This window comes from Rhinolophus sinicus, linkage group LG07 (assembly GCF_036562045.2).
Source record: "Rhinolophus sinicus isolate RSC01 linkage group LG07, ASM3656204v1, whole genome shotgun sequence".
In the NCBI taxonomy this organism is placed as follows: Eukaryota; Metazoa; Chordata; class Mammalia; order Chiroptera; family Rhinolophidae; genus Rhinolophus; species Rhinolophus sinicus.
Genome location: NC_133757.1, coordinates 21,617,443 through 22,071,651, shown reverse-complemented (window position 1 = coordinate 22,071,651; position 454,209 = coordinate 21,617,443). Strand labels below are relative to the sequence as shown.

At 41.0% G+C, this 454,209-nt stretch overlaps 9 protein-coding genes, 2 long non-coding RNA genes and 2 other non-coding genes across 32 annotated transcripts; 9 read left to right on the top strand and 4 right to left on the bottom strand.

Annotated features, from left to right (window-relative positions):
• The first annotated feature begins 1,884 nt into the window (after window positions 1–1,884).
• Window positions 1,885–3,475, top strand: LOC141572792 (uncharacterized). The gene is made up of 3 exons (XR_012498287.1): window positions 1,885–2,165; window positions 2,303–2,471; window positions 3,305–3,475. It is a non-coding gene; the product is annotated as an uncharacterized LOC141572792 (long non-coding RNA).
• A 4,469-nt stretch (window positions 3,476–7,944) lies between these two features.
• On the bottom strand, window positions 7,945–42,490 carry ARL3 (ARF like GTPase 3). The gene is made up of 6 exons (XM_019725015.2): window positions 42,346–42,490; window positions 36,125–36,268; window positions 32,047–32,163; window positions 18,528–18,578; window positions 16,791–16,976; window positions 7,945–8,223 (listed from the first exon to the last, which is right to left on the bottom strand). The coding sequence occupies exons 1-6, from the start codon at window positions 42,346–42,348 to the stop codon at window positions 8,176–8,178; spliced, it is 549 nt and encodes a 182-aa protein (XP_019580574.1). The 5' UTR covers window positions 42,349–42,490; the 3' UTR covers window positions 7,945–8,175.
• A 169-nt stretch (window positions 42,491–42,659) lies between these two features.
• SFXN2 (sideroflexin 2) lies at window positions 42,660–57,300 on the top strand. Of its 8 annotated transcripts, none has more exons than XM_019725018.2 (13): window positions 42,692–42,776; window positions 44,573–44,693; window positions 48,184–48,368; window positions 48,550–48,720; window positions 49,654–49,752; window positions 50,485–50,560; window positions 50,853–50,938; window positions 52,162–52,222; window positions 52,578–52,644; window positions 53,280–53,329; window positions 53,666–53,715; window positions 55,227–55,274; window positions 56,072–57,300. In XM_019725018.2, exons 3-13 carry the CDS (start codon window positions 48,208–48,210, stop codon window positions 56,169–56,171), a joined length of 969 nt encoding a protein of 322 aa, XP_019580577.2. In that variant the 5' UTR covers window positions 42,692–42,776; window positions 44,573–44,693; window positions 48,184–48,207; the 3' UTR covers window positions 56,172–57,300. The 8 variants fall into 8 exon arrangements, with proteins under 8 accessions (XP_019580579.2, XP_019580577.2, XP_019580580.2 ...); XM_019725017.2 differs by lacking the exon at window positions 42,692–42,776 and adding an exon at window positions 42,997–43,167; XM_019725020.2 differs by lacking the exon at window positions 44,573–44,693 and having other exon boundaries at window positions 42,660–42,776; window positions 53,666–53,695.
• Window positions 57,301–62,040: 4,740 nt separating this feature from the next.
• Window positions 62,041–114,549, top strand: WBP1L (WW domain binding protein 1 like). Of its 5 annotated transcripts, XM_074339118.1 has the most exons (6): window positions 62,044–62,174; window positions 68,598–68,687; window positions 91,042–91,126; window positions 100,889–100,991; window positions 109,458–109,619; window positions 110,936–114,549. In XM_074339118.1, the coding sequence occupies exons 3-6, from the start codon at window positions 91,085–91,087 to the stop codon at window positions 111,661–111,663; spliced, it is 1,035 nt and encodes a 344-aa protein (XP_074195219.1). In that variant the 5' UTR covers window positions 62,044–62,174; window positions 68,598–68,687; window positions 91,042–91,084; the 3' UTR covers window positions 111,664–114,549. The 5 variants fall into 5 exon arrangements, with proteins under 5 accessions (XP_019580584.1, XP_019580582.1, XP_074195219.1 ...); XM_019725025.2 differs by lacking the exon at window positions 68,598–68,687 and having other exon boundaries at window positions 62,041–62,174; XM_019725026.2 differs by lacking the exons at window positions 62,044–62,174; window positions 68,598–68,687 and adding an exon at window positions 89,930–90,278.
• Window positions 109,509–149,924, top strand: BORCS7 (BLOC-1 related complex subunit 7). The gene is made up of 8 exons (XM_019725028.2): window positions 109,509–109,619; window positions 117,952–117,978; window positions 136,003–136,162; window positions 136,319–136,513; window positions 144,709–144,771; window positions 144,873–144,916; window positions 145,838–145,858; window positions 146,390–149,924. Exons 3-8 carry the CDS (start codon window positions 136,097–136,099, stop codon window positions 146,439–146,441), a joined length of 441 nt encoding a protein of 146 aa, XP_019580587.2. The 5' UTR covers window positions 109,509–109,619; window positions 117,952–117,978; window positions 136,003–136,096; the 3' UTR covers window positions 146,442–149,924.
• Window positions 120,910–126,931, bottom strand: CYP17A1 (cytochrome P450 family 17 subfamily A member 1). The gene is made up of 8 exons (XM_019725022.2): window positions 126,550–126,931; window positions 124,972–125,110; window positions 124,525–124,754; window positions 123,792–123,878; window positions 123,178–123,393; window positions 122,696–122,865; window positions 122,015–122,118; window positions 120,910–121,517 (listed from the first exon to the last, which is right to left on the bottom strand). The coding sequence occupies exons 1-8, from the start codon at window positions 126,844–126,846 to the stop codon at window positions 121,234–121,236; spliced, it is 1,527 nt and encodes a 508-aa protein (XP_019580581.2). The 5' UTR covers window positions 126,847–126,931; the 3' UTR covers window positions 120,910–121,233.
• TRNAI-AAU (transfer RNA isoleucine (anticodon AAU)) lies at window positions 141,213–141,286 on the top strand. Its single transcript has one exon. It is a non-coding gene; the product is annotated as a tRNA-Ile (tRNA).
• Window positions 148,102–172,920, top strand: AS3MT (arsenite methyltransferase). The gene is given in 7 exon segments (XM_074338693.1): window positions 148,102–148,173; window positions 150,801–151,129; window positions 152,030–152,148; window positions 152,151–152,182; window positions 154,419–154,488; window positions 163,174–163,184; window positions 163,851–172,920. Coding segments are annotated over 7 exon segments (741 nt in total). The 3' UTR covers window positions 163,959–172,920.
• Window positions 172,921–174,822: 1,902 nt separating this feature from the next.
• Window positions 174,823–315,375, top strand: CNNM2 (cyclin and CBS domain divalent metal cation transport mediator 2). Of its 4 annotated transcripts, XM_019725029.2 has the most exons (8): window positions 174,827–176,649; window positions 285,496–285,639; window positions 288,265–288,402; window positions 290,445–290,614; window positions 300,373–300,466; window positions 304,169–304,234; window positions 308,084–308,268; window positions 308,939–315,375. In XM_019725029.2, exons 1-8 carry the CDS (start codon window positions 175,029–175,031, stop codon window positions 309,146–309,148), a joined length of 2,628 nt encoding a protein of 875 aa, XP_019580588.1. In that variant the 5' UTR covers window positions 174,827–175,028; the 3' UTR covers window positions 309,149–315,375. The 4 variants fall into 4 exon arrangements, 2 of the variants coding, with proteins under 2 accessions (XP_019580588.1, XP_019580589.1); XM_019725030.2 differs by lacking the exon at window positions 304,169–304,234; XR_012498441.1 differs by lacking the exons at window positions 300,373–300,466; window positions 304,169–304,234; window positions 308,084–308,268; window positions 308,939–315,375 and adding an exon at window positions 288,602–288,664 and having other exon boundaries at window positions 174,825–176,649; window positions 290,445–290,525.
• Window positions 315,376–319,904: 4,529 nt separating this feature from the next.
• On the bottom strand, window positions 319,905–439,609 carry NT5C2 (5'-nucleotidase, cytosolic II). Of its 6 annotated transcripts, XM_074339117.1 has the most exons (19): window positions 398,354–398,425; window positions 383,979–384,098; window positions 357,523–357,596; window positions 339,948–340,008; window positions 336,001–336,118; window positions 335,115–335,210; window positions 330,956–331,047; window positions 330,764–330,821; window positions 329,637–329,730; window positions 328,956–329,009; window positions 327,334–327,417; window positions 326,288–326,329; window positions 324,954–325,061; window positions 324,622–324,688; window positions 323,785–323,955; window positions 322,427–322,478; window positions 322,244–322,304; window positions 321,924–322,100; window positions 319,905–321,332 (listed from the first exon to the last, which is right to left on the bottom strand). In XM_074339117.1, the coding sequence occupies exons 9-19, from the start codon at window positions 329,694–329,696 to the stop codon at window positions 321,099–321,101; spliced, it is 1,110 nt and encodes a 369-aa protein (XP_074195218.1). In that variant the 5' UTR covers window positions 329,697–329,730; window positions 330,764–330,821; window positions 330,956–331,047; window positions 335,115–335,210; window positions 336,001–336,118; window positions 339,948–340,008; window positions 357,523–357,596; window positions 383,979–384,098; window positions 398,354–398,425; the 3' UTR covers window positions 319,905–321,098. The 6 variants fall into 6 exon arrangements, with proteins under 6 accessions (XP_074195218.1, XP_019580593.1, XP_019580592.1 ...); XM_019725034.2 differs by lacking the exons at window positions 339,948–340,008; window positions 398,354–398,425 and adding an exon at window positions 439,477–439,609; XM_019725033.2 differs by lacking the exon at window positions 339,948–340,008 and having other exon boundaries at window positions 398,394–398,690.
• LOC141573012 (U6 spliceosomal RNA) lies at window positions 371,029–371,135 on the bottom strand. Its single transcript, XR_012498596.1, has one exon. It is a non-coding gene; the product is annotated as a U6 spliceosomal RNA (small nuclear RNA).
• Window positions 397,369–401,967, top strand: LOC141572897 (uncharacterized). Its single transcript, XR_012498443.1, has 2 exons — window positions 397,369–397,955; window positions 398,699–401,967. It is a non-coding gene; the product is annotated as an uncharacterized LOC141572897 (long non-coding RNA).
• Window positions 439,535–451,100, top strand: INA (internexin neuronal intermediate filament protein alpha). Its single transcript, XM_019725036.2, has 3 exons — window positions 439,535–440,599; window positions 447,648–447,772; window positions 449,083–451,100. Exons 1-3 carry the CDS (start codon window positions 439,535–439,537, stop codon window positions 449,396–449,398), a joined length of 1,506 nt encoding a protein of 501 aa, XP_019580595.1. The 3' UTR covers window positions 449,399–451,100.
• The last annotated feature ends 3,109 nt before the right edge of the window (window positions 451,101–454,209 follow it).

Here is a 454,209-nt window from a genome sequence, read left to right as displayed (position 1 = left end):
CCCTGAATGCCCCTTCCTCCCTCTTTTTCTTCCTCCAAACTGGCTGCTCTGGCAGATCTGGGGGTCTCAGGGTGGGAAAGGGGCCTGGGGAGTTGGTTGAATCCCCACAGGAGCTGGGGAAATTGAGGGGAGAGTTGGGTGGATTGCATCCCCTGGCCCCAAAATGGGCTGTTGCTTCCCATCCAACGCTCCTTATCCCTTTCTCTCCAAAAGCCATCTGTAGCATCCAGGCAGGACACGTGCGTGCTTTGGCCCTGTCCTCTGGAGGCTCCAGGGTGGCCCTATTCATATTTGAAAGTCTCCGATCAGATCTGTGCCCACAGACAGAATCCAAGGGTGTGGGGTGGTATGTCCAGCATGATTTTGTGTGATTCTGACCTCTTGGCAGCAGGAAGGCTGAGGAAGGGATACTGGTGGGCTCCAACTCCCCAGAACAGGTCGTCCAGGTGGGCCTGAGGACCGGGGTGGGGTGGGGGAGTGTTGACAACCAGGCCAGGGGAGAGGTCTGCTTGGTGTAATAGGCAGGACCATCCAGAATGGCTTTGCAGCTTTTGCCTTACACAAGGGCACACAGCTGAGGGGCCCTTAGCTAGGCTAGTGCCAAGCATTGCATCCTGGTGTGATGCATCCTCTCCCGTATGGACCATCAGTGGATCAGGTGACAGGCTAATCTAGACTCAGGAACGTGCATTCTGTTAACAAGGCAAAAAAAGACTCTGGGTGGCCATGGGTGTCTGTCTGCAGTTGGCCCTTTCTCTTTCCCCTCCAAGGGTCTAGGTGGGCTCTAAGATCTGCTGGCCTTTTTGCTGCGACTCTCCCTCTCTAATTTGGCCAGGGCACTGGATAGGGGCTGCTGAGCCCTGGGTGAGAATGGAGGCAACTGATGCCAGGCCAGGGCCCCAAGGGGAACAGCCATCCAAGCCTATTTCCTTTGTTGTCAGGGTGGGGCCCGGGACCCCCTGCCCCCTCTGTTGGTGGCCTCCAGAGCAGCAGCCATCTCTGGGACTCTGGGGAAGGATCTTGTGGATCCTAAAGTGGAGGATGGCACTGAAGGAGGAAGGCCTCTTGCCCACCTCCCTGTTTCCTGGAGCCCCACTCTCCCATTACTCCCAGCAGTTCATAGCCCTGTGTTTAGTCAAGATGGCGTGCTAAAGGGGCGGCCAGATGGCTCAGTTGGTTAGAGCCTGAGCTCTGAACAACAGGGTTGCCGGTTCGATTCCCACATGGGCCAGTGAGCTACGCCTTCCACAACTAGATTGAAGACAACAAGCTGCTGCTGAGTTTCCAGAGGGGCGGTTGGCTGACTCAGTTGGTTAGAGTGCAAGCTCTCAACAAGGTTGCCAGTTCAATTCCCGCATGGGATGGTGGGCGCTGCCCCCTGCAACTAAAGGTTGAAAATGGTGACTGGACGTGGAACTGAGCTGCGCCCTCCACAACTAGATTGAAGGACAATGACTTGGAGCTGATGGACCCTGATGGACACTGTCCCCCAATATTCCCCAATAACATTTATTTAAAAAAAAAAAAAAAAAGATGGAGTGCTGGAGAAAAATGGGGCTTTTGAGTTGGCTGGAATCCCAGCCAAGCCATTTTCCTAGTTGTGACTTAACCTTTGAGAGCCTTGGTTTCCTTAACTGGGAAACAGGGATATAAATGGTTATCTTGTAAGGCTAATCAAAAAAGGATTAAATCAGTAAATGACTAACAGGAGTAGCAGTTTGCTTTGCTAAATGGTAGTTCTGCCCACAACCCTTCTAGCTTTCAGCTTTAGGTATCCAAACAAGTTCTCCCATAAACCTTGCCCCTCCTTCACTCAGCTTGCTTGCTGCAATTCTGTCATTAATATTTCGTTTCTTTAGCAAAGACTTTTTGTCCCTGGGACACTGCTATTCACTCTGGGAAAAGAAATGTGGGGACAGAGTCCCAGAGAGCAGTTTCCAGGCTCTCGGCCTCACATGGAAAGGTGCTGGCTCGGGTAGTAGATGGCCATCAGCTTTAACCAGTTAGCCTTCGGCCACTGATATAACTGCCGTGGTGGCTGAGCTAGCAAGCGCGGATTGCAGTTAGCAAGTGAGGTTGGTTAGCAGAGAAGCAGACGGCGGATTGCGGATCGTGTAGCTCCTCCTCCCTATGTCTCCAAGCCGGCCACCAGCGAGACTATAGTGGTATGACTCCCTTATCTGGCTCCGTGGGGGTTCCTTTTTGACCTCACCATATCCTGCGTTCTAATGCAGGGAGCAGGAGCTGACACCCCGCATGCCACCCTGCATGACAAGAAACCTCTCCATGTTTCTTTGTGCAGGATTCCTCAGCTCCTTTTCTGGACTTAGAAGCCTAAAGGGAAGAAGGTATCATGATATGAACTTGGGACCCAGCAGTCAAACAAGCCTGGATTCAAATCCTGACTGTCGAGTTCTTCCAGGGTCATCTTGAGCAAATGAGTCAAATTCTATGAGCCCTATCCCCAAACTGTGAGTAATAATACCTACATTTAATAATGTTGGGAGGATTAAACATGATAACTGAAAATACCAGCTACAGGTGGATGCCCCTTAACAATTTGCTCTGGTCTGACCCTGTGGGGTTGGCCATATCTCCACACGCCCGTGTGTGTGGCTGGTTCTGGACACAGACACACACACACACACTCACACACAGTGCTGGACCAGCAGATTCGCTGCAGGGAGTGGGAGCTCTCTTTCCCTCCTCCCCGCCCATCTCTTGGTGCTGAAGCTTCTCTGTGCTCTGCAATGTTGGAAAAGGAAATTACTGAACAGATTGCAATTAAGGGGGGAGAGGCAGGAGAGAGAGACAGAGGCCCTAAAATGCAGCTTGACTGAGCGCTAAACTGTGTTTTTGCCCGGAGCCAATCAGGAGCCTCTGACAAGAGCCTGTTCCCACTTACAAATCTAATTGCAGGAGGTGTGGCTGGGGTGGCCCTGGGAGCCCCGGAGAGGAGGGGGTTGCCAGCACCTGTGGGAAGGCTGGTGGCTGCTTGCTTGTTGCCTGGAAAGTTAGAGAGCCACATGGGAGAAGAGGTGGGAGCACAGAGGTCTTGGGGGTCTGGGAAGGCCTGGACGCTAGAATTTGTCAGTCATTATAATGTTTTAGCACCTGCTATGCACTGGCCATCCATACCTTCATTTAATCCTCTGGAGAATGAGGTACATGACAGTTACCTCATTTTACAGATAAGAAACTGAGGCACAGAGTGTCCCCACTAACCTTACTACACCTAGCTATTGTCCTAGGTCTGGGTACTTTAGTTACATTATATCTCTTTTCAATCTCCCTACCACTTTAGTGCCATTCCACAGATGAAGAGGCAAGACTCCAAGAGAGTAACCAACTTGCCCAAGATCACAGAGCTGATTTATAGATGCGCAAGGATCAAACCCTGAGTCTCTCTGACTCCAGAAAGCACACTTTTTAATTATTTTTTAAGGAGGGCACAGCTCACAGTGGCCCATGTGGGGATCGAACTGGCAACCTTGGTGTTATTAGCACCACACTCTAACCAACTGAGCTAATGGGCCACCCCCAAAAGCACACTTTTTAAATTGTACCACACTGTCCCTTTATTAAGCCGGGTGTTCTGGGTAGAGTTGCCAGATTTAGCAAAAATAACAAAAATGAAAAACTGGGATGGCAAGTTAAATTTGAATTTCAGATAAACAATGACTCTTTTTTTTTTAGTCTTATAAGTATGTCCTGGGGGTGGCCGGTTAGCTCAGTTGGTTACAGCGTGGTTCTAATAACACCAAGGTTGCCAGTTCGATCCCTTCATGGGCCACTGTGAGCTGTGCCCTCCTTAAAAACTAAAAAATAAAATAAAGATCTGTGTTTAAAAAGAAAAATAAAAGTGCCGGCCTGGTGACTCAGATGGTTGGAGCCCCATGTTCCTAATGCCGCCGAGATCGCCAGTTCAATTCCCACATGGGCCAGGGAGCTGTGTCCTACACAACTAGACTGAGAAACAACGACTTGAACCGGAGTGGGGGAGGGGGGTATAAGAAGAGTGGGGAAAAAAGTATGTCCCAAATATTGCTCATGGCAGCACACGGTAGGTAGCTCACGGCAGCACACAGCAGCCCAATAAACTTTAATTAAAAAAAAAAAAAAAAAATGATCTCCTCTCATTAAGTGTAAGAAAAAAAAGATTCTTTGTATATCTGAAATACAAGTTTAACTGAGTGTCCTGCCATTTATCTGGCAACACTAGACCTTTTCTCTCCTGCTGCTTCAAGCTCCCCTCTGTTCTGCTAACAGTTTGCCTTTAAAGGTAGGTCCTTGGGGCCAGTGGTGCTGGTGTGTCCCCAGATGGCTGAAGTGAGGCTGCAGGAGGGGGAGATAAGCTCTCTGCTCCAGAAGACGGAGCCCTGGACCCGTGCCCACCCTTGCCACTTACTGTGTGACTTTCGGCAAGTTCATTCCTCTCTCTGAACCCTCTGTAAAAGGAAGGCCCAGTATCAGCTACTAGGTAATTGTAAGTATCCTTGTCAGCTCTAACTTTCCTAATGTCTTCTCCCTTCTTCCTGTCTGTGCAAAGGATGGTACAAAATCTACCTTGTGCTGCTGTGAGAACACAGGACATCCAACACCTGGGATAGAGAACCCAGGGGAGCAGTGTTGGTCAGAAGAGACTTACGGTGTGGGCTTGGAAGGCTAGAGGCTCAGACTGCTGGGAAATGGGCTGTTACTGTCTTTGTCCCCCAATGTGCAGTTTGCTGTAGCATTCAGACCTGGGTTCCAGGCCCCTCCTTCACTAATATCTCTGTGATCTTGGGCAAAATCCTTAACCCAGGCAAGGGCCTCAGTTTCCTCTACTGTAAAGTGGGACTAATGCTGCCCCATGATGTATGTAAGGTACTAGGAGGAGCTTACTAAAGGTTATTTTTATTTTTGTTATTGTTGGTGTCAGTACTATATCCTTCTGATAAAAAGCACCTTGAGGAATGCTAATCCCTGAAAGGATGAACAGATTTCAGGCCCTTTCTGAGCTTCAGCAAAGAACACAACACATTCCAGGCTGCCTTCATTTCAGCTAAATTTTATTTGTCGGATTTTTGACAGACGTCTAAATTATACACTGAATTTTCCACATGACCAAATACCACGTCCCTTCCTTTGATTATCATTTTCAAAAGGGACTATAAAAAAAGAGCCTTTCGATGGATCAGACTGAACCCTGAAACCACATGAAGTGCAGAGCTAAAAATAAAAGGAAGTAAGAACTAGCCTCGGAGAAGGAAAGAGAAATCAAAGCAAACTCTGATGGGAATCAAGGGACGAGTCCTGGTGAGGGTGACATGGTGTCACCCTCCAGGTCAGGCCGGCTTAGTAGCAATCGACAGTACGGGTGGGGCACAGAGTGGCACAAAAATAGCCACTGCTTTTAGCCCAGAGGGGAATAAAGAAATTTGTCAAAAGCCAGGAGAGAGAGAAGTGGAGATGGAGGGAGAGAGGAGGCAGCACTGCGTCCTTACAGCAGTTTCAGGAGCTGCGGACTTCTTTCACCACCGCACGTTTCCACCCGCCGGCACAATCGCTGACTTTCAGCTGTGCGCCGACATGTTCCCCAGCTCAGCCCACATCAATGACACCCTTGTTTCCATAGTAACCGCGGGAGAGTGAAGGGGAAAGGGTGTGCTGCACTGAGCGCGGGGATCCAGCCAGAAGGAGTCGCGCAGGGCAGGTCGGCAGGAGAGGAGGGAAGTTTTTCCCACCACTGGTTTGAGCACACATCCTGGGGCCCCGGAGCCCTCTGGCCCCAGCCCTCCCCCCCTCCCCCCACGACATTCAGATGCAGTCGTGCACAGAGCAAGTCTTACCAAGACTCACTGAGGGTGGGCGGATGGGAAACCCAGTATCCCCTTTCTTCAAATTCTGTCTTCTGGTCATGGCCACAGGGGGCCGGGGTGGGGCTGGGGAGAGGAAAAGGGACTTTAGAAGCATTTTGTTTTTACAAATGGGAGCTTTCAAAGTCTGCATTTTTCCGGTTTCTCTCTTCTACCCCATGAGCCCCCGGGGAGGGTTCAGTAGGACTCAAAGGGAAGATGAAAGCTTGTGACATCCACCATGTCACTGTGTCTTTAGCTGAAAAGCAAATCTGAACATTGACAGCGGCTGTTAGCAGAGAAGGGCAAGAGGCTACTCTGCCTGCTGGCCCCGGCCTTGAGAGGGTTCCTTCAAACAGTTCCTGAAGTTGGTGGTAAAAGAACAAAAATACTTTACAGACCTTCCACAGCCAGAGTTAAAGTTCCGTATCTCATTGTTCCAAAACTACAGACCCCAAAGCAGGCATTCTGCCCCTCAGCTTGCATCCCTGATGCACTATTTTTGGGGAAAACTCATTTTCAAGTGCTAGAGCCACATTTCCAGCCTGACAGAAAGGGCCTTTGGTTCCTTATAATTCTGTTTGCCTCTGTTCAAAGCGAGAGAGGTGGTTGTGTGAGGCAGAGAAGCCAGAGGAGGAGGTGGCAGGGAGCCCCAGCTAGTTCAGTGATTTAAAAAAAAAAAAAACTTCACCTTCTTTTGTTTTGCAAGTCCTTACAGGTCCATCCACAACAGCCCCCAGGGCACCTTTTCATGACTGGCATTGTTAATGACTTTCACCCCAGACCACCTTTGAAACTGGACATGCTTCAGCCTCACCTGTACAACTTTGTCCAGAAAAGCTGGGCACTGAGGGCCAGGGGCTGGAGTGGCCCCTCTGGTCTGCCCAGATGCCTTGGTGGGTTTGGGAAGGGTCACCTCTCAGAAAGAGAAGGCAGCTGGCCTCTTGGGACCCACCAGCCACTGGACAGTCTCTTATCCATTCTCTGAAAACCCCTGAACTCAGACACCGGATCAGAGTTCAATTCAGGAGCTAGGTGATGTCCTGGCCGGCTTTCCCATGTTTGAAGCTGGGGATTTCTGAAGGCTCAGGGAAACAAGTTCTTTTTGAAACAAGAGGCAGGTGAAGTCTCCTGCCAGTCCTCTCCAATCAATCGACAGAGGACACATTTTGCTGGAGAGAGGCAGGGGAGAGGGGCAGCTGGGGTGACTCTGGCTTCCCTGGGCATAGCCCCTGCAATTATACACGTTCTTCCCAGCAGCAAACCCTCTCCCACCCATGAGGATTCCACACCACCAAGTTTCCAGCACTGTAAAAATTGATCTCTAAAAATCGATCTGCCTGCCTTTTTCTCAGTGGAGCTGGTTCATGGTAAAGCGGCATTTATTTTTAAAATCTGATAGCAGCGGCCTATTGTGATCATTTAAACACAGAATTCTTTGAGCTTTAGAAATCCCTTCTATAGGACGGCTGTGGAGAAGCCAGCTAATCTCAGAGTCGACTGCTCCCTGCTCCACTGAACTGGAGAAAGCCTGTTTACGCTAGCCTGAGCCCTCAATGTGAGGGCTTTCTAAGGACCTTGTAATTTTTCTGGAATTAAACCTCCCACCTCTCCTTACATTCCAGATGTCATTACAGTCAAAAGTCATAAGAATTTGTTTCCCTGTGTGGCTGGCTGGGGGGTTGGGGATGGGGTATGTTTCTGTGGTGACTTGTTTGCAAGAAAGGATTTTTTTTTTTCCCTTTCCAAAGGGTGAGGATTACACAGTCTCCTACCTGCATGACAAGATGGTTTAATCATCTGCCCTTCCTCCCCTTCCCCCCAGCAGTTTCCCTCAGGACAGAATGCAGCTCTGGCTCAGTTGGTGATGTGATGGTGAAAACCAATGACCACCAGCAAACACTATCTATGCTTTCAAAACCATGGGGAGAATGTAAGGGACAGGTCAGTAAATAAATTAACGCAGCATAAGCTGCTTCTTCCTCTTTTCTTTTAAAAAGAAAAAAAAAAGCCCACTGGAATTGTCGGAATTGCAATGCAATCTCTTGCTCATTTAAAAGATCTCATTTTCTAATCATGTGCTTTGAGACATTTAATACTATTTCAATTATGCAGAGGAAATAATATAATTCCTTTATTTGAAAAATGATACTGAACCTCAGAGATCAGTTAAATCTACTGCTGGAATGGGGATTCTTTTTAAACTGTGTTGTTCCCACTCTTCAAACAGCTGTAGCTGTACACAGATGGAAAAACATTTGGTCAGAAAGCAGCAAATTAGTGTTTTTCAGGACAGAATTCAGCTCCTGCAGCTCCTGCGTCTCCATTCGTCTAGATTTTATTTCTTCTTTGCAATGACATTTTTGCAGACCCAGTTCATGCCGTCCTTTGAGGGAAATGGGCAGAGAAAGGCAGTGTTAGTTGTAAGAAAGTCACCACACACTCAAGCCCAGGAGAGGGGGGAAGTGGAGGTTCTGGGTCCTCCCTCCCCAACCACCAGCTCCAGGGAATATCCTTGCCCCAGGGGCCCACCTGGGTCACCAGGGACAGTGACCTCCAAGGGAGGAGTGGGGAGGCCTCTGAGAGCACCAGAGGGAAACGGCAGGGGGAGTGCCCAATGTCTGAACTTGAGATGGGTCCTCAGGAACTCCCTCTGAAAAAATAAACACATCTGCCTGGATTCAAGGCCTGATTGAGGAGCTATCAGGAAAGATTCCAGCCATTTTTGGCTTTTTCTAAAAGCTGACCTTTGCTAGGGCATTAAATTCAATAAGCCACCCTTCTGGTGCCCCCGTTGTGTTTACAGTGTGGCAGTGTACACTTGGGTTAAATTAAATTTTCTTTTTGGAAAAACAAACCAACTGCAGTGTGTGTTACTAGACACACACTGGGGCAATGTGCATTTATTTCTCTTCAAGCAGCACTACAGACAGGTTTAAAAGGGCCTGGCCTGATTCTTTAAGCACTACCAAGCAGAGGGAGTGGGGAGAAGGTTCCCTTAAAGGCACAGTGACCTTCACAGTGTCCTCTCTCAGAAGGCTGGAGAGGGACAATGCCTACAGTCACCTGGCAGGTGGCATGATTTCTCCTGGATGCCAGGCCTGCCAGAGATGACCTCCTTTTACACCCCCTTTGCAGCCACCCCTGAATGCTCTCTCTTTCCCCAAAGTCTCTCCGACTTTCAAGGGTGTGTGGAGTTCGCTCAGGAGCCCTGAACAAAATCAAAGGAGGTTCCTGCAAGAAATCCCCCCCCCCCATCGGTAACACATGCTCGCTGAGGTTCCAGCCACATTTGCACATCTCAGGTCATACATGACACGCAGAGCCCCGCATTTCCTGTGACTACAGAGCTAGTTGAACCTGAACAGCTGAGCCAGCTTCAAATAATAAATATCAGCTGACACCCTTGGCCATTTGGAGCATTAATCCCATAAACAATACATCACAGCAAAACAACCAGCAGGCATCCTATCTCCCGGCTAATCTGAGCATAACCTGAATTTACAGTGATTAAAACTCCGCCAGTTGCCATCAGAGCACTTGGGCAGGAGAACCAGATAATCTGATGGCTGTCCCAGAGCAGACCTGAGGGTATTTGCCAAGATGAGGCTGGCCATGGCGGAAGGCCCAAAGGTGGACAGCACCTGGCAGCAGTGAGACAAGGGGTAGGAATGCCGAGGTGGGAGAAAAGTGGCTTCCAAATGCATCTCCAATTACAACTGGGTCAGCTACTTATTTGAAAAGCTGAGGCCAATTTTAAGACCATTTTATGAAAAGGATTAATTTAAAAAGAAGCATGTTTAATTTTAGTAGCTAATTGGTTTCCAGGAAAAAAAATGATCACCTGCCAGGAGACAAAAAAAGATTTTACAAATAAAAGAGGGATGAATAAGATAACCATCTTCTCTTTGCTTCGAAGCTGAATAGCTCAGCACTTACATAGCACTTTCCATCTTCAGGAACCCGCACAAATACTATCAAAGGTGCACACCTCAATATTTTCTCCTTTGTAGAGATGTGCAATATTTTATCAAATCATCTTCTCAGAGAAATCAAGAACTATATGAATACTGTTTTTCCCCCTTGTTTTATGGCTGATTATGGGGGTGGGGTTCTTTTATTATATGTAACTGAACATGAATGCAGTCCGAAGAGATAGGAAAAATATTTACTCAGCTGCAGGAACCCAAAGCAGAATGTGGAGGGTGAGGGGCAGCTTTCTCCTGAGTATCTGTTGTGGAGGCAGAGGGGATTTCAACGGGGGAGGCCTGCTGAGGGGCAGTGTCCTCCAGATGTCTGTGAGGGCCTGCGGTGACATAGCCCTTCCAGCCAGTCCTGCCAACAGACGGCGCTTGGAGGTCAGTACCCACCAGTTGACCTACTGGCCCATGGGCCTCTGCAGCTGCTTCCAGCAACCTGAGGGAGTGTGGGAAGCGCAGGGAGAATTAATAGGGGTCGAGTCCTGTGACTGCTCTGGTTCGAGGAGGCTGCCCTGATCTGAAGTGTTTGGGACTTGTACCTTTCCTGTTATTACCTAGAGGAGAACCTAAGTTAGAGGCGGCGGTGGGGAAGGCTGTAGTCAACAGGGATAATACCTCTTCAATCAAATCAGGGACAAGCTGTGCCACGTTGCCCACTGGAAAGGAAAGATATTGGTGTTGTCCAAGACCCCTGAAGGGAGTTAGACTGGCTTGAGGCTGTGTTTATAGAGCCTAGCATGGTGTCTGGCCTACAGCAGACACTTAATTTATATCTTTTAAATTAACCCTTGAAACAACCCTGTGGAGTAGGTACTATATAATTTCCACGTTACGGATGAGGAAATGGGGGCACAAAAGTGTGGCAGAGGCGGGCTGTGAACCCAGGCAATCTAGCTCCAGCACCCATGCTCTTTAACCATTCACCAGTTCTCAATGAATGTGAACAAGTGTGGGAGGGAGGAGCTCGGCCTCAAGCTTAAAGAGAAGCTGGGAATCACCCTTAAGTTGGGAAAGAATGCAATTCCAGGTGTTTCTTCCTTATGACTTCCAGCAGAGTATAGGGGCATGAGACCAGGGTAGCCCCAGGCCAACCACCCGGAATAGCTTGGCTGCAACTCTGAAGTACTAGAGGCTGTTTTTGGCCACTCAACACTCATGATTCCTGGGCTGCCAGGTATCTCTGCATGTGGAAGCCGATCCTAACATATTAACTCTCGGCCAAGACCACCACCTCCAGTGGAAACTCTACATTTAGAGACAACATCATAGCAAGAGGTGGACCCTCTGCTTCTCATGTTTAAATTAGGGCGCCTTATCACTTGCCTTCATTTGGCAAGGTGTTGTGTTTTTAAAAGACGATTGAGAAAAGGTGATTGGTTACTTGAAGTAGGTTACTGCTCTGCCTCCAAAGAAGGAAATGAACTCATAGGTTTGTTTAATGGTTGAACCTTTATTGTTAAAAAACTGGTTTGACCAAATTTTGCACATTTGCTCTTCGTCATGGGGATGACAATCTTATGGTGAGTAGGACTCCCCTTTCTTCCTCTACCACACCTCCCCCTAACCAACCTTGCTGAAACTGAATTTATACTGATTAGCTTTAATTCAATAATAGAGACTAAAGAGACACACTGAACCTCAAATACTGAGCTTTGTTTTGCCTCACGGAGGCCAAATTATACCATTTCATGATCTTATTTTACCAGGTCATGATATTGTTTCATGCCAAGTTTTACCATGCCAAATTTTACCAGGTCAAGATATTATTCCCTGCTAAAATAACTGGGAAAAATATAAGGCTGCCCCCTCATAGGGGTGGAAAACTACTCGTCACAGATCTCAATGGTTCAGTATTAAAAAGCGCAATACCCCTTTCTATGGGAAGAGGTGTTTCTGACTGCACTGCTCCTTTAATTTGATCACTCGATAATGCATCCATCACTGCTCGATGGTTGGAGGGAAGCAGTAGCAGCCATGGCTGAGCGGGCCTGGTTTTTAACACCATAAGGACTGCGCGTCACATCAGTAATTGCTTTAAGACCAAGGAGGAGCTCAGACGCTTGCTGAGCAGTGCAGCCTATCCCATTGTGCCAGGGGGCTCCCACGGTCAAGGAGCAGCTGGACGCAGCATACACAAAATACTGCTTGCTATTAATATTTTTTTCTGGTGACAAAGGGCACTGCACCAGAGAGGTAGCGAAATCGAATGTCCCGAGCTTGCTTGCTTAGTCTATAGAGAGGTTTGAAAATTTAAAAATAAACCTGAGGTCTGACTTGCAGCTAAGCAGTTCCGTGTATACTTGGAGTCAAAAATAACTGATGCCAGGCCTAGAAAGAAGTGGTAAATGTCATTTTTAAAAATACTGAAATTCTGTTGGTATATTAAGGGAAAAATCCCCTAGACCAAGGAAAAAGGGACGAAAACAAGAAACTGGGCTAGCAAATGTTGAGTGTTCATCTATCTGCAAGGCACTTTGAAGTGCAGCTCACGTATCAGGGCTCCAGCTGCTAGTGGTCCTTTCTATGGAGGTGAGACTACTGTGCGCCAGACCATTGCTCCTGTTTAGAGAAGGAAGATGGGAGTGTGCGAGAGATGTGAAAAGGAAAGGTGAGCATGAGGTGGGGGCATGGAGAGCAATACCCAGAACTTTCTGCTAGTTCAAAGCTATTGGTGTAGGCAGGTCTCTGTTACGACTGAGACTAGAGACCAGGTTGAAACTGCTGATCTCTGCACTGAGAGGAAATTCTATTCTAGTACAATTTTAATTACACACACACACACACACACACACACGCACACATGCACGCGGTTTTAGAGATAAAATGTCTTCAAACACCTGACACTACAACAGCAAAGGACAGTTGTGGTCTGGGGTTCAAATTCAGGTCTGTAGCTGGAAGAGGGGTTGATTTCTCTCTACCTTTTTCCGGCTCTAAAGCAGAGCCTTTGTTCATTATTTTTTAGACACCCAAGGGAAAGAGAAGAGAGTCCCAGGGCTGAATGTTATTCAAGAGGAGAGGCCCTAGCAATCGTGGCCCAGCTGCCAGGGAGCAGGGGGAGCCAGCCTCCATGTCTGTCAGGGGCTGCAGGGTGTCCCTCCCAGACATTTTTCAGATTCTCCTTTTTCTGCCTTCAACCACATGACACGACTGGGTCTCTGCTGATCACTCCTCTGGACTCTGTACCTCGCGGCAGGACAAGGTTTCCGAGACTGATGCTCTCCTTCAGCTTCCAGTGCCCTTTACCTATGCTCTGCTCTTGACAGTTTCCCATGAAAACCTGCTTTAATTACATGATGGGCTGGCCTCCTCGTCACCATCAATCAAGCAAAGAAAGACCTGTTCCAAACTCCCTTGAAGCCCTCAAAAGTCAATTTCCACACCCAGAACAGGGGCTGTTGAACAACATATGGGATTGCCTGTCCTTGTAAAGACTGCACATACTTGCCTTCAGAACATCAGGTAGAACAAGAACCTGAGATCCATCCCAGGAGACTGCCTTCCATAACCTCAAATCATGTATTTGAGCCACTCAGCTAAGAAGTGATATACCTGCCCTGCCCGGTTAGTCCAGAAGCTGTAGCTCACCATTTAGCAAATCTGTGGCTATTCCCTGGGCTCACCCACTTGAGGGTGTTATTTATCAGTCTAAGAAGGGTCTCTCAAACACTCTGATTAAATACATACACACAAATACAATATAAATAGAGACACTGTCTTTAAATACCTGAAACTGTAACAGAAATTTCAGGTCTTTTTTTTTTTTTTAACCTTTATACATTTTACTCTTTCAGGGTCATTAGAGGTATGGTGCCAGATGTTATGTGACCCATTTCATGTCTGATCATTTTGGTAGCTTTGCCCATTATTGACCAGCTTTCCGGGGTCAGTCAGTGGGAGGATGAAATAAGAATTTAGGGAATTTTAGTAATCATTACACAGTATCCATGTCTGAAAGTGATCTTAAGGACATTTTTCTAGTGAAGTCTTTCATTTTTAGGAATACTTAAAACTTTAATTAATAAGAATTATTAAAGGCCTGCACTTGAACTAAGCGATGCAGGAAAAGAATTCCACCTTTTTATGTGACGCTTTTTAAAGTGAAAACCAAGACACTGGCTGAGTGGGAAAGAGCTTAGGTCAGAAGCATTACCTGACGGAGGGACACGGTCCATGAGTGCCTTACAATGAAAAGTGTTTCTACAGAAAACTCCACGACCTTTCTCCAGTCCCCAAAGGTTACCATTAAAGGACAATAGACAGCAGATTCCCTTCTTAATTAACATTTTTATTAAATAACTCATTTCAAATAATGGTTAAATTCTCTAAATTTATATCATTCTATTAACCATAATCTAATCTCATTAACCTTGAAATCCCAGTCTTAACTACCCAATTCTATACACTATGGTACTATCTACTAAACTAATTAAGTGACCTTCAAACTATTTCTCCTCCATATAAAATCATTGTTTCTTCCTTTTTTTTTTTTCTCACAGTTCTTTGTTAGGTCTCTCTTCATATCATTTCCTGTAAATCTGGTTCCTGAAGTCCCTGATCTGAGAAGAACTTAATCTTAACAAAAACCAAACCATATATGATTATCTTGCTTGATTTAAACTGGTTGATTTTAAAGCCCTCCCCCACTTTCTGTCAGATAGCTCACTGCCTCTGTTTTGACCTAAAGATCCTGTGACTTAAAGGGAACTCCACTCCTATGGTGGTTACACAACCGGGAACAGAGAGCTCTATCCTTGTAACCTCCACCTGACAGGGCCTGTGGGGCGGGGCTGGGAAGACAATGAATGACTAGCGCTCCCTCCCTGTCTCCAGGCTCCTCGGAAGAAGTACCCTTGACTTGAATGTCACTACTCTAAATACTGATTCTAGATAACTTTGGTCCCTCCCTTTTATATCCCAAAGGCTGGCTGAAGAAACAAGAACCTCACTGTTAATTTTGGCTTTGCTGTTTCTTCCTTTCAACACTCTGGCTAAGTGAAAAAAGATGTTGGAGCCGTTGATTCCCACTTTAGGTAGGCACACAAAATGTGTTTATTTTCTTTAGTCCCACCTTTATAGCCCCCAATCTCAAGACGTCCTTTACTCTCTATATTTGTGTCCTACCACTTTGAGAGAGGCAGAGTCCTCTTGCTGAAGTGGTTTGTACAAATCCTCACCAAAATAACCTTTGGCCTCACGAAGACCATCTTATGCACAATCGAGGTTAATGCTTTAGGCAAAACTTGATACTAATTTTTTTAAAAGTGAGAAGCTAAATAAAATGATCAGAGTTTACCAATTCAAAAACATCCTGGGTTGTAGTATACTTGTTGGATCAGCCTAAATTAAGCTGAAAAAATGCAGTTAATTTGAAACCTGATAGATCTATAATCACATGTGATTATAATTTTATACAAGAGACTCAAGAAGAACTATTAATGGTGGTTAGTTCTTTTGTTCAGTAGGATTAGGGGAGTGGAAAGAACTTTTCAGTTTTAAATTTTACATACTTTTATATGATTAACAATGAGACTATATTACTTTTATACTCAGAGTCTAGGAAGGAAGGAAATAAGACTTAACACCTACCTCCTCCCTAAACCTAAACCTCACAGAGACCCACAGCAGAGCCCCAGCAACCATTGTGGGGATGTAGCTGAGGTAATCTCTGGCTATTTGAGAGCCCCCACTACACACACACACATGCACAAGGAGCTTTGCAGGGTGCAGGTATTGAGGAGTCTGGGGACGGGGTGCTTGTCTTGTGCTGACCGGTCTGCTCTCAGATAGAGAGGCCAAGCACAGAAGCGGGCCCTGGTTGGTAACAAAAAGAAAAACAGAAAAACAAACAAACAAGCAGCAAACAGATGGAACAAGGGAGACAATTCTAGGATGTGATTATTTGCTTGACCTAAAAGCAGCCAGGCAGTTTTAAGAGTGTCAAATGTCTTAGGAGAGAGGGAAGAAGAATAGCAGGGAAACGGAAAGAGGCTGCAGGACAATGACTGAGAATCAAATTGTAGGCTCGTACCTCAACACACCAAACTCAGAGAAAAGCAACGGGTCATGCCGTGAGAGACACACGCTGTACAGCAATGAGGGGAAACACCATTTCTTTAGATGTTGTTAACCCCCCATTGCATCCTAGAGCAGTAGTGTCCAATTCTCACAGCATGGTATCATTTCCCTGGCAGGTCCACCAGATGTCTGAAATGAGGCTTGTGGAGCATGCTGGGGGCTTTAGAATAAAGTAGTCCTAGAGGTCTGACTTCAAGTGTCACCTGGTTTGAGGCTGCTTGGTAGGAGGCATCAGGGCTGCTACTGTTTGTCATTCTTTGACGATATAGCTTCTCAGGTGTCTGGGCTACAACTGTTTTCTGCCTTAAATTAATATTAAATGAGGGGGAACCTGCTCTCCCGATATACAGTTCCTCAGTATAAAACATGGGGCTTTCTGTCAGCAGAAGCCTCCCAGTGGGAAACCAACCTTAAGTAGCAGGAAACAGACACCAACCCTGAAGGCAGTGGAGATAGCCCAAAGGAAAAAACAAAACACTTCTAGGGTAATTTGTGTGCATAATTGTTGATGGCGCTGCTACCTTGGGAGTACATGTATTTAGTGTCCATAATATTAGACACAACACAAAACCCCCAACCCAATCATCAAAGAACCCTAGAGTTACAAAGCATCTTCTAAGTCTTCTGTTCTGACCCCCTACCCAATGGGATGGTGTGGTGCTTGTGTGGGGTGGTTTGAGTATGGCTTTACTCGAACAGTTAATGATGTCATATTGGTTGCTAAGTAGAAGAGAACCAAACTTCTCCATGCCCCCCACATCCTGGAATGGTTCATCTGCCAATCAAAGACTATTTGTTTCATAACTTTTTCTATCTAGATCAGCCCCATCAAAGAGAGAGACTACCTTGGTTGGCTAGCACGTTGCCAGGTGACCAAGTCTTCAGGTAATCTCACCTGAATGCCCTCTCCAGTGAGAGCTGAGCAAGACTGGATCTGCCAGACTCGGTCACGGATGGTGTGCAGGTTCAGTCCTTCTGCAATTTCAGAGGCAGGGGCTGCCGTGAGCAAATCCTGCTTATTAGCAAAGATGAGCACTGGCACACAACTTAGCTTTTCTTCCTCCAGTAATTCAGCTAGTTCCTGGATCATTTTAGGAATGGATGGGGAGGGAAGGTTGAAATCTATGATATTTAACCATTTACTTCTAATAAAAAAAATAAAACACCAAAAAACAGTTAAGCTGACCAACTAGCAACTTTCAAGAGTAGTGATTCTCAAACTTGAACCTGTGGAAGAATCCCCTGGCAGATTCCTGGGCCTACCCCAGAGATGCTGCTGACTTTGGAAAGTCTGAGCCAGGGCCCAGGAATTTGCATTTTTAATGAGCTCCCCAGTTGGTTCTGCTATAGGGGCTTCCTAGATCATACTTTGAGAAACACTGTTCAAGAGAGAACACAAGTTGTGGTTAGAGATTTAAAACTTACCCAAAGTTAGCTGCAAATAACTTTTAGTGCACATATACATACATGATATATTTTTTAAATATAAACTGAAACTGACAATTGCTGTAGAGACTATAATTCTGTTTCATTAATCTTTATCTCCAAAACATGCATACATGTGCATGACACCTCATTAAACCCACGTCCTAAAATAACTGTATTAGTCCATCTGGTGGCAAGGTCTCTGATTTTTAGGTTATTGACTGGGGTCAAAACAGTACATTGATTCTGTCTACAATAAGGACAGGAAAAGGTGTATACTAACCTAAATTCCCATTGAACCCATGTTTTGCTACTTAAGACACTTGGTCTGTCAAAGAGAACTAGATGGTTCAAGAGACAGAGCATCAAATGACACCCTTCACCTCCAAGCTCATGTGCTGCACTGGTTTACATGACTGATGATCCAGAAATCATCAAGGTCTAATAGAATGCTTGTCTCCAAGAGTTCTCAAACTAATTTCCAGGAAAAAAGAACATAAACATGAGGACTGCTACCTTTGGAAGGCCACCTGTGGTAGTTTAGGACACATGCCAAGGACTCTGCAATAAAATGTAATCATGCTTCTCCAAAGAGGTCAACTTTACTCCTTGCTTCTTATCAGTGTACTCAGTAAAAAGTCTATGCCCACAGCTTCTCTATTTAAAACTGTGTACACAAATTGCATCGCGTAACCACATTGACTTGTACTCTGCATCTGAAGCCATGTTTGGGTTCAAAGTATAGCTATCTCTTTGCTTGGAAACAAGAGCAGCTTAGTCTTGCCTTGCATATTTCTTCCCATCCCTTTGAATTTGTTAGTTACACGTGGATGAATTAAGATGATATTGAAAAGTGTACACGGAAGTGATAATTGTTCCTCTGGGTTCACTTCTATGTGGCCTGGGAAGAAACCTGAAGAGTTTTTGGGCAGGGTGGTAAGTTCCTTTGCTTATATCTTGTTTATTTATTTAATTTGATTAAAACTAAAAGGCTTTAATAAAAAAAATGTGTTTAAAGGATTCTCAACTAATTTTTTTCAGCAACTGGGTTTTTTTTTTTTTTTTTTTTTGCCTGCTTGCCAGAATGACTGCCTGTTTAAACTGCAAAGGTTAAACAAAAAATACCTCCCTCACTCTCATACATTTACAAAGCAGATTAATGAATACCCAGTTATTTGGGAAATAGCTCAACAGAAGAATTATTTACCTGACCCGTCTCTTCAAATCTTTTTCTGTCTGCACTGTCAATTACATATATCTGTAAAGTAAAAGAAGATCATTTCAATAAGCAGATATGGAAAAAGACAGGGCAACTTCTACGGAAGGAGCTGCTGAGCCCTAGTCAGCTGATTTCACATTAGCACAACATACAGAAATTGAGCTGGTAACTCTTACCATCTATAGATACAAAATAAGCAAATTAATGAATAAAAGATGGAATGCCCAGAAAATACCTCCAGCAAAGCTCCAAAGTAGGAAGTCAGGAGAGCCAAACAGGATAAAAAACAGCTACATTTACTGGGCATTCGCTAAACATTCTTACTAGATTTACCATAGTAATCCTCGTTAAGATTCTATGATATGGATTTCATTATTTTCCCATTTTACACGTAAATAAACATAAACCCAAAGAAGTCAAGTAACTTGGCTAAGTTACATCTGGTACTTGACAAAACTGGGATCCAAGCTCAGCATACCTGGCAGTTGCTCCTAAGCACTCTGCTAATACTATGTCCCACACTGTCTGGAAGGGATCCGATAAGTCCTCAAACATCATCACTCTGAAAGCATCATTTGCAGTATTAACTATACTCTCTGACTTATAGGTACTGAGGCAGGAGACCCAGTGATCTCTGTCCCATTCCTACCTCCACAGGCTGCTAGGGGATGAGGATCAAATACTGGAAATAGCAAGGGCATAGTCTTTGCCAGAGTAAGAAGTCTTGAGATTCACCATAAATTACAAATCCCAAGCTTTCTCTCCCATCACTGAGTCAACAATAAGGAAAATAAGGGAGGACCAATAAAAGGGAGAAAAATCACCTACAGTTACAGAACCCAAACATATTATTTTAATTTCCTGTGAAAGTTCTCTTCTAATTCTTCTTCATATAAAGATTTGAAAATAAAATTAGAGACATAATTTTGTAGTCCTTTTTTATTGAACATTACATTAAATGTTTTCCCAGTGGCTAATCTTAAAAATTATCAAACTTTCTTTCTTTAAATAATTTGGGATTGTTATTAAACGAATGGTATAATGGAAACACTTTCTTAAAGAGCATATACAGTAAGTCCTCACTTAATGTCATTTGATAGGTTCTGCAACTTGAAGCAAAACTACGTATAACAACTCCAATTTTACCACAGGCTAATTGATATAAACAAGAGTTGAGTTCTTAGGGCATCTCATCAGCGTTATAATGAAATGTTGAACAAAACGACATTATTTGAGGACCTGCTGTATTCATTTAAAAACAACAGAAAACAATCAACTCTTACCTTTACATGCCTTAAATTACATAGACTGATATACTATAATGCACATAGGCATTTCTTTATGCAAGTAAAATTCTGTGCTACTCTGAAAACTCACTCTCTTTTGAAAGAAAAAAAATTAAAATTCCTTTGCTTAATGCACTCTCATTTAGAGTCGTAGTGCTAAATATTATACCAGGAATCAAGTTCAGTCTTTCTTCTGAAGAAAACCCTATGTTTCTCCTGTGTTTCTTTCATGGAGAAACCAGGAGGAGAAGGATAGACGTGTTTGGTCTCAGTATTTTTTTTCCCCCTGTGGCCTTATTATTATTGTTGTTGTTAATATTTTCTTGGCTCAATGTCAATATAAGTACATGCATTAATGGGCTTTGCAGATACCCACAGATACACAAAATTCTATACCAACTGTCTGGGGAGCCTCTATGCAAAACATGGTCGTAGTATAGTTTTCTAACAGTGAGACTCACTTTTTTAAAGTAGCAGGCATAGTGTAAACATGTAAAAAGAAGGAATGTAATGGGAGGGTGAACCTCAATATAAAAGACCTAATTAGAATTATTTGGGAGTCTACAGTGGATTAGTATTATCTTCACTCAGGCATTAGTCCAAGAAAATGTGAGGGAGGGAAGAGGGTCAGGTGGTCACTAGGAGAGTGTTTTGGGCTCAGAGGGGCTTCCTGAAGGCTGTGGGCAGGTCACTGGGCAGGAAAGAAATTACAAAGCAGGAAAAAATGTGCTTGGAAGCAAAGGCTATGAGTAACAAGGTAAGGGTAGGAAGGAGGAGAATGGGACAAAGCTGAGAACACAAGACACAGTTAAGAAATCGGTGTTTGATAATGATTTAAAAACCAGTCAGTAGAGGATAATGAGGAATGGAAAGATAGCTTTAGCATCACAAGAGAGATGATACCAGAGAGTCCAGAGGCTAAAGATCAACGAGAAGAAAGGTGTGACTTTTACTTATAATTATTTGCCAAACTACTTGCTATTTACTACTTAGACATGAAATTTCACAGGAAATATTTCCAAAAGATTCAAAAGGAGGATTTTCCTAAACTATACACATATTTTTCCTACCGTTTAGCATTTTTCTTACATAATTTTCATAAAATTTGACAGTTACTGCACAATAATTCTGGGAAAAAGTGTATAAAATAACTGCCCCATTTATTAAGGGCCAAGTGAAAAAGTCATAAACATAAGCTAGTCTGGAAATCCGCAAATTTTGTTTTTCTACAGTGGTATATTTTTCTCTTGGTTGCTCCCACAGCAGTGCTACCCAGTTTCTTCACGCAAGCGTCTGTTATCTTCTGGTCAATAGCTAACGATAAGGATAGCCTCTTGTCCTTTTTTTTTTTTTAAAATAACAGCTGTTAATCCAGTCATGTAAAACATTTTTAATCCAAAAATAAATAATCTGTAAAAAATACTCGAAAGTATCAGAGAAAGTTAAACATTTATAGTGTGTTTGACTGATCTTAACACATTCTGGACCTTCAAAAATCAAGTTTCATAGATCTATTCTAAAATAAAGTTATCCATGGCATTTGGAATGATGCTTTAAGAAAAGCCAATTCACATCTTCCTCATCAAACGCTTTGAAATTATTTGGTTGTGGGAGGAATACCTAGAGAAAGAGATTTTTCTTGATGGAACTTCAGCCCACTCTGGACTATGGAGAGACTGACTACCCAGCGTGCGAATGGAGGGCTCTTTGTTTCTCCTCTTGCTTCTGGTCTTCCTCCCGCCTGCTGCCACCTTTTGGCCATTTTATTGTTCCTAAGTATTTCTCCATCAGACGGGTAGGCAGAGACAAGAAGACATGACAGTAAAAAGTGCGGCTTTTTATTCCTAGCTTGAGCAAAAGTCTAAAAGGAGGTTGAGACGAACAAATTAGGTTTCTGGATAACTTGTGGTTTTCAGTTATTTGTGCTTGAGCAGTATTGATGCTCAAGTGTGAGTGACAGGTGGAAATGATACATGAGACAATTCGAGATCTAGTCTCAATTGATGTTCTACACTTTGGAAATGGAAATGATGACAGTTACTTTGTTTAAATAATGTTGCACTAAAACACTAAAAAACATAATAAAATGGATTTAGTAATAATATGAATATACCTTGAAAAAAATGATATAGTTTAATTAATCTATCAAAAGACTGTTATTGGGCCGGTCTGGTGGCTCAGGTGGTTAGAGCTCCATGCTCCTAACTCCAAAGGCTGCCGGTTCGATTCCCACATGGGCCAGTGGGCTCTCAACCACAAGGTTGCCAGTTCAATTCCTCGAGTCCCGCAAGGGATGGTGGGCAGCGCCCCCTGCAACTAAGATTGAACACGGCACCTTGAGCTGAGCCTCCCAGATGGCTCAGTTGGTTGGAGCGCGTCCTCTCAACCACAAGGTTGCCGGTTCGACTCCCGCAAGGGATGGTGGGCTGTGCCCCCTGCAACTAGAAAACGGCAACTGGACCTGGAGCTGAGCTGTGCAGCCCTCCACAACTAAGATTGAAAGGACAACAGCATGATTGGAAAAAATTCCTGGAAGTACACACTGTTCCCCAATAAAGTCCTGTACCCCTTCCCCAATAAAAATAAAAAAATATATATTTAAAAAAAGAAAAAAAAAAAGAAAAAAGAAAAAAAAGACTGTTATTCCCTGGCCTTAAAGAAATGAAAGACACCCTGCCCTCTCCTTTCTATTATACCTCAGGTTTTATTTCTTAGTCAGTTCCCCTAAATTAATAAAGCTGAAGTCAGATGTTTTCAGTGTCATCTTCCCTGAGAATAACTTTGGCACTTTTAGGAGTTGCCCTGACTCTTTCAAACCTTTAGAGAACCATTTAATGCTCTAAAGTGGGGGTGAGCAATTTCTCTCTCTCTCTCTCTCTCTCTCTCTCTCTCTCTCTCTCTCTCTCTCGCGCGCGCGCGCGCGCTCTCTCTTTCTGGCTCTTGCTCTCTCTCCCTCCCTCTTTCTGTCTTTCCCTCCCTCCCTCCCTCCTTCCTAGCAACCTTTTTCTGTAAGGGGTCATGTAGTAAACATTTTAGGCTTTATGGCCCATACAATCTTTTTCCCAACCATTGAAAATACATAAACAAGTGGACATGGACACTAAAATTTGAATTTCATATCATTTTCATGTGATGAAATCTTATTCTTCTTTTGATTTTTTTTCAACCATTTAAAAATATATAAACCATTCTTAGCTCACAGGCTATACAATAACAGGAGGCAGGCAGGATGGATCAGTTTGTCGACACCTGCTCTACAGCAAGAATTTATAATGACACTCTAGAGATAACTGAAAAGAGTTAGCTGGGCAACTAAACGTGTCAAGCCTCCATGCTGCTCTTCTAGGCAGCATGGAGTCTAGTGTAATAGGACTTTTCAACCAACAATGGCAAACTATTCAATACAGACCAACAAAAAAGTTGATGTAACCCATCAACCACTGCCACTCTGAGCTGCTACGAAACTGGCAGACAGGGAAGAGAGTCACAAGGCCTTAGAATCTAACCTTGGGGACTCAGCTGCTCCCTAAGATTTGTTTGAGCTCAAAATGCACTGGAAAATAATGAAAGGTTGACTCTGAATCCCAAATATTGTCTGGTACTGGCAGTGTACTGTAGCTGGAGAAAGCTCCTACAGAGTTGCTCTAAACTGATTTTTGCTGGATTGTATGATAATTCCTGGGCACTCACAGCTAATGAGAAATGTGGAATCCAGGGTTATATTACAACTACCCTGTAGTCTATGCTCAAGGTGTTAGAACTTATGATTTAAAATTACCCTGACCTGTAGACCAGAAAGTTTCTGAGACCTCCTTATGGAGACTTAGTCATTCATGTCCTTATATACTGCTCTTATTTGGGTACTTCTTTCAAAGTACTTTAATCCAGCAGATGAACAGATAGAGCTGCTATTTCTCTCAACCACCTGCTTTTTCCCAACTCTTGACTCAAAAATCAAGAGAATCTGAAGCTTCCCCTACACGGAGCGGGATTTGCCCCAGCGGGCTCTAGTGCCTGCTGAGACCGCCCTTTGGTTGTGCCACTTGTGGGGCTAATTGAGTGGTGCTCTACTGTGGTCTGAAGTCAACTTCTAAGTATATTGGTTTTGGGGTCTCTTGGGAGGAACTCCAGTGCAGGCCCAGATAAACCACTGCGTGTGACTGGTCGGGTACTACCTGGTAGGAGCTACAGAGCGATCCATGGTTGTGCTGGACCTGAAGGCATGTGGGAAAGGCCACGCTGTGCACTGAGGACGGCCACCACCAGTACCAGGCCTGGAGTAGCTCTTCAAAAAGCCACAACACACCCAAGGCCTGCTGCTGCGGGCTGCTGGTTGCCAGCTCCAGTAAGGTTCAGCCACCAATAAAGTCTCCCGCAGTGGGGTCTCAGTGAATTAGCAGGGCGGAGCTGCGGAGCTCAGCAGACCAATCAGATTCCGATTTGGGGGCAGGCCAGGTGGCTCAGGCTGTTGGAGCACCAGTGCTCCTAACGCCAAAGGCCACCAGTTCAATTCCTACATGGGCCAGTGAGCTGCGCCCTCTACAGCTAAGACTGTGAACAACAGTTCTCCCTGGAGCTGGGCTGCCGTGAGGTTGGCGTGAGCTGCTGTGTGTTGCCATGGGCTACCGTGTGCTGCCATGAGTGGCCGGTGGCCAGTGAGTTGCCGGCAGCTATCGTGAGTGGCCGGCAGCTGGCGAGAGCTGCTGTGAGTGGCCACCCATGACTGGCGATGGACTGCCTCAGCTGGCGGGGGGGAATCCTCCTATTATTGTATAGCCTGTGAGCTAAGAATGGCTTTTTATGTTTTTAAATGGTTGGAAAAAAAAAAAAAACTGGGGGGGGGGGGCACACACAAGGCTCATACCAGCAGGGGCCAGGGAGCTGTGTCCTACACAACTAGACTGAGAAACAATGGCTTGAACCGGAGTGGGGGGGGGGGAGGCGGAAGAAAGAGGGAAAAAAAGATTCTGATTTGGCTGTTAAAACGTAGGAGGTGGGCCCAACACAGGAAAGATGGCGCCTGCCTTCCGGCTGCAGGAGAGAAGAACTCCACACAAAGAAAATGCCGACTGTCCTCCAGGTCTCCCCTAGAGGCCACACACCTCAATCTGCCCCCCTGCAACTCCATATGTTTCCAACGGCCCTCGAGTCTGAGCCCAGGGTGAGTACCTGTGAGCAAGTGAATCGGTGCCCTTTAAGAGGACGCCTGGGTTCCGTACCACCCAGATGGTCAGAATCCCCACTGTTTTTTACAGCCAGATATTGTGAGGGCTCCTCTTCCCAGCACCAGTACTCCTGGCTGGGGAGCCTGGTGTAAGGCTGGGGTTGCTTGCTCCTCTTTGGGGAATCTCCCTGGCTGCAAAAGCCTTCCCAATTTTTATCCACCACACAGAGGTTTGGGGCCAGCCCCTTTCGCATCTCAACCCCTCCTGCCAGTCTCAACACAGCTTTCCTTAGTTATAAAACTTCTGTTTAGCCAGACTTCAGATGGTTCTCTATGTTGATTGTTTTATAATTTAGTTGTAACTCTGATGTGTTCGCAGAATGAGGCAGGCACAGCGTTTATCTACTCCGCTATCTTGGGTCATTCTCTCCATTATAGTTTTATACAGTATAGTTTGGTCACTCTAAAAAATTCTGTGTATCATCTATTCATCCCTTTCCTCCCTCGCTCCCTCCCTCCCAGCACTCTGGTAATTACTAATCTTTTACTCATAGAGATTTTTTTTTACTAATATCTATAGTTTTGCCTTTTAAAAAATGTCATATAGTTGGAAACATAAGAGTATATGTCCTTTTCAGATTGATTTTCACTTAGCAATATGCATTTAAGGTTCCTCCATGTCTTTATGTGGCTTGACAGCTCATTTCTCGTTATCACTGAATCATATTCCATTATATGGATATAAACATAATTTACTTATTCATTCACCTATTGAAGGACATCTTGGTTGCTTCCAGGTTTGGGCAATTATAAATAAAGATGCTATAGACATTCGTGTGCAGGATTTTGTATGGACATAAGTTTTCAACTAATTATGGTAGATAACTTGAAGAGTGATAACTTGAAGAGTGATGGCTGGATCACACAGTATGGTAAGACTGTGTTTAGCTTTGTGAAAAATTGTTAGGACCGGCCAGGTGGCTCAGGTGGTTGGAGCACCCAGCTGCTAACGCCGAGGTTGCTGGTTCAATTCCCACATGGGCCAGTGAGCTGCGCCCTCTACAGCTAAGATTGTGAACAACAGCTCTCCCTTGGAGCTGAGCTGCCGTGAGCAGCCAGAGGTTGGCGTGGGCTGCTGTATGGTGCCATGGGCTGCTGCGTGGTGCCGTGGGCTGCTGTGTGCCGCCACGAGAGGCTGGCGACCAGTGTGAGTGGCTGGCAGCCATCTTGAGCGGCTGGCAGCTGGCGAGAGCTGCCGTGAGCGGCCGACCGATGACTGGCAACCGACTTTCTCAGCCCGGGGTGGGGTGGGGGTGCAAGGCTCATAATACCAGCATGGGCCAGGGAGCTGTGAACTAGACTGAGAAACAAGGGCTTGAGCCGGAGTGGGGTGGGGGAGGCAGAAGAAGTGGGGGGAGAGAAAAACTGTAAACTGTCTTCCAAAGTGATTGTACCGTTTTGCATTCCCACCAGCAATAAATAGGAGTTCCTGGTGCTCTATATCCTTAGGAGCATTTGATATTGTCAGGTTTTCGGATTTTAGCCATTCTAGTAGGCATGTAGTGGCATTTCTTGTTTTAATTTGCAATTCCCTGAGGACAATGATGTGGAGCATCTTTTCATATGTTTATCTGTATATCTTCATTGGTGAGGAGTCTGTTCATATCTTTTGCCCATTTTCAATTGGGTTGTTTGTTTCCTTATTGCTCAATTATAAGAGTTCTTTGTATGTTTTGGATGCAAGTGTTTTACCAGATACGTGTTTTGCAAATATTTTCTCCTAGTCTGTGGCTTGCTTATTCATTCTCTTAACAGTGCCTTTCTCAGAGCAGAAGTTTAAATTCTAATGAAGTCCAATTTATAATGTTTTTCTTTCAAGAATCATGCTTTTGTTGTTGTATCTAAAACCTCATTGCCAAACCCAAGGTCACCTAGATTTTTCTCCTATATTATCTTCTAGAAATTTTATAGTTTTAGGTTTTACATTTAGGTCTAAGGTCCATTTTGAGTTAATTTTTGTGAAAGGAGTAATGATTGTGTCTGCATTCTTTTCTTTCTCTTTTTTGCATATGGATGTCCCATTGTTACAGCACTGTTTGCTGAAAAGACTATCCTTCCTCTGTTCAAGTGTTTTTTTTCCTTCGTCAAAGATCAGTTGACAGTATTCATGTAGGTCTATTTCTGGGCTCTCTATTCTGTTCCATTGATCAATTTGTCTACTCTTTTTCAGATACATGGTGTGTTGATTACTGTAACTTTATAAAAAGTCTTAAAATCAGGAGCATCAGTCCCCCAACTTTGTTCTTCTTCTGAATATCGTGTTGGCTATTCTGGATCTTTTGCCTTTCCACAGAATCAGTTTGTCTATATCCATAAAATAACTTGCTGGGATTTTTTTTTTTAATTAAAGTTTATTGGGGAACTTGCTGGGATTTTGATTGGGATTGCTTTGATCCTATAGTTGATGTACATAATCACAGATTAAGTTGGGTAGAATTGACATCTGAACAATATTGAGTTTTCCAACCCATGTATATGGAATATCTCCCCGTTTGTTTAGACATTCACTGATTTTTAAAATTGGTTTTATAGTTTTCCTCATATAGACGGTATATATATTTTTTTAGATTTCTTTTATTTTTAAATTGGGGAAGGGGAACAGGACTTTATTGGGGAACAGTGTGTACTTCCAGGACTTTTTTCCAAGTCAAGTGGTTGTCCTTTCAATCTTAGTTGTAGAGAGTGCCATTCAGCTTCAAGTTTTTGTCCTTTCAGTCTTAATTGAGGAGGGCGCAGCTCTGCTCCAGGTCCAGTTGCTGTTGCTAGTTATAGAGGGTGTAGCCCACCATCCCTTGGAGGAGTCGAACCGACAACCTTGTGGTTGAGAGGACGCGCTCCAACCAACTGAGCCATCTGGGAGCTCAGCAGTAGTTCAGCTCAAGGTGCCATGTTCAATCTTAGTTGCAGGGAGTGGAGCCCACCATCCCTTGCGGGACTCGAGGAGTTGAACCGATAACCTTGTGGTTGAGAGCCCACTGGCCCATGTGGGAATAGAACCGGCAGCCTTCAGAGTTAGTAGCATAGAGATCTAACCGCCTAGGCCACCGGGCCAGCCCCTTTTTTTAGATTTATGACTAAGTATTTCTCTTTTTTTTTTTTTTTTGGGGGGGGATGCTAATGTAAATTTTGTTTTGCTTTTCATTTCAAATCCCAATTGTTCATTACTGGTATATAGGAAAATAATTGACTGTTGTATATTAACCTTATATCCTACAAACTTGCTGTAATCACTAGTTCCAGGAGTTTGCTTGTTGATTTTTGGCATCTGAAAAACTTTTAATGGTCAGTTTTTCTAACATGTAGTTTATATCACAATTTTTTTAATTAAAGTTTATTGGGGTGACAATTGTTAATAAAGTTACATAGATTTCAGTTGTACAATTCTGTATTACATCTTCTATAAATCACATTGTGTGTTCACCACCCAGAGTCAGTTCTCCTTTTATCACCATATATTTGATCCCCCTTACCCTCATCTCCCACCCCTCACCCCCCACCCCCCTTACCCTCTGGTAACCACTAAACTATTGTCTGTGTCTATGAGTTTTTGTTTTTCATTTGTTTGTCTTGTTCTTTTGTTGTTTTCAGTTTATATACCAATATCAGTGAAATCATATGGTTCTCTACTTTTTCTGACTTATTTCGCTTAGCATTATGATCTCAAGATCCATCCATGTTGTCACAAATGGTCCTATTTCATCTTTTCTTACCGCTGAATATATCACAATTTAGAGACTGATCTTTCAAAATTACATTTCAAATATTTGTGAAATAATGTGACGGCTTGGATTTGATTAAAATACTTACAAAAAAAAAAAAAAGTACTGGTGGGGATATGAAACAAGGTTGCCAAAACTGAAATTAAGGAAGCTGAATGATGGTTAGGTATCTGGGGTTTTATTTTACTATTTTATTGAACTTTGCATAAATTTGAAAATTTCTAAAATTAAAAAATTATATTTTAAGAACGGACAAATTACTTGAGATTACAGAAGAAGTTTCTTTCTATCTTAAAGGGAATTTTTTTCTTTTTCCCCAACATTTCTGTTCTCCTAGAAGGTATGTAATACATTTTGGAAGAATAAATGGTTAAATAGATGGATAAATGGATGGATGGATGTATCATCTTTTTCTTCTCATTTCATTTAAACCTTTAACCTGGCACTAGGAATATACTGGAAGATGCCTTCAGCAAGGGCCAGAAATACGATGAACCTGTGTGATGCCCATCACAGTATCTCAAATATGTTTATGGTTTACCGATATACAATTTTATATTTTTGATAGTATTTTCCATTTAAGAATCATGGTGAGTGAATGAATTCATTACTTGTTATAACCCCCCCCCACCCCGCCTCATGAAGTACATGCTCTGCCCACTTTATAAAAGGAATTAACAAGCCTCTGGACTTGACCACAATGAAGCAGAATCATAGGACCTCAGAGTTGGAAGGGAATTTAGAAGTTAAAGAATTCCACATTCTACCTAATGTCAGAATCCATCTATTACAATTATCCATTTCATTTATTCAGTACTTTCCTAAGCACTGGGGATACAATAGTTGGGGGGAAAAAAAGAAAAAGAAAAAGAAACAAAAGTTCTTATCTTCATGGAGCTTACATTCCAGTGGGGAGAAAGTAATAAATGAGAGGTATGTCTGCTGATAGGTCTGATGGAGGAAAAAAAAAAAAAGCAGAGAAGAACCATAGTGCCAGAGGGTGGAGATTGGGGAGGGGTCACAATTTTAAGTACAGTAATAGTCTCAGTGGTAAGGTGACATGTGAGCAAAGACTTTGAAGGAGGTGAGGACGTAAGCCGTGAGGACATCTAAGGAAGAAGAAGTCTAGCATTGGAAATAGCTATGACAAAGGCCCCAAGGCAGGAGAGGCCAGTGTTCCAGGGACAGAAAGGAGGCCGGTGTGGCTGACACTAAGGCAGTGAGCGGGAAGATGAGTCAGACAGGTAAGAGAAGCCAGAAGGCAGGGGGCCTTGGAGGCCCCTGGAAGGCCCCTGGCTCTTATTCTGAGATGGGCAGCTTGCATTTTAACAGGAGCAAGATACCTAAGGCAGGAGTAAGGGGACCAGTGAGGATGACGTGCAGTAACCAGGGCACAGCAGCAATGGAGGTGGAGAGAAGGGGTCAGATGCTAGAAACGTTCCGAAGGCAGAATTGACAGGACTGGCTGATGAGGGGGATGAGAGGAAAAGGAGCCAAGAATGACTCCAGTGCTTTTGGATGCACAGATTTGTCATTTACTGAGAAGACTGTAGGAGGTGCAGTTTTGGGCAGGAGTGGATGAAGATAGGAATTTGGTTTTGGACATGTTGAGGTTGAAGGGACTTACTAGCCACTGAAGTGGGGATATCAAATAGGTAACTGGATATACATGAGACTGAGCTCCAGGTTGGAGATAACACTTTGGGATTCACCGGCGTGTGGGTGGTGACTAACACCTTGAACTGATGGTCACCTAAACAGTGACTTAGAGAAGAAAAGCACAGGCCTGAACTCTGGGGCACTCCAACCTTTGGAGGTTAGGAGACAACGAGATCGAGGAGGAGTAGCCAAGGAGATGGCAGGAAAATCAAGATAGAATGGTATTCTTGAAGCCAAAGAAGGCCAGTAGCTCACGGACAGCATGACCCACTTTGTGAAATGTGCTGTTAGGTCAAGTAAGATGAGTACCGACAACTGAACCCTGGGCTTAGCAATGTGGGATTCCCTGTGAGTCTGAATGGAGGGTTCTGCGTGACTGGAAGGAGAGCAAGTGAAGGCAGAGAGTACAGAAAACCCTCCTAAAGAGTTTTGTTGTAAAGAGAGGCTGGGGCATGGGATATTAAGTACCTGGAGGGGGATGTGCTGTTGGGATAAGAGTTTTTGTTTTTAAACAAGAGAAACTACAGGACGTGCGCATGCTGATAGGGATAATCCAGTAAAAAGAGACACACGGGAAGCAGCAGCAGAGTGAAGCTGTTCGAGATGCAAGATGATTTCTACTGGTAATGAAAGTATTGACATGGCTGATATTATCGCAGTTTATTGTCTATGGTCATAATTGAAGTAAATGCACATTTTCAGTTGGAGGTTAATGAAAATAATATGCAATTTTCCCCCCAAGTTTATGAGACCCCTTGGTTTTAGGGTATGCTCATGAGCGTTGAGTGGTTAAGGTAAGATGGATGACGAGATCATTGGAGGGAAGGAGTGGGAACTGAGAGGCTGAGGTGTTGGAGAAATCATGTATGTGGACAGGGAAATCTCTAAGAATTTTGAAACAGTAGTCCTAGAGAATGTGACAGTGAGCTGGGAGCTGACATCTCAGCCTCTGCCTGAACAAATGCCACCGGAGCCAGGGAATCCCCAATGTATGAGGCAGCTTCTTCTAATGCTGGACAGTTACAATGATAGGAAACTTCTTTTTTATTCTGAGTTAAACTCTACCACCTAATACCCCCAAACTGCTTCTTGTCCAGTCCTTTAGAACTACTCATAATGAGGCTAATCTCTCTGACTTAAGATAGTTCTTCAAGCAACTGGATACAGTTCCAAGGGTCTGCTGTTTCAGGAAGGACATTGTTAGGTCTTACAAAATGTTTGTAAGACCTTATACATCATTGTTTCCAGGACTTTCATTATCTTGGTTGCTCAGTTTGGGATACAATTGATTTGTTGATTTCCTTGGGATGACAGAGTCAGTAGCACGGTCTTCTGACTTCCCTTCTGCTGTTCAAATCACTGTGGTAATTAATAAGTACTTTATTTGCCAAGGTGGGTGTGGGTACAACATTGTAACTGAGCGACAGCAAAACATCTTATACCAGTTATACAAAGATGTTTCTCCCTCACAATCTGGAGCCTCTTGCTAGCCCTCAATTCATAGTGACTAATGTTATGGCAATGGAATTGTTGACAAGAAAGAAAATTACAGTGTTAATGTTCCTACCAAGACAGAAAAAACACACACCATCAATTAATGCATCAGAAGGAGTACTTACAAGAATGTCAGTGTTTTCAAAATAATTCCTCCAGTATGGTCTGATTTTCCTCTGTCCACCAATGTCCCATACATTCAGTTTAAAACCTTGTGACTGTACACTTTTGATGTTAAACCCCTGCAACAGAAAGAGGCAAAAACACCAAGTTTTATTAAGCTTTGAGATCATAATTCTGACAAAGTTACATTTAACAGTTATGTTATTTATTAATTCTGAGGTATTCTGCCATATGTGACACTGGTAATACTGAAAACAGTTTGCTATGATAGGGAAGAAAGAAATGTAATTTATACATGCTTAACTTCATTCAGGTTGTGGAGCCAGTGTTAATAATATCATGGCTAACACGACTCTTGCTATAATGAGTACACACACACACACACACACACACACACACACAAACACACACACACTACTGTTGAGGACAATTTGGTATCAGAATAGCTCTGATAATAGAGACCACACCCCATCCTCACGATAGTAAGTAACAAAAAACAGGCCGAACAGAACAAATGCTAAACTTAAAAAGAGGCAAGAGCTACAATCTGGAAGACTGGATTCTTTAGCAGTAGCTCAAAATTAAAGAAATTTCCTCATATGGATTAATTGGGAAAAGGAAGGGGCTGAACTCTGGACACCATCGGGAAGCTTGGCTTGTCACTGGAGTAGTATCAGCCCAGTGAGGAAAGTTGGGCCTGCTCGAACAGCATATTCCAACTCTGAAGTGGAGCCCTAAATTACAGGAAGTGATGAAAACAAACAAGAGGGCATTCAAAACTGTTCTTTAACAGGTATCTCTGATGAACTTGAAAAGAAAGTATTCATTTTTAGGACAGTTACTCAAGGTGGAACCTTGAGGAAGGTGAGCAAGTCAGGGGCAGGTAGAATTGTGAGCTGGGAGTTAGTGTGCAGAGAGACATATTAATAAGACCTTTGGGGTTTGGAGAGAAGGCATTTCATGAACAAGAACAACAACAACAACAAAATCTTCTTGCAAAAATGACATAGCGAAATCAGGATTTGAAAAATCCAACCAATAGCATGCTACCATAGTAGTGTAGTTTCATCCTGAAGTACTGGAGTTCAGTGGGTCTGGGGATGTCGCCATAAATGTTTGCTTCATGTGGCAGCTCGCCAACACGATGCCTAGCACAGAAGGACAAGGCACAAGGCAATGGAGAAGGAACACTGCCACCCAAATCCCCCTGAGGATAAACAGTCCCTAGAGGATCACTGCGGATGACGCTGACCATAGCTCCTCTAAAACGCCAAGGACTGAATAAATCAGAAGTTTAAGAACTCTAAAGGGAAGTGGCTTAAGCTTATTGTAAAAGGCTGCTTCACTGTGACTCATTGACAGAACCACTTGCGTGTGCTTAAAAATTTTATACTTCACTGCAATATTAACTGTCAAATCCAGTAGCATCAAGTCCTTCTAAAATGAAGCAGGGAATAAACAAAAGTTAATCCCGGAATTCAACCATATGTATCAACTACCTTAAAATTCTGTAAGTCATCAGACCCAGCCAATCTAAGAAATTAGTCTAAGGAAATAATAACGGTGGGTACAAACATTTAGAGATTTGTATTGCATAAGTATATACATATATAACAATATATAAAGATGTTCAAGATACATTAAGAGAAAAAGGTCATACAAAAACAGCATATTCTCTAAGCCTTTTTAGTTTTTATTTTAAATATACTCCTAAATGTTAATAGTAGTTATGTCTGAATGGACATTATAGGTGATTTCTAGTTTCTCAATTTTACTTATTTATACTTTCTAAATCTATAATGAGCATCGATTACTTTTTCTAATATAAAACAAAAACACAATAAAAGTTTATTTTTAAAGACTGTGAAAACTTGACGTAACATAATAGGAGTCATCTATAACACATCAAACAAAGCCTGAAAGTTAGAACTGGAACTTTGGGCCCATAACTGAGTTCATTTCCATGCTCACAGTGTAGAAGTTCTATTTTACTGGTGATCTTGACAGGCACAGCCTATCATTCATCCCCCACTCTCCCCAAAAAACCCCCCACAAAACCAACTAGCTTTCCTTTTTCCGGCAGAAATTCCGACACACTAATATGTGTTTCCAGCCCTCCTAGGCTAGGCGACTGTAATTTGCTCCTCACTAGGCTATACATTCAATTTGTTAAGAAGCTGTAGAACTGCTCATTTCATTGCAGCTGAAAAGACTTTTTTGCAGAGTTTTGAATCAGTAAGACTCCTAGGTCGTGATGTATATATATATACGTACTAGCACAGCCATTCAAACCTGATACCAAGCTCTTGCCGTGGTATGGTGATAGAAAATGCCAAATAACCCTGGTTTTGCTGAAACTACTAATGCTCAGACACGTTAAAGTGACTAAGACCAACAGGGCTGTCCCTAGTTAGGAAACCCAAAGGCTTGGTCAGAGGTCAAGCTTTCTCAGGATTTCCTACAGGAAAGGAGGTCTAAAGAAGCTGACTAGAGTTCTTCCCACCTGGACTTGTCTTTCAACTTCTACACGGTGAGCACCACCATTGCCTTATCTTTTGTGTTTTGCTTGCTTAGCCTTAGAAAAGAGGAGGGTTGATGAGGTTGGATTAAAAAATATAGGTGGGGCCGGCCTGGTGGCTCAGGTGGTTACAGCTCCATGCTCCTAACTCCGAAGGCTGCCAGTTAGATTCCCACATGGGCCAGTGGGCTTTCAACCACAAGGCTGCCAGTTCAACTCCTCGAGTCCGCAAGGGATGGTGGGGAGCACCCCCTGCAACTAAGGTTGAACACGGCACCTTGAGCTGAGCTGCCACTGAGCTCCCGGATGGCTCAGTTGTTTGGAGCACAGGCTCTCAACCACAAGGTTGCCAGTTCAATTCCTCGAGTCCCACAAGGGATGGTGGGCAGCGCCCCCTGCAACTAAAAATCAAACATGGCACCTTGAGCTGAGCTGCCGCTGAGCTCCCCCGGATGGCTCAGTTCCGGATGGCTCGGTTGGAATGCATAAGGTTGCAGGTTCGACTCCCGCAAGGGATGGTGGGCTGTGCCCCCTGCAACTAGCAACCGGCAACTGGACCTGAAGCTGAGCTGCGCCCTCCACAACTAAGACTGAAAGGACAAGTTGAAGCTGAATGGCACCCTCCACAACTAAGATTGAAACGACAACAACTTTTTTGGATAAAAGGCCTGGAAGTACACACTGTTCCCCAATAAAGTCCTGTTCCTTTCCCCAATTAAAAATAAATAAATAAATAAATATATATATATATATATATATATATATATATATATGTAATTTTTAAATTTATTTTTATTTTAAAAATTCATATATATTTGTATTTATTAAGTCTGAAAAACACACACTAAAATATTAACAGTGGCTTTTCTCATAGTACTCTGGTTTTCTCCTTTATACTTTCTCTGTATTTTCTACACATTATTAAATTTTTTTTTTTTTTTTAAGGAGGGCACAGCGCACAGTGGCCCATGTGGGAATTGAACTGGCAACCTTGGTGTTATTAGCACCATGCTCTAACCAACTGAGCTAACCGGCCACCCCCTACATGTATTTATTTCATAACTAGAGAAGATAAAGCTATTTTTAAAAAGTAATCACTTAGATTGGAGGGAATTGATTATGTCTTGACATATATATATTTGAATTATTTTAAAAAATATAAAATATACACAAAATTAAATTTACAATTTTAACCATTTTTAAATGTACAGTTTGGTGGCATTAAGTACATTTGCACTGTTGTGCAACCATCACCTCCATTCACCCTTAGAACTTTTTCATCTTGTAACGCTGACTCTTTGTGCCCATTAAACAATAAGTCCCCATTCCCCCCTCTCCCCAGCCTTTGGTAACCATTATTCTACTTTCTATGAATTTGACTAAATATCTCATATGAATGGAATCTCTCATAGATTTTTGAAATCTTAGGTTATTTTTAAACTATATAGACTTTTCTCAATAACAAACCTTAGAAGTGGATAAAACTATATTTCCCATTTTGTCTTTTGCTATTATCATCTTCCATGTGTCCCACAAGCATTTGGGACCAAGACAGTCCTCACCTGTGTAGGTGTGATGTGGCTGATGTCTTCAGATGCAAGTTGCTTCAGAAGAGTAGTCTTACCAGCATTATCCAAGCCCAGGAGAAGGAGTCTCACCTCCTGGTCTGGTGCACTTTTCAATTTGCGCAAAATTGAGAGTAAGCCCTTGAACAACCATGAAGAAGAGAGATTACTTTTGGGGTACTGACTTTGATATTACTGAACATCAGAACATCTTCTCTTTGAAAAAAGTTCTTGGTTGTGGAGAGCTTAATTATTATTATTTCCACTCTAATGTCATTTATTCCATTTGCTTCCCCTTTCTGAGTTTTGGTAGAAGTAGGTTAGTAAATTCAGCAACTTAATAAATAGCATGGCTTATTCCTCCTATCAATCCAGCTTAGCAGTCACCCCAAATCTCCTGGAAGTATAAACTACTACCCAACTTGGGTTCCTAAAGCCCTTTATACAAACTCCGCGTATAGCACTCATCATATCAGACTATAGGTAACCGACTTTTGTATTTTTCTCCTTTACTAGAGTGAAGTTTCCTATGGGTAAGAATTACATCTTCTGATTCTCACATGCCTGGCACTTATTAGATTGATACTACCGTTTCCCCCCGAAAATAAGACCTAGCTGGACCATCAGCTCTAACGCATCTTTTGGAGCAAAAAGTAATATAAGACCCGGGTTATATATTATATAAGACTGGGTATTATATTATCTAAGACTCGGTATTATATTATATTATACCCGGTCTTGTATATTAAAATAAGATCGGGTCTTATATTAATTTTTGCTCCAAAAGATGCATTAGAGCTGATGATCCGGCTAGGTCTTATTTTCACGGAAACACGGTAGATAATAGTTGTTGAATTAAGTAGAATTAACCACCTAAGTTAACGCAAGATTTAAAGGTGCTATGCAAATAGATACAAAAGTTGTATAAAATTGTATCTGAGCTCTCTGTTTAAGACTTTATTTCAGTTCATGTTTAAGACTTCATCATTCAAAATACTCTACCATCATCTAACTCTCACAAGACCCTAACAGAACAATGTACAATATGGATTATCAGTTTTTCAGATGAAGAATCTGATACAACAAGAGAAGTTAGGGAATTGTAAAAGTTACTCATGAAGCAAAAAACATCAAAATTTAACCACGGTATTTTTGACTAGTAACCTAATATTTCTGTTTCTTGGTTTTACAATTACTGTTTTTTATGGATGGAAGTAAACCATGTTGCTTTTTACCTAGGAACTGAAAAAGTCTTATAAGACTTGTTCAGTCCTGCAGCTGACACTCTTGTTCCAATGAGGCATGGTTACAACAAGACTCAGAGTCCCAGAGTTTAAAGGACATATAATCAAATCTCCTAGCCCAAGCAGAAATTCCTTCAAACTGAGTCTTAGAGCTATATAAAATTGTTGTATTTTTTTTATCTGCATCGCACCAGGTAATAATTCACACCAGTCTGTTCACTAAAATCAAATAATAATTCTGTGAAACAATTCTCAACAACTGAGTCTTTGGACAATGAATGCAAATATGCCTAATTATTAAGAACTCCTTTCTCCTTAGAGACTCTTTGATTACCACTCCTAGTACTGGATTTGTACTGACTTGTTAAGGACATTAACTTCTATATGCCTCACATTTTTCCAGCAATAAAAGGGAACGTTTGGTTTAAGACAGAAAGACAAATTCTATACCAAAAGATTTGGGGAAGAGAGGCTGAATAGATCTGAAACAAACAAAAAGGATGAAGACAGGCAGGTCTTTTTAAAGGCACATTTCTTTCGTTTTCATCTTATCTGGCCTTGAATACTTTGACACCGTTCCTTTTTAAAACTATATTTATGAGAAGTCTCCCTGGCTTCTGCTGGCTACATTGCAATCACTCATTTATAATACCACCTTTCAGAACAGTTAAAATTAGAATTCTGCGATCCTCCGGGGACAGGTGATAAAAAAAGGCTAAGAACACGGAAAACACATTGTCCTACTCCTGAGTTCCTGATGTCCTCATTACCTTTCTAATAAAACTCTAAAACAACTAGAATTTATCATATTAGTATATTAAACGACAGTAGAAGTACAGCTCTTCTCATGCATTATCTATTAGCATAGAAATTGTGAAGGAAGGTCTGTTTTCTATAACATTTTCAAGGTTCAAATGAATGTTTTAGGTTTTTCCTCATATGTCTCTTCTTTTGAAAAATCAGTAAATAAAAATACTGCATTCTGCAAGCTGAGACTTTTTTACATACTCATATTTGAAATTAAAGAATTAAAAGAAAAACGTAATTTTTATTCATTTTAAAAGGAGAGAAGCAAAGCACAGATAAGAAAGAAACCATTTTAACTATAGCCAAACTTTATTAACCGAATGGTATAAAAATCAAAACTTCTACATTTCTAATGAGTAATTTTCCTTGTTGGGAAACAATGACATCACCTGCTTCACCTGTAAGTGAAGTTACAGAGAAATGGAAAGTTCAGCTAATATTTTCTTCCAAAAAAATGATGAATAGCGTCTCAAGCATAGTCTAGGCGAGACAAATGCAAATACAATACAGCATCATATTAACCCAACTACTGAAGACAGAGGATCACAGGATTATCAGGGTTTGCTAAATAGGGAAGAGAATATTTATAGACATCAGGGTTCAGCCTAAAAGGTACAAAGTAAGCTGATTTAAGAGGCTGGAGGAAAGACAGCAAAATAAGTCTATTCTATGCTTCTATTCATATATATATATTATATATATATATATATATATATATATATATATATATATATATTCATCCTACATTTTAAATGTCAAATGAAAGAAGGCAGACATTAGAAGTTAATTTTATTATGGAGCTAAGTTTTGCAGTATAAATACAAGGGAATCGATTTTTAAAGTATATTTCTGGTCACAATATTCATCCATCCATCCATCCATCATTAAATACCCATAATGTGCCCCAAATATAACAGTGAGCAAAACAGATATGACCTCAATGTATGATCTGTACTCCTTGTGGCATTAAAAATCAATTTAAGAAACAAGAACTTTAGTTAACTGTAGATTGTGTGTCATCAGCATGTGTGTATACAAGTTATCTGCACCCTGGTGGACAGAAGTGGTCTGGCTCAGCTACAAAACATTTAAACAAACTTTTCTACAGGCAAATCGTGAATAGATGTGCTATTTACTCTAGACATTTTATCTGCCTCAAAATCAGCTTCAATTCAACTACTGGCAGAAGTATGGTGCACCGACTTAAAATGACACAAACTAGGTCTTTCAAAGAAACTGGTACGGTACGGGGGAAAAGAGGATGTGTTCGCATACGGAAAAACTACATGTGGCTATGAGAAGCAGCTAAAATTTAAACATCAAAATTAGTAAACCAACTGTCAAGTACATGCACTCTGTATAACTAGTTTAAATGGAACCGACTTCAATTTATTTATACCTCTTTAAACTAACAAAAAATTGGTGCTGCCCAGTGAGACGTTATTAATTTTCAGGAACGCCTCTAGTTTTGATACAGGGAACATCACCCAAACTGTCTTCTTTCTCCTCATCTCTATACTAAATAAATACAATGTTTCCTGAGGAACAAAATACGGGCATCTCTTCAGAAAGCATGGGTTCCCACTTCACTAGAGTCCTAATGAAAAAAACATTGCAGGCTTTAGAGTTTCATAGACTTGCAGTCGATTTCCCTATATGCGTAACACCAGGCATAGTTAGTTATAGAAAAATGGGAACAATACTTATATCTTAAGAAAAACGCTATGAAAATTAAATATGTAAAGCAGGACACATAGTTGGCACTCAAGACAGTAGTTGTGTGTTTTTTGTTTTTTTACTTTTCACTGAACATTTTCTGATCAGAAAGCATCACCTTGGGAACAATATTCAAATGTTGAACATGCTTGATAACTACCACTAGGTTCATATATGTAGAAAGTACTCCATAAGTAATTCCTGAATGAAGGAGTGATATATTAAATAACAATGATTAGTTATGTACTGAAATTATTGTCATCTTAGTATTTCACCAACGACTTGGTATTATAAGGCAGAGGTAAAACTGCTGATGCTAAATGTTCAGAGAAACCAATGGGTTTTGTTGCAGTATTACGAACTAAAAAAAAAATAATAAAATTATGTCACAGCTGAGGGCTTAAAAAAACACACAACACCCCCCCCCCCCAACAAAAACCTGGGACTTACTCTTCAGTTGTACAGTTCTCAGGGGGGCTTATGGGATACCAGATGTAACACACTTAATCATACCACTGGCCATTTAAATTCCATGTTCTACTTTCCATTCTAAGAATAGCTCACACTTTTGAAGATAGAGAAAAAAATGTATTTTGGAAACCAGATAAAGAATCCAGAATAATTTGTCCTAATTTCTTATTGTTCATTTTAGAAAAAAAGAAAAAGAAAAACAAAATCTGTCTTGATCACTTAACATAACAGTTGTATACAAGTGTTGTGTACATTGTCAATTTGTTGTATACAGTGTCAATTTGCACCTGGAAACATAAGCAGTGGTTAATTTATTGTGGCCTGTAATTATAAATTAAACAATCATGAAATTATACTCGTACAGTCCACTTAATTGATAAACAAACTGGGAAAAGTTAGGTTATTCTCATGCATTTCTCATTTATGATGACATCTAATTCTCTGTTGGTTTGGCATGCCTTTTTCATTTCAATTGTAGCTATTTTTCTGAGTAAATATTTATATTTATACTCATTTTTGTGGAGAAAAACAGCCTTTAAATGGACAGACAGCTCATGTATACACGATTAATAAAAAGAAAACATGTAAAAACTTGTTTAGCCTGAGGTTAATAAAACTGCAATGTAGTAAGAGTGAAACGTGATTGGCAACTTCGGATCAAATAATTCTACTTCTTTAACAATCCTTTTTTTGTCCTATCAAAATTTACTCATTGGATAATCTGACCAAAGGTACACATATTTTTTCCTTGTGGACATCTAGCTTTTTCTTATTTCATAAATCATTAGAAGTGGTTCAGCATTTCTAAAAGTCAAAAAGGAACTGGGGGTAGGGTAGGGAAGTAACTAAGGTGGAGTGCTTGCTCTTTACAGTTGGTAAGCCAACAAACCTGCTCTAAATGCCTCAAAATCAATTTTTCTTCTCTTGCTCTAAAACTCAATTCCGTTTTTTTTAGCGGCAACTATAAGTTTACTGATAGATTCCAGTAATACTCAATTCCGTTTTAACACCCTCCAACTAACTTCACAGAAATCAACAAAGAACAAACCTGCCACACATCATAATTTAGAGTTTGGGAAAGCTTTCATTAGGTCTGACAGGGAAAAGGCTTGCCTGAAATTGATGGCCACTCTCCAGTTTCAATTTCCCAATTCCTTTTTAGTTTGGAGACCTTAAGCTTAGAATGGTTCTGGTGTAGTCATATGCAAAAGAAGGCTGCAACAGGTTCTGAAGGAAATATTAGGGACCGGGCAGCAAATCTGCTTCCATCAACATGGATATTTGAACGGAAGATTGGTCATCACCATCCATCAGCCCTTGCAGAACCCTCAGCAAATAAATAATTCCGGACTGCAGAAGCACACCCGCCACGCAGACACCGAGGCGGCGTAAAATCTACCACGCATCTCTTTCAAGAGGCGCACGTTTTATGTGTCCAGGGATTTACACCCCTCCCCCCAGAGACCCGCACAACGAGGAAGGGGAGCGCTAGGCTACCATCTCCCGTGGTACCGTCAGGGCGACCGCAAACGCAGTAGCGCTGGCCTCGCTTCCCGCTTCTGGCCCGCCCCTGGCGGAGGACCCCACTTTTCTGCGGCGTAGGGAGGCGGGTTCCCTTGGAAGATATAAGCTTGTGTGCGGAAGCTGCTCTTCGCAGCCCCTCGGATCCGCCCGCATCCCAGCTCCCCGAGTAATGATGGAGCCCCGACTCCGAATGGGGACAGCCACGCACCCTTCCAGCCCTTTCCCCTGTCTAGGGATCCGTTGCAAGCCCACCTTCCTCCCCAGGCCCAGGTCTCCCTCCAGGGCCCACACCTTCCGGGCTCCCTGCCGTCCCCCGAAACCAATCCTGGACCCAGACAGCAGGCTGAGCGCCGTCCTATTCCCTCCTTGGCTTTAAGCGCAGTGCCCCGCCCTGGGCCTGGGGACGGGAGGGGGGTGACCGACCAGCTCCGGAGGGGCCCAAGCCCCTACACTCACCATCCTCCCGCCGAGTCCCACCTCCTCCTCCTCCTTCTCCTCCTCCTCCTCTTGCCTCCCCCGTTACCAGGGGCAACTCCTGCGGCACCGCCCCCAACGTCTCTTGCACGCACAGCGGAGGATCAAAGCAGCAGGACGGGGCGGGGTCCAGCTCCGCTTTCCCTCAAGTGCGCAAGCGCGCCAAGGTGCCCGCCCATTGCGCAGGCGGGCTGCTTGAGAAGCAGGAGGTGGCTGCGGGCTTGTAGAGACCCGGGAATGGTGACAATTCACCCACGTGGCCGGTGGAAGCTACCAGGCCTGTGATTGGTCAGGAGGGTGTGGGGGCGGGGCGAGGGGAGGTTCCTGGGCGGAGTTCCGCGGTACCCAGGCCAGGCTTCCAACGCGGGCTTCCTCTGGTGACATTTGTTTCAGTACATTTCTCCCCGGACGAGGTAAGTGGTCTTGGGAAGAGGCCGCCAGCCACATCTAACTCCAGTCCTTACGTCCTGGGAGGGAGCTTGTATTTCCATCCTGACTGCCCAGGCGGGGCTGCAGCGCGGGCTGGGCTTCTTCTTGCCGAAGCCACGTGGCGAGAGGAGTGGCCTGGGACTGCCCATGGACCTCTCCCTTAGGCCCCAGCGCCTTCGTCTGTCTTTCGGAGGGATGGTGCGTTAAGGGTTGCGCACCCATCTCCACACACCTGTGTTAGTGCGGGATGGAGGAGTCCCAGTGGTGGGAGGCTGCCTGTGGTAGCGCAAGAAGCTGCCAGGGGACTGGCCTTGAGTTCTTAGTGAGCTGACAACGCGGGTGAATGGCATTTTGGAATGGCCGGGTTTTGCTAAGGTACGTTTGACCGAGAGGTTCGCCTTCTGCAGTCCTGAAGGAGGCAAAAAATGGGCCTACACTTCCAGGCAAGTAAGAGCGAGAGGGATCCGGGGTGAGTTGGGAGGTGTTACCTCCCACTGCTTCCCCATGCAGAATACAGGAAGAGTATGGCTTAGGACCCAGGTCGTATTCTAGACTCTGGAAACACAAGAACGGAGAAAATCTAGCCTCGTGGAAACTACCATCCTTTCTAGTGAAATGCTTTTCGTACAAGATTCCATTTCATTCTCACAACCCTGGAAATTGGTTGTTTTAAGTAATATAGAGTGGGGACTTGGATCCAGTTCTGTCTGATTCTTGAGGAAGTGCTTTTAAACACTGTTGTAACGTTCAGGTAAGAGGAACAGAGTGGTCTGTATTTGCAATGGAAACCCAAAACTTTTTTAAGCGCTGATACAATGTGGGTGTACATGGTACACCTGGAACTTTGCACATGTGTATATGAGTCTTACCTATCTCACTGGGTTCTTATGAGGATTATATGAATTATTATGTCAAGTTCATAGAACATTACCCGGTACATAGGAAGTGCTATATAGGGTTTAGCTGTTAACAGTCATGCACCACATAACGTAGTGTTGGGTCAACGATGGACTGCATATATGTTGGTGGTCCATGAGATTATAATGATGCTAAAAAATTCCTATCGCCTAGTGATGTAGCTGTCCTAATGTCATAGCACAATGCATTACTCACATGTTGTGGTGACCCCGGGATAAACAAACCCACTGTGCTGCCAGTCCTGTAAAAGTATAGCACATATAGTTATGCACAGTACATAATACTTGATAATAATAAACCCCTATGTTACTGGTTTCTGTATTTGCTATGCAATGCTTTTTATTGTTATTTTAGAGTATACTCTTTCTACTTACAAAAAAAGTTTGCTGTAAAACAGTATACCAAGTTACACCAGCAGTAGCCTCATCATACATCGCGTGTTTACCATGATTGCATCATGTTCTCTTGTGCTTAGTGTAACCTCATGTTGTTTTGTACTGTAACATGCTGTATAGGATGTTACATGTCGCCTAGGAGCATAGGCTATGCCATATAGCCTAGGTGTGTGGCAGGCTATACCCTCTAGGTTTGTATACGTGTAAGTGCTGTCTATGATGATGTCACAATGATGACATCGCCTAATGATGCATCTCTCAGAACATATCCCTGTCATTAATCGACACATGACTGCATTAATAGTTTCATCTAGGTTTTTTGGCTTTGCCCCTCTTCCTACCAGCAGGCTTTCCAGTCTAGTTAAGATAATTGAATGAATGCATATTTTTCTCTGAATGGTCCTTAGCTATTTATGCATTCAACTAAAGCATTTTTTAAACATCTGCTACCTGTGTGCCTGCTGTAGATCCTTGGAGAGAGAACTCCGTTAAGAACCTTGACTAAGGAGATGCAAGATGAATGGTTGATTCAGAGCATCACTCCAACAATCCACCCATCTCTAGCCTGTTGGTTCTTTCGTGAAAAAGGCAAGGCAGACTTCCCTTTCTAAGTTGTTGCCTTGGGGTCACATGAGTGTACATAAGCACATACCTAGACCTGCTTGTTTAATTATTAGTCTCATTCTCCAACTTGCCCTAAGCAGCCTTGACTCTAACCTTCCCCATCTCAGTGGTCTTTGTGTCTGACCTGAGTCTTTGATGGCTTTGATCTTCCCCAGATGTGAGTACCAGCAATAATGTTTTGTTTTTTTCCTTACCTGGGGATACAGACAGGGACATTTTGGGTACTTCCCCTCCCTTGCAAGAGGTTACTCCAGAGGGGATTTGGAAGTCTGTTCTCTGGCTCTGATACTGTTTGCCAGAGAAAATCAGGTCTCTCTGAAGGGATGCATTACTTCGGGAGATGTGGTAGGTTATTTTATTTTTTTCCCTCCCCTTCTCCCTTTCTCCTCCTCCTCCTCCTCCTTCTCTCTTTCTCTCTTGACAAGTAACCTGTGGTAGATAGCGGACCTATCTCGATGACCCTAAGCCTTGTGACCTTGGGAAAGTGAGGCCCTAGTTATTGTCAGATCTTTGGATGGATAAACAGGACTGGATCTGTTTGTTGTTAGTACAGGGCTGTGTGTGCCACCAATACTCACCATGCTGGCTCAATCAATGGGATCTAGGCATTAGTTTCCTCTTCTATGAACTGAGATCTTTGATCCCTAATGTCATTGAGCTGCGACATTCTCTAATCTTAGAAGAAAAGGGAGTTATCAGTCAATCACTCTTTGATCTCTACCTCCCCGCTTGTTCTCAGTCGTGGAACCATATTCCTTCATTAGTGGGGCCACCCTGGACATGATAGTGACTTTTTTAGGGAGTACTACATGAGGCTCATGTGGGAAGAAGGAGAGTAATTGGAAGAAAATGTAGAGACCAGATAGGATGCGGTATAGGAGAAGCAGATAACCTGCAGCTCTGTGAAAGAAGGCCTGCTCTTACTTCTGTAACCAAGGCAGGTTCTGAGTTTGATTTAAAAGAGGTGACATTCTTGATGCCATTTGAACACAAGGATAAGTTGGAATGCATTTCAAGTAGGGCAGTAAGTGTCTTTAGAGGACAGATGGAAAATACAGCATGAACCTTACAGCCTGTCAGGTAAGGCATACTTTACACAAGTAACTGGAAATAACAAGGAAGTGACAATTACAAAAGCCCAACCTGCTTCCAAGGAGGACAGGATGCAGTGGACATGTGGAACAGAAGGGCTGAATTTGCCCCGAAGGAGCCGTGGACTTGTGCCCATTGCCAGGCAGCGGTGCGGGGGGAGATGTACCAGACATACAAAATTTTTTTTTTTTTTGGCCTTTTACATAAGACAGGGACTAGGCAGTTCCTATTCTGACCTTGGTAATGAAGGCAAGGGTTCTTGCATAATTTAGCAAATGATTACCCCTTCATGGTAGAAGAGCTTCCCTTGTGACAGGCAGGACTTTCCAATTGTTGGGTCAAGGATGAAGAGAGATGTCTGAGAAGTGAGTGTGTGTGTGTGTGTCTGTGTGTGTGTGTGTGTGTGTGTGTGTGTGTGTGTGTGTGTTGAGGGGGGAGACATAGTATTTTGCTCTGCCGGGTTTCCCGGGACTGCAAGCGTGGGGCTCTGTAAGCCAAGGCAGTATGTGATCGGGCCGACTCCTTTGAGGTACATTTGGAGTCAGGGAAGGTGAACACTTTCCCCTCTCCCACTCCCGGATCAGTTAAGACTGGCTGGGTGAAATGCCTTTGGTCTTTGAACCAGCCTGCAGGAGGCCAAGCCAGCCTGTCCCTGGACTGCAGAGCCCAGAGATTTCCCATGGGCTCTGTGGTGCTCAAGCTGTGCCTGCGAACTTGTCATTGTCTATGTAATAGAAAATCCTCAGTTAAGGTGATATTTTCAAGAAAAAAGACAAATGACCTAGTAGTAGAAAATGTAAGTTAAATCTGAAAATTATTCCTTAAAAAACAAAAAAGGATGAGTGGGTGTAATTTAGTGAAGTGGGGAAGGAGTAGCATTCTGGGCGGGCAATGGCATTTGCAAACGACCTGAGACAGGTGGCAGCCTATTGCACTGAAGAAAGTCCCGTGGCACTTGAAACTCAACGCATGAAAAATCACTCACTCTCACCCTGACCTCAGGTCTCTGATGGGTCTAAGAAGAGTTGATGAGTTTTAGTTTGTTCAGCTTATTGCAGGGACAGGAGTGACAATGTTCAAGCTGCATACATGTCAGACCTGCCTTAGTTTTTCAAGTCATGGATTCCAGAACCCAGTTATAGATGTGAGTTCTGAAGTAAATCAGGCTGAATTAAAATCCTGCCCCTGTCAGTGGCTAATGCTTGTGTGACTTGGTAAAGTTACCTCTCTGTGCCTCAGTTTTCTCATCCATGAAATGGGGTTAAATTAAAGATTATCTCTTACAGGGTTATGGTGAAGATGAATTCAGAAAGTGTTGTCAAAGCACTAAGCAAAATGACTCGCATAGAGTAGGTGCTCAGTAAGTGTGAACTGTTATCACTCCCACATGCACTGTGTGCTTTCAGCAGTGGCTCTTCTTTCTGCCTGGAATGCTGCTGTTCCAACTATCTGACTTCTACACATCTTTCAAAACATGTTTATTTCTTGTACTCACGAAGCACGTGCAGAATCCCTCATTGATTTTAGATAAGGTGACCATGTAATTTATCATCCGAATTGGGACACTTTTGAGTGTGAAAGGGGGTGCTATTAATAATCACCCCAGGCCAACAGGCCCAGCAAACGGGGAGATGTGGTCATCTCAGTTGTGATGCCTCTTCTCTGGCTTTCCACTGCTCCCAGTGTCCAGCAGCAGCATTGTTCACACTGCTGTCCATGTAGATTTACTCGTCTGTTTACCAGCTATTCTGAAGTTCCTTTAGGGTGGACGCAGTGCCTCACTCACAGCCACAGCCCGGGATCTGTCACAGCGCCAGTAGGCACCACACACACAGACACTCAAATGCTGAACATCATTGTGCCGTGTTCATTTCCACCTTTATTTGTGGTTGTTTCCACCTTTAATGTGATCCCATGCCTTCTACTGCCTTCAGATAAATCTATTCTACCTCTTGGGGCCTCGCTCACATTCTACCTCTTCTGGGAAGTCCCCTTTGATTACCGTGTTTCCCCACCCCCCACCTCTGCTTCCACTCATCTCCTGTATTGTTGTTGGGGCACATATTGTGTACTCTCCCACTGGTGGGCTCTTTTTCCTTGTCAGACTCACCTCCCAAGGACAGGCGCTGTGTTGTCCCTTTTCCGTCTCCCCCACAGCATGATCAAGCACAGGGCTGGCCACCAGTAGGCACACAGAAGCACGTGCTGCTCCCCGATTCCTCGGTCTGGTGACCGTTCACTGGGGCCTTCCCAAACTGAGTTAGGCGATGCCCCTGACTGGTGAAAGCAGGAGGTCTACCCAGCGGGAGGTGTTCAGAGCAGGCTTTGATTTGGAGGACTCATTTTTCCTGTGTTCCTGAAGTTTGCAGTTCTGGGTGTAAGCGAGATGGAGGCTGACCTGTCTGGCTTTAACATCGATGCCCCCCGTTGGGACCAGTGCACTTTCCTGGGGCGGGTGAAGCACTTCTTCAATATTACGGACCCCCGCACTATCCTGGTACCAGAGCGGGAGCTGGACTGGGCCAAGGTGATGGTGGAGAAGAGCAGGTAAATGACTAGGGGAAGGGGCTGGAAGCGTTGGGGCAACACTCATGGGTCCCCTAGGGAGGAGGTGGAACATGAAGATGAGGGAATAGGCAGAGATCTCAGGAAGGGGGGAGAAATGAGAGCAGGATGACTCGGGGTGGGGGACAGGGAGGTAACTCTGCCTGTTGTCCTCGGGTGGCAGGAAGGGGATGGTGCCCCCAGGCACACACATGGAACAACTGCTGTATGCCAAGAAGCTGTATGACTCGGCTTTCCACCCTGACACCGGGGAGAAGATGAATGTCATCGGACGGATGTCCTTTCAGGTCCCTGGTGGCATGATCATCACGGGCTTCATGCTCCAGTTCTACAGGTGGGACCAGTGAGCAAGGCAGTGGGATGGTAGCTGCCTGGATGTGCTAGGCAGGGAGCTGTACTACGATGGTAACAATAGCCATCTTTATTGATCCCTTACCAGATACCAGACACTGTGCTAAATTCTTTGCATGTATTACCTCGTTTAATCTTGTCAACAATCCTACAGAGGGGTACTATTATCATCTCCATTTTATAGATAAAGAACAGGCTCTAGAGAGGTTATATAATTTGTCCAAGTTCACACCGCTGGGAAATATGGGTACCTGGATTGTAACTGAGGCAGCTCTCTAGAACTGTCAACGCATAAGCAATCCTAGTTCCCTCTTATTCACCAATGAGTTTAACGTATTTTTATCATGTAATATCCCAGTAAAATATTAGGAAGACCCTTTAGCTCAGTTGGGAGAGAATACACTTTGTTTGTAGCTGCTGGATGTGTGACTCCTTCCCCTTCCTCTCTTCCCTCTTCCTCCCTCCCTGCCCCATGTATTCATTTGTCCAGTTATTGAGCCAGGCCGTGGGAATGTAAAGACTTTAGTCCCTCCTCTCAAGGAGTTCCCAGTTTTGTTGAGGAGACCAAGAAGTAAACAGTTACAGCCCGGCTTGCTAAGTCATAAACTGAGGAGAAAATACAGGGTTGTGGGAACAGGGAATGCGGAATGACTATGTCTTATGAAGGGCAGGGGAAGGGTCAGGAAGCGTCCAAGGAGGACACAATCTCTCAACAGCAGGATTTAACCATGTATGGAACAGTGTGTGTGTGTGTGTGTGTGTGTTCCTGGCGGAGGGGCGAGTCTATGCAAAGGCCCAGGTGCGTAAAAGAGCATATGGGAACAGTGTAGGGTACAGCAGGTAACGTGGTTTGACGGGTGTACACCAAGCCCTCCCTTCCATCCGCCTCTCCTCCCCGCGTCTCCCTTACTGGTAGGACGATGCCAGCGGTTGTCTTCTGGCAGTGGGTGAACCAGTCCTTCAATGCCTTAGTCAACTACACCAACAGGAATGCGGCTTCCCCCACATCCGGCAGGTAGGAGACCTGAACCCCATGCTGTCCCCGTGGGTCTGGAGCAGGTGGCTGTCCTTTTGCCTCTGAAGGAACAGCCCTTCTAAGGAATTCCCAGTCCTCCCTGGGTGGAGCTTGCACTGGGCGGGTGACCGAGTCTTCCCGTTTAGGGTGTGGAAGTATTTTCTTAGGCTGACTAGGAGAGTAGCTTTTTCCTAGACCAATTCAAACTTTGTTCATTCTACAGATATTTCTTCTCCAGTCATTCTACAGATGGTTCTTGAGTGTGTATTATGTGCCAGGCATAGTTGTAAGTGCTGTGGATACATTTGAGTAAGACGTGTGGTCCCTGTTCTTGTGGAGTTTAAGGTCTTTAGGAAAACAAGCACAATAATCTCAGAATGTGATTGCCGCCATTAAGGAGAGACAGGTGACAAGATAGAGAACAGCGGAGAGGTGTCTGTGTAGATAGGCTGCTCAGGGAAGGCCTTTCTGTAGAGCTGACAGAGTTCTGAAGAGCGAGCCCTCAGATAGAGAGCAGCAGTGTGCAGAGCTTCTGAAGTAGGAAAAAGCGTGGTGCGTTCAAAGTACTGAAAGGAGGCCCAGGAGTTGGGGGGAGGTCACAAGATGACACTGGGGACAGATCCATGAGCTTCTCGGGCATGAAGCCTTGTTTCCAGGCTTTCTCACTCAAGCCATGGTCTTACCCTCAGCCAGCAGGGCTCCCCACTCCCAAGCATCTCTCTCCTCCACTAGGCAAATGGCCCTTTCCTACATCACAGCCACAACCACTGCGGTGGCCACTGCTGTGGGCATGAACATGTTGACAAAGGTACTGTCTGGGGCTGCTATGGGCACGGTGGCCACTAGGGGGCAGCAAAATCCTAGGAAAAACTAGGCATTTCCCCAGTCTGGGTGAGTTGGGTATGGCCAGAGCCCAGCGAAGGAGTGGGAAATACAGCAGGGCTGTCCCCAGGTTGGTCTTTCTTGGTCCTTTGAGGGAGTTGGGTGTCTGGATTTGTGGCAGTAGCAAGGTCTGATTTCTTGTCTCATGGTCCTTAAGCCCCTCGACTCCCATCTTGCAGTGAGCCTGAATAACTCCAATTGTTCCCTTCCCCCAACAGAGAGCTCCACCCCTGGTAGGCCGCTGGGTGCCCTTTGCTGCAGTGGCTGCTGCTAACTGCGTCAACATCCCAATGATGCGACAGCAGTAAGTACAGGGGTCCCTTTTTGTCTCTACAAACCACGAGGTCTGCAGGGGCTGAGGTGGGGTGTGAGGAGGGCTTCCAGGCTGTGCCTCTGAAGGGTCCCTAAGGATTGGCTGCTCCAACAGTGGTGGCCACGGGAGTGGCGGGTAACTTAGGTTTAACCTGTGATGAGTGTTGTGGTAGTCAGTTTTTGAATGGTGTGGCATGGAGGAGGTACGGTAGACCTGGGGGGTTTTAGACTAGTCCTTTCTACTGCAACTGTATTTAAGTTGTGAACTCGGCCTACTTCCAAAACCCTGGGAATGGCTTACAGGATGAAATGTAGCAGAGCGAGGTGTCCAAAGATAGAACAGAACCAAGAAGCTTTGAAAGAAGCCAGAGGAGTAGATAGATGTTTTCCAGGCACTTGGCTTTAAGCTTCTCAGCAGAAAAGGAAAAAGGAGAAACCCGTTGTCTCACAGTTCTTACTTCTTGATTAGAGAAAGCACAGATGTTCCTCCGTTATAAAATTTAATGATGTGATATGTGTAAAGCCCTCAAAATAGTACCTAGAACATGACAAATGCTACATAAGCATTAGCTAATAGTGCTGCTGTTGTCATCAGCACCTTCATCATCCTCCCAATATCTAGGAGCCGCATTCTCTTGGGACTACTAGTAAATGGAAATGTGTTGCTATCGCCCTTGCAGAAGGAGCACACACTACCAGAATAGTTGTGCATCAACATGGCTCCTTTCCTCTTTCTCTCCCCTACCCAGTTCCTCCTTTTGAACAAATGAATGAATCCCTGCCACCTACCTGGTCTTGGGTTGAGTGCTGTCAAGAACTGGCCTGAGGATAGTAGCCAGAGTAGCTACTGTTTGTGGTTCTGTCACTGTGTCGGGCGCTGGACTAAGCACTTTGCAGGCATTATCTTGTTTAATCCTTCTGGAGTCCTGTGAAATGGGTGCCATGATTACCCCCATTTTGCAGATGAGAAGAACTGAGTCTTTAGAAGGATTCGGGAACTTGCTCAAGAGCAGACACTTACGAGGCAGTCTAGCCACTGCCCTAGATCACTTCTGAGATACCACTCCCTGGGGTGCGGAAGGACGTTCACAGGGCCGGGCTGCAGGAGGTGGCTTCCTGCAGCTTGAGTGCCCTGGCCTTGGTTCCCTGCTGTCACATTACTGGCAGGCTTCCAGTACCCCTTTCCCAAGTCCAGCAACTCCTGTCTGTGTTTAGGGAACTCATCCAGGGCATCTGCGTGAAGGACAGGAATCACAATGAGATTGGTCATTCCCGGGTGAGCAGAGGCCTCCCTTTGGGGTGGGAGGAGGGAATTCCCTCTCGTGCCCTGTCCTCTCCTCAGTGGTCAGAGGAGGCCTGGGCTCCATTATAGGATCTCCCTGACTCCATTCTCATTCCCCTTGATTTTCTCTATGTGTCTCTGTTTAGGACATTTCTCATGTCCTTTCTTTATCATTTCTGGTCCTGAAGCCATAAAAGTCTAGCTGGGTGGGAGAGGGTCAGGGGAGATCACTCAGTCTCTGGCAGTTCCATCCCTTCCCCTTTATCAGTTCAGACTTGACTATGACCCTGATGCAGCCCATGGATACCAGATAAGATTATTCCTGATGATTACTCTTTTCTGCCCTCAGAGAGCTGCGGCCATAGGCATCACCCAGGTGGTTATTTCTCGGATCACCATGGCAGCCCCTGGCATGAGTAAGTTGGGGAAGCCTTCTCATCCTGGGGGCCCCTGGAACACATGATAGAGACCTCAGCCATACTCAGCTTTTGGGTAGGAGGTGGGATCCCAACTTCTACAGCCATGCTTCTCAAACTGGTTTGCTTGAGTGCTGAAAGCCATGGGAGGACCACATTGTAGTTCCTGGAACAACAATTAATCAGAGATTTGGGGGCTAGAGTTCTTTTCGTTCAATAAATATTCCTTAAGTACCTTCAGTGTGCTGGACACAGTGTGGGTTGCTGGGAGATAGTGGTCACGAAAATAAATCCCCTGCCCTGGTTGTGCTTCCAGCAGGGGCCCATTACAGAGTAGGACACAAAATCTGCATGAGCCTTCAAAGGTAGTTTTGAGAAGGATGCTTTGGGCCTGTAGTACACGTCCTGTTCTTGCAGGGGAGCAGGTTAAGAAGTTTGGGAAGCACCCTTCTGCTGTGACTCGGGGGACAAATCGGGGGTGGGCATGCCTACAGTCTTCCATTCTTCTCCCAAATGAAAAGTATTTTCTGGAACTTCTGGAGAAGGAAGTGTAATCAGTCCCCGATTGGACTTCGGAAAGGGGTTCTTAGGGAGAGTTTTATAGGTCCCCTCCGCTTCTTCCTGGTCTCTTTCAGTCTTGCTGCCCGTCATCATGGAAAGGCTGGAGAAACTACGTTTCATGAAGGTGAGTGGGGTTCCCTGGTGCATCTCTCCTGCACAGAGCCCCCCAACCACACCTGTGCCTGGGAGCTCCTGATGCTCTCGTCCTTCCCTCTGGCAACCACCCTGCATCTCACTCCAGTAGGGCCCATCCCAGTCCCTGCTGGCTGCCCACGTTAGACACCACAGGTGTTTGCTTGGTGTTGTCTGTGGAAAGCAAGGAAAGCCCCTTCTCTCCTTCAGGGGCAGCAGTTTCATGCTTGTGGGTGTCTGTCTGGCTAATTGGTGACAGGGCAGGTGTGAGGTTCACGGTAAGGTATATAAGTCTCATGTGGGTGTTTTTTTGTTTGTTTTTGTGCAGAAAGTCAAGATCCTGCATGCTCCATTGCAGGTTATGCTGTGTGGGTGCTTGTGAGTAATGTGTTTTCTTGGTTTGGGTTCTGTGGTGCCTGGGGCACCCAAGATCTGTCTTCTTGTGTCACACATGTGGGAGAACATGTCCTCCTTTACCTGACCTCCAAAGTACTTGAGCTCAGAACACCTGTGGTCTATCTGGAGAGCTCTCGCCCCATCTTTTTGGAGGGCACTAGGCTAGATTCTGTGCATACATCCACGTGGAAAGCAGAGTGCTTGGGTGCCCTCCTGTCCCAGGGTCTCCATTCTGACCTTAAGTCTGGAGAAGAGACAAAAATGATGAGACAGTCCCACCACGAAAAAGAAATGATAGTTATGTGACTCGATAGAGGTGTTATTGCAATATATAAGTGTATCAAATCAACACGGTGTCTTAAACTTGTACACTGTTATGTGGCAGTGATATCTCAAAAATAGGTAGATAAAATAAATGAAGTGAGAAAAACGATGAGACAGCCTAGGACTGTCAAGTCCCAGCCTCACACAGGAGAAAAACACCCCCCACCGTGGCCTTGGTGCCTGCACTGAATGGACACGTCCTGCCAGTAATCGTCATTGGCAGGGCCACAGGGCTAATGACGACAGCTCGCGCTGATTGAATGTGCTCACGGTGCTGATGCTTCACATCTATAATTTCACTTAATTCCCTCAGCCCTGGAGGCATATATACTGTCATCATCGTCTTACAAAAAAAGAAACTGAGGCTTAGAGAGAGGAAGAAACTTGCCCCAGGGTGCATAGCTGGCGATTGCCGGAGCTGAGCTTGGCCCTGGCTTCTGCTGACTGGGTTACCACTGAGTGAGCTGGGTGCCATACTTAGGTGGGCGCATCGAATCCTCACAGGAACCCTGCCAAGCAGGCACTCTTGTCCTCCTTCTGCTGGCTCAGAGGTGACGGTGACGCGCCCCAGATTGCTCAGCCAGTATGTTGCGAAGCTGGGATATGAACCCAGGTCCGTTAGACTCCCAAATCCTGTACGATGTTGTCCTGGACCCACATCATCTGAGAACTTGTTAGACATACACTCTCCGGCCCTTCCCCAGATCCAGCGAGTCATTGCGTTTTTACCAGCCCCGCGGTTACTTGTGTGCACAGTGAAGGTGGAGAAGCCCTGCCCTGGACTGTTCTCTAGCAGCCCAGGCCCTCACTGACTCGAGCAGCAGGCCCTCAGGATTCCCACCCCTCACCGCTTTCCCCACACATCAGCGGTGCCTGTGGTATTCAGGGCTGCGCACTCCCTAGTGACTTCACTGTCTTCTTCATCTGCCTGAATGACGGGTGAATGGGGGGCAGGCGTGGGGGGTGGAGGGGCTGATTTTATCCTGCGCCAGAATGAGTATGCTGGCACTGAGAGACCAGAGAGGGGTTGGAGGGAGAGGCGCTATGGGGCCAGCTGGAAAGGCAGGCCAGGCGAATGGGCATCCCCCGTTCCTTAGAGGGTCTCGGATGGAGCATGGAAGGACCTGTGCGGAGGTGCCCCTAATGCTTTGGTTTCTCCTTTCTTCCAGCCTCATCTTCATGGTGCCAGTGGCATGTGGGCTCTTCCCACAGGAATGGTATCAGCTGTTCATCCTCACTTTGTTTTACCAAATGTCTGGTCCCAGCTGTCCCTGACTTGCTTGCTGTCCAGGAGGAGAGAGGGGGGGCAGGAAGGGCAGCATTTGTCCAGGACAAGTGCCTATCGGCTTAACCTCTGGGCCTCTTAACCCCGTGTGAATGGTAAACACATCTCTAAGGGGCAGAGGGATGAATTGCTCCCTCCCAGTAGAGCAAGAGCTGTCTTGGAGAGAACGTGGAGGAATCAGCAAGAGACTTTCTGACCCTGCTGGTACGGTTATTAGATACACCTGCCCTGGCTGGATCTGGTCTTTGGAATTGAACAAGGGGCCAGATACTTATGCCAGAGGGTAGATGACTCAGACCTCTCCACTTCCCTTGTGTGTCATGGAAGGGGAGGTAAAGTGAGAAGGGGTGAAGGTAAAGGGAAGGGAAGCATCCGACTGGGGTGGGGGGAAGGACTAGCTCCAGGAGACCAGGTGAGCTTGAGTACATACCGACCAGGTACCAGTCTCCCCTTCCTTAGTACTCTTAGCTCAGTAATATCTGCTAGACATCTCCTGTGTTCCGAGCGCTGTGCTAGTTATCTTGTGGAGAAGGTGGAAGTTTAGCACAGGGAGAATGAAGTCGGGCCTGAGTAGAGGTAAAAGCAACATATTGTGGTGTACAGAGGCCATTACTAATTATGGAAAAATCGGGAAGGGCTTCTTAGAGGTGGCGTTTGAGTTGGACTTTATCTAAGGGGAATGTGCTGCTGCCCAGGCGGCATGCTCATAACCCCCTTCTCTCTTCTCAGTGAATTGCCAGTTGCCTATCTGGAACCAGAGCTCCAAGACACCGTCCAGGCCAAGTACGGAGAACTTGGGCTTTCCGTCTACTTCAATAAGGGTCTCTAAATGCCCCAACCCAGCAAGGGCCAGTCTATACCCATATTCATCCGCTCCTCCTTAGCCACTGTGTAGACCTGTGCCCTCATTCTTCTTTGCCAACAGGGCCTGAAGGCCAGTGTGGATTTGCGGGGGAGGCTGGGGAGCAGTGCGAGGATGCCTCATGCTTCTACCCAGGCACTTAATTTATTGGGCTCCAGGGGATAAAAGCGAACAAGGGGAGAAAGACCAAGTCTTCTATCTGCTCCCCCCTTAGTTCCCATCCCCTGGAGACCAGAAGCAGAGCCCCCCTCAGGGAGAAGTTGCTGGGATCTGAGGGAGACACTCAAGTAAACCAATGGGAAAAATTAGGAAACCTTTGAGATTCTGGTTCCAGCCGGGATTGGGGAAGAGCCCCTGGGACAAAGAGAAGCTCCCACACCTCTTTCCTCTTTTCTTCCTGGTCCTCTTCCCTCAAGCTATGGAACCTCTAACCAGGTAATTCCAGCCAACTCAGGAAATGGGAGGTGCTAGTCTGTGTCACCTTGGGGCTTATCTCTGCTCTTCCCATTTTCCTCCCCATTGTCCCTGTCAGAAAGGTTCTCTGGGAGTCCTGCTTACCTTGAGTTTATCAGGCACCCTGCAGTTCTTAGTGCTAAAAACGGTCATGGTGTGAGGCAGCAGAGTTTCAGGGTGCTTTAGGCCCTGTCTATTGACACTGACTTTGTCCTCCTGCTCTGAAATCATGTCTGATTTTACTTCTCTGTGTTTCAAAGATCATTCCACTGTGATTAAGAAGGATGTAGGTAAGCATTAACCACGCATTTTAATGGGTATAATTTCCCGGCTGCCTCCCTTCCTCAGCTCATTGGGTTAAACACCAAAGAAAGACTGGTGTGTACTGACTAGGAAAGGGAAGTTTTATTTGGGTGCCTCTAAGAGGAAATCAGCCAGGACCAAAGAGCCTTAAAGGACACACAATAAAGCATAGCCACTTGCCCTTCCCAACTCAGCTGCTGTCAGTGATTTCTCAAGCTCCCTGGGAGACTGTTGTGGCTTACGTGGGGGGTCCATGTCTGTATGAGTTTTGTCTAGTGAAATTTACTGACTGTTCAAAGGATATCACTGTGAATGGAATAAATTTCTTGAAAGAGCACAACGAACTGTCTGCAGGCTGAGTTAATAATGCACAGATGAAAAGCAAGTTCTGGTCTTACTTTGGTCTTGGCATGGAGGAATGTTTCTCAAGTCTAAGGGGAACCTGCCTGTCTGAAGCCCGGAGGCCATTGTTTTTGTTTTTGTTTTTTATAAGAACTTTTTTTTTTTTTAAACTTTTATTTATTTAAGTGTTTTTCCAGGACCCATCAGCTCCAGGTCAAGTAGTTGTTTCAATCTAGGTGTGGAGGGCGCAGCTCACGGTGGCTCATATGGGGATCGAACCGCCAACCTTGTTGTTAAGAGCACCACATTCTAACCAATTGAGCTAACTGGCCTCCATGAGGCCATTGTTTATTTCCCTTATTACAGAGGAAAAATCCACCTGTCTTTGCTGGAAGATCCAGAGGGCTCCCATTCTGGGAGCTGTGTTGCCTTAGAGCAGAAGTTGGCAAACCATGGCTCAGGGGCCCAAGTCTGCCTGCTACCTGTTTTTATATGCCTGGAAACTAAGAATGGTTTTTACCATAATGATTTTAAAAGAGTTGTAAGAAAATAAAAATAAAGCATATGTGACAGAGACCCAATGTGTGTGACATGCAAAACCTAAAATATTTTTCCTCTGGCCCTTTACACAAAGTTTCCCCTGGAGTAATGGTTCTTAAAAACATGCATCAGGACCATCTGGAGGACTTGTTAAAACACAGATTGTGGGGCCCCATCCCCAGACTTTCTAATTATGTAGGTCTGGGGCGGTGCCTGAGAATTTGCATTTCTGGTAATTTCCCAGTGGTGGTGAGTCTGTTGATCTGCGGACCACACCTGAAGGATCTCTGCTGTAAAGAGAACGGGCCTTCTCCCTGAGGTCAAAATACTGGCTGCAATTTGATTTTCCTCCCTATTTTTTAAAATTATAATTCATATAAAAAAATTCATCCTTTTAAAGTGTGCGTACAATTCAGTGCTTTTTCGTATACTCACAAAGTTGTGCAACCATCATTATCTAATTCCAGAACATTTTCATCACCCCGCAAAAGAAACTATGCATTAGCAGCCACTTCCCTCATCTCCCAGCCCCAGCCCCTCAAAACCCCTAATCTACTTTCTGTGTCTATGTTGCCTATTCTCTATTTTGCCTATTTGCCTATTCTGGACATTTCATATAAATGGGATCACAGTACGTGATCTTCTGTGGCTGGCTTCTTTCACTTAGCATAATGTTTTCAAAGTTCATCCATGCTGTACCCTGTGCAATTTGATATTAGCTGATGTATGAACAGAAAGGTCTGTGTCTTTGAGCTAACTTTCTTAGGATAGGAGATCTGGCTTCAGCTTTGCCCATTTCCAAAGGCAAATAGGAAAAACCATACCAGAGCTCGGAAGCCCTTCCACACGGATGTACTTTCAAGAATCAATAACCTTTCCCTTTCCTTCCCAGTTCTTTAAGCCTGGCATTCCTCCTCTCTTTATAGACAGTTACTCTTGGAAAAGTCTGGAGTATGTATGTGGTGGCTACAGTTCAGAAGCACTTTTAAGTGTTCATTCAAACTGCATCTCAACTTCATTTTGTCAGGCCTCCCTCTGCTTTCTTTGAGTTGGCTTCTGTGGTATGTGGAAAGAAAGTGGTGAGTGTGACTAAATGCCTTGCTGTGGGGAGTGCTAATCCAGACTGTGCAGGGTTTAGTGTTTGTCCTGTCCAGTAGCTCAGTTTGAGCTTTCAGGTCAAGGGAGAAAGGAAAGTTGGGACAAAATCCTCTCTGTTTGCCAAATTGAAACCAGTGGGGTTTCCTAATGATACCTAGCCTTTAAATGGACGACTTATAACTCCTTGAGGCAAGGATTGAGACCATGTTTTATGAAAATAATTGGGCCCTTCCTTAGTACTCAATCTTCTCCCCTAGGGAGCTTGATTATGGGGTGGATGAATTTCTAAGAAACTTGAGATTGGCAAAAATATTTGTCACCTTTTGTAGAACTTGGGGAAGCAGGATCAAGTCAGAGGCAGAACTATGGACATTCTTACTGCCGGTGCAAAACCGATTTCTTCACTCTTACATGTGTGGACGGAAAAGGGGCCATGTGTTAAACCTGACAAGCTCAGGAGACTGAAAATAACCACATAGGATGGTGTGAACATAAAATTTCCTAATTAAGGTGGGCCATGGTGGGAAGTCACATCCTTGGCCTATAGCTTCCTAGATAATGGTCAGTCTTTACCTTAAGTGAGCCTGTCTGTTGTCTTTTTGCATCTAAGATAACATACCCTTGGAATGTCAGAGTAACCTCTTTTTCCGGACTCCCCAGGGGGCACAACCCACCACACCAGAGCAGGAAACTGCAAAATCCCTTATTGTTATCTTGTTCCCTAATACCATCTCTATGTACTGTAAAATGCTATTAACTATCCTGTACCCACCAATGTAAAAGAAGTGTGTGTCTCTCCCGTTTGCTTTTTATCCAGTCCCAGAGATTTCCCCGTTTCCCCGCATTACTTTCTCCCACCCCCTTAATTTACAACCAATGGATTTCATGTAACCTTCCTCCTTTGATTCTAGTGTATAAAATAAGTTGCAAAATGGCCATTTTCCGGAGCATTTTCTCAATCCCTTGAGACTTTGCTTCCCAGCAACTGTCGTCAGTTTGGCTCAAATAAACTCATAAGCTTTCTCTTGGGCTGGATGTTTTTTCGTAGACACCTGTTTCACACTTTGCTACCATTTAAGCCAAGAACGAACTCCCTGTAGGCTCACGCATGGGGCAAACTGGGCCAGGCTGTATAATGCTTTGGCAGATTTTTGAGAGGAAATTAGCAGCTACAGGCTTCTCTGCCATGAGTCTTCATTTGTTCAGTTATTTTACCAACATTGATTAATATCATGGTTGGGTCCCGCACAGGATGTTGCAGGGATTTCTTAAAAAATGAGTAAGACCTGGTATGCCATACAAAAAATCTGCATACTTAGTAGGAGGGGTCAGCCAGGCAGATATAACTCAAATACATTGTAAAGGAAATGTTATGTGATCCAGAAGAAGAAACAAGGCGGTGGGAACTAGGAGTTTGTAAACTGGAAACTGCCTGTGTAATATGTAAATGAAGTTGTAGGTACTATGTAACACAGCACATTGAGGATCTCTTAAGTGTTCAGTGTGAGAAGAATGTGTGGGTGGCAGAAGGTGAGATAGAGACATATGCATGAATCAGGACAGAGAGGACCATAATGAGAAATTTGGACTATATATATCCTGTAAGTAGTTGGAAGTATTTGAAGAGGGAAAGCTGTGAGACAATAATTGTGTCTGCTCACTCTCAGGCCATAAAGGAATTCACGAGTCAGGTAGAAATATCCAAGGGAGATTTAGTAAAGTAAAAAAAGGTTGGCTGGGCAGAGTGCCGGAAACTACTGCAAACTACTTCAAACTACTGCATCAAGTCTTTGTGTGGTCTCGTTCTATATTTTTTAACCAGGATGTAAATTGCTTCGGCCTGTAGGAGAATTTTCTGTTGAGTTCGGCTTTTTCCGTTGGGGTGGGGGGAGGTGCTGTTAACCTGGTTATCACAACTTTTGCATATGTTATGTAGATTTAAGTTGGAGCCTGGTGTGGAGGCAATACAGATGCAAAGCCTCTCCCAAATCAAAGGGCCAGCACTGGGCCGAAGTAAATAGAAACATTGAAACTGGTATGCATAGTAAATGTATAGCAAGCAGAATCATTAACATTTGGCGGAAAGGAGCGAAGAAAAGAAAGCTTTCAGAGTCTCAAGCTAAATTACACTTGTTAAATTATACCAGAGATCCAAATCTCAAAATAGATTTAGTGCCACCGTTACAATCCCGTCTTAACAATAATGGTTGTTGTTGTTTTTTTGGTAGAGCACCCTTGCTGGGGTGTGTGAAAGGAATTCAAGAGGGAAGAATTGGCAACTGGCAGGGCAGCAAGGATCCCATCTGTATTCAGCCAGAAGATGAGAATGTGGATTGAAGCAATGGGGGTGATTTCAGAGCTATTTCTGAGGTAGAGTCAGTAGAATTGTGTCCCTGAAACTTGGGGTTACAAAGCAGTGGTATAGCCATAAATGGGTGGGGTACTATTTCATTGGGAATTCAAATTGACCTAAGCTACTGCTAGGGCAGTTTGAGACCAGGAGAGGGACCCTGGCACAGAGGCTGTGTTTCAAGACAAAAGACAGCGAAAGATTTTTAGAGTGCAGTTGTTTTCTTATTTAGGAGAGCCCAGTTGCCTTCTTTAAAACAAACAAATAAACAAACAAACAACTTATTTGCCAACACCCTCTAGAATACCCTTTCTCTCTTTGCTCAACAGTGGAAATATAATACTTCCGCCACACTCAAGATGGCTGTACCTGAATCAGACTTTTTAATAGTACACGTTCTAGATGGCCCCGCCCCCCAACAGGAGCTACCTCCGCCACTCTCCGCGGAGTGGGACGCCTTTTACGCCGCCTAGCAGCTCTCAAGATGGGGGCTTCCTCCTACTTTTCATTGGCAGATCCCTCTGCTTTCCGTCGTCATTGGGGGCGGAACTTTATTTGATCGACAGCTATTTTGATCAATGGACGAAGGGCGGGGGCCAATGAAGCGCTGGAACTGGAGGATCTCTCCAGTATCTGGGAGGGTGTTTAGGCTGGGGCGGGGTGGAGCAGAACCGGAAGCGGGAGGGGAGAGTGAAACAGGAAAAGAAGGGAAAGAAGGAAGAAGAGGGAAGAGGAGGAGAGGGAGGAGGAGGGAGGTGGCGGCGCCGTGGCGGAGGAGCAGGAGCAGGAGGGGGATGGAGAGGAGAAGGCTCCTGGGTGGCATGGCGCTCCTGCTCCTCCAGGCGCTGCCCAGCCCCCTGTCAGCCAAGGCTGAACCCCCGCAGGTAAGGGGGAGGGGGCGTCCGGGCCAGGCTGGGGGCCTGGGGGTCGTCGAGGCCTGGCTGGAGGGGGCTGAAGGAGTGTTGTTGCCGAGATTTGGGGGCTCCCGAGAGGGATACTGATGCGTGGAGTGGGCAGGATCTAAGGGGGCGTCAGTGTTTAGCCGAGGCACACCTGTTTTGGTGTCAGGGAGGTGGCAGGAGCACGGTGCCGGGCGAGTGAGGGCTCTTTGAGACGGCAGTTAGGTCAGGTGGGCTGGAATGACTGTGACTGGTAGTGGTGCCACCCTGGGTATATGGGGTTCATTCGTGTTCTCCGGTGGAGCAAGTCTGCACGGCAGCGATGCCGCGTGTACGTCTGTGCGGGTCGGGGCGTCCGTGGGCTATTGAGCTGGCCAGAGCGGGAGGAGGAGCTGAGAGGATATTTACAGTATTTCAGGCTGGACAGGGGAAAGTTCTGAGGGCACCATTTTTACTGGTGTTGGAGTTTAGTGGCCGGCGGCAGGACAGTTGAAAGGCAGATAGGATGAAGTACACCGGGACTCCTCAGGAGGAGGAGGGCGCACTTAAGCTCTAGTAAGGTCTTACTGCTAGACTGGCTGGTCTGGAGGAGTCAGTCACGGATGCTGATCTGGGCCCGCTCAAGGCTTTTGAGCAAAGGGTGGTGCTGCTGCCAACACGGGCAACAAATGGAGCGCTCCGGCTTTTCTTGCTGGGTGGCTTGCTTTTCATGCAGGCAGAGAAACGAGCGTGTGCTGATTCTAGCTCTTGCTGGCATTTCGAAACCCTAATGGGAGCATTACTCCTGGTGCCAAGTTGGGTGGGGTGCAGTAAGGGGAATCACCCCTCCTTTCCTTGCATTTGGCAAGGCTTTACCATTCTGTTTTCTTCCCTTTCTGTTCCCTTCCCTGTTTTTTCAGAAACACACACACACACACACACACACACACACACACGGCAAGATGGCAGAGTTGATACAGCTTGGTATTTGAACTTTGTGTTGTGATCAAGAGTTGCAGCAGAATGCCAGCAGAGTCTTACATTTTCCCTAGGAGTTTATGGGCTGTCTTTTCACATAATGTATGCATCTTTGTTTTGCTCATTAGTATCTTCTATTTTAAAAAATAATTTTTTTAAATGCCATGAAATTCACATAACAAACTATTTCAAACCAATTAACCATTGTAAAGTGAACAACTTCGTGGTGTTGAGTACATACATTCACAGTGTTCTGCAACCATCACCTCTATCTAGTTCCAAAACATTTTCATCACTGCAAAAGGAAACCCCTTACCCATTAAGCAATTCCTCCCTGTTCCCCCCTTCCCCTAGCCTCTGGCAACCACCAGTTTGCTTTCTGGGTCTATGGATTTACCTATTCAGGATATTTCATATAAATTGAATTTTAAAATATGTGACTTTTGTTGTCTGGCTTCTTTGACTAGGCATAATGTTTTCGAAGTTCATACGTGTTGTAGCGTACTAGTACTTTGTTCCTTTTTATGGCTGAATAATATTCTGTTTTATGGCTATACCACATTTTGTTTATTAGTTTGTCTGTTGAAGTATTCTGTTTTTCCCCCCCCAGAGTATATTTATATTAGAAATAATATGTGAAAGGAATAGAGTTCATTTTCTGACCCAGTGTATTCCCTTTTCTAGGTCTGGGCCCTTCCGTTTTTGGCTTCGTTGGGGTTCTTTATTTTCCCCAGTTAAAATCACAAACTAGCAGAAGAAATAATTTTTCTTTGTTAGAAAAGTTATAACCCTTTGGACTTGTAAAGTTAAGTATAGATGCTGAAAGAACAAAGTATAGAACAAACTGTTCCTTTTCTTTTGCACCTGTCTATTTCCGTAAGTATCTCTAAAGGCTGTTTCCAATAATCAATAAATAACCCTGCTGGAGGGTTGATTTAGGAACCTTGGAGCCTTTGGAGGTGGGTGCCCTGGCCCTGTGGACTGCTTCACCCTGATGGAGAGCAATGGTGGGCCTCTGAGTCAACAGTGGGAAACATCCATCCCTTTAGCAAGAGGAAGGATGGCAAGTGGAGGTTCTTACCAGGTCATGTAAGCCTGCGAGGTGGCGAGAACTTGTGGGAGGGGTTCTTTAATGTCATGCCCTACTTGCAGTTTGTTGATCACAGGCCATTTTCTTATCATTTCTCTGGCACTTCCAATACTTATTTTGGGGACAGGGTGGCTTTTGTACTTTGTTCCATTTGGATGCATGCTAGCACTGACCAGCAGCCATCATGTGGGTACAGTTCTCGGAGAGAAAGAAAGGTTTTTGTAATGAGTAGTCTCCCTCTTCTTGACCCTTCCCCCCCATACATTTCCACCCCCACCTCATACTCCTATCTTTCTGTCGGAGAGTACTAATCTATAGTGAGATACTTGTTTTGAATTTTAACCTTTGGAGTGGAAGTTCTTTTATAATTATGAACTGAATTGACCACAATTTAGTCAGTTTGGTTTGGTTTTTGTTGATTTTTGGCTTGTAGAAATCAATAAAGAAAAACAAATTCACAGACCATTTTGGCATAGGACCTACTTCAAGTACTCACTGTGCTTATTTCAACAAGTGGCTTCCAGCTCGTCTGAATTGAGGAGAACTGTCATACTTATTCTGTACTAAAAGGGTATGGATACCTCATTGCATTGCCCCCCTTGACATGACTGTCAAATACACCCTTTTTTTTACATATGCATTTAATATCAGAAATACATATTAGGTGGCTTGCTTTCCCTCTTACCAGCTCTGCACTGGAACCGCCATTTCTCGCCATCCTGGCCCAGGAAAGTCCATTAATGTAGCTCACTTCTGTGATTAGGAATTTAGACTTAACTCTCCTGTAGGTCACTGCAACTCAGATATGATTCCTTGAATCCATAAAGAATAAAAAAGCAGTAGAGTCTCCAAACAGTAAGGCCTTGGCATTTATCTCTTCTCATTGAATTGTGATTGAGATACATAGAGTTTGTTTGTTTCTATGGTTGGTTAGATTCAACCAGAAAAATCTGACTATATTATTTAAAATAAAGTCTTAAAAGTCTTTTTCCATAAAGTGTCTCAGCCCATGGCCTGAGCACAAATCTCCTGAGACTCAGTCCTTACCTTTCCTCTGCCATGCTTAATTAAAACTTGGAGGGTGCCAGTTCCTGCTATTTTTTTTTTCCACCACACCTCTAAATAGTATACCTGTCGTCCCCCACCTTTACTCACCTCTACGGCCCCAGTTTTCAGTCCAGAAGCCCTGCTCCTCTCTTTCTTAAAAAAGGCATTTCAGTGCGGTCACCATCATGCCTTCTTATAGAATAGTGGGGTAGGAGACTTCCAGATTCCAATCCCCTGTGCCTCCTTTTCTTAGTCTGTTTTACACACTAAAGTGAGCAATTGTCGAAAATCAATACCTTGAGCTTCCGTAAATCCATTCAGCAGAATTCAGAAAACATTTGCTGAAACGTCCACTCTTTGCAGCAGGCCATTATTATCGCCACGCATTGGGAACCCTCAAGTGAGTAACCGAATTCCTGTCCTGAAGGACCTGGTAATCTGCGGAGAAGGCAGATAACACACAAGGATTTGTAATCCAGAGGGATCAATGCTGTAATGGAAATGCAAACACAGGCCATTGGAGCAACTGATTCTGCTAGGACCAGGGCAAGGTGAGGATTTAGGGAAAGTTTCATGGAGGAAGAGGCATTTGGACCGGCTTTAAAGGTTGATAAGGATAAGTAGGGTGTCTGTGGACCAGGCAGGGGGAAAGTCCGTTCCAGTATGAAAGAGTGAAAATGGAGCAAGCGCGTGGAGGTGGCACATAGTCTGGCGGAAGCTTCATATGTAGGTTGACAAGGTGGACAGTGGCGAGATGGTAAGCAGGCCTTTTTTCCATTCATTGAAGCAGTACTGTCCACTAGAACTTCCTGTGATGTTGGAAATGATGTATATCTGCGTTGTTCACATGTGGCTAGTGAGCCCTTGAAATGCAGCTAGGATAACTGAGGAACTGAATTTTTAATGACATTTAATTTTTTATATCAACTTTCTTGAGCTATAATTAACCTGCCAAAGGATTCACCCTTTTAAAGTGTATATAAATGGGGTGGCCTGTTAGCTCAGTTGGTTAGAGTGTGGTGCTAATAACACCAAGGTTGCCGGTTCGATCCCCGCATGGGCCACTGTGTACGTAAGTGGCTTTTTAGTAAGTCACACAATTGTGTGACCATCACCACTCTCTAACTTGAGAACATTTTTATCACCCCAAAAAGAAACCCTATAGACATTAGCAGTCCCTTCCAGTTCTACCCCCTCCTCCCTTAGCTCCTCACAACCACTTTTCTGCTTTCTGTCTCTGTGGATTTGCCTATTCTGGAATCATATTCTATGTGGGCCTTTGTGACTGGCTTCTTTCACTTAGCATAATGATTTTACGTTTCATCCATGTTGATAGCTCAATTTCATGCATTTTTATGGCCAATTAATATTCAGTTGTAGGAATCTACCACATTTTATTTATTTTATCCATTCATCAATTGATGGATGTCTGGGTTGTTTCTACTTCGGGGCTATTAGGAATAAGGCTGCTATCTATGAACATGTGTGTACTACTCTTTGTGGAGACATATGTTTTCATTTCTCCTGGCTATGTACCTAACAGTGGAATTGCTGGGTCATATGGTATCTCTATGTGTAACCTTTTGAGGAACTGCCAGACTTGTTCCAGAGTGGTGTGATATTTAATTTTAATTAATTTAAATGAAATAGCTACATGTGGCTACTGACGACGTATTAGACATTGCAGATCTAACAGCTTTCCAACATAGGGGTGGGGATAGGCTCACAATGGTGAGGTCGTGAGCTCTGGGGGTAGACCACCTTAGTTCCCAACCTGTCTCTTCCATTTACTGTCTTTGCGCAAATTACTTAGCCTGTTTGTGCCTCAGATTCCCCATCTATGAAACAGGAATAATAATGTACATACCTTACAGGTTTGTCATGGGGTGAAAAGATAATATATGTAAGGCTCTTGGAATATATTTAATGGTTATTAAAGATGATTATTATCACTCCTGTTATTATTGGTGGTCCTCAGTGCAGTGTGGTTGGTAAGTTAGTGTCAATTACCAAACTAAGTTCAGAAACTAAGATTTGAAAGTGACTTTCTTGATTCTGTTCTGTATTTGAGTTTAGTCAGGTTTGTCCCTGTGATCTCTTAGTTACGTAGGTAACTTTTCATGGTGTTTCATATGTGTTTAGGACAGTGGTTCTCAGTTGGGGACAATGTTGCCCCCCTCCAGAGGACATTTGTCAGTGTCCTGAAACAGTGTCTGAAACTCGAGAGTGCTACTGGATGCTGCTAAACGCCCTGCAGTGCTCAGGACAGTCCCCTGCAAAGAACTGTCTGGCCCCAAATGTGAGTGGTGCCGAGGTGGAGAAACCCCGTTTCTTACCAGTTCCTGCTCATTAGGGCTTGAGGTCAGCCTTCCCACGAAGAGAGAGCATAGCAATCTGACGTGTATGAAATATCCTCGGACAACAAATTTTAGGTGGGATGATTATAAGCTTTAACATCCTGAATCTTGATTACTCTCAGATTTGTTGATTTATGTTACTAGTCAGCTCTGCTCTGTCAGCCAACATCAAACATTTTGAGAAAAAGCACGTTTTTGTCTGTGGTTCAGTAAGCAGGTGAGCCTCCCCTAGTCACCCAGGCCTGAACTTTCTTTCCCCTGGCTTTGGTCTGCTCTTGTGGTTTCATTTGAAGAACATGTTTGTTTTTGCTACAGTGAAACTGATGGCCAGTTGCTTTCTTTTCTCCGTGTCCTCTATGGCCTCATAACCAATCTGAACTGAGTCATGTCCTTAGAACTTTTTCCTTTCCCCATTCCAAGTCTTGGCTCTACGCTTCATTTTCGGCCTGGCGAATGTTGGTTTGTTCTCACACATGCTCAGCCTGCAGAAACCATTAGGTGTTCTCAGGGTCACCACAAGGGAAGCTGACTCCCCTGGACCTCAGGGACGCTGTGTCTAGAGGAGAGCCCTCTGTTTCAGGCCCCAGGGTGTTGGACACTAGTTGGCAACTCTACGGATACTGTGGCTGCCTTAGGTGGCTTTGGGTTAAAAATTCCAACTGCCTTTTGGATTCCTGGACATCCATATGCCTGAGAGCGCCTCTTTCTTTCCTGACTTAAATTGTTGGGACTAACTCTTGAGGGGACCATCAGGATCCAGATGGTACAAATAATAACTCCTTACCCTACAGCCCAGTCTAGACACTGCCAGGGCCACTGATCCCACTATAACTGCAGAGACAGTAAGAGCAGCCACTGCATGACAGGGAGCAGTGACAGTGGGTCTTGGTGACCTGTCTCTCTACTCCTTGGCATATGGGCACCTCCCTTTTGGACTATCCTTTGTATTTCCACTAGGTGGAGCAAAGTCTGGTCAAAAATCTGCGTGGAATGTGGAAACCACAAACAAAGAAATACAAATAAATCCAGAACACAGCAATCTGGGAGGTAAGCAAAGGGGAAATAAATCTCATCCGATTGAATTCTGAGGCTTGTTACAATTGTGGGCTTTCCCAGTGTGGGAATTAAAGCAGGTCATCCTTGTGGCTTGTATATCACCACTCATGCAGGGACCGGGTTTCTGGGATGCTGTCATCCCTCATCTACATTCCCGTAAGTCTGATTTGTTTACTTTGGGATTTCTTCTTTCCATACTTTCTTCTGTGGGAAAACAGATGAGCTGTGTACATATCTTCTGTTCCTGGTGCCATCACCCTCAGAGGGTCACAGCTAAGTTTTGATCCACGATCTTAGGTGTTTTAAAGAATTTCATTTAAACTTGTTTTGGAAGAGGTAAAAGTGAATGTAAAACGTTACAAGAATATTTGTGGCTGGGAAGGGTGGGGCCTCGAGTGAAGTTATAAAAACACGTCTGTTTTGATTTTTAAATATCAAGCAAGACAGATCTTATGTCATAACACTGTTTTATTACACATTCTTGCCGATCAGAGGTATGCATTCATGGAGAAAATATTAATGTTTTTCAAAATTCTACTTTCTTTTTTGTTAGCCATTTGCTAAATTTTCTTCATCTAAAGTTCCATGTGGGAGTTTTAATCCAGTTGTATTAAAAAACCAACCAACACAAACAACAACAAAACCACAGCTACGTTTATTGATCAGATCTGATGATTTTTCCCTCTCAGTGGTTTATTTGGGAGAAAAAGTTTATATTTGGCTTTCTACACTGGGGTGTTGGAGCCATGTAGCTCTTTGGGACTTGAATGTGGAATGGAATGAATAGTGTGAGAAGTTCATCCTGTGTACTTCTCTCTTTCTCTTTTTTTCCTCTTTGGGTCCTTTGTCTTTCAATATGCAAATCCTCTTGCTGGGGGTGGGAGAGGCAGAAAACCTGCACCAGTGCGATTTGGCACAAGGTCCACTATGGCCGTCTTTCCATTTTCCTTCCTTAGACCTGATTGCTGCTTTTCTTTGAGCATTAAGGTACCTTTTACCTTTTCACATCAGTTTTTAATCACACAAAAATAACACTTGCTCATAACAATAGTAAATAATACAGCAATACGAAAATGGCCTTGAGTAAAAAGTGAAAATTTGTGGTTTGGTGTGTACTATTGTTGGTGGTTTTTCGGCTTATGCTGCCTATTTATAGATATAGTAATAAAATTCAGGCCAGTCTTGGTGTCTGAGTGATTCCCAGGGCTCAGCAAAGGGACCAAGTTTCCAGAGCCATGAAGACAAGGGGTAACATTCCAAAATATGGACTCATTTTCCACTCCATCTTCATTGGCCGAGCGGCTGGCCAAGAACAAAGGCCGCATCTCCGGATACCTGGCAAACAAATGCAGTATTGCCTCATGAATTGATTGCTTTTCTGAGGTGCCCACAAGTGTCTTTGGGGAGAAGCTTTGAGAACAAGTTGAGGAATGGCTGTCCTTCTATGAGACTGGAGATATTCAGAAAGAATCTGGAGGTCATGAAGGAGGCAATGGTTCAGGCTGAGGAAGTGGCTGCTGAGATTACAAGGAAGCTGGAGAAACAGGAGAAAACACGCTTGAAGAAGGAAAAGAAACGGTTGGCTGCAATTGCCCTCGTCTCTTCAGAGAATAGTAGTACACTGGAGGAGTGTGAGGAGACAAGTGAAAGACCCAAAAAGAAGAAAAGCAAAAGCTCCAGGAGGCTCCTCAGGAAAATGGAATGGAAGACCCACCTGTCTCTTTACCCAAACCCAAGGAAAAAAAGCTTTTTCCAAGGAGGAGCTGGTTAGTAGTGATCTTGAGGAAACAGGTGGCAGTGGGAGTCTTCCCAAGAGAAAGAAATCTTTCCCCAAAGAGGAATCAGTTATTGACCCTGAAGAGGCAGGAATAGGAGTGTCCCCAAGGAAAAGAGGAAATTCTCTTCCAAAGAGGACCCCCTCAGCCGTGGACCTGAAGAGGCTGCTGGCACCAAGAGCAGCAGCTCTATGAAAAAGAAAAAGCTCCAAAAGCTGCCCAGGAAGATTGGAATGGACACTAGTACCCTGGGGGTATAACCACCCATAGTGACATTTCCCAACCCATTCCCTACAATAAAAACAAATTCACAAGGAAAAAAAATTCATGTATGTATAAATCCTATACATAAATGTAAAATTGGTGCTGTGGGTAGGGTTTTTTATTTTCTTTCATTTGTTTTTAAAACAAAAATGGTAATTTTATATGCAGTATTTTACAACATGTACTTTTTTAAAAAAAACAATGTATTGTCGTGTTCTTTCCATATCACATTATACCTCTGGTGTTTTTTAAATGCCTGTATGTTAATGGTCTAGACCATGCTTTATAAAACCGCTCCTCATGCTTTATTTTACTACTCCTTTATAGAGCATATGTTGCGTCCAAGTTTTTGCCAGATAACCATTGTACTGATTTCCTTCTGCAGTTGTACTAGAGTCCCATAGGTGGCATTGGGGATTGTGAAGCTGTAGGGTATATACATTTGAAATTTGTGGTCAAGTGCGAGGTTGCTCTCCACGGGTGGTTGTATCAGTTTACATTCCTATCGACAAGGTATGCAAGGGCTCGTTTCCGCACACGGGTAGGCGACATTTCTTGACCTATGTCCTATGTTTATCCTTGAAGATGTGCCATCTGACTCTTAACACGGGCACCTGGGGAAAATTTCCATTTTCTTCTTAAGAAGCCTCTAGGTCTTTCACTTGCTTAGCGTCCAGTCCCCTCCTTGTCTGCAAACCTGTTGCTCCCTTGCTGTGGAGGACGATTCATCCAAGCACAGTGAGCCTATAGGTGGAGAAGGATAGAAATGCCTCCCCAGGTACTTAAGGAAGTGGTTTGTGGTTCCCTGGAAGACGTCAGGCCGGTGGCCAACTGCAGTGTGGCACACAAGCCTAATTGCACGCCTGACTCACCACATCCCAGAAGAAGGAACACATGGAAGTGGCATTGCTGAGAATATAGACTCTGGAGCCAGACAGCCTCCATAGAACCTTGGGCTAGTTAGTTTATTTCCTCATCTGTAAAATGGGATAATAGCATCTAGTTTATAGGATTATTGTGAGTTAATTGAGTTAATACTTATAAAGTACTTAGAACAGCGCCTGCCACAAAGTAATTACTTGGTAAATGTTAGCCTTTATTATCTTTTTTATTTTGTCATTTTATTTTGTTTTAGCTAAATGTTAGCCTTTATTATCTTTTTTATTTTGTCATTTTATTTTGTTTTAGCTTTGGGGAACATTTAAGGCTTTCCTATTCCCTGACTCAAGATATGTTTCCAGTGGAGACATTTAAGAATATATTTTGGTGTTAACTCCTAGGCCGAAAGGCATGTGAACCACTTTCCATGTCATCAGCCTTGGCAATCAGATGAGAAGTGTTTCTCCAGCATTTTTTCCCGAATAATAAAGTACGAAATTACTTATTCTTAGAGGTGGTAAATTAGAATATGTATGTACTATTCTGATTTTCACATCATTGTACCCTCTGGGGTGAAGAGGGGGTGGTTACCACCAGCAAGGACGTGTGCCATCGCCTCGAGTGGGGGAGGCTGTGGTTCATCACCCATTCTGCCCACAGCTAGACCACAGGCAGATCCGCCCGCCTGCCCTCGGAACACTGTGTACTGTACTGAGGTGAGGAGGTCCCTGGGGCTTCCTGACCCCTGACCCCAACCTCCATTTGGTACTTCCTGTTCTGAGGTGAGGGTGGTTTCTGAGCCCCCCCCTTTTTTGTAATAAAATTCACATACCATAAAAATCATTCTTTTAGAGTATACAGTTCAGTGGTTTTTAGTATATTGACAAGGTGGGGCCACTGTCACCATGATCTGATTTCAGAACAGTTTCATCACCCCAAAAAGAAATGCTATATTTCATTCCTCCTCTCCCCGACGGCCCTCCCCCAGTCCTTGGCAATCACTAGTCTACATTCTGTCTCCATGGATTTTCCCCTTCTGGACATTTCATTTAAATAGTGTTTTGTGACTGGCTTCTTTCACTTAACATAATGTTTTCAAGGTTCATCCATGTTGTAGCATGTATCTGTACTTCATTCCTTTTTATGGCCGATGAGTATGGGTGTAACACATTTATCTGTTCATCAATTGATGGACATTTGGGTTGTTTCCACCTTTGGGCTATCATAAATAATGCTTCTATGAACATTGGTATACAAATTTTTGTGTGGACATACATTTTCATTCTCTTGGAGATATATATATATTCTATATATATATATATCTAGAAGTGGAATTGCTAGGTCACATGGTCACTCGGTGTTTAATTTTTGAGTAACTGCCAGACTGTTTTCCACAGCAGCTGTACCATTTTACATCCCCATTAACAATGTACGGGGATTTCAGTTTCTCCAGATCCTTTCTAACACTTGTTATTTATTGTCTGTCTTTTTTTTTGAATCATAACTGACCCAGTGGGTATGAAGTAGTATCTCACTCTGGTTTTGATTTGCATTTCCCTAACAACTAGTGATGTTGAACATCTTAACCATGTTTTTATTGACCATTTGTATATCTTTGGAGAAATGCCTATTCAACTTTTTGCTTTCTCTGACTGAAGCGAAAGCTGGTCGCTTCAGGGAACCCCAGTGAGTGACTGCCCACAGGGAGATTTTCCTTTTAGTTAGACTCTGTCAGGGCCCTTGCGCTCTAGACCTGGCCATGCTACCACCTATTCTCATGACCCTGGGCCAGTTACTTTACCTCTCGGAGCCTTCATTACTACTGTCAGCGTTGCCCGAGGCAGCCATTTCTGCTATAAGAGATCTGTGTGGTCAAAGAAATGTACAGACTCTTGGAGATTCATGAGGCATGTGCTCTACAGTTAAGCCTCTGAGGAGTCCCACAGTTAAGAAGCCTGTGCAACCCTAAATCTCCTACATTTTGAATAGCAGACTCTCTTACTGAACTTTTTTTCATAGCATCATTATCTCTACAGTGTCTTTCAGCCTCCAAATTCTGTTACATTTCTCTCTCAGCAACGTTGTGTATGTTGTGAAACCTCCCGTACTCTACCTTGAGGGGGGGCATAGCCAGCTAGGCATGCGATGGGGCCACACAGTTTACGCCCCTGGAGAGCTGAAAAGAGGAGAAAATGTGCTTGTGAGGTTTCCTCGTTTTCCCAGGTTTCTCTGAAAATTTGTGCAATCTCAGATAAGGGGAGATTTTTCCAAAAATTCTTTGTACACTGGAAATTGAGGGCAAAAGTCATAAGTTAATCTTTCACTTTATATACTGGGCAGAGGTTGGAAGTGAATGCGTGTAAAACAAAATGACGATGGGTTTGCTATGCTTAAAACTGCCACTAGACCTGTTCAAGTAAAAAGGAGAAAGCTGTGGTTGGAAGAGCGCTTGTTTGGTACACGTAGGATTGAAGGGTGGTGTTGGGGAGTAACATGTTTTAAAGTGGTGGAACATGTAGCAAGGGTTAATTACTTATGAAAGCGGAAGAACTGTCATAATTGGCTGGATTTTCTAATTGTATTTTTACCCCTGGATCTAATTTAAATTCTCACATGCAAGATCCTATCCTATAACATCAAGGAATCATTATACATTTTTTAGGATATGATATGGTAGAGTGATTATTTTGATCAACAGAATCCTTTTACTTCTTAGAGATTCAAATGGAACTATGCTTGAAATGATACGAAGTCTGTGATTTGTTTCAAAATTATTTCACTGGGGATGAATGGAAGTGAAAGTGGGTATTGGTAAAACACGATTGGCCATTAACGATAGATTATTGAAGTTGGTGATGAGTACATGGGGGTAATTCTCCTTACCTTTATTTTTGTATATGTTTAAAACTTCCCACAATAAAAAAAAAAATTAAAGGATTCTATTCTAAATAATGTCCATTCTTGACCCAAAATAACATTAAGCTTTACAGAGCCCTTAAAAGAAATAAGGAACACTAAAAGCTCAAGTGACGAAAGAAAAAAATAAACTGGACTTTGTCAAAGTTAAAAACAGTTGTGCTTCAAAGGATACCATCAAGAAAGTGGGGGAGAAAAAAACACCATAGAATGGGAGAAAATATTGCAAATCATTTATCTGAGGAGGGACTGAATATCGACTTAACTGTGGACTCCTCAGGCTTAACTGCGGAACACACGCATCCTGAATCTCTACGACAGTGGACTTCTTTGACCGCATGGGTCTTTATCACAGAAATGGCTGCCTCAGGTGGTCTCTGGGCAATGCTGATAGAAGTAGTAATGAAGGCTCCGAGAGGTAAAGTAACTGGCCCATGGTCATGACAATAGGTGGTAGCATGGCCAGGTCTAGAGAGTCAGAGCCCTGACAGTCTAGTTGAAAGGAAAAATCTCCCTGTGGGCTGTCACTCACTGGGGTTCCCTGGGATGCCGGCTTTCTCTTCTGTCAGAAACTCTAGATCTTAGTCCGAGGGCACTTGCGTTTTCAGACCTTCACTAGACTCACCTGACCAGTGGGGATAGTACTAACAGCCTCGTCCTGTCACCCGCTGATGTAAACAACACAATGTATACGAAAGTAGCTTAGAAACCTCTGCAAGGGTTGATGATTTATTGTGTCTCTCACTGGTTAGCACCACCTTTTCTGCAATATTGGGCATACCTGGTGGAGAATGTACCTCTTGAGGAAAGTGAAAGACTTTGGTACAATGGCTATCAGTGCAAGGATATTGACACCTGCTAATTTTTTTTTCAGGGAGGGACAGTGGCTTGTGCTGACTTTCCTTCTTGCTGTGATGGGGGATGTTTTCTCAGTCACTTCCAGTTTTTTTTCCTCCTAAGCCTTAGGCCTCTGTAGTACCGTTTCCCCCGAAAATAAGACCTAACCAGAAAATAAGCCCTAGCATTTTTCAAGAGGATATCCCCTGAGCATAAGCCCTAATGTGTCTTTTGGAGCAAAAATTAATACCGTGTTTCCCCGAAAATAAGACCTAGCTGGACCATCAGCTCTAATGCGTCTTTTGGAGCAAAAATTAATGTAAGACCCAGTATTACATTACATTATATTATATTATGTTATACCTGGTCTTATATTAAAATAAGACAGGGTCTTCCATTAATTTTTTCTCCAAAGGACGCACTAGAACTGATGGTCCCGCTAGGTCTTATTTTTGGGGGAATACGGTGTAAGACCTGGTCTTATTTTCAGGGAAACACAGTAGCATCTCTCTGCCCACTCTTGCTTTGCTCTAGTGATTTCATGGTTTGGAACTGGGTCAAGGTGTTTTTGAAGTAGATTTACTTATACTGCCATCCTGTGTTGCCTCACTCTGTGCCCTGGAGGGAGTGAGTATGGGAATCAGGTGTGGCCTGTGGTTGTGCACTATTATGACGAAAGGACCAGATCCCCTGCCTGTGGTGTGATACCTTCTCCAGTTTCACCACCGTTAGTCACCAGACTTGGGGCCTGGAGGTGTGTGTTCCGTAAGTTTTCCCACTACCTACAGCTTACGGGAAGGATAAACTGAATGTTTTCAACCATGAAATCTTAGACCTGGAGTAGATTTGGTTACTGCATAGCCTAAAGGAGGGAGGTAATATTTGGTTTACATAAGATCCAGGAAATGAGAGCAGGCATGGTTCCAGCTGCTGTGTTTCCAACTAGACCTTACTGACTTTCGGGATCCTTTATGCAGAAAAAGCAACTTCTGGATGTTGCTAATGGAATTATCTGGTGAATGGGAGACAAAACCAGACTCAGCTTCATCCCATTTCCCATAATCGAAAAACAAATGTTGGAGGGTTCAATCATGTTCCAGCTCTACCTTCACGGAGGGACTTGTGCTTTTGAGATGGCTTAAGTACCTTAAATTCTGCAGCTGAGAAATTAGAGACATACAGATATTGACACCCACAGAGAGTTTCCCAATTTCTGCCTGTGAAACCTCTTGAGCTCGGAAGAATCTCCAGGTGCCCTCCTGATCGCTTAGCTGTTTATCAGGTTTCTGTGGCCAGGAAAATGTCACATTGATGTTTGGGAATTCAGCTGTGTTAGCTTCATTTTTCAATCTTCTCTTTAGTCATTAAGTCTTTTTATCCATGTAACCATCTTTTCTTGAGGGCTGCCTTTGTGCAAGGCATTCCTTGGTATCGTGAGGGACACAGAAGTGAAAGTTATGCATCTTGCCCTTAAGTGGCTTGAACTGTAGAAGAGGAGATAGGCCTGAGAATAAATAACTTTGCTGAGTTTATGAGCACAGAAAAGAGTGAATGGATTTTCCTATAAAAGCACAACCAAGGCGGTCTGTCTCTGGACAGTGCGTGTGATTGCTCTTACGACCTTGCACCCTGGCACTCAGAGTTGAGGTGTCACTAATAAAATGACTTTGTGGTTAGCCCTTTCTGAGCACCTGCCACTATTGCACCCACATTCCCACCTAAAGTGGACCACGCCTCTCTTTGTCTTGCCCAAAGTTTAAATAAAAGTGAAAGAGGAAATCAGATTCAGTGGAGATTTTGTTTTCCTAATGGACTTCTCTTTGCAAGTTACATCCGAGTGTAGATCATGTAGTTAGTATGACAGACGTCCCTCCTTTTGTTCTTATTCTGATCTTTGCTAAAGGTTTACAGAGCAGTTTGGCAGGAGACATGAAATGTGTCTGGGGACAGCTCTGAGCTGTGGCTTGCTGATACTCATGTAATTCTTGGCTACTTGCCAGTTTGGTTGAGGTTGAACTGTTTCTAGGGCAGGAAAAATGAACCTTGTATTTTGGTACAAAAACAAACAAGGCTGCTGTTGTACCTGATAAAGCTAAATTTGCAGATCCAGCAACAGCCCATTAACCATCAGTGACAGCCTACTGTCAGTGGCGAGTTTCAGAGATCCCTGGATTCGCTGGAGAGGGCAGCAAATGTCCATCCATGAAGGTAATAAATATTGTGGAGTGATTGATGGTCAACACAAAAAGAGTTTCTTGTGAGGGAGCAGAGAAAAAAGAGGCAGAAACCTTCGGAGCTGGTTTCAGCTTCTGCTACTTTCATTTCTGTCTCTCTCTTTAAAAGACTGAGGCTGTACCGGCGACATGCCCACTACCCAGAGTGGAACAAAATCAACTCCAAGATTTGTCATATTTCAGTAGTAAATATAATTAAACAAGCAAAAAGAGAGCCCAAAATACTTCAGTGAAATGGAAATTCTTGGCCTCGGTATTCGGGGCGCAGTCTGAGTTATTATAAAACACGCTGGTCAGGGCACTCAGGAAAGACACGTATGTGGGGCCTCCTCTACGTTCTCCCTCCAGTTGATCTTTGCTTCATCCTCTGCCTTTCTCAGGTGCCCCATGTGTCCTTGTTTCCGTGATTTTGGCCATACTTTGCCCTGCTTGGTGTAGTCCTCTGTGCTCCAAACCCTGTGTGTTATTTTAGGACTCACCTCTTAATAAAACTTTGGCCATTCTAGCACTTCACAGCTTCCCTTCTTCGAGCTTTTCTTGCACTCACTGTCTCTACTTCTCCCGCTTGTTCCTGTGTCTGCTGTCTTTTCTCCCTAACTGGGTGATTAAGTAAATCCTCCAGGGCAAGACAAAGTCATGCCAGTGGTCCCTCCTTCTCATCCCCGCGGTATGTCCTAGGTAGCTGGATGTGACTCTCAGGTCACAAAAGAGGGGGGAGTGACTATTACAACACCAGAATCCTCCCTCCGCACATGTTCAGGCCATTTCGGAGCCATACCGCCTGGGTGAAATGCTGGCTCCGCTGCCTACTAGGTGTGTGTCCTTGAATGAGTAACCTAACTCCACTGAAGCTCACATTTTTTTCAACTGTTAAATGTAAGATACCAACATATGTCAGGGTCGTCACTCTCTGAAATACCGTGTTTCCCCGAAAATAAGACCTAACCGGAAAATAAGCCCTGGCATGATTTTTCAGGATGACATCCCCTGAACAAAGGCCATAATGCATCTTTTGGAGCAAAAATTAATATAAAACCCGGTCTTATGTTTGGGGAAACACAGTTTTATCATTTCATGTTTAGCAAGTGATCACATACTACATTTAAGAGCTGCAAGCCCAGCCATCTCTCCGGGAATACTCAATAGTAGGAAAGCACCCACAGGTTTCTGTGGGTACCTTGTAGAAGAAATGAGCCCTGGAACTTGCTTATGGAGCCCCTTGTCCTGCTCAGAAGCCAGGAGTGGGGTGTTTTCTTGCCTCGGCATGTTTGCTACATGTCTGCCTTTGTCCACCCCCAGGACACAGATAAGCTTGTCTCCTTGGCTTCTGGCAGCTGAGCCATCCTTAGTATTTGTACTTGGCAAAGTTTTGCAAGTTTTTGTTCTGGGTTTGGAATTCTTCACATGGCATTCCCCAAAATAATGACTTCAGGATCCTTTTATTGATGCCCAACCTCACATTCGTGACGTGAAGATGTTTGGCTTGACTTTCAGTGTGGTACTCATGCTGTTTTGGGGTTTGAGTTAAGTTTTCACATCTGTTGTTTTTGAATCAGAACTCGAGGGCATTTAAATGTGCCTGTGCCCAACCTGAGAAAAAGAAAAAGAAAGGTCTCTTATCCCTTGTCTTAAGATGTTCTGTATCTGCCTAGCTGTCCCTGCTCAAAGCTCCTGGAAATAAAATGGCTTTAGGTCTGGAGATTATCTCCTACCCTAGAAGCCTGGAAGTTGCTGTCCTGTTATGATAAAATCCTCTTTCTTCTGATTCCTTGATTTCGAAATTAGAATCCCTGGCCCTGTGCCCTAGCCTCCTTCAGCCTCAGCCGGCCAGCTGACCTGGGTGTGGGAACAGGTCACCAAGTTACCCGAGATCCAAGGCATGGGAAGGTCTGCTCCTTGTATGGGGACCAACTGTGTGCTGGGAACTGATGAGATCGTTAGGGTTTCCCCAGTCATTCATCACACAGAAGTCAGGTGCAAAGCGTCTCGAAATGGGAGTCCTGGGGCCCGAGTGCCCTCACTCCACACTCCCGAACACCACGGTGGGCTCCAGGAGAAGGAGCAGTCTTTAGACAGGGCTCTGGGGTGCTGACCAGGGCCACGCGTGTCTGTTCACCTGACCCTCAGTTCTGGTTGTGCCTTATTAGTAACTTATGACCTAATATGTCTCCTGTATTATTGTAAGTGAAAGAGTCTTTGGAGCAAGAGACTTCATTCAAATCCTTGTTCTCCCACTAGCTGCGTGACCTTGGGCAAGGTCTCCACATGCCTCAGATTCTGCAGCTGAACATTAGGGATCATAGTGCCCACCTTGTGGGGGTGTGAGATGTTGGTTAAACAGAGTTTGTAGCAGAGTCAGGCTGATTGTCAGTGCTGAACAAATAACGATCTCTCCCCACCTCTGTCCCAGAATTTTAAAATTAAAAAAGCATAGGCTCCTTAGAAATAAGTTGCCAAAATGTTTTAAAATCAACTACAGTGAAAGAATGAATGCCACTAACCCTGAATAGTATATGGTGTTACAGTATGTCTTCTTAAATAATAAGTTAGTTGGAATCCAAAGTGTTGCAGTATTACTATGTTTGGGGAGTCTCTGATCTGGGGAGCAGGGGGCTAGGTCAGTGGAAAGATGTTTCAGACACTGCTTGGGGCCATAATCAGTTGTGAAACTGCAGCATTTTGGCAACATAATCCTGCTTAATTCTGGTTTACGGTGACACTTCCTTTTTTTTCTTAAATTGGTGAATTCATCTTTGAATTTAATTCTACGTCAGCAGGCAGATGACTACAGTTACGTGAAGAAGGACTTGACTTACCTTTGGTCCACCATGTGTGAGCCTGGGTCACTTACAAGCCCTTTTTCAGACGAGCAGAAATTGCTAATGTTCATCTTGCCTCTTAAATCCCAAAGCTTTGTCACCGGTTGTGGTAGTATTTACAGGGCGAGGCAAGAAATGAAGTCGTTTTTCTGGGAAGGCCGGCATTTGCCAATTCAGCCTCTTTTTCTCCTCACCCCCCAGATCTCAGTGCTTAAAGAGGGTTGGTGAGCGAGGGGCTGGGGCAAGGAGAAGTAGATTAGTGAAAAGAAGCCATTATGAGCAATCACTTTGTTAGAATGAATATTGTGTTCATTGTAATGCTTTGGGTTTAATGCTGCCTGGCACACAGGAATTTATAATCTTGTAATTAGAAGAAGGACAATGCTGATGAGAAACGTTGTCTTGAGTAGCATCCATAAAAGGGTGATTCATTGGGGGGAAATTGGGAGGTCTGGGGGGCAATTTTGATAATTTAGATTGAACTTTTTTACAAAATTACTTTTGGATTTCTAGTAATTTCCACTTTTTCAGAGCTCACGGCTGATGAGTAGTGTTTAAAAGTGGGGAATGTTTCCATAGCCCATCAGAGCAAGGGGTTCTTGAGTACTTTGCTCATGGCGGTCTCCCTAGGGCCTAGAATAGTGCCTGGCACACTGGGCGTCCAGTAGGTGTGGGACATGTGAATAAGTCCCTTTTCGTCAGGGTACTGTTTCTGGAGAACTGCATGTGTCCCTGTGTCTTGTTAGGTAGGTTGAGATCAGAGTTGCCCATGAAGGGCTGAGGGTGCCCTTTCCCAGATTTGACTGTCCCTGTTAATAATGGGGCACGTGTTTTGTGGGGGTGGGGGTTGCCAGGTAACTGAGGAAATGAAAGGGGCGGGCGTTGCACCTGGCTTTGTCAGGTGGCTGCCTCTATGCCCAGGCCGGCATGTCTGGCAGTTTGGCCTGGAGGTGCGGTGGGTAGCAAGGCATGGGGTGAACTGTATGACTGTGTCCTGAGAGGGCATATTTGCCAAAGAACGGCTCCCTGGTCTGTTCTCTCTACATATCTGCCCTCTTCTCCCATAGCAGCAAGGCTGCGATTCATTCTTTTCCTGAGCCTCAGGGAAATGGCTCAGCTGGCTTGGCTCGTTCATTTCCTTGTCAGGAAAGCCGATGTGACCTTGACCGTCAGTGGGAGACATGCAGCAAGCACATTGTGTGTCTGGCTGGATTCACTAATGACTGAAAAGTACTTTTGGCAACTCACCATGCTGTACGTGCTGTGTACTGCTAATTTACTGTCCTGACGGGGGTGATAGATACTCATTTGCAAAAATCGATTCTGATTTACCTGGGTCGTGCCCAGCGCAGTGTGCCACTCCCATGGAGGCCTTTGGTAAATATCACCGAAAGACGATTGTTGCAGAAAATAAAAAGAAAGATGAGATACACTTGCTTTGCGTTATGGAAAATATACTTAATTTGCAGCGACAGAAGTCAGTAGAAAGTAATTTTGGATTTATAAAGTTCCTCTGAAGATTGTGCTCCTTGAGGAGAGTCATTTCTGCAAGTCCAAAGCCAAACGTGGGCCTTCTGTTCTTGCGAGTGTTGTCTTTATTAGAAGATTCCAGGTCTACTGTGACCTGCTGTTTAGGGACCTGTGGCCAGATGAGAGCTGGCTTACAAAAGAAAAGTCAGATCAGGACACCAATCCCAGGGCCTTTGCTTCTTGTGCAAAGCTTGCCGTTAGCCATTTTCTCCCTCAGCTGAGCTTAGAGAAGAAAGCACGACAAACCTAAGGTGGTGAACTTTTCAGGTTTAAATATAGATGATATGCTTTACTGGCAACTTGGAGGCTGTGGTGGGACTTGTTGTACCTTTTGTAAGACAAGTGAGGAAAGATGTTGGCACCTGTACGCATGCGATTTATTTATGAAACACAAACTCTCCTGTATAAGCAAGGGTGCAAGAGCTCACTGTCCAAGGTAGTGTATCCTACCTTAGCTGGGGAAGAGGTGCCTCTCCATGTGCTCTGTGAATCGCCTCAATCCCTAGAAAAGGTTGGCACAGCCAGGCTTAAAGCACTGTGATTTATTGAGCACCAACTCTGGCAGGAGTGGGGGTGGAAAAGTTGTATGAAACTGACAGTCACTGGGCTTGATTTTCTTTCCCAAGGAGAAACAATACCTTGGGAGCTATAGTGTCCGGTCCTCATTCAAAGAAATGCAGCCCTTTTCTGCGCTAGAGTCTTGATTTGTGTACCCCCGAGCCTGCTCAGAGCTGAGGGGAGCGGACAGCAGCAGGGCTGCCGCCTCTGTCCTCTGTCGCAGGCTCCAGCTCTAGGTGGGTCCAGGACGGGCCATCGTGGGTTTGCAGCACGTCCTCCTTAGTATTCCACAGCAGCTGTCTGGAGTTTTTTCTGCTGTGCCTGAACTGATGTCATTTCCCCCTTGGCAGACAGCTTCGGTTTTGCTGCGTCTGAGATATGTCACGAGAAGGTGGGGGTGGGTCGGAGCCAGGCGGGAGGAGTAGCCAGGAGAGCTGGAGTCTCAGTGCCTGCTGGGTCCCTGGACTCTGTTTACTTTGTCTGCTTTGCTAAGGGAGGCCGCTTCACTGGGACCACAGGGCACACAGGCCCCCCCAGGGGACATGCTCATTCCAAGACCTTAACTTTTAAAAGCCCTTTGTTGCAAACGTTAGTGTGGATGATGCTCTTGCAGGATGCCTTTCCTTTTGGGTCTTAGACAGGTAATGGAACTGGTTGTCCGTGGATTGGGGTTGGGAAGGGTGGGAGCTTGTCTCTGGTACTTGTGTTTTGGGGGGAGGGAACCTTTTAGAAAATGTCTGACAGTTACCACAGGCCAGCTCTCAGACAGAAATTTCCAGTTTTTCCTTCTTGTTTGTTAGTTGCTCCTTACTCCCAGAGCCACCATATTCTTAACCCCCTACATCCCGAGGTCTCTCGGGGGCCATCCATTCTGATTTTCATTAAACACCATAAAGCCATTTCCAGAGCTTTATGGAAGAAGCAGTGGAGGGGTGGGGCGGGGAGGGGGCGAGGCAGAGTGGGATTCTTGATCAAACCCCCCTTTATTCCTTCTTCATTTTCACTTGGCTTGTTAGCAGAGACTTCTTCACAGTTCTCTGGTTCTAAAGAGATTCTGAGTTGGGGAGCAGGGACCAGCTTTTAAAGGGAAGGGCTCCCAAAGGCTTTCTCCTTTTAAGTATGTGGTCAGGGCTGTGTGGCTGAGGGAGGTCCTGGATACTCTCAGTGATGGGGGTAGGGGGATTGGCCACATTTTGGCCTCCCTGACGGATTTTTCAAAGCCAATAGACCCCTGTGGTGGAGACTTGATTGCTTTGAGAGCTGCTGTTTGAAATAGGGGCACTAGTTTGACGAGAAAACAGTAGCGACCGACCAACTGCTGTCTGCTGCGAACACAGCTGTTGCCAACTATTTGTTCCAGGGCTTCTGAGAGTGGGCCACCCCCACCCCCTCTTTGGTCTGAAAGGCTCGTCCTTCCTGTCGGAATGCGTAACTGTAACCGGAGGGGACCGTAAGAGGGGGTAGGGAGGGACACACACCCTCTGCTGCCGTTACGGGGTGAGTAAAAGCCACCGATGAGATCAAACCAGAAGCCTGAGTCTCTGCTAGAGACCGCTGGTCTGGTCTCACTCGGAAAAGTGCTAGGTGAGCACGTCTCCCTTGGGTTGCCTGAAATTCTTTTGAAAGTAAGCATCTCTGAAAAGCTCCACACATTTCATTACTGCTCTCGTTAATCTTCAGTGTTCCTTTGATGCAGAGTGGGGGCTCCCTTTGAGCATCTCATCTTTCCCCCAACAAAGGTTGTCCTTGTAACCTATGAGCAGAGTGAGTCCTGGCGACGATTCTGAGCAGCGCTGCAAAAGGGATGGATGAAGCATCCCATGCGTTGTCAGCTGGCGAGGGAGAGAGCCTGATACAGTGGAAAGAGCAGGGCTGGGGAGCCAAAAAGACCTGCATCCGCGTCCTGGCTCCCCGGGGGTCTTGAGCAGGCCGCTTAACGCTCTGAACCCCTTCTTTGAAATGGATATAATAAAACCGACTCAGCGTTATTGGGTGGATTTCACAAGAGTGTATTTAAAACAGTAGCACCTTGGCTGGCTGAGAGTAGGTAGGCCTTTAGTAATACCCTAACTGTTATTTTTATCTACTCATTCCTAAAGGATGCAGGACCGCAGGGGTACAGGAAACTAGAAGCCGCAGGGACGGATTTCTTTAACGGCGGTGGAGGGTGGAGTGGGCGGGAACTGCCACCATTGTGCGTTAACTGAGTTGGGCAGCTGTCGCTCACTGCACGAACATACTATTAATCTTATGTGTTGGGGACGGCCTGTGCCCAGTTACCTTCAGTGAGAGAGCGGGTGGGGTGTCTTGCGGAGCATCTCAGAGGATCAACGGCAGGTGGATCCGGAGCTCATTTCTGAACAGGCTCCGGGCAGAAGGCTGAACCAGCGAACCTCTTGGAGGTCTTTTCTGTCCTAGGCTTCTGTGACTTAAGCCTTGCCTGTGAAAACCTGAGTATTTTTGGTTACATGATTTTATATATTTCTGGCATTTCTGTGTCTGACAGTGTAACTGTGCTTTATTGGATCTGTGTGGAAGCCAGCCTGCTAAAGATTACTTGGTGCTAATTCTGTTTTTTTTGTGTGTTTTTTTTAAGTGACATGAAACTATATACGCCATTAGTCTGTACCATACATAATACGTATGTTCATATATACACGTGCATATGTATATGTGTATATATATATATTAGTTATGTGAATTAAGAGGGTACACACATAACAAACAACCCTATCTTAGGTGGCAGTGTGATTCTCTGTCTACAGAAGTGCATTCTGAATGAAGTTAAGCCTCTTGCCCCAAGTTGATCAGCTAGTTAGGGAAATGCTAGTTGTGGCTACTCACTTGCTGGTTGTGAAAGGATTCACAAGTCAGGTAGAAATACAGAAGGAAGATTTATTAAAGTAAGAGGAGAGTCAGCTGGAAACTACTGAGTTGAATCTAGCCTGACGTTTTGTATTTTCTAACCAGAATGTAAATTGCCTTGGCCTGTAGTAGAATTTTCTGTTGAGTTTGGCTTTGCCCGTTGGGGTGGGGGAAGGTGCTGTTAAGCTGGTTGTCGCAACTTTTGCATATGTTATGTAGATTTAAGTTGGAGCCTGGCGGGGATCCCATGCAGATGTAAAACCTCTCCCAAATCAAAGGGCCAGCACTGGGCTGAAGTAGGTAGAAACATTGAAACTGGTCTGCTAGTAAATGTATAGCAAGCAGAATCATTAACATTTGGCGGAAAGGAAGCGAAGAAAGAAAAGAAAGCTTTCAACGATTCCCAAGCTAAATTACACTTGTTAAATCAAATTATCCTAGAGATTCAAATCTCAAAATAGAAGACTTAGTGCCACCATTACAATCCCCCTGTCTCATCAGTATTTGAAGCATTTTTATTTGTTTTTTAAAAACCTTGGTCTTTGGATTCCAAAGCCTGAAGATTTTCTCACTACCTAGATTGCCTTGCCCAATGTCTGGGAGAGTGGAGGAGGGTTCCTGTGTTCAGGTTGGGGCATATTTTCTGCAGGTCCTTGCTGGGTGGCCCAGGGACCAGATAAGACAGTGCTAGTCTCTATGTGAACATTTGCTTTTTACTGTGAAGACTAATGCGGGCGCGCAGCGTCTACTGAATAATGCCACTGCGTGGAGATTTTGAACACTTAATGAATGTGGGCCTGGCACAAAGGACAAAAATAAGGCACAGTCCTTACTTCCTGGGAGCGCACACTCTGATGCAGTAGTTCTCAAAATGTATGACAAGCAGCTGGGAGTGGGGCTTAATAAAATGTCGATCCAGTAGGTACGCGGCCTGGGGCGTCCAGGAATGTCCATTTCTATGAAGTTCCTGGGTGGTTCTGACCCAGGCAGTTTCTGGTTACGCTTTCAGAGACTCTCCTCACCCCCCCGCCCTTTAGTAGCTTGGAAATAATTATATGACAGTGTGCTGAGACTGTAACGAGTCCCCAGGGACCAGGATAACAGAGGTGGGGAAGCATCTAAACCAGGTTGGGGGAGGGGAAGGTGACATGGAAGGCTTTCCTGAGAAGGTGATACCTGATCTGAATCTTCAAAGGATGAGTAGGAGTTTACCAGACATATATGAGCTGGGGAAAGAACATTCCAGACAGATCAGGTTGGGAGTGTTGTTTTCGTTTTCTCCTGCGGATGAGAAGGGAAACTGTCATGTGTGAGTCTTGCTGTTTAGGACCTTGGCTCACCAAGGATGTGTCCTTCATGACACAGAAGCAGGAAAGCATTAGGGCCCTTCAGTCTAATCGTGGGTGTGGCACGAATTCATGTCCATGAAGGGCAGGTAGGCCTGTAGCTTCTAGTGAGTGGTCTTAACTATCCTTTGCATGGAAGAACCAACACAGTGTTGACTAAGGAATAGTCAGCTTTGAGGAGCTGAAGTTCAGAAGGGAGTCACCTGCTGAACTTTTTGGGAATGGCACCATGTACCAGATTTTAGATAAAATACTATACAATTGAGCATGCCATCCCTTTATTATCTGGCAAGATCAGAGAATGAGATTTCTGACTAAGAGAGAATCCATCATGTACACCTAACACATGGATTACTGATTTCCAGAGAACATGATTGCAATAGAATGTTCTTACTCTGCTGACTTGAGTTTCCTGTTTGATTCAGAAGGCACTGATTTGGTAATACTGGAGTACTGGTAATAATGACCCACACTATATCTGAAAAGTATTGTGCACCTATTCTGTTCAAAGCCTGCTGTGGATACAGAGAGGTATAAACTCTATCCCTGCCCTCAAGGAGTTTCCAGTCAGGTAGGGAAGCAGAACAAGTGCACAGGTAACTGGACCGGTTGGCAGGTGGTGCTGAGTGGCATTAGAGAGGGACAGAGTGTTGCAGGCTTCCGAAGAATGTAGAGACGCAGGTGACCCTTTCCCCGGTGCAGGAGTCTCAGGTGCTGCGCTGTTGGTGTGTGGAAGGACCAGTTGGTGATACGTTCTAGTCGATGAAATACAGGCTAGATCCCTCAAGATAGTAATTTCTATCTTGCACCTCGGAATGCTGCCTTTCTCTTTGGGAGGGGCCCACTTTTTTCCCAAATTATCCTTACTGATGAAGTGAGATGGTCCCTGATACCGGAAATGAGTAGTCTCCAACAAAACTGTGGTGGGTCTGGGATGCTCTCAGGCAATAAACCCTTGCCGTGTGAGAATTTGTCATGGATAGGGACATAAGGGACCAACTAGCTCCTGGCCCAAGGGGCTGTTTGCATTCTTCCTTCCTTTTTTTTTTTTTTTTTTAAGGAGGGCGCAGCTCAAAGTGGCCCAAGTGGGGATCAAACTGAAAACCTTGATGTTAGTAGCAACGCGCTCTAACCAACTGAGCTAACCAGCCACCCGGTGTTTGCATTCTTGAAAGGGGGAGCTGCTACCTACAGGGCCTCAACTGGCCTGATGCTGAATGTCAGGGCAACCAGAATGTTGAACCCCAGTTACTCCCTGGGCCAAGTAAGAGACCTTCCTTGGGTTTTACAAGGACAGCACTGAAAATGCTATGGTGGTAGCCAGCCTAAAGCTGCACGGTGGGGGCCACAACTAGGGAGAGGGAAGAGGGAATTTGCCAGCTTCTAATTTAACCCCTAAACTGCTGAATATTAGCCAACATTTACATGATGCTTTTATTATTTTATCACAACAGCCAACCATGAGGTAGGTGTAGCTCCTTTTTACTGTGAGGGAACGGAAACTCAAAGAATTGTCCCTTCAGAATGACGCAGCTCATGTATGGCGGTGGTGGCTCTGGGGCCAGGTCTTCTCAGTGTCATGCTGCTCTTGCATATTGCTCTGCTATGGTGCCTGCTCCGGAGTCTGCTGCCAGACCTCCCGCGTGCCCTGTGCCCTTGCCCTGCAGAGGACTGAGTGTAGCCTTCTAGTTACCACTACCCTGCTGTGTGTGCTTAGCTCCTCTCTACCAGGGTCAGGACAAATGGAGCAAGACCCTGCTTGGAGGGGAACTGGCTGTATAATGCAGTCCGCACCAAGGTGGCACTTGTTTGTACTACCTGAGATTGAAGCCAAAATCCTTATGGGAATGGATTTGTTAAGAATCTTGTGAGCGACGGCGCCATAGAACACCTCAGGTCCCTACTGTGCCCTAAAGGTTGTTATCTAAACCCTTTCAGGTGAATTTTTAAACTGCCAACCATCTCTGTTGCAAGAAGCTGCTTTCTTTAGAGGAATGTGGCTTGTTTTTCATCACATTCCTGTTATCAAAGCAAAGAGAAACCAGTGGACTGCACAGTAATTTAGTGGGAAAGAAGATTCTATCTGCTGATTTTGAAACTTCTGTCCATGATGAGCCAAAGAAAACATTCACTTCCTCCAGTGATATCCCATGAGTTTGACCCACCCCCTCCCACCCCTTTTCCTTGAAGAGGTAAATTTTAGACCAGAAAAACAGAGTAATTTTAGGCTACTTGAAAAACTGGGCTATAAAATTCCTTCTCCTGCTTTAATTCCCCAACAGCCAGATACTAGTTTCTTAACCTCCCCCCACCCCCCACCAAGACTTCTTGACTCTGTTAGTGCTAATTTATAGTTGAAACAGCCCTGTGGGCTGACTTGCCTTAGGCATTTCTGTGCCCCTGTGTCGCCATTGCCTCTCTGGGCAGGGCTCAACTGAACCTGAACCCTGGACCTCACAAGAGGCCTCTGTTGCCGGTTCTGGAAATGGTGACTTGCTTGACCTATCTTATTCTTTTAACTGAAAGGGAGAGGACGAAATGTGGTGGAAAGCTGTGTGCACTTCAGGAGAGAGAGAGAAGCTTTGAGAGTGGCTGGAGTGTGGGACGGTGACTTCTTTTCCCGAAAGTGGCTTATGGTTTACTGGGACTGTTGCACGTAAGACATTGGTTCCCTTGGGCACTGCATCAAGGAAGCCAGAAGATTTATTATTGTTTGGTTCTCTTGCTTAACACACACCCTCTCAGGAACTTCTACTGAACTGTGACACGTGGTCTCATTCTTGGTTTCAAATACTGCCCAACTTATCGTGTGGTTTTCATCAAGGATTTGGAAATCCCTGGTTACCCCCCAGGCAGTGGTGTGAATACCTGTGATCTTCCACTCCTCCGGGGGTGGCAGGAGAGTGTGGTGGGGAGCCCCAGGATAGGCTGGGGCAGACTGCCAATGAAAATAGAATGTGCAATCACTCCCCTGGTGAGGTTCCAGATTTATGGGCCAGGCCCAGATTGTGTGGGGTTACTGTAAACCTGTCATGACCAGAGAGCCGTGGGTAGGTCTCTGAGTGGTCATGTGAAATCACATCACCACAGCCTTGGCCTAATTATTGGAGGATCCCTTCTTGTACCTTGTAGTTAAGAGGCACAGGGAGCATAGGGCAAGACTAGTCCTTGGGGTTACTTGACCGTCAGTCTCACCAGGATCAGTACTTTCTAAAGGATGGTGAATGTCTGATCCTTTGTAGGGTAGGTGCACTTGAGAGCAATTGACATTGTTCTTGGGGAATTTATAGAGTTGGTGGTGAGCCCATGAGGCCATCAGGCAAGACTGGGTGGAGCACGCTTCTGCACTAAATTGTGTCTTACACTTTGGCTGGAGCAGTGGTTCTAAACTAGGGGCAGTTTCCCACCCTCCTCTCCAGGGACAGCTGGCAATAATTGGTCATTGTTGGTTGTCACTGGGGCGTGAGGTGTTGCTACTGGCATCTAGCAAGTAAAGGCCAAGGACGCTGCTCATAAACATCCTACAATTGGCAGGACAGACTTCGCAACAAGAAAAAAGGTCAGTAGTGCCAAGGTGGAGAAACTGGGAGTCAGAAACTACTGACGCTGCTTAGTGCCATCCCCTTTGCTGAGGAAGCAATCCTAGAAGTCACAGGCCTTGGGGAAGGTGGAGCGTATTAACACGTTGCGTACGGTGGGGTTTAAATTCCTCGTGAAGATTCTCGTGATCCGTACGCAACGTGTTAATGACGGGGAAATAGGTGTACTTTTTGTCTGCTACATTCTAGGCAATGTGTGTTAGTTACCTGCCCAGAGATTCGGAAATGTGACATCTTGGTTTCCCCTAATCAGCAGGTACTATGTCTTCTTGTCAAGGACAGGTATAGAGTTAATTTTTTATGGCCAGTAGATAGGATCCAGCTTTTCTGGAACTGACTGAATAATTGGATAAGCAGTCCCTCCATCCTGAAGGATAGGGTCTCAGTAGTGCCCAAATAACTTTATGCAGCTTAAAGAACAGTTTAGTCTGCACTTATTTTAATAATAGGCTGTATTTCAAGCCAAGTGCCTGTACTGCTGTGGCTTGGGGTTAGTGTAGTCTGCCTCTGATAACATACTACATTTCCTCTTTTCTAACAACTGAAGTCTCTTAATCTTTAAGTATAAGGTCTTAGAGTTTAGAGAGTTCTTTAAAGTTATTCAGCATCTTTTGGAGATAGAGCTTCTGGATTCTGAAGATTTTTCTTTTCTTTTTTTTTTTTTTAAATCTTGTATCTGTTTGAAGGGAGACCGTTTTTAATGTGACTCTTTCTCCGAGGTAGAAGTAAACCATTTCCTCGAACATTGTTGAACTTTTTACTGGCAATGGATCTCTGGTACTGGTCTCTAGACAAACAGGCACACAAGGTGAGTCCCATTATTATTTCTTTGGCTCCCAATAAAAGCCTGCTGCAGTGGAATAGAACTGCTGAGGGGAAAAATGAGGTTAAATGTAGAATTTTGCTTAAAATAAGGAATGTGTCTCTGAGACCCCACATGTACTCTTCACTGTCGAATGAAACTGTAGTGAATCTCTTTTAAAGAACATGAGCAACAAATTAACTTGTACCTTCAATATTTCAGATCCCTTTGAAAATTAGATCTCTTTCTGGGCAAAAAAAATGAGTGCTTTATTTGATCAAGAGCCATTTTCAAGATTCTATAACAAAGACTTTGATGATCTAGAACATAGTCATAGAAAGAATACTGAACCAAATGTCAGGAGGCCAGCGTTTTGACAGTCCCAATTCTGTCATCGGCAGTCGTAGGCTAAGTGTTAGTTCTTTACCCGTAAGGTGAAGGTAAACTTTTTGTTAACTGTTTAGTTGTTGTGAAGTTCCTCAAAGGCAAAGTCTATATCTCATCAGTTGTTTTTGTTATTAGCATCTATCACGAGAGTTTAGGATAACCCCTAAGCATTAAATTCTTTCCACTCAAATTTGGGCTTTAGATCCAGAAAACTTGTTCTAGCTGTATGACCACTCTGAACCGCAGTTTCCTCCTGTTAAAAAGGGGAATACGTACCATAGATAAGAATGCTCGGCTAAATGCTTGATTAAAACAGTCACTGGGCAGCAGTTGGTTCTCTGCCGCATCTTGAGTGTTGTGGAGAAGGTTTACCTGATTCTGCAGAGGTATTCCCCTCATGCAAGATAGAGGGGCCCTCCTCTTTATCCAGGTACCTATTTTACGTGTTGTCTGTAAGGTATTTCTGGAGCTTCAGGATAGAGAATTCAGATGTCTGCTGGTTATGTTTGGGCTTCTGCAGCATGGCTTAACCTCAAGGTGAGGCGGGTGAACGATCTATTACTGAACTTGAGTTCAAGTGGAGCTAACCAGATGCCCACAGGGCCAGGCAGGGTCCTGCTTGAGTCAAGCAGATGGGGTATAGGACAGTAGAGATTGTGGGGGAAACTATAGTGGAGCCAGAGCCATGCACATCTGTGACCCAGCCTAATGTGGCCCTAAGGCCCTAAAATGTGGGCCCTCAATTTTCAAGAGAAATCTGAATTTCTGTATGAGTTCTTCTCATTTTAAAATGTTAATTTTCCATTTTTTAAAAACTTGGAAAAAGAAAGTACCATGTGGGCGTAGAACTGATTAGTGGGCCCATTGTGGCCCGAGGGCCTCCAGTTTGCAATCCCTGCTTTTAAATATGAGAAGTAATGATTCAAGATGGGAAGGTAAGGACCTGCCCTCATGGACCAACTGTGGACAGGACACACGACAGTCGATTGCCCTCCTGCTCTGCCGAGTGCCACCTGCTCTGTCCCATGCTACTTGCTATTTCGTCCCTCAGCTGTCTGCACCAGCCCTTGCTGAAGGTGCCACATCTCTCAGTGCTTTTATCCCTTGGTAGAAGAGGCCAGTGGTGAGGGAAAGCCGGGGGTACCTGAGGCAGGACTGCTTTTCCTTCCGAGGGTCCAGGCGACAAGGAGTGGCACATCGTACCGATGTCCTGTGCCGCTGCAGCCAGCCCGACCCCGCAGGCCCGCACGTACTAGGACCTGGACAAGTGGCCTTTAATAAAACCATGGAATACGAGTATGTTGCAACTTCCAGTCTCTGCTCTGGGATTTTCCTACCAGGGTCAAGTGGCTTTTTCTGAGTTTGTTATTCGGGTTCCTAATAGCAACACAGGAAATGGATTTTAATTTCTTCGCTGGCTGCTCTGTTTGGGGGCTATTTAATGAGAATCCAGTTGCAGTGCTTTGATGAGAATCCAGCTTTGGCAGCAGCAGTGTGGTGTGGATGGGCTTGTACCCAACTAACACGTGACTTGGTAAAAAAATTGATGTTTGTGGTAATACTGAATGTATGTTTTTATGGACGGAGGCAGAGAGAGTATAAAATAATTTAATGTGCCTTGATTCTAAGTGGCTACACTTGAGGGTAACTGTTGGGATGTGTTCGGGAATTCTAGAAAAAGAATATTAGACTATTCTACTTTTAGAAGGCAGGAACTGTGTGTATTGTACATTTATTATAAATCTCAGGCATTGGCTGTCCAACTTGAGTTATATGTGAGCGTAATCAGGGGAATGTGTTTTAAAAGGTAAATCTTCGGTCTCTGTCCCCACAGGTTCTTAATCTACATTCCTAACAAATACCCAGGTGATTTGGGGTCCACGCGAAACACATCTCAGTTTTGTTGCACTTAACTGTCTAAGTGTGTTTATTGCTACTTTGGCGCTAATTTACTTATTTGTGAGATGCCCCGATTATTTCTGATTCATTGTGTTGTCCTTCTTCAGATTCTTTGGGAAAAGACTGACAGAATTGTTCCAGGGGGACCCCCACAGGTTGACGTAAACAGACTCTTGTCCCTGCACGGATCCCTGAGATTCCCCTTCAGCAGCACACCCTGCAGCCCAGTCTTGAAGCAGCAGCTGTCCCCATTGGTTCTAGACTTTTCCCAAGTGAGTCAGGAGCTCCAGTCTTTGGCTTTACCCTTAAACGTACTTCACGAGTTAGAAGCTGGGAGACCGGTGTTCTTGATCCCAGGGAGCTGGAGTCTGGAGGCCTTAAGGGGTGAAGCGTACTATCCAACTTGAGGATGAATCTTATCAGATTAGATTTAGTGGCTTGGTTAGGGGAACCTGCCCAGTCTGTGTGTCCTTTGGAAAGTTACTGAACTCAACCAAACAGCATACAAATTCATGCCTAATAATGCCAGTGCACACAAAGCAGAGTCTTGGTTGACTTCTTAGCAATGGCCTGCCCTTATCAGAAAGGATGAAGTTGAAATTGAGCTCCTTTAGCTAGTAAAGCTTACGGATGTAATTGTCATATAGGGTACGTATTATGAAGGAGACAAAAGTAGCATGTGGCAGTCCTTACCATCAAAGAAAGGGAGATTAGACTGACACATAGGAAACAAATCATTCCTTGCCAGAGCTTACTTTCTTCACCCCCAGCTCTCTTGTAACCTCCTTCCACCCAATTCAAAATCTGTGCCTTTGAACAGTTTTACTTATTTGCCTCAGCTTTTCAAACAGCCTTAAAACCAATAGCATTAGGGGAAAAAATGAGCTGAACTTTCTTATTGAAAAATGCAGGTAAATCCGTAGTACTTTAAAGAATATTTTTTTATGACCACCTACACATTTTAAAATGCAGGTAAATCCGTAGTACTTTAAAAATATTTTTTTCATGACCACCTACACATTTTTTTCTAACAGAGGACCTGGAGGTGCTGTCTTTTCAGAATTTGAAGATTCTGTCTAGGATAGAACAAAAATAGCTGATTCTAAGTTAAAATTGCTTGCTGCCTTTTCTCATTTAGCCATTTCAGGTCTGTCTTGTTTGTGACTTTGTTATCCTTTCATTACAGAACATTATCAAAATCAGATAGAGCTCCGCTCCAGTAGCTATACAGTGCTAGTATTTGATCCACTTTCTGGAAAGCTGTGCCTAACTCAAGAATGGAAGGAAAGTTGATTAAACAGAGAAAGAAAGAGAAAAAAGAGAAAAAAGGGAGAGGGCCAAGTTAAAAAGTAAATATGATTGTTGCAAAGGTATTCTTATATTTATTCAAATTTCTACCAGCTGAGGAGAAACCAGCTATTATAGCCAATAGTGAATTTACACCCTATGGTACTTTGGGTATTATTTTAACTGTTGTACAAAGCATCTGAGGTCTGGTTTCTGAAATCTTAGCGCTTCCTTTCACGTTACTCTCCCTGAGATTCACTATACTCAGCCATGCGAGCCTTTTTTTCTGTTCCTTGAGCACACTAAGCTCACCCCTGCATTGGTGTCTTTGTATGCACCTGACAGTCCCTCTGCCTGGAACACAGTTCCCAGTAGGGTGGCTTTAGCTGGCTTCCCATCATTCAAGGCTCCATTCAGATGTCACTGTCTCAGAGAGGCCTTTGCTGACCACGCCGGCTAAATCCTTTTGTCCTATTCTTCTCTTTTATTATTCTTATGAAGCTTATTACTATTTCAAATTCTAATTTCACTTGTTAATTTTCAGTCTTCCCCACTAGAATGTATTTAAAGTCTTTTTGTCTTTGTTATTCTTCAGTTTCAAATAATGTGCTCAGGTGTGAGTTTATTAATGTCTGAAAATTCCGTATCTTTAATCAGTTCTGGAAATTTTTCAGTTATCTCTTTAAGTATCGCCTCTTTTCCTTTCTTTCCTTTCCTTCTTGAGATTTATTTCACTTTTTCCATTTTCATGTTTTCTCTTAATTGGTAGAAGCCCTTTGCTGGGTAATTTTCTCAGATCTGTTTTCTAGTTCACTAATTCTCTCTTTAACTTGGTCTAATCTCTGTGTAATCTATCTGTTTAGTTTTTGATTTCAATAATTATTTTTCTACAAGTTTTATTTTATTTTTTCCTAAATCTTCTCGGTCACTGTCTCTTTTTGCAGTATGTTATGTTCTTATGATTTTTTTATTTTATTCTTTTATTCCCACCCCCATGTTCTTATGATTTTAATTCTTTCTTTTGGGCTTTAATAATTTGAAACATGCTTATGTAGTGTAGTTTATCTAGTCATTCTATTATTTTAAGTTCTTTTGGGAAGTCTTATCCTGTTATTAGTTGAATTTCCCCAGTGTTTTTGTGATGGATTATTGCTGCATAAATTCTTATATTTTGTATTGTGAGCTCGTTTCAAGAGAGCTTTATTTGTGGGACTCCTTCATACCCTGCTTGAGGGTTAGGTCTCTTCCGAGTTTTACATTTCTTCTGCCAGATGTCACAGGGTTATTGCCAGCCTGGGACCACTTTGTGTGTTAAATTTTTGGGTTGGAGATTCTCAGACCATGTAGTAGTACAATTCAAATCTCAAGTTAGCTTGCAGAAAGGCCTTTGGTTACACATATTAGAGGAGATAGTTTCTTGCTCTCAATTCAGAGCTTTCTTATCGTCACTGTGTGCCAATTGGCTAATTTTTTTCTAGTCTGCTCTCTCTTTGAGGATCCACACTTTATATTGGTGCTCAGTTCCAATTCCCTGCTTCAGGGTCAGCCCAAGAACAATAAACAGCCCTTTTCCAGGGCAACTGGAAAGGCTTGACCTCATTTACTACTCATTTCTAGTTCCCCCCAACATTTTTTGCCTCTGGGATCTTCCTTGCTTTCTTGCAAGCTCAGATGTGTAATTAAAAGGATATGGTTATAAAAAGGAAAAAAAAATAAAAAAATAAGTAGTTATTTATATAGCCAGTATTTTGGGGGGCTTTGACACGAAAGAAATTTTTAAAGTTACCTACCCAGCTGTATTGCCAAACGCAGGATCTCTTTCCTAGACTCTCTTGCTCATTGCTGTAGCGACGAGCACAAGGTCTGGCGTATGGGGAGGGGGAACCAATACATACTTATTTGATTTGTGGAATTGAACGTTTCCATTAGAAACTGTTCCTTTTCCCTGTAGGGAAAGCCAGAGGTGGGGCTCCACATTCATTCACATCCAGCAGCCAAGGTAGTTAGCGGCCTGTGCTTTAGCATCCTGTGAGCATTTTCAATTTTCCTACTTTTCACTTTCAAACTTGAACACCTCAGTGCTTTCCTGATGACATGAAGATGCCTTTGCCAGTTGCTCGCAGGGCTTTCCAGCCCCATAAATTGGCAAATTAAAACCATCCCTGTGCAACCTTTGCTGCCCAGTGTCTCTTTTTATGCCAGCACTTTGAAAGTTCTTATGCTGATTAAATTGACCTTTACAGTGGCTCAGCTAAGAATAGCAACTATAAGACCTGGAAAGTCTTAAGGAAAATGTTGTTAGTCCCACAGTTTACGCTGCCACCAAAGAGATGAGATAATTTTTTGCACATGGGCAGAAGGCATACTGTTCATCCTTTTCCATTGTTAAAAAAAAAATGTTGTTCATTCCAGTTCGGCGTTGGTCTTGCTTGCTCCTTCTTTGTGCCTGTGCTTTTTGTTTGGTGATCATATCTTGGAGCTGAAATGAATCACCATTCTGCTCGTCAGAAAATCAGTATGTGAAAATACGACCTTTTGAGCAAAGAAGGCCGGAGTCCCAAGGTTGTTGCCCCTCTGCACTGCCAAATAGAAGAGGAAGAATCCTGTTCCCAAAGTCCCAGAGCTCCACAAGGCAGGGTCCTTATCTTTTCCATCAGAAGAAATGTCGATTTTATTTGGTTTGGGGCTTTTAGTGAATTTATTTAAGCAACTGAAGTGGAAAAAGCAACTAAAGAAGAAGTGAGGCTATAGCTGAACCATAGTTAAAAGCTCAGGCTATGGAGTCAGACAAACTGGATCGCACTACCTCCTAGCTGTGTGACCGTAGGCAAGTTACTTAGCCTCTCTTGGCCTCAATTCCCTGGTACTACCCATTACATACGGGTTTGCTTTCAAGTTCAGATGGAGGAATACAAGAAAACCATTTAGGATGGTGCCTGGCACATAGCAAGTGCTCGATACACGTTAGCTGTGTGTTCACCCCGCTCGCCCTGTCTTCATGGAGTTTGCATAGCATTGTTTCATCAAGCAAACCTTTATGTGCTAAGCACTGTGCTCCTACTGGGGATCGGAGAAGAGGATAAGGAGACAGCTCCTGCCCATTGGGAGAGCACAAGTCATTCTCTGGTTCCCCTCACTCCTCAAGATTTGGACCAAGCAACATAATATGTGTAAAGTACGCTGAGAATTTTCCATATTTGAGCTTTGCATTGCATTCTCACCAGTTCCTTTTTCTGTTCTTCATGTGTCTGGAGCAGCCCACATTGCCAGTGAACTTTGCTATTCTGAACGAGTTCTAAGTACAAAGTGCTGTTTGGGTGCTCTTTCATGCTGGCAGTAATGGCTCACAAAATCATACTGATATTAAGAGCTCAGAGAAGTTAAGTGATATACCAAGCTCACACAATTAATAAGTGTAGTGGGCTTAGTACGTTAATAAACCAGATCTGACTGACTCGTAATCACTCCTGCCTTTCAGTGTCCCTTGGGCCTCATGGAGATCATGGAGGTCTGTGTGTCCGCTGGGCAAACGGCTGTGAAGCCCCTCACACGGGGGAGGGTGGAAGAACACCAAGCAGCATTTGCACACCACTGTTCTGTGCTGCTGTTACTTTGAATGAGAGGAGACAGATTTCAGGACCTCTGGAGTTGGCTCAAGGCTGCTCTGTCAGAGGGGATGGGTGGGGGGTAGGGTAATAAAGCCTTAGGGGTGAAGGCGACAGTAGAGAACATGTTAACTAGTCACAGTGCCATTGAGTAACTTGCCCAAAGTCCTGTTTTTCTATTGTGGCAGAGCTGGGACCAAACCCAAGGCACCTGCCTTTTTTCCTCACCCCAGCAGGTCTCTCTGGAGGAGTTCACTATGACACTCACATCTCACTATCCCCTACTCTGCCTTTATTTTTTCCCTGCTAAAGGTCCATGAGCCCACTTCCCTTCCTTAACTGCCTGCCTTTTTCCTTCCTCCTGCAGCAGAAATGACAGTTCTCATAACCAAGACCATGGCAGGCAGCTTGGGGACTCTTATCTGGGGCAGAAGGAGGAGAACACGGGACGAGATAATGCTGGTTAAAAATGTTTGGGGAGGGGTGGCCGGTTAGCTCAGTTGTTTAGAGCGTGGTGCTAATAACACCAAGGTTGCGGGTTCGATCCCCGCCTGGGCCACTGTGCGCTGTGCCCTCCTTAAAAAAAAAAAAGTTTGAGGAACACTGGATTAAATGATGCTACTATAGTTCTGCTCTCCCTGGGGAAAAGAGTGGGGTCCTGTTTCTATCAGGCCTCCTGCCTTGGGGGGCGGAAGAGCCAAGAGAAAAGCTGACACCAGTAGGTCATGAAGAGGCCACTTGTTTAGATTCCAAACGCGTTCTATTGCACGCCTCACATAGGACCAGTTGGCCTCTGTGTGTGGAGATCCTGGACCTCATCTGGTGCATTTGCCCGAGGCAGAAGTGTCACTGGATTCTTTAACACGTCAGGGTGTATGCAGCACGGCCTCCTTTAGAAGCTATGTGGACACTTTGAACTGTGTGCGCCTGTGAGCCAGTGCCAGAAGAATGGCATTTCAGGACTTGGTAGACACGGGAGAAGCTTCCTGGTGTCCTTATGAAAGCAGGGTTTTGCTCTGAAGTCAGAGAGCGTGTGTTCCAGGAAAAGCTAGTGCAGATCCGCTTTCTCTGCGTGTGCCCAGCTTCACGGGACACAGCTCACTGGACAGCCACCCGCTTGGTGCTTCCATTTTGTATATGGCGTACGCAGGAAGGCAAACATTGGAAGCGCTCTGTTTGCAATATTGTGCAACCCTCATTGTCAGTTTACAAATGCCTTTCCCATGTCTCCTTCTTCCCTTTGCAGCAGGATGCAAGCCTCTTAAAGACCAGGAAGCATCTGAGGATGTGTGGTGAAAACCTGCACTGAGCCGGAGATCTGGTTCTTAGCCGTGCCCTTTGTCCTGTCCTCTCCCTGTGGCTTTAGGTGCCTGTACTGTTGCTCCCCAGCATCAAGTCCTGGAGACAGTCACTTGTGTGCTTTGTTTATACCCTTGGCCAAGTAGACAGCCTAGTGAAGCCAGGCCCAGAGAGGAGAAACCGACCATGTGACTTAAGTTTCCACTGGCAGGCGTCCGCCCGGATGTGCGCTGTGGGCAGGGTCAGCCTGAGTAGCAGCAAATACAATACTGTGGTTTTAGTTTCTTTGCTGAGCAGCGTTTTTTCCCTTTTCACCTTTGAGCTTCTTGAGGATAGGGACAATGTCTCATTTATCTCTGTATTCCTCGTACCCACCATGGTCCTTGGCACAAGGACAGTGTCCAGTAAATGCACGTGTTATTACTTTAGAATAAAGACATGTTGAAAGCCAGATAGAGCAGGTGACTTAGAGGTCTCGTCATATGCGCTGTGGTCCTAAGAACATTTTGGCTGAAGTTTGGGTTGGCTGGTGAGGTATTTCATATCTTAAACGTGAACTGTAAAAAGCCCTTTTCCCCTCCATCCGCATCCACCAGTGCTGTGAATAGAACTTGGCAAGCTGCTTGGGTGGTTTCTTAGCAGTATGAATCCCAGATCCAGTCAAGATGATTAAGAGATCACTCGATATGCAAAAAATGGTCTAGCAAGTTGAAATTGGACTAGGTCACTTGAGCAAGTTGCCCCTTTTCTTCAAAGTGAAGAATTTTATTAACAGGGTTTTTTAGCCTTCTTTTGAATCACGCTGTCATTAACCTTGGAGACCGTGGGTTTTGAAGAGAGGATAGATGCTAATCCTAGAATGCATACTGCATTAATTATTCCAGGAACTTTCACAGAAAAGCCGGTTTTATTTAAAACATAACTGCCAATCACAGGAGAATCATCACCTTCTTACCTGCTGAGCTTAAAAACTGAACATCGGGTGTTTCTGCTTGGACAGAAAGAGAGCAAGGCAACCCTTTCCTGTCTCCAGGAGAGCTCTGCTCTTTACCAGTCGGTTTTGTGTGCTGAATCCTCTTCCCCCTTTAACAAACCCTTCCCCCGCCCCTTAAATCTTCTGTTGTGTGGTTCTTTCTAATATTTTTTTCTTAATGGACTAATCATTGGTAGAAACCATTTTGGTAGGGGACGGGCAGATGGCCAGGGACAGGGAGATGAGAAAAAAAGGCTGTTTAAGAGCTATAATTTAATATGGTAAAACGGTTTTTGATTTTTAAAATTTTTTTTTTAGGATAAGGAAACCTGTGTGGGTACCAACAATCAAAGCTACATCTGTGACACAGGACACTGCTGTGGACAGTCTCAGTGCTGCAACTACTACTATGAACTCTGGTGTAAGTCCTGCCTGCGAGTCTCTTGGAATCCCGGGGTCCTGGTTACTGCCTCGTCTCATTGACGGTGGACTGGTCAGCCCTTTTCTCATTCTCTCGGGGGCAGTGTTGGCAAGTAGAATCTGTGTCTGGGTTCCAGAAGTGGTTCCTCTGGAGAGGAGGAGTGCTCTGATGCCCTCTGGACATTGTGGACTGAAGACGGGAGAATATGGTCTGAGCCTTGTTAAGGGGCTGTGGTCATCAGGTCTGCTGCAGAAACTCCTGCCCGGGGTGCTCTCTGATGCTCTCTCCAGCGTGTGCCGACTAGTGACAACCATTTAGATCTTTCCATGGGCCAGCCCCCATGCCCAGGCTTGCCACCTTTGTGAAGAGATGTCGCAGTACCCCAGAGGCTGAGAGTGCTGGGCTGGGCTCTGTGGATGGCTGTAAATCCGATTTCTTATAAGAATCACAAGGTTCCAGAATTCCTCACGGAGCATCATAGAGCTGCGTCTGTGTCTGAGGGTCCCTCTCAAAGGGATAATCTTTTTATAGGTCCCTGCCTACAGAGCCCTCCAGGAGAGAGGCAGTCTAGAGGAGCAAGCCCCCTGTGTTTCTTCCCCAGTTCTCAAACTTAAGTGTCTGGAGACTTCTCCAGTGCACCTAACCTGTTACTGTCAGCTAAATGCCCTGTGGAGACAGTCCCTGTCTTGCCACTGGTTTGGTTGAGGCTGGGACCACTTGCACCTTCCAGAGTCGCCCAAGGGTGGTGATATTGCCCTGGACTTCAGAGAGTGACCCAGGCTTGAAGAGTGCCCTAACACACTTTGTCCTCTGATCTTGGAACTCACACAAGACACTGTAGGATGCTGGACAAAGAATGGGAGGTTGGGAGGGTCCGTAGAGCAGAGAATCCGTAGAGCAGAGAGTGCCCAGGTGACCAGCATTGCAGTGGTTTTCCTCCACTGTCCGTTGAGGGGGGAAAAGATAAGACTGTTTCCCCAGATAATTGTAAGCCCTGCCTCACTCCCTCCATTTGGAAACAAACTTTGGGCTTGTTAAACCCTGCCCTTACTGCCGCCATCACCCCTGCCCTTTCCCCCTGTCTGGTTTCCCCATTGCCCCCATATCAGTAATAAGGTCAGAAAGCCGCTGGAAGGGCCACTGTCTGGTATGGAAAGGAAATTAGCCTCTTGGCTGGGAAGTCTCTCCCTCTAAATGCAAACGGATCTTGTAGCCAGTGGGAGAGTGGCTCTTACACATAGGACCGCTTTTCACCCCGGTCCTTCCCTTTTGAGGACTTGGGAATCCTCTCCAGCTCGTCTACCTTTCTGAGGAATCCCAGCGACAGTCAAGTGCAGACTGCTCCCCCAAGGAGCAGACAGGGCTCAGATGTCCCCACTCAGTCCCCATGCACATACGCAGCCACAAAGAAGGCCCAGAATTGCTGTTGCTGTTTTAGAAGGGGTGGGGCTGAGGGACTTCATAGAGAACACAAAGTGCCAAGCAGGTGGACAGACTGTGTTTAAATGTTTTAAAATGCAGATAACCACAGGGTTCAAATTCTCCCTCTCACCCCTTGTTAAAACAAAAGTTGAAGCTGGGCTGCCAAAAAGCCACAGAGCTGCAGTTTGTTTTTCTGGGGCCTGGCCCAGGCGGCATCAGTTGCAGAGAGGGATGGAGTTGATGGCCCCATCTCAGATTGACAGAGCCTCCTGGGCGGTTGGCAGAACAGACTCAGTAAGTAGCTACCAGAATTGGGTCAGCAAAGCCCGGGCAGGGCGGTGGGGTGACTGGGATAGGGAGACCCAGATGGCAGGGAGGCAGCCTGGGAACCAGGCACTTCACCCCAAGGGCTTAAAGAAAGCCAGAGGAATTGCTGCACGAGGGGCTAATTATCTCTCCAGTTCTGGTCAGTTGGGGAAAGGAGGAGGCCAAACAGATCAGTCAGTGTGTGTGACCGAGAGAAAAGACTCACCCTTGTAACAGTTGGCTCATGCTTTCCAAGTTCTGCCGGGGCAGAGACTGTAAGAGCAAAACTTCTGTTTCATCTGTGCCCAGAAATGGCTTCTTGGTCAGGAGATGCCCATGGGTGTCCCACCCCTCTGAGAATGCTTTGGTTTTCCTCCTCATTAGGGTCCTGGCCTCCGCCCGATGTGAAAAGGAGGGACGTTGGAATGAGCTCCTTCAGTTCTCATCAAAATTGCACTTTTTGTTGCTTTGAACCCTGTTCCCTCTAATTGCCCCTAAACTTTGCCTGAAATGTGAAAGTAATGGGTTTGGGGTTATTCTTTTTGTCTCGTTCCTTTGAAAGGAAAAGATCTTAGCCAGGAAATCCTTGGCTGCGTTTTCATCCAAGTCCCTCTAACCATAGCTGCCTACAGGAAAGGCCTCGGGTTTAAAAATTAAAAAGGCCATTTCCACCAACCCTTTTACCTCTGCTAGGCTGGATTTTCCTGTGGGCTGAGGTCTGTCTGTCTGTTCTGTCTGTCTCTCTCTCTCTCTCTCTCTCTCTCTCTCTCTCTCACACACACACACACACACACACAGCCCACTTTGCACAGACATACAAACATATAGACCTTGAGATTCAGCCATCACCCTTTCTCCAAATTCTTTTCAGTCTGTTGTAACCTATGCCAGTTGTCATTACTGGGCCTGCATCAGATAGGAAATGAGGGTCTTGTTTTCCTAGTGCAGTGATCGAGGCCAGAAGGGCCTAGTCATTATTTTTATTTTTTTAAGGAGGCTCACAGTGGCCCATGCAGGGATCCAGCCAGCAACCGTGGTGCTACCAGTGCTATGCTCTAACCAACTGAGCTAGCCGGCCACCCTGAACCTGGTCATTAATTATTATTATCATCATCCCATTCATTTTTATGGCACTCGTACGTCAACTCATCATTCAATCATTTATTCATTCATTCAGCAAAGCCTATTCCAGTGGTTCTTGAAATTTGGCAAGTATTTGAATTTCCTGGAGGGCTCATTAATACAGTTTTCTGGGCCCTACTCCCAGATTTTTTGATTCAATAGGTCTGAGGCACACCTGAGAATTTGCAATTCTAACAAGTTCCCACTGGATGCTGTGGCCTGGCCTCTTCTGTGTTAGAAACTGGAAAGACATAATTCTTGCCATCGAGAAGGGAATCTCTTAGCAGAGAGAGGAGATAAGACGCCCCATTAGTAATGCAAAGTAGAGAGTAGAATGTATGTGCCAGAACTGCTCTGAATGTTCAAAAGGAGAGTGCTTTGGCTAGACAGGAATCGGGCAGGCTGCATCGAAGAGGTGGTATTTGAAGCCAGCCTTAAAAGGTGGGTAGGATTTCAAACACATGGAGAAGGGTAGAATGACGTCCCCACTCTTTTCACTTACCCAGCTCCGTTTTCCAGGAAGAGGTCAGAGTTGGGAAGTTCTGCTCTTGAGATACTTTGGTAGAACTTCACAGGCATCAGTTTTCTCTGGTTTGGGCTTTAATGGGGGACTGGGGAATGTTTCTGGACAGTGGGATTTCCCTGAGATGACATGAAACAGATTGTTAGCAAATCCAGTCAACACTGCTCAGCTTTTTACCTACTAATGTTTTTTCTTTTTAGTTTATCTTGTGATATCCCTGGTTGAGCTGCTCTTAAGGAGGGCCCAGGGTGTAGACCACCCTGAGCAGAGTGCACAGCAGGACGCTGGGGCCTCCTTCCAAGCCCCAGCGAGACTCCAGTTCCCTAGTGGTCTGGGCTTTTGGACAAAGGCAGGTTGATCAGTAGCAGGTGGGCTGGTTTTCCAATGAATTGAGCCAAGAATAGAACCTAGAAGCAGACTTTGGACTTGTGTCTCACTCTGGCTTTTTTATGTAATAAAAGGGAAATTTAAAGGAAACCCTTCCCATCTGTGGCCATGACTGTAACCACAATAATGGTAATAATAAGCTAGAGAACTTACTATATATGGTTCTTAGAACTTACTATATATGGTTCTTAGAGCATGGTTCTGAGTAATCTGCATAGATTAGCTAATTTTGCTCACAGTGACCAAGTAGGTAGAGAGCATTATTCTCTCCATTTTACACATGAGGGAAAGAAAAACAAAATGACCAAGGTCACAAAGCTAAGGAAATGGTTTTGTGATCTGGGATTTGGGTGGGGCTCTCTCCCTTCCCCCCTCCCCCCTCCCCCTCCCCTCTTCCACCCCTTCCCATCTCCTCCCCCCCCACCCTCTCCCCTCCTCTCTCCATTCTCCCCTCCCCCTTTCCCCTTCCCCCCTTCTCCCTGCCCTCTCTTCTAGTCATGCTTACAGGAAACTTGCCCAGTCTTTCAGATAAAGTTGCAAATCCTCTGAAGTCTTCATTTCCCAAATTCAGGCCACAGTGGCAGTGGCAGGGTCTCCTGCTGAGAGGTATAAGAGGCCAGGGAGGTCACCCACCTGCTGTAGAAGGAGAGCTACTTTACAGTATGCTTTGGCTTCCTAATGAGGAATTTCCTGCCAAATGGGGAGTGGTGTTTTCCCACGTTTATAGTGAACTCGGGGGTACATGACTCAGTGCCTACATTGGACTGCGATTATTTTTTAAAGCATGTTTTCCATTTTGCTTAGCCTGACAGATTCATCATGAGGTCACAACTTTCAAAGTTGTCATTAGAGAATGTAATCTCTGGGTAGATGTGTGTTGGGGAAGGAGGGCCTGCTTATGTCTTTCTTGGTATGTCTCTTTCATTAGGCTTTCCTTTTCTAAACTTCTTCCTTGTTCGTGAAAACTAGCAAAAAAGATAAAAAGTTTGTACAACTCCATAGGGACTAGTCTGGGTATTCCCCCTTTTAAAGTTGATGGACACCACTTTGACTAGAATGGTTCCCAAGGGAATCTGTTTTCTGAGGGTCCGACAAGAACGCCTTCTGCCTTCCCACATCAAGTCCAGTAAGTGGAACCAGCTCACTGGGGGTCTTTTCTGGACATATACTAACACCTCCTCATGCCACTAGACCCATTCTGTTCCCAAGTTAGTTTTCCCCCAGTTTTGATCCACACAAATAATCCAGTTGTCTCTTCTATTCCTGTCTCCTGCCCTGCCTAATTTTTCCTTCAAAATAGAACAAAACCAAAAAAACCGTCTTTTTCTATTATACTTTTAGTTCAATAGATTGCAGCTTTTTTCTGGATCAAAGATTCCCTTAAGAATTTGATGAATCCTTTAAATCCTGTCTTCCAGAAAAGCCTATAAACTCCCTGCATCAGTCAGGATAGGCGAGGTTATGCTGCAGTAACAAACAAATCCAAAATCCTGGTGGGCTAAAACAGCAGGTTTATTTCTTGCTCACACTATGTGTCCATTGCAAGTTGGATGGGAACTTTGTTCCCATTTGATCATCCTCTGGGGCCAGACTGACCCGGAAGTCACTCTCTGGAATGTTCCCAATTGCCATGGCCGAAGGAAGACTAGTGGAGGGTCTCACAGCAGCAAGACATGTTCTGGCCTCTAAGTGACATGTTTCACTTCCAATCCCAATTCATTAGTTAGAACCAGTCCCAAAGCCTCATCTAAGCGTAAGGGGACCGGGAGCCAGGAAGTTCAAGCCTACTACCCACGTGCCCAGAAAGGGGAGAACCAGAATTATTTAGTCCGCATGAAAACCCAATGTTTTTTTCCTATTAAAAGCATGGATTTTAAAAATGCATGTTACAAAAACTGAGAAATACTACCTTAGATCATATATATTGTGGTATAAAAGTTAAAAATTGTTTTACTTTAGGTGAGAAACTGCTGAAAAAATGACTCGGGAAGTAAATAGTTAGATGTTGATTACATAACAGGAGAATGTATTTTCTAAATTATAAAGTAGCACAGAAATATAAAGGATTGTCAGATTATACCGGAAAAAGGAAGAGAAATGTTGGTATAAAAGAGTGACTAGCCCAGAATCTTTCGACTTGACTCTGAAATACATTTGGAGTCAGGCTGTTCAGCAGAATGCACGGTGTTTATCTGTGCGGCCTCTCTCCAGTGCATTCCCACGCCAGGAGGTTGGGAGCTGACTAGATCCATCTTAGCTGCTGGAGGGGATGCCATAGGAAGGCAGCAGGTAGCCAGTTCACTCTCAGAGCTCCTTTCTGGCCTCAACACCATTCTCGGAGGGCTCCTCAAACAGTATCTGTCTAGTCTAGTCAGCCAGCAGCAGGAGAGAAATGGAAGTTCAGTTAAGCAAATGTCAGGAGGGAATCTGGGAAGGAGCACAGGGAGACTTTTAACTTCAGCTTGTCTTTGTGTTTTCTGGTTAGGAAGGGTTTTTCTGTCTGCTGATGGGAAAAATTGGAAAAAAAAAAACGCAAAAAAAACCCCCTCTGGCCTTTGTCCTCCACCTGTTCTCAGGCCTCAGCAGAAAGTTCTGTTGAATACTGACGTGTGCTCAAAGCAGCTAGGTGTTACACAGCCTGCTGGGGCCTGACAGCTGTACCCCCATCCTGTCTCACTCTGTGGCTTTGTGGGGAGATACAGTGGGGGCACCCCTGGGGGACACAAAGTGCGGTTGCCAGAGGCCACACCCTAAATGTCAGGGGATCTTTCAGAATATCGAGTTCTGGTATGAAATGAATAGTCAGGATTCTATTCATTTACAATTTCGTATGTAGGGAGAAGAGAGGCCTTTTAAAAAAATTATATTAACTCATTCTGGAAAGATACATGTGGAAGTACTTAAATTCTAAGCACAAGTTTATAATTACAAAGCAGATGATAAAAAATACATGTAGTATTTGTAATGAAAAAAATTGAAGTTATCCAGGAATAGAGAACAAATGAACAATAATGTAATCTATTCTCATTTAAAACAACTCATCTTAAAACTATTCCTTAGATAAATTTTTTTTATTTAAAAGATATTCTTTGTATTTCAAAGAAGTACATATTTATCTTAGAAAAATTAGGAAATGTAGGTAAGCCAAAAAAAAAAAAAGGAGCCGGTACCCGAAAAATCTGCTGTCCTGTTATCCAGGAATAACCTCATGATTAATTTCCTGCTCATTCTAATAGATGTTTATATATACTATTTTTTTTAAGCAAAAATTGGGATCAGATTTTATACTGTTTTGTAATCTGCTTTTTTCTCTTAACATCAGGAACATCTGTATATGTCAAAAATAGTATTCTAGGAATTTTTGTTTTGTTTTGTTTTTAGTGACTCACATCATTTCATTGTATGAATATATTCCTGGAGGAATTTAAAAACTCATCCAGAAATATATTAATTTAGAAAGTAAAAGCCAGCAAAAATAAAATTAATCAGATAGTTTAAAGTTTTCACTTATTTTGTTTCCAGTTTTATAATTTGAAAGAAGAAAATAATTGGGAAAAGAAAATTAAAATTTCTCATAATCCCACTACTTAAGGATAAGTCCCTGTTTTTGTATTTTTCCTTCCATTTTACCCTTCTCTACATATGTACATATTTTAAAGCACAATTGCTCATTAATTAAAACAAATTATTTAGAAGGCTTCTCTGCATACATTTGAAGATTGGGGAGGGGATCTTGTATTGGGGCTTGCCAAGATTCTCTGAGCAATGAGCCAAGAACGAGTGGGAAATGAGAAGAAATAATGCACCCGGAGAAGAGGCTTGTGGGCCTTCTCCCCCATTCCTCTTCCTCTCTTTGAAGCACAGAGAAAGAAGGGCAGGCTGCTAGTGGCCCTGAGTCTAATGCAAGGGCAGGCCAAAAGGAGGTGAGAGTGGATTGTTTGTGACAGTGGGAGATGGAATTGTACTGGATTATATCAGGAGCAGAGGAAGTCATTTACACTCCCTAGGGAAGAGACGGACCTGAGGCAACCAGAATTTTCCACCTCTAACTTTAGGGACTCTTGTATTTGGAGCATACATGGTAGAGAAAATCGCCTGCCTGTCCTTTTTGGTGATATCAGGAGAACCCTAAAAATTCCTTTATCAGGCAGCCCCTCCGAGGCCTCTGGCAGTTGCCAGTCTGCTGAGTTGTGGGGATTTTGAGGGGCCCTTTGCTTTTGGTGACCAGCCTGGTGTCAGCAGCAGGAAGGCAGCCTGAGTAGCCTGTATGGGCTTGAGCAGGCTGGGCGAAGGTGGGCACCGAGAGCGGCTGAGCATGTCCTCAGAGATCTCTTACGAGAGGAAAAGTAAGCTGCCCTAAAAGGGGGGCATACTTAATACCCAGCAAACCTAACATACGAGGGAACCAATGGTGCTGGAGACATGCCTTGGCACTCTTCCCTCCCCCCAAGATCCCTGGGAGCAGGCACCCCGAGTGAGTGATCTCCTTTACTGTCAGTGTTACATTCCTGCCCTCTTCCTTCCCATGTGTCTTTCACTCTGGCACCAACATTTATAAAAATTGAACGCAGGTTCTAAACATGAACTCACTGGGCGAGGCCAGCTTTGATCAGGCGGGCACTGCCAGGGACCCCCCTGTTCTGAGAACTGCCCTTCTGGCTGCTGTTCACTGTGTGTCCGCCTCTGTGTCGCCTCCCCACCCCCAGGGTTCTGGCTGGTGTGGACCATCATCATCATCCTGAGCTGCTGCTGCGTCTGCCACCACCGACGAGCCAAGCACCGCCTTCAGGCCCAGCAGCGGCAACATGAAATCAACCTGATCGCCTACCGGGAAGCCCACAATTACTCAGCGCTGCCATTTTATTTCAGTACGTACCCCAAAAGCCACCCAACCCCACCCTCAGGAGCCTAGGATGCACAGACCGTGTGCATCTGCAGCCAAGGCCCCTGTGGCCAGCAGGCAGCACAGAGCAGATCTCAAAAGTCGGGGCACAAGCGGGCGCTCACCTGTAGCATAGGAGCCAGTGCTGTGGATGCGACCCCTTGAAGCCGCTGGGCCATTCCACCTCCACGCTGGCTGGGTTCTGACCGGGTCTCCACTCTTCTAGCAGGATTTTCAGTCAGGTGGTTGGATAGTGTATGAAGTGAGTGAATTGAGACTTAGAATTCAATAGTCTGAAAACCTCCCATTTTGCCGTGTGATATGCTGAGCAGAGGCTGCCATAAGAGGGACAGGTGTGAGGAGTGACATTGGGACTTCCTGAGAACCAAGAAACTTGGTGCCTCAGGGAAGGGCGCTCACCTGACTTCCCTGTGCCTCCTTACACATGATCTCTCAAATGTCAATGGAGGCCCAGCTGTGCAGCTGTCCCAAAGCCATCCTACAGGGTGTTGTACAGAAAATAGTGGCCACAAATGTGGAATTCCACATCTGGAAGGGATAAGTGCTTAGCACAGTACCTGGCATATAGTAAGTGCTCAATAAATGCTAGCAATTATTGTTACAGTATAATTAGATCATCAATGCTGCAAGGCATGTAGCACAGTCAGAAGATAACTTACCTGGCATGTTCTTGATGAGTCTTGGATGACAGGCCCCTCATCTCACCCTTCGCTGGTAACCCACTCACTCTTGGTCTGATTCAGGATGAGGTTTGGTTTGTCTTTCCAGACCACCTCCACCCACTCTAGAGTGAGACACAACACAGATTTCTAACCTCCCAGAAAAAGGGCCCCTTCGTGGTGTACACCTGGTGGGTTGGGGGGAAGAAAAAAGTGGTCAGAGAGTCTTAAGTTAGGGTCCCTTCACCCTGAGGCCCAAGGGACGTAGATGGAGGACACAGTCTAACCATGCAACATGAGACATGCGTGCATGTGAAACTGGTCCATTCCAGGCAGAAATGTCTCTTGGCCATCCACCACATTTGCCTAACCCTCTGCCTTCACTCCAGACCAGACAGGCAGAAATCTTTGTCTGTGAAGCAGCTTTAAGGGCTCTCAGGTTTCCAGAAGCTAGATTAGGTTACTCCCACAGCCCTCTGCCCTGCCCACAACCAAGAGCCATAGCTGTCCCTCGGTGGGTATGCGGGGGTTGAGAAGAGACATATGTTTACTGTGAGCTTTACAGTCTGTCCTAGGACAATTGCCAGTGCAGTAATTTCTCCTCCCTACCTCCCCATTTTAGGGTTTTTGCCAAACTATTTACTACCTCCTTATGAGGAAGTGGTGAACCGACCTCCAACTCCTCCCCCACCATACAGTGCCTTCCAGCTACAGCAGCAGCAGCTGCCTGCACAGTGTGGCCCTGCGGGTGGCAGCCCCCCAGGCGCCGATCCCACCAGGGGTTCTCAGGGGGCACAGAGCAGCCCCTTGTCTGGGCCCAGCAGAAGCAGCACGAGACCTCCAAGCATCATTGCTGACCCTGAGCCCTCTGACATGCCAGCCAACCCAGCAGCCACCAAAGCCCCTGGAATGGAGCCCAGCAGCTCTGTGGCCGGCCTGGGGGAGCTGGTCCCTGGGGCCTTCCTGGACAAGGATTCCGAATGTAAGGAGGAGCTGCTGAAAGATTACAGCTGCGAGCCGGCCAGTAAGGACAAGACGCCTGGCAGACATCGCCGCTTCACGGGCGACTCGGGCATTGAAGTGTGTGTGTGCAACCGGGGCCACCACGACGACGACCTCAAAGAGTTCAACGCGCTCATCGACGACGCTCTGGATGGGCCCCTGGACTTCTGCGACAGCTGCCACGTGCGGCCCCCTGGCGACGAGGAGGAAGGGCTCTGCCAGCCCTCCGAGGAGCAGCCCCGAGAGCCCGGGCACCCCCACCTGCCGCGGCCGCCCGCGTGCCTGCTGCTGAACACCATCAATGAGCAGGACTCCCCAAACTCCCAGAGCAGCAGCTCCCCCAGCTAGAGCAGGCCCTGCCTGTACCCGGGAACTTGGTAAAGCAACCAGGGTAGGGGGAACCACGAGAGAAGCATTAAGTGACTTTCACAGAAAGTGGTATAGCCACTTGGTCCTTTTTCCTTGTTCTTTTTCTTTTTTTCCTCCCCTCTGCTCCTGCATTTTCCTGTATCTCCAGGTACAGTTTGGGGTATGGATGCCTCTTCCCCCACAGAAGCACAGTGCTGTGGAGGGCTGAGAAGTCGGTTCTGTGACTCATTCCTCACACCCCACCCTCGTCCCCTTCCCCCCCTTTTCAAGTCACATCTCACTATCAGCTTGGGTTGGAGAGATGTGTTTTAGGAGCTCCCAAAGAAGGGGGCTGAGACTGTGCCCTGGGGTGACTCTTGGTGATGGAATGCATTTTTGGTGGTAGCATAAGAACCTCCTGTGTCTCAGTCTTGGAGAGGTGGCAGGTCTCGGCCGTGGGTGAAGCAGGAAGCCCGCAGCAATCCAGGGGTCATCGTCACCCCTTGCCACCAGAATTGGGCTCATTCTGTGGGAGGATGAGAGCTGACGGGCAGTTGTGTGGTAGGTTGGTGGGGGGCTTGTTGTGCTCTCAAATTCCAGGTGACGGGATCGATGCGTCATGGTGCGTCCTTGATGGGCCCTGCCCAGCAGGTTCTACCCGGCTGCAGACTGGTTCACGTGTAGAAGATTCTGCTGTCTTCTTCTCTTTGTTTTTTCTTAAAAAGTAAAAATAAAAACAACAGCAAGCTAAAAACAAGAACTCTACCAGTGAGCAGGCAAGAATTCTGTTCTGGAAAAGGGAAGTTTGTGGCTCTTTTCCAAGTTGGCCTTCAAAGAGCCTGGCCACAGTTGAGGCAAAAGGAGGTGTTTTGTGCACCGGCGTGGGTGAGGGCTCCCTCTGGCACTTCTATGGGTGCACAGGGGGCCCTGAGCCGTGGTGGTGGGCAGAGGTGCAGCTGTCTGCATCTCTGCCCTTTGGTCTGTGCACACAGGTGACCAGGGCCCTCCCCCATCCCAAGCACACAGTCTGTGGGCCTTGGCGTCTCACTGTTCTCTGAACAAATGCGGCTGTGGGTCCTGTGGGTGGACATCCCCACAGCCTGGTCGCCCACAGCCCTTTCTCTTGATTCTGAATAAGGTGTTTTTTTTTTCTGTTTTTTTGTTTTTTTCCCTTTTCTGTTTTTAAACTGACCACTTGGAAAAAATGCCTTGGTTATCTGTGGTTTCATGCCCTTTCCCTGCCCTCCATGCCTTCCTGCCCCGTGAGTGGGGTAACTAATTGCTGTAGCCTATGTAACGAGTCCAGGTGGTCCGGGGAGGGGGGTGCAGGCAGCCGTCCAGAAGGACCACAGGACCCGTCTTACTGTAGTTTGGCTTCAGATAACCAGTTGAGCTTTGATAGGTATCTGCGTGGAGAAAGAAAACATTCCCTGCCCTGCCCTGTTCATATGAAGAGTCTGGTTCTTCCCCCACTCTTGAACGAGGATATTCAGACTAGGCATTGACGTTATGGTAAGAAAGGAAAAAAATATATATGTATACAAAAATAGACAAATCCAAGGCTGCGAGGTGAACGAGTGTGTTTGGAGTCCACAAAACCAAAATCCATGTCGAACAAAGCGAAGTCCGTATACAGTGACTTTTTAGGTAACGTGTGTGTCTGTCCGTTGCGTGTGAGCCCCCAACCCTGTTTTCCTGTGAATATACTTTGAATGGCAGCCATTCTGCTCACATTAACCACACATTTGGAGCAAATATGGCCCTCTCAAGGTAATTTATTTTACGCATTTACTGTTTACTGAACAAATGTCTGACTGTGTACTCGGGTGTATTCAGCAGCATTTCGACAGCAGTCCCGTGTCTGCCAGCGATGCTGTGCTCGAGGTAGAGGTTTTACTCTGCCCATCACTGCAATTTGCACATTGCTCTGTGGACACTCGGAGGCCTGGTTCTGTTCCCTGTAAATGGAAATGTGCTCTGAACCTGTCTGCTTCCCTCAGCTGCTCCTGGCCCTGAGTATCAGCCCCCGAGGGGTGTCCACAACCACTTGGGACAGAAGACGAAGGTGGAACTTCAGACAGAAGCTTAATTGGATCTTCAGTGACAAGCTTGGACTAGCTGGAGCCCAGATGTCGGCTGTGCCCAGAATTGCCGGGAGGGTTTGGCAGATACCACAGGGCTTACCTCCCTCTGCTGAATGAGGCCCAGTGTATGCAAGCAAGCTGGTGTGTGGCAAGAGCGGGGCGGGAGTGCCTCAGCAGCCCTCAGAAGCCTTTCCTTCCACCATCAAAAAAAAAAAAAAAAAATCCCAAACAACTCACTGAAGTGTCTCCAAGATCAAGTTTTACCAAAATGAACCCTTCTAGAGTTAACTGATCAAATGGAGAATTCTGGCCCTCTCAAGTTTCCTTCCCCAGTTAGAGTGGGGAACTGGTCTGAGCGTTAACTGTTGGGTTCACTGCAGCGTCCTACCTTAAAGGCACAAGAAGAATGGAACCGGTGGAGCTGGTTTTATTCCAGCGGTCACCGTCTGGGCCCTGCTACCGGAGGCCACCCTACAAGGAGACGCATGGCAGTGGGTAGTTGAAGGACTGCTTAGGGGGTCAGGGGGATTTGACTGAGTCTGGTTTTCCAGGTGAATGAGAAGGAAGGGGTTGGTTGAGGGTTTGGTGCTACAGTCGGAAGATTTGCAAATGCTAACACATTCCTATGTGAGGCACATCACCATTTGTCAGTTATTGTGAATATGTGTATTTTAAGCAATAAGATTCAGCTGGTCAGACTTTTCTGGGCAGTCTCGGTGACGCGTTTCCTGTGCTGTGATTGTTCTGAAGACAGAGTGGGTCTAACCACTGTGAGAAGCCCAAATAAAATGGATCCCAAAAATGCTGCTGTGCTTTTTTTCTCGAGGCACTTTGTTCCTTTTTCCTCTACCTCAGACTTCAGGGAGTCCCACCTCAAGATTCCTAACTGCAATCGCTTTTTCCTTCTCATAGAGGCGGAGATAAGTCACACAGCAGTGGAGGGCAGGTTCTTGGGCCAAGCAGAAACCTCAGAACCAAGGGCAGGCCCAGGAATGCTGCTCCTGAGGCCACACCCTTCGCTGAGGAAGTTCCCTCAAACCCTCTCTCTGCCAAGGGTGTGTGTCTTACATTTGAATACTTTGAAAAGTCCCACAAACAGGTTAAAATCAGACCCTAAAACGCAAAAACAAGTTTTGTCAGAAACTGAAGCTAAAACATGACATTCGACAGGAAGCAAGCACTGTGCAATCTCTTCATGATGTGATAGCAACGTGGATGGGTGCTTGGCCTTGGATTTAATATGCAAAATATGTATCAGGGAGTCTCCTACTTGATGCCCAGCACTGCGTTGGAGGCTAAGGAGAATGCGCAAGAAATATATAAGGCCAGTCCCCTGCCCCCCAGAAGTTAAATTGTACTTACAGGAAGACAAAAAAACATACCTGTGTGAAATAGTCAATATGAGGTAGATTGAGATGAAGTGAGCGGTACGGATTCAGAGACAATTGGAGAGTCATGGGAGGTCGTTGGAGGTCTTGCATACCAGGCAGGGACCTCAGAACTGATATTTAAGCTGCAGGGGAGCCACTGGTGTGCCAGTGTCTGCCATGGTGGGACAGTGATTCTTTCCTAAGACGTACTGTCATTTTACTCTGCTTAAGACTGTCCTCAGAACTTTGAGTCAGATGTAAGTCCCAGCTTGAAGGGAAGTGGCCACCTTCACCTCTAGCCAGGAAGACCTTTTTTTGGGCGGCCTACAGGTGGGCAAAACAAGATGATGTGGAACCCTCTGGGAGGGGTTCCTGCCTCTCCAAGTGGAGCACTCAGTAATGGGGTCGCTGGCAGGCAGATTGTCTTACCTAGCCTCGGTTTACCCTGCAATTAGCTCTATTGTTTCCAAGAATCCAGGGTAAGCCAGACATCCCCGCTCCCATCTTTGATCCTGGGCCAGACGACGCTGTTCCAGCTGTTGTCCCAGCCCTTGAGTGACTCTAGTGAGACGGTTGCTGACTAGTTCCTTCAAAACTGTTGGGCTCCTTAACCCCAGTGGAGTCACATTGGCATCCAGAGACAGTTCTGTCCTAAAACCACAGAGAAGAACGGGGAGTACATCATTCCTGCCTTCTTTACTGTCTGAGTGGCACAAAAACGTGCAACTCGCACAGGCTGCGTGCCAGAGGCTGTGCAGTACACTTGATGCCCAGGTCTGTGCGGCCCCTCACTGTGCCCCAGACTCCTGGGTCACTGAGTTCCTCATTTCGCAGTCTGTTGCCCCAGGTGACCAAGTTCAAGTGGAGACAGTACTAGTGCCCTGAGGCATGAACCAGAGTAGCTTTGGTGAACAAGAATTTCAAGAAACTTCTCATTCTCAAGTTTCCTCAGTTTTCAGTGTGGGGAGGAAGGGGGGAGTCCAAAACAGGGTTTGACTCTGGAGAAGGAAAGTAGGTTAGGCTGACGGCCCTACTGCAAAGGGTAGTGGGTCCTGGGAGTTGTTTGGGATTCGGGTTTCCAGCTGGGGGCAAGTGACTGGCCTTACTTAAGAGCTGAGCCTCTATCGAGCACCTACCATGTACTAGGCATTGGAAATTCAAATATGCCTTAGACCTTGCTCCTCTTTAGAAGAGCTATTGGTCTAGAGAGGAAGAAAGGCATGTAACAGTTTTAGTAGCAGACAGTTTCATAGTACGTGGTGAGTAGCACGAAGCGTGTGTGCACAGCGCACTGCAAGAGAATAGCCCACCTGGGGATTCAGGGCAGCCTTCAGACTTCTCACCTGAGCTTGCCAGGTGAAGAAAGGTGTAAAGGGAGTTCTAGGTAGATGTTCATTCTGTAGATTATTGAATGCCTACTATGTGCCAGGTGCTGAAAAGCACAAAAAAGCAGGAGAGTGGGTGTCATGTCTAAAGCTTTGAGCAATTTAATCCTTCTAGATAGCTGCATTCTGGGAAATGACGAGGTGAAGCTGGTAATAAAAATGATTTGTCTTTATTTCATTTGTTGACTGTTTTTACAACGCTGGCTCTTGTGTAAGCATCTTACCTGCATTTTTTCATTTCAGCTTCAAAACAGCCCTTTGAGGTATGAACTAATTATTCCTGCTTTATGAATGGGGTTGAGGCATTCAGAGTTAACTAACTTGTCCACGGTCATGCAGCTAATTAAGTGGTAGAGCCAGGATTTGAACCCACATCGGTTAACTCCAAAGCCCATGCAATCAGCTAGTTGGCGTGACAGTCTTAATGTTGGTGTCACGTGAACTTTTGTTTTCAAAGGTGGGGGAACCAGAGAAAGGTGTGTTGAGCAGGGGAGTAGCGTGAAAGGTGTGGCCCGTTTCCTCAGAAGCTACTTTCTCCCCTTTCTCCCTTGCCTTGTCATACGCCTCCGAAGGCCCCCACACCCAGCCTGGCTTCCCCTACCAAAGCCCCTCAGTGCTGAAATGGTCTCCCATGTGGGACAAGTGGTATCTGCTGCAGATAACCCTTGGAAACACTAAAATTTTCAGGAGTTAAAAAGTTTGTATCTTTTCCTTGCAAGAGTGTTTTGCGCTTCCTCTGTGGAGATAAAAAGAGCTTTGGTGGCTTGTGAAGGGGAGAGGATTTTTGTTGGATCTGCAGTTGTTCCTCACTTTGTATAAACCTGTTCCTCACCACAGTTGAACCTTCCATTGCACATCTCAGCAAGAAGTCTCAAGAGACCCAGTCTTACTGGAAAATGTTACAAAATACCCTCTGTGTGGGAACGGCGAAGCTTATCTCTGGGCTGTCCACCTACTCCCCAGCTGCAAGCCTGCCCTGGCTCTGGAGGGAAGGCGCAGGCAGCAGGCAGGGCCATCTACAGCTACACGAGTAGGTTCCTGGAGGTGCTGTCCTTCCTAGGGACCTGTTTGGACACACCCGCTCCTCCTCACCAAGCTGGTGGCCTTTGGGAGGTTCATATAAAACCCTTAGAGAAGGACTTATTTTGTGGGTCTGAATCTGGGCAATGAAAATAAAGCCAGTATTGAGGCACTGAACATAACATAGGTCCATGTTTAATGCTCAGCAACACTGAGGTTGGTGGTACTATTTCTATGTACGCTTGAGTCACCCATGTTACAGATGAAAAAACTGAGGTTTAAGAAGGCCAAGTAAGTTGCCCATGAACATTTGGTCTGTAAATGACAACACCAAACTTGCCTCCACAGCCTGACTACTAATATTCTGTAACTCCCGTTGGTGTGGAAACTCCTGCTCACACAGCCCTTTCTGCTTTTCGTCCTCTCCAGGGCCTTCGATAATGGTCAGCACGGGTGGTAAGTTACCCCCACTTTACAAATGAGAAAACGGGGCTTCAAGAAACTAGCAGTGGGTCTAAGATCCCGGGTTGGGAAATGGGAATCTAGGGACTAGAGCCTGGGACTCCTGGTCGGACCTCTTCCCGCCCTACTCTCTGATTGGACTCCTGCTGGGTGTATATACCTCTGAGTGTGACTCCTCATTTGCTTCAGGTTTTGTGGTCACCAGAGGGCCCACAAGAACATGCACTATCACCCACCCACACTTCACAGCAAGGTTACCAGGGAAGGGGTGCCCTCCCCTCAGAATGAGGGCTCTGGAGATCTGCTCTCATGAAGAACAGGGAGGCCCTTTTCTCCTGGGCCGGCCAACTCTTAGAGCTCGTAACAGCTGATGATTAAATTTTCGGGAATTTCACGCACTGTAGGAAATGGTCTTTACTATTTATTACCATGATTTATTATCAGGTAAATAGCAATGCTGCTGTGCATCTCTTCCCAACTCTGGTCAGTGACATCACATCAGTGGCCTGAAATTGGTCATGGTGGGAGTGTTGACGTCATTGTAATTGCAAACACTGCAAATCAGGGCAGTTCCCCACCAGCAGCACCACAGAACTGGTTGTTCAACGTTTATTTACCATCACATCACTGGTTAAGGACCATCTGAGGCCCACACGGTGACTGGGGTCTTGGCACGAACCTTCTACTTAGCCTTAGATCAGGGCCTCCTCATCCATGAAGACGTGGAGTCTGTCACCGGACCAATTAGCAAGTGATCTAGAGCATTCGACTCAGTTCTCTTGTATGGCTAACGCACTTGTCAGGGGCTGACGTTCAGGATAAAGAACGTGAGAGGGCTCGGTCTTGAACTCCAGAGATATAGGGGACACCACGCCCATTTTAAGCCCAGGCAGGTTCTCTGAGGCATGTGAGATTAAGGACCAAGGAACAGAGGCTGGGTGCTCAAAGGGGACAATCATGGTGGGTGGGTAGTCTTGAGATGTTGTGGAGGAGAGCTTCACTCTGAACTCAGGGTGTGAGGACTTCAGTCAGTGGGCAAAGGTCTCCCAGGTAGGAGAAGGGCAGTTTGCGCAGGCGTCGAAGATCACGAGGTCATTGACTGAAAAGGCACTCAGCTTGGTACGCTCCCTGGCTAGACACCTGAGAGCCCTTCCGCGTGGGCACGGGACAGGTGGGAGAGCATGGCCAGCTTCTCATCCTGCATCATTGAAATCTCAGGTTCTGGTCCCAGACCCCCGGCTAAGTAGCTGTGTGACTTAGGGCAAATCCCCTCCCCCACGCCCCCACTGGCCTTCAGTTTTGTCATCTTCAAAGTGAAAAGTCAGTTTCATTTCCCTGCCATTCAGTGATCTGATTCAATAGTGGGAGAGTAGATGTTTCCAGCCCAGGTACACTCACCCACTGCTTTTATAGGAGACACAGACCTTCTGCTCGTTATTTATCTGTTCATCAATAGTTTGCAAAATGCTTTTCAAATTCTGAGCAAATTTGGAATACTTAACTCCTCCAGCTGGTCCACTCCCCTCTGCTTTGAGCTGCGGGTAGCTTGGCACTAGACCAGCAGCCAGCTGATGCGGGCAGAGGCACCCAGGAGAGGGAGGGGGCCATTCTCCAGTTTAACCCTTTCCCATCAGCTCACTGGAGTGTCCGCATCTCTCCAGGCTGTTTGTGAGGGGGCCTGAGGTCAGCCACAGCTGCCCACAAACTCTACTACGGGCTCCTTAGCAAGGCCCCAGACTCACTGGCCAGTGAAGGCCAGGACTGAGTTGGGGAGACAGTAGGGAATGGCCTACTGCCACTGATTAACAAAGTTTTTTGAAGGAAGAAGGTACTGCTGTAATGAAAACCTCGTCCTTCCCTCCTTTCAGGGGCTCCCTTGATTTCTTCTCTCTGAAAACTTGCCAGACAGGGTCTCAGCCTTGTCCTGCTGGCCCTTCCAGAACCCTCCTCCAGTCAGAAGGGAAGGACAGGGTTGTTGATGATCTGACCTTGGTCTTGCTGGCGCCAGGGAGCTGGGGTTGGGGCCTCTCTCTAGGTTAAAGGGCAGGGCCAGTTTCTCCTAGGGCATCTTGGGATATCTTTCATTTGCAGACTGGCCAGTGGTCAAGGTTTAAAGATGCTGGTTTCAAGGTACAAAAATGTCTGGATTCCAGCATTTTTATACTTCCTGGGGTTGGGGTACGTCAGCAGAAGGATGCTGTGGAAGCCCTTTCCTGGCAGTCTCTACCTCAGGACAGGAGGAGGGCAAGGAGACCTGCTGGTCTTTGGAGCCAAGACAAGAAGGATGGGTAATGGTGGGTTGAGTTTGTGGATTACACACATTCCCCCAAAGCCAAACCTTTGTGTCCATGCAGTGATGCCTGTTTGGGTCAAAGCAAACAAGAGCCGTTGTTCTACTTTCAAAATAGAAACCCAATCCACCCACTTCTCGCCATCTCCACTGCTGTCATCAAGGTCTAAGCCACCATTGTCCTGCTCTCCTGGACCAGCACAACCACCTCCTCCTCCCTGCCCCACGCTCATCCCTCCACAGACCAGTCTCCACTCAGCAACTAGGGTGATCTTTTAAAAATATACAGACTTGTCCACTTACGTGTTTAAACTCTCCAGTGACTTCCTATCACACTTGGAATAAAAACCTAGATTCCTTCCTGCTAATTACAAAGTCTCCATTTCAGGCACCTGGCCCTTGTCTCCAACAACCTCAGGGACCACTCTCTCCTTCATTTGCTCTACTCTGCTCCAGCCACACTGACCTCTCCCACCTCCATAACTTCTCACCTGCTGCTCCCTCAGCTTAGGACCCTTTCCCCCAGCTCTTCACACTTCCACCAACCAGTAGTTTGCAGTGGCAACCCCTTACCTCTGCCATTCTCTTCTCAAATCACCATCACCTAGTAAAATTGACTTCACAGTACTTGTGAGTCTCTGAAATGCTTATTTATTTGCCACCCTTTGCTAGAAATGTCAGCTTCAGGCGACCAGGGAGCTTGAGTGTCCAGGGACAGTGAGTGACACATAGGAAATGCTCAATAAAATATTTGGTGAAAGAATGAGTGAGCAAATTAAAGGAATGAGTTGCACAGGGACCTTTTAAAGAAAAACTTCAGTTTATGCACATCTCTGTCAGGGCTGCAGGGTGGAAAAGGAAGCAGAGTGGGCCATGAGGAAGGAAGAATGACAGGAGATGGTGGCGTAGAGTAATTCTGTGCTGTGGGGCCACACAGGGTGGAGTGCTAGGTATGGCTTCTAGGTGCCACCCTCACCCTGGGCTTCCTTCCAGGCCTGGCGCACCTTAATCTTCACTTTATAAGAGTCAATTAGAAAGACCACATTGGGTTTGCCCTCCAGGGAGGGCAGCTGCCCATCATCCGGGACCTCCAGGTCGAACCTTTGCAGCATCCAGGACATGAAGAGGAAGAGGGTCTGGCGGGCCAGGTTCTCACCTACGCAGGAGCGGGGTCCTGCTCCAAAGGGCAAGTAGCTTAATGACGGCGAGATGAGCTGGCTTCCTGTGGGGTCGAGGAAGCGCTCTGTGGACATGGAGAGGCGTCAGGCAGGGGCCAGGGCCAGAGTAAGGAGAGGTGTGCCTCTGCCCTGACTGAGGAGCCCCAGTCCGAGGCGGTGGACCACCTTACCGGGGGGAACCCTAGCCTAAGGAGAGATACAGCCTTGCTTTCAGGTAACCCTTAATAATACCAAGGAAATGAAATATTCAGGAAGGATAGAAAGGAAGCAGGATCAACATGAAAATGCCACCATCCAAGGGGAGAGAGGGCCAACTTAATGGGAGACACACATATGCCTAGAAGGCTTCTTAGAGGAGGGGATTTGCAGTTGGTGGAAGGAGAGAGTAGGAATCCCAGCTGGGAAGAGTTTGTGTAAGTCTAGGGTAGGAAGAGGACATCAACAGGTCCATGTAGTTGGAGCCAGGAGTTTTCTAGTTGCCAGCTTGGCAGAGGGGAGGTGCTGCTGGAGTAGTGGAGCACAGAGAGCAGGCTACGGGGAGCAGGACAGAACACGTACTCACCTGGCATGAACTGGTCGGGCCGGTGCCACTCCTTCTCATTGTGATGCAGTGCCCACAAATTGATGATAACATTTGTGCCCTTGTCAATGGCAAACTCGCCGACGCTGCTCCAGAGAGGGCGAGGAAAAGGAGGTCTGGAATAGTCCTCCCCTACCTGCTCGGCCCTAAGCCTCCACAGCCCCCTACCTGGGGAAAAGAGCCCTGGACTCCCTCACGCCCACTCCCTCATCTTTTCCTCAGCTTCTGCCGGATTTACCTAATCTGAATCCAGCCCTCTCTTCCGGACAAGCACTTAAGTATCACCACTTTTGTACATGGACATTCGTATCTGTCAGGACATGTGGGTGTGCATTTTGAGCTGGTGTAATGTGTGTGTGTTGTGGCTATTGCACTGGGTAGGAGCATAGAGCACTAGTCTTTCATCCCCGACCACATGTCACCAGGACAGCAGACAGCTTCTGAGGGAGGTCAGGCAGATCTGTGGATTAGTCATTGGCTGTTACCGGGTGGTGGATACATGGATCAAAGGGGTCATGGGTAGGATGATTGAAAGTCAAATGGTTGACAATAGGTTGACCAGTAAGCTGGGGAAGTGGGGGAGTAGAGGAGGGACCATGTGAGCTGCAAGCAGTGTTGAATAATGCGTCACAGGGCTGGAGGTTATCGGGAGGGAAGGCATACCTAGTGTCAACGACAGCCTTGTGGGGGATGAGCGTAGGGGCCACGGGCCGAATGCGAAGCACCTCTCGGATGGTGGCCTCCAGCAGGACGAGGTGGTTCCGGTCACTGATAGTTGGTGTGCGGCTGAAACCTACATTCTGGTCAATCTCCTCCTGGATCTTCTTCTGCAACTGTGGGCCAGAGAAGGGTGGATGCGACCAGAGTACTTAAGTCCAGGAGGAGCATAGGCTTAGAAGAGAATCCTATTGTCACATCTAGAAGAGCTGGCCCACAGCCTTCCCAGTGGTGGCTCTGTAGCCTAAGCTTTCCTTCCAGACGATGGGGCAGCTCCGTGCTAGGGCCTAGCCAACTACTGCAGTCCAGGGCAGTCCACTCATCCTGCACGGAAGGCCTGGGCGTCTTGCCTCTCCCTGTCTGGAGCTAGAGGTGAGTCTCACTGCGGTCAGTACTGGTTGGGAAGATGAGAGGAAGGAGAGGCCCACCTGAGGATTGTGCAGCAGGAAGGCCGTCGTCCACTTCACCACAGAGGTGGTGGTCTCCAGGCCAGCCCCGAAGATGTCCCCGATGGTGGCGAGGATGTGTCGATCTGAAAGCAGCTCTGAATTCGGGTCGGGGCCAGTGTTGTTATTGTCTAAGTTCATCTTGGCTTGGATCATTATGTCTATCATGTTCGTGATAGAGTTGCTGCTGAAATTCTCCTGGGTGGGTAAGGTTGGGAAACAGTGATAAGGAAGGAGCCTCCTCTGACATACAACACCCTGCCATACTTCCATCCCAGACTGGAGATACAAAGGCTTCGTCCGCTTGGAAGTGAGGGAGTGGAGTGAGTCTAGCCAGGACGTATGAGCTTGTGGAGGTGAGGCAGCACGAGGTCCTCTTTAAATTTTGGGGGTGGATAGGTCCCTTCTATAGGATCCTCTTCAATTCCTCACTTCCCCACCCCTATTCATTAGTTAAGTCAGTTTTTATTGAGCACCTATTATGTGCCAGGCTCTCTGTTAGGTGCTAGAGATCCTACAGTATCCAAAATGGACCCTAACCCTGCTCTCATGACACTTTCAACCTAACTCATGATCTCTTCTGCACCATGACCTACCTTATGTTTTTCATAGATTGTATTCAGCAAGTCATTTCGCATTTTAACACAATCCCTCATATTTTCCAGGGTTTTGTTAGGGAAAATCTGGAAAGTAGAAAGAAATATCAAATTCATTCCTCTTCCAGTTTGCTTCTACAGCTACCAGAATCCCTCCTGGAGGCAGATCCTGGCCTTTTGTCTCTGGAGGGTTCCCACTCCAACCCCAACCTTCAGCCAAAATGGGACCATCAATGATAACTAGGACAATTCCAAACAAGGGAGAAGGGAGTGGTCTCCATTTCCCACTCCCATTCAATCAAACATCAAGCACTGCTTGAGGGTTACTTAGGAGACTCTGCTGTGTGCCCAGTTCTTGAGAGTAAGATAGACTTGAGTCTGAAGCCTCGGGCAAGTTCCTGAACTTCTCAAAGCCTGTATTCTCATCAGTATGGGGACAATAACACCTACCTCCCAGGGGAATGCCATGATTCATGCATGTGGAGTGCTCAATACTGGCACATGGCAATTAGTAAATAAACGAGCCGTTATCATGAGTGTGAAATGCATAACTAAAAAGCGAAACCTATTTACTTAGAGAAGTGTGAGGTTTTAAGGTTCAGAGCAGGCAGAAGTCGATGTGGCAGAGGTGGTCAGGAAAAGGTGGGTCTGGAGCTGGGCAGTAAGCAAGAAGAATTGGGGACACTGTCAGGGTCTGCTGGGATCTGAAGGAGGGGCCTGGTCACATCCTCACCTTCAACTTGGGGAATATGTCTACCACAGTGTTTTTGCCCAGAGAATCCATGATGCCTTCATTGTATTTCTGGATGATCTTCAGCGCAGGGTGCCCTTTCTTGTAAGAGATGTTGAAGCAGATCAAGCAGATTATGTTGGTCACCGCCAGGAAGAGAGGCAAGGACAAATCTATGGACTGTCCATTCTGGGTGGCCAGGAAATCACAAAATGAACTGATTTCCTGACAGACTGAGGGGAGAGAGAGGAACATGAGACTGGGGGATTCATTAAGCAGCTCCTTCACCCCCTCTCAGTTCCGTCTCAGCCAGGGACAGGTAGCAGATGGCCACTAGATGGCAGCAGTAGCCAAGAAAACGCTATCGAATAGACTGGGCCATCCCTAACCCTACTCCCCTACCCAACCTTCTTCTCCCCCCAGAGTTCCAGGGGCCAGCCGGGCACTTACTGATGTTCTCTAGCTTCTGGTTGCCATCCTTGAACAGGGCAAAGGTGGCCATGACCAGCTTCCGATGCAGCTGCCAGGCGGCACCGTGGTCGGCAAAGGCAACGCCTCTTTGGTTGTCTGACAGGATGTCTAGAGTAGTCTTTGGAGAGCAGGAAAGGCTGTAGGAATCAGAGACCATCCACCCGCCCTTGCCCTGGGCTTCCTACCTCCCGCTCCCCATTCCCGAGGGAGAAGGAAGCTGCCCACCACGCAGCCCCCATGTGGGGCATCCCTGTTCTAGACCACCATGACTGTAAGGCCTTGTAGGGTAGGGCAGGGCCTAAGTCCCCTCTACTCCCAATTCCAATTCCATCAGTGAGACAGTGAGGAGAAAGAACCCTGAATTAGAATGCAGGGGTTCTGGGGTGCAGTTCAATGACAGGGTGATCTCTGAGCCTCTCATTTCTCATGTTTCTGACCAGGGGAGGGCTGCTGTTGAAGAGATAAATGTTCTGAATTGTGCCGGTCCTGGGGGCAGGAGCAGGGGTGGGGCTTGTAGAGACTGAGCACTGCCCAGACCTCCGCCTTGCCCTGGCCCTCCAGGGAACGTTAAAGCCACAGCAGCTCATCTCCCTTTTGTTTGTCCTTCCATTGCAAGGCTATGTACCCACCACAGGGCCACATCTGGAGGGTGCAGATGTCTTGTCCACCCAGTCTGAACTTGGCCCAAGCCACTTCTTCCCAAAGGCATCCCAAAAGCATAAGGGTCCAAAGGCTCCCCGTTCTCTCCCCTGAGCCACAAGCCCCAGCTAACTGGCCTCCCCCTTCCTCTTTGCACTGGAGAGAAGAGCTCAGTAGTGTTGGGAGGGAGGGAGTTGGCCAGCAAATCTGGCTGACTGGTCCAAGGAAGAACAAAGGTGAGTGGCGGGGGGACCCTTCCTGGGGTGTTTAGGGGAGTACTCAGCAGCAGGGCACTGGGATGGAGTGTAGGCAGTGTTCCTGGATGGTTAGGCCCCCCACTTTCCCCAGGAGCGCCACCAAAACGTCAGTAGGATGGATCCTCGTTGTCCTCGAAATGCTCCCGTGAGCTGGAGCTTCTGAGGACAGCGCCACAGAAACAGCAAGCCCAGCCCTCCCAGCCAGGCTACTCGTCCCCTGCAGTTTCCATGGAGGACAGGAATTACCAGCCCCATCTCTCACAGGAGGAGTAACATCCATAAAAGTGTTTAGACTTGCTGCGGTGGGCACTAGGCTAAGCTCTTTCTATGCACTATTTTCATTAATTGGGAAGTCTAGGCTGAGAGAGAGCATAATCCAGTTCAGGGGTGAGGGCTCCCTGATCCCCTCAGTCCACTGCTCTTACCCCACTCCCCCTCTGGGGCAGCCCGGAAAACGAAGTCTCCCTTTCATTCTTCCTGCCTAGTTTAGAGGCTCGGTGGGGCCGTGAGGGGTCCCTCTCCACCCTTACTCCTGCTAGCCTGTTTTTGGAAGAATTGCACGTTGTTGGAGCTGAAAGGGTCATTCCGGGCAGGGTCTTGGCTAAAGAGCTGAGGAACCCCTGGGGCGAGTGAGAGGGGAGGCCTGATGGGCACTGCTTACCACTTGGGGCCGCCCGGAGAACTCCTTGCCCTTCTTGATGAGCACCTCCTTTGCCAGCTGGTGGTGGCCAATCATCACTGTCGTCTTGCTACCCATGCGGAAGGAATAGATGGGGCCATATTTTTCCTGCAGCTTGAAGAAGTTCACGTGCGGATGGCCGTGTCTGGGGAGGAATGGCAGGCTGCCCACCAAGGGCAGGGACGGGAGGTTCTTGGGGTACTTGGCACCAGGGCACTTTACCTTGGGCCAAAAGAAACAGGCTAGGGTGAGCAGCAAGAGAGCCAAAAGTTCCCACATGGTGGCCGGGTGTCGGAGGCAGGACGGACAGCTGGGGAGTAGAAGAGCTGCAGCCACTCTAAGGCTCAGAGGTCTTTTTAAGGGCTGCCCTGATCTTTACCTTGACTTTGTGTTATCTCTTGCCTTGTGGAAGTTTATCCTGGAGTACAGCCAAGCCTGAACCCTCTCCCAGAATGGGGAAATAAAGGGGGAGTGGAGGCCTCTTCAAGGGCTGGCCCAACTCCAGGGCAAACCCCTGAGGGAGGGGCGAGGTAAGGGGAGGACAGCTTGTCTCCCTCCTTGTCCCCAGAGTGCACCAGATGCAAGTGGTATCTGGGTCAGGAGTCAGGTTTGGGACATTCTATGCTGTAAAATCAAAATCAATGGATAGATGATTGTCAGGGAGGTTTCAACCAGCAGGGACTGTCAAAGATATTTTATCTACTCTTATCATGTAACAGCTGAGAAAGAGAGGCCTTAAAAGGTTAGGCTTGTATAAGGTCACACAAGATAATGAGAGCAAGCACCCAGAGGTCATGCTTCGCTGCTCCTTCCAGAGGCCGTGAAATCCCAGGGTTGAGAGCAGGGGCCCTAGACTCAAATAGGTTTGGGTTTAAATCCTAGCTTGACCACTTTCTAGCTATATGATGTTTTTAAAACATTGGTTTTATTATGTTAAAGTATACATGCCATAAAATTTACCATTTCAACCATTTTGAAGTAGCCAATTAAGTAACATTAAATAAACTCATAAGGTTATGCAACTATCACCGCTATCTACCATCATAATTTGGTTGTCTATGGGAAGAAGAACTAGGAAGCTGCGGGTGGTGGTAGAAGATTGCATAGATGTTGACGTGAACAAAACCAATTCCATCTTTGTATCCCTGAGTTTGCATGCCGTGACATTTGACCAACCTTAACGTCCTTAGCAAAGCATACCAAAGCCTTGTAGTTGATGATTATCTGTGTTCCTTAAAATGTAGCCATAGATATTTTTGTTAGTAATGGCTGACATGGCATGACAACTGAGATAAATATCAAATTGGCCCTAGTATCGATTATAAACAATCACCTTTCACAAGACCACCAGAGGAGTATGGCCCCGGGCACATACTGCATTCTTTGTCTTGTCAGTTATGAGTACTTGGGCTATACCATTAAAAAAATACGATAACAGGGGTCCCTTAGCAGAGAATAATTTGTGCAGAACTGCTGGTCATCTGCCTACTCCGACCCTACATTCTTGTAAGTAAATAGTACATTCTTTTATAGTCTATGGAGTTGCCCGCTTTGTTAAGATGCCTTCTCATTACAGTGACCATTACATCTTTGCTCCACTGTTGGACAAGACTTTTCAGTGTATACCCTTTTGTACCTTTAAAAAAATTTGAACCATGTGAATGCATTACCCATTTCAAAGCTGAGTTAAAACTTAAAGAAAAAAGGAAAAGAGGAACAGAGATAGAATATTTTTTAACTGACTGTATTAAATAATATATTTTTAAAAAATTGACGCCTCCACCTATGTCCTGGACTCTGTTCCCTCATAGCTCCCACAGATTCTTCTTTCTTTCATCATTTTCCTCCTGCACCTTCAACTCATCCTGTCTATTATCTTCTCCTCCGTTGACAAATACGCACAAGACTTTTATCCCAAATGAAATTTAAAAATCCTCTACTGATGCTACATTCCCCTGTAATTTTCCTTTAATTTCTCTCCTTCCCCTTTCTTTCTTTTTTTTAATGTGTTCTTTTGGTGCTTTTTTTTTTTTTTAAAGATTTTTATTGGGGAAGGGGAACAGGACTTTATTGGGGAACAGTGTGTACTTCCAGGACTTTTCCCAAGTCAAGTTGTTGTCCTTTCAATCTTAGTTGTGGAGGGTGCTGTTCAACTTCAAGTTGTTGTCCTTTCAGTCTTAGTTGTGGAGGGCGCAGCTCAGCTCCAGGTCCAGTTGCCATTGCTAGTCGCAGGGGGCACAGCCCACCATCCCTTGCGGGAGTCGAGGAGTTGAACCGGCAACCTTGTGGTTGAGAGGCCAGTCTGGCAACCTTGTGGTTGAGAGCCCACTGGACCATGTGGGAATCGAACCGGCAGCCTTCAGAGTTAGTTGCACGGAGCTCCAACCGCCTGAGCCACTGGGCCGGCCCTCTCCTTCCCTTTTCAATCAGACTTCTTAGTAAAATAATACATAATAGATACTGTGTCTCTATCTTATTCCCCATTCATTGTACACTTGTTGCAGTTTGGCCTCTGACCCCACCAAACAATTGGTACTTCTGTTAAAAACATCAGCAATGACCTTTATATTGCCAAATCCACTAGATGTCTTTCAGACCTCCTGTTATAAAAATTGTCCATTAGCATTATTGATTATTTTCACCTCCTTTAAACACTGTAATGTGAAGTATCATGCAGCTCTGGATTCTTTGTAATTCTTTTGTTCCTCCGCTTGTTCCCACTGTCATATTTTGTATGTCAAATCTGTCCTTGGCTCTTCTCCATCTACATTCTCCCTGGCTGATCTCACCCCTCTCAAGGTCTTAACTATCACCAATATTCAACCTTTAACAAATAGGTACTGCTCTTCACCCTCATAGAGTTTAGAAATGGATGACTCTTATACTAGAGATGTCAACCATTGCCTCCTACATTCATCTGACTTCACCCACAGTTTGTGCATTTGTGTTTTGTGACCCTGATTGGATTAGGAGAATATGGCCCAATGGGAATAAATTCTCAGACTGAGTTAAACTAGTCAAATTCTCTTTTTTGAGATCTTGACGCTGCACCATTGGTGATCTAAGAGTCCTATTCACAACTCAGTCTGGCTGTACATTTCACTTTCATCCTTGGGTGTTAGTGATACATCTATCATCTGATTACTGAAAAATCTTAGTTTATTAAAGAAATTTGTATTTTAACCAACTTATAAAAAAATAAAGCTACCATTTCAAAATAAAAACAAAAATTCCCAAATGTGCATGATTGCATTTTATCACCTTTGCTGGTTTGATCCTTTGGGTCTTATTTTGCATTTTGACTTGTTGGGTGAGACCAGAGCAGCATTGACTCTAGCACTAATTTTGCCTTGCTGCTAAGACAAAAATGCTTCTGAGTACTCTAAGCAATGACCCACGAATTAATAAGTTGTCCACTCTGGTTGATGGGAACTGGAAAGACTGTGAGCCCTGTGGGAGCAAGAAACATTGTTTCTGTTAATATTTTCAGGTGGTTCTTTCACTGGCCTCCAGTAGTTTCCCCACATGAATGCCCTTACTGGGACTCAGTTAAAGATTCAAGGGTATCCACCACTCTACAGATGTCCAAAGTTTCTTTGTAAAGCTCTCTCCACTGTCCTTTGAGCTGTAGAATCCTCGACCTCTCCAGATTCCCAGCCTTGTCCCCTCCACCAGGCTCTGCTTCTATTTTCTTCCCTGTGCCAGACCTTAGAAACTTTGTTCAGGCAGTAAGCTGGAGTAATCACTGGACTCATTTGTTTCCCACTCCCCAGAGATCACTGGCCATTATTGTCTGATGTCCAATGTCTTTAAAAAACTGTTATTTCATATATTTTATCTGCTTTTTTACATAGTTGGTTTCACGTGTGAGGGTAAATCCAGTTCTTGTTACTCCATCTTAGCCAGAAAGCAGAAGTGTTCTCAGAACATAAAGATATTTTTAGTAATTACATTTATCCAAGTAAGTTTCGTGGATGCTTTTTCTGAACTTCCAGCCAAAATTAAGCATCATTGCAGTTGCCCTGACCCAGATAATTAGTGTTCATTAGCTACAAATCAACTGGATCTAATCGACATTTACATACTACTTCAATCCAGAAGATCAGAATATTCATTCTTCTCAAGCTCACATGAACATTCACCAAGACAGACTGTTCTGGGCCATACAACACACCTCAACTAGTTTAAAAGAACAAAAATCATACAAAGTATGCTCTCAGACCACATAACAGAAATCAATAACAGAAAGACAGTTGGAAAAAATCCCCAAATATTTGGAAATTAAATAACACAAGTCAAAGAAGAAATCTTAAAAATATGTTGAACCGAATAAAAATGAAAATACAACTTATCAAAATTTGTGGGATGCAGTGAAAGTAGTACTTAGAGGGAAATTTATAGCATTGAATATATGTGTTAGAAAAGAAGAAAGATCTGAAAATCAATACTCTAAGTTTCCACCTTAGAAAACTAGGGAGAGAAAAGCAATATAAACCTAAAGCAAGCAGAAGAAAATAAATAGTAAAAAAGCAGAAATCAATAAAATTTAAAATAGGAAAGCAATGGAGAAAATCAACAAAACCAAAAGCTGGTTCTTTAAAAGATGAACAAACTTGATAAACTTCAAGCCAGGTTAACCTGGCTTTTTTTTTTTTTTTTTCCTAAGAGAGAAGACACAAATTGCTAATATTGGAAATGAAAGAGGGGCCATCACTATTGATCCCATGGACATTAAAAGGATAATATAGGAATGCTATAAGCAACTCTATGTCCACAAATTTGATAACCTAAATGAAATGGACCAATTCCTTGAAAACACAATTTACCAAAACTCATACAATTAGAAAGAGATAAGCTGAATAGGTCTATATCTATTAAAGTAGTTGAATCAATAATTACTAACCCTCTAAATCAGAACGCATCAGGCCCAGATGGTTTCATTGGTGAATTCTGTCAAATATGTAAGGAAAAAAATGAGACAAATTATCTACCATCTCTATGTTCCACCTACTTATCCACTCCCCCTGACCCCTGGTAAGTATTGATCTTTTTACTGTCTCTATAGTTTTGTCTTTACCAACATGCAATATAGTTGGAATCATACCTTTTCAAATTTTTGCAGATTAACTTAATTATAGATGAGGCACGTACTGGCCATATCCTCTGTTATCTTAGAAAAAATTTCCCAGTCAGTGTTTTATACTGGGGGCAAGATGTACCTCCTGGAATGAGGTGTTTTATGTAGAACTTCATCTAGTGTCCATCCGAAGTTTTATCTGATACAACTAGGTGACAATGTTGGTTTTGAAAGACCTTATCTTCATAGGTCTTAAACTATTCCGTTTTTCCTTGTGTTTCTTTCAGAATTTAGTAGGCCGATTTTGTGTATTTATGATCGAATCCTTTACCTTCTCCATGAATTTATTATTTTTGTTGTTTTATATGAGGTCCTTGTATATAAACTTTTAATCACAGCAGCCTGTTTAACATGATGACCTTTAAAGTATGTTTGTAGTATTGTACTGGCTTCTATAGCATAATACTGTGACTCTCTATCTTTAGGACCAGCAGTTATTTCAGGTGGTATCAAGGCATCAGGTAATTCACATGTCGTTTATTTTTCCAAGAGTTTTCGAGGAAGTTAAAAACCTTTTAAAATAGTATTTTAAAGAAACTAATCATTTTAAAAGCATACCAGCTATTAGATTACATATCTACTCTTTTATTTGAGTAATTTGATGTGTCCTAGAAAGAGCTACAGATCAGTCACTTGAACAATTTGACCTCTGGTAAAGAATTGGATTTTAGAAGAGTGACTGGATTACCTATGTCAAGCCTCGTACTGTCACTTTCTGTTTTTACTAAGAAGTCAATCAACAAACAATATTGCATCAAGTTTTAGTATTGGTATGTCCAAAAGTTCTATTCTGGTCATGGGCTCTTCTTGAATTGCAGAAACACAATTTAGGGATTCCCCTTTGTTGGGCAAAGGTTATAGAGTTTCTGGATTAAGGAAGTTATCCCAGTAGATGATAATACAAGAAGGAGAAAGTAACAATAATTCATAATTAGTTAAACAACCAGTAGAAAAATATTGGGTGGTTTCGGTGAGCAAAAGAGATTTACTACATGTGATAACATTAGTCAGTCTCAGGTCCAACAGACATAATCCATCAACCCTCAAGGGCCAGCTTGGAGACTAGTCATGCCTATGACTATATCCATTTCCTGTGGAACACATTCAAAAGAAACAAGATAATCCTAGAAAAAGCAAAAACCTTTGAAACTTAACTTTATACAGAGAGACAAACAACAGCAAAGGCAAGGCAAGCTGCAGGAGAGTAATCACGTTAATTGCAAAAACATTTATCAAACAATATGCCACCAAATAAAAGGTCTAATAACTTTATACAAAGACATAAAATTAATAACTAAATGGCGCATCTCCAAACCCAAACTTATTACTTAATACAAAGATCCAGGCCTAATTACTTTATACAAAGACCTGAGTCTAAAGACCTTATACAAAGATCTATTTGGTTACATGTCATTGGATAACACAATAAATTTAGCAACAGGAGCTCAATGAAAGTAGTTAGCATTCAAATTCTTCTTGAGACCAACTTATTTGTCATGTGACCTGAAGGACAGATAGAGGGTGGGCTCAAGGGGTCCAGTGATTGCACCTGTTGATTTGGAGTCTGGGGAAATGCTGCCAAGTGAAGGTCTTCAAAATGATCTTGGTGCAACGTCTAGAACTGTCAAAAGGTGATAAGAATACAATTCAATATATGAAATAAAAAGACAACATTGAATTTATTGAGAGCAGGCAGTCTCTCAATAGAGAGATTAGACTGCTGATCACAACCGAGTTTTTGGGAAGCATTGACTTCGGGGATTGATGGATGTAAGCAGGCTGAAAACATCTGTAGATGTGACATTACGATTGTTGATTGAGTGGAACTCTGAGGGATGATTAGTGTTATGAATCTATCCCTGAATGACTGACTTTCAGAAGTGTTTGATGGTGGGACAAAGGTGTAATGGCCACTGTAATGAGAAGGCGTCTTAAGACTGACAAACAAAGCAGGCAACTCCATAGAATATAAAAGAATTTATTATTTACTTACAGGAATGAAGGGTTGGAGCAGATGACCCAGCGGTTCTGCACAAATTATTCTCTGCTAACAAACCCTTTTTATAGTACTTTTTTAATGGTATAACCCAGGTACTCATGATTGACAAGACAAAGAACACAGTATGTGCCAGGGGTCATACCCCTCGGTGGTCTTGCGAAAGGTGATTGTTTATAATCGATACTATGACTACATTGGTATTTATCTCAGTTGTCATGCCATTTCAGCCATTACTAACAAGAATATTTATGGCTACATTTTAAGGAACACAGATAACCATCAACTAGAAGGCTTTGGTATGCTTTGCTAAGGACGTGAAGGTTGGTCAAAGGTCACGGCATGCAAACTCAGGGATACAAAGATGGAGCTGGTTTTGTTTATATCAACATCCATACAAGAAGTGAGGAGCAGATCCCGATTAATTGGTTTGTAAAAGGGATTCACTGAGGTGAGTTGTCATTGGTAGAACACATTTCAAACAAGTTCTGGTGGTATATTAGTTTCTGTTGCTGTATAATACCACAGACTTGGTGGATTAAAACAAAATGCATTTGCTACTTTATAGTTTATGTGGGGCAGGAATCAAGTACAGCTTTTCTGGGGCATGTACTTAGGGTCTCACAAAGCTGCAATCAAGGTGTGCACCAGGGCCGGGTTCTCCCCTGGGGGCTTGACGGGAAGGATATGCTTCCCCACTTGCCTGTTGTTGGTAGCATTCATATCCCTTTGGTTATTTGACTGTGAGCTTCATTGTTTTGCTGGCTGTCAGCTGGAGGCTCAGCCCTCAGTGAATAGATGGTGCTTGCAGGTCCTTGCCATGTGGAGTTCTCCAACATGGCCACTTGCTTCCTCAGAGCAAGGGAGTGACTCCAGCAAGGTGAGCCTTACAATAATATGTAATGTAATCACATAATTATGTACACATAATAACCTATCTCCCATCACCTATGCATATAGTATTGGTGAGAAGCAAGTCACAGGTTCTTCCTACAAGTAAGAGAAGGGGACCACACAAGGGCATGAAAACCAGGAGATGGGGATCATGGAAGCCAGCTGTCAGTGGACAGCCTGTCTACCACAGGTGACTACTTGTTACCGTGGCTGTAGAATGATCAATCTTTTCCAAAGTTAATGGGTGTGCAGCCACTGGAGTCTCCTATACCACTGTTGGGAATGTAAAATGGTAAACAACCCTGGGAAACGGTTTGGCAGTTTCTTAAAAAGTTAAACACCTACCATATGACCCAGCCACTCCATTCCTAGATATTACCTAAGATAAATGGAAACAACACTTACAAAGATTTGTATATAAATGTTCATAGCAGCTTTATTCATAATAGCCCCCAAATGGAAACAATCCAAATGTCCATCAATAGGTGAGTGCATAAAACAAAACGAGGGCTAGCCAAACAATGGAGTATTTCTCATCAATAAAAAGGAATAGACTAATGACACACACAGCCATGTGGATGACTCTCAAAATCATGCCGAGAGAAAGAAGCCACACACACAAAGTACTTCTTGTATGATTCCATTTATATAACATTATAGAAATGCAAATTAGTCTATAGTGCAAGAAAGCAGATCAGTTGACTGGAGTGAGGGGCAAACGGACTACGAAGGCGCACTTGAAAACTTCTGCGGGTGATGAAAATGTTCTGTATCTTAATAGTGTGGTGGTTCACAGATGTTCTACATCTGTCACACTCAACAAATTGTACACTTTAAAAGAATGTAGCTATTGCACATAAATTATACCATACCAAAATTGATTAAAAACAAGAGTGAAAGGATCGACAGATATGAATACAGACACCTGGAAGAGAAAATGATGTTGACACTGAGTACAGGTGATTTTAAATAAAATTTGCAATATGCCAATCTCACTTGTGTATTAGCTGAAAAAGAAATAGAGCTACATGAAATATTTCAGATACTATTTTCCAAGGTGATAATCAGTTTGCTTTTAATAAAACAAAGAGTTCATTTGTCATTAAAAGTTACTGGTGGTGTTGAGAATTTTTTACATTTATTGGCCATTTGATTTTTTAAAAAATTGCCTGTTTGTAAACTTCGCCAATTTTTTTATTGGGTTGTTCTTCCTAGTTCTTGTTTACACGCCTCAACAGCCTAGGTGCTCCTTGGAGACGAGGCTGTGTCTCATTTTTTTTCTCTATCTTTAGCTCAGCACAGTGTTTGGTATTTTGTTAATGAAATGTTTGTTAAAGTGGGACTGAATGATTTTAATTCATTCACATTACCCTTTGGAGACTTTAACATTATTATTTCTATTTTATAGATGAGGAACACAAGACGCAGAAGTTGGGTGATCTGCAGTTACACAACTAAATGGCAGAACTGGGATTGTGATCCAGGCCTTCTGATTTTAAACCATGGATTTACTGAAATCGTCCTCCATCCCTTCCACAGATGTTTGCCTGGGCCATGTCTTCCTTAGGGTATCAAATGACTATTTTTAATGTATTTAAATTTAGTCAAGATGAACCTCCGCAGGCGCATGAGTCCCTCCCTTTACTTCGCTTTTCTCAAGGTAGAAAAACAAAACAAAAAAATCCCAAAATAAAACCCCTCATTTTTTTCCTTCCGATTTGCAGGTCTTTTGGCCCTGGCGACTCGCCGTCGCCGTGCGGAGGCGTTCACTAGTTGAGGTGATGGCGACTGGGACGCCGGATTCGCAAGCGCGATTCGGTCAGTCCGTGAAGGGGCTTCTCACGGAGAAGGTGAACACCTGCGGTACTGACGTGATCGCGCTCACTAAGCAGGTGCTGAAGGGCTCCCGGAGCTCTGAGGTGAGCTGGAAGTACCGTCTCCAGGCCTCATACGCCGGGGCACTCCGCGTCTTTCATAGGTGTGGGAAGGGGTTGGCGTTGCATCTTGGGAGTTGTAGGCTGTGACCTGCTGGCGGAGGGCAAGTGTTGCATTCTGGGATGTATAGTTTCTGGGACCGCTAGCGGTGTAGGAGGGGAAAGAAACGAGGTGGTGCGAGTCTGTGTTTCAAAGCGGAGATTGCTGCAGGACGACGGATGAGGTAGTGGTCCTACCCAGTTCCTCGTTTGTTTCTCGGGGTTGTCTTTAGTGAAGATCTGTTCCTTGCGGTCCCCAAACTCATGGTTTTGTCCTCAACATCCCAGATTTCTTACGTACATTTGTGCATCATCTGTTTATGAATTTATTCCTTTCTGATTTATCTTTCTGGGCACATTCATGGTTTTCTCTTCTTTGCCCTGATTTTCCCCTCAGCAGGCTGGTTCCATGTATGGAATTATTTGATGCCTTTTGACACCAGAAAACTTTACATAGGTACTCCTAGAAACTTTATATAGGTACTCCTAGATATTCACTCAAGTGAAATAAAAATATATGTTCACACAAAGACTTGTACATGTTTCTAGCACCTTTATCCATAGTAGCACCAAAGTAGAAACAACCGAAATGCCCTTTGACAGATGAATGGAAAAACAACATGGGTCTCATGACCTCGCTATTCCACTCCTAGGTTTTTTACTCAAGAGAAATGGAAAACATGTCCATCATTTTGTTACATAAACCAACCACACACATAACATGTCATCTAAGATGTCAAGTTTTGGTTTATTTAAAGTGGAACAACATCTTGAATACACCTGTAAAACAATTTGAGTACAGAATCTTTTTAGATTTCAATGACTTTCTCCCGTAGGCCATTATCTTGCTCATAATTAACTCAGCAGTGTATCTTAGCTACTCATCTTCAAGTCTTTTTGATTTTCAACTTAGTTTTCATAGCAATAACAACTCTTTCATTTTTGTACTCACATTTTATCAGTTTCTATATTATTTCATTAAGATATGTAGTTAGCTGCAGGAGCAAGCACAGTATGTCTGCAGGTCTTTAGACTTGTGTGTGAATGTTCATAGCAGCTTTATTCATATTAGTTTAGGGCCCAATTGTATTAACAGAATTAGCTTTCATGTTACGTCCTTAGCTTTTCTTGATGGGGCCAAAAGAAAGAAAGTGTTTGTATAGATGGTAACACGGTTGTTGAAGTCACTGATCCGGGGATCCCAAATATGCTTTGTGTGAGGTCCCACGTGATATGCTCATTTTAGGATTCAGTAGCAAAGGAAAGTTATCTCTTTTGAAGGATTGTTATGTTGCCTTTTACCAAAGAAGTATTGTACAACTCATTGTGTTTCACATTTTGCCTTGGTTGCACAGACGTTCCTGTGTCAGTTTCAGTGGTAGACATATTTACTGCTTTCTCCTTTTCATGACTTTTAAGTTCTATTTCTGTTTTAAGAAAATGTACACATACACACACACGTAGTTTGATATAAATTGCCTTGAGTCGTTTTTGGAGAGAAACATGGTATAAATATATAAATTTTAAAAAGTAGATGGTGTTCAGAGTCAACCACCAGTATGTATTGAACATCCATATTCATCATAATAAACTTAACATTTATCAAGCATCTACTGTATGCTGGGTACTGCTGTGTTTTATGTAGTTTAAATCATTAAGTCTTTATAATCGCTAATAAAGGAGGTAGTTTTTAAAAATTATTCCTATTTTTAATTAGCTTCAGGTGTACAAAGTAACTTAATGATTAGACATTTTCACCCTTCACAAAGTGATAACCCCCCCTAAGTGTACTACCCTTCTGACATACATAGTTATTATAATACTGTTGACTATATTCTCTATGCTGTACTTTATATCCCGTGACTACAGATGGTACCAAAAAAATATATACACATTTTAAGAAAGGAAAAAAACTGTGTTAAAATTGTAATACAATGAATGACGCTAGCATTCATTTAACGTCATCTTTTGAGCAAACGGAATACTACACATTGCTATCGTAATTCACTTCAACTTCGAAAAGTAATACATAGATAATAGCTCTTAAAATGTGTACCTTTTTTGGCACTCCTGGTATATATTTAATTATAGTTCACATTCAATATTATTTTATATTAGTTTAAGGTGTACGGCGCAGTGGTTAGGCATTTATATAATCCCCCATAAATCCAGTACCCATCTGACACCTTACATAGTCTTTACAACATTATTGATTATATTCCCTACACTGTATTTCACATCCCCGTGACTGTTCTGTGACTACCAGTTTGTACTTTCTAATCCCTTCACCTTCTCCCCTATCCCCCAAATCCCCTCCCATCTAGCAACCACAGTTTTTTCTCTGTATCTATGAATCTATTTCTGTTTTGTTTGCTCATTTACTGTTCTTTAGATTCCACATATAAGTGAAATCATATGGTATTTGTCTTGCTCAGTCTGACTTATTTCACTTAGCATAATATCTTCTAGGTCCATCCATGTTGTTGCAAATGGTAAGATTTTATTCATATTCCATTGTATAAATGCACCACAATTTCTTTATCCAGTAATTTATTGATGGGCATTTTGGTTGTTTCCATATCTTGGCTGTTGTGAATAGCGCTGCAGTAAACATAGGGGCACTTACATTTTTTCGAATTAGTGTTTTGGATCTCGATGGATAAATACCCAGAAGTGGAATTGCTGGGTCATAAGGTAGTTCTGTTTTTAATTTTTTGAGGAAACTTCATACTGTTTTCCATAGTGGCTTCCCCAATTTGCAATCCCACCGACAGTGCACAAGGGTTACCTTTTCTCCACATCCTCGCCACACTTGTTGTTTGTTGATTTACTGATGCGAGCCATTCTGACAGGTGTGAGGTGGTATCTCGTTGTGGTTTTTATTTGCATTTCTCTGAGGATTAGTGACGTTGAACATCTTTTTATGTCTATTGGCCATTGTATGTCCTCTTTAGAGAAATGTCTATTCATGTCCTCTGCCCATTTTTAAATTGGATTGTTTGGGGTTTTTTTGGTGTTGAATTGTATGAGGTTTTGTTTTTTTTTTAAATAAATTTTGGATATTAACCCCTTAACAGATTTATCATTTCAAATATCTTCTCCCATTCAGTAGGATGTCTTTTTGTTGTGTTGGTTTTCTTTGCTCTGAAAAAACTGTTTAGTTTGATGTAGTCCCATTTGTTTATTTTTTCTTTTGTTTCCCTTCCCTGAAGAGATATATCAGTAAAAATATTACTAAGGGTAAGGAGGTTGTTTTTTTATGTAGAGGACACAGAGAGGAATTTAACTTGTCCAAGGTCACATAGTAGCGAGGAGAGGATAGAACTAGTATTCAAACCTAAGCAGACAGGTTTTAGGTCTACATTCTTGGCCACTACCTCTCATGTTGTACTAGCTGGATTAAGTGTCCAAAAAGCCACTGTGCCACCACTGACTGCCCTAATGTGACTTGCTCCTTCCTGTTCCTCCTCCTGTGTATTTTTCAAATGGCCTGCTCCTGTAGTAGTTGGAGATAGGGTGCCAGTAGGTGGTCTGGGCTGAGTGACGCTGAAAGCAATCCAGGTGTCTGAGACAGGGTTGACGTACCATCTCTCAAATCTCTGAACTTTGGCTTTTTACTGGATCTCTTACATGGCATTTATCACATACCATATTGCTTTTTTTCTTTAGTTACTTACATATTTTAACCTTTTCCTTTAGTAGACTGTGAGGTTATTGGAATGTCTTAGCTGATTTTCAATCCTTCTCAGCCCATAGAGCATTGCTTCTCTTTTCAACAGACTCCACATAGCTATTTTGTTTGATTAACTGGCAATTTCTGGGTGCAAAACACTCATGCCACAGCACTCATTTAATAGATATCTATAGAGTGTCTGATGTGTGTCAGGAATGTTCTAGCTACAAGGGAGAAGGCAGGAAACAAAACTTAGTCCCCATTCTTAGAAAGCTTACATTTTAGTGAAGAGACAGATAAACAGATGAAACACAAAACAATCAGGTGGTTATAAAGGCTAAGAAAACTAAAGCTGGGAATAGAAAGTGATGAAAGAGTTTACCCAAATAGAGTCATTAGGGAAGGGCTCTCTGAGGAGGTGACATTTGCACAGATGCTTGAATGAAGTGAGGGAGCAAGCCATATGGAGATGTAGAGGCAAAGAGTTCCAAAAAAAGGAAGTGGCAAATTCAAAGGCCTTGAGATGGGAGTGTGTGCAGGAATGGATGGAGCACAGAGTGAGGGAAAACGTACTAGCTTGTGCCCCCAGCACAATGAATGCTTGTGACCAACACACGCCTCTCATGAACATCTGCACTTCTCCTGCAGTTTAATTGTGTGCTTAGTCAGGGTCCTTGGTGTTTTTTGCTAAACTTGTGTAAGGCACTTAGGATTGCTGTTGCAACTACATTAATGAAATAATATGGAAAACAATGAAATATGAGTACAAAAAAAAACCCAGGGTTGCTATTGCTATGAAAACTAAGTTGAAAATCAGAAATACTTGCTGAAGATGATTAGATATTAAAACTGTTACTGAGTTAATTATGAGCAAGACAAAAGTAAAAGCTTGAGGGGTAAATGAGTTGGTACTCAGATTATTTTATAGGTGTATTCAAGACGTTCCACTTTAAAGAAACCCAAACTGGGGGTGGCTGGTTAGCTCAGTTGGTTAGAGCGTGGTGCTAATAACGCCAAGGTTGCCGGTTCGATCCCCGCATGGGCCACTGTGCCACTGTGAGCTGTGCCCTCCTTAAAAAAAATAAAAGAAAGAAAGAAACGCAAACTGGAAAACTGGAAATCTTAGGTGATTAGATGATGTGTTAAGTGTGTAGTTGGTTTATATAAGAAAATGATGCACAATGCCACTGAATGCATCTATCATCAAAGGAAAGACCTTGGCCCTACGTTACAACAGCTTCCACAGCTCCTGCATTCCAGGCAATCACAGGTCCCTTCAAGTGTCTTCTAAATGTCTCTCAACGCCCCCCCCCCCAAAACCCCCACTTTTTAAAATGGTCACTTCTGTGGTTCAGGCCACTCTCACTGCTTGCTTTAGAATACTGCAGTGTTGTAACCAAGCTCTGCCTTCAGTCCCCCCTTAGGCCATTCTGCTTACCATCCTTCTAAAACAGTAAATCTGATCATACCACTTTTCATAAAATTACACTTAAGAAGAATTCTAAACCTCATCCTTTAGGTCTCAGCTTAGAAGTCACTTCTTTTAGGAAGCCCTCCCTAAACCCCTACCCCTGTAATGGGTTAGACACCCCCACTCCGCCCCCAGCCCCGTGCTCTCAAGGCATCCATTGCTTCCCCGTCAGCACTTAACACAAAGTATTGGAGTGCCTATGTCCTCTTGTAACCTCAGATTGTGAGCCCCATAAGGACAACAACTATGTCTCTTACTGACATATCATAAGCACTTAATAAATATTTGTTGAATGACTTAGTGAATGAATGAAGATTCCAGTAGAACCCTGTTTTTGCTATTAGTTTTTCAGTCAGCATCTTCCATCTATAGGAGTTTGGAGTTTGCTATATACAAATGGCCACAGGAGGGAACAGACATTCTCATACGAGGTCTGACGATTAAGTTCGTATATTTGCCACCATGCGCTTCCATTGGCAGCACTGTGCCAACAGCTCAGTAAGGTTTCATAACCTTGGTATATCAGTGTCTCACAGCTGTGTGCGTGTCGATGTGTGGCGGTGTCTTGCTGAGTGGCGCTCATTATTGTTGTTGCGTGTTTTTGTGTGCCGTCGCGAGAATGTCTGAGCTTGAATTAGAGCAACGAACAAACATTAAATTTCTTGGTAAACTTGGCAAGTGTGGAAGTGAAATCAGGGACATGTTAGCCCAAGTTTATGGGGATAATGCCATGAAGAAAACGGCAGTGCACAAATGGATTAAACGTTTTTCTGAGGGGAGAGAATGTGTCACTGAAGGGAGGTCAGGGCGGCCAGTAACGAGCAGAACTGATGAACACATTGCAAAAATTCGTCGAATTGTGTGTTGAAATCATCGGCTGACTATGAGAAGCATAGCAGATCAAGTAAACATCAATGGAGAAACAGGAAAATCTTAACTGAAAATCTTGGCATGACAAAGATGTGTACAAAAATGGTCCCGAAGGAGCTCACTGATGAACAAAGGAGAGTCAAAGTTTGCTAAGACCTTTTGGAAACGCAAGACGATGTTTTGGGCTGTGTTATCACTGGTGATGAAACATGGGTGTAGCAATACGACTGTGAAACAAAGCGTCAAAGTGCACAATGGAAGTCAGCCAATTCTCCATGACCAGAAATTTCCGTCAGTCCAAGAGTCAAAACGATGTTGCTAACCTTTTTTGATATCACAGGGATTATTCATTATGAATTTGTACCAACTGGACAAACAGTTAACCAAGTTTACAATTTGGTAGTGCTGAAAAGGCTGCGTGAAAAAGATAGACGACCTGAACTTTTCGCCAACAATTCATGACTTTTGCATCACGACAATGCACCAGCTCACACAGCACTGTCTGTGAGGGAGTTTTTAGCCAGTAAATAAATAACTATATTAGAACACCCTTCCTACTCACCTGATCTGGCCCCCAATGACTTCTTTCTTTACCTGAAAATAAAGGAAATAATGAAAGAAAGACATTTTGATGACATTCAGTACATCAAGGGTAATACGACAACTGCTCTGATGGTCATTCCAGAAAAAAAGGTGGACTGGGCGCTGGCGTCAGTGCATAGCTTCCCAAGGGGAGTCCTTCGAAGGTGACTGTAGTGATATTCAGCAGTGAGGGATGTAGCACTTTTTCTGGGATGAGTTCGCGAACTTAACTGTCACACCTTAATTGTATAGTCTTTATGAGTCAGCTTTATAGTGGAGTGCCCTATAGCCGAAAAAGCAATGCGGAGAGTCACTGTCTATTGCTGCAGATCAAACTCAGTACACATTGTCAAGTGAAAAATAGCAGGGCGTGTAAGAGGCATATAGTAAGTTACATTTTAAGTAAGGGGGACAGTATACATATCTATCCATTGTTTTAAAAAGAAACAATGAAAAGATAAACCAAAAACTAATTAAAAATATGTATGCACAGGGGAGAGAGAGCAGGGAGGGGAAGAAACAGGGATGGAAGGTCTTATTTTATTGTTTTGACTTTAGAAGCATGTAAAGATTTATTAATTTTAAAAAGAAAAATAAATGAAAGTTGCCGTGGGGGAAGGACTGGGGCGGGGGTGGGGTGGGGGGCTGTAGCAGTGCTGGTGTTCCTGGTTAATTTGAAGTCACGGGTCTCCTTTTCACCAGAATCTCTCTGATCCAAGGAACAAGGAAGGTTGGTAGGACACACATCACAGTAGCTCCCTTTCCATGGGTAGATTTAATGTCTACCGGGAACAGGGTGCAACAGCACACCAGAAACCTCTGTTGATCTCTTCTTGCCTCTCAGTGCTGAGTCTCATCTCCTTGAGCAGAGGCCACCCACAGCTCAGCTTTTCTCTCTTGGTCTCACGGCCCAGCGATCTGGGAACTCATTACAATCTGCTTCTACGTTCTCCTTTCTTTTCTCTTCCCCAACCCCATCTGGCCGTCCTTCATGGGGTAATTTCCCACTTTTAGTCCTGAGCTTCTTGCCAGGCCTTTTTTTTTTTTGGTATTGTTTTGTTTTCTCTGTGGCTCTCATTCCTTTTCTAAACAGCTACCTTCCTTCTATCCTTTTCAGTCCTACCCTAACCCCTGCCCTCTCACTCCTCTCAAACCACCCCAAAGTTCAAATTTGCCTTTAAAGAATCAGAAGTCAGGTTCTCACTGGGCTTGCAGAGCCAAAGGTTGTTGTTTGTTTTTGCAGACTTCTCCTCTCAGCACTTGACTAATAAGCTATGCAGAGAGCTCAGCAGTGATGGGGCACTGCATTTCTCAGGCAGTGGCCTTGGGAACAGATGTCGAGCCCATGCCAGCACTGCCACAGTGACAATGAAATAGATTTTCAACATGAACAAGTGGAACATTATCCTCCATTACATTTGGAGTGTTTGTGGTTGTATGGGAGAGTTAGCGGGGGGAGAGAGGGCGGTGGTATAACAGCTGCAGAGAGAAGATTACAGGAAGTTTGGCAATTTTGATTATTACCACTTTATTTTTGTCTTCCAGCTGCTGGGTCAGGCAGCTCGAAACATGGTACTACAGGAAGATGCCATCTTGCATTCGGAAGATGTAAGCAACCATTTCTTCTGTGACTTCGGTTTTATATACAGTTTGTGTGGCTCCAGGGAAGTAGAATGTTGTATTTCTTTGTTGTTGTTTTTTCAATGCAGAGTTTAAGGAAAATGGCAATAATAACAACACATCTTCAATACCAGTGAGTATGCCCTCCCCACGGACTGCTTGCTGCACAGGCATTATCCTCAGGCTGCTTCTCGTTGCCTTGGTGCTTCAGCACGTTTTCCTGTGGAGGCAAGAGTTGGGAGTACAGGTGGGGTTGCTCAAGGATGAGTTCCCTCTGCAAAAGATGGCTGAGACCACAGAAGTTGGGTTGGGGGTGAGATCAAAGCTGGGACTACCTTTTGTGAACTTTTCTGGGTCAATCTGAGGCCTCCTCAGAGGAAGAGACTGTAAACCCCATCAAGGCAGGGCCCAGGCCAGGACCCTGCCAGCACAGTGCTTGGCACCTAATAGGCACTTAGTCAGTGTTTGTTGACTGTGCCTGATCTCTGTCCTGGGGAACCTACTCCTTCCCTGGGGAGTCAAGTGTAACTGTGACCTGTAGCCGACATTTCCACGTGTAGCCCAGCTCTAGCGACATGTAAACCATCTAGGACATTTGGAAATGGAGAGACACCTTCTCCATTGTAATTTTGGATAAAATAATAATTTCATCTTATTTTGTTTTATAGTTTATGTAGTTGATATTATACTTGTACCTACTGGAAATTCAACTCTTGATATTTAAATAGCTATATGTTCATTATTTTGATGGGTACCTATCAGGCATGTGACCATTTGACTCCACCATACACAAACTGAATTTGAATCATGTATGTAGTTTTTTGACCACTTCCCACACTCTATGATAGAGTGTTATTACCTCTTTAGGTTTAGAATCCATCTTTTCAGCAGCTCTGCACTCAGACATTGAACAGGGGTTCAATAGCACAAACTTAGGACAGGATGGACAGAAATATAGAATGTGACATAAGCTGGAAATTTGTTCTGCATATATATATAACTTCTGCTAGTTCACTGAGTTTTCTTCTGTTTATTTTCCTCTTTTCTGATTTAGGCAAGAAGCTATTCAGAAAAAGTAAGTAACTCCAAAGGTAGGGGAGTAGGTGACCAACTGAAGCAGGCTAGGGGGAATTACTCTGCTGGCCTAGGGTCAGTGCAGAACTGGTTGACAGATGCCCTTAAATTGGCATATGCTCTGGGATGGATCATTTAGGATATACGGATATGGTATATTTCAAAGGCATGCAGTAAATCAAAGGCATGCGCTGCTAATAAAGGCTTTCTAAAAGTTATAGGGTGTAGAGAGCAACCTTAAGAAATAGAAAACTTTTTACATTGGTAATAATAAGAGTAAATGTGCTAAAGTCATTAAACAGACTTGTTTTTTTAAAGTGGATTAAATATGGCCCTTGTAATATAGTTTACACTACTACTTGGCTTTACCAACCTTTTTCTTCATAGTTTAAAAACTTCTGGGACCCTAGTAGGCCAGTATAAATTTTGATTAAGCTTCAACTGTTCTTATACATTAAAGTAGAAATGATTTGCACAGAGATGTCTTTATTGCTCATTCTAGATCAACTTTTTCATCTATACTAATTTCTAGTGTTGAGCAGTCATCTGATCTACAGGACCAGTTGAATCATCTGTTGAAATAGAACAGCTTATAAGAAGGCTTTCCCTGATGCTGAAGAGAAGACATCTTGCACAACCATTTATGCTGTGGGTTTGATTTTCCATTTTCTTCTCCAAAAGTTAAGGTAGAAAAGATTTGGGATGATGTACAGTTTCTCCTGAAAAGAAGCTAGGTGGTTGAATTTTGGAAGCACTCTTGAATCAGACTAACCCATGCTCTTATTGAATTTTTAAATTGCTCTAGTTTTTTAAGTTGTTCGATTAGTTTTATATTAAATCGAGATTTAAAAATGTCTTAGTTTTTCCCATAGAACTTTAATGTCAAAAGCCATATTGTTTAAAGGTGATTCTTAAGCAAATACTGAATAGTGTTTTCAATTCAGAAATAGATCTTCTATTGTGAACATATATCAATGATAAATACTATTTTTAAAGAACTTTTCTTTTAATCATACATTGAAGACATATTTTAATTTCATGGTCACAGAATGGTGATCGGCAATAGCTGTTGTTTTCTTTTCTAGTAACTCAGAGGAGATACTGGTTTTATTTGTTGTAGCAAATTCCTAAATGAAAATTAGGCAAATTATATCATATCTGGCCAGCTGCAAACTCTTGCCTTGACCTGCATTCCTAGGATTTCTTAGTTGTTTAAGACTCTTGATTAAATGGCCTTGGGTTTATTTTGTAATTTTGCTAGTAATCAGCAAATTCACTTGTATAACATTATTGCCAAATACGAAGGCAGTTGAATTCCGGTGAGTGATTGTGGTGTAGGGTTGTGCCATGGGGAAAACCTTATGTTTGTAGACATTTACCTATGTTCATTGAATTCATCTTGTTAAATGGCATTACTTTACCATTGTCTATAGTCACGTCTCAGTGTCTTTGTTTGAGTTTTAAATGGGACTCTACTTTGTTCCAGTTCAGTTCTTCATTAACTAAGGGTTTGAGAGAAAGTTGACATAAGAAAATGGTGTTTTCACTGAAAGAAAAAACATGAGTCCAGTTTAATCCATATTATATATCATCGAGTTGACTAGTCATATTTGTCCCTCATTGTACATATACATGTTAACTTAACGTTTTAAAAAAAAAGGTATGAAAGAATTCACTTAATGCATTTATTCTATAAACATTTATTACAATTATTAAATGTAAACAGGCTCAGTTTACCTTAAAAAGACAGGTTGCAAACTTTCCGCAAATGTCACATTAAGAGTAAAATATTTGAAGTGTTATATGAGGATGTTACTATCACTGTTTCTAATCAACATTTAGCTGGTGGCCATACCTAGGGCAGAAATTAAAAATAAATACAGCTATTAGCAATGAAGAGACAAAATTGTTATTATCGTATGATAGGATTATCTACTTAGAAAATCCGAGGACTAATTAAAAAAAAAAAGGTTTGCCAACTTAGAAAGCAAAAGTCCCATCATCCAAGAATCAAAGAAATACTTAAGATGAAAAAAGATTAAAGATATGGTCTAAGTATTTTTCATCATGTTGGAACAAATACGAAGAAGCAGTTTAGGATCTTGGAAGTAATTGAATCCAGTCCCTTTGCCTCAGCTCTGCATCTCTGGCAAGTACACATGTAGCTTCTGCTCGAGCGCTTCCAGTGTTTGGGGAATCCTTTACTTAGGGATGCTGGCCATTTTGGAAAGCTGTCCTTGAAAGATGGTTCTGTGTATGGAACCCAAATCTGCCTTTATGAACTATCCTGGAATTGTCAGACCAGTAGCTTCCAAGGTGGGATGTGTGAGGGATGCACAAGGCCATCCTTGGAGGTAAGGGAAGAAAATGTGAAAATTTCTATGTATGTTTATTTTTTAAGAAAAGAAAATTAGCTTTTGCTAATATTTAAAATATGGCTTGATATGAGAGCTCTAATTTGGTCTGTGTAGCATATTGATCTACATAGCATACCTGTCATTTAGCAGGGGTGAGATTAACAAACAAAGCAAAAAACGGTGGCTGAGGCACTGACCAGTCAAAATAAATGATGGTCACAAGCAGTTTGGTCCAAAATCAACCCTGCACGTTAAATACCTGAGGGAAAACTGGTAATAACTCAATTTAAGTTGATGGTGGTTTGCTTTATATCATTTTATCGGTGTGTGGTTCAAGTGGATTTAAGATTTATCAAGTGATGCCTGTGAATAACCACAAATTGGAGATAATATACTAAAGCAAGCCCAAGTGAACAAGTGGGAATGATAGAGCCCTTTCCTATCCCTTCAAGATAAAGATGCCATTTTAACAATGGGTGAGAAAGGGACTGCTTTTCTAAAGGAACAAATTTTATGGAGAATTTTGAAAAGTGACATTTAGGAGTGTTTTCATCATTATATGATTGCCAAAAGCCTGATACCTATAAAAACACTTATTTTTACATACTTCATAGTTAGAAATATTCTAACTTACAAAAATATTCCAACAAGGATTTTTTTCCATGGGAGTAATTTGCTAAGAAAATATAAATACAACACCTTCCTTTTAATATTTAACAACTAATTGAGGAGATTGTTATTGGCAGATGAGATTTAAAAATGGGTATATTTTAGTAAACCTTCCATTTAGACATCCTTTCACTTGGAATCCCATGTCTCCTTATTATCCTGATGAGCAGATATGCTTATTACAGCCACAAAAGGAAAGTCTATATACAAATATAAAGATGGAAGAAAAATAAATACAACTTTCTGCAAGATGCAATAATACCTAGTAGACACGTGAATTGATAAAAAATTACCAGAGGTTAAGAATGAACTGAGCAAAATTGCTTCCCGAAATACAATTCAGAATTAACTGAGAATGGCTATGTATTGTATCGATTCCATCTCTATGACATTCTAGAAAAGAAAGAACAGCTCTACGGTTGTTTTGGTGGTGGGACAAGGTATGAGTGAAACTTGACAGGCTAGAGGTGGGGGTGGAAGGGGGCACTTGGCAGGCCTGATAAGCTCAGTGACTGAAAATAACCACAAAAGATGGCCTGATCATAAATTCCTAACTGGGCAGGTCATAGCGGGTAGTCCCTCCCAGGCCTTAAGAGCCCTGTCCATTGTTCTCATGCATCTAGGATAACATACCTTTGAAATGTCAGAGTTATTTTCTTCTCCAGGCCCCTCAAAGGCACAACTGCAGGCACCAAGGCACAAGCCCACAGAACCTGTCCTTGTTATCTCGTTGCCTGCATACCACCTCCATGTGTTGTAATGTGAACTATTCCTATGCCCTACCCACCCATGGAAAAGAAGAATGTTTCTCCATTTTGCTTTTTACACAATTCTAGAGATTTCCCTGCTTTGCTTTCTCCTGCCTCCATACCCTACCACCAGTGGATTTCATGTACCTTCCTTATGTTTTCTCCTTTGATTATAAATGCATAGAAGGAACTCAAAACTTCCATTCTCTGGAGGATTTTCTCAATCTGTTGAATCTTGCTTCTGGGCAGGTCCTCAAAACCTTGGCTTAAATAAACTCTTAAAAAACTTTTCCATAGGTTTGGACATTCTTTCCTGACAGAGGGGCTTTTAGTACTAAGAGACAAAAAGAAATTTTTTTGGGTGAGGGAATCGTTCTAAGCCTTGATTGTGGTGAGGTATATGTTTGTCAGAATTCACAGAAATGTACACTAAAGGTGAATTTTACTGAATGTAAATTGTATCTCAATAAACCTGACTTTAAAAAATAGATTGAGAAAAGGTGGTATCATTCCCAAACTGTGCAGACATCATTATATCCTCGTATGTGGGTGTTCATTTAAGTCAGAATATGAGACTTACAAAATGAAAATCACAGTGAGCAATAAAGGAAGATAGTAATTCATAGTAATAGCCTCTTCTTGATCAAAGACTAAAGATAACACTGGGCCCAAGAGGACCGGAGCACGAGGTGAGACTGTGCCGTTGTATCTGGCTGGAAGAGGTGGGTTCCTGCAGCCTCAGGTGGGCTGTGCACCTCTAGCATGCAGAGGCTGCATCTGTCTTGGAACCCTGGGGGTTCAGGCCTTCCTGCCCTTGGGTGGGGCTGCTGGTGCACTCAGCCTTGGGAGCTGGCTGCTGGGAAGACCTGGAGACAGTGAGTGTGCAGCTCCTCACCTCCCTGCCCAGGCCCCCAGCCCCTTTCCTTAACCCCGTGTCCACCACCACCACTAGTGCTCTCGGCCTGCCTCCTAACCCACTCCTCTAGCCCAGTGCACCCCTTCCCCCATGTCTGTGCTCAGCACCCTCTCCTTTAAGCTACGTTTTCCTCCTCCAGGCAGTGGCCAGCGCCCTCCCCGCCCCTGCAACTACGGATCTGGAAGGACTTGAAGGCAGGTGAGAGGGTAGGGAATGGCCGAAGGTACAACCTGGGCTGGATGGGAGCCTTAGACCTCAGAAGGCCCAGATGGAGCCCTTGCCCTCCAGGACCCCTGGGGTGGGGGTAGGGCAGAGCAGAGTCTGGGCTTAGAGTTTTGCAGGGAGCAAAGGCAGCCAGGCCTAGCTGGGTGGGGGTGGGGGGACTGGTTTTCGGACACCAGCTCCAGCATTTCTAATGTCTCCAACTCACCCAGCCCTTGGCCCCTGGGTCAGACCTACAATGGGCAGGTAGAGAAGGAATCAGCGGACCTCCAGACCAATGCCTGTGTCACTACAGCCAGGCCGGCCCCCAAGCCTAAATGGGGGGAAGCCCTGAAGAATGTACGTGAGGAAGTAGCCTGGGGTAGAGGGCCCTGTGCTGCCCCCATGAAGACCCCAGACAATAGCGTCACTAGGGAATGAACCCGTCCCCTCCAAGCCCCGCAGCCTACCTTGTCTGTCATACATAGAACTATAAGCACAGCACTGATCACCTTACTGCTCTGAGAACTTCCAGTGGCTCCCCCACCCGCACTCCCTTGGCTCACAGGATACATTCACACTCCGTGGACCTGATGTTCAAGACTGTCCCGTAGTTTGGCCTTCCCTTCCTAACCAACCTTGGTGCCCTCTGATACACTCGACTGCTCTAGCCAGACCTGTTCCCTTCCTCCTGCCGTACGAACTGCCCAGCACGCAGTTACCAATCTGGAATGCCTTCCCTCTCCTTTCTACCTTCCACATCGTGCCCATCCATTAGTTCTCTGATGTCCTGCCTACTTGGAGAAGATTCTCCAATCCTTGAGCACCCCCTTCTCCAAAACCACTACACTTACTGCCTGTGCCACTCGGCGTGTCATTCAATCATGGAAAGTGTTTTCTGTACTCGTGTTGTACCACCCCAGTTAAGTACACGGAGGGGATAGAAATCTTGTCCTACATTTCTTTTCTTCAATAACTAGCACAGTCCTGGACCTGCTTTAGATGCTCAGCTAATGCCTAATATTTTAGATGGTTTATTTGTCTTAGTACCAATGGTAAATAAAGCAGATAAGAGTCCCAGCCTTCATGGAGCTTGCAGTTTAGTGGGGGCGATTAAACACCTAAATTGAAACTGACTGAAGGAAGCAAGGAAGGACAGAAAGGAGGGAGGGAGGGAGGGAAGGAGGAAAGAAGGGAGGAAGAATTTGTAAGATTTAGTGGTTCCACATCTTCTAGTACATAGAGGGACAAAAAAGTATGTATATGTATTTTCTATTTCCCAGGTATTATGACTGTGATTTGATCATCCCTGAGTGTCTGGAAAACTGCTGCATTTTGGACCCGGGTAGTGAAAGTGGCAGAGATTGCTATGCACTTAGTCAGATAATTGATGAGAAGGGACAGTCACTGAAATAGATGTGACAGAAGGTCAGGTGAGGCAATGATTTGGAGGACAAAGAGGAAAACATTCTCAAAGGCATTCTTTTAGAGATAGTTTCCTGTGTGACTCTTCAAGGAGAATTGAAGAAGGCTGATACTGTTATGTAGTATTCCATCCTTACTCTTAGGAATACAGCCCATTTCCTGCTGAACGTACAGATGTCACCACTTTTTGCTGAGTTGACTCTCATTGAGGGTGTTAAACTAAACCTGGACGACTTGATACAGGGAAGGAGCTGATCTGAGCCACTCATAGCTCATGGCCACAAAACACACCAGCCCAAGAGAGAACTTACTTTAAACATAACCATAAACCAAAGAGCCCAAAAGACCAGTAAGACCAGCATACAATACACACTGACCTCTGATCGTTCATATTATTTTCATAGCAAATTACAGGATCCTGTGTTTCTCTTTTTTTCTTTGCGTTGTTGTCAAATCATGCCCAAATGACAGTCTTAACTGCCTTGAGGAACTTATTGTGTCTACATGTGGCCTAAGAAATGCCTTGTGCAGCAAGCATCTGGTCACAGGTCATTTTGTTGTATGGCGAACGTCAGGGCAAAGACAAGCGTGCCTGACAGGTTTTCCTGCGCACTCAAACTTGCTGACAGTTTATTGGGATTTTAAACACTCTGTCCATCTCCCTCATCTTGGGGAAAAAGTTGAGTGTGGGGAAGAGAGGAGGGAGGCAGGAAGAATGGTGTAGCTTTGAGAAAATGGTGGGAGCAATCTTTAGGGACTAAAAGGAGTTGACGATCTCTGAGTAGTGTGCAGATTTTCTTGACGTTCTATCTGTTCTTTTTTAGACCAAATGGTGTCAGTAACCTTGTGCCTGATAAACAAGTGCTGCAGGAGGTATATCGAGTGCTAAAGATGAGGGGAAGAGGGAGACAAGTGATCTTTAAACATCAGGGAGAGCAGGTGGGACCTGTCCTGTTCTTGCCCCCTTGAGAAGAGAGCGCCAACTCTTCATTTATCCACTAAAATGGAAAAGGGTGGCACAACAGGGGAGTGGTAGGAATAATCTAGGTATGGATTCTTTTTCCTCTCAGGTTGCAAAAGGTAATAAATCTGAGAGTCACGACTGTCACTGAACAGGTGTTTGTTTTACTGGCTGTCTCTCCTGTTTGCTGCTGTGCTTGGTCCTAGAATGTGTCTGTAGAGTTGCTACAGACCGGCTACTGTAAAGGTTGCTATGAATATACTCTTCTAGCTTGACAGTATTTCTCAAGGCTACTTACTTCATATCTACCAGGATTCCAGATCTTTGGGGATTTAAAGATGGAACTTGAAGTACTTTCTAAAAGGGAGGGACTCCACACACTCCATATGCGTAATAAGATGCATATCTTCATGACAGAAGATAGTCTGAGATTTTTTTTTTAAACTTTTATTTATTTAAGTGTGTTTTTCCAGGACCCCTCAGCTCCAAGTCAAATAATTGTTTCAATCTAGTTGTGGAGGGTGCAGCTCACTGGCCCATGTGGGGATCGAACTGGTAACCCTGCTGCCAAGTGCACCGTGCTCCAACCAACTGAGCTAACCAGCCGCCCAGATATTCTGAGATTTTTGCTTTACAGGGCTGTCGTAGAGATCAAATAAGAATATTGATGTGGAAATGATTTAATAATGTCTTAATTAGTGCGCCGCTTTGTAGATCATATCATTACCTTCACCAAGAGGTATTTGTAAAAGGTAGAGACATTATTGTAGAATCTAGACCTCCGTTCTCTTGAAATTAGTTAAATAAAATCTTAAAATTCCTGCTCACTCATATGCTTGAGATTTTAAGGACATTATTGAAAAAAATTTGTTGTTATAAAAGTAAATAACAGCATTACAAAATGTTATATAATTTTTAAGGGAGAAGAATGTATGAATGCTATTTACTTCTTCTGTTAGTTATACAACAAGCTGAGGGCTGCATTTGCTTCAGATGGGCTCAACATTTAGGTAACCTGAGTATCTTTATTTAGGAGAGAGACACTCTTGTAAAGCTATTTTATTACCTGTCAAGTAGGATACTGAAAAAGAAATCTTAATACTTGGCTATTGATTGTAACTAGGCAGGCAGCTGTTATTTGTTCACAAAGGGTCAGCTCAAGCACTTCCAATGGTTTTTAAAATTGATTTTATGACCTCATTCCTTTTTTTTTTTGCTATCTGGGACAAATGTAATCTTTAGCCTTGCTTAAACTAATTCTGCTGTGTCTGCTTGGTGGGGAGCTATATTTCAGTGACGTCTGTGCTAGCCTTGAATTGCCAGAAGAAATCAGGACACACACAATTTTATGGGGTAGGTGTTGTTTTGTTATGTTACTTTAAGGCAGATACTTGTCATGTACAGAACTCCATTGTGCTAATATCCAGGATGAGGCTTTGTGATGTGGGAAAAGATGGATTAAGTCCGAAGCTTAGGTTCCATTCCTCCTCTGCCACTCAAAAGTGGTGTGACCTTGGACAATGTTATGAATCTCTCCCAATCATTGTTTTCCAAATAGTAAAATGGAGCTAATACTACACTCTGCTTATAGGCTTTTATGAAAACTAAGTGAGACAATGAATGTGAAAAATACTTTGGAAACTGTAGTGTAGAAATGAGGGCAGCTGTTCAGAACGGATGCCCTTTTAATCTCCGTAACGTTCTCATCATTATTGTGTTGTTTATTCCTTTATTGTCATTATCATGGAGTCTCGGGAAATTGAGATAAATGCGAATGTGTGGTCAGTCACTATGAAATCAAAATTCGTACTTTTAAAATAAATTATATGAGTTATTTTCTTATTATTCAATAATAAATCGATATTGTTAAAAAGTTGGAATACAAAAAGTAAAAGACAAAATTACTACTAATCAGATAGCCCAGCAATAACCTCTTGAACATTTTAACATATATCCTTTTAGGGTTGTTTTTTTTCTCTGTGTGTGTGTGTAATAAAATTGGGGCATGCTATATGTAGAATTTAGTATTCTAGTTTTATTTAGCATATTTCCCAAGCCTAAAAATTTTAAATATGCTGTAAATGTTTGTGTTATACAACTGTATAGGTACAGCTGTACCTATACTTTATTTGACCATTTCTCTATTGGCGATCGCTTAGGTTGTTTCTAATTTGTTGATGTAATAAATAAAAAAAACCTGTAAAGTGCCTTATGAACATTAGTAGTAGTTATTATTCTAGTAGCAGATCATTGTAAGATTAATTTGGAGCCAAAAGGCTATTTTGTAATTTATCGTTTATGCCTTTTTACTTACATAGTATAGTACTTTCCAGAATGTGACCTAATACCATGCATGAATATTATGACTGCAGCTGGGTGGGACCACTACACTGGTGACTGTCCTGAAGAATGGTTCCCAGAGACCATTAGCTAGCGTCCTCAGTTTTAACCATGACTTTCTAGACCTTGGGGGGACACTCAGGTCCTCTATTTCTAGGACCTATGTTTTAACTAATACCATATCCTTTCAATACATCCTTTCCTGAGAAAATACACACATAGACATACAATTTTAAGGGGTTCACAGATGCCCTGAAGTCCATTCATGGGTGCAGCAAGTTAGGAATCGCTGATTTACTGTAAGGATTGGAAAAAGGAAGTTATGAAATTAATGCTAACCATTTCATAGATACAAATATGCTAGAAATAATTTATGGTGGCCTACTAAAAGAATAATGATTTGTTTCTTGCTTTAGCAGTCTGTGGCAAGCATAATGATTTTTTAAATGGTTGTCTGAGGGTAGGGAATGGAAAGCCAAACAAACTTTCGATTCTAAAGCAGAACAGCCTCCACATGTTGGCAACTTCTGTCCAATTGATCTGATCAAAAAATCTTGGGGAAATTGTGAATTCTTCAAGATTGCTGTTGTTTCCTCATCCACTTCAACAATTTCACCTACCTGAAAGGTGCACGAAGAACACATATTAAGAAATGCCACTTTAGTCTCAATAGAAGAAAAACACCCAGAAGTTTTACTAATGAGTGGCATTTCAGGATAAAAGACTATACCTTCTGACATGGTATTGTGACGCTGCTGCCAGTTTCATGCTTATTTCCAAACGGAATTGACCATTGTCATGCGCAGTTTTTCTTTGGCGGCAGTGCAAGAAAGGACACTCATTGCTCCTCAGAGACAGATGCAGAAAACTGCTCTGAGCTTCACTTGATTCAGCACTAAAATGAGTGCTTTGGACTAGTGGTTTTTCAAGTGTATTTCCATGAGTCCTAGGGTGCCTGGGAAATGTGTAAAGGGCTCATACCTTGGGAACCAGGAGTAAGCCCTGGGCTATACAACCCCTGCTCCCGTCAGATAAACTGCTTTTATCCCTTCATATATTGGAGTTATGTAAAGCAATGCCTGACACATAGTAAATATTGGTGTTTTAAATGAGACATTGCTTAAGAAAATAAGTCTGCTATTAAAAATGTCTGTTGAAAGCCACCAGACCAGAGCAATGGATTCAAAGGCCCTTCCCTCTTTGATTCTGTGAATCCATTGGAGCAGGCGGTACATCACGGGGCAGTGTATCAGTGAAAAAGCATTAATGGTTCCACTGCACCAGAAAGCATTTAAGAAATCTGAAGACGCCATTTGAATAAAAAACAATCAGAGGAGGGAAACGGTCAGTCCTTCCACCTTTGGAAAAAATAACTCAGTATCCTCTGTTTACTGAGTTCCTAGTATGAACACGTTTTGTTTTATTGTTGCTATAAAAATTCTGCAAGGTAGGTTTTATTATCCCTACTTTTACAGTGGAATAAACTGTATCTCAAAGAATTCTGGTGACTTAATCAAGTTTAACCATGTAATAAATAACAGAGCCAGAATTTGAACCCAGGTATCTGATTCCAAATCCTGTACTTTTCCATTTTGAGAAAACAAAACCCACTCTACAAAGAGTAGTAGAACTATCAATGTGTCATCATTAAACACTAACAATTCCTTAATTCCATGATACAATTAAACAACTGAAATACTATTACGTGTTATTCCTATTCTTTTCTATCCTGCTTCTCTATAATTCCATTAATCTGATGTCTGAATAATGCTTCCCATAAAAATGTTTCTTAGATTTGATAGTGGTATTGTGGTTATGTAGGAGAATATTTTATTCTTAGGGGATGCATGCTGAAATATTTAAGGGTAAAATGTCCTAGTGTCTGTAACTTAATGGTTCAACACACACACGCACACACACACACACACACACACACACACAGACATCAAACACCATGTGTGTGTGTGTGTGTGTGTGTGTGTGAGAAGCAATGCAAGGTTAAGAAAAGGTCTCTGGAGCAAAGGTAAGAATAGCTAGAATGCCAGAAGTTATGGCAATTTTTATTTACCTTAATGTGCAATATGCATCAAATATTAGTTCTTTTTCATGTCCTGTGATTCCTCCATTTAAATAACTTGGCATCTTTTAGCTGGTACTGTCTTAGGGAGTTTGAAGAGGCGAAATGTTGCAGAAACAAAACGACAGTCACCTAAAAACAGAATTTACTCCTGGTTCACCTCCAGCACTCAAGCAGCTACTGGGGTCGCTCCGCAGATGAACAGCATACATATTAGAAAGATGATTTTATTCTTTGCATGCCATCAATTATCTTTCTAGGCATTTCACTCTATTCACTGACTAACTTCAAAGTTTTATTAGATACCAAATTTTGGGAGGTGGCCATTAAACAGGAGATAGGTGGAGATTTCCAGATGACAGTCTTCCTCTTCCTCAGTGAGACTCACTCAGGAAATGCCCGCTAATCATCAAATTTGAACCATTCTGGACACAGTTATAATAATCCTTTGTTTCTTACCAGTCACTCTTTCTAGTTCCTTGTTGTGAATCATGAGATTAGCAGTGATCAAACGTGAAGGGCGGAACCCAATTTTTGAGGCAAGGATGACAAGGTCCTTCCAGTAAAAGCACCACCCAGGCACTCACCTAAGAAAAGTCACAGACTAACCAATACAACTAGGTACTGAGGGAATTACTCTTCTACAAAATTGATTAGGATATTGGTATAGTTATTGACCATTTATATTTTATCCATTGTGAACTTCCTATATAATTCCTTTACCCATTTTCTATTAGGGTGGTATTTGCCTTTTTTTATTGCTCTATAAGAGATTGTCTACTATATGTTGCAAATATTTTTTCTTTGATTTGCTTTTTTTCCCTGAATAGTTTCAATTTTTATTAGTCATTTCTTTTATGGTTTCTGCCTTTGATGTTATGATTAGAAAGACCATGTGAACACTATATATTACCTGTTACAGTAGTCCTCCTTCTCCAAGGGGATGTGTTTCAAGACCCGTGGTGGATTCCTGAAACCACGGATAGGACCGAACTCTATGTATACGATGTTTTTTTCTATACATACATACCTATGATATAGTTTAATTTATAAATGAGGCACAGTAAGAGTATAACAACAGTAACTAATAATAGAACAATTAAAACCATATACTGTAATAAATGTTATGTGAATTTGGTCTCTCCCTCTCTCTGATAACCGATCTTATAACGGAGAAGGCTACTAAATGATTAATGGGTAGGTAGTGTATATGGCATGGATACGCTGACAAAGGGAGGGTTCAAAGCCTGGGTGGGATGGAGTGGGATAGTGAGAGATGTTATCACATTACTCAGTGCACAATTTAAGACGTATGAATTGTTTATTTCTGAAATTTTCCATTTAATATTTTTGGACTGCGGTTGACTGAGGTTAACTGAAACTGCAGAAAGTGAAACTACAGATAAGAGGGACCTACTGTATTTTCTTTTAGTATTTTTAAAAAATTGAGGTAAAATTCACATAACATAAAATTCACTCTTTTAACCCTTTTGAAGTATATAATTTAGTGGCTTTTAGTATATTTACAATGTTGTGTAGCCATCACCACTATCTATTTCCAGAAAACTTTCATGACCCCTCCCCAAAAAAATAACCCCATACCCATTAAGCAGTTATTCCCAATATCCCTGCCCTCCGGCAAGGACTAAACTGCTTTCTGCCTCTGGATTTGCCTTTTCTGGGATTTCATATAAGTGGAATCATACACTCTGTGGCCTTTTGTGTCTGGCTTCTTTCACTTAACATAATGTTTTCAAGGTTTAGCCATGTATCCGTACTTCGCTCCTTTTTACGGCTGTGGTATGGATAGACCACATTTTGTCATCCACTCATCAGCTGAGAAACTCTTAGGTTGTTTCCACTTCTTGGCTACTGTGAATAGTGTTGCTGTGAACACGCATGGATATGGGCTTCGTGTACTTTGTTGAGTATTTGTTTTCAATTATTTCGGATCTATACATAGGAAGGGAATTGTTGGGTTTTATGGTAATTCTATGCTTAACTTTTGGAAGAACCACTAAACCATTTTCCACAGGGGCTGTACCATTTTACATTCCTACGAGTGATATACAAGGGTTCCATTTCTCTATGTCCTTGTCAGCTGTTATTTTCTGTTTTGCTTTGATTGTAGCCATCCCAGTTGGTGTGAAGTGGTACCTCATTGTGGTTTTGATTATATTTCCTGAATAACTAATGATGTTAAGCATCTTCTCATATGCTTGTTGACCATTTGTATAGTTTTTTTTGAGAATTGTCTAGTCAAATGACCATTTTTAAATTCGGTTGTTTGTCTTTTAATTGTAGAGTTGTAAGAATTTTTCGTATATTCTGGATACTAGACCCTTATCAGATATATGGTTTGCAAAAATGTCTCCCATTCTATGTGCTGTTTTTTCACTATCTTGATAGTGTCCTTTGATGCATAAAAAGTTTTAATTTTGATGAAGTCCAATTTATCTATGTTTTTCTTTGATTGCTTGTGCTTTTGGTTTCATAGCTAAGAATCCACTGCTTAATCCAAGGACATGAAGATTCTTCTAGTACCTTCATGGCTTTATTTTTCATGTTTAAATTTTTAATCCATCTGGAATTTACTTTAGCATAAATGTTGCGGTGACCATTTTTCCAAATATTAACTAGTTCAAATTTTCCCATTTCATTTGTTAAATAAACATCATTTGAGCCAGTATTGTACTGTATTCTGAAATTATTTTCTAAAATATTTTTGATTCATATTTAGAATTATTCTAGAAATTGAGGTATTGGTATAGTATTTTCTAAAGCATTTTATCACAATTTATCTCATGGCATCTCTCACACCTACCCAATGAAGACGACAGACAGGTAGATATTAGATCAATAAGATAGGTGGAAGACAGATGACAGATACTAGCCTCCATCGTGGGCTTTCTCTCTCGTGTATTTTTATCTTTTCCCCTATTCATGCTATCATAATTATTTTATTATTTCAATCATTAATTTGTAATATTTAGACAGGCTTAGTGATGGATGCCAAGTCTCTTTTGGCTAATATTCACCAAAGTCACAATGGTGATGCACCTCAAAGCACTGAATGTTGGAAGCCCAGGGAAATAAGATGCTGATGTTGCTGTGGCAGGATGGTGACAAAGTGTGCGGATTAAGTACACTGGCCTTACAGTCAGATAGACTAGGTTCAGATCTTGGCTCTGCCCCTTACTTACCATCTTGGGTAGGTTACCTGAGCTCCTTAAATCCTCAGCTTCCTCATGTAGAATGGGCAGGTAATGATCACATTTCCCTCACAGGTTGTGAGGATCAAATGAGATGAAAAATGTAAAATGGTAGTCCAATGCCTGGCACATAATACATACTTTAGAGGTAGAAGTAATTATAAGTATGGATTTGTACTTATTAAGATTCTTGGTTGCTTGGAACTCTGTTCTAACTGTTTGAGTTCTGACCATCTTCACAGGATTCTTTCATCATTCTCCCATATATCATCTCTCCTGGCCTCAGAAGTTCTGTAATCTCTCTCCTTGAATTTTTGCTTTCTGTTGCTTGTATTTTGTAGTAAGTTTGGGTACATTGAGCATACATTGATACCCAAGTAATTCGTGCCTTTTTCTCCTTTTGTTACCTCATAAGCAGTCTTTCAAAGTAAAGCTTAGGGGTGGCCGGTTTGCTCAGTTGGTTAGAGCGTGGTGCTAATAACCCAGCATTGCCAGTTCGATCCCCACATGGTCCACTGTGAGCTGTGCCCTCCTTAAAAAAAGAAAGAAAAAAGAAAAAAAAGTAAAGTTTAGAGATCACTCTAAAAAATGGTAAATTTGGAGTTGAGAAAATTTAATTGAACACAAGAGACAATAATCCGAGAGCCAAAAAGCTTATCTGTTCTTGTTTGATCATGATTATCAGCATGAATCAAGCCCAAGTTAAGCATAGAAATCACCTCTAGAGCTGAAGAGTGATTTACTTTCTTTGCTTGATTAAATTCTTAAGCAGTCTGCTGTTGTTACTCTTCTGTTTTTCTAAGACAATGATTTTTTAGAAAGCAGAGAAATTTGACTTTGGACTTTTAAGTCCATCAAATATTTCACAAACGTGTTATGGGTATTTTGAAATGCTTGGGAGTTCATTGATTATAAAAAACCTTCCAGATTGGAATCAATGTTTATTTTGAAATGTTTTCATCCTTTTAATTCTCCTGTAACCTGGTTTCCTGAAAACAGGCCCTAAGAGCTGTCAGGAGATTTCAGTTACAAGTAAAGGAAGTCCTTCCTCCAGCCACAATATTCCAGCATACTCTGGCTGTAAAAGATGTCGGTAAATGAGTTTGCTTCTGCAGAAGACCATTTCCTTCCAGCGTAGCTCTCCTAGTGTGCACGTGGGGCATGTGCAAGAGGGTCTTCACCTCAGGTATGCATAGTAACATTTTATACATTTGAACTGGTTTATCCCAACAGTCTCCTTTCTATTCTGCCTATTGCTTTCAGCCTGCAGATGTGCCAGTGTCTTTAAAACAGTTCCAAGTTTCTGAAATAGAAATAATTGATACTGAAGGAAGATTTAAATAATGAAACAGCTGGGGTGTCCTAGAAATATAACCCTGTGCCCTTGGAGGAGGACACGCATATCTTTTTTATGGCAGACCTTTATGATAAACCCTTGATTATGGTATGGGCGGGCAGCGTGCAGGGATCAGCTTATACTTCCCATCGGTTGCTGCAACAGAGAGGAATGAAAGGTGTGGACCGACTCCATAATGACTTGAGCAGCCCTTTTTCTTTTTCTTTCGTCCCTCTTCTCCCCCTTCTTCTTTTTTAATTGTGACATGCAAAGTGCATTTTCCCATTAAAAGAACTACATTATTATAACACTGCAGCATCTGAAATGACACCGATAGGATTTGTGCTATGTATTGTCTTGCTTCAGCTAATAGTAGTAGTAACACATGAACAACAGTAGTAATATTGCAGAGGATCTAGCCTTTATTGAACAGTTAATGTGTTCAAGGCATCATGTCATTTAGTCCTCACTATGACTCTTATGATCATCACTTTACAGATGAAGAAACTGGGGCTCAGAGAGATTGATTTACTCATCTAAGGTCACACAGCTAGAAAGCAGTGAATTTGAACCCATGTCTGATTCTAGAGCTGACATTCTTGCCCAATATGCTCTACTACCTCTCCATATTTATACTTTGCATAGAATCACAGGATATTGGTGCTGGAAAGGACCACTCATTAAGATGTCTCACCTTTTATTTCCTTCAAGTCTTGAAATCTTTTTTAGGGCTGGGAGCATGCATTTGGAAGTGATTTAGTATCACTGTCTGCTATTGGTAGAAAGGACATGGAGTGAGAAGCAGAGTATGGAAAATCGTTTTCCTGGGTGAAAAAAAAGGACAGGCTAACTCTTTTGACCAGGAATCCAATGCATTGAGAAGAGGAAATACAATGGATGTGAAGGCCTAGAAAGAGCAACCAGCATAGCCAGCCCTCTTCCAGGCTTGGAGATGCCTTGTTGGATGCTAATCAGCCTGTTAGGGAGCCCAGATCCAGGAAGACGGAGGCCAGCCACCAGTAAGTTACCGCAGTAAAGGGAGTGGGCCATAAGACTGTCATTCGTTAATGTAGGGTCTATACCGGTATTGTGTACCGTTCTGTTTGCAGTGACCAGCAATAAATAGTAAGAGTGTAAATATGTGCTTAATGAATCCATTTTCATTACTTATAGTGGCTTGTTCATGGTCTTGATTTCCTCTGTGCCAGATTTTGCATTGGCCCCACTGGCACTGCTGTTGGAGGCATCCCATTTGGAGCTGAAAGGAGGAAAAATAGACTGCTGTCTTGTCTTTTGAAAACTCCACTTACTCTGCCCTGAGATCTTGCTGGCTGTTGTTGGCAATCTCAACATCTTAATTAACATCAGCAATTGCTAATGATGGCCCTGATTTACCTCCTTGTCTTGCATACATGTTTCTGGAAATTAGAGTAGGGGAAGAGAAGAAATTTCAGCATTTCAGTACCTCAAAAGGCTGAAAGGCACATACAAATGGGAATCTCAATAGCGACTGCCTTTAAGAAGCTTTAAATGAAGCTTACCTTGGAAATGGTAATAACTTGATTAAAATCTTCAGGAGAACATGGCCACCTTTATTACTGATTGACTAATGCTACTCTCAGGACCCCAGGGAACTGTAAAATTTTATCTCCCTTGTATGTAAACCAACCTAAATCAAACTGAAATTTAGTGTTTGGGTTCATCAAAAGACCTTTAAGTTGTCCTTTCATTTTGGTTTGCTTTTTGACAGGACCTAATCACAGACCCATTCAAGCTTGCAGAACAGTCTGAAAATATGAAGTCCAGATGTTCCCCTGATGTTGCTAGAGGCTGCTGTGGCACAAAGAAAAGCTGCTAAAACTACAGCTGACCTGACGACATTGGGCAGGAGGCTAAGGAATGAGTTACATATGTCTTTTAACCTGTTCTTCTCCATAGCACAGACAAGAAAGAATAAATAGCAAAAAGACACCATATTCTAGAGCATTGATAAAAAGAAATGAATTATTTTTAGAAGGTATTGATGAAGGGTTCACAGCCTGTGACCTACAGATGAGGTAAGCACTTTTTCTCTCTTAATTCAAAGTTCTGGTGCCACTTAGTGGTCAGAAATGGAACTGAGAAGCAGTCTTAAGGCTTCACCAATGGGTAAGAAAGGCTTCAGAAATTACAGTTGGCAGAGGGTCTCAGGAAAAACATTTTCCCTCTGAGATGCATAGCACCTTTTAGACTTTTCAGCATGTTTGCTCATTAAACAAAGGTCCTACTGAAATTGTGCTTATCATGTCAAAAGATTGCCAAATCAAATTTGGTAGGAGTACTCTTAACTGGGTTGTTAAATCAAACACTTAAAAAAATCTTTTCAGTTGAAAGAAGAAAACGAATAGTTTTTTTGACTTCTCTTAACTCTAATATATGACAATGTAATGACTATCTATAGTAAATCCTAACCAGATCAGGAAAAGAGTTTGATAATTTTTAAAAGACGAGCTAGGAGATTGGTGGGTTTACTTTTCCTTTATAATGCACCTCAGGAAAGTACTAGATTTAGTTCTAGTTTCCATAGTTAAAGATTTGAGGAATATTTCAAGGTTGATTACATCATTAGAAATGAAGAACATCAAGGAAAGTCTCAAGAATTATTAAATAAATCAGTTGTACTTGAAGACTTTGTCGGAGGACGTAGAAAGATGAGCCTTGTCATCAGGAGCTGATAGTTCATTTCAAAATAACAGCCTTCAAGCAATGAACAGTTTTAATCGGAAAATTTCAACCAGTTGCTTGGAGCTCAGTGCGCAAACACAAGGGGGCGCTAGCATGGCCCAAGACATTTTTGATTAGGGGTATGAGAATTTTCAGGCCTTGTAAAACATTGGAATGGATTCTGCAGGGACAAACTCCTTTAATACAGCTGTTAAAAATGGAGAAATTCTCAGATTACAAAGTGGGTTCAGCTAGAGACCCTGACTTACTACTACAGATCAAGGGAAGGACAGGGTGGTATCTTTTAAGCCCTATTTGTCTCTTTGACCTTGATTCTGAACAGTACTTTCTTGCTGTTAGATAGAGTTCAGTGTTTACCCAGTCATAACCTAATTTAGTGACAGCATTAGTTAGACTAGTACAGCTGGGATTAAGCATACTTCACTGCCCATGAGCGCAAGGTGGTCCTACTGGAAGGGAAATGATGAAAAGAAAGGGTGGTCTCTTTATTTGGCTTATAGGCTCTTCTCAATTTAGGGGAAGGAGGTATTATTAGCCTTTAACTTGTCATTCTGAACTCTCAGTTCCCCCAAAAAGATGTTGAGTGATAAAATTGGGCTGGAATATAGAGATTCACGTTGCGTTTTTCCTAAAAGTAACATTTAATACATGATTTTCCAATAAAACTGTATTTCAAGAATTGTATGACAGAACCTAGAAGAGATAGGTATTAGACAGTATAAAATTAAAGCAGATGTGTTTTGCTCAGAAAAATGCCATAAATAATTATTTAAATATTTGAAATAGGTGAAATATACAACTAGGAATGTGCACCCCTGATAAGATAGATACCTCTTCTTCAAGAGTGAGAGGCAGTGTGGAATGATGATTAAGAGCAAAAACCCGATGCCAAGCTTTATAGTGTTTTTCCCTCTCAACTCTGCCACTTGGCATTTCGGCCTTGAGAAAATCACTTAACCTCTCTGTGCCCGGGTGTTCTCATTTGTGTGATGCCCTCATGGTTTAGATTATTGTGAGTTTAGATCTGAATGGTTGCTACCAGCATGTGATGCCAGGACCAGCTAAAGATCAATGCTTCTTTTGCTGCCAGAGCATGGTTTAGGAAGCTGCCTGTAGCTCTTTGGACAGTAGGCAACTGTCCCCTCAACATTTTATTATGACAGTTTTCAAATATACAGAGAAGTTTTAAAGAATTACAGCAACTACCCATTAACCCAGAACCTAGATTATATAATTCTTAACATTTTGCAACGTTTTATACATTTTAACATATTTACTAACAGCAGAGCCACAGAAACAAGGACCTAATTCTTCCCTAGTCACAAGCCCTTTTCAAAAGATATTGGACTTAGAGTTTAAGCAGCTGATTTTCTCTTCATTGATTATTGTATCAAATACAGTATTTTCAGTCGTTCATTATCACGGTGGGGGCAGGGGAGGGTATTTAAACATCATGGAAGCCTGCAGAGAGGCTTTTCAGCTTACCTCCTGGATGAGGCCCTGTAATAGCCTGAATGTAGTGGCCCCCATTCCAACCTGGAGCACCTCCAGCCATGCACAACTAAAAAGGGCATGAGCTCTGTGCCAGGAGAACCTGTTCCTCTGATTGATTCTTGGCCTTTCCTTGGATGGCTCCAAGGAATTAGTGGTCACTAATTCTGCCTTACTATAAGGTTGGTAGGTTGACTAAATTGCTCTGGCAAGGATTGGGAACCTATCCATCCATTATTTCATTTTCTCACTAAATATTAATTACATACCTACTTAAGGGTACCAGACACTTGTTCTAGGCATGGATTGCTAACAGTGGAATATTATGAATCTGTGGGCCAATAGGATAAAAATAGCTAAGCATATTTTCTAAACTTTGTTGGCACCTGTCCTCACTTCTGTGATTTGCCAAATTTCTTCAACCACACACAACAATTGGGGTCTAAACAAGGGTTCTTTTGTAGACCCTGCCCTACGTGTTTGTAGAGGGAGATCTCACTAGCTTATAAAGATGAAGTCTTTTGCAAATATGAAGCTGGAATTAGACAATCCTAATAATAACCTCTGGCTTGAGCTTTACTGCTTCATTCCAGTCTCTAGTCAACTGCTGACCCTGCAATTCCTGTGAGCACAGCTCCCACTGAGGTTAATGGGAGTGTTATGTGAATGTAAGTTTTGTACTTAGTCTTCTCCTGCTGAGTGAGCCTTGCTTGTCTTGGATTGACGAGCATCCCCTTCCCCAACGGGAACACGTTAGCCCCTCCTTTCATGTAGTAGAGCCATGTGGCAGTGATACGCTCCAGGTGAGGGGGAAATCAATTTGGAACAAAAATGTCCTACCCTAATGCTACTCCATCACCTCATGTAATAGCACAATGCCTCACATACATTGTCCAGAAGCCAGAGAGAATAAAAAAGAATGGTAAATTGATAATGTTCTGAGTACACTGTAAGCCAGACTTGGGTCTACTAACTTTTAAAACTAGGCCTAAAGCCATTAACCTTCTTCTCATTCATGAAAAGTCATGCAGGACCCCAAAAGCAGCTATTCTTTCTAGACCTGGCTCTGCTGCGGAACTAGTTACTTGCTCACGGGAAGATCATTTGTCTACGTTAGAGTTAGTTCACTTTCCCCATCTGAAAAATGAGGGTGTTGAACTCCGGTGTACTCTAACTTCCTTTCCAGGCTTAGAAAGAGATTTATGGGTCTACATTATGGATTGGTCTCAGAGTTTTAAAAATTGTGTGAATTAGTTGCCCACATTGATAAACCAGAAGGTTTGACATAACATATGAATTTCTGGCTTCCCTTGAAAAATTGGAAACGCTGGCATCATTTCTGCCACACTGCAATGGCTAGAGTAAGTACTGGCTTCCCTTCAGGCAGGGTGTGTCCTTTAGACAGTTCTCCACCATCCCTACCCCGTCACCTTTACTGACCTTTTGGGTTTCTGTGGCCCTTTTTTAGGACTAGAATTAGCACAGTTTCATCAAAGTTACAAGTGAGTGTTCTTTTTGTTTTTTTAATTCCATTATAGTTCAAACGACGGCAGGTTGATAACTTAATCTCTGACTCTGACTTATATATTTAATTCATTACAAGCAGGAGCCAAGAAGGGCACGTGGAGCATTGCGGGAATGCTCGCAGGAGGGAACCAAAGAGTGTGGAGCTGCTTATGGTAATTTGACATATAACTCAGAGCCTAATTGTGTCAGGTGAGGTATCCTGGACAGTTTATTCTCTGTTCCCAGAGTTAACAAGCTTCCATCATACAATTTTCTCTGTGAATATTAAATGAGCATCCTCTGGAAAGCAAATCCTCAAAATGTCAAATTGCGAAAGAGGAAGGGTTTGCACAGCAAGAAAGACCTGTGTGGCTTCTCGGCTTAGTAATCTTTTATTAACTGTCCTTATTTTCTTTTTCTTATTACCCTTATTATTCCTTTCAATTAGATCTAACTAGGGAAATGTTATGAAGGAGGTATTTTTATTTTTGCTTTTAAATAATTTAACAGAAGCCCATGAAGCTGATGGAACCCTGTAAAAACGGTGATTTCTCATGGTAATGAGGATTCATTGTAGATATAAACTAAGCCAAATATCCCAAGTTGTTTCTGTACTGAAAATAACTCCCTTATACCTGCCCCACAATGCTGATTTTTCTAACTTTACAGAAGCGAAAACCGAGGCTCAGGATATTTAAATGACTGGCACTGTGGCAGTACATACAGAACTGTTAGAACCAAGTGTTAGAACCAAGACTAGAACTAGGTCTTCTGACTCTGGACCACTGTATTACAGGGTTTGTCCTTTCTCTTCTTTCTGGGAATTCCTAAATTAAAAAAAAAAAAAAGAAAAAAAAGAAAAAGGGAAATGATTACTATAACAGTAAGAATAGTGGTTACATCTAGGGTGGAGGAGAGAGGTATGATCCAAAAGGGATATGTAGGGGTTTGCTGGACTGGGGTGTGTGTGTGGTGGTGGTTCCTTTACTGTTATAAATTATTATAAAGTGAACATAATTTTTGTCTGTGACTGTCCCAGTTTAAGCCTTAAACTAGGTTAATTATTAATAGTACCCTTTTTTCACTCTCAGGTGGATTCTGATTTGGATGCTAAATTATATGATGAGCTATTATACATTTATGTTTTATGTACTTTTAAGTATGTTTATTACATCTCAAAATTTTTTCAAGTTTAAAAAAATATATCAGGTAGTCTGACCTACAATCAGGATTCTACGTCATCCTGGGAACCCTTCTGTTCACGGTAAGATCCATGCTTACTGTCCAGACCACAGTGGTAGCTGTGATTCACATGTGACTTCCTGGCCAGAGGGTGTGGTATCCCCTCTTAGTTTTCTGGGGCTCCGGGGCATGAGATAGTTATCTGTTTCGTTGTCCTATACGTGGCTGGAGAAGTGGTGTGTCCCCTATTCCTAATTGTGAAGGTCAGCCCAAGATAGTAATACATGAGAAAATGCTTCGTAAGCCATGAAGGTGTTTTTCTACATGGAGTGGCAGGAGTTCCCTAAGTTCCCAAGTGGCAGGAGCCCAGCATCACTGCACTGGTTCCTGTCGGTTCATCTTCCTATTATACAGCTCTTCTACTTAGACCTTTTTATAGCTTCTTGGCATTCAACCCACCACAAACCAACCCCAGCCAACTTGCCAACATTATTCTTATTGTTGCTCTTCAAGGAATATGGAACCAAATTCAAAAATGTGGTGTTCCAAAAGTGCCCCTTTCCAACTTCACCTCACACTTTTCTCTCCATTAGAATGCCTTTTCCTCTTCCCTGTCAGTCCCTTTGTCATGGACTGAAAATTTGTGTCTTTCTCCCCCATCCCCAAATTCATGTATTGAAGCCCTAACCCCCAGTGTGCCTGTATTTGGAGATGGGGCCTCTTAGGAAGTAATGAAGGTTAAATGAGGTCACGAGAATGGCGCCCTGATGCAGTAGGATTAGTGTCGCTATAAGAGACACCAGAGGACTCAGACATCTCTCTCTGTGCGCACTCAGAGGAGAAAGGCTGTGTGAAGACAAACAGGGATGCCTGCAAGCCAGGAAGACAGCGCTCACCAGAAACTAACCCTGTAGGACCTTGATCTGGACTTCTAGCCTCCAGAACTGTGAGAAAACACATTCCTGTTGTTTAAGCCACCCAGTCCGTGATATTTTATGGCAATCCCAGCAGACTAACACACCTTTCTTAGAATAGCTCTTAACATCTGCATATCTCAAATCTATTTGTCAAGGACCAATTCAAAGACCACGAAGCTTTCTTTAATTCCCCCACTTCACGCGTACTTCTTTTTTAAGACATTTGATATTCTATCCTGTATTGTGTAGTTACTTAGTACGTTTCCTAACCTCCTTAGTATAAGTTTTTTGGGTAATCTCTGATTCAATATTACAGCTCCACAATGCCTAGTATTTTGCTTGGAATTTAGATACACAATGTGTATATATATTAGTTGAGTGAATGAATGAAAAGAGAAAAAAAGAAATAGGGTGAGGAATAAGATACAGACTTTAAAATTTAAAGAGGAAGCAGAGAGTTCAGATGTGGTACTAATAAATGGGGAGAAATAAGTTAAATCTTCAGTTTAGTGATGTTTAAAAGAAAACAAATAGGTATCTCAGAGGAACTAAAAATAGAATTTTTTCCACTGAGGTCTGACATATTGTTTGTCTATACATGGGGAGTTTGACTTATTATTGGAGTAGAATTTTTGCTCCAGCTTCAGAGGATGTGGAAAAAGACCATGGGGACGAACTCAGCTGGTATGGGGAAACTGACAATGTATGACTAGACTCCTAATCATAAATTAAAGCTCTGGTATCAGATCCACGCAGGTCTGGATCTTATGGGAGGGCTCAGAATTGGACATTCAGCATCTGTTCTTTCCCCTGCAATCCCATTCCTAGTTACCATCCTCCTGTTGGAGTTTTCCTTACCTCCCATCTCTTCCTCACTCCCCAGATGTGGTTTTTAAATTTAGATTTTTGAACAGGCAATAATCACATGGGTCAACAGTAAAAACTAAGTAAGTGAAAAGTTTCCCTAAAATCACAACCTGGGTTGCGTGTTTTAATCATAATCATAAGGATAAGCGAGCTCAGCACCTTTCTTACCTCTTTGTCCAAGGCTGAGCTGGCGTCTGGAATGGGATGTAACCCCAGTCAGAAAGCCTATCCTAAACGATTCTAGGAAGTCCCGCAGTTGCAGGACCTGGCAGCCAGGAGGACAGGGGTCCTAGAGCAGGGCAAATAGTAGACTTGTAGCAGTTTTTCTCTCAGTAGCCCAGAAGGTCAAGGGGTCAGTGGAGGAAGGAAGCGAGTGATAATGCAGAGTGGGGGACCTCTTGGGGCTGCCTAGTGTGGGGTTCCGGTGGGGCAGGCTCCCAGGGAGAAGGGCAGTGAGGGAGTGAGGTGCTGTCCAGTGCCCAGGGAAGTCAGGAGTGAGGAAGAGGCAGCGGAGTGGGAAGTGGCAAGGGGCAACCCGCCATTGGCAGGGTGACTCCCTCACACTGACCTGAGACTCCAGAGTCCGATTCTTGAGGAGCTTGGCCCCTTCTCAAAGGAGGAAGCTTTCCTTGTAACTCTGTCAAAAAGCCACGTTTTTCTTTTTTTTCCTATCCCAGTGACAATGTCCAGCAAGTGTCTAGAAAAAGGAGGGAAATAGGAAACCCCAAAACCAAAAACCAGAAAAGTCCTCTAGAGAAGGTAAATGGAATTGCCAATTTTATTTGATTTTGTTTTTTGCCCACTGGTGTGAAAAGTTCTCATTTGACTTAAAAGAGTTTTATGTATTTAAATGAGAGGACAGTGTTGCTTCAGGGGGAACAGATTGGAGTCTAGGGGAAGTTTGGGTAACTCCATCATTTTCCCAGTTCCTGCTTTTCCTCAGACCTGGTGCTTTGGTACAATTAAAATGTTACTGTGGAAGCAATAACTTTGAATATTTTTCTACAACTAGGCAATTTTCGGGGTGGGGAGAGCTTCTTTATAAAATTAGAGCTTTATATTAAGAAACAAAATACATAGAGAGCCATTTGGTGTTTTACTTGCAATCTTTAAAATTAAACTCTAAAAGCCTTTTAGGTCTGGATGGAGTGCCTTCGCGAATTCTTGAGCCTGTACACGTGGGAGCTTATTGCTGCAGGTGAGAAAATTGAATGGTCACTCTTTCCCTTTAGTATCCATCCAGTGAAGGACGCCGTCAAGAGAGAGTTAGAGCGAATGTTAGGGAAGGTGTTGTCTAGGAGGTTCTGGCTTTACTCAAATGACTTACGTGAGGTCAAGCCAGAACCTACCTAGGGTTAGACATCTGCAGGAATCATTTATCAATCTTGGGCCTTCTGTATCCCTTTTTGGAGGTGAAATCTGTCAGAATTCGGGTTTTTGTTGTCCTTTTTTTCTTTCTGGTTTAAAAAGTGATCCCTAGAAGCAAGTGTTGTCCTTGGCCTCCATTCATCCAGGAGGACAGGCTGGGAGCTCCTGGACGTCATGATAAATCTGCACCAGCTGCCCCTCACTACAGAGAGGGGAACTCCTTGAGCCAAAAAGCGCCCAAACTTGAAGGAAGATCCCTCTTGTTAAAGACAAATGACTTATCTAGATGGCTTTGTGTTTTGGGTGTACTTGAAGACTCTGACCCCCTTCCTAATACAAACATCACTCAGTAATCCCATGTGAATGTGAGCATGGTGTATTTTCTATTGTCAAATGTCATTTGTAACATTTTTGCTATTAAGTCTTGAATTTCTAACTTGCTTCTAAATTACTGAATGCCACACTTTCCTGACGATTTTAGCCTTCTTTGAAATGCACAGGAAATGTCTGTAGGTTTGGCAAGCTCTCCCGACCTCCTTCCCTACACTCTTATTCCGAAAATGTACATTCAGCATTTGAGGGCTTTTAATCATCTTCCCTCTTAGCTCCCTTAAACACACTTGTACTCACGGCTTATGAAGTTAAAACAGTTTCATTTTCAGTCAGCTGACTTAGAAGGGCCATAACCTTAACTTTTGTCACATATCCCTAAAAATCTGGACTTTTAAAAATCTAAACTTCAATAATGCTATTTTTATAAATGCATGCCAAGTCTGTGAATCCGTTTTTTTTTTTGTTTTTTTTTTGTCTGAACTTATTTTTCAAATGCAGCAGTATGAAAATTGGGGGTGGGGTTAGCATCACCAGAAACTGAAGTGCTGGAAGCTAGAGTTGGGGACATTACTTGAAATAATCAGAATACAATTTTTTCAGTCCTCTAACAAATATTGTTTTGAACATATACCATTGTTTTAGGCCCTGCTGATACAGCAGTGAACAAAACAGACAAAATCCTTGCCCTCAGGGAGCTCAAGTTCTAGTGGAAGGAGACAGACAAGAAACTAAATTAAGGAAAATAGAGATGGAATACAGGGAATGTTTGTTTACAGATTTTTAAAAAGGTAGCCTTTGCGCAGTCTTGAAGATGAACTAAGGGACTATGCTGACATCCGGGGAAGAGAGTCCCAGGAACAGGAAACTACAGCAAGTGCACAAGCTCCCAGGCGGGGAGTTCTGGAGGGAATGAGAAACAGCTAGGAGAATTTGGTTGGCGCAGCAGGTGATGAGGTCAAAGAACTAAAAGGAAGCAGCCTTTAGAGCTTTGTCGGATAATGTACTGTGGCTTTTATTGTGATGAGGTGGGAAGTCCAGAGGAGAATTTCAGATGAGGGTGCAACAGAATCTCATTTAACAAGACCACTCGGACTGCTGGGTGGAGAAGGCAAAGGGGCGAGTGTAGAAGAGGAGAAACAAGTTAGGAGGCCCCTGCAATCATCACGACCAGAAATTAATCAGAAAATGCGCTTGCAGAATACAAAAAAAGAAGGAAGCAATTATTTTTTGGCTGTTTCTAAGTTGTAAGAAGACCAATTTGGCTGTTAACTCTGCTACTGCCTCTCCTCCAGACGCAATGGGATTGGGAGTCCTGGGAAGCTACGTCTTCAGGATTCTTTTCTCTGAGCAATGGATTAACTTAGCAGGGTTTGCTCAGAGTGATAAAGTATGAGACTTTATGGGTCTGCTTAGGATATCTGCTCCCTCTCATTTCCCAAACTTGCCTGGGTGCCTGTTAGAAATACATATTCCTTTCAGTAAGCATGGAATGGGGTCCCTGGAATATATACTTTCAGAAAGAATATAAGGGATTCTTATGACTTGAAAGATGGGGAAACTGCTTAACTCTAACCTCACCACCTTCCGCAAACCCTTTGGAGTTTGCTGTGGACTTGGAAAGCGTTGGAGAGCGCCCACACCGCCAGCAGGTGGCGCCATCAGACCGCGAGCTGCAGAATGCGCGCTTCCCATAAGGAGAAGCGGGAGGCTCCAGGAGAGCGGTACATGCGGTGCTGGGGGCCAACCACCTGCCACTTATCTCCCTCGCTGTGGCGCGCACGAGTAGAGGAGAGGGGCGCGGCCAGTGTCCGGGCTTCTTTTTACGTTAATGTGCATCTTAAGCTGTCCCTAGTCGGCTTCTCGGGCTCCTGGGGCAGGAAAGCGCAGCCCTGTCTGCACCAGCATTGAGCACTTGGGAAGAAGGCAAAGCGGCGGAGGGAAAACCGGCTGCCTTGCGCCGCAGGACGTAAGTCCAACCCTAGCAACTAAAGCGCCAGGATCTACTACCAAAGCCCGTCAAGGAGCGGTGGCTCCGCCAGCGGCCCCTTTTCATTGGCAGCCCGACAGGAGGCCCCGCCCACTTTCGTACAGCTCTCATCTGTGACTGGCTCTCGGGCCCCGGCTAGCCACGCCTCCTCCCCTCGCACATACACAAGAGTCACGCGCCTTTCTGTTGGAAACTTGGCGTGCTGAGGAGGACCGTGGCCCTCATCTCTCCACCCACTCACCTTGTCATTGGTCCCCAGCGCCGCTCACATCCACGCCCCCATTCCAGCCCCCTGGCTGGGAGGGCGGGCTCCCGCTCATGATTGGCTGGTCGGCCTGCCTCTCGCGGGAGCGGCTGGAGCTTTCCCCTCCCTCTCCCTCCTCCCGCGAGCCTCCAGGTTCCTTAGCTGGACCAGGCCGAGTCAGTGTCAGTCAGGGAGGCGTGCTGCTGAGTATTGGGTGCGGACGCTCAGTTGCAATCTCTCCCAGGGGCCGGTGCCTGCACTCGCGCCGCCGGGTGGGAAGGATGAAGCCGCAGCTGGAGCAGCCACCCTATGATTGGCTGTGGCGCTTGTGAACCCGAAGTAAAGATGGCGGGCGGGCAGGCAGCCGCCGCACTGCCCACTTGGAAGATGGCGGCGCGCCGCAGCCTCAGCGCCCGCGGCCGGGGGGTCCTGCAGGCAGCGGCGGAGCGGCTGCTGCCGCTGCTACTGCTGAGCTGCTGCTGCGGCGCGGGAGGCTGCGTAGCGGCGGGCGAGAACGAGGAGACGGTGATCATCGGGTTGCGGCTAGAGGACACGAACGACGTGTCGTTCATGGAAGGGGGGGCGCTGCGGGTGAGCGAGCGGACTCGGGTCAAGCTGCGGGTGTACGGGCAGAACATCAACAACGAGACGTGGTCCCGCATCGCCTTCACTGAGCACGAGCGGCGGCGCCACAGTCCCAGTGAGCGCGGGCTGGGGGGCCCCGCGCCGCCAGAGCCGGACAGCGGCCCCCAGCGCTGCGGCATCCGCACATCAGATATCATCATCTTGCCCCATATCATTCTCAACCGCCGTACATCGGGCATCATTGAGATCGAGATCAAACCGCTGCGCAAGATGGAGAAGAGCAAGTCCTATTACCTGTGCACGTCGCTGTCCACGCCAGCCTTGGGCGCCGGCGGTCCGGGGTCCGCGGGTGGCGCCGTCGGGGGCAAGGGTGGCTCCGGGGTGGCCGGGCTCCCGCCACCCCCGTGGGCCGAGACCACCTGGATTTACCACGATGGCGAGGACACCAAGATGATCGTGGGCGAGGAGAAGAAGTTCCTGCTGCCCTTCTGGCTGCAGGTGATCTTCATTTCGCTGCTCCTTTGCCTGTCGGGCATGTTCAGCGGCCTCAACCTGGGGCTCATGGCCCTGGACCCGATGGAGCTGCGTATAGTGCAGAACTGCGGCACCGAGAAGGAGAAGAATTACGCCAAGCGCATCGAGCCCGTGCGCAGGCAAGGCAACTACCTGCTGTGCTCGCTGCTGCTGGGCAACGTGCTGGTCAACACCACGCTCACTATCCTGCTCGACGACATCGCCGGTTCAGGCCTCGTGGCGGTGGTGGTCTCCACCATCGGCATCGTCATCTTTGGGGAAATCGTGCCCCAGGCCATCTGCTCTCGGCACGGCCTGGCTGTAGGGGCCAACACCATCTTCCTCACCAAGTTTTTCATGATGATGACTTTTCCTGCTTCTTACCCAGTCAGCAAGCTTCTGGACTGCGTCCTGGGCCAGGAGATAGGCACCGTCTATAACCGGGAAAAACTGCTGGAGATGCTCCGGGTCACAGACCCCTACAACGACCTCGTTAAGGAGGAGCTAAACATCATCCAAGGGGCGCTGGAGCTCCGCACCAAGACCGTGGAGGACGTGATGACCCCCCTCCGCGACTGCTTCATGATCACGGGCGAAGCCATCCTGGACTTCAACACTATGTCGGAGATCATGGAGAGCGGCTACACTCGCATTCCAGTATTCGAGGGGGAGCGCTCCAACATCGTGGACCTCCTCTTTGTGAAAGACTTGGCCTTCGTGGATCCAGATGACTGTACTCCCCTGAAAACCATCACTAAATTTTATAACCACCCCTTGCACTTTGTTTTCAATGACACCAAGTTGGACGCTATGCTGGAAGAATTTAAGAAAGGTGGGAAATTTTGGTATCTTTCATTGGCTTGCTCTTTCTCTTTCTCCATCCTCCTCCCTACGTGAGTCCTCGACCCTCAGACCAACCTTCTCCCCCCCATCCCCAAGGCGAGTTGACCGAATTTCTCCTGTCTTTTAATTGCAATGTTGAAAGGGCGGCGTGGCTTTGGGCATGAGTTGGATTGGTAGTAAGCGCTTCTAGGTTCTTTACAAGCACATGACTGCCATCACTTGCTTTTTCCCATATCCAGAAAGCAGGCTTCCTATTTTCTGTGCACAACACTCTCTCCGGCTCTCTGGTCTTGAGGGTTTCTGAGGGGGTAAATGAAAGGAGGGGTGGCTAATGCCAGGCTATGCCATTTGGTTGACATGTACTAATCGCAGGCATTTGGAAAACATTTTAATAGCTTGTCTAAACCCAACACAATCCTTTTCCTCCTCTTTAAATATTCACGGGAGTTTCAGAGATTGGAAGTGCATTTTCAATGGCTTCTGTTCCTGGTGGCCTGTGGGGAAAATTGAGGTCTGCCTTTGATGATGGGGAATGGGATAAGCCAAGATTACCAAAAAATTCACTCATTTGGATGTGACTAGCCTTAGCTAGAAAAGAGGGTTTTTTAAACACTAAAGTTCTTTATTAATATACAACTTGGAAAGACTAGAGGTAAGTTAATCTTTTATGAGGTTATATCTTGTCTAGCTCTCTTCACTATTTGTTTATATTTACCTGACAACAAATAAAATTTCCCAAACCAAGTGTAGTGTTGGCACAAAGCTTGAACCTTTAACAGTGGGATGAATCCCTTTACTATGGTTTATTTATTCCTCGAGTCTTTCTGGCATACAACTGTTCTTTTTAACCTTGATCACCTGGTACATTAAATTGCAGGATATCTCCAAGTCAGCGCTCACTGTTCCAGGGAGTTTTAACAGGGAAGAGAAGTACAGAGTCTGGGGTGCTCACCTTTTTTGCATTGTGGTATTTTTTGTTTGTTTTACCTTGTAATGTTCAGGTAAATAACAACTCATACTGTTATAACTGAAATTCTGCACCTTTAAAAAAAAGTTTCCAATAAATAGCTAGTGTTGTTGTTTGAAAACTAAGGGATGCTGAGTTTTTTAATTGCTGTGGTGCTTGTACAGGTGTACATATTAAAATGTCCATATGACCTTTAATGACCTGATAGTTCTTAAACCTAAGTTTCCCTTCTTCAAATAGAATTTTGATCACCCATAGTGGTCTCTCCCCTGAAAAAGGCCATGTGTAAGGGGCGAGAGCTCACTGGATGTGATGATCTGAACATACTCAGAGAGTGTGGTTGTCCTAATTCTGTTTTCTTGCCTGAATGGGATCCTCTCTGGAAGAGGATCACATTGCAGTAATTTTCAGATGAAGTAATAGAGCAGAATGTGCTTGTGAGATTGGTAATTTGCATTTAAAAGCCGAAGGAGATTCTTCTGGGTTCTTAAACAGTAAAAAGAAAATGTCCATTATCTCTAGGTGACAGAGCTTCTTTTAGCAGTGTCATTATTCTTTCTCTGCTAAGTTGTTAATTAGAGCATTGAACCAGCCTCTTCTTTCATTTTGCAGTCGTATCTGTGATACAGAAAGATACCTTGAAATACTTGAAAATGCCTCTGAAATACTTTATTATCTTTCTGTTGCTAAATTTCCCAATATTGATACAGATAATTTATTCTCTCTATTTTTTTATTATTCAGATTTTTTGCACACCTACTGATGGATTGATAGTGTGTACTCCCTGCTGAAGCCTTTAATTCACTTATGTATCTTTTTTCTTTGAGAATTTGGTTCTTCTGTACCTCACAACTCATTAATTCTGCTCCTAACTCAAAATTTCAAAATTTGCATTATTTTGAAATTTGTTTTTGGTTGCCCTTGAACAATTTTCCTTTGATTATTTTCATGAAAAACGTTTCCCCCCCCCCAAATGACCTCTCACAGTATTTTTTAAGTGTATCCCTTAAATGATTGAATATGAATATTTTCCCATGAATTCTAGAAAAATCATAATGCACAAGATTTTATTTTTGTCCTTCACCAGAATGATGTATTTGGTTAAGGAGATATAATACAAGTTAAAGGTATGTTCAAGCCAGTGGCATATTTGGAAGAGGGGCAAAGACAGTTGCAATTTTAGCCATGATCTTAAAATGATAAGAGTTCGTGGGTGTTACTTAAACGATGGGAATAATTGACTTTTCACTTTCCTTTTCTTGATCTTTTTTTTTTTTTTTTTGATGAGTTTGGTCACTTTAACAGTACTACCAACTGTGTTCTTTCTTCTGTATGAATTAAAATATTTCACCTGATTTATTTCTTCATTTTTTAATTCAATTATGAAATAATGAAAACAGTCAATTTTCTATTTTCTCCACTGAATAATGGTGTGTGGGTTGGTTTGAAGGCTTTTTCTTCTTTTCTCCTAACAATACCAACTATAACTCCCCAAAACTGGTTAGATGGTTAATCCGGATCTCATTGAAAATTACCCTTCCTAATTAAGAATGTCAGCATTGAAGACTTTCCTGTATATAGCCCTACATCCATTAGCCTGAGTTGATTCTTTACTGAGGAGGGGGATAATTACTGTAAAGTGGAAAGAAATGATAAGCTACCTTTATGTAAGTATGTGTGAATGTCTTCTTTCTAGTAATTAGAACTTTTGCCTGGCTACCAGGAAACAGCTCTACTTGAGGTTGGAAAATAGTAATCATGCTAATTTTACAGTTAGCTTATTGTTGTTATTGCTTACTTATTTACTCTGCCAAGAACGGGGCTGAATGCTTTACACGAGTCACCTTGTTTAAATTTCATTAATAGCTGAGTGAAGTATTATCCCCATTTTACAAACAAGGAAAGTGAGGGTTTGGTGAAATGATTTGTTTTAGGTCACACAGTAATTTGTGGATAAGGGGTTTTAACTCAGGGCTGTGCGACAGCCAGCCAACATTGCTCTCTTGACCACTCTATTATGCTGACCTCCTGGGTCCTGATTTTACATTTCTATTATAATTGAATGTGAGGTTTGGTCAAAACATTGCCTCAGAGCTTGTTGGGCAACAGACCCAGAAATGTATTTAAACATATATCTGGCTTCTAAACCTAGTCCTTTCGTGATAATTGTACATACAGTTGGTGTTCCCACTTTTGCCGTTAAATCCCTTTTTGGCCTCTGTGATCCTAAATCTAAAGAATTCTATTTCCAGGATTTCCATGTCAAGCATCAAGATTCCTTTTGAAAATATTTTATGCTAACATTATAGTGTACGGGTGTGTGCTACTTTAGTGGAATACTCCACACTGTTTTCCTAATAGCTAAAGTATGTAGTGATGTTTTACTCTTAGTGTCTCATCTGTCTGTGCTGCAAGGGTGACTCAACTCAGTTTTGTGTTTTAAACTTGATTTTACTTACTTTGTTTTGTAGCCACCTGTATGGTAATCGGTTGCTAATGAGCATCCTTTGCAGCTCTGCCCCTTTGCTCTCCATGCAATCAGGCTCTCTCTTTTTCTTTGCTAGTTTTGTAGTTACCTATAAATCTAAATAAGAGGATAAAAGTAAATCCCACTAGAAGATTATGAGAATTTTAGAAAAACTGTGTATAGCAAAATAGTGTAACAGAAGAAAAAGCTAAATTAAAGATTGCTACCTTTGTGTGCAGAAAGCATTCTAGAAACTTCCATTTCCCTGATAAAACCTTCTTAACAAAAGACTGGGGACTCTTAGCCACATAGTTGCCTACACTGGGGTTGAATTTGAAGAATTAGTAACCAGTTATTGTTCTTTTGTGTTGTTTATTTTAGCTTTATAACAATTGCATTCCAGTATTGCAGAGCGTGCTGTTTTATAGGGCCTAGGGACTTAGGCTGTTTTCTAGACTTTTTTTTTTTTTTTAGCTGGGAACAGGTAGAATCACCAAATAATGTTGTTCTTTAAGGGAAGAATGCAATGTATAGTTTTCACTTAAAATATATAGGTATACATAGGTATACAATTCTCTCTTCCTAGAACACAAGTCTTTCCATATTAATATGCTGAGAGTTTAATATAAAGGGATTTTTTTTTCACCAAATAAAGTGTTCCACTTGCTCAGAATCTAGGAGGATGTTTTATGGGTATTTAAAAGTAGGAATTGTGTTTGGGGGATGGGTGTATTTGTTTCTGTGATCTTGTATGTTTATTAATTTTGTACAATAACACGTTAAACTCTTACAATTGTATGTGGTTTTACAAAATCCTTATGAAATATTCAGATAGTGTAGAATCAGACCTGGAAGGCAGGCACCTCGAGGATCACCTAGTCCATTGTTTGAAAAATATAGATGATAAGAATTACTTTGGTCACTTATTATGAGTAAGGTCCTAGTCCTCACTCAGAGACTTCCTGAACATTCCAGAATCTCTAGGGAAGGAGGCATAGAATCCAGATTGTTAACAGTTACCCTGAAGTAATTCTTATGATTAGGTGAGTTTAGGAAACAATGGTTTAGTCAGTCTCTTTAAATGAGGATGTAAACCCTGAGAAGGAGAGAATGTTAAGTGGCTTGCTTAGGGCCACCCACCTGGCTAGTAGCATCAACAGGACTGGAACCCAAGCCCCTGACCCTGGACTGCAGCTCTTTCCACACCAACAAGCAGGTCTTCTGGTCCCAAGATGAAGGTACCTGCATCACTGAAATGATCTGCATCACTGAAAAAGCAAACATTCAGGTTTGCCATTGATGTTTGTCTCATGATTTTGATGTCAATATTTTTGATATCCTGGATTCAAGCCATCTTTTGACAGGCATTTGTTACATAGAAAATAAGTCTGAATGTGTGAGCTTGTTTTATTTTCCCTTACTTTGAATTTTTTACTCTGCTAAGGTCAGCCTAGGAGTGTATTTTAGGAAATATCTAGGTTTCATGAAGCCTCAGGTAGTTAAATGTCCGATATTTCTTTTGAGTTAACTTGTTTCGGATATCCCTGAATCATGTTTTATTTTTGGTTGAGAGTAATGAAAATTGGCTTTGGGGCTATGGGATGCAGCTTCTTGGCTCTTTTAATTTTTGTTCACATACAGGTCTGTAAAATTTCCATACAAATACTCATCAGTGCATTTGAAGCATGTGTCCTATTCATGCATCTATGTTCCAGGTTTTTTATAATGTAAGCTAAATTCTTATAGAGAATCGTGTCTGATTTTTGGAGATTATTTGTGTTAATAAGATCACAGAAGTCTGAGACATAGCCTTTTAGATTTGGAGACACCGTAGTTGAATACCGCCTCTGACTTAGTGTGATCTGGACGAAACAGGAAAGGACCTTGTTCTGCTTTTTTTCTTCGTTTTTATGGGGATTACACACCACCTGCTCCCTCCCACAAATGGCCTCAGAATTATTTAAATTCTGAAACATTCCAAATTAATATGAGGGACCAGTTAATTTTCATTAGTATTAGCAAATCTAAACACATTTAAAATATCATTAACCAGGAAAGCCCACAAAATAGACTGAGCCAGCATAACATTTTATGATTTTATTTGCTCTTGAACTAGTTAAACTTTTAAGAATAAATCTCTGGACCGTAATTAGATATTTAGTTATGTATAAAGTAGTATATTTCTAAAGGACCCTTTCCTCTAAATGCATATATTTTATTGGTAGTAATCTACAATTCCCATTAGATTTGCTTGGCATATAAAGAATGTTTATTAAACTTAATACATGGAAATGGATGACTAGGATTGAATATAATTTATTTTAGTATTGTCTTTTCGTCTTCTTTTTCTCAGAACGCTCAAACAAGTAACCGCAAATCCTACCAATACAAAAAAGGAGTGACAATGAGAAGCATTTCTTTCTTTCAACATCGCATACACTGGCAACTCCAGAATGTCTTGTTTAGAGGGATTAGAAGGGTGGATAACAAGCCCTCTGTAGATGATATGTTTATTAGGCTGCTTTAGGGGTTAATGGAGATAATGGGGATGCTAATCCTCCCCCTATTTTACATTAGTGCTACCATTGACCATAAGTAGTGCTGTACTGATGGTGAGACTCTCATTTCTTCATATTTAGCGGCCCCCTTGTTGTCAGACCTAGGTGGGAATAGTTCTCTTTGAATTCACATCCTGTGGGAGGATGCCACCTGCTAATGCAGATTAAGAAAAATGTACCCTTTCTGGATCTACTTTGGAGAAGTAGCTTACCCTCTTTAAGCCTCAGTTTTTTCCCCCAGTAAAATGGGGTATTTTCTAACTCATAGGATACTTAGTTCAAATTAATGTGATAATTTGAATGTAAAAATACTTCTAATAGTACCTGGCACTTTAGTGCCTAGTTCACCATTATTTTTATCACCATGATTCTATAGGCTCTTCAGTGTTCTTGGTCTTTCTAGACACTGCTAGTCAAGAGAGACACCTTGGGCTATGGGTGCTCATAGTTGTTGGGGATGTTGAAATCTTGAAAGTGGCTAATTATTTTAGGTTTTTTTTCCCTTTTTGTTGTGATTGAATTCTAGGCTCTCATACTTTTATAGCTATTGCTGTTACTTGACAAAATGGCCACAGGCATATATATTTTTAAGGAAAACAGAACAATCGATTCTATGTTCTACCCTCCTTAGGGCAAGAATGCTGAGTTTAAAAAAATTCTTCATTCTCCTTAACTATAAGTGACTGAAAAGGACAACAAAGTTTAAAAGAAATAGAGCAAGCTCATGCCCTTGAATAACCAAAGTTTGAAAACTAAATAAAGATCTCAGATTACTCTGATGAAATCTTTTAACACTGATTACATCAAAAGCATAAAAAATGGCAATGTCTAATATAGCAACTTTTTGTTGCTTTTAGCCATGTAAATTTGTAATACTTTTGGAAGGCAACCAGGAGTCATAAAAATGTCCCACCTTTTGGTTTGGTAATTTTTTTCCCCTGGAAATATGAATTCAGTGATATAATTCAAGGGAAGAAAAGAGCAGTGTTGGCTTTTCATTTTGCATGTATATAGGAACATTTTCTTTAAATAGTGAAAAATTGGAAAGAAATATCTAATACTTCAAACTAGAGGGGAAGGAGTTAAGAAAATTATGGATATTAACTAATTACAACTATTTAATGATAATTTTTGAAGGCAATATACCAAAATGGGAAAATTTATACAAATTATTTTGCATGGATTGTAGACATGTAAGAGTAGACATGTGTATAGACTGAAAGGGAACTTGGGAAAAGTGAAAATAGTTGTGTTAAGATAGGGTGATCATAGCCAGTCTTTTTCAAGAATCACTTTGTTAATTTCATACAGTAACTTACCTGGAAAAAAATGCAGATCTGCTGAGAACATGCTGAGTCCTAATCTTGGGAAAACTAACCTTTGCTCATATTTAGGGAACACATATTCCATTTCTCCTTAGGAACATATTATTGCTGAAACAAATGTTTCTTTTGAAATGTTTAAGAATTGAGGTCTAATTCACATATCATAAAATTCACCCTTTTAAAGTGACCAACTTGGTGGTGAGTATTTAGTATATTCACCAGGCTGTGCGACCATGACTGGCTCTTCCAGAACATTTTCATCACTCCAAAAAGAAGCTGCATATCCGTTAGCAGCCACTCTCTAGTCCCCATTACCCACAGTTCCTAGAAAGCATAAATCCACTATCTGTCTGGATTTGCCTATTCTGGACATTTCATATAAATGAAATCATATACAATGTGGCCTTTTGTATCTGGCTTCTTTAACTTACTGTAATGTATTCTAGGTCCATCCATGTTATAGCATGTATCAGTATTTCATTCCTTTTTATGGTCAAATAATATTCCATTTTAGGACTATACCACATTTTGTTTATCGATTTATCAGTTGATTGACATTTAGGCTGTTTCTACTTTTTGGCCATTATAAGTAATGTTGCTATGAATATTGGTGTACATGTTTTTGGGTGGATATATGTTTTCAGTTCTCTTGGGTATATACCTAGGAGTAGAATTGCTGGGTCATATGATAATTCTACATTTAACTTTTGAGAAACTGCGATGCTGTTTTCCAAGGTGATTGCACTATTTTACATTCCCACCAACAGTGTATCAGGGTTCCAATTTCTCCATATCCTCATCAACTCTTGTTAGTGTTTTTTTTTTTCAATTATAGTTACCCTAGTAGGTGTGAAGTGGTATCTCATTGTCGTTTGATTTGCATTTCCCTAGTGACTAATGATGTTGAGTATTCTTCATGTGCTTATTGGCCATTTGTGTATCTTCTTTGGAGAAAAGTCTATTTAGATCTTTTGCGCATTATTTAAATGGGTTATTTGTCTTTTTATTATTGAATTGTAAGGGTTCTTTATGTATTCTGGATACTAGTCCCTTATCAGATACATGATTTGCAAATATTTTTTTCCCATTCTGTGAGTTGTCTTTTTACTTTCTTGTTATTAACCTTTGGAGCAGAATAGTTCTTAATTTTGATGAAGTCCAGTTTATCAAATTTTCTTTTGTTGCTTTGTATTTATTTTCATATCTAAGAAACCATTGCCTAATTCAGGGTCCCAAAAATTTATGCTTAAGTTTTCTGCTAAGACTTATAATTTTAGTGCTTTCATCTAAGCCTTTAATCAATTTTGACTTAATTTTTGTATATGGTGTGAGGTAGGGGTCAAGCTTCATCCATTGGCATCTGGATATTAGGTTGTTCCAGCATCATTTGCTGAAAAGACTATTCTTTCCCCATTGAATTGTCTTAGAATCCTTGTCACAACTCAATTGCCATAAATGTGAAGGTTTATTTCTGGACTCTCAATTCTGTTCCACTGATCTGTATGTCTTCTTTATGCCAGTATCACACTGTTTGTGGCTCTTGTAGCTTTGTAGTAAATTTTGAATTGTGAAGTATGAATTCTCCTATTTTGTTCTTCTTTTTCATGGTAATTTTGGTTGTCAGAATCCCTTGCATTTCCATATGAATTTTTCATGGATCATCTTGTCTATTTCTGCAAAAAAGGCAGTCGGAACTTTGATAGAGATTAAATTGAATCTGTAGATGAATTTGGGGAGTTTTCCAGTTTTAACAATATAAAATCTTTTATCCATGAACATGGGTTATCTTTCCATTTGTTTAGGTCTTCTTTAATTTCCTTCAACAGTGTTTTGTAGTTTTCAGTGTATTTGCAATTTTTTGTTAAATAAAATACTTAGGAATAAAGTTATTTTTGATGCTATATAAATGGAATTCTTAGTTTCATTTTCAGATTGTTCATTGCTAGTATATAAAATAATGGATTTTTGTATATTGATCTTATATCCTGCAACTTTGCTGAACTCTTTTTTTAGGTAACAAGTGGTTCTTAAAATAGAAAAGTCCTTTTTAAAAACATGAGGTTTTTTTTAGGGGGTTATTTTATGTTTGTTTCATTTGATTGTAGTGGATTTTATTTTTCTTTTAAAAAATTTAGGCATTTTTACTTGCCACCGTCATGTGGAGTGAAGCACCCCACTATTGGTTATTGACAGTGTCATTTTTGGGGGAAATTGGATAGGAAAGGGTAAATTCTATCTCAGATTAGATATAGGAAGAAAAAGAAATAGGCTGTATGAAATGTGTCAAAGAGACCAAAAATATAGTTGGCTGAAAGTGGGAGTTTAAAATTTAATCGGTTTCTATCTAATATTTAAAATGAATTTGTGTCATATTTGGGATTTGGGTTAGGAGATGAGCACAGAAAAGACTGTGTTTGCTTAATCTCTAAATGGTTTTGTAGTGCTTTTCTTCTCCAGGCCTTTTTACCAAGGGTTTTCCTTGGGTCATTTTTATAGAGACTACAAAAAATCCCTGACTTTTAGTCACTGTGCATTTCATCAGAATAATCCTTGAGGTTTTCGAGTACCAGGTAACCAGAAGAGACAAAATGAAACTCGTGTGTGTGCTCGCGCGTGCGCGTGTGTGCAGGGTGGATGTGGAGGGTTGGTAATCTGAGAGGGAGAATGTTTTCCTATGCTAGCAAAGACAGACTGAGGGCATCATCTGATCTTTATGGGATTGTGCAAAGCCTCAGTTTTTCCATTTACCCATCTGCAATCATAAAAATAAAGTGCTGACTCAACTTGGAGCCTCTGCAGAATAGCATTTGGGGCTTAGGCAGTCCTGAGAATCATGCAAGAGATGGAAATATTTGAGCAGGTATTAAGAGGTAATGTTAAAAACAGCTAGAACAAGACAGCATGCTCTCTTGTCTCCTTCAAGATTTGTTTCCTTTAGTTACCAGGGTACCTCCTTGATTTAAGGTGTGGCAGGGAATAATTTGGTCTTTGTAGAGTTGATTACAGACCAGAGATATTTTTCTTGCTTCAGTGGTTGTACTTTAGGGACATGGGATTGGTTGGGGCGGGGATTGAAGTTCTGCTAGAAGCAAGTCAATTAGGTAAAATATTATTATAATGATATTGTATGGGCCATCTGCTTAGATTTTTGTTTTTAACATTTTTATTTCTTTGTTCCTAGATACATACATTGACTGCAAAGACTAGAAGAACATTTACCAAAATGTTAACTCATAATAACCACCTCTTTTTTTACTTTATTTTTATTTTTATTTTATTAAAAAATTTTTTTATTGGGGAAGGGGAACAGGACTTTATTGGGGGAACAGTGTGTCAATCTTAATTGTGGAGGGTGCCGTTCAGCTTCAAGTTGTTGTCCTTTCAGTCTTAGTTGTGGAGGGTACAGCTCAGATGCAGGTCTAGTTGCCGGGAGCACAGCCCACCATCCTTTGTGAGAGTCGAACCAGCAACCTTGTGGTTGAGAGGACGTGCTCCAACCAACTGAGCCATCTGGGAGCTCAGCTGCAGTTTAGCTCAAGGTGCCGTGTTCAATCTTAGTTGCAGAGGGCGGAGCCCACCATCCCTTGCAGGAGTTGAACTGGCAACCTTGTGGTTGAGAGCCCACTGGCCCATGTGGGAATCGAAGTGGCAGCCTTCGGAGTTAGGAGCATGGAGCTCCAACCGCCTGAGCCACCGGGGCGGCCCCAATAACCAACCACCTCTTGATGGTAGGTTTTAGGGGAGGAAGTATGTTTTTCTATGTTGCTTTGAGTTTTTTTTTTTTAAAATCATGTGCTTTGTAATGTTTGGGGAGAATCCATTAAAATGTTATTAAAAGTGTAAATTTTGTAACTTGAATCACTGACTTAGGTATTTAAGTGAAATTCAGTGTATTTAGGTGAAATGTATTCTTTTTTTCTTAGGAAATACGGAATATTTTGTCATAGTGCAGCCATGCTGTCATTTGTGTCATTTTTATTCCTTGTTGGAATCCTTAGTGTTTGGGGTAAAAGATGACTAGCATTTGAAAGCTCCTAAAGTGTGTGTATGCATGTGTGTGTGTGCACGTGTGTGTACAACAGCTTAGTAAAATTAATTATGTGTGTGAAAAAAGGAATTTAGGTTTTTGATAAAATTGCATTTCTTAAAAAAATATGTTATTAGGTGACAAAATCCAGTTTGTTTAGATTTGTGTCTGGACAGTTTGTTTAGATTTGTGTCTGGACTGCCTGGAATGAAGCTGTTTGATACTTACCTGATTGGCCTCACAATACAAAAGATTGGTGGAGCAGTAGAGTTTTAGCTCAATTCGTACTTTCAGCATAAAGCTCTGATCCTGAGATACATCTCACTTGGGGACATTGAGATTCTGGAAACTGATGCTTCATTTTATCTATAGAAATCATCACTGTAAATCCAGCAGTGATTACTAAAAAGAGACAAAAGAATAAAAGGAATGTTTGGAAACCACCTATGCTTGAAGCTCAGTGATTTTCAGACTTACACGTTTTGCTAAAATAAAAAACAAAACAAAACAAAGCACTTTAACTTTGATGAGGATCAGGCATTTCTTTGGTTCGATTATATTTCTATAAAATTGTACATCTACTATACATCATTTATCTCAGATACAAAGATGTGATTTTCTTTTTTTCCCCCCTGAGTATATATAGAAACTACCCTTATTTGTAGGATAAGTTAGCTGTCATTTAGGCATCTTCCTACATTCTGTTTTTAAATGATATAAAATAATGACAGTAGATTTTGCCTCTACTCCTTTTACCCAACTTTCCAAGAAAACTAAGCATTTTAGGAAGAGAAATGGATGTTTGCTTTAATTACAAACAGTACTGCTCTTAAATAGTCCCATGCATATCAAACAGTCAAATTATGATTTACTCATTCCTTGATATTTAAAGATATATAAAAGTTTTGCATGGCTACCTTACAGTGAAGCTCATCAGTTGATATAGAACTTCGTAAATATGAATGGACAACCAAACATCTCTGGATGTTTGAGGAGAGTCTCTAATAGTCTCATAGTGAGACTAAAACAAACAAAAAAGGAACCTGTATTGACTTAAGCTGGTTTAGCTCACATTAGCTAAAATCCAACAAACCAGCAGTTATTACTACAGGTATTACTTACTTTTTTTTTAAGTGTGTAATTTTATGATATAAGATTTTTAATTTCTCTAAGCATCGTTTTTCTTTCACACCTACTTTTTTTTCTTTCTTCCAGGTATTACTTTCTTTGTGACCTCGTAAGGCCATTTTCCAAACCAGCTATTGATAGCAAATGTGATTTGCTGCCTCTTTATACGTGTACATGGTGTAGATAGAATCTTTCCCATATTCCTGTAACCCACAGCATTGTTTTGAGGCTCCCAACTAGGTTGAATGTTGTAAGTACTTCCTTAAGGCTTACTTAACCTCACTGCTTGTTCAGAGGCTAATGTAGGCATTTCTGGCAGAGTTCTATGTCTTAGGGAATCATTACCTGTCTCCTTTCCCTTTCTCTTTTTACTGCAAGATTTCTTAAGGCATAGGTATTTGCGGAGTTCCTTTCCTCGTCCCTGGCTTCCTCTGTAATCCTCTCCAGTCTGGCTTCAACTGTTACAACCAATGACTTCCATGCTCGCCAAATCCACAGTTGGGTTGTCGCCCTTCCTAGCTTCCTTGACTCCGTTGCTGCTTTGGGCACTAAGGTGAGGACCCCTGGTTTTTGTAGCTGGGCTCTTGTTGCACGGTGCAGTATAGTCTTGATTTTCCTGTTTCCTGTTCCTCATTTCTTCCTTCCATTTTTAATTGAGCATTCCCCAAGATTTTGTCCTTATCTCTCCCTTCCATGGTCTTTTTCAATATACAATACAGTATTTTTATAAACTAAACTGTACATTGGGTCTCCAGAACTTCCTTATAACTGAAAGCTTGTACCCTTTGGTCAACATCTCTCCTTTTCTCCTCCGTCACCCCCAGCCTCTGGTAGCCACCATTTTACTTTCTGTTACTATGAGTTTAACAATTTAAAAATTTTTTTTAGATTCCGCAAATAAGTGAGGTCATGTGATCTTTGTTTTTCTGTGTCTGGCTTATTTCACTTACGTGATGTCCTCTGGGTTCATCCATGTTGTTGCATATGGCAGGATTTTCTTTATAGAGACTGAATAATATTCCATTGTGTGTGTGTGTAACATTTTCTTTATTCAACTGTTGATGGACAGTTAGGTTGTTTCCATATTTTCACTACTGTGAAAAATGATGCAATGAACATGGGCAAGATAGCAATTTTATTTCCTTTGGATATATACCCGGAAGTGAGATGGCTGGATCATATGGTAGTTCTATTTTTAATTTTTTGAGGAACTTCCATACTGATTTCTATAATGACAGTACAGGTTACATTCCCACTGACTGTGCACAAGGGTTTTCTTTTCTCCACATCTTCACCAACACTTGTTATCTTTTGACTTTTTGATAAGGTGTGAGGTGCTATCTCATTATGGTTTTGATTTGAATTTCCCTGATGATTAGTGATACTGAGTGTCTTTTCCTACACCTGTTGGCCATTTGCATGTCTGTCTATTCACGTCCTTTGCACGTTTTAAAAATCGAGTTATCTTTTTTTTTCTATTGGGTTGTATGAATTCTTTATATATTTTGGATATTAACCCCTTATCAGATATATGGTTTGGAAATATTTTTTCCCATTCCATAGGTTGACTTTTCATTTTGTTGATTGTTTGCTGTGCAGAAACTTTTTAGTTTGATGTAGTTCTACTTGTTTATTTTTGCTTTTCTTGCCTGTACTTCTGGTGTTAATTCCAAAAAAATCATTTCTAAGACCAATGTCTTGGAAGCTTTCCTCTACTTCCCTTCTTTTTTTGATTATTACACGAGCTGAGTTATGTTCTGCAGAGGAGGTCTTTAACTCCCTACCTTTAGGCTGAGTTAGGTGCCGTCTTTTGTTGTTACGGTATCCTGTTCATACCTTCATATATCACTGTGGGGCTCTTCTTTCTTTTTGGTAATTGTTGTTTACAGTTGTATTCGCCTCTATTGGACTGTGTGCTTATTGAGGCCAGGAATTTTGTTTAGTTCATCTCTGGTCTTGCCACTTAGGGAACGCAATCAATGTATAGTGAAGCCATTTCACCTCTGAGGTCATTGATTGCTTTACCATAAAGACATGGTTGCAGCTCAGACCTCCAAGTCCCTTAAGTTCTGACAGTTTCCATAAATATTTGATGTATAATGTGCAAGGCAGTGTGGAATATGGAAAGCGACTTTATGTTATCCAGGTCCTCAGGCAGCATAGGGGAGAAGTCCTGACTGCAATTATAAAAAAGAATGAGTTAATTGGTGCTGTAGGGAATATTATGAAGTGCTTTAGCAATGAGAGAATGGGGTTGCTCTTAGGGCAGTCTCAAAGGAGGCCAAAGGCTGAGGGAAGCGTCAGAGCATTTCAGTTGGAGGGAACAATATTGGGAAAGGCAGAGAATCAGAAGAGTTGTGTTTGGGGAGACTTTGAGCAGTTGATTTGACTGGCTTTTAGGATTCTTTGCCCTATTTATAGTGTACATATAGATTGTTCTTTTTACATGTTGATTCTATCCGGAGTGTTCTCCGTTTTGCCGTTAGGGATACCTGGGTACATTTATTGATAGTAATGGAACATCTGTATTGTCAGAAAAGTCTCCTGTTGGGGGCAGTTTCTACCATGCAGGACTTTTTAAAACACATGTGGTAGCTGTTGTTTCAACGAGGTTTTTGTTTTTAAAGGGGTTGTACAATTTGAGCTTGTGCAACCCCTCTGAGCTTCAATTCTTCACTCCTCATTTAGATAGGTTAAGCCTCAGGGAAGTATATTAATAATTGAAAACCTGTGATGTATTATTGCTTCAATTCTGAATTTGTAGTGTCTTCTCTAGCCTGAAAGAGTGACTTAACTACTTTGATTTATATCTGGGATAGGACTTTAAGCACCATTGAGAAAGGGCTGGGGATTTCAACATGGTACTTAGTTTCCAGCTGTTTACTTTTCAGATAAGGAGAAAATTCTGCAACACACTAACATAAGGTACCAACTTGGCAAAAACAATATTATGTTCTGAGAAAGAACTAAAACATGCATTTTTAATATATTAGTGTCCATTTTTTCTTTAAAATACACTTCTGCTTATATTTTGAATAACTCTTCACTAGATACCAGGACTCTTTGCTCACTGTAAATGTTGGTAAGATAGGATATATGAACCAGTAAATAACTGATTTTTTTTCTTATAAGTGCTGGCTTGCTCTGAACAAGTTTATAGTTACTAACCTGGTTGCCGTAAATTCCCCAGTCATATGTTTCGTAATCCCTTCTCCTGCATATATTTTAAGCCTTTTCTTACTGCTTCATAGGTGCTATAATCCTTTTACAGTTTCCGGGGTTTTAAAATAAACCTATAAAAGTTCAGTTTTATATTTAATGGCCATGTTTCACAGTGTTTTAAAGCTCTGAATAAGTTCAGGCAGGCAAAACCTTTTGATGTGGAATGCCTGTGTTTCTATGTTTTAGAAAAATGTGTTAGTCTTCCAGTGTTTCACATAGTGATGATTTTAGATACTGTCTAGTATTTTAAAAATATTTGGGAATACTTATAAAGAAGAACTGTATAAAAACACTGAAAAAACACAGGTGAAATACCGATCTCATAATTTTCCATTACCAAGTTTCAAAAGATCATTTCTTTTTTGAAGCATATACTGTGTTTCTTTTTTGAGTCAAAGTGTTGCTATCCTCTTGGAGCTGACAGTTTGGTGGGGGAGATAGACATAAATCAAATTAACGACACACATAATCTTGCCATTACGGGATGTGCTCTGGAGGAAATGAGCGTGGTACTGTGAGAGAATATAGGCTGGTGAGAGGTGAGGGAAGGAAGGTACTTTTGAGTGACTTGAGATCTAACAGATAACGGAGGTGTCAACTAGGGGAAATTTGGGGGTGGAAAAGAGAATATTACAGGGAGAAATGATAGGTGGGAGGTAATATTGTACTCAGGGAACTGAAAGAAGATTAGAGTGCCTGGAACACAGAGTTTGTGTGTGTTGGCAGGTACGGCATAACACAAAATGCAACTGGAGAAATAAGCAGGGACTATACCAGTGAACCTGTTCCAGGCCATACTCGGGGTTCTACCGTTTCTTCTAAGGGCAGTAATGTACCTTTGAAATACTGGGGTTATATGAGTCAGACATGATTAGAGTTGCATTTTGAAAAGAATTCCTGTCTTCTGTGTGGAAAATCTACTGGAGAGGAGTGAGAAAGGATGCGGAGAGGCTGGCATTTGGGGCTAATTGCAGAAGTCTGGTGAGAGATGATGATTTAAGGAAATGGTGGTTGGGACGGAGAGAGGTGGACTGATTGTCACGGTGCTGACAATGACAGGACTTTACCAAACTCCTTTTCACTGATAGGCAGAGAGGGCAAAATATGGGTATTATCTCTGAAATTGAGGCCTGAAGAGTCACAGGTCGTATGATAAATAAGCAGAAGTAGACCTGGGAAGTTAGGTGTTTGATCTCAAACCTGCTGTTCTCTCTTTTATGGAGCTTTCATCTTTTTAGGAGTAGAACCTTCAGTTTGGAAATCTTAGGTTATCCTCTGACTGACACCACGTCAACTAAAATGTTCAGCCCCTGTGCATTAAATCTAAATTTAGGCAACATATCTGACAATGATCATTGCTTTGTCAGGCTCACTAGACGTCATTTTACTCATTACTACCTTCTGATATGGGAACACGCTCCATCCCAACTATTTGGTTGAAAACAGTCCTGTTACGTACAATTTCCCAGGGCCGAGAGATCATAGGAAGAGACTAACAACTCCATCATTATGTCAAGAGTTTATTAAGGGAACTTACATACGAGGCTCATCTTGGGTGGTAGTGAGACTCCACGAATATCCCCTGTGTCACGTGGGATGTGCCCAGGGAATGTATAGGACAGGGCAGGATAGATAGGGGTACTGGGGCGTGGACAGCCCCAGAGAAGGGGAAAATGCCATACCTGCTTGACCAGGGCAGGGCAACTGCCTGTTCCAGGAACCAGCATAAGCCAGCACGTGGTGCATAGCGGAGGGGTCGATCAGACAGTCTGAGGGGATGTTTAGGAAGCAATCTCTGTTTCTGGCCAGGATCTAGCTGGCGGGTCAGGCAGCGGTCACATCATGAAATAGTCTTTCCTCCGTACTCTACCCCTCATGACTGGCTCTCACAATCTCATGCACCCTCCCCCTTCTTCCGCAAGGAGTCCTGAGTGGTCAGTGAGGGGCTTCATTAATAGGGAGGAAGCTCGTGTGGTAGCCAGTTGAGTACATTGGAGACACAGACCACAGCAGCAATGTATACACATGAAAGACAAAAAGACAGATTAAAAGAAACAATCCAAGTATTAGTAACAATTTTTTTCCACCATGTTCCCCAGGACCCGAACCAGTATGCTAAGAAACCCATTGTTGTTAAGAGGTTGCCTAGACTTGGGGTTGTTGGATCACTTAGGGTGTTTACTTGAGCTTTCATACGTGCTAACAAAGAGGAAATATTAGCAGGTACATCTGACATAAAAAAACCCCACAACATTCAGTTTGGATGATGGCACAGGTACCCCCCTGTAATTGGATAGCACAGTAGAAGTCTAGTCAGAAAGACAAATATTTAGGGGGGACTTCAATTGGGAGGTGTTCTCCTCAGAACCTGATCTTTGGATAGGAATGTAGCTATGGCCTTGGGAATCTGGTCGGGCTGTGTAAACCATGTTGGCTCGGGGAGGTGGTTTTCAGCAGGAGGAGATGAATAGGGGGTGGAATATGTCAGACCAGGATCCCTAGCTTCTCCCCTCTTTCGATGGTGTGTGTGCTGGTCCACGTATAGCGTCACCATGAGTCCCAACTGCATTAGGATGACAAGGTCCCATTGGAGACTGAGCAGTTCCTCCCCACCTTGGGTCATGAAGTAACTGACCCATTCTGGCAGATTGTCCCATTGCAGATTCCAGGAAATGATCCTTGTTCCGGGGACAGTAGGTCTTGGTGCCTTTATTAAAATAGCAAGCACCAGGATTACTGATGTGTCCTTTGTTTTCCATCTTTACCATGTTGGGTTCCTCAGTCTGAGTTCCTAATCTGGCATAGGGGGCAGTAGGCCCCACAGGTTGGTCAGTTAAATGTGTTAACGTTTGGGAAAGCACCTTTGTTCACCTGGCCGAGGTCTGTTGCTTGGGCCACTTTTTTCTCTATCAGCCCAGCTTTATATAGGGGAGGTGGAACCTCCATTTAATATTGTGTGCTTTTGCCCATTTTTGTATATCATGTCCTTTGAAATGTGACCCCCTCCCCCAGTTACTGTCTGTTCTGTGGGGGTACCCATATATGAAGTCTGACAGTTAAGTTCACAAACTCATCCTAGAAAAAGTGCCACATACCTCATTGCTGAATGTCACTGTGGTCACCTTCGAAGTACTCCCCTTGGGAAGCTATGCACCGATGCCAGCACCTAGTCCACCCTTCAGAGCAGTTTTGGAACTCTTTCTGGAATGGCCATCAGAGCTGTCGTTGTATTACCCTTGATGTCCTGAATGTCATTCAAATGTCTTCCTTTCAATATTTCCTTTGTCTTCGGGTAAAGAAAGAAGTCACTGGGGGCCAGATCAGGTGAGTAGGAGGGTGTTCCGATACAGTTATTTGTTTACTGGCTAAAAACTCCCTCACAGACAGCGCCGTGTGAGCTGGTGCATTGTCGTGATACAGGAGCTCCTTCAGGACCATTTTTGTACACACTTTTCTCATGCCAAGATTTTCAGTTAAGGTTTTCCTAACTGTTTCTCTGTTGATGTTTGCTTGGTCTGCTATGCTTCTCCCAGTCAGCCAGCAATTTTGATGCACAATTTGATGAATTTTTGCAATGTGTACATCAGTTCTGCTCATTACTGGCCCCCATCTCTTCATCAGTGATGTGTTCTCTCGCCTCAGAAAAACGTTTAATCCATTTATACACTGCTGTTTTCTTCATGGCATTATCCCCATAAACTTGGACTAACATGTCCCTGATTTCACTTCTACTCTTGCCAAGTTTAACAACAAATTTAATGTTTGTTTGTTGCTCTATTTCAAGCTCAGACATTCTCGCGATGGCACACAAAAACCCGCCACAATAATGAACGCCGCTCAGCAAAACACTGCCATACCTCAATACGAACACAGCTGTGAGACACTGATATACCAAGGTTATGAAACCTTACCGAGCTGTTTGCACAGTCCTGCCAATGTAAGCACATGTGGCAAGTTCACAAACTTAATTGTCAGACCTTGTACAGTACTTACCTTTTTCAGTCCCTTTATGGTCGCAGCCTGATTATTCTGCCAACACGGGAAAGCTTGAGTTAAACCAGAGGTGGTGTCGACACACGCCAGAGCACATTTGGAGTCCTCGTTCAAGAGAAGGGGGCCTACATGGTCAATTTGCCAATCCCTTACTGGTTGGGCACTTTGTGAATAGAAGACTTGAACCAAGGCCTTTACTGACTCCAGAGCTGCTGCCCTCAATTTAAGCTCCAGCACGTCCTCTTTGGCTATGCACCATCCTCCCTGGGCACTGTGATGCCCACTTTTCCAATGTAACCAATGTGCAGCATCCACATGACGGGTCAGTTGCTAAAGTGCATGTTTTTGCCAAAGCATCTGCTTCCTGATTACCTGGAGGGGTAGATGCCTTATGGGCAGGGACACAGGATACAGTGAGAGAGCTGCTGGGCTCCGGTAGGTGAGCCCAGATATCTTTCTGCATTTCTTGTCGCCACAAAAGTTTGTTCATAATCGTTCACCCCTCCACCTTCCATTGTCCAAGCACAGAATTAATTCTTTTAAAATGGCCCAACTGTCAGTACACAGCCAAGGTTCATGCGTGAGTACCAATCAGTCAGACTGCTCTTGACTCAGTTCATGGCTATTGTGATTTGTTCCTGTCCCCATTCAGATAGTGGATTACCCCGTCACTGTACCAAGTGCCAGCTGGAATCTCCCCTATTCCTTCTTTGAGGGTTGCAGGGGCCGACACAGAGATAAAAACAGGAACATTTGGAGGGCTCTGTATTCAACAGGGCCTCATAGTTGCTGCATCTGTAGAGAGCAGACTGACAGAGCGCTCCTCTGTTGTACATAGGCGTGCTATTTAGTCCGCGTAGGAGTCTGAGCCTGGAAGAGGCCGGTTGGTGGAACTTGTCGGTCGCCCCTTGATAGGAAGGGAGGTTCTTACTGTAATTGGCTGTTCTTTAGTAAGAGGTACTACCTGCAGAAGCGCAGTACACCTGCCAGTAAGTGCTGTTCTGTTGGAGTACATCTGACGTTTATCTGATCTCTGCCCCCCTCACAGTTGGGACCAAAATCCCAGGGCACTCACTCCTTTTGTTGTTTTTGCCATAATGTCTGGCCCATGCCATCCAGGGTTACGGAAACATAAATGGCAGCCCCAGCATGAGATTCTAAGAGCTTTAATCTGTTTGACCAGTATTTTTGCTTCTCAAAGGCAGCCTGTTGTTTGGCTCCCCAGTGCCATGTATGTTCTTTCTTAACTAGGTGATATAATGGGTTTGTGCTCACTGGGGCATAAAAGTTCAGTAATACCTCAGAATTCCGACCAAAGCCTGTACCTCTTTCACATTTCTCAGTATGGGGTAGGCTTGTACTATTCTGTATGTAAAATTGGTTGCTTTTTAACAACTGTGTTTTTGTAAGATCATAAGTCAATTAAATATTTACAAGATAGTGAGGGACATGATATAGATCAAATTTTAATGTCTCCTATTACATCTTTTAAAAAATATTTATTAAGCTGACCGTGCACTGCACAAAGCCGCTAGGCTTATGTGGACATTGCAAAGATGGAGAAGCCTTGGCCCCTGTTTGGTCCAAGGTTTTGCAGCAGTGTCTTAGCAGAGGAGAAAGACATCATCGATAGATAGGGGATAAGCTGGTGCTTTGAAATAGATAAAAGAATGCTATTAAGAACCACTTGGAGGGAGGAACTTCAAAGAGAAGTCTGCTTTTGAGGAGGATCTTGAAAGATGAGTGGGATTTCTGCTGTTAGAGATACGGGTAGGACAGAGGCCATTTCCTCTTGAGATATGAGTGAAAGAAAGGCAAGGAAGAAAGAGTAGTTAGGGACTGGGTTGGAAAGGTAAACTGGTCTAAAAGTGCAAGTTTTTGAGTGCTCGGATGAGTAATTTGAACTTTATGCACTAGGTAATTATATTTTCATTAACATTTCTCAAAGCATCTATTATACTCAGTCACTGTGGTTATAATAGGAAGTCAACAAACTATTGTTTTTAGGGTTGTATGGCTTTTCCTCTCACTAAAGATGGCTCTTTTTTTAGGTCAGGATTTCTTATAGGTTTAATTTAAGGTCTTGACTTTTGTCCTTGGAATTAAACACTAATGGAAGAAAACCATCTTTTTGAGACATGACTAATTCTTTGTTTAATTCTGATACAGTTTAACGTGCCATGTAGTAATTAATCTGTCATTTTGAACAATGTCAAACTGGTAGACTGCTCATTTTGGCATTACTCTGCTTCTCTGTAATAAATCCCTACGTCTACCACAATCTAGAATACAGCACTGAATAGCAGTTGCTCTGGGAGCGGGTTGGAAGTATTGAATTGTGTAGAATTCTAAGTCTGTTTTTCATTTTTTCTACCTGTGTTGAATTTGGGATTCTTCTGTATACTTAGTTTCAAATTCCCTTTTCCTGTTAAGACTGTTGAGTCAGAATTGACTTGTTCTGAATTCTAGCAACTTGTGTTTGGTTTCTACAACTTGGACTTTGTGCTTTGGTTTGTGATAGCTATTTCAGATTGATGCTTTAAAAAACCCTTTTTACATGACAGCCAGAATTCAATGTGTGCTTTCAGAGGCAGAGGTGATTATCCTGGTTTTGGAAGTTTTGAGTGAGATCACTTTATTGTAAAACAGTAAAATGCCGTATTTGCCAGTATTACTACATATGAAAAGTGAACCAAATACATTACTTCTGTTCAGGAGGGACTCCCAAGTTTCTTGTAGAAGAGTAAATGGTGGTGTGTTTGTTAACTCAAGAAGCTACACTCTGTATCTGGAATCTATATCTGGAATATTCAATGTAGCTATACTCTCAGGCGGGTCATCAGTGAAAACATCCCAATGCCTCATTCTCGAGAAAAGCGCGGGTGTCGGCGTCAGACGTCTCACTTAGAACCCTGCCTTCTTCACACCATAGCGGTATGACACTGGGCACGTGACTTTAGCTTATCTGTAAGCCTTGTGTCCTCGTCTTTTTTCTTTAATTTTCTGTTTTTTAATATAATTTTTTAATTTTTCAATTACAGTTGACATACACTATTAGTTTCAAGTGTACAACACAGTGATTAGGCATTTATATAACTTATGAAGTGATCACCCCAATAAATCCAGTACCCATCTGATCCCATACACAGTTATTACAACACCACTGACTATATTCCCTATTCTGTGTTCCATCCCCATAACTATTTTATAACTACCAATTTGTACCTCTTAATCTCTTCTCCCCTTAACCCATCCCTCCAACTCCCCTCCAATCCAGCAACCCTTAAATGCTCTCTGTATCTATGAGCTTGTTTCTGTTTTGATTGTTCATTTATCCTGTTTTTAGATTCCACATAGCTAGATTTTTCTGTCTGACTTACTCCATTCAGCACAATACCCTCCAGGTCTATCCATGTTGCTGCAGATGGCAAGATTTCCTTCTTTTTTATGACTGAGTAATATTCCATTGTGTGTATGTACCACCTCTTCTTTATCCACTCATCCATTGACGGACACACAGGTGGCCTCCACATCTTGGCCATTGTAAACAATGCTGCAAAGAACATATGGATGCACACGTCCCCACGAAGTAGCATTTTAGGTTTCTTCAGATAAATATCCAGAACTGAAATTACTGGGTCCTTCTTTATTTCTTGTTATAGCCTTTGTTTTAAAGTCTATTTTGTCTTGTGTAAGTACTGCTACCCCAGGTTGTTTTTTTTCTTAAATTTCCATTTTCATGAAATAATCTTTGTCCTTTCAGTCTCTGTGTGTTTTCCAATCTGAAGTGAGTCTTTGCAGGAAGCATATGGAAGGGTCTTGTTTTCTTATCCTTTCAGCTACCCTACCTTTTGATTGAGCATTTAATTCTTAGTTATAGGACTTCTGTAGACTTGAGACGATTCTCAGTGATGGTTGTTCTGTAGTTTAGTTGTAATTTTGAGATGATTGTGAGAGGAGGCAGGACAGTGTTTACTTTACCATCTTGCCTGCAACCATCGTGTCCTATTTTGTTTATTTATTTATTTGTTTATTTTCTTAACCTAGCAATTTTACTACTCTCTTTACTTGTGTCCTCATCTTTAAAATGAGAATAGTAATAATAGCTTCTCGGGTTGTGAAAGGGTTAAATAAACTAATTAATGTGAAGGGCTCAGCACAGTGCCTGATACAGAAGTGCTGAGTGAAATTAGTTTTAGAAAAGCACTGTGATGTGTTACTTGCATTTCATTTAAAACTTGGTGGATGCTTTGTTGAGTTTCATGACCACTTCCCAGTGTTAATGTGCACACTGTTGTGTACGGTTCATACTGTGCAGATCAGGACTAAAAGGTTATTGGAGGGACAGTAACTCATGTATTGTGAAATCTTACTTTGTTGTTGTTACATTAATGCATAATGGTATTGCAATAAAACAACCAATATTTAACTATTAAAATTAATGCCATTTGCTTTTCTTCATCTGTGTTTTCACCACAAAAGAGACAAAACTATAGTCATGTACTGCATGATATAGTTTTTGGTCAATGTGGAACTGTATACGCGTGTACAACAGTGATCCCATAAGATTATAATGGAGTGGAAATTTCCTGTTTCCTAGTGACATCGTAATTGTCATAGTGTCATATTGTAACACATTGCACACACGTGTTTGTGGTGGTGCTCATGTAAACAAACCTGCGTTGCCATTTGTTTAAACGTATAGCACGTACAATTAGGTATAGTATATAGTACTTGATAATAAGCAACTAACTACGTTACTGGTTTATGTATTTACTGTACTATACTTTTTATCATTATTTTAGAGTGTACTCTCTGCTTATTAAAAGAAAAGTTTGCTGAAAAACAGTATGTCATGTTACGCTGGTAGCAGCCTCATACATCTTGTGTTGACCACATCTCTTGATTGTGTCATTTTCTCTTGTCCGTGATTTAATCTGTTGTTTTGTACATGCTATATAGGCTGTAGCCGAGGAGCAACAGGTTACACCATCTGGCCTAGGTGTGTAACAGGCTAGACCATCAAGGTCTGTGTACGTGCCGGCTATGATGTCCACACATACACCTAACGCTGCATCTGTGAGAACGCTGCATCTGTGAGAACGTATTTCTGTCATTAGTGGTGCATGACTATACTGTTAACGTTTTGACGTATCTTTTTTCCTCCAGTGCATATTTATTTATCTCCTATGTATTTATTTTTAACATCATTGAGATTATAGTGTTTTATTTTTTTCCCCTCACTTAATGTCTTATTAAACTCAACCTAATTTTCAATGGGTACATCCTACCAGATGGATCAGACCATTCTTACCTTCGTATTGTCCTTTCTCCAGCAAATAATGTAACCTAGAGCAGGCAACACCATGCTCTGGTAATATATCATTGAGCATTTTGATTCTGCTCTTTTAACTGGTATTTAAATGTTCATGATGAGCCAAGAAATCTCATTAATAAGAAGCTGGGAATAAGAAAGCATTTATTTATACTCAGGGATTAACTATATTTTTTGCAATGCTGAGGCTATGTCTCTAGTAACTCACTTTCAGCATATCTTATTAAAAAAATGTTTACATTTTTACAAAGGAAAGGTTTATTAAATGTTTTTCTTCCTGTAAATTGGGGAATTTACACTGTTTTTAGCTGCTGGATTTAATGCAGTACAACTGATTTAGCATTTTAATTGTAAAATTCAATGGTAAAATTTAAAAATGAACTTACAGTATATGAAATTTCTGTTTTAAAGATATTACTCTTTCTTTGCAGTATTTAATATAAGAATAGCCAAATCTGTGGTGTTATAGAATAAAGTCTTTTAGAGCCAGTTGAAAATTTTACAAGTTTTAAAGAAGGCTATATAATTATACTAATGAAAAACAAACTTCTAACTTGAAATAAGCCACTTAAATTTTAAAAAGTGAAGAAAAATTCCACCTTGGTAATAAAAGAAATGCAAATTAAAACAGCAAGATACCAGTTTTTGCCTAATTAGTAAAAAATAATTTTTTAATGGTAAAATTTGGTGTTGAGCCTGGGTGGGAGGAGATGGCACTCTCACTGCAGGTGGGAATTGACACACCCTTTCTGGTAAACATTTTGTTTGGGATTCTTATGGTTATTCCCTTAGGCATCTTTCCTGAGGACATGGTCTCTCTCAGACATAGAAGTATGCATAGACGTTTATCAAAGTATTATTCAGACCAGAAAAATATTGGCGACAATTTAGATGTCCAACAAGATATATCCAAATGATGAAATACTATATAGCTATTAAAATGATGTACTTTCAAAGCATAATTAATAACATGGGAAAATTGTCACAGTATGATGTATATTATGTATTACAAGTATTATACGAAGTTTGTCATAATATATTTGCATAGAAAAAATTTAAAGACTAGGAAGAAACAAAATAAATTGTTTTCAAAATTACCCAAAATTCTTCATGAGCTTTTATTCTATAATCAGAAAAAAGTGAATAAACATGATTTTGAATAAATGGTTGTAACTGGTTCACTTCAGATGGCCAGAGTTTTTACTATATGGATCACAACACATTTTACTTAATGGAAAATTTGTTTGGTAGTGTTTAATAATTAATGTTTACCTTTATTTTGGAGCCATTAAAAAAAAGAAATACTGCACGTAGGTAAATTTCCACATTTAGTTGGGCAAAATGAAGTTCTTGGAGCTTGCATCAGAAGTCAAGTGGCAAATGAGTTTAAGTGAACTCTACATTTCCTTGATGAGAACTTTGGCACAATTTCATCATTCCTATGAAAATACTTCTACATTGCTTAGTAAATGGTATGAGCAAGTAAAATGGAAAAAGGACTAAGTAAGTGGTTCCAAAAGGGGAAATCTTTTTTTTTCTTTTTTAATTTTTTATTTGATAAAAAAGGGAAACCTTTTTAAAATAGAAAAAAATAACACCTCCCTGTCTGATATTTCCCCCCATTACCGTCACCCCCTTTCTTGGGCCTAGCTGGAAGACACAGTAACATTAAAGCGATCCTTCCCCATCGACTGACTCTCTTGGTTGAAGTTCAGATAGCCATCTAGTGGAAAGAAGACTCTTTAAGAATGACTTTCCTTCAGACATCCAATATCATGTTTGTTCAGTTGGCTTGTCCAAACAATTTTTCTGTGTTTTCACCAGAGTAGGATCAACTTAGCATGAAGATTAAAGCTGTTCTCCATCTGCTTTATCTGCCGTTCTTAATTAGAACCTGATGACAGAAATCAACTGATTCAGGGCTGATTGTTGCCGGAGAATCTCATTATTATTATATAATTTTTTTCTTTTTTATTAACCACATTGATTCTGAGCATCTATAATGTGACAGAAATATACAAAAAAAAGGAGAAATAGTTTTCTTCATTTAAACATTCGCCATCTGCTATACTAAGTGCTGTGGGCATATTAAAGTTGCTTAAAGTCTGGTAGAGAAGGTAAAACATGCAGAGAAATAATTTTAATACATGCATAGGATGATAGGGGCTCAAAAAGACAGACACAAAGTGTATGGAAATTCAAAGAAGGCAATTGTTATTTCTGATCATAGAATCATATTTTTTGAGTTCTCTTTTAGAAATTGAACAAATGGATCATTGTTTATGCTTTATTTTGCTTTAGGATAAGTGAAGGAAACAAGCAAATGTTTGGATACCAATTCTTTAGGCAAGTAACAAACTTCAGAGGGGCTTAATGGTTTTTAAAAAATATTCTACAAATATTTATTGAGCCTATCCTCAAGGAGTTTGCAGTTACCAACTGTAATGAAATGTAATTTTATGTATAAAATAAAGTCATTTTTAAAGTTACTTATAGAAATACTCACTTAATTGGGTTAATTAGACGTTCTTAATGGAGAAATCGAGAGAGGAGTGTTGGTGTCGGGTGACCTGTGGTGAAGGAACCGGCAGTTAGAGCTAGTTAACTGGACAAACTACTCTGCCTGGGGAGGAGGTGGTGTGACACATAGTAGGAAAAACATAAACGTGGGCTCTGCTACTTACTAGCTCTGGGCCTCATTAAGTTTTTCTTCTGCTTTGCGGTCCCCAGACTTCTCATGTTTAAAACACCTCGTAGGAATCTGGTGAGGCTTAAATGAGATACTCCAAGTCAAGCACCTGACATGTAGTCAGCTCTCAGGAAATGAGGTTCCTCCCCACCCTGTCTGCGCTTGTTTGGAGGGTCAGCCATTGTAGGATGAGAAGTTAAACATGCTCTCAATGTTCTTTTCTTCCCCCTTTTGAGGGTGAACCTTTTACTCTCAAATTGGGATGGTGTATACTTATTTAATAAAGTCACAGATGTTTAATACCAGAGGGTTTATACTGCATAAAATCACAGATGTTGAATGTAGATGTCGAATTATTTGCAGGTCTGAGGCAAAAGACAGGTAGCAAATCAGTTTTTCCCTAACTGCAGTTGTATACCTGCATCCCACGGGTGTGTAATCACTTCAGACTGTTCTTTTAAAAAATAGTTAATACTTGCTGTTTCATTCAAAATTGAACATTCAAAATCTCAGTGATATCTTCATTGAAGATTACCAGTAGAGAGCTTTTAATCCTCTATAGCATCTACTCCACTGTTTCAAAGCTTGGTTTTCTAAAGTTTTGAGTCAGCTTTTTTATCCTTATCAGTGTTTGGCCTTTATGTTTCCTATCTCACTGAATCGTTTTTGGGAGAGTTAAATTCCATCTGACGCAAATTGTGATTTCAAAAATAAATTGCATTGTCTTACCTTTCCTGAAAATAAGAGCAAAACATTTTCACAAGTCACTTATTTATGAAATAAAACCCTGACGTCTAGAATTTGAGAAGTTGTAGAGTTGCTAGAATGCTTCTAAACTTCAAGGTCTTTCTGTTGTCTATGTTTTCTGTTTCAGGCAAGAGTGACTACTAGTGCGAAGACTGAGTCAGATAAAAGGTAGTTTTTATCACAGCCGAGGTTCTTCATCTTAACCAGGATTTTACCAGAAAGGCTTTTGGAGATGATATTTTTTCTGGTTTGGGAATTTTATGCTGCTTGAAATTTGGCTTTGGTTGAAATATATCTTGTGTTTCATTCAGTTCCACTGTCTTTTCAGCTTGCAGATTTCATACTCATGTTGTCAAAAGTTCACTTGTACTCAGCATTGAAATGTAGTTTGTGATTCCTGTATTTGCTCAGTTAAATTGGAAAAACCTGGAATGAATAAACTAGAAATGTTTTCTGAAAAATTGGAAGGGGTTTAGATAATGGTTTGTGGGAGGAGGTATGAGTTTTAAAGGTTTAGATTTTTGCCACTCGTCATGCTAATGTAGAAGAGGGTTTTGCTTAGACAGTGTAGATTTTCTAACTCAATATTACAAATATTCTTTGAGTGCCTGCTATATGTAAAGACTAGGTAGATGAATGGCACACAACTCTTTCCTCAAGGAATTTGTCACAGCCTTAGTTTAGGAGTAAGAGAGACTAAGATAAAAAGTGCTGAGCATGAAGTGCTGGGAAGGTTCAAAGTAAGAAGTGGTCTTCTTGAGAATTAAGTGGGATGGGGAAGTTTCCAGAAGGAGGTACTCAGTTGAGGAGGCCTCCTAGGCGTACCCAGAGCAAAGGTAGTCAGGGAGGTGCCTGGGGGCATGCAGAGAGCTGTGAGCTGTCTGGCAGGTCCTCTGGGCTATCTGGGCCTCCCTCCCCCTTTTAAACGTTTATTGAGGTATAATTTACATGCCATAAATTCCACCCATTGTAAGTGTACAAGTCAATGATTTTAAAAATAAATTAATAGAGTTGTGCAACCACCGCCCTAATCTAGTTTTAGAACATTTGTTTTCTTGCCTCCAACTTCCCTCCTGCTGATTTGTAGTCAATCCCTGCTTTGCCTCCAGGCCCAGGCAACCTCTGATCTGCTTTCTGTCTAGAGATTTGCCTTTTCTAGAAATTTCGTGTAAGTGGAGTCGTATAATGTGATACTGTGATGTATAATAAGAAATATGTATTTGGTCTTTGTCCCCACTTCTGGCGCAGAGTTCCTAAAACCCCTTGGCATTTCCTAAGTGATAAAAGCGATACTGGTGTCTTGATATTCATAACTCACCCCTACAACCATACCTGAATTTATGGTTAATAACGACTTCTAGAAAGCACTTAGGGATGGGGGCTGGTTGGCAGGGGGACCAAATGTGTGATTGGAGGGTTGGTACTTTCAGTCCCCACCCCCCTCACTCTGGGGAGGGGGGAGGGGTTGGAGATTGAGTTCAATCGCCAGCTGCCAACGATTTATTCAGTCGTACCCAGGTGATGAAGCCTCTGTAAAAACCCGAAAGGACGGGGTTGGGAGGGCTTCCAGGTTGGTGAACCAGAACGCATCAGTGTGTCCCTGTGTGTGACCCCAAGCTCCTCGGGGACAGAAGCTCCTTTGTTCGGGACCTCTCCTTGTATATCTCTTCATCTGGCTGTTGATTCGTATCTTTTAATATCCTCTGTAATAAACCAGTAATCTAGTGAGTAAACTGCTTTGTTCAGTTCTGTGAGCCACTCTAGTAAATTCATGGGCCCCAAGGAGGGGGTGATGGGGACTTCTGATTTATACCCAGTTGCTCAGAAGCACGGGGAACAGCTTAGACTTGGTATCTGAAATGGGGGGCAGTCTTGTGGGACCGAATCCTTACCCTTTGGAATATGATACTGTCTCCAGATAATGTCAGAATTGACTTGAATTGTAGGACACCCCAGCTGGTGTCAGAGAATTGCTCTGTGTGTGTGTGTGTGTGGGGGGGACACCCACACATTAGAGCTGGGTGCAGAATATTCTATAACATAGAGTCTTACCTCTGGCTTCCTTCACTTAGAATGATGTTTTTGAGTCTCAGTCATGTTATTGGATATGTCAGTAGTTCCTTTTACCTGGTTAATTGTATTCTGTTGCATGGATAAACCGATTTATTTATTTATTTGCTAGCTGATGGACATTTGTATTGCTTCCAGGTTTGGGGCTGTTATGAATAACACTCCTATGACTGTTTGCATAAATGTCTTTGTGTTGACACATGGTTTCATTTCACCTAAGGGTGAGATTATTGGATCATACAGTAAGTACATATTTAACTTTTTAAGACACTTCCAAAGTGGTTGTACCATTGTACAAACCAGCAGTGTTTGAGGGTTCCGGTTTTTCCACATTTTCAACCGTTGGTATTGCAAGTCTTCTGCATTATAACCACTGGGGGGGGGGAGTGCAGTGATTACCTTATTGTGGTGTTAATTTGCATTTCTCTAATGACCAGGGACTCTTTAATATTGTAAGTTCTGTCAGCCATTGGAAAGAGAGCTCTTGTTTTAATAGGACAGTTGGTACTGCGGTCCACTAAATACATGCTTTTAAAGCTTTTGAAAAAACTTTTGTATGTAAAGAATCTAGACAATATTTTACTAGAGATTCCTTGTTTGTTTGCTTGTTTTTACTCTTAGAGATTTGTAAAATTATCCTCTAATGCAAACTGCCTGTGACCTGCTGCCTGCTTTTATATGCCAGGAGAGTGAAGATTTTTTTTTTTTTCATGTTTAAATGGTTGAACAGCAAACTAATACTATTTTGTGACATGTGAAAATTATGTGAAATTCAAATTTCAGTGTCAAGTTTTGATTGGAGCATAGCCAAGCTAATTCTGTTATGTATTAATCTATGGCTGCTTTGGTGCTATAATGGCAAGAATTGAGTATGTGTTGACAGACTGTATGGCCTGTAAAGCCTAAAATATTTACTATCAGGTCCTTTATAGAACATGTTCACCGATTTCTGTTCTAATTTCTTTCTAACCTGTTGCATATCTTGTCTAGTTTCAGAAAAGACTACTGCTGACGGGGCCTTTTGGTTCAGTTCTAGCGTAGGTTCTCCAGTTTCTTACTGAAAAACCCAAGTCCACTTGCAGACCGTCATCCTGTCAGGGAAGAGACTGAAATGTTGACTCATTGGCTAATGAGCTCTTTCCTGGCCAATGGCTCTAGTTAGAAGGAAAGGCTCCCAGAAAACAAAGGGGGGAAGCAATGGAAGTTTTATAGATGAAGGTATCATGTTAATTATTTGTACTAAGTTTGGAAAGTGATGTACAACTGATACTTTTTAATTAATTGGTAAATTAAGAAAAAATTGTTCATTGTAAAAATTAAAACAATAGAGAAGTATACAGAGTAAGAATTAAGTCTCTCCATCGCCCACCCCCTCACCATACTTTTACTGGTCATCACTGTTAAGAATTTGGTGTATTAATTTTTAGAACTTTTTTCTGTACAAATACAAACATACCCAGTTGGGTTTTGTAGGTTTTATAAAAATGAAATTATAGTATACGTATTGTTCTAAAAGTGCTTTTAACTTGGGACAGTATATAGTGAACATTTTTCCACATGCATATACATATATAGGTTTGCTTTAAATTATTTTGCAGCTGCATAACATTCGTTTACTTAACTATTTTATTAACTATTCATTTACTTAACATAATTTACTGAATTATTGATAAATTTTTAGGGTCTTCCTTGTATAACTATGTTTCAATTAGCCTTACCAACACTGTTTATTTTCATCTTTAACATTTTTGCCTATTTGATAAGTGAAAAATAGCTCATTGTTGTAATCTGTATTTCTTTAGTGAAACTGAACATTTCTTATTAGCAATTTGTACTTTTATGAATTGCCTGTTTTTTGTTTTTTATAAATTTTATTGGGCAATATTGGGGAACAGTGTGTTTCTCAGCTCCAAGTCATTGTCCTTCAATCTAGTTGTGGAGGGTGCAGCTCAGCTCCAAGTCCAGTTGCTGTTTTCATTCTTTAGTTGCAGGGGGCGTAGCTCACCATCCCATGTGGGAATTGAACCAGCAACCTTGTTGTTGAGAGCTCACGCTCTAACCAAGTGAGCCATCTGGCCCCCCCGAATTGCCTGTTGTTTTGCTTATTTTGCTTTTGGGTGGTTTGAATCTTCTAACTTATAGGTCTTTATATATTATAGACATTAACTGATAATCTGCAAGTATTTTCTTACAACTTAGCATTTTTCTTACAGTATTATTTATGGTAGAATTTTTCCTTACAGAAGTTTTATATGTTTATGTTTTCAAATCTGCTAAGCGTTATAGCTTTTGGGTTTGGAGATATGCTTAGAAAGTGTTTCTAAACTTTAATATTTTAAGCTTAACTATCTCTTGATTTAGTGATTCCTAATTAGAGGTGCATCAAAATAACTTAGGGAAGTTCTTCAGTGCATATGCTGTGGTTTCCAACTAAGATATTCTTACTGGCTAGATCAGGTGTGGGGTTCAAGTCTGTGTCTTGTTTTGTTATGAAGGGATAGGAAAAAGCTCCCCTCATGATTCTGCTGTGAATCTTTAGTAAAAAAATCACAGTATGTAAAGCAGACTTCTTGTTTTCTTTGAGAGAATGAAGGGAGTGGTGCTAGTTGGTTACTTTCACCTACATTCATTGAATTCCTATGACAGGTCTGGAGCCTTAGTGAGGAGGGATTTCACATACTTGATGTATATTGAAAAACCAAAGCATATTGTATCCTGAAAATAATCAAGTTTTTTGATCTTGACCCAGTTGAGTTAAAATAAACCCCAAACTATAGGCTACATTTCCTTGATTGTATAAAATGTACTCTCCCCACCCCCCGACATTTTGACATCTATGAATTGGGATGATAGCATGTCATAGTTTTTTTGGCAATAGATTTTATTTCTTGTGCATAAAGTAATGGTACATCATAAAGTCATCTTAGATTCAATGAAATGTGGATGATTTTCTACTTTGATTTTGTATTTATAACACATCAGTGCAATTTTTTCTATATCAGTCTTCATGTTCCTGAGTGGTCTCTTCTCCTCTAGTGTTTCTTCCCTTCTGATTATATAGTGCTGTCAGATTAATCATCTCAAACTACTAGTCTGATTAAATTACTACTTTATGCAATACATCTTAATAGCAAACAGCTATTAGAAACAAACAAATAAACAGCAAACAGAAAGTCCAGACTTTTTAGCATGGCATTTCAGACCTTTTGAAATAAAATACTAATTTAACCTTCTTTTACTCTTCTTCGTATTCACCAATTTTCAGTCCCTCAGCCAACAGCATTGTTCGTAGGTACTGTTTGTTTTCCTACTCTGTGTTTGCTTATTGAATCCCTCCCGTCTCCCGCATCCCCACCTGCTGCAATCCTCCCTGTCCTTTACAGCTCAGCTTCTCTGTCATCCATATCCTTGGCCTTCTCGCAGTTGCTGCTGATTGTTACTAGAGGTGAAAGAACAGGGAAAGTTTTTAGGAACTCTGGAATTTTAAGAAAGACACTGAAGGGGGGTAATATTGTTTCCTTACTTTCTCCTATTGCTGATTGTGGTTTTGGAGAAGAACTGAATTCCAGGGGAAGATGTTTGAAATGATTCTTTTTGGCTTGAGATGGAGAGGTTGGAAAGGATTCGTGGGTTAGTATTTGTGAACCTGAAGCCATGTAACCTGATCAGTCTTTTTCACTTGGATGGGGACAGAGAGAGAGAAAAGCATAAAAAATTACAATAGATCTAAGATATAGAAGATGTGTACGTGTCCAGATTGGAATTCAGTCATGTTTTTAAGTATAAAACTGGAGTGGTTATAAGATGTAGTTTTAACTATTCTGGCCCATAAACCCAATTGCATAAGGAAGCACAGTCTGATGTTGAGGGATATGGGGCTTAGAGTAGCACTTGGGGCGTTGGTCAACAGCTGAGTGTAAGCCAGTGAGATGGGGCAACCAAAAAGTCAAATCTCGGGTGCATTAGTAAGAAAAGAATACCTAGAATTGGATGAAATGAGAGTTCTATTTTATTCTGTGCTAGGGTGGAAACAACCAAAGAACGCAGGTCAGTTCTGGGATACAGCTTCTGAGGCATGTTCAGAGGTATAGCATACAGGTTGGTGAAGGCACCCGAAGCCACGTATGGACGACTGATTGAAAGAATATTGGCTTTGGATATGAGAATGCTTGGGGTACAGGGGAGGCCACAATCAAATGTTTGCAAAGAAGGAGGATTTGTGCCTTGTGGTTCCAGGGAATAGAGCTAAGGCCAATGGATAGAAGCCACAGGAAGAACGACAGCTCAATTCAAGGAATAGTTTACAGTGAAAGCTGTCTAAGGATTGAGTCGAAGATAATAAACTTCCGGTTGCTAGAGGTGTGTGGGCATTGATTGACCAGTCATTTGGCAGCTACTGTGTTTCTGGAAAATAAGACCTAGCTGGACAGTTAGCTCTAATGTGTCTTTTGGAGCAAAAATTAATATAAGACCTGGTATTATTTATATTATATTACATTATATTATTATATAAGACCTGGTTTTATATTATAGTAAAATAAGACTGGGTCTTATTTTAATTTTTGCTTCAAAAGACGCAGTAGAGCTGATCGTCTGGTTAGGTCTTCTTTTCTGGGAAACACAGTATGTTTGAGGGGATTTAAGTTAAATCACTGACAACTGTTCACTTTTCCTCATTATAAATTGAAAAGGCAATAAACATCCAAAGTTTAAATTGGCACTCAAATTTTAATAAACTATCATGACCTAACATGTTACCAAGTTTATCATTTTTGCAACCGACAGTAGTGCCTCGAGACACATGACCTAGTAGATGTACTTCCTTGATATTGAACTGAGCGGTGTGGTGACCAATGAACTGGGTCGTAAACCTACTTGAGCAGGTTTACCTGAGTGGGTCGTGGGGGCTGGAATTAAAGGCCCTCCACAGAGTTACAGCCTTTTTCCATCATTGACACGGTTATAAGAACCTGCACATATACATGCACTGAGAAGGCAGGAGGAGCTTCACGCCGAAGTCTTCATAAACTGAATTAATGAATTCTTGAGTATGTTAACAGTTGAGTGTCTATGTTGGCAGGGACTGTGAAGCTCTTCTCTGGAACAATCTGCAAACCACGGCACTAAATGATCTCTAAAGGACTCCTTCTGATTGTGAAATTCTTTGGTGTATGGTCTTGTAATAAATGCTAGGCGGTAGTGTAGGGTTATGGAATAATATAAGCATAGCCAAATGAAATTATGAGAAAACTTAGGTGGATTATAATTGGCCCCTCTGGAATTTGGCCACAGCTTTGGGGATCATAATTGCAATGAAGTCAGCTGTTTGAAATATGTTCTCCTCACAGGGGAGAAGCAAATCTCCTTGTGGTAACCTCTCTGATGGCCTTCTGGGCCACTTTGAGCCTGAAGTGAAATTCTGCTCCCTTCTCTTGAAAGAACCTCACTGGGTCCTTTCCATTGAGAAACCTTGACATTCTTAAGAGGAGAGCAGAGAAATTTGGAAGAGATGGTTAATGAAAATGACATTTGATGAGTATAAGGTCATTGAGTAGACTGAAGGGTTTAGAAGCTCAGAGAAAGATATTGAAGCAATCATGCATGCTTGTGCTAGTTTTATTTCACGTTTGCAAAATCTTTGGAGGGATAGGGGATTTAAAAAGAGAAAAGCACAGTGGATAGAATCTTATGATTAGTGAAAGGAGAATGTAGTAAAGAGTAAGGCAGATTAGCCCTTGGCAAATTCAGGGGATGTCATCCTGAAAAATCATGCTAGGGCGTATTTTCCTGTAAGGTCTTATTTTTCAGGAAACATGTATAATATGTATTACACTGCTTTGTAATTGGTTGATTGTTTTCAAACCCCCTAGACTGTAAGCTTCAAGAAAACAGGGACCATGCTTGTGTCTTTGGATTCTCATTGTTGGTTGGGTGTATGGTAAGGGTTTAATAAATGTTTGTTGACTGAATAAATTGGAGTTCCTTTACCTCTCTTTCATTGCACTACTTCCTTGTCTTGGCAATCTCTGAGATGTTGCTGCCAGCTTCATCGTACAACTTGTCTTGGCTATTAAAACTTAACCTTTGCAGGCTAATAATTGGTCAAGTTGGGTATTGGGTACAGGAAGGTCAGTATGTTATTCTCTCCCTAATTAAAAGATTAAAAAGAAAAAGACATTAACCTCTGAAAGTAATTTTATGAAGAGCTCTTCTCATCTGACTGCAGGGTGGAAAGCATCTGACAGTTACATTTTGACAAGTTCTTATTAGTTACTCGTGGATGTTTGTATTTCAACTAGGAATTGTTTTCCTCAAACGGAGTTCTCTGTTTTGGGAACTTACTCTCAGGATCCTTTTCAGGATCCCAGAAAGGTTTATTTCAATAATCTTTTAAAATTAGTGTAAGTATACCTTGGATCTTCTGGATGATCACATTATCACTGAGCTCCGGGTCAGTGCCAGATTATACTGCCATAATTATTGTGTGCTAATGAGAAAAGGACTTAATCGAGTGCTGTCTTCATGCCTAATGGCAATAAAGACATAGTGTACAAATGAAGATTTTATAGTTGTTTGAATGGAGGGAAGTGGTAGCAGTATGTGCTGTGTGAGTTGGTACCATATTTACATTGCGAATAGCAGTTTAGTTTTAGTAGGATGACATTCTCTATCTCACTAAGTCAATATCATTAATTTGAATATGATTTGCATGTTTTGTATTTAATTTGTAAGATTTTAAATATCTGGTTTTGTAATGAATGTTGGGAATACTTTTTCTTTTTTTAAGAATTTTTTTCTTTTTATTGGGGAAGGGGAACAGGACTTTATTGGGGAACAGTGTGTACTTCTAGGACTTTTTCCAAGTCAAGTTATTGTCCTTTCAATCTTAGTTGTGGAGGGCGCAGCTCAGCTCCAGGTCCAGTTGCTATTGTTAGTTTCAGGGGGCGCAGCCCACCATCCCTTTCGGGAGTCGAGGAGTCGAACCGGCGACCTTGTGGTTGAGAGCCCACTGGCCCATGGGAATCGAACCGGCAGCCTTCGGCGTTAGGAGCACGGAGCTCCAACCGCCTGAGCCACCGGGCTGGCCCCTGGGAATACTTTTTCTTGTAAAAAAAAAATTCACATTTGAGAAACACTCTGCTTAAATTCACAGGAACCAATCTATACTAGTGACATCGTTTAAAGATAATCAAGAATGGAGTGAAGTATCACAGCTTGTAAAGGGTCAGGAAAAGAAAGGATCAAATAAGAGATCCTAATCTCTAGGGCTGTGCTGTGCAAATAGTAACTGTAGCCATATGTGGCTCTTTAAATTTAACTTTTAATTAAAATTACATCAAATTAAAAATTCAGCTCCTGAATCATGAGGGACACACTGTAAGAGGTCAGCAGCCACACATGCCTAGTAGCCACTGTATTGGACAGCCTAGATAGTCGAGTAGACTGTTGCTTTCCATCATCGCAAAGTTCGCTGGACAGTGCTGTGAAGGTAAGAAGGAAGAAGTGAGGACAATAGGTGAACAGGAGGAGTGAAGCTTGCAGACAGAATCCCCAGTTCTGTGTCTCAGACTTGCTTTGTTTTTGATGATCTTGACAAATTTAAGGAGTACTTGTCAGGTATTTTGTAGAATGATTTGTCAGGAGTTAAGGGTTTTGGAAGTCCACAAAGTAAAGTACAATTCTCATCACCTCATATCAAGGGTATACACTATTAACATGATTTAATCACCGTTGATGTTAACCTTGCTCTTTTGGCTGAGGTAGAGAGTCCGTTGGTTTTAAAACTGACTTTGCTTTTGCTGACAAGTCGCAATTTTATTTTCCAGCCTAGATTTTCTTGAACTCCAGATTTATATATGCAGCTATATTCAACAGCTCTACTTGGAGCCATCTCAAACATAAGATGTTCAAAACCAGACTCCTGATTTTCCCCATGCTCTCCAAATGTACACTACCTGCAGGCTTCTTCATTTCACTTACGGCACTTTTATTTTTCTAGTTGTCAGCGTAAAAATCATATTGTTATCCTTTACTCCTTGTTTCTCTCATCCTTATGTATAATCTGTCAGGAAATCATACCGACTCCAGCTTCATAATATTTCCGGAATATGGCCACTCGGCACCACTACCTCTACCACCTGTGCCACCATCGCCTTATACTGGATAAAATTACATTAGCTTCCCAGCAAGTCTCCCTGCTATTTCATCCTAGCCTCCTTAGAATCCATTGTCCACACAGCTGTCAAATTCGTCTTCAAAAAAGAACTTTATGACCTTTATAAACACACAGAAGAGTGTACGTGAGTTTGCATGAAACTTCACGAACTGATCACCCTGTGTAACTAGCACCCAGAACAAGAACCAGCACATTAGCAGCAACTCCTCATGCTCCCTTCCAGTCACTGTTCCTCCAAGGGTGACCACTGTCTTGACCTCTACGAGCATAGGTCAGTTTTGTCTGTTTTTGTACTTCATGGAAATGGAATCATACAGTGTATAATTTTTGAGTCTGGCTTCTTTTATGCAAACTATGTACGAGGTGTGATCAAAAGATACGGTGAATGCTGCTGCCGAGTGCCATCCAACAAAAAGGCAGGGATCTTCAAGATGGGAAGCGGCATGTTGAACCTTAGTAACAGTGTGTGACAAGTTTCAACTTGTTCTGTGCAGTCAGTCAGGTGTGAGCTACGGTTGAGAGATGGTGTGTTTTAAAGTGTGCTATAAATTGTGGATCACAAACAATGCATTAACACGAAATTTTGTTTCAAACCTCAAAAAAGTGCTAAAGAAACACATGAAATGTTAAAATTAGTCTATGGTGATGCTGCAATGACCATGAGATGGTTTACAAGTGGTTTGAGGGATTTTATAATGGTTGTGAATAGATTGAAGCTGAGGAGAGATCAGAACGTCTCAACATCAAAAACCCAAGAGAATGTTGAAAGAGTAAGGGAAATGATTCGATCAAACAGGTGATTGACTACTTATATTAGGGAAATTTCTGAGGGTCTGAGAATCTCTTATGGTTCCATTCAAAACATTTTAACAACAGATTTGAACATGAGGCGAGTGAGTGTGAAATTCGTTACATGCGTCGAACCAAAGCAATAGCATTTGTCAATTTAGTTGGAGTTGCGTGATCGTGCCACTTCAGATTTCAGCTTTCTTTTTAAGACATGTCATCACAGGAGATGAACTTAGGTCTATGGTTATGATCCCGAGACCAAGGTTCAGAGTTCTCAGTGGAAATCACACAGTTCTCGTGCGAAAAAAAGTGTCAATCAAGATCTAACATCAAGGTGATGTTAGTTGTATTTTTTGACCTTTATGGAATCGTGTGAGCTGAGCTTGTACCCAGGAACACTACGGTGAACTCTCAATGTTATAAGGGCTTATTAGAGCATTTAAGAAACAATGTGCATAGAAAATTGCCTGAGAAATGGACCAATTATTTCATCCTCCATCATGACAACGCTCCATGTCACACATTGCTTCTGGTATGGCAATTTCTGTCAATTAAAAACATTGCAGTTTGTCTTCATCCACTGTATTCACCAAATCTGGCACCGTGCGACTTCTAGCTTTTCCCCAAAGTCAAAATGACCATGAAAGGTAAATGTTTTGAATCAATTCAGGTCATCGGGGCAGCCACGACAGTGCAACTAAAGACTTAGACACTCAGGAAAGGGGACTTCCAGAACTGCTTCAGAAAGTGGCAAGAACGATGGGGTAAGTGTTCGAAGCAAAGGGGAGTATTTTGAGGGGGATTAATGGCAATGTGTCTTTTATTGTAATGAATTTTTTAAATTTAAATATTCACATAGGTTTTGATCACACCCTGTAGCCATCCATGCATGATGCTTGAAATTGGTTTCTTATTGCCATATACTATTCTATTGTGTTAATATACCACAATTCATTCTGCCATTGATGGACATTTACATTGTTCCCAGTTTGGGGCTATTATGAATTATGCTGCTATGAATGTTCTAGTACATGTCTTTTGGCAAATTTAGGTTGGGAATATACCTAGGAGTAGGATTTCTGGTTCGTGGGGTGTGTATAGGCTCAGCCTTAGTATATATTACCAAACAGTTTTCCAAAGTGGTTGTACCCTAGCAATTGATCTTTTAACTCTTATTATTCCTTGTTTGAAAACTCATCAAGGGTTAATCAACTTGCTTAGAATAACAGCTAAAGTTCTTACAGTGGCATATAAGATCCTATATAACCTGGTCTCTCTACTTTTCTTTGAACATGGAACACACCTCAGGGCCTTTGCACTAGCTGCTCCCTCCACCTCCTTTGTTCTTCTGCCACATATCTGCATGGCCTGCTTCCTTATTAAGTTAAGGTGTCACCCTAAATGTCACCTGCAGATGTAAAAAATTGCGTGGAACAAATTTTGCGCTCAATTTGCCTTCCTACACATCTCTGTTCCTTTATTTTACATTATTTTTCTTCTTATCACTTGCTACCTGGCATATGTATCTATAATTGTGTTCAATTTATCTAAAATAAATATGTATCTATCATGCATGTGTGATATGTTTATTTGTGTCTCTCATCCCACCAGAGTTTTTTGTTAATGCTGTATCCCTATCATCAAAAACAGTGGACATCAGTAGCTGCTCAATAAATAGTTGAATGAATGAATAAATGAATGTACAAAGTAAGTAGTTGTAATAGACCTAAAATGTGAACATAGAAACTTGGGGAGAATGGAAGTAAGGCCAATGAGATTAAAAATTGATAAAATTAATTTTATCAAATTAATACATAGCTTCAAAAGACACAGGGTATATAATGAAAAATAGCAACCTTTTGTCTCCTTCCTCCTAGTTCCCACTCCCCAAAGTTAACTTTTAGCTGTTTCTTATGCTGTTAAACTTGATATTTCTAAAGTTTGTAGTTAAATTGCTATTTCTTTTCAGTTTTTGATGTTATTTAATGGCTTCTTGTACTCAAAGACAAGGATCTTTTTCTATACTTCCTCCCTCCAGAACACACACATCTTTCTATTCCCCCTTTCTTCCAGTACAATTACCAAAAATGTAAAGACATTGTTTCAGATGTCTTCAGATGTCACTTTCTCAGGGAAGTGTTCCCTAACCTTTCATATCAAACTAATGTGTTGACTGTTTATCTTATTAAGAGCATGTAAAGATTGCTCGCTGTGAGCCAAGTAGTGTAGTATGATCACCTGTCTTATACAACGTTTTTTCCTGGGATTTTCCGTAAGTCTTATATTTTTTGTTTGCTTATTTTTCTTTACATCACTAGCTTATTATCCTCCATTCTCTTTGCCAGAATTCTAAAACAAACACATCAGGTTATGTATCAGTTCTTTAGGTTGTTTTGGAGGCACTTCTCCTAGCACTACAAGCAGAGCTGTTGAACGGTACTGGCCTGTTGTCCTGAATCTTACCTTCACAAATTAACCGAAGAGTTCTCTTCATCTTTTCTTCCATGTTAAATCCTTAACCTATGGATTCCAAATCAGAGCCATTCTTGGTTTACTCACTTATCTTGGGCGAGACTATACCTTTCAATAGTTTCCAGAGAAAAGATGCAAGAATGGTAATTTTTTTTGAGTGAGTGTCAATTATCTATTGCCATAATAATGCTGCAGAATCAGTTGTGCACAGTAAGTATTGGCCACATGTCTGGGGTGGTTGGTTAGCAGGCTGGCTGTGCTGACCTTGGTTGGGAGTTCGCTGGCTGTTGGCTGATCTGAGATGGTCTTGGCTGGGAGGACTGGGGTGACCTAGCTCGGCTTCAGATGTCTCATCCTCTTTGGGGGACCAGTGGTCCAGCCAAGGTGTGATCTTCACATGGGGATGGCAGACAGGAAACAAATACATTAGTGCTTTTCTTGTATTGTAAATATACTAGCTGCTTATTAACAAAATCCTATTTTGGAACTGTAACTTAGTGACCAACAAAAATGATCTGTGCAAATGTGCAGAGAAAAAATTTAATTTATTTAACATCCTTTAGGTGTCTGTTTAGATGTCACTTTCTCAGGGAGATGTTCTTTGCTTTCTTAGATTCTCCTCTAAGTTTCTCTGTTAGTACTGTTATTGTTCTTTCACGGTATTTATCACATTGGTTACAATTTACATTGGTGTATCCCACCAGATCTTAGCCTTCATTGAATATAGGGACCACTCTGTAGAGGGTTGAATGAATAAATGAATATGAATAAATCTCAGGAATATGGAGTATTTTTAGGGTTCTTTTTATGGAATTTCTGTATGTGACGTGTGTTCCATCTTCAAGGGTTTGGCAGAAAAGAAAGGAAAAACATTACCAATTTGCAGGAGAGAGAAGCTGGCTCCCCTTTGGGCTATTTGCCACGCCTAGCTGCATTCCCCTGTGCAATCAAGACTAAAGCTTTGATTAGCAGTTAATTCTTTGTGGCTTTTAGGGCTTTCAGATATCAGTAATTGTTTTCATCAGTGTATTAATTATGACTCTGGAACTTTCAGCAGCTGGAAACGTGTTCCTACTGGTATATAGGAATGTTTATCGCTGATTTCTGAATTAGATATCAATACTTTAATGTTATTGCAGACAAGTGTTTGAAGAACATGTTCTTAAGCTCATTAGTGACTGAGCTGCAGTACAGTTTTGTGATTGGCATTGTAGTCAGTAAACGCAGAGGACAGTGTGAACTTTTGCATGTATGAAAAATTAATCTTAAACTAATAGAATCTTATAGAAAGCTTTTTACAAACAAACTCAAGAACTAACTATAAAAAACTGTTTCTTGGTCTAAAAAACGATCCAATCTGTGATGTTTAGTTGTATGTAATCATATCAGCCTTTTCATAACTTGGAAAGAGATTCAAACTTTTGTAACTAATTATTTGTTTAACGCAGATAATTGACTTTCATCATTAGGACAGGAACTTGTGACAGCTGGAAATTTGCTTCCGGGATTGGAACGTACCTTGCTCAGGTGTGATCTAAATATTTGTTTCTTATTAATGACAAGCTTGTCCTTTTGCTTTTTTTGATGTTCCAATTAAGTAGTAAATATGCGTGCTATGTTATATAATTACAGAATTTTAGATCTTAAAGGAACAATGACATCTTAAGTCTAGCCTTTTCATTTTCTATAGCACTTGGATTGTAAATTTTATGAGGCTGCCATTGGCTGGCAGTAGTTGCTCAGTAAATATTGAATGAGTGAATGAAAGTACATTATGGATAAAGAGTGAAGGCCAGTGAGGTTAAAAACTTCTGTGGTTATACAGTTAGTGGACTAGCCAAGGCTAAATTGGCCAATTTAAGAAATCTGAAGAGTGGGATGACTTTAGAAAGAGTTATATATTAATAGAATCAGACAAACACTAATAAAAAGAATTTCTATATAGTTCCCAATAGTCATTAAGTAAGGGAGTTCCAGTCTTTTAAGTGGTAGCAATGACTCCAAGTCTCTCCTCTCTCTGTGTACAAGGTGTTTTGCAGGAAAAAAATTTTGATGTTATTAGTGATTTTAAAAAAGTATGTGTAAAAGACTTAGGAAAATACTCTCTAGAACAAGATATTTGACAATCCAAGCCCAGAATATAATAAATATAATTGTGTGATTATCTTATTCATTTTTGAATTACAACCCTCATTAAGGATAGAAAAAGATGAATTTTGCTAATATTTTCTAACGTGAAAGGGAAAACCTTTTCTTGCTGTAGCAATTGGATAAATTCCTGTTTTGTGTAGGAAACCTTGGTAAACCTGGAGAATTCTAACTTGCTCTAGATTTTGTCTGTTTTTTTAAAAAAGAATTTGAATAATTTTTTCATCTGAAACATGCTTTTTGTCTTCTCACCCTCATGTTTAACCTAGTAACCGTCTGCATCTTAATATTTTGTCCGATTCAGCCAAGTCTTCTTAAAACATTGAGAACTCTTCAAAACTTCTTTACCCACCAAGTTCCTCCTCCTCAGGCCTAAGAATCAGATATAGGAAGTCGTCCCTTGCTTCCACGTGGCCCTACACAGGCCAAAAGAACAGTCTCATTTGTGTTCTCTTTGGTGTTCTCTGGGTGTGTTCTTGGCTGAGGTCATCCTGGCATAACTTCAGATTCCTCCTGGGGTTCTTCCTGGCTGCACTTAGTCATGTTCCTTCCAGCCATCAACTCCTCCAGCATCATGACCAAGTCCTGAGCACCCAGAAGCTCCCAGAGGTTAGGTAAGCACTTCACGGCTTATTCTACAGTAGAATATGTCTTTGTGTTTAAATTACCAAATCAGGTTGATGGAATGAATAGCTCTTTAAGCTACAGTGTAATAACTCATCAAGAGACAAGTACAAAAGCAGATTGGGAGCATGGAGGGCTTTCCTAGTTCTCTAACCAGAGGAGAGACCTCCCAAATGATGATGGTTGGCATGCTCAGACTTTGGTGTCTTATCCACCAGCTTGGAGACCATACATTTTTTTTGTATCTGTTCTGCTATCTCTTTACCTAAACTGTGCCTTACCCTGGGATGATGTTCTACGTATGCCCGCCCTGATGCACCTGTAGCGTTCAGTGCCTGTGTTGGTCTGTAGGACATGAACTAGCTCTAATGCTCACCTGCCCTGTTTTACTTGGGGAAAGTCATCATGCCTTACCACTGAGTCTCAGCCATTACAAAGATAGTGCATTTAATTTAGATTTGTGTGTGGGTGGTGATGGGGCATTTTGTGAGATCTCGGAAGACAAAACTAGACCCAATATGGAAATTATAGGGAAGTCAATTCCAGCTTAATGTAAGTAGAATTTCCAGTAAGTAGAGTTGTTTGAAAATGTTCTGTGTTGTCCCAGATGTGTAGTGATATTATTAGGGATGATTCTGCAGAAGCTCAATAAGCAATTGTAGGGATTTTGTGTGAGTGTTGAAGTGTGGGTAGGGTGGGCTAGACAATGTATGGGTGGTGAGATTTTTGACTCAGATGTGACTGTTCAGTGGTTGTAGATTAGTGCATTCAAGGCGAGCAAGCTGAGAAGACTCCTGGTGCTAGTTGGTTAGTCAGGAAGCAAGAGGAAATTGCCAGGGGAGGGTGTCCCTAGAAGAGCAGGTCAAATACAGAAGTCCGTATTTTAAAAATGGAAGCAGGAAATGCAACTGCTGAAGGAAAACATTTGGAGGAAGAAAACCAGAATGGTTTAGGATATAAAGGCCAAGGGGAGAGCGTCTGAAGGAGAAAGGAGTTAGAGAATGATGTAGAAAATTGTATCGTCTGAAGCAGTGGTCTCCAAGGTAATTTGCAGACCATCATTGCAATGCAGTAGGACTTACGTGTATATTCAAACATAAGTATATATTTATGTAAATATATATTTATGCTTATATATTGTTAAATTTATTTTTGTAGGTATTTCAAGATATATATAGTATACTTAGTAATATTTGCATATAACTTATAAACAGATACAAATATGTTGGGGAAAGTGTGCTTAACATTTAACTAGTAGAATACATAGTCAAAAGTGTTTTGAGTCCTCTGCTCTAAAAAATAAAATACTCTACATCTTCCATGCTTACATAGTTCCCATTTAGGTTTTTTGTTATTGTTACTGAAAAAATTGTTTAAATACACATAACAAAATTTACCATCTTAATTATTTTTAAGTGCACAGTTCAGTGGTATTAAATACATTCACATTGTGCAGCCATAACCACTGTCTATCTCCATAACTCTTTTCATCTTGGAAAATTGAAACTTTTATACCCATTAAACAATAACTTCTCATTTCCCCCTCCCTCCAGCTTCTGGCAACCATCATTCTACTTTGTCTTCATGATTTTTGACTACTTTTAGTATCTCATATAAGTGGAATCATACAGTATTTGTCTTTTGGTGACTGACTTATTTCACTGAGCATCGTGTCCTCAAGCTTCATCTATGTTGCAACATATTGCACAACTTTTTCCTTTGTATGTATACACTTACAATATTTAATTGTATGTGTATACCTCATTTTGCTTATCCATTTATCAGTCGATGGCACAGGTTTTTTCCACATTTTAGCTATTGTGAATAATGTTATGAAAATGGGTATACAAATATCTCTTTGAGACCCTGCTTTCAGTTTTTTTGGGTATGTACCGAGAAGGAGAATTGCTGAATTATATGGTGATTCTGTGTTTAATTTTTGGAGGAACAACCATTCTTTTTTCCACAGTGGCTGTACCATTTTACATTTCCATTGCAGTGTAAAAGGGTTCCAATTTCTTTACATCCTCGTCAACACTCCATGTTTTGTGCTTTTTATAGTAGCCCTCCTAATGGGTGTGAGGTTGTATTTCATGGTAGTTTTGATTTGCATTTCCCTAATGATTAGTGATATTGAGTGTCTTTTCATGTGCTTATTGGCCATTTGTATATCTTTGGAGAAATAGCTATTCAACTCTTGCCCATTTTTAAATCAGGCTGTTTTATTGTTTGAGTTTTTGATATATTCTGAATATTAATCCCTTATTAGGTATGATTTGCAAATGTTTTCTCCCATTCTGTAGGTTGCCTTTTTACTCTGTTGATAATGTCTTTTGATGCATAAAATCTTTAATTTTCACAAAGTCCTATTTGTCTATTTTTTTTTGGTTTTGTTTCTTGTGCCTTTGGTGTCACATCCAAAAAATCATTGCCAAATTCAGTATTGTGAAGTTCTTCTATATTTTCTCCTAAGAGGTTTATTCTTTTAGTGCTTACATTTTGGTGATTGATCTATTTTGAGTTAATTTTTGTATATGGTGTTAGGTAAGGGTCCAATTTAATTCTTTGCTCATGGATATCCAGTTTTCCCAGCATTATTTGTGGAAAAGGCTGTTCCTTTCCCTGTTGAATGGTCTTGGCACCCTTGTCAGAAATCAGTTGGCCATATATGCAAGGGTTTATTTCTGGGCTGTCTTGTATATTCTGTTGGTCTGTATGTCTGCCTGTATGCCAGTCCCACACTGTTTTCATTACTGTAGCTTTGTAGTAAGTTTTGAAATCAGGAAGTATGAGTTCTCCAGTTTTGTTCTTTTTCAAGATTATTTTGGCTATTTAGGGTCCCTTGAGATTCCATATGAATTTTAGGATGGGTTTTTTAATTTCTGCAAAAATCATCATTTGGATTTTGAAAGGGATTGTGTTGAGTCTGTAGATTCCTTTGGGTAGTATGGACATTTTAACAGCATTAAGTCTTCTAATTCATGAATATGGGATGTTTCTATTTATGTCTTCAATGTTTTGTAGTTTTCATTGTACAAGTCTTTCTCCTCCTTGGTTATATTAATTCCTAAATATTCTTTTTGATGTTATTGTGAATGGAATTGTTTTTGTAACTTTTTCAGATTATTCATTGTTTGTGTATAGAAATACAAATGATCTTTATGTTGGCTTTGTATCCTACTGCTGTACTGAATTTAACAGTATTTTTGTGGAATCTTTTGGGTTTTCTACATGTAAAATCATATCACCTACAAAGAGATAATTCTATGTCTTCCTTTCCAATTTGGATGCCTTATTTCTTTTTCTAGCCTAATTGCTCTGGGTAGAACTTCCAGTACTGTGTTGAATAGAAATGTTGAAAATGAGTATTCTTGCCTTGATCTGATATTAAAGGAAATGCTTTCAGTCTTGCACCATTAAGTACGATATTTGCTGTGGGTTTTTCACATATGACTTTTATTATATTGTGGTATTTTCCTTCTCTTCCTATTCTGTTGAGTATTCTTTTTTTTTAAAGATTTTATTGGGGAGGGGGAACAGGATTTTATTGGGGAACAGTGTGTACTTCCAGGACTTTTTTTCCCCCCAAGTCAAGTTGTTGTCTCTTCGATCTTAGTTGTGGAGGGTACCGTTCAGCTTCAAGTTGTTGTCCTTTCAGTCTTAGTTGTGGAGGGCGCAGCTCAGCTCCAGGTCCAGTTGCTGTTGCTAGTTGCAGGGGGCGCAGCCCACCATCCCTTGCGGAGTTGAACTGGCAACCTTGTGGTTGAGAGGACATGCTCCAACCAACTGAGCCATCCGGGAGGCAGCTCAGCTCAAGGTGCCGTGTTCAATCTTAGTTGCAGGGGGCAGAGCCCACCATCCCTTGCAGGACTCGAGGAGTTGAACTGGCAACCTTGTGGTTGAGAGCCCACTGGCCCATGTGGGATTCGAACTGGCAGCCTTCGGAGTTAGGAGCACGGAGCTCCAACCGCCTGAGCCACCGGGCCGGCTGTGTTGAGTGTTCTTATCATGAAAGGGTGATGAATTTTGTAAAATGATTTTTCTGTATGAATTGAGATTATCATGCTTTTTTCCCTTCCGTTCTGATGATATGTGGCATATTACATTGATTTTCATATATTGAACCATCCTTACATTTCAGAAATAAATCCCACTTGGTTCTGGTGTATAATCCTTTAATATGCTGCTGAATTTTGTTTGTTAGCATTTTGTTGAGGATTTTTATATCAATGTTCATAGGTATGTTTGTTTTTGTTCTCTTGTAGTGTCCTTATCTGGCTTTGGTAGTAGAGTAATGCTGGCCTCACAAAATCAGTTAGGAAGTGTTCCCTCCTCTTCAGTTTTTTGGGAAAAATTTAAGAAAGATTGGTGCTACGTAGTTCTTTAAATGTTTGGTAGAATTCACTAGTGAAGCCCTCAGGTCCAGGGCTTTTCTTTGTTGGGAGATTTCTGATTACTGATTCAATCTCCTTATTAGTTACAGGACCCTTTAGATTTTTCTATTTCTTCATGATTTAGTCTTGGTAGGTTTTGTGTTTCTAGGAATTTTTTCATTTTATCTAGGTTATCCAATTTGGTATACAGTTATTCATAGTACTCTGTCATAATCATTTTTATTTCTGTGAAATTTGTAGTAATGTGCCCACTTTCATTTCTGATTTTAGTAATTTGAGTCTTCTCTCCTTTTTTCTTAGTCCATTTAGGTAAAGGGTTGTCAATTTTGTTAATCGTTTTGAGGAACCAACTTTTGGTTTCATTGATTTTTCTCCATTTTTCTGTCCTTTATTTCATTTATTTCTACTGCAATCATTATTTCCTTTCTTCTGTAGCTTTGGGATTAGTTTTCTTTTTTAGTTCCTTAAATTGTAAAATTAGGTTGTTAGCTTGAGATTTCTTTCTTTTTTTAAAATGTGCTTATAGTGATAAATTTCCCCTTTGGCATCACTTTCACTGTGTCCTTGAATTTTGGTATGTTGTGTTTTCATTTTCATTCGTCTCTAAGTATCTTTAAATTTTCTCTTGTGTGATCTTTTTCTTTTATCTATTGTTTAATAGTGTGTTGTTTAATTTCCGTAATTTTGTGAATTTTTCAGTTTTTGTTTTGTTGTTGATTTCTAACTTCATCTTGTGGTTAAAGATGTGTGTGTTGTATATCTGTCTTTTAAAATCTATTGAGACTTAATTTGTGGCCTCACATAAGGTCTATCCTGGAAAATGTTCCATGTACACTTGACAGAATGTGTATTCCATTGTTGTGGGGTAGAGTGTTCTGTGTATATCTGTTAGAACTAGTTGATTTACTATGTAGTTTAAGTCTGTTATTTCCTTATTTATCTTCTGTTTGGTTGTTCTGTTATGAGTAGAGTATTGAAATCTCCAACTATTTTGTAGAACTGTCTATTTTACTATTCTGTCAGTTCTTGCATGTATTTTGTTGATCTGTCATTAGGTATGTAAATGTTTATAATTCTTACAGCTTCTTGCTGTATTGAACCTTTTAATACATAATGTCCTTTATTTCTTGTAACCTTTTTTGATTTAATGTCTATATTGTCTGATATGAGTATAGCCACCCCTGATCTCTTTCAGTTACTATTTTCATGGAATATCTTTTTCCATCCTTTCACTTTAAACTGTTTTGTATCCTTGGATCTCGAGTGAGTCTTTTATAGACAGCATATAGTTGGATCATGTGTTTTTTATACATTCTGCCAATCTATATTTTGATTGGTGAGCTTAATCCATTTGCATTTAAATTATTGATAAGGAGCGACTTAGTTCTGTCATGATGCTACTTGTTTTCTATATGCCTTATGTCTTTTTTTGGTCCTCATTTTCTGTATTACTGTCTTCTTTTGTACTTTTTTGTAGTGAAATTTTAAAATTCTTTTCTTACTTCCTTTTGTGTTTATTCTGTAACTATTTTCTTTGCGATTACCATGGGATTACATTTAACATCCTGAAGTTGTAACAATGTAATTTGAATTTATTACAACTTAACTTCAATAACATACGAAAACTGCTTCTTTAGAGCTCTGTCCCTACCTCTTTTGGTTGTTGATGTCAAAGAATTATGTCTTTATACACTGTGTACCCCAAGACATAAACTGATAATTCTTTAAAATACATTAGTCTCTTAAATTATGTGGAAAGCAAAATTTGGCGTGAGAAACCAAAGTTACAGTAATACTAGCTTTTACACTAGTATTAGTCTGTTAAGTGTATTAGTCTCTTAAATCACATAGGAAAAGTATAGTTACAAACCATTGTTACGGTATACTAACTTTTATAATTGTCCAAGTATTTACCTTTATGGAGATATTTATTTCTACATGTGGCTTCAATTTACTGTGTAGTGTCCTTTCATTTCACCTTTCAAGACTCCCTTGTGCATTTCTTGGCAAGGCAGGTGTAGTGGTCACAAACTCCCTCAGCTTTTCTTTATCTGGAAATGTCTTAATTTCTCCTTCACTCTTGAAGAGGCAATTTTGCCAGATACAGGATTCTTGTTTGATAGTTTTTTTTCTGTTAGCACTTTGAGTATATCAACCCACTCACTGTCTTATAGTCTCCAAACTTTCTGATGAGAAGTCTGCTGATAATCTTATTGAAGATCCCTTATATGTGATTCACTTTTCTCTTGATGCTTTCAAGATTCTCTATTATCTTTTGAAAGTTGACTATAATTTGTGTTGGTGTGGGTCTCTTTCAGTTCCTCTTTGAGTGCTTCTTACGTGAAGACTTGAAGTTCGTTGAGCTTCTTCGATGTTTATATTCATGTATTTCATTAAATTTGGAAAGTTTTCAGCCACTAATTCTTCAGACATTCTCTCTGCCACTTTCTCTTTTAATCTTCAGGGACTTCCACGATGCATATGTTGGTCTGTTTGTTTGCGTCCCACAGTTTTCTTGGGCTCTGTTTGCTTTTCTTCCATCGTTTTTTCTTTTCCTTGGCCTCAGTAATTTCCATTGTCCTATCTTCAGGTTCACTGAGTATTTCTTCTGTCTGCTCAAATTTGAATCCCTGTAGTGAATTTTTCTTTCAATTATTGTGCTTTTCAGTTCCAAAATTTCTTTTGAGTTCATTTTAGGTTTTCTGTTTATGGATATTTCCATTTTGTTCACACACTGTTTTCTTGACTTTCTCCACATGTCTCATTAGTTCTTTGGGCATCTTTAAGACAGTTGTTTTAAAGTCCTTGTCTAGCATATCTGCCATTAGGTCTTTTTTAGGAACACTGTTGATTTATTTTTTCTTTTGAATGGGCCACACTTTTGTGTTTCTTTATATGCCTTATTATTTTTTGATGAACGCTGTACATTTGAATCTAATAATGTGGTAACTCTGGAAATGAGATTTCCCCCTTCCCCAGGGTTTGATTTTATTGGTGGTTTTACTTGTTTATTATTTTTGTTTTTATTTTATTTTTGTTGTAGGCTGTCAGTATTGAAGATTAACCTGAGGTGTAAACTTAAGGACTTCTCAGGTTTTTTATGAGCCTTCCCTGGGCATGCACAGTCACTTTCTAATTTTCTCCATATATGCAGTTGGTTTTGAATGTCCTAGTTTTTAATGCCTGGCTCCCAAAAAAGGGAAAAAGGGAAAAATGAAAGAGTTGGGAGGGAACGCTCTGGCCCTTTATATCCCACGGAAGTCACTTCAGCCAGAAGGAGAGGAGCTTGCAACAATGGGGGGAGGTACAACAATGGCTGCTCACCTCTTTGTCTTCATTCTGTGATCAGAAGCAGCATCGAAAGGCAGAGCAGAGAGATTTGGAGGACAAGGTCCTTTGTGCCACCCTAGCTCCCACAAGCTGTGTGCGCTGCTCCAGGAACATGTGCACAGTTATCTCCTCAGGGGCTGGGGATGAGGGACTGGTCACTGCTACTGTGCTAAGAGCTGAAATTGACTAGAATTAACAGTTTACCATCCAAGTCTTCCCCTGGAAGTTGCAAGCCTTCAACAGCCTTCGGAGATCCAAAACAGTTAAATCAGATAGATTCTGCCAGTGTGATTGTTGTCTAGGTGGGAAGAGAGATTCCTGGTGCTGCCTACTTTGCTGTCTTCCCCAAATCCTCTACCCCACTTAGTTTTCTAAATATTCAGTCATCAAATATTGACTGGATGTTTACTTTTTGCCTAACCATGATGGACATAATGAAGAGTTAAAACAATGTGGAAGATACCATCTCTGACCTTGGTTAAGAGCATAGTCTTGTTAAAGTAGTATCTTGGTTGTCTATTGCTGCCTAACAAACCACCCCAAAATTTAGTGGCTTAAAACAACAGCCATTTGTTGGTCATGATGCTGTAGTTAGGAATTTATCAAGGGTGGACATCTCTGCTCCAGATGGGGTTTCTTGGGCTTACTCATGTGGCTGTGTTCGCCTGGTGGCTGGATAGGGCTGGAATATATGAGGTGGCCTCATTCACATGTCTGAGGCCTTTGTGCTGGCTGTTAGCTGGAGTGCCCTGCTTCTCTTCCATGTGTCCTCTCTTGTCACATGGTCAGTCATTCTTAGGGCCTTTCTCGCCACATGCCCTTCTGTTTAGCAGGATAACCTGGACTTCTATACATGGTGTCTGGTTCCTGGACAGTAGAAGCTGTCAGGCCTATGGAGGTCTAGAACTGGCAGAACAGTCACTTCTGCAGATTCTATTGATTAAAACTAGTCAGAGGGCCAGCTCAGGTTCAAGTAGAGAGGAAATGGACTCTACCTCTTGATGGGAGGAGCAGTCATATGTCTACAGAGATAGGAGGAATTGTTGATAGTTATGTTTCCAGATAACCTTCCGTAGGAATCTAGACACTCACTTGAATCAATATAGAATCAAAACAAGTGAATTATGATGATGTTCAAATAAAGTTCAATATGAGATGTCCAGTGCACTCCTCTTCTCCCCTGTCAGGATGTACCCTCCATGAGGGCAGGGATTTTTATCTGTTCAGTTCATTGTTTTATTCCCAGGCCCAAGAACAGTGCCTGGCTTGTGATAGAGGTTCAGTGAATATCTGTTGAAGGATTGCTGAGGAGGTGACCAGTAGCAATGGAGAGGGTGGTATAGAACGGGTTAATCAGAGAAGGCTTCAGAGACAACGTGAATCTGGATCCAAGGCTTGGAAAAGAGTCATAAATATGAATTAGTGTCTCAGAGGTGGGTAGCCAAGATTTATTCAGTATTCAACAAACATTGAGTGCCTGCCTGTGCCAGATGCTAGAGATTCGAAGATACGTAAGAGACTTTCCCTTGAGGAGGCAATCGTAACATCTCACACATGTTAGAATATAGGAAAGAGGATTCTTCTTGGGATAATAGTGGAAGGTTTCAGCATGAGCATACACAGATGGGACTGAGTAAGGCAAATGTGTCTGAAGGGGAAAGGCTGAACTGAAGATATTACTAGGAAAAAATGGGTATGAGTGTGTGTATGTGTAAGTTAGAGAGTCTTGAAGATAGTAAACTGCAGAATTTATTTATTAGGTAAATGATAAGGAACTCCTCTTCTAAGTCTGTAAACATGTGAGTAATATGATGAAAACTCGATTTGAGAGGGTTTATTTGATGCAAAATTTAAAAAAAATCAGCAGTCTTAATGGAAGGTGATTTATTACTAGGATTCATGAGTGAATGGATGGTGATTATTCACCTTACTGTAGTAATACAATGCTTTAGAAGTTTACAAAGATCATTGCCATATACATATGACAGGGTGAAAAGCAAAAATACAAAATTATTAGTATATAGTAGTATGTGTATACTATCTTCCTTTTCTCTCCCCTTTTATCCAGATGATATCAGTCCTAGTTTGTGGTGAATGAACCAGAGAAGAGGGTGGCTAAAGTAGTGAGATGAATGTTTTATTCTAGGGGAGACAAAGGCTAACAGAAGATGAAGCAGATTAGTTGGGGTGGAATTGGGGGAAGAAATCCATGACCATATCCTTGAAATGTGGACTTCATGGAGTGTGATGTTTGAAGAGTACTTCTAGGTACTAGTGCCTTGAATTGTGTTGTGCTTCCTTAAGAAGCCTCCTATAAGAAGGTGCTAGGTGTTTTTTTTTTCATTTTAAGTTTTTGTTTTGTCGGACAATGTGTTGACAGTGTTACTGGATCTGTGCTGAAACTGACATCAAGATTGCCCAGTATAAACCTGGCAAAAGAAATAAATATAAAAGTCAAGGAAGCACAGAGAGTTCCAAATAAGATGAACCCAAAGAGACCCACACAAAGACACATCATAATTAAAATGCCAGAGGTTAAAGACAAGATTCTTAAAAGCAGCAAGAGAAAATCAGTTAGTTGCCTACAAGGGAGCTCCCATAAGACTGTCAGCTGATTTATCAATACCCTGTTTCCCCGAAAATAAGACCTAGCCAGACAATCAGCTCTAATGTGCCTTTTGGAGCAAAAATTAATATAAGACCTGTCTTATTTTACTATAATATAAGACTTGGTCTTCTATAACACAATATAAGATTGGGTCTGATACTAAGTTTTGCTCCAAAAGACGCATTAGAACTGATTATCCGGCTAGGTCTTATTTTCGGGGAAACATGGTAGAAACTGCAAGCCGAAGGGATTGGCAGGAAATATTCAAAGTGATGAAAAGCAGGGACCTACAACCAAGATTACTCTATCTAGTAACACTATCATTTAGAATTGAAGGACAGAAAAGAACTTCCAAGGCAAGAAAAAGCTAAAGGAGTTTACCAACACCAAATCAGAATTATAAGGAGTCTTAGAATTCTATAAGATGATAAAAAATATAAATAATAAAATGGCAATAATTATATATCAACAATTACTTTCAATGTAAATAGATTAAATGCTCCAATCAAAAGATAGGGTGGCTGAATGAATAAGAAAACAAGACCCTTACATATGCTGTCTACAAGAGACTCACTTCAGACCAAAAGGCACACACAGACTTAAAGTAAAGGGATGGAAAAGGATATTTCGTGAAAATGGAGATGGAAAAAGAAAAAAAAGCTGGGTTAGCAATATTCACACCAGAAAGATAGAGGCTATAAAACAAAAGCTATAACAAGAGACAAAGAAGGATCCAGTAATCCCACTTCAGGGTATTTATCTGAAGAAACCCAAAATGCTACTTTGAGGGGGTGTAAGCATCCATATTCATTGCAGCATTGTTGACAGTGTCCAAGATATGGATGCAGCCAGGGTGTCTGTCGAGGGATGAATGGATAAAGAGAAGGTGGTACGTATATACAATGGAATATTGGTCGGCCATGGAAGGGAATGGGTTCTTGCCATCTGGTGGCATGGATGGACCTGGAGGATGTTGTGCTGAGTGGAATGTGTCAGACAGAGAATGACAGATGCAATGTGATTTCACTTGAATATGGAATCTAAAGAACAAAATAAACAACACAGAAACAAAGTCATAGATACAGAGACTATTTGGATGGTTGCTAGATGTGAGGGGGCTTGAAGTGGTGGGTGAAAAAGGGGAAGGGATTAAGATGTACAAAGTGGTTGTTACAAAGTAGTCATGGGGACATAGGGTACAGCATAAGGAATATAGTCAATAATATTGTAATAACTATGTATGGTGTTAGATGGGTACTAGATTTATTGGGGTGATGGGAAGGGTTTGGGGGGCAGGGTGAAAAAGGTGAAGGCATTAAGAAGTACAAATTGGTAGTTAGAAATAGTCATGGTAAAGTAAAGCATAGGGAATATAGTCAGTAATATGGTAATAACTATGTATAGTGCCAGGTGGGTATTAGATTAGTCAGGGGAATCACTTCTTAAATTATATAAATGTCTAACCACTATGCTGTACACCTGAAATTATTAATAATATAAAGTAATATTGAATGTCAGCTGTAATTGAAAAATTTAAAAAGGGAGAGAAATGTGAAGGGGGATAAGAAGTCAAATTTCCAGGTATAAAACAAGTAAGTCATTGGGATGTAATGTACAGCACAGGGAATATAGTCAATAATATTATGATAGCATGGTACACTGTCAGATGGTTGCTGGACTTATCATGGTGATCACTTCTTGAAGTATATAAATATTGAATAACTATTGTATATGTTTGAAACTAATACCGTAGTGCCTCGGTTTTTGAATGTCTCCGTTGACGAACATTTCGGTTTATGAACGCTGTAAACCCGGAAGTAAACACTTTGGTTTTCGAACACGCCTCGGAATTCGAACAGGTCATGCGGCTTCCGCTGAGTGCAAGATCCCAAGCCCTAGTTGTTGGCTGTTTTCGAACGTTTCGGATCTTGAATGTTCTTCTGGAACGGATTACATTAGAAAACCGAGGTACCACTGTATAACATTGTATGTTAGCTATATTTTAATAAAAATCTTTAAAATAAAAAGGAAAAAAAGATTGCCCAGTATTGTATACGTTACCTTCTTTGGTTCAACATAGTCACTCCCAAAAATTGTATGAAATGTTTGGGACCAGTCTTATCATTATTATATTTTTTGCATTAGAGGACACTGAGTCTTCAAAGAGAACAAGACAGGAGCCAGTGCTTCTCTCTGAAGTCTCAATATGAAGGCCTGAACTAGGACAGTAAATAAATCTTGAGACCTATTGTTAGGAACCCACTGTGTGTACCACATTACTTAATTGATTTAGAAAATTGGAAAGGTGTTGGACAAAGATAGGACCACAGAACCCTTATTTGTAGTCAGTGGATTAATACTTTTTGGACTGAAATGTATGAAAGCTCACAGGTCCAAATGAAAGTTAATAACACACATATTGTGAAAGGGCTTTCATTCGACCACAAGGAATTCTCTAGGTCTGCAGTTCTTTAAAAAGTTTTGTTTACATATACTGAGAATTCTATAAAAAAGATGGACCTTTCCCCCCAGAAGAATGCACATAATTTGCATACAACTTTAGGGACTATTGAGGTCCTACAGCCCACCGAGAACATCCTGTGAATTCAGCTTATTTGCTAACTTTACCAGGGTTGCTTCAGTGAGTTGAAATTCTCTTTCATCATAAAATTCTCCCTGTGTTTTCTGGCAGTTATTAACTATACCTGAAAACAGCTTTAGGAAAAGTAATCATTCCATCCATAATTAGAGACAAGATTCTTGAGTCTAGCATTGAAACCATTATGGTGCTCTGCTCAGTGAGATGGTTCTCCAGGAAGTGAGGCTTTAATGACTTTTGTGACCAGTTTGCTCTTTCTCTTCAATTGCTCTAGGAGTCACCTGTAAGTGAGTCTTTGCAAAGGGGATGATTTTAACACCTAAAAATGGAAGCAGATTAGGGGTCCTGGGTATAGGATTTAGAATAAGAAATATATAGTAACCCTGGTTGTTAAATTACATAGGCTTTTATAATAAGGTACTGTTCATTTTGTGTAGTTCATCTTTTTTCTTGTTCTCTTGGCTTTTTTATGTACTAGGTAAGTCCAATTTTAATTCTGAATATTGAGTTTTATTAGGTAAACAGTAATTTTAACAGCTCCTCTTCCCTGAGTAACTTCTGTCTATGTAGATAAGCAAACTACTGTTGCTAAATGCTTGGCAAAATGTCAGGATGAGCAGGGGAACCTCCATTATCTTTTCAGCCATCTTGAACAGTTCCTAAAGAAAATTATTCATCACTCGGAGGTTAACGTTTGTCTTTTCTAAAATCTTAACTGTAGTCTTCTTTTTCCTTTCATCCTTTTTTTTTATTGTTCTCCCATTGAGGCTACTTTAGGAAATAAGTTTTATTTTTATTTAGGCTTCCCTTGTATGTTAGGGAGGGAAAAATATTTGCTTTATGTGGGTTCTTAATTGAAATGAGTCATGACTGCACTAAGAAAATGAAATGCTTAAAAATACTTTGGGGTTTTTAACATGTCCTCTTCACTCATCTGTTAAACTGTAGGCCCTGGTTCATTAAAGATAATTAGTGATTGTATGAACAGTATCATTTAATAATCATAACAGCCCCGTATGTTTCATGAACGTTAAGCTTTCAAGTAGACAGGGCGTGAAGTCAGTGAAAGAGGTGGGAGATAGAACAAGCCTAATTCCTAACCTAAAACACGCCTCACTGACCGTGCCAGTTTTTGTAATGTGGTGGAACCATCTTTAGTGTTATTTTGATACTCTTTCTCCCCCTCCCCCTTTTGATTCTGGGTTTTGAGGGAAGCATGTTTGTCCCTTCCTTAATATATATACCATGCCTTGAATGTTATTTGAGGGTGTGGAACTTTAAAAATTATTGGAAAATTAACCTTCTCATTTCTTTTACCCTATCCCCCAACTAAATGGAGAACTTTCATTATTGTTGGAGAGTAAGATGAGCTATCTCCAAGATTGAGACCCAGCTTTTATATTTTCCATCGTGGTATTAGGAAATTTTTAATTTTGAACGAATGTCTCCCCTTTTCTTTATTTTGTCCCCCTCATGAAATCTTTTCTAACTAAAATGGGCCGGAAATAATTAATGGAAGCAAACAAGACATTGATTAAAATGGGTATTTATTTTGATTATTTCTTTTGGATTACTTCCTCACTTCCTTTTTAAATTGTAGTAAATGATCTCAGGATTTGACCCATGCCATCAAATTTTCTCCATTATACTGATCTCCCACTTTTTCATATTTGGTTTGCTTAACTTTTAGAGTTTTGATTTACTTCTTAAATTCCCTCATGCGTAATAAAGCTATACTAGAAATATTTGAGGGAGTAGAGGGAATACCAGTCTAAACTAGCTTAATCTTAAATACAGAGTATTTTTCAAGGAATGTTGTGTTTTCATTTACATATATGTATACATTAAAAACTTGAACCACCACATATTACCTAGTATGATCCTTAAGGAATTTGCAGTTACCTGAGCCCTGGTTTTGCATGTGAATGGATGCTTCTAAGTGTTTGAGGCTACTTTGAAAGAATTCTTAATAGTTTAACTAGTAACTCTTAAAGTCTTGGCTATACTTCTTATTTAGTAAACCTTGTATTTTTTTTCTTATGTGTAGAGTAAAGGTACTTTTAGCTCAGCTACATGAACTATTTCATTATTAATAAGTGGAGTGGAACTACTAGAAGTTATTTTTTTTTAGTGAAAATCTATAGCTTTTCTCTCCTTATATATTGCATTTAAATGATTACTATATCTACCACCCACACACATTGATGTGTCAATGGATTCCAATCCCTGAACACACCACATATTTGTAGACAATTAGAGCAAATAATCTTTGGGTCTAAACTAGACTAAGTTTTTTGAAGGGAGGAATCAGATACCGTGGCATTCTTTCTGCTCCCAAAGTAAAGATATTTTCCAAAGACTTTGCTCAAGTACCCACCTTCGTAGGGGGCAGCCTTGTATGAGGAGCAGGCTCCACTTCCTTTCTATTTGGAATGAATAGGAGGGTGAGTTCATGTCCAAGGGAGCCCTTGAACACTGCCCTGTCGACCTACTTGTGAGTGGGCCTGTGAGGATTGTGCCACGTCATTACCACAGTATTTAAAGCAAGGGTTTTGAGATGGCCGGATGGCTCAGTTGGTTAGAGTGCAAGCTCTGAACAAGAGGGTTGCAGGTTGGATTCCCACATGGGCCAGTGAGCTGCGCCCTCCACAGCTAGATTGAAGGCAACGAGCTGCCGCTGAACTTCCAGAGGGGTGGCTGGATGGCTCAGTTGGTTAGAGCGTGAGCTCTCAACAACAAGGTTGCCAGTTCAATTCCCGCATGGGATGGTGGGCTGCGGCCTCTGTGACTAAAGATTGAAAACAGCGACTGGACTTGGAGCTGAGCTGCGCCCTCCACAACTAGATTGAAGGACAATGACTTGGAGCTGATGGGCCCTGGAGAAACACACTGTTCCCCAATATTCCCCAATAAATAAAATGTAAAAAAAAAAAAATAAGCAAGGGTTTTGGTGTCTGCCCTGGATTTGAACTTCAGCATTGTCATTTTTCAGCTGCGGGATCTGTCTTGAACAAACTAAGTTAATCTTTCCAAACTTCAATTTCCTGATTTAGAAAGTGGATAATTACAGCCTCACCAGGTATGTGTGCTCCAGGAGAGATTTTTGATAGTGGCAAATAGATGATTCCTGTCCTACTAATGAGTAGATCAGTTTACCATCTGTCTACCTTGCACAATCAGCCTTTCTGCAAAAGGCCTTTTTGACTAACAGTATAACCTGTGTGTCTGTATCTTGTCTCTAGGCGGTAAGTACTTCTAGAACATGGTCCTTGTCTTACTTGTTTCTGTAATTGGCTTACAGAGCTTGATATTCAGGAAATGTTAATTGCATGAATAGACGATGCATACTCCCCTTTGAGCCTACCATAGTATTTGGATTTCTGATAATTATATTTACTATTTGCATGCATTGAGAAACTCATGCAGTATAAAGTTTGCTATGAGGACATTTCCATTGGCCAGAGTGGCTTATATATCAGGTTTGGCTGGACATTTCTTAATGTTCTGTTGAAGAATTTTACATATACTGTGTTTCCCTGAAAATAAGACCTAGCTGGACGATCAGCTCTAATGCGTCTTCTGGAGCAAAAATTAATATAAGACCTGGTCTTATTTTAATATAAGACCAGATATAATATAATATAATATAATATAATATAATATAATACCCAGTCTTATATAATATAAGACCTTATGTAATATAAGACCCGGTCTTATATTAATTTTTGCTCCAAAAGATGCATTAGAGCTGATCGTCTGGCTAGGTCTTCTTTTCGGGGAAACACGGTAGGTTTATAAAGGATACTGGTCTGTAGTTTTCTTACGGTGTTTTTGTCTGGTTTTGGTATCAGAGTAATGCTGGTCTCTTAATAATGAGTTGGGAAATGGACTTTTTCTTTTCTTTTCTGTAGTGATTGTATGTAATTGGTGTTACTTCTTTTTTAAACGTTTAATAGAATTCACCAATGTAATCATCTGGGTCTGCAGATTTTTCCCCCAGAAGGTTTTTATTTGCAATTAAATTTTGTTACATGTTTAGGTTATCTATTTCATCTTGGATGAGTTTTGATAGTTTGGAATTTTTAAGGAATGGGTTCGTTTCTTCTAAGTTGTTGAATTTATATGTGTAGAGTTGTTTATATGTGTAGAATTTATATGTGTAGAGTGTTCTTATCCTTTTAATGTCAAAACTATCCTTTAAAATCTGTAATGAAATCCCCTCTTTTCATTCCTGATATTATGATTTGTGTTATGTCTTTGTTTATTAGTCTTGTTAGAGATTTATCAATTTTATTGACCTTTTCGAGGGACTAAAATTTGGTTTTATTGATTTTCTTTCCCATTGTTTTTGTGTTTTCAGTAGTTAAAACAGTAGTTGCCTCTACTTTTTTTTTAATCTCCCCTCTTAAAGTCCCAACTTCTGACATCTTCTTTTTTATTATAAAGAACACTTTTATATTATCAAAGCTGGTGAGATTTCATTCTGTAATATAATGGCAGGTAAGAGTTCTTTGATTTGTGTATACATTGAATCTAAAAATTGAAAATCATTTACATTATTATGACTATACTAATATTATTCACTTCACATCTTAATCCTGTACTTGGATTACATTTCTGTTCTTGTATGGCATTTTTTTTTCCTAATTGCTTTTCTTTTTCTTTGTGATGCTTGCCTTTATTATATCCTCAATCATTTACAGACTCTCCATTATATAATATATCCTACTGAGTTCTGCTCTCCCTATGCTCCCTGCATCCTCCCTGGAGTCCATTGTTGCTCCAAACTGGACTGATTACTTTTTAGGTGTTTTTCATAGCTATCATCCTGCAAATTCCCATTTTCGCTTTCTTTGATTAGATTGTTTTCTGAATCCCATATCGTTTCCTTTTTTTTTTTTTTAAACCAATTCTAGCTTCTTTTTTTTTTTTAATTGGAGAAGGGGAACAGGACTTCACTGGGGAACAGTGTGTACTTCCAGGCCCTTTTTCCAAGTCAAGTTGTTGTCCCCCCAATCTTAGTTGTGGAGCGTGCTGTTCAGCTTCAAGTTGTTGTCCTTTCAGTCTTAGTTGTGGAGGGCGCAGCTCAGCTCCAGGTCCAGTTGCTCAGCTCAAGGTGCCGCATTCAATCTTAGCTGCAGGGGGCACAGCCCACCATCCCCCGCAGGAGTCGAACCGGCAACCCCGTGGCCGAGAGGACACGCTCCAACCAACTGAACCATCTGGGAGCTCAGCGGCAGCTCAGCTCAAGGTGCCATGTTCAATCTTAGTTGCAGGGGGCGCTGCCCACTATCCCTTGTGGGATTCGAGGAATTGAACTGGCAACCTTGTGGTTGAGAGCCCACTGGCCCATGCGGGAACCGAACCGGCAGCCATCGGAGTTAGAAGCATAGAGCTCCAACCGCCTGAGCCACCGGGCTGGCCCATCCTTTCCTTTTTTGACATACTTTCTGATTTTGATGAAACATATCCTTTATGACCATCTTATGGAAGGATGGGAAGAAAGTACACTTTCTGAGTCCTTTTACTCAGTCTATACATGGGGTGGCTAGTTGGGCTGGGCATGGAATTCTAGGTTGAAAGAATTTTCGCTAAGAATTTTTATGGATCACTTTATTATCTACTAGCATCATGTCTTAATAATGAGAAAGCCAGTCTTATCCTAATTCTTGTTCTATTGTAGAAGACTGACTTTTTTTTTCTTTACCATTTCTGACTCGTTTTAAATTTTTTTTTAAGGAGGGCACAACTTGCAGTGGACCATACGGGGATTGAACTGGCAACCTTGGTGCCATCAGCACGATGCTCTAACCAACTGAGCTAACCGGCCACCCCTGTAGGAGACTGATTTTATATTTGATTTTTTGAAAGATTGCGATGATAATGTCTTGACATGGATCTTTTAAAGTTTGTATTGGCCATTGGCAGGCCATTTTAGTTTGAAGATCCATGTTCTTTCCAAATACTACATACAGTACTTTGATAGTATTTGGATAGTGTTTTCTCTATTTTCTCTTTCTGAGACTCACAGTTAACTATGGGAACTCTGTTATGGTTATTGATTGCTGTGTAACAAACTACCCCAAAAGTCAGTGGTTTAAAAACATCCATTTTCTCACACCCACAGATTCTGTGGATTTCAAACAGGCATAGCAGGGATGGCTTGCTTTGTATCTGAAGTCTAGGGCCTCAGCTGAAACTTAAGCTAGCGATGACTCAAAGACCTGGGGGCTGGAATCATCTGGAGACTTCTTCACTCAGGTGTCTGGTGACTGGACTGGGATGATTTGAAGGCTGGGCTGAGACTGTTGACTGGAGCACCTACACATGGCCTGTGTAACTTGAGTCCTCAAAGCATAGTGACTGTGTTCTGCGAGGGGGTCTTGACAGGGAGCCTTTGGAGACAGAGTGTCTGGAGATACTCCAAGCATCCCAAGAGAACAAGAGGAAGCTGCTAGGGTTCTTCGGTCCTTGTCTCAGAAATTGTATCCTTTCTGCTCCATTCTTTTGGTGACTAATAAGTCAGTAGGGTCAGCCCAGGCCCGAGGGGAAGGAAATTAGACTCCATATTACTCCATTACAAAAGATATAAACAGCACGGAGCTGAATTTCTAGTCTATGTGAAAAATAACGCTGTTGTCTTAGTACTGAAACATTTAAATTTTGATACCTCTAGGTGAGTCCTCATTCCTGAGGGTTATTTTCTAGTTCTGGAGCCCACTCATGAAAACAGCAGGTGGTAAAGTATAAACAAACAGAATGATCAAATGATCCATTTAGGACAAGCAGTAAATAGATTTGAGGGCTAGGTATAGAGAAGAGAGGTAAAGAAAGTGAAAGTGAGGTTGAACACTTGGTAAGAAAGGTGTTGGGGGAAGGGACGGGAAGGCTGCAACAGCAATGTCTTCACAGGTCAAGGAAGGAGTGTGTGGTAACAAGCCCTATTAGGAGCTGTCTGTTCCTGGCCTGGAAATCTGATCCTTCATTTAAGGATCATTGCACCATGTTTTCTCAGTAGCATATTATTATTGGGGCAAATCCAATTTCCTTAATGCTGGCGGAGGACATATGTTTGTCCTTCTCTTTGAAGCCTAATATTTCATCAGGAACAAAGATGAGTGAGTCTTTTGTCACCTGAGTGAAAAAGCTCACTGAGCATTTGGAAATGTAGATTATTAGGTAAATAATTGTCTTCTTCAAAGGAAGGAGCAGAAGTGTATTCCTGGTAGTGAATATATTTAGTTTATCTGACCATATACAATTAATTCATTGGCATTTTTGATGTCCCCAAATAGAAGATAAAATTGAGATTTTTTAAAAAATGTTTGATTTTGAAATACAAAATCAAACATTTAAAAAAACAAAAAATATGGGCACTCTGAAATACAAAAAGCACATGGCTCATGAACATCTTGTGTGACTATTACCACAATGTGCTTAAGGGCATACTTCACTTGTGTTAATTTCTTGTCACATGGTCATGATCCATATCTAAAGGGTTAAAGAAGAAAAGTTGTGTTCCTAAAGTTTCAACTTCCTTTGCTTTTTCCCATACTAAATATTAAAAATAATATTTTATTTTATCACAGTTAATGCTTAGGTTCCTAGGCTAGTCCTATAGTATTGCTGAGTCAATACTGCATCTTAAATGATTTTAGCAACTTTAATAGCTTCTTATGAAAAGTCTTATCATAACTTATTTCTGTGGGAAACTTTTTTGATTGATTTAGAAATGCAACCTGCTTATAATTTAGATATTGAGTGTATGTAAAAGTTCATTTCAAATTCTGATGAATAAATTAAATATAGTGGGAAAATAGATATGAAGCCTAGCTTTTTGGTTTTAATATTGATGTATGAAGCATCTGTCTAAAATGTAAATTTCACATGCTATAGAAAACAGCTATATTTAAATTAAGTGTTAAATATTTGTAAAGTGTAATTTATATGAGAAGGCAGTTAGGAAAAAGACCCAAATAATATAGATTAAAGGTACCTTTGTGTGATCCTATATTAAGTTTCTCTGCAATTACAAATAAAGTTAAATCAATGTAATGTATTTCATCCAGAAAAAGTTACAATATTAAGCAAGAAGGATACGTTTAATTTTAGTTTCTTGGCCATCTTATTAGATTTCTTAACATACTTTTATAGATCATTTTGTTCCTCCTTTAAAAATGACTTTGAGTGTATTATAATGTGTAGCAACTAAAAGAATAAAATACTAAAAGAATAAAGTGATGTTACCTCTAGACTTCATGAACGTTTAGAACAAGTACCTCCTTGAGAATAAAAAAATCATGTTTAACATGGTTTGCACTAGATATGACATATACCATATTTATAGCCTTATATTGGCATTCAAGGTTTTTTCGTTTTTCCTGTTTCTGGATATCTCTGAGTAAGTTAGAGTTTGTAAAATATATCTTGATGCTACATTAAATTGTACCCACCTAGGTGGCTCTTACAAAAAACATTTTCATGGGTACTTGTATTCTGCTTCATAAAATCAGGGATTGTCCCTTATTTATACAGAAGCCACACTTGTGGCTTTCTTAGTCGTAATGCAAAATGTGACTTCAGGCAATGGGGTGGGTGCTCAATGAATGCATACTTCTTATATTTGCAGAGTAGTTTTACTTGCATCTAGAGCAGAGAAGCCCCTTAGGGCTTTATTTAGTGCCACAGCAAAGGAAATTAGAATGGCCTGGCTAACCACATCAATATGCATAATTGACAAGCTACTCAATACTTTTAAAGATAAGTACTTTCCACTCTTTTCGTTGGCTATCAAATGTAACTCCATGTAAGTATTAACTATAATGTATTATTCTCAGGCTACTCTTTTGTTACAGAAAATAACGTGTATATTCTGTTATACAGAGAATAACATGTATCTCACGTATATATGCTAATTCAAGGAACAAATTCAAGGAAATTGAAAAATACTGTCTTGCCTCTAGTAGGCAGGATTGTATTTTAAATACCACTGTGTTATAAGGGAATGAATAATACGTAGCCCTTGAAAAAAAAAGGAATCGGTAGGCATCCAGATTGGAAAGAAGTAAAATTATCTCCATTTGCAGATGACATGATCTTGTATATAGAAATCCTAAGGAATCCACTATAAAGCTATTGGAATTAATAAATGAGTTAGGCAGGATAGCAGGAAGAGTACAAGGGAGTCACTTGTATTTCTGAATATTTTCAATGAACAGTCGGACAATAAAATTAAGAAAACAATTTCATTTACAATAGAACAAAATACTTAGGAATATATTTAACAAAAGAATTGTAAAGCCTGTACTCTGCAAACTACAAAAAAATTGTTGAATGTCCAGAATAGGCAAATCTACAGAGACAGAAAGTAAATTAGTGCCTTTCTAATGGTGAGGGTAATGGGTAGGGAGAAGTGGGAGTGGATGCTGATTGGTATCTGAGTTTCTGTTTGGGATGATGAAAAATTTCTGGAATTAGATAGTGGTGATGGTTGTACAATTACATGAATATGTTAAAAACATTGCAGGGTGTACTTTAAATGGGTGAAATGTATGCTGTGTGAATTATATCTCATAGCTGTTTTAAAAAAGGATGGGGATAAGGTAGATCTAAAAATATTGATGTAAAAAGGTATCTATAGCTTGACAATATATAAGTAATATGCAGTCCTAGTTAAATTTTTTTTTCAACAGTACAGAGCTCAACTTGAGGCATTGAAATTTTGTCGACATTTTCTCTATGTAAGCTAGCTGGGTTCATATTCTCTTTAGGAACTTTTTTGAAAACTGGAAAACATGGTAATTCATAGAAAAAAAATTTGTTTTAGTTTTCCTTGTATGTAGAGAAGACATAAATTAGCTTTTAGAATTAAAATGTTTTTATTTCATTGTAATAAGAATTTACTCAGTTTTTGAATGGTTCCCAGTGTCATTCAGAAGTTTCTCTGAAACCCTTGGGAGGTTACCACAAGGAATAATTTCCTAGTCTTCCTCCACAAAAATTTGTAAAATAACTTATTAAATTACTGTTCTTAGTGGTACCATGTTTCCCCGAAAATAAGACCTAGCCGGACCATCAGCTCTAAGCGTCTTTTGGAGCAAAAATTAATATAATGCCAGTCTTAATATAATATAATACCGGACCTTATATGATATAATATAATATAATATAATATAATATAATATAATATAATATAATATAATATAATATAATATAATATAATATAATATAATATAATATAATATAATATATAATATAATATAGGGCCTATATATAATATAATTCCGGGTCTTATATTAATTTTTGCTCCAAAAGACGCATTAGAGCTGATGGTCTGGCCAGCTCTTATTTTCAGGGAAACACGGTAGAAAATAAGAGATGAGAACCTCAGGAGAGTAAACAAAAGAAAAGCATGGTGTTTTAATAGAAATTTATCTGTTTTATTTACATTTTCAAATGTATTTTTGAAAATATTCTGAAATACATTCTTAAATTGTTTAAAACATGTGCTTAAGTATCTCTTTAATATCTGCAAGACCTGTAATTATGGCCACATTTCTTTCCTAATGTTGGTAATTTGTGTGTTTTTCCCTTGATTTGTCTTGCGAAGTTCTTATCAATTATACTGCCTTTTCAAATGACCAACTTTAGTTTTATTGAATCTTTCTATTGGATGTTGTTTTCTATTTCATTAGTTTTTCCTCTAGTATATTTCCTTCTAGATTCTTTGGGTTTAATTGCTGTTCTTTATCTAATTTCTGAGATGGATATTTGAATTATTGATATTCAGCCAATTTTAGGGCTGTACCTTTCCCTTTAAATCAGAGCTATAGCTGCAGTCTACAAGTTTTTATATCTTATTTAATATTAGCTTAATATTTTCTAATTTCCTTATGGTTTCTTCTTATAGTTAATTCAGGATGGTATTTGGGATTTTCTAGTTATCTGTGATCTGAGAAAATAAGATTTAATCCCTTTGAAATTTATTGCAGCTTGTTTTATGGCATATCTAACTTTTATTTAAATAAGTATTGGCAGTCATGTGCCACATAGTGATGTTTTGGTCAGTGACAAACTACATGTACAATGTTGATCTCATGAGGTTATAATGGAGCTGAAAAGTTCCTGTTACCTGCTGACATGGTAGACATCAGAAGGTCAGAGTGCACTGCATTACTTACATGATATGGTCATTCTGGTGTAAACAAACCTGTGCTGCCACGGATATTCAAGTCTAGCACATACAGTGATGTACAGTACATGATACTTGATAATAAGCGACTATGTTAATGGTTTATGTATTTACTGTGCTATATTTTTTATCGTTATTTTAGAGTGCACTCTTTCTACTTATAAAAGAAAACTTTGCTGTAAAACAGTATGCTGTGTTACACTGGCCGCAGCCTTACACAGCTCACGTTTACCACGTCTCTTGATTGCATCGTTTTCTCTTGTGCTTGATTTAATCTTTTGTTGTTTTGTACAGTGACATGCTGTACAGGTTTGTACCCTAGGAGCAACAGGCTGTACCGTATAGCCTAGGTGTGTAGTAGGATATACTATCTATTAGGTTGGTGCAAAAGTAATTGCGGTTTAACAGGCTTGCAAAAAACCGCAACTACTTTTGCGCCAACCTAATAGGTTTGTGTAAGTGTACTCTATGATGTTCGCACAACGAAATGGCCTAATGATGTGTTTAGGCGCGTAACATGTATTCCTGTCGTTAAATGGCACATGACAATATATGACTTTGATTGAAGCCTTCAGCTCTGATAACCCAGTGAGAACACTCAGTGATAGGGATATATGTTTGAGTGCTGGGCACATTCTTGCTCATGAAGAATTCACGGCTGGATATGCGTAACTTAACCCCTGTGTTTTTCTCTCATTCCTCTGTAAGGGATTGCCCTGACAGCTATGTTCATAAAGCAGAATATAATGTAATTAAAATTCTCTCCACTAAAATGATAATCACCTTGTTGCTGTATTTCTCCAAGATTGTTCCTAAGTCCCACTGAGTAGAGTTTTGTGTGTTCCAGATTTTTTCAGTTACATATTTATAATTTCTTGTGCTAGGGAAATGCTGGGTGATTTCTTTTTTCCAACGTTTAATTCTAGAGAGAAACTTTATTTATCTTAGCTTCAAATTATTGGACGGCCTCACTGTCACCCAAGTTCAGCTGTATAATTTGTGAGACCCAGGGCAGAATGAAAATGTAGGGTACCTTGCTCAAAAAATTAAGAATTTCAGTACAACAGGGGAGCATTAAACCAAGCATGGGACCCTCTGTAACTACCTATGTCACATGCTCATGAAGCCAGCTCTGCTGTTACCACTGTATAGATTAGTTTTCAATTGAAAATATTAAATCAGAAATTAGAAGAAAATTAAAAAATTTTTTCAAATGATCACATTGTACTTTCATAAATGTGGACTCTGAAATGCATATTCCCAAGCATTTGAAAAATGAGATTTTTCAAATTTCCATATGTAATTATAATGCAGTTTATATATTAGCTAATTGCCTGTCCGTTTAGACAACCTGATCCACTCAGCTATGGGAACATTTTGAGAGTTCTTAAAAATATGACCACTTATAAAAATAATTCTTAAGGGAAACTTCATGTTGGTTTATGACATTTGAGTAGACGTTTAAAAATTGGGATTGAACCAGAGAAGTGTTATCTCAGTAATTTGATTTTAGAGACAATATTTAAAGGAAAAATATCCTTACGGGAAAATCTGTGTATTCTTAAGTTCAAAAAAGGTGCATGGTCTCATTAGGGTGTGTGTGTGTGTGTGTGTGTGTGTGTGTGTGTGTGTGTGTGTGTGTTTAATTGATCAATTTTGAAATTTAGAGAAGGAGGTGATTCATTTAGAAGTTTTCTACAGAAACTGATTTTAGACATTAATAATATTCTACCTTAAATCGGAAAAATAATTGTGATTGCTTTTTTTAACGTAAGAGTTTTGCTTTTCTATGTAAACTGTCAAAAGCACCACTTTACAAATATGTAAATATACCCAAACATTTTAATTTCTGTGGTTTTTGTTTTCAGAATATAATAGGATAGAGAAATAATTCAAGTGCACTGTTATACAAGTGCACTGTATAGAAACGAATAGTACGTTTTTCTATGTGACACTTAATGAGAACCAGACCTTTTAATAAAATTCAACTTTGGGATAAACTATGAAAGAAAATATGAAACTTCAGGGATGATTATTCTAATCCATTTTTAAAGCTAGTCTTTAAAAGTAATTCACGTATTCTCATCTTGGTAAATCTTTTCTGCAAGATAGTTTAACCTTAACAAGGTATCTTTCACCCAGAAAGTTTCACTTCTAAATATTTATCTTAAGGAAAAAAAAAAAGCTGGAGAAGTGTATAAGGTGTGTATAAGCATGTTTATTGCAGTATTGCTTTTAAGAGTGAAAAATTGGGAACAAAGTATATCCATTAGAGGTTTAATCAGGGAAATTATGGTGTGTGTACCCATACAGTAGAAAGTGGTGCAACCATCAGATATGTTAGCTGTATTGTACAAAAAGGTACATTTGTATTGTAGAAGCTGAGCGGGGAAAGGAGGGGAAGAGAACTAAGTATAAAAGGAGTGCCAACATGGTTATCTTAAAAGTGGGAAATCAAAGGCTACTGTCTATAAGTGGTAGAAAATAAAGGTACAATTATATTACTAAAAGTTATGAAGTTAACATATAAAGAATGTACAATTACTGATAAAAAGTATATTGGGAGAAGGGGGGACTGGAGATGGGATGTGATGCAAAGGATCTGCAGTGGGTTGAAGTCCATAGACAATGTCTAAAAGGGATAAATCAAGAAATAGTGAAAACAGCTGCTCACCATTTTGGATATTTACACTGTTTATGACTATTTATCTTAAGGTATGTGTTGTGTCGTCAGTACAGCACACCTGCATCACTCCAGATTTGTAGTTGTCACATGCAAACAGAGGAGATGTAAGTCTTTGTACATTTAGTAGAGACATATGAAATGCAAGAATTGAATGGCACCAGTCAATGTTATCTTATTAAAATTTTAGAAAATTTCAAAAAAATAATGGTAGAAGTGTCAGAGAGATGGAAATAATTACAAAAGTAAACTAAAAGTTGGAACATTTTAGAAGTGATAAGTAGGGGGATGTTTAATCATGTACATATTACTTTGATTTAAAACATTTCCGTACTGTATTTAATAATATAGGAAAGTGTTCATATGTATTCAAGTGTAAAATATACATTGCCAAATGGTATATATAATATTCCCATGTTTGTTTTTTGAAAGATATATGTGAAATTTAAAAAACTTTGGAAAGATAGACATTAAATATTAATTGTCATTGTCTCTTAATAGTGATGTTTTCCTTTTTTTTTAAGCAATGAGCCTGTATATATTTTTTCCCCCCAAGTGAAGTTGTTATCCCCTCAATCCCAGCCGTGGAGGGTGCAGCTCAGCTCCAGGTCCAGCCGCCGTTGCTAGTTGCAGGGAGCACAGCCCACCATCCCTTGCGGGACTCAAGGAATTGAACCGGCAACCTTGTGGTTGAGAGCCCACTGGCCCATGCGGGAATTGAACTGGCAGCCTTTGGAGCCAGGAGCATGGAGCTCCAACCACCCGAGCCATGGGGCCGGCCCCGAGCCTGTATTTTTTTATAGTCAGGGAAAACTTTACATTTTGAAAAAAAAGTGACAGTAGTGACATAGATTTAAGCAGGGACTGTATATTTTTTTATGTCTCACATCCAGCGCATTGCTTGGCACATGGAGGATATCTATTTACTAATATGTGCACATACTTAGGAAAGGTGTGTGTCAATAGGTATCTCATCTTTGCTTAATAAAAGCATCCTGAGACCACTGGTAGGGTAAAATAAGCTATTTTAAGCAAAGGATATATTATGAAAAATAGTGTGAGAATGAAATGAAAAGCCTACAAAGTGTGATTGTCAGGTAAAAATAAATTTAAAAAGAACATTAAAAAAGCAATAGTCGGGTGGCCAGTTAGCTCAGTTGGTTAGAGCGTGGTGCTCTTAACAACAAGGTTGCCGGTTCGATCCCCACATGGGCCACTGTGAGCTGCGCTCTCCACAACTAGATTGAAACAGCTACTTGACTTGGAGCTGATGGGTCCTGGAAAAACACACTTAAAATAAAAGTTTAAACAAAATAAAAAGCAATGGTAAATGTTTTGCTATTTTTTTCTTTTGCATAGGTAATACAGTCACAGTATATAAAATATTATTAAAGTACAAAAATACATATATTGAAATTTCTTCCCCCTTTTATCAGTGCTCTTTCCCTGGAGGCAGCCAAAGTTAATTCTTGTATACCCATTTAGAAACACACAAATGAGAAGTGTATTTATTATTTTCCCCTTTTCATTACATATGATAGCATGTTATACATATTGTATGCATATTTCTGTGCTTTGCTTTTTTCAATAGATCTTAGAGATAGTTTCATATTGGTACATAAAAGAACATTCTCACTATTTTTTATGGCTGCATTGTGCTCATATTTATTACATGGATGTATCATAATTGATTTAACAGTCTCTTACTTTTTTTTATTTTAAAGATTTTTATTGGGGAAGGAGAACAGCACTTTTTATTGGGGAACAGTGGGTACTTCCAGGACTTTTTCCAAGTCAAGTTGTTGTCCTTTCAAACTTTAGTTGTGGAGGGTGCAGTTCAGCTCCAGGTCCTGTTGCCAGTTGTTCGTTGCAGGGGGCGTAGCCCACCATCCCTTGCGGGAGTCGAACTGGCAACCTGGTGGTTGAGAGGACAGGCTCCAACCAATGGAGCCATGTGGCACTGGCCCATGTGGGAATCGAACAGGCAGCCTTCGGCGCTAGGAGCATGGAGCTCCAACTGCCTGAGTCACCAGGCCGGCCCTAACAGTCTCTTATTAATGGATATTTAAGTTGTTTCCAAACTTCTTACTGTTAACAGTGCAACAAAGAATTTCCTTTGTTCATACATCATTTTACACTCGTATAAGTGTACCTATAGGATAAATTCCTGTAAGTAAAATTGCTGAATCAAAAGATATTTGCGTTTGCAAGTTTGGTAGATTTGGCCAAATTGCCCTCTAATGAAGTTAAAGTAGTTAACACTTCCACCAGCAATGTATAAGAGGTTTTATATGTTTTAATTTCTTAGGTATTATTGATAATATTTAAGGACTTTTTATGTGTCTACATGAGTGCTCAAATTCTTGACAAATGAGATTCATGTGGACAAGGATAACGTATATACTTTTTGTCAGAGGAATATGAGCTAAGGTTTATTATAAACCATATTCTAAAAATAATGGTTCAATATAGTTTGGTGGATAAAGTACTGGACATTGTTAAGAAGGAACCTGAAACCTAACAGAGGCAGCATCTGGTCATGTATTAAAATATTATGTTGTTACTGCTGAAGTTTTGGTGTAAGTTTTGAATGTAATAATACAAAAAAAAAATATGATGGAGTTGGAAAGGAGAACTGAAATAATTAAGAAGATGATGTGGGCTAAAATATAAGTATTCCTGTTTGGAAAAGCATGACAATGAAGGGGGGTGGAATATGAAAACTAAATTTTATAAAATCATGAAAAATATGAATGTGGCACACACTAACTTTTTGATCAGTGTGTCTCAGAATTTTAGAATTTAGGAGTAAATGGACATTCAAAGAAAGTAGGTGGCCACTTTTTGTGCCAAAACAAATTCAAGATGGATTTACTGTGGGAGAATACATTACTTTTATACTCTTGATGGGGGAAGGACTTTCTAAGATTATACAAAATCCAAAATTCATGAAGAAAAAGATTGACAGGTTTGGCTACAATGCATAAACTGTGTTTAAAAGGTGATCATAGATTGGAATAAATACTTGCAAAAAATGCACAAAATATTTAATTTACAAAGAGCTTTTAAATAAAAAAAATTAAAGGATAAATGCACCAGTAGAAAAGAGAATATGAACAACAAAAAACAGTAGTCAATGACTTTAAACTGTTAAATTTCCTTAACAATCAAAACAAGACATCGTATTTTATACATTTTATTAAATAAAATGCAAAGATTGACAAGATCCAATGTTGAGAGTATAGAAAAATAGACTGACTGTCTTGCACTCGTTTTGGAAAGCAGTTTGGTGCAAATATGTATCAAACTGTAAAATAAACCTCGTGTCTATTTTAAATATTCTGTAATAGATTTATAGTAGACTTAGTTATACTATTAATATATAATATCTAAGTAAACTATTTGCTTAATAAAGTGAATTTAATCTCAGTTTTTTTCCTTAATTAGGGAGATGCTCATTTACTCGCATATGACTAGGACATTATTTGGGCTCAACTTTATAAGTACTTTTAAACTGTAAACTTGAAGATACTTTTGTGCTTTTTTGTGTGAGATTGGATTACAATGTATAGCTCTAGGTTTCCAATCAGGAATATTTAATAATATGGTTTTTCAGTTGTTGGGTATGTTAAATTATTGAACCCAGTGAAAGTTTGATAATTTCTAAATATGTGATTACTCCTTGAAGTTTCCATTTTAAATTCTAGACTCGTTTAAAAATACTCTTACAAAACAACAAAACATTGATAGAGATACTATTATTAAGAAATAATCTGGTACTTAAAATAGATAATTTAAAGTATTTATTTAAAGTGAGTTAAAATGAATAAGCATTGAATACCAGGTTGAATTTTGAAACTATTTTCTACCAGTAAGAATTATAAAATGAAAGCCTCTAAAAATAAGTGAGTGCAATTTTATCAATCAGAACTGACCTAAGTAGAGAACACTGTATGATATATGTTATAGAGTAACCTGTTGTCACTGGGTTTTGAGAGAAAATATAGATAACTTGGTACATCTATTTTTAAAAATCTTGAGTTGAATTGCAAAAAATGGTTGAATTTATTTACCTGCAAACCAAGCAGTTTACTGAAGTTCTAAAAACATTAAAGAATGTTCTAGAAAAGGGTTCAGTACTCAGTGATATCTCAGTGTGACTCTATCCAGTTTGGTGTAGTCTGTCGTAGAGAACAGTTTCAGAACCTTTGGAGAGAATAGTTACCATAGCCTTTTCTTTCTTTCCCTTTCCCTATCTTTCTTCAAACATAAAAAGAGAAGTATAGTTCAAAATAAGTAGTCTTTTTCAGGCAGATTTTTCATTCCTTAGCTGAGAGTGGAAGGAAATTCTATGAAAGCCCTTATTAAATTATATAGCTAGCATAACAAAATAATCAACACTATGGAGTTTGGAACTATATCGACATGAATTCTAGCTTTGTATACTTCTTGGCTATATAATCTTTGATCTTCAATTTCTTAATTTACAAAATGAGGAATTGTTCATAGAGCCCTATTTTATAAGAGAAAACTGTTTTGAGTAATCGAAGTCCTTAGAAGGGAGGACAGAAACCCAGGGAATGTTAGTTAGCCTTCTAAAGTCTGTTTTGTGATTTTAAAAATGGAATTAATAATCTCTTTCTCATGGAGTTCTTGGATAATTATATGAGATATACAAATACAGTGCCCGGCATACACAGGCCTGCAATAATTGTGAATTATTACTATTATCGCAGTCATGTGATATCTGTTGATGAAATTAAAACCTGTGTGGACTTAATCTGTACTCTAAGGGAAGGTAAATAAAGGTAAAGTTAGATAAAGCATTTTGCTTTGAAAGGTCATTAGAAGGCAAGCACAGGGTGCACTCGGTGAAGTGTGACGGCGGGATGCTAAAAAAAATTGGGATTGGAAGTAACAGCCCCCTTTATCCAAGCAGAAAACAGAGTCTGACGCAAACAGTGCTTTCTAATGGCTCTCAATGGAACAACCTACCAGGAAAATTTTCCATCTAGGGTACTGGTAATTAACCCAAATGAGACCAAACTGCTGGAAAATCCAAGAGCAATGGAAAATAAAAAGGGTGCCTTGTATTGAATGGGTTAAGACTGTATTATACTTTAATTCAGAAACAAGGTTTGGTGGTTGGAAAAAGTTAAAGTAATTAATTCTACAGTAAACTGTTAGATTAAATTTATTGAGGAGAAATCTCAAATTCTATATCGAGTCTCTATAATTCTAGATCTAGGGTCTAGATTTCGATCAACTATTACTATCCAGTCCCGATTGAAATTCTCTTAGTACAGTTTGGAACTTTTTCTACACATAGAGTAAGAAAACACCACTCCAAGAAATAATATTTTTTGACTGTATAAAATTTGGGGGTCTAGTTTTTATTGGCCCTTTTATTTTTGCTTCTGCCATTTATCATGTGGGTTCCCTTTCTGTATTATAGCTTGCAACCCACAACCTAATAGCTAGAATTGGAGACTAGTCAGTTAAATTGAGGCAGTATTTACTGGGTACCTGTTGGGTTCCAGGCAGTGTGCTAAATGGTAGGAATATAAAGACAGGTGAGACATTGTTCTTGTCCTTAAGGCATTCATAGTCTAGTCAGGCGATAATCAGTCAATGATGATGATGATAATTGTAGCTAACATTTATAGAGCACTTACAATTTCCTCTGTAACTTTTTAAGTGTTTAATGTATATTAACTCAATCCTCACAAAGGCTTTGATGCATGTACTATAATTATTTCATTTTACAGATGAAGACCCTAAGGCATAAAAATTCACGTAACTTGCCGAAGGTGGCATGGCAGGGCTGGAATTTGAATGTAGGCTATCTAGTTACACTACACCAGGCAGACACTGAGTTACTTAATGCTTTGGTTAGAGTTTAACTTATTAAAATTATGACTTTAAAACCTATTTTTCTTTAAGCCTTAAAAGACAACTTAAAATATAGTAAATCCAGTAAATTTTAGTTATTTGTATGTTAATATTAAAGACATATTTACGTGTTCTTTTATTGATGCTCAAATGCTTTTGAACTTCACAGATGAAATTCTCATATTAACACCCTTTATACACTTGATTAGAGTCCCTTAAACATTTCAGATCATACTTACAAATGTAATATATCTGATTTCCTCAAGTACTTCAAATTTCTAATAAATAAGTCAAATAAGTCTTTAAGTCAGATAGTCTCAAGAATTTTAAACTTTTTAAAAAGCATGCACAAATGAGCATAATGGTTATAAAAATTATTACTACACCTGTATCAACATGACTTATATAAAAATATCACTACTGTTTCTTCATTTAGGGGTTAGAAATTTATTTTTTCAATGAAGATGGGCAGAATGACCATTTCAAACCTACTGTAGGGTTATGGGTTGGAGATACAGGACTGGGTCAGTAATTGCCCAGGCTTGTCTTTTTATTGGCCTAAACCCCTTTTTAGTAATGGGACTGTCCACGCCTGTGCCTCTTTTGTATGTTGTACTTACCTAATTTTTGGTCTCTTGACTACTTTAGATGTAGTTAACTGTATGGTTTGCATTGATAGAACTTTATCTGGTAATCATATGAATTAATGTATGTTGACATATAACATTTTTAATATTATTGGAAATTCATGTCCCATACCCAGGACCATCTCTAGCACAAGCCGTACCTCCGTGTGAATTAAGACAAAGCTGTCCCTCTAGGTAGATGAATTACAAAAAGGCCCCAGGTCAAGACTCAAGGTTCAGCTAGCTAAGCCTGGCTGGATTTTAACTTCTACTTGCCCTCTTCACTACAGGTACCCTGTAGCTCAAGATTTTGCCCCTTTTGAGTACCATTAAGACTCGTGAATTTTCACAGAATTAATAGCCAAAATGCCATCTGACTTTAAACTGCTCCTTTCTAGACATTGTGGCAAAAACAAGATATTCCAGCCCCATCTTGATTCTTTTCCTAGACTAGACTAGAATCAACTATTCTCTATGGAGCCAATAGCTTTTGTGGCAAAATAGTATTAGATTCTATTAGATATATTAGATTCAATAACATATCAAATTTTCTGTTGGATTAGTGATATTGCTCTGTAGTGACAAAGCTCTAAAAGACCTATTTTTAATGGGTCATGGTATTTCCAGTTTGACTCTAATTTTATTGAATCCTTAGGGTATTATTCTAACTGAAAAGATTTTCCATCTATGAGGTATGATCAAAAAATATGGTGAATGCTTAAAAAAAAAGTATTACAGTAAAAGACACATTGCCATTAATCCCCCTCAAAATACCCCCCTTCACTTCAAACACTTAGCCCATTGTTCTTGCCACTTTCTGAAGCAGTTCTGGAAGTCCTCTTTTGTGAGTGTCTGTAGTTGCGCTGTTGTGGCTGCCTTGATGTCCTGAATCATTTTGACTTTGGGGAAGAGCCAGAAGTCATACGGTGCCAGACCCAGTGAATAAGGTGGATAAGGAGACACCATAATATTTTTATTGGACAGAAATTACCGTCCCAGAAGTGATGTGTGACACGACGTGTTGTCATGATGGAGGATGATTTACGGCACACTTTAAAACACACCTTTTCTCAACCATAGTTCACACCTGACTGACTGCATGGAACAAGTTGAAACTTGTCACCCACTGTTAACTAAGGTTCATTGTGCTGCTTCCCATATTGAAGATCCCTGCATTTCCGTTGGATGGCACTCAGCAGCCGCATTCACCATATTTTGTGATCACAATGGAAAGACCCTGTGTCACAATCGCTTCTGGTACAGCAATTTCTGTCAAACAAAAACATACGGTGTGTCCTCATCCATCTTATTCAGTGGATCTGGCACCATGCGACTTCTGGCTCTTCCCCAAAGTCAAAACGACCATGAAAGGTAAACGTTTTGAATTGATTCAGGACATCAAGGCAGCCATGACAGCACAATTAAAACCACTCATGAAAGAGGACTTCCAAAACTGCTTTAGAAAGTGGCAAGAACGATGGAATGAGTGTGTTTGAAACAAGGGGAAGTACTCTGAGGGGGATTAATGGCAATGTGTCTTTTATTGTAATAATTTTTTTTATTTAAGCATTCACCCTATTGTTTGATCACACCTCGTATCTGTTATGTTTTGAGCCACCAGCTTGTTTCCCCTCTGTTTACATACAACATTTACTTATCAACTTTGATATATGCTGCCATGCCAAACTATGTGATTACATGAGCGTCATCCAAACTTTCCCTAATGTAATTGAATGTATACCTAGTTAGGTCCAGGCTTCGTGACTATTCTGTAATCCTGTATTCAGCAGGGAAGACAGATGATCGATCCTCCCCCAGTTCCTAGCATCACCTTCCTCTTGCCTCCAGTCTCCTCCTCTTAGTGGTCCTGTGAATACCTTACCAGGTCTCTGCTTCTTTGTGCCCACTTCCCTATGTCTGCTTTTTCCCTTTCTTTTGTTTTCTCCATCCAAAACCCCAATCTCATTGTAACATGGGATTTTTTTTTTAGTAGTTTTATTATTTTGTCAAATAGTTTTATTTTCTGGTGTTTTTTTTAAAGCTAATGGGGGAAAAAATCAGGTGAATTGAACATTTTTTTCCTCTTTAGGTTTTATTTAAACCTGATACTAGTTGTCTCAGTGGAGAGGGTTTCATGGAGCTCAACTATACTTATAATGCTTTATTCCTTAAACTGAGTGGTAGGTACGTGGGTGTTTTTGTATTACACTGTTTGTTATATCTGAAACATTTTGTAATAACATTTTACATTGTTATTATCTGATGACTCTTGATTTATGAGGGGTAGGAAAAGATGGATCATTAGCCTTTAATGCAAATGGCATGAAAATGTATGACTGAGGGTGTTTAGTCAATATTACTCCAAAAAGACTTACGAGTTGGGTGCCTGTGTTCCAGACATTGTTTAGGCATGGAAGAAACAGTGTCACTAAGATAAGGTTCTACCTTTGTGCATTCTGTATGTAAGTGAGGAGCACACTGAGCAAATAAATAGGACATATAATATCAGGTACTGATAAGTGTTACATACAGCACAGAAAAAAGGCATATTGACTGGGGGAGGTGGAGCTCTTTTAGACAGGATGGTAGGGAAGGCCTCATGAGGACGTGACATTTGAGCAGAGGCCTGGTTGAAGTGGAGGTGTAAGTGATACGAAAATCTAGAGAAGAGTGATCCACAAATGGCAATGGGAGACTAAAGATCCTTAGACAGGAGTATATTTGGCATATCAAAAGACAGCAAGAAGTGTGTAGAGAAGAGTAAGCCAGTCCGGAAATGATGGGAGATGAGGTCACAAAAATTGGCAGAGATCAGTAAGGACTTGCTGGTCATGGTAAGGAGTTTGCTTTGATTCTAGGTGTGTTGGGGAGTTTGGGGAGGGTTTTGAGTGGGGCAGTGACAGAATTTTAGTGATCTTTGTAAAAGATCACTTGGCGATCCTGCAAAGAATGTAATGTGGAGAGCAAGAGTAAGACCAGTTAGTAAGCTGTTGTTGCAATTCAGGTGAGTGATAATGGTGGCTTGGACCAAAGGGGTAGAGTTGGGGTTGGTGAGAAAATATCAAATTCTGGATATTTTTCAGAGAATTAGAAGTGAGAGAAAGAGAAAAGTTAAGGATGAGGCCTAGGTTTTCGGCTTGAGCCATGGGTAAATGTTGATTCATCCCTTCCTCCACTAAAGGAGGAACAGATTTAGAGAAAGAAATAAAGTTTGATATACTTAGTAGATAGCCTGGTGGGAGATACGAAGTAGGCAGTTGGAAATATAAATCTGGAATTCAGAAGTGTGATCTAGATGGAGATATAACTAGGGGTCATCAGCCTATAGATGATACTTAAAACTTTGAGACTAAATGAGGTCTTGACTTCAATGCGTAAGTGTAAACAGAGAAGAGAAGAGATCCAACTCTGAAGATCAAGAGCACTGACTTTTCAAGGTCTGGGGAGTGCGTGGAGCCAGCTAAGGAGATTGGGGTGGAGGGGCCATTCGTTAATGGAGAAAACCCAGAAAGTATTGTGGAAGCAAAGTAAAGAGATTGTTTCAAGAAAGGAATAATCAAAAACTGAAGGAGGATTAAGAACTCATCAGTGGCTTTCGCCAAATGAGCGGTCACTGGAGATCTTCACAAGAGTGGTTTCATTGGATGAGACTGGCTAATTGGGAGCATGTTGAGGCGAGAATGAAGGATGAGGAAATGGAGACAGTGAGTAGACACAGTTCTTTCAAGGGTTTTGCTGTAAAGAGTAGTGAAATGGAGTGATAGCAGGAAGAAGAGAGGAGATCTGGAGAAGTTTTTTGGTTGTAAAGATGGGAAATATTTCAGGCTTTTAATGTGGTGATGAGATTTATCCAGTAGAGAAGCAGAGCCCAGTGAAAGGGGTGGGGGGTAGTCTTACCACGTAGAACCCCTTGGGCCTCCTCTGAATCCTATGGAACTAGAAGCGTAATCAGGAAAGGATAGTTTTACCAGGAGCAATTATCAAATGTTATTTGAAAGAGTGAAACTTTGGGAACTGAAATGTCTAACCTGCAGGAATTAAATGCATGGTTGTATATAACCATAATTGTTAGGTATCCGTTGACGAAACTACTTTTTTAGCCACTGAAAACATCACTATAAGGTTGTCTTTTAATTGACATGGAGAGATTTTTCAAGACTTAAGTGCAAAAAGGGGATTTTTTGTGTGTGTGTGAAAAAATATGTAATACACATACACTTGTACAGAAAAAAAAAGTTCAGAAGGTGGGATTTAAGATGATTTTTAATTTCTTTGTAAGACTCCGTTTTCCAAATTAGTTCATTTTTTCTCTAAAACGAGCATATATTGTATCTTTTTGAAAAAGTCATTCCGAATATGTCAGTGAGTTCATTGATATAAATCATAAAATATTTCTATATTTTGACTTTGTTAGCCATTTTATTTCAGGTTTCTGTTTATTTTTTGCTTTCCTTTTTTCCTATCACCTGTTGGCTACATCAGATATTCCCCTTGTTTGAAAGTTTTACATTCTGTTATTCTTTTGGTAGTTGTCCATAACCCTTAACTTGATAATATACATACATACATACACGTATTTTTGTTTTTTTCTATCAATTGTTTAAACTTTTTTTTTTTTTTAAGATTTTATTGGGGAAGGGGAACAGGACTTTATTGGGGAACAGTGTGTACTTCCAGGCCTTTTTTCCAAGACAAGTTGTCCCTTCAATCTTAGTTGTGGAGGGTGCCGTTCAGCTTCAAGTTGTTGTCCTTTCAGTCTTAGTTGTGGAGGGCGGAGCTCAGCTCCGGGTCCAGTTGCTGTTTTCTAGTTGCAGGGGGCACAGCCCACCATCCCTTGCGGGAGTCGAACCGGCAACCTTGTGGTTGAGAGGACGTGCTCCAACCAATTGAGACATCCGGGAGCTCAGTGGTAGCTCAGCTCAAGGTGCCATGTTCAATCTTAGTTGCAGGGGCACACCCCCCCCCCCCCCCCCCACCGTGGAACTTGAGGAATTGAACTGGCAACCTTGTGGTTGAGAGCCCACTGACCCATGTGGGAATCGACCCGGCAGCCTTCAGAGTTAGAAGCATGGAGCTCTAACCGCCTGAGCCATGGGGCCGGCCCTAAACTTTTAAATGTATCTCCTCTACCACACTTCAAAAAAGATGATTATCTGACATGCTCTCTGACCATCCTTCCGACCCATCCCCCCAAAAAAAGTGCTTTGATTTTTTTTTTTTTTAAGAATTTTAGTTCTGGAATTGCTATAGATTTACTTTCTTGTTTGTTTTGTACCTTGTTTAGACAATAGTGATTTTAATGTTATATACTTACCCTTATCATTTTTAAATTAAACTTATTGGGGTGCATTGGTTAACAAATTTATATAGGTTTCAAATATACAATTCTATAATACATCATCAGTATATTGTATTTTGTGTTCACCACCCAAAGTCAAATCTTCTTTCATCACCATGTATTTGACCCCCTTTATCCTTTTCTACCTGCCCCCTCTTTCCTTTCCCTCTGGTAACCACTGAGCTGTTGTCTGTGTCTGAGTTTTTTTGGGGGTGGATATTGGGGAACAGTGTGTTTTTCCAGGACCCAGCAGCTCCAAGTCAAGTGGTTGTTTTTTCAATCTGGTTGTGGAGCTCACTGGCCCATGTGGGAATCCAACCAGTGACCTGGTGTTACGAGCTCTAACCAGCTGAGCCAACCAGCTGCCCCTATGTTTGAGTTTTTGTTTGTCACTCTAAGTTTTGTATCCTACATGTGAGTAAAATCGTATGAATATGGTTCTTGACTTTTTTATGTCTGACTTATTTTGCTTAGCATGATAATCTCAAGATCCATCCCTGTTGTCACAAATGGAAGTATTTCATCTTTTCTTCTGGCTGAGTAATATTCCATTGTGTATATGTACATATAGTGTATGCAGAATATGTATTTCTTTTTGCTAGAATACTTCCAAGAAGGCCTTTGTGAAATGAGACTTATGAGGCCTTAATGCCTGAAATATATTTATTTTACCCTTGTGTTTAATTGATAATTTAAGTAGGTATACACTTTAAGTTTGAAGTTTTTTCCCTCACATCTTTGCAAATATCATTCCATTGGCTTCTTAGAACAAGTGTTGCTTTTGAGAATTCTGGAATCAATCTGATTCTTGTTTTTTCTTTATAAATGATTTACTTTTCTATAAACTTTGGAATTTTTTCTTTCTTTTTGTTATTCTTTTGTTTCGTTATACTGTGACTAGTTGTCAAAATTTCCCCCATTTTCTGTTCCCTTTTTATGAGTCCTTTCAATCTGAGGTCTTACATCTGAGAAATCTCAGTTATTGTATCTTCAAATATTTTCTCCTCCTAATTATTTTCCCTCGCCCTGGCCCTGGGTCTCTTATTACATAGTTTTATTGATACTTCCACCTCAGTTCTCGGTCTCTTAAGGTTTCTTCACATTTTCCATCTGTTTATTCCTTCCTAATGTCTTCTAGGAGAGCTCGCAACCTGATCTTTGGCTGTTCAGCCCAGCTGCTGGGTTATTTCAGCTCTTACAATTTTCATACTGTTAACTCTAGTTGGTTCTTATTTTAAAACTTCTTGTTCTTTGTGTTTCCAGTTATGGTCTCTTATCTCTTTGAAGATATTTACTACTTTATTTTTCATACTGATCCGTTATCTTGATTTTGGCTGATCTAGATGATTTGATTAAGTTGGTTTTTTTCTATAGCAATTTTGCCCTTAAGATAAGTTCATCTCTTTCTCTATGAGTTCATTTTCTCTGGAGCATTAGCCATCTCATCTGCTGATGGCTCCCTGGGCTCCTGAGCAAAACACAGACACTAACTTGTGCCTCTAGAAGTTTTCTCTGGCAGTTGTCATCACCATACTTTGAATGTGAAGGTGGGTAGGAAGAGGAAGGTATACTTTCTGCTTTGCTGTGACTTGTACCTATGTTTACTGCTCTCCAGCCCAACCCACTGGAATATACCACCCTAATACTGCTGTTAATGCCCTCTGTGCAAGAGAGTGCTGTGAGCAGTGAGGGCAAAGAAAGCGTGAGCAGTATGGAAAAAGAAAAAGACGTATCTAAAGAAACCTTTCCCCCATGCAGTCTCCTCCATAGCATCTGCTTGGGGCCAGCCTGGGCCTCTTCTTCCCGGCTGAAAATGGCAGCTTTCTGTTCTTTGAGGTTTTTCTCACAGCTTTTATATTAGTGTGACAGTTTTGTTAAGCTGTCTCTGGAATCTCCAAAATTGTGCTGGGAGCCCATTCTGGTTTGTCATCTTGTCAGAGCCATGTATAACGTTAAAAAAAAAAAAAAATCGGTAAGAGAGGTTAAAAAAATAGGGATGGAAGTATATACACCTTCTCTGTTTCTTTCTTAATGATGACTAATTCTACAGCAAGACACAGTTTGATGTTCTAGATACACATTTCACTTTTAGTATTTTCATTTGAATACTTTTGAGCACTGGATTTTATTATTCAAACCAATCAACACATAATGAGTATCTTCCATGTGTTTTAAGCATCGGGAATATAACAGTAAAAAGCAGATGAGAATTCCTGCCATCGTGGGCTTTCTTTCTAGTGGGACAGAAGGCAATAAACAAGATCAAAATAGAAAATATGTACTATTTCTTAGTGAGTTGGATTTTATGGGGTTGTTGTTTAGCCAATCAAATAAGATGAATGAGAGGGGCCAGGGAATTGAGGATCTAATGTTGTGTACGGCGGGGTTTAAATCCCTCATACTACCCCTCAGTTCCGGCAGGTTTTTAAAAGAAACTACTTTAAAATGCACTCTTTAAAGCGTAAATGCTTCTTTGTCATTTATTATTTTTCTATAAATAATAGATTCTACAAATAAATTATTCTATAAATTATTCTATAAATAATTATTCTACAAATAATTCAATAAAATATGCAAAGTAAAAAGAGTCAACAGTAAAAACGAGAATTCTCGTTATCCGTCCTTAACGCATGGCTCAGAAAAAAAACGAAGATTCTCGTGATCCGTACACAACGTGTTAAATGATTGACAGTGGAATGAATTAGAGCTAGATTGGGAGGGGAAAGAGGGTGGTAGGAACAATGGATTGGAAGTGAGGTAAAGGAGTGTTGGACTTTGGGTACTAGCAGGATTGATCTAAGAAGATAGGAGGTGGTGGGGTGGAGATGTGTTTAGAACCGAGATAATGGGAGGGATGCAGCAATTGTGACTGGCAAGGTCAAGGGAGTGGCCATAGAAGAAAGTGACTAAGCTGGGGTGGAAAATAAGACCATTAGAAGAGAGATGTCCATTTGTAACAGAACAGATTTACCCTCCTTCCTCAACAAGTAGAAAGCTGTACAGAGGCGAGGACAGTAAGTCCTCCCTCAATGTCATTGATAGGTTTTGTGACTGTGTAATGAAACCAATTTTACCATGGGCTAATTGATCTGAGTTACGTTCCTTGTGGCAGCTCATCAATGTTATAACATATCAACATTGAACCAAAGGACATTATTGGAGGACCTGCTGTACATCGAAACGGCATTTTTCGGACAATGGACAATAGGCAACGCAGGAAAATGACCCTTGAGCGAAGGTGAGCCCCGTGATTGCTCCAGCTTACTACTTACTGGAGACCGTAGTACAAGGAGGGGCAACCTAAACAGAGCCTAGAATTCAAAGAATATTGGAGAAGAGAGTGCCAGAGATCTGCAGAGGGTTCTCCTGAGTCTGCAGCTGAGTGAGTACTATTGAATGCACGCGTGTGAGTAAACCACTGGAGGCTGCGGAAAATAAAGGATGGTTTTAGCGTCCTGGGCTTCTTACGGTGACTGCCATAGGGGCATGATGAAATTAGCCCTGACAGGTCCAAGGCAGACAGTCACGGACAGGCTGTGGGTATTGAGGGGAGAAGGGGGCAGGTCTTGCCAGAAACACAGAGTTCTGAGGCTCCCACTCCTCGAAGATGGAGGAGGCCAGCAGGAGGATTGTCTTACTCTAAGTCTTGCAATTCCCTCTAGACTTCTGCTGCTTTACTTGACTCCGGCCAATGGAGGCATGGAGTCCTGTGGAGAGTCGGACTTATCACTGCTAATCATCTAAGAATCATGTTACGCTATCCTTTTTATCTATGGACTTTTTCCCCCAGAAGAATATACCTCTAATTTATGGCTTCAAACCAGGATTCATTTAACAATGTGTTTCACCGCAAGTTTATGAGAAAATATTGGTTCCTTTAAGTAAGAATTGCTTTTACTGTGTGTGTGTGTGTGTGTGTGTGTGTGTGTGTGTGTGTGTGTGTGTATTAGTAGTAATACCGTGTTTCCCCCAAAATAAGGCCTAGCCAGACCATCAGCTCTAATGTGTCTTTTGGAGCAAAAGTAAACATAAGAATATAAGACCCGGTCTTATTTTAATATAACATAAGACCAGGTCTTATATAATATAATGTAATATAAGACCAGGTCTTATATTAATTTTTGCTCCAAAAGATGCATTAGAGCTGATGGTCCGGCTAGGTCTTATTTTCGGGGAAACACAGTATATATTTTTAGTAATTTTAGCCTAAAGATAGTTGTCTAAGATTAGATAAATTCCTAGTAAAGGAGACTTTCAAGGCCAAGTTAGAACTCCTTAAGGTTGCAGAGAGTTCTATTCATGTCTATATTCATAGGCCCAAATACATAGAAAGTGCTCAGTAAACATTTGTTGAATTAACGTAGTTTTTGAATGAAATGTGGCATTCTGAGTGATTGAAAACTTAATGTGAATTTTGTCGTGGGTGCTGAGGCAGCCAAGATTCAGACTTCTCCGTATATAAATAGACTCGTGAAGCTGCAGCTTTTACCATGTCAGCTCTGCGTGCTGATCTGGAACTTTTCTTATTGGGTTGCAGTTGTGGTTGTTGATTTTAAATTATATTAGGAATGGTAGGGAAGAATGCATAACTATGTACATGACAGGTTAGTGGCTTAAGGTAAGAGAAGAGCAGAGCCCTTTCAAGAGACTCATGTCTTAAGCTTTATAGATTTTAATTTCATTTATATTTTGAATAAGTAATAGATTCACATTCACTTTTTTCAAAATTTAAAAGGCTCAGCACTGTAAAGTTATCTGCCTTTCACCCATCTGCAAGTTGCCTGGCCATTCAGTTCCCCTTATAGGGGCAACCACCATATGACTTCTTAAAAAGATGAGATGACCTTCAGATTATGGATTGGGTTAGGAAATAATAATAGTAGGACGGGCTTAGTAAGTTAGTCATAATTGGATACCAAACATTGTATTGAATAATTTACATATAATTTAATGTTCATAACAACTCTTTGAGGAAGATTCTGTGATACTTTGTCTTCTCTGCACAAACCTCTTCTTTCCTCCATCCCTCCTTGTCAGGTGCGGACCTTTATTTAAAAAAATATATTTTATTGGGAAACAGTGCACCCCTCCAGGGCCCATCAGCTCCAAGTCATTGTCTTCAGTCTAGTTGTGGAGGGCGCAGCTCACTGGCGCATGTGGGAATCAAACTGGCAACCCTGTTGTTCAGAGCTCGCGCTCTAACCAACTGAGAGCCCAGAGGGCCTTGCTTTTTACTTTGCTTTCTGCAAACCAACTCCTTCTCGCCTATTAAGCTGAAATGTCTCTGTTTTATGATCTGGATCCAGTGGTGTGTTGGCACTGGCTCTTATCGGCTTGAAAGACCAGTTGTACTCATCTCTTCCCAACTCTGTTCAGTGACATCATGTTACTTGAAATCATTTATGGTAGGGATATTTACACCATGGAAATTGGCACATGCTACAAACCAGGGCTGGTTTTTTCCAGAGAGCCAGTTGTTAAACATTTATCAATGCCCCACTGTCTGGATCCTCTTCCCTCCTACCTTTAGTTGGTTCATTAAACAACAAAGTTAAATGATGTATGGAATTTTTTAAAAAGTACATATACATATGTTAAATATATTGTTTTAAAAAAACATACTTGTAATCACTTGATAAATTGTTTAAAATTTTTATTATGAAATTGTTCAAAAGTGAAGAAAATCTCCTAGATTTGATCATTCTTAATGTTTTTTTCTGAGCCATTTCAAAGTTGCAGACATCGTGACACTTCACCCTGAAATGCTCAGCATATTCTCCTGCGTAATCCTAATTCCATTATCACGAAGAAATGTATAGTTCCGAAATCATTTACTACCTAGTCCATATTCAGATTTTCTTCTCAGTTTCCCAAAATGTCATTTACAGTTTTTTTTTTCTAACAAGGATTCAATCAAGTTTTTGTATCTTGCATTTGATTATGTCTCTTTTAAGAGAGAATAGCCCTCCCTCAGGTTTTTCATGGCAATGAGTGTTTTCTATTTTTTATAAGTTTCAAGCATATGTAAAAGTAGAGATAATAGGCAATGAATTACAACATATCCATCATCGATTCAATTATCAACATTTTGCCATTTTCTAGAATATTTTACAACACATTCAAAACATCATGTTATTTCACCACCTTAAACTTTTTTTAAAAACAGATGTTTTCTTATGTAATGAAATTGATGTTATAATAACACTAAACAAAATTAATAATGACACTGACTTTTTAAAGAAACCATGCTATTTCTTTGGTAGAGTGTCCTTCTTTTGGGTTTCTACGATTGTTTTCTCATGATATCATTTAAATAATTTATCTCCTGCAGTTTCTATACACTGGAAATTAGATCCAAATTCTTGATTAAACACTTTTGGCAAGAATACTTCAATAAAGGATGAAATGTACTTCAGAGTGCATTACATCAGGTGGCACGTAAAGTCTGGTTGTCCACTATTAATGATGTTAAGTTTGATCACTTGATTAAGGTGGTGATCGGCAACTGTCTCCGTTGTAAAGATATGTTTTCCCCTTTCCACATGTTATCTATGGAGTGATACTTTAGCACCACACGAATATCCTTTTCTCCGTCAACCTTTCACCTAATGGATTTAGCAGCCGTTAATGTTCTTTGTCTGAATCAATTTATTTCAACAGGCATTGGAAAATAGTGTTAGCATTCTTCTAATGTAGGACCAAGGCATTTTCTTTGAGTGTATGTAGGTTTATTGGTTGGTGTTTCCTATAATAATATGTGAACCATACGCATAATGTATCTTCTCTGAATTCTCTAAATCTTCTCTAACTTTGAGTTTTCTTTTTTAAGTGGCATAAGCAATACAAAGCATTTCAAAACAATGCTAGTGCATAATCTTTCTAGATTTTTCCTCACTTTTCATAATTCTCTTGCCCACTGCTAATTCAATATCAGTTATGTAGGTTTGTTTGTTTTTTAAGCAACTTGCTTTTACTGATTCCAGAGAATTCATCATCGTTTCCATAGAATCAACTCTCTTTTTATTCTTATCAGTTTCTATAATATTTAAATTACATAATTGCAGCATTAAGTAAAGATGTCACAGATAGGCTTCGAAACAAAAATAACCAATTCTCAGTAAATGTTCTACTTAATCTATGCAGAGTAGTAGATAGTAGCCTACTAGCCTAAAGCATTTAGTGTGCTGGAGACCTCAGTCAGTGTGTTTTACAGGCAGAATGGAGTGTGTCATCGAGTCAGCACATTGTGACATGGAGGTCACTTTAGAGTCTGCCATGTTGTCATTTTACTTGCCTTCTCTTCCCCACTAGACTCCCAGTTTCTTGACAGTAAAGAATAGTCTTATTTGTATGTGTTTTTGTTGTAATCCCTAGTGCTTAGTACAGTGCTTAGTATATAGTGAGTGCTCAATTAAAATATTTGTTGAATGAATCCATAACCAGCACCAGAGGAGACCATATTAACCTCAAGTGAATTCCGATCTAACACATAGTAATCTTCACAACAGCTTTGCAAACGTCAGGGTTGGTATGATTATTGCATATACTTTATTTTTTCATTGTTTTTTTTCCTCTTCTCATCCCCCTAGTCTTTGAGTCTCTGCTCTGTGCCAACTTCCTTCAGTTTATTGTGTATTGCAAGCTACCTGTGTTTATCATTCCAGTTCCTTGACAAAGACGCAAAAAAATGTGTAATAGTTTTGCTGCAATGGTGCTACTACGCCCAAAGAGAGATGAGATTCCTAGGAAAATACAAAGTAGTTCCTTAGTTCTCTATTCTAGAGCTTAATCAATCCCAGGAACTGAAGTCTTCTGTTTCTTCACAGAGGAAATATGACAAAGGCAGTGGCTGTACAAGCTTCCTTCATGGGCCGCCCTCCCCACTGCCTCATCCAGTAAGCGGGAGCAACTACTTCTAGAGGTGAGAGGGGAGGGAGGACACTCTCCATAACCCTTTTGATCCACCGAGCTGCAAACTTTTGGTTTTGAGACAGAGTGAACAATTTGTAGAGTTACTGTACTGAAGAACTTGAAAACAAAATAAGCCTACATAGAATTGAATGCTTAGGTGATAAAAATTATGCTCTTTGATACAAACCTATATTTTAAAGGAAGCTACTTGTCGCTGAATAATCCCAATGATCTTAAGATTCCGTTTCTGTAGACATTAAAAGGTATTACACATGTACATTTGAGATAATTTTTAACTTCCGGAACCAGGAGAAAGTTCATCAATAACATAATCATTATCATTTATTGATTGCTTACTATGTGCCAAGCACTGTGTTCAATTCTATATTTTTCATTCAATTTTCATAGTAAATTTAGGATTTATCTGTTTTACAGATGATTAAAGTGAGAGGTTAAGAGAGGATAAATGACTCATCCTCGGTCACACGGCTAGTTTGTAGCAGAACCGAAAGATCCAAACCCAGACCTGTCTAACTTCGGTCTCAGCACTTAAGTACTGACAGTATTCTCCAGGGTCCCATCACACATTGAACTCTAAAAACTGACTTCGGATGAGGGATCAGTGACCATGGATGACCTAGATCTTCTGAGTGTTATGTCAGGAGCCACGGTGATGTTCTTATTAGTCAGTTGTAGAACCTTCTCCCAGAAAGCTTAAGACATGTTGTCGTTTTGATGGAGGGCCAGGTCTCACACAAGAATGGTCTGTTTCTAAAGGTCTTTTCATCATAAGCAAATGAATGTTGAGTTCTCTTGAACATTCATTCATTAAGTAAGCTAAATTCCCATCTTTTTTTTAACTTGACATGCCATCATATTTGAATACCTGAGTCTCAGTTTTCAGACTGAATTCATGTTGTATATTTACGAAGACAATGAAAATTCTTTGAAGATATTCTCAACCTCAACAGGAAGGAGCACAGGGTTTGATTCCTACTTGTTTTTCAAGGTGGCTGCATCTGGGGACAAACTCTATTGTAACTTTTCTAGACTTTGGTGCCAATAGGAGTTAAAATAATAAAATCAGTACAATTAAATTAAATAGGAAATAAGAGTCTTTTATCTACAAGGCCTTAGCTTAAATTGGTCATTCTTCTGGGAAATGGTTGCTAAAATTATAGTCAACCGGCAGTCACTGGTTGGCCTCGTTTATTGCATTGTGTCCCAGGAAGAAAAACAATCTATGACAAGAGCTAACAAAGATAATATCATTTTTCCTGATCTTCATCCCTGTTCATATTTTCTTGTGATTAATTTGAGCTATTACTCAGCATTGAGCATTGAGAGTAGTGTATACCAGCCACTGTGCTAGCTTCTGAGGCTTTCGGTAGGAAAAACTGTTGCCTTCAAGAATCTCACAGTATAGGAAGAAAGAAAACATCGTACTGTAGGGTAATAAATGCTCCGATGGAGGTAGCGAAGGCTCCATGGGAACACAGAGACAGGACAGCCACACCCAGCTGGCATGGGTGTGAGGTTAGGAAGGCTTCCAGGTGAGACGATACTGAATTACGTCTTTGAGTAAGAAGAGTCAAGGAGCCAAGGGGAGGGAGGTGTCCTTGGCAAAGGGAGCCATGAAATAGCGTACGTAGATTGGAGAATGGCAAAAAGTGTGCTGTGACATGGAATGAGCAAGATGTGGAAGATGGAGCTGGAGAAGGAGCCAGGGATCGTGTCACGAGGGCGTGGGAAGCCGTGCTGAAGCCCTGAAACAATCCCAAATGTAATGGGGTGCCAGGGGAGAATTTTAAGCAGGGGAATAACATGTTCAGTTGGCTTTTTAGAAAGATCACTGTGGCATCAGTGAGATGGCTTTGAAGAGATTATGTTCAAGTTAGAAAGACAGAAGGTTGTTGCAGTTCAGAAGAGAAATAATGAGGACTTATAAGTAGTAAGGTGAGCTGGTCATGGGGGGTGGAGAATATGGGAGAGATTCTATAGATATTTAGGAGATAGTCTTAACGTTAGCACTTCACACAGTGTTTGGTAACCAAGTTGTGACAGCAGGGGGAAACTAGAGGAAGAGGAGGAATCTAAGAGGACTGCCACAGCTTCACGTTTGATATATAGCGGTGCCATTCGTCAGCAAAGGGAATAGAAGTGGAGGAACAGGTTTGGTAAAAAAGGTGACACATTTAGTTTTGGATGTGTTCAACTTGAGATGCTTGTAGGACAAGTGAAGAGGACCAAGTAGGCAATTGGGATATTTTTATATCTGAAGTGTAGGAAAGAAGGTTGGACTGGAATGGTGCTATTCTATAGATTTTAGAGTTTTCAGTCTATGGGTTAATGTCTACTTTTGTTACAGTTACTTGAGTAGTGCAGAGTAAAAAGCAGACTTACCATAAAGCTAATTTAGTTCAAGCTCAACTGCTTCATATGCGTGGGCCTTGGGAAGGGGCCTTGCAAAAGTTTACATGGTTACGTTTTTGTAAAATTTGTGAAATCCAGATATTTTAACTACTATTGGTCTCTTGCTACTTTGAGTTACTCTCTCTCCCTCTCTCTCTCTCTTGTCTTGTGTCTGGTGATATTGGAGTGCTCCCAGGCATTTTGGGGAATCCAACTGTGGGAAAGTTGAGCTGCGGATACATTTAGTTTGGGTTTGCAGTCATTTCAATGTATAGTTCTTGCTAGCCACCCCAGTATGGGAGTGACATTGAGAAATACTCCTGCCCACTGTGTCAGCTCACCTGGTAATGTGAAATAAAGGTGCGGGACCAGCATGGTGTCGAGATATGAATGTATCCTAACATATCTGGCACTGGAATCATGGAAATAGAAGAGGATGAAATGTATGAAGCCAGAAACTGGTTGGTAGAAAAGCTTGGCACTCATCTGATTCTGTCTTAGCCTGAACGGTGGCCTGATACAAAGGCTTGGTGCAAGGAAGTGTATTTGGAATGGGACTCCAGGGAGCATATGGGAAATATAATGGGAAGAAAGGAAAGGACATTCTGGGGTGTGATAGTGCATTGGATACAGCCTCAGCTACCGGCAACAGGTGTTCTATCCTACCTCTAGGGCCTTTTGCAAGGAGCCGTACAAAATGCTCTCAGAACTGTCCACTTGAGTACAAAAGGGGAACGTATCCTTTCACAGGCATTAATTCCTCCCCGTTTCTGGATTGCATGTGCTTAACTGCAGAGTGGGTTTCAGGAGAAGTCCCAGGGCAGGAGGAGTGAGAAGCACACTGAGCTGTATCATGAGCTGTGCCGTGAGCTGGATGTGTGCTGGCAGTGATTGTATGGGCATGAACCCCGTCCAAGCCTATGGCAGTGGAAGGAGTAAGCCATGGGGCTTAGAGGATGTTCAGGTAGCGCTTAAGAGACATCTAATGTTGACATTGATCTTATTCTCATTCATTCCTAGTCAAATTAAACATTTTCTCTTGTTAGGATTATATACAGTAATGCAGTGTTACACAGTTATAAATCTATATTCTTTTCTTCCTTTTTGATGAGACTCACACAAAATAAACTTTATCGGAATTAATCTGTTTATAGGACACAAACTTGTAACAGTACTGTAGATTTCAGTCAACATGCTACAGTTATCTATTTCTTTCCAGAATTTTTCTATGTATATACAATTTACATATGTGGGATCATACTGTTTAATATTCCAGTTTTTTAAAATGTATTTTGGGTAACTTTTCATAAAAACTCATGTAGATCTTTGATTCTTTTTAAAAGCTGCATAGTATTCCATTGTATAGATAATACTAGAATTTATTTTACCAGGCTTCTATTGATAGACATTTAGGTGGTGATTTTTTTCTCATAGATATTGAAAAACTTCTTTCTTTTATTTCCTACAAATTTTAAAGAGATACTGGGGGGAAGGTAGATAATGGGCAGATGAGAAGGAATTGTGAAGGAATTTATAATAGAAAATGTTTGGTTTTTAAATTTATCTGATTGCATCTTTTCTCCTCTACAATGGCAATGAAGTACTTAAGATTTCTAGAGACAGAAAATCAGAAAAATAAAATGCTAGGACTTTTATCTCAGGTCAGTGAGGAAAACCTCAAAATATTTATGTTTTCATTTTTTTTCAAGTTTATTATTTGCGGAAAATTTATAGATGGGCTAAATACATTAGATAAGAATTTGAACTAGATGACTTTTGATTTTCCTTCCAACTTCAGGACTCAGTGACAGGGTAATTTTGATAGTCCCTTTCCCCCCTCATATCCTGATTATGAACTTTATTATAATATATAATAAGTAACTTATGTTAACTGTATGATATATAATAGCAGTTCCACCTCCTCAGAAATTCCAACTTGAGGTCATCAGGAAGGACTTCCTGAAAAGAGGAGAGTTGTGAGAAAAGGGGATAAGGTCTTTCTTCTTTTAACAAAACCAGCCCTTAGTTTCCCCTTTAAGCAGGTTTAAAAAGAACTGATGACTTCTCCCCTCTCCTTAAAATGTGTGCTCCAAAAGCAAATGTATGCTGTGGTTTGAGTACATCGTCTAGATTTAAGCAGTTTTTGTTCACTGCAAATATCACCGTAGGGCCATGTTTTTATGTATGACTGTGTACTTACCAACCTTGTCTACCTCTGTTGTAGAAATCATCCAAGAAACTAGTTTAGTTGAAATGAAGAGCTTTGGACAAAACAAAGTTCAAAATGATTATTGGTCTAAAAACTAAGACATGAGAAAGGAACAGAAGAGCACATCATAAAATTAAAACACTGATATTTGGCCTTAGCAGCAAAAGTGTATTCCTCTATTTAAAATCTCTTATTATTAGATATGTTGGACTGTTACTAATCTTTTGGACTATTATTACCTCATTAGGATAGTCAGTCAGTCTATCCTTAGGAAGGCTGCAAGTCTAAAGGAAAGACAAAAATAGACTCATCGGTTCTAAAATAAACCCCACAGTTCTATAGAAGAACTACCTGTCTCTTGGGAAAGATGGTTCCCATCATCTCAGCCTGAAAGCCATCTTTTGTCTTAGCCATGTTTTCCATTGCCGATACTTTACTAGGAAAACATTCCAGTGAGAATACAGTGAGGGTTACAGACCACCAAAAAAGATGACGTGGAGATGCCCGGCATGCCTCACTATTTATAAGAAAATATTTCCCCAAAAGATGGGAAAATCCAAGTCTTTAAATACTCTGGGAGACAGGAATAATGGAAAAAAACTCTTCAGTTTGTGTTCTGTTGGTTCACGAGATTTTCTCACAAATCATTTGGATGGACCATTAAGCAAGTCACATAATGACTGGAAACTTCTATGAATTGCCTCCCTTCGGTTTCTGGCTGAGGTATCTGACAGCAAGACTGAAGCACAAGCAAAGACCGAGAACAAGCTGGTGGTGGTGTGGGAATGGGAGCCCATCATTGTTTGTGGCCTGGACTCCTAACCGGTGGGAGGACCACAGGGCTGTTTTTAATAGGATAGGCCATTTGGATGGAGTTGGCCTCTTGTCTTTTAAATGCAGCCACAGTTTAGTCTAGGTTAATTTTTGTTGTTGTCCCAAAAGATTATTGTAATTGCTAATTCTCCAAGGAAGTTCATTGAGCAGATCTCTCTGGCACAGGATACGTATTAGTTTGTCTTTATAGACTGAATTATTCCTTGTTTTGGGTTTGGGAAATGAAAACATAGTCTAATCCTAATTTTCTTTTGCTATCTGCTTTCTAAATCCCTTTGTGTCGTGGGTCCTGAGTCTCTCAGTCATGGTTCAAAAGCAGAACCAGTAGAAGACAGACACACACATACAACATTCATTAAGGGATTCATTATAAGGTACAGGCTCAGGTATGTTATTGTAATCTAAGAAAGTCCAAAGTCAGTAGGGCAGGCCATCAGGAAGAGAAGGTAATAACCAGGCACGAACCCCATAGGCATGGTCTGCAGTTGTCGTGTGGAAATTCTCTTCCTCAGAAAGCCTTCACCCTGCTTTTAAGGCCTTCCCGCTGATTAAGTCAGTCCCACCCAGAATACCACCCTTAAAGTTAACCCCTAATTACACCTGTAAAATCCCTGCACAGCAGCACCTCGATTAGTGTTTAATTACTGGCGACTGTTACTTCTCCAAGTTGACACATCAAAAATCCATCACATCGTGAGAAGCCAGAGGAGCTGCCTGGAAAACAGTACTGCAGACATTTATTGAGTCAAGGCTGGTGTCTCTGCTGCTGTCCGAAAACAGTCCTCTCTGAGCAGCCAGTTATATAACAACCTGCTGTGTGTCTCAACCAGGGAAGCCCCGTTAGCTCGTCTTGTCAGGATTGGACCCCATTCTTGAGTTTTCAAACTTGCATGTAAAACAAGTTTTTGTTGACTGAAAAATGTTTTCCCATTGATAGCCATTGTGTGAGTTTTTAAATATTTGTTTAAACTTAAAAGCTAAAGCTAGGAGCCACTACCAGTAGAAAACTAAGCATTTACTTCACCAGAGAAGCTATTAACACTGTCTGTTTTGAGGGTAGGAGGGGAAGTATGTGTGGCTGTAAAAGGCAACCTGCGAGATCCTGGTGGTGATGGAAGCTTGGTGCTGTGATGGTATCCATGGCAATATCCTGGTTGTATATTGTGCTGTGGTTTTGTAAGATGTACCATTGGGGGAAGTGGGTAAAGTTATATGGGTTCTTGGGTAAAAATACACCAGATCTTTCTATCATTTCTTACAGTTTCATATGAATGTATAATTATCTCAAAATTAAAATCCTAATTTAAGAATGATCCATTTTATAAAACAAAGAATCCTTCCACAGTATGAATAATTATTTTCTAATCCATATTTTCAGAAAAAAATCATGTTTTCTTAAGGAAATAGATATCTATCTATACTAACACCGTGCTGGGAATAAAGTACACACTCAGTATCTATTCAATGATTGGAAGAAAGTATGCCTGATGGGAAGATTATAGATGACAGTTTAGTGTAATGTTTAATATAAAAATGTTTTGTAAAAATCAAGGTTAAATCCTTAGGTGAAATATTGGGCATATTGTAAAGAGATGGAGTCTTCACGCTGTAATGACGATAATGTGGAGAAGATATGGTTATAACCTCAAAAATAGTGCCAAACAAGATATATAAATCCAGGAGGAACATCTAAAAATGTGCTGAAGGTAGTTTTAGGACCAATGAAATAGCCCAGAAAATTGTATAGATTGAAAATAAAAATATGTTCAAAGGATTTAGGTAAATTTGTGGATTTACTCATTCAGTAAATATTTGCATGCCTACAATGTACCAGGCAGGTGTCTGTACTTTTAATATAGTTCAGGAACTTTTCTAACATGTAAGTGTTTGTATCCTTGAAAGCAGTTCTACCTTTCTCAAATCTCCGGATGCAGCTGTCAAAATCTGAGAACCACCTGGGTTGAATTTTCTCAGTGTATGATATTTCTGATCTTATCGAATGAGAGATTTTTATGAAGAGAAGTTCAACCAGTCAACAATAATTAAATAACAACATTTTAAAGATATCCACAGACATAATTCTTTTAAACATTAATCGTCTTAAAAGATATTTTGAACTTGAAATTTTTCCTCTCTTTTTCAGGTACTTCTATTTTAGGGATATAGAATAAGAAACTTCAGTTAAGACTGGGAAGATGGGACCAAACTCAATTTAAATGTTAAGAAACTTATCCAAAGCAAATAGAAGCAAGAGAGGGTGCCTCCACGTGCGGCACTGGTCTGGGCCCTGGCAAACCTGGCCTGTGCTCAGACTTCTGGGAGCGCCCGCTGTGCCCAGGACTCTGCAGTCACCTTGAGGAGGGCAGCGGTTTTGCTTCTCTTAAAAAAAAAAAAAAAAGTCATGTAAAGACTGAACATCTCACTGAGTGGCTCCTTCCTAACTTTTCAGAGCGTGAGTGGCCAAAAAACAGCAGGCCTGTTTCCTGACAGCTGTTATAATCTACTAAATTAGTAGATAAATTCAGGGCTCTATCCCGGAAATGGTCCTGTTAAGAAATATTATCTGTATCAAATAAACAGCTACCTTCACCAAAAAAAATTAGTTTTTTAGGAAACCATGATTCCATATCCCAGTGAACCTCCTGGTGGACATGACCTAACTGGGAGGGAGGTTGTTGATGGCTGAGATGGCCCCCCACATGTCTGGAGTGGAGGAGCTGCCCTGCTGAGGAGACATGGGCATCCACTTAACTGGTCGGCCGTTGGAATTTGGAAATAGTAAGCCTTTTGGTAAAAGAGGGCTTTTGTGTTTCAGAATAGCAACTGTTATCATCACTTAAAACCAGTGATTTCTATATACAGCAAGAGCTGCTATATATATACTCATGTATTGTTTATATAGGACTATTTTAAGATCTGTGTCACATTTTTCTGGTGTATTTTATGGTGGGAAAATTCAATTGGAAAAAATGCACTTAGCTCTGGTGGGGATGGTAAGGTAAAATAAGTACTTAAAAAAAACATGAAGTTTGTTGTTTTCATTTTCTCTTTAAACAGTACAGAAATAGTAAGGTGAGAGCTCCCAAAATTACATTGTATTACTTCTCCTTAAGCAAATTTAACCATTGTACTCATGTTATAATACTAGATTTATCATCATATTCGTCAGTAGAAGACCTGCAAGGCATATAAGAACTTAACTCACGTATTCCCTACAAAAATCTGTGGGAAAATGGCTTCATGTTATGTAATGTGGCTTACGATTCAGGGTTTATTTTTCTTTTGATTTTGCAGCTGTTGAATTGAGAGGGAAATGAGTAGGGAAAGGTCCTTACCTACTGTGAGGAGTAATGTGGGTATAGAGAGTGAGGCGCTCCCAGAGCCCAGGTGTGGCTGTGGCAGGCAGTCCCAAGGGGTTGGGAAAGTGCACTGAGTGAAGGGGCGTGGGGACTGTGATTCCTGACCATTCCCCTGGGGAGAGGCTCCCTCCTACCTGTTCTGTGGGGATGAGTAAAACCATGAGGTTACGATTGGAGAAGATCAAGTCATTTGATTGGCTGGACAATGAAAGCATGAGAAGCCTATAGAGGCCAAAGGATGGAGGGACGGTGTCCTTGACACCAGGTTCTGCTGGCCTTTGAACCCTGCTTTAACTTTTCTCCCTAATGGAAGATGGGCACTTTTGAGTGCCTGTGGTACTGTTGTGGTTCAGAAGGTTTCCCTTGGTGTGTATCGGAGTCGGGAAGTGGTAGGTGTTGTGCTGGACTTGGTGGGGCTGGGGGTTAGGAGTGATACAAAGGTGAATACAACGGAGGCCACTGCCATCAAGGAGTTTATGATCTAATCAGGGAGACCATTAGCCTCATGGTAAATGGAAGTACACGTGTGTAGGTAACAAGTGGTTGGGAGAGGAAGCGTAAGAACCAAATGATTGCCTTTCATTTCAGAGATTTGAAGTCTCTTGTCATATCTCATCCCTGTCCAGGTTTGTCTTCTAGCTAAATCTCTGTGTCCCCTTATTTGCTCCTTATGTGATCTACTTTATACAACTTAAAGGATCTTGGTAGTTCTCTCCTCAGTTTGCCTCCTATAAAATACAGACCTGAACACCATATTCCAGATATGGCTAAATATACTAGGGGAATTGCTTTCTTCTTTCTGCGTTTGTGTCGCCACTTGATCATTATGAGCTATGTTGCGGGACCATTGTGTGATCTCCCTGTCCTTCAGGGACCTGCTGTCAGCAAAGCGAAGGGGTTGGGGAGAGAAGATCCTACCAGAGGCCACACGCAGGCCCGTATTCGCCTTGGAACCTGCGTTCTGCTTACCCTCCTTAGCCACCACTCTTACCCCTCTGTTCCCTAGTCCTTCCTTGCTCCTGGCTGCTTCCCCCGCCCATGCACCCCTGTAGTCCATTGTTACGTAGCCCCTCCTGGGTGGTGTTCCCACAGGTGTACTTTACTGTGTCTATAGTATGTATTCATTCATTCTTCATTAAAAAGGAAGAAAAAAAGGGAAGGGGAGAAATGAGGGAGAGGAGAAACAAAGCTGATTTCAGAGTTTTAAGCCTGGGTGATTGGAAATCCAATGTATCATTTCCAGAAGTGGGAACTCAAAGAGGGAGGTGTTTTGGAGAGGACAAGCCAAACTCTGCCCTAATGACACAGGCCTTTTCTCTCTGGTTAAGGATACCTGGCAGACGCAGGCCAGTTTGTGTCTCCTGGGTAGAAGCAGGAAAGGCTATCGTGGAAATCACACTGGACAGGAACTTGGGCATGGCACTTAAATAACAATCCTTAGATTTTTCATCTCCGACCTTTCTTAATCTTGAACATCTTTTGTCATCAAAATCATCTTTCATGACCTTTTGGCTGCATTTGATACTTTTGACTTCTCTCTGCTTCTTGGCATTGTTTGGTTTTGTTTGTGTTTTGTTTTTGGCTTGGTTTTCAAAACACCATTCTGTTCTTACCTCAACTGGCCCTTCCTTCTCAGTCTTCTTTTCAGTTATATCTCAACTTCCTAACCTGTGAAACATGGTCGTGCCCCAGGCTCAGGGTTTGTGTCCCTTGTGCAGCCACACCCCCTCCCTAGGTGATCTTACTGGGTTTCTGCAGTTTTCATCTGTAGCCCACATTTCACTCACTCTCTTAAATTCTGGACTTGGGTGTATAACTGCCTATTTGCCATCTCCACTAGGGTATCTATTGGGCATCTCACAAAGAGAAAGAGTTGGGGAGAGGAGATCCTACTAGAGAGGCCACACGTAGACCTGTATTCACCTACGTGTCTAAAACTGAACCGATTTCTTCCTTCCAACTGGGTACCTTCCCCATCCTCCTCAGTAAGTGGCAACTCGGTGCTTCCCATTGCTCAGGCCAAAAACCTTAGAGTCAGCCTGGACTCTTCTCTTTTTCTTCTGCCCCACATTCCATCAGTCCATCAGCAAAACCTGTTGGCTCTATCTAAACATACGAGTATATCCAGAATATCAGTACTTCTCGTCACATCCACTATTACCAGCTACTTCAAGTAACTGTCGCCTCTCACTTAAGTTACTGGAATAACAACTGTATTTCTCTTTTCCCTGCTTCAGCCCTTCACACTCCCATCTTCTTCCCACCAGTTGCCAAGGCTTTTCTTACCACGGCAGCCAGAGTGATCCTTTTAAAACGTAATACAGATCAGGTCACTCTTCTGCTCAGAACTTCCAGTGACTTCCCACCTCAGAGTAGAAGCTACAGTCTTTGTAATGGTCACATGATCTGCACCCGACCTTTCCCTCTTTCCCTCTCGTTCACTCTGTTCCAGCTACACTGGCCTCCCTGCTTTTCCTTACTATTTCCTCTACCTGAAGCATCCTACCCAGCCCCTTATCTGCTTCATTTGGCTCCTTAATGTCCTCCAGCTTTGCCTAAGTGTCACCTTATTAGGATCTCTGACCATCGTATGTTAAATGTAATTCTGCCTCTGCTAGTTTGTTCGCCATAGCACGTTTTATACAGTCTGACATACTTTTTTATTGTCTGTTTCTTTTAGTGTATGTCTCCCCCACTAGAATGTTCCCTGACGTATGAGCCTGTTACATAGTAGGCATTCAGTAAATACCTGAGTGAATGAATGGACTTGTGGGTCTAGAGTTTTTGATACTGTCAACGAAAGCATGTCCAGCCCATAGAAAAGTTTTATAAGAGTTTATTGGAGCCAAATTTTGAGGACATGTCCAGAAGCAGAATCTCAACAGAGTGAAAAAATGCTCCAGAGAATGGCAGTTTCTGCAGCTTATTTTATACAATAGAATCAAAGCAGAAGATGTAAGGAGGGTTACTTGAAATCTATTGGTGGTGGATTCAGGAGGAAGGAGAAAGTAAAGCAGGAAATCTCTAGAACTGGATAAAAAGCAAAAATGGAGAAATACTTCTTTTACATTGGTGGGTACAGGATAGATAATAGTTACGTAACAGCACACAGAGACGGTATGTGGGCAACACGATGACAGTGACAGGTTCTGTGGTCTCATCTTCGGGTGGTCTTGTGCCCTGGTGCCTGGAGTTGTGCTTTGAGAGGTCTAGAAAAGAAAATTACTCTGACATTTCAAAGGTATGTTATCCTACATGTATGAGCAATGGACAGGGCACTTAAGGTAAAGACTGACCTTTGCTAAGGAAGCTATAGGCCCGGAACGTGACTACCCACCTTGGCCTGCCCAGTTAGGAATTTATGAGCAGACCATCCAATGTGGTTCCTTTTGGTCACCAAGCTTGTCAGGCCTGCCATGCGCGTCCCCCACCCCCAAGGGTTTAGTATATGGCCCCTTTTTTTCATTCACATTACACAGCATTGTAGTTTATGGGTTATAAAACACATTCATACACATTATATCACTTGATCAGTTTGTTTACTTCTTGTAAATCAGACTACATACAATTCTGTTTAAAGTGTTTGACTTCCCTGACTACTAACATGCAAACTGGTTTCCCTGGGAGATCTTAAGTATGGCCATTGAAATATATCCTCCATCCCATATGTTTTAATTATGTGGGCCCTAAATTCTGCCTTATCGAGCATGTCCTTCTTTTGTCACTAGTTCCATAGCACTCCCTCTTAGGAACTGAATGGATTCTTACTTACTTGAATTAATTTAATTTTGTCAGATAAACTGGGAATCCTTTAAAAACAAAGGCATATCAAGTGCTTCATTTGTGCCACCCCTGGTTGGTGAGGGGCATCACACAACTGCAGGGGACCATTCAGCCTTGCACCCTGTGCTAATGGTGTCCCTGGACTTGTGCAACACAGCAGTAATGGTGAATACAAATGTTTCGATTGAGTTTCTCATTATTGGATCTTCTGTTTGCTTTCTACTTGCTGTTTGAGCGGCATTGTAGGACCCCACGGACTCTGTTTGCCTTGTGCTCACATTATTAGGTCTTTCTGACTACTGTATGTCACTTTCTATTAGCACAGCTGTGTGGAGTTGTTCCTAATCCCGTCCTACTTCATCTATCCTCTTGGCTTTCTTCCTTAGCTATTTCACTTAGTCTGTCTGCTGTTCCATGTCACTTCGCTGACATCAAACTTGTATGATAGCAAATGGGTCCCTGTTTTCAACAGGCAGCTAGTTACACGTTCCCTTTGTCAGCCCGATCACTGTCCAGTTGATGAATCTATCAACATACAAATGGTATCTGTCATTCAGAATTTGAACCTGGCATGTGGTAAGGTTAAAAGATGCAAATGTGGCAACCTGCTACCATTCTGGCCGGTTTGCCAATCCAGGGAGAGTATGCAAATAAACTTTAATTTGGGGGAGCAATGGAAGCAGACAGAGGCAGAAATTTGATCCCAATTTTACTGTGTATATAGATTATTTCAGTTACTTACTTTATCTCACAATGAAAACATGTTCTTCTGATTTCATCTATGCCAGTACCCTGCCTTGAACACAGCAGTTATAGAAAAGTGAACAATCTAGCGTATTTCATATTAATTTGCTTATAATTCTGAATTTGAATAGAGATGTATTCATAGAGCCCTGAACTCTGAGAACAGGCCTGCTTTCATTCTCTTAGTGATCTCTTTTTCCTCCCTTCCCAGGACAGTTCAAAGTGACTAGAATACTGCAAGACCTCTTACAGCTCGCCAGAAAGGGTTCTCTCCAAGCCCTAATTGTGACAGCAATGTCTGCTTTATTCTGTATATAATTTATCAAATTTCTTTATGCGTATTTAGACGTTTTAGTGTTATTTAAGGCCTATAATTGCATCTTGTGCTGATTCCTGTATTTTCATTTTTCTCTTTGGAAGTTAAGAATCCATCAGTTCATAATCTTTTTTAGTTTTTGGTTTTATCTTTTGTTAGTTTCCCCCAAATTGCTTTTCTGCTTTCAACCCTGACTTACTCCCTCCAATGCTCAGGTTAAGAAGAATGCTGCTTGTGCTCAGATTTTAACATTTCTCTATTGACAACTTGTTTACATTTTCCTTTTGATTGCTCCATTGATGAGGCTGAAGACTAAACTCCCTGCAGTGAATGGTTCAGTGGGGGACAGGCCTAGTCTCCAAAAGCATGATTAGAGAGGAGGGGTGTCTTTTGTTGTTGTTGTACTGCTTACCAGCAAGAAGGTCCAGAAAACAGGACTTCTCCCCAGGAATTCAAAACCTAAAAGAATGTGGCTCGGGATCAGATGCAAAAGTTTAAGCATATTGGGTGTGGGGGTGTGAAAGGGAGCCCCAAGGAAAATTTAATTTTTAGTCTAAGAAGCCTAACTCACACGAACAATTTCTCCTAGAGTAAGGCCCTTTCCAGTCAGATCTGTTGGTGCTATCGAGCTGGTATTTCAAGTATGTCCATCTGCATTTAAACGAATTGCTCCAAGACAATCTGATTATGCGGTAGTTACTTTGGTGAGAATAGCGCCTCAGTGGAATGGAAACTTCATTTTGAGTCTAATATTAGACCTTGCTTTGGAAAATTCCTTTTAAATGATCACAAGCTGGGAATAGCAAAAGAATTTAACTTTCGACAGACAGCATTGACCAAGAATTTTTAACTGCTTATGTTTGGGTCCTTGGGAAAGCAGATGTGAGAAACTGACCAGACTGAATTGACTAGACTCGCGTTGACTTGACCCGATGCGGTGTTTATATCTATTGCTGATAAGTGTCCCTCCTAGTCTCATTTGCTGCTGAAAATATTTTCATTCTTTGAGCATGAGCACGCTAAGGATGAAAATTGTTGGGATGCCTAATTGTCTAACAATCTAACCTTCTAGGCTTCCAGACATTGTTGCCTGTAAAGGGGTCTGAGCCAAAGCAGGAAAGGGCCAACAAACCTGCAGAACCAAAGGCAGTTTCTGAGTAAGTGCTGGGAACTTGATCAGAGCTGGCCTTCAGGGAATAGTTTGTCTGGCTGGTTGCATCTGAGTGAACTGGCTCAACTCACAGTTTTAAGTAAACTTTATTTAAAGGACTCTCCCCACCCCCATCTTACCCCCCAAAAACCCACCCTGTGATTTAAGAAACCGATCAACATACATGCATGTTAACGGATTTTCTAGACTATGAAATTTCTAGACTATGTCAACTTGGCTTAACTAAGGATGAATCTCAGATGCCTCACCTGCCTTGAATTGGAAGCACCAATATTGGTGTGAGAGATGCATTTAATATTTTAAAAGATCTTTCTGAGGTTGAAATGCATCTTTTAGTCATAGTGTAGTTTAGTCTTTCTCTGACTAAGCTGGTCGTAAGTTGGTGGTACCTTAGAATTGAGGTAGCACATTCATAAATTAATAGGAGCTACCGTGTATTGATCATCTGGTGGATCTAGGCCATCTTTGCTGTAGGTACCAGTATGGTCTCTGATATTCACAACAGTCCTGTGGGCAGCAGCATTATGATGAGCCCTCTTTGGAGGTGGGGAGACTGAAGTTCAGAAAAGTTCTGTAGTTTGCTTGTAATCACACAGCTAGTAATGGCTAATTAAATGGCAGTGCTGATGTTCAAATCCAGGGCTGTTCGACTTCAGAGCTCATGTTCTTCCATGGGTCACATTTTTCGATATTTACTGGGTTTGAAATTAAACCTGAGAAATTTAAGACAATTACTCATTAATTAATTTTGAAAGGATAATAATAAACCTATTACATGTTAACATAAATAACATTCTTATTAAAAATCACTATTTTCCAAAACAAAAATAGTATCACTGTTTTACCTTTTTTCCATATCTCTTTATTATCTAGCTAATGGAAGGCAGCTGAACTGTCTTCTTCATTTAATCTGTGCAGTACATTGTTTTAGTTGAAATGTATGAAGAAAATCTGGCCTCACACAGATATGTATTTGGAAAAGGGAGGACTATTTTAATAGCCTTCTTGGATAATCATGGATATTCTCTTTTGGTGCAGTTACATTAAAATCCTTTGGTCTGAAATCCTCCAGAAGAATTCTGAATAGTATATGTAGATACTCACCTACTCCAGGAAGTAGAGTTTAATTCCTACCCCTCACCACTCCCTGAGGGTGGGCTAGACTTAGTGACTTGCCTCCAAAGAATAGAATTAGGGAAAGGGGAACATGAGTAACTTTCCAGTGGAGAAACCTGGATATAATACCTTAACCGAGTGATAAAGGTGACTGCCGACCGTGATGTCATGTGGCAGCAAATGCTGCTGCTCTTTTCCTTAATGTCACAGGCTCGTTTTATTCATTTTTTTTTTTTTTTTTTAAAGATTTTATTGGGGAAGGGGAACAATGTGTACTTCCAGGACTTTTTTTCCCCCAAGTCAAGTTGTTGTCCTTTCAATCTTAGTTGTGGAGGGTGCTGTTCAGCTTCAAGTTGTTGTCCTTTCAGTCTTAGTTGTGGAGGGCACAGCTCAGCTCCTGGTCCAGTTGCTGTTGCTAGTTGCAGGGGGCACAGCCCACCATCCCTTGCGGGAGTCGAACCGGCAACCTTGTGGTTGACAGGACATGCTCCAACCAATTGAGCCATCCGGGAGCTCAGCGGCATCTCAGCTCAAGGTGCTGTGTTCAATCTTAGTTGCAGGGGGCACTGCCCACCATCCCTTGCGAGACTCGAGGAATTGAACCTCGTGGTTGAGAGCCCACTGGCCCATGTGGGAATCGAACCGGCAGCCTTCGGAGTTAGGAGCATGGAGCTCTAACCGCCTGAGCCACCAGGCCGGCTCCGTTTTATTCATTTTAAAGAAAATGTGTGCCACATACCAAAGTCTAAATAACTGTGCTTTGTCTGATAATAATTTTTTCAAATAAAATTGATGTTCATTGGAAAAAGTGGCTAGAAACAATTGCACAAGTGCTTTTCCTCAAGACACTGTCATACTTTAGAATGCAACATAAGTGTTTTATGGCACTTCCCATTTTGTCACATAGAATAGTGAAAGCCAGGTACTTGGGAGTCAGGATTTAATGAAATTAATCACGTTCACTGCTTCGTCAAGGATATTCTTAAGAGAAACGTGCCCCTACCTTCCCACCCCCCCTTATACTGTGAGTATGTGGTGGTGGAGAATGCTGTGGCAGTGACCACTGGTACAGTTTCCCCACCACTACCTTCATTTGTGCTCAGGTATCTGCCCCATTTGTTTAAATATCAACACAGTGAAAAGGGCCAGGAACATTTTAGTACTCTAATGAAAATCGTTTGACTTGGCAGATCTCCTATGACAGGGCCTTAGGCATCCCTAGGGGGTCACAACCACATTTTGAGAATTATTCTCCGAAAGTAAAGTAGCCGTTGCTGAAAGGTCGCAGAGGAAGAGCTGACATTACTAAAGAGCAAATCCATTAGGAAACAAATGGTGATGTGGGGCCAGCGCAGTGTGTGTAGGAGGTGATCCTCTTCTGGCTTAACGGGTCTTGCTTTTGATGGCTCATGAAGCTTTTCCATCTGTTTGTGGTATTTCCATCCCATTTTGAAATGCTGAGATGCAGACTTTGATAATCTGGTTTCTGTATTTGCTGCTGTTCCTACTGTAATCATATCTAAGATTTTATTCAGGAAATTCAGAAAATTACTTCTTAAACTTTGTTTTCTTTTCTTTCAAGGTAAATCTCACCTGGCTATTGTACAGCGAGTAAACAATGAGGGAGAGGGGGATCCATTTTATGAAGTTCTGGGAATTGTCACCTTAGAAGATGTGATTGAAGAAATCATCAAATCTGAAATTCTAGATGAGACAGACTTATACAGTGAGTAGCATTGCCTGAGTAATTTCCCCAAATCTTTGCTTTTTGGGTCATGTTGTTTGTGAATCATCTGACATCTCCCCAGTTGTTGTCTGCCTCTGTTTCTAATTGTGCAGTATGTGTGTAGGCTGTGTACAACCTGTCGGTGTATTCCTGTGCCTTCTACAAGGGAAAGAAGCAGAGGTTGGTCCTGTAATGTCAGCTGGCATGTTTTTTGGAAAAGTCAGCTGCTTCTAACAATTGATCTGGGCATTGCTTGACCCTGAACAGCCAAGTCCATTCTTGGTTTTTACGTTTATTTTACATATGGAAAAAGAATTAATTGTTCTTTACTAAATTTTCATTTTTCACAATGAGGTAAGTTGTTCAGATAAATTTCTGTTTCTACTTAAGATCATAATTCAAGTACTTAAAAAGTGAGAAGGATTTGTTAAACTGATGGATAGCAACTGTTTTATTTTTCTTGTTCCCATGGACCTGAATAGAGGTGAGGTTTGCAAGTACAGTTTTTCTGGGGCAGCGGTGGTGGGTGGGGGTATAAGAGGCAGGACAATGTGGACTACACAATAACAGTGTGTTTTTCCCTTTTTCTGCTTCTGTGCCTTCTTGGGGGTGGGGTGGGGACTGGCTTGGATCAAGGCAGGGGAGGGGGAGTATCCATACCTGTTTGCCCAGGAGTGGGCTAGATCCTGGGCTGATCATTGAACCTGGATCATTGGACTTCAACTTTTCTCAGCCTCACTCTTAGCAAAGTAAGACTTTTTCAAGAGTTTCATAGTACCAAAGATGGCCGAAGGCTTGAGAAGTTTGGGATCTCAAACGTCTCAAGAGAAGGATCCTTTGGGCACTGTTTGTCCTGTTTGGCTTTTGAAACATTTGGAGGGGGGAATGTATCATTCAGATGGCCGAGGGCACAAGGGACAGAGCCCGTCTTGCTCAGAGCAGAGTGATTTTCTTCAGTTTTACTAGAAGGGAAGGTCCTTCATTTTAAAACTGAGAAAGTCTTCCATGCACCCTTAAAAGAATAAATTTTATATTTAGCCAATGATTTGCTTCTGAAATGTAGCTTATTTTTTTCCCTCACTTCTGTATAGTATTCCTTAAAAATACCAGTTCGTATGTGTTTCATCCTTTTGACACTTGGAAAGTAGTCAGAGGTCTCAGAAAATATTGTCATTTGTGTGTTTATATTCTTTTCATTCTTCCTCACAGTGACTATTTAGTATCAAGTGTGTGTGTATATTTATGTTTCCCTAGGGACAGTACTCATCATAAGAAAGATAATTTAGACATGAGATCTTATGTTTGCACTTCAGTTATGTTCTTTCAAACCTGATTAGGCTGATTTCATACAGAAGTATTGCCTAACACGACTTACTGATATGAAATGCTAAACTTTTGGTTTCCCATGTATTCTTATTTAGATAGGAGATCAGGGAGGGTGACTGTCCTTGTCATTAGAAAATTATTTTTAAATTTTGTGTTGATTTATTCTGTCTGATTCTCAAAAGAATTTGAGATAGAAGAAAATTACACGTTGTGACCCTCATCTCCCCAGGACAAGCCTAGTAAGCAATCTGTTTTGCCTTAGACATGAAATGGTAATGCAGACTCATGGTTCTTGGGAAAGGAGCAAGAGACTGGGGCCTTGTCTTTGACCTAGTTTTTTCTTGATCATTACTTTATCCAGAAAAATACTTGAAAGTTTTGCAGTAGACACTTTCTAGATCAGGGGTTGGCAAACTACAGCCCACGAGTGCCTGCCACCTGCTTTTGTATGGCCGACAAGCTAAGAATTATTAAATCTTTGGGGAAAAAGTCAAAAGGATAATTATTTTGTGACAGGCAAAAGTGATGTGAAATTCAAATTTCGTGTCTGTGGTGAAGTTTTATTGGAACACAACCATGCTAATTCATTCACATATGGCTGCTTTTGCTAAACAGCAGAGTTGAATAGTTATAATAGAGACTATGTGATCTGCAGAGCCTGACATACTTACTATCTGGCCCTTTATAGAAGAGGTTTGCTGACCTCTATTCTGGGTCACTTTCTTTATATTTGCTTGACCTTGAAGATGTCATGATCTGAGGTAGAAATGAAGTTACCAGATGTTACTATTGAAGTATTGTTCTATGAAAATGTTTTGTTTGTTTCTTAAGAAATTTTGTTTTGTGTTTCTCTTTGAGCACAGGCTAGGAGCCCCTTAAAGGCAGGGACACACTTGCTGTGTATCTTCTGTAACACAGTGATGGTTTGTCACTGCAGTGTGGTGACATTGGGTAGCAGGAGACTGAGTATACACCAGGTTATACCCTCTGTGCTATGTGGTTATGTAGGTTCTATGAGGGGAGGGTTTTTGTCCAAGGCTGCCCATTAATGTACTTGTCAGGGCTCTCAGCATCTTCATGAAGTGTATTTATAGCTGCTACTATTCAGGTTGTCTGTTATTTGATGGTGTTATGACCATGCGGCACTGATTTGATGAGAATTCTCTCTCTCTTCCTCTCCATGTGGTGTTTGCTCGTAGAGTGCTCACTATCTTTCCAGTATATTTTGTCATTTTCATTCAAAAAGAGCCCTTATCTAAAGGAATTCATTTCCTTACTTTTTTCTTATTCTTTCCACAGCGGATAACAGAACGAAAAAGAAAGTGGCCCATCGTGAAAGAAAGCAAGATTTTTCTGCCTTTAAGCAGACAGACAGCGAGATGAAGGTTAAAATATCACCACAGCTTCTCTTGGCCATGCACCGTTTCCTAGCAACAGGCAAGTGCAGCTTATCACAGTTTGAAATCTGTACCAACCCTGGAGCGTGTTTCTCACCCACCACTGACTGGGGTGGGCTAGGGGTGGAGACTGGGAAATGGGGTGAAAAGTAATGCCACTTTTGTGTTTTGTTTTTGTTTTTTTGTTTTGTTTTTGTTTTGTTTTTTTCTTTTCAAATTCTCTCCTCTCCTATGTTCAGTGTCGGCATGAACTCTGAGACATTTACCAGGGGTGGACCAGTAACTTAAAATTGGTCTGAAAGGTAAGGATGAATGTTAGTGCCACACTGCATGTAAACAGTAGGCCAGGTCATCTGCTTCCAGCTCAGTCCATGGGAGAGCCAGCTGGCGGAGTAGGCTGACAGTGCGAACCAGACACCACCTCGTGTGTTGGACAGTTGAGTAATTCTCTCTTCAGCTTGCCTTGGAAAAACAGTTGGATATCAATGATAACACAGGTGCTATGATTTGCAAAGAAGAACAATAGATTTTCAAAATTAAATCTTTATCCTTTATGGTTTTATTAAAATCAGAAATTCTAAGAACTTTGACATGGATTTTTTTGATGGCCTCTTCAAATCAGATTGTTAACTTGCGCCCATTCCAGGAGGCAAGTGTACACATTTTTAAAACCACCAACCCAGCCGGCACTGACTGCTCCAGAGAGGTCAAGGTTGAATGGACCTAAGAGACTGACTAACCCTTCTCACATCCCCAGTGGCTGTCTAGGTGAAGGGTGAGCTCTCTTGGCCAGGGGAAGTATGAGAAAACCTGAAAGTACCCAGTGACCTGTAGAAGACGTCTTGTCCAAGATGGGCAGCCAATGCCTTTCAGCTGCGTGCAGTGTACTTAAAATACTTTGAAAAGAAGGCTAACCGCAGTCATGTGATGGAATGTTACACACTCTGTAAGATCATGTTTTCAGATAATGGAAATGCTCACAATATAATATTTACAACACGGGAAAATAACTCATAATTTATTAAAATGAGAAAAAGCAGGATATAAAACTGTGTACAGGAAGATTATAGTTGTGTTTTTGTATGTACACACACCTACACACTGGCACACTAGCCTTGGCAAGGTCCTGGAAAGAAATGCTCACCAATTGCTCAGAATGGTTATGAGTGGTTGGTTTATAGGAAATTTTTATTGTCCTCTGTCTTTTTCTGTATTTCCCAACATTTCTGCAATGTACTATCTTATTTGTTAATACAAAGAACGTCACAGAAGAATTTAGAGAATTTATAATTTTTGCATAGAACATAATTTAACAAATTTAACCTATAAACAGTCTTTTTAACTTGCCTGTTATTCTTTCTCTAATTCTGATAATATTGTTCTCCATCATTTAAGAATCACGATTTAAAACGAAATGTTATCCTACTCTGCCTCTGAGGTACCATAAAGTTTCAGTAGAGCACCGTTAAATCAGTAATTTTGGTTTTTATTTTAAATAACATTGATGTCTTTGTAAATATAGGTCAACATACCTTTTTTTTTTTTTAATTAGCAAGTTGGAGTGCATGTTGATGTGTGCACGTGCCTTGATTTTATTCTGAATCTCTCCGTGTGCCTCGTTCCCAGACTCTCTCAGGGCAGTTGAATGGGAGAATGAGATGTGGGGCACTGTCTCGTGCACCTGTACTAATTCACGCCTAGATGCTTCCTGACCTTTGCTTCTTCCCGTGGCTGTTGTTGGACAGTCAGACTCCTGTGGCTGGTGAAGGGCATCCTGGCAGTCAAGGAGCCTGCTTCTGGGTGATTTTCATTTATATCAGTCAGAAAACTAGGGTATTTTTATGAGAACTGAAACCAACGACAGGTTGAAAGGAAAAATTTTACAGAAACAAATATGAATTTTCAGCCTTTTTGATTTCTCCCAGGTAATCTGCCCCCAGTGGATCACCACATGGAAGTCTCGTTAATCCATACTGTGTCACTTTGATTCCAAGTATTCTTGTAATCTAAACACCTTAATCACTAGTATAATTTTTTGCCATCCATTTGAAGTGTAATATCAAGTTGTGTTTATATCTATAGAAGTAGAAGCATTTAGCCCATCCCAGATGTCAGAGAAGATCCTTCTAAGGCTGCTAAAGCACCCCAATGTCATCCAGGAACTGAAGTATGACGAGAAGAACAAGAAAGCCCCAGAATACTACCTCTACCAGCGAAACAAACCTGTAGACTACTTCGTTCTCATTTTGCAGGTCAGAAGAATTATTCAATAGTTGTTTGATCTCACTGAGTACCCATCCTTCTAGTTCTGAGGAGATGTGGTGTAGGTGAATGGGTGTCAGGGTTTATGGACATACTTCTGGGGTAGCCGTATACATAGGAGAATTTCATCTTCCTCTTTTCATATCTGTAAAATAATTCCAATATAAAGTAATGTCATTAGTTAAATTTCCCATACTGAAGGGCACTTAGTGATTGCTGAGGCCCTGAGTCAAATGAAGAATGGTGAATTCAATTGTTAGTTTTTGAAGACTTTGGGGGAATTACCTGTACATGTCTAAATCTTGGCTGGGCGTTTGAAATGTCAGTGTCTTGAGTTCCTTAGGTCCTCTTTATTATCTTTATTCCCCGCCCCCCCATTAGGATTTGGTCTTACACACCTTCCTAGAGATATCTTACTATCTCTTTCCTTAACACTATCAAAATAGTTCATTTATTATTGTTATTCCTGGTTACTAACCAGACTGTGTTTTAAAGAGGAACTAATGTGATAATCACAGTCCGTCATGGCAATGGTAACTTGATTCCTTCTCACTGTAACATAATCCACTATATAAGGTGGGAAGGTTGATTCAATCTGAACTCTCCTTGGGGGGTTTGGTGCTTGACTTACAGGAGGCCTTGTAATATCACAGTTTCACTAAGTGGAGCATAGTCCTTGGCTTGGAGACTAAGATGGACATTATAATGAATAAAGTGCTAGTTCTATTGATTTCTCGTACCTCTTTATTGAAGAATTTACTTTATAGGAAATCTGAGTTTATTTCAATGTTAGCCCCTTATGCATTCTCGTATTTCTTGATTATTTCCCAGATACGAATTGGAGGTAGTGTTATAAGAGTGTAATTAGTACTTTGTAGGCCCTAAAATTTACTTGGGTCCAGCAGGGTCCCAATTATCTAAATTAATTAAGAAGGTTCTTTTTACTTGACAGTGACTCCTATCAGATACCTAGATATCAGGAACTCGGGAAAGTATTGCGTTCATGTTTGTGGTCATGCCCCATGTTTGGACAATATTGTGGCATCTGGAAGCAGAATGGAGGAGCTGTAGAAAAATCCATGGATTGGTTAACTGATTGCATGTCACTTCCCTGTAGTGTTTTTTGGAAACTTCTCTTGGCAGGTTTTCTAATTCAATACCCTGATTTGTCTACTAACCTCAGTCTCATTCAACCCCAAATTATGTTTTTCTTGTATTGGAGATAGACAAGCTTAAAACTCTGAGGGCTGTTGGGAATTTATGTGCTGTAGGGAGGGAATAAAATATTCATGTTTCTCATTAAAGCTAGAGAAACTTTGAATTACATTAAATGTGGTTCTTTAGGACAACTTTGAGGATTGACATTATGAATTTCAGTAGTAATACTAGAAACTATGTGGCTTTCAATTGTTGATTTTTATAGTTAGTATTTATGAAGTTGTGTTTCAGTATTGCTCTGTTGATGTATAAGAAAGCCATTTCCTGGCTTATGGATCTAAAAATAGATGTTATGGAAGCAGTACTTCATAATCCCTGTCCATTTACAAGTAAATCTTTCATATGAAGATATTTTTGATAAGGCATTTATGTATATGTACCTGTATTGGAATACCTGTGTCATGTGTGTATTTATGTAAATGTGACACGTTTTCTGAACTGTTGAACTGAGGACGCCATGGGGGTTTTACAAATCGTGTAAGTGCTGAATTTAATGGAGGTGTTGAAACTATAGAATTTGATGAAAATCATGTTCTTGCAGGCCAGCCAATTACCCGAGTTACCCAGAGTATAACAAAATGAAATATTATAATACCTGTCAATCTAGCATAGCTATCATCATCTACAAAGTATATTCCAGCCTAAAATATCAGTTATAAATATAAATATATATGGGTTATATAGAGTGTGTTCCTCTGCATTTCAAGGGCATTAAATTAGAAGATGGCAGTAGTACCTGCCTTCCCTCCTGGCCCAGTGCTAATGGTCCGTCCTCTTCTGCAGATGCTAGAGAAAAACTCTAGTCATTGAAGGAATATAATTATAACATCACTTTGAGTTTAAACCCCAGATAAAATAAAGTCTAATTTAGTCAAAGCAAATGATGTAAGTAAGCTTAATGAAAAGAATATAAGCTACCAGGCACATATCTCTTACTGTGTTTCCCTGAAAATAAGACCTAACTGGAAACTAAGTCCTAGCGTGATTTTTCAGGATGACATCCCCTGAGCATAAGCCCTAATGCATCCTTTGGAGCAAACATTAGTATAAGACCCAGTCTTATTTCTCGGGATACACGGTACGTCATATGTATTAAAAGGCTACAACTTAAGTTCTATCTGAAAAACTAGATTTTTTAAACTAAAATATATTGGGGGGTCCATTAGGGCATTGATACAAGCACAATAAATAGTGAAAGAAAACTTGATTGGCTCTGCATGCCTTACATAACTTAAAAAAAATAATATATATATATATATATATTTTATATATATTTATATATTTTATATATATTTATTTTATATATATATATATATATATATATATATATATTATATGTATATATAAAGTATGTCCTGTCCTGATATATATATAAAGTAGAAATGGATAGGAACATAATTTTGGTGGAAATTTTTTCTACCATCATAAAAGAGCAAGCATACCAGGTAAATATGCTAAGAGTTTTGAATTGCATAACTAATAAAATAAAATAAACAGAAAATTGGAGAAGAGTAAATATAAAGCCAGAACTGAAAGAAATGCACTTATTAAAGTTTTATGTGACTCGTGCATAACAATTGGTCATTTGCTATGTCACATGTAAGTTCTAGTAAATTCAGAAAGATAGAAATTTCATATAACTACCTGCATAGATCATAATGAAATAAAATTCAACATAAAAATGCATAATTGACAAATACTAAGCCATTTCAAAATTGTGATTAATTCTCTTACAATGGTTTTATAACATGTAAACATGGTTTCATTTGTGTAAAAGAAAAAGCTGCATTTTTCCTTTTACACAAACACACACACACACACGAATTATCTCTGGGAGGTTATTCAAGAAACTGGTACCAGTGATTGCCTCTAAGGAGGAGACTGGAGCACTAGGCATAGGGTGGAAAGAAAACTTATTTCTCCCTTTGAATTTGAACTTCTTCCCATGTGTGTACTACCTATTTAAATAAATACATAGTCATTAAAAATAGCATTAGTGGCAAATTAAAAGTCCTAAATAGCAACCGAATTAGGGAGAAAATATATAGAATGTCACAAAATATATAGGATGTCATACAAAACGATTAAGTAATGTAAACACCATATGTGTAGTATGTCAGTTTTAAGAAATTATATTCCTCTAAGCACTTAAATCTTTAAAAAGTAGATATCTAAATCTTTAAATAAATAAATAAATAAATAAATAAATACCAAAAAGGTTTTTAAGCTGTGAAAAAAAAGTAGATATCTATAATTATCTAGAAAAAGAACAAAGCAACAAACCAAAAAGAACAAATTAAATAATAAAGATTGCCTTGAAAATAAATTTTTAAATGGAAAAGATTTACAACCCATAAAAATATCAAGATTTGGTTCTTTGAAAAGAGTAACAAAATTAATATTCTATTGGTATAATTAGTGTAATAACAGAGGAAAAAAACAAAATAAGAAATTCTCTCCTCTCCACCAAAAGCAGCTAGAATCAAAGGAATCACTTTTTTCCCTATATGGGAAAAAATCATATTATGGAACGCTAATAATATGATTTCTCTTCCACAGATTATGAATTCAGTAAATAAAAAGAATAACAGGAAAACAAAAGGAATAGCTTATTTTCTTTGTCAATTATGTAATTTATAGAAAAAGAGCACATTTTTTTCTGGTGTTAATTTTTCTTGTTGATTTCATGCCTCAGAATTTTAGTTGTTATTCAGTTGTCCCATCCACACTGTCTTTTTTAGGACTTCTGACATGGATTCAAAGGGATTTTTTTCCCTATAGAGTGAAATCTGTTCTTTTGTGGAGATGGCAGGTAGCATCTTAGACCTTACACAGCCCTTGACGATGCTGGATACCATTTCACTTGCTATTGGGAGAGGAATTTAAGCCTTCAGTACCAAAACTTCCATAGGTTTTTGAGTTTTGCAGGGTCTATGTGTGCCAATGAATAAGGGGTCCTTAATCTTGGGTCAAGTACAAATAACACACCCATTTTAAAGAAAAAAATTGCTTAGACACCCAGTGTTGACCTAGTTTCTTTTTAAAAAAATTTTGCTTAAATATGTGTAAATATAAAACTAGGCATAAGTTCCTTTTGCTTAGAACTCTTATGTACAACTACAAACCAAAACAAATTTGCTATTAATACTATGTCCTAACTGTAAATGACACTGGTTGGCTGATAGGAAAGTGCCACTGGCCCCAGTACTGTGGCAGGAGCGCTAGTGCCGGCTCTTTTGCATTCAGCTCAGCTGGGTCTCCACGGGCCCAGTGATGCCCGACCCTCCAGCTCTTGCTCAGGTAGAGCGACTTTGAATGTTTGTACGGTATGCGGTGCTATTATTTGGCTTCCACTGGGTGTGACTGAATTATTTATATGTTTAGCCCTGTGTTCCCTCCTCTTCAGCTCAGCGCTTCTCACACTATAATGTGTGTAGGAATCACTCTGGGATCTTGTTGAAATGCAAACTATGATTCCGTAGGTCTGGGGTGGAGTCTGAGATGCTGCATTTTTAACAAGTTGATTGAGGAGCAAGGCTTAGTTAGTGATTCAAGTAGCAGCCTCTCGGCAATGTGATTGTGAACGCTACGGCAAATAAATGCTGGCACTGACATCTGGTGGCAGCACTTGGTTGGAAAACGGTCAACCAGAGGGCTCAAAATATGTGTAAATTAATTTTTGACCATCGAGGATTTTTTTTTTTAAAGAGCTGTGAAGGAAACTGTCAAAGGCTCAGGACTACATCTGCAGACTCCAGACTGAAAAAATACTGAGAGAATGTTTGAATGCCAGAGTCACCCTGTCAAGGCCGTGCAGACATCTGTGGGTCACACTTCCCTTCTTACTGGGACTGCGGGGAGGTAATTAAATGCCAGAGACACAAATGGCTGGTGAACACAACCTGCCATTTGTGTCTCTGGCATCTAATTACGTCCTTTTAGGTGTCAATCCCCACTGAATACTTTGTGGTGGTGATTTAAAAACAAAACAAAAAGAACTCGAGAGCAAGCAGGAGACCAAGGAGATGCTCAGCGGATGGTATCCAGGAGACCAGTCTCCCTGCATCCGTGACTTCTGCTGATTGTGCTTAATCTGGTTTGTGCCTACGAGGTGAGTGTAGGCTTCCACCCTGAGGCCAGGTACAGCTTAGAAACTTTGAGAAGAATTATCTAGTACCTTACTCCAAAGAAAGGTAGGATTCTGTGATGGTAACTTTGCTCAAAAGCTGGCTGTGCTTGGGACTGTCAGGCCTTCCTTCTTTATCAGTTTACCAACATGACGCCCCAGCTCCCTCTGGGAGTCTGTCCTGTCCTGATTTTTTTGGTGATATGCTGGAGTAGAGTAAACTTGTGGATGTTTCAAAAGTAAAATTGATATGTAGTGCCTTCCTTATATGGAAAAAGTCATTATCTAAGAAGATACCTGATTGATTTTTGAGTTGCCCTAATTTGTATACTGGTAGGTTTATTTGAAAATGGTCACTTTTGAAGCCATTGACACACACAAATGAATAAGAGGTATGTTTACTGGGAGTTTCTAAGAATTGCCTGCCAGGAAAGTTTCATTCCTATAGAGAGGGATATAAAGCTGGGCAGTTTTGGAATTGTAGAATCATAGAATGTTAGAACTGAAAGAACCACAGAAATCGTTTAATCTCCTGCAATTTTATAAATGAAGTAAAATTAACCTAGTGCAGTGGTTCCTAAATGCTGATACTTGACAAACTTTTCACTCATTTGAGGCAAAATGAGAAACATAAAAACAGTTGCAGTGAGTTCTTCATAAAGTTATACGTATTCAGTTTAAAGACCTGTCTGTTATCCTGAAAGTACATATTTTGGAGTTAAAATGTCTGATCTTTTTTGAAGTGATGGTAACAGTAGATAGCTGTGCTTTTTAAAGTATCTTTATTTTATGAACTAAACATCTGGCAGCCCTCTCTCTGTTTTCAGTATTGAGGATGGAGGCGCATTACTGGTTCTTAGACGGCAGAGATCTGGGAACCACTGCCTTGCTATGTCTGCCTTGCAGCCTGATGGCTCTCGCCGAGGTAGACTCTGGAGGAAGGCAGCTGATGCTCCCTGCCTGCCTGGGTACCTGTCCTGTACAGAGGAGGGTCCGCTGGAATGGCTGCGGTCTGGAACTCTGAGTCTTTGTTCAGCTCTCCTTATTTAATTAGCAGACGCAGAGTCCCTGGGACTTTCGGGGCATTTCTTGAAAAGCCAAGGTACCCAGAGGTTCTAGAGCGGGTTACGTTGTTCACAAATAGAGCCTTAGAGTAAGAACTCCTAAACTCTGCTGCCTGCGGGAATCGACCCAGAGAGCTTTATTCAACTCCTACTGCCCGGGTCACGCCCCATACTAATTAAACCAGAATGCCTGGGAAAAGGAGCCAGACATCAGTTTTGTGTTTTGTTTTGATTTTTAATCCCCAGGTGTTTTCAGTGCACAGCAAGGGAATCTCTGCTTTGAATGTACTAGGCGGAGGTTCCGAGCATGGGAGTCATGAGTCCTTCCCAAGAGGTAGACCAGGTGGTGGTATTCAGTGTTTTGAGGGGAGTAACTATTGCCCTGCTGGTTCTGACAGTTGGTCACCAAAGAATTTTCTGGGGCACAGAACAAGTAGGCCCCCTAACTTAGAAAACCAATGACCCAGGTCAGCTGGAGCACCATAAAGATGGAAGTCATCAGGAGGCGCTATGGCACTGGGTCTTCCTCCTGATTTTCTGCATAGAAATTCAGATCGTAAGACGGTCCTGGAGCCACTTTTGAGCTTACAACTACAGACAGACGTTTTCAAATAGCATTATACATACCTACTAACTGATACAGAATCAAGGATTAGTCCGCGAAGAAATGGACGCACGATTGAGAAGATTTACACCATCAGGCACTTCCATTCTCACTGCTCACCCTCTGAGGATCGTGTCCCTACCCGTGCTCTGCTTCTCCTCCTCTCTAAGGGACCCTGCCTCCACCGGTCAGTCGCTCTGCCATGTGCATCCCACTCTTTCCTGCCAGCCTTCGGCTTTTGCTCCCTTAGTTACCAGTACCTCTTCTCCCTCCACGCTTCTCCCCTTGCTGCTTTCATGTGTGCGCTGGGTTCCCTAACCCTAAACAGCCGGCGTCTGACCGCAAGGCTGCCTGCCTCCCTGCTGTTTCTCTCCGTACGGACCTGCTGCCTGTGCTATCTCCTCCTGCCTGCTCTGCCTTCCCCTCCACTGTCTGATTTCTTCAGGAAAATGCTCCTGAAGGCCACCAGTGAGTGACCCCTCGATGACTGACCGTCCCTTTATTTGTGAGGTTCTCCCTTCTCCTAGTTTCTATGGTGACATGGTTGTCTGGTTCTACTTTTGTCTGTTTTTTCCTTTGGTCTCATATTGGTTTCTGTTTCTCCTGCTGCTCTTGCTCATGAGCTGCATGCAGATTGGTCCTTCTTTTTCCACTTACTTTCTCTTATCTACTCTCAGATCTCCATCTCCAGTTCTGACCTACCTCCTGACCTTCATTCTTCATTTAAGCCTTTTGGATGGACTCTTCAGTAGGCTTTGTTCTTAAAGGGGATCTGTCCTCTCTTCTGGCCCCCACCGCTGATGCAACCCCTTCCCAGTTTTTCCACCTCCACTCAAGGTGTCCCCATTTTTCACGTCTCTCAGAGCAAACTTCTATTGTGATTATTGAAGTCCCCTCTCTCCCTTCACATCCTTATCCCTGATGGTTTCACCGTATAATGTTGATTCCTTATCTTTAGGATCTTTTTCCAATCCTGTGGTTACCACTCCTGTGTAAGTCTAGACTTTCTTCCTGAAACCATATTCCTCAGCTCAAGCACCTGATCTCATTAGCCATCATTCAAGGCACTCTGTGGTCGAATCTGCTCACCAAACAGCTTTCCAAACCCTCACCCATCTTTCCTGTGCAAACCCACCTTGGACCTTCCTTTGCACTATTCCTTCTCTTGGCTCAATCAAATCCTACTCCTCCTTAGATTCTTCCTTCCTGTATAATTTTGTCTTATACAGGAACAAGAAGACATTTTTTCCTCTAAATTCCTTATATTCTTATTCTTTTTCCTCATGTAGAGCTTTACTCCTTTGTATCATTGATTTTCATGTGCCGTCCCCTACCTACTGGACCGTAAGCTCTTCCAGGGCAAGGACTGGCTTCTCACAGCATCTGCTCTAGGAACCCGCATGGTCTGGGTTTTCAGCACGTATTTGCAGGTTAATTTTATGTTATGGGTGAAGTTTTCAGTTCCTTTCCTATAGCAAGAGAATTGGTTTGGGATTGGTAAAGCTAGTAGTTCTGCTGAGTGAAGGAAAAGAGAGACAACAGAATTTTCCAAAGAAGTGATTTGAGAAAGATCTTCCGTAATTGGGAATTTAGTATAGACTGTTAGGGAGTGATTGAAATAACAGAGTTTGCTGTAGTGGGTGGTGTAGTGTGGAGCATATTGGTTAAGAGCTTATTCTTCAGTTATGGAATCTTTCTGAGTCCCCCCCCACACACTACTGATTTATAAGAAGGGGATAATTGTGTCTGCTTCATAGAGTTGTGAGCACTAAATGAATTAATAAAAGCACCATGAATTGTTAGCCCAGTTCCTTTTCAATAAGCGGTAGCTTAATTTTTGTTTGCCTATTGTAAAAGACGCACCATGAAGGTCCCTTCTCACTGGAGAGGCAATTAGAGGTGACATGAACAATAGCCCTTCTGACCCTTGGCTTGGAAATCTAGATGTGCAGCTCACATATTAGGGTATTTCAGTAGCCCAGAAATGCATAGTGAGTGTCTCCCATGAAGGGATTATGGTGGACCCTAAGGCTAGAGGGATGAGACGAGTGAAGGAAAAGTTGTAAAGAAGTTAGAGAAAGGAAAGAAAAGGGAAAACCCTAGGAGAGGTTTTGTCCTGATATGAGACTTTCTTTTAAGGTGCTTTTCCAAGACATTGAGGAGAAAGTACCATGGTGTTGCAGTGCCTCCGGGGAGTCTAGATGACAAGGGATTGGCCTGCGAGATGTCTGCTCAGTTGGTCAGGGGACCGTGCTTGTGAGACAAGAGCCAGTCCCTGGGAGCCAGTTTAGTCCTCTCTGTTCCTTGGCTGCAAACCATGCTGACCCTGACCCTGACTCTGGTCCAACTCGGGCTCCTGCAGATCAGCTTGGGTGACCTTGACTGAGCATCTTCTCACTGTTTGTCTCACTGATGGAGCAAGTGCATCATCTTTTTATTACTGGGCGGGCTCCTGAAGAAAGCACAAACGAAGGATGCTGGGAACATCTTAAGTGGGCTCACAGAAATTACACATTACACTTTTCTGTCGTCTCTGCATCTCCAGCCAAATCCAGTTTTCATGTTTAAGATGAATTAACCTTCACCTCTAAGAGGGAAAGATTATCTGAGGCTTGACTTCCTTGGGATTGTTGGGAAAGGAATTTAGACAAAAAGCTGAGGAAGAACCAGATCTTGCCTAGAGTTTGCATAGATTGGTTTAATTGGACTGAAAATGCTCCCCTTTTCTTTTTACAGGGGAAAGTGGAAGTAGAAGCTGGGAAAGAAGGTATGAAGTTTGAAGCCAGCGCTTTTTCGTACTATGGTGTAATGGCCCTTACAGCCTCTCCAGGTGAGTCTCTTTCACCTCTTAAAGCAGGGCTGTGTTTTAGGAAATAGTTCCCTTCTTCTGTCCTCTTTCTGTCCCTGCCTGCTAACCCTATTTATTTACTCCTTGAACTTTTTATTGAAGTATATCGTGTATACAAAAAAACTGCACAAAGCATAAGTATGCACCTGTGTGAATTTTCACAAACTGAATACACCTGTGTAAACCAGCACCGAGATCAGAGGGAACATCTGTGACCCCACAGGATCCCCGCTGCCACACTCCCAGTTAGTCAGTGTCCCCCAGAAGTGACCACTGCTTTAACTTCTGAGCACAGACTAGTTTTGCCCTGGTTTTGAATTTTATATAAATGGAATTACACAGGACATATTATGTGGAGTCTGGCTTCGTGTACCCCTGGTTGTCCTCGTCACATTCATCTGTATTGTCATATGTGCTTATGTGACAAGGTGTGATCAAAAAATTATGGTGTTTAAATTTTAAAAATTTATTACAGTAAAAGACACATTGCCATTAATCCTGCTCAAAATACTTCCCCTCGCTTTGAACACACTTATCCCATCGTTCTTGCCACTTTCTGAAGCAGTTCTGGAAGTCCTCTTTCATGAGTGTCTTTGGTTGCGCTGTTGTGGCTGCCTCCATGTCCTGAATCGATTCAAAACGTTTTCCTTTCATGGTCACTTTGACTTTGGGGAAGAGCCAGAAGTTGCCCGGTGCCAAATCATGGTCACTGTGGCATCACCATAAACTAATTTTAACATTTCCTGTGTATCTTTAGTACTTTTTTGCAGTGTGAAACAAAATTTCATGCGTTGTTCGTGATCTATGATTTATGTCTCACTTTAAACCACATTTTCTCTCAACCGTAGCTCATACCTGACTGACTGCACTGAACAAGTTGGAAACTTGTCACACACTGTTACTAAGGTTCGACGCGCCGCGTCATATTGACGATTCCTGTCTTTCCATTGGATTGCACTCAGCAGCTGTATTTACCATACTTTTTGATCACACCTCGTACTTTATTAGTTCTCATTGCTATATAGTGTTCCATTGTGTGAATGTACAGTGACAGATCTGTTCTTTTCATTGCTGACGGCAACTGGGGTGGTTTCCTGTTTGGGGCTACTGTGGCTTATGTGGCTGTGAACACTCTTGTACCTGTCTTTTGGTGAAGGTGTGTGCATTTCTGTTGGGTCTATGCAGGAGTGGAATTGGGGCGTTCCTGGGTATGAGTGTCTTCAGCTTTCGTAGTTACTGCCCGTGAATGGTTTTGCAAAGTGGCTGGAGCAACTCACACCTGTACATGTACTGATGAGGCTTTCAGTTGTTCTGCACCCTTTGGTATTGTTGTCATTTAAATGTTAACAGTTCTAGAGGTTTTACATTTGCATTTTCCTGAGGGTGAATGAGGTTGTTAATATATATATTTATTGCAACCTCCCATGTTTCCCCAAAAATAAGACCTAGCCGGACCATCAGCTCTAATGCATCTTTTGGAGCAAAAATTAATATAAGACCCACTTTATTTTACTATAAGACCGGCTCTTATATTATGTAATATATTACTTTTTGCTCCAAAAGATGCATTAGAGCTGATGGTCCGGCTAGGTCTTATATTTGGGGAAACAGGGTATAGCCCCCTTTTATCTAGAGAGCTGGCCCAATGAATCAGCCAGCTAGGGGTAGGTGTGCCATGAGGTATTGACTAAGTGCTCTGAGCACAGGAGGCTAGCAGGTGGCGTCTGTCCTATAGGAACATGGACACAGATACCTGGCTCACCTCTGGGATGGAACTTGGCATTGCTTGCTGGGCAGTGTGTGCTTGCTACCTCACCCAGGCTGCAGCAAGGCAGACAGGTAGAAGGGGCTGGAGTGCCACCTTGTGGCCAAAGTACCAAACATCATGCTGTGCCAGGAAACAACTTTTACAAACCTCAAACTTAAAAATAGCCCATCCTGAAAAACCACTGTCACTTCTGAAAACCAGTCTCAAAAGGGGAGAGGATACCTCCAGACAAGTCTGTTTTTGTGACGTTGGTCCTCGTCTACTGCACCACACAGTGTCTCATAACCCAAAGATGTGACAGAACGCCAGGGAAACAAGAAGAATTGTCTCACATTTCCAAACCTCCCCTGCCCCAGATGCATCTTTTCACTAGTCTAGTGCAGGTTTTTGCACGACATGGGCCAGTATCCCCATTGTCAACTACTGGCTAACACCTAGTGTGAACGTGGACCTGTCTAACCCGCTTAGTTAATCAGTGTGTGCTGTAAACTTGAAGGTCATCTTCTGTTTTCACTGCTTGTGAGGAGATAGGGAGATTCCTAACCAGGCCAAGAAGACCTGGGTTACAGCCTCAGTTCCATTATATACGGGTCTCCGGACTTGGCTTCCTCATTATCAAAAGGATATAATAAGATCACCTGGTGTGATTGTTAGAATGTAATGTAATGATACTCACGCGAGTGCTTTGTAACCTTTAAAGCACATGAGGAAATGTTGGTGTAACACTTAGGTGTTGAGATTGTAATGATTGTTTGGCAACCAACTTTAAATTAGCCCCACGTTAGCAGAATCAGATTTATAAAGTGGCTTTGAAAAGAAAGTTGGAAGAGTAAGTTGTACATTTTTATTGATTACTGGTTCTTGAAGCTTGCATATTAGCTGAGTCCATCCTGAACTATGGATTCATATAAGGGTAAGTCCCATTCAGAAAAGGAATTGAAGAGCAGGCCTTCCATATAGAACTAGCTTGTGGAGCTGCCTTACCTAATTTAGAAATGCCAGAAAGGAATGGAATTTCATTAATAGCATCTTATTACAAAGCCCAGTATTTTACTTGACTTTACAATTAGTATTTGGGACTTTGTATATTCATTGAGAGATGTAATCGGTACAGTTATTTCAAGGTAATATTTCTATTTATTATTGAGTACCTAGAAAAATCCTATAGTAATCAGTTACCAAGACCTGCCCAGTTATATAACAGTTACACCTTAATTTAAAAAAAAAAAATCTGCCCAGAAAATGTGATTCCTGCCTGGTAGGGCACTGGTGACTGGACTTGTCAATCAGATGGAGCTACAGCTCCCCGTGTGAGTACACAGGGATGAGATGACTTTGCCATGGCCAGGAAATCTGTATATCACATTCTTTATCGACTTTCCTCTAATCAGTTAAAATTTTATAGTATTCCAAAGCAGTCCAAAGCATCTGGTCAAATGACAACCAGACTAAGAATGTAAATGAATTGAATAACTAATTTCTTGCCACAGAAAGGGATGCTGTAGGCTGATCAGTGAGTGAGTGTGGGGTGCTGGCACAGGTGCCTGGTGTCATGCTCTTGGGTCCGTTGGTTAATTGAGCTCCCCTTTTGTGCTGCTAGCTGTGGTTTGTCCTTAAAAAGAGCGCGTTTTGAGCTATATCCCAACTGGGTACTAAGGGCTTAAGAGATTTCTAGGTGCCTAAAGCAGCACGTGAACAGGATTTCTCTTGACTTCAGCCTCCCTGTACTCCTCTTCCTGGAAAGCAGTGTGTGTTCTTTTTTGTTTACATAATATCACACAGGCTTTTGCATTTCTGGAATTGACGGCTCCTGTTGGTAGCTCACTTGGTAGAACAGGTATCCACTCCTGTCCCGATTGCAGGATCTCCTTCTTGCCTTTGGATACGGTCTCACCTTGTTCTTCTCCATTTTTCAGTTCCTTTGTCCCTGTCTCGTACCTTTGTTGTCAGCAGAACAGAATTGTTAGCAGCAGGCTCTCCAGGTAATTCTGCATGTTTCCTTTTCCTAATTCTTCTGATTGCCTCCCTTGCCCCACAAAAGCCTGGCTGGCCAGGTCTGCTCCCTTTATTTGGTCAAGCCCTTTTTCAGTTTTTCTGAGTTCTAACACTCCACGTTCCTATGACTTAAAAGTGAACTATCCAGGAAAGGGTAAGCCCACCACAGATGCAGAAAGGGTTTAGGAGACTGGAAAGGAATCTAGGAGCATGAACAGTGATGAAACGAGGAAGGTGGGGGTGGTTCTGACATCAGTCCTCCGTGTTCCCTGCCTGTCCCACCCACATTGCTGACCTTGGATGTCCGGGGCAGCAAAAGGCAGCAGCTTTGGGTTCTTTCTCTGACCTCAGCAAAGTCATGGTGTGTGAGGTCCCAAGGGCCTCAAAACCTAAGGATGCTTCTACAGAACACAGAACCACCAAAAGCCTGGACTATGGACTTTTCTTGGTAAACAAGGGAAGTACCCCACCTGCCAAGGCCCACAGCCTTCCTGTCTCTGGTCCTTTTCCCCGCATCCATGTGAACGGCGTGCATGTATTTCTGCCCTCCGGCAGGCAGGTGGCCCCGCTTCTCCTGTCTCCCTCTCTTTGTTTGGAAATTTGTACCCGGCACATTCCTAAGCAGCTGCTGGTTAGCGCCCTGCTGGAGAGTTTGGTCGGCCTGGCCAATACTATGTCCAGCTGCTGAAAACAAAAGCAAAGACTTAATCTTTCTTTAATTAAAACTGCTGGGCTTTCCTATTTGGTAGTACAACTTTTCTGTATTTATTTTGTTCCATGCAACTTATATTTTTTAATCTGATGAAATTTGCGTTTCATAATCCAGTTTTAGCAAAACTCTAAAATGCTTATATTTGGTAAAGGAGACAATACTTGTCTTAGAAACTAATGTTCCCTCAAATCTATGCTCTTAAAAAAGTTGTGCTGTTTGCGGGTAAAATATTATTTATAAGGCTATTTGAATCAAACCAGCTGGCAGACTGTACATACACACATGCATATACATGAGCACACACACACACACACACACACACATATGCACGTAAACATTTTTATGCACATGTATATATGTTTGTGTGTTTTCTCCCCATTTTATTGGGCATTACCACCTATTTAAAATGTCACAGAGGCTGAAGTAGAGTGACTTTTGGATGAAACTCATGGAAATGTAATTTGTATTTTACATTTCCTGTAAAACTTAAGAGATTTCTTAGCTCTGCCACTCCATCCGATCCAGTAATAGAAAAATCTGTTTTGCGGGCCCAGGCCTTCCGGGATGCTGGCATTACAATAATTACCTAATAAATGGGGGCTGAATTAAACCAGTGATTTTCAGCTTATTCTAGAAGGTGCCTTGTGGTTCCAAGGGAGGAGGCTAGTAATGTTTCTTTATTTTATCTTTCCAGCTTAGTAGCAAAAAAGAAAGGATTCCTAGGTAAGGTGAATAAAATAAGCCACAAGGACAAAAAGCAGACAGAAAACAATTCTGAGAGGGCATAAGAGGAATTAAAATCGAAAGTTGTTTTCAGAATTATTGTCTAAAATTTTGGCACATAAATTTGGCAACAAAACATGGCCTGAACTGGGGAGCGCCCACTTAAAAAGTCTTTATACTCCTTGGAGTGAATAGTCACACATCTCTTTGCATGGTGATGAAAGGCCAGTCATGCTGGGGCCTGCCCAACTGCAGGAGGGGCCCTGGAAAACAGGGTCTGCTTGTCCAGAGTGGCTGTGACACCACACGGTGGGTTTCTGGCAAAGGAGAGGGCCCATCTTGCAAAACAGAGGCACTGGTTTGAAAGGAAGCTGACTGTGAGGCTAGGTACATTGGAGGACCAGAGAAATTGCCATGTAATCCTCCTCAGAAGAAACTAACGGGAGACTCAGAATAAATACTGCATCAGGCCTCAGACATCTTCCTGCCAATGCACAGTGTCTGATCAGTAAGCAGAGCGCCTTTTAAATGTTTCATTTTTACAACCTCTAAATTGTTACACACAGAAGTAAACACCATTTAGAAGGTATCTGTAGAAATGGTGATGTGATTTGGGGCTAAAGTCCAGAGAAATAATAGGTACCCTTGTTTCAAAGAACTGTTGGGTCCTGTCAGCCTGGGTGAAGTTATTCCAAGTATGGAAAGGCTTGATCAGGGTACTGGGCACATGGTGGAGAGGTCTGGGAGAAAGCTAACAGGAAAGGATATAATGCTGTTAACCAGGCTCATTTGTCGGGTACTTAACTGGGTGCCAGATGCCGTGCTAAGTAAGCACTCTGCTCTGCATGATCGATCCTCGTCAGACCTCACGAGGTGGGTACTATTATTATCTGCCTTTTATAGGTAAGGAATCTGAAGCTTAGCAAAGTTGGGATATCCGATCAAAGTTCCATTCTGCTAAACAGAAAAACATCTGATAAGTTATTAATTTGCCTTGTTCTCTTGAAAGATAAGTGGAAGCAACAAGAGGAACTGCTACTCTGAGTTTAATTTTGACGTAACTGTGGGAAATTGATTCATGACTTGAAAATTGTGGGAAAAGTTGTGACATGAAAATTTTAGCAGAAGGCAAACTTGTCATTTGATGTTCCTTGAGTACTTAACCATATTTTGTTCTGGGTGTCATATTTTAAGAGGGCCATTTGCTGAATGAAATCTTAGTGCTCAGGACAGGGTGAGGGGTGGTAAAACGTGTAGGTGAAGAATGATTGGAAGTATTTAGCTTGGAGAAGAAGAAACTTAAGGAGAACATAACTGTCTTTGAACTTTGAAAGGCTATTTCAAGTAGCAGGAATGAAAGTTACCGAGTAGAGCTCCATAGAGTGGAGGGGAGACTCATTTGAAGTTGGGGAATGCCAATTTTGATGGGTATGATGATAGACTTTCCAGTAGTTGGAGGGTGGGGCCAACTGAAGGCCAGCTCCTCTGTGGGAGCACCTGTCAGGACACATTGCAAAGAGGAGTCAACCATCGGGTGGGAGAATTGGTCCCCTCCAATCCTGTGACATGATGCAATTCAGGAACTATCCAGTGTAGGCACCCGCTTACTATTTGTGGAATAGATTTGATTGGCAAAGCAAAAATGGAAGAAGCCTTGGCCAAGTGGGTGGGACTTATTTTGAAGGAAAGCTGCGGTGAACTTGCCTTTAAAAGCAACATCACTTAGACTCACCTGAACTTCCTTTCACTTTGTTTTAAGGAAAGAGCACTGTTGATGTCATTGAAGAATCTCACAGCACCTGAAGTAACTTAATCAAACCTTCTAAGAGCTTGGTGTCTCCTAGTGTTCTTGAAATCCAGAGACACCCTCTGGCTGCCTGAGGGGAGTTTTATTAGCGGCAGAGACTAAGATAATAGTTTTGGCTGGGAGGTAGGCTATGAGCAGACAGAACTCTTTTGATCCCTTTAAAGCAGTATTAATTTATGACCGTTATCAAGTCCTTTGCTTTTGCTTCTGGCAAAATAATGAAGTGCCACCTTCCCATAGCCCATGTTTTGTCTCACGTAGCTTCTGTGCTTGGGAGATACTCACCCAGGTGTGTACGGCCATAGGGTCCGTGCTGTCAGAGAATCAGGGACGCCTTTGCTTGTTCACATGAACGAGGCTGAGCTGCTGAGCTAAATGGAACCTGTCGCCGACTGGGAGCCAGTGCGTTCTCTCTAGGAGGGCTGCATGGCGAGCTAGAGGGCCGAGGAGTCTGGTACAAGTGGCCGAGGAGTCTTGTCCACTTTTTAAAAGAAATTACTACATTTTTATTCTTTGGAAAATAGAAAGCTGCCTTTATTGGTTATATCTACCTCACTTAAAAGGTAGCTGGTTGGTTTTTTTATCCTTTTCCAGGTGAAAACAAGTCACCTCCTCGCCCATGTGGCTTGAATCACTCAGACTCTCTCAGTCGAAGTGACCGAATCGACGCCATCACACCCACGCTGGGGAGCAGCAATAATCAGCTCAATTCTTCGTTCCTGCAAGTGTACGTCCCTGACTACTCCGTGCGCGCCCTTTCTGATCTGCAGTTTGTTAAGGTAAGAGCAGGACAGCTGCTTGGCTGGACCTGGCGGCTTGAGGTCCCCTCTCCAACCCCTCCACTCAGCTGCCCCTGGTCATTTGGGGGGGTGCCCTGCTTCCAGCTACTGACTTAGGTGGGGAAAGACAGTTATCTCCTTGGCGCTGTCAAATGAGCTGCCACATCAGATGTGGCCTTTTCAGGAATGAGCGCTGGAGAGCATGAGAAAGAGAGTAAACCTTTGAAAACAAATCTTTATGAGCTTGGGACTCTAGTGACCCTCGTTGGCCCGGAAAGGGCTGAGGTCGGAAAATCAGAAGACTGGCTGGGAAGGGGTGGGAAGAACCCCCACTTACCTTCTGGCCTGGAGACAGGGTTCTTTCCTTAGCCTGAAATAAAGGCGTCTTCTGGAGAACAAGCCAGCTGCGGCTGATGGAAGCCTATCTCCATTTTTCTAGTCTGAAATTTTGAGGAAAAATTTAGAAATGGCTTGTATCGGTAATAACTGACTTGCTCACCAGAGTCAACTTGAACTTTAAAAAGTGGCTCAGGTTTGTCCTCAGGGATGACTTTGTCTTACAGGAACTGCTAGGGACTTTGGGGACTTAATGTGTAATGCGACGTCCAGACAAGCGAACCCCAAAATAAGCATTATCTTGGTTTGTTTCTGTACCATCTTCTGGCCCCAGATCTCAAGACAGCAGTACCAAAATGCTTTGATGGCATCCCGGATGGACAAAACTCCTCAGTCTTCAGACAGTGAAAACACTAAAATTGAATTGACTCTTACGGAGCTGCACGACGGGTTGCCAGATGAGACGGCCAACCTGCTCAATGAACAGAACTGTGTGACGCACAACAAGGCAAATCATAGCCTGCATAATGAAGGTGCCATCTAGGGCGCCCCCTGGCCCCCCAGCCCTCACCCCTCCCGTTCCCGAGGCCCCGAACCAGGCCACTCGGCCTCGGCCTCCGTCCGACCATGAATCCCGTTAGTGTGAGCTTGTGTGTGCCATGCTGCATCCTGCAACATCCTGAGACCAAAGACTTTGCCCCCTTCCTGGAAGCAGCAGAGGAGGACCATGAGGGCAGGAATGGAGACTAGAGCTGGGAAACGGACAGCTCCCGTGGGCTTGTTGAGATTTTGGAGATGAACTTCTTCCGCCCAAATAGAATCATGTTTATTTTTTCAGCTGTACCTTTTATCGTTATTCACTCTCCTCCTTCCTTGATTTGCATGAAATTGAAAATTGTTGGGATTTATTTTTTTTCAAGAGATCATTGTTTTTAAAAAGTGTTTTTTGCAGAGTTTTAAGTTGTCCTGCCTGAACTCTGCTGTAACCCCATGATGTGACCCTTACAGGATGGACTTGCCCCTCCAGGGGCCTTCCTTGGCCCTCCAGGGAGGGGCACCCTTCCTCTGTGCCCCAGTGGGTGTCGCTGTCGAACTTGAAGGATGAATGAAGAAAACCCGCGTGGATGCGGACCGGCCGGGTCTGGCACTGCCGATGAGCTCGCAGGGCCCTGCAGTCGCCTCTCTGAGCTCAGTGTTGTTTTAAGTTAATGTTTAACTGTGTCCCTTTCCCTCAGAAAGGTTTAACATTTGCTTGGAATGTGATTTTGCTCCCGCTCTAAGGAATTTTTATCACGAAAATGAATGTTAATGAATTTTAAACCCATGGTTTATCATTGGCAAGAGGCAAGGTGACTTCATCCCGACATTCCTGCAGCCTGGGATCTCCGGCTCAGCCAGGCCTCCTCCCCGCCCCAGCGCCCCAGCTCACAGAGCGCCGTCACCCACCTCCCACCTCCCGTCCTCGCTCTTGTTAACCCAAGATGCTGCTACACAGATGCCAAATGGAAATCTTCCACAGGGCTTTTGAGTAAACACGTGGTGTGGGGTTTAAGCTCCTCCCCTTCCCACTGGGACGTGTGTGATTGTCAGAAGAGGAGCTGGACCCTCCGGCTGCACTCTGTGCTCTGTGTCGGGAAGGCATTTCTAGACCCATCTGTTGAAAGGAGGGAGTTTTGGGCACTGCCAGCCCCTGCCCCTCCTTCCAGGGAGCCAACTGTTCCTCTTCCGCTCTGTCCCTGGGCTCGGGGCCCCAGCCATGGCTGTGTCCCCCGCCCGAGGATCTCTGTGCCCCCCGCCTCAGAGGCGGCCCATGCCAGGGTCAGTTTGGCCCCAAACAGGGATTCAGAAACCAAATGTGTGTTGTGGCCATTTCATGTGTGTCTGTCTTGTTTTAATACCAAATTCATCACGTGTAGTGAAATTAATGTCAGGAAGTATTACTTGAGTAACTGAATTCTTAACTATCTTATCTGTGTTTTAAGTGTTAGCCCAAGGCATACGTGCATTGTGTGGGCAACGTTTGTACACTGAAATGAATTCATTCTGACCATAGAGAATTGTCAGACAACGCTGCATCCACTCACTAGCTAAGAAGACACCATTTTCTCCACTGGGTCCCACTGAGTGAAGGGAAGCCCCAGGGCTAAGCAGCAGTTTGCTTCTTTCTCCTCAAGGTAGGAATATGCACCCCAGGCTGTCTCTGCAGGGGTGGGAGCTGTGCTTGGGGAACAGTCAGCAGTGTACACTGGGCTTGCCTTCTAGTGAGTGCTTTGATGTCGCCAGTGTCATACGCGCGCTTGGCGAGTTTTCCTCTGGGATGTCAGTCCTGGAGTGTCTTCCTCAGACGATGCCCTGCCCCTTGGTGAGGGAAGTACTAGCTTCACCTCGTGGTAGAGGGTCATAAAGGTGCCCCCCAAGGGGGCTGAGTGGCCTGCTACTGGCACCCAGCGTGCCACCTTGGGATGGAGTCCCCACCATGTAGCTTGGTGTTAGTGGGACCCTGCTCCGTGAGTATCCCTTTTAATAAACATCCATCCAAGTTAAAAATCTCAGTTTCTTCCTATGCTTCTAGCTGAGCACAGTCCCAGTGTGACACAGGAACTGGGGCTGTCTGTAGGATACGCAGAAACGAGAGTTCCCCGTAATGAAGTGGAGCCTGGGCCTTGCGGCGGCGGCGGGGGGGCTTCTCCCCAACAGCCACGCCACACTCTTGGCCAGGACAGCACTGCGTTCCGTGTGCGCTGGTGGAGCCTGCCCAGCTGTGCTTCTTCTGGCCTCAGGACTTGGCCCGTCAGCCTCTCCTGGCTGATCTGCTTCTCCATACAGTCTGTCCGGGGTGCCTCGCGACTGGCAGCGCCCCTGGAATCCAAGTTAATGTGCTGGATCTTTTTCAGAGCCCCTCTGTCCCTTTATGAATCCTACAGCTCGGGGAGAGTCAGTCTGGGCAGTGGAGAAAGCGTTCCAGCCGCTGCCTCCTCGACGTCAGGGAGAAACATAACTTCTCAGTATTGTCTCATCTGCTCAGTGTGGTGGGTTTTTTGAAAAGTCTCCTCTGTAAAGGAGCTGGCAGGCTGGCTTTGCAGTCGGGCTCCCAGAGGATGACATTTTAGCCTCCCAAGTTTGTATTTATTTTCTATACACTTCTCTTTACCTTTGATTATTCACACTGTTTTATAACAACAGGGAATCCAAAACCATTCCTGTCTGGTCCCTAAAGGAATGAGGGCTAACATTTGGCCATACTTATATCTGCTTTGGGGAAAACTCCAGACCCTTCAAATAACACCCAGTGTCTGAGTGACCAGATTTCTCTTCCAGGCCCCATTTTAACTTCAGGCTGTTGAACGAGAAACTCTGGCTCATTGCTTCTTCAGGCAGCAGGAGAATGGTTTGGCTTAGAAAGTCTATGCAATTCCTGTCTGTGCAGTAAGTGGGAGTCAGGCAGAGAAGGCCCGTCACACAGTTCAGATGCCCCTGTGCAGTGGACAGTCCTCAGCAGCACTGACGGTCGTCTCCTGGGGCCGCTGTCCTTGTAAATGAGCAGAGGAGCAGGTGCAGAGCCTGGGTCCTGAATTCAGCAGGAGCCCTTGTTGTCAGACCCAAGGCTTCTCTCCACAGCGGCTTCTGTGACCCCTGCTGGAACGTCTTCCTGCTCCCAAGCAGACACTCTGGTCTCCCAAAGGTTCGACCTGGATTCCTAGTATCCAAATGTTCCCAGGACTGTCTGCTTTCTCTTTATAATGAGAGTGGCTGTTGCCCTACTGCCTTAGAGGTTCTCTCCCTTTATTTCTCTCTGTTTTATGTTTATCAGGCAAGTCCAAAATCATAGAAACTCTTAAGAAAACAGATCCTTAAGATTTGTAGATGGACATTGGGTGCTAATCAACTTAAGCCTTGGTTCTTACGGAGTTTGAATTTGACAGGGCACCCCTTTTAACTCTGTTCTTCCCTCCTTCCTCACCTCACTTCTGGAAAAGAGCTCATTGCCCGTGCTGACATGGTTGGCTCCCCCAAGTGAAAGGCAATAAGGCATCCTACCCTTTTCTAATGTTATTTCAAGGAACTTTTGAGCAAACATTGAATGCAGAACTCCACACTGATATGGAACATTAACTGTGAATATATTTACCTGTGCTTTCCCGAGGGACATACGACTAAAGGACCAGCTTTTTCAAGTCTAGGAAAATAGTGGTAGATACAAATAGAATTGCATTTTCCCGAAGAAACAAAGCAACAGAAATTTGGGCTTAGCAGGGAACGTGAACTTCTGCCCTCAAATTCTCAGATTGAGGGGCAGACCTAAGTGGCCATGGCTGATTGATCCTGTGTCCTGGCTGGTCAGAAACAAAAACAAACTCCAACCCTGTCATCTTCTGACAACCAGCCAGGGGTCAGTGGCTGTCTTCACCTTTCCGGGGCCGGGAGACCAGGATTCCTCATGTTCCCCGGGAGTGATCCCAGGCAGAGGGAGTCTGGCTGGCACAGGAAGGTGCTCACCTTTTCCCTGGGATTCTAAGAGGACTGGCTTGGTGCACATCCTACGACCCCACCCCACCAGTGGCATGGGCAGCGGGAGCGACTCCCCTCTCAGCTTTGATCCCAGAAAGAGGTTTTTCTTGCAGGGGGTTGAGAACTCCAAGGCTGAGCTGGCAGTGGGGGGTGTGGAGGCTTCCTGAGGCATTGGAGCTCCTTTCCTACTGAGCTCTTGACCTGGGTCAGGTTTCATCCCACTCTGGGCTCTGGGCTGGTGGTGCTTCTGTCCAGCAAGGGCATTGGGTGAGTTGTAGATTAACCCAGAATTAGGAGGGACATAGAGAGTTCAATACGAAAGTGATTCGAGGATTCAGAAACTTTTCCGATATAAATTTATCAGTGATCAGACTACTCAGTGAATTTTGATACCTCAGGGCCATTTGCAAATCTTTATCTTTTCATATTTATTTTGTGTTCAAGCAGGCTGATAGGAATTCGGAGAATTCTGAGGTTCACTTGCCTCCCCTCCCTTTGAGGCGAGTGGTGCCCCTACACCCAGCTTGCTGGTGTTGCTGTCCCTCACTGCTGTGATGGTGGGCCTTCCTCCTCTCGTGCTGACAGGCGTCCTTCCTGCAGTGAACGTTTCGTTGCTGGTTGCCTCCTCTGCCCTGTCTGGTCGGCCCAAAGGACAGGCGGGAGGAGATGGCAGTTCAAAGCAACTGCACAGCTTAGAGCAGCTTTCCTCCCACCGTCTTGGGCTGGGACCTTTGCCCCTTAGACCTTTGTGGTTGGCTCAGCTCAAGTTAGCATGCCCTGTGTGTATGCTAGAGCCACTGACCATCTCACTAGAATTGTTTTAAATGTCTTTGGATGGGAAATAACAGGCTGCACTTGAAGCAACATGGAAACGAAGGTTCTAATGGTGAGAATGAAGTTCCAGGAGCTCGAATGCCGAGGGTCATATGCGCACAGGTCCAACACATACTATTAGAAAGACTTGAGTCAGTACATGTTTTCAAGTTTTAATACCCAGAGTGGGTGTCAAACATGAACAAATGGGAAGAATGACGGAGTATTGTCTTGCCCTACTTGCAGGGTCTCTTCTGGCATTTGCCCACATCTGACCAACATTGATTCACTCAGGAAGTGATTCTTTTGTAGCCAGACTCTTTCAGATTCACCCTGGAGAGAACTATCAACTGGACCTGGTGAGGCTTAGGAGCCTGATCTTTTTGTTGGAGGCCAGGACCCCTTGGTTACAAACAGCTGGTCTCAGGCTTCCAGAGCAGAAAGGAGTGGGAAAGAATAAGGTCTCAGGACTCACTCCCCAGAGAGCCTCAGCCTCGCTTCTGAGTCATTATCCCCGTGTCTGAGGTCTACTGTGAAGGCAGAGTGTATCAGTCCATTGACTTTTCTTGTTTCTGGAGTCCTTTAAATCCACAAATGTATATGCTTTATTTTATATTATTTATTATGTACATATGCCTCTACTGTTAGTACGTCATCTGTGACTAAGATGAGATCTGTTCTGGAGCCCCTCGTCCATGGAGCCTAGGGTCTCGTTGTCCTTTAAAGTGGGTGAGAAGGCAGTAATTTTGTTTTTGTCTTCAATAGGTTGCTGCTCTTATGTTGGCCCTAGTGTCCCCAGCCCCTTTTCGGGACCACCTACATTCCTGATGACCAGTGTTGGGACGAGCATGGAGGCAGGTCTCTTACCTGGTGGTAGGGCCTCTTACGTACCTCTGTGAAATACTTCCGAGGTGCTTGCTGGTGGCTGGGTCTCTTCTCTATGTAGTGGTGCCGCATGGCTGTGAGCCCAGCACCTCCCTCCTCACTCCACCCTCCCACGCAGGTCAGTGGCCTGGCCCCACGACAGTAATAGCCTCTCACTCCCCACCTTGGATTACAGACTCCATCTGTCTGGACCATGGAAGCTGCCTTTTCTTGGTTTTGAGGCCCAATCTTGGCCCTCAAATAAGACCCTGCTTTGTGTCTGATTTTCATCCTCCTCCTTGGCCTTTCTCACTGTATCATAGTGTACATTTCATGCTTTTCAGCAGTGAAGTTTTCTGAGCACAGTATTCAGAGCTGTGTATATAAACCTAAAGCACAAGTGACATGTATAGGTTTCATGAGCTGATTGTCATAATGAATGCATTTTATAATTCAAATGATGTTGTAGATTTACAATCTCTCCTATTTATTTTGTACCAATTTATTTGTAAATTTTGTCATTGTTTTCAAAGGTTTTTGTTCATTTCTATTATTCTATTTAGATAAACGATGATTTTCTGTTCACTGTTCTAGCGGGTGTGTGTTCCCTTTCCCCTTTCATCTATTGCAACACCAGCCTCAGTTCCCTGCCCAATTGCACAGTTTTACTGGAAAGCTGGAATTGGTTGTTGGCATAGCAACACAGCAGGGTATTCACTTTGGATGTGTACCACAGTCGTGTTAAAACAGTGGGTGCTAGAACTGTGCCTCCAGCTTATAGTCTGGTACAGCCGATTCCAGGGAGGTGCTCCTTTGCAAGGATTAGTCTGTCCCCCATCAGTTCAGTTTAGATAAGGACACCGAGGGTGTCTGAGGGTGTCCATTCACACTGCCCCGGACATTTGCTGCTCAGTCACTAGTCACACACAGTTCAGCTGGGCAAATGTCTAAGCTGTTCTTTTCCTAGACAAGACCGAAGGCCTCACCCAAGCCTCTCAGTTGTCACTCGAAGACGAAAATGGGTCTGTGGGTCCTCTGGTACTTGACGCCTAGGATGGAGAAAGGGTGCAGCAGGCACAGATGGTTCACCCTCAAGTTAAAAACACTGGGAATGAGTGTGGTGAGTCCCGTTCTGATGCTCTTCAGGATTTGGTGGGTGTCCCACATTTCCTACTAATCCAGTGTGTGGTCCACATCCTCTTCCATCATCACTTCTTTTAAAAACTTCTATTCCTTCTTCCCCTCCTCACTCCTATGGGACCAGACCCTGAAGTTCTGGTCGAGGTTCATGGCCCTTCTGAGAGCCATTCACAGACCTTTTTGGAATCCTTCTTCCTCTGCTCTTAGTCTCTATTTTATGATCCAGAGGATCGTGCTCTGAGATCGAGCCTCTTGATGACTGGTCCCTTCTTTACCCCATGTTATTTAATCAGGTGTTTACGGTCTGTTTTACTTACACTTGTCCTGTGGATGGAGACATCTTAGTGAACTACTGAGAAGCTTGGCTTTGAGACACGGCCTGACCTGACCAGCATCCCACCTCCCAGCCACCCCTATTTCTTGAAAGTGGAAGGTAGATGTGTATTTCAGTGAAGTGGCACCTTCTTGGGGGCCTTAGGAGCAGAGCAGAAAGCACAAGCGGGACCGGGAAGGAATGATCGCGCCAGCACATCCACTCCCAGCTGGCTGCTTTGCAGATTTCCCTGCATTACTCACTTTGTCTAAATGAGTCCTGAGCCCAAGGAAATAGACGCGAGTTTTCCTACTGTGAGATGAGATTTGCCTACGCTTTCTGTCTGCATCCATGAAGTTCCCATGTGTTGGTTTGTTTCTAAGCTTTACTGTGAAAACTCTGCGGTTTCTATTTCATATTAAATTGTGCTCCCTGGGGCCTCTTCTCAGCTCAGCACTTCTGAGGCTACAGATAGAGATCAGAGGCTCTCGTAGAGCGAGTGGCACAGACTGAATGACCTTCTCGTAGCCTGGAGTTGATTTCTGAAAACTTGATACTTTTTGAAGGTAATTCAATTTAAGAGCCAACAAGTTGAATTGTATTCAATAGGCTAATAAACTTTTACTTTCTTTGTATAATTTTCATCATTTTCCCTTCAAGATCCTCACATCTGTGCTATTTTCAAGAAGTCCCGAACAAAGGAATGGTTCGAGGGCCCTTTCTCTGTGACATTCTGAGCATGCCATCTCCCCAGGGGGACCACGGTAAGGCCTAAGCATATAAGGGAGAATCAGTTGCCAGAGTTCTTTGTCAAAGTGCTTTCTTGCTGGGCTGTCAGTGATTGTGAAGCTCACACAGTAGGCCGACACAGACGGGGAAGTTTAGATGGAGCCAGCTCCCCTCCCCCAGTTCTGCTCCATTAATGGCTGGAGGGCCATGGGTCCAAAGATAAGGCTCCTTGCTTCAGAACCCCCACACCCAAGTCAGCAATGACCTCTGGTGAGAACCCCCTCAAAAGGACTGGACATAAACATTCTTCTGTGTTGGGAAGGTTTGCTTGGCAAATCCTCTTTCCCAGTGTCTCAGGAACTTGTGAGACTTGGAAAAACTGTTGCCGTCTTTCATGGGAAGGGCGTGCACTCAGCTGCTTGGGCTCCAGTGTTTTGTGTGTGAGGTTTATCTTGGCCCAGACTCTTCAGGCCTCGTCTATAGCCCTGGCTAGACATGGCTTTGGGGAGAGCTCAAAGGGAGAGCAAGCATTTGGGGACATATTTGTACATGAAGCAATCTGTCTAATCTACCTTTTTTCTAGTAATAAAATGGAGCAAAGGTATCTTATTTTGTAAGAAGAAATGTAAAGGGAACCAACCAGAAATTGGTCATGGTCATTTTGTTTAAAATTGGAAAATGTAGATTACTTAGAGTTGCAGTCTCCCGGAGTCAGCAAGCTTGAGATGAAATATTGTGTTGAGTACTTTTTGTGTTCAAGCTCTTCAGAGGAGCTTAAACTACTGTGTATATTGTATTTTTGAAATTACGTCCCTTTGTTCGAACAAGTCCGATTGTTGTGGCCTTGGAATGAAGATAGTGTATCTGAGGACAGGGAAAAATGGTTGCGAATGCCAGGTGAAACAGAAGCTGCCTGTTCATTCCGTAGAAGAATGCTTTCTTTTCGTATGACTTGCTTTCTGCTATTTCTACATCCTCAGCAGTGAGAACAGTGTGAACTGCCACTTCTCTGTGAGTGGAGGTGTAGGCTGGGACGCTGTGGGCTACTGATTAAGTCACCTGACTGCTTTCTGCTGCTGTGCGCGCACGTCTCCTCCCTCTGGTGGTAGCACATTATCTTTCTTCTGTTTTCAAGGATGCTTGAAAGGTAGCTCCGTGGTAGATTTCATTCTCCAGGCCTCCTAAATTGTGTATCATTTGAAACTGTTCCATTTAAGGAGAAAGTTTAAGTGCTCTATTGTCTAGTCACCAAGAAACAATGTCACGAGAAACCTAAAAGTACTGAGATGGAAGCTGCTAAAGCAAGTGGGGACTTGGGCCATTCACTCTATGGCAATAGCTAGATCACAGTTACCATTTTTCCCACCATCAAAGAAAGGGTAAATAGTTTCCATAACATGGAATGTGAACATGGCTCCTGCCCTTAATGCAGACTGAGATATGCAGTTGTTTGTCTCAGGCTATTTGTGGTGAATAAGCAGAGTATTTTTAAATGCTCTTGGCAGCCTTGGAAAAATTGCAGGGCTTTAAAGTTGTTGACAAAATATTTCTTAAATAAATAAATCTGATTTAGAAATATCTAAACATGGACTTTTAAATCTAACATGTCAGTGCAAGTGGCTTTTTAAAGTGGTTGCTTAAAACCAATACTAAGATGATGGAAGGATTTGTAGCTCTAACTTATTCTATTTCTATTAAGAACCACTTCTCCTAAAAGCATCTTAGAAAGGGTAGATTGAAGGGCTTGCTTTCTTATTTTAGCTCTCAGCAGAGCTATGCTTATGGTAGGAGAAAATCTAAGAGAACACCAAATGTCCTCGGCTAAGACTGCCTTTTCTGAAATAACCCATCTGCGCCTTAACTGAGCCTCTTGGGAGAGAAGGTATAGGACCGGTCTTCTCGCAGAGGGCCCCGGGCAGGGCTGGGTCTGCTGTGCACACGCCCTGAGAATGGGAGTTCGGTCCAGCACCAAACAGGGGTGTCTTTTACAAAGCCTGAACCTAAGTGGTGTTTTCCAAAACCCAGGAAGTTCTGAGAAGAGCTGGAAGGTCTTTCTCAGTCTAAAACGCCTCAGCTTTAACAAGAGGGTTAGGGGGGGGTGTAGGCAGGTTATACATTTTAAGTTCAGCTTCCTTTAACTATTGGCAACAGAGAAACTCACATTCATGTTTGAACAAGCCCAACTGCAGCGTCCTGAGTGCCTGCCCATGGACCACTTCCTTCCTAACACCCTTTTCTAACAGGAATAATATTCAGAGAAGTAACTCTGCTCTGGCTCTTAGACCTGTATGGAATCCTAGCTCTTATAAATGTTGGTGGTCTTGAAGAAAGCTGTGACCAGCAATGGAATTCTTCAATTGTGTTTTTCACTTCTCAGTCTTTGGACCCACTGCCAGAGAGACAACTGACTAAAAAAGAAACTTACATAGGTAAGATCTTATGTGGGCAACGCAATGTAAAAAGTGTAGTAAATGAAAGCAAAGTGCTCATGTTGGTCCTTGCTCTAAAAGGGAAAGGATGTAAATGTACTTATAATAAGTTAGCTCTGTAGTTGTAATAACTCTTAGAAATTCTTTGGCTTTGAGAAAATTTAAGACCATGTCAAACTGGGCAACATCTCTATCCTGAATGAGAATAGCTGGGGTGACCACAAATGTGTTCTCTAAAATTTAAAACAGGACAGTATCTTTACTGCATTCCCTACCTATAAGATGATTTTTTAAAAAGTCTCACCTCATAGTGTTGTACCAAAAAACTTTCCATGACAAAATTTTGAGGCCTATTTAAGTATTATAAATTTAACCATTAATTAATTAATCATGCTAGACTGTATTTAAGAGAATATCAAATTGATGTCACTAAGCCAAACCTAAACCCACTCGAAGACCAACAGTTATTACAGTTGTGCTATAGGAAGGGGTCAAAGTCAGTATTAGAAATGTTATACTTTATTGAATTCTAGAGTAGCTACTCTACCCTCCCATGTTCATCAATGACAATAAGAATGGAAGAACTATACGAAAGTTAAAGTGGGAGTCTACCCCATTGTTAAAAACATTGTAACAACTTTCACTGTACTAGGAGGCAGTTATAATACCCTAAAAGATACACTAATGATCCATTCTTGTTCAAAACAACAAGAAATGATTTCACTTGGGATTCTGAAGTGAATTTATTCATACTGATTGTGCCCTCTGCTTTCGTAAGGTTCTGGCTTCCAGAGCCTACTTCCTCTCCTCTACTGCTCGACTCTGAAAAACAACCCCGAGACTAATGAAGGCTGTAAATGGGCCACATGAGCCACAAGGCATGTGAATTTTATTCAGTTACGCTGTCATATAGAAGGAGGTTCCTCCTTTTCTATTTGGGGGCTTGCTCCTTTGTATTCTTTCAGCTAAATTCTTTCTATAGATTTACATTGGATGAGAAAAAGATTTTTTGGAAAACAAATAAGCATTTTTGGTACCAATCACAGAACTGCAGAAATAGATGAAGACTTTTGCCTCAAAATGAAATTGCTGCAGTCCATTCCGGATCAGCCCTCCAGCGAGTAGAGAACACTTCTGCAAAGCCAGGGACGACAGCCTTACCCGAGGAACTGAGGACACTTAACAAGCTTGTAAAAGGAACCTTGACTTCAACAGAAAACTACATTTGATAATGGAAACAATGTATTTCTCCAATGATATACAATACTATGTAATGCACTGAAAAATATGGACTTTGGAGTAAGAGCACAATTTGTAATGTAACAGCAGTTTTGGATCACCTCTTCCCATCGTTCTCCTTGTTCCACTCTGAGACCCTTCCACGTTACTGGTGATGAAACAAGACAAGGAAACAGCGGCACAAGCCACGACAGCGCCATCTGCATGCAGCCCAGTGTTACCCTTACTTTCTTCCAATACAGATTCCATTACAATTTTGAACCATCTGTAAAGAGTGCAGACACACAGAACTAAAACAAGTGTCTCCCTATGATTAGAATATCTCAGAGTCTTCAGAAACTTTGCAGATGTCTCTTTCGCGGAGCTCCCCCTCCCACTAGAACCCAAACAGGGACATGGTATCCTATGAGTCCCGCCAGAACTTGTTTAATGCGTACTCAGAGTTGTGGTTTTTCTCCTTATTCTTCCTCTTCCTCTTCTTCGTCATCATCTTCATCATGGCAGTGAGTAATTTCCTGGGGGGCCAGTGGGAAGAGGTTGGGGGGTTTAATCTCACTAATTGACCGTGTCAACTGGTGCCGCTTGTGGTCCGAGTCTTTGAAATCCACTGAAGTGCGGTTTCGTGTGGCCAGCGGGGACTCCACCTCGTTGATGTCCACATGTGTATGTTCCACTGTTGATTCATGAGGCATCTAGAACAAAGTCAGGTTCAGAAAGCAGGTGGAACAAAATAGCTGTCTCCCAAGTCCTAACCCCTCTCCCTCTTTAGGTAGCCACGCAGAGGGATGTCTACCGTGCACCAGAGGCCAAGCCAACTTAGATATTCAGGTGTCTTCCTGGCACTACCTAAAGCTACCTGTCCTCTTCTCTCTCCTCAACCCTCAAAACTGCGACCAGATCGTTTACTGTAGCCTGAAACTGGATAAGATGGGAAAGAAGAGATCCTTATTTACTTCACAGCAAAAAAGTCCTGAGACATACCAGTGTCAGAACATAGGAATATAAAAACCACATTTTTCTCATTTAGTGCCAACAAAAGAGGAAAGACTTCACCACTCAAACAACTTTGAAAAGAGTAGATTTCCGAGTAAAGCTATCCCTGTGACAGTCTACCTTGACCAGACTTTCTCAAAGGTTCCTTTTTGTGCAGCCTGCCCTTGGGCTTTAGCACATTAGAGAGGAATGATCCAAACTCTCCTGTGCCCTCCCACAAAGCTGACTGCAGAGCTCAGCCTCAGGAGTATCTTAAATGTAAACAGTAGCTTAAGGCTGCATTAACTCACCAAGACGTGGGCAGCTCGGAAGAGGTAGCTGAATGGGTAATACAGCAGATTGATGAAAGACGCTGCGTAGAGGTCAGCATAACGCATCACCTGACTGGCAAAGAGCGTCTGCCGGGAGCCGCTGCGGAACAGGCTTCCCATCATCCCGTAGCACATGTCCATGTCATGTGTCACTTTCTAAAACAAAGAACAAGAGTGAGTGTCAGCTCATTCAAAAAATACTGAGCGCTGGCTACGTGCCAGTCCCCGAATAAAATCAGAACTAGGAAAATCACTTAAACTTTATTTTCCAAGTTTTCTCCCAAATCCTACTTGGATACCTTAATACGTCTCTGGATGGAACTAATGTCTGGGCGTTCATTGCTGCTACTGTCCAGGTGCCTGGAGACAAAAGGAAAAATCCAGTGAAAATCTCTAGGAAGGACACCCCTACACCGAGGTGACTCACAAAGAGGCAGACGGGTTTCAGGGAAGAAAACTTTAAAATTAGGACAGAAACTTACTTGTAGAGTTCAGCCAAGAAAATATCCAAGCTCTGAAGCTCTTCAAAAAGTGCTAGTTAAGGTTTGGAAGGAAAAGGAAAATGTTTTAAATACATCGAATAAAAAAGCATCCAATTTTTAACTACTGCTGATACTATATTAAAAGGTTACAGATCTGACTGAGAAATAAAGCCAAAGGTGAGTATGTAAAGTAAAGCCAGAGGTGAGTACATAAAATGACTTCCTGCCCCCTCGTCTGGATAACCCGCACGCTGCCTGCAATCTGGCAGCTGATGGACACAACTTTCTTTACCTGCCTTTCCTCTTCTTACTGAGACACCACTGACTACAACTCTCCTTCCAACTGGATGCTGATTCTGAGCTGACAAAGTGCCAGTTCACACCTCACCCATCTCAGGTGTGTCAGCAAAGCAACTATTAACAGCGAATTAGGTGGTTTGTCTGAAGTTACAGGTCTAGGAAACAGAGCCACATCAACTAGATTTCTAAAACTTCGTAGGTGGAAAGTTGAAAATGTGGGTGAAAGGCTAGTTAGAAATCCCACTGTAAGTACAAATAATAGCAAGAGCCAGAGTCTGCTGCATGCTTTCTGTGTGTTCCAGCTTTTCTCAACCTGGATTCCCCAAAGAGAATTAAGCCTTAATGTATCCACTGTATATAACATTTTCTGTTATCTGCCATCTTTGGGAGACCTGAGAGTCATTCACTCATCTTCTCAGTGGTACAGATGAGGAGCCTTGGTTGAGAAGGGGAAACTAAGGTACGAAGTGTCTCAGTAACATGTGTAAGGTCACCACTCTGGGTGATGGATGCTAGCTAGGAATGTTTGGAGAAACTGTCAAACATCTTTGTAAGATCAGATCCAAGCTCACATTTCAGTGTACACAGTGTAGCTCAGTTCAGAGAATGCAATTTGGCCTCCTTCTCTACTTCTCAGAAGAGCAAATAAAAAAATACCAGGAGGTGTATTAACACTCAGAGCCACCAATGCCCCAGAATCATAGCTACGGGCTGGTAGCAGAGAGACTGAAACTAGTAGCACAGGATTCCAGAGGAAAGGGGAGTTCACTCGTTAGTTGCTACTGTAATGCAACTTAGGAGAGTAACATTTATATTTAATCTTCAATGGATTTGAGAAGAAAGCTGAACAAGATAACCTCTCATACATCCTCAAATTCTGGAGTTCTGTGAAATATCTGGCTATCTGGGAAGGAGGTATACAAATATCAAGGCACATCCTTCGACGACCCCATACTTTCAACACAACAGTTCATCAAAGAGGATTGATTCACAGCTGGCCGTTTAGATACAAACGAGGTATGTCAGTGATTTAGAATGTAAGAGTAATGGCTCCTTACAGCTCTTATCAGTCCACACATGCAGCTCCTGTGCAAGTTCAGGAATCACCAAAAAAGTTCGCCACCCTTGCCGTTTCTTTGATTTTAAAATGTCCCCAAAAATGTGATCTCCAATATACAAAATGTCCTTGCCCTTGGCTCCCAACAAATCACAGATTGTATCAGATGAACCTAAAACAATGGAATGAACAAAAAAACAAATGTCTCCATATTAAAAACCAGTGTTCCAAGTTCCATAACCGTTAAATACTATGATTAAGTTAATTCTTATGTGAGGAACAGACTAGAAAAAGGGCTCACCTTGCTTAAAGACAAAGACTCACAATTGTCTGTTTTTCATCATTCTTTATGTTGCCTCTAAGAAAAGGCCTTTAGCTCCCCTGTGTTGACTAAAGCTCTTGATCACCAAATCCAAGAGCAACAGAGCTACATGCCTCACAGCTTTAGTCACTGCAACCCTCAAAAGTACCACCGCTTTTTCTCATAACAGATCTGTCCTTAAGTTGGCTTTGTTCGACTGTTTCTCACTCCAACAAAACATGCATCTGTGTCCAAGGGGCTCCTTGAGGACCCCTTGAGAACCACACCAAATGATTCCAGGACACTGAGAAAAAGCCTCAAATAGCTAAAAGAAGGATGGGGGGAAAAGATCCTTTTAGTGAAAATCAAAGATTCATTAGGACATATTAACAAATTCTCAAACCCTTTCTGCCTGACTCCTATTGCATTAGTACGTGACTGAAATACACCTTCAGTGGATGCTGGGAGGACATCAAAGCCTTCACGGTGAGGTCTAAGCAAAGACTTACAGTAAATAAAGGGAAGTCTGCGACTCACCTCCCGAGTAGACAATACCATGCTGTAAGGGGCCTGTGTAGGTACCAATTTTCAGCTTGCCAGTTTTCTGTAAAGAAGAACATATGGGCTTTGTAATATTTATCATTCTATCACAATCTCCACCCAAACTGCTACTTGGTTAGGCAGCCAAATGAACAGCACTTTTGAATTACATTCTTTTAAATTACTTGGCTATTTCAATTAAGACCAGAACTCTTAGAATAATTTCCAAAAAGAGATATGGTGTACTTGTTTCCATAGGGAGAGTAGGAGTGGGGAATGGAGAAACCTGAAGGAAATGTGCCAGCAGACAGATTGTCCTCTCGACTTACAGTATCCACCTGACGCAGGACTGTGCCTTCTCCAAAAAAGAGTGGTTTGCGTGCATCCACCAAGATCAGGTCAAAGTAGGACTGCCATGGCCGATGGGAGCTCCCAGGCTGATGAAGGAGAAGTAGCAAAAGCGGAAACATCACTCCTAACCTTAAGGCACTAATACTTAATTTCACTCAGATGCAAGGAATGTAGAAATACTGAGGATAATCAGAGGATTCCACTGTTTTATTAAAAACATACTGTGTCCTATTATAAGCCACATCCTTTTGGAAGCAGGCAAAGGTGAAAGCATAAATAATGACTAAAAATCTCTGCATCTTAAGTCATTTCATCTACTACTTATTAACTTATCTCACAGGAATTTATATGAAAGAAAGTGTGCTCACACTCTAAAATGGGCTAAAAGAGGCTCAGCGGGGCAAAGGACAGGTGCGTATCAGTAATACTCCAGAGAAACTAAGAAAGAGGCAGATCGGGAGGGGTTATCACTTTGTGAGGGATATAAATGTCTAACTAGTACATTGTTTTGTACACCTGAAACTAAAAAAAAGAGAGGAAAAAAAAAGGAGGCAGGTCAGTATCAACTGAAGTCAATTAGGAATGTTACTGGTTATGTCCTCAGAATGATGGCTCTGGGTACACACTGGCCTTCGGCTCACACTGCCGGCTAACCACAGCACTAATGTAAAAGTTATACCCATTAATGTTATTTCCATCCTGAAACAGAACCATGGCATTAACCTTTTAAGGTCAAGCTGAAGAGCACGGCATACATACTGTGCTTTTGGGTGATCTCGAAACAGGGATTTACTGGCATGTATTCAAAGAAACCTAGGGTTAAAATCCCACGAGTATGTGATTAAATTGCATTGAATATTCCTTAAATCTAAGTGCAGCTATACTGCAGGAATAAAGATTTCTCTGCTAAATGGCAAGGTTGTTCTCTTGGCACAAAACTCATCAACAACTGACAGCAAAATCTAGACGCTGTTAAGAATATGCACATTTTCTGTTTCTTTTAATCATGTATCTTTCTCAACCTGAAAATTCCTTTTATTGCCACATAAACTTAACAAATCTGCACAGAACTTCTTGGGCATAAAATTATTCTTATCCACTCTACTAAATACCACATGAATATCTCTTTTATTTCTGGGTACTAAGTTTTCAAATTGCTAACAACTTTCAATTATACCAGCTCCTGCACGACTTATAATGTTAATGAAGATTTCTGGATGGCTACTGGCCAATTCCTTACCCTCAATATTCCAAGCTGATTAAATGCATTCATTATTACTAAAGCAATGGTCTATTAATTTACATATATTACCTTGGGGCCATGTGGGAAATCAAACAGGTAAGTCATAATTTTCTGTGGGGGGAGAAGAAAATCCAACATAAGGTCCATATACTACTTCTGCAAAAGATACAAAACACCTAAAAACAATCACACACAAGCTTTTCATAAGACAGGTCTTTTTCATAGGATTCATCACATTCTGGTTTCCTCTAAAGTTTATGAAATCATGGCTGTGGAAACCAGAAATTAATGCTTCGTCACAACAAACATACAAAAGCTTCTGACATTCTCAGTAGGACACGGGCTCTACTAGGAGATATTTTTGTGGATTCATGCATATCCCTATCCAATTCTCCTAGTGGACTAGATCACATAGTTGGAGGTAAAGGGCATCTGAGGTAAGAACATAGAAAAGACTGTAACGATTTACATGAAAATAACATACGTTGGCTTTCTTACTACTGTTCCTAGACCAACCAAGCCAGTGAACCACTGGCTTTGTAAGACTGCTTATTCCAGATCACCAGATTTCTAGATCAAGATTCTATATAAAGAGGACTGGGAAGCACTGAGCTTCTTGATAGTACTATGTCTTAGCAAAAGTAAGATGAGGTTAGGGAGTTATATAGGCTTTTCCATATGGTTTAATCACGGCAAAAAAAATTAAGCAGTAGTGAATTTTGATAGCTAAGAGTTAAAACATCTTTTCACCATCCATTGCTGTCTGTCTCCCAACAGCATGGAGGGCATGTATGCATGTGCAATAAAGGATGTGATTTAGTTTTACATAAATGATGTGGCAAAGAGATATAGAAACCATTTTAACCAACACAAATGTTTTAACTCCTAAATTAAAACATTCAAGTAGCCAACTGTAATCAGGGAAAATAGTCAAATATTTAGGAAAATCTGAGAAGCATTCTGATGTGTGTATATATTTTTGCTCTTTTCACTTGCTTTCAAATTGAAATGGCAAAAACTATCCTTAATAAACTATCTTCCTCATTATCTTCACAGTTCTTTAGGCAAAATAATTCCTCTGTATAAACAAACAAGTATGAATATTAAGCACTTACATCTGTATATTTATAGTCACTGTTGGTAGCAAGAAATACTTTCCCTACTTCCTTCATCCGGCTCAGAAGCAAAGGCAGTTTTCCCTGAAATTTAATACAATGATGAGTGAAACACTAAAACACAAATACATATTCATTCACACTGTCGAGTAGTCATGTATACCAGACTTGTCCACTGAAACAAGAACAGGGTATGCCCTTTAAGGGTTGGTTTGTTTCAGAATTTTGCACTTAAAAGAGCACATTATCACGATGCACAAATTAAGTATTAACATATGTAATATATGTGGTGTATATAATATACAGATTTTATATATAAAATGATACATGTAAGTGATTATATGATTATTAAAAACATCTCTACCTTCCTCATTATGTCTGCCTCAGGAAAAGAGTTTAAATTGCCCTGTAATCTTTTAAAGTATGTGAATTAGATGTGTTACAGATCAGAAAAAGCTGATTTTAACCATCAGCAAAATCTTCTACACGGAGAGGATTAGATATAGCTTCATTGTATACACTTTCGTTTTTAAAAACATCTTGCAGAAATGAAATGACGTGTGCAGGATACAACCTAGAAATGCCCAGACCCACTTGTAGATACATGAGGAAATTCTAACTCCTGATGTGACCAGAAAGAAAAACAGCTTTTCCTTCTCTCACAGTAAATAGGTTCCTTTACTCCAATTTTCCTGGAACTCTCCCGAACCCCTCAGTGTTCTTTCTTGAAACAACAAGGTTGGGGGTGAGAGTGGAAAGGAAGCAAGGAGGTACAAAGACTAAAAAGTGAGAAATCTTTACCAAAGTACTTTGAGAAAATACTGCATTTTGCTACTTTTATTCTTAAGAAAAGGAAGAAGTACCTCATCTCATGGCGGTGTGTGTATATGTGTACTTTCTATTTTGAAATAATGTCAGCCTTACAGAAAAGTTATGCAAATAGTACAGAGCGTTGCCATATATCCTTCATCTAGCTTCCCCCCTAATATGAACATCTTACATAACCACAGCACAACTATCAAAACTAAGAAATTAACATTGGCACAAACTATTAACTAAACTACAGATTTTTCTGAATTTTGTTAGGTTTTCCACTAATGCCTTTTAAGATATTTTAAAGCTTTCCTTATTATTTCCTGTTGATAAGGTAAAGAATTTAAATAAGCCACACATATGTATATTTTTTAAACAATTTAGCATGGTGGTGATGGACTTACTAACTATGAACTTGGGCAAGTTATTTAATCCCTTCATTCCTCAGTGTCTTCATCTATAAAGCAGAGTAACAACACCTAAGTCAGGGTTACACGGGAGATTAAATGGGATGATGCATGTAATCGCTTAGCAGGCTGATGTGCACATAGTAACCACTCTAGCTGCTCTTATAATTAGAGCTATAAGGACAAATGTAATACTAGGTCTTCTTGACTATCAACAAATAGAAAAAAACCATACTAAGACCTATGTTCTAGCTGAAAACTCATGGTGATTATACTTAGCATATATTATGCTAAGACAAAGAAATATCTTCCGTTGTTCTTTTCATTACAAATAGGCTTGTTATTCATTTTCCTAATAGGTAAAATAAATGATTGCGCAGATCTTGTTTTCTCATGACTTACATCTTTAACGACATATTTCTCAAGATTTTCAACTGTCTTTTCCTTAAGGGAGCCCTAGGGAAAGAAAAAAAGGAAATAAGAATAAAATCAGTTTTTAAAAGTGTATAAGACCAATTGTGTCTACTATCAACCTAAATGCATTTCTTAAGTATTTACCAAAATGGAAAAGTAGATAAACTGGAGGCCAGGAAAAAGTAACAGGTGTGATTTGCTGCAAGTCAGCCGCCAAAATGTATTTAAAATATAAAACTATTTTTATTTTAAACTAGAAATCAAAAGGCATTCTATATTTTACTCAGCACAATTGATAGTAAACGTAAATATAATATTAGTTAGTGTTATCACTCAAGTGTGAGGTATTTGAAAAGAACAAAATGGACCATAATCATCCCCAAAGGATACAGTAAATATAATATTAACACTGAAATCTCTTCTAAATATGTTTGGGAAATGCAAACTGAAATAAGAGCTAGAAGCCACACACCACCATTAAAGAAAGATCAGCATTAACCTCTGAAAACAGGACAGCCAAAGACAGGAACAGAAATAGAGAGCTACCACTAGGGTCAAATTCATTTTTTTGAAGGAGGAAATCTTCTCTCCTTGCACTTAAAAAGTTAATGTTTCAGACGATAAAAGACATGCTAAGAGTGAGCAAGTGAAGCAGCAGCTCTTAGGTACCTTGTAATGAACCCAGTCAACAGCATCTCTTACATCCTGAAACATACTCCGGTAAGACATGAAGAGGTCCCCATCTTTAAATCCTGTTTCACAGCTACAGAAAGATGAAAAGAACATGACAGGGAATCCAAAGGAGGGTAAAAAAAATGAGTACCAAACACTGCCCAGGGACCCACAGGTTCCATTATCACATGGATAAAGGCACTGGCTAATTAGGAAAATAATTACTGCCTAATGAAAGTCCATTCTGGACACCGGAGATGACTACAGTGTTCAATAGAATGCAATAATTGTGAACAAATACATAGCGACAGAAGAATATACTGAATGGAAGCTAAAAGGCCAGGTCCAAAAATATCAGGTTCCTTTTGCATCACTTTTAAGAAACAGGTTCCTATCAAAGAAACATTCAAACCTTAAAATTGGTAATTTAGGTTCTCTCCACCCTGACTTTTCTGACATCTCTAGGTACAAAGGTATAGCCTACTTTCTATTTAGCTTAGTGACTTGGCACTCCACCAAACTTAGTGCCTGGAAGTGGTAAGGCCTAAAGAGGGTAAGAAGTTAGCAAATTCTGGTACATGTCTGAACTTTTACCAGTGGTTACTCAATTCCCCCTAAAACGAGAGGATAACTTGTTCAAGACTTAAGCAAAATTTTACGTCAGGGAGGATAAACAGTATTTATTCCTTAATCAAATCTTGCTGGGACTGGGAATGTAACTAAATTACCATCCCTGAATGGCTCCTGGGTAGCTGCTGTGAAATGAGTAGGGGGGTTTTAGTGTAATTCTGCTTAGACAGATAATCATCACACAAACCTCCCACTCAGTTGTCACAATTAGCACCTCTGCTGGCCGTCTTCATTCCCAGGAGAAGCCAATCAGAAGTGGTCCCTTCCAAACATGGCTGCAGCATACTGGCAAGGAGAGGGGCCGTGTGGGAGGTGAGAGCCTGCATGGAGCTGCTGGTGCTGTCCCATCTCTCAGGCTGGCAATGTGGCATCTCTCACTAGCACTAAATTCACTTCAGAAAAGCAGAAAAGACCTACAATGGCCAGTTCTCTAAAACCCTGTACATTAAATTTTTTAAAAATCAATTGGAAAAAAAATTATAGTGTGTACATACCTGGTATATCTGGGACAATTAGTAAAAAAATCTACTAGGCAGGCCAACAGGTAGGTCTCTGAAAAAATGAAGAATAGATATTCATAAGCTATGAGATAATTCAAACTTATTTCATTATCTCCCTTGAGCAAAGACAAAAGATCATTGAAAGAAAAGAAAGCATCAGTACATATAAGCATAGAATGAGTCTACCTGGTAGGTTGAATAGTGTATTCAGAATGTAAAATCTTTCAGTGTCATCTCGTTGGATAAACTTATTTGGATACTGCTCTCTAGTTTCTGGTCTGAAAGAAAGAATTTTAAGTTAACTGACACCCAAAATATTAGCATTATAATAACAGAAATGCTCATCATTCAAAAAGTCACTCAAATATTTTGGTGGCTACATGCAAGGCAGGGTTCCAAATATGACACACAAAGATGAACAAGCTCGGGTTGTTCTTAAAAAGTTCTCAGTCTGGGAAGGGAGGTTAAATCACAGACAGACAATTACAACAACGTGAAATATCACAACTGCCACAAGAAAGATGCAAAGAGCTGTGAGAAAACTGAGGAACTGGAGACCATTTCAACTTAAGGGGTAGAGAGGAGTGAATGTGGGAGTGAGGAGAGGAAAATCTAGAAAGGACTTGTGAAAGTGGTGGCAGATGAGATGGTCCTTAAAGGCTTGGCAGGGAAATTAGTCCAATTTGAGTAGAAAAAGGGGAGCAGAGAAAAATAAAGCTAGAAAGATAAACTGAGGCAGCCCATCATGCTATCATTCTTATGGACAAGACAGTACCACTGACAGTTTTTAAGCAGACGGATAAAGCCAGATCTGAATTGTAAAAATATTAAGTTAGTTGCAGTTTTACCATAAAATGGAAAAAAGAAATGTGATATGCTACAAAAATGGCTACAAATTCTTCCCATCCCTTTGTAATATAACTGCAATTGCTTCAATTAAGTGGCTCCATCCTTGAATACAGGCTTGAACAGCAGTAAATGGGATCTGTACAGAAACTTGGAAAACACATGTACACTGAGGCTTGCCTCGTCTTGCTGCACTTGGAACTGTGAGCCTACTATGTGAATGTGAATGAGGTGACCTGCTGAAGACTACATGAAGTGAGGTGCCTCAGCCAACAGGCCGCCAACTGCCAGACATGTGAGTGAGGCGATTCCAGACCAGCTGAGCAACCCCAGAATTGCCCAGCTGACTCTCAGAATTTTGAGCTAAATAAATGGTGATTGTTTAAGCCATTAAGTTTTGAAGTAATTTATTCTGCAGCAAAAGCTTACTGACACAGAGACAAAAGACTGAGAAACCAGTTAAATGGTTATTGCAGCAGTCCAGATGAGAGCAGTAGGGGCCTGGTTCTGGAGTGGTGACAAAATTAAATGGAAGAATGTATTCAAGAGAGACTGTTGGGGTAAAATAAACAAGATCAGGCAACTGAATGGATATGGCAGAGAAGGGGCATGAAAATCAAGATGACGATGCTCATACTAAGGGGTCTCTCAGAAAGTGGCAGTACCATTAACAGAAACATAAAAACCTTGGAGACATAGCTGTAAGAGTTTTACTCTGGACACATTGAGTTCCAGTCAACAGATTTTTACAGACAATCAGAAACAAAGGTCAAGAACTTAAAACAGATTCAGACTTGAGAGAGAAGTGGAATCATCTATGTACAGGTAGTAGGTGAATTCATAAAGACTTAAGAGTAGATGAGGCCACTTAAGAGCAGAGAAAGAATACAAATTGGTAGTTACAAAGTAGTCATGGGGATGCAAAGTACAGCACAGAGAGTATAGTCAATAATGTTGCAACAACTGTGTATGGTGCCAGGTGGGCATTAGACTAATGGGGGGGAATCACTGCATAAATTACATAAATGTCTAACCACTATACTGTACACCTGAAACTAATAGAAAATTATACTGAATGTCAACTGTAACTGAAAAAAACATACATTTTTTAAAAAGTACAAAAAAAGAATATGGAGACTTTATTGATGGAGAACATTTAGGGTTTAAAAAAAAAAGCCAGTGAAACAGAAGTTGTTAGAGATGCACAAGAACCTGGGTGAGTGAAATGAAACACTGCAAGGGGATGGTACTAATAAAAATATTACAGAGGAAGCAAAAGAGAGAAAAACGGAAATATACAAATGCACAATTCTCATGGTGAATTTACGGAGATTAACAAAATCACATTGCTCTCTGTCTTTGTCACCCATCAGAAATAAGAGTTCCAATAAAGAATAACTTTGTAGAATATCTCATCTTCTATCCTCCCAAGATTTTCTGTAATGAAAATTAAGGTGGAAGGAAATAGTAATGATATACTTCCCTCAATCAGGTTTAGTAAGATGACACTGTCCCCTTAGATATACTTTCCTATTCTGTCATTAAAGAGTAATTCCTTTACGTAAGGATAGCTAACATTTATTAGGCAATTTGAACCCAAACTGACTTATAAATATAGTTAACAATTACATTTTGTTTAAATTAAGTATCAAATCATGCTTATGTTTAAAATAAAATTAATTCAGGGGGAGGTAGTGTATCATAAAAGGAATGCTAGACTTGGAATAGGGTAGAAAACATACTACTGCTAACTTTCTGCGAATAAAGATTTGATCTCAATATTATCCTATTCTAAACTTTAAAAGCCTTTGCCACTGTCCAAAAAAGAGGTCCCAACTCACTGGCAAGGCATGTAAGGGGCTGCCTGGTGGAAACTAACTCCGTTCCAGACTTGGCCACCACTGTACTTCAGTAACTCTCCCTCATCCTCCATCCTCAGTTCTCCTTCCCCGTGGGCTTTTCCTTCTGACTCCACAGACTGCAAAGTGCTAAGTGCTCTTTGAATGATTCTGCATTTACTCATAAGTGACTTATTTTGAAACACTATTAAATGTATTTCCAAAGGAGCTATCTGGAAACTTTATTGGCTTATTTGGGAGAGGAAAGGCGGTCTGTGGATATTGAGCTAGTAAATCTAACTGTGGTACTAATTTACAGAACTGCTTCTCTTCCTCCTCTTCTCTACCTCTCCCTGTAACACAAAAATCCCTTTTCAGACATTAGTAAACAGAACACTGGTTCATCTCCACCGGAATTCTGAATTATAGTGATAATATCCATAAGGAAAATAGTTTAGGTTGCTAGCACTATTTGCAATCACTTCATGTTCTAAATCCTGCCTCCTGATATTCATGGATGTTGAACAAACCCCTCATGAGAACAGTGAAGAAAGGCCTGTCCAGATGTATCAGGATGGGGTGTTTCCGTCACACTTTCCTCACTATATATATATATATATATATATATATATATGGAAATCTTTAAGCCTGTGTAATACCAGCCGAAGAGTCTTGCTCCAGATGCTTCAATTCAAAGTAGGGCTTTGCTGTGACCTCAGATTTAAAGAAAACTCTAGTACAGTTTCAATTATCTGTGCCTTCTTGTCACAAAAGGTATTCACCAAAGACATGTCTCTTTAACAATCTCAATGTAAACTGTGCAGTTTTTACTACTTTGCCATTGAGAATGAATACTATATGGCAAAGTTACATGAAAGATTGATACATATGTGGGTTTTAGGAGTTTCTCTGATTCTAATCCAGTGTCAGTGGTAACTTAGGTAGTACAACAGAGAAGATGTGTAACTGTGAAGCCACACGTGTAGCTGCTAAATACTGTGATTTTTACAGAGAAAACGGGGATGTTTTACCAAAAAACAGTAGACACCAAATTTTATCTGCTGTTTACTAGGGTGGAGAGTCCAAATCAGTAGGAATAGTGGAAATATTCTGATTATGAAAATAAAGCTTATCCTTATTTATTCTAACTATTATCACCCTGTATTCATTTTTAACCCCATGTTTTAAAAAATTTTAACATGATCAAATATTTAAAGCTATTCATTAGAATATAAGAAATAGTGTATTAGCTATTAAAAATCATTTACATTGCTGTAGTTTTTCAAAGTACTTTTATGTACATACCTCTTCTGAGCAGATACCTGAGAACTGTATTAAAAAGGAGAAAATAAAAATCTTAGGATTTCAAATAAGGTAAAATCACTACAGTTCTTTTTTTGGCAAGTTTCAAGATTAGCTCTGTTGGATGCTGTATAATTAGAAGGCATTTAATTAAACAAAATGTAACTGTTAACTATATTTGGAAGTCAGTTTTGGGTCTTAACTACCTAATAAATAATTGTTAAGCTACCTGTATGTAAAAGAATTGCTCTTTGATGATGAAGAAACAGGAAAAGTATATTACATTTGGGGAGACCATGTCATCCTCATATTGACTATAAAAATACTTATACAGAGGCTAAAGGTTTCTTTGTACTCACCCCCTTATAAAGTTAAATCCATGTGCACAGACCAAGAGGTTTCCATAGGCATCAACTTTCAAAAGATTTCCATATAGTGTATCAAAAACAAGTCCCCTGTGTGAAAATGAAGACATCATTAGTAACGCAAATACAGGCAATAATCTTATGTAGTATGTTACTCAACCAGCATGAACCAACTCTATGTTATTCAAGCTTTATGGCAACTCAAGTATGTCCCAAAACAATATAACCCTAGAGGTTAAAGTGAATGAATTAAATTTTAAAAATGAATCCCACGGCAACTAAAAACTATTAACTCTGTCCAGATAAATAATCACAACTGTTTTCTGTAAGGAATAAGAGCTTAATCAAACAAGGTGTAAACTATAATTTCTCAATACAGCTGGTTCCATTCTAAAACAGTTTTTTCATTTTCCTGGACAGCTGAGCTGGATTGTATTTCCCTCTATCAGATGCTGTATATGGAACATATTTGATGATGGCATCTCAAATAAATCAATATCCTCTTTCTTAAACTTAAATGCAAACTACCAGAAAGCTCCCGATTATCAAATTAATTGTATTAGCAAAATGTGTGACTGTTCTCCAACAACCTAAGGTAGGAGCATCTGTCACTGATTACTGCCTAGCAGTTTTAAAATGCCTTTTCTTATCCACATGTGGACCTTCTTCAATAACAATAAACTAAGTTCAATTCAAGAACACAAAAAATATGGTGTACATGAAAGTCCTTGTATTTTAGATCAACACCACCCCTCCCCCTCAAAAAAAAAAAAACTCCCACAAAATACCTTTTTATTTTTATGTCAGGGATGAATTTGGAATTATTGATTTTGGGGATAGAGAAAGGGGTCTTAATCCAAAAAAAATCTTGAAAAATTACCTGGTTGGGAATGTAGAATCATAAGCAAAGCTGAGCAGCTCCTGAGGATAGCCAATAGAAACTAATCTCTCCACAGTAAGCTCAAAGCCAAGGGACTCATACTCCGGGGACTTGTACACTGCACAATTAAAATAGAAGGCAAATGAATGAATTTCTACTCTTTCCCATTTCTCCTTGTCCTGAATATGCCATTTTTCTTCTTTTCCCTCAAATTCCATGTTTTGTGCTGCCCCGAGTAATCACAGAACTCAGCTGTTAGTCTGTGGAAATATGTCACATTACATATAGTAAGAGCAGCAGCAACAGATAAATTATCAGACATTTCAGAATAGTTCCTCCATTCCAAGAAACTTAATCTACACATTTTTTCCCTCTTTATCTATTTTTTCATAGCCACAATCTAAAGGGAGGGGGAAAAACTAACATGCACAGCTGTCACATTAACCATGAGAATATAAGTAAATAGAAAACTAGGTAGAGAAGTCTATATATGTTGAAGGCGTCACTGATGTGCGTAACTGATGTAGGAATCCTTCAAATGAGCGTTGTGTTTGTTTGTTTTTTAAGTATTTTTGGAATTCCTATTTGGCTTGGTAGTTGCTCTATATTCTTTCTTCAGTCAGCGTAATTCTATAATATTTGTCAGGATTAACTTATCAGCACTAACAATATTATACCAATCAAAATTGCATTTTACAAGTTGTTACTGCAAAAATCAACCATCAAAAGACATGTCTGAGACAACTAGGAAAATCTTGATGTGAACTGGGAACTTGACATTAAAGAATTATGATTCATTTTATTAGACGTGATTATTAAAGAACTGGGATGTGCAAGTGTATGTATAAAATACACACACACACACACACACACACACACACACACACACATCCTTATTTGCCAAAGAAGCATACTATTTGTTATAGGTGAAATAAAATGAACTTTGGAATATGGGGGTTTCTCTCTTCTAGTGTGTATGTCTGAAATTTTCTATAATGAAAAAACTTTTCAGACTCATCATTGCAGTTCAGCATAAAAAATTTGTTGCTCCTTTAATGAGGCTAATTACAAATGAAATATTTAGGTAAGCATCCTTCCATCATTCTCTAGGAATGGGTAAGCCATATTAAAATAATAAAAATTTTAAAAAGACCTGCAATCTTGCTAAATGCCCTACAAGGTCAAAAAACTCCATTCTATTCTTGCAGTCTGGTAATCATGCAACCATTTTTATTACATTAATATAGGTCTCCTATCTATGACTAACATACAACCTATGGCTCAAACTGATCTTTTTCATTGCAATTAGTCTGCTTATCCAAGTTAATGCAATATTTTAATGAGTACGATTAAACTTTCCCTTTCCAAAAGCAATCTTTAGAATATTTCTGAAAATACATAAAAGAAACCAATAATACTGGTTGCCTCCACAGAAAGGCAATGAACGGCCAAGCAAGGAAGAAGGCTGTCATATACCTTCTTTTGTACCTTTAAAATTTGTAACATAGTAATGTATTTATCTATCTTTTTAAATTAAACTGAAAAATTTTAAAAGGTGAACATTCAAAAAGTACTTTAATAAACATTTGTCGTATTTTAAAAGCCCACAATTTTTAAAGTCCTTTGGGAGATGCTTGAATCTCATCAGAATAATGCGCCCCAAAAAGAGCTGTTGTTTCTTTTTTTGTCTCAGGGTAATAATAATTTAATGCTAATGCTAACCCCAAATAACATTTTCAAAGCTGGCTATATTTTTTCCCTCCCTTCAATTCTAGCCCCATCCTCACCCGTCACTTCCAAAAAACTTTTTGAAGCCTCAAGTGTGGAATTTTTAAATCTAGATGATACACACTGTGGTAAAATAAGTGTTATATATTCATTCACACACACTAACAGAGTAAGAGCAGGTGTATTATCATAAAAGCAGGAAAGCATGGTATCCACTGATGTCAGTTTCAATTATTTTGAGAATATAAAATAACATCTCACACCCCACCTAGTGCTTCCACTCCAATTGAAAGTAAATAACATTTTAACAATATTTTCATAAAACAAAAATTACTTCTCAATCCTACAAAGCCCCACTTATTTCAAACAATAATTAATGAAACAAAATTCCACTACACCTAATTTGGATCATCCATTGACTCTTATATGATTTGACCCATATAAAGTGTTTTCAATTATTAATTTTTCAGGATAATTTGCTGGATATGCCTTGAGAATAGGAGACAAAAAACAGGCTAACTCCTAAATGACCAATTTTCCCTCGTTAGAGAATCAGGTAATCACAGAGTGATGGAGTAATGGTGATTTAAAAGCTATGTCTATGAGACACTTCAGATTGAAACCCAAATCAATTTCAGAATTTTTAGTGCAAAAAACAAATAAAGGAGGTGAAAAATCTCAAATCCCCATTTTGCCAGAACAAACCCTAGAAGGGCAGAAAACAAAACACTATGCACTTGCCACACTGTATTTATTCCAGGGCAGAGCTCTCGGGGGTTCAACTAAGGTGACCTTCTAAAAATCCCACCTACAGAAATAAATACTTGAAATAAGTACTTGAATTTACACTACTTCCCAAAAATATGATGTATTTCCCCCATTTGTTGATCTGCAGTTATATAGCAAGTACAAACATCAGTTGAAGCCAGAATTTAGGTGCCCCCAAGTCTCATCAAAGTTCTTTGTATATGGGTAGATTACACTCCTACTGTTAAAAATGAATTTCTAGATTACATAGTCCATCAAAACTTAAGCTTGGGAGTTGAAACTCACTACTTTTCCTCCAATTTCTTTCATCTAGTCCAAAATAAATGGCTCTAGTCACAGGTGGGAATGGATTTAGCAAAGAGTCCAAGCTCCACTTTGGCAACACTACCCTTGTCACTAAGCTCTATATTAATCAGTAAGAACTACAAGCTATTGACATTTTCTCATAAGCTTCCCGGATAATTATTTCAGTAACACGAACTCCCAGGTCATTAAATCATCTGCTAGAGAGCCATGCAGTACAACCAGGGATGCAGAAGTAGAACTGCAGCTGCACAGAGCGCAAGTTTACATGTTTTGTTCTAAGCGCCCCCGGGAATAATCACAGTTTGTTCTGACCTAGTACCAAAAACGACCGTTTCCTGAAGCTATATAGTTCCACGTATAAAAAATAAGCAAATAAATAATAAATAAATAAAAATTCCTTTTTTAAACAACCAGGCCCTTCGAAGCCAGTCTTGACATGCAGGGAACCACACATGTCACCTCAGACTGTAGAGCTCTATGCCTCTCCAAAACTGCAAAGGCTTTAATTTCAATTTCTCTCACCAACTGGCCAGTAAATAATGCATAGTTTCAAGCTTGATTCTTACAACTGACTTTCCAAAACAAAGCCAGTAGCTTCAGAGTAAACACAACCTCAAACACGCACTGCTTATTCCTTCCTTGAGAAAGTCCTCAGGACTATCTTAGTTTAGTCAATATCCAAAGACAAAGGAAAAAGTTATATTAAGGGCCCGAGTCCAAAAAAGAAGACTGCTTCAGCCACTAGGGCAGCACACAGTGTTCTCAGGTTACGTAACTGGCCTATAAAGAGAACAACCAAAGCTTTGAAAGCTGAAGCTACTGAGAGTCTTTAAAGATATTCTTTACTCCATCATCTGCAAGGCACAACAGCTCTTCAAAAAATATCAACTGCATGTTGTGGGGATGAAAGTTGTGGGCTCTGTTCTGAGATGACACTCATACAAGATAGAATTTAGGTTAGAGGAGACAGTGCCTCTGGAATGAGCCAAAAAGTTTCTGCAGGGAAGTCTGATGTTCTCATGCACTTTTTACCTTTGCCACCAAGATACACACTATGGTAGTGGTTAATAGATTTTAGAAAAAGAAAGGGCAAAGCTCTACAGAGGTTCCAGCCTAGCGGTGCTGCTGCTAAAATGAGAACTCACATGAGGCAGACGCAGGTGCAGCTTGTGTCACTCCAGTCTCGAAGGAGTTACACTGGCTCTCCTGTTAAAAAAACAAAACAAAGCGGGGCTTCTGGTCAAGATGGCGAAGTAGGGAAATGCTGTATTTGCCTTCTCTCACCAACACATCAAAATTACAACTAATCTACAGAAAAGCCATCATTGAGAATCGCCTGAAGTCTAGCCAAACACAAGTCCTGTAACTAAGGATATAAAGAAGCCACGATGAGACTGCTGAAAAACAGAAAAGAAAAAGAAAGAGAGAAAGGGACTATGTTGCCGCTGATTAGAATTTTTTTTTTTTTTTTTAAAGCAACAAAACAAAAACTGGTTTTAAAACTGTTGTGATAGGTTGGAATAGAGGCACCATTTGGAAGTTGGTATTTATAGGAGTTACTGCCCTATTTAGAACCCTCTGACCATCACTAAAATTCATCTAATTGGCCATAACAAAGCCTAAGTACCGCACATTATTTACTTTCCTGGAACCCTTAGCCTGGAATTATAAGCCAAATCTGATCCTGAAATGTTAAGTCAAAAGAAAAAAACAAATATTATTTTCTTCAGTTTATTTCCTCTAGCATATTTCAGGTTTATATGATAGAAACTGAATGAGCTGATAAAGTGTTTAAAATTGAACTATAGTAAGTGAAACCGACTAATCAAGATTACAAAAAACCAGAGCAGTCTCATCTTACTTATAAGTACCCATTTAAAGTAAATCTACCTGTCCCTAAGTACTTACTTTTCTACCTTTCCAATATTTAAATTTGTCATCTTGATATAGACAAAAACCAACTTCATGCTGCTAAAAATCTAACCAGATGTCTAAATGTGGAATAGAAGAAATTTTTTTATTTTGATTCTGTCAAGTGGCTATTTGCCCTTGGTAAGGTGAGTCATGTTATTCTACTTTCATAAATGAAAGAAACTACCCAGTCTAGTAAAACAACTGACTTAAAGATAAATGAAGACATGCATTATTTTAACATTTCCCCTACAGACATTTAGGCTTTTGAAAACATATGGTTAGGATTTCCAGTCAAGATGGTGGAGTAGCTGTGCTTACCTCCTTTCACGATCATATCAAAATTACAACTAAACCATCATTGAGAATCGCCTGAAGTCTAGCTGAACCAAAGCCCTACAACTAAAGACACACAGAAGTAGCCACCTCAAGACTGGTAGGAGGGGCCAAGACGTGGAACAAGCTGGTCCCATACACGTGTGTGACCATTAAAAATAAGGAAGGCTACCTCAGCTGCAGAAGTTACCCCTGGTGGAGTGAGGGGTCCCCGCCCCACACCAGGCTCCCCAAACCAGGGTTCCACTGCTGGGGAGGGAAGTCCCATAACTTCTGGCTGTGCAAATCAGCAGAGATTGTGGCTGAGTGAGCTGGAGCATGGTGGCAGTCCCAGGTGTCCCTGTTAAAGGGTCTGCACACAGACTTACTTGTTGCCAGACACACTCGCTCTGAGCTCCAGCTCTGAAGCAGCAGCCCAAAAGGCACCAGGGAAATACGGAGAGGAAGTGAATTGCCTGGCTTCAGGGCAATGGCTGTAGGGGCAGCTTTCTCCCAGATGGAGGATGTGGCTGAAGCGATTATTTCTTTGTTGAGCCCTCCCCGCCTTCCTGCATGCAGAGGCAGGTAGCCACCATATCTGAGTCTCCATCAACCTGGCTAACACCATTCAGTCACTTTGCCTTGGTGATTCCCTGAGACCCTGCCCCATCCAACTTTTAGCCCTACCCAAGCTGCTCCCAGTGGCTTTTCCATATAAGCAGCTCATGCTGTGGACTTGCCTAAAATATCTCAAAGGTCTACCAAACCCAAATAAGCAGAATCTAGCTTCAGCATGTCCTGTACCTCTGGCCGAGCAGCCCTAAGCCTGGCATGAGAGGAAGCTGGCCTCAGTTTGCGATTGGCCTCTCGAGGCACCTCCAAGCCCAGTGTGGGTGGCGGCCATCTGTAGGTTGTTTTGTGGCTTATGCTAGGTGGCTCTGGGCTGCAGCAAAACTTAGCCTGCAGTCGGTCCCCTCCTACAAGGCCATGGGGCTGGCACGCCTGGTGGCCAGCTTCAGACCCAGCCGGAGCATCACCTGGACTTCTCCAAGGATGACACATCCAAAGGGCAGACTGGGCAGTCACCAGAGCTCTACTAAAGTGAATCCTGCTCTGTAGGGTCAGCCCCTGCACCACAGCCCCTCTACTGTAGTCACAGCCAGTCCTCACAACCAACCAGCTGAGGGTCAATCCCTCCCATTGATGTGCAAACAGCAACCAAGGCTCAACTACAATAGGAGGGCACACAAGGGACATACCTAGAGCACCTGGCTCTGGTGACCTGGGAGACTATGCCACTGGGTCCCTATCTACTAAATAAGGTCACTCTACTAAGACCAGGAGACATAGCAGCTCTACCAATTACATAGAAACAAACACAGGGAGGCAGCCAAAATGGGGAGACAAAGAAACATGCCCCAAATAAAAGAACAGAACAAAGTTCCAGAAAAAGAACTAAACAAAATAAAGACAAGCCATCTACCAGATACAGAGTTCAAAACACTGGTTATAAGGATGCTCAATGATCTCAGTGAGAACTTCAGCAAAGAGATACAAAACATAAAAATGGAGACAGAGGGCAGCCGGATGGCTCAGTTGGTTAGAGCATGAGCTCTGAACAACAGGGTTGCTGGTTCGATTCCCACACAGGCCAGTGAGCTGTGCCCTCTACAACTAGATTGAAGACACCAAGCTACCGCTGAACTTCCGGAGGGGCAGCTGATGGCTCAGTTGGTTAGAGCGCGAGCCCTCAACAACAAGGTTGCCAGCTCAATTCCTGCCTGGGATGGTGGGCTGGGCCCCCTGCAACTAAAGATTGAAAACAGCGACTGGACTTGGAGCTGAGCTGCGCTCTCCACAACAAGATTGAAGGACAACAACTTAGAGCTGATGGGCCCTGGAGAAACACACTGTTCCCCAATATTCCCCAATAAAAACAAAATGGAGACAGAAAACATAAAAAAGAACCAGTCGGAAATAAAGAATACAATAACTGAAATGGAGAATACATTAGAGGGAATCAAATGTAGATAAGTGAAGCAGAGGATCAAATCAGCAATTTAGAAGATAAGGTAGCAGAAAACACCCAATCAGAACAGCAAAAAGAAAAAAGAATCCAAACAACTGAGAATAGTTTAAGGGGTCTCTGGGACAACATCAACCGTACCACAACATTCTCATCACAGGGGTACCAGAAGGAGAAGAGAGACAGAGCAAAGAATTGAAAAATTTGAAGAACTAATGACAGAAAACTTCCCTACTCTGGTGAAGGAACTAAATATACAAGCCCAGGAAATGCAGAGTCCCAAATGAGATGAACCCAAACAGGCCCACACCAAGACACATCATAATTAAAATGCCAAAAGTTAAAGACAAAGAATCTTAAAAACATCAAGATAAATGCAGTTAGTTACCTACAAGGGAGATCCCATAAGACTACCAGCTGATTTTTCAGCAGCTGGCAGAAAATATTCAAAGTGATGAAAAGGACCTACAATCAAGATTACTGTACCCAACAAAGCTATCATTTAGAATCAAAGGACAGATAAAAAGCTACCCAGACAAGAAAAAGCTAAAGGAATTCATCACCACCAAACCAAGGATTAGAGGGTCATCTTTAAGGCAAAAAAAAAAAAGAAAAAAAAAAAAAGAGAGAGATAAAAAATATGAATAAAATGGCAATAACTACATATCTTTAACTATTATTTTCAATGTAAATGGATTAAATGATCCAATCAAAAGATAGGGCGGCTAAATGGATAAGAAAACAAGCCCCTTACATGTGATGCCTACAAAAGACTCACTTCAGATCAAAAGACACACAGACTGAAAGTAAAGGGATGGGAAAAAGATATTTCATGAAAACGGAAATTAAAAAAAAAAAGCTGGGGAAGTAATACTTTGACAAAATAGACTTTAGACTTTAAAACAAAGGCTATAATGAGACAAAGAAGGACCCAGTAATCACACTTCGGGCATTTATCTGAAGAAACCTAAAACGCTACTTTGAGGGGACATGTGCATACTTATGTTCATTGCAGCATTGTTTACAATGGTCAAGATGTAGAGACAGCCTGGGTGTCCATCAACAGATGAATGGATAAAGAGGAGGTGGTACATATATACAATGGACTATTGCTCAGCCATGGAAGGAATGGGTTTTTGCCATCTGCTGCAGCATGGATGGACCTGGAGGGTATTTTGCTGAGTGGAATAAGTCAGACAGAGAAAAACAGATGCAATGTGATTTTGCTTATATGTGGAATCTAAAGAACAAAATTAACATGGTACTAAATAGAAGAACAGAAATGATTAAATATAATGTCTAAAAGTCCTAAAAACATTACAACTAGGAGAAACCACTACCATCAATCACTATGAAGCTCAAAAATCCAACCCAACCATCCAAGAATAGTTATTTGCTTTTATGCTATAAATGTGATCAACATCAACGCTCTATACTTATTTAGGCTATGCAATGTTGGTTCTCTGAGACTATAGAACATCTTCACTAAGGAAATTTTAAATAAAATCTTTCCAATTCTCATATAAACAGGTATCAGAAAACTTTTCCACTTTCCAAAACTATTTGAAAACCCTAACACAATTCAAAAATTGTATCTCTAATCCAAGACATCATAAAAGATCTATAAAAAGATACTGAAAATTAAAAAAAATATTTCAATTTTAATTTACTTAAAACACAAAAGCAAGATACCACGCAACACTTTCAGTAATATAAAATAAAACCAACTCCTAAATGGCTAGATATGTAAACAAGCAGTTTGAAAGACTGCCAATTTCAATTCATTGCAAAAACACAATTAAATGGTAATTAAGAGATTTGTTTTAAAATATTACTAAGAATATTAGAAGAATGCATATTTTAAAATAAATGAAAAAATTACCTAACTCAAATATTTTTCCCTTTGAGATCTTGTACACCATTAGGAACTTGTATTTTAGAGTACTGTTTTCAATTTAAAACAGGAAAACTGAAAATTATTCAGATAACTTCAAAAATCCTCTTTGACCAAATAAAAAAATTGAAATAGCTAATATGTAATTTTTTCCCCTCAAAATAAGAACAAACCATTGTGCTCAATTGCCTGTACTACGTTAGAGTAATGCAAGAAACATATGGATGCCTACTGGGTACCAGGTACAGTTGGCCCTCCAGATCCACAGATTTTGCATATGCAAATTCAACAAAACACAGATTGAAAAATAATTTGGAAATAACAAAAAAATCCCAGAAAGTGTCAAAAAGCAAAACTTGAATTTGCCACATGCCAAGCACTACACTAAATCCATGAGAATGAAGTGATGTGTAGGTATATCCTGCTGCAGCCTGTATACAAATACAGGTTATATGCAAACACTATGCCACTTTATCTAAGGGACTTGAGCATCTTCTGATTTTGGTATCCAAGGGGGTTCCTGGAATCAGTCCCTTGCAGATACCAAGAGACAACTGTGCTAGATGCTGAGGACACGAAACAACTCATGGTCCTTGGCCTGAAGGAACTCGTAGTACACTACAGAGATATAAAATTAGACATTTATAATAAATTTTAGAAGATCAATAACATAATGTGACTAAGAAGATATAGAGGGACAGAAAAGGGATCAATTAACCCCATCCAGGACGTCTTCTTAAAACCATGTATGATTTATTCAGGGTTATACAGACAATTCATTCTATAACCAGTATCTCAAAGTACTAATACAAAGTTTACAAAACAAACTTTCTGAGATTCATATTCAGGCAATTTGTTCCAAATGCCTGTATCAGGGTCAGAGGGAAGTAGCTACTCGGCTGTAGCTGACATCCCTGTGGGAATGAGAGCCAAATGTTGTCACCTGAGTGACAACAGCCAGCCTAGATTGTTACCTATAATCTCCCAATTTTGAACTACTGACTCAATTTTTAAAACTAACAAAATATATTTGAGCCAAACTACAGTCTGTGGTCTGAGTTAGGTCTATGGACCAACTGGTGTGCAACCTCTAGTGTATACGTTAGGTCAAATGCTTCCACATAAGTTCTCCCACCTAACTGAAATGTTTTGACTGTTCTCTTCAATGAGTCTTTAAAAAGTAAGTAAAATTTAGGTACTTAATGAATTGGAAATCCAGGTGGCAATAAATTCATTCTTCAATAACCACAGAGTACACATTAATAATGTTATTCTACTTATCTCAAGGGAAAATTGAGGAGGCGGATAAAAAACAGGAAATAAAGGAAACTTTATGTAGTTTGGTCCCCTACCACAAAACCATAATAATGGCAAAGTCTGACAATTAAGTTCATATATTTGCCACCGTGCGCTTACATTGGCAGCACTGTGCAAACAGCTCAGTAAGGTTTCATAACCTTGGTATATCAGTGTCTCACAGCTGTGTGCGTGTCGAAGTGTGGCGGTGTCTTGCTGAGTGGCGTTCATTATTGTTGTTGCGTGTTTTTGTGTGCCGTCGTGAGAATGTCTGAGCTTGAATTAGAGCAATGAACAAACATTAAATTTCTTGTTAAATTTGGCAAGAGTAGAAGTGAAATCAGAGACATGTTAGTCCAAGTTTATAGGGATAATGCCATGAAGAAAACGGCAGTGAACAAATGGATTAAACGTTTTCCTGAGGGAAGAGAATGTGTCACTGAAGAGAGGTCAGGGCGGCCAGTAACGAGCAGTACTGCCGAAAACATTGCAAAAAATCATCAAATTATGCGTCAAAATAGTCAACTGACTGTGAGAAGCACAGGAGACCAAGTAAACATCAATAGAGAAACAGACAGGAAAATCTTAACTGAAAATCTTGGCATGAGAAAGGTGTGTGCAAAAATGGTCCCAAAGGAGCTCACCAATGAACAAAAGCAAAGGAGAGTTGAAGTTTGCTAAGACCTTTTGGAGAGGCAAGATGAAGTTTTGGACTGTGTGACCACTAGAGATGAAACATGGGTGTACCAATACAACACTGAAACAAAGTGTCAAAAGTGCACAATTGGATGTCAGCCAATTCTCCTCGTCCAAAAAAGTTCCGTCAGTCCAAATCAAGAGTCAAACGAAGTTGTTAACCTTTTTTGATATTAAAGGGATTATTCATTATGAATTTGTACCAACTGGACAAACAGTTAACCAAGTTTACTATCTGGAAGTGCTGAAAAGGCTGTGTGAAAGTTAGATGAGAACGACCTGAACTTTTCGCCAACAATTCATGGCTCTTGCATCACGACAATGCACCAGCTCACACGGCACTGTCTGTGAGGGAGTCTTGAGCCAGTAAACAAATAACTGTATTGGAACACCCTCCCTACTCACCTGATCTGGCCCCCAATGACTTCTTTCTTTACCCAAAGATAAAGGAAATATTGAAAGGAAGACATTTTGATGACATTCAGGACACCAAGGGTAATACGCCAACAGCTCTGATGGCCATTCCAGAAAGAGTTCCAAAATTGCTTTGAAGAGTGGACTAGGCACTGGCATCAGTGCATAGCTTCCCAAGGGGAGTACTTTGAAGGTGACCATAGTGATATTCAGCAATGAGGTATATAGCACTTTTTCTAGGATGAGTTCACGAACTTAAATGTCAGACCTCGTATGCCATAACAATTGTAATTATCTGAATTTGTTTCCTTCGCACTACTGTCAAACCAAACAAATATCCCAATAATTGAAAAGAATCACAATCACCTCATCATCATCTGCCAGGTAACCAATTATTAGAGTTCCATGACCCAGCAGGTTTTATCCATAAGGTTTAACCTAAATCTTTGCTATGTAGCTTGATTTCATTATCATTTGTCCTCTTAGTGGCCATTTCATGATAAAGCAAACATTTAGAGAACATGGAAGCAGACCAGAGATAATGAAACAAAGGTTGCTATTATGTTAAGGCTATTTTGAAAACAAGTTTATCCGTGTTGAAAATAGCCCATGATGTTTTAAAAAATTATTTATTTTAGTGATTTCACTGATGCCATTAATAATATTGTGTTATGTGCTGTTGAGTCAGCGCCAGCTCCTGGCAACCTATGAATGAGTGATGTCCACAGTGTCCTGTCCTCAACAGCCTTGCTCAGCTCTTGTAGACTCCTGCCTATGGCTTCTTTTATGGAGTCAATCCATCTCATATTTGGTCTTCCTCTTTTCCTGCTGCCTTCTATTATTGTCTATTTTTCACAATATTATTGGCTTTTCCAAAGAACCCTGCCTCCTCGTGATGTGCCCAAAGTAGGACAGCTTCAGTTTTGTCATTTTTGCCTCTAGTGATGTTTCAGGCTTAATCTGCTCTAGGACCCACTTGTTTGTCTTTCTGGAGGCCAAGTGTATCTACAGAACTCTCTTCCAACGCCATATTTCAAATGAATCAATTTTTTTCCTCACATCAACTTTTGTGTCTGTACATAGTACAGGCGTACCTTGGAGATATTGTGAATTTGGTTCTAGGCCACCGAAACAAAGCAAGTATTGCAATAAAGTGAGTTGTAATCTTTTTGCTGATGGAGGGTCTTGCCTTCAATTTGTAAAACACCACAACATCTGTAAAGCGCAATAAAACAACATGCAATAAAATGAATTATGTCTATAATCCATAATATGAGGGTGTGGATTTACTTAGCCTTGGTCTCTAATGACACATCTTTGCTCTTAAGGAGCAAAGAATCTTTCCTAATTCTTCCACTGTTGCTGTCCTTCTGAGTCTCAGCCTCCTCTTTGATTTCTTGGCTGCAGACTCCATTTGAATTGATGACTGAACCAGGGCAAGCATATCTTTTAACAATTTCAATGTCTTCATTGTCTATGTTAAAGCTATGTATTTGTTCTGTAGTCATTATTTTTACATGACATTTATTCACAAAAAACATGCGGCTTACATTTGGATGCTTTTATGATTGGCAATGGAATACAGGAATTACAAATACTGGTAATTGATTATTTCTTTCACTCACCATGTAAGGGAGGAGATGGAATTGGGTTTTATTAAGCAATCCCCTCCCCTCCCCCAAATCAATACACAACTCTTATTGCATCTTTAAAATATCACAAATAAGTCTGAGGAAATCACTCGACATCTTGGCACTTCTGTAGCTGGACAACTTAGATCTTATTCATCAGCCTACTGAACTGTTCCTTTTTCAGAAACATAGATACCATCCAAAAACTTTCTGAGATCCTTGTTTTTCACTGTTGTGGCTTGTTGAATTTGATACAAGTTCAATGTCGTTTCCTTCAAGAATTAACTCATCTTTCTGGGCTTCAGATACTGAACAAGTAACACTTGACCTCATCCGAACCCTGCGGATGTATTTTCCACCCAAGAAATTTCAGATTTCAACAAAAGAACCATTCTCCTGAATAACAACGTTGACGGGGAAGTGAGAACACACAAACCTCATCTTGTAACAGAAGCCCAACGTAACACCCTTGATCGTGTTCTGTCCATGACTACAGGTAGGGTGCACAGTAGCCAGCTCGTTTCTATCTTCCCACCATTTGTCAACCCAGAGCCTCTTCTTTTTCTTTTCAAGGTGACTGAGTTCTACACTTATGCGACTGAAGTCCCTTCACAGGGTGCCACTGGGGCCCTTCACAATAACTGTGGTCCCTTCAGAGCGATGTCAGCATTTTCTGGACTGTCCATAGTCTGATTGCTGAGAATAATCTTCATCCTCACAGTAGATGCGGCAAAGAGCTAGTAAGCAATCTTTTAAATTTTCTAATTTTCTAGCAACAAACCACATACTATTGCAATTCAGAGAGAGAAATGTAAAATTAGTGAAAACCCTAACTGGGATACAGAAATGACATAAAGGTAATCAAAGCTTGGAAATTACGTGTAGTCTTACGTATATAAAATAGAGCTGCCTAAAAGTGTGCGTATGTACACTGTGTGTGTGTATGCATTACTGATATAACACAAATATATATCCAAAAATAAGACTTGAGGGTATTTCTCTCAACTAATATAAAGAATTTTTATCCACAATATAACACATTAGAGTATTATTTCTTTTTAAACTCTTTCTTAACAAAAGAGAAATCACCTCAACATCATGCTTGGTTGCAGAAATAGTACTTTGTTTTCCTGAGGGAAGCAGTGAAAGAAATCCTTGAGTTAAGAAATAGCAATAATAGCCAAAATAGACTATCTCAAATGGAAATGAAAAGACTAAAAGACCTTTAAACTTAAATGCCTTTAAAAAAAAATCACTTCAAAAAAAAGGCAACTCACTTCATTGGCATTTCGTTAGCTTCCCACACCTGATTTTTTTATTTAACTTTACTAAGAACTTTTTTGGGGGGCCGGCCCAGTGGCTCAGGCGGTTGGAGCTCCGTGCTCCTAACTCTGAAGGCTGCCGGTTAGAAACCCACATGGGCCAGTGGGCTCTCAACCACAAGGTTGCCGGTTCGACTCCTGCAAGGGATGGTGGGCTCGCCCCCTGCAACTAGCAATGGCAACTGGACCTGGAGCTGAGCTGCGCCCTACACAACTAAGACTGAAAGGACAACAACTTGAAGCTGAATGGCACCCTCCACAACTAAGATTGAAAGGACAACAACTTGACTTGGAAAAAAGTCCTGGAAGTACACACCTGTTCCCCAATAAAGTCCTGTTCCTCTTCCCCAATAAAAAAAATCTTAAAAAAAATCTTTAGAAAAAAAGAATATTTTTAAATCATACACAAAAGTAGAGAGAATATTAAACCTTTTCACTGTCAATTGATTACAAGTTTGTTCTCCAAAATGTGTCAAAAATCCACAAAAAATAAAAAGTTGATATTTTGACTATTTTATGCATTTACTAATAACATAAAACATATAAAAATTTCCTATCGTTATTCATTCTTGAAAAAACACAAAAATATAGAAAAATGTACATCTGCTTTCCTAAACTTCCTTTCTGGAACACTGACAAGAGATTTTTTATAATTTGAGCTCACGGGGTGGTAGAGTCAAACGCCGCAGTCAGCGGCATGGACATACAGTTCGACTATCTTCGAACGTCACAGCAAGAACGTTAAATGAGCTGTTTTAAACCCATCACCCAAGCTTTAACAATTATCACTACTTGAATTCTTATTTCATCTATATACCCTAATTTATTCTCCCCCAATTTAATAACTTTTATCAAATCAAAATGGTTTTAAATTGATCTTTCAGGAAGTATTTAAATAGCACAAGTGTACACAAGTATCATATATATGCACATACAGAATTACTTCACTAATTAGTTCAGGTGACCCTTTACTGCTTCAACATCCTTCCCATTTAGAGGCCAATGCAATACTTAGTGGATAGTGAATGCATTTTACATATCAAACTACACCTTTTATATTCCTTTAATCTCCAACTGTATACATTTGATCCATCCACAAATTGATAAATCCCTCAGGAGTAAGTTGGAGGATATATACAGGCTAATAACTTCACTGATTTGGAGGTGCTCATTCCCCAGCATACAGACAATCTGTTTGGAGGACTGTGGAGTTGGGTAATGTGCAAGTTCTACATTTTTGAAGTTGTGAGAAGGATGCCCTGAGTACTGTCTCATGACTTGGGAAAATGAGAATTTCTCTGGCCTTTTCAATGAAGGTTATCTTCCTTGGTTTGGACCAAAAACCTTTCAACAAATATGCTCTTCTAAGAGACCCTGGCTGATATTCCATATTAATTTAATTCATCATTAATACAAGGAGCCTCATCTTTAAGAAGAAATGCTGAAGGTTTACAATGTCATGTTTCATTTAAAAAAAATAAGAGTCCTCTAACTGCATCTACAGCCAAATTATTTTTGAGAAGGATGCCAGGACCATTCAGTGAGGAAAGGACAGTCTTTTCAATGGTGTTGAGAAAACTGGATATCGACATGCAAAAGAATGAAGTTGGATCCTTACCTTATACCACATACAAAAATTAACTCAAAATGGATCAAAGACCTAAACATAACAGATAAAACTCTTAGGAGAAAACATAGGAGAAAAATCTTCATTATATTAGATTTTGGCAATGATTTCTTGGATGTGAGAGCAAGAAACACAGGCAACAAAAGATAATAGACAAACTGAACTTCATCAAAATTTAAAACTTAGATTATGCATCAAAAGAGTGCAAAAACTACCCATAAAATGAGACAATATTTGCAAATCATATACCTAATAGAGAGCTCCTACAACTCAACAACAAACCAAACAAGCCAATTAAAAAATGGACAAGGACTTAAATAGACCTTTCTCCAAATAATATATATAAATGGGCAATAAGCACATGGAAGATGCTCAGCATCACTTTATCATGCATTAGGGAAGTGTAAACCAAAACCACAGCGAGCTACCACCTCACACTCATTAGGATGACTATTACTAAACAACACAAAAACTTGAAAATAATAAGCATCGTCAAGGATCTGGATAAATTGAAACCTTCATCATTGCTGGTGGGAATATAAAATGATGCAGCCACTGAGAAAACAGTTTGGCAGTTCCTCAAAAAGTAGATTACTATATGATTGAGCAATTCCATTCCTGGGTATATACCCAGAAGAACTGAAAGCAGCATTCAAACAAATACTTGTATATCAGTGTTCACAGCAGCATTATTCACAACAGCAAAAAGGTGGAAGCCGCCCGATATCCACTGATAGATGAATGGACAAACAACATGTGGTATATACATACAATGAAATATTATTCAGCCTTAAAAAGGAATTAAATTCTGACACCTGATACAACAGGACAAAACCTGAAAACACTATGCTAAGAGATATAAGCCAGAAACAAAAGGACAAATATTTTATGATTCCACTTATATGAAATATGTAGAATAGGCAAATTCACAGAAGGTAGATTAGAGATTACTGGGGGTTGGGAGGAGGTGGGAATGGGAAATTATTGCTTAATGGGTGCAGAGTTTCTGTTTAGATAATGAAAAGGTTCTGTAAACGGACAGTGGTAAGGGTTGCACAATACTATGGATGTACTACTTGCCACTTAATTATACTCTCAAAATGGTTAAAATATTAAATTTTATCACAATTTTTTTAAAAGGAGGAAAAAAAGGTGCTCTACCTTGTTTGAGATGTCTTCAATGAGAGTACACCAATACTGTACTAATATTTCTTACTTTAGACTGCTTCTCCTCACCCCTTTAAATGACTAATGCCATTAAGTTCAGTGAGGACGTATAAAAGCTGACAGAAACATGATCTGAGTGCCCTGGGCTCTAGTCCAAGTAAACACACTATGCAAAAAATGTTCATTTAAATGTCAAGTGAGTTACATCAATTCCAATAACAATGAAACAAGATCAGAGTGTAATTATTATAGTTCCTCCTTATCCAAAGGGGACACATTCCAAGATCCCCAGTGGCGGCCTGAAACTATATATATTTTCAAAACCACACACACACACACACACACACACACACACAATGTTTTTTCCTATACATACCCATGATAAAGTTTAATATATAAATTATGCACTTTAAGAGATTAACAATAACTAATAGAACAATTATAACAATATATGTAATCAAAGTTATACGAATGTGGTCTCTCTCTCAAGATATCTTACTGTACTGTATTGTACTCATTGTTCTCCTGGTAATGATGTGAGATGATAAAAAGCCAAACCTATTCCTAAATCTGTATAACCATCCCTTGCAGTAAACGACTTGGAATGTCACTTGTTTCAAGGATCCCTTGCTGAAGTCTTCAATGCTTTCTGGAGCAACACGTTGCTGTCAATCAGAACATATTCTCTGTTCATGTCTTCTACCCACAATTTAATACCTTTCCTATCTTATCTAAGTACTTAAAATGCACTGTGGCCGTAACTTTTGCAGTTTGAGGTGCGACAGTAAAACTAGTGTGGATTTTCTTCCTTCTTCACAATTACGCGAACAGATTTATTCTTATCATAGACATTAGTAACCTCGGCATACGATTTTTTTCTTTCCTTATTGAGAACTTTTACCTTTTCACTTAAAGGAAGTACTTTACAGCTTCCCTTTGGCATATCCGAATAGGCAGCATCACTACTCTTGCGCTTGGGGGCCATTATTAAGTAAAATAAGGGTGACCTGAACACAAGCACTGTGATATTGTGACAGTTGACCTGATAACTAAGATGGCTACTAAGTGACTAACAGGCAGGTAGCATGTATCAGCATGGATAAACTGGACATAAGGATGAGTCACATCCCAGGCAGGATAGCGCCAGATTTCATTATGCTACTCAGAACAGCATGCAATTTAAAACTTACAAATTGTTTATTTCTAGAATTTTCCATTTAACATTTTTGGACCATGGTTGACCATGGGTAACTGAAACCACAGAAAGCCAAACTATGGGTAAGGGGGCACTACTATACTCTGCGTGAAAGGATAGGACGAGAGATCAAAGGTACTGAGATGCTTCTGCTACCATGTTTCTCCGAAAATAAGACCTAGCCGGACCATCAGCTCTAATGCATCTTTTGGAGCAAAGATTAATATAAGACCCAGTCTTATTTTAATATAAGACCAGGAATATAATTAATATAATACTGGATTTCATATTAATTTTCGCTCCAAAAGACGCATTAGAGCTGATGGTCGGGCTAGGTCTTATTTTGGGGGAAACACAGTAGTAGCCGGATAACCCTCTGATTTCCCAACACCAAGAACTAGTTTCTCTTCATTTCTTCCCTGGTACTCTTAATAGCTTTAGTCTATGTTTTCTCCCCACATTAGGCTTGTTAATGCAAAGTGCTTAGGTTTGGGATAATTGGATTTCATTCTCAGTGGCTAATGATGTGACCTAGAAAGGAAAAGAGGGCAGAAAAATTCAAAAGGGAGGAGTCTGAAATACATTTTCAGTCCCTCGCACGATTTTTTAATTGGGGGGAAAAAACTGCACAATTTAGAATTTCAACATTTGGAATAGAACATTTATATATACTCTTGAGGTTTCATTCCCTTAAGATAATTCCTAAAAATAAAAATAAAAATTGTGTAAAACTGTCTGTATTCTAAGGATTGAAGATTACATTCAAATTCAAGAGAAAAGTGCATTTTGCCCTAGGGAAGATTTCTATTTGGGAGGGGGGAATAAAGGATGATTTTTTGTTGTTGTTTATGAGCTTTTTTTCTCTTATTAATTTCTCATCAGAGGTCAGTAGATAAATTTCTGTTCCTCTGATAGCTGGGAGTAGCATGAGAAATGGAAACTGACCTATTTTGCTTAAATTCTAGCTATTGAATTTTAAATCAATTGCTAGCTATGTATAAGTCATATTACCTCTTGACTTGGCGACCTTACTTGCAAAATGGAGCTAGTAATCCCTATCTCAATGGGCTATTGTGAGGATTGAAAGGTACACTGTATATAAAATACATTTTCTAGCACACAATAATAGTACATGCTTAATAAATATTTGTTCTCTTCATTCTGACAATTTCTCAGAAAAATGGGAGGAACTGAACACTGGTCACAGCATCCACTAGTTCTGAAATGGTAATAGAAATAAGAAACTCATTGCTGGGACTTATCAAAATGGCTCAGAACCTAAATATTGCAGCTAGCAAAAACATTGGAATGCATCTCTTTTGAGAGCTTTGAGCCCAAAAGAGAAAAAACAGAATGCAGACTTTTTAATTAAAAAAGAAAAATCGATCCAGCGATCCCTCTCCTGGGTATCTACCCAAAAAATCTGAAAACATTTATCCATAAAGATATATGTGCTCCAATGTTCATTGCAGCTTTATTTACAGTGGCCAAGACATGGGAACAACCAAAGTGTCCTTCAATAGATGATTGGATAAAGATGATGTGGTATATATACACAATGGAATACTATTCTGCCATAAGATGAAATAGTGCCATTTGTGACAACATGGATGGATCTTGAGATTATAATGCTAATGAGATTATAATGCAAAATAAGTCGGACAGAAAATGTAGAGAACCATATGATTTCATTGATATGTGGTATGTGGTATATAAAACCGAAAACAACAAAAGAACAAGACAAACAAACGAAGAAACAAAAACGCATAGACACAGACAATAATTTAGTGGTTACCTGAGGGTAAGGGGGGAGGAGGGTGGGAGATGAGGGTAAGGAATCAAATATATGGTGATGGAAAGATAACTGACTCTGAGTGGTGAACACACAATGTGATATATAGATGATATATTACAGTATTCTACACCTGAAATCTATGTAACTGTACTAACAATTGTCACCCCAACAAACTTTAATTTAAAAAAAAAAGAAAAATCAAGATGATTTCCTAAATGAGCCAAGTTAGAAATAATACATTTTCATAATCATAAACCAAAAGTAACTCTGTATTTGTGAAGGGCACAAACACTCCCCCCCCCACCTAAAAATGTTGCCCTACTCTCCCTTCGGTAAAGACTTCCGAAAATGTAAAAATTCTACATATATAAGTTTTGTATTAACACCTAAGTCTTTCATGGAACCATAAAGGTCAACTAGTTCTTTCGACTTAAAAGAGTTCTTATTGTTTCAAAAAAAAAAAAAAAAAAGTCCCTTTGTACTTACTAGAAGCACATCAGTGATACCTTTATCATAAAGGAAAAATTTTAATTTAAATAAGGACTTTTCCTCAGAAATCTATTCCTTCATTCAGCATGATCCTGCTAAGAAATAATCTTTCACTGGAAACACTGCTTAATTTCTATGCTAACATATTCTGATGCCAAATACCTTCTCATCAAAAAGTTACTCAGATAAGAACTTTAACTTTTTATTAAGTTCATGATCATCTACATGAGAAAATTCATGGGGGGCTGGGTGAGAAAGGTGAAGGGATTAAGAAGCACAAATTGGTAATCACAAAATAGTCATGGGGATGTAAAGTACAATATGGGAAACTATGTATGTATGTGTATTACAATTTCAATAGCTTTTTCCTTTTAAAATGTGTATACATGTTTTTGGCACTCTCTGTATTTTAACGAAAAGTTTGTAAGTTCTAAAAAGATGTTGCAACTCTTGACTCTAATACACTGATTACTTCAAATATATCTCAGAAATAGGAAGGGTAAAACAGCACAGTGCTGGTGTGTAAGGTCTATCTGATAATGAACAAAGATAATAACTCTAGTTTTTAAAATGTCTTTACATAGTTTGTGTGCAATCGTTTCAATGGAAAATGAACACATTTTCATTTGTCTTAAGAATAACGTTAAAATTTTTAACTGATACAAGTTTACCTTGTGGTAGAATGAGAGATACAAAGTTCCACCCTTGAGAAACAGCTTAATAGATTAAAAGCCAAAAGTGCCCCCAAAATATCATTAATGTATAATTTCACTATATCTGGTAATGTCAATACTCACAAATCTCAAAAAAAGCAGACCGATAATAAGAGCTTGTGGCAGCTAAATATATGATTAAATCAACAAGTGTTTACTAAATTGCCTACTGTGGATCCCACTATATTATATCCAGAGCAATCTTAAGCAATGAAACAGTGCTACTCACCAGCAAGTGTATAATCCATATCAAAACCAAAACACTTTATTTTCTCCATGGCTAAACTTCGGTTCACAAACACCCTAAAAAAAGGAGTAAAAATGGAATCTCAATTAACACTAAAACAAAAAATTTAAGTTTAATAGAATTATTTGGCTATATTTCTAGATCTTCCTGTTTAAATATCAATATTAAAAGTCATGATAAAAATTATTCAAGTCCTTCTTATACCTTAAGTGAAATCAGATATTATGTGAAAATATGTGTATTTTCTTATTGTGTCTTGGTATTAACAATGCCACGTACCCAAGATTTCAGAGAATCAGCTCTTTTCCAAAATATAAACACATAGAATAAGCTTATTTCTGAGATTTTATAATTCATTCACTCATTCATTTGTCATTTAATAAACAAAGGTTTGTTTAAGCCTACCATATGCCAGATACTAAAGACATAAATATAAACAGATTCATTCAACAAATACTTCCTGCGTGCCTACTAAATGTCAGGTACTGTGATATGGCAGTGAACAAAATATCTGCCCTCATGAAATCCAGCCTAGCAGGAACTTATAAGCAAAATATCTGCCCTTGAGAAATCCAGCCTAGCAGGAACTTATAAGCAAATAATTATAGCAATTCAATAAACACTAGAACCTATCATGGAGGAGAGAGCACCAGCTGTTTAGAGACCAGAGAAATGTTTAAGGTGAATCTTAAACAATCAGTAGAAGTCTTCTAGTAGAACAAAGCAAGAAAGGCAATCCAGGCAGAATAACCAAGCAAGGTCAAGGTTTATACTGAACTATAAAACATTTATTGTGGCAGGAGCTGAGGAGTTTTCTTTGGTTTTGCTTTTCTGTTCATTTTTGCAAAAGGTTTTCTAAGGAACTAAGTTAGGGGGGACAATAAAAGCTATGAAGCTAAAAGGGTTAACAGGTCAAAATCAGGAAGATTTTGCACGCCACATTAGGGATTACGGAGTTTATCCTGCAGACAAGAATAAATTATCAGATTTTCAGGAAATGAAATAATCAGATTCAAATTTCAGAAAGATCACTAGGAAGACAGGGAAAACTAACCATATAATAACATAGGGTACATCACCACCACGATGGTGTTTGGGGGTAAGCCCCTAAAAGTAAGGATACCCTTTCCATCTATCTCCAGCTTGGTGGCCAAAATTACCAAACCTTTTCCTGGCCTTTATTTCCTAAGTAACTGTGAGAAATGAGACTGCTTCAAATCATCTAGGAAACTCGTTAAAGATAAAGACGCCTGGGCTGGGCCCCCCATTAATGATCTAGGTCAATCCTCTCCAAAGAGGACTGCACCATGGGATGCAGAGGAGTCCCCTGGGATGCAAAAAGACAGTAGATCTTCTACCGGTATTTCTTTCATCATTTAAAAATATCTAATTTGTGTATGTTTCTACTATATATAAATAAGGACAGTAGTACAGATCATTTACAAACAAGACATACAGAAATGAATATTACATATTTTAACTGATGGAATACTCGAGTTTGGAAACCACTAATATAGATGTTGGCTTTTTAAAAAGAACTCTTTACCAACACATACATTACTTTACCACATATATTTTAAATTTTAATAGAAAACTTTTCCTCTCATCTCAGAATGTAAGCACCAATTCTAAATGCAGACAAATAATTAAATATTAGCTTGAAATACTTTAATCTAGGACTTAAAATCAGTAGACCCTTGAATTCAGAACTTTTATCTTCTGAAAAATACGAAAATCATTACTTATAATGTGCAATGCACACTAGATTAGCTCTATAAAACTCGTACTTCCTGAGAGAGATATTATATAAACTATTTATACTCTCTTTCCCTAAAAAACCCTGGTCTTCTGGAAAATCAATATTTACTTTGTCTTGGGTTAATAACGGATGAAAGGGGAAGACTAGTGAAAAGCTGAAAGATACAAAGAAGTAGAGGTTAAATGACATCCACCCAAAACTTAAAAATTTTTTATTACATTTATTGAGGTGACATTGGTTAGTAAAATTACATAGGTTTCAAGTATACAAGTCTGTAATACATCATCTTGTGTTCACCACCCAGGATAAAGGGGGTCAAATATATAGTGACGGAAGGGGAACAAACCTTTTTTAAACATGACACAGCCCCGAATCACCATGACCCTTCTAACACTTCATCAAACTTCACCCTGCTTTTACTGATAAGAGCGCCTACTTTATCATCTTTTCCCAGTTACATATTCCTTTTGAAGGCACAACAGGGGTAAAAGACACAAAGTAATGTTTCTAACTCTGGAAACTAGATGTTACTGCTGAAGCTTAGGCTTTTCAAACAGACTTTCAATTCAGGCCAGGGGGCCAACTGGATCAAATCCTTGCTCAGAGCCCAAACAGCTGACATGCCTAAAATATTCTGTGGGAATTCAGGCAGGAACCGACTGGGAAGATTTTTCTTCCTTGTGATACAATCCAGGAGACCACGTATCCAGGAGACCCACATATATGTGGGACCACATAATAAAAGAAACAGCTTTGATTCTGATAGAAGAATGATGCGAGCGGGTTTCAGGCACAGTGAAAAGGACGGGAGAAAAGAGACTTGGCTAATATCACTCAATCCTTACTAAAGGTAGAAAGCAGCAGACCCAGCTAGATAGTTTACCAGTTTCTTTCTTGGCCAGAAGATAAATTAAGCCTGTACTCCTTACCATATTTATTTCAAAGGATATAAACATCAGAGTGCCCTTTATGTATTATCCATATACTCTGGAAATGATATATATGGCTAATGTGAAAATCTATTGTTTTTTGCCAAAATAATCACTGCTAAATATCCATCAAATCGCACTCTTTCCTCTTTGACTAGTCACTTTATTCAATCAACACTTTTGTTGAATGCCTACAACAAAGCAGGTACCATTTTGCGACATATATTCTAGAAGATGCCCTTCAGGGAGTAGTCAGAGCTAGGAAAGACTTTCTATATGCCTAAAGTTAGGAAATAAAACATTTTCATAGGAAGATCTTTTACCAAATATCCTTATCTTTTCATTCAAAATAAGTACCGTCACCCACAGGAGCAATTCCTGAACTTACAACAGAAACAATCACTCCTGTCTCCCCTTCTTATTCATTTCTATTATGAAAAAAAGAAAACCTCACATACATTCTCATCACTCTTGTTCTTTCCCTAATTTATGCTACAAAACACGGAAGAAGGGGGCAATAGAGAATTCAGTCTAATTTGTGTGCAAATATCTAAAGTGCATTAAGAAAAGCTATAATGACAAAATGGAACAGCTGCATTATAGAGAACTGCAATAATACAGAACATGCTAAGATTTACAAAGATAATAAACATCCAAATGCAGAAAGTATGCACTGACTTCAGCAGAGAGGCAGCCTTGAGCCAGAAATACATGTCTCCAGGATACAGTCTTCAAGGAAAACTAATCTCTTGGCCTCAAACTAATGACTACTCTTTACTGTTATAACAAAAGAAAGTGTTAGATACTATATCAATTAAAAAACTGGCTCACTGTTCCACCACACATTTAAAACAAAAAGGTGTCTCCTTGGTTCCAAGGACCTTGACTGTATCTTTCTTTACCAAGGCTAGTTTACTTGGGTCACTTTTCTAAACTATTAACCAGTGGAACATACTCCATCCACCTCCATCTTTAAGAGCCCCAATATATTTGTGAAACTAAGTTTCCAAAGGTTGCTTTAAATGAAGTACAAAGTCTCCACCGTAGAAAGCATGACTGAACTAAGCAGCCAACCTTAAAACGCAATTATCAGCTAGAAGTTCCCACATACACACTAAGTCATTTGCGAGATACAGATTTGAGCTTGAACAAAAGAAACAATCTTTAGGAGACAGACACAGGAACACTATAAAACCAGGCACAGACTTCAACACAGACAAATGTATGAGTAACAGCTTTTACTATCATATCCCACTGTAGTAATGCATGAAATCTGAAGAAATTCTATCCAAATCAATATAGATATTAACCATAAAAAATGAGACTGTTAATACAATGTGCTTTAAGAATAGGGATCTAATATTTTCACACTTAAGGAACATGAACATGCAATTTACTAAACTTCAAATTTTGTAAATAGCAAACTCAATGGTTTTGAGATTTAACTCATAATTCAAAGTAGCATTACCTCATCTGTCACTGGTTGCCGTTTTGCAAAATGTGAAACTATCTGAGTCAACTAGTTCTTGAAGTCACATAACAAAATTCTTCTTCAAGTCCCTGGTATAATTTTTTGTGTGTGACTTTCACCTAACTTCAAAAAGACGTTTTAAAGTCTGAACTAGGCCCCTCAACAGCATGTATCTTCTGAGACAGCGTTGGAGAAAACACCTCTGTGTCTAATTTAACTTGTCATTGGATATCACTGTTGCTCCACACAAATCCATTTGGAATAGAATTTCTTTGGCAATGGTGAACTTTATCCCTAACTCCTCCCCCGCCTAGGAGTCACAATTTCCTGGCCAAATGCCCAACAGCAGTTACTGCAACAACAAATGAGATTAAGGATACAAGTATAAAATCTTCTTGGACATGTTTCAGTTACGGGTTTGTGCAATTACTCAAAGTTTGTTATAATCAAAGAAAAGAAAAAGTTACGAGTGCTTTTTTGAGAGTGCAAATTGATTATGAACCAAATGATGTCTGTCTCTCTCTCTCTGTACATGAGTATGTGTTTAACTTAATAGAAAAATGCGATAATATATATTTTTGGTTTTGTGTTGTAAACCTAATTTTAGTATCTTTCTCCCCAAACTAGTTCCTATTTGTTGCTATTGGCACTCTCATTTTCCAACTTAGGCCTAAAATCTAGTTAATATCTTTTGATTATTTCCTCTCCCTCAAATCCACATCATCTCACAATCAATCATCTCAGGTGCCTTCATTTAAATGTCCAAATGTCTCAAATCCAGATCTTTCATTCAATTCGCACTTCTAACAACTTGTCCAGGTTCTCATGAACTCATTAACTCTTCAGCAATCATCTCCCAATTGCTCCGCCTGCACACTAATGCCAAATTCATGGCTTTGAAGTAGTGCTACTCCAAGTGTGGTCCACGGACCAGTGCTGGTCTGTTAACAGTTGTTACTAATTCATGACATGATCTACAGAAAATGCAAGGACTCAAAAACAATTTGACAGAAAAATTTTGTATGTTAAATGTACAATAAAAAATGTAGACTGACATTTTAATGTCTTTATTTTTCTAGTAGTTCATTTTTGTTACATTTTATAAGTGTATTGATTTGAAACATTGGAAAGTTTTTTACAAGCTGATCTTTCCATCACAAATAATTTGAGAAGCAGTGTCTTAAACCACAGCTCCATTCATGTTGCTCTCCTACTTAATAACTTAATAACCTACTTAATAACCTCACCACCTACACAACTAATAAATTACAAATTTTTATATCTTCAAGGTTCTCAAAGCCTTTCACTATCATTCCAAAATCAGTTTCATCTCACATTGCTCCACATCATGCACCTTTAGCTCTAATAATCCAAATGAACTACCTGCTATTCCCTAAAGGTACACTGAGGCGTGGTTCATGCTATTCTCTATTCCTGAAATGCCCTCCTCAGTTATCTCATATTTTATTTTTCAAGACCCAGCCATCTCAAGTGATTTATTCACAAGAAACTATTCGGCTGTGCCACAGAACTACGTGACAGTGATGCATTTCGGTCTCAGATTACTGTTCTACCTAATGAATGAGTTTCACCAACTAAAATTCTGTAAAGCTGTGATCTATGTGAGAGGTCTAAGTGTGCAAAATCCTTTATTTTGGCACTTCCTATATTTTGTCATAGACATAAAATATGCAGGTAGTCCTTATTCTTTACTGGATTATAAACTTGGAGGCAAGGTTTTATTACCTCCCCAACACCTAGCATAGGGCCTTGTAAAAAGAAGACACAATATTTAACGGAAGTAAAAATTAAACTAGAAGTTGATAAACAGTGGTTGCCAGAGGCTCTGGGGAGGAATGAATGGGGAGTTTTTGCTACTGAGTACAGGGTTTCTTTTGGGGGTAATGAAAATGTTCTAAAGTTAGGTAGTGCTGTTGGTTGCACAATTCTGAATATACTAAAAACTACTAAAATGTATACTTTAAGAAAGTGAATTGAATGATATGCAAACTATGTCTTATTTTAAAAACTTAATGACAAGACCTTAGCTTGCCTTTGTGTCCCAATCCTTCAGCAAAAATATGCTCAGTGACCTCAAAAATATGCACAAGGACTTTCTAATTTATGAAATGGATTCCTAAAAATTGGAAGTTCAGATACCAAGAAATTTTGGACTAGATTATAAGTGCAAGTCATTTAGTAGCATTAGCTTTTGTTTTCACAAATTCCAGCCAATAACTTCTTACTAGTTTGTCTTAATATTTTCTCGGAGGAACATCCTCAGGAAGAATATATTTTGTTTATCAAATTGTGCCAGGAGAAAAGTAGCCTGTGCTTTAAAAGTCTGAACAACAAGCATATTATCATTTCTAAAATAAAACATTAGTTAAAATATTCATTTTTCTTACTCACATACTCAATATAAAAAAGTTCCAGTGAAAAGAAGTGAGTATGGAAGCACATGTAGAACAAAATTAAAGATGATTAAAATTTAAGATTCCATCAATTGTAAAACTTACCTATATTATATATGACTAAGAAATGGAGGTTGGAGGGGGGAAGGCCCAAGAAAAGTCAGAGACTCATAAAGTTAGGATATCAAAGGGCTATACCCGTAATACAAGGATGAAGGAGAAATAAATCTGTGACACAGAAGGAGCACACAAGGAAATATGTACATCTCAGCCTTGACACTGAGTCCAAGGAGGGGGGAACCTCCCCCTGAGAGTCTAAACAATTCAGTCATGGAGGTTTGTGGGCTATATTTACACTACTAGGATGGTTAACATTATTGCCCCTAGGTGACTGAAAGAAATGAAATTCTCTCTGGAAGAACTCAACTTAATTCTAGGTGGTATACTGTTAGATGCAGCCCAATTTCAGAGATGTTTTACTGTGAAAGAAATGTGTATCTTAAAAGTGATAAAATACTAAGAGTACTGATCATACTACCTTGCCACCAAAGATTTCAAAGCAAACTTTAAGGAGATTCATCAAAAATGTTTAAGTAAGAAACATTAAAATTCCCTTCACCTTCATTCTCAAATGAAGAAGTCGCGATAATGGGGGCAGGATGGTAGAGAATAAAAGAGAGGACTAACAAATTAAGAAAAACACACAAATTAAGGAAGAAGTCAGAAATAATAACAGTACTTCTGAAAATAAACTTACTATTCTAAAACCTCGGTCTAATTAAACACAGGTTTTTCTAATCCTTTTTTTCCTATTTTCCTCTAAAATCTTTTTCACTTTTTCTCCCCAACTTTTTTTAAAGTAAAGATCAATGTATAGAGGATAATTTATAAAATGCAGCAAAACATCAAGGTTGAATTCTGTGGGACAAAAGCAAAAGAAGAAAATACGATTATCCTGTTATGGTCTGAACAAATTAACAACTTACTATGCCTATAATGAAAAAGAGAGGTCAAAATTTAGAATGTAAAATAAAAGCAAATGATGAGACTCCTTTTGGTCTCTTACCTAAAAGACAGCAGCTCCAGTAATAAAAGGCATTCTAACAACTCTAGAGGATTAGGGTTACATCATGACACTGAAAGGAGGGTGCATTTTTCCCTTTATTACTCATCCTAGAGTACCTGTATTTCCCTAGATATATTCCCTTGAATGTGAATAACCTTTTTATTTACAAAATTTTAAATAAACAAGTTGAGGAGGTTTTCAAGTCTTGTTTTCCCACCAAATTTACTGAGGTATGGTTTCCTTAAAATTCACTCATTTTAAGTGTGTAAAGTTTAGTGAGTTTTGGCAATTGTATACACTGATATAACAACTACTACAATCAACCCCCAAAATTTCTTACTGTCCTTTTGCAATACCCTTCCCAACCCTTGGCCCCAGGCTATCACCTGAACTCTGCTTTCTGTCACTACAGTTTTCTTATTAATACAATCAAGCATCATGTAGTTTGTGTCTGGCCTCTTAGCACAATACTTCTGATATTCATTCATACTGTTATATGCATCATAACTTTTTTATTCCTCAGTAGTATTCCATTGTGTGGACATACCACTATTTGTCCATTCGGTTAATAGATATTTTGAGTTGTTCTTAGCTTGGACTATTATACATAATGCTGCTATGAACAGTCATATACAAATCTGTGTGGATATTTGCTTTCGTTTCCCTTGGATAAATACCTAAAAGTGGAATTACTTGGTCATAGGTAAGTTTAACTTCAAAATGTATTGCTAAAACGGTTTTCTATTTTGCCTCCTCAACAGCGATGAATGAGAGTGCCAGCTGTTCCACACTGTCAGTGTCTTTCCTTTCAGTCATTCTAGTTATTTAACTTAGTCATTCTAGTGGGTGCAGTGGCATCTCATTGTGGTTTTAATTTGTATTTCCTTAATGACTAATAATGTAGAACATCTTATCAAGTGCTTATTGGCTGTATTTTTTTGTGTGTGAAGTTATCAATTCAAATCTCTTGCCCGTTTTTAAACTAGGTTTTGTTTTATTGTTGTATTGTAAAGATTCTTTATATTTTAGGGACAAGTCTTTTATCAGATACACACACACACACACACACACACACACGAAATATTTTTCTCCCAGTCTGTTTTCTTAATGGTGTCTTTCAAAATGCATTTTTAAAAAATTTTTGGTAAAGCCCAATTTATCAATTTTGTCTTTCATGTTTTTATATACTTTATCTAAGAAATCTTTACCTAATTCAAAGTCACAAAGATTTTCATCTACACTTTATTTTTAACTTTTACATTTAGGTCTATGATCCATTTTGCGTTATATTTTTATATATGGTTTGAGGTAAAGGTCGAGGTTCATTTTTTCTCTGAATATTCAATTGTTCCAGCACATTTGTTAAAAAAAAACTAACCTCTTGCCATTGAATTACCTTGGCCTTGTTGCTGAAAAATCAACTGACTAATATATGACTGCATCTATGAACTCTCTATTAGGTTTCATGATGTATATAAGTCTTACACTAATACCACACTGTCTTGATTACCATAGATTTACATAAGGCTCAAGTATAATTTTTGGTGATTTAACTATAATAACAATCCTTTCCTATTACTATTAGGGAAATATTTCACAGATACCAAATGACAAACTTGACTATGTGTCAAAATATCACACATACCAAAATTGTGAAGAATTCTTTTCATCTCAAAGTACAAAATTTATCAATTTATTTCTAAAGATAGCAAAAGAGAATAAAAGCTAACTGATTACATTTCTGTGATCCAAGCATTTCAAATGTACTTGGTTCAGTACCTATTTAGGTAGTACAGGAATTGCCCTAGGTGCCCCTAGAAATAAACCTAAAACAATATCTCAGCCCTCATAGTGTTCTTAGGTTTATATAAACTTTCCTAGCTAACCAATTCTTACATACAGTTTACTATAGGGAAAAAGTTAGTACTAATTACTTCCCAAGATTTTGAGTGATCTAGAAATACAGTTCTTCAATCTACAAACCAGCTTTATAAACAACCAGTGTACAAGACTAACAAATATACCAGAACCGTGATAATCTTTATCATAGAAATTGTTTAACAACTGCAGATTTGTAGCCAGTGCTGGAAGGAAAGAAAACATACAAACTTAAAGGCAGTCCTTTCATAATTTTCACATTTAAAGAAACCTCAAAACTCTAGTGATGTCATGAGTGGTCTAAAAGTAATACAGAATTATTTATATCATGGTTTGTTCTCTTTACTCAATAATGAGGTTTAAAATAGCAGTAAAATTGGCCAATTTTATTTTGCTTGTAATCAATACATGATTAAATTAAAATAAATTGTAAGCACAGGCTCTGAAACTACTTCAAATTTTCTAATAGAACAAAGAACTAGAAAAAATTAAGAGCTTCCAAAGAATAACAATTAAAAATTTACTGTAGTTCTGAAGACTTTTTTGAGAAATCTATGTGCTATTTAATCAAAGAGAATATATCTTTAAAGTCCATTTATGCTTGAAGGCTAGGAGTGAGAAAAGCAACAGTATGCAGACATTAACTGACATGTCACCTATCACAGGGGTCACAAAAAGAAAATCGGTGACAACTCAGACTCTGAAGCATAAGAGAAAATAATATTAAAACAATTAAAAAACCTAACAGAACTATTTTATATTACAAAGAGAGGAACACGAGATTCTAATTCAAAATTTTTTGCCTACAATGCCCAGAAAGAAATAAAAATCACAGGCTGTTTTCTCTCAATCTTTCACACCATTTTTTAAAAGTACAATTTATTTTTAAATGCCTTTGAATTTTTAAACTACACTCATTTCTATGTAAAACTCATGGGTAAGACACCACAGTTTGATTCCAATCTTCACAAATACTTTCTACCAAAAAACAAAATGAGTTTACCACAGAGTAAAGAGGGTGTTTATAACTCACTAAATTTCTCTTCAGATTATCCATCCTCAATGCTGTTTTTCAAAACAGCAATAGTAACTTTACAGTAGATCACATGTGAAACACTAACAATGTAAGCTTTCAGCTAATTTCTTTCAATCTCTTCCTCTACCGCCATTCTCAGGCTGGTACTAGCACTGCTTATTAATCTTCCAATTCACTCAGATGACTGGAACACCTCTTCACTGAGAAAAATGAGGGAAAAAGAAGAATAAACTCACTTACCTTTCCTTAGACATTCTCAGAGATCTACTTCCTCTGGATGAGAATACAGGATCAACAAACAAGCTTCACTGATCTCTTGAGAACTGTAGCTCATTTGTTAAAGCACAGAGAACTCTGGCCCTGAGAGGCCCAACAAATTTGGGCGCAATGCCGAACACTAACCAGGCAGTATCTCAGTGACCAATATCCTCAGCTTTAAATACTTAAAAACCTAAGAAAATAGAATAAAAAACTGGAAAGCAGGAAAAATAACTAATAGTCTGAACTGTTTAAGACTGGCCAGTTTAGGAAGGAGACAATCCAAATGGCAAGTTCCCGTAAAAGACAGGAGTCCTTACTGGCAAACACACAGAAAAAGCAAATTTACCCCCTAATGAGGCCCGCCAACAGTACGCAAACAATGTGTCACAGAATGGAGCGGCCCTAGTCAGTCCAAATCATTTTTAGTTTGCTCTGGGAAAAAATAAACAAACAGGATAAATAATATTATGTCTTAATTATCAGTTTAGTGAGGACCTCCCTTAGAAAATGAACAATGTGAACTACAAGAGAATAAACTGTGTGCCGATCATATTACAGAAGGAACCTAAAGTATTTCCACACTGAGGTCTTTTTTTCTGATCATTAACTGCTTTTAAGGAAAACATCTGTTACTCAATCGCCTGAAAATTTCAGCTCATGTGAAAAGAAATTTACAGATCTTTGGCATATGGGGGATAAATCCAGATCATTCTAAAGGTTAATTCCAAACTTCAGAGCAAGTTGAGGTTTGAAAGAAAAACATCTGCAGCATTCCTGCCTCCTGACCAATATAATGCATAGGGATTATGCAACTCGGGAAGAAATAAACAAGTGTGTTAAAGTCTAGGAATCTTATATTGAGATAGCAAATAAGTCCTCCTAGTGGTGATTCAAATTAAAAATAAAATATACGTACTTTAAAGAAATACTACTTGAATTAAAACTTGAAATTAAAAAAAAAAAACTCTCTTTAAATATTACCCAAATATCTTACCATAAGATGTTACCATTAAAAACTATTAATTCAAACTAAAATTTTCAGTTTATTTAGAAAAGCAGCATGGTGTAGGGAAAGAGAATGAGCACTGACCAACTACGTTTAAATCCCAGGTCTTCTACTTTCAGCTTCTGGAAACTTAAATAAATTACTTAAACTAAGCCTGAGATTTTTTTATCTATAGAACATAGGTAACATCTGGTAGGGTTGTCTGTCATACGTAAGCACTCAAAGAACTACTGTAACTTGGAAAGTGGGGGTACATAGAAAGCAATTGGACTGTGAAGCATTACCTCATCAAGACAGCTCTTGGGAAATACTTTTTAAAACTCCAATTCTCAAATTGTACATGAATATAAAGGGTTTTCTTGACTACCCTCAAACCAAATTCTATAAATATAAGAACACAAACTGAATATGGAAAAATGATCTAATCCTTAAGGTTGCCAATTTCCCATGGCTTCATCTTGTGGCATCACAGCTCAGTGTGGTGGAAATAAATGTAATTACTATTTTAAGATTTTACTACTTGCAAAGAGAAAGGAAAATAAAACTTCTCACCTGAACAGAGATTATACACTTATATGAGCTTCCCGTGCAAAAGAAACTGCATTGTCTGAAAATTAATAGCTCTTTCAAACTCCATCCATATATTCAAGAAATATTTACTGAATCTCTCTGTGGCTGGTACCAGTAGTCCTTGATTTTAAAGAGTTCAAAGTCTAATTAAATAGGCCCATTCAGTTTAAACGTGGTATGTAATTATGGTATCAGAGAGATGCACAATGGAGAGGTACATCTATGTTCTCTCGGCTGAGTCTTATCGAAAGACAGGATGCCAAAGTCGTTGTTTCTTTTTAAACTGACACTGTGCTAAGCACTTTATATTTCTTTTATCCCATTTAATTGTCAAATAACTCTATAAGGTAGAAATTATTCCAATTCCATAGATGACAAAAGTTTACAGAAGTTAAATACTGATTCTAATGAAATTAAGTGGAATAATCCAAAAATGCCAATCCTAGGCCCAAGCTCTCAACTACCATAGTAAAAAGATCAGCAGGTGTGAATCAGGCGAAGTGGAAAAGAGGTGGTGGAGAACATTTCAATAGAAGAGGAACTATGAACAGAAAGCAGAGTGACACGGGTATTACGATCTATGGGGGAGAACTAGATGTAGTTCAGAGTTGATGGAATATAGTTTGAAGAAGGGATGAAAAGCAGAAAGGAACAGATCAGTATTACAGGGCCATAAGGAAGGGGCTTAGAATGTATCCTATAGCTGGACGTGATGGCACTGAAGGTTTTAAGCAGGGTGATAGTGGGTTTGAAGAGAACAAAGCTGAAGGCAGGGAGATCTAGTGGGGTCAGTGGAGTAATGAGGACAGTGATAACCAGCACCTGGATGAGTACTATCAGGAATGAAAAGAAAAGACTAGAAGGTAGAAATTAGGAGGTTCATATTAAAGCGTGAACATGCATGTGTGTGTTTAAATGTACTGAAAAGGGACTAAGAAGGACGATTTCCATACTGATGGTGTTTACCCTATGAGAAAGAAGAGCTGGGGTCAAATAGCAAACGAAGGAGAAATTTCACATTTAACTCTATATATTTCTGTATTCCTAAATATTGTACAATAAAAATTACCTCATAATTTGAAACACTTTTTTTTTTAAAAAATTATGGAATGCTTCACGAATTTGCATGTCATCCTTGCGCAGGGGCCATGCTAATCTTCTCAGTATCTTTCCAATCTTAGTATTTGTGCTGCAGAAGTGAGCACTTGAAACACTTCTTTAAAAAATTAAGAAATTAAAATTTGGGATTGATGATTGTATTACTCTCCACTTGGGTCCATGGTAGTTGTATTCAGAGATGGTTTAACTTCCTAATGAATGTAGTAACAATAAAATTCTTTTTAAAAAAGTTTTGAAAAGGAAGTAGTTGGAAATAGAGCCAGAAATGTATTTCACGTCCTTTGATTCTTAAACCAAAGCTCATTAAGATTTAAATGTTTAATATATAATTTGAAACTATAAAAACTAGCATAGTAATTTGAAAAAAGATTACAAAATGGAATTCTGAAACTAAAAAAATTATAAAAAACAAAATTAAAAATGTGATGAATAGATTCAGGTCAGACTCAACTAAAAAGAGAATTAGTGAACTGGAAGTAGGTCAGGAAAAACCTTCCAGAATGTAACATGGAGAAAAAAGATGGAAAATACAAAAGAAAGGATGAGAAGTAAGGACACAGTGCTGATGTGTAGCATACGCTTATAGAGTTCAGAAGGAGAGAAGAAAGAGAATAGAGCAGGGACAATATATTAAAGATATTGACTGAGAATTTACAAAACCGAGCACAGACTTAAGAAAAGACAATGAACCTCAAGATAAATAAAGAGAAATCCAAAGTTTATTACCTACTAATATGGTGAGGAATATGAGTGAGAATCACACATCTCCGTACCTTTTGCACAGTTTTCATTTTTGAAAGCACATTACTATTAAATATAATAACATATAATAATGTTATCAAACAGGATGTATTTTTATGTAATGTTACAGATTATGTTAAATAACAAATACAATTAAACCAATGGAAAGAAAAAAAACACTTAACCAAAACCAAATAAATTAACCTGCATATGAATACCCTAAGAACACTGTATAGAAAAATAGCAAGAATGAACTAATCCAAGCAACTAAAAACAACAGTATTTGACTATATACCTTTAGTCATTGGCAGGGTAGGGAAAGAGAGTAGAAGTATTGCAAACAAATTGTGATTTTTTTTTTTTTTTTTTTTAGGTTTGTTATGGTATGGGTGAATCAATTCTGAAAATATTTTAGATGAATTCTTAAATTGAGCAAATGAGTAAATATGTTGATGCTGGAAGCCAGGGTTCTCACTGTAGAACAAGCGATATACAAACATGGAATGGGCGCAGACAAGAAACAGCTTTCTCCATCTCCCGACAAGTGGACATAATCCTGGCTTTTTTTCCTGCCGCTGTGCAGGTAACATGAGGTTTGGGCTGGCAGTGTGAAGTATTTGCGTAGGTATGTTGGGGGTTGAGCTATGTGTTTTGGGGTGGCTCCATGAGCTGGCCAAACCTGTCTGATTAAAGTAGCCCTCGTTTACCCCCAAATGATGACTGATGTAATGCTTCTAAGTGGATGTCTCTCTCATGTTTCTCCTTCTTCAGAAACCCCAGCTAAGTCACCTACTTGTTACTTAAACTGTTTTTCTAGCTTTATTTTTTTTCTACATGCCATTTCTTCATCCTCTCCACTAATATTTTTCTTTTCATTCTGGAGCCTGCTGGTCCTGTTCTGTTTCCCATGGAACACCTTTTACTTCTGCTTTCTCTCTCCTCAGCTCTCGTGGCAAGGTGAGGTGGTCTGGGAGACAGACGTTTCCACATTTGGCATTTGCTAAGTTGGAGTCTTCACTTTAACCTGAGGCCACCTAGGAGAGCGTTCAGTCTTGTTACCTAAGTCTTCAGCTGTTTGGGTAAGAAACTTAGGCTGGCGACTCCTCACTGTGCAGGGCAGGGTAGCAGGTTTCTGTACTGTCGCCCAGGGTGGTGGTGACTGTCCTTCTGGAGGGCCATGACAAGCATGCCATTCAGCCTATACTGCTTGCACATCTTGGCTTCCCCCTTGCTCTGGGGCTGCGCTCTGTCGATTGGGGCTCCCCAGGTGAACCCTGCCCCAAGTTGTAGTATGACCCAGTTTTTCCACTTGCCACACCCCATTCCTGTCCCTTTTCCAAATCCTGCACTGTATCTTAGCCAGTGTGCTGCTTACCTAAAAAGTCCGGGGGTCTTAAGTGAATGGGAGGGTGTCTCCTCTGCCTCCATGGGTTTGTCTTTGTCTCCACTTCCAGCATTTATGAACGTGGTGAAGAGGAAGAACCCAGAGAAGTAGCTGACTGAGGAGTGGGGAAGCAACATGGGGCTTGCTGGGGAGAAGCCCTTAAAGAAAATGATTCTTTCTGGTGAGATGCAGGCTGCTGTTTCATTCCCAAGGGTACAGGAGAGGGTTTCCCATGCCTGGTGTGATACTGGGCTGAGTCAGGGGAGGCTGATACTGGGCTAGTTCTGGGGGCCAGGCGCCAAGGGCATGTGTAGGATGGAAGGAAGCATACTGCTATCCAACACTTCTTTTTCTTGGTGTGGACATGACTCTTGTATGTCCAAAAGGTGGCAAGAATTGGTTTAGGATCTGTGGCCTGGACTCTGGATGGGGGTGATGAGGAAACTGAATTTCAGATTTCTTGTGGGCTCCCATTCCTCAAGGTAAATCAATTGGGTGGGTATAAGAAATCTGAGGAGAAGGTTGTATGCTCTGACCACGGCTCCACTGAGCGTTTGCTAATCTTTGTTAAATTATGATTGAGGGAAGAACCCAGTCCCTCTGATAGTATTACCTTCATGTTTGTCTTCGTTTCCTTGCCTTGGATGTTAGGGTGGCCTCTTGAGAACTGTGACATTTGGACCTGGGGCCAGGTAATAACTGGGGAAGCCTTCTGTGAGGGTAGTCTTTCCCTGGCTACCTCTCTCAAACCCACCCCTGCCATTTCCTGTCTGTCCTATGTTGGCAGCTAGGTGCCCTGACCGGGTTTCTTCGGTCAGGAGCCATTTCCCCTCTCCTCAGTGGGTGAGGCACTCCCTCTTCCTCTCCCCTCCCTCCTCCACTCTCCCCCTCTTGAGCAGGGGTGGCTCGGGAAGGAAAGAGAGGAAGCAGGAGGGAGCTGGTGTGCAGGTATGAATGCCTGTTACAAAGGAAGCTGCCTCCTGGCCTTCTCCTCCTCCTTTGTGCCCCGTCCCACCTAGGGTTTCAGGGGGGAATTCCGCTCACTCTCAGGAATTTTTTTCGTTTTCCCGTTCCCAAATCCTGAGAAAAGTTGGTTAGAAAATCACGAAAATCAGTTCCTTGAACCCAGGTGGTTGTTAGTGTCGGTTGTCACTTTGTGGAAATGATTCAACGTGAACAGAAAACAGTTTATATTTCGGGATTCGGGAACAGGAAAGCAAAACAAATTCCTGAGAATGGATAGGAATTCCTGCCTGGAAAACCTAGTCCCACCTATCAGTGCCCAGGAGCTCTCAGTATTACCACAGGCTTTGTGTATGCTCTGGGCCAGGGGAGAGCTGGAGCAGATGAGAGATGAATGAGGGGTGGGGGGGTGGAGGAGATGGTGACAGCTGGGCTGACTTGGACCCCTGGGGAGAAGAGGCTACTGACCCAGGAGAAGCTGGGGAGGAACAGCAGAGCTGGAGATGGGAAAGGAAATTGTGTTTGGGAGTGGGCGTGAGATTGGGCTGGCAACTGAACCTGGGGCTTAGAGGTTTTGGTTGTTTTGAGCATGGATGACCCAAAGGGGTGGGTGAAAGGTGTAGTTTCTGTGACCGCTGAAATGATATTGTTCTAGGAATGTGGTGAGGTATATGCTATAGTTTTTACCATTGGGGTAGGACCTTTCATTCTCATTCCATGATTTACAGAATACTTGGTGGCCAGTTGTAGGAGGACTAAACCTATTTCTATTATTTGGTTAACTCTGAGCAGCTTGATTTAGCTGCACTGGAGATGAACATATAGAAGACTTCTGTTAGGGATGAAGGAGAGGAGGCAGGGGTATTAAAAAAAAGAAAGAAAGAAAGAAAAGAAAAAAGAACCTTTTCAGGATAAACTGGAATTGGAAGTAATAGTATGAACTCATGATTTCTAAAATATGTGTAAGAATGTATACCCAGTAAAAATAACCTTCATGAATAAAGACATTTCTAGAACACTCCACCCAAAATAAGCAGAATACACATTCCTGTCAATTAAATATAGAAAATTATACAAGACAGACCATGTGCTGGCCCATAAGCCAAACCTCAATAAATTTAAAAGCACTGAATCATACAAAATACATTCTTCAACCAAGGGTTGAATACCCTTCAACCAAGGGTAATTTAGATCATTGAAAAATATGTGTAAATTCAACAACACGTTCCTCAATAACCAATGGGTTAAAAAGAAATCACAAGGGAAATTAGAAAGTACTTAGAGATAATTGAAAACAAAACTTAACATACCGAAATTTATAGGATGCAGTGAAAGCTGTTCTCAGAGGAAAATTTATAGCTTTAAGTGCATAAATTAAACAAGAAGTATTATCTCAAACCAGTGACCTAATCTTCCATCTTAAGAAATTAGAAAAGAGCAAATTAAACCTCAAAGCAAGCAAAAGGAAAGAAACAATAAAGATTAGAGCAGAGATAAACATAATAGAAAAACACTGGGGAAAAATAAAAAATAGGCAAACATTTAGCTAAACTGATGACGACGAAGGAGAGAGGGCAAATTACTAAAATCAGGAATGAAAACAGAGACATTACTACTGACCTTACAGGAATAAAAAGAAATATAAAGGAATACTATAAACAATTGTAGGTCAATATGTTAGGTAACTGAGATGAAATGGACAAATACCTAGAAACACACAAACTACCGATACTGACTCAAGGAGAAACAGAGAATTTGAATGGAGCTATAATAAGTGAAGAGATTAAGCTGGTAATCAAAAAACTTTCAACAAAGAAAAGCTCAGAACTGATAGCTTCACTTGAATTCTATCAAATGTGTAAAGAAGAATTAATACCAATCCCTCTTAAACCCTTCTGAAAAACAGAACCTGTAACACTTCTCAAATCATTCTGTGTAGCCAGTAGTATATCTTATTATCAAAGCCAGTTAAGACATCACAAGGAAAGAAAAATATAGAATATCCCTTATGAATACAGATGCTAAAAATCCTCAGCAAAACACTAGCAAACCAAACCCAATGGCCCAGTAAAAGAATTATACATCATAACCAAATGAGATTTGTCCCAGGACTGCAAGGTTAGTTCACCATACAAAAACAATATTTAGAAGGACAAAAAAAATACAACAATTTCAATAGACATACAAAAGTATTCTGATACTTATACAACTACATGGTACAACACAAAAAACCTTGAAAACATTATGTTACGTGCAAGATGCCAGACACAGAACACCACATACTATATGATTTCACTGATATGAAATGTCCAGAACAGGCAATTCCATAAGGGCAGAAAGTAAATTAGTGGTCACCAGGGGCTGGAGAGAGAAGAGAATGGGGAGTGATTACTAATGGGTAGGGGGTTTCTTTTAGGGGGATGAAAATGTTCTAAAATTAGATAATGGTGATGGTTATATAACTCTTGATATACTAAAAACCACTGAATTGTATACTGTATTACGTTATGTAAATTATATCTCAATAGAGCTGTTAAAAAAATACAAAGACAAATCAGCAAGAAAAAGAGAAACCAATTGGCAAATGACTTGAATAGACAAGTCACAAAAGAGGATATCTAAATGGCTACTTAATATATAAAGAGGTGTTCAACCTAACTACTTAAAAATTAAAACCAAAATGAGATACCACATCCACCAGAATAATCAAAAGATCAATATTAAAGTATTGGTGACACAGCTCTCATACATTGCAGGTAGAACTGTAAATCAGAGCAACCACTTGGGAAAACTATTTTGCAGTATCTACTAAAAATAAACAGTTGTTTACCCTATGGCCTGGGAATCCTATTCCTAGGTAGAAGCCAAAAGAAATGACATCCCACCATTCTTGTACCCACCAAAAGGTATGTTCAAGAATGTTTATAGCATTACCCCTATATTTTTAAATTAAACTACAGTAAAATTGAACTTTAGGGGTACACATGACTATGGATTTTAATGCATTTATAGATTCAAGTAAAACCACCACAATCAGGAATCAAAACAGCTCCACCACCCCAAAAACTCTCTCCTGCTCCCCTTTTGCACTCACACTTCCCCTCCTCTGACTTGTTCTCTGTCATTGTCATTGTCTTTGTGAATGTCATATAAATAGAATCATACAGCATTTAATCTTTTGAGACTGGCTTCTTTGAGAGGCATCCCAGTTGCTATGTGTATCAATAGTTTGCTCCTTTTTCCTGAGTTATATTTCATTGTATAGATATACTGCATTTTGTTTATGCATTCACCATTGAGGGATATATAGAGTTGTTTCTAGTTTGAGGCAATTTTAAACGGAGATACTATAAACATTTGTGTACAGTTTTTGTGTGTGTAAGTTTTCATTTCTCTAGGGTAAATATCTAGGAATAAGATTTCTGAGTCATATGACATCTCTATAAGAAACTACCAAACTGTTTTGCAGAGTGGCTGTACCATTTTGCCTTCTATTAGCAATGTACAAGAGTTCCAGTTGCTCCACACCCTTGACAATATGTGGTATTGTCAGTATTTTTTATTTTAGCCATTTTAATAGGCATGTACATTGTGGTTTTAATTTGTATTTCCTAATGGCTAATAATGTTAAACATGTGCCTTTATGCCATCCATATGTCCTCTACAGTGACATGTCAGTATTTTGCCTATTTCTTCATTGGCTTGTTTTCATATTGTTGAATTTTAAAAGTTCTTTATGTACTCTGGATACAACTTCTTTATCAGATGTGTGATTTACAAATATTTTCTCAGTCTGTAATAGCTTTGTACTTAATTGCTAAAAACTGTAAAAAGCCGAAAAGTCCATCAACAGAAAAGCAATAAATAAACTATAGTATATTGATACAATGGGATGCCATATAGTAATAAAAAAGAACAAATAACTGATACACACAAAAACCTGGATGAGTCTCTCTCAGACATTACATTGAATAAAAGAAGTCATACACAAAAGAGTCCTTGAAAGTGAAATATGCTATCTATGAACAATATTTCCTCAACATGAGTTTATCACAAGGTTTCATTAAATCAAAGATCTGCTATCTTGTTTTCTTTCTCTTCCTTGCCACTGCTGCCATCACCACCACCACTTTTCCTTTTAATTTTACTTTTAGGTATATTGTTTTTGGAAGAAGCAGAGAACCAATTGAGAATGTTTTAGGATCCAGTATCTTCTTTTGAACAATCAAGTTTAGAGAATTTGTATTCTACAAAGTATTAGGTTGGTGTAAAAGTAATTGAGGTTTTTGCAATTACTTTTAACCTTTTAAACCAGTTACTTTTGCACCAACCTAATAGTATACCACCACACATTATAAAGACCACTTGTATTTAAAATAGACAAGAAATATCTATGATGTAAGAAAACGGATGTCACTAAGACTATTCTTAAAATTAAACTTTTTATGTTGAGATAATTGTAGATTCACATGTAGGACTAAGAACAGACATAACCTCTGTACTCTTCACCCAGTTTCCCCCAACAGAAACAACTTGCATAGTTGTTTCTGTACAATGTTTCTGTACAAATATAGTACAATGTCACAATCAGGAAACTGACATTAACACAATTCACCAACCTTATTCAGATTTCACCAGTTTTACATACTCTTACACCCACTTGTGTGTGTATAGATTCCTGTAATCACCACTAGAGCCAAGATACAAAACAGCGCTATCACAAGGATTCCTTAGGCTACTGTTTTATGGCTACATCCACCTCCCTCTACCCACCCCAATCTCCAAGCCCTGGGAACCACTACGCTGGTCTCAATCTCCGTAATTTTGTCATTTCAAAAATGTTACAGACAAGGAATTATACAGTATATAACATTTTGAGACCAGCTTTATTAATTCAACATAATTTTCTGGAGATAGATCAAAGCTGTCTGTATTAATAGTTCATCCCCTTTTACTACTGAATAATATCCCATAGATAAAATGCTTTGTGTGAAATAAGTAGCCTAAAAAAATCTTACCAGTCCTTGAATCCTCATCTGTCATTCCCTAGGAATGTGAAACGCTGATCAAAGCATTAGAATGATATACTAACGAAAAATTTTTAACACAGTTCTGATACTCTACCTGATTCTTCTTATTCTGACAAGGTATGTGCCATCTGTATATTATTTAGGAAACATGGCTCCTTGGCATTCCTGAGAACATGTATTTTCCATGTAATTTTCAATTTATAAAATGGTTATTGAAATTTTAACAACATATCCATTTGAATATTTGAACCCATACTAAAATGACAGGTTAAGCCAACTTGATCCATAACACAACTAAAGCTGAATGATATTCATGTGATATCCGTAAGAGTTAAGAGAGAAGTAAAGTAAAATTATCAAGTCTGTCTCTATAAAACCCAATACCTGTTTTTAATCTGAGGTTAAAAAAAAATCATCATTTCTAATTCCACTACTGTGCTAGGCAACAGGCACTACAAAATAATTTTATATAAGTACACAAATTCCTTTTTATTCCTTCAACATGTACAATAAATTTATTTTTATTGGAGAAGAAACTATTAGTCAACAGGTTTAAATAAAGATTGGTATGGTTTTGGAAGCCTAAACTTCATTTTAAAAAATAATTTCAGATAAATATACAAAGAACTTAAAAACAAAGTGATTGCAATGTCTTTTAAAATAAGGCAAAAGACAGGTTAACCGAAAATTCACCAACCCACTTACTTATCAAATTTCAATTCAACATGATAAAAACCACTGCTGAATTCCTAAGCTGTTGTCATAAAGAGCCAACTCACAGAAATCTTCTGTACTAACCATCGAAACTTTAAAAGGGTAAAACCAAATACCTGACTTCAGCATCCTGGACACAGGCAATGTGGAGAGCAGATGAAAAATGTAATTGTTCCATTCTTGGATTTGGCAGATACAAATTCTGACCTGTACTGATCACTAGTAGAATCTAGGTGTCAAACAAGGGGCTGTTGAAGAGGTAACTGTCTAACCTGCCTCCTTCAAGCCACTATCACATCTGAGCAGCTCAGCCTATCTTCTGACCATATAGCAAAACATTTCAGTGGAGGGTTTGGCCTGATGACTATCCTCAGCCTAGAAGACTCAACAACCATTAATGAGGAAATAGAAGAACAACAGTCACACATTCTGAAGGCTAGTTCCTTAATAATGACGCATGACCATCGTTTCCATTTTGAAATTCAGAAGACTAACATTAAGCAAGAAAAAGACTGAAAGTTAGATGTTTATTTACTTACCTAAAAATATTTAGCTTCTTTTAAAAGTGAATTCTAAGTCATCTTATACAATGTAGAGTTTATGATAAATGATCATTAACAGTCTGCCTGATTTAACCAATGATAAATTACCAACTCCAATAAATAGCTTGAATAAAAAGCTCTGGAAACAATTCTTTACAAATTGACTTAACTAGAAAACTAAAACAAACGTCTGCTAAATGGTTTCTATTTAAAATTTTTAATTAACAAAAGTAAATATCGGCAAGAGTTCAAGAACCCAATTTTTTATATTAAAAGGAAATTTTGCAATATGTTCAACATGGATGAACTTTGAAGACATGCTCAGTGAAATAAGCCAGTCACAAAAAGACAAATACTGTATGATTCCACTTATAATCATACAAATACTGTATGATTCCACTTAGAATAGTCAAAAGTATAATGGTGGTTGTTTGTCAGGGGCTGGAGGGAGAGGGGAGAATAGCGAGTTGTTTAAAAGGTGCAGAATTCCCATTTTACAAGATGAAAGAGTTACGGGGATGGATGGTGGTGATGGCTGTTCAACAATGTGAATGTAGTTAAATACCACTGAACTGCACACTTAAAAATGGTTAAGATGGTAAATTTTATGTTATATATACTTTACCACAATAACAAAATAAAGGAAAAAAACTTTTGAATGATCTGAAAATTCAAACCCTTGAAGAGTTTAGATTGCACTTAACTCTATGGAGAACGTAGTGTGCAGAGCCTATTAAAATCTTCCAGGAAATACTCCAAATGAATCAGAAGTGCACTTAGGCTATGACGTAGTAAATACAATTAGGACACTTGATGTTTACTAGATGATCTCTCTTCATTGCATAATTCTAGCCCTTGTTTCCACTGATAAATATGTTACATCACAACCAAATGTATACTTTATAGCCTAAACATTAAGCAAATAATTGAACAGAAAGTAAAAAACACCTCTACAAATAAATCTCTCCCAAATGCATGTGTTTTATTTATATAGATACACATAAACAGTTTTACACTTTAATTCCCATGTATATCTAGCAACATGTCTCACACACTGCTGATAATAATTAGTACCACTGATTGATTTTGAGTCTTTATACCTTCAAGAGAACCTAAAATGTTTTTACTTTTTCATGGTTTAAGGAATAACAGCAGCCTAAACATCTAGAAATGCTGCATAGCAGATGTTTCTGCTTAATAGTTACATCAATTTGTTATGAAATACCTTGTTTCCTTTGCATAAACACACACCAGAGAATTGTCATGGGGGTTAAAATTATGACCTGCTGGGTCAGTGACTGGGAGTTTGTTCAGTAAATGTTTTCATTTGTGGATCAGTTGATTAAAGATTCTAACATGCAGTTGTGGATCATAAGCTCCCACGTAAGCAATTACTAATTCACAATTATTAAGTTCAAAGCAAAAAAAAAATTATTGAACATACAGTTTCTAAAGTTGGAAGAAACCTTAGAGATCTTCCTTATTTAATTCCATCTCTTTACAGATCAAGAAACACCACCCAGAGAGAGGCAAAATGGCCCACCCAGAATCACAATTTCACAAAATCGGAACTTCTTTTTCACTGCTTAGCACTAATTTCAGAGACAACATTATAATTTTGTATTTTGTCATCTTCATTAATGTTCCTATGTCCAATGTATCATAAATATAGTCTGCATCTGACTCTTAGATTTTTACATTTTTAATGTAGATAAAATCAGTTGCTTGCATTTCCTGTAGATCTTGATTATTAAAATTATGTAGGAAACTCAATATATATTAAATTGTTTGGCACCTTGAAGCATAGCACTACCATAAATGTATCTTATTTTTCTTTCCCTGGTAGATTTGCGCCACTAAGTGATCAAAACAGAAAACTGTGGAGGCTATAAAACAAAGTAAATGGGTATACTGCTTACAGTGGGATGGACTGGGGCTTCTACCTTGCCAAGAGATGTATGTTGTAAGCCCACATGTTTAATTTAGGTCACATTCTTGAGCTTCCAGAGTATATAAAACATAAATATGCATTGGATTAAGCCGATGGTTTCCACTGCATAAAGCTGTTGTTGAGCCCATTCAACAAATACTTGACATTGTTTTGGATGCTAAGAAAACATAAAACCACTTTGACCAAACCAAATTAAGAATATAGGAGTTATGAACATTTCCAATGAATATAACAAGCAAAAAGAAACAGCAGAATTAAAGATTTGGAATTTGGAAAGGGCAGTACCCATGTTTTAAACTCTCAGAGTACAAAAGTTAGCACATTTTGGGACGTTCAGAGTTCACTATTTGCATCCTTTTAAGAATGTGACACAGATTAAAGTTGGTTTTTAATTTTTCATCTTGAACTATCTCTTGATATAAGCTTTCAAGAGATTATTATATAGCACAAGTAGTACTTACAAAGTTTGTCCCTATATTACATTATTTTTTTCATAATGTAGACATTAATAAATATTGCAGTAAATTTTTAAAAAGCTAGTAAGTCAGGCAAATGTCACCAGACTACTTTAAAAACCAACTATTGATACAACAGTTAACTTTTAAAACATTCAATACCAAGTAACTATTTTCTTCAAAATATTAACTCTTCTAAAATACCAAAATGTTACCTAATTCTGACCTAGCTTTCTATACAGAGAAGAATGGAATCAGAATTGTCTTTTTGTCAGAATTATTTTAACTTACCTGTATAAACAAGTTTAGACATTTTTCCAGAAATATTTAAAAAATTTTAAAAGTAACATTTCCTCTTTCCTCTAGTCCCACAACAAATGAATAATTATGAGTTGTAGACTTCCTGGAGTTTCCATGCAACTTTTTAGCACTACCAACACACCACCACTTCTATTTATTCCTGACTTTCCTTAGAATGGGAGGCAGAGATCGTTCTAGTAGAACCCAGATCTTTCTATCCTATAAATTCACAGAAAGTATAAACTTCTAACTTCTGTCTAAAAACAAATGATTCCTAAATGCAGTACCTACTTCTAAGTATCTTAGCTACTTAAGATTTAGGTAGAAGCAGCCATTTAATTGAATCTATTAAAAGTGGCAAATAAATTGAAAAGACATAATTGAAAAGAATGTTTAATAAAGAAAAATGACTTAGAGAAAATTTTGAAGTCTTGTATCAACATAAGAAAATGTTGTTAATACCCAGAGTAACCCACATTCAATCTAACACACAGTAGCAAGTAGATACAATTTTAAAAATCTTTTAAAGATTATAATGAGTTTGTGGTAAATGTCAATTGAGAATTTCATTCTTATTAAGGTGAAATTTTGTAGCAGCTGAAAACTTTCTACTCTTAAGGGCTTTTATTAATAAGCAGCAGTGAGAAATTTTAAATAAAAGTCAGCAGCAGTATAATGCACGAGTGGTTAAAAGTCTGGACTTTGGACTGGGTTTGAACTATAAACTAACTAGATGATGTAGGTAATTTGTCCTAACCTCTGTACATTAATTTCATCATCTGTAAAATGAAGATGATACGTACTCACTTTACAGAGCTGTTTTGAAGACTCAATAGACAAAATACTCACCGATGATAGGCTTCTCGCCGATACTTCTTCAGAGCATGCTTATCCATGTTAGCAGGCATATCTGCTGCATTTTGTAACCGATCACTCCAGGAGGTTGTCATTTTAATTGTACGTTGAATTCTAGAAAAGAAAATCAGTACTGTAATTTAGCAGCTTAATATTGGTATCTGTATGCTGAGATCTGATGTTTTTAAAAATTAGAAAAACTCTAGCTTGCCAATTGCCTGATATAATTATCTATTTAAATATATTGAATATGATAAATTTATGGAAGATATACTGACACTTCTAAACTATGTGACTTTAGGAAAATAATTTCATATGACAACTTCTATCCAGAAAGATCATGTGTATCTCTTCCAAATAATTAAGCATGACTGCCAATAATAACTTTAATCCTGGTTCTAGAAAAGAGACTGAGACCACAGATTTATGGAAATACATAATTTTCAGTTAACGTTTCAAAATGTGTAAAGTAAACAATTTTTTAATTCTGATCAACATACTAACTTCAATCAACGGTGGTACAAAAGTAAGTAATGTTTGCTTTCTATATATAATGCTTTTATATTTTTATATAAAATATTATCTTTCAGCCTTTCTGGTATAAAAGACTATGGACTAGAATAAACTAAAACTCTTCATCTCATTACAGTAAACATCGAAAAGGAGGCAAGCTGCTAAGTGTCTACCTGGAGTACCTGAACATGGAATTGTTCTAGGTTTCACTTCTATTTTTGAGGTTTTCGTCTGTAAGTAGTTTTAAATAAGGATTAAAAATATCCTTTTAGAGTTAAGAAATTTAACATTTTATTAAAATACCAATGTGAAAACATCTGCAACCTAACTTATTTCTAATTTTGAAAATGTTAACATCATTTATGACATTAAGTAAATTTTTAAATAAATCATCTCTGCAGCTTTTAAATAATTTACGGAGGTGAAATTCACATACAAAAATTAATCATTTTAAAGTGTATAAGTCAGTGGCATTTAGTACATTCATAATGTTATGTAACCACCACCTCTATTAGTTTCAAAATATTTCCATCACTACAAAGTAGAACCCCTTACCCATTAAGTTCTCCCCATTATCCCCAGTCCCCAGCCCCTGGCAACCACCAATCTAGGTTCTGCCTCTATGGATTTATCTATTCTGGAAATTTAATGTAAACAGAACCATATAATACGTAACCTTTTGCATTTGGCTTCTTTCACTTAGCATATTTTCAAGTTCCATCTATGTTGTACTACGCCTCACATACTTCATTCCTTTTAATGCCTGGATAATAACTATTCCTCTGTATGTATATACCACAATTTGTTATCCATTCATCTGCTGATGGACATTAAGATTATTTCCACCTTTTGCCTATTATAAATAGTGCTGCTATGAACCTGTACGTACAATGTACCAGTTTCCAATTCTTTTGGATATATATTAGGTTGGTGCAAAAGTAACTGCAGTTTTTGTAACTGTTTTTAACCTTTTAAATCACAATTACTTTTGCATCAACCTAATACTTAGGTCTGCAATAATTTTTTTTTTTCTTTTTTTTTTTTTTTTTTTTAAAGAGCATGCATTTTTTTTTTTTTTTTTTTTTTTTAAGATTTTATTGGGGGAAGGGGAACAGGACTTTATTGGGGAACAATGGTCAAATTGTTGTCCTTTCAGTCTTAGTTGTGGGGGGTTCTGTTCAGCTTCAAGTTGTTGTTCTTTCAGTCTTAGTTGTGGAGGGCGCAGCTCAGCTCCAGGTCCAGTTGCCGTTGTTAGTTGCAGGGGGCACAGCCCACCATCCGAGTCGAACCGGCAACCTTGTGGTTGAGAGGACAGGCTCCAACCAACTGAGCCATCCGGGAGCTCAGCGGCAGCTCAGCTCAAGGTGCCGTGTTCAATCTTAGTTGCAGGGGGCAGAGCCCACCATCCCTTGCGGGACTCGAGGAATTGAACTGGCAACCTTGTGGTTGAGAGCCCACTGGCCCATGTGGGAATCGAACCGGCAGCCTTCGGCGTTAGGAGCACGGAGCTCTAACCGCCTGAGCCACCGGGCCGGCCCCTGCAATAATTTTTAAGTAATCAAGATTTCCAAATACTTTATAGAATAAAAGCATTGATGCTTACAAAAGAGTCTAGTTAAAATCTTATTAAAGTATAAAATTAACTTGAGAGAAGTTATTTGCTGAACTATTACAATTTGGATCTACTATGAGGGTTTTATTTTTAAAAAATTCATATAGCAAATCAAGATTATTTTGTGGACAAAAAAAGAAAATTTAAAAACAGAGAATTACAACGGAACTTCAATGATCTTTTTCTTTTCTTTTTTTGGTGGAGGTGAGGAACAGGACTATATCTTACATAAATTTAAATAAGACTCAGAAATGAAATCTGTATTCTATGATGAATTAGGAGATATCAGAATGCTATTAAAGGACTTCAATTTGAGTTCTACTGCAATTATAGTACATAAAGCATAGGAAATAAAACTTGTTTATTTATTGTTACACATTCTTAGGCACATTCAAATTTTTTAAAATCTCAAACAGTATTCACAAAAGTCTACCTCTTTTTACTTTTAAAAATTACGGAGATCTGCACAGGGTGAACTCTCTAATCTTATTCACATACTATTAGCACACATATGGATGAGGAAACCACCTGAGGCCTGAAAAAGAACCAGCCGAAAGGTATAAAGGAACAATCCCCGAAGCTCACACAGGCTGGGAATAGTTCCTGCCCAAAACAGCCAGAATGGAAAACCTCAACATTTACATAGTATTAGGTAAAACACTTGGGAGGGTTTTGTGACTGCAGTAGGGCAATATTATCTAAACTAAAAACTGCTCTAGTCCTGCCTACCAAAGCTTAAAAGCAAAACCTGAAAGGATCAAACTGCTTCCAAGGAATTTAACCCTGTCAAAAAACAAAGCTCAAGAATATTCATAGGAATACATAAATATCCAGCATCCAAGAAGGTAAAATTTATGTTTGGCGTCCAATAAAAAATTAGCAGCATCCAAAGAAACAGAAAATATGATCCATAATGATAAATAAACCCATAAATGTCACAGATGATAGAATTAACATTCAAGCATGTTATTATAATTGAATAAAATTCAATATATACGTAATTCAATAATACATCATTTAATACACAATTTATAATTGAATATATTTCATGTGTCCCCAAAACTACAGAACTGAAAATGATAAGTACAAGCATGAAAGATTTAAAAAAAAGACTCAAATCAAACATCTAAAAATGACAACCACAACATCTGACAAGAAAAATACGCTGGATTGGATCAACGGCAGATTAAAGATTAGTGAACCTGAAGACATAGCAATAGAAGCTAACCAAACTAAAATTTTAAAAAGACTAAAAAAAATCAACAGAGCACCAGTGAGCTGTGCAATGGTTTCAAGCAGCTTAATATACATGTAATTGGAAGTCACAAAGGAAAAAAGAAAGAGAAGACAGAAAAAACTTTAAAGAAACAGCGAGTGAAATTTTCAAATTTAATGAAAATGATAAATCCACAAATCCAAGAAAACTAAGCAAACCCCAAGCACAAGAAACAAGAAAATTATACCAAGACATCAAAATCAAATTCCTTAAAAAGAGTGATAAAGAGAAAATATTAACAAGCAGGTAGTGTACACAATGGAGTGTACAGATGTTATATTATAAAGCTGTATATCTGAAATTTATATAATGTTAACAAATGTTACCTCAATAAATTTATTAAAAAATCACAGGGTAAGGAAAATTCTTACTAAAGAAGTAGTCAAATACTCAAGAAAAATTAAATAAAATATGAATTTCCAACTAAAAAAGGCTAGAAAAGATATATAACATAGAGAAGAAAAAAGCAGATTTCTCATCTGAAGCAGTGAAGCTAGAGGAAAGTGGAAAAACATCTTTAAAATACTAAAAGAAAAAAGTGTCAATCTAGAATTCTTTACCTGGCAAAAATACCTTTCAGGAATAAAGATAAAATACTTTTTCAGACATACAAAAACTGAGACTTCATCACCAGTAGACTAAAAGAAATTTTAAAGGAAGTCATTCGAGCAAGAGGAAAATAATACCAGCTGGAAATCAATCTATACAAAGGAATGGATAAACATAAAATATTTTTCCTACTATTAAATCTTTTAAAAAGAAAACTGTTTGAAACAAAACAACCATGTATTGTGAGATTTATAACGTATGTAGAAGTAAAATGTATGACAACAATAGCCCAAAAGTGAGTAGGGACAAAATAGAAGTATAGTAGTATAAGATTCTTAACAGTTCACTAAAAACATCAACTAAACACAAAAAGTAGCAGTAATAGAGGAAATGAGGGATCAAAAAAATGGCACATAGAAAGCAAATAGCAAAATGGCAAAAATAACTCCTTCCTTATCGGTAATTACTTTAAATGTAAATGGTTTAAACTCTCCCATCAGAAGGCAGAAGTTGACAGAAAGGATTAAAAAGATATTCCAACAATACACTGTCTACAAGAGACTCACTTTAGATTCAAAGAAACAAACTGAAATTGAAATTATAAAGAAAAAATATTCTATGAAAATAATGACCAAATATAAGTGAAATGGCCATACATCAGATACAAATTGACTTTTAAATCAAAAACTGTTACAAGAAACAAAGGAATGCGTTACATATTGACAAAAGGGTCAATTTGCCAACAAGACAGCAATTATAAACATACATGCACCCAACAACTGAGCCCCAAAATACAGAGGGTGCCAAAAAATGTATACACGTGACTTGTATTCATCTTTTGTTACCAGTATATATTGACTATTATAATTTTAATATTTTTTCCTTTCTTAAAATTTGTATACTTTTTTTGGCACCCCCAGTATACACGTCAAAATATGTGCAGATTGTTGTATATATTTATACTTCAATAAAACTGTTTTTTAAAAGTCCGGCTTTTTTTCCTTCTTTCCTAACAAATTAGATACACTAAGAAAAGATTTCCCCCCAAAATTTTTATACTTTTATTACTTCAAATTATTTACAGGAAAAATTCAAAGCACTTTTCTGGATCACTCATGGACTAAACAAAACTCATTTTAAAAATTCAACTTAGAGTCTCATCAAAGGTCACACAAATCTTTACTCAACTAAAAATGTAAACACAAATAATTAAATAACCATATTATCACTACTATGGGATAAAATCTGCCATGAAGTCTATACAGTTATGTGAAGGTAAAAGGGTGAGATTTGCTTAAATCATTATCTTCAAACAATTTCTGTGTGACAGTTTTCCTATGAACTTACCTAATATTTTAACGTTACTATGACAGACTTTTGAACTCTATCCAGAATCAGTCTATCTAATGCTTAACTATATTTCAATAGTGACAATAAAATTAAACATATTATAATCTGGCCAAAAAAACAGAGCTCCAATAAATAGGTAAACATTTCATTTGTCACCTGTTTACAGTGTCAAGCTGAAGAGTAATTTTTTCAGTAAGGTATAGCAGCAACTAATACTGAAGAAAAAGCTCAAATTTAATTCCTTTCAAACAAAGTGGTACAGTTAGATAATTTTTTTCTTTTTTTAAGATTTTATTGGGGAAGGGGAACAGGACTTTATTGGGGAACAGTGTGCACTTCCAGGACTTTTTTTCAAGTCAAGTTGTTGTCTTTCAATCTTAGTTGTGGAGGGTGTGCCGTTCAGCTTCAAGTTGTTGTCCTTTCAGTCTTAGTTGTGGAGGGCGCAGCTCAGCTCCAGGTCCAGTTGCCCGTTGCTAGTTGCTAGTTGCAGGGGGCACAGCCAACCATCCGTTATGGGAGTCAAGGAATCGAACTGGCAACCTTGTGGTTGAGAGGGCGCGCTCCAACCAACTGAGCTATCCGGAAGCTCAGCGGCAGCTCAGCTCAAGGTGCCGTGTTCAATCTTAGTTTCAGGGGGCGGAGCCCACCATCCCTTGTGAGACTCGAGGAGTTGAACCGGCAACCTTGTGGTTGACAGCCCACTGGCCCATGTGGGAATCAAACCGGCAGCCTTTGGAATTAGGAGCATGGAGCGCCAACCGCCTGAGCCACCGGGCTGGCCCCAGTTAGATAATTTTTTATTTCAGTATAAAATATACAGCCTGCAGAGTAGTTGTACCTGAAGAGCAACAACTGAAATGAACTCTCAAGCCTTTAGAATACTGTAGTCTCCCACTTTAAAAACACTTCATGGGCAAAACATACATAGTTCCTTTCACCACTAACATCACCCTTCCATAAAAAAAGGGAAACCAGCTGTCTCAGCATTTCCAGGCAACTGCTGAAAACAGGACAGAGCAACTCAAACTGGTAGGGTAAGCCTTGTTAGCAATCTGCAGCCTGGTTAGTTTAACAATCTGCAGCATGGTTAGCAAAGCCATTTAAAATATATGTTTCAGGTCATGTCAGTAATTCACTTGGAAAGAAGTGAGTCGCACTTAACACAGTATGTAGCACAGGTCTATCAGGCAAGTGTTTAACACACATGGCAGTTTAAATCAAATATTCATTTTTCAATGGAATAAGTGTGTCAATACAGATAATAAGGTAATGGTAACATTAAGTAAATATGAACACTCAGTGTTTTACTAAACTTCACTGGAATGTATTTTGTGTTTGAAATACAAAGCTTGGAATTTGTAAGTTTTATAATCAGAAATTCTAAGAACATGAACACTGCTCTGCAACTTAAATGGAAATAATTTTGAATGGTTTCTTCAAATTTTCTCACCAACCTGAAATTTACTGTAGCCTTCATAAATGCAACTTTAATAGGATATTATACATACTAAACTAGTTTACTTTATGGAAAAAGGCTATGTCCTCCAACCATATGCCTGGTACACACTAAGTAGGCACATTTTATACATAATCTTTGATAACCCTAATTCTTGACATATGAGCAAGTAAATCATTTTAAATACTTTTAAACAGTTCGTGATGAAGTTTTTGTATTTTTCATTTCACTATTCTTATTCAGAGTTTTCCACCTCATTTGTCCCAAGTAGTACCATACATTCCTAACAAATTCCAACTAATAAAATCGCATTTACCTACCCACACATATCATTTGCTATCCTCTTACCCTGCTGTATTTTTCTTTTTTACACACGTAACACTTCCAGACACATCTGACAGTTTTGCTTCAGTCAGTCCCTTTCTCTAAAATGTAAGCGCCATGAGAGTGAAACTTATTTTGTTTGCTTCTATATCCCCAGCTCCCTGAACAACAGTCTTGATACATACAGGCAGAAATAAATGTCTACGCTTGAGCTCTATGCCTTTCAGAAGCTAATTCTGTATAAGCTTGAAAATGCAACAATATTGCACAAGTTCTTTTCAATGCTCTAAATGAAACTTTGTGAAATCTTACTCTTGGTTCAGAAATGCATAAGATTCTTGGCTTGATTAATGTAATATTTTGCTAACTTTCAACATTGGGCCTTAGAACAAAAGGTTCCTTGTTCACCGATGGAAAATAACAAAACTGAGAAGTGATCTTGTCAAGTGAGAAATGCAGTACTTGTTGCCATGACGATTTGTTTTTCTTCTTTAAGCAACAGCATGCTCCAATCTCTAGTCTGAAACTATAACTGGAAAATAAAAATTTATTTCTACATTCCTAATGTTTCAAAAATATATATAAAAGACCTGAACTTTGTTCTGAATGTTCTACTGCTTCTACTCCTAGAATTCCATTACCTCTGCCATACCACACAAAATGCTACCTATTTGTTCCACATCAGCATATTAAGGTTGCTTCTAACTGACCATTTTGAGTAATACCAGACCTTCAGTAACATGGTTATTGACACAAAGGAATAAGAGATAATGTAAAGAAAACATTTTAAAAGACTGGGCTTGAGGATATGTAGTATGCCGTCTAGTTCTGCAAAATATTGCTATAGTTAAGGCCTTTCAACAGCATAACAGTAACAGCCAAACAGTTTTTACGTTCAACCAATATATACCCATACTTTGAGCCTTTAGTAATGATTCTTGAATATCCTTTTAAAAAGCAGGCAAAAAAATTCTGCTTTATTTCACAAAGAACTCATTCTCTTACCAATGAGCTCCTGCTCACCATTCAACTTTGTTTCAGCTGTTACCTTTCCTCTTACAAAATAAAAAGAGAAAAAAATAGAAAGGTAGAAATAATCACCACAATAGTTCTACCATTTTGTAATATAAACTCACATTTATGGCTTAGTCCATTTTTTTGGGTAAAAATTCAGAGATATGCATGAGTTCAATGCCTTCATAGGGCTAACATAATAGCTAACATTTATTGAGTGGTTACTTTTTTTCATGTGTTATTGTAAGCACCACACATATTTTATTCAATTGACTTCTCACAACAGCAGTATGAATTACGTACCATTATATTCATTATACAAAAGAAGAAAACAACACAGGGAAGTTAAATAATTTGACCAAAGTTATAGAATTATACTTATGGTGAAGTGTGCAGATTCTGGAGCCACACTATATGGGTACGCAGTTTAGCTCCAGCACTCATGACTTCTATAACTGAACTAATTATACAATCACTTTCGTTTCTTCCATTCCAAAATGGTCAGCTTCAGTGCATTAATATGTACAAGATGCTAAGAAAAGTGGCTGGCACATACTCCTTAATAAATTATTATCCATAATGCTAGAGCCCACGGTGTTTGATACCTGTGGCCTCTGCACAATGCAGTACTTTACGTTTGGAGGAACATCATAATACCTTTCTACTTTCAGAGTCAAAACTTCAGAGTACCCATTAGTGCCAAGGGCTATACAACTTTACACATTTTTTCCTGTCAAAGTATCCTAAATCGAATCTACTACCATCTATAGGTTTGTTTCTTTTTTCCTAAAGTTTCCTTAGTTCCACATAAAATTATCTTATCAAACCTACTACAAAAGTAAATAATTCAAGGCTAAAAATATGGCATTTACTGACTTCAGATTTGTGAAAGCTTTTAATATGTACTCTCCAAGTTACATCTTGGTATTTATTTATTTATTTATTTATAGCATGATACCAATTAAATTCTTACAGATATGTCTTAAAATTCTTACCATTTTGATACAGGATGTGAGAACTGTTTCAACCTGTACACTTTTAGCTGGTTTACTCAGGAGCTCTAAAACATATACTAGAGATACACAAATGCCTAACTAGATTTCAACATGACTAGTTAAAAAAAAGTTTGCCAAATATTTTTCAAGGATAACTAGTAAAATCTACGTAATACTCAACTTTGTAGTCAAATTACTTTAGACAAAATACTGTAGAATAATGGAAATCTGTAGTGTAAAACATTTAGACTATAACAGGTAATTCTAAATTTTCACTTTCTATAATGTTCTGATCCAAATTTAGAGCATAATAAAAAGATGAGATGTCCTGTCCTTACAAATTTACAGAGAGTAATTTTTCTGACAAACACAATGATAGGAAAAAATGTGTAACACAAATGCTAACTGAACATCATATTAACGGTAAACTAAGCAAACAATAACACCATTTATAAACCTAAATATGAAAAGCAAAATCATGTAACTTTTAGAAGAAAATACAGATGAATGGCCTTATGACACCAAGGTAATGAAAGCTTTCTTGGATAAAAGACAGCACAGACCACAAAGGAAAAGTGGACAAAGTTGACTGTATTAAAATCTAAAGCTTATTCCTGCCGAGACATTTAATCTGAATCGAAACTCAAGGAAATAATGATTAGACAAATCCAAATTGAGGGGCATTCTACAAAAGTGGCCGGGATTCTTCAAATACATCAGTTTTATGCAAACTAACAAAAAGCTGGGGACTTATTGTGTACTGAAAGTAACTAAAGGGATGTGGCAACTAAATGCATTTCATGATCTTTGAGTAGATCCTGGACCAGGGGTGGGGTTGGAGAATAGCTATGATGGCCATTACTGGTTAAAATTTTAAACATGTACTGGATATTAGATAATAATGCTATACCCACTTTAAATGTGATAATTGTAATTTTGAAGGACATCCTTGTTCTTAGAATATTCAAGTAGAAAGTAGATATTGAGGGGTGAAGTGTCATGATGTCTGCAACTTACTTTTAAATGGTTCAGGAAAAAAATGGCAAATATTAACCGGTGAAAGGTGTAACTATATTCACTTAACTATTATTGCAGTTTCTGTAGGGTTAAAATTTTTCAAATAAAAATGTAAAAGTTCTACACAACAAAAAGAAAAAAACATACAATGAGAAGATATTTGCAACACCATAACTGAGAGAGGATTAGTATGAAATATAAAGAGAGTTACAAACCAATGACGGCAAAGCAATAAGCCATCAGAAAAAAGAATGAAGGATATAAACAGCAATTTACAGAAAAGGAAACTTTATAATAAATGGATGTAAAGAAGTTCAACTTCACTTATAATCAGAGAAAAGCAAATTAAAATGAAATTTCGTTTTATTTAAAATTTAAAAGTCTGACAGTATCACTGTTTGTAAGGATATGGCAAAATGGGAACTCTCACAACCTGCTAACAGGAATTTTGTATTTAGTATTTTGGAAAACAATTTGGCATTAACATAATAAAATTGAAGATCCTCAAACCCTACACCTAAGAATTCCCCTAGGCATGGAATTCTCACTCACAGGTAAACAAGATGACACTTCCAAGAACCTTAAAGCACTGCTAAGAATAGAAAAAAAGTCAGAAACACCTAAATATCCATAAACAAACTGATTTATTCATATCAAATGGAATGGTATAGAGCAATAAAAATGAATGAACTAAAGACACATCTACCAACATGGATATATATCAAAAGCAATATTAAACAAAAAAGCAAGTTGCAGAATCACATGTATATTAAACAAGAATATATGTACTTTTATGGATATATGCATACTAGTAAATGTACAAAAATATTATGGGAATAATAATTGCCGGATTGATGATGGTGTTTACTTCTAGGCTAGGGCAAGAGAGGGGAATAAGGTAGAAAAGATTCATACAGCCCTCAACTACCTCTGTAATTTTATCCCTTTAAAAAATATATATTGAAAAGAGAGACCACACAATTAGAAAATGAGGGGCACACAAACTAAATATGATGGTCTATAATTAGATGACCATTACATTATTTTCTGTATGTTTGAAATAGTTCATATTTTAAAATAAATTTAAAAAACATTGAAGAAACCTCTTTAATCTGAATCAAGAAGCTTTTAAAAACATATACCCAGTGGATATTTGAAATGGAAACATACTACAACAAATATATATATATATGCCATTACTTTATTCACCAGATTTTCGGTCTTCGCTTTCTAAGCAGACCCTGACATAGCAGACTTTTTCATCTCACACTCTTGATAATGCTTCCCAACTAAGAGAGACATACAAAAAGTAGGAACAAATAGTTCAACACTCTCCAAGTCAATTTAATCCTCCTGATTTTATATTCTGCCTAAAAAGGGGGTAGTTTTGCTGTTCTGCTGGCAATTTTGCTATTTTTATTGGTTTGCTGCTATATTTGTTTTCCATTAAATACAAAAACAAAAAAAAACCCAGCCACTGCAAACTTTGGTAATCAATAAAGAACACAGTAATTTCAAAAGGTAAAAAGTTATGTAAGGTTTCCTATGTCAAATGACAAGGAACTTCCCACTCCGTAATAATTTGCAATTATCAACTTCCTTAAAGCAAAGAACTTTTTCAGGTCTGAACCTAAAAAACAAACAAAACAAACACCAGCTACTCATAAAGAGTTGTCTTACTTCATTAATTCTGCTCTACCTGAAAGAAATCCATGTAGCATAGCTTGTAAATAGTTGATCAGAATTTCTCTCTCCAGTTATATCTCATACTATGATTGCTCTACCAAACCCTTTACCATTAAACCCTCAATATATTCACTTTTGTATCTTCTCCTTACTCTGAAGTGTCAACTTCTGTATATCTTCCCTGATCCCATCAACCTACAGTAATCTCTCCACTCTGAACCAAAAAATAGTAATAGCTAACATATAGAGAGAATTTAATGTATGCCAATATTGCTTCAATGGAATTATCCCATTTAACCATACAGCCCTGTGAAATTTGTTTATTTTTCCCTTTTTCATTAAGAGAAACTGAATGAAGCTCTCTAAGGTTAAGTTCTTCAGGGTTGCAAGCCAGGTCTCAAACCCAGACTCCAAAATCCAAGCCCTTAAACACATGCGATGTGGTCTCCTGGCTCAAAGTACTGCCTGCCTTTACAATTCACATGTTACCTAACATATGCCTTGTGATATTTAACATATTGTGTTCATAGATGTTGTCCAAGCAGCTCAAACGGTTACATTCATTCAACAAAAATTTACTGAGATCCTGTATGCCACGCACTGCTGACGACTAGGTATAAAAGCATGCTACAGAGCCTCTACAAATTAAAAGCAGATGCATTCTCCAGATACATGGACACCCCAGAAATATGGGTAAGTGCAAAATTAATAACAATATCAACACAGCAAGTGTAACTACATAAAAACTATGTTTAGATAAGAACTAGAAAGAGCATAATCATAAATAATGATAAAGTTGGGGTTTTTTTTAACTATGTATGTCATCGAATTAAGCTTGAGAGTTAAGCAACAAAAAGACATGTAGAAAAACAAAAGGTTTTGTGTGCTCCTTTCTTTTCCCATAGAACAGCAGAAATAGCCTAGAAACAGATGGATGAACATCCCTCCCCTTACCATTCCAATGTAACTTGGCTTTCTTTAGACAAATACGCTTAATACAGTAAGAAAATAGTGTCTAGACAAATTTTCCAACAATTATAAATCTGGGGGAACTTTCAGCTGATTGTAAATTTTCATACAATGAAATCAAATTTTACAACAGAATGAAACTTGGCAGAACGTCTCCTTCAGCCCTCTCCCTTTTCAGATTATGTGATTACTAAACTCTAAAATCTGGATTAATGAGAGTAATACAGCAACCTGTACTGCTGAAATGTAGTGGCTTATATAGCAATAGAAATGCATTTCAGAAATAAAGTCTGTGTGTGCTACCATCAGCCCAGTACACGGAGTTCTGATTTTAATTACTATATGGCTGTGTCTTTCTGAACTCATTAACCTCTTCAGGCCTGGACGTCTTTATCAGGATAAATTCTAACCACTGTTGAAATGTCACAATAAACATTTAAAAGACCTCAACAATATTAAGTTGCCACGGTAAATGGCACTTTCAATACTCTCACATTAGTTAGCAGAGTTTGGATCGGCTGCCTTAAACGATACAGTGAAGTGTACGGACCTCGCGAAGAACCTGTCCGCACCCGGACAGGCGCGCGCACGCACACGCACGCACACACATACACACACACACCCCTAAAATGGTGACTCGTCGTTGCAGAGCACTGTGCTTTACAGTGTAACCCCTCAAACATAACGGCCCTCACGCCGAAAGCATGGGAAAACTAAATCGGACACCAGCTCTACCGTTTGCTTTTCACTGAAACCTACTGTATGTAGTCAAACCACCAAATCGTGCTTACAACTAATGGTTCAGGCCTCAGATCTGCATCTCACTCTCGGTTCTCTCCGGCTTCACGGGTCTCCAGGAAAGGAACCGACCGCCACTGAACAGCTGTCCCCTGACTTGGGAGCCATTTAGAAATAACAGTTAAGTTTTCATGGCTTTTGCAATTCGATGTGAGCTTTCCAGGAAGTGATGCAAACGACGAAACTGGCACGCGAGCTGCCAATTTGGCAACTTCTTGTGGTTCTTGCTAAAACGCCGTCAACCGTGCATCCTACCCCGGCGGCCGTTAGCCCCTCGGAGTCGACCGGGAACGCGCACGGGATGGGAAGCCCCATGAAGAGGGGCGGAAAGGCTGGCCTCGGGTGCGGACGGGAGCACACCAGGCGTCGGCCGGAAAACAGGCAGAACTGAGTAAAGGGGTGTCTCCCTGAGGTGGGATGGGGCTGCCACCAGCGAGAGAGAAAAGCGGGGGGGGGGGGGCAGAACGCGGCGGGGCTGGCTCTCGGGAGGCGAAGGGCCGCGCTCCGAGGCTAAGGCGAGTCTTAGCGAACCGACCGCGAGGAAACAATGGCGCGAGCGTGACGTGGTGCCGGGAGCGTCGCCGCGGCGCTGAGGAAGGGGATGCGCTGAGGCAAGGGCGATCTGGGGTTGGGGAGCGCGCAGAGACCCGGGTGCGTAGTCCCGGGGCGCGACGGCGAACGCTCGGCCGGAGAGAGGCCTGAGGGCGCAGGGGCCCGGACTGGGCCGGGACGGGGTTCAGGCGCTGCCCCTGCCCCGTGTCGCGCTCTCGGTTGCGCACCCTTCTCCCTCCCTTGCTCCCTCTCGCTCACCCGTTCTTTCGCCTCGGGTCCCCGGTTCTGCCGCACTCACCAGTCCCGCCGCACGGCAGCAACCCCAGCGCGCAACTGCCGCAGCCGCCTAGACGCGAGCCCTCCTCGCTTGGGCACCGCCCCCAGTTCGCGCCTGGCCAGGGACGGGCGCGCTGTTCCGTTCCCCGGCTTCGCCGCAGAACACGGCCGCCGCGACGCTCCCTGGCTGTGCTGCCCGAGGGAAGCAGCGATGCGGGCCTGCGCCTCGTTTCCTCGCGAGGGTCAGGGGAATCTTCAAACAACAACACGTCGGTTGTTGGCAAGCTACAGGATGACGCACATTGACAACCCTTCCATGTCCTTTAGGTCTGTATCCCTTGGCCTTCTGCTCGGGCCCTTCAGCAGCACGACTACCTCGTCCCCCTACTCCGCCTGCCTACGCTCCCAGGCTTCCGCTTACTGGGGAGAGGGGACATCCTCTTTCCCAGTCACAGAATCTTCTAGTCTAACGAACCTCACGCTTGAATCCCATTTGATGACCAAAGGAATCGGCTTTGGAGTGTGTCAAAAGGGGTGGGAATCCCAGTTCCACCATTTACAAATTGTTTGACGTTGGGCGGATTATCTGACCTCCCTGTACCCAGTTCCCTCATCTATAATACAGGGATAGATAACAATAAGGATCTACATCAGAGGCTGTTGACTGCATGAAATAAGATAATAGAGGGAAGTTGAGCATCTTTGCATATGTCTGTTGGCCATCTGTACATCCTCTTTGGAGAAATGTCTGTTCGGGTCTTCTGCTCATTTTTTAATAGGATTGCTTGGCTTTGGTGATAAGTTATATGAGTTCCTTATATTTTTTGAACATTAACTCCTTATCAGATGTATCATGGGCGAATATCTTCTTCCATTCAGTGGGCTGTCTTTTCGTTTTGTTGGTTGTTTCCTTTGCTGTGTAAAAACTTTAGTTTGGGGCGCCAGATGGCTCAGTTGGTTAGAGCTCGAGCTCTGAACAACACAGTTGCCAGTTCAACTCCCACATGGGATGGTGGGCTGCACCCCCTGCAACTAAACAGCAAGTGGACTTGGAGCTGAACTGTGCCCTTCACAACTAGACTGAAGGACAACAACTTGGAGCTGATGGGCCCTAGAGAAACACAGTTCCCCAGTATTCCCAATAAAATTTATTAAAAAAAAAACTTTTTAGTTTGATGTAGTTCCATTTGTTTAGTTTTTCTTTTGTTTCCCCTTTCCCAAGGAGACATATCCCAAAAAATATTACTAAAGCTAATGTCAAAGAGTTTACTGCCTATGTTTTCTTCTAGGTTCCTTTATGTTTTCAGGTCTTACATTTAAGTCTTTGGTCAATTCTGAGTTTATTCTTGTATATGGTGTAAGAAAGTGCTCCAGTTTCATTCTTTTGCATGTGTCTGTCCAGTTTCCCCAACAACATTTATTGAAGAAATTGTCTTTGCCCTACTGTATAGTCTTGCCTTCTTTGTCATAGATTAATTGACCATATAGATGCAACATCACTAATCATCAGGGAAATGCAAATAAAAACCACAATGAGATATCACCGTACACCTGTTAGGATGGCTATCATCAATACATCAACAAACAACAAATATTGGAGAGGATGTGGAGAAAAGGGAACACTCGTGCCTGTTGATGGGATTGTAAATTGGTGTGGTGCAGCCACTATGGAAAACAGTATGGAGGTTACTCAAAAAATTAAAAATAGAACTATCATATAACCCAGCAATTCCACTTCTGAGTATTTATCCAAAGAAACCCAAAACAGTAACTCGAAAAGACATATGCACCCTATGTTCATTGCAGTATTATTTACAACAGCCAGGATATGGAAACAACCTAAGTATCCATTGATAGACAAATGGATAAAGAAGATTTGGTATATATACAATAGAATATTACTCTGCTGTTAAAAAGAATGAAATCTTAGGGGTGGCCGGTTGGCTCAGAACCAGCGTCACTGGTTCAATTCCCACATGGGCCAGTGAGCTGTGCCCTCCACAACTAGGTTGAAAACAACTTGACTTGGAGCTGATGGGTCCTGGAAAAACACACTGTTCCCCTATAAAAATTTTTAAAAAAAGAAGAATGAAATCTTACCATTTGCAATGACATGGATGGGCCTAGAGGGTATTTTGCTAAGTGAAATAAGCCAGAGAAAGACAAATACCGTATGATTTCACTTTTATATATGGAATCCAAAAACAAAATAAATGAATCAAAAAACTCATACATACAGAGAATATGATTGCCAGATGGGAAGAGGGTTGAGGGATGGGTGAAAAGGGGGAAGGGTTTAAGAAGTACAAATTAACATACATAAAAAAAGTCACAGGGATATAAAGTACAGCAAAGGGAATACAGTCAATAATATTGTAATAACTATATATGGTGTCAGATGGGTACTAAACTTAGTGGGGTGATCATAAGTTACATAACTGTCTAATCACTGTGTTGTATACCTGAAACTAATATAATATTGCATGTCAACTGTAATTGAAAAATTAAAAAAGTATTTAAAAAAAGAGGTAAGGTCCTCAGCACAGTCCTGGCACATAGCATTCAATAAATGTTGGTTATATCGACTACCCCACCCACTCACCTTACCACCAACTTGCGTCTGCAAGAAGACAGAAAGCCCACTATTTCCAGAACAATGCATTCCTTGATCTCAGCAATTCTGATCAGGTCTCAGCAGTTCTGACCAGTTCTCAAGTGTTTCTGAAACGTCCACCCTCTGGCCCAAGTCCTATCCCTTGGAGCCTCAGAGAACAAACAGATCTAATCTCTCTTGACCTTCTACTTTTCAGATACATCTGCCCAAGGTATTATTCCAGTCCAATATCTCCCATTCCTTCCATTGTTCTTCCTTGCCCTGGTTTTAAAGGTCTTTGTGCTTATATTCCTCATACACCTAGTCCATCTGCCTCTGGCTCTTTTAGAGTATGTCACCCAAGATTGAACTAAATGTCTGTGGTATCATCAGAACAAAGCAGGACTGTAGCTTCCTCTTTGTAGGACTTATTGCCTTGCATTCACGCAATAAAGTTCTTGGCACCTACACTGAGCTTGTAGTCAACTACAACTTCCAAGATTTTTTCATATGTGTTCTGCTGGAGCATTTCTACCCTCTAATGTTATAATTTTTTCAAAATTCTTCCCCAAAATTCACAACTTCAGTCTAATCATGAAAACTCATCAGAAATCCCAATTGAGGGATATTCTACAAAATACCTGACCTGGACTCTTCAGAAATGTCAAGATCATGAAAGCCAAGGAAAGACTGAGAACTGTCACAGATTGGAGGAGACCAAGGAAACAGACAACTAAATGCAATGTAGGATCCTGGATTGGATCCTGGAATAGAAAAAGGACTTAGTGGAAAAAACTGGCGAAGTTCTAATAAAATCTATAGTTAACAGTATTGTACCAATGTTAATTTCTTAGTTTTAATCATGGCACCAGGGTTATGTAAGCTGTTAACATTATGAGGGGCTGAGTGAAGGGTATCCTGAAACATTCTGTACTCTTTGCAAGTTTTCTGTAAATCTAAAATTATTTCAAAATAAAAAGTGGCAACAAAATACAGACATAAATACCAGTATTTCCTGTCATCACTGCTATAGACAATGTCTCTGTCCTCTCTAAATTCATATGTTGAAACCTAATCCCCAACGTATTTGGATATGGGGCCTTTGGAAGGTGATTAGGTCATGAGGGCAGAGCCCTCGTAAATGGAATTAATGTCCTTATAAAAGAGATCCCAGAGAGCTCCCTCTCACCTCTTCCACTCTGTGAGGACACAGCGAGAAGAGGACTGTCTCTGAATGAGGACGTGGGCCTTCATCAGACACCAAATCTGCTGAAGACTTGCTCTTGGACTTCCCAACATGTGGAACTGTGAGAAACAAATTTATTTTGTTTATAAGCCACCAAGCCTATAGCATTCTGTTATAGCAGCCCAATCTCAGACAACCATACATTAAGTTTGCAAAAGATTTTTTAAACAAATTATAGAACAACATGACAAACTCATATCAGAAGTTATCTCTAGGCCGGCCCGGTGGCTCAGGTGGTTGGAGCACCGTGCTCCTAACGGCCGAGGTGGCTGGTTCGATTCCCACATGGGCCAGTGAGCTGTACCCTCTACAGCTAAGATTGTGAACAACAGCTCTCCCTGGAGCTGAGCTGCCATGAGCAGCCGGAGGTTGGTGTGGGCTGCTGTGTGCTGCCACAGGCTTCCATGTGCCGCCATGAGCTGCCTGTGGCCAGGCTGCTATGTGCTGCCATGGGCTACCATGAGTGGCCGGCAGCCAGAGAGAGCTACCTTGAGCTGCTGGGGGAGAGCAAGGCTCATAAGACCAGCATGGGCCAGGGAGCTGTGTCCTACACAACTAGACTGAGAAACAACGGCTTGAACCGCAGGGAGGGGGCGGAGGGCAGGGGGGAGATGGCAGAGGGGCAAAAAAAAAAAAAGAAGTTATGTATCTCTAAAGAGGGGTAAAGGACCGAGACTGGTGATAATGTTCAAAGCAAGTATGACCTTTAGTTTTAATGTTTTAGAAGATAAATGTATTCATGTATTGCTTTTGTAACCAAAAATTAATTTTTTAAAATGTAAAAGGAAACAAAAGGACAGGATATTTGGCTGCATGACTTTCAGGAGTAAAACAAGCCATGCCTACTATGAAACAACCTTCAAAGAGACGGTTGGGGAGCCTCAGGAAGCAATGAGGGGCCGTGAGCAGCTTGCTCGGGGTCTCTCATTTAACAGTGCCTGAAGGACCTGGCAATGGTTGGCAAGAGAGGCCACCCCACTGTGGTCTTCAATGGCCTCTCACTGAACTTCCTGCCCAAGCACCCACATGGCTATCCTACCCCTCTGATCAACACTATTTGACCAGAATACCATAAATTCTAAGTCACCCAGAATGTAAGCAGCATTTACAGGTCACTTGTCAGTTTCCTGCTTCTTGGCAGAAGCACTCAAAGAAATGCAGGCATTTCTCAACACTGTAGCCTGAGGCCCAGAAACAGCCTCCTGCTTCCCCAAAATCTTTCTGCCAGCACGTGTTTTGTCTTAGTTCCAACCTGCTATCTCAGAAGTCTCTTTTTTCTCCTTTCTCTAACAGCATAGGGTCAGCATTTAATGTGATAAGTGCCAATACAGGCACTATGCTAGTAGACAATCAGAAAACATTTAGTCTAAATAGAAACATCTAGTCCAACTTGAGAGGACATACACGAAAGGTTTCGGAGCCCCTACATCTCTTCAAAAATGTGCGTTGAGCTCCTACCATGTGCCTAACACTGATCAATAGAGATATGAGTTTCTGCCCTCCTGGAGGTTTCTGACTGCTTGGAAGATGGGCTTTAAATAAACAAATAATTACTCTACTACAACTTTGGAAAGTGATAAGCAGGAAAAGTAAGAGAGGCTATGAGGGAGAATGAAATAGGGGCTAGGTTTTGGGTTAGGGAGAAGGTCAGGAGACATTTCCCTGAAGAAATAACATCTAAGCTGAAACCTGAAGCATGAGTAGGACTTAAGTAAAACGTGAGCGAGGGGTTTGCTTGGAGGAGTGGAGAATTCCTGAAAGAGGGACCAGTAGGTACAAAGGCCCTAACGTAGGGACAAGCCTTGAGTATCTACAGAATGGTCAGAAGCCCAGACACAAAGGGAGAAAGTGGCAAAAAAAGTGGTCCTGGAGGGAGGCAGGTAGACATTGCAGGGTATTGTAGACCATATATGCGTAAATGATCTAGAGCCTCACCTGAAGCGCCATGGAGAGCAACCGAAGGCATAAAGCAGAGTGGCAGGGATCAGATCTGCAGTTTAACTGAATGGAATGGAACCAACCAATCAATTGCCTCATACATTCATGAAAATTAATTCATTTGAATCAAGCAAAAATTTCTTAAGTGCCTGTTGTAAACTTCCATTGAGTTTCTACAACAGGAAAGAGACAAGATCTGCAAACTTTATCACAATCGTTTTAGTCATTGAACACCTGCCAGGTGGTAGACACCAGAGATACCAACTGATCCCCCACCTGCACTTTACCCCGAGTCGCTGAACATCTGTTTAGGAAATTAGACACTTGGGTGAAACATGAAGGTATGCCAGATTAATGACCTGAAAGAGCTTCAGAGATTCGGGAGAGATGGATTCCTGGGGAGACAGTAGAGTCAGAATCAGATACGTAGAAATACTACTTCACACCTGCTAGGAGAGCTATAATTTTGAAAAAGGAAAAAAGTAGGGGGAGATACCAAGTGTTGGCAAGGATGTAGAAAACTGGAGCCCTTCTGCATTGCTGGTGGGAATGTCAAATGGTGCAGCCTCTGTGAAAAACATGTATGATCGAGCAGTTCCACTTCTGGGTACATACCCAAAAGAATTGAAAACAGGGACTCAAACAGGTACTTGTATGCCAACGTTCACAGTAGCATTATTTGCTGTAGCCAAAAGGCGGAAGCAGCCCAAGCATCCATTAATACACACACACACACACACACACACACACACACACACACATACACGCACACAGGAATATTATTCAACCATAAAAATGAATGAAATGCTGGGACGTGCTACAACGTAAATGAATCTCAAAAACATTACACTAAGAAAAATAAGCCAGATACAAAAGGACAAACATGATTCCACTTATGTGAAATACGTAGAACAGGCAAATTCATAGAAAGAAAGTAGGTTAGAGGTTACCAGGGGCTGGGGGGAGAGAGGAATGAGCAGTTACTGCTTGCTTAATAGGTACAGAATTTCTGTTTGGGATGAAAAAGTTTTGAAAACATATAGTGATGATGGTTGTACATCACTGTGCAATGTCCTCACTGGCACTGAATTGTACACTTGAAAACAGTTAAAATGGCAAATTTTATATCTGTTTTGCCACAGTAAAAAACTTTTTTTAACTTTTTAAAAAGGGAATCAAGTACATAAATAGGACCATCTCCTCCATGTTCACTGGGTTCCTTCCAAATTGCCACTTTTCAGTTTCTGGTCCCCATGTCCCCGCATATACTGCTTCTTTTGCCGGAAAAGCTTCTTTCTCCTTTCAAACTCTACTCTTCCTTTAAGCCTAGCTTAGATGTTACTCAGAGAGGCCTTCCCTAATCCCTCTGCCCGATTTTCACTTTCATGCTGCCCTGTATCTTCCTTTCCCTTCCCTCTGCTTACACAGCTGCCATTAAATAAGTATTTGTGTGATCATATCTTTAATATCTACCTCCTCAGTAGGCTGTGAGCTCCAGGAGTGCAGACATCTGTCTTGACCACTGAGAGGAGACCAGCACCTAGCTCAGGGTCTGGCACACTGGGGATTCAATATATAATTTTAAATACATTAATAACTAAATGAATTTCTGCTGGGATTGAGAGTGGATTTCCTTGTAATGCCTTTTACAATGCTGTAAGTTTGATTAAATTATTTTTTTAAAAAAAGGAGGAAGGCAAGCAGCAGGGCAGAGGGAGGGAGGGGGGAAAAAAAAGGAGACACACCAGGGCTCTCATTCTTACATCCCTGGGCTCACTTTGTGCAGTCAACAGCAGCCTGTGAGAGCAGGAACCTGAGCAAGACGTTAGTACAATTTGTTTCTAGGTATATCTGATATATCACCAACCATTCCGACCTTGGTCTCTAAATGTCCATCTAAATAAGTGATGTAATTGGACTTAGAATGGAACATCTCTTCATGGTGGCACCAGAACTGACAACCTCCCTATAGACAGCACACACTTCAGGGTTAAGCAGCATCCATACTAAAGACTAAGACATACTAATGTCAAAATGAGAAAGAGCTTTTACTTGTCTATTCAGAAAGCCAGTTCTTTGATAAGTACAATTAAGTTTTCAGCCCACAATCCAGTCTTCTCTCGTTTTACTTTTTTACATTGTACATATAAAATGAATAAACAGAAAGTACAAAGCATGCCAGTGACTAGACATTAGGAGACTTACGACTGTACATAATAGAAAATTCCATCAAACATGCTTAAGCAAAAAGAAAGTCCAGAGGTATGGCAGACTCCGGGGTACCTGATTCAGTAGTCGACACTGCCATAAAGAACACTTTTCATCTCTCTCCCCTGCCACCTACAGGGTTGTCTTCATCCTAAAACAGGCTCCCCTCATGCTTACAGGATGGCTAGAAGTTTCCCTGTTCATGGCAACAGAAGACAGAGACAGCTGCCCTGCACCACAGACTCTCAGTCCTTGCCTTCAACCTAACTTGGATGAATTAGGACACATGCGACCCCTTGGACCAATCATCATTTCTAGGGAAAGATCAGACATTAATTACAATCAGGGTTTGTCCCTGGGGTTGGGGATAGAGAGAAAATCTGAGCAAAACGGGGATTTTTGACCAGAAGAAGGGGATGCTAGGTAGGCAGGCAGGAGTGTTCACTACAACTAGCAAACCAGCATCTGCCCAGAATTTGAGTTCCAAGTAGTATGAGAGAAATCCAAAAACACTTTGAATTGCACACATCCACGAATCCACTTGTTCTTAACCCGTGTAAAGGATAAGAACACACTCTCTCCTCAGCAATTGGGTGGCTCACGACAGCAGTGCTGCTCGGAAAGCTCAGCAGCTCGGATTCTTGGTGGTGTTCTTGGTGCCCTGCATTCACCACCTTCCCAGAGAGAGAACGGTATTTCTCGGGGGTATCAGAGACTTAGTCCTGCATCTTAGCCGTCCTCTCCAGCCCCGGTTCATGCTGACCCCTGCGTGGGTCTCACTCTAGTCCTTCCCAATGCTCTTGAACACCCGCTTTGTCTTTTGAAGATGGGGCCTTTGTAAACGAGAAAGTGGCTCTGGTTCTCGGACCACAGGGTTGAGGCCTCATCCAAGGATATACAACAGGGGTTTGTATAGAGGACTGTGACAGTGATGTATTATTTTCTCTAATCGGTGGTTCTCCAATTTTACCAGGAATAAGAGTTGCCTGGGGAACTTTCTAAAAGGCAGATTTCAGACCCTATCCCTGTCTCGGGCCATGTGGCCTGGAAATTTGAAATTTAAACTCCCCAGCTAATTCTGATACAGGTGGTCCATGTGTTCTCTGACAATGCTTACTATCTACCTCATGCCTACTTGTGACAGTAATCAATGTTGCCATGGCAGCAGCCAATCTGAGCTACCTCCTGCTGCCTGCTGCCCAGGCAACAACTGACTTATTAAGTCTCTTCCTTGTTTGCTCACTCAAGGAGCCACTGTGAACAACAGCCTTCTGCTACTGCAGAAACTACACAATTGACCCAAACAAAGAAACTGATTTATGGTTGTAGAATCAGGGATTATAAATTCCTATGTCACCTCACCTTCCTGAGCACCAGTTTCTTAATCCCCTTATTGGTTCCAGTTCAGATGTTAGATACTCACCCTAAATGACTGCACTTCATTGACTTGAACAGGATGCAGTCCCCAAGACCCAGACAGTTTTTCTGTCACAAGCTGAGGTCCTCCCTTACCTGGCACCTATAGCACTCGTAACAAGGGTCCTATCGGGTTAAAAGTAAATAAATCTTCTTTCATTTGAGCGATAGGTAGTTGAGGCTATTACTTTACATTTAGCACATCGAAAGAGTTCTTTTCAACCAATTTTTTGGTCAGATACTACCGGAAAGGAAATTCATAATGGAGAGACTGGGTTAAGAGCTAGGATCGATAGCTAGTCCTTTAGCAGGTGTGGAAAAACAGAACAGTGGCCTAAACCCTGGGACCTGTGGCTGTGTTACCTGGCACAGGAGAATTAAGGTAGCAGATGGAATTAAGTTTGTCACCCATCTGATTTTAAATAAGGAGAGCCACCTGAATTTTCCAGGTGTATCCTATGTAAGCACAAGGATCCATAAATGTAAAAAGGGAAAAGACAGAGGCAGTGTCAGAGTGATGAGATGTGAGAAAGATTTGACTGGCCATTGCTAGCTCTGAAGATGGAAGGGGGCCACGAGCCAAGGAATACCTGGCAGCCTCTAAAAGCTGGAAAAGGCAAAAGAAAATGCTGGAAAAGGCAAAAGAAAATGATTCTCCTCTAGAGCTTCCAGAAGTAACACAGCCCGGTGACACCTTGATTTCAACTCACTGAAACCCATTTCAGACTTCTGACCTCCAGTTTTCCCAGAGCCTTATGTTAGAACCAGGTAACCTGACTCAGAAAACCTGCAGGATTTTTTTGTTTTTTAAAAAATGACAGGTTACACTTTGGAGAGCCAAAGTCATGTATATTTATTTTTTGGTCCCTTCAATGTTGGTGTGTTTTGTTTGTTTTTCCCTTTTTTCTTAAATGAAGGATAATGTAGATGTACAGCTATGCAGAAAAATGCACAAATCATTTTCACAGAGTAAACAATGTGACCACTACCCAAATCAAGATATAAAATACAACTAGAAGCTTCAAAACTCATGTCATTGCCCCTCCACAGGTACTACTTCACCTCCCATGGGTAATGACTACTCTGAGTGCTAAGTCCGTAGATGTTATTTTTGCCTGTTTTTGAACTTTGCATCCATACGTAATAATCATTTGTCTCTTTTCATTGCTCTATAGTATTCCACTGTATGAGTATAACACAATTCACCCATTTTTCTTAAAAAGGGAAATTGTGGATTAAGAGTGGTTTCACCCCCTTCCAAGACTTCTCAGACTCTTTACCTGCTAATAAATAACTGTAAACCTCAAAGCAAAGCTAGAACATCCAGAGTTTGCCAAATATATTCGACCATGAAACTATTTTTTTTCTACAAAGCATCTTATGAGACTAATATTTTGTTGGACATGCTTCAAGAAACCCTGGTCTGGAGCAATGGTTTTCAAACTATGTTCCTGGATACTGCATGATGAATGAGAGTAAGGTCAATTAGATTCCCAATGCTGCTTCAACACACCTCCACTTTTATCTATTTTAAGAAGGGATTCCATGTAGGGGTGTGTGTGTGTGTATCAACTGCCCATATGTCTATGTTTGAAAATAGAGTTTGGTTGCTTTAAAAAAATGTGTTTGAAAACTGCCAATCTCGGCTCCAGAGGACCGCTCAGAAGGCCCTTGCATAGACGCAGGTTCCATGCTACGAGGGCCTGTGGACCTTATCCAAAGCTCATTGCTTTTGCCACTGTTGTCATGCCAGGCTCTGTCAAAGGGCCATCCGTCCACTCTGATTCTCCCAGTGGAATTGTGGAAAGAACTCAAAAGAGATGATTGACAGTAGCTCAATACAGATCAGACAGCTTAGTCCACAGGCAGCTTCTGTCTATGGAATCAGATGCTGAAAATAGATCATTACATGCCACGAAAGTCTTAAATTTCTTCTAACCAGGCAACATGTTGCAGGGATTAAGAGCATGGACTCCAGAGCCAGACTCCTGGCTTCAACTTCAGGCTCTGCTGCTAACTAGCTGTGACCTCAAGCAACTTTCTCAATACCCTCAGGTCTTCGTTTCCTCATCTTTCAAATGGAGGTGAAGATAATAATAGCATCTACCTCACAGGCTTGATGAGGATTAAATGAGATCATATTTGCATAGCATTTGAGACAGGGCTGGGCATCTAGTAAGCACCATATAAATGTTTGTCAAATAAAACCAAAGTCTTTTCTTTCTACATGAACTCATGGGTGGCAAAGCCCAACTCCAGGAATTTTAATTCTTCTACCGTTCCGTGTTTTACCATCACTCTCAAGGTGATGCTCTCTGTGGTCTCCTACACCCCTGGGTAGTTGGGGTCACATGGCCCTCCAAAATGGTGAGTGCTTACCAGACCTGGGGTTCTTTGGGATCGGCAACATTTCAAAAGCAATTTTGGGGATTCACAAAGGATGGCCATCTCTTAACTATGCCATTCAGAACATTAAAATAAACTGCCATCTACTATCATTACTAAGTCATGGAAGGCAATATAACACCAGAAAAGTAGGAAGGACATTATCTCAAAATAAAAGGTAGGGCTTTAAATTGAATTGATCTCAGTAAAAAATCACTCCCTTTTAAGCTTTTTTCCACTTCACCTTGAGGCAGTGGCCAAGAACTAACCCCTGCCTGTGCCCCAGCATTTGGTTAACATGGCTGTACGTGGCCATCCTGCATCTTCCTGAACACACTAGGCACTGTGACTAGACACCTCCCTGAATGTCCACACCTCAAAGCTAGCACCGAACACATCAAACTTTGCAAAACTGAAGGCATCTGCTAATGACCTCAGAGGGCACTGCAACAGGGAATTAGAAGGAGTCCATTCTGTTGTTCTCTGTAGAATTTGATGGGGCCATTTGGAAACTTGGTTCCAATTTCAAGGAGGCAAGAAGGACTCTGAACTACTTGGATGTGTTAGGACAAAACTTCCCAGTCCTCCTCCTGTGTCTTTCTTTACTCTCACACTACTAGCACACTCACATCACTTCTGACACCAGATGTGTGGGGTTTTTACCACACCAAGCAATTCTCTGTGACACCAGTGAGGTGTCCTACAATTTAACTAAATTCTGACACTATCTGCCTGAAGATATCATCCGATCCCAGAGGTTAAGGGCTCAGTCCCATGAGACTGCCCACCCCCCACCCCCACTTCAGATGCTAATCAAGTAGTAGGTCTTTGGTTTACCCACAACTTGTGTCCAACCTGGCTACAAACTGGAGATTCCCATGATGGCTTCCCCCTTGGACTTGATTATTCTATAGAACGGCTCATAGAACTCAGGGAAACACTTGCCAGTTTGTTAAAGGATATGGTAAAGGATACAGATGAAGAGTAATGTAACCACTGTGTTATAGGGCAAGGTCTGGGGACACCCTGAGCACAGGAGTTGGGGTGCATCACCCTCCCGGTACATGGATGTGCTCACCAACCTGGAAGCTCCTTGAACCCAATACTTTAGGGATTTAGGGGGAGGCTTTATCGCATGGTCATGATCGATCATTAACTCTGTTTCGAGTCCTTCTCCCTTCTTAAGAGAATGAGGGGTGGGGATAAAACTTCCAAGCTTCTAATCATGGCTTGGTCTTTCTTGTGACCAGCCCTCATCCAGGAGCCCACCCAGAGTCACCTCATTAGAACAAAAGACACTCCTATCACCAGGAATTACAAGGGTTTTCAGAAGCTCTGTGCCAGAAACCAGGGAAAGAGACCAATATATATTTTCTATTATCTCTCACTGGGTGTGCAGTTTTTCTTCCCCAGACACAGTGAGAGAGGCCAGGAAGGGGAATCAGGGCACAGGGGCTGTCATACTGACCTTCCTGCTAACCCACTGTGTAATCTTTGGTGAGGCCCTTCACCATTCAGTGGCTTGTTTTTCTCTTCTACAAAATAGAGGCAGTAATACCTGCTCTGCATTTCTTAAGGTTGCTTTGGGAATCAAATAAGGAATGGCTGTGAATACTGTGTTAAAGCACTGTAAAGGAATGTTTACTTGTAACTCTCAGCCCCTCCTCCCTCCTAGTCCCAAGTTTCCCTAACAAGTTTATACCAAGGATTCCTTCCCTGCACCCTCCTCTTCAGCCTGACTAGAATTCCATAGCACAGCACTCCAGGACAGACTTCTATGCCTTGCGTTAAGAGCAGTGGGGGTAGGAAAGAGTCCATTCTTTCTCTTTCTCAGAGCCCTGGCTCCCTAGGTCTCTCCAGGATGGAGCGAACTGCTAAGTATTAAATACTCAGGAATCCACAAATACTCTTGGAATTCCAGTTTAGTAAGCCTGTTTGATAATGCTTCCTGCTAAACTAACAAAGGGTGACAGCAGAAGAATGCCGAGAGACATTCCATTCCCCAGCCACCAGGGAATCCTGGCAGCTCAACTTTCCAGTGTGTTATTATATCTGGAAGAAACTCGAGATCATTGGTTTTCAATTCTGGCAGAACATTAGAATCACCATGGGAGCTTTTAAAAAGTACCCCTGCCTGGCTGTACCTCACACCAATTAAATCAGAATCTTGGGGGAGAGACCTAGATATCGGTAACCTAAAAAAATGTTATTTTTCAATTACAGTTGACATACAATGTTATATTAGTTTCAGGTATACAACATAATGATTAGACATTTATACATAATTTACGAAGTGATCACCCCAATAAGTCTAGTACCCATCGGACACCATACACAGTTATTACAATATTATTGACTATATTACCTATGCTATATTTTACATCCCTGGGACTTTTTATAACTGGCAATGTGTACATCTTAATCCCTTCCCTGTTTTCACCCATCCCTCCAACCCCTCTCATATCAGGCAACCATCAAAATATTCTGTTAGATATCAGTATTTTTAAAGCTCCTCAGATGACTGAGCTGTGCAGCCCAGGTTGAGAACCACTGCTACAGATGATCCAAATCAAACACCTCATTTTACAGGAGAAAAAAACTGAGGCCCGGGAGTTTAAGAATTTTGTACAAAGTCATACAACTGATTGGAGTTTGAGATAGCAACTCAATAAGTTGATGATAATAACTGCTAATTTTTCTTAAGCATTTACTCTGGGCAAGAGTAAGTACCAAGCACTTTAAAACATAACCTCAAGTAATCATCACAATAACCGTATGAGAAAATTGAGGCCCAGGAAATTTAACTAGTTTGTTCAAAGTCCAAGCAACCAAACACTGGCAGAGATCCCGGCTCTACTGTTCAACCAAGTTTGAGCAGCATACAGACCACAAGCGCCCCTGCCTTTAAGGAATTTATAGTCTGTTTGGAGGGACGGGAAACAGGAAACAATTAAAACATAGTCTAATACGCATTGTAATAAAAGTAAACAATGTAAGGTCAAGGAAGGCACGTAACTCTAGGAAAAGTCAAAGAAGTCTTCCCAGAGGAGAGGTACTTGAAGAAATCTTAAAAGGTGAATGAAAAGTAGTTTAATGAAAAGGAAGGAAGGAGAGGAAGTGGGGCTAGCACGCAGAAAGACATGGTGACGTGAGAGCGCATGGTGAATGCTCAGAGCTACATAGTCATTCAGAACGACTTGGTAAGCACATTTGGGTGGAGCTGTTAGCAAGAGGTGAAATGGAAGCAGTACAGAGACCAGATCATTAGGAGTTTGAAAAAGGGAACTATCAAAGGATTAAAAACTGGACAGTGAAAGGATATAAATTTGTGGGTTTAAAAGATTATTGGAGGATATGACACCAAAAGCACAGACAACAGAAAAAGTAGACAGTACATCAAAATTAAAAACTTGTGCATCAAAATACACTATTAACAGAGTAAAAGGGCAACCGATGGAATGGGAGAAACTATTTACAAATCCTATATCTGATAAGGGGATAATATCTAGAATATATAAAGAACTCCTACAGCTTGACAAAAAAAAAACACACCCCAAAACAACCTGATTCAAAAATGGGCAAAGGACTTGACTAGACATCTCTCCAAAGAGGATATACAAACGGCCAGCAAGCCCATGGAAAGATGTTCAAAATGACCAATCATTAGGGAAACACACATCAAAACTACAATGAGATTCCACCTCACAGCAAGATGGCTATAAGTAAAACAAACAAAAAACCCAGAAAATAACGTGTTGGCAAGGATATGGAAAAACTGAAACCCTTGCGTATTGCTGGTGAGAATGTAAAATGGTTCAGATGCTGTGAAAAACAGTAGGATGATTCCTCAAAAAATTAAAAATAGAATTATTATACCCCGCCATCCTACGTCTATGTATGTACCTAAAAAAAATGGAAAGCGGGGTCTTAAAGAGATATTTATATACTCACATTCATAGTCAGGGCTCATGACAGTCTGCCCCCAATATTCCACAATGGCATATTGATTACTTGGAATTCAAGTTACTCTACCAGCAGCCAGTACCAGCAGGGCACCTTGACCCTCCCTTGTTTCTTTGAAGGCAAGAAACCAATCTCCTATGTAAAAGCTGTCCTCCCTGCACCTGAAGACACCCCTTATTGCTAAACAACTCATAGCCCAAAAACCTGTATAATCAAATCTTATTGCGTCTTTTGTAATTTACTACTTGTCAAGAGCGCCTGGAAAGGCAGTCGCCATATTTCAGTCTCTTCCTGAAAGTCAAGGGGACATTAACCCCCGGCAGGGCCCACAAGTGGGGAACAAAGTCCTGGCACACAGGTTCAGATAGAGTGAGTACCACAGCTTTATTTGGGACCAATGTACCTCCAGAGGCCAATGCTCTGGTAAACACAGAGGGTTATGTTATACAAAATAGAATAGAATTTAATAACAAACCAAGTCCCAGAGTCAATGAAGGTGGAGAAGGTCCCTGATCCAGAAGAGGCTACTGGGCCCACGACAGGTCTGAGGCGAGCTGGTCTTGCAAGGAAGAACTTCGGCAAGGCCCAAGGTATCGCAGCTTGCACCTCTCAGAGGACTCTGTCGGAGCACCCAGACAAACATCCCAGAGGATCCGGAGTGTCATGCTCAGAGCCTCACAGAGGGTCTTAGCCGGAGCACCCAGGCCCACCACTCACGGCATTGCTCTGGAGTTCTACTTTTATCCTCTTTTCCTTGGACTTGTTTACTTCTTAGGTGATAACCAGAAGTTGTTTGCCAGGAGTTGTTTATCTCTTAGGTGATAACCAGAGTTCTTTTGGTGAATTTTTTTTTTTTTTAAGATTTTATTGGGGAAGGGGAACAGGACTTTGTTGGGGAACAGTGTGTACTTCCAGGTCCTTTTTCCAAGTCAAGTCGTTGTCCTTTCAATCTTAGTTGTGGTGGGCGCAGCTCAGCTCCAGGTCCAGTTGCTGTTTTCTAGCTGCAGGGGGCACAGCCCACCATCCCCTGTGGGAGTCAAACCAGCAACCTTGTGGTTGAGAGGACACATTCCAACCAACTGAACCATCCGGGAGCTCTGCGGCAGCTCAGCTCAAGGTGCCGAGTTCAATCTTAGTTGCAGGGGGCGCTGCCCACCATCCCTTGCGGGACTCGAGGAGTTGAACTGGCAACCTTGTGGTTGAGAGCCCACTGGCCCATGTGGGAATCCAACCGGCAGCCTTCGGAGTCAGGAGCAACCGCCTGAGCCACCGGGCCGGCCCGTGAACGTGTTTATCACTCAATTTTGTTATGCTCAGTTTCACACAAAAACATGTTTTTTATTTCACTCTTATCAGTCTCACATATGTGCGGCCATAGTCCTGTCCTTACTAGTAAACCACTTGTTTTGCAAACCTCAATTCAACATATATATTTTATATGCTTTATACACTACTTTGTTTAAATTCCTCATTAATGAGTGTCTAAACCTTGCTTAGATTCCTTTCCACAGAGCAGTAACTTTTTTTTTGTTTTGTCAATTTCTCACAAATACATCTTTGACTAAAAAGTATAAAAAGGTACATGGTTCAATCATTTCTTTGAGCCTCATTTTATGATCTGAGTATCATATTGTCAACATAAGAAATGTCCAAACCTGTCAACAATTGCAGGGAAGCAAAATCTCAACAGATTAATAAAATGCGTCAGAGAACTGCAGTTTTGCAGCGTATTTTATACATTAGAATCAAAAGGAGACATAAGGAGAGTTACAAGAAATCCACTGGTGGTAAATTACGGAAGTGGGAGAAAGCAAAGTGGGAAATCTCTGGCATTGGATAAAAAGTAAAACGGAGAGACACAGAACTTGTTTACACTGGTGGGTACAGGATAGTTAATAATTAAAATTTATAGAACAGAGAAATGGTATGTGGGCAACAAGATAACAATGAGGGATTCTGTGGCCTTGTGCTCTGGTGGGAGGTTGTGTCCTTAGGGGTCTACAAAAGAGGATTACTCTGACATTTCAAAGGTATGTTATCCTAGATGCAAAAAGACAATAGACAGGCTCACTTAAGGTAAAGATTGACCTTTGTCAAGGAAACTACCAGCCTAGGACGTGACTACCCACCAAGACTGGCTTTTAGTTAGGAATTTTTATTTTCAGATCACCCTATGGGGTTACTTTTGATTCCTGAGTTTGTAGGGCCTGCCATGCTGTCCTCCTCTGAGCTTGTCAGGTTTAGTATGTGGCCCCTTTTGGTCCACAATATTATGATTCTCCTGTGCACATGTATTAAATGGGTTTTTCTCCTGTTAATATAGTGTTGCGTCATTTTTATTATTTTATTATTAGTCCAGTTGTAAGAGCTAAAGAAGGGTAGAAGGAGGGAATTGTCACCCCCCCCCCAATAACAATGTAAAAGTTAATAAATAGAAATCTCATTTAAAATGAATCAGGAGGCTAGGAGAGAGGACTCTCATACATACATCACTCAACCCACACTACTGACCCCAACAAGAAAAGATAGAGCTTGCATCTCGGACAGGAAGTGATATGACTTTACTACCTCAGCAGGAGGAAGGATTTTTCCTTGCCCCAATAACAGCTCAGTCAATGGCAGTCTGCCGTAACTCACACAATGAAAAGACACTGTATTTCAAACTTTCAGTTTCCTCCAGTGGAATCTTTGTTTACAACAGCCCCTCCAAGTCCGTAAAATACCAGCCTCCTCCTTAGTTTCTCTGGACTTATACATGCTTCACTATGAGATCACATGTCCTGAATTGCAATTCTTTGGTGTTCCAAAATAAACCCATTTTGCTGGAGAAATATCTGGCTATTTGTTACAGGTCAAAAGCAACATTATTCATAATAGACAAAAGGTAAACGCAACCCAAGTGATATATACATACAATGGAATATTATTCAGTCTTAGAAAGGAAGAAAATTCTAGTGCATGCTATAACATGAATGAACCTTGAATCTTATTATGCTATGCTAAGTGAAATAAGCCAATCACAAAAGGACAAATAGTGTATGGTTCCATTTATATGAAGTACCTAGAGTAGTCAAATTCACAAAGACAGAAAGTCGAATGGTGGTTGCCAGGAACTAGGGGGGGTAGAATGGGGAGGTATAAATGGGTACAGAGTTTCAGTTTGGGAAGATGAAAAAGTTCTACAGATGGATGCCGGTGATGATTGTCCAACAATGTAAATATACTGGATGCCACTCAACTATACAGGTTAAAATGGTAGGTTTTATGTTATGTGTTTTTTATCACAAGAAAAAATTATTGGAAAACATTGTTGGCAATAGTGTTAATAAATTAGAGGGATGAAAGATTCAATGAGGAGACCAGTTAGAAAGCTAAAGTCCAAGGGCCAAACCCAATAAGAGCCTGATAATGTAAGAGAGCGGCAGGGGGAGATGTAGGGTAGAGATTCTAGATGTGTTTAGGAGGTGACTGGCTGGGGGAGGAGTGAGGGAGAACGAGGGACAGATGAACGACGGTGTCCCGCACCAAGACAGGGACATAAGGTGGTGGGAGAAACGGGTTTCTGAGAAGGTGGTGGAGTTCAGCTTGGGACACGCTGAGTCTGAAGTGCCAGGGGAACATCCAGGTGACAATATCTCATAGGAAGCAGACATACAAATCAACCTCAAAAGATTGGATTTTTTAAAAAGTATGATAGTAGTATTATCATAGTGGTTATTTTTCAAGTTTGTATATTTTACAGAGAATGGGGGTAAATGGTGCAGGATTGATGGTTGTTAGGGCTGGGTCATAGGTACATGCGGATTCATTATGTGAGTCCGTCTGCTTTGGGGACTATTCAAAAATCACCATAATAAAAACTTTAAAAAGCAGCAATTTGGCAATTGCAAAGCTAAACATAAATATACTATACCGTCCAGTAATCACCCTTCTTGGTATTTACCCAACTGACTGGAAAACACATCTACACAAAAACCTGCACATAAATGTTTATGACCGTTATATTCATCATCACCCAAAACTGGGAGCAACCAAGAAAGCCTTCAATAGATTAATGGATGAACAAACTATGACACGGCCATATTATGGAATATTATTCAGCAATCAAAAGGAATAAGCTTTTGTAATGAAGAGAGATACAAACCTATAGGGTAGAGATCAAAACATTATTATTAACAATAAGACTACAAAGTACGACCATTTAGTGAGCCTCTACTCCATGGCAGGCGCTTTGCTGGGCTCTTCATGTGCGTAAGTTGTATTTTTCATGACAATTCTCATTTTTCTAAGGCTCAGAGATGTCAGACGTCTTGCATGACTAGTGATAAGCTTTAGCTTACATGAGCTATCGCAGAGGGAGCAAATAAAACAAGAAGATAAAAGGGCTAAACAAGGAAAAGTCCAAATAGTTGGACCATTGACATTCGAGAATAAGTAGAGGACCCTATAAATAAAGAAGGTAGTAAGTAGAGTGCTTGGCAAACCAAGAACAGAGAGTCAAGAAGAAAGGAGTGACTCACAGTGGCAAATGCCATACAAAATGCAAGCAAAATAGCAACTGTAACCTGCTCACTGGAATTTGGAGTCAGGAGGTTGCTGTAGCCTTGGGAAGAATCACTGGAGTAGTGGGGACAGAAATGAAGTTGAGAGTGAGTGGTAGCCAATGGGGCCTACGTTTTTGACAAGCTATGCTATGAGGGAACTTGAAAGATTGGCATGATATTGTGATTTATAATAAGAAATATACATATATTTGGTCTTTGTCTCCTTTCTGCCAGAGAGCTCCTAAAACCCTTGAAATGTCCTAAGTTAGGAGAACATTAAGGTGTGTTTTGTTATGTCAGTGAATAACTTTGGAAAGCATTTAAGGATGGGGGCTGGTTGCCAGGAGAACCAATCAAGTGATTAGAGGGGTGGAACTTTCAGTCCCAACCCCCTGACCTCTGGGGAGGGGGAGGGGCTGGAGGTTAGATCAATCTCCAAGAGCCAATGAGTTAATCAATCATGCCTATGTAATGAAGCCTCCATGAAAACCTAGAAGGATGGGTTCAGAGAGCTTCCTGGTTGGTGAACAAGTGGAGATTTGGGGAGAGTGGTGTGCTCAGAGAGGGCATGGAAGCTCCTGCCCTTTTCCCCAGACCTTGCCCTATGCGTCTCTTCCGTCTGTTCCTGAGTTATACATATTTTATAACAAACTGCTAATCTAGTAAATAAAATGTCTCTCTGAGATCTGTGAGCCGCTTTAGCAAATCAATCAAACCCAGGAAGAAGGGGTTTGTGGGAACCTCTGATTTATAGCCAGTCAGTTAAAAGCACAGGTAACAACCTGGGCTTATGATTGGCATCTGAAGTGGGGGGCGCGGGGCGGTCTTGTAGGACTGAGTTCTTAACCAGTGGAATCTGATGCTACCTCTGGATAAATAGTGTCAGAATTGAGCTGAATACACCCAGCTGGTGTCCAAGAATTGCTTGGGGGTGTGGGGAAACCCCCACACATCTGAATTGGTCCCAGAACCTTAACTGGCTAATAGCTAGAGGAAAGTAGCCACAATGGTGAGAGAAACCTGACTGTTTATGTGTGGTAGGGAAAGAGCCAGAGGACAGACTGAAGACAAAGGAAAAGGAGATGGTGATTATGAGGCAGGGTGCCCAGGAGAGATGAAGTCTAGCACGCAGGTGAGGGAGTGCCTCAGACAGGAAGAGGGGCACCTCCATACAGAAGGGGAAACAGGAGGCCACTCTTGGGCTGGGGCTTAGAAAAGAGACCCAGGGAGCCATGACATCAGCGAGCACGTGAACTGGGAATCGGGGAAGTGAGCAGGCTGAAGGCAAAGAAACTCTAGCCAGAGACCAGTATGTTGGCATTTCTGAGCTGAGTCAGTCATAACAAGGTCCAGGGTGTGCCTGGCTGAGGCGGCAGTTATGTCACTAGGGTTACAAGTTCAAGAATTATGAGTTAGGTGATCCTCAGGAATAGATCTAAGGTGGAGAAAAAGCCTGGTGGGTTCTATGCTAAAAGAGATCAAGAGAAAGCAGTTCCTTGGCCTAATACAGAATCACATTTTGGGATTTTAAAAAATAATTCTAAGTCTTAACTCATGGCTAATCTAAATACCTTTTGCCAAAATGTGAATCCATAGCTTCCTCAAGGGTAGACCAAACATTTAGAAAAAGTAACAGACTGAAACTGTGAAGCAGGAACCTGTACCATAAATTCTAGCTCTGTCAGCTACAAAATGGGTTAAATCTATCTTTCTGAGTTAGACTGATGCCTAGTTTTCATTCATTCATTCATTCATTCATTCATTCATTCATTCAACAAGCATGCCTTCTTTCTGCCAGGTACTTTGCTAGGCCCCGGGGATTCGAAAATGAATCATCTATGGTCTTTATGGAGCTCACAAACAAGTACAGGAGCCAACCCTGACACAAAATGAAAACTCTAGAGCAGAAGAAGGTAGAGAGTGTACTGGGATTGTCTGGACACAAAAAAAGGAACCTAGTTTTGAGGGAAGCAGAACAGAAGAGCTGACACGTCAATGAACCTTAAAGAAGGAATAGAGTGCACCAGGCTGGGAAGTGTATGAAAGGCATTCTAGAAAGAGGAACAGCATGAGAAAGGGCATTGGGGGCCCAGAGATAGGAAATTTAACAATCTGGTTTAGCAGAGCAGCAATTCTTAAATGGCAATTTGTGCAAGAATCAGCCTCCGTATCATTAAAATGCAGATTCCCAGGCCCCACCAGCAACTGATTCAGTGGGCCCCAAAATCTGCATTTTAAAACAAGTATCCTCAGTGATTCTGAAGAAGGTGGTCCACGGACCATACTGAGGAGCCCTGAGCTAGGATACAGGGTGCACGGTAGAAAGAAGGAGAAGGGGTAGCGGGGAAGGCAAAAATTTTGGTCAGGACCACATTGTGCTAAGGCGTCTGGATCGCTACTTAGAGGCAGTGAGGCACTCTTTGGGAGTGCCCTGATGGCATCTGTTTTAGAAAGCCTAGTCTGGAGGTAGTACTGACAAGAGTCTGGAGAGGAGGAGGGTCTCTGCATCCTCTTCCAGGGTCAGTGCATTATTTGGAGATCAAACCACAGGGGCCCTGATACACTGCACACTCATTAGCTGGGGGCAGCCAGGACATCCTTCGGCTCCTAGGAGACAGAATCTCCCCTGAGCAGATGAACGGGAACAGCCACAGTGGCCAACGTAGTGGCATGGGCCTACGCAGGATCCAGGCTGGGGGACACTCCCTGTCGTTCTGAGCCTGTGCTGAGTCATCTGTCACAGGAACAAGCTTCTCTGAGCTCCCGGAATCTTGTTTCACAAGCTGCTGCTCGGCTTCACGGCTTCCCCTTGGTTTCCAGGCCGAGAAAGGAGAAAGAATAAATATTAACCAAAGGTATGTGAGGGCTAGGTGTCCAGGGATCCTCCCCTTGCCTCTCCTTACTCCCTGCCTAGAAGCTAGGATAAACGGCTGATTTTCCTTTCATGATACTGTTGGCCACTCCTGCAGAAACAGGGCAGAGGTGAGCACCTCTCAGAACAGATACGAGGCCGTAAGGGACTTGAGGATAACCTTTTCTCCTGGAAGGGTACCCAGGCTGACTAATTAATGTGACACATCCCCACCCAGGCCTGATCCTCCAGGGAGGGGCTCTCAGCACACCAGACTGCTTCTCAGGGTGACTTCCTGGTTCATTGGCACCAAGGGGTGACCTTGCACAAAGTTGCTCCCTCTCTTGGGCTTCAGCTTCTTCTGTAAAATGATGGAGTTGGACCCACACGCAGTCCTTTCATTCCATGAGCTAAATTGATTGGGCTGAACACCCTCTGCTGCATGACTCCTTCCTCCAATGTCCTTAGGAGCGTTTAAATCACTTAAAACCCTCATCATCAGTTCCGCATGGGGACGGTACTAATACATGGAGACCACACAGGTTTGTGGTTAATATTAGATGAGATCACCAAAGAAAAAGTGCATTGCAACTTCCCTGCAAAGTGCTCCACAAACGTTAGACCGTTAGACTGGTGGACAGATACTTTTCAATTCCTAGCTGAGCTTCTGGAACAAAATAGGAACTTGGAAGTAAATGAATCGAGAAGCGCCAAGCTTTTTGGGCTATACTGCCCCCTGGTGGTAGCCAAGAAACGTGCAGGGTTTCTGGCCTCTCGGGTGCTCTTGGGGCTTGCTTATTGGGGGAAGATCGGGGCCGGCTTGGAAATTCAAGGTTCCCGCCCCCAGGGGCTTTTCCTTCTCACCTAAAGACACTCATTATTCCCAAACATGCCTCAGGCTCCACTCTCCCCTCCAAAAGGGCTGTACTCTTAACTTTCTCTCACCACTTTTCTCACGCTGTTCCACTTCCCCAGCGGTGGTTCATCCAAACCCTAAATCTCTTTCTGACCCACTCAAATCCTGCCTCTTTCCCAAGGCCACCCTGAAGCACACCAGCCAGGCTCTCCCCCACTCCTTTTTTTAAACTTCTACAGAACTCACAGTCTGTACTTGATCATATGCTGTGTGTAGTTTTCTTCAAACCTTGGTTCCTTAATATAATTTCCTGGTTTTCTAAATGTTTCCCATGGTCTCCAGAGCATAAACTGAAATGACTGACGGGGCTCCTTAAAAGCTATACATTTTTGAGTGCCTAATAGGGGCCAGGTACAGTACCGGGTATTTGTACAAACATGCCTTCAATCCTCATAATAATTCTAATGTAACTCTACTGAAAATTAAACATTATCTCAATTTATAAGTGACAAAAGTAAGCCTCAGAAAGATTAAATGACTTGCCCAAAATCATACAGCTAGCTAGTAAGTTACGATAGAGTATGAGTTTGAACCCACGTGTGCCTGATTACAAATCCACAGAATAAATTTAATCTTCCATGCCAACTCCTCTCAATTGTTAGCACCTGCCTGGACCTATGACTTAGGAAAGAATTCAAACATGGAGCCTTAGAGGGTTAAGTGGTAGATTTGATTAGTAATGTCTGCCATGAGTGAGGAATGGTGAGTGGTAATGTACAAGCCTTGTATTTGCCATCCTTTCATCACCTCACGCTGGATGGATCTATGGGAGAATACTCCACCTTATTTTGCATACGGTTTTTTTGTTTGTTTGCTTGTTTTATTGGGGAAGGGGAACAGGACTCCATTGGGGAACAGTGTGTATGTACTGCCAGGCATTTTCTCCAAGTCAAGTTGCTGTCCCTTCAATCCCAGTTGTGGAGGGTGCCATTCAGCTTCAAGTTGTTGTCCTTTCAGTCTTATTTGTGGAGGGCGCAGCCCAGCTCCAGGTCCAGTTGCCGTTTTCTAGTTGCAGGAGGCACAGCCCACCATTCCTTGTGGGAGTCAAACCGGCAACCTTGTGGTTGAGAGGATGCGCTCCAACCATCCTCTCAACCATCTGGGAGCACAGCGGCAGCTCAGCTCTAGGTGCCGTGTTCAATCTTAGTTGCAGGGGGCGGAGCCCACCATTCCTTGCGGGACTCGAGGAGTTGAACCGGCAACCTTGTGGTTGAGAGCCCACTGGCCCCTGTGGCAATCGAACCGGCAGCCTTCGGAGTTAGGAGCATGGAGCTCTAACCGCCTGAGCCACCGGGCAGCCCCTGAATATAGTTTTAAAAAGGCATGATATGTTGAAGAAGCGTGCGCTTAAAGTAAGACTGACCTGTATTAAAACTCAGCTCAATCACTTTCTGGAACTTTAAGCCGTTACTTGGTGTCTGTAAGCCTTAGATGTGTGAAATATGGATAATATCAATGTAAAAAATAACAAAAAGACTGGAAAACTGTCCCAGATTAAAAGGGATAGAAGAGATACATCAACCAAGTGCAATGTATGATTCAGAAACAAAACAACAAAAGCAGCTGTAAAGGACAAATAGGAAAATTTGAATATATATATAATATATATATAATTAAAAATAGCATTGTGTCAATGTTAAATTTCCCAAGGGTATAATTATGTTGTGGCTATGTAGAACACCCATGTTATTAGGAGATACTTACTAAAGTATTTAGGAGTGAAGTGTCATGGTGCCTGCAACTAGCTCAAATGGTTTAGGAAAAGGTATGTATGTACACAAGTGTCTGTATAGAGAGTGAAAGCAAATATAACAAATATGGCAAAATGTTAACAATTCAATCTAAGGAAAGGGCATCCAGTGTTCATTGTATTACTCATGAATTTTCTGAAGATTTGGACTATTTCAAAATAAAAAGTTGGGATAAAAAATATATATACATATATATTCTAGTTAGCAAAGTTTAAAATTACAATGCTCCATGTTGGTGAGGGTATAGTAAAATAAATACAGTAATAAATTCCAAGTGATAAATCGGCACAACCATTTTAGAAAACAATTTTGTAATATATATCTGTGTACTTTAACTTGGTGACCCTGCTTCTGGGAATTTGCCTTAAATAAATAATTGAAAAGAAGGAAAAAAGGGGGGGAGAATTCACTGCAATGTTTTTTTACAGTGATAAAAATTGGAGAACAAAAAAATTTAAATGTCTAGCTACCGAGGAATACTGAAGTAAATTATGTCAACTTGATGGGCTTTTAAAAGTGAATAATTTTAAACATATTTGAAGAGCATAGCAACCTGAAAAATATGAAATAAGAGTTAAATATTTAAAAATCAGAATACAGAATTATAATGGAAGCAAAAAATTAACCTTTGTTCTTTTCCCAAGGCTGGATGGAAGCTCAGTCTGAGACTTATTTCTCTAATTATCACAAGAGCCCTAATTCTAGAATCTCTGAAGGAGTAGCTATAATCTACCTATTAGGCCTATTTTTAATGAGAGAGAAAGAGACAGTATACTTTGTTTTAAGTGAAGAAACAGAAGAGAAAAAAAAGCCTTTGAATTAAGTCTGACTGCCTGCATGTCCAGGAAACATTTTAAACGCACCAACTCATTAATCACGAGCTCCTAGAGCAGGAATGATTCATCCTAATTGATTTCTTTAAAAATGAATTCTTTGAGCAATAGAAATGATGGACCACTAAACATTCATTACAGAACTCTCAGTGTGTGTCCACCTTTGGGGACTAGGAAGATGCAACGAGGATGGAAAATCTGGGAAGCAAATTGTCTCAAATGATGAGAAAAATCACACATCTGTGGAAAGCAGGAAAGGGGCATGGTCCAAGTCCCATATTACGGGGGTACAAGAGACAGTCCTCTCTGAAGGATAGAACCCTTCTATTTATTTTAGGATTCCTGTTTTCCACTATCCTAATCCTGCTCTCCAAAGAAAGAGGGTAAGAAATAATGACAAAAGACATGAAACCACTGTTTCTCAGAAGCCCAGTTTTAATTCATGAGACCAGCACGACCTGAAAACACCAGAATCACCAGCCTAGGGGAAAAATATTTACCTACGAAGTTACCTTTAATGGAATTTTTTATTCCTTCATGTGGTTCTGAATTACTGTCTAATTCCATTTCAGTCTGAAGGACTCCCTTTGGCATTTCTTGTCAGACAGGACTACTAGTGATGAACTCTTTTAGTTTTTGTTTATTTAGGAATTTTTCATGTCTCCTTTATTCCTCCTTCATATCTAAAGAATTGTTTTGCTGTATATAGAATTCTTGGTTGACAGGTTTTTCCTTTCAGCACTGTGACTATATCATCTCACTGTCTTCTGGCCTCCATGGTTTCTGATAAGAAATCATCATTTAATCATCTCAATGAGATGCCACTGTAGATGAGTTGTTTCTGTCTTGCAAGATTTTATTGAGAATCTTCAACAAGATTCTATTTGTCTTTGGCTTGTAACAATTTGATTATAATGTGTCTTTGTGTAAATCTGTTTGAGTTTAACCTATTTGGATTTTGTTGAGCTTCTTGAATGTGTAGGTTAATTAATATTTTTATTTAAATTTGGCAAGTTTTTGGCCATTATGTCTTCAAATATTCTTTCTATCTCTTTCTCTCTCTCTTCTCCTGGTACTTCAGGAGGTCTCTTAATCTCTTTTCATTTATCTTCAGTCTTTTTTTCTTTCTGTTCCTCAGACTTGATCATCTCAATTGACCTATCTTCAAGTTCACTGAGTCATTCTTCTGCCTCATCAACACTGATCTGGAGCTACTCGGGTGACTTTTTACTTCAGTTATTATATTTGCAACTCCAACATTTTTATTCAGTTCCTTTTATATGTCTTTATTGATATTCAATATTTGGTGAGACATCATTCTTATGATTTCCATTAGTTCTTTGGGGATAGTTTCCTTTAGTTCTTTGAACATATTTTAATTAGCTGATTTAAAGTCTTTGTCTAATAAGTTTAGCACCTGGGCTTCCTCAGGGACAGTTTATACTGATTGCTTCTTTGCTCTGTTTCTTGTATGTCTTGCAATTTTTGTTGAAAACTGGACATTTTGAATATTCTAATGTGGCAACTCTGGAAATCAGATCCTTCCCCTCTTCCTAGAGTTTGTTGCTGCTTGTTGTAGTTTTTCCTGTTTGCTTGTTTAGTGACTTTTCTGAATTAATCTTGTAAAGTCAGTATTCTTTGCATATGTGGCCACTGAAGTCTCCTCTGTTAGGTTAGTGGTCAGAGAGTGATTGAGCACAGATTTCCTTAAATACCTGGTAACAAAAAAACTCCCAGTTTTTGTAGATGGGCTCTTCTGTGTCTTGTCTAATGCCTTCAACACCCAGGCAAGCAGTTTACAGCTTTGCCTTAGCTTTCACTTCCTGCTTGTGCAGAGCACGAAGGTCAGCCAGAAGTGACAGAGTAGGAATTTCTCAGGTATTTCCTGAGCACGTGCACAGTCCTGGGCATGTTTGTGGCTTTCTAGTTTTCCAGGACTATGTCTTAGAGTTTTTCTTTCTTTCTTTCTTTCTTTCTTTTTTTAGATTTTATTGGGGAAGGGGAATAGGACTTTATTGGGGAACAGTGTGTACTTCCAGGACTTTTTCCAAGTCAACTTGTTGTCCTTTCAATCTTAGCTGTGGAGGGCACCGTTCAGCTCCAGTTCCAGTTGCCAGTTGTTAGTAGCAGGGGGCGGAGCCCACAATCCCTTGCAGAAGTCGAGGAGTCAAACTGGCAACCTTGTGGTTGAGAGCCCACTGGCCCATGTGGGAATCGAACCGGCAGCCTTTGGAGTTAGGAGCACGGAGCTCTAACCGCCTGAGCCACCAGGCTGTCCTCAGCTGATTTTTCTTGAAAGCATTCCCCTGGTTGTTAGTGTTCAGTGGTCTGAGAAAGTTGATTCTGACAGTTTTGCCTTTTTTGTTGCTATTATGAAAGGATGGAATTTTGAATTCCTTATTCTGACATTTCACTGACATCACTTCAATACAGCTTATTACAGTAATGTTAACCTTGATCATTTGATTAAGGTGATACCCGTCAGGTTTCTCCACTGCAAAATTAGTATTTTTTCCTTTGCATTTGCTATTCCAGAGGTCAGCAAACTATGGCTGCAAGGCCAAATCCAGCCCACTGCCTCTTTTTGTAAATAAAGTTTTATTGATACTGGAGATACTCATTCGTCAAAAGTGTGTGTGTGTGTGTGTGTGTGTGTGTGGTTTTGAAATGTTTTCTTTTAATATGTTTTTGTTTTTCAATTACAGTTGACACACAATATACTAGTTTCAGGTGTACAACATAGTGATTAGATACATCTACATATTTTCTGTGGCTGCTTTCATGCTACAACAGAGATGATTTGTTATGAAAGACACTGTTTGGCTCATAGAGACTAATACAGTTCCTATTTGGTTCTTTGCTCACGCCTGCTCTATTCATTAGAAACAAATCACTAAATCTAGTCCACATTTAAGGGGAACTGAATTAAGCTTTGCATTGTGAAGGGAAGAGTACCAAAGTATTTTTGGACATATGTTGGAAACAAGATAATCAATACATATTTTGGGGTCTAACTTTGAGGATATGCAAATATCCTGTTTCTCCTTAAAGTTTTGCTCACTAATACTAGCTTCATCAGTAGATCTTGCCTGCAGCAATTATTACTGTGGCATTCTAATGGTGACTTCCTGTTTCTCTCATTCCTTTTACATGTATTAACTGGAATTGTTCTATAAGGGAGATTTGTCCCTTCTTCCTCATTTATTTATTCATTCAATTTTTTAATTACATCAGTATGGGTTCACAGATATTTATTTTATTCTTTGGATTATACCTCATAATTTACTTTATTGCTCAAATTGTTCCAGCATTGGCTGTTGGGTGTCTTTCAGGTTGGCCTTATATCCTTTTAACATGCCCCATCTTTTTTTAAAAAACATATTTATTTGCTGTTTGTTTTTGAGTACTTCCTTTCTTTCTGGAACTACTAGATACTCCAGACTCATATTATCCCAGCCCTAGCCTTGAGCTTTATGACTTTAAAGAGGATTTTAAACAGTATTCTAAACTGGGAGAGGGGGCCCATGGTACCGGAGTTGAGGTACTTTCTCTTGTTTGAGAAACAACTGGTACAGGGGAGCACACAGTATAAGGTGTTGAGTTAGAAGCGTAGATTTGTGACCGTGGGCAAATCCCTGACCTCTCAGTATTTTTTTCTCATTAGCAGAATAAAAACACTAATAGTCACCTCACAGGATTCTTGTGAAAATGCTGTTTGAACTAGGAAGTAAGATGTAAATATTAGTTGCCTTTTGCTGCTGTCCCCAGGAAGCCACTTTAAGGACTCCTTTGCTGTTCTAAGCAGACTGCTTCTTGCACACATCCCCCTCTCCCCCCACCCAACACACCCCTCATTCCCTGGAAGGCAGGGGCCTTGCCTTACATCTCTGTAACTCAGAAAGTCTTCAATCAACCTTGGATGTGGATTTTAACACACATATTCTGCATTTTAACACACACGTGTTCTGGGGTGGCCAGTTAGCTCAGTTGGTTAGAGTGCTGGGCTCTTAACAACAAAGTTGCCGGTTCGATCCTCACATGGGCCACTGTGAGCTGCACCCTCCACAACTAGATTGAAATAACTACTTGACTTGGAGCTGTTGGGTCCTGGAAAAACACACTTAGAATAATTTTTTTTAAAAAAAGTAAATATGTGTGTGTGTGTTCTGCATGTTACCAGTAGGCATGTTACTGGCAAACATCATTATTACAATTCACTTGGTGGTTTCTGTAATTTTATTAGGGCTTCATTCCTAGTTTGGCTATATAAATGTCAGATAGCACATAGATTTTGTTCAGCAGGCAGTGGGTAGCCAGTGAAGGCTTCTGAGGATGAAGGTGACATAATCTATCCTGAGGAAGTAGGAAGGCTAACATGCATGAGCCGGAGATGGGGGGCACAATCAGAAGGCTTTTAGAATGGCTCAAGTCAGAATAATATACTTCAGTGACAGTAAAAATGGACAGAAACCTTGCCCAGAAAAAGTAAACAAGACATGGTCAATTAGGAATCAGAGAATCTTAGAAGGTGATCTTTAAGATTATCTGGGGCAACTCTTATGTTTCAGAAAAAGATGAGGATGGAAGACACTGTTACTTGCCCAACCTCACAGTTGTCTATGACTGTCCCAATCAGGGTGACTCTAGGCTATGCTACAGTAACAGCAAACCAAACCCCAGTCTCTAGGGCCAAACCCATAGAGATTTATTTCCCACTCACAAAAAGTCCTCTGCAGCCAGGAGACTCTAGGACAGCACCATCCCTAATGATGACTCAGGGGTCCAGTCTGCTTCTACGTTGTGGGTTCTGCCAACTCAACTCATACCTCCCAGGAAGATGAAGTGTGAAAAACATGCATCACTTCTTCTCACAGCTCTTTGACCAGAATTAGTCACATGCCCCCACCTAACTACAAGGGAGGCTGGGAAATGTAGCAGGAAGAGGGTGGGCAGGAGATATTTATGTACTATTGGGAAAGCACTATATTCTGTCACTGTCACAGAACTAAAAATGGCCTGATTCCCAGAATCCAGTCCTTTCTCCTACAGCTTATAGGAACTGGAACACACTTCATGGATTTGTTAACACCTCACTGTACCCTGTGTTCTGAATATCTTCCTGTTACTGGAGACTTGGCAAGAGAACTGAAAACAGATTTTCAGTCTTGAGAGAAGCAACCCCATACAAAAACTGTAAGTAGGCAGCTGGACATAAGCTGGGGATATTTCAAGCAACTCCAAATTATATATCACCATATGGCAATTATTTATATAATCTGAAAATAAGTGCAGAAATACCTGCCTAGTACACATCAACTCAGACATATGCACAGCTCTGCTCTGTGACTTGTGAAGCCACAGAAGTAGATGCAGGCCATCGGGTTACAGTGCAATAGACAGTCTCTTAGCATAGTGTGGTCGATCTGATGTACAGAACTAAAGTCAATGACTCTCAGGGTGCCTGCCTGCCATGCTCCCAACCTCCTCTCAAAGTAGGCAGGTCTCTACCATGAAAAGCCATATTCAATAGCATCTGACTTATCAACTGGAGTAGAGGAAGATGTTTGACTCAAGGGCAGCTGATTTCTAATCAGACAGGTGGCTTATGAGGTGGTACGGTATGAGATGACTGGCAATTAACCAGACCAATCAGAAAACAGAATGAGAGATATTTGGAGAGAGTATCAGTTGACAGTGGGTGCAGGAGATGAAGAGCACAGAGGGAGAAAAGATAGCATATCACTGAAATGATAAAAATCCATAGTCAGCAAAAACCTGAGGCTTGCTTTTCATAGAATAAGATGCAGGTGGTTTGTACTGTACAGGAGCTGTGGAAGCAAAATACCACTAAGTTGGTAAAATGTCTGAGTATCAGAAAACAGCAAATTCCTGCCACTAAGGGGACAATGAGATATTTTAGTCCCTAGAGCTGTGCTGATCAGATTCCAAACTGTATTTACCGTGTTTCCCCGAAAATAAGACCTAGTCAGACCATCAGCTCTAATGCATCTTTTGGAGCAAAAATTAATATAAGACCCGGTCTTATATTATAGTGAAATATTATATAAGACCAGGTCTTATATTATAGTAAAATAGGCCAGGTTTTATATTAGTTTTTGCTCCAAAAGATGCATTAGAGCTGACGGTCCGGTTAGGTCTTATTTTCAGGGAAACACGGTGGGTCCCAAAAAGTCCAGTCATATGGCTATTTCTGAACCTCTAGCCATGTGGCTGAGATTTCTGTCTTCCTTAATTCTACCAGGTTGTTTACAATAACTCCTCATTACTTTTGGTGGACTCAGTGAATCTGTTCTTTGTCACCACAAGACCCCAACAGGCCATAAAAAGAAATTAAGTTCAAATACATCCTACAACCCGGGTGACCCTTGAAAACATTATGCTATATCAAATAAGCCAGAGACAAAATAACAAATATTGTGTGACTCCACTTATGTGAGGTTCCTAGAATTGTCAAAATCAAACAGACAGAACATAGAATAGAAGTTACCATGGGCTGGGGGGCTGGGAGAATGGAGAGTTATTATGTAAAGGTTACAGAGTTTCTGTTTGGGGTGACAAAAAGGTTTTAGAAACACCAACTTGGAGTCAGAGAAACTGGATTCAGCTCTGCCATTTTCTAGCTCTGTCACTCTGGGCAAGTTACCCAACCTTTTAGTGTCTCAGTTTATTCATTTGGAAAACAGAGATAAGAAAACCCTTTCTAACTTGTTGTGAGGAACAAAGAAGACAAAATGTATTGAATCATTACATAAATATCTTTTGAAAATGAGTCTAGTGACTCTTGTTATGCGTTTTTGGGAGAGGAGACAATAGGCCTCTCTAGTCTCATTTTATGAAAGTGTGAGGCTTCTCCTTTGCCGGTGTGCTCATGTACACTGATGAAAGTGTGAAGCTCACCACTCTGCCGTCAGAGGCCCCAGACTTCGAAGGAGCCTCTTTTCTACTTCATTCTGCTGTTCCCTCCCCAGCCCCTTTTGCCCCCGACCCCCCCCCCCCCCAGTGCTCTGGTGCTCTCTCTTCCTCTATTTCCCATGGAGACCAGCCCTTAGGAAAAATAATTTTCTCATTCAAACTGGAGTCCCTTTGTTCCCCTTCTCAGAGCATATCTGTATTTAGGCAGTTCTCTTTCTACGGTGGGAAAAGCTTGATCTACATAAGTTTGCAGAGTTGAACCGAAGGATTTTTTTTAGGCGTCAAGACATGTAGGTGCAGGAAATGCTGAGAGAGAGAGAAAGCCCTTCAAGCTCTTTGCATTTCCCACAGTCAGGCAGTTAATAATCCTGAAATATTTGCTGACTGGAATCCCTTCTCTGGGCATCAGCAAAAAGCAGAGGGTGGACCAAATGGTTTCTCAAATTCGATTCCATTCTGACATTTTGTGAAGTCTAAAAAGCAGAGGCAGCCACACCGGGAAAGCTGGGGAGCTGTCCGAGGTACTGAGATGTGACAAGGCCGGCAAGCTTCCTGTTTCTTTTAATCCTGGAGTTCTTGCAACTCCAATTCAGCCTAACCTTGGATTTAGGAGAGGTGAATAAAGAGATAATTCTGGGAAGTGAAAAGCATAGGAAAGAGAGAGAGAGAGAAGCACACAGATACACAGAGACTTCTGGATAGGCTTAAGCACAGTGAGACGGCTAAGATCGAAACACAGAAACTTTGCTTTGATTTTATTTTTTAAATAAGAACAGTCACCAAGAAACCCCAAATGCCTTCAGCTAAAATATGGAACAAATAAAAGGAGGAAAAAGGCTGTGCATAAAAAATGCAATACAAAAATCATGTAAACACAAAATTGTGAATGAAACTACCACATAGATTGATGTGTCACTGTCAACTGAGCCATATCAAAGGACTCATAACTATTTCTGTCCTCTGTGTAGACAGAAACAGTTTGATTTTTATAAACAAAGGACAACTAGGAGTATGACTTAGTATGATATCATGTTCCTTCATGTATCTTTGTTAAAAACATTCTCCTTTCTCCAGAAAGTTTGGGGCATGATCCTCCCCACCTGCCTTAGTGATATGCTCATGCAAGCACCTTTTCATGGAGGTGAAAGAAACATGGCTGAAAAAATAACTAATTAAAAACCTGTCACATAACAGGGGTATATCTCCTTCTGAGTACTTAGCATATGTGGTGTGCAAATACACACTGCCTTATGGTGGTCCCTAAGACAGGACCTCAAGTTAACCATAACTCTTCAACTAATCGTAAGCTCCTTATGGGTAGGGACCATGTCTCATGTCTTCTCTCACACTAACTGACATAAACAGCACCAAACACACAGTAGGTGTTCAATAAATGTTGGTTGGATGATTAAGGCAAAGTAAAGATGAAGGCTGGATTTCACTCAGGTAATATATTTTCTTTTACTTTATTATTATTATTTTTTAAATCATGGTGTTTTTAATAGGGAAAAACTAGAAACAACACAAAGTCCAACAAGAGGTTGTAATGAATCAAGATTAAATGAATTATGGGACATCCATACAACGAAACACTACACTAAATTGTAAAGCTAAGTAAATAGATCTATATTACTGATGTGGGGAAATGGCTACAATTTATGACATGAAAAAAGAAAGTTGAAAAAAAAGTATATAAAATACATATGATTCTATATTTACAAAATATTAAATTAAGGGGGTGGCCAGTTAGCTCAGTTGGTTAGAGCATGGTGCTGGTAGCACCAAGGTTGCTGGTTCGATCCCCGTCATGGGCCACTATGAGCTGCACCCTCCTCAAAAAAATAAATAAGTAAAGTAAAAAATAAAAAATTAAATTACTCTTGAGAAAGTGACACATTTTTATCACTTCTAATTATATTCATCGTTGTAATCCCAGCAGCTGGCATGTTTACTAGGTGACTATGGTAACACCCAGGACTTGGAGCAGCACTTAAAATACTCCCAACAGAGTATGAATTCTGACCTTATTCAATTACTCCAGAACAAGCAGCCTTTTCCTACCGCTGGGCAGGAGGTGAGGGGAGAGGACTTCACAATTAGACCAAGTTAGGAGAGTGTTAGATTGAAGGTCATTGGTTCGATTCCAGATTGGGAATACTTTCTTTTTTGCTTACTTACCTATTTATCTTATCTATCTATATATTAATCAATTTTCCTAACTTTTTATTTTGCAAATTTTTAAACTTAGAGAAAAGTTGCAAGACAAAGATGACAAACATCTGTATTCACTGTTAAAATTTTGCCACATTTGCTTTATCTCCTCCCTCTAAGTGTATGTATACTGTTTTTTACAAAACATTTGAGAGTAAGTTATATAAATTATGACATTGCAACTCTAAATATTTCAGCATGTATCTACAAAGAACATTTGCATATATACATATTTTATAAATATATACGTATATATATTTTCAAAGAACTATTTCTTACTTTGAAATAGTTTAAAGCTCACAAGAAGTTGCAAAAATAGTACAGAAAGTTTCCAGGTACCATTCACCCAGCTTGGGCCCCACGATAACATCTTACATAACCATAGCACATTATCAAAACCAGAAAAATGACATTGACACAACAAATTAATTCAACTACAGAGTTTATTTTACTTTGGATTTCACTAGGTTTCTCAGTTTCTTTGTCTCTCTCTCTAGTTCTGTGAATTTTAATCACATGTATAGATTTGAGTAACAGAACTATTCTATCAACACATACACACACAAACTTCTCATGTTACCCACTTATAGTCACATCGTCTCCACAACCCTAACTAATCAACCATTGATATGTTCTCCATCATTATAATTTTGTCACTTCTAGAATGTTACACAAATGGAGTCACATAATGTATAACATTCTGAGATTAGCTTTTTTCATTCAGCCTAATGCCCTTGCAATTCATCCAAGTTATGAATTATTCATCAATAGTTGATTCTTTTTAATACTGAGTAGTATTCATTGGCTGGATTATCATGATTTGTTTATTCATTTACTTGTTGAAGGACATTTGGGTTGTTTCCTGGTTTTTTCTCTATTATAAAGAAAGCTGCTGTAAACATTCATGTACATATTTTTGTGTAAACATGGGTTTTCATTTTCCTAGGCTAAATATTGAGGAGTGAGATTGCTGGGTCACACAGTGAGTGTATGTTTAACTTTTTAAGAAACTGCCAAAGTGTTTTTCAGAGTGGCTGTACCATTTTACAGTCCCACCAGCAACAGATAAGAGTTCCAGATGCTCTGAATCCTTTCATGCACTTGGTATTGTCAGTACTTTGTTTCAGCCACTCTAGGAGGTATATAGTGCATATCATTGTAGTTGTAACTTTTATTTCCCTAATGGCTAGTGATGTTGAACATATTCCCATATGTTCATCTTTATATTCCCTTTGGGAAAATGTATGTTCAACTCCTTTGCCCATTTTCTAATTGGAATATTTGTTTTCTTACTGCTGTGCTTAGAATTCTTTGTATCTTATGGATGCAAATCCTTTTTTGGATATGCAATTTGCAAATACAGTCTCCTGGTATGTGGTTTGTCTTTTCATGTTCTCAACAAGGTCTTTTGCAGAGCAAAAGCTTTTTAAATTTTTATGAAGTCAAATTTATTGATTTCTTTTATGGATCCCACCTTTGGTGTCACACCAAAGACTTTTCCCAAGTGGTGGTACAAGAAATAATTTTTCACCTCATACATGTTTAATACTGTAGTAGATGCTGAGAGAAATACATAGATGTAGAAGAGTTGTGATCAAGGAGGAAGCACACAAATAATTATAGCAGAAAATGGTAGGTAACTACGAGCCAGGTGAGTACTGCAACGGCTATGGGTAGGAGGACAAGAGTTCATGGGAGGGAAGGATCCCTTTCAATTGGAAATAGCAGGGGAGGCTTCATGGAGGAAGCAACATTTGAACCTTAGGCATTTCAACAGTTGAAGTGGGGGCAGAGGAGGAAATTCCAGGAAGAAATAATTGCACAAGTGGAGGAACAGAGATGGGACAGAAAAGTCAAAATCAAGAAGTGGGCTGTGGTGGAGGAGCTAGAAGGAGATGATCAACTCACTTTTAGATATAAAGCATGTGAAGACCAGCAAGCATTCGTGAAGAGATGTCCAACATGCAGTTGGATATGTGAGTTCAGAGTTGGAAATTGGAAAAAAGGATTTGGGACTCATCAGCATAGGTCAGGTCTTTGGTTATATGCCCCACAGCAACTCTCCTCCAGAGCACTTGTGAAAATTATAATTAACAATCAACTGTGTAATTAGTTGTTTAACCCCTGTCTCTCTTGCTAGAATGCCAGTCTCACAGAGGCAGAGTCCACATCTGCCTTATTCCTAGCACTTAGTCCAGGGCCTTACACTCAGTAAATATTTACTAAATGGATGAAATGAGAAGTTGCTACTTCTAATAGCTACCATTTATTGAGCACGCACCTGGCAGGCAGGCACTGTAACACCCAGATAATCTCATTTAAACTTCACAGAATCTCCTGAGACGTATGTTAAGGGTTCTTAGACTTAGGGTCAATGAGTCTGGGATAAGGCCTGGGAATCTAATTTTAAGCTCCCAGGTACTTCCAATGAGCAGTCAGGTTGGAAACCACTCAGGTGAATAGTTGTACTGAAATTTTACAGATGAAGAAACTAAGGTTCAGCAAATAATAGTGATTTGCTCAAAGGCCCATGGCTAGGAAGAATCATTATGCAAAACTAGGTTTCTTAGGGGGAGAACTTTATCACAAGTCTCCCTACCTCTGGGAGACCCACTATCTAAAAAAGAGTTTATGAGGGAAGAGCAGAAAGCCAAAAACTGAGTCCTTGAAATCAAGGAGAGTGGTGAGCAATGCCAAATGCCACAGAGAGGCCACAGAGGATGAGATATGAGGGAGAACCTGGGAATGACATATCAGTGTGTCTGACATCAGAGGAAGACGAAGACAGGGTAATCCCTCAGGAAACCTCGCCAGCTGGAAGAAGCTGTGGTTTGAGGCTCAGCCAAGATCATTCTTCGTAATACAGCTTTGTGCTAAAATTATTAAAGCCAAACATCTTGGCCTGTGGCATGGGATGCCAAAAAAGGGGAGGCGTGAGTCCCACAGTGGAATCTCAGTTGGGAATGTCAGATAAGCTGTTCAGAATATGCAAACCGCAACCCGCTCTAGATTGTCCAGGGCCACTACCCCTTTGTTGGCTCACTCATGCCTTTTGTCTCATTTTGTTCTGTTCTATGTGTGTTTTACCTTTGGAATACTGCTTCTGTTGGAGGATGGAATGAGAAAGAAAGGTGAAACGCCAACCGGGGCCTTTGGCTGAGTTTTTTGTAGTCCTGAATAACATGGTTGAAATATGACTGGAATTATAGCCCAGAAGTAAGATTTAATTGTCTGTGGTTATTTCCACTTAGCCACACTGACCCTGGTACCACAAGCAATCAAGGTTGGCTGTATTCTCCCTAACAAAGGGCAGCCTGTGCAAGGATGTAGCAGACAGTTTCCTTTAATCCTATCGCTAAACTGAACTCATATCCTGTTGATGGTAGATGCGAAGCACTGCCCCTTTGTTTGAAAGAAAACAATGACGGCAGTAACCCCTCATACGTTTACAGCTTGCAAAGCATTTTTACATGCATCAACTCAATCTTTCATGACCTTAAGGAGATAGGTGTTGTTATCCCCATATGCTTAGTAAGTGGCAGAAGCCAAGATTCAAACCCATCACCTCTGACTCTGGGTCCAATGTTCTTTCAAGGACAACCAGCCTGTTACTTTGTTATTGGCCAAAACTCTTCTGAAACCCACTTAGCCTTATTCTGCTGCATGGAAATTAATGAGTTTTGCTGCTGTAAGTAAAATTACATGGTGAGGAAAGAATGTACGTTTGTTTGCTAGTGACTTTATGCAGAGTGCTGCAGCTGAGCCTCGGCTTATCTGTAACATGGGGGCCAGAGGGAAGAGTGGCCAGAGGGAAGTAAACCTATGCAGAAGTCCTGGCACGAGGGCCAGCAGAGAGCACGGTTCAGCAGTGTGAGCTCTCTTTCATCCTTCACCTCACCAGGTCTTTCTGAACCCAAAGCACTCAGAATTGAGGCCCTCCAGCTCAGGTCTTGATCTGTGATAAGGAACCAGGACAGGCTGTGAAAAGGTCTGACCATCTTCCATGACATCAAGCACAAAGCCAAGAGATATGGTGCAAAGTCCCATAGGACTTCCTTTCCCCTTTTCTTTAGTGGGCTGTCCCAGGTGATATTCTGCCCCCTCCCACCCACCCACCCCCATGAAGTTAAAACTTATTCTAGAATTATATCCTTGAGATTCCAAGATCAAGAAATGTCTTCAGTCTGGAATTTTGGAATCTAGTAAAGAAGTTCTTCCTACTCTCTTTGGGCCGTAACCGCATCCTGAGAGGAATCATAAGCTTGAAGGGAGTGCTACAGTGCTGCAGACTCCACCCTGACTTCAGCTTTCCAGATCCCATTCTTTGATTGCCCCCAATGTATGGACGGTAAAGGAGGCCAGCTCAGTTACCAACACTCTTCCCCACTCCCTGAGTTTGATCTATTTGCAGGGACCTCTTTTGTCCAAAGAGAGATTTCCATAGGAAGTGGCTCGCTCAAACCAGATGAGGATTTACACAGACTGAAATCTCCAATGCTTACTGGGCCAGACAGGTAAAGGAAAGGAATTAATACGGTGGGTGTAATTCAACAGAGTGTGGTGAGGGCTGTGGTGAACCGGAGAGCACATTTATACAAATGGCAGGGGCACCTCAGCTCTGCCCATTGCGGACATCCCAGCCTTCCTCCGCTTTTTTCCACTCTCTGCAACTCAGGCCCCGGTACTTTACCTACCCGCCCTCTTTTTCCGGGGCGTTGCAGGCTTTCCGCGCAGCCTCCCGACCCTGGCGGTCCCCGGAGTTGCAGAGGAAAAGCTGATGAGGTGCTGTCTGACGTAGACCCACTTTTCCCCTGGGAACTCTGAACGGGATGAGGGGAGAGGACAAAGCCTTGTCCTGCGGGTCCCCACTCTAACTGGAAAAACAAGGCGTCACCCTGGGGAGCTCCGGGGTGGGGATGGGACTACAGAACACCTCCAAGAAAACCCTAACCTCCCAGTGGGTCAAAAGGGACTAAAAAGACAGGGTCAAAAGACGAGACGGAGCCGGTGGTTTCCTGATGGCAAACCCCAGTCGTTTAGGCACCCCTCGGCTCAAGTCACTTCCAAACCGGACAATTCTTGGGGAGGGACACTGCGGACAGGGGACAGCTCCTACGCAAATGGTTCTGTCCCCGCGCCCTAGTCCGTCGCGCGCGCAGCTGCGGTAGTCACTGCGCTTCCCCGCCCCCGATCCTGGATGCGCCCCTTTCCTCTCCCCTCCAGGCCTGGAGCAGGAGCTCCGCCCCCAATGCGCCGCCCCAGTCCCAGCGCCTTAAAACCCGGTGCACACCAGCCCCCTGCGCCCCGCCTGGCGCACCTCTCCTCTCCTTTGTATCGCCAGCCGCCACTGCTCTCCCGGCCCGGGTCCCGGCACCATGAGCTTCGGCTCGGAGCACTACCTGTGCGGCCCCTCCTCCTACCGCAAGGTGTTCGGAGACGGCTCTCGCCTGTCCTCGCGCCTCTCCGTGGCGGGTGGCGCGGGCAGCTACCGCTCGCAGTCGCTGTCCCGCTGCAATGTGGCCTCCTCGGCCGCCTGCTCCTCCGCGTCGTCGCTCGGCCTGGGCCTGGCCTACCGCCGGCCTCCGGCGTCCGACGGGCTGGACCTGAGCCAGGCGGCGGCGCGCACCAACGAGTACAAGATCATCCGCACCAACGAGAAGGAACAGCTTCAGGGCCTCAACGACCGCTTCGCCGTGTTCATCGAGAAGGTGCACCAGCTGGAGACGCAGAACCGCGCGCTCGAGGCCGAGCTGGCCGCGCTGCGGCAGCGCCACGCTGAGCCGTCGCGCGTGGGCGAGCTCTTCCAGCGGGAGCTGCGCGACCTGCGCGCGCAGCTGGAGGAGGCGAGCTCGGCTCGCGCGCAGGCCCTGCTGGAGCGCGACGGGCTGGCCGAGGAGGTGCAGCGGCTGCGGGCGCGCTGCGAGGAGGAGAGCCGCGGGCGCGAAGGCGCGGAGCGCGCCCTGAAAGCGCAGCAGCGCGACGTGGACGGCGCCACGCTCGCCCGCCTGGACCTGGAGAAGAAGGTGGAGTCGCTGCTGGACGAACTGGCCTTCGTGCGCCAGGTGCACGACGAGGAGGTGGCGGAGCTTCTGGCCACGCTGCAGGCGTCCTCCCAGGCTGCAGCCGAGGTGGACGTGGCCGTGGCCAAACCAGACCTGAGTTCAGCGCTAAGAGAGATCCGCGCCCAGTATGAGTCCCTGGCCGCCAAGAACCTGCAGTCAGCCGAGGAGTGGTACAAGTCCAAGTTTGCCAACCTGAACGAGCAGGCGGCGCGCAGCACCGAGGCCATCCGGGCCAGCCGCGAGGAGATTCACGAGTACCGGCGCCAGCTGCAGGCACGCACCATTGAGATTGAGGGCCTGCGTGGGGCCAACGAGTCCCTGGAGAGGCAGATCCTGGAGCTGGAGGAGCGACACAGCGCTGAAGTGGCTAGCTACCAGGTAAAGGTGGAAATGCTGCGTCGGGAGGGCCCCCAGGCCCCTCCGCGCATACCTGCGCTTCCCGCCCCACCCCGCACAGGTGGGGCCCTAGGAACTGAGGGCTGGAGAAGGGTGGGGGGGGAGAAAAAGAGCCCCGACTGGAGGCGTTGGGAAACAAAAGCCCTGGAGTCTCTACTGATAATTTGGGGGCCCTGGACGCCCTCTTTCCCTGCCCCTCACTTATATCCCTGTCCAAGCTCTTCTAACAAAGAAGCCCTTAGTTTCTCTTATTCAGAGTCCGAAAACCTAACTCATGCCTCCCTGTCAGCAAGTGGGAATAAACACACTGGCGACTTGAAGAACAGTCTCCCACCCAAAGTAAGAGTGAGTCCAACGGGGGTGGGTTACACCCGCTCCATGGTTGGCGGTGCTGTCTGGCTTCTTTTGTTGACTTTAAAAGGCTTTCTGTACGCGCTGGAATTGATATTTATAAGGTATGGTCGGCCCTAAGATTGGGGAAAGGATGCTGGGCTGAACTGGGAAGGGTTCTACCCCATTTTCTTTAATTTTGTCCTCAAAGGAGTAGAAGTCGGGAGCCAACAACCTGGGTGATTGGGCTAGCGTAACCGCCCTGCCCTTGCTCTACCCCCACCCCCAACACACACACACACACACACACACACACACACACACACGCATGCACACACACACAGGTTCTCTTGTTGACTGACTGATGACCTGTGTTCCTAAGGAAAGCTTTACACCGGTTAACAAACAAGAATGGTCGGGGCGCTGTCCCCGGTGCTGATCTCGAATTCTTCCCATCTCAGAAACGGCTCTCCCATCTGATGTCCCAGTTATGACTCTCTAGGCAATTAACTGCTTTGCTTTTGTTCTTCTGAAACACCAACACATCAGCCTGGGCTACCTGCAATCAAAGGTCACTTCGTGGGCAGCATCAATTTTCATTTTCATGGATGGCTTAGCACTTAACAAAAACCACTTAATCTGCTCAGCAGCTGTGAGGTCCCACTTGAAAATACCCATTTTCTTAACGTTTTTCCAATATAAGTGCATGTGTTAAATCACAGAGATGGGTTCTATCTTTGTTATAGGCCAGTTTTTTGTTTTTTTTTTTGTCTTTGCCTATCCTCTAAGCTCCTATGTTTGGGTCTTTCCTCTTGTTTTCTCCAGACAAAGGCCACTGCATCTTCAGTTTTACTATATAGAACATTCTGGGCTTACGACCACAGAGGCAGAAGAAAAGTGTAGAAAACAATCTAAATAGTGTGGCTCAGGTTCAAGATACAATAAAAAGCTCCATTGGGTGGAATGCTAATAATCCAGAAACTTGTAATAATTCATTTTAGTCAAATCGAAGTTTACAGTTGATGAAATTAATAGGGTTTGGGAAACATTAATAAAACACATACAAGAAAGGAATGAAACCTCAAAATTATGATTTTAGTCTGGAGATGAATTATTATTGGGGTGCAGGTATTTGCTCTCCATTATAAGTGACTTTCTTTGATAAAGAAAGAAAGCTTGCTTGGACCATTTGTTTTGGTTAGTTTGGAATTATAGTACTAGTCAAATAAAAACTTCTAGTCTACTTCAAAATTTGTAACTTGAACTTTTCACTATGTGGCCTTGCCCCCTGTAAGTCCTGAATTTATCACATTTAGTTAATTGAGACTTCGTGTTTTCTTCTAGAAGCCTTAAAGGATGACTAGGTGGTCTTCTGATGAGCTAGCCCAGTGTTTCTATAAAAAAAGATAACTTATCCACAACTGCCTTATGAATTGGGCTTTGCCATGTCCTCTGTTTGTTTATTATAGCCCTTATGTTCTAAGAGGTAGTGACAATATTGTCTGACTTGTTTTGTCTGCATTAAAAGGCTTTTAGTGTTAGACAATAGTAGGGTCATTCAGACATAGTCTACAGGAAACAAACAAACAAAACAACAGAAACTGCAGCATGTCTGCAACTCTGCAGTGCTGCCCCATCAACTTAACCTTCAGTGCCTCAGTGGACCTGCTGGTGGAGTGGAAGAGATCAGACAACAGAGAACTATTTCCTACTCCTTGGGACCTAAGGCTGAGAAGGGGCTCATATCCTCACCTGCAGATCCTGAAGGCCTGAAGCCACAAGGGTATCTTCTGGCTGTTTTCTCTAACAGTCTCTACAGTGCAATTCAGCCATTGTTTTCTTGCCCTCTCACCCTCCCCCACCCCTTTCTTGCAGTAACAGGAGGCTGTCCTCTTTTTTCTGCTTCAGGATTAGTGAGTGGTAGGCCCATTTTCCTTTGTATGCTTGCCACCCTCCGAGAGCCAGAGGAGGGCCCCATTAAAGTCACATTTTCTCTGCCCCAGAGAGCTGAGAGCCTATTTGAGGAGAGAAAACTTATACTTTGAGAGGGTAAAGAATGATTCAGTTGACATAGTAAGTACACAGTGGTGCATGAGAGGTCCAACTCAGGCAACAGGAGAAATTATGAAGAGCTAGGGCTTTTGTCTTCAAAACCCAAATGTGGCCACCCTCTTTAGCTGAAGCCTTTTCTATTTCTATAACACGGTGATTTGGGTTTCTGCATCGCTGCTTCACCACTATTAGAGTCCCCATTCTGCCAAAGATGTCTAAGGATATTTTTGAAGGGTACTGGGGGCCCTTGCCCTGTACTAAGGTCAGTCTTAGAAAGCTAAAGCTTTCCTTGAAAGACCTTGCTGAACAATCAAGACCACCATTAGTTAATGCTCTCCAGGGAGGGGAGCCAATTCTGCCCTCTTCTCTCCAGTATGAGGTTGGAATACAGTCTAATTAAATAGCAGGAAGGGGCTGGTCCCTTGGAGATTGGGGGTGGCAGTGCCTGCATATAAATCTATAGCTTGATAGATCCATTTTTGAAATTAGAATTCAAGAAAAAAAGCTATATTTAGTCTTTAACTCTTCCATGTGCTTTTTGTTTTGTTTTGTTCTTGCCCCTCTCTACCTCACTGTATTATTGTCACCTAGGTCACCATAACTCCTTTACAAAAATAAATTGAAACTAGTGGTTCCTAAACCCAGTGTGACATACCAAGGTCACTTGAGGGCTTTAAAAAAAGATTCTGAAGCCCACTCCTGAAGATATGGACTCGGTAGTTTGCAGGTGTGGCCCAGGGATAAGCATTTTCAATAGAAACGCTGCATCCTGTTGTTCCTCAGATTGATTTTGGGGTGCACTGACCTAAACCACATTTCCCAAGGTAGACCAGCTCATGTAATGCAAGATTTTAAAGCATGGTAGGGGAAAAAAAAAGAAAACAAATGTGGGGAGGAAACACAGGAAGGAGAATAAGGTAATGGGTGGATCACATATGAAAATCTTCTCTCCCCACCTAAGTTTATTATGCAGAGTAGTAACTAGGGATGGCTGCACTCGCTACTGTCACCTGGCTGAGGGCCCCTAAAAGTGCTGAAATCTACAGCACTGCAATGCTAGTGTGGCCAGTTCTTTCTCTTGCTCCCAGCCTACGTCCTTCCAGCCCTGAGGAAGGCGCTCAGCACCTGTTTTATCTACTCCAGGAGAGACCCCAGCTGGAGCTGGGAATGCCTGTCTCCCATTCCCTCAGGCTAAGCCAGCAGCAGCTGCGTGGTTGGGGGAGGGGCACACTGCAGCACTCTGCTCTGATTTCGAGCAGGAAGCCATCTTTGGCAGAGCTTTTGAAGGGCGAGGCAAGACAGCCTGGTGTGGGGAAACAAAGAGCGCAAACAAAGAGATTAGACGTTGAAGAGCAATGATCAGCAGTCAGCACAATTCCTTCCGACAGGAGCAAAGTCTTGTTTTGTGTACTCCGATCCATAAAACAGACGTGTGACATGTGCATCATAAAAGTTCAAGGAAATCTCATTTATGTAGAACTCAGCTCCCCAACAACCTCTTATTCAGAAAACACAGCTGTGAAATAAAAATGATTTTTAAAAAGGACCTAATTGACCTGCTGATGAGATAAAACATCTAAATCATACCTTAGAAAGTTGGCCCCTCTGATACCCAGCCTGTTGACTCTTACTTTACATGATTCTAAAGCACTTTGTTGTTTGGATTTCAAGTGTGCAGCCAGATAGAGAAGAAGGGGGTCCACTGGAGTCAGTTCAAGAAGGAGCAGCAGCAAAGCAGTTCTTTCAGGACAAAGAAAACCAATGAATAGCGACCACGAATTGAAACACTGCTCTTTGGGGCCTTTTAGGGTAGAAATAAACAGCCTGATATATACCTCAGTTGACCTAAAAGAAAAAAGACATCACAGAATTATAGAAAAAGAATTGATCATTATCATAACCCATAGTTGCTGAGAAAGGTTGCATTACATTTAATATCCTAATTTAGAGTGGTACAAGCCGCTTCAGAAAGTTTTTTATTCAAAATTGTTATTTAAAAAAACAACCCTAGGGCTTTAAGAGATATGTCAATATTAGCCAATATTAAGGTTTTGTTATACATTGCTTTCCTTAGTTATCCATGAGGTTGTAGGGAGGGCTCATGATTAATTTGTCCATATGATTGAAAGGGTAGAGAATTACATGGTATGATATTAACAACAATAAAAACCACTAACATTTATTGAGCAGTTCCTACGTGACAAGTGTTATTCTAATGCCTATTATCTAATTTAACAGAAAATGGAAGCATATAATAACGTGAGGTGCATTAAATTAGAATCCCAACTTGAGGATCTCAGAACACCTCAGTAAAGAATAAACATTGTAATTTTCCACATGCAGAAATGGAAGTATTGAAGAAACTGAAATATAGAAAACTTACTGAGGTGTGTTAGATACTGTGGCAGGGCAAGAAATGGAACACAAAGATCCTGGTGAAATCCATCCTCCTCTTTTCCTCATATATTTCTCCTTCTCCTTTGCATAATGAGAAGACTTCCTCCTCTTTCTCCTTTTTCCCTCACCCTAACACTTCTTCCCCTTTACCACAGTAATATTAATTCTCTTACCCCGATGCATCACTAGCAGACTTGCTTATAGGTTACTTTAACCTCAAATAGTAACCATCAAGTAAAATGTCTTGGTAAAAAATACTTTTAAATCATGATCTCTTAACACCCTGTGGAATATTTCCATCACTGTCCAGTGTAATATGTATTTTCCGCACTGCTTATCATTCCTTGCTCTATACCCATCAGTTAATTGAGTCTCTCCTTTGCGGTATTCCTGTCAATATTTGTAGAACAGGTAGGTGGTATGAATTTTAATTATTTCTGCAGATTCTCTTGACTTGGAAGTTTGTACTCCCAGCTGTATTCTGTATTAATCCTGCCTTTCACCATGGCTTTATCATCCCCACACAAGGGGTGTTACAAGGGGTAACTTACTTTCTTGAGTTTTCTGATATGTTTATCTGCATCACTGTTTCATAAAAGTAGCTCTCAGTCACTATGCTCTTCATGTTGACAAAGTTGCATCTGAATTATATGGGTTATTTGCTCACACCGTTTCAGGTCATAAGAAAAGAAGTCCTCATGTAGCATCATTCATTCGCTCAACAATTATTCACTGAGCATCTACAGGGTGCCTTGTGCTCGGCTCTGGCTTCCAGGGGTGAACTAGACAGAAAGGGTCCCTGCGTCCATGTAAATTACATTCTAGAGCAGTAGTTCTCTAACAGGAGTGATTTGCCCGCAGGGGACGTTTGGCAGTGTCTGGAGACATTTTTGGTTGTCACAACTGGGAAGGAGGGTGTGTGCTACTGGCATCTAGTGGGTAGAGGTAAGGAATGCTGCTAAGTTCCTTAAAAGTCACAAGACAGCCCCTACAATGAAGCATTATTCAGCCCCAAATAGCAATAGTGCCAAGGTTGGAAAAATGCTGTTACAGAGGAAGGTGACAAAAAACTAGTAAACTAGTAAATGAAGAAAAAGAAATTTCAGACAATGATAGGAGTTAAGAGCAGAGTGGACACTTTCAAGTGGGTGCTTTTTTTCTAATTTGTCCTCCCTCTCACTGGAGGTACCTTTTTCTAATCTGTACCACGTTCCTTCATGGACTGGCAGCTGCCCTGGCTTGAGGTAAAATAATGTGCGAGATCGGTGTGGAGAGGGTACGTAAATTGGGTGCCAAGAAGACTTGTCTGAGTGGAGGACATTTGAACTGAGTCTTGTATGACTTGGAGTTGGTTCGGCCATGGAAAGACCCACTCCCAAGCATTCCAAACGGAGGAAATAGCTAGCCAACAGGTCCTGGGACAGCAACTTGGTAAGTTTAAGGAGCAAAAGAAGAAGGCCCGGGAAGCTGAAACACATTGAGAGGAGAGAATAGGCCGCGCTGAGGAGTTTGGACTTTATTCCAAAGATATGGGAGGGTTTTAAGCAGGTAAACAATAGGATCTGCTGTTTTTAAAAGATCCTTCTGGCTGCTCCAGAATCACAAATGTAAAGCTGTTTTTCTTCTGTGCCTGGGTTTGCACCTGAAAGAATTTGGAGCAAAACTGTTACATAAACCTAGTTTCTTTTTAAAATGTAATTTCAATCTGCCATGTGGATAAAAAATATTCCGTGGAGTATTTCTGCTTCTTCCTTATCTGTCGCATAAAATGCTTTCAGTAAAGTGATTGAATAGCAGATTTCCAGGAAACCCATAAAAACGAAATGTAGGCAGAGAAGACTTGCTGTCTTCTGTATGCTTTCTACAGTTGGAATTTTCTGACTCTAATCTCCTAACCCGAGGCTTTGGGTTTTGGAAAGGACATGCAACAAGCGAGTTATTTAGCAGCAATACAACAAGCAAGGGAGGGACGGTAAGTAAGTAAACAAATAAATCTCCCTGGCGTTCAGTTGAGAACCATGTACCCTGTGGTAGAAGTTCCCAACCCTCACCATGCATCCAAATTTCCTGGGGACCTTTATGAAAAAATGCACATGCTGGGACCCCCAACCCAGTACCAATGAATTAATCTGGGATGGGGGTAGACCTGGGTGTCTTAATGTATAGTCAGGGTTGAGAATCCTTGCCTTGTGGAAATCACAGTGAATTTCAGCTGGTTTGGTCTAAATATGTCGGATGTGTCACTTTTCAGGATAGCATTGGGCAACTGGAGAATGACCTGAGGAACACCAAGAGTGAGATGGCACGCCACCTTCGCGAGTACCAGGACTTGCTCAATGTTAAAATGGCTCTTGACATTGAGATAGCAGCTTACAGGTACTTCGAAGGGCATGTTCACCCAAGCAGATGCAGTCACCTGGGCAACACTACCCAAATTAGTGGTTCTGGTCTCTCTGATTTCCGATGGGGGCGGGGGAATGAGGAGAGACATCACTGGCCCCTTCCAGGTGAGCCGACCTCTTTATCCCTCAACTTTATTATATCCCAGCTTCACCTTGCGAGGCCTGGAGTAGTCTACTTACGTCTGCTAGGATTTACGGGGATAATGTGAGTACAGAGGTTGAAATAAACCCATCAGACTCTAACTTTAAAAATAGAGTTTATGCAACATAGAAACTCCTAATAGGTGAGGTGTCACCCTGATTCCTACTCAAGGCAATGTTCAAGTGAACATTTACCTTAAAAAAAAAAAAAAGGTAGTAACAGCAGCTACTATTTTTTGACTGACTCCCACAAGCCAGGTACTCTATTAGATCCTGCACATAAATGATCAGGTCATATTATTCCCATTTTGCAGATGAGGAAACTTGAACCACGGACTGTGTTAAGTTGCTCATAGTCACAGTGCTGGTAAATGGAAGAGCTCAGATTCAACCCCAGATCCGTCTGAGCATTTTTTTTTCTTCTTTCTTTACACTGTGTATGCTACAGCAAAACAAAGCTCTAAGAGTATTTGATAGTGTCTTGAGTTTCTGATTTTAAAGAAAGGATGATAAAAACTATTAGCTCCAAGGAACAAGGTATTGGGGCTACTCTTTTCTGATGCCCTTTAGGCCAGGCTGAGAAGAAATTTGGGATCTGAAGCATGTTCATTCACTGGCCTTTGTTATTGCTGGTTTCATCCCCTTTGTCCTCCTGTACACTGGAAAGGTATAGATCTCAAGTTCAGGCTGAATTAGGCACTTCTTTCCTCCTCTGTGGACTTCTCACTTCCTTATTCCTATTGCACTGAGGGTGTCAATTAGCAAAGTTACTTTTCCCCAGAGCTTTGTAGACTCTTAAGTGCCAAAAATGGGTGTGATGAGGCCAAACGGAATTGTAGGTTTTTCCTTTAATATATTTGTGAATAGGATAGGTTTCCCTTTGACAGTGCTGTAAACACCGATGGTGCTAAAATTGAATATGTGAGTGTGTGTTGTGTACGAGTGTGCATGCATGCATGCATATGCTGCTGGATAAATCCAAGTCTTTGAGCCTTGGAATTCCATACCTATTGGTCTCAATCTCATGAGTGAACTGAAAAGTCTTATAGAATCTTTCTAAAATGAACAGGAGCTGCAGGGTTAAGTTCTTTTTAAGGAGTTGCAAGTTGGCTTCCTGAGAGTTTTTCTCTGTTCAATTTACAGGAAACTGCTAGAAGGCGAAGAGACACGTTTTAGCACCAGTGGATCGACTATTTCAGGGCTGCATCCACTTTCCAACCCCGGTTATCTGCTCCCACCCAGAATCCTCAGTTCTACAACCTCCAAAGTCTCAGCCAGTGGGCTGTCTCTTAAGAAAGAGGAGGAGGAAGATGAGGAAGAGGCTTCTAAGGTGGCCTCTAAGAAAACCTCCCAGATAGGGGAAAGTTTTGAAGAAATATTAGAGGAGACAGTAATATCTACTAAGAAAACCGAGAAAACAAATATAGAAGAAAGCACCATTTCAAGCCAAAAAATATAATTCTGTTGCTTAAAAGAAGTTAATGCTTAAGAGGGGATAAGATGCATTTGACTTGTTCAACAGCCTATTCCTAAACCAAAACACCTGTCACCACCATGCAATGTCTTCAAGGCTTCAGTCTCATAGTTAGCATTGAATACTTACTGTCTTTAATAAGAAAACCACCCCTAAGATTGGAGGAAACTGCAGTCCTAGAGCCATCACAGAGAAGTTGTCTTCTCACCTAAGGCTCAGGCTTTACAGTGATGGATGATTCCAGTACAGAGGAAGTACAATGGTGCTAAATCTGTGATCATCATCAGTTGCTGTGAATTCAAATTAAACCCTCTATTCACTCACTATAACCAGCCATTACCCAGCTATATAATCTCACTCTAGATACCTAAAATATAAAATCACTGCCAAAGATAAACCCATGGTCCACCACCGACACTACTCTGATAAAACTGTTCCACAAATGATAGGTGTTTGTTTAATGGACACTTTTCCTCCCACCCCCCTTAATTCCACAGATCCTTTTCATCCATTCTGGGGGGAAAAAAATAATAATAAAGGGTAGTCTAGTATTCTTCCCTTTTAAACATGTTTAGGTTCTTCTCAAAAGAGCTTACCCCCTTTAGCTCTATTTGCTTGATGGGTAAAATTAAATGCATGTTGACCGTTTCTATGATTTGTGTAATGACTTCGCCCTGCCCATTTCATATCCTTCTAATTCTGTAGGTTAAAAAAAATGGCAGTGATAAGTTTTAAGGGTTGCCCCAAGAAATAAAGTAATGAAAAGAGTCCCTAGATTTTAGGCTTTCAGCGTATCAAATCCATTTAATTAGGGAAAAAATCCTACTTAATTAAGAATATAGCTTTTCACCTTAATGTTAGAAATACAGTAATAGTTACCCCAAGCCGTGATTAAGCTGACCTTAGATTTAGTAGTATAAGCTAGAAGTGAGTATTTGTATGAATGGAAAACGTGAAGGTCTCATTTATCTGTGTCAGTTCATTTGTGGTGATATAGAATTAGCTATTTCATGCCCTTATCCTTAGGCAGAACCCACATATCCCCTTCGCACTAGTCTAGGTCCTAAAGTGGCCTTGTTTTCATTCTCCTATGCCTTTTAAGAGAGCTAAGTGTAGAATATGTTATCACCAGGATACAATGCTGCTGCCCCAAAGCAAAACAAGTCACTTCTGGTCAATCAGCACCACCAGCAAATATGAAAAAGAAATATTTCTCTTTTCTAAAAGAGTCTTGCCCAGCAGTTTTCCCATTGCTGCATGGTTGATGGGGTCTCCCTTCCCTGCTGGAGAGGAAAAGACACAAACCAGAGAAAGAGCACACATGCTTCTTACTCACATGCGAAGAAGTAGATTCTGGAGCGTCAACTTTTCATCTGCCCAACTGTGGAGCAGATGCATTGCCCGGTCTTCCACGTTTGCCAGTTTTGATGCAGGATTCTCTGCCAGCAGTCACTTCCACCAGAGCTAAAGAGTTGCCATATCTCTGTCACACTTCTCCATTAATAGCTCTACGGTAATAGGGACGTGATGCTTTTACTGAACTTTCTTATCCTAGCACATGCTTCCATAGTTCAAGGAACTTGAAATACTTTTCTTCCTTTCTCTCACTCCATCCCTGTCTTTACTCCCCACACTTACTCTAAAACATTAGTAAAATAAGAATTAAAAGTCATATGAATCCTACCAATGTAACTTGTGTTCTGTGGTTTTTGCTGCTTAACGGAGAGAAGTGCCATTTTGGTTCAGTGAGACAGCTGCACCCTAAATAATTCAGAAATCGTATGTTTTCTGTTCCATGCATCCACATTTAGCTTTTTTTTTTTTTCTTCCTGACAAAGCCTTGAGGCTGTAGTCTGCATTTGTTTCAGACTGTCTGGTCTGAAACACATAATACACTAAGTGAATAGTTCATGGCAAGGAGTGGGGAAATCAAATCAATCAAATGATGAAAAGACAATGCATTCGGTGCCTGGGAAATGATTTAACTAGCTCAACTTGGTGACCTTGTCTGAGAATGAACTGGTAGAAGGCACAGGATAAAGAGTCCTTCAAAACAATAAGAATATTTTCCTTCCTTGAAAATGCGGTTATATTCCTGTAGAACCCAGATATTTAGGCAGAATATCGGCAACAATAATAGAATTTTCCTCTACTGTAATGATTCTTAACCTTTTTTTATTTTCATTATAGCCCACTTGGAAAAAGCTATACACTCTATCCCAGAAAAATATACATACTGTGTTTTCCCCAGAAATAAGACCTCGCCGGACAATCAGCTCTAATGTGTCTTTTGGAGCAAAAATTAATAAAAAATTATATAGTAATATAAGACCGGGTATAATATAATATAATAAATACCCGGTCTTATATTACTATAAGACCAGGTATAATATAATATAATACCCGGTCTTACATTAATTTTTGCTCCAAAAGATGCATTAGAGCTGATGGTCCAGCTAGGTCTTATTTTCGGGAAACAGGGTACACAAAACTTTGTACAGCTCAAGAGACTCGTGACTCCTCTAGGACTATCTACTCCTGGTGTCCAGAAGCCCATGGATGCCAAGTTTAGATTCCCTAATGCAATACCAGGTTCTAGGATGGAGACTGCGAATGAGATATATGGATGCAACTCATAGCTGGTGCTGGTGGTTGAAGCTGGAGCTTACTGAACCCTGAACAATACTGTCATTCTCAGTCCATCTGGCTAAGGGCACTTGTAAGCCACTCAAAGATACATTAATGGTACTGCTGGTGAAAAGAGTTCTGTCGTGCACTAACAATGAGGGTTTTACAGTAATCAAAACATCTTTTCAGGCCTATTAAGGAACAATAGTCTCATCAATACATGGGTTTGCAATATAGACATTGGCTGCTGCTTCTAAGACTACTATTCAGTTAATGAATCCTTCTCTATGCCAAACCAGAGTCTTATTACATTTATATAATCTCTGGCTCTGACTAATTTGTATCTCCTATTTTGTATGAGTTGCCAGTAATTGTCATAAGCTCATTTATAAGACATTAAAAGCATCTTATAGAGTTGATAAATTATTAAATCAGAATAATTACAGTAACAGGGAAAAGGCAGGGAGGAAAAAGGAAGGGAAGCAAGCAACATCAACTGTTACCACAGAAAAGGACAACACAGTGAGTCTGTGGGATTGTGGGGAAGCCTGTCTGCAAAGCACAGTAATGAGATCCAACATGACTTTTAGAGTCATTAAACAATGGGGTTCTTTGCATCCCGAGACTTATTAATTTATAAGCTATAATTACAGCTATAATTTATTCAGTACTATGTATCAGACACTGCACTAGGTGGTGACCATGGTATTATCTCATTTAAACCTCACAATCACTCTGTAAGTGTAGTATTTGTACAGCCGTTTTACAAATGAAGGAATAGAGCCTAGAATGACAAGGTTAAGACCCTTGTCTGATGTCACACAGGAAGTAACAGCTGGAATTTGTACCTTGGTCTTCTGACTTTGTAGTGCTTGTTTTTCTTCCCTATGTTGCCTCTACATAAAAGAAAGTCCCCTCACTTAAAGGAATAGAAATTTTTCTTTTTATCTTCTTTTTCACCCTCACTAGGTTTCACTCCCCCAGAAACCCTTAGCAACACAAAGTTTTACAGGCAAACTGCTAAACGTTTTGCAGATTCCTGAGCCTACAGCCTTCCTGCATTGTAGTGAAGTGGTGGCAGCTCAAAACTGGGCTCTGGGCCCATCCAACTATGAGTCACCTCTGTTTCTGCTAAAACTTAAATGGAATTGAGTGCTATTTACCTATTTATTTTTTTTAAAAAAGTTTAAAAAAAACAATTTTGCAAAGGAATTCTATAGCTCAAATATCAAAGGGACTGGAAATGAAGGAATATTACAGAACAGACAATTCCTCAAGAGGTAATAAATCCAGGATCCTTAGAATTCATTTTATTGTACTGGCTAAAGAGGGGGCAAGACTTGAGCAATTATCTGGAAACTAGAGTCCAAATTTTAGATCCAGAGATAATGCAAATCACAGGTAGTCCAGGAGATAAACTTCTAGAACTTACCTGTGAATAGAAGCAAGGAGCTCAGGACCACCATTCATGGCTCTAAAGGCAAACATGAAACAGTTTTTTAAATGCATTTAAAACTCCATTGGAATAGAAAGCACATGGGTAGTTGCCAGGGCTGGAGTGGTGGGTACTGGGAAATTACTATTAAAGGGATAAGGTGATGGAAATGTTTGGAACTAGATAGAGGGGGTGGTTGCATTCAGACTAAATGTCACTGAATTGTTCACTTTAAAATGACTAATATTATGTCATGTAAATTTAACCTCAATTTTAAAAAGTCCTCTGACAGAGAATTTATGGCACTCAGAAAAATATAATTACGAAGTCTACTATACCTTCTGCTCCAGCTGAGACCATTATGCACAGCCACCTGGGTCAATCCCAGTTAGAAGGAATCCCATTAGGACAACATAAGCCAGATCTAATAAGAGTATTGATTTCAAAACAGAGCCTGGAGAAAAAGCCCGAAATCTCCTTGAGTGTAAATGAAAGAAAGAATAAATAGCTAGAATGTTGCTTGCTCATGAGCACCCATCACCAATTTCCAACTAATAGTATTCTTACTATTATATAATCAGAGATCTCTAAGGTTTGGAAGAACATCTAAATCATAAGAATGGATTTTTTTTCTTAGGACCAAATAAATTGGTGTACCTGAAAGCATAGTAATTTAAAATGGAAATAACTGAGGGGGCTCTTTGTAGGATCTTAAAATAGAGCTCATAAGTGA

Coding starts and splice junctions, on each gene's coding strand:
- ARL3 (XM_019725015.2), bottom strand. Junction 16,977..18,527: donor GATTTGAAGAGACGGGTCAG/GTAAATAATTCT, acceptor AAAATGATCCAG/GAACTAGCTGAATTACTGGA. Junction 8,224..16,790: donor TCACTGGAGAGGGCATTCAG/GTGAGATTACCT, acceptor TTTCCCTCAAAG/GACGGCATGAACTGGGTCTG.
- SFXN2 (XM_019725018.2), top strand. CDS start 48,208: ATGGAGGCTGACCTGTCTGGCTTTAACATCGATGCCCCCCGTTGGGAC. Junction 48,721..49,653: donor TTCATGCTCCAGTTCTACAG/GTGGGACCAGTG, acceptor CCTTACTGGTAG/GACGATGCCAGCGGTTGTCT. Junction 52,223..52,577: donor ATGAGATTGGTCATTCCCGG/GTGAGCAGAGGC, acceptor TTCTGCCCTCAG/AGAGCTGCGGCCATAGGCAT.
- WBP1L (XM_019725023.2), top strand. CDS start 62,085: ATGGAGAGGAGAAGGCTCCTGGGTGGCATGGCGCTCCTGCTCCTCCAG. Junction 100,992..109,457: donor CTACTACTATGAACTCTGGT/GTAAGTCCTGCC, acceptor CCCCACCCCCAG/GGTTCTGGCTGGTGTGGACC. Junction 109,620..110,935: donor AGCGCTGCCATTTTATTTCA/GTACGTACCCCA, acceptor TCCCCATTTTAG/GGTTTTTGCCAAACTATTTA.
- CYP17A1 (XM_019725022.2), bottom strand. CDS start 126,846: ATGTGGGAACTTTTGGCTCTCTTGCTGCTCACCCTAGCCTGTTTCTTT. Junction 124,755..124,971: donor CCAGAAGCTAGAGAACATCA/GTAAGTGCCCGG, acceptor CTCTCCCCTCAG/TCTGTCAGGAAATCAGTTCA. Junction 123,879..124,524: donor ACATATTCCCCAAGTTGAAG/GTGAGGATGTGA, acceptor TCTACTTTCCAG/ATTTTCCCTAACAAAACCCT.
- BORCS7 (XM_019725028.2), top strand. CDS start 136,097: ATGGATTTACTGAAATCGTCCTCCATCCCTTCCACAGATGTTTGCCTG. Junction 136,514..144,708: donor AGGGCTCCCGGAGCTCTGAG/GTGAGCTGGAAG, acceptor TTTGTCTTCCAG/CTGCTGGGTCAGGCAGCTCG. Junction 145,859..146,389: donor CAAGAAGCTATTCAGAAAAA/GTAAGTAACTCC, acceptor ACTAATTTCTAG/TGTTGAGCAGTCATCTGATC.
- CNNM2 (XM_019725029.2), top strand. CDS start 175,029: ATGATTGGCTGTGGCGCTTGTGAACCCGAAGTAAAGATGGCGGGCGGG. Junction 176,650..285,495: donor GCTGGAAGAATTTAAGAAAG/GTGGGAAATTTT, acceptor TTTTCTTTCAAG/GTAAATCTCACCTGGCTATT. Junction 304,235..308,083: donor GTTAGCAGCAGGCTCTCCAG/GTAATTCTGCAT, acceptor ATCCTTTTCCAG/GTGAAAACAAGTCACCTCCT.
- NT5C2 (XM_019725034.2), bottom strand. CDS start 384,079: ATGACAACCTCCTGGAGTGATCGGTTACAAAATGCAGCAGATATGCCT. Junction 330,822..330,955: donor TACACTATTCAACCTACCAG/GTAGACTCATTC, acceptor TCATTTTTTCAG/AGACCTACCTGTTGGCCTGC. Junction 323,956..324,621: donor TGGTATTGTCTACTCGGGAG/GTGAGTCGCAGA, acceptor CCATTGTTTTAG/GTTCATCTGATACAATCTGT.
- INA (XM_019725036.2), top strand. CDS start 439,535: ATGAGCTTCGGCTCGGAGCACTACCTGTGCGGCCCCTCCTCCTACCGC. Junction 440,600..447,647: donor CTGAAGTGGCTAGCTACCAG/GTAAAGGTGGAA, acceptor GTCACTTTTCAG/GATAGCATTGGGCAACTGGA. Junction 447,773..449,082: donor ATTGAGATAGCAGCTTACAG/GTACTTCGAAGG, acceptor TTCAATTTACAG/GAAACTGCTAGAAGGCGAAG.